The sequence below is a fragment of the Homo sapiens genome, chromosome 14 (genome assembly GCF_000001405.40).
Source record: "Homo sapiens chromosome 14, GRCh38.p14 Primary Assembly".
In the NCBI taxonomy this organism is placed as follows: domain Eukaryota; kingdom Metazoa; phylum Chordata; class Mammalia; order Primates; family Hominidae; genus Homo; species Homo sapiens.
Genome location: NC_000014.9, coordinates 71,261,637 through 71,838,352, shown reverse-complemented (window position 1 = coordinate 71,838,352; position 576,716 = coordinate 71,261,637). Strand labels below are relative to the sequence as shown.

At 40.1% G+C, this 576,716-nt stretch overlaps 1 protein-coding gene, 4 long non-coding RNA genes, 1 other non-coding gene and 2 pseudogenes across 72 annotated transcripts, besides 20 other annotated features; 3 read left to right on the top strand and 5 right to left on the bottom strand.

Moving 5' to 3' along the window:
• Positions 54,227-54,521: a silencer, noted in NCBI's record as "tiled region #15223; HepG2 Repressive non-DNase unmatched - State 24:Quies". NCBI's record gives its function as "represses a minimal TATA promoter and a strong SV40 promoter by Sharpr-MPRA in HepG2 cells {active_cell/tissue: HepG2}" and the evidence as "EXISTENCE:reporter gene assay evidence [ECO:0000049][PMID:27701403]".
• Positions 63,205-64,404: an enhancer, noted in NCBI's record as "MED14-independent group 3 enhancer chr14:72240666-72241865 (GRCh37/hg19 assembly coordinates)". NCBI's record gives its function as "activates an origin of replication core promoter dependent on BRD2, BRD4, P300/CBP and CDK7 cofactors, and independent of MED14, by STARR-seq in HCT116 cells {active_cell/tissue: HCT116}" and the evidence as "EXISTENCE:reporter gene assay evidence [ECO:0000049][PMID:35650434]".
• Positions 63,205-64,717: a biological region, named in NCBI's record as "MED14-independent group 3 enhancer GRCh37_chr14:72240666-72241865".
• Positions 64,035-64,717: an enhancer, noted in NCBI's record as "H3K27ac hESC enhancer chr14:72240353-72241035 (GRCh37/hg19 assembly coordinates)". NCBI's record gives its function as "activates a minimal SCP1, AML or CMV promoter by ChIP-STARR-seq in primed H9 embryonic stem cells {active_cell/tissue: H9 hESC(primed)}" and the evidence as "EXISTENCE:reporter gene assay evidence [ECO:0000049][PMID:30033119]".
• Positions 79,508-80,066: an enhancer, noted in NCBI's record as "H3K27ac-H3K4me1 hESC enhancer chr14:72225004-72225562 (GRCh37/hg19 assembly coordinates)". NCBI's record gives its function as "activates a minimal SCP1, AML or CMV promoter by ChIP-STARR-seq in naive H9 embryonic stem cells {active_cell/tissue: H9 hESC(naive)}" and the evidence as "EXISTENCE:reporter gene assay evidence [ECO:0000049][PMID:30033119]".
• Positions 83,444-84,358: an enhancer, noted in NCBI's record as "H3K27ac-H3K4me1 hESC enhancer chr14:72220712-72221626 (GRCh37/hg19 assembly coordinates)". NCBI's record gives its function as "activates a minimal SCP1, AML or CMV promoter by ChIP-STARR-seq in primed H9 embryonic stem cells {active_cell/tissue: H9 hESC(primed)}" and the evidence as "EXISTENCE:reporter gene assay evidence [ECO:0000049][PMID:30033119]".
• On the bottom strand, positions 97,144-517,877 carry SIPA1L1 (signal induced proliferation associated 1 like 1). Of its 58 annotated transcripts, XM_047431214.1 has the most exons (30): positions 437,435-439,034; positions 424,339-424,405; positions 420,157-420,223; positions 356,142-356,198; positions 354,471-354,611; positions 334,685-334,741; positions 325,508-325,610; positions 308,983-309,041; positions 261,766-261,818; positions 248,983-250,782; positions 219,466-219,596; positions 214,117-214,305; positions 187,844-188,018; positions 179,917-180,020; positions 176,886-177,043; positions 166,661-167,234; positions 165,731-166,005; positions 152,722-152,991; positions 139,226-139,372; positions 135,848-135,972; positions 133,570-133,632; positions 133,013-133,131; positions 128,689-129,131; positions 114,467-114,706; positions 113,518-113,683; positions 108,052-108,298; positions 104,541-104,687; positions 102,962-103,076; positions 100,028-100,112; positions 97,144-99,335 (listed from the first exon to the last, which is right to left on the bottom strand). In XM_047431214.1, exons 10-30 carry the CDS (start codon positions 250,478-250,480, stop codon positions 99,192-99,194), a joined length of 5,415 nt encoding a protein of 1,804 aa, XP_047287170.1. In that variant the 5' UTR covers positions 250,481-250,782; positions 261,766-261,818; positions 308,983-309,041; positions 325,508-325,610; positions 334,685-334,741; positions 354,471-354,611; positions 356,142-356,198; positions 420,157-420,223; positions 424,339-424,405; positions 437,435-439,034; the 3' UTR covers positions 97,144-99,191. The 58 variants fall into 58 exon arrangements, with proteins under 58 accessions (XP_047287170.1, XP_047287174.1, XP_047287171.1 ...); XM_047431218.1 differs by lacking the exons at positions 334,685-334,741; positions 354,471-354,611; positions 356,142-356,198 and adding exons at positions 517,172-517,231; positions 517,801-517,877 and having other exon boundaries at positions 437,435-437,559; XM_047431215.1 differs by lacking the exons at positions 354,471-354,611; positions 356,142-356,198 and adding an exon at positions 371,106-371,234.
• On the top strand, positions 98,633-103,428 carry LOC124903342 (uncharacterized). Its single transcript, XR_007064259.1, has 3 exons — positions 98,633-98,718; positions 101,584-101,730; positions 102,902-103,428. It is a non-coding gene; the product is annotated as an uncharacterized LOC124903342 (long non-coding RNA).
• Positions 232,134-232,891: an enhancer, noted in NCBI's record as "H3K27ac-H3K4me1 hESC enhancer chr14:72072179-72072936 (GRCh37/hg19 assembly coordinates)". NCBI's record gives its function as "activates a minimal SCP1, AML or CMV promoter by ChIP-STARR-seq in primed H9 embryonic stem cells {active_cell/tissue: H9 hESC(primed)}" and the evidence as "EXISTENCE:reporter gene assay evidence [ECO:0000049][PMID:30033119]".
• Positions 274,360-274,459: an enhancer, noted in NCBI's record as "active region_8679". NCBI's record gives its function as "activates an Ori minimal core promoter by ATAC-STARR-seq in GM12878 lymphoblastoid cells {active_cell/tissue: GM12878}" and the evidence as "EXISTENCE:reporter gene assay evidence [ECO:0000049][PMID:35858748]".
• Positions 282,211-282,310: a silencer, noted in NCBI's record as "silent region_5898". NCBI's record gives its function as "represses an Ori minimal core promoter by ATAC-STARR-seq in GM12878 lymphoblastoid cells {active_cell/tissue: GM12878}" and the evidence as "EXISTENCE:reporter gene assay evidence [ECO:0000049][PMID:35858748]".
• Positions 282,731-282,790: an enhancer, noted in NCBI's record as "active region_8678". NCBI's record gives its function as "activates an Ori minimal core promoter by ATAC-STARR-seq in GM12878 lymphoblastoid cells {active_cell/tissue: GM12878}" and the evidence as "EXISTENCE:reporter gene assay evidence [ECO:0000049][PMID:35858748]".
• Positions 282,901-282,960: an enhancer, noted in NCBI's record as "active region_8677". NCBI's record gives its function as "activates an Ori minimal core promoter by ATAC-STARR-seq in GM12878 lymphoblastoid cells {active_cell/tissue: GM12878}" and the evidence as "EXISTENCE:reporter gene assay evidence [ECO:0000049][PMID:35858748]".
• Positions 283,121-283,180: an enhancer, noted in NCBI's record as "active region_8676". NCBI's record gives its function as "activates an Ori minimal core promoter by ATAC-STARR-seq in GM12878 lymphoblastoid cells {active_cell/tissue: GM12878}" and the evidence as "EXISTENCE:reporter gene assay evidence [ECO:0000049][PMID:35858748]".
• Positions 287,859-288,018: an enhancer, noted in NCBI's record as "active region_8675". NCBI's record gives its function as "activates an Ori minimal core promoter by ATAC-STARR-seq in GM12878 lymphoblastoid cells {active_cell/tissue: GM12878}" and the evidence as "EXISTENCE:reporter gene assay evidence [ECO:0000049][PMID:35858748]".
• Positions 348,639-350,492, bottom strand: LOC145474 (uncharacterized). The gene has a single exon (NR_027046.1). It is a non-coding gene; the product is annotated as an uncharacterized LOC145474 (long non-coding RNA).
• On the bottom strand, positions 389,395-389,664 carry RN7SL683P (RNA, 7SL, cytoplasmic 683, pseudogene; annotated as a pseudogene).
• SNORD56B (small nucleolar RNA, C/D box 56B) lies at positions 439,946-440,016 on the bottom strand. The gene has a single exon (NR_001276.1). It is a non-coding gene; the product is annotated as a small nucleolar RNA, C/D box 56B (small nucleolar RNA).
• Positions 445,857-445,926: an enhancer, noted in NCBI's record as "active region_8674". NCBI's record gives its function as "activates an Ori minimal core promoter by ATAC-STARR-seq in GM12878 lymphoblastoid cells {active_cell/tissue: GM12878}" and the evidence as "EXISTENCE:reporter gene assay evidence [ECO:0000049][PMID:35858748]".
• On the top strand, positions 507,547-508,206 carry LOC729941 (PDZ domain containing 11 pseudogene; annotated as a pseudogene).
• Positions 513,252-513,551: an enhancer, noted in NCBI's record as "active region_8673". NCBI's record gives its function as "activates an Ori minimal core promoter by ATAC-STARR-seq in GM12878 lymphoblastoid cells {active_cell/tissue: GM12878}" and the evidence as "EXISTENCE:reporter gene assay evidence [ECO:0000049][PMID:35858748]".
• Positions 516,505-545,629, top strand: SIPA1L1-AS1 (SIPA1L1 antisense RNA 1). Of its 10 annotated transcripts, none has more exons than NR_184175.1 (5): positions 516,505-516,571; positions 527,674-527,795; positions 542,897-543,090; positions 544,197-544,316; positions 545,451-545,629. It is a non-coding gene; the product is annotated as an SIPA1L1 antisense RNA 1 (long non-coding RNA). The 10 variants fall into 10 exon arrangements; NR_184177.1 differs by having other exon boundaries at positions 516,505-516,679; NR_184178.1 differs by having other exon boundaries at positions 516,505-516,679; positions 544,861-545,629.
• Positions 516,959-517,978: a silencer, noted in NCBI's record as "silent region_5897". NCBI's record gives its function as "represses an Ori minimal core promoter by ATAC-STARR-seq in GM12878 lymphoblastoid cells {active_cell/tissue: GM12878}" and the evidence as "EXISTENCE:reporter gene assay evidence [ECO:0000049][PMID:35858748]".
• Positions 518,239-518,398: an enhancer, noted in NCBI's record as "active region_8672". NCBI's record gives its function as "activates an Ori minimal core promoter by ATAC-STARR-seq in GM12878 lymphoblastoid cells {active_cell/tissue: GM12878}" and the evidence as "EXISTENCE:reporter gene assay evidence [ECO:0000049][PMID:35858748]".
• Positions 541,953-542,082: a silencer, noted in NCBI's record as "silent region_5896". NCBI's record gives its function as "represses an Ori minimal core promoter by ATAC-STARR-seq in GM12878 lymphoblastoid cells {active_cell/tissue: GM12878}" and the evidence as "EXISTENCE:reporter gene assay evidence [ECO:0000049][PMID:35858748]".
• LOC107984654 (uncharacterized) lies at positions 542,953-551,409 on the bottom strand. Its single transcript, XR_001750820.2, has 3 exons — positions 551,296-551,409; positions 544,144-544,272; positions 542,953-543,081 (listed from the first exon to the last, which is right to left on the bottom strand). It is a non-coding gene; the product is annotated as an uncharacterized LOC107984654 (long non-coding RNA).
• Positions 546,987-547,281: an enhancer, noted in NCBI's record as "tiled region #5380; HepG2 Activating non-DNase unmatched - State 3:PromF, and K562 Activating DNase matched - State 9:DNaseU". NCBI's record gives its function as "activates a minimal TATA promoter and a strong SV40 promoter by Sharpr-MPRA in HepG2 and K562 cells {active_cell/tissue: HepG2 | K562}" and the evidence as "EXISTENCE:reporter gene assay evidence [ECO:0000049][PMID:27701403]".
• Positions 570,852-570,901: an enhancer, noted in NCBI's record as "active region_8671". NCBI's record gives its function as "activates an Ori minimal core promoter by ATAC-STARR-seq in GM12878 lymphoblastoid cells {active_cell/tissue: GM12878}" and the evidence as "EXISTENCE:reporter gene assay evidence [ECO:0000049][PMID:35858748]".

Here is a 576,716-nt window from a genome sequence, read left to right as displayed (position 1 = left end):
CCAAACACCGCATGTTCTCACTCATAGGTGGGAATTGAACAATGAGAACACATGGACACAGGAAGGGGAACATCACACACCGGGGCCTGTTGTGGGGTGGGGGAGAGGGGAGGGATAGCATTAGGAGATACACCTAATGTTAAATAACGAGTTAATGGGTGCAGCACACCAACACGGCACATGTATACATATGTAACTAAGCTGCACGTTGTGCACATGTACCCTAAAACTTAAAGTATAATAAAAAAAAGTGACAATTTAGATTAAATGGACCAATACCAAACCTCACTTAGGAAGAAGTAGATTAACTGAATAGATCAGAGACCTTGATTTTGTAGCTAAAAACCTTCCCACAAAGAAACTTCAGCTCCAAATAGATACACTGATGAGTTCTAAATATTTCAGGAAAAAATAATACCCATTCTACACAGTCTTTCAGAAAAGTGAAGAAGAAATACCTTTCAACTCATTATATGAGGTCATCATTACCCTGATACTAAAACCAGACATACTATAAAGAAAGAAAAATTCAGACCAATCTACAATCCAACAATATATGAAAAGTATGATACATCAAGACCAAATAGGATTTATCCTAGGAATGAAAGGTTGATTAAACAGTGAAAAATCAACTAATGTAATTCACCCTATTAACAAACATTTTTAAAAGTCTGCTAAAAAGTAAAAATCATGTGATCATTATAATAGATGCAGAAAATGCACTGACAAAATCCAAGATCCATTTCTAATAAAAATCCTCAAAAAACTGGGAAAGGAAGGGAACTTTCTCAACTAGATAAAAAGGTCACCTAGAAAAACCTACAGCTTACATCATACTTAGTGGTGAAAGACTGCATGTTTTTCCTTAAGATCTGGAATAAGACAAGGATGTCTGCTTTCATCACTTCTATTAATCTTGTATTTGAAGGTCTAGTCAGTGCAAAAAGGGAAGAATAAGAAATAAAAGACATCCAGATTGGAAAGAAATAAACTTGTCTTTATTTATAAACAACACTTGGTATGATTCTCAATGTAGGCAATCTGCTGGAATCTATTAAAAATCTACTAATATTAGTAAATACATTTAGCAAGATTTCAGTCTATAAGATCGATATTTAAACATTACTATGAGGCCAGGCACAGTGGCTCAAGCCTGTAATCCCAGCACTTTGGGAGACTGAGGTGGGCAGATTGCTTGAGCTCAGGAGTTCAAGACCAGCCTGGGCAACATGGTGAAACCTTGTCTCTGTCAAAAGTATAAAAATTAGCCAGGCATGGTGGCAGGTGCCTGTGGTCCCAGATACTCGGGAGATTGAGGTGGGAGGATCCCTGAAGTGCCTGTACACTCCAGCCACGATTGCACCTTTGCACTCCAGCCTGGGTGACCCAGTAAGACTGTCTCGAAAAATAAAAATTAAATTATTTCTATTTACTAACAATAAACCAAAAATTTTACATTTTAAAAAAAGATCATTTATAGTAGTGCCAAACATATGGAATATCTAGGAATAAATCTGAAAAACTTGTTTATGAGTTGAAAGACTAAAAATTTTTAAGATGTCAGGTCTCACCAAATTGTTCTATAGATTCAATGCAATTCCTATCCAAATTCCAGCAGGGTTTTTTTTTTTTCTTGTAGAAATTCACAAGCTGATTTTAAACTTCATATGGAAATGCAAAGGACCTAGAATAGCCAAAACAACTTGAAAAAGACACAGTTGGAAGGCTTACACTATCTAATTCCAAGACTTATTATAAAGCTACAGTAATCAAGACAATATGGTATTGGCATAAAGATAAACAAATAGACTAATGGCACAAAATAGAGGGTCCAGATATAGGCCAACACATATGTGGACAACTATGTTCGGATAGTTGCAAAGACAATTCAGTGGAAAAAACATAGTCTTTTCAAAAAATGGTGCTGGAACAATTGGATCTCCATAAGCAAAAAATATTAAACTTAGATCCAATCCTCACACCATATGCAAAAATTAACTCAAAATGGACCAGACACCTGCACACAAAACTTAAAACTGTAAAATTTTTAGAGGTAAACATAGCAGAAAATCTTCAAAAATTTGAGTTAGACAAAGATTTCTTAACCATTATATTAAAATCATAGTCAATAAAAAGAAAACATCGATAAATTGTACTTCAAAGTTTAAAACTTCTGCTCTTTGAAAGACACTGTTAAGAGAATAAAAAGATGACTGAAAGACTGAGGAAAAAATATTTGCAAAGCATATATTTGATAAAGGATATATCAAGAAAAATTAAGAACTCTCACAACTCAAAAATAAGAAAACAATCCAATTATCCAATTTTTTTAAATGGGCAAAGGATTTGAATAGGCATTTTACCAAAGAAGGTATACAAAGGCAAAGAAGCACACGAAAAAGATGCTCAACATCATCAGTAATTAGGGAAATGCAAGTTAAAACAACAAGGAGGTACCACTATATACTTATTAGAATGGCTAAAGTTTAAAAGTGTGGCCTTACCAAGCATTGGCAAAGATGTAGAGAAACTGGAACTCTCATACACTCCTGGGAATGTAAAATGGTACAATCACTTCTAAAAATGATTTCTCAGAAAGTTAAAATACACCTACCATATGACCCAACCATTCTAGTTGTTGGTTTTTACCCAAGAGAACTAAAAGCATATGTCCACACAGAGATTTATACATGAATGTGCATAGCAGCTTTATTTGTAGTAGCCAAAAACTGGAAACAATCCAAATGTCCGTTAACAGATGAATGAATAAACAAATGATGCCATATTCATACCATGGAATACTACTCAACAATAAAAAAGTAATGAACTATAAATTCATGTTAATATAATAATACAAAACAATATTGCCAAGTGAAAAAATATATATAGTGTGATTTTGTTCATATAAAATTTAAGAAAATGCAAATTAATCTATAGTGACAGAAACCAAATTAGTAGTTGCCGAGGGGGAGAGGATGGGAAGGGGCAGAAGAAAGGACTGACACAGAGGCCAAAGGAACTTTTGCATGTGACAGATATGTTCATTATCTTAATGGCGGTGATCATCTCACAGGTATCTAACTTATTTACTTGTATACTTTAAATATCTACTGTTTGCTATATGCACATTCTATTTCAATAAAGCTGTCTTTTTTTAAAAAAAAATCCCTTACTTCAAATTAATAGGATAGGTTAAGGTAGGACAGAGGTGCAGGTCATCAAGCATAGCTACATGGAAAGAAAAGACAAACCTGTCCCTGGAAGTATTGTAAACAGGATGCAATTTCTTTATTAAGCTTTCCTTCCTGCCTACAGGAGACCCCTCTTCCTCCCTCCCTGGCATTCCATGGTGTTTCCTGCTTACCTGGGGTTTGGCATCCTATTCCCAACATGAATCATCCTGGCAGTGACTTCTTCTCTTTTTCTCTCTTTTCTTCTTCACGGAACCCATTCTTAACTGATCTGTCAGTTTGAGAGATATGATTTATGAATTCACAGAAAATTTTAAACCATGCACACACACACACAAATGACCACTGAAAGCAGCTCATCATGTTATCTCTTTTAGCACTGTCCCCTTCAATTCTGGTGAGATTTGCATTTTGAAAGACGCAACTGTTTTTATCCAAAATAAATGTTATAGGTGGAATTTTAGGCAGCACCAAGGAAGTACTTTGGGGCGTAGGGAATTTGCTGGCATCTACTTCATACTTTAAATCAATCTTTGTTTAAATAATAGTCCATGTGTCCTCTTCCCATTGGTTAGAGCAAATTTATTTAGCATCTGAAAAAAGGATAATTTAACAGCTTTGGCTACTTTTTTTTCCTCATAAATATACATGACTTTGCATTTTTAGTTTCCAGATGGGACTGGAATCTACAAGGTCAAAATACCAGAAGAAATGCCTCTCTAGCTTTTATAAAGCAAAAAGTTCTGGAAATCTCATCTCCTGCCGGTTGGTCCCAGGAGAATGCTAACCTAATTTTCAGACAGTGAATTAAGTCCTGGATATGAGTTCTATAAAGTATCTGAAGTGTTTCTAAGACACCCCAAATTCTCAGAGGCCATGGGCCCAGAGAGAGGGATATAGCTCAAAGATACCAATTTTACTTCTGGGACTTAAGCAACCAGTTTAATTTTTTTTTTTTTTTTTTTTTTTTTTTTTTGAGGCAGGGTCTCACTCTGATGCCCAGACTGGAAAGCAGTGGTATGAACATAGCTTACTGCAGCCTCAACCTCCCAGGTTCAAGTGATCCTCCCATCTTAGCCTCCCGAGTAGCTGGGACCACAGGTGTATGCCACCCTGCCTGGCTAATTATTGTTATTATTATTGTTGTTATTATTTTGTAGAGACAGGGCCTTGCTGTGTTGCCCAGGCTAGAGTGTAATAGCACTATCATAGCTCACTGCAGCCTCAGCCTTCTTAGGCTCAAGCAACCCTCCCACCTCAGCCTCCCAAGTAGCTGGGACTACAGGTACACACCACCAAACCCAGCTAAGTTTTGGGGGTTTTTTAGAGATGGGGTCTCTCCCTGTTGCCCAGGCTGGTCTCAAACTCCCACGCTCAAGCTGTCCTCTCGCCTTGACCTTCCAAAGTGCTGGGATTACAGACATGAGCCTTGGCACCTGGCCAACAAACAGTTTAAATATATTTATCATAGGGCTGTTATGTGCCAAGCCCTTTGTTAGGCAATGGGAACACAGCTGTGAATGACTGTCAACATCCCTGGCCTTAGTAAGTTTAGAGCTAGATGAGAAGACACACCTACAACAGCAGTCCCAAGTGTGATAAGTGTTAGAGATTGTCATGACCATGTAGGGGTGGGGCACCTAACCCAGGCGGGAGCATCAGAGAAGGCTTCCTGGAGGAGGTAATATTTGAGACTTAAAAGATGACCAAGCAAAGAGAAAGAAGAAGAGGGTTTCAAGCTTAGGGAGAAGGAGAACCCATATTATATTTGAAAATCTTAGAGATGAACAGTACAAATGAGATAGACCAAGAGAGAAGCTAATTCAAAATGAGGCTGAGGAGATGAACAGGAGCTAAATTTTGCAGGGTTTTATAAAACTGGTAAAGAATTTTGGCTTTTAACCTAGGAACCATGACAAGATTGCAAAGATTTGAGTAATAAAGCATGGTGATCACATATGCATTTCAGATTCAGAATCCAGCAGTTTACTTGAAGCCACTGTGTCATCATTTAGCTGTGGTGCTTCAGAGTGGGGCTCCTGAGCTGTATCACCTAGGCTCACACTCTGCCTCTCTTCTCTATTAGCTCTGCAAGTAAGTGAACCTCTCTGAGCCTCAGTTTCTTATCTATAAAAGACAGCAATGATGGTACCCTTCTCATAGGGCTGTCACAAGCATTAAGTCTGTTAGTACATGTAAAGTATTTGCAATTGTCCTTGTCATATAGAAAAGGCTCAAAAAGTATCTCCATTTGTACTTAGGTAGTCTTAAGAATCTCAAACACAGCATGTCTACAACTGAGTTATTTTTTAGCTGTCTCCATGTCACCTACTATTTACAGAGCCAGATTCCCAAATAATCACATTATTGAAATAATTTCAAAGGCAATAGAACAAAGAAAATAAAGATAAACCAGAAATTGATGAAATTATGAATAGAATTAAAAGCAGAAGTTGATTTCTTGAAGGCTCATAAAATTGAAAAATCTCTAGAAAGATTCCTAGGAAAAGAAATAAAATGCAAAATAAACAATATTAGGAATAAAAAGGGAAATATTAATCTAGATGATGCAGTCATTTAAAAGATAAACAGGATATTATAAACAACTTTGTACCAATACATTTGAAAATTTAGATGAGTAACTACTTAGAAAAATATAACACCAAAACTGCCTCAGGAAGAAATAAAAAATATGAATGTCCTAAAACTGTTAAGGAAATTTAATCCATCTTTTAAATCCCACAAAGAAAACTTGAGCTCCATATGGCTTCCTAGCTTTTAATATTTATTTATTCTACCAAATAAATTTAAATACAAATTGAAAAACTGGCTAGGCATGTTGACTCACACCTGTAATCCCAACACTTTGGGAGGCCAAGGCGGGCAGATGATCTGAGGTCAGGAGTTCCAGACCAGCCTGGCCAACATGGTGAAACCCCATCTCTACTAAAAATACAAAAATTAGTCAGGCATGGTGGTGCACACCTGTAATCCCAGCTACTAGGGAGGCTGAGGCAGGAGAATTGCTTGAACCCAGGAAGCAGAGGTTGCAGTGAGCTGAGATCGTGCCACTGCATTCCAGCCTGGGTGACAGAGCGAGACTCCATCGCAAAAAAAAAAAAAAAAAAAAAGAAAAGAAAAACAATCTTTCGCAAGCTATAGTCAAGTAGTCAAGTATAGAAAAAAAGAGAACACTCCCCTATGTGGAATATAAGGCTAATATAATCTTAATATCAATACCAGACAGGGAAAATACAAGAAAATAAAATTATAAGGGAATCTGTCTCATGAACAAAGATTGAAAAAAAATAAACAAAATATTAGAAAAATCAATCCCAGAAAAGTAGAAAAATGAGGCTGCCACATAAACAAGTTTGATTTTATTCCAAAAATGCAATTTTGTGTTGACACTTATTTTCTTTCAGCACTTTAACAATTTTGTTCCCCTTCTTCCTTGTGCCCATGCTCTCTAATGAAAAATTCATGGCCATTTGAGTTATTTCCCACTATAAGTAATGTGCTGTTTTTCTTGATGCCTTTAAGATTTTTCTCCCTTGTCTTCAGTTCTCAGCAGTTTGATTATGACGTATTCGGACATAGGTTTCTTTGGTTAATTTTGTCTGAGGTTAACTGAGCTTTTTGAATCTGAAGTTTATGTCTGTGGACAAATTTAAGAAGTTTTCAGACACTATATTTTCAAATTTTTTTTCTGCATTCTTATATTCTAGAACTCTGACACCACAAATGGTAGACCTTTTGTTGTTGTCCCACAGGGTTGTGAGGCTCTGTTAATTTTTTTCTCTGTATAGTTTATGTTGAATAACTTCTATTTCTCTATCTGCAAGTTCATTGATTCTTACCTTTGTCATCTTGAGTCTACTGTTAAATCCACCCAGTGAATTTTTTATTTCAGTTATTATATTTTTTAGTTCTAAAATGTCCATTTAAAAAAAATATATTTTTTATTTATTTGCTGAGACATTCTATCTTTCCATTCGTTACAAGAATGTTTTCCCTTAGTTCCTGGAGCATATAATATGATCCAGGAAGTAATAGCTACTTTAAAGTTCTTGACAGATAATTTCAACATCTGTGTCATTTTTGAATTAGTGTGTTGATTGTCTTTTGTGATAGAAATTGAGATTTGTCTGATTGGTTTTGTTTGTTTGTTTGTTTGTTTGTTTTGAGACAGGCTCTTGCTCTGTCCCCCAGGCTGAGTGAAGTGGCGCGATCGTAGTTCACTGCAGCTTCGACCTCCTGGGCTCCAGTGATCCTCCCACCTCAGCCTCCCGAGTAGCTGGGACCACAGGCATGAGCCAACATGCCTAGCTAATTTTTGTATTGCCTGATTGTTAGTAGGCCAAATAATTTTTTATTGCATTGTGGACATTTTGCTTATTATGTTATCAGACCCCAAGTCTTGTTTAAATGCCATGGAAAAAATTTATATTTTTGTTTTGCCAGGCAATAGACCTCTTTGGCTTTAAGCCTCAAGTTCTGACTATCTTTCTGTGAGATGTAATTCCAGTGACAGCTCTATTTGCAAACCCTTTCCTGCACTGTTCATATTTGTCTGACATGTGTGCCACCCAGTGACCAGTCTGAGACTTGGGTGGTGGCCTATCCACTGGTTCACTTCTCAAGTCTGTGGTATGCTGTTTAGGGAGAGGTCCACATACATACAACTTGAGGGTGAACCCAGGAGCTTTATGGGGTTTCTTTCCCAAGTAGGAGCTCTCATGATATCTCTGAGCTCTCATGATATCTCTGATACTTTCTGCTTCCCTGGGGTTCCCCTTTATGGTCTTCTGGCCAGAAAGCTGGGGCTTTTTATTCCACTCTGCTGAATATTTCCCACAACTGAGCCTATGACAAAGATCAAGTTGTGGAAAGATGGAGAGAAAAAGCAAAACAGAGGTTTACCTTACATTTTTGGGACCACACCCCCACAATCTGAGAGGAAAGTTCTCCTCTCTCAGAGTTTTAGGTGTTTGCATGTCTCTGCTACCCTATTACTGCTATTACCATTGCAGGATTGTCCTGGGGTCAGGATGCAACAGAATAGAGAAAACGAAGAGAAATGGGGGGTGAGTTTCAATACTTTAGGAATCCCCATTCTCACTCTTCAAGCCAATACTGGAGTGCTTCTCCTAAAGCTTGTTTTCACGTCTGGCTGCCCACTTATGGTTTGGGCTGCCTTGAGTAGTCTAGCCTGGGGGATAAGAGAGGTAAAAGAGGGGGGTAAAGTCATCACTGATTATGTGATACTTTGAATTTCTTCTCATTTTCCCTAACCTGCCTGCTATCATTCACTTTTCAGAGTCCTCAAATATCAGTTTCAAGTATTCTGTGAAAGTTTTAAAGTAGCATTCAGCGGGAGAGACAAAGTACAGTGCGTCTACTCCATCTTACCTAGAACTGGAACTCTGGCTCCTTCCACTTGCTCTTCACCATTCTCAGTGGTCCAAAATCATTTTCAACTTTCTAGTTATGTCTGTATTTCAGCCAGCAAGGAGGAGGAAGGGACCAAGAAGGCATCCTTCCATTTAAAAACACTTCCTAGAAATCTCACATAATGTTCCCACTTATTTCTTATCAGTCAGAATTTCATCAAAAGGTCTCAACAAACTGCGGAGCAAGCTTTATTCCAGCTAATGATTTGCCCAGTTAAGAAATGTTGGCTGCATTAAGGAAGAAGAGAATTAATGAATAGGGGAATAAGTAGTAGCCTCTATCACAGGTTTCTGGGGGGGTTTGTTTATTTATTTTTGAGACAAAGTCTCATTCTGTTGCCCAGGCTGGAGTGCAGTGGTACGATCTCAACTCACTGCAACCTCTGCCTCCCCAGTTCAAGCGATTGTCCTGCCTCAGCCTCCTGAGTAGCTGGGACTACAGGTGCATGACGCCGTGCCTGGCAATTTTTGTATTTTTAGTAGAGTTGGGATTTCACCATGTTGGCCAGGCTGGTCTCGAACTCCTGACCTCAGGAGATCCACCTGCCTCAGCCTCACAAAGTGCTGGGACTACAGGGTTTCTGGTTTTAGATCTTTCCAATTTCTTGCTCTAATCCTCACCCCTTAAAATACCCAAAGTGTGTCTAGAACTGAAATCAACCTAAATATATTATAGAAAGTAGAGAATGATTATAGAACAATCCAGGCTGCTTTGCATTTTCCACTGGTCTCCCTGCAGTATCCTGTGATGGACTTCAAGGCAGATAAGATTTGTGAAGGAGGGAATAGGAATATTTTTACCACCCTCTCAACTATCCCTCATAGGCTTTAATCTATCAGCAGATCTCTTTGAATTACATCCCAGTTTGATTAGAAGAGCATGGCATATACTGACTCTTTGACCACTCTCTTTGCTTTATATCTCCTTGCAGCCTCTCTCTCTGGTTTTCTACCTTTCTGAGACCCTCAATCTGGGATAATTGGCCAGACTTTTGGCATTCAGCTGGCTCTGAGGAGACTTGGGAAGAAATAGCAGTCACTCTTTTTTCAATGAGTAAGAGGCCATTAAGATCAGAGAAAGGAATCGATAGGAAGAAATACAGTGTACAAGAAGAATAATTGAAAAACACAGGGGGAAAAAAATAAGAGACTCTTTATGAGAAAGATTAAACTACCTATTTAGGCAGAGATTCCCTCTAAAAGATCGATATTTCTGCCTCTAGCATCCATGAATGGGGTTGTGTGTGTGTGTGTGTGTGTAATTTTTTCAGGAAAATAAAAAAATGACTCAGTATGTAGGTAGTGCAATGTGTCTTATTAATTGTTAGAAGTACAATCATGTTAAGTTTGGCACTAGTCTAGTTCTGGCCTCCTTCAATGAGATCTTTGATGGTCTACTATTGCCAACTTGGTGCCTGTGACAAACCTATCCTCACACTTTCCTCCTTTTCCCATAATCTGGAGCTGAGTTTTGTTAAGCTCTATGTTATCTACCACATTTCATTTATGTCAGCCTTCTCTCCTTGCCTCCAAAAGCTGGAATCTTTTTGAAGGCAGGGTGCATGCACGTCCCTATTCAAAAATGGCCTGGCTGCATGTCAGAGGATAAAGCTTCCCCATAGCCACCTGTGTCTAGGAAGGAGATCAGTATCTCCTGTGAAGCCAATCTTAGTCCAATAATCTAACCTAGAATTTCTAGAATTCAGTTTTGAAAAATCCCTGGAGCACTAGTTCTCAGCCTTGGCTACACATTAAAATCATGAGGCTGATGTAATTGTTACATCAGGAAATTTGGGGGTTGGATCCAGATATGAATGATTTGTAAAGTTCCCAGGTAGTAGTGGTGTGGTGGTAATGTTTAATAGCTAGCTTTCCAAAAGAAAAAAAATCTGTATGTTCATACATATATGTTTATTATAAATTCTAGTGATATAAAAGATGTGTTGCACACAATTTGCATATAAAAGTAAAATAGGCCAGGCGCAGTGGCTCACACCTGTAATCCCAGCATTTTGGGAGGCCAAGGCGGGCAGATCACGAGGTCAAGAGATCAAGACTATCCTTGCCAACATGGTGAAACCCCGTATCTACTAAAAATACAAAAAAAAAAAAATTAGCCAGGCATGGTGGCGCACACCTGTAGTCCCAGCTACTTGGGAGGCTGAGGCAGAAGAATTGCTTGAACCCGGAGGCGGAGGTTGCAGTGAGCTGAAATCGCACCACTGCACCCCAGCCTGTGCGACAGAGCAAGACTCCATCTCAAAAGAAAAAAAGTAAAATATATAATACTCTTTATTATGGATGCCATTTAGCCAAAAGATTCTCACAGAATGCCATCACTGATTTTTACTAAACTCTTATACCCATAAGTATGTCTGCAAATGATAAGTGAGTGTAGTTCGGACATAACTGTTGGTTGATATTTTCATTTGTGTTAATGAGAAAAATGAAAGTGAAACATGTAAAACTATGTCAGAATTTTTTACTTGTCAATAACAAGAGTAACTCTTTGCTGAAGCAAATAATGATTTTGAATAATAGAGGAATATTTTCTCAACTTTTTGTGCTATTCACAAGGTAATGGTTACAGGCAAGGCATACTTTTAGTTTAATCTGCATTATTTATATTTTTTCATAACTTTCTTAAGCCCAGACAATCAAGAAGATGATAAATCAGGCTTTAGTTGTAGAATTTGCCCATTTCCATGGTGTAAATACCCCCACCATGGTCAATTTTAAGTTAACGATGTGACATCACTGAGCACAGGAATTGGGAAGAGATGAGCAGTTGTATACCATTAGGTAGTGTTTCCACCACACACATACAGTAGATATAAGTACATAATCTCAAGAGCATAGATAAGCATAAAATAATCAGGAAGTAATGAGTTTTGAGTATTTATTACTTGTTTTTAAAATAATTTAATTATACGTGTATATACTTTTTAATAATGGTGGGTTCAACCATTGGTTCACAAAATTTCTGAAAATTTCAGAATGGTTTTCATGAGCTAATATGAACCAGCTCTAAAATATCACTTCTTCCAGATGAGTCCAATGGGCCACTAGGACTTGAAACCCTACCACAGAAGAAAACAGGATGAGATTCTTTCGCTTTGAGGCCTAAAACCACAGGACGATCTCCATGACTTCCTCACTTCAAGGTTGATTCAGTTTTACTCGCCTGCTCTCTATTTGGTCTTAAGATAGAAAAGTCAGGTTTGAGCCTCTGTGAGTATTCAAAGGGACAAGTACCACAATGGAGGTATCTGCTATAAGAATTACCTTTATTTTGGTCATCCAGGAACAGTGGTGAGAGTGTTCAGTGTCTTTTGCCCAGAGCTGTCTGCTCCCCAAGGTGGGAGGAAAGAGTAGGCTCACCAGGAGCTAGATAAACTATTCTGCTAGCTGAGCAAGCCACTCTATCCCAAGGGGCCTCTCCCTATCAACTTAAACAATGATTCCTTGATCTTATCCCTTCTCCAGAGGAAGGTGACACTCCCTCCACAGATGCCTATTTTCCCAATGCTGGTGTCGTGAAGAGCACTGGGCAGAGTCCCCAAAGCTGCATTCTAGGCCTCTGTCATTTCTCACCATTATAGTGGACAACTCCTTGTCTATGTATAGGATGGAATAATACCTGCTCTGTCTGCTTCTCAGAGTTGCTGAAAGGCTCCAGATAAATAGTATATTTGCAAATGATCAAGAAATACAAAGTTTTACATCTCTCTATAAGGTGCCATGACTATCACTGACTCTCCCCATCATTTTTGAGAGGTGGGCTCATCCAGTAATTAAATGTGGGCTTTGTAATTTTTTTTTCATTTTATGTTTTACCATGACTTATTTAAAATAATTCCCCAATTGAAGATCATTTGGGTTGCTTCTAGTCCTTTGCTCTTACAAACAACACTAAAATGAGTGTCTCCAGAGATATACCTTTCCTTATTTCCATATATATATATATATATATATATGTATATATACATAAGCAAGTAGATTCTCTGGGCCAAATAGAATGGGCATTTAAAATTCTCATAGATATTGCCAAGCTTAGCTTCAAAGAGGATACACTAGCTTACATATCCCTCAACAAATATGCCATTGCTTGTTTCTTGCATTCCTTTTACTGCAATGTCTTTACAATTTTACACCCCATTCATTATATTAATTTTTTTGTGTGAACTGCCTATGCATGCCATTTGCCAATTTCTTTTGAATTACTGGAAATTTTCTTACAGGTTTGTAATGGCATTTTAGTTAATATTAAAGTTAATCCTTTGTTTAAAAGAAAGGGTATGCAGTTTAGAGTTAGGTAAAGATTCAAATCCAAGATCTTTCACTTGTTAGCCCCTAGGAAATACTCAGTGAGCATTTATTAAGGGAATAACTATGTTTTGGGTGGCAAGTTATACAATCTCTCAGAGCCTCAGTTTCTTCAATAGACAATGGGGATGATTAAATCCTTCTTTCAGGATTTTTATGAGAATTAAATAATATATAAGGGACTTAATAAATATTCAGAAACAATAATAATGATCACTCCTAACTTTCTGAGCCCCCCTCAGGCCTGTCTAGAGTGAGTTTCTAGAATCAGCCTCCAATTCTATAGCAGCCTGCAACGAGATCCAGAAACAAATCAGACCTTTTGCATCTGACTTGCCACCTGGAGGTCGGAAGTGGCCACAAGCTTCCCTCCCCCTTCAAAGCTGCTGGGGGCATTACTGACTACAGATGAATCTGCTCTGGCCAGTTCATCTCCTGCAGCCCTGAGACCTCCGCTTCACAGTCCATTTCCTCATAATTTTTTACTTGCAAACGCAAGATGATTCTGCATGCTAATTGCTAAGGCCCTTGCACTTTAAGTTAATCGAGTTAATAACTGAGACTGCAGTTCACTTCATCAATCTTGTTGTTTATCCCATGGTTCTAAGTATATTAAAAATGTGATTTCCTCTGCTCTTCAAGACCATCGAGGGTTTAATTTTTTTTAAACATGCTTCACAGTAAAGTTATGAGGGTTTAATTACATCCACTATTTTGTTTCCCTTTTCCCCAGCATTCCCTTATTTTTATGTGTGTGTGGTTTTTGTGTTTTGTTTACTCGTTGTTTGCTACCTTTTCCCACTCTTGCAATAACTGCTATCCCCAAGCATTTGAAAGACTTTGCACTTCCTTGAACCCAAGATTTCAGCCATTTACGTATGAATCTCATTCACTTACTATAGGATTAGCCCCTGGAAGGTTGAAGGGCTCTCCTGGAATCCAGGCAGGGAGACAGCCTCATCCACTTGGCGACCCTTCTAGTTTGAAACAATCGCCTTCTGTTGAGTCCAAGTCTGCCTCCCTATAATTTGAGCCCATGAGTCCTAGTTTTTCCCACAGTGACAACTATACCACTTATAAAATGGCATTTCCCACCATTTTCTTAAAAAATACCTGGGTGCTTGTTAAAAAAACAGAACAAACAAAATATTCTCTAGTCCTACATCATACCCAGCAAATCAAATACAGGGAAAGCCCTGGGATTCCTTTTTCTTTTTCTTCTTCTTCTTTTTTTTTTTTTTTTTTTTTGAGATGGAGTCTCACTCTGTCACCCAAGCTGGAGTGCAGTGGCACAATCTCGGCTCACTGCAACCTCTGCCTCCAGGGTTCAAGCAATCCGCCTGCCTCAGCCTCTCAAGTAGCCAAGTAGCTGGAATTACAGGCACCCACCACCATGCCTAATTTTTTTTGTATTTTAGTAGAGACAGGGTTTCACCATGTTGGCCAACCTGGTCTCAAACTCCCCACCTCAGTTGATCCACTCACCTTGGCCTCCCAAAGTGCTGGGATTACAGGCATGAGCCATGGTGCCCAGCTGGGATTCCATATTTTTAACAAGCTCCTTAGATGATTCTTGCGGTGAAAATGCTTTTCTGCAAGATTAATCTTCCTATATTTGAAGGCTATTACTATCCATCCCCAAACTTTTCCTTTTCCAAAACAAAATATTTCTTGTTCCTACAGCCAACCCTTCCAAGAAAGGGTCTCCAGATCCTTTTCCAACCTATATTTGCTCTCCACTGTAAACAACAGACTCTATCAAGTTCCCTGTTAAAATATGACTCCCATGTGTGAAAACGATCTTCATTTATTCATTCAATAATGTACTCATTGCTTTAACACACATCTCTTAGTACCTATTATGAACAGGCATTGTGTTAGGTATTGAAGTTAAAGGAAGAACAAGATAATCACTGTTCCTGCACTGTACTTCTAAAATATAAAAAGAAAGAAAGAAAAGGAAAGAAGGAGGGAGGAAGGAAGGAAGAAGGGAAGGAGGGAAGGAAGAAAGAAGGGAAGGAGGGAGGGAGGAAGGGAGGGAGTAATAAGGAAAGAAAAGAAATATAGGAAAGGGGGAGAGAAGGAGGGAAGAAGGGAAAGAGAAAGATAAATAAATTTTAAGTGCTATGAAAGAAGCAAGCAAGGGCCAGGAGAGAGTAGACAGGGAAGGCATCTCAGAAAATGTGTTATTTAAGATCAGTCCTATAGAATGAGATGGACCTAATAATGTAAAGAATTCTGGGACCAGAGCAGGCAGGACAAAAGTAGTGTTTAATGGACAAAGACCCTAAAGTGGGCAGGAACCAGGCATATTCTAAAGGCCCCAAGAAAGCCAGTGTGGCTGGAGCATGTTGTACATGAGACAGATTTAAGGTGTGGTTGGAGAGATAAACAGAAATAAACATAGACCATCACACGAGACTTATTAGTACTGGGAAGAAATTTAGATTTTACTCTATATTAAGTGTGAAGTCACCAAAGGATTTTAAGCTGGGAATGACATGATCTGGTTTTTATTTTAAGAAGGTCATTCTTCAGAATGTCTGACATAAACACAGTTATGCAAATCAGCATCTTTTTCCTTCTCCTGGAAATTATACAGAAGCAATAAAAAGAATAAAAAAAAAACCACAAACTCAATTTCAGCTATACTAGGAGATAAATACAGTTCGCAGACATCAAAATATGCTAAAAGGGACAGGTGTGGTGGCTCACACCTGTAATCCCAGCACTTTGGGAGGCTAAGGTGGGCGGGTCACCTGAGGTCAGAAGTTCGAGACCAACCTGGCCAACATGGTGAAACCCCGTTTCTACTAAAAATACAAAAATTAGCCAGGTGTGGTGGCGAGCGCCTGTAATCCCAGCTACTTGGGAGGCTAAGGCAGGAGACTTGCCTGAACCTGGGAGGCAGAGGTTGCAGTGAGCCAAGATCACGCCACTGCACTCCAACCTGTGCAACAGAGTGAGATTCCATCTCAAAAAAAAAAAAAAAAAAAGGCTGAAAAAGTGTATGTATATATGCTAAAAGGTGCCACAAAGCAGTTAACAACAGGCAGAAAGTAAAGACAAGAAATACAGAGATTTGCAAGAGAGTTCAATGGTGTCAGATCTAAGTACCATAAAGTACTCTTCTTGCAAGGGAGGAGCTCACCCAAAGTGCAAAACTCTATCTCTTATTTACAATAGTAATTGTAATTTTACAATAATAATTGCTAATTTTTGTACAGAAACTGGGATAAGCAAGGCTAGTGATGACCTCCCAGGTCTGGTTTGGTCAGAGAAACAGTAGAAATGGATGACACAAAGAATCACCCAGATGAGCCATATTTGCAGATAGTAAAGAGCCTTTGGTTTATAAAGCCTGAAAAGTTCCTGCTCCTCTGCCCCAGAAGAATCTCCTGCAAACAGCTTCCACAAAAATGCGTATCATTCAAAGTAAGTAATAATAACGAAACCAGCCAGGTGCAGTGGCTCACGCCTGTAATCCCAGCACTTTGGGAGGCCGAGGTGGGGAGATGACCTGAAGTCAGGAGTTTGAGACCAGCAACATGGTGAAACCCCGTCTCTACTAAAAAATACGAAAAATTAGCCAGCGTGGTGGCATGCACCTGTAGTCCCAGCTACTCGAGAGGCTGAGGCAGGAGAATCGCTTGAACCTGGGAGGCAGAGGTTGCAGTGAGCCGAGATTGCACCATTGCACTCCAGCTTGGGCGACACAGCCAGACTCTGTCTCAAAAACAATAAAATAAAATAAAAATAAAGAAAGAAACTAACAGAATACTGATACAAAGGTACCATAAGAAAAAAAATAGATGAAAAAGAGCAGTAAAACTTGCCAAAAGATAAAATCACTATTGGAAAATGTTACCATGAAATAGATGGAAATCATGAGAAAATATTTTGTTAAGGATTAAAATAACTAATGAAGTAATTGCTTCTACAAAGGAAAAGAACAGAAGGCTGAGGTAGGAGAATCACTTGAGCCCAGAAGTTCGGTACCAGCCTCAGAAACATAGCAAAACCCCATCTCTACAAAAAATGAAAAATTAAAAATTAGCCGGGAGTGATGGTACACACCCATAATCCCAGCTACTCAGGAGGCTGAGGTGGGAGAATTGCTTGAGCCCGGGTGGGGAGGCTGCAGTGAACCAAGATCACACCACTGCACTCCAACCTGGGTGACAGAGTAAGACCCTGTCTCGAAAAAAAAAAGAAAAGAAAAAAGAAAAAGAACAAATGTAAGAAATAGAGATGAAGAGACTTCAGGAGCAGATAAAATTTGAGCTAGTGAAATCTGGGAAAATATCAGCGGGAAAAAAGCAAAACTTGAAAGGAGCACAGGGAACATAGGCATTTTAGAAAAACATAATAGGGGAAAGGACTCCCTGTTCAATAAATAGTGCTGAGATAACTGACCAGCCATATGCAGAAGATTAAAACTGGGCCCCTTCCTTATACCACATACAAAAATCAAGTCAAGATGGATTAAAGACTTAAATGTAAAGCCCCAAACTATAAAAACCCTAGAAGAAAATCTAAGCAATACCATTCTGGATATAGATATGGGCAAATATTTCATGAGTAAGATGCCAAAAGTGTCTTTACAACAAAAGCAAAAATTGACAAATGGCATCTAATTAAACTTAAGAGCTTCTGCACTGCAAAAGAAACTAACAGAGTAAACAGACAACCTAGAGAATGGGAGAAAATATTTGCAAACTAAGCATCTGACAAAGGCCTAATAATATCCAGCATCTAAAAGAAACTTAAACAAATTTACAAGAAAAAAAAACAATTAAAAAGTAGGCAAAGAACTTGAAGAGACACTTTTCAAAAGAAGACATACATACAACCAACAAGCATATGAAAAAAAAGCTCATTATTACTGATCATTAGAGAAATGTAAATGAAAACCACAATGAGATACCATCTTAAACCAGTCAGAATGGCTATTGGTGAAAAGCCAAAATGTAGCAGATGCTGGCGAAGCTGCAGAGAAAAGGGAATGCTTATGCACTACTGGTAAGAGTGTAAATTAGTTCAACCATTGTGGAAAGCAGTGTGGTGATTCCTCAAAGAGTTAAAAACAGAACTACCATTTGACTCAGCAATCCTGTTACTGGATATATACCCAAAGGAATATAAATCGTTCTACCATAAAGACACATGCATGCAATGTTCATTGCAGCAGTATTCAGAATAGCAAAGACATGGAATCAACCTAAATGCCCATCAATGGTAGACTGAATAAAGAAAATGTGGTACATATACACCATGGAATACTATGTAGCCATAAAAAAGAATGAGTTTATGTCCTTTGCAGGAACATGGATGGAGCTGGAGGCCATTATCCTTAGTAAACTAATGCAGGAGCAGAAAACCAAATACCACATGTTCTCATGTATAAGTGGGAGCTAAATGATGAGAACACATGGACACAGAAAGAGAAACAACAGACACTGGGGACTACTTAAGGGTAGAGGGTGAGAGGAGGGAGAGGATCAGCAAAAATAACTCTTGGGTACTAGGCTTAGTACCTGCATGATGAAATAATCTGTACAACAAACCCCCATGACATGAGCTTACCTACATAACAAACGTGCACATGGACCCCTGAACCTAAATAAAAGTTTAAAAAATCATAATAAGGACACTAAAGATAAAAATTAAAAGAGAATAAGATAAAATGGAAACAAAGGCATAACTAAAAAGGATTAGAGAAAACAATGATAGACATAGAGAACATATGGAAGAAATTCAAAATACTTTTAATTGGAAGAAGAAACGAGAGTTAGGATGAGATAAATAAAAATAAAAAATTAAGAAAGAAGAAAGAGGGTGGGAATGGTCGCTCATGCCTATAATCCTAGCACTTTGGGAGGCCGAGGCAGGTGGATCACCTGAGGTCAGGAGTTCAAGACCAGCCTGACCAACATGGAGAAACCCCGTCTCTACTAAAAATACAAAATTAGCTGTGCGTGGTGGTGCATGCCTGTAATCCCAGCTACTCAGGAGGCTGAGGCAGGAGAATCGCTTGAACCCGGGAGGCGGAGGTTGCAGTGAGCCGAGATCACACCATTGCACTCCAGTCTGGGCAACAAGAGCAAAAAAAATACTCCGTCAAAAAAAGAAAGGAGAGGAGAGGAGAGGAGAGGAGGTCAAGAGAATGAAATGGAAGAACATTTAAAGGTAAAATTCAGAGAATCACTTCTGAGTCTTAAATTTGTGTATTGAAATGAAACACCTCATGTCAGAGAAAATGCTACTGGATGGAATATTAAATGTAATTATTCATGACAATGTAAAAATTATACAATGAAGAATGAGAAAGAGGGAAAGCAGTTAGGGGGACAATTAGGTTCACAGATGGCTTCATCTGTAAAAAAGGGACTCAAAGATATTATTTAAAATGTAACAAGTGGTAGACATATAAGCATATGTAACAGTTCAAAAGAAATGTTAAGAAAGAGAACCTTGACAAAAACCAAGGGATAAAGAAGCGGTGGCTCATGCCTGTAATCCCAACACTTTGGGACGCCAAAGCTTGGGTGACATAGCAAGACCCCGGCTCTACAAAAAAATTTAAAAATTAACCGGGCATGGTAGTGCATGCTTATGGTTCTAGCTACCGCTACTTGGGATGCTGAGGTGGAAGGATTGCTTGAGCTGGGAGGTAGAGGCTGCAGAGAGCCATGGTCATGCCACTGTACTCCAGCATGGGCAACAGAGCAAAAAAAAAAAGAAAAAACAAACAAACAAAAAAACAAAACAAAAAAAAAGAAGAAGAAGGGGAGGGGAAGTAAAAGGAAGCATGCTAATGTTATCACTTCTCATGTTAAGGAATTAGTAGGTATTTTTGAAATAAATAAAGGACTTAAGGGTATTAAATAAAAGTATAATTATGAATTATTTTTTATGAACAAAACAAAAATAGATACCTTTCTAAACGTCAGAAGTACTAGACAGAGAACTAATGCAAAGAAAAAAAATACAGCAAAAAGACTTTTCTAAATACAGAAAATATCGCATAAATTAGAATGTCAGAACTAAACCCAACGTATCTGTCACATCAGTAATATAAATGGCTTAATTTACTTATTAAAATAAAAAGATGTTCAGATTGGATCACTAAACAAAATCTACCTCTTTGCAACAATCAGAATACACACCTGAAAAAATATATGTAGCAAGGTTGGAAATGGAAGTTTGTGCTAAGATATACAAAGCAGATGCAAACAAACAAAAAAAGCAGAGGCCATCATCTTAAATACAAAATAAGCTAGAATAAGAGCCAAAAAGCATTAAGTGGAGCAAAGAATAAATAAGATATAGAATACTTAAATAATTGATAAGGTACATTTGAATTAATATACATCAAACTGTGTATCCTAAAAATTAAAAATATGCCTCTCCAAGCACCTATGGTACTTTCACAAAAATTGATCATATATTAAGTCCACAAAGGAAACCTCAAAAATTACAAATACTAGTGTTAACCCAAAAAAAACAAATTCTATAAAATATTTGAAGCGATTTATTCTTTTTTTTTTTTCTTGAGATAGGGCCTCATTCTGTCACCCAGGCTGAAGTTCAGTGGCATGATCATGGCTCACTACAGCCTCAACCTCCCAGGCTCAAGTGGTCCTCCCACCTCAGTCTCCCGAGTAGCTGGGATTACAGTAGTGTGCCACCGAGCCCAGCTAATTTCTGTATTTTTTTGTAGAGACAAGGTTTCGCCATGTGAGCCAGGCTGGTCTTGAACTCCTGAGCTCAAGGGATCCACCCACCTCTGCCTCCCAAAGTGCTGGGATTACAGGTGGCACCTCGCCAGGCCTGAAGAGGTTTATTCTGAACCAAGCCTCAAGAGGTTCTGAGAACATGAGCCCAAGGTGGTCAGGTTACAGCTTAGTTTTATATATTTTAGGGACACCGAAGTTACAGGAAAAGACATAAATCAATAAAATCAATATATGTAAAGTTGTACATTCATTCAGCCAGAAAAGGTGGGATATCTCGAAGCGCCGGGATGGGACGTACAGGTCATAAGTAAGTGGAGTCAAAGATTTTTCTGATTGGCAGTTGGTTGAAAGAGTTAAGATTTGCCTAGAGAGTTGAAGTCAGCAGAAGGAAATGCTTGAGTTGTGGCAGCCAAGGTTCTTTTTATGTAAACGAAGGCTCCACATAGCAAGCTTCAGAGAGAATAGATGGTAAATGTCTCTTTTCAGACTTTAAAAAGTGTCAGACTCTGGAAAAGATCTAGTAAGGGAAAGAGACAGACACTCTACAGAATGCAAATTTCTCCCACAAGAGATGGCTTTTTAGGGCCATTCCAAAATATGTCAAAGAAATATATTTTGGGGTAAAATATTTTGATTTCCTTTAGGGCCTGTTATCTGTCATGTGATGCTATACCAGAATCAGGTTGGAGTTTGGTATCTTATTGCTACAAAGAGTCTGTTTTATCAGTCTTATGATCTCTAATGTCAATGCTAATCAGTTGTGCGGAAACTCCAGAAGGGAGGAGGGTATAACGAGGCAGAGCCAACCTCTTTCCCATCATGGTCTGAACTAATTTGTGAAGTTTCTTTGGGATCCCCTTATCCAAGAGGGTGCAGTCCATTCAGTTGGTTGGGTGTTTGGACCTGTGCTCCCACCAAATCTCATGTTGAGATGTAATTCCCACCTCCTGGTGGAAGAGTTTGGATGACGGGAGCACATTCCTCGTGAATGGCTTAGCCCATCCCCTTGGTGATGAGCGAGGGAGTTCTCATGAGAGCTGGTTGTTTAAAAGCCTGTGGTACCTTCCCCTACCCCTTGCTCCTGCTTTTGCCATGTGAAGTGCCTGCTCCTGCTTCAGTTCCTACCATGAGTAAAAGCTCCCTGAAGCCTCCTCAGAAGCTGAGCAGATGCTGGTGCCACACTTCCTGTAAAGCCTGCAGAACCATCAGCCAATTAATACTCTTTTCTTTATAAATTACCCAGTCTCAGGTATTTATAGCATTGTGAGAACAGTCTAATATAGAAAACTGGTACCCGCAGTAGGGTGACCAAAACCTTAATTCCTGAAGGATCTGGGCCATTTCTGGATGGCCCATCCTGCCTGGATTGGGTTGTTACAGAATGGGGACACAGATCCAAACCATATCAGGGGGCTTAGAATTTTATTTTTGGTTTACACTAGAAACAGTACATATAACATTTTCTAGTCAAAGGCAATAAAATTAGAAATTAGTAACAATCAGAAAACAAAAAGTTCCTTTCATCTGCAGATTTTAAAAAACTCTTAAACAAATTAAGAGGTTTAAGGTCTGAAAAAACACAAACAAAAACTGCAGACTTTCTAGGAAAAAAATAACCAAGATGTGTCAGAACCTATGGAATACAGCTAAAGTCATATTCAGAGGAAAATAAATAACCTTAAAAATATTTATAAAAATAAACATGAAAGAAAAAGGAACATATGAATTAGGCATCTGACTCAAAAGAAAACAGAAGAAATAAATACAAATAAAAGCAATAAAATCAAACCTCTTTTCTCTATAAATACCTAGTCTCAGGTATTTATTTATAGCAGTGCAAGATGGACTAATATGCCGTATAAGCTTCCCCCTCCATCCTGTAGTTCAAGATATTGTCTAAGCTTCAATCATTGGACCCTTCTAGTCTCATATTTTATAGGACTCCCCAGCATGTGCACATAATTAAATACAATTTCCTCCTGTTGATCTGTTTTATGTTCGTTTAATTCATAGCCCAGCCAAGGCACCAAGAAGGGTGGCGGGAAGTTGATTTTCGCTCCCCTACGCTGTGCTGCAGATAGACCCTCACTCAAAGTTGCACCCCTTTCTGGAGTGATGTCTCCACTAGCTGTTCAAAGCAGGAACAGAAGCCTGGACATTCCAGCCTAATGGAAAACAACAGTGATGGGCTATTCTAGTTCCAGAGCTGCCCAGGATGTCACCAGAGGTTTATTGGAACTGCATCACAGCAAGACTTCTCCTTCTGTTCTCTCCTGCTTCCTTCCCCTCCATTTCACGGGTTTTTATTCCAGCTGCATTCTCTGATAAATATTTGTACACTCAGCTCCCCCTCGGAGTCCTCTCCCCTGGGGAACGCAACATGCAACAAACCACTAACTAGCCAGTGAGGAAAGAAAGGACAAAAGTACGTATACACAGAATAACCAATTATAGGATAGTAGCCATGGATACAGAGGCAATTAAGAGAACCACACTTATTAATATGAATGAAATGAACAGTTTTCTAGGAAAAATATAACAATAAAACTAACTCAGAAGAAAGAGAAAAATCAAGACAGGTCTATTCTATAAGAAAAAGAGAAAATTCTGAGAATTGACTCTCCTAAAAGTAGCATCAAAAAGTAGAGGAACTCTATCAGACTCTCAAAGAACAGAATTCTAATAATGCAAACTGTTTCAGAGCATGAAAAAATGAGGTAATTTTTCAAATTCTTTCTATAAAGCCAACATAATAATGAAAAAAAATTCTGTCTAAGTGTATACAAAACAAACCAACTATAAATCAGTCTCATATAAGGGCATCAATTCTAAACCCAACAACTCATTTAAAACTAAGACATGGCTGGGCACGGTGGCTCACACCTGTAATCCCAGCACTTTGGGAGGCCAAGGCAGGTGGATCACTTGAGGTCACTTGAGGAGTTCGAGACCAGCCTGGCCAACATGGTGAAACCCCGTCTATACTAAAAATACAAAAATTAGCCAGGCATTGTGGCATGCACCTGAAGTCCTAGCTACTTGGGCAGCTGAGGCAGGAGAATCACTTGAACCCAGGAGGCAGAGGTTGCAGTGAGCCGAGGTTGTGCCACTGCACTCCAGCCTGGGTGACAGAGCGAAACTCTGTCTCAAAAAATAAATAAAATTTAAAAATAAAAAATAAAATGAATACATCATGACAGAGTGGAATTTATTCCTGGAATGCTCAGACTACTCAATATTAGAAAAGCTATTAACATAATTTATCTTAATAGCTCTAAAGAGAAAATCATATAATCATGTTCATAGATGCTGAAACAGCATTTGACAAAACTGATAAGCCAATCTTCATAAAAACACACAGTAAAGTAGGAGTATATGAATACTTCTCAACACGATAGATCTATTTCATCCCTGAAAATCCACTGTTTACAAAAAAGAGTTCAATACCCTGGTTGGATGCAAAGTAAGTATACAAAACCTATAGTTTTCATATATATAAACAACCACCAGTTAGCAGGTACTGTAGAATTTTTTTATATTTAAGTGGCAACATAAAAGATAAAATACTAGCTAGGCACAGTAGCTCATACCTGTAATCCCAGCACTTTGGGAGGCTTAGGCGAGTGGATCACCTAAGGTCAGGAGTTCAAGACCAGCCTGGCCAACATGGCAAAACCCCGTCTCTACTAAAAATACAAAAATTAGCCAGGCATGGTGGCATGTGCCTATAATCCTAGCTACTCAGGAGGCTGAGGCAAGAGAATCACTTGAACCTGGGAGATGGAGGTTGCAATGAGCTGAGATGGTGCCACTACACTCCAGCCTGAGTGACAGAGCAAGACTCCATCTCAAAAAAATAAAAAATAAAAAAAAGATAAAGATACTAGCAATGAGCTTAACAAAAAGTGTACAAGGATATAGAGAAAATGTTTAAACCTCACTAAATGCCCCAAAAGAAGATTTGATCAAACACAGCAAAAACAAGTAGATTTGTTGGGCAGCTTTTGCCCTAATCCAGGGGACTTGCTGTACCCAGTACTAAGAACCATGAGGCTTTCTCTTCCCATGATTTGGACCTTCCTTTGTCGGGCTTTGTTCAGTAAGTTCTCTGGGGATTACCAGGGTGCTTCAGAGGTCAAGCTAGAAGGGGGCCCCACCTTTTCTAAATAGCACTTGACTGAAGACCCCAAAGCAGAGAGCCAGGCTGGTGCTCCCTCAGCTCTACAGGTGTCAGAGGAGAATAAGCAGGCCCTGAGGGCTAAGCAGAAACCCCGTCACTGTGCCAGGCTTAGCAAGGAAGGGAAAGGGGCTTCGGAGGAACAGCAGGAGCAGGAATGAGGAAGGGAAGCCCATTGGCACCAGCGGCTCAGAGGCCAGGCCAGCCTTGCGGCCACGTGTTCTATACCCACTCTGTGCCTCAGTATCAAATGGGGATAGTAACAGTGCATTCCATGTGGGAGGGACTGAAGATTAACAAGATAATACATTAAAGTGCTTAGAACAGTGCCTGGCTGTTCTAAGTAAAGTATTTACTATTATTACCAACCACAGGCATAGGCAGTGGGGGTGGGGAAGTTAAGTAACCTAATAGGTTGTCTGCAGATCAAAACCTCTTCTAGTTGGCCACTGGGGCTGCCTCTTGGAGCCCTAGGAGCCATGTCCTCTGCCTGGAGGGTTTCCTCTGTAGGAGGGACACTAGGGGATTGGATGCCTCTCGGGAGCACACACTAGAGAAACCATGTGTGTCTCCTCCAGGTCCACGTGATGTACAGTCAACCCATTGCTGGCTGAAAGAGGCCAGAAACCTTAGCTCTGGTCCCAGTTGATCTACCTGTGAGTGAGCTGGGGTGGGGTAGTCGATTGCACGGAGTGCCTGAACTTTTCTGAGCTCCAGACCCACCCAGCCTCCACACCTGGACAAGGCCACAGGAATATGCCTGATGGACATCTCAAACATAAAGCCCCCAAAACAGAACACTGATCTGCATTCCTTCCCAAGCCTGTTGTTCCCACGCAGCTCCACTACACGGACAAAGGTGTTTGCATTCATCCAGCTGCTTGGGTCAAAAAACTGGGAATCATCTTCAGCCCTCTCTCACTGCCCGCAACCAGTCTATTGGCAAAAGCCAAATGGCTTTTCCTTCAAAATGTATCCTGAACCCAACCTCCTCATATCCCTTTCACCTCTCTCACCCTTGATGATCCAAGCTACCATCATTCCTTGCCTAGAATACAATAAAATACTCCCAACTAGTCCACCTCCCTCCTCTCTTGCCCCATTCTCCTCCTAGCAGCCAGAGTGATCTTTTAAAAACATACATGAGACCAGTTCATGAGCCCCTGCTTAAACCTCAGACTACAATCTGAGAAAACAGCAGCTTCATCTGTCTTTATAGTCACATTACCTACAATAGTAGCTGGCACATTGTTGGAACTTAATAAATATAAAATGGATTGAACAAATGGATTAATGAATGAGGGAATAAATGAATGAATTTAAGACCTTTACAAGTTCACACTTGTCTATTTCAAAAATGTGGGCAATATGACCCACAGGGAATGTCATCAACAGGCTCAAACAGGGCTGATGATTCTTTTGCATCGGATATGGAAATAACCTCTCAATATCATTTAACATGTTGCAAATTATTCAAACTTCAATATACATTAGATCATTTGACTTTTTTAATACCCATTTTTGACTACAGTTGTTCAGCCATATCATGGCTTAAACATCTTTAGAGGGAATGTAGGGATATTACCTTTCCATCATGGGCCACTAGTCACAAGACTATTCAATTACACACCCCAAGGTTGAATGTAAATAGCATATGATAATGAGAGAGGCAGAGATGCTATAGTGGAAGGAGCCCAGACATCACAGCCAGGCCAATCTGGTTGTGAACCCCGGCTACAACAAGGTTTTTCTTTTTAGTTTTCTTTTTAATTTGCTTCTTTTTTTTTAATACTTTAAGTTCTAGGGTACATGTGCACAAATGCAGGTTTGTTACATATGTATACAAGTGCCATGTTGCTGTGCTGCACCCATTAACTCCTCATTTACATTAGGTATTTCTCTTAATGCTATCCCTCCCCCGTCCCCCCACCCCATGACAGGCCCAGGTGTGTGATGTTCCCCGCCGTGTGTCCAAGTGTTCTCATTGTTCAATTCCCACCTGTGAGTGAGAACATGCGGTGTTTGTTTTACTGTCCTTGTGACAGTTTGCTCAGAATGATGGTTTCCAGCTTCATCCATTTCCCTACAAAGGACATGAACTCATCCTTTTTTATGGCTGCATAGTATTCCATGGTGTACGTGTGCCACATTTGCTTAATCTAGTCTATCATTGATGGACATTTGGGGTGGTTCTAAGTCTTTGCTATTGTGAATGGTGCCACAATAAACATACCTGTGCCTGTGTCTTTATACTAGCATGATTTATAATCCTTCGGGTATATACCCAGTAATGGGATGGCTGGGTCAAATGGTATTTCTAGTTCTAGATCCATGAGGAATTGCCACACTGTCTTCCACGATAGTTGAACTAGTTTACACTCCCACCAACAGTGTAAAAGCTTTCCTATTTCTCCACATACTCTCCAGCACCTGTTGTTTCCTGACTTTTTAATGATCGCCATTCTAACTGGTGTGAGATGGTATCTCATTGTGGTTTTGATTTGCATTTCTCTGATGGCCAGTGATGATGAGCATTTTTTCATGTGTCTGTTGCCTGTATAAATGTCTTCTTTTGAGAAGTGTTTGTTCATATCCTTCGCCCACTTGTTGATGGGGTTGTTTGATTTTTTCTTGTAAATTTGTTTAAGTTCTTTGCAGATTCTGGATATTAACCCTTTGTCAGATGGGTGGATTGCAAAATTTTTCTCCCATTCTGTATGTTGCCTGTTCACTCTGAGGGTAGTTTCTTTTACTGTGCAGAAGCTCTTTAGTTTAATTAGATCCCATTTCTCAATTTGGATTTTGTTGCCATTGCTTTTGGTGTTTTAGACATGAAGTCCTTGCCCATGCCTATGTCCTGAATGGTATTGCCTAGGTTTTCTTCTAGGGTTTTTATGGTTTTAGTTTAACATTTAAGTCTTTAATCCATCTTGAATTAATTTTTGTATAAGGTGTAAGAAAGGGATGCATTTTCAGCTTTCTACATATAGCTAGCCAGTTTTCCCAGCACCATTTATTAAATAGGTAATCCTTTCCCCATTTCTTGTTTTTGTCAGGTTTGTCAAAGATCAGATGGTTGTAGATGTGTGGTGTTATTTCTGAGGGCTCTGTTCTGTTCCATTGGTCTGTATGTCTGTTTTGATACCAGTACCATGCTGTTTTGGTTACTGTAGCCTTGCAGTATAGTTTGAAGTCAGGTAGCATGATGCCTCCAGCTTTGTTCTTTTGGCTTAGGATTGTCTTGGCAATGTGGGCTCTTTTTTGGCTCCATATGAACTTTAAAGAAGTTTTTTCCAATTCTGTGAAGAAAGTCATTGGTAGCTTGATGGGGATGGCATTGAATCTATAAATTACCTTGGGCAGTATGGCCATTTTCATGATACTGATTCTTCCTATCCATGAACATGGAATATTCTTCCATTCGTTTGTGTCCTCTTTTATTTCATTGAGCAGTGGTTTGTAGTTCTCCTTGAAGAGGTCCTTCACATCCCTTGTAAGTTGGATTCCTAGGTATTTTATTCTCTTTGAAGCAATTGTGAATGGGAGTTCACTCATGATTTGGCTCTCTCTTTGTCTGTTGTTGGTGCATAGGAATGCCTGTGATTTTTGCACATTGATTTTGTATCCTGAGACTTTGCTGAAGTTGCTTATCAGCTTAAGGAGATTTGGGGCTGAGACGATGGGGTTTTCTAAATATACAATCATGTCATCTGCAAACAGGGACAATTTGACTTCCTCTTTTCCTTGTTGAATACCCTATATTTATTTCTCCTGCCTGATTGCCCTGGCCAGAACTTCCAACACTATGTTGAATAGCAGTGGTGAGAGAGGGCATCCCTGTCTTGTGCCAGTTTTCAAAGGGAATGCTTCCAGTTTTTGCCCATTCAGTATGATATTGGCTGTGGGTTTGTCATAAATAGCTCTTGCTATTTTGAGATATGTCCCATCAATACCTAGTTTATTGAGAGTTTTTAGCATGAAGGGCTGTAGAATTTTGTCAAAGGCCTTTTCTGCATCTATTGAGATAATCATGTGGTTTTTGTCTTTGGTTTTGTTTCTGTGATAGATTACATTTACTGATTTGCGTATGTTGAACCAGCCTTGCATCCCAGGGATGAAGCCCACTTGATTGAGGTGGATAAGCTTTTTGATGTGCTGCTGGATTCAGTTTGCCAGTATTTTATTGAGGATTTTCACATCGATGTTCCTCAGGGATATTGGTCTAAAATTCTTTTTTGTTGTTGTTGTGTCTCTGCCAGGCTTTGGTTTCAGGATGATGCTGGCCTCATAAAATGAGTTAGAGAGGATTCCCTCTTTTTCTATTGATTCAAATAGTTTCAGAAGGAATGGTACCAGCTCCTCTTTGTACCTCTGGTAGAATTCGGCTGTGAATCCATCTGGTCCTGGACTTTTTTTGTTTGGTAGGCTATTATTTAATGCCTCAATTTCAGAGCCTGTTATTGGTCTATTCAGGGATTCAACTTCTTCCTGGTTTAGTCTTGGGAGGATGTATGTGTCAAGGAATTTATCCATTTCTTCTAGACTTTCTAGTTTAATTGCATAGAGGTGTTTATAGTATTCTCTGATGGTAGTTTGTATTTCTGTGGGATCGGTGGTAATATCCCCTTAATCATTTCTTATTGTGTCTATTTGATCCTTCTCTCTTTTCTTCTTTATTAGTCTTGCTAGCGGTCTATCAATTTTGCTGATCTTTTCAAAAAACCAGCTCCTGGAGTCATTGATTTTTTGAAGGGTTTTTTGTGTCTCTATCTCCTTCAGTTCTGCTCTGATCTTAGTTATTTCTTGCCTTCTGCTAGCTTTTGAATGTGTTTGCTCTTGCTTCTCTAGTTCTTTTAATTTCGATGTTAGGGTGTCAATTTTAGATCTTTCCTGCTTTCTCTTGTGGGCATTTAGTGCTATAAATTTCCCTCTACACACTGCTTTAAATGTGTCCCAGAGATGCTGATATGTTGTGTCTTTGTTCTCATTGGTTTCAAAGAACATCTTTATTTCTGCATTCATTTCGTTATTTACCCAGTAGTCATTCAGGAGCAGGTTGTTCAGTTTCCATGTAGTTGTGCAGTTTTGAGTGAGTTTCTTAAACCTGAGTTCTAATATGATTGCACTGTCTGAGAGACAGTTTGTTGTGATTTATGTTCTTTTACATTTGCTGAGGAGTGCTTTACTTCCAACCATGTGGTCAATTTTGGAATAAGTGCAATGTGGTGTTGAGAAGAATGTATATTCTGTTGATTTGGGGTGTGGAGTTCTCTAGATGTCTGTTAGGTCTGCTTGGTGCAGAGCCGAGTTTAAGTCCTGAATATCCTTGTTAACCTTCTGTCTCATTGATCTGTCTAATATTGACAGCAGGGTGTTAAAGTCTCCCATTATTATTGTGTGGGAGTCTAAGTCTCTTTGTAGGTCTCTAAGGACTTGCCTTATGAATCTGGATGCTCCTGTATTGGGTGCATATATATTTAAGATAGTTAGCTCTTCTTGTTGAATTGATCCCTTTACCATTATGTAATGGCCTTCTTTGCCTCTGTCGTCTCTTTTGATGTTTGTTGGTTTAAAGTCTGTTTTATCAGAGACTAGGATTGCAACCCCTGCTTTTTTTTTTTTTTTTTTTTTTTTGCTTTCCATTTGCTTGGTAGATCTTCCTCCATCCCTTTATTTTGAGCCTATGTGTGTCTCTGCACATGAGATGGGTCTCCTGAATATAGCACACTGATAGGTCTTGACTCTTTATCCCATTTGCCAGTCTGTGTCTTTTAATTGGAGCATTTAGCCCATTTACATTTAAGTTTAATATTGTTATGTGTGAATTTGATCCTGTCATTATGATGTTAGCTGGTTATTTTGCTCGTTAGTTGATGCAGTTTCTTCCTAGCATCAATGGTCTTTACAATTTGGCATGTTTTTGCAGCAGCTGGTACTGGTTGTTCATTTCCCTGTTTAGTGCTTCCTTCAGGAGCTCTTGTAAGGCAAGCCTGGTGGTGACAAAATCTCTCAGCATTTGCTTGTCTGTAAAGTATTTTATTTCTCCTTCACTTATGAAGCTTAGTTTGGCTGGATATGCAATTCTGGTTTGTAAATTCCTTTCTTTAAGAATGTTGAATATAGGCCCCTACTCTCTCCTGGCTTGTAGAGTTTCTGCCAAGAGTTTCTGCCATTGCTGAAGCTTGAGTAAGTAAACAAAGTGGCCGGGAAGCTCAAACTGGGTGGAGCCCACTACAGCTCAAGGAGGCCTGCCTGCCTCTGTAGACTCCATCTCTGGGGGGCAGGGCGTAGCTGAACAAAAGGCAGCAGAAACTTCTGCAGACTTAAATGTCCCTGACAGCTCTGAAGAGAGCAGTGGTTCTCCCAGCACGGAGTTTGAGCTCTGAGAACGGACAGACTGCCTCCTCAAGTGGGTCTCTGACTCCCGTGTAGCCTAACTGGGAGACACGTGCCAGTAGGGGCTGACTGACACCTCATACAGCCAAGTGCCCCTCTGAGATGAAGCTTCCAGAGGAAGCATCAGGCAGCCTCCGCTGGTGATACACAGGCAAACAGGGTCTGGAGTGAACCTCCAGCAAACTCCAACAGACCTGCAGCTGAGGGTCCTGACTGTTAGAAGGAAAACTAACAACAGAAAGGAATAGCATTTCAAGTCTCTCTACTAGCTGTTATGAAATACACAATACTTAGTTGTTAACTATAACCACCCTACTCTGCTATGAAATATTAGAACTCATTCCTTCTATCTAACTATATGTTTGTACCCATTAACCAACCTATCTTTATCGCCCTCTTTCATCCATACACCCCTTGCCTCTGGTAACCATCATTCTACTCCCTACCTCCATAAGATCAACTTTTTAAGCTCCCACATGTAAGTCAGAACATGCAGTATTTGTCTGTGTCGGGCTTATTTCACTCAACATAATGATCCCCAGTTTCATCAAGTTTCTGCAAATAAGAGGACGTCATTCTTTTTATGGTTGAATAGTATTCCATAAAATACTATCTACTGCTTTTCTTTATCCATTCATCCATTGATGGACACTCTTTAACAGTGTGATCACGTACATAGCTGCCAAAGCTTTGGACTGGGTGTGAAGTTCACTTCAGCTGCTTACTAGCTATGAGACTTTGGGCAAGTCACTTGGCCTGTCTGAACTTCAGCTTTCTTACATTTTAAATGGGGGAAAATAATATAGTCCTCCTGCTATAATTGTCATAAGACTCAAATGAGATAGTGCATACAAGTCACTTAGCAAAAAACCTGATCGTTAGTTAGGTGGTAAATGCTTAATAAGTGCTATTATTATAATCTCAGGCATAAGCATTTGTGAGACAAAATAAAATCCTTTATAAAGTATATATTGTCTATAAAATAAATGTTAGTTCTATTTGTCTTAATCCATTTTCTGTTGCTTATAACAGAATACCTAAAACTTGATAATTTATAAAGAAAAGGAATATATGTCTTACCATCATTAAGATTGAGAATTAGCCAGGTGTGGTGGCAGGTACCTGTAATCCCAGCTACTTGGGAGGTTGAGGCAGGAGAATAGCTTGAACCCAGGAGGCAGAGGTTGCAGTGAGCTGAGATCACGCTACTGCACTCCAGCCTGGGTGACAAGAGTGAGACTCTGTCTCAAAAAAAAAAAAAAAAAGACTGAAAAGTCTGGCCAGGCACAGTGGCCCATGCCTGTAATCCCAGCACTGTGGGAGGCCGAGGCGGGCAGATCACCTGAGGTCAGGAGTTTGAGACCAGCCTGGCCAACATGGCAAAACCCCGTCTCTACTACAAATACAAAAATTTGCTGGGTGTGGTGGTGCATGCCTGTAATCCCAGCTACTCGGGAGGCTGAGGTAGGAGACTCTCTTGAACCCAACCTAGGAGGCAGAGGTTGCAGTGAGCCAAGATCATGCCACTGCACTCCAGCCTGGGAGACAGAGCAAGACTCTGTCTCAAAAAAAAAAAAAAAAAGATTAAAAAAAAAAAAGACTAGAAGTCCAAGACTGAGGGGCTGCATCTGGTGAAGGCCTTCTTGCTGGTGGGGACTCTCTGCAGAGTCCTGAGGCAACACAGGGATCACACAATGAGGGGGCTGAGTGTGCAAGCTCTGAACGCTCTTCTTCTTTTAAAGCGACCTGTCCCACTCCCATGATAACCCATTAATCTATGAACCCATTAATCCATTCCATTCATAAGGGCATAGCCCTCATGATCCAATCAGCTCTCAGTATTTAAATTGCCTTAAAGGCCCTGCCTCTCAATACTGCCACATTGGGGATTAAGTTTCAACATGAGCTGTGCAGGAGACAAACATACAAACTGAACCACAGTTCAACCCCATCCCTACCCTGACTCCACTCTCCACAGGGAGAGGGAAAAACCAAGGATATCCATTGCCTAGGTATTCAATTTTAGAAAAGGGAAATTTGATACTAGTTCAAAAAATATGTAAAGGAAGAGTTACAAGATAAGATATTTTTAAAAAGAAAAAGAGGGGAAAAAGAAAGGGAAAAGCACAGAAAGCCTAGAAATTATTTAAATGACCACCTACTGAAAACCCAGGAAAAAAAGTGTCACAGACCAAAAATACCAGACACCCAAAACCAGCAAAGGCAAAGAGAGTGCAACAGTGAAAGAAGACTTTTCAAAAACTGGATTGAGAGCCCAAGTACCCAGAATGGAAAAGCCCATAAAACATAGCAATGAAGAGCATTCAACAGGAACTTTTATCATGTACCTACCATATAACTTGGAATAGGGCCAATGGGCCAAAAATGACTTTAGAGAGCACTTTGCAAAGAACTCCTGGGTCAAGAAGAGCTCTTTTCACTCTACTGCAAGGAGGAGGTGATCGCTGTGTGACCTGCTTGTCCAAGTCTGAAAAACACAGGAAAAGTGACAGAGAAAACGGAGCAGTGAAAAGTGTGGGCTGCTTCAGCAGGACAGAGAGCTGGGACTTCTGGGTTCTGAAGCCAGCTGGGGCATGAAGAGGACGTATTAGAAGACATTCACCATAGAAGCAATTTCTCTTCTAATATTTATAAACACAGATTATACTAACATAACAGCTACAACTTCTTGTTTTAACAGTCTAACAAATATCACAGTAACTACCCAGGGGAGATGCCAGAATTATATGTAAAAGGTAATGTAACACAATGTTTTCAGGCTACTGAAATTCAGTCGATGCAAACTCAACAAATGTGTCTTTGTGAAGGGGTCAAGTTGCTCATATCACATGCTGATTTGAAGGAGCCTCTTTGGGCTCTTTTACCATCTCAGAGAACATAGGTAAAGTGGCTTTTTCCATGATAAAAGATGACTGGCAACATTATTCCTTATTTTCCCAGCAATGATGTAATTTTGGATGTAGATAAAAAATTTTAAGTGACTCATGGTCTCCATAATCAACTGTCTTTATCTGACTCTCAAACTTCTTTTTACTTGAGATCAAATCAAATGCAATTTCAAAATATTTATTTTTGCCTTTGTGTTGAGAGCTTTCAGTCTTGAAAAGAATGTTGTTGTGAAAAGCAACTTAGTGAGTCACTTTTTATCATCAAGGTCAACAATGAAATCATTCACCCATTTATGCCTTTACTTTTGCCACAGGTCTTAAGTTTTCTCCACAAAAACAAACAACCATTTGATTCTTTGCCTGAAAATTTTAATGAGCGCCTTCTCCTAGCTGAGATCACATACAGATATGGGCTAGCACAAGCTTTCAACTTTCTCTAAAAAGGCCGGTATTCAAACCACAGTTCTTTACACAGGTTAGATGCTATTTTTACCACTGACCAGCTGAGAACACTGATGCTTACTGAGAAAATCAAGACTCAGACCCTTTGAGGCCAAATGAGCTAAATAAATTGGGGTGTGACTAAGCTATATGGCCATGGCATGGCTTTGGCGCCTGCTGCCTCTCCTGAGCTCAGTGTGCAAGTGTACATGAGCGTCGGCTCATGCTAACTGAATTAATGCTCACTACCTCTAGGTACCTTCGTATAAAAATAAGGTGAGTTGGCCGGCGCAGTGGCTCACTCCTGTAATCCCAGCACTTTGGGTGGCCCAGGTGGATGGATCACAAGGTCAGTAGTTCGAGACCAGCCTGGCCAATATGGTGAAACCCTGTCTCTACTAAAAATACAAAAATTAGCCAGGCGTGGTGGCATGCACCTGTAATCCCAGCTACTCAGGAGGCTAAGGCAGGAGAATCACTTGAACCCGGGAGGCAGAGGTTGCAGTGAGCTGAGACCACGCCACTACACTCCAGCCTGGGTAACAAAGCGAGGCTCCATCTCAAAATAAATAAATAAATAAATAAATAAATAAATAAATAAATAAATAAGGTGAGTCTTCAAAACCATAACAGGTGAATCAGTGTAAAAATCTATGAGCAATTTAAAAAGTATAGGATGTACTTTGATGCTTATTTAAAACCTGGGCTTTACTGTTATGGAAGCACAAATGAGCCTAAACATTTATGTCTCTTGCATGATAAAACTGATCATCGAACAATCATTATTGCCGTGACGTTTCAAAATCAATTATACAAATTTTGAAAGAGTCTCAGAAAGTCTTATGGATAACAAGAAAGCTGTCTGGGCTAGAAATAATACAATGGAAAGCAAATAAAAATTGCTTGAAGCTTCTTTCAGACTTTAAGAAAGACTTAATAGGTGAAAACTTGGTTGATCCCTATGCTATGGATCTGACTGAATGTGTTTAAATTCAGGAAGAGACAGCCAAGCTCAACTGATGCATTTTTACAAGTTCAAAAGACATGCCTTAACTCTGAGTGAGAGACCAAAGTCAACTGCATCTTTACCTTCTGATTGGACTAAAAGGCCATTAATGAATTTGACATTTGATTGTGCTTGTTTTGCTTTATTTTTAAATGATGTGTGGGTGAAAATGTGCTGATTTGCCAACTTCTTTTGGTCGAGTTAAAGAAACATTCAATCAGATATGTGATCCACTTGTTATAGATTTGATAGTGCTATCTTTGCTATTCATTATGGAAATTCATTATGGAGCCTCAAGACCACACCCAGACGGCTGTAATTATTATGTACTTGAGTTTGTTCTGAATGTCTCTCATTGTCATATGGATATTATAGTTTACACTTCAAATGGCTTTCAACCATCTATCTATGCTCTCAGTTGAAATTTTTTGAAGTAGATTTGTTTTTTTGTTTTTTTTTTTTTTTTTTTTTTAGACGGAGTCTTGCTCTGTTGCCAGGCTAGAGTGTAGTGACACAATCTCGGCTCACTGCAACCACAACCTCCACCTCCTGGGTTCAAGTGATTCTCCTGCCTCAGCCTCCTGAGTAGCTGGGACTACAGGTGCGTGCCACCACACTGGGCTAATTTTTTATATTTTAGTAGAGACGGGGTTTCACCATGTTGGCCAGGATGGTCTCGATCTCCTGACCTCGTGATCCACCCGCCTCGGCCTCCCAAAGTGCTGGGATTACAGGTGTGAGCCATGGCACCTGGCATTAAATTACAATTTAAAATTATTCCACTTAAAAATGGAATGGGATTAAGAACCCTTTCCCCATTCCCTTCCCTTCTGTTCCCTTTCTCCTTCCTTTTACTCCTCCTCCTCTTCTCTTTCTCTTCTTTATCTCTCTCTCTCCACCTGCCCCCACCCCCATACATACACAGAATTTTCCATACATCTGTTTTGCCCAGAGACACATAGGTATGTTTCCTTGTAGGTTAATTTAGGAGGAAACTCACCCCAATTTTGGCTGGTAGAGCACCTAACCTGAACTGAATCAGAAACCGCTTCACATGCCACATTTCCTTTTCCTTCCATAGCCAATTTACCCCTCTGCTCCCCCCACCCACCACACACCACTTACAGTCAGCAAAGGAAACCCTCCATTACCATCCTATGGAAACCCAAGGAGCCAGAGTTTGCAACATAACAGGAACATGAGGTTAGGATTTCTTTATTCCATAAGAAGGAATGAAGATCTCTAAGAGGGGCATAGGACTCCCAGGGAGGGAAGGCTGTGGGATGGGATGGGGGATGGAAAATCGAAGGAAAGGAGTAAAGCTGGGAGGAGTGAGGACTCTGGACGCCTAAAGAACAAGACCATGCTCACCCTCAAACAGTAGAAGGAAATGAGTTAACTAAAAAAAGTGATTCCTAGACCTCCGAATCTGACTCTGTAGTTCTTTAGGATGTTTATTTGAACCTTCAGAGAGGGAAGGGCTTAACCATCCATCTAAGACCAACACACGTTCTGGCAAGGAAGGAGGGATGACATGGTCCTTGGAGGCAGGCTGTGGTCATTTTCTGAGCCCCTGTGGTGTGTCAGCCCTTCACTTGTGCATCACAAGGTCCTCAAATAACTCCCCAGTCTGGGTCCCCAAGGCTGGTTCCCACACCTGTAGCAATTCCCCTGGGGCAAATCCCCCTGTGGCAATTCCCCTGGGGCCTTGCCTCAGTGGTTACAAGTACGTTGCTACAGGAAGAGACACCTGTGGAAAGAATGGGGAACAAATCACGGAAGCCTTCACCGTCCCCAGATACAGCCTTCCTCACAACAATCCTGTTGGTTGGAAATGCTTTTCTGTTTCCAAGAAGCATGACCTCTTCATGACAGTGGACAAAATGAGTTACTGTTTTCAAAGCATGTTTACAATTCTTTTTTTGACATTCACAACAATCATGTAAAGTAAGTCTCATTTGTTGTTCTATGGTAGATCTGTAGTTGGAAGGGCTAAGGTTCTGAAGGTGGGATCGGATTGAGACCTCTGGCCTTTGGCTCCAAATGCTGTACTCTTATCACTCTAGACCGCCCTTTTTGAGATGGAGTCTCACTCTTGTCGCCTAGGCTGGAGTGCAGTGGCGTGATCTTGGCTCAGTGCAACAACCGCCTCCCGAGTTCAAGTGATTCTCCTGCCTTAGCCTCCCAAGTAGCTGGGACTACAGGCACGCGCCACCATGCGTGGCTAATTTTTTTTGTATTTTTAGTAGAGACGGGATTTCACCATGTTGGTCAGTCTGGTCTTGAACTCCCGACCTTGAATGATCTGCCCACCTTGGCCTCCCAAAGTGCTGGGATTACAGGCGGGAGCCACTGTGCCTGGCCTAGACTCCCATTCTTGAAATATGGCAGACACTAGGCCTCTGCCAAACCTATTAGGTTGGTTACTTTTGCACTAATTTACTATCTCTGACACTATTTCTCCTTTTTCCGCTCCCCCTGTTCAGAAAACACCCCTAATGCATTTTCTGATATGCAGCAGAAAAGACATTGCAGTGGTTTTCAGGAGGGGCAGGTAGAACATCGATGAAAAATTCAGTGAGCTTTTAGCAAACAAAACTCTTGCAATCTAACAGTATTTGGCCACTTACCTAATCTTTTGCATATGGAAAAGAACTAAAGTGTGATGTTTGCCAACTGAGTAACAACAGAATTCTTTGTTGTAATTTTTACCATGGTTCCCAGAATTATTCATCACCCTATGAAGAGAATGCAAATGGGTACAAATAAATTTTCTTTGCTTCTCTTTCATTGAACTATGTTTTGTTCACTGAAAATGCCCTGGATGAAAACATAATTGAGGCACACTCTCAGGAACTGTTTCTCATGCTGGTTTGCAGAGGTTTCCTTCACTAACTAAAACAGTCATTCTACTTCATTAAAGTATTTATGGGAAGCCTCATGTCTTTTTCAATGTCATCCCAGTTTAAAGATTAAGGGAGGTTTGGGTCTCTGAAAAAATACAGGGAAGAATAGCATGGGCAAGGGTAGGGAGAGAAGGAAAGGAAAGAAGAAAAATACCAAACCAAAAACTGTAAATGCATCTGTTTACTCTGCTTAGCTTACATTGCAGCTATACAGAAACAGCACTCTAGTTTTCTCTTGGGTTCATTTTATAATGGAAAATGGGCTCAAACCAGCCATGAAATCTGACATAGGGGATTAGAGCTGGAAGAGACTCTAGAGATAATTTACTCAGTCCCATCCAGTCTCATTTTCCAGATAAGGAAGCTGAGGCTCAGTTAGGTCAAGGAGCTTGCCCAAGGTCACACAGCAAGTTGGCAGAGCAGCCATGGCTGGTATCCAATCCCTGGGGAGGCTCAAAGGCACAGTGGATACCAGCTTCCCCTAGGAGTCAGTGCTGGCCAGTCAGTCCTCCAAGAGCCAAAGCCCAACTTTAGTTTACTTGAAAGCCAAGAAACAAGGAAGTAGGCCAGGACACACCCTACTTCAACCCCTACTTTTGTGGGGTTTGCACCAAGAAGAATTTTCAAGCTGTCATACTCCTGATGTCATGTGCCTTCCTAAGAGTTTTGCCCTTAGGCTGCTGCCTGGGCTCCTCTCTGGATCACGAGCCAGGCCTTGTCTATTGCAAATATTTACAATCTCCATCCCTCCATTTCCCATCTCCTCTCTCCACACTTCCTCACACATGTAACACATGCTTGTCCGAGTTAACCACATAATCTAGAAGGAATGCATGTTTACTCTGCTTAACTTACATTACAGCTATACAAGTGGCACAGGATATGCCTAAATTAAACTAAAAGTAACCATCATGAACATCTGAAATCTAACTTCTGGCTATGTCACAACCACTTGATACTTCTTGCCCTGAGACTTTGCTTAATATCATAGGAATGTCAAATAAACGGAGCATGGTGGCTCGCGCCTGTACAAAAATTAGCCAGGCATACTGATGTGTGCCTGTAGTCCTAGCCACTCAGGAGGCTGAGGTGGGAGGATCACTTGAGCCCAGGAGGCAGAGGTTGCATTGAGCTAAGATCGTGCCACTGCAATCCAGCCTGGTTAACCCAGCGAGACTCAGTCTCAAAAAAAAGTCAGATAAATGCACATCTATTGCAGATCTCGTTAAAGTGGGATGGTAAAGTGCCAAAGAATCTTCTTATAAAGGTACCAGGATGTTACAATGGCACTCGGTCTAAGTTGTGGATCAGCCCCAGCACATGACAAGCAAGTACTCACTTCAAAGGACCTGCTCAGGAGTTGGTTAAAAACTAGTTTTGCACTGGGCGTGGTGGCTCATGCCTGTAATCCCAGCACTTAGGGAGGCTGAAGTAGGCAGATCATGAGGTCAGGAGTTTGAGACCAGCCTGACCAACATGGTGAAATCCTGTCTCTACTAAAACTACAAAAATTAGCCAGGCGTGGTGGCATGTGCCTGTAATCCCAGCTACTCAGGAGGCTGAGGCAGGAGAATTGCTTGAACCCGGGAGGCGGAAGTTGCAGTGAGCCGAGATCGCGCCACTGCACTCCAGTCTGGGCGACAGAGTGAGACTCCATCTCAAAACAAAACAAAACAAAAAAACAACTAGTTTTGTACTTATGGAATGCAGCTAAGCAGTGCTTAAAGAGAATTTCATAGCTATAAATGCATTTAAAAGGAAGAAAGAATAAAGGAAATATACATGAGTCCTACTGATAAAAATATTTAATAAATTAATAAATGACATATCTCGCCAGAAAAATTACAAATAAATTATGTAGATACTCCACCCTAAAGGAGGGGGCATCACTCCATACTACTTAAGTGTGGACTGCACACAGTGACTTCCTCCCAAAACGTACAGTATGGAAAGAGGATTAAAGAAAAAAATAGAGTAACTCTACAGTGGAGAAATCTGACAAACACTACCTCAGCCAGATGATCAAGGTCAACATCTATAGTCATAAATCATGCTGATAGTGTGTACCCGTAATGTGATATGATAAAAATGACACTTTACCTCTGTGAATTTTCTCCTAAAAACCTACAGCACCATTGTAATACTGAGAAAAACATCAGGCAAGTTTCAACAGAGGGACGTCTTACAATATACCTGATCAGTATTCCTCAAAACTGCTGAGGTCATTAGAAACAAGGAAATTCGGCCGGGCGTGGTGGCTCACGCCTGTAATTCCAGCACTTTGGAAGGCCGGTGGGTAGATTATGAGGTCAGGAGATCGAGACCATCCTGGCTAACATGGTGAAACCCTGTCTCTACTAAAAATACAAAAAATTAGCCGGGCGTGGTGGCAGGCACCTGTAGTCTCAGCTACTTGGGAGGCTGAGGCAGGAGAATGGTGTGAACCTGGGAGGCAGAACTTGCAGTGAGCCGAGATCACACCACTGCACTCCAGCCTGGGCGACAGAGTGAGACTACATCTCAAAAAAAAAAAAAAAAAAAAAAAAAAACAAGGAAAGTCTGAGAAACTGTCACAGTCAAGAGGGGTCTAAGGAGATATGGCAAATACAGTGGGCCCTTGAACAACACAGGGGTTGGGGGCTCTGGCTTCCGCCACCCCCCGTGCATTCAAAATTCCACGTATAACTCTTGACTCCCTGAAGACTTAACTACTAGTAGCCTACTGTCGATCAGAAGCTTTACCTATAACATAAACAGCCAATTAACACATACTTTGTAGGTTCTATGTGTTATACACTGTATTCTTACAATAAAGTAAGCTAGAGGAAAGAAATTATTAAGAAAACCATAAGGAAGAGAAACTGTATTTACTATTCATTAAGTATAAATAGAGTGTCCTAAAGATCTTCATCCTCGTCGTCTTCACGTTGAGTAGGCTGAGGAGGAGGAAGAAGAGGAGAGGTTAGTCTTGCTATCTCAGGGGTGGCAGAGGTGGAAGAGGTGGAGGAGGTAGATGGGGAGGCAGGAGAAGCAGGCACACGCACTGTAACTTTACAGAAATACATCATAATTTCTGTCTTTTTGCATTTTCATTTCTCTAAAAACATTTCTATACTACACCAGTCTTCCTTCCACCATTTGCTTTAGTTTTGGTGCCTGTCTCATGGAAGAGTCCGTGTTGTAAAAGAAGTCAAAAGCAGTCCTGAATAATCAGAATCCTGCCACCAGATTGTGTAAAATCAACTTGTTTTGTCTTCTTTCTTTTCTTTTGAGACGATTTCTCACTCTGTGGCCCAGGCTGGAGTGCAATGGCGTGATCTCGGCTCACTGCAACCTCCACCTCCTGGGTTCAAGCGATTCTCCTGCCTCAGCCTCCCAAGTAGCTGGGACTACAGGCACCCGCCACCATGCCCAGCTAATTTTTTGTATTTTTAGTAAAGATGAGGTTTCACCATGTTGGGTGGGCTGGTCTTCAACTCCTGACCCCAGGTGATTTGTCCACCTTAGCCTCCCAAAGTGCTGCAATTACAGGTGTGAGCAACCACACCCAGCCCAGCTTGTTTTCTGGCATTGCTTCTTCTATGTCTTCCTCTTCATCTGGCACTGGTTTGGAAGCACTCATCTCTGTCAAGTCATCTCCTGGTGCAATATCAAATAGCTCCTGAATTTCCCCCAGATCTATCTCTTGAAATCCTTCACCCACCCCACCTTTTTTTGACATATCCACAATCTCTTTCATGATTTCCTTGATTGACTCTGTCATAAATCCTGTGAAGTCATATATAACATCTGGACACAATTTTCTCCACAGGCATTTATTGTTTTGAGCTTGACGCCTTTCACAGCTTTTTCTACAACAATAATGGCATCCTCAAGGGTGTAATCCTTCCAAACATGTATGATGTTCTCTCTATAGGGGTTTATTTCATAGAATTGACAATCTTTTCTATAGAGTACCATGTTTAATCTGCCTTAAGGGTCCTTATGACCCCTTGGTCTGGAGGCTGAATTAGAGATATTGTGTTTGGGAAAAAGGAAGTCCCTTTCTGTCAAGGTGCCTTCTGACTTCAATAACAAATAATCGATGGAGCCAATCTAGGAAAAGGGTTCTAATTGCCCAGTCCTTCTTGCACAACCAAAGCCTGCCAACTGGTGTTTATCTTTTCCCTTCAAGCCTTGAGGGTTGGCAGCTTTATATATAAAGGCAATCTCATCATAAACCCAACTGCATTTGCACAAAACAGTTGAGTAGCCTATTCCTTCCTGCCTTAAATCCTGATGTTCACTTATCTTCCTTACTAATAAATGTCCTTCACAGCATTTTTAGCCAGAGTAGGGCACTTTCATCTACATTTAAAAATCTGCTCAAGCAGATATACTTTCTCCTCAATGATTTTCTTAATGGCATCTGGTAACTCATCCACTGCACCTTGGTCAGTGGAAGCTGCTTCTCCTGTTATATTGACACTGTTTTAAAGCCATACCTCTTTCTAAAGTTAACAAACCATTTTTTGTAGACATTAAATTCCCCAGCATTAGATCTTTCACCTTCCTTTTGCTTTAAGTTGTCATATAATGACTTCACTTTTTAAAAATTCATATTACAGCCTATAGGTATGCCTTTCTTATAGCCATCCTGCACCCACATACAAGCTGCATTTTCAATATGAGATTAAGAGGTATTTTGCAAAAAAAAAAAAAAAATGCAAGGTTTTGAGCACCCCAAATACTCTGACTTGATCATTACACAGTCTATGCATGTAATAAAATATCACATGTACTCCATAAATATGTATAAATATTATGCATCAATAACAAATTTTTAAAAAATTAAATAAAGGCGATTGATTTTTAAATGATGTGATAACATATGAAAATGTAAAACCATTCTAAAAATGTTAAAATATTTAATTGCAAATCAATAATCTATCTTAAGATGATGGAAAAAGAAGAGCAACTTAAATGCAAAACAAATAGAAGGGTATAATAAAGTTTAGAGCAGAAATAAATGAAATAGACAGTAGAAAAACAATAGAGAAAATCAATGAACACAAAAGTCAGTTACCTGAAAAGAGTTTAAAGTTTCAAACTTTCAACTTGACTGGCAGAGAAAAAGAGAGAGAAGACTCAAATTACTAAAACTAGGAATGAAGAGAGAACTTTAATTCCAATCCTACAGAAATAAAAATAATTATTAAAGAACACTATAAGGCTGGGTATAGTGGCTTACACCTGTAATCCCAGCACTTTGGGAGGCCGAGGCAGGTAGACCACCTGACCAGGAGTTTGAGACCAGCCTGACCAATATGGAGAAACCCCATCTCTACTAAAAATACAAAAAATTAGCTAGGCATGGTGGCGCATGCCTGTAATCCTAGCTACTCGGGAGGCTGACGCAGGAGAATCGCTTGAATCCAGGAGGTGGAGGTTGCAGTGAGCCAAGATCATGCCATTGCACTCCAGCCTGGGCAACAAGAGCAAAACTCTGTCTCTAAATAAATAAATAATAAAAGAACACTGTGAACAACTATATGCCAACAAATTAGATACCACAGATAAAATGGAAAAATATTTAGAAAGACATAAACTACCAAAACTGACTCAAGAATAAATAGAAAATCTAAATAGACATATAGTGAGTAAAGACATTGTACTTGAATAATAACAAAAAAAAGCTGTGAAGAAAAGCCCAGGCCCAGATGTCTTTACTACTGACTTTTACTAAACATTTAAAGAAGTAATACCAGATTTCCCAAACTCTTCCAAAATACAGAGGGGGAAAAACTACTTCCCAATTCGTGCTATAAGGCCAGTACTAGCCAGACATCAAAATGAGACAAACATATCAGAAGGAAAAAAAAAAACTCACAAACCAATAACTCATAAATATGGATACAAACATCCTCAATAAAATACTATCAAACCAATCCAGCAACACATATAAGAAATTATACACCATAACCAAGTGATATTTATCCCAGGAAAGCAAGGTTAGTTTAATATCCAAAAATCAATTAATATAGCATATTAATAGAATAAGAATAAAATCCACATGATGATCTCAATAAATGCAGAACTAAAATCTGAATAAATTCAAATCCTTTAATGATAAACACATGCAACAAATTAGGATTAGAAAGAAACTTCTTTAACCTGAAAAATGACATCTGTGAAAACCCAACAGCTAACATCTTACTTAAGGGTAAAAGACTGTATTGTCTTGATGTCTTGTCTTGATATTTATATTCAACATTGTACTGGAGGTCTTATCCATGACAATTAAACAAGAAAAAGAAATAAAAGGCATCCAGATTGGAAAGGAAGAGGTAAAACTCTATTTGCAGATAGCATGATCTTGTATACAAAAAAAAACCCTAAAAGATACACTAAAAATATTAGAATAAATGAATTCAGTAAAATTGCAATACAAGATCAATATACAAAAAAACAATTATATTTCTAAACACTTTCATTGAACATTTCAAAAATAAATTAAGAATACAATTCTATTTATAATAGCATCAAAAAAGAATACTTAGGAATAACTTCTACAGAAGTAGTACAAAACCTATATTCTAAAAACTACAAAACATTATGAAAAGAAATTAAAAGAATATCTAAATAAATGGAAAGATATCCAATGTTCATGGATAATTCCTATCAAAATCCCAGCTGGCTTCTTTACAGAAATTGATAAGCAGATCCTAAAATTTGTATAGAAATACAAGGGACCCAACACAGCCAAACTATCTTGAAAAAGAAGAACCAAATTGGACAGTTCCGTATTGTTTAACTCACTATAAAACTACAGTAATCAAGATAGTAAGATACTGACATAAAATAGACATATATATATATATATATATATATATATATATATATATCAGCAGAATAGAATTGAGAAATGAACCATTACATTTACAGTCAATTAATTTTAAACAAAAGTACCAAGACAATTTAATGAGTAAAGAATAGTCTTCAATAAATGGTACTGGGACAACTGTATATCCACATGCAAAATAATGAATTAAGACTCCTACCTCTTACCATATACAAAAATTAGCTCCAAATGGAACAAAGTTTCAGGATACAAAATCAATGTACACAAATCAGTAGCACTGCTATACACCAACAGTGACCAAGCTGAGAAGCAAACCAAGAACTCAACCTCTTTTACAATAGCTGTAAAACTAACAAACAAAACCTAGGGATATGGCTAACCAGGTAGGTGAAAGCCCTCTACAAGAAGAACTGTAAAACACTGCTGAAAGAAATCATAGATGACACAAACAAATGGAAACACATCCCATGCTCATGGATGGATAGAATCAATATTGCGAAAATAACCATACTGCCAAACACAATCTACAAATTCAATGCAACTCCCATCAAAATAACATCATCATTCTCCACAGAACTAGAAAAAAAAAATCCTAAAATTCATATGGACTAAAAAAGAGCCCACATAGCCAAAGCAAGACTAAGCAAAGAGAACAAATCCGGAGGCATCACATTACCCAACTTCAAACTATACTATAAGGCTATAGTCACCAAAACAGCATGATACTGGTATAAAAATAGGCACATAGGCCAATGGAACAGAAGAGAGAACCCAGAAATGAAGCCAAATACTTACAGCCAACTGATCTTTGACAAGGCAAGCAAAAACATAAAGTGGGGAAAGGACAGCTATTCAACAAACGGTGCTAGGATAACTGCCAAGCCACATGTCGAATAATAATACTGGATCATCATCTCTTACCTTATACAAAAATCAACCAAGATGGATCAAAGACTTAAATCTAAGACCTGAAAAAATAAAAATTCTAGAAGATAACATCAGAAAAACCTTTCTAGACTTTGGCTTAGGCAAAGAATTCATGACCAAGCAAATGCAAATGCAAATGCAACAAAATCAAAGATAAATAGATGGGACTTAATTAAACTAAAGAGCTTCTGCACCACAAAAGAAATAATCAGTAAACAGACAACCCACAGAGGGGGAGAAAATCTTTGCAAACTATGCCTGTGACAAAGGACCAATATCCAGAATCTACAAGGAACTCAAACAAATCAGCAAGAAAAAAACAAATAATCCCATCAAAATTTGGCTAAGGACATGAATAGACAGTTCTGAAAAGAAGATACACAAATGGCCAACAAACCTATTTTAAAAATGCTCAACATCACTAATGATCAGGGAAATGCAAATCAAAACCGCAATGTGATACCACCCTACTCCTGCAAGAATGGCCATAATTTTAAAATAAAAAACTAATAGATGTTGGCGTGGAAGTGATGAAAAGGAAACACTTTTACACTGTTGGTGGGAATGTAAACTTGTTCAACCACTATGAAAAACAGTATGGAGATTTTGTAAAGAATTAAAAGTAGATCTACTATTTGATCCAGCAGTCCCACCACTGGGTATCTAACCAGAGGAAAAGAAGTCATTATATGAAAAAGACACTTGCACACACATGTTTACAGCAGCACAATTCACAATTGCAAAAATACAGAACCAGCCTAAATGCCCATCACTCAATGAGTGGATAAAGAAAATGTTTTATATATATTATATATATATATATAATATATATGTGTGTATTTTATATACATATATATATATTTTGTACATATATATATATGGACCACTACTCAGCCATAAAAAAAGAATGAAACAATGGCATTCGCAGCAACCTGGATGGAGTTGGAGACCATTATTCTATGTGAGGTAAGTCAGGAATGGAAAACCAAACATGGTATGTTCTCACTTATAAGTGGGAGCTAAGCTATGAGGATACAAAAACGTAAGAATGATACAATGAACTGATGGACTCGGGGGAAGGGTGGGAGGGGAGTGAGGGATAAAAGACTATACATTGGGTACAGTGTACACTGCTCACATGATGGGTGCACCAAAATCTCAGAAATGACCCCTAAAGAACTTATCCATGTAATCAAACACCACCTGTTCCCCCAATAAAACCTATTAAAATAAAAAAAATAGTAATAGGCCAGGCACGGTGGCTCACGCCTGTAATCCCAACACTTTGGGAGGCTGAGGAAGACAGATCACCGGAGGTCGGAAGTTCAAGACCAGCCTAACCAACGTGGAGAAACCCCATCTCTACTAAAAATACAAAAAATTAGCCAGGGATGGTGGCACATGCCTGTAATCCCAGCTACTTGGGAGGCTGAGCCAGGAGAATCGCTTGAACGCAGGAGGCAGAGGTTGCAGTGAATGGAGATCGCACCATTGCACTCCAGCCTGGGCAACAAGAGGGAAACTCCATCTCAAAAAATAATAATAAATAATAATAACAATAAATAAAACCTCAAAAAAAATACAATTGTAAGTAGAGACATAACCTCATAAAATATGGGCAAAGAATATGAATAGAAATTTCTCCATACAATGGAATATTATTTGGCAATAAAAAAGTGAGGTACTGACTCGTGCTACATGAATGAAGCTTGAGAAGTCATGTATAAGAAGCCAGTCATAAAAGTCTTCATATTGTATGATTCCATTTACATGGAAGATGCAGAATAGAAAAATCCACAGACAGAAAGTAGACTAGTGCTTGTCTAGGGCTGGGCGTGCTAGTGAGGGGAATAAGGCGTTTCTGCAAATGGGTATGGAATCTCTTTTTCCGCTGATTAAAAATCTTCTAAAATTGATTTGGTGATGGTTGTAAAATGCTAAGAATATCCTAAAAATCACTGAATTGCACACTTTAAAAGGATGAGTTGTATTGTATGCAAATTATATTGCAATAAAACTTGTTTTTAAGTTTTGCAAGTCTTAGCTGACCAACCACCATGCAGTCTCTAAGAATCTGGAGAAACCAAGACAGATGTTAGAGATAAAAGATCAAAGGAGAGAATTTCCCCCATGGGTATAAGGTGGGGCTACCTTTCCTTCACTTCAAGATCAGTGAGAGACCACTCCAGAAGCTTGATATGAATCCCTGGGGTGTACAGTGGCATAGACCTGAAAAATCTAACAGGCAGGAAGCTGGAGGCAGCAAGGGAGAGCTATGGCTGGGATGAACCTGCACTTGCACTTCTACCAACAATGGGACCAAGTCTCCTGCTTTCTGGGAAGGTTGTATGCATAAGAGTCATTTAGGCATGGCTTACATCCTGCCTGAGGACTGCATGGAGGGACAGAATTGTTCTATGTGCTATCCAAAGGCTGAGGGAGGAATCATGAGTGCATAGAAAGAGGATATATGCCCCTTCAGGAAAGGAACTACCCAGGTGAAAGCCAACTTTAGACATCTACCTCGTCCACCTTCAAACACAGTGCCAGCCATGGCTGGGATTAGAGCAAGGGAATGAAGCAGTTCAGGTGAGCACAAAATTTAAGAGGATACGAAAAAAGTCAATAATCAAGATAAATAATATTTTGACACAATATTTTAAAAATTAAAATTAAGGTAAAAACATCCATGATGAACAAAATATCAAAATGTTAAATAAAGGTAGGATCAATAATGGTGCTGCACCAATCCATAATGGAACCTGAGGCAAAAGAAAAAAATGTATGTCCTATACACAGGCACACCTCTAAACGATTGCAGGTTCAGTTTCAGCCACATCAGTAGAGCAAATAGTGCAATAAAGCAAGTCACCTACAGTTTTTGGTTTCCCAGTGCATGTAAAAGTTATGTTTATGTTTATACTTAATAGACTAGTATGCTGTAATATGCTAGTCTATTCATGTATATATGTAATATACTAGCCTCAGTATATTCTAAGTATATACTATACTAGTATCTTAATAGACTAGTATACTATACTAGTCTACTAAGTGTGCCATAGCTTCATGTCTAAAAAGCAATGTATATACTTTAATTTTAAAAATACTTTACGCTAAAGAAATGTTATAAATCATCTGAGCCTTCAGTGGGTCATAATATTTTTGCTGTTGGAGGGTCTTGCCTCAACACTGATGGCTGCTGACTGATTTGTGTAGTGGTTGCCGAAGGGTGGGGTGGCTATGGCAATTTCTTAAAATAAGACAGTGAAATTTGCCACATTCATTGACTTTTCCTTTCACAGAAGATTTCCCTGTAGCATATGATACCATTTCATAGAATTTTACTCACAGAAGAACTTCTTTCAAAATTAAGGTCATTTCTCTCAAACCCTACCGCTGCTTTATCAGTTAATTTTATGTAATATTCTAAATCTTTTGTTGTCATTTCAATAATGTTCTCAGCATCTTCACCAGGAGTAGATTCCATCTCAAGAAACCACTTTCTTTGCTCATCCATGAGAAGCAACTCCTTATCCATTCAAGTTTGACAGAGGTATTGCAGCAATTCACTATCATTATCATCAGGCCCAACTTCAAATTCTAATTCACTTACTATTTTCACCACACTTGCAGTGACTCCCTCCACTGAAGTCTTCAGCCTCTCAAAGTCACCCATGTGGGTTGGAATCAACTTCTTTCCAACTCCTGCTAATGTTGATATTTTGACCTCCTCCTATGAATCATGAAAGTTCTTAATGGCTTCTAGAATGGTGAATCCTTTCCAGCAGGGTTTCAATTTATTTTGTCCAGATCCATCAGAGGAATCACTATCTCTGGCAGCTATTAACCTTATAAAATGTATTTCTTGAATAAGACTTGGAAATCAAAATTACTCTTTGACTCATAGGCTGTAGAATGGATATTGTGTTAGCAGGCATGAAAACAACATGCCTTGTACTTCTTGTACATCTTCATCAGAGCTCTTGGGTGACCAGGTGTGCTGTCAATGAGCAGTAATATTTAGAAAGTAATCTTTTCTTCTGTGCAGTAGGTTTCAATTGTGGGCTTAAAATATTCAGTAAGCCCTGCTGTAAACAGATCCAGGCTTTGTTGTTCCATTTTTAGAGCACAGGCGGAGGAGATTTAGTATAATTTTTAAGGGCCCTAGAATTTTTGGAATGGTAAGTGAGCATTGGCTTCAACTTTAAGTCACCAGCTGCATTAGCCCCTAAAAAGGGTCAGCCTGTCCCTTGAAGATTTGAAGCCACTATTGACTTCCCTCTCTAGCTATGAAAGTCCTGGATGGCATCTTCTTCCAATAGAAGGCTGTTTCATCTACACTGGAAATCTGTTGTTTAGGCTTGGCCATCTTCATCAATGATCTTAGCTAGATCTTCTGGATAACTTGCTGCAGCTTCAACATCAGCATTTGCAGCTTCACCTTGCACTTTTACGTTATAGAGATAGCTTCTTTCCTTAAATCTCATAGCCCACTCCTGCTAGCTTCAAACTTTTCTTCTGCATCTTCCTCACCTCTTTCAGGTTTCATAGAACTGAGGAGAGTTAGAGCTTTACTCTGGATGAGGCTTCGGCTTAAGGGAATGTTGTGGCTGATTTGATCTTCTATCTGGACCACTAAAACTTCCTCCATATGAGCTGTAAGGATGTTTTATTGTGTTCGCTGGAAGTAGCACTTTTAATTTCCTTCAAGAACTTTTCCTATGGATTACCACTTGGCTAACTGATGCAAGAGGCCTGGCTTTCCACTAATCTCTGCTTTCAACCTGCCTTTCTCACTAAGTTTAATAACTCCTAGCTTATTATTTGGAGTGAAAGATGTGTGACTCTGCCTTTCTCTGGAGCTCTTAAAAGACACTGTAGAGTTATTAACTGGCCTAATTTCAATATTGTTGTTGTCTCGGGGAACAGTCAGTGGGACAATCAGAACACACACATTTATGAAGTTCACTGGTCTTCTGTGGGTACAGTTCATGGAGCCCCAAAACAATTGCAATAGTAACATCAAGGATCACTTATCACAGATCATCATAACAGATATAATAATCATCTGAAAGTTTGAAATATTGCAAGAATTACCGAAATGTGACCCAAAGACATGAAGTGACCACACGCTATTGGAAAAATGGCACCAACAGACTTGCTTGATGCGGGGTTGCTACAAACCTTCCATTTGTAAAAAAAAAATATGGTATCTTTAAAGCACAATAAAGCAAAGGGCAATAAAATGAGGTATGCTTGTAATATATGTTTAATGTATGTTTTTAATGTTTTTTCCAGAACATTAACACTGTTGAAAAATATGAAAAAATTACAAAGTTATTGAAACCACATTACTTTAAATTTAAATATTTTATTTATATCCCAAATAGAGTTATCATTTTAATTTACTGGCCTTAATGAACACAAACTTATCAATATTTTCAAAATCAACTTCTTCACTTACCTCGTTTTTAATTGAGAGAATTGCTGTGCTTGACAATTTCTCTTGACTAAGCAATAATGCAAAATAATTTTTAAATTAATTTCAACTTATTCTGTCTTTGTTTAAAATTTTGACATATTGCTCATCATGGATTTTTGCATTAATTTTAGTTCTTTAAAATTTTGCATTAAAATGTTATGTATTTTGTTTACAGTTTTGGGGGCCCCTTAAGTTTTATGTCCTAATCCTGGCTCTGATGTTAGACATGTCCATACTTGTTAGGTAAGACCTCTCTTGACATCTTCACTCTCCCCTCTCTTCCCTGCTTTTCCTGAAATGGTCAGAAACTTGGTTATCACACTGAGGAAGGTGGATAGGGAGCATTAGTGTAAGTGCTAAGTTGAGGAATCTTGAAGAATTCAGTTAGCTCCTGTAATATGTTAGAGTTCTCCAGAGAAAGAGAACCAGTAGTAGATAGGTAAGTAGGTAGGTAGGTAGATAGATAGATAGATAGATAGATAGACAGACAGACAGACAGACAGATACACACACACAGCCATGTGTCACTTAATGATGAGGTTGGTTCTGAGAAATGCATCATTAGGCAATTTCATCATTGTGCGAACATCATAGACTATACTTACACAAACCTAGATGGTATAGCCTACTGTACACCCAGGCTATATAGTACAGCCTATTGCTCCTAGGCTACAAACCTGTACAGCCTGTTACTATACTAAATACTGTGGGCAACTGGAACACAATGGCAAGTATTTGTATATCTATACATAGAAAAGGTACAGTAAAAATACCATATTATAATCTTTTGGACCCACCATTGTACTACACACTGTCACTATCATAATGTGAGACATGACTGTGTGTGTGTATATATATATATGTAAAATATATATGTAATGAAACTTCTCAGCCTTTATAATCCCATGAGCCAATACCTTATAATAATTTTATATATCTTTATGTATCTAATATATATCATATATACCCTATGTATACATATATATGTCCTATAAACATATATAGACACATACTAGATACAGATATAGATTATAAGGGTTTGGCTCACGTGATTATGGAGGACAAGAAGTCCCACAATCTGCAGGCTGCAAGCTGGAGGCCCAAGAAAGCCAGCAGTGTAGTTCCAAAGCCCAAAGGCCTGAGAACCAGCAAAGCCAAGGGTATAGGTCCCAGTCCAAAGTCCCAAGAACACCAGTGTCCAAGAGCAGGGTATGATGGATGTCCCAGCTCAAAAAGAAAGAGCAAAGTTCCCCTCCCCTCCCCTTCCCTTCCCTCCTCCAAAAAGAGTAAAATTATCTTACTTGTTTGTTCTATGTAGGCCCTCAAAAGATTGGATAATGCCTACTGGCCTTGGTGAGGGCAGTGTTCTTTACTCAGTTTACTGATTCAAATGCTAATCTCTTCCAGTAACATCCTCACAGGTACACTGAGAAATAATGTTTTACCAGATAGCTGGGCATCCCTTAGCCCAGTCAAGTTGATACATAAAATTAATTATCACAGATCATTTTTCTTGAAACAGGTCTGAGCTAAGGAAGAAGAGAACCTTTACCTAAACACAGTTGGAGATTTGACTACTTAATCCTAACTGCTAAGATGCAACTGATTTTGTGACTTGATATCACCAGATTTTTTTTCTTATCTGAGAGTAACCAAAAAATTTGAGGCCTGCCCTAGATTTCATCCAAGAGTCAGGAAAGTAGCTCCCCAGAGCAGAGTTGAGCCCGGAGCTGGGATTGGGGCCACCAATACATTGCTTTGGGCTACACCTGAGAAGTCAATTTTTTTTTTATTCATTGCATTGGTTATATAAGGTTCCCACTCCAGAGAGCAGTCCTGTAAAAGCAAAGAATATCACAGTGACTCTCTAGCACGTAATGTTTTCATTCTTCTCAAACCTCTGAATTTAGGTAGACCAGATTCATTTTCTGAAAAATGTGCTATTTTTCAACGCTATTTCCATCACTGCAATAAAACACTTAATTTTCTTGTCCCTTTACAATGAGTGATCCATAATGCTATTTCTGCACATACTGAAGTTTGAGCTATTCATTTCTTCTTCTGATCTTTTAATCAAAAGCTAAGAATAAGGCCTTCTCTAAACTGACAATATCACTCTAATAGAATGAATTTTAAAATCAAGAAATCCCTCCAGTTACTTTCTTTTCCCCTTCCCCAATCACAGTGTTTCCTTTTCAATCTCATTCAACATTATCTTAGTTTTAATATCTTCCCTTTCAAGTATATTCCACAGTAATTTCCTAGGGGAATGCTGAGTCTTCTGTATTACATATCTCTATTAGCTTTTAAGTCTCTCTTCACCAGGAACACTTCTAGTGCAATAACCCAATTATTTCGAGGAAGATTGGAAAAGGAAAAGCTAGCAGAGAAGACAATTATGTTTGTGTGAAGTGGAGTTAGTGCAACTGGCTTGAAAGTTTCGTGACAAAGGAAGGCTGACTCTAGTCCTTTAGGGAGTTTAAGAAATAGAAACTAAAAAGGGTGGCTGCTGAAGTTTGCAAAGTTCACTCACCTTCTATGCCACGAGTATTGCCATAGGCTATAGCATGCTGACAATCATTATTGTCAGGAAGCCAATGGAAAGGTTTTAACCCCAAGCATAGTTTACCCAGGGATGGCATATTCGCATGCCAACAGGAACCCCAGAGGCCAAGTCAGTGCACGAAGCTGGCTGGGTTTAAGAAAGCTCTGTGTGTTAAAAACATAGGAATGGCCTTTATTTTCACATAGAAATATGCTCTCTCTTACTTCCTGAAATACACAGCCCCTTTGGTCTTTTTCCATTTTTGATAGGATTATGCTACTTTCTCTTAATGCTTCTATAAGAAAAATAACAAGGTGAGTGTGATGATAAGCAGCAATTTACAATGTCAGGTAGAAAATAGAGAATAATAAGAACTAGGAAGGACTGGAGAGTGCGTCCAGTGGGGCAGCTGCCACCCAGCACCAGCCTTGTTGAAGTGATGTCATTTGTCTGGGGTGATACCCAAGGTTTGCAGCCTCATGCTGAGGAAATCAAGGACGTGGACACACAAGGAGTGAGGTTAAGAGCAGAGGTTTAATAGGTGAAAGAAAGAGAACTCTCTGCAGCAGAAAGAGGTCCTGGGGAAGTGGGTTGCTGCTTCCGCAGTGGAATGCAAGGGGTTTTATAGATGAGCTCGAGGAGGTGGTGTCTGATTTACATAGGGCATGAAAGATTGGTTGGACCAGCTGTGCCATTTGCATAGGGCACAAAAAACTGGTTAGGGCTAGGTGTGCCATTTGCATAGGACATGAAAATCTGGCCACCCCACACCCTAATGTTTTATTATGCAGATGGGCTCTCTGCCTGGCCAATGCCATGTTGCCTGTTTCTTTACTGTACACGTGGTGACAAAGAAAAGGGAAGATGGAGCCTCCATGTTGAACATACCTCGCCCCCAGGTGGCCTTTTTCTATTGGCACAGCTGCCAACATTCACCCATGCAAGCTTCCAGCTTATCTATGTCTGCAGCTCCATCTTTCAGGCTGCTCTTTATCAGAAAGGAAATTATTTGGGGGGCTTCTTTTTTGTTAAAAAGGGAAATTCTGCTGAGGGCTCTTTGACCCTCACTACCTGCCCAAATAATTTCTTTCTAGCTCCTATATCATTGTTACTATGTGGGAACATTGGCTTCTGTAGTCAAGTATTTCTATGACCAAGAATCCGTATATTTATGTCTTCCATCCACTCCTAAATGTTGGTTCTTCTTTTTTAAAAAAAAAACACTTTACAGGCCCATACTGATGGATTAAAACAACCCTGTCTACAGGTTCTACAGGTTGGATTTTACCGGAGTAGTAAAAGTTTGTAAGATCTACTATACACCCTCAGAAATTTTGTCATGTTCAGCTAAATATTTGCATGAAAAAGTACCTAAAGGATCTTCTGTTTAATCTCTTTTAATTAGAAAGATATAACCATATATATATACATATATACACACATCATATATATATAAAGTAAATTCAGGCTAACCCCATATTGGACAGGAGACTCAGTAAGCCTGGTTCAATCATTCAGCCCCAGCTGCCTCACACCCAGGGGTACACTCATGAGAGAAGCAGCTCAGTTACAAATCAACACCTGCAATTCAAAGTGAGTTTTGATTTGGGATTAATATTTGAAACCATTGTTTATTTTCTTGCTTTTTTTTGTTTTGTTTTGTTTTGTATTTTGTTTTGTTTTGAGACAGAGTTTTGCTCTTGTCACCCAGCGTGTGTACAATGGTGCTATCTCAGCTCACTGCAACCTCCACCTCCCAGGTTCAAGCGATTCTCCTACCTCAGCCTCCCAAGTAGCTGGGACTACAGGCGCCTGCCACCATGCCCAGCTGATTTTTGTATTTTTAGTAAAGAGGGGGTTTCACCATGTTGGCCAGGCTAGTCTCGAACTCCTGACCTCAGGTGATCTGCCCGCCTCAGCCTCCCAGAGTGCTGGCATTACAGGCATGAGCCACCGCACCAGGCCCCGTTGCTTATTTTCTTTGTTCACAGCTTCCTAGTACATGTATGGTAGGTTACTCCTGGCCAGAAGCCACTTGGGCTTCCTGTTATATTTGAGTTTCTGCTTCTCTGAAGGGTGACTGCAAAGCTCTTTAAGAACCTCAAAAGTAAAATTGAACTTCCAGAGTCAAATGGAGGCACATCACATAACTTTCATTTTTTAATTTTTAATTTGTATCATTATTATTATTTTTTTGAGACAGAGTCTCGCTCTGATGCCCAGGCTGGAGTGCAATGGCATGATCTCTATCTTCACTGCAACCTCCACCTCCTGAGTTCAAGTGACTCTCCTGCCTCAGCCTCCTGAGTAGCTAGGGTTACAGGTGCCCGCCACCACACCTAGCTAACTTTTGTATTTTTGTATTTTTAGTAGAGACAGGGTTTCACCAGGTTTCACCATGTTGGCCAGGCTGGTCACAAACTCCCGACCTCAGGTGATCCGCCCCTGCCCCCAGCCTCCCAAAGTGCTGGGATTACAGGCATGAGCCACCATGCCCAGCCATAAATTTTATTTTGGGCCATCCAAGTATGCCTTCCAAACTTCATATTCATATGAAGTGTTAAGATACATCAGATATCAGGCCAGGCGCAGTAGTTCACACCTGTAATCCCAGTGCTTAGGGAGGCAGAGGCAAGAGGATCACTCCAGCCCAGAAGTTTGAGATCAGCCTGGGAAACACAGTGAGACCCTGTCTCTACAAAAATATTTTAAAATTAGCCAGGCACGGAAGCACACACCTGTAGTTCTAGCTGTTTGGGATGCTGAGGCGAGGAGATCTCTTGAGCCCAGGAGTTTGAGGCTGCAGTAAGCTATGATCATGTCACTGTACTCCAGCCTGGGTGTCAGAGCAAGACCCTTTCTCAAAAAAGGAAAAAAAATATATATATATATCAGAAATCTCATTGTTTTAAAAAGATTTTCCATGGAAGAACGATGACATCATGTTTGGTTGTATGTGACCTGTGGACGAGTTGTCTGGGGACAACAGGGTGTTGCCTCAGAAGCTTATAAGGCAATAAGGTAGAGGCTGTAGTGAGTTGTAATCACGCCACAGCACTCCAGCCTGGGTAACAGAGTGAGACCCTGTCTTGGGAAAAAAGAAAGAGAGAGAGAGAGAGAATTTTACAACTTTACTGAAACATTTGAGATTGACAGTCACTGATAATCCTGTTAGATTTATTAGATTTGTTAGCTGTGTTTAAATACTTGGGAAAACTGCTACTTTGTTTAGACATTTTAAAAGCTTTTAAAATAAAAAGGGATATATTACCTTTATAAATAATGTTTAAAAGATTTAAAAGAATTGTATTGACTGGGTTAAATAGGATTATTTGATAAATAAAAATATAAGACATATATAGAACATAAAAGTTTAGAGAAAAACTAAGCTTCTGAATTTGTAACATTAATAAATCAACTATTTATTTCAAAACCCCAATTAGTACCAAATAACCCTGAAGGATAGCAGAAATGTTGTTCTGGCTTAGAGCAGAAGCTTCCGGAAACCATCACCCTAATTTTTATCATGAGCTGTGTGACCTGGGATTAAGTCTCTCTATCGCTATGGTCCTTAAGTTTTCTCTTCATTTATAAAACAAAGGCAGTGGCCTAGCTGGTCCCTAAGGCACCTTCCAGATCTGACATTTCAGAATTCCCAGGCTGCCTGTTCCATTTGCCATCCGTTCTGACATGCTGCTGATTTGACAAGTTGCTCAGGAAGGCTGCCCCACCTTGATAAGAATCCTGTTTGGCTGTTCTCCAGGGAATCTTTTAGTTTATGGCTTTTGATAACATCCTACTTACTTGTTTATTTTTAAACCTTAAGAAAATGCTTCCTTCCCCAAACCCAGCTAGGACAATAGGACACACCATAAACAGGGAAAGCCTCATGTGCATAACTTTCTGACTCTTCTTTCCCCATCTTGTTCAAGAAAAGAGCCCTATCTTGACCTAGACTTTCTGAATCTGAAAACCAATTATTTATTTCACCTTGTTCACACGATGTCAAAATACCAATCAGGAAAGTCCATTCTATTCTCAAGTCAGTCAGATCAAAGAAGGTGAACAATTCAAACAGTTCAGGAAGACTCTAATGACCTTGCAGGTGAAGCAACCAGCGGTTTGTATTTGTGGCTGGTTATTAGCTGAGGCAGCCCTTCCAGCCGGTAGTATTGACCATGGGCAAAATTATGATGTCAGAGAGGTTATTCCCACATGCTGATGGCATCTCCCACTTCTTAGGGGGTTTCTCTGAAATCTTTCCTTGGCAGTTTTCTTCCCCTCCATCAGTCCCTTCAGTTGTATTCCAATCTCATTGATTTTGCCCTGGGGCAGTTCTCACAGCCACCATGTTTTAACTGTGTGACCGACTGAATAGACCATGTACTGCCTAACACCATGAACCGCAAGGTCCCTCCCCCGCAGGGATGTGCAATGACCCTTTGGGTAACCTTGGACAAGTTTGACTTCTCTGAGCTCCAGTTTCTTCTAAAAAGGGGTAGTAATATCTCTTTCACATGATAGCTTTGAGGATAGCTTTGATCTCATTAGATAGAGTATATAAAGTACTTAGCATGGAAGCTAGCACAAAGTAAGCACTCAATAAATGGCGTCTCAATAATTATTAATAAGTTATAAATTTGAAAGATCTTCAACACATATGTGGAATTTCCATCAGAAAAAAGTCGCTTACCATCCAGTAAGGCTGCTCCTACGGCAGCACTGTGGGAAGGAGCTGTGTCATCACTACCTAGTTAGATACTGAGGTTGACAGATAGGGAACCATGGTGCCTCTTGGGAGAGCAGAGGTGGGGTCACTTCATCTTGAATAACCACAGTTTTCTTAACCATAAAACAAAGATCATTATAATATTGACTTTGTAGAGTTGGCCTGAATATTAAATAATTACGTAAAATGTTTCACACAGACCCTGGCACATTGGAAGAGCTTGATAAATGTTAGCAATGATTACAAAGTAAGCTCCAGCCGAGCACAGTGGCTCATGCCTGTAATCCCAGTACTTTGGGAGGCTGAGGCAGGCAGATAGCTTGATCTCACGAGTTCGAGACCAGCCTGGGCAACATGGTGAAACCCCATTTCTATACAAAAGAAAACATAAAAATTAGCTGGGTGTGGTGGTGTGTGCCTGTAGTCCCAGCTACTCAGGAGGCTGAGGTGGGAGGATCACTTGAGCCCAGGAGGCAGAGGTTGCAGTGAGCCAAGATCACGCCACTGCACTCCAGACTGGGTGATAGAGCCAGACCTTGTCTAAAAAAAAACAACAAAAAAAAGAAGTTCCTTGAGTTCTGGCTTGTTTTCTAATACATCCAACGTTAAAAATAGTTCCATGTGGCTGCTCAATAAACATTTCTTGAATATATTATAATATTGTCATTGTTACCTTTGGGAAATTAAACAAGAAAAATCAATCCTTAATGGAGAAGATTGTGTTTCTGTGTGGACACAATGCAGGGTTTTTAGGAGGATCCTTAGGAAAAACCAAAGGATTTGTAAAACTTAATTCGGGAGTGAGAATGCAGTCCCAGAAGATGTATAGAAAGGTGGAGGCTTGGCCGGGCGCGGTGGCTCACGCCTGTAATCCCAGCACTTTAGGAGGCAGAGGCAGGCGGATCATGAGGTCAGGAGATCGAGACCATCCTGGCTAACACAGTGAAACCCCGCCTCTACTAAAAATACAAAAAATTAGCCGGGCATGGTGGCGGGTGCCTGTAGTCCCAGCTACTTGGGAGGCTGAGGCAGGAGAATGGCGTGAACCCGGGAGGTGGAGCTTGCAGTGAGCCGAGATTGTGCCACTGCACTCCAACCTGGGTGACAGAGCGAGACTCCGTCTCAAAAAAAAAAAAGAAAGGTGGAGGCTTAGTTAGCAAACTCCACAATGTAAACAAAGAACCTGTGCTAGCAGAGGGATTGGTGGTTTTAATGAAAGCTAGGAGGTTGGAGACAAATGCGACTGCTGAAGAGGCGGCTTCTGCCCTTCCTGTCTGATGTGTCTTCAGTATTGGAAGCAGATGCATCAGGCTGTGGGTTTGATGACAGTAACCACTGAAGTCAACCAACTACCCCACCTTGTCCTGAAATTGGCTCCCAAAGCAGCCTTTTGTTTGTAATTCATGGTTGCAAATGAGAAATGTTCTGGCAGGTTTGTCTTACACAATGATTTTTAAAACTTTTATAAATTAGTTGCTAATATTTATAAATCAGGAAATGACTCCTATAAATCTGAATCTCCAACTTCTGAAAAATCAGAAGGTCTGGCCACATCAAACCCTGAGTAGCAAGAATTAGGTGGAGATTATATTGGCTGCATATTTTAGAAGGGGAATAGAGTCCCCTGTTCAGCCCACTCCCAACAACTCCCTTTCACCTCACACCTGCTCAATTCATTTCTTTACCTACCTTGCTTCATAGGCATTTTCAGTTTTCTATCCCTCCAGAGAGCCAACGTGCTAATTAGCTGATATAGTATGTTGACTGTTATGTTTCTTGCTCCAAATTAGTGAATTGTTACTGAGGCTTTTGCATTTGTGTCTTGTCAGTTTGACTAGTGTGAGTCAGTACTTTGGGCCTCTTCACCTCTGAACACACAAACCAAAATCAAATGTATGGACCTGCTCAGGCTGAGGCTCAGGCTCTGCCTGACTTCCCAAGAGATCCGCTCTCAGCTGACGCTAACTATTCTCTGATTAGCACTCTTCAACTTACCAATTGTCTTCATGGATTCCTCAAAGCACAGAGAACAAACTGTCAAACAATGTCTGAAGGGCAGCACAATCATTCACCAGCTGAGTTGCAAATAAGACACTGACCCAGTTAATCTGTGAACCTACTGCAGAAGCTTGGGAAAGCTCTGCTGGTTTATGATTGTCCTTGAAGGACTCAGGCTTAGATGTCGCCTCTTTGTCTTGCGCATAACAAAGGCCAATGGAAATTGCTATCGACAGACTCATTCCTGCCTTGGTTCCCTTGCCATCTCTTTGTGGCTTCCTTCATTAGCTCTTTTTTCTTCTCAGAGAAAGTCCATGACCTTGGAGGTCTGCATTTCCTTTCTGAATCTGCGCCATCACCGCTGTAATGGAATGAGTGTGTCTTTCTGCTACCCCAGGATCTGTGGCCAAACAGAAACCACAGATGCCCTCTCAGCTTGTCGCCTATCTTTCTTGTTTCATCTCAGCTGGAAAGGGTCTTTGCAATTCACACTTTTTTTTCCTCTTCTCACATCAGAGCAAAAGCAAACATTAATTTAAAGAGCATCTTTTTATAATAAGAAAAACCTTCGACTTTCAACACAACCAGAAAGGAAGCCATTTGTCCATGCCGAGAATGAGCTATCAGCATGTGCTCAGTATTACTTCTCCACTGGGGGTGATAGATACACACTGAGCCATCTGTACTTCTCCACCAGTTCTCAGGACCAATGCTTGGCATTTGCAAGTCACATTAGGAGGATTATTTGTGGCCAGACACTGAAGCTAACAGGTTTAAGGACAGACTAAACCCTTGGCTTCATTACTGTTGCTCCAACCACTACAGTGACTAGCCCAGACATCCATGCACCTTCACAGGCAAAATATCTCAGTCACTTCTCTTTTTCTTTACAGTAAGAAAATAAATATGAGGCCAGGCACGGTGGGTCACACCTGTAATCCCAGCACTTTGGGAGGCCGAGGAGGGCGGATCATTTGAGGTCAGGAGTTCGAGACCAGCCTGGCCAACATGGTGAAACCCTATCTCTACTAAAAATATAAATATTAGCTGGGCATGGTGGCACACGCTAGTAATCCCAGCTACTCAGGAGACTGAGGTAGAAGAATCACTTTAACCCAGGAGGCGGAGTTTGCAGTGAGCTGAGATGGAGCCACCGCACTCCAACCTGGACAACACAGCGAGACTCTGTCTCAAAAAAAAAAAAAAAAAGAAAAAAGAAAAGAAATATTGAAAATGATATACTCTTCTTTGTGTAGAAAATAACCTTGTATTGTATTCTACAAGTGGGAGGTAGAAATGTCTGCAGTGTGTACTGCTATGTTAATAGATTTTTCTGACAATGTCAGGTTGATTATCCACCTAAGGTATGGTCTATAAATCTGCTTACTGCCCATCCTTCCCCTGGAGAAGCCTAAGAATAAAAGGAGCTTGAAGAAAGCAGCTCTCAACAGCCTCAGGGAACTGCTACTTTGCTTACATTTCTATGGCTCTTCCTGAGTCCCCATGTGTGAAGTCTTTATTTCTTAGATATGCTTGGGACACAGCCATTGCCTTATTTGCTCAAAAGGCTCAGGACCAAGAAGCTTAAGAAAAGTCAAGGAACTCGTAGTTAAAAGGAAGTTGGAAGTTTTCTCTGAGCCCTTGTGACCTTGAGATCCATAAAGGAGTTAAATGTCCATTTGTCTGAAAGGTAAGAATTTAAATGTCTTTGACTTCAGAAAATTAGATGTGCCTTCACATCTTTTCATAAGTAACTTCACAGCTGTAGAAACCTCTAAAGAGAGATAACATACGTTTCCCTTCTCTTCAAAATGTCCACACAAAGGTTCTTCTTCCATGGTTTGAAATTTCTCAAATCTTCACCTTTCCATTTGAAAGTGAGTATGACCAGGTTATCCAAAAACAGGGAAGCATATGGGTAGGACCACTCAGACCTGATCCCCACTTTCCAGTGTGAACCCCAAATATCCGAGACAGGTCTCAGTTAATTTAGAAAGTTTATTTTGCCAAGGTTGAGGATGCACGCCTGTGACACAGCCTCAGGAGGTCCTGACGATGTGTGCCCAAGGTGGTCAGAGCACAGTTTGGTTTTATACATTTTAGGGAGACATGAAACATCAATCAAGATATGAAAGATGAACATTGGTTCAGTCTGGAAAGGCAGGACAACTCGAAGCAGGAAGGGGGCTTCCAGGTCATAGATAGGTGAGAGACAAACAGTTGCATTCTTTTGAGTTTCTGATTAGCCTCTCCAAAGAAGGCAACCAGATATGCATTTATCTCAGTGAGCAGAGGGGTGACTTTGAATAGAATGGGAGGCAGGTTCCCAGCTTGAATTTTCCCTTTATCTTAGTGATTTGGGGGGGCCAAGATTTATTTTCCTTTCACACCAGGATGAGACAAGGGAGCATCTCTTAAAGCTAGAAAGAGCTAGCTTGGTAGCAAATAGAAGATTGAAACTCTAGAAATATAGTAGGTGCTGAAATCAATAGAAATGAATGATTGAAATAATAACCAAGCCAATAACAAACAGGTGAACAAATAAACATCTGGAACTCCGGATTCCAGGAGAAGCATGTGGAAAACCATCAATCCCAAAGGGTTTTCATCTTTTGTCCTCCACACTCAGAATCCTGCACAGAAGACCAACTTCAGGTGTCTGACCATTCCCATTTCTATTGCTAGCTGTGAATCCACCTTTCTCTCCCACACCAAGGCTCATGTCTGTGTTACAGTCTCGCCAATGCACCACAATGTAGCAGTCTGTCATTGCCTGAGGTAGTATCCAGAGTTCTTTGTCTCATGACCAAGAAAGTTAAGGAGCATGGACGCCAAGGGTGAGGTTGGAGCAAAGTTTAAAAAGCAAAAGAAGAAATTTCTCTGCTGCGAAGAAGAGACCTGGAAGAGGGTTGCTGTTTTTACAGTTGAATGCAAAGGCTTTATAAGAAATTGATGAGGGCTGGGTATTTTATTTGCATAAGGCACACATTTCTGGTAGCTCCACCCCATCCTCCTAGTGCTCATGCAGACCTTTAGCTTGAGTTACTCCATATTGCTTTGTTCCTCTTACTGCACATGTCTCAGGGGATGGAATTTTCCACTGAGGGCATGTCTGGGCAAGTCACCTGTGTAGCCTTTCTTATCTGTGCGGCTGTGAGCATGTCTTAGACAAGCCCCCCTGTGCAATTTCCCTTATCTGTGCCTGCAGGCTGTTCTTTTGTTTGAAATAACTCAGCCAAGGACCCACCCTAACTGCCTGCCTGTCTGGTTTCTTCCTTTCTCCTTTCTCATCTGTACCTTCTCAAGTACATCCTGCAGGTTTGGCTGCCTGCCCTGGCCTCTGTGGGCCAAGGGGACTCAGGGCTGGCCAGCATTAAGCCCTCCCTACCCTGCCACCTTCTCACCTTTGCCTGCCTTCTCATCACATCTATGAGGCTCACAGAGTACCAGATGGACCAGAAGTACATGTCTCTTCTCCCCCTGGATTCCTGAACTTAAAGAGGATCTGTCCCCCAGACTCAGCCCCCAGAGAAGTGGGGTATGAGGGAGAACACAGGGCCACACTCCAGCACCTGGGCTGTCATTTCCCCCAGCTCTCCTCTGCCTGCAGAATCCTGAACAAACTTAGGGCCGGAGTCATGGCAGTTACAGCACCAGGTTCCTTCCAGGCCTGCTGTGTATGGCGCAGACTTTGGCTTTGGTATTGAAGCCAGTTTTCCTCCCAGGTGGAAATGTAAAAGTCTGTTTGGAAATTTAAAATCCAAGAAACAGGTGGGGTTTTTATTTTGCCGTTTGTACTGTATTCCAAAATCTCTCCCCTGAGAACAAACGTCTGACTGATGCCGATGTTCTTAGAAAAGACAGGACAAAGAGGGGTTCCTGGGAATTAACATACGAGTCAACATCAAAATCACACCCCACTGCCCTTGCATGTCAAAGGAGCTTCTGGAAATCCAAAAATACAGCTCCACTGCCCTTTTGTCAAGGGCCTCTCCACCTGCTTTTTATTGTGACTAGGATGTTTCTCCCTGCTGCCGGCAGGCTCGCAAATCTCCAGCCCCTCCTCCAGGGAGCCGCATCTGCTCTGCCTCCTCACTTCCTGCATCCATCTCTGAGGCACCCAGTAAAGCTCATCTTTATTGTGCTCTCTGGGGTCCTGGCTGCTGGGTTCAAAGCTGGCCCCACATATGCTGTCTTTCTGTCCTCCACCGGAGATGCTGCTGTTTCCAAGCCACGTCTAGATCTTGCAGGAACCCAGCGCTCCACCTCTTCTCTTCGGTCATCAGCTCCCTGAGCCTCAGGCCTGAGGTGGCCTCCAGGCTGAGGGTGGGCTGTTGGCCTGGCTGCCTTGCCCTTCCCTATCTTCTTCTAATCACCGCAGAATCCCCTCTCACAGCTAACTTGGGCTGAAGATCACATTCCAGCTTCCTCCTGAGAAGAACATCTAATTTCCCTTTCCTTCCCGGGATGAGAAATAATTAGGAGGCTTAGGACATGAACAGGAAGAAATCCAAAGTTGTTTGATTTGGCTGCAAGGCTACTACATGGCCCCCAAATTTTCCTTAGGTAGAAAGAGAGCTCTTGTCCTTTTTTTTTGAGATGGAGCCTTACTCTGTCACCCAGGCTAGACTGCAGTGGTGCGATCTTGACTCACTACAACCTCCACCTCCCGGTGAGAGACAGGACTAGCTAGATTTTCTAGGCCGACTAAGAATCCCTAAGCCTAGCTGGGAAGGTGACCACATCCACCTTTAAACACGGGGCTTGCAACTTAGCTCACACCCTACCAATCAGGTAGTAAAGAGAGCTCACTAAAAAGCTAATTAGGCAAAAACAGGAGGTAAAGAAATAGCCAATCATCTATTGCATGAGAGCACAGCAGGAGGGACAATGATTGGGATATAAACCCAGGCATTCGAGCCAGCAACGGCTACCCTCTTTGGGTCCCCTCCCTTTGTATGGGAGCTCTGTTTTCACTCTATTAAATCTTGCAACTGCACTCTCTTCTGGTCCGTGTTTGTTATGGCTCAAGCTGAGCTTTCGCTTGCCATCCACCACTGCTGTTTGCCGCCGCCGCAGACCCGCCTCTGACTTCCATCCCTCCAGATCTGGCAGGGTGTCCGCTGTGCTCCTGATCCAGCGAGGCGCCCATTGCCGCTCCCGATAGGGCTAAAGGTTTGCCATTGTTCCTGCACGGCTAACTGCCCAGGTTCATCCTAATCGAGCTGAACACTAGTTACCGGGTTCCATGGTTCTCTTCCATGACCCACGGCTTCTAATAGAGCTATAACACTCACCGCATGGCCCAAGATTCCATTCCTTGGAATCCGTGAGGCCAAGAACCCCAGGTCAGAGAACACAAGGCTTGCCACCATCTTGGAAGTGGCCAACCACCATTTTGGAAGTGGCCCGCCACCATCTTGGGAGCTCTGGGAGCAAGGACCCCACAGTAGCACTGAGTTCAAGCGATTCTCCTGCCTCAGCCTCCCGAGTAGCTGGAATTACAGGCATGCACCACCATGCCCGGCTAATTTTTTTGTATTTTTAGTAGAGACAGCATTTCACCACGTTGGCCAGGCTGGTCTCAAACTCCTGACCTCAAGTGATCTGCCTGCCTCAGCCTCCCAAAATGCTGGGATTACAGGCATAAGCCACCACCCCCCTGCTGAGAGCTCATGTCTTTAACAGGGCTTAGCTTGCTCAGCCCCACCATTTGTCTTTAGGACTTTGTGATCCTGGAGCACAGGATCCATTGTTGTCAGTCCATAAAGAATCCCTCATGGCTTAATTACACTGTGCTTCTTTACATTTGCATTAAAAATAATATGATATAAATCTCTAAATGTAACATAATCTATAAAATTAAGATTTGAACACACAAAGGGGAATGCAAATAAACACTGATAATCATATAACCGAATGTCTAACTCCATAGGCTCAAGACATCGCATAGTATTACTTGTATTGGAAGCTATTATTCTCAGTGTCAAATAAATAAATTAATTAGAAGAGCCATTTTTACTCATTTATCTTATATATTCTAATGTTTTTTCATCCAAATGAAATGTAAAGGATGTTGGCCTATTCAGAGAAAACTTTTTCTACTGTGGAAGACAATGTAAATAGGGATTTTACTTAGCAAGATAATCACTGCCTTTCATAATTCTCTTTAAAGAGATTTTCATTAGAGTTCTCCAGTGCCTCAGGTTAGCAGTGGTTTTGTGTTGGTTTGTTTGGTTTTTTGCATCTAAATGATTGATATCAACCTACTCCCTCCTGTCACCCAGGTAAATCATCCCCAAAAGGTCAAAGCAAAGTCAGAGGCTGGGTGCGGTGGCTCCAAGAACAGATCTGGGGTTTTCAGCCTGCTGTGATGAGTAACTCTCTGGTTCTGGGGTGTTAGAAATGTATGTCTAGTTGCAGGTAAGAACAAATCCATATAAACAGTAAGAGAGGTGAGAGAGAGTCTGCAAATTATTAATGGGTAAGAAATGTATTTGTGGGCAACAAACAGTGTTGGAAAGCACAAGGTAGCCCTTCTGGGCTGGGGCAGGAGATGTGACTCTAGCCAGACATCTGGGGACAGGGTTGGACCAATGTGAGATTCTTCCCCTTGTCTGTCAGAGATGGTAAGGGCTAATTATTAAGCAGAAGGTACTTGGAATTAATCCAAAGGTGGATCTGGCCTCAGATACAGCGCTCAAGGGAAAGAAAACTTATGAGAGTCTAGGCTTGGCGAGAAGCAGCCAAGAGAGAAACCAGTTCCAGGCGGGAGGAGGTTTAAGAAAAGGGGCAACTTCCAAACTGCATTCAGAAAGGGAGGGAAGCTAAAAATAACTTGTTTTCTTCCAGGACTGGGGTCAGCAAGAGAGAAGTGTAGCTGGCTGAGCTTCCTAAAGTCAGGGGAAGAAGTTAAGATGAGAAGCCAGACTCTTCTATGAAGTTATCAGTATATATAAAACTGCATGGGGCCTGCCCAAGAATAATGTTGAATCCTCATACAGAAGAATAAAGGACTTACCTATTAATAAGAATAGAGAAGGCTAGGTGTGGTGGCTCATGCCTGTAATCCCAACACTTTGGGAGGCTGAGGCGGGCAGATCATTTGAGGTCAGGAGTTTGAGACCAACCTGGCCAATATGGTGAAACCCCATCTGTACTAAAAATACAAAATACAAAAATAAAATAGTTATTTCAATAACTAAAAATACAAAAATTAGCCAGGCACGGTGGCACACACCTGTAATTCCAGCTACTTGGGAGGCCGAGACAGGAGAATCTCTTGAACCTGGGAGGCAGAGGTTGCAGTGAGCCAAGATCACACCACTGCATTTCAGCCTGGGTGAGGGAGTGAAACACTGTCTCAAAAAAAAAAAAAAGTTGAATTTTGATGAGGTTCAATATATTTGTTTTTTCTTTTGTTACTTATGTTTTGGGTGTCATATCTGAAAAATGATTGCCTAATCCAAGGACACAAGGATTTATGCCTATGTTTTCTTCTATGAATTTTACAGTTTTAGCTCTTCCATTCAGATCTTTATTCCATTTGGAGTTTTGTATATGGTATGAGGCAGGGGTCCTAATTTATTATTTTACATGTGAATATCTAGTTTAGTCTTTATTGAAAAGGCTACTGACTTCTTGGACATGTGAATATCCACTTTAATCTTTATTGAAAAGGCTGCTGACTTCTTGGCACTCTTGTCGAAACAAAATTGACTATAAATTTGACAGTTTATCTCTCAATTATATTCTCTTGCCATCTATGTCTATCTTGATCAGTACTTCATTGTCCTGATTACTATAGCTTTGTAGTAAGTTTTAAAATCAGGGACTTTCCAACTTCATTCTTCTTTTTCAAGATTCTTTGGGTATTTTGGGTCTCTTGATTTTTTATACAAATCTTAGAATCAATTTGTCAATTTCTGCAAAATAACTAGCTGGGATTTTAATAGGGGTTGCATTGAATCTGTAGATCAATTTAAAGAGTATGGGCATTTTAATAATATTAAATCTGCTCATCCATGAACATGGAATGTCTTTCCATTTATTTGGGTCTTTTAATTTCTTTCCACAATGGTTGGTGGTTTATAGAGTATAAGCTTTATACTCCTTTTGTGAAATTTATTTCTCACAAAAGAATGAAGTATTTCATTCTTTTTGATGCTATGATAAATGGCATTGTATTCTTAATTTTGTTTGGGGAATGGCAAATGCAAGTGCATAAAAATACAATTTATTTTTATGTTGACCTTATATCCTGAAACCTTGCAGAACTTGCTTATTAGTTACAGTAATTTTTAAGTGGATTATTGAAGATTTTCTATATATAAGATCATGTCATCTGCCAATAGAGATGGTTTATTTCTTCATTTCCAGTATGGATGCCATTTACATCTTTTGCATGCCTAATTACCCTGAATACAACCTTCAGGACAATGTTGAACAGAAGTGAAAAAATCCTTGTTTTCTTCGTCATTTTAGGAAAAAAACATTCAGTGTTTCGTCATTAAGATATTAGCTGTTAGATTTACAAGCTCCTCATTCCACTATGCCAAAAGTCCCATGTCCAACACAACTGGCTATTTTCGGCCCTTTGCATCACCATATGAATTTTAGGATTAGCTTGTCAATTTCTACAGAGAAGGTAATTAAAAGGGATTTTGATAGGGATTGTGTTGAATTTGTAGGTCAATTAGATGAGTATTGTTATCTTAACAACATTAAGTCTTTTGATTCAAAAGCATGGGACATATTCTAAGGCAGACATCTATCCATTTTTTCTCAGCTTTGGACCTCCGGAGAGCCTCTAAATCCTTGCACCATAAATTATACTCTAGTAAACATCTTTATAAATAATTATGTCTCCTATGAATTCAGGTGAGAAATTTTTTGGAAAATATAACCAGGTCTAGAATGGCTGTACATATGATATGAATATATTTACTTTTGCCAAACAGTGCTGGACTGCTCTGCAAAATGGCTATTCTAGTCCACTCTCCCACAAGCAGTTCATGAATGTTTTCTGTATTCCCCAAATCTATGCCAATAATTATAATTATCAAGCTTTTTAATCTTTGACACTCTGATATCTGTAAAATAATTATCTTGTGTTTTAATTTTTCTGTATCTGATAATCAATGAGCTTGAGCGTCTTTTCATATGTTTGGTGGCCTTTTGAGTTTTCCTGTGTATAACTCATGAGCTCATGACCTTTGTCCATTTTTCTATTGGAGTTTCTGTCATTTCCTAATGATTTGGGAAGTTTGTTATATATTCTAAATTCTTGCTACTCAGCTGGGAGCTTGTTAGAAATGTAGAATCCATGGCTCCCTTCCAGACCCATTGAATCAGATCAGGATGATAACAAAATCCTCAAATGCCTATTGAAGTTTGAGAACCATTGTTCTAGATTTCAATCTGCTTTTCAGTTTTCAACATTGCAAACACCTTCTTTCATTCTATCAAAAGGTGTTCATGCTTTATTTTGTTAAAAAGAAATAATTATGATTTAAACAAATATAATTTTTGTTTTAAGGTTTATGCTTAGTTCAAAACAATATTATCTATATTTTCCCTATTACCTACATAGTTTAACCTTTTATATTTAGTTCATATTAAACTTTTTAATATTTAGTTCTTTTTATTTATTTTTAATATTTAGTTCTTTATATTTTATATTTAGTGCTTTTTTTTTTTTGAGATGGAGTTTTGCTCTTGTTGCCCATGCTGGAGTGCAATGGCGCAATCTCAGCTTACTGCAACCTCCGCCACCTGGATTCAAGTGATTCTCCTGCCTCAGCCCCCTGAATAGCTGGGATTACAGGCACCCGCCACCACACCCAGCTAGTTTTTGTATTTTTAGTAGAGACACGGTTTCACCATGTTGGCCAGGCTGGTCTCAAACTCCTGACCTCAGGTGATCCGCCCCCTTCATTTTCCCAAAGTGCTGGGATTACAGGCATGAGCCACCACGCTTGGCCTATTTAGCTCTTTTATCCATTTTGAATCCATATTTTTATGTCATGTTAGGTAAGCAACTAATTGTGTTTTTCACCATGTAGGGGTCATTTTTCTCAGCACCATTTGTCAGACAAACTAATGAGTCCTCGTTAATTTGTGGCATCCCAGTTATCTTATAGTAATTTCTCAATTATATATTTGGGTCTTTCTTTCTGAACTTTTTCTTCTGTTCCATCAGCCCATTTGACTGTTCTCATACCATTATCACACTCTTTTTTTTGTTTTGATTATAGCCCTGTGACGTACTTTATATTTGATAGGACAAGTGCCCCTCTTTATACTGATTAAAATTTTCTTAGCTATTTCTAGACTTTGAGTTTTTTCATATAAATTTTAACATAAAGCTTAACACAAAATCCTCAAAAAGTTCAAATTGGATCTTCGTTGTCAGACCATTAAATGTTTCGATAGTTGGAGTGAGGAGATAATGACATGTTCATAATATGATGCTGTCCCATCCTAGAACATGGAATCTCTCTCCACTGATCAGATCTTTTTTATATCTTTTATAGAAGACTTGGTATTCTTGGTTAATTCTTAGATTCATTTTTTTTGATGCTATGGTGAATAGTGTGTTATTATTGTTCTGTTTTCTAGTTAATCATTGCTGATATAAAGAAGTGGCACTTTAAAATTGATCTTTATTCCCCAAGCTTGCTGTAGTGGTTTTTAAAAAGGTCCACATATTCTTTGGTCCTCCTCCCTCCAAGGAGTAGAGGCTATTCCTCTCCCCTTGAGTATGGGTGTAGTGACTTATGTCTAAGAAATAGAATATGCTGGTGAAAGTGATGATGTCTGACTTCTGAACTAGGTCATAAAATGTATTCATTTCCTCTTATTCACTTGCTTTGGGCAGAGTTATGGCAGGACAATATGTCCTGCCATATGGTGAGGACACTCAAGTAGCCTTATAGAGCAGTCCACATGGTGGGGAACTGAGGTCTTTTTCCAAAAGTCATGTGAGTGAGCCATCTTGGAAGTAAACCCTCCAGCTCCAAGTAAGTCGTCAGATAACTGTACCCCCCAGAAAACATCTTGACTGCAACTTCATGGGAGACCCTCAACCAGAACCATCCATCTAAGTTGTGCATGATTACATATTATAAAATTCCATTTACATGAACTATCCAGAATAGGCAAATCTATAGAGGAAATAGATTAGTGGTTGCTTAGGGGTAGGGGGATAAGGAGATAATAGAGAAAGGATTTGGGATCTTGGTTTGTTTTGAAGTGATGAAAATGTTTTAGAGCTTACTCTGGTGATGATGGCTGCACATATCTGTAAGTATAGTACAATCCATTGAATCATATACTTTTTAAATGGGTGAATTGTATAGTATGTGAATTATATCACAATAAAAGGAAGAAAAGGAAGGAAAGAAGGGAGGGAGGGAAGGAAGGAGGGAGGGAGGGAGGAAAGGAATGAGGGAGGGAGGGAGGGAAGGAAGGAAGGAGGGAAGGAAGGAGGGAGGGAAGGAAGGAGGGAGGGAAGGAGGGAGGGAAGGAAGGAGGGAGGGAAGGAGGGAAGGAGGGAGGGAGGAAATCACAGCGACTAGTACATCAATTCATTTCATACCATGGGAAAAGGCAGCATTTTCTAGGCCCCCCAAAACACTCTAGAATCTTGTTATTCTCAATTCTAGACCAATGAGACCAACTTTCTTTATATTTGCTAAGAGAGACTTGCAAGTGACCCTTCATAGGACAAACAGAATAACTTCTCTCAATTCAGTAAAACCACACCTAGCTACACTTACCAAGTGTAAATTACAAAGAAAAGTTTAAAGGAAACTACATCAATTTTATATAAAACAAAACCTTTTACAATGTAAATACAAAAGAGAAATAAAGATTCACACATTATTCCCTTACTTTTCCTGCTTTGTGTATAACACTGTTGACAGAAACTGCCTATAAAGATCCCATTTGGGAGTGGAGTCAACATCTGTATATATGTAATATTGGCCACAACAATCTAAGTGATTTCCAAGGTAATAATTTATTTCCCCAGTAAGCGCCGTTAAAAATTGTGTTGCTTTGAAAAATAAACCAAATTCCTTTTGTGTTAGATTCCCCAGAGGACTCTAGTTTCATTTTGAATCCAGCCTTACACATGAAAGCCTCAATCTAGGAAGGCTGACTGCTCAGTTCAGGGTGCTAAACTATACTGTCATACTGTATTTAAGAGGTTTAAAGTAAATTAACTCAGAGTTGCTTCAAAGTGTGAGCTCATCTATAAATACGGCACAACAAATCAGATTTGTCTCCCATAAGTAGTTTTAACAGCTGTCTTTTCACTGTCTCTCCTCCCCGCCCCCCAAGCTTGTTACCTCTTTACAAAATTGCACCTCCTTCAGAGCCAGGATTTTCCCTTTCTCTTGTGCACGTCCCCCAGCCCCCAGCACCTGTGAGGGATCTCGGTGTGGGGGTGACAGACACGGATCTCACCCAACAGAGTAGACAATCAGTGTGGCCGTGGGAGATCTACACTCCAAAGCTCAGCCATTCTGAGTTTCTCACTCGGAATCTTTTTTACTCTTTTTTAACACATAGTTATGCCAGTCCTAGCTACCTGATTTCCTAGCCAATGCAAAACTAGAAGTAGCTAACTGGTTGTTGGAGGTAAGCCCCTGGCAGATGTGATGAGTATCAGATAAAAGAAAGGGAGAACAGAGAAAATCCTGAATTTGAAAATCACAACAATCACTTAACGCAGGTGCAAGGCAACTTATATCTCAATAGCCATGTGGGGGTTTTCTGTTCTATAGAAACCGAATTCCAGTCCTGAGCCATGGTCCTTTGAAAGATTGTATTATGCTCAAGATATTCTATTTCAAAGAGCAGAGATATACACATCATAAAATTATATACTTCTGTATGTTTGAAATTTTACATTGAAAAAGGTAAAAATATTTTAAAATATTGGTATTTAGAGAAGATAGTTGTGCTGCTTGTCTTGTTTAAAACAGTTAAACTTTTTAAACAGCCCACTCCTGGTTATTCTGAATTAACAAAGATGAACCTGATATTGAAAACAGTTACAGAGTACAGAATAATTTGCAAACATTAGTGATTCTCACATAGTGATATTCAGTACAATTCTAGAATTCCTTGCTTAAACAAATCTTGAATACCTAGGATGTGCTGGGTGCTATGTTGGGTGATGTGAGGCAACAAAAATAAGACATGGTCGCTGCTCTCAAGGAGCCTGAGCCTAGTGGGTGAGATGTCTAGATTATGAAATAATTACCCCACAATATGGTGCTATCATAAAGGGCTCCACAAAGAGATAAGCACATTATCCTTAGAAGATACAACTTTTGAAATGTGTCTGATTGGGTTTTGTTGTTGTTGTTGTTGTTGTTGTTTGTTTGTTTGTTTTGAGATGGAGTCTCACTCTGTCTGCCAAGCTGGAGTGCAGTGGCTTGATCTCAGCTCACTGCAACCTTTGCTTCCCGGGTTCAAGTGATTCTCCTGCCTCAGCCTCCCAAGTAGCTAGGACTACAGGTGTGTGCCACCACACCCGGCAAATTTTTGTATTTTTAGTAGAGATGGGGTTTCACCATGTTGGCCAGGCTGATCTTGAACTTCTGACCTCGAGTGATCTGCCCACCTCGGTTATGGGGGTTTTAAGAGTGATCATAAACCTCACTCTTATCGCCTTGGAAGAAACTAAGAAAGAAATACAATGAAGATTAAAATAGTGTATGCATGTGAACCTGGATTCAAAGATAAGGCTTGGGCCAAGGGGCAAAAAAAGAGAAGTCTTTCTCACATTTCTCTCATCATCTAGACCTAAGGAACTACACATATATGAAGGCCAAGAGGAAACTGGCTGTGCAGGGCAGACTGTTACCCAGCCAGTGGCAGGCAGGAGTGTGGACTGCCTTGCACAGATAGAGCCCAAGAACGGGAGGGAAGGGGAGACCACGTATGGGAGACGTGTGAGTATGTTGGCCCCACCTGATAGAGATGCACGAATGTGGGAGGGGTTGTTAGACTTCTCCAGCTCTCCAGTGAAAGAAATCATGCCTTTTTCCATAAGGGGATGAAGCCAAGAGGAAGAGAGAAAAATCAGAAGTGTTTCTGCAATACTATTCCCAATTAGTGAATATAGTAGGAGTGGCCTCCCCTCTACCCAAACAGAAGCAGCAGAAATAAGCATCCCATGCCAATAGGTCTTGAAGGATAAAAAGAGATTCAGCAGGGAGATGAAAGGAATCATTCCATATAAAGGGAAAGGCAAGGCAAAATAGGAAGATTTCACTGTACAAAGTGCCTTCAGAAAAAGGTGAGAATAGAGTCTCTTGACATTTATCAAGAATTTCTAACTAAAGGCGGTTGATACCCCTAAATAAATATGTTTCTATTCCTCCAAGTCTAGATCTAAAAACAGCATAGAAGGGCACTACTCAACGAGTTTGTGCTTTCTTATTTGGGGATCACTAAGCCTTTTGAATCTGTGGGTTAATGTCTTTCAGTTATAATCTCCTTAAATATTGCTTCTATCCATTCCCCCTTCCTGCTCTCTCTGAGACTCTAGTTATCCCACGTCTCTTACGCTGTTATTGTTTACTTTTCCATTTTTTCTCTATATTTGTTTTGAATATTTTCTAACAACCTGCCTTCTAGTTACTTAGTAAACTACATGCACAATCTGTCATTAAACAAATTTACTGAATGCTTATTTTTAGATATTATACTTTTAGAAGGTCCATTTGGGGAGTCTCTGAGTCTACTCTGACTCGAGAGACTACCCAAGGAAAAAAAAATGAATTGGGAAAAAAAGAATATCCATTCAATTATTATTTTTATAGAGTTCATTCCAAATATCTGGTGAAATTATCTATTCTGTCATCTATTTTGTGCATCTTTTTTCTATTTTCTTGAATATATTAATCATAGTTATTTAGAAGCTCTTATCTGTTAACTGCAATATCTCTCCCATCTGTGAGTATTTCTATTGCCTAGTTTTTTTAACTTAGTTATCTATGACATGATCTGGTTCTTTACATGTTTAGAAATTTCTTATTTTATGCCAGCCATTTTGTTTAAAGACCTAAAGGCTCCAGATGGTACTACCTTCCTCCTTTCCTCTGTTAGGCACGTCTGATGAGAGACAAAGCTAAACTGGGGCTTTGATACAATTTAGTAAGAGTTTTGGTAAGACTCAGCCTACCTCATTTACCCCTGTTCCTAGGATGTGATCTTCCTGGGTTATGAATTGAGAACCTGGCAAGTGCTTGTGTCCTTAGCCCTAAAAGACTACAAAAGATTCTGTTCTGCCTTTCAGGGGTTTTATTTTATTTTATTATTTATTTATTTAGAGACAGAGTTTTGCTCTTGTTGCCCAGGCTGGAGTGCAATGGCACGATCTTGGCTCACCACAACTTCTACCTCCTGGGTTCAAGTGATTCTCCTGCCTCAGCCTCCTGAGCAGCTGGGATTACAGGCATGCGCCACCACGCCCAGCTAATTTTGTATTTTTAGTAGAGACGGGGTTTCTCCATGTTGGTCAGGCTGGTCTCAAACTCCCAATCTCTGGTGATCCGCCTGCCTTGCCCTCAGCCTCCCAAAGTGCTGGGATTACAGGTGTGAGCCACGACACCCAGCTCAGGGGTTTTAAAGCTTAGGTTTTTAGCCTTCCACAGATTCAAATTTTGGCACATTTCTTGAGACGGAGCATGACTATCTGTTTGAGGCCTATCTAGCCTTCAATGGTATCACCCTAGTCTCTCCTAAATATTATAATCTCTCTGTCTTCCAGCAGCTGGCTTAGGGGCAAGCCTGGATTCTTACACTGTAGCAGCTCCCAGAATTAGCTCCTAGGTAAAAGGGCTGGTAGAATCTGTGTCAACATACCAAGCATCCTGTAGTTTTCATCTGTTGCCTTTTTGTTTTCATTTCAACTCCGCCTGGTCATTTTCATTTCTTAGACACCTCCAGACCATAGGATATTTCACTCTATATTTTAAAACGTGCAGTCCAGGTGTGGTGACTCAAGGCCAGGTGCCGTGGCTCACACCTGTAATCCCAGCACTTTGGGAGGCCGAGGCAGGTGGGTCACTTGAGGTCAGGAGTTCAAGACCAGCCTGGCCAACATGGTGAAACCCCGTCTCTACTAAGAAATACAAAAAATTAGCCGGGCATGGTGGCGGGCGCCTGTTATCCCAGCTACTCAGGAGGCTAAGGCAGGAGAATCACTTGAACCCGGGAGGTGGAGGTTGCAGTAAGCCGAGATTGTGCCACTGCACTCTAGCCTGGGCAACAGAGCAAGACTCTGTCTCAAAACAAAACAAAATAAAATAAAATAATAAAACTTGCTATGTGACTCTTTATGACCGGGCACCATGGCTCATGCCTGTAATCCCAGCCCTTTGGGAGGCCGAGGTGGGTGGATCACCTGAGGTCAAGAGTTCGAGACTAGCCTGGCCATCATGGTGAAACCCCCATCTCTACTGAAAATACAAAAATTAGACAGGCATGGTGGCATGTGCCTGTAATCCCAGCTATTCAGGAGGCTGAGGAAGAAGAATCACTTGAGCCCAGGAGGCAGAGGTTGCAGTGAGCTGAGATTGCGCCACTGCACTCCAGCCCGGGAGACAGAGCGAGACTTTGTCTCAAAAAAAAAAAAAAAAAAAAAAAAAAAAAAAAAAAAACATGCTACCTGACTCTTTAATCCCCCAGACAGCCTCAGAATTCAGAAAATGTTTCATGGGGGAACCTAGACATGTATTTGAGGCTCTGAAAATCCCTGCTTTGGGAAGCCCAACCCAACAGGACCACTCAGACTTTTGCTGATTTTACTGTATACCCCATACCCACCCAAGCAGGTGGTCTCTGCTGGAGTCAAGCTCTGATCCTTAGCCCAGCCCAGAATCAGAGAATGCCCTAGGGGGAAATAACAGGTAGGCATTGTCCACTTATCTCTGGACAGTTCTATCCCTTCCTGAAAATTTAGTCCATTTATCCTTGTATTATAGCTTCTGTAACTCTCTGGTGCCATTAAAAATATGACCTTTGTAATGTATCCGCTTTTTAAACTTTTTCTCAATGGACGAGTTAGCCTTCCATGACCTATCCAAAAGCATCTGGATTCACAGGTTTGGCTACGCCCATGGGTAAACCACTGCACACCCCCAAAATATATACACACGCTCTATTCCCTCACTTTGCTATATTTTCCCTTACTGGATTCTTCATTTATATAAATATTGATGGCATACCCTGATCATCCAGTTTTTGCCACTCCCCTCACCCAGTTCTCTACTAAGAATCTGTGTTCCAGTGGGGGACAGGCATTCAAGAGCTGGATCCCCCTGTGTCTGGTGGGACAGGGTTCACTGCCTGCACTGCAGAACTGGAAAGCCTCTGTCACCCTGAACACGCCAAGTGTACCTACCTGCCTGAAAGGGGTGGGATTCATGGCTTTAGAACTAGAATAGGAAAAGTTTTTTGTTTTTACCCAGACCATTTAGGAAAAGATTTAAGTAAAGAGCTGGCCAGGCACGGTGGCTCACACCTGCAATCCCAACACTTTGGGAGGCCAAAGCAAGAGGATCACTTGAGCCCAGGAGTTGGAGACCAGCCTGGGCAACATAAGGAGACAATATCCCTACAAAAAGAAATTTTTTTTTAGCTAGCCAGGCATGGTGGTGCATACCTATGATCCCAGCTAGGGAGGCTTGAGCCTGGGAGGTTGAAGCTGAAGCAAGCCTTGACTGCACCACTGTTATCTAGCCTGGATGATGGAGCAAGACCCTGTCTCAAAAAAACAAACAACAAAAAAGATTTAAGCAAAGACTTGTGGTTCAAATTTTGGCCCTTGTGTCTCAAATGAATGAGGTTTGAGTGAAATATATATATATATATATATATATATATATTTTTTTTTTTTTTTTGAGATAGGGTCTCACTTTGTCACCAAGGCTGGAGTGCAGTAGCATGATCTCAGCTCACTGCAACCTCTGCCTCCCAAGCTCAAGCAGTCATCCTACCTCAGCCTCCCAATTAGCTGGGATGACAGGTGTGCACCACCACACCCAGCTAGTTTTTTGTGCTTTTGGTAGAGATGACGTTTCACCACGTTGCTCGGCTGGTCTCGAACTCCTGAGCTCAGGCGATCCACCCACCTTGGCCTCCCGAAGTGCTGGGATTACAGGTGTGAGCTGCCGCCCCCGGCCTGAAATATTTTTTTAATGGGAGATTTCAGTTCATCTCTCCACCCCAAAAAATCTAGATTTCTGTTGTTTCTTTACCAAGTGGTCCAGTAACCGGGCTCTGTTTCACATGGCAGCATTCAGCTGCAGATGCCACTCTAGGTGGGACATGTCCTCTCCAGAGGGGCCTGGGGCAAGGCAGGTGAGGGACCCAGGTGCTAAATGCCTGTGGTCTTGCTCTCAGAGCCATGCAAGCACATCGTCGGCTTTTGCACCTCCAGGAGCGAATGCCTCCTACAAGTTCACACAGCGGCCTCCCTCGAGGCCCAGCTCTGCTCTCCAGTGTCTCGCCTGTTTAACTCCCTTGTGACTGCAGCCTGCCTGGCCCCTGTGGGCACGGACAAAGCTGAATGAGCGACTCAGGCTCCTGCAAGCCAGAAGTCAATGGTGGCCCCTAGCACACACCTGCTCCTCTTGTCACAACAGCAGATACGGTAACTCAGAAAAGCTCATTCTGCAAACTTCCTGCTTTCCTTCACTGCTGCTTAAATGTAGTGTTTATATTATTGTAATTAAAAACAACTTCATTATCCAGTGGGAGAGTAATTCTGTGCCCCTTTACAGCATTCTGAGTCTTCCCTATATGGCTCAAATATGCCTCAAACAAGAAACCAGTTGCTAGGGGACCAGCAGGCAAACTTCAAGAGACAGGTGGTTTCTGCCTTTTCTCTCAACTTCTCTATCCAATCCCAGCCCAGGCCAGCCTATCGGTACATTTAGAAAAAAGAAAAATAGAAAACACACACACCGCCCCTCTTCCATAACTTCAAAGGAGACTTTGCATGTGTTATTAGGGAAATCACGAAAGTGGTTTTGAACACAGAATAAAATATGATGACAACGTTTAAACTTGTACCCGTTAACTCTGCTGTCTGGCTTCTTTAGGACACCAGCATGATGTGCTGGTAGAGAAACTCGTATGATATTGTAAGGGCTTTTTTCCTTTTTCATTTCATGTTCCTTCTGCTGGAAATATGAGGGTGGTAGGTTGGACCACAGAAAGAAACCTAAAAAAAAAATTAAAGAACCAAAAATTATTCTATACTAAATTTGCAATGTAAAGCATCGACTTGGTTGGTCAGATAGCCTGTATCTTTTAAAAGATATGGAAGTTCAATTAAATAATAAAAACATTAAAATATTCACAAAGAAAATATGCAACACCAATAAGAGATTATAAAATGTCATGTGCCGCAGGCATGTCTAATTTGTTCTTTTAGTGGCAGGCAGTAAACACGATGTTGAGAAATTTAGATTCGGTCTCTAAGTTGGCAGAAGTCCCTTAGAATAGCACCGTTGTGAACAGGAACCCCCCCAGCATCCTGGGCTAAGGATACTGTGATCTTTTCAGCATTTCCTGAAGTTTTCTGTCTGGAATAGGCTGACCCTGGTATTATCCTGGGACCTCTTCTTTATGCCTGAAATAGCCAGAAAGACTGAAGGCTCAGTCCAGCTTGTGAAGACCAAAATGCTTACTATTTAGCCCTCTATATAAACACCTCTGCTTTAAATCAACACCCAAAGTTGAGATGTTTTTTAGTTCTTCACTTAAAAATATTTTTTACAATATTTGTAAAACCAATTAACTACCTTCACTATTTTCAATGCCCTTGTTTTCTTCTGGTAGTTCAGTGATGTATACATAATACATGTTAGTGATTCAATGTGTCTTTTATCTCTAGAATGATCTAGTTGATTTGGATATATTATATGCATGATTTCTTTTCTCACTGTATTACTCATAACAATCTTGTTCTGAATTCTCCATTCTGGAAAGGGACTATTTCTTTAATTTTCAGCCTGTTTCAGCCATTTTCGCATCAAATTTCAAAATTATTTCTAGTAAGTTTTAAGATTATTCCTTGTTTTCTGTAAATATTCTGTAAATAATCTGTGGTTATCATCAAAAACATCACTTACTTAGCTAAACATTGAACACATAATATTATTTCAGGCCTTCACACCTATTTCCTTGTCTTTGTTGAAACCTTTGACCTTGGCTGTTTATCAAGTCTTCCTTTGTCAGTTTAGTAATGGTGTGAGTGCTTTTTTGATATGCAAGCCTGCTCACTTTTATTAGTGTTTCCACTTGTTAAAAATGTATGCAGTCAGCTGGGCGCAGTGGTTCACGCCTGTAATCCCAGCACTTTGGGAGGCTGAGGTGTGCGGATCACAAGGTAAGGAGTTCAAGATCATCCTGGCTAACATGGTGAAACCCGGTCTCTACTAAAAATACAAAAAAAAAAAAATAGCTGGGCGTGGTGGCGGGCACCTGTAATCCCAGCTACTTGGGAGGCTAAGGCAGGAGAATCTCTTGAACCTGGGAAGTGAAGGTTGCAGTGAGCTGAGATCGCGCCACTGCACTCCAGCCTGGGTGACAAAGCGAGACTCCGCCTAAAAAAAAAAAAAAAAAAAAAAAAAAAAGCATGCAGTCCATTTCTCTGAAGATTTTCTTTCTTTTCTCTTTTCAATCTTTTTTATTTTCAGAGCTCCACTGCCATATTTTCTATTTTTATTATTTTGACTTATTCACATATTATCCAGGACCTAAAAAAATTCAATGCAACTGTATTCTGAATGAATACAATTTTAAAATGTACTAATCAAAAACATGAATTGCCATAAATGTAAAAATTAAAATATTAAAATTATGTTTTCAAAAAATTTTTTCTCTCAAGTAGTCACACATTTTATTTTATTTTTTTTTAGATGGAGTCTTGCTCTCTCACCCAGGCTGGAGTACAGTGGCGTGATCTTGGCTCACTGCAACCTCCACCTCCCGGGTTAAAGCGATTCTCCCAACTCAGTCTTCAAAGGAGCTGAGATTACAGGCATGCGCCACCATACCCAGCTAATTTTTGTATTTTTAGTAGACATGAGGTTTCACCATGTTGGCCAGGCTGGTCTCGAACTCCTGATCTCAAATGATCCACCCACTTGGGCCTCCCAAAGTGCTGGGATTATAGGTGTGAGTCACTGTGCCCAGCCACACATTTTAAATTAAAAGACAGACCTGGCAACGTGGCTCATATCTGTACTCCCAGCACTTTGGGAGGCCAAGGTGGGAGGATCACTTGAGTCCAGGAGTTCAAGACCAGCCTAGACAACATGGTGAGACCCTGCCTCTATTATTTAAAATAAAAAAAATCAAAAGATTTTTTAATGAAAATAAAAGACAAAATTTAAACAACAAAGTAAATCAAGCTTTTTTAAAAGCTGAAATTTTTATTTGATATTTTGAATTTAGATTAAATCTTAAACATTTTTATAAAAATAGCACTATTTAAATTCTACTGGTCATTTTCTATAGAGTTAACAATATAAAGAATCGACATTTCGCTTCAAACATGTTACCTCTAGCCTTTACATACACACATTTAAGAGGAATACGTATTGTTTAATATCACAAAGCACCCTTCAGCCACCATGCGTACCTGTTGTGAATATCAAAGAACTGAAACCATGAATTAGAACACAAAGAGAAGCAAGAGAAAGGACTCAGTACTATTGAGAAGCAACACTTTGTTGAGCTTTGATGCTGGAAGAAAGTATTTGACAAGTGAATTAATCTGTCTTCCCTCCGCCCTAGGCACTTCTAATATTTAAATCCTTTCCACGTTTCTGAGCAGAAGAGCCTCTAAACTTTCAAGCCGCTCTGGGAGCCTCTAAACTTTCAAGCCACTCTGTCACAGCCACCTTCTGTTTGGAAGACACAGGGTGAAAGATAAGAAAGGCAATTTCAGGCCAGGCTTTGTGGCCCATGCCTGTAATCCCGGCACTTTGGGAGGCCAAGGCAGTCGGATCTCTTAAGACCAGGAGTTCAATACCAGCTTGGCCAACATGATGAAACCCCATTTCTACTAAAAATACAAAAAGTAGCCGGGTGTGGTAGCACGCGCCTGTAGTCCCAGCTACTTGTGGGGCTGAGGCAGGAGGATCGATTGAGCCCAGGAAGTCGAGGCTGCAGGGAATCGTGATTGTGCCACTGCACTCCAGCCGGGGTAACAGAGTGAGACCCTTTCTCTCAAAAAAGGGGGGTGGGGACGAAAAGGCAATTTCTCTGAGGCCTGAACAGTGTTCCTGAGGACAGCATCTGTTTAGGGTTACAGGTGACCCTGTGCCAGCTCTAGGGGCCACATCTCAGTGACAGAAGCGCTAGGCATTCTTTCACACATTGTGCCCCCTGGGGATATGCAGGTCCCATAAGAGGGACACGGTGCCCCTCTTGTCCAGGTTTAAGGGTGGCACTGTGAGGGCCCATTTCTCTGGGATGAGCCTGCCTAGGGCTGGGCTCAGGAGGCAGGAAGACTAGAATGGAATGTGAGAGCTTCCCACGCTCAGAAAGGTGACTGGTGTCTCCAGCTTCTGAGCAGTCCCAGCGATGCGGCAGGGCCTCAGGGGAATAACCGCTTGAACTCAGCAGGGGAGGCGGGCCCAGCCTGTGCAGTGACCTCCACGCCCTGGCTCAACAGGAGGGCATTGAGGACCAGGGGGGTGAGGACGAGGGGTCTGTAAACCAGCCAGTGGCAACCAGAAACCAGAGGCCTCTCCTGCCCGCACCCCGGGACCTTGATAGGACCCCGATAGGACCCCGAGAGGGAAGAAGAGAGCCTCTGTCATGAAAAGAATTGTATTCCAGCCTCGCCAGATTAGATTTGACTTGAAGCAGGAAGAAAGAAATGTGACATTTCTCACCTCATTTTGTTCAAAAAAATCAGAATCCACCACGGAAGTAAATTTGTTTGAGTCGTGGCACGTTTCTCCAGCTCTTCTCTCCTCCACCCCTGGAAGCGAGGGGAGCCCACGGTCTGGGGAAGGGCGGACGTCGGGGCCTTCCCTACCGGACAGCACTGCCGCTTCTGCCATCTGCCTTCCTCCTTCTGCGGACTGTCCCTGCCGGAGGCCCCCAGCGGCCTGGCCTCGCATCAGATCGCCTGAGGGCCTCTCAGGTGTTGGTGGAGGGAGGTCATCTGGGTGGGAGAAGTTTTGCCATCAGCCTGAGGAGAGGACAGTGGGGATTCTGGGCAGAAAACAATGCGAACCATCAACAGAATATACATATATATATATATATATATATATATATATATATATATATATATATAGTTTTTTTTTTTTTTTTTTTTGAGACGGAGTCTCACTTTGTCATCCAGGCTAGAGTGCAGTGGCGCAATCTTGGCTCACTGCAACCTCCACCTTCTGGGTTCAAACAATTCTCCTGCCTCAACCTCCCGGGTAGCTAGGATTACAGGCGCCCACCACCACGCCAGGCTAATTTTTGTATTTTAGTAGAGAGAGAGTTTCGCCATGTTGGCCAGGCTGGTCTTGAACTCCTGACCTCAAGTGATTCACCCGCCTCGGCCTCCAAAGTGCTGGGATTACAGGCATGAGGCACCGCGCCCAGCAACAGAAGTTCTTTTTCCTCCATCTGGCCTTCCAGGTTCAAGCAAAGCCAGTGTCATTTGCCCAGGCCTCTCAGGATTCCTTTTGCTTCCAGAGACTCCCTCTTTACTCCCCACGCCGGGTACCCAGAAAAGTCCTTGAAAGAAATTGTTCTCCTCCTCCCCAGGGGTGGGGGGTACCACTTGGCCAGTGAATGGTTACTCCCAACCTTACCCATGAGCTCAGACACTGACAAGGCTGCAGGTCCTGCTCAAATCAAAATAGGAGCTATCAAATCCCGGGAGGGCCCCTGGCTCTGAGCCCAGTCTTCTTGCCTTCAGGATTTCTCCTGGCACAGAATCAGGAGGGAAACGCGCTCTTTCACTTGAACGCAAGTGAGGACTCGGACAGCAGAGGGAGCCAGCAGCCCGCGGTTGGCGCTGAGGCCCGGCTTCTGAAATCCCATCTGTTCCCAGAGCTTGTTGGCGCCCCCCGTGCAAGTTGGGGCACACAGAAAATACAAGTTTTCTTAAATGAATGCCTCCCAAGGGATCAGAAACAGGGCCCGCTGGGGTTTTCTTACAAATTCGTAACCTGCGTGGCTCTCCCGTGCCAATTAAATAATCAGGAGGAAATACCGCGTTTGTCTATTAAAGCCTGGTGTTGCTTCTCAGAGACTCACGGTGTAATATCAGAGGGAATTTACCTTCCATTGGGATTCTTTTGCCATTAACAATTCTTCCTCTCCGTGGGAACTTGCATGTCGCCTCTTCCCCTCGGCCCTCAGAACGCTTACTCTGTGGGCACACAGGAAAAGGTATGGGGGTCTCTGTGCTGAGCGCCCCAAGTTCCTCGTCTATAGGCAGACATTTTGATAAGCTAATCAGCTCTTTAACCAACTATCTGATAATATCTGATTTTTAAAAAGGCTTTCATAAAGTACTTTGTGCTATAGTAATATTTCCAAAGAGGAGCTGAACCCATTTATTGCAATGAACTAACATTTCGAATGCAATGCTGCTTTTCACCCAGCAACCCACGGCCAGGCCGGGCCTTCTTATTCCTGTTCTTCCGCCGAGGAGTCAGAATTATTTGCACCGCCTGCTCGTGTTCTCCACAGATTTCGTGGGGGCAGGTGCTGTGGGTTTCTGGAGATGAGCACTAACAGCTGTGCCACTCGGGACTTTGAGGAACGCCCAGTCTCCCACCAGCGTTCTCCACGGGGGTATCTGGGTAGTTTTCAAGGCCCCGTGCAGCCCCCACACCTATTTTCTCTGTGGCACCGCGGAGGTCTCAGCCGCACGACTTTCAGCTGGACGCCAGGAGTCTCCACAGAAGAACGTTGATCACTCATGACGTGGGGCGGAGAGATCCACACTGCTGAAGTTTATCAGAGGAGCCAAAGTCTGCCTTTATCTCACTCGGATACTACAGGATGCCTGGGGCTGAAGGATCAGGGAGGGGCAGCGGGGCCAGGAGGGAACCTGGAAGAAGTGAGAGTAGGGGCTTTGGATTAAGCCTGGATTCATAACAGGTGGAATGACACTTCTCAAGGAGGCCTGTTCTGTTTTGTTTTCAAGAGATGGGGTCTCTCTGTGTTGCCCAGGCTAGCACAGTGCTGCAATCACAGCTCACTGCAGCTTTGACCTCCTGGGCTTAAGGGATCCTCCCCCTTCAGCCTCCCAAGTAGCTGGGACTATGGGACTATCGGTGTGAGCCACTACACCTTGCTAGTTGTTGTTTCTTCCCCCCAATCCCCCACCTCACCCCATCCCATAGAGACTGGGGTCTCACTTTGTTGTCCAGGCTGGTCTTGAACTCCTGGCTTCAAGCAATCCACCCTCCTCAGCCTCCCAAAGTGTTGGGATTACAGGCATGAACTACCACACCTGGCCAAGGAGGCTTGTTTAAAATGATGCATCGAGGCCAGGTCATGCCCATAATCCCAACATTTTGGAAGGCCGAGGTGGGTGGATTGCTTGAGCTCAAGAGTTCTAGACCAGCCTGGGCAACATGGCAAAACCCCATCTCTACCTTAGCCAGTTGTGGTGGTTAGCACCTCCCAGCTACTCAGGAGGCTGAGGTGGGAGGATCGCTTCAGCCCAGGAGGTCAAGGCTGCAGTGAGCCAAGATTAGCACCACTGCACTCCAGCCTGGGTGACAGTGAGACCCTGTCTCAAAATATATAAAATGATGCATCCTGGATGGTGGTGACCACAGAGCCTGACCTCAGCCAGTCAGTGTTGTTATCAGGGTCCTCTCAGAGGCGTATGACTCACATTTAGGTCCAACAGCACACTTTGTGATAAATGACAGCATCAGCATTGTTCAAACTACTCAACAGACTGAAACAGTTGGTCAGATCTGTAAGATGAGATTTAACTGAGATACATGTCTTCTTCCCTTTCCATTTTGAATGGAGAAGAAATAACCCCAAAACACCACAGGTGAAAACACCTTAGGTGTTGGGATCGCCTCTGAGCTTATGTGAGACAGGACGCCAAAAAAATGGGGTAATCATAGGCTGCATGCATCCTAAGGATATTGGATCCAGAGTTGGAGGGCCAGTACCAGTGCCGGAATGCCGTGCTCATTTCTGCCTGTCTTTGAAAGGAGCCCAGGAGGGTGGGAGACTGAGACCAAGGCAGGGAGCAGCAGTGGGAAGCCCAAGATGCTTGGTCCAGGAGAAGAGGCTGGGAGAGGGACAGGATAAGGCAGCCACCTCCAAACAGGGAAGGGCAGCCTCAGGAAAGGGGAAGGGAATCAGACCCTATAGGCTGGGAGCTGCATTGGCCCAGGGCATTGGAATCCAACAGACCTGTGTTCGAATCCAACCAAGTGGGTGAGCAATCTCCTTAGCCCTTCTGAGCTGCAGCTTCCTCAACCAAGGGATAATGGGACAATTGAGCTCCCAGAGCCACTCAAGGACAGGATGACAGCCGCGAAGTGCTCAGGAAAGTGCCAGAAGCATGGGAAGTGCTTCAGAAAGTGTACCTTTTGTTACTATCTGGTGGAAATTAGATGGAGGCAGATTTTGGTTTAGTGTAACAGAACCTTGCAACTCTTGGAGCTGCCTTACTGCAGAGTGCAATATGGGCAGGATACGAATATTCAGGTGGTCACAATACTGAAAACTCAATGCTTTTGTGTACTTTGCTGCCTACTTGGAATGATTGCAAGTATTTCCTATTGCCTCAAAGGAGAGTTGACAATTATGCTCTCCCTGCCTTTGAGGAAAGAACTATGCTTGGCCCCTATCTGATTACCCCATGTGGACCCCTTCCCACCACCGCACTGCAGAACAGCCAATCAGAGGGGAGGGGTGGGAGGCCCACAGCTGGACCAGAGGAGGCTGTCCCTAACCTGGGGCAGTGGTTAATGTCACCCCCATTAAGAGAGGCTCAGCCTCTGACAGCACAGAAGCTGTGGAAGCAGAGACTGGCTAGACAGGGCTGGGAAGTAGAGAAGATTCAAGTATGAGGGGAGGGGGATGTCACTTCCCCCTCTGAACAGCATCTTTCTTAGAGCATCAGTGATGCGAGAGACGTTCACTGTGGCTCATGGATTGTGGTTGTGTCTTTTACCTCCAGCTGAGGGCTTTTCTTGATTCCACTTCCTGCTGTACCCTACGGCCAGTTCTCTGTCAAGTTGAGGATTTGGGCTCAGCTGGCAGGGCATGTAGCTGAGCACAGGAGGGAGATGTTGAGGGGTTGAAGCTGACAGGTCTCCCAAGGCTGAGCTCACACCCAGTCTCAAGGTGCAGAAGGCAGGGCAGCCAGTCTGCCTCCCAGTACCTTTAGGTGACCAGGCAGAGAGTGTCATGGCCTTGCAAACGTGAATCCTGGCACATCACTTCCCTGGCAACAGAAGTAATAAATTGGCTGTCACTGGTGCTACAGAGGAGGAAGCTCGAGAACGTAGCTGACTCCCAGACTCACGCTGCACTGGCTGGGGCTTCCTCGTACTGCCTCACACTAGCTGCCTCCTGACTGCCTTTTGTACTCTTGTCCTTCTGCTAGACCTTACATGGTCTTCTGGAGGTGGTAAGGGCTGCCCCAAATATATAGCAAACCTTGCATTCTTAGGAATGAAGTGCTGGCATAGAGAGCTTCTCTTTCTTGGTCCTTAGCTTGACTGAGCCAGGTGAGCCTGGAGGTCACACAGCATCAGACCCTCTTGGAACCTGCGACAATTGTCAGCCTTTGCCATGGGGTTTCTGGACTGAGATTCTTGGTCTTAGTGGAAAGAGGGGCTGGGGTGAAGGTTGATGTCCTCTTCCTCTGCCAATCTCTTCTGATGGCAAACCATGGTACTTAGATAAAGCCAGTGAGAAAACCAGGACAGTGAGAGGAGTGGGGAACAGGAGGGCCTCACTGTCCAGCACAGATGCTCCAAAGGCCTGCCCTGTTCCCAAGATTACCTGAGGAATGGGGTAATTTCCCTCAGGTGAGATTAGTATTCGACTGGGTTTTTTATAACTCTAGATGGAAATTCTGGTATTCTGATCCTGATAGAGGAGTGAGGAGTCTGAAAGGAGAATGGGGTTGATTGTAGTGGAGACAGAGGAGAGAGGCTGACTGTGGCAGATGAGAGGTGGTATGAACTCTTTGACAAGCCCCTTCCTGAGGGAGGGGGCCTATCTCCCCTTTCTTTGACTCTGGCCTTGACAAAGTATGAGGAAGCAACACCCTGACATTTCTGGACCGAGCTTTTAAGAAGGCTGGCAACTTCTGACCGGGCATGGTGGCTCACGTCTGTAATCCCAGCACTTTGGGAGGCCGAGGTAGGTGGATCATTTGAGGTCAGGAGTTCAAGACCAGCCTGGCCAACATATTGAAACCCCATCTCTACTAAAAATACAAAAATTAGCTAGGTGATAGTGGCATGTGCCTGTAATCCCTGCTACTCAGGAGACTGAGGCAGGAGAACTGCTTGAGCCTGGGAGGCGGAGGTTGTGGTGAGCTGAGATCACACCACTGCAAGACTGGCAACTTCTACTTTGGGCTCTTGGAGCCCTGAGCACCATGTTGAAAGTCCAACAACCCTGCCAGAGAGAGCACATGCGGGCTTTGAGACTACATGGAGAGGGAAAGGGGCCCAGCTGAGCCCAGCCTTCTCTTCCACTGTCCCCACTGAGGTGTCAAGATTGTGAGTGAAGCCACCTTGGGCTCTCCCAGCCACCTCAGCTGCCAGCTGAATACCTCTGAGTGACCCCAGTGAATGCCATATGGAGCGGAAGAATCACCCAGCTGAGCCCTGCCCAAATTCCCAACTTGTGAAACAGTAGATAAGAACATGCTTGTTTTAAGCAACTAATTATGAAGTAGTTTAAGTGGCTATAGATAACCAGAACACTGGCTAAAGGAAGAGGTCATGACCAGGAGCACTGACTCCCACATGCCTCTCTGTGGACCCTTGGCAGGCAGTCAGGAGGCATTTGGGCTTTTGCTGGGGTTTACACTTGGGATCTGGGCTTGTTTTGTTCTTCTTAATCTGTTGCTTTAGCAAGCGGACTGCAAGGACCTTGGGCACAGTTTTTTGACAGATGGGCTTCAAGGTATAAACTGGAAATCTCTTATTTGTCTTTAAATTGCTGAAAACAGGGACCAACTTTGAAATCCATGCCTCCTACCTGCTCAAGGATAATGATACAGAACCAGGAGCAGAGGGTATTACAGCAACATCAATAATGAGATCTGATTAGACCTGAGTGTAAAATTAACATTGTTGCAGTTTGTCCTAAGGAGGAAAGAGTGTTATATACAGTATTTAGAAGTTGGTTTTGAAACAAAGATTTTAATTGGCTTCCACTAAGCAAATGCTTCTTAGTTTAAAAAAAGGCAAACACAGGTGTAGTGTGGGATGAGGCTAAGAACTATCAGCCACTGAGTAAATGACTGCTCCAAAGGTCCCTCTGTCCTTCTCTCATGAAAGCACCATTCTGGCCAGACATTCCTCACCTATTGAGGAGTGGCAAAGCATCCACAAATCTGAAGCCCGACAACACCCTCACCTACCATAACTTAACATGCTGCTCCCTGGCTCAGAAGAGCTGGCCAAGGGCTTTGGAAAGCTTAGGACAGAGTTTCCTTGAAGAGTAGTTCACTGCCCACCCAAGTCATGCATACTAGGGTCACTTATTAAAATGAAGGCTCTATGGTTCCAGCTTGGATCTATTAATACTGAATCTCTGAGCCAGGAGTCCAGAAATAGGAATTTAACAACTTCTCTAGGTGATACTGATGCTTAAAACAATAACTCAGACTTATTCTTAAGTCTGAGAACCACTGTTTGAGTTTCTCAAAGCCTCTTTTAACTTCAGATTTGCCTGGAATTCGATAGGAAGCTATCTCCTTGAATTGAAATTCATAGAGGGAACCTCTATATTAAATGAGAGAGAATGTTGAAGCACTCTTTTTTTTTTTTTTGAGATGGAGTCTCACTCTGTCACCCAGGCTGGAGTGCAGTGGCACTATCTTGGCACCGCAACCTCTGCCCCCGGGTTTTCTGCTTCAGCCTCCCAAGTAGCTGGGATTGCAGGTGTCTGCCACCAAGCCCAGCTAATTTATATATTTTTAGTAGAGATGGAGTTTCACCATGTTGGCCAGGCTGGACTCGAACTCCTGACCTCAAGTGATCTGCCTGCCTTGGCCTCCCAAAGTGCTGGGATTACAGGCATGAGCCACCACGCCTGGCCAAGAGAGAATGCTGAAGCATTTTAAAGGCCCCTCTCCTCTAAGAGCCTCCCAGGAGAGGGTGTTTCCTCTGAGTCCTCTGGCCTTAAGGTACACTTTTGTTGTCTTTCCTGTTCCCTAACCCCTACCCCATTTACAACCCTGTGCCAATGATGCTGCTATCTAGATCTCTTAGGCAAAGCTCCATGCAACCAGGCCATGCAGGGGACTCATAGGTTGAGACCAGTAAGACTGAGAAAATACAGATTAAATATTGGTTCTAGAATCAGAGGGCTGTGTTTGAATCCCAGCTCTGCCATTCACCAGCTATTTTACTGCTAACAAATTATTTAACCTCTCTAGGACTCTGTTGATTGTTCTGTAAAATGGGGACATTAATAGCACCCATCTCACAGGGCTATTGTGAGGACTCAAAGGGATAATGCACACAAAGTGACCATCTCCTTAATACATGTTAGATATGATTATATTATGGTGGAAAAGGGGCTGGAAGCCATGATAAATGAGGAAAAGTAGAGGAAATAGAGAATTTTTATCCTGGGGAAGACATAACATTGGGAAGACCTGACATTTTCTAAAAAATTAGTGGTTATAATCTGGGAAGAGAAACATATTTGTTTGTATAATTGAAGTGATAGGACTGGAAGTAGTTGTAAAAATTAAAGGGAGGTCGGGCGTGGTGGCTTACACCTGTAATCTCAGCACTTTGGGAGGCCAGGGCAGGAGGATGGCTTGAGCCCAGGAGTTCAAGGTCACAGTGAACCATGATCAAACCATTGTACTCCAGCCTGGGCCACAGAGAGACCCTGTCTCAAATACAAACACTAAAGGAAAATGGATTTCTCCTGAATAAAAGGAAGGACTTAAAAGAGAAGTTGAAAGATCAAGTGTGCAGCCTCAGGAAGTAGAGAGTTCCCCCATCACTGGTGTAACCAAAGACAGGTGGCTGAACATGTGGCGGGACAGTGAAGCGGAGCTTGGAACCTGGGCTGGGAGATGCAATAAATAAACTTTAAAGATCCTTTCCATCTTGATTCTGTGATTCGTGATTCTAAGTTTATTTAAAGACAGCAAGTGTCCACTAAAATGAAGAGATAGGTTCTTTGCAAAGTGATTCTTAAAGCTGGTTTTTACTTCAAGCTCAGGACACCACCCAATCACCATTGATCAACTACCTTGGAGACAAAAATCTGTTTCCTATAACTTGCATTCACTGGTCCCTATTTTGCTTCTTGGGCCACAAAGGTCAAGGCCAGTTTGTCTTTTTTTTTTTTTTTTTTTTTCTGAGATGGAGTCTCACTCTGTCGCCTAGGCTGGAGTGCAGCGGCACCATCTCAGCTCACTGCAACCTCCGTCTCCTGTGTTCAAGCAATTCTCTGCCTCAGCCTCCTGAGTAGCTCGGATTACAGGTGCCCACGACTATGCCCAGCTAATTTTTTTGGTATTTTTTAGTAGAGATGGGGTTTCACCATCTTGGCCAGGCTGGTCTTGAACTCCTGACCTTGTGATCTGCCCGCCTCGGTTTCCGAAAGTGCTGGAATTACAGGTGTGAGCCACCATGCCCGGCCGCCAGTTTGTCTTTCACACCACGGTTTTTCAAATCCTTAGTGAGCAGTGAGTCCACACCCCTGCTCTCCAACATGCACCAGGTCTTGTCTTTCTTTAAGTGAATTGCTTGTTGGCAGTGCCTGTCAAGGAAGTCCTCACTCCCACTCCAGCTAGCGTTGTTTATATTATGCTAGGCAGCATTTATGGCACATGTTTTAATAGGCATAGACTCATTAATTTGAAATGTACCTACATTGGGATGAGTTTATCTTTGTACTAACTAAAAAAAAAAAAAAGAGTTTGCTAAGCATATTTATTGTCTTAAGATTACAGAGCAATGTTTAAGCTTCTTATGAGAAGTAACTCTTTCAAATACCCTTAAGCTCGTTAAAAAAATTACTAGGTCACTTACAAATCCATCCTACCTTTTCACTAAGACAAGTGACTAAAGGACCACCTCCCGGCAACTTTATTAGTAATTTATTGTTTGCTCTTTGAATTGGCATAAAACTCCCTTCTTAAATGTATTTCACTCCCAGGAACGCAGGGTAGGTGAGGGTGGGTGGGCCTATGATGGGGGTGTTGTTTGGGGAAGGAAATGGCTTCCTTGGTTTTGGTGACGGGATTCAGAGGACGTCAACTCAAATGCCTTCTTACCAGGCAAGTTACCTAGATGTGTGCAGTGAGCTGGGAGCACTTAAGGCAATATGGAGTGGGAGCATCAGTGGCAAACTGGAGAAACTATCCCCTCCCAAGCAGTTTATACTTTTGCAAAAGAGTTGGATTTTATTGGCAGATAGCCATTTTGTGATGCTTTTCTTAAACGCTGAATTACAGTCTTGCACAGGAGATATGACTGGGTGAGCTTATTAGAGATTCAGGGGTGCACTACCAAGATCTAATGTATAGGGAGTTCGAGCCACTTAAAAGGACTTGGCACTTTGGGTAAGAAAAATGAATCATAGATGCATCAACAGAACACATGATGAGATCTTTGAAGGAATACACTTACATAAAGATAGGGAGTAAGGTACCCAGAGCTTAGGGTATTTTGTCTAGGAGATCATTCAGGTTGAAAATGGGTCATGAGAGATACAAATGGAAGGATAAAATGAGCTGCATGTGTTTAAAGGTGGGGCTGTGCCTGGCAGAGGAGCTGATTAAGAGGCATAATAAGATGCGTTAATTTAGAGTAAGTAATGGAAGGAACTTTGGGAGATGCCTGTTCACAGGACTGAAGGCAAGTGGGACTAAAAGGGTATAATGAGAGGTGTAATGAGAGAAGGGAAGGTGGAATGCTCTCTTGGGTCTCAGGTGTGATGACTCAGACACACAGAGGCAAGACAGAAGGAGATGTCTGATTTGAAAGGGTGGAGGACCGGAAGGGCATAATCTGACAAGGTGCAAGGGAGCACAATGCTGGCAGGCCCAGGAGAGGAGGGGGATCCACAGAGAGGAGCAATAGAAGGGGCCAGGTACTAGGAATGAAAACCCCAAGGTGATAATTATCTTCTCAGAAAAGACAGCCGTGTCTTGGAGTGTTTGAGCCACAGTTTTTGTAAAGGGTACAGAGGAGCCGCAACTCCTTCCTTCTGTCTTGTCTTTGGACAACAGCAGAGAAAACAGGCTACTGTGCAGCATGGGCACTGAAGTAAAGATTTCTGAACCATGTGGGACAGGGATGAGGGCAGTTGTGAAACGTGCTTTTCTTGTAACTTTGAGGTTTTACAGGATCTTGGAGACTGAGTGAATAGACTGGGCTGGTGGTGGAAGTCAGTGACTTGAATTTAACATTCTCAGCCTGGAACCAAGTCTCCCCAAGTCCCCCGCCAACCCCACCTCACCCCACATCCCCTGTGGCTACAACACTGCGGGCATGGCTCTGGGGCTCTGCACCTGCCACCCCAGGCCCTGCTTTCCTCAGCAGCTCTGCTGTCCCAAGTTGTCATCCACTCTGAGAGCGCCAAGGTCACCCCCTTGCTAATCTGGTACCTAGTCTCATATAATTAATGGTGGTAAAGAAATTCTAGCTCCATCTAGGTAACACATGAATTTAAAATAGTCAAGTTTCATGCACAGGGGGCTCTGAATCACCATTTTAGTAAAAAAGGAAAATAAAGTTCTTTTATCTAACTGAATTTTTGAGTTACAATTTAAGCCTGTTTCCCTCTGCAAGGTAGTCTGTGGATGGTTAACTTGTCAACATAATACTCAGTTATCTGGACACGGTATACCTCATACCTTAGTTTCTATTTCTTTTAATGCTGGTGCCTATGGCTATTCTCCTGGTAACCCTATTCTTCTAAAGCATAACCTGGGAACTTGTAGAAAATTTAAGTATTTTCTACTTAATACCTGCACAATCACTGATCCTGAGGGTGCAGCCACGTGACCTGTGTTTTGACAAACTCTCCAGGTGATTCGGAGGCAAGCTCAAGTTTGAGTCGCTGTTCTGTTTATAGCAAAGGGTTAAAAGCACAGGCCAATACTAAGCAAAGTGGACGAGCTCATTCTGACTCTTCCGTCGCTTAAGCAATTCTACTTAAGGAAAGACATGACCTGGTGCTTGTTGGGGAGTAGGGGAGTAGGGGTATAGACTCACTGCTAAGGATTTGAAAACCTCTGCTATTAATACATCAGGACTCTGTTCTAGAAAAACAACATAAAAGCATGAACGTATCAGAGATGTAGGACAAAGGAAGCCACTCGATGTTTATTGAGTGTGTTACGATTTGCCAGTCATTGCCTTTACACGTCTGGTTCTGTTTAATTCTTAAAACATGAGGCTGTTAACTACTTTACCAGATGAGGAAACCATGCTCGGAGATTAGGTAATTTTCCTAAGAACGCAGATGATAAGTAATGGATGGGATTTAAGCCCCAGTTGAAGTCAAATGTCTTTTTCTCAAAAGATGATGCCTATGGAAGGGTCATTAGTGACAAAATTCATACATAGAAAAAGTATCCAGCATTACTGTGGCATCTTTATTCTTTTAAAATCACACAGGACACAGGTCATATTTAACATTACCCAAGTCTTCTTTTTTTTTTTTTTTTTTTTTTTTTGAGACAGGGTCTCTGTCGCCTATGCTGGAGTGCAGTAGGGCAATCCCAGCTCGCCGCAGCCTCGACCTCCTGGGCTCAATCTATCCTCCCACCTCAGGCAGCTGGGACTACAGGCATGTGCCACCATGCTCAGCTAATTTTATTTTTTGCAGAGATGAGGTCTCACTATGTTGCCCAGACTAGTCTTGAACTCTTGGGCTCAGGTAATCCTCCTGACTTGGCCTCCCAAAATGTTAGGATTACAGGTGTGAGCCCTCACACCCGGCCAGTCTTCACTGGGTTTCTGACCCATGTGTGCCATCTTGCACTTTAATATCCACTTTGTTTATTGTGGGAAAACAGCACCTCACAGTTACTGAAACATCGTACTGTGAGACTGAAATCTGGGTTCAGATCATCATTTTACATTTAACTAGAGGCAAACAGTGTAAGTTTGCTGGGCCTGTTTTCTTTGCCCTTGGACTATCGTTCTTATCCCCACCTAAAGAGTTAGTAACCTAACCCAGCTTATCACCGGCACCAGATCTGGAGCGCAAGCAACTGGCCTTCCCAGTCAGCTCATGGATGAAGATCTTCCATCAATGCAGGCCCAACAGCACCTTCTCCCAGGGGCTCCCAACCCATGTGCCAAGCCCTACAGAAATAACGTATAAGCCCTCCGAACCATGTAGGAATCATGGTCTAAACAGACCTTTTTAGCTTGTTAATTGGAATATTTTGTGGCATCCATTCTTATGCTAGTCCAAGAACTCTGGAATCTGTAGAACTGTTGAACCAAATAAAAGGAAGAAACTCTACTGTCAGCACTCAATTAGCTGCGCCGCTGGAGAGGAACAGTGACGTGGTAGATTAAAAAAAAATTGGTTCGGTTTGACTTTGGAATGCACTGATTTTTTTTTCAGTAGATTAACTTTTCTAATTATATTTTGCACAGCCTAATATTAACAGGCATTTGTATTCCCTGGGCACACAACATCTGACATTGAGAGCTGGGAGATGCAGCCCAAAAATGTGCTGGTCTCAGAGAATAACAATGTTATGAAAAATCCATGCGTGGATAATGAAGGGGAAGCTAATTATGAAGTGCTCTGCAAATATTAAATCATAAGCAGAGAAGGCAAAATAGTAATTCTCTATCGACATGTGGACAGAGTAAAAAAGTTTATTAACATTCTGAGAAGGACAGAAATTTTCAAGAATCATCATTAGTGTTAACAAAGCTTGATGAAAAAATTCGGATGCAAGGAGGGTCAATGAGTTATTGGGTGGTCTTTCAAATAAGCAAACCTCAAGCAATAATACCAAAGTGTTTTAAAAGAGCGTTTAAAATGAATTTTATTCTTTGAATTTTACAGGTAGTCTTTAGAGGCTTCAAACAAGAACTCTGTTGCAAAACTCTAATAAATAGCTTGCCCCAAGTCCCCAAACAAAATGTAAAACAAAATGAGAACTAAACTCAGAAGGATAAGCAAGACTTCAGAATGCTTGGATGTTAGCAATATTTCTCATTTACAAAGAGATATCAGGCAATGTACAATCTCCTTCATACAAGTCAAAGAGAGAAAGAGACAGACAATTGAAATCTTCACAAAGCACTCCGAAATCTTCCTATTTCCATGATAGAAATGTCACCAGAAAAAAAAAATTCCATGGAGAAATCACAATCAAGAATGAAACTGTAGCATAAAAATCTGGTAGTGAATGTAGCAGGGAGAAGAGAGGAAAATCCATCCTGTTTCTTTCAGGGATGGAGAGAGGAAGGAATTGAGATTACTTGGGTGAGGGAACTTCCAATCAGATGCCGCTAGAGTGCTGAATGTTCCCTTAGACCAGAGTTGCCACTGAAAGGGCAGAGGGGTCGGTTTAGTGACAGTTATGAAGGCAACAAACAAAGGGGTCTCCTCAGGTCAGTCAACACTGGCCAGCCCCATGTCTCTGTGCTCTACAGCAGCCTTGGAAGAGTGACCCAGGGGCCCAAAGCAGCCTGCATCACAAGACAGCAAAAATAGCACATCAATAATTTCTGCAGCGGAATCCTTTGGATGGCCATGAAAGGATGCAGAAAATGCCGTGCTGAAATTTCACACTGGGACATGCAGGTTTCAAAAGCCCATTCTAGTATCACAGTCATTATTCCTAACAAGCAATGATTAAAATTCACAATTAAACATTCACTGTTAGCTTCTCCTAGTTACAAATACTGGTGAAGTCTTGCTCTGGAGAGAAAGATTAATTTAGAGATATGGTCATTTTCAGCAAGCTAAAAAAACCAGTTGTGCCACATTTTTATCTTTAAAAATCTTTAAAACGTATACTTTTGACCAAAATGCATTCAAAATGCAGACAGATAAGGTTTTAGTTTGGGGGAATTCTGAAATCAATTAATGTTTGGAGCCAGGAAGCTGTAAGAGAGATTGATTCCAATTTAGTGGGGCTCAATTAAGCCAAACAAAAAAGAGTCTTGCAGCACAAGTGGGACCATCTTCCTGGGGAAAGGGAGAAGCAGGAAATGACCTCACAATGCAGGACTGAGAAGGGGTGTGGCCTGCAGGCACTGTCAGAGCTGCTCTGGTTTACAGACTTGCTGTTAAATATTTAACTCCGGTCCTGCTGATCTCTGGAGGACAGGTACAGACAGCACTAGCTCATGCACGAGTCATTCAAGGGAGGTAGGCATTTTCTCAAAGCAACTCCCTCTCCAGGCATTTTAGGGAAGAAGGTAAGGAAATATCCCTCTCTACTCCCCAAACAAGTTATAAAAACATTCTTTTTCTAGGAATAATGATATTTGTTAGAATAACAAGGGAAAGCTTGGGTTACCTGAAGTTGATAAGAAAGCTGATGGGAATAGAGGCGGATGGGCCAGGGGGCGCCCTGGTCCAAGGCCCAGTTTCTTCTTAAATACATAACAGATAAAGATATTGTGCAAAAAAATAAAGACATTCACATTTTAGCAGTTAAACTTTTATTTTACTGTTTAAAATTTTTATTTACTTTTTTTGTTTTTCTTTTCTACAAAAGGCAGGTGATGATTGTTGATCTGCAACTATTGTGTTGTGCACTCCCCGAAAGGGGGCAGAGTAGGAAGCCAGGGAAGGTGCTCTGAGGATGCTTTCTATGGAGGGAATAAGGGCTGCAGGACACTCACTGGAGGGAGTGTCTGGGCCCTTCTCCTGTCCTCCTCAGCCTTCCCTAGCTCATGTCTATGGTGTTGAAGACCCATTCTGTGAACTTCTTCAGCTTGTCCGAGGCGTTCTGGGACTCCTCCTGTAGCCTCAGGTTGTCCTCTCGCAGGTGCTGCACCTCCGCCTGAAGGTGAGCTTTGTCTTCTTTTTCCTGGGAGGCAGAGTGAAGTAGAAAAGCTAAGAGGTGTTGGCCCCACCTTGCCCAGCTCTTCTGAGTAATAGCTATGGACCCGTTTTGATCTTTTGTCCATTTCTATTCTTCGTTCCTCCAAACACCTGTCTAAACGGACTGGTATCAGGTGCTAAGACACTCTAAGCTCAGGGAGCAGGGCTTCTAGAGAGATTCAACCCTGCAGGATTAGCTCTAAGTAATCCTGGAATGTAAGTACATTAATGTGTATTTTAACATCCTTGTTAGTCAGGATTGTCTTAAATTTTAGACAATTGTGTTGGTGGCTGATGTCTTGATATATAGTCAAGGCCACCCAAAAAACAAAACATTCAGTTCTTTTGGTGCAAAAGCCCCAATAACACCGACTACATGGGGGTCTGGGCTACTGACACATTACACAAGGAGTGGGGAGGCCGGGAGAGGACCCAGATGGTGCTGGCTGAGGTTCACAGCCTTTCACAAATTATTGAACAGTTTTTCTGTACACCGGACACCGAACGCCTCCTCATGCTGTGTGTTCCAGTGGCAACTGAAATCCCTGCATCCCCAAACACATGCAGGCACCGGGAAGACACCCACGTCTTATTTTACCATGCTACTTAGAAAGGGCTCTCATGGTTCAAGGGTAGTTTGTACAGACTGGACAATTTGCTTTGAGAATACATGTTTACCTTCTTCAAATCTTCCCGAAGCATCTTCAGCATACCTTCCAGCTGGTCCACTTTAGAAGCCAGAGTGGGAGAGGAGTCTTTACTGCTGGGAACAAGAAACAAAAGACCATGTTGGCAGGGGCCTCCATGGCTGGGTTTGTTTTTTTTTTTTTTTTTTTTTTTTTACTCTGAGGAGGCTGTATTTATAAAATGGTTTTCAATGTCAAATTACTCAGTATGGCGACCCAATGAGTATTTTTACTTTAAAAAAGAAAATGGTAGTCTTAAAAAAAGGTAATAAAAGCTTGAACTGCAGCCAATCAATAGCTTCCTTTGTTAAAGATGCTGCATCCTCACGACTAAAGAATGAAGCACAATAGTGAAAATGGTCTCTTTGGCAGCACAAGAGGTACTTTCTGGCAGATATAATTGTCAAACAGTAAAATGATTCCCAGGGAGGCTCTGGGATCTCTCTAGTGGGCTTTGACAGAGGAGTTACTCCCCTGTGTGTGGGAAGGAAGCTGGGGAGCTGATGTGATAGGCAGGTCGTCTCTGGTCCCAAGTGTGTGGTCTTAGCTACTCATGCAATTGCAGCTAAGGTATCATGCCTACATCTTAAACCACTGGTCTAAGTATCTTGTTAGCCTAGGCTTAATGTCTTAAATTCTGTCCCAGTCTGATCAAAAAACCATTTTCTTCTCATTTTCTCATGTTTTCTTTTGTTTATGGCACGCTAATCATGCCGTGCTAGTGGAGTACCGAAAGAAGTGTGAGCTGGGGTACGGCAGGCCAGCCAGCGAGCTAGACAGACGGCATGGCTGGGCACGCTCTCACCCCGAGGGTCCTATGGCTGAGGAACTGACAACTTTTCTTGCCACACTCTCCTCTACCTGAGTTCAAGCTGCCAAATTTTCCTGATTCCTAGCCAAGCTATACATCCTCAGGGGCACACCACAGAGAACCCAAAGTCTTCCATCGGGAAAACATGCAGAGCCTCTTCCCAGCGCCAATGGGAAAGAGCTAAGTGACTCCGAATTTTCTAGGTCACGGAGTAAAAGGTATTCTTTACTTTAAAAATAAAGATTCAAGTTACAATTCCTGACCTCAGATGAACTGTGTTGATGTCTTCTGCTAATCCTAAGTCTACAAGAGGCCCCAGGAGGCAAAACCCACCGTGGTGTACAGTGTGGCAAGGCTGTGGGCTGATGGAGTGACCATGACCTCCAATCTCTAAGGCAGGAAGGCCAATGAAAAGCTGACAATGAATGGGTTTGAGAAGGGACATGGTCAGCTGCAGTCCATAACCGCATAGTATGGTACGGCAGGCTGGTCCGATTTTGGGTGGGCTGAAGGCCACGGATGTGGTAGAAAAGGGGCGGTGCTGGACAGACACAACGAGGCTGGGGCCGGGCAGCAGTGGTATCCTTCGCAAAGCCACTGCAGCTCATCAGGACTGCAGCAACGCTCAGGAGCATTCTGTCTATTCACCTCCATTTCCATTTGTTCAGTCCATGCTGACCCAAGAAAAGAGCCTGTCATCACCCTCATCTGCTGATTTTTTAATAATCCTTTCACAGGAAAACAGTCTTGGCTCACTCACACTTCTCTCTGTTGGAGGCTCCTTCCTAACGAGGCACATTTGGGGCTTGCTTCTGGGATATGCATTTTTAAAGTTCTCAGCAGTCAGCCTGATTGCTGCTCTCCTCACCCCAGCAGTGCCAGAGGTAAGTGCGGCCTCTCTCCTATACTCATAACAAATGATCCCCTATTCTTGTGCCTTCTCGTTGAGAGCACTTCCTTGCAGACTTGTTCAGAGAAGTCCTCAATGGCAAGCCCCAGTTTATCTGTGCCATTTACTTCAATTGGCTTTCCTGTTATTGTCCGTTTCTGACCAAGTTTTACAGATACCTGGAGTTTTAATCACCCTTGAAAGGTTTTTTCCTTTTTCTTAAGACAGAGTTTCGCTGTGTCACCCAGGCTGGAGTACAGTGGTGCGATCTTGGCTCACTGCAACCTCCGCCTCCTGGGTTCAAGTGATTCTCATGCATTGGCTTCCCGAGTAGCTAGGACTACAGGTGTGCACCACCATGCCCAGATAATTTTTTGTATTTTTAGTAGAGACAGGGTTTCAGCATGTTGCCCAGGCTGGTTTCAAACTCCTGAGCTCAGGCAATCTGCCCGCCTTGGCCTCCCGAAGTGCTGAAATTACAGGCATGAGCCACCAATCCCAGCCTCAAAGGGTTTTAAGGGAAGAGATTTCAAATGAATGAAATTATTCTGCAACAAGAAGTGCTTACTAAATGTTCCATACCTGACTGATGGGATGCTTTAACATACAGAAATTAGCACACATAAATCTAGCAACCTCACCATTTTGAAACTAAGGGGAAAACAGAAAAGTCGGTCTCTGCATAAATAGAAGTTGTAAAGTCCCTGCTCCTGACTGAGAAGCCCTTAGGACCTCAGTTATTGCCTACTTTTCACCTTCATACCATCTTAACCATCCTGGTGATTTAGCTTTCCAACACACAGACGTGAAGCAGCACACTGGGAGCCACTAGGACTCAGCAAGCGCATGTATAAGCATGACCATCAGCAACACTGCGAAAGAGACTGAAAACCCAGACTGCAGGACTACACAGCACAGAGCACAGGAATACTTAGAGCAAATGGTCTCTCCTACCTGCCCCAACTGGCCCTGAGGGCATAAATGTATTATGACATTAAATAATAATGAATATTCATCATTATGGCCGTATAAGTCATCAAGAATAGTTTAATTATGTCTACAGTATTCAGTTACAAAGCGTTCTGACTAAAATGTAAAGTGTCTAGCCCTGCAGTGATCAGCTTCACTCAGCTACTCCGTGTGGCTTCCATCTCTTCTCCCCACAGATGCAGTCAGTGGCAGATGTGACACAAGGTGCAGAGTACTGCCCTTGCACTGGGACCAACCTGCTGTAAGGCTTCATCTGGGCCAGAGCCTGGTCCTCCAGCTGATCACTGTTGGATGCAGCACTCAAGGGGCGATGGTTTTCATCACTAGCAGCAAAAAATGAGGCTCTCTGGACTGGAAAGGAGAGAAGAAACCATTTAGTATTTTGGAACCACATCCCTGGCCCTATCTATCAAAGTCAACAAGTGGTCTAGTTGGCAGTCATGTCTAGTATTTCCAGTGCAGGATGCACTGGAAATCTTATTTCCCAACCCTCACAGGGAAAAATATGACTGTTTTAGCTATAAGAGGATTGTAGCCATGTAATTTCCCTTTAAGAAACATTTGTGAGTCAATTTCTAGTCCCCCCTCTTCCCTGCTCATCACTGTAGCATTCTATGAAATGTTTCTCTGGAAACAGTCCTTGTGCCAAATTTCCAGACCAAGGCTTTCCACTCAGCAATGAAATAAATGCGTTCGAGAGCTAGCATTATGCTTAAAACTTCTTGAAGTATGTTTTCCACCACAAGATTCCTGGACACTCTGGTTGGCTTTAACATAAATCCATACCACCTGTATTCCAAAACATACCAAGTTAAAATTTAAGCCAAGAAAACTAAATCAAATTTAAAATAATCTCCCATTAGAAACCAAAACTTCTACCATTTGTATATGAAGGAGATTAACCAACACACTGAAAAATCAAGTTAGAACTGGGAATTTCCATCTGCTAAATAAACAGCATGAAGGTAAAAGGATTCACTGCTGACCATTCCATGGTTGCCCGACGTACAGATTCTGTGGCCTAGTACATTTCTCCCCAAAATTAAAACTTGACTAAATAGCAATTTTCAATTCTCCTAATTAAGAGCAACAACAACAACAAAAACAGAAAAAAAAATCACCTGCTATAAGTTTGTAAAGAATAATAAAAATTTTAGAAAGATCTTTAAACTTAGAAAAAAGTCAGTCTTCATTCAAAAAACAAAAACCCCAGCTGACAATCTTATGTCAACACACACATACTGCACTACTTTTTGTGTTTTCATTACAGCAGGCAAGATCAGCACCAGTCTGAGGACCTGCATTTAAGAACCGCCAGCCTAAAGCGAGCACACGGCCAGCAGGCTGGCAAGGAGACAATGCAGACAGACAACGCGCTACCGCGCACGGAGATGAGGGAGAACGGCAAAGGGGGCGCCCCACATTTGTGAGGATAGGCGCGTGGCCAAGCAGGGCAGGCACTGTGACATTTAGCAACAATGTCTTGCGACGTGATGAAAGATCCTCTCTGGATACATGTTCTTTTTAGTCAAGGGACAGCTGGGATTCCTCTACCCATTGCCCTTCCCATATACGGAGGAGGCGAGGCATTCATGTTATGAATCCTGTGGAGGAAACACCAGGTGGCATCTGATTACATAAAACATGTGCCTAGGTGTCCAGCTTAGGGTCTGGTCCCTACTGAATGCTCAGTAACTGATAGCTCATCTGGTGAGGCACATATGTTTTGAGTGTGTCCAGAGAAGTAGAGTGGATGGAGACTGCTCACTCCGCTGCAGGATCCTGGGCTGTCTTGTGTGGATTCAGTGGACTCACCCTCATAGGCTTTGGCAGCATCTACCAGGTTGGACCAATCCAAGTCTGCAGCAGTGTCAGGCAGGGGCATCAGGCCAGGGTCGGGCATAGGCTGCCTGCGGGTCTCCTGGATGTCAGTGAGGGAGCTGTCCGAGGCTGAGAACTCTCCTGCGGGAAGGGAGGAGGAATGAGATGCTTCTTGTGCCTGTGGAAGAGCCACTCAAAACTTACCTCTTTCCTGTTACCACAATAGATTGTAAGCCATTTGTGACTGTTATCAATGTCCAGGTTAGCAGGCTGTTAGTGGCTATTCTAAAGCTGACTTGAAATAGGAATCGGCTTCCTCTAGTCTGCCTTCATTTTTTCACAACCTCCCATCATCTCCCTTCCAGCAGTGAGTCATGGCAAAGTTAGTTTTGCATGGAGGCACTAAGTCTGCTTTTGTGAGAGCTGTCTGTCCACAGCAGGGCCTAGGCAGCACTAGCATCTACTTTCCTGCACAGAGTCAAGGGATTTGGGCCAGGAAGAAGAGGCCTACTTCAACAGGGAGCTGGATTTTGGAGCCAGACCAGGGATGTTTCTTCCTACTAGAGGGGACAATAGGGCTTATTTTTTTATTTTTTGAGACATATTCTCACTCTGTAGCCCAGGCTGGAGTGCAGTGGCATGATCTCGGCTCATTGCAACCTCTGCCTCCAGGGTTCAAGCAATTCTCCTGCTTCAGCCTCCCAAGTAGCTAGGACTAAAGGTATGTGCCACCATGCCCGGCTAATTTTTGTATTTTTAGTAGAGACGGGGTTTCACTATGTTGGCCAGGCTGGTCTTGAACTCCTGACCTCGTAATCCGCCTGCCTCAGCCTCCCAAAGTGCTAGGATTACAGGCGTGAGCCACCACGCCCAGTTTAATAGGGTTTATTTTTATCTGGCCCGGGAGTGGTAAGGGACAGAAGGCCCATGCCTGCCCTCTCTGCTGTTGAGGGGCAGCCCACTGGGTTCCATGGTCAAAGGTGTCCAAGGGGGTGTGAGGGGCACATCAAGGGATGTGAGTGTGCTGGGTTACTCAGACAGAGCTAAGACAGGAAGGTGATTTTAGGGGTGGAACTGGCATTATTCTTCTCTAGGATGCAGTCATCACACGAGCTATTCTTTGGACCAATTTTGGGTTGCAGCAGTCTAACATCCCAAGCTCTTCCTAAGGGGACATTTTGTTGAATACAAATATTAAACCATTGTAACAACAAACTGACATATTAACAACTAAGATCTGCTTGGCAGGGAGGACTGGGCAGAGTGAGCCACCCTGAACACTGAAGGCAGCTCCTATTGCTCAGGTTCATGCAGGCAGATAACAGGAAGGGCGGGCTGCTGGGGTCCAGGGGAAACGACGCTCATGACATAGAAATGCCCTCAGTAGGCAGAAGCTGGGTGGAAGCCAGGGCAGAGCACACCACTCCACGAGAAGGAGCACCCTTGGAAGGTGACTGCGACACTCAGGTCCATGCAAACACACAGCTAAAGCTAAATGCTCAGCTAGAATATTTAAGTGACTCCAGAAAGACCTGTTTACCAGGAGTTAAAGATTTTCATGTATTATGACAGCCCGGTAAGCCAGTGTATTAAATGCTTTGTTTTCCCTTTCAAATTACGAAAAGAACTTCTCTGAAGTACAGCTGCTGGTTATTACTGTGCTCAAAATTAGCAAAATCATGAGTAAATGGAAGTTAACAAACACTGCAAGATATTAAATGTTCAGTTCTACTTAAATGTGCTCCTACCAAGGGTAAGTAGGAGGGGAGATAATTCTGTGTGTAACTCACAACCCTTCTGCCCTTTTATCTCTGGGGCCCGAATTTCCATGTGGGGGATAAAAGAAGTCACCCTTCCTCATCCCCCAAACACATTTCAGTGGAAGTCACCAAGCAAGGCAGGGCTGAGGGATCAGCCCAATGAGGACTGCCTGGTTAGGGGGTGAAATCACTGCAGCTGCTATCTTATTCAGGAAAACAAGAAAAAGTGAAGGGAAGGGGCTCAGAGAGGGCTGCCTGTCCCTGCCTTTCCATTGTGGACTCACATGGGGCCTCTAGTCCCAGGACTCCTCGTCTGGACAATGACCACGTGTGGGACACAGATTTCTGGGCTGTTCTTTCGGAATGTAGGCTTCTACTACTCAGGGCCTACTCTGATATGACACATGCAGAGAAGACTTCACAAAGGGGTTACCTTTACACTGCAAAGGCAAATTAAAAGTACAGAGAAATAAGAGAGCAATCAAAGTAAGGCAGGAATAATGGAATTCACGGAAGACTGACCCCGATGTAGGGAGAGAAGAAGAGAAAAAGGTTAGGGGCAGGAGGTCACTACCAGAAGGCTTGTTCTGGAGTCTGGTGACAAAAAGTGGTCATTTCATGTGCCAACCTTGGTTCATCGGAGGTGACTTCCTGGCGCAAAGACAACCCAGATTTTAGCTGCAGGTGGATGGAGCAGCTTTATTTAAGGAGATTTAAGGAGCAGGGGAAGCTGGCATGATCCTTGGGGCGAGCAGGGTGGGTGGGACTGCGCTGCTGAACAGTGAGTAGGACAGAGACATGGAGGAACATTCATGAGCGTGGGCTGAGAGCTCAAAAATAAGGGAGCAAAAGCAAGAGATGTAAAGAAATTACTGTTCCAGAGAAGCAGCAGAAGGAAAAGAAACATGGGTATGAATGGACACTGGAGATATAAAAGCTGCAGCAGAGTTCACCAAAGGAAAAAGGACAGAAGGGAGGAAGGGTGACAGCAGTGCATCCAGCAAATGATCAAGAACACTGGTTCCGTGACAGGCATCTGCTGTGCTGGGCCACAGCTATGAGGGGAGGTGTAGAGCCCTGGAATGGGGTGGGACAGAGACAGGAAAAAGGGAAAAACCAAATTTAAATCCCGAGTGCCAGAAAGTGGCCCTTAATAAAACTGGGATCTAGTTGGGTCACAAAGCAAACAAGGCATATGTGGACCAGGTGCAAGAACATGGAGGTACCCATCATCCACAAACCTTTTCCTTACATAATGCTTGCCTGCTCACTGCACGAAGAAATCAATGAGTCAACAAATGAGTGGTTGACACCACAGGCAATTTCCTTACAGCCTGGGAAAGAATGACAGCAATGGCAAGTCTGGGTTCTTATGGTAGCTACAGGAAGCAGTGGATACCACTCTCTAAGAACTAACTAATCTAGTGCTAGCCAAATTTGCTCAATCATAACAGCAGCTGGCATGGTTGCTAAGAATACCAATTCCCAGACTATTCTTTTGGAGATTCAAACTCAGGAGGTCTTGGGTCCAGTGTGGGAATCTGTTATTTCTAGCAAGCAACCCAGGTGACTATGGTGGTCTGGGATTACAGGAGAGAGAGGGCAAATGAGGAAGGGGCGGGTGAGCTGAGACCATCTGAGCATGGATACAGGACCCCTCTCTGAGCACATGAGTGGCAGCCACGTCTGGGGACACTGACCATCATCAACAGGGCCATCCAGGCTGCAGCTGAAAGACCACTTACCATGCAGCGATTTCATTCCTAAGGTGTAAGAAGGCCTCCTCAACGGGAGCGACTTGGGGAGAGAAGGGTACGTGCTACTGAAGAGGACGTCGTTGGGCAGGGCTTGGTCCAGAAGTGACGCCCTGGAGGTGAAAAAGTGCTCCCTCTGGCTATTGTAAATGCTCTCGTCCGACAGTGTTCTGTGCAAGGCCCGCCGTGAGGTGGGGGTGCTGGGGAAAGGAGACTGAGGAGAGGAGAGTGCGTGGAACTGAAAAACAGGATCAAGACAAAAGAAAGTCAATTTTCTGGTTCAGATCCCTGAGACCAAGGTTGGGGGAGGGTGGGATAACCAAGTTACTGCTCCAGACACACCCCTAGCAAGGAAGCTTCAGGGCTCATTGTCTATTTCTACAACCTCAAGGAGCTAACCCAAGAATTCCTGGTCATTATTCCTTAGCCTGGCATGCTGCCTGCAGTCTATCAGTGCTCCCTATGTGATTCAGGTATGTGATTAAGTGGACCTATCAAGATCGTGTGTGGTTAAAAACAAGACTTTAGGATCAGACAAATGTGGGTTTTATTTGAATCCTGTGTCTCTGACCAAATCATACAATCTCTCTGAGTCTAATTCCTCATTTGTACAACGGGAGCACAAAACCTCTCAGGATTACCACAGGGATTAAACAAAACGCTGGACTGAGCACAATGGCAGGTGTCAGTGGCATGATGAAATGGTGTTATGGCCCCTGGGGGAAGAGAGAGCCACAGTGCCAAGAGGGTATCCTGACAAGCTTGTCGGATGATAACATGCTTGCTGGGCAACAAGGGTATTTGATCATCAAAATATTTTAACTCACATAGCAGGTAGCTCTTGATTAACTACTAACTTACACCAACTGAACCTATCGAGGTAGATAAATTTCATGAGTTTTGGAGAAAATTCATTTTTTGAAGATGCATTTCTATTCATGAAATAAGAATAGGGTAGGCTGGGCGCGGTGGCTCATGCCTGTAATCCCAGCACTTTGGGAGGCCGAGGTGGGCAGATCACTTGAGGTCAGGAGTTTGAGACCAGCCTGGCCAACATGGTGAAACCCCGTCTCTACTAAAAATACAAAAATTACCCAGCCGTGGTGGTGCACGCCTGTAATCCCAGCTACTCAGGAGGCTGAGACAGGAGAATCGCTTGAACCTGGGAGGCAGAGGTTGCTGTGAGCCATGACTGCACCACTGCACTCCAGCCTGGGCAAGAGAGTGAGACTCTGTCTCAAAAAATAAAGAAAGAATAGGGAAGTCAGCTTTCTAAATGACAAATAATTATATATTTAAATATACATGACAAATAGTTCCAGATGTATCTCTTATCTTTTGCCTCTGTGACCAAATTTGATTTTACTTGAGATTTTTTCTGCAAATAGCAAGCTTCTGAGTATCTCTTCACTGAGAACAGCAGATACCTTAAAAATAGCAACCTGAAAGGCAACAGAGCATTTGACCCGTGAACAATAAAGTTATCCTTATTCATTTGCTCTTAGGCCACTGTCTGCCTCGATAGGGAAAATGATGTGGAGAACAGGTGAAGATGTGAGGAGGGTGTCACTGCTGGTTGAAAGCCACCCTGGGACTTCCCATGACACTCTGAAGGGGCAGAGAGAGAATGATTTAGCAAATGCTCCATTTAGTGGGCTGATTACAGACCCAGAAATACAGTGGATACACAGGGCCTAGCATGCTTCCGCTCAACAAGCCAGGGGTGAATCAGGTCCAGGCTACCCTCAATGTGGTATGCACAGCTGCTGCATAAATACCAAAAGATTATGAATCAAACACATTGTGAATACACCCAAGATGTGACCAACTGGGTAAAAATTATTCTCACTTTAAAAAAATTCCTGATGAATTAAATCCAAGGTACGTATGTACTTGTCTAGAAACTAAATTGCTGTGATAAATGCTTTGAGAGAGAGAACTTGGAATGAAAGTGATAATTTCCCTTCTCTTTTTGTGGAGAAGAGTGAGCATTAGAGCCATTATATGGCTTGCTAACTGTAATTTTCTTAAAAAATAAAACCAGATTAAAAAATAAAACCAAATAAAACATCTCCACCTGCAAGGTTCTAGGACTATCACATAAGGCTCCTGCCTGCCAGGTCAGATCTCAGATTTCTGTATGAAAAAACTGCTGCTAAATAGTTTTCAGCACCCCTGGTTTTAGTAAAGGGATTTCCTTTTCCAGTATCCCCAGCCTGATGGTTTTACAGGTGTGAAACCCTCCGCCAATTCTAGTTTCAGCCTCTTTGGGAAATGTTAATATGCTTCAAGGCCATGAACAGCTACCTTGAAGAGCTTCTTTAAGCAGGGTGCCCTATGAAAAGTTAAAACACCCTGCAGTGAAGGGAGGCAGGGCAGGAAGCAGAGGAAGCAACCTACCCCGAAGGCGTTCTGCTCATTAAAAGGTAGGAGAACCCAGCCTTGTCCAAGAATGTTGAGATGGCCCCTTGCCCCATCCTCTTTAACTCCAGTCTTAAAGGTGTGCAGAACTAACTGCTTCCCAAGAGCAGCCCCTGCCTGCCTTGCAGGTTGTACCTGGGATTGCCCAGGAGCGCTGCCTGGTGCTGCCAGCCCTTGGGAAAGAATCGCAGTGGAGTGGGATGGCACTGGAAGTGGGATCACACCTGGAAGGGATTTCAGAGGACATTCGAGAAGGGGGCTGGTTCTAACTTGTGCTCCAAGGAGGCCCTAAGGGTTCCTTATAGCACCACTGCTACGGAGAGGTTCAAGTGGGACCCAGGAGTCCAGACCATCCCATCCCTCCCATAAGAGAAACTCTACTGTCTGAATTCTATATAATGGGGTTCCATGTGTGATTTAAAAAAAAAAAAAAAAGGCTTCCTGAGCTTTAAGACTGGTTGGGCACCACTGATCTCCTCTGGTCCTCTATCTCACAGTTGAGGAATGGGGCCTGGAGAGGTGGCGTTTTGTTTCATGCCAGTCTCCTGTTCTCTCATTCTTTTCAGTGCCCCTGGCTATTAGTGACATGTGTCACCTGCACTCACAAGAAACTCTTCCTAAATACTGGAGCCACACGAAGCCACCTCCTTTGGTATATACCTGAGAGCACTGGCACTACTGTCTGTTCACTTGTCAGACTGTATGCCACCCTTGGGGAAAATAACGTTATCCTATCTCTGCTTGCCAGTGAGGTTTCTTAGAGTGCTGTAGCTCTGCCACTGTTCTTGAGGTCCTTGCTCTGCTGACAAATGAGCCTGGGAGTGACCCTGCCACTCAATATTAACAAAAACTCATAGGTAGCACTGGCTATCCAGGAAAATCAATGTGGCACATGAGTGGCTTTGGAGTGTCACAGCCCAAAGCTGGCCATGACACCTAGTATCCTGAAGCCTGAGGCAGTGACTCAGAGCCTTGAGCCAGGAGTGGCCTGGAAGACCTCTCAAGGGCATGCCAGCCTTACTGACACAGCAGAGCCTCCATCATTCAGATGACGACTCTCAGAAGACAAAGGGAGCTACTAAGCTGAACTCATCTGAAACTAAACCTGCTCAAATAAGATGAAACTGGAGAGAGAAAACCTGGGCCTATTCCCAGTTCCTGCTTACAGCCTTCTCACTGTGATGGTTTAGCCAGCAGAAGCACTTTCTTCGCGGAGTCTCACAGTAATACAGTCACAACATAAAGAAAGCACACTCCTGTTTCAAATAGGAATGCTAAAGTAATTCATTTTGGAAATAAAAGCCAAGACCTGGAATAAGGACAAAATCAGACATTTGCCTTCAATTATTTCTACTGCATAAGTAAATCAAAAGAATGAAGGCTCTGAGCTTGCCTCTTGCCAAAAATGTTAAACTAGGAGTTGGAAGAAAAACTCCCTTCAGGGCAGGTTTTATTTCCCTTTAACCTCAAAGGAAAAATCTGAAATAATTTTTATTTTGAACTGGTACTTGAACATTTTAATATACCTCTTTGGGTTTTGATGGATAAAGAAAGAAGTTTCAAGCACTGTCTTTCGCAAGGTTGCTAAGGAAACCATTTGTGCCCTGAATGATGAGTCAGAACTGTTAAGTGCTGGCTTATGAGACGGAAATTACAGAAATCAAGAATGGCTACATCTGTACAATGATTTATTAACATAAATCATGTTAACAAATCATTTATTTCTCGACAAAACTCTAAAGTGGTCCTTGGGGGTACATTCAGTTCCTATGAATGTTGATTTTTTAGGTTTAGGGGGTTTATCTGGCCTATCTGGGGAGATGCATGCACACGCACACACACGCTAGCATGGTGCTAGGGAAGCCTGAGGGCGGCAGCCCCACACAGCTGCTCCACCCGCCATGCCTCTTGCACTCTGATCACAGTCTGAAGCTGGTGTGTGGTTTAGGAAATATTCTAGCTTCCATTTCAATCAATTCAATTCTCAAGGTTCTTCTTAAAGCTTTCTAGTCTCTTCAAATAGACTACAAATCATCCACCTAAGAACCTAGAGAACAGAAGACTTCAAAGTTTGCAGCCATGACCTTTCTGGGGGTGCACTCCCTTCTCCTAGGAGACCCAGAAGACCTCAGACAGAAATACCTATACTCAGAGTGACGTAACTTCAGGCCCAGCTCAATAAACACCCATTCCAATCCCCGGGGGCGTGAGACTCCACACTTTATAGAACAAGAAAGGAGAGAGCCTTAAGTGAGTTTCCAAAGGTCTTACAAGCTGAGACGAGTACACAAACCTTTCCATGTGGTCACATAAAGGTCTGGACAACACAAAAACGTACACACTGGACAGGTATTCAGGACTTGGTGCAGAGAGACTGGGTTTTAGAGAAGACATTTACAGTCTGGAATTCTGAGCATAAAATAGAAGGCTTTATGAAGTCAAGAGAGTTTGGAAAGTTCTGAAGGTGTGTGGGTAGACTTAGATTGCTGGATTGAAGCAGCAGCTGTACATTTACTTTTGGGGGTGTGGCAATGAGAGCGACTGTCTATCAGGCAGTTTCTCTGAGTGAAGAGAATACCATATATGGCCAGTAGGTTTGCCAGACAGGGTCAGGAGCAAATGGGGCCATTTCTGAGAAGACGAGGACCCTCTGGACAGAAGACAGTAAAACCCTTATGGAAAACGTTCTAGCTTTCCATAGGAGCCACAGGTGTCTCTGCACAGTTTCCAAGAAGTCATATCACCTAAGTGATGTTCAGGGAATCATGCACTCTGAGCAGGACACAGCAGAAGAATAAACAGCTGTAGGGGTAGGACCAGGTAATAGAAACCATGACTAATGAGATGTGGCTGCAGGGACAGAGCACTGTCAAACACTGTGGACCAGTTATCAGGGAAATGGGATGATAGCAGGAAGTGAGACTTAGTGAAGAGCAGCCAGTAACCAACACTTTCTGGAAAGTGTGACTATGGTTAATAGCCCCATCATGTCTGGCTTGTTTCTAATTGCCATCTACCCTGAGCTCTGTCTTGTACCTTAAAACTCTTCTGTGATTCAGGAGTTGGGCTTTCAAGATCAATTAGTTTCTTTAGATCTTCTTCAATGGTGGACTTGGAGGTTGGCTTAGGAGATGCCCGGAGGTCTCTGGTTGAGGCACGCAGCCTGGTGTGGGCTATTTCATTGCCATCGCTCTGATGACGCCTGGACAAAAAAGGGAAGAGATGATAGATACCAACTCAACAAGGCTGGCTCAAGGGCATGATGGGCTCTAAAGGATGTAAGTCAATATAAGTCAATAGAGAAATATTATGTGGAGAAACAGATAATTACTTCTGTTTATATGCGAATCTACTCATATAAACGCTTACTGAAGAAACAAAACCAATTTGAAACACAAAATAAAATCTGATGAATAAGTCACTCTTTTAAATAAAGCTATTAGTTTTACTAAGCCAAAATTAGCAACAGATTTACTAAACGACCACAGGGTATACATCCAAAATGCAACCTTTGCACAAACGAAAACAAAATAATTGAATGAATCATTTAATTTTTTGATGTACTACCTTGTCAAAAAGTCCTTTATTTTCAGGGGTACTCACTCACTTTGTAATATTCCCTCTGGTGCCTACTGGCCTAGTTAAGAATTACACAGGAAGGCTGTGATTAATATAATCAAAGGGACTAGTATGGTCTTAGCACCAGAGGGGCAATTATTCTGAAGTGTATCCTTCAAACACACTCTTTTCAAGATCTAAGATTCTCAAATCCTAACATTTTGCAATAAATCTTATTTAAGGAATGAGGCAGAGAAATAATTTAAGAAAATATTACTTAGGAAAAAAAATCATAATCCCACCAACAGACCAACTCCTGCCAACCCCCTAGCCCGGCCTCTTTTGTTGTAAGAGATCACGCCAAGCTTTTCTATTCTCTGTCCTGTTAAAAGCAAGCCACCAGCAAGGGAAGGAAAGTAACTCTTACTTTCTCGTGTCCATAAATCCCACGGAGTTTATGGTTCCTTCGGGTTTTTTCCATCCAATCAGGTACTTGCTAGTAGCGCCCTGGCGAGGGTAAAAACTCCTAGGACCAGAGGAGGAGGAGGAAGAGGAGGAGAAGGATGGTGCGAGCTGTGAGGGGGCAGCTGGATGAAGCTCTTCTTTAGGTGAACTCCGGGCACTGGTGAAAACCACTGGGCTGGCAGAGTGTCGGGAGCTCATGGTACTGAGGAGAAGCAGGGCAAAGACATGTGTATCTCAGGATCATTATGTCAGCTATAAAAGTGCTGTCCGGGGTACGGGTGATGGCTGGGTTGAACAACAGTGAATTTTTCATGAACTATTAACAGCGATGCCTGGCTGGCCTTCCTGGCTTTCTCATCATAATTTAAATGTCTGCTCTCAAAGTGACAGATGACCACTAGGGCTTAGTCTGCACTTTAAAAAGTAAAAATACTTAAGACTGTCAGGGACACTTTCAACTTTTTTCACTTTTTTCACATTGGCACCACTGACGTTTGTCACGGAAGTCTGGCAGTGGCAAGAGACAGAAGAAAGAGAAGTAAAAGGTCTACCGTCTCCATGCCTCTGTCTTGCTTTCCTCACAACTAGGGATTGTGGTGATGCTCTCTGGGACCAAGCTGAGGAGGGGAGAGGAGACTCAAGCAGGGCTATGGCTCTTCAGACTCACATCCAAGGCCAAGGGGCACAGTGAGTGCTCCTTCCCCATGGCAGCTGGCATTCCTATTGGCTCTGGAAGCTGCTGGTCGATGTATTTCAAACATCGGTTAAAGATTACAAAACTAGGGCAACATTGGTTAAAGATTACAAAACTAGGGCTGGGCGGGGTGGCTTACGCCTGTAATCCCAGCACTTTGGGAGGCTGAGGCTGGTGGATCATCTGAGGTCATGAGTTCGAAACCAGCCTGACCAACATGGCGAAACCCTGTCTCTACTAAAAATACAAGAATTAGCTGGGCATGGTGGTGTGTGCCTGTAATCCCAACTACTTGGGAGGCTGAGGCAAGAGAATCGCTTGAACCCGGGAGGCAGAAGTTGTGGTGAGCCAAGATCACGCCACTGCACTCCAGCCTAGGTGACAGAGTGAGACTCCATCTCAAAAATAAAAAAGATTATACAACTAAAGTCTGCATGACTAAAGAGTCCAAAACTCTGGGGTTTCAAGAGTTCCAGAGCAGAAAAAGGCAAGATTTTCAAAATAAGGGATGAGAGTTTTAGTTGACTAAAACTCATGTTAAAAGTGGAAGGCCTTTAACTGTAGGATTTTCATACTTCCTGCCCAGTGGTCTCACAGGACCACACTATTTGAGCCTTTCTGAGTTCTCCAGCATGGGGTGAGACCAAAGATGGCTGACTCTTGCTACAACAGACTTTCAGTTATTTTTACTTGAGGTTTAATTAACAGTATGTGGTCCCAAAGCGTTCCTCGATGGCACTTTCATTTGTCAAAAATGAATCGTCCTGACCTAAATAAAGTACAGACTCTAGTTAATAATACTGTATCAATATTGACTTGGGGAGGAAGATAACTGAATAGAACCCTCTAACAACTGTGCCTCCACAGGAACACCAAATTGAACAACTATCCACACAAAAAAGCACCTTCATAAGAATCCAAAATCAGGTGAGTGATCACAATACCTGCTTGTCACATCATATCAAGGGGAAAGAACCACTGAAGAGGGTGGGAAAGATGGTCCTGCATCGCCTATGCTCCCTCCCCCACCCCTGGCACAGCAGCTTGGAGAGAGAATCTGTGCACGTCAGAGAGGGAGAGGGTGTGGGACTTTGCATTGGAACTCACTGCTGGCCTGTTACAGCAGAGCACAACACTGAGCAGAATTCTGCTGGCACCCACGGACAGAGCATTTAGACCAGCTCTGGGCCAGAGGGGAATTCTCAGCCAGAGTGGGAGGAAGCTGAGTCCCAGCTGGTTCTGCCACCAGCTGACCAAGGTGGCCTGGGGCCCTGAATACATATGAGTGGCAGTCAGGCCACAGGGACTGCAGTCCTTGAACAAGCCCCAGAGCTGCACTGGTTTAAGAAGAAGTGGACTTGGGGTGCACATGACCCCATGTGACACCAGCCATGGTGGCCAAGGGAATGCCTACACCACCAGTCCTCCAACTCCAGGCAGGGAAGTTTGGGGAGAGGCTCCTTCCACTTAGGGAAAGGAAAGGAAAGACTACAGAGGGCTTTGTCTTACAACCTGAGTAGCAGCTCATCCACAGGAAAATAAAGCAGGTGGAATCCTGAAGCCCTCGATTCCAGAACTTTGCTCCTGAGTGGCGTTCCAGACCCACCCAGGGCCAGAAGAGAGTCTGCTGCCCTGAAGCGAAAAGCCCAGACCCAGCAGGATTCACCACCTGCTGACTAACCAGCCCCTGGGCCTTGAGTAATCATTGGTGGTAGCCAGACAGCAGTCACCACGGGCCTTGGGTGGGACCCCGTACCGTGCTATCTTCAGGTCTGACCCTGTGCAGTGCCAGCTGTGGTGGCCATGGGAGTGCTTGAATCACCTTCCCCAACTCTAGGCAACCCAGCACAGAGAGAGACTCCTGAGAGGGAAGAGAGAGAGAGAGACATTGCCTAGCAACCCAGAGAATTCTCCCTTATCCTGTCCAAGCCCATCAAAGCAGTGCTTCTTGGAGTTGGTGAGTCAAAGCGTTCCTGGACTTAGGGTGCCCCCTAGTGCTGATACATCTACAGTGACCACAAACTAAGATCACAACAGTCCCATTTGAATACACGGAAAGCCTTTTCCAGAAGGACGGGTACAAACAAGCCCAGGCTGCCAAGATTGGAATAAATACCTAACTCTTCAATGCTCAGACACTGATGAATGTACACAGGCATCAAGAACATCCAGGAAGACATAACCTCATCAAATGAACCAAATAAGGCATCAGTGACCAATCCCAGAGTGACACAGAATTCAGACAGAGAATTCAAAATACCTGTCCTCGAGCAAGTTCAATAAACTTCAAGATATCACATAGAAGGAATTCTGAATTCTATCAAAAATTTAACAAAGAGATCAAAGAGATTGAAATAGTAATTTAAAAATCAAGCAGAATTTCTGGAGTTGAAAAATTCAATTGACAAAGTGAAAAATGTATCAGTTTCTCAACAGCGGAATTGATCAAGCAGAAGGAAGAACTAGTGAGCTCAAGACAGGCTACATGAAAATACACAGTCACAGTAGAAAAAAGAAAAAAGAATAAGAATGAAACATGCCTACAAGAGCTAGAAAATAGCCTCAAAAGGGTAAATTTGTTTTTCTTTTTTTTTTAGACAGTCTCCACCCAGGTTGGAGTGCAGTGGCACTATCTTGGCTCACTGCAACCTCTGCTCCCAGGTTTTCTACTTCAGCCTCCTAAGTAGCTGTGATTACAGGCACCCGCCACCATGCCCAGCTAATTTTTGTATTTTTAGTAGAGACAGAATTTCACGATGTTGGCCAGGATGGTCTCAAACTCCTGACCTCAAGTGATCTGCCAGCCTTGGCCTCCCAAAGTGCTAGGATTACAGGCATGAGCCACCATGCCTGTCCTGTCAAAAGGGTAAATCTAAGAATTATTGGCCCTAAAGAGGATGTAGCGAGAGAAGGAGATCGGGGCACAAAGTTTATTCAAAAGAATAATGAACATTTCCAAACCTGGAGAAAGATATAAATATCCAGGTACAAGAAGGTCACAGAACTCCAAAAAGATCCCACCCAAATAAGACTACTTCAAGGCATATATTAATCAAACTCTCAAAGGTCAAGGATAAAGAAAGGATATCTGAAAGTAGCAAGAAAAAAGAAGCAAATAAAATAAAAGGGAGCTCCAATACATCTGGCAGCAAACTTCCTGGTGGAAACCTTACAGGCCCACAGAGTGGGGGATAACATATTTACAGTGCTGAAGGAATATTGATTCTCAAGCTATAATAAATGTACTACACTAATGTAAGATGATGCCAACACGGGAAACTTGGTGAGGGGTGTATGGGAACTCTATCTTTGCAACTTTTCGGTAAATTTGAAGCTATTTTGATATTAAAAAGTCCCACAATAGGCCAGGTGCAGTGTCTCATGTCTGTAATCCCAGCACTTTGGGGGCCAAGGCAGGCAGATCACCTGAGGTCAGGAATTTGAGACCAGCCTGGCCAACATGATGAAACCCTGTCTCTACTAAAAACACAAAAATAGCTGGGTGTGGTGGTGCACACCTGTAGTCCCAGCTACTTGGGAGGCTAAGCCCAGAGAACTGTTTGAACCTGGGAGGTGGAAGTTGCAGTGAGCCTAGGTCAATAAACACTGGTGCTCAACATCATCGGTTACTAGGAAAATGTAAATTAAAACCACAATGAAGGACCATTACACACCTACCAGAATGGTTACATTAAAAGACTTATAATATCAAGTGCTGGCAAGGATGCGAAGCACTAGAGCTCTCATACACTGCTGGTGGGAGTGCTACTTGTTATGACCACTTCGGAAAACTAGTTCAGAGACCCTACTAAGTTGAACATATGTATATTCTTGACATGGATATTGCATTCCCAGAAACTCAAAAGAAACATATATGTATGTGTACAAAAGGACATGTACAGGAATTCTTAATATTGGCTGGGTGCAGTGGCTCACACCTGTAATGCCAGCATTTTGGGAGGCTGAGACGGGCAGATTACTTGAGCTCAGGAGTTTGAGACCAGCCTGGGCAATATGGCGAACCCTGTTTCCATAAAAAATAAAAAAAATTAGCCAGGTGTGGTGGCATGTGCCTGTAGACCCAGCTACTTGGGGGGCTGAGGTGGGAGGATTGCTTGAGCTCAGGAAGTTGAGGCTGCAGTGAGCCAAGTTCACACCACTATACTCCAGCCTGGGTGACAAAATGAGACTCTATCTCAAAAAAATAAAAAGAAGAGGAAAAAAAAAAGCAAAGATTCTGAATATCCAAAATTGGAAACAATCCAAATGTTCATCAACAGTATAGTGGACAAATGAGCTGCTATATTCTCACACTGTAACTATAACATAGCCATGGAGAAAAGCTAATGTTACCTGCAACACATGGATAAATCTTAGCAACATAATGTTGACTTAAAGACACAGGGCACAAATTAATGCAGATAGTATGATTCTATTTATATTATATAAAGTCCCAAAACAGACAAAATAAGGCTATTATTTTCTTAATTTTTGTTTTTGCTTTTGAGACAGGGTCTTGCTCCATTGCTCAGGCTAGAGTGCAGTGGTGCAATCATAGCTCACTATAGCCTCAGCCTCCTGGGCTTAAGCGATCCTTCCACCTTAGCCCCCCAAGTAGCCAGGACTACAAGTGCTCACTGCCACACCTGGCTTTCACATGTATTCTTAAAAGGATAACTGGTTAAATAAGATCAACCCCGATCCTTGGTTTTATCTATGAACACAATGGGCTGACACTAGCTCCCAGGTGTGAAATGCCAGTGCACTTCTTTTCACTAGTGGTTCTAATTGAGACAGCCCCATTTAATTGATTAGATTTAGGCACAAAGGTTATGAGAGAAACAAATGAACAATTCACTGGTATGGCTTTCTTCTTTAATGCACACAACTCACAGCATGAAGCTGTGCACTTCAGTACACAGGGCCTCTAATTCAGTGGGCCTGTGAGCGTCACCTGGGAGCTCTTCTAAAGCATACTTTCTTGTGTCCCAATCCTAGATATTTAATTTAGTAAAGGAGGAATGATGCCTGGAAGATTAGGTAAAATGTCCTCCAAGTGTTCACACCAACTGAGGCCTACTGCTCACTCTCATCCAGTTGAATTACACACATTGTTATGACGGTCAAAATCCAGTTCCATATTGTCTAGGTGAAGAAGGTGAAGTCGCGGCAGCAGTGTTTCTCAAGCCACAGAACATGGCCACCTGTAGGTACTGATGTAACTGGGGAATCCTGGGCTTGTGTTAGATCTTCCAGAGCCCCAGAAATCTGTATTTTAACACACTTCCAAAGTATTCTCATGTTTTTTTGGGTTGAAGAAATACTGCATTAGCCCCTCAACTCCTCCCACTCTAAAATGAGTCTGTCTCTGGGCACAGCTGTGGGTGGGCTCCTTGCAGCTGACCAACCCACTGGCCTGAGACTGCGTCAAGGGATGTGCACCCATACACTTCACCTAAGAATCTCTGAAGTAGATTAAATTACAATACAACTACCATGAAGCTATCAGCTTCATAATTTTTAAGGGGAGCTGTGTGGCTGGGCTCTTTCATTATCCTGGAAATTTCATGTTAATTTAATAGGCTGCAATTTCATTTTACTCACAGAGAGTTAAATCTTGTCATAGGAATTACGTAAGAAGGGAATGAACCAATAATATCTAACAAAAGGAAAAGAGCATTAGATGTAACAGGAAATAATAACTGCAATATGTTACTTTTCTCAATGTATAAGAAGTGAGTTTAACTGAGTATGGCCAAATTGGAATCACTAGAAATTTACTCAAGTTGTCTCTAAATTCTACATGAAGAAACTACTAACTTTAATTTTTCTATAAGCTATAGGGCATTTCTCCTTTCCTAAAAAGGAACAACCTTAGATTCTGTCTGGTCATGTCAGGATATTAATTTTGAAAAGGAAGAGAGGATACACAAGTACATGATACCCCATATAAAAGAGGTCGGGCGCAGTGGCTCACACCTGTAATCCCAGCACTTTGGGAGGCCGAGGTGGGTGGATCATGAGGTCAGGAAATTGAGACCATCCTGGCCAACAAGGTAAAACCCCGTCTCTACTAAAATACAAGAAATTAGCCGGGCGTGAAGGCATGCACCTGTAGTCCCAGCTACTCGGGAGGCTGAGGCAAGGGAATCACTTGAACCTGGGCGGCAGAGGTTGCAGTGAGCCAAGATCGTGCTACTGCACTCCAGCCTGGCAAGAGAGCCAGACTGTTTCAAAAAGAAGAGAGGTAGTGAGGTCACCGAGGATCTGGGACAGCCTGAATCTGTCCAAACTTCTCATCTTGACCTGATGCTCAAATGAAACCATGGATCACGTGTACAGCAACCTGGTGATTTTACATTCCCAGCTGTGGCGAAGCTTTATAGGAGGGGATGCTAGATGACCAATCTGCAAAAAAGATGCTACTCTCAGCGGGTGCTGCTTTAAGGAGGACCTACATCTATTTGCTGACTTTGCCAAGCGATGAGCCACACAGGATTGGGAAGCCTGAATGTCATCAGTCAAGGCCCAGAGTGCTGAACCTATGAGGCCTGGGGAGACCACTGTGAATTCCTGCATCGTCACTGAGATCATCATATCCTGTGAAAAACATCTGCCAGCCACTGTCTGTGTTGTAGAAAGCTGCTGATGGGAAAACTTGGAGTCATCTACTATTTAGGAATGGCAAGGGGGTTTTAGACAAGCTTGGCCTGCTAAAGATGGTATTTTCAGGAAGCAGAGAGAAGCAATTAGTCACCTGTCAAATGGCTGTGGCAAAATCTGGGCAATGGCTGAATGCTGGTCTAATACCAAGGAGAGGAGAGCTGATCGGGTTTCCTGTGATTGCTTGTACAAATAACAAGCCTTTGGGTGACAGATAATGTGGAGGATAATGATTAAGGAGGACTCCTCCCACTGTGTTCAGCACTAGCCAGTTCTGTACTCTATCCAATAGAGTACCGTACGGAACACAATTTAGAAGACACTAATTCCAAAGGACTGGGGGAAAACAAGTGAAGTAGGGATGATTAAGTTGACAAAGAAGATATCCAAGTGACTGCAGTAAAGAAAAATTGTCCATCTATAAAAGGCAGAAATTTAACAGTATAAGGGCATATTAATACATACAGCATAGGGAAATGAGTGGCCAGCTATATGCAGCAGTAGAAGCCTCAGGGATCACCGTGGACCACAAGCTGAAAAGCCTGTAACGCTAAGCTATTTAATAAGGGGCTAACAAGATATCTATGAACATTATCATTTTATTGGGCATAGCTGAGAAGAGTGTCATGTCCAAGTTTTGCATCTAAAAAGGATAAAGAAAACAAAGCCAGATGCTTGAGAAGAGAAAATATGATTATAGGATGAAACACACAAAGTGTAGTTATAAGAGCTGTGGGAGATACCTGCTTGTTAAAAGAAAAGTCACTAGAAAATTGTTAAGGCAGGTGATGAAGAGCTTACAAAAGGAAATGACAAAAAACCTTTGGTCTTAAAATGACATTTACAGTTTGCAATACATTTGATAATCTTTTTTATTTTCAACAGACATGTAAAAACAGCCATTTAGTAGGTGGAACAGGATTTTGGTTTGGTGGTACTAGGCTATGCTAATGTGTATGACATGGCACATTACCAGCTGCAGGCTTTATCCATTAGCCACTGAGTTTCTGACCTGCTGTCTATTGTGTAGAATCTGAACAAGCTGACTGCTGAAATGCAGTTTGCTGGCCAGTGAACTGAAAGATGCAATAGTAAGCCATCTTCATTTGTCACCATGTGCTTGTATCTGTTTAATTTGTGCACCTTAAAATCCTATGGTGTATTCCATGGCCAATATGCCATCTCCTAGATTACAGATGAGGGACAAGCCAGGTGAAATGGTACAACTGGCCACAGGCCACATAGCTGACCAATGGTAGAACTGAGACTTGAACCAGGGTCTCAGGCTCCAAATCTATTTTCCTTATGTTCCTCTCCCAACTTGCCTGGGGGTAGAGAGCTATACCAAATTTTCCTTCTTTCTTTTTTTGCAAATGACCACGTTATAGTCAATAATCTATATCCAATAACTAGGTTAAGGCAAGCAGGGCCAACACATGTTCTCAGAATCTTAGATGTCAAAAATCTTCATGTTTAGAAAACACTCAGCTCATAAAAAGACATTTATTCTCTCTTAATTGTGTATTTGAGCTGTAGCTAGAGGAATGGAATTAAATATTGAAAAGGGAGAGGACTTATTATATACTGAAATTATTTAGAAAAGTTGTGTGGGCCAGGCTCAGTGGCTCATGCCGGTAATTCCTGCACTATGGGAGGCCAAGGTGAGAGGACTGCCTGAGCACAGGAGTATGAGACCAGCCTGGGCAACATGATGAGACCCTGTCTCTATAAAAATATTAAAAATTAGCTTAGCATAGTGGTGCATGCCTATAGTCCCAGATACTCAGGAGGCTAAGGTGGGAGGATCACTTGAGCCCAGAAGGTTGAGGCTATAGTGAGCTGCAGGGCCACCACTGAACTCTAGCCTGAGTGACAGAATGAGGGACCCTGTCTTTAAAAAAAAAAAGAGAGAAAAGCTGTGAAATCTCTTGAGATTATTTCCCTCCCCACTGCCCCAATAAAACAATTGTATGAATTCTCATCCTGGTAGAATGCTTTACATATGACGAAGAATGGGCTCTCTGCCCTTTCTGAATTCCTTTTGGCCTTATGATTTAATGACACTTGAAGAATTTGGGCTTGCTACATCAACTGAATGAATGGATTAGTTGCTTCATAGAACAAAGCAAAAAAATGTTTTGTTGGTGAGATCTGCATCAAGCATCTGTGGCTTGACAGAGGGCTCATTTTCTCAAGGTTCACTTGAAATTTCTTCCTCAGTGGTTCTATTTTTCAGTCTTTGAGGTTACTAAAAGTAACTGGTTCTGGATAAAATAACCACCCCCAAAAGCTGGAAGAGGTGTGGCAAGATCGCTTAGGCCAAATCACCTGGAGTTCTGCCATGTAACAGCAACATAGAACATAATCGTGAATGTTTATTGTATGCGGTGATGCAAAGCAAAAATTGCCAATTAAAATGATCCATACCCACAACCTAGGCTAAGGCAAATAGAGTCAACCACATCTCTTAAGAGAAGTTCTGGTTTTGTTATTTTAGAGGGTGAATTTTCATATTCTGAGTTAGTCCATAATATTTAGAAAAATAACATTCTCATCTTAAGGAAAAAATATAAAAGAGAGGCAATTAATTGTTAGTAACTAAAAAAAAAAACATTTCCAGGCAGAAAAGATTTAGAGAAGGAAATGTTACAGGTAAAGACAACGGAGTAACTTCTAAACAAAGATGGAAGGCATATTTCTCACATCCATAGGATGCCAATGAGGGTGCAGGGAACAGGGCATACACAGAGGCACACAGACAGCCCAGTGTGCCAGAGTAGCCTGAGGCAGTCCTAATGTTCAATGTAAACCACACATAAGAAGCCTTTCTTTTCCTCAGCTCTCAAGAAACATACAGCTTTTGTGGCATGAACCATCAACCAGAAAAAGCACATTCATGAAATTGAGCTGTGTTGACAACTGTGGGCAGGCATTTTTCTTGGTCTTTAACCAGTTCTTCCAGTGATAATGTCAGACACTGACCAACATATATCTAGATCCTGACTGATATTTGTATATTAGCTGTTCTAAAGTTTTTCCTTGTCATACTTCGTAGAGTTTACAAACTTTTATGTAGACATGACAGTTTACTAAGACTTCATGCTACACAAAGACTCTATGTATGCTCTCATACCTACACCTATAAGCACTGCAGCTCTGTGCAAATACTGATGCATCTGTACAATAACCTTCAAAATAGTTAGTGGTTTTCTAAGAGCCAGGAGTTGAGGATTTATGTAACTTTTGAACTGGTTTGAGTCATCAGGCAAAAAACATAAAGAAAAGTCATTCTTTCATTTTTTTGAGACAGTGTCTCACTATGTTGCCCAGATTGACCTCTAACTCCTGGGTACAAATGATCCTCCTGCCTCAGCCTCCTGAGCAGCTGGGACTATAGGCCCATGTCACCGTGCCCAGCTAGTTATTCCTATTTGCTCATTGGCATGTATTGAGTATCAATCTATTATGCTCATGTTGGCACGGCCTATGCAAATATACTTAGGATGAACATATTGGGTGAAAAATCCTCTTGTACTGACTAGATGGCAGTAAAAAGGTATATGTGATCGCATAAGTGGGTAGTAATTGGCTACAGGTGTCTGAGGGGGCCTTAGGGAAGCAAGAGGAAGGAGACCTGGAGAATAGCTGGCTAACAACCGTGGACACCAAAACAAGTCAGGTCAGTCAGTTACAGAAGAGATATCTATGTGCAAGCATGAGGTAGGGTTTTTAGCTTTCTCATGTGTGTTCTCAAATTAAGCTCCAACACCAGAAACAGCATTGGTCAGCAGGTCTAGAGGATTTTGGACTAACTGAGGAGGTCCTTGATTGCCACACAAACTGGCACTGCCTACTGCCAAGGCCAGAACGCTAAGAAGAAAATGAATGCTGCTTAAATTTAAGAATGTCCTTAAATTACTACTATCTTCACCTCTCCTAGGCTTACCACTAATCTTTTTTTTTTCAGTGGTTCATTTTAAGATCTGAAAGTGAAACAGCCATTACCAAAAAATAAAATAAAATAAATTTTCTCCCTAAATTTCCAAGCTTCATAAAGATACACATATATTCTAGGGAGCAATAATTTAGAGCAATTAATAGACGTTTTTAGTTATAGAAAGTTACCAGTATGTGTGGCTTCTTTTAATGACATTCAAATATAGCAACTCTATGTAATTACCAACCTGTATTAATGTAGCTCTCATGAGGAGCTACAAAAGATCTGCATGATCATCAAGAGGGAGACTAGAGGACAGAGAAGGTAGGAATGGAGCCCAGCCAGAAAGATGCAGTGAAACTTAATCACTGTAATTTAGACTTTGTCACTGAGTCCCAGGTACAAGCTCTTTTAAGCACTGTCAAGATATCTCTACATTAATTGCTGTTCCTGTCTTCTGAGGACACAAACACTCTAATTTGCTGTGATTTTAGTTTTTCTATAGCAATGTGCATTTGGTGGCTAAGTCCCCTTTCCTCCAGAAAAGGCAGGCTGCTAAAGCTCTGATTATCCAACTCACTCTGCCAAGATCAACATACCAAAGTCTCAAAACATCCCTACTTACCAGAGTCTAGAAATGAATGTGACTCAAATGAGTGGGTGAGAAGCTCTGCCACCCTCCCTGAATGGCCACATTCTTCTCTTCTCTAGTAAGTTTGACTTTCAATAGGAGAGTTATTTCTAAAGGATGATTTCAATGATTCTGCATTCTTCCAGTTAGAAGCAGAAAATTTAGATAATCCTTTGAGGCCTTCAGGCAGCTCCAGTCAGCACATTCAGATAATGCAAACCCAGATGCTTTTTTCAGGGAGCTTTGTTGATCCCCTGGGATTTGTTAGATAATGGCACAGCCGCACATTCTGTGCTTTGGTTTCAGGGGCCCAGCTCTTTCCAATCTCACTCCATGGTGATGCCATTTGAGACAAGATCTCTATAACCAACTTTCTTCTGCCATCACATTGGACCAGAGAAATATTTTCAGATGGAAGACATTCTTAAAAAAAGGCATCCTCCTTTCAAAATGACAAATTGAAAACCAAAGAAATAGGAGTCAAACTAAACTTAAAAACCAGAGAGAAACTATTCAGATATGCAAAATGTTCTAAGTCAATGCACAGTCTACTGAGATGGGGATGTGCCAAGAACAGCCAGCGAGTGTCATCATTCTGTCTTGTGTGATTCTGTCTATATGGTTATGGCATCTGATGCCCACTTCCTGTTCTACTTTGGCAAACACATCTCTTATACCATTTGAATCAAACAATCTACTTTCTGAATTGTGGAACGGAATACATAGTACTCAAGAATACTGAGACTACTTTCCCAATTTCCTTTTGCTTGGAAGCCATGGAGTTTCCAGACCTATCACCATCATTTTGAGATCTGCAATGTGGTAGTGGTAAACAGAAACAAAACTAGTGAAAGGCTTCATTCCATGGGGCCTGACATTTTAAATGAAGGGAAGCTCAATGATAAGTAGCGATAGAGACTCCATGAGAAAACAAAATACTTAGCTGGTCAAGTGAAAGCAATCCAAATTAAGTAGAGGATGTCCTCTCTCCTTAAGGTTATCTGGGGTTTACTGACAGATTATGTGCCTAGATTTCCATTTGAAAAATAAAAACTAAATTAAGCCTCTCTATTACTTTTCTTTTTCTTTCTTTCTTTCTTTTTTTTTTTTTTTTTTGAGACAGAATCTCACTCTGTTGCCCAGGCTGGAGTGCAGTTGTGTGATCTTGGCTCACCGCAACCTCTGCCTCCTGGGTTCAAGCGATTCTCCTGCCTCAGCCTCCCAAGTAGCTGGGATTACAGGTGCCTGCCACCATGCCCAGCTAATTTCTGTACTTTTAGTAGAGACGGGGTTTCACCATGTTGGCCAAGCTGGTCTCAAACTCCTGACCTCAAGTGATCTGCCCACCTCGGCCTCCCAAAGTGCTGGGATTACAGGCGTGAGCCACCACGCCCAGCCTCTACTATTTTTCTTGCGGTCATAATCATAGCAGACCCAGAAGACAGCAAGGTTAGATGGTCTCACACATTGATCAATGACTGACAACAATCGAAGATAAAAGGAGAAACCACACAGAGATCAACAGGCCTAAAAAGACAGTGATGGAATGCTTCTTCCCTATGTGGATCTTGTCACATTGGGGATTTTAGGCTCCAATCAAGAGGAAACGACAAATAGTATTTATTTTATCTAGAGGTGTGATCTCCAAGGATACAGGGGAATGTGTACTTTCCTATTCTGAAAGGTATGTCTAATTTTAGCTACACGTTTCTATTGGACATCCCCCACTCTCAACCCATTGCTGCCAGGAGCCAATTACTGAAAAAAAGTTACAATGTAAATATCAGGTAAGTGAGGTTCTCGGCTTGAGAGGCACGTAAAGGACGTGCTTGGCATCGCAAACGATGCTCTGTTACTCAGAAAAGACCTCTGTCTTTTAACAATATGGTCAATATTTTAAAAACATAGTCTTCAAAAGCTTGTCCCAGTATACATTCCCTATTACTCACCGAAAGCCAACATTACAAAATTACAAATTTCCTCTCAAATTGTAGTAGCCAGGAACATTATTTTAAAAATCAAATCCAACTTTAAAAAGAATAAATCTGCAAAATTTTCTCACAGTTTAAAATAATGCACTAAAATTGCAGGATTAAAGTATTTTGAAGGCAAATAAAGGGCATTAAACATATAAAAATAATTGTCACTGCAGAAAAACCTCCTTTCCTTATACACTATTGAGCAAAGTAAAGTGGGCTGAGGCCAGGGAACTGGGCTTAGGTCTGGGCTGGGAATCAGACAGCGGGGAAGGGTGGTTACCTTGTGTGGGAAGCAGCATCGTTTATACTGAAGGTGCTGTTCTCCCTTGTCAGAGGGGTCGAGCCGGCTTGGCTCTTGCTGTGTATGTCTAAGCTCAGGGAAGACTCTGTTTTCCGGTCCAGGCCGTGGCTCTCTGTCTCCAAAGTCCGATCTGCCATGGAGATTACTTCACTGGAGCTGTGCCATAGGGGTGCCACTTTCTCCTTGCCTGGCCCTGAGCGAGGTGACGATGTGGCAGCCCCCAGCGAGGCTGTGCTGCCGTGGCTGGGGCCATAAGAGGTGGTGTCAATGCCACTGTCAGCAGAGGTGCCTTGCAGATAGTTATAGCTGTTGAGTTCGGATTCTGTGCGGTCCCCATCGTACCACTTCTCATCACTATGGGCACTTGACGCATTGCTGGAGAGAGTATTGCTACTGGAGTGGCTCGAGTAGTGGCTATCAGACTGCAAGAGAAGCAGAATTTATTTGAGTGCAAAGTTTTGCTTCCTGAACAAGAGAATAACAGAAATGACACTGTGATTAATTTCTAGTTATAGGGCTCTGAAGGCCTAAAAGTTCCAATAATGACTAGTCACAGTAAGACAGGGAACCTATGTCACTATGGTCCATTCAGAAGTATCCATGGTAAAGGGTACTAGAAACGTGTTTTTTTTTTTTAATCTATTTTTCATTATTTGATTTATGCTAAAGTATCAATACTATTGAGATTATTTTAGTCAGGAAGAAATTTAAATTGTCATTGAAGTTTTAGTATCTTAAAAGAGAAAGGAAATGACATTTCCAAAGGGATTATAATTAGAAAGCATGTTAATTCTAAAAGCCCTATTTGTTCAGAGTAAATAGAAGGCTGAATATAAGACTTATGTCTAGAGAGACCTCCTTCCCCAATTAGCCTCTGTTTAGGAGACAGCCTTCTAAGACATGCTTTGAGGTGAAATTTATACAGAGGTACCAAGGCAATTCAATGGGGAAAAAATTAGGTTTATCATGAAATGATGGTGAGACAACTGAATATTCACATGCAAAAAAGAATAAAGTTGGAACTGGGGCAGTGGCTCACACCTATAGTCCCAGCACTTTGGGAGGCCAAGGCAGGTGGATTGCTTCAGCTCAGGAGTTCAAGCCCAGTCTGGGTAACACAGCAAAACCCCATTTCTACAAAAAATACAAAAATTAGCCAGGCATGGTGGTGCCTGCCTATAGTCCCAGTTATATAGGAGGCTGAGGTGGGAGGATCGCTTGAGCCCAGGAGGTTGAGGCTACAGTGAGCCGAGATTGTGCCACTGCACGGCATTCCAGCCTTGGTGACAGAGTGATACCCTGTCTCAAAAAAAAAAAAAAAGAAAGAAAGAATAAAGTTGGATCCTTACCATATAGAAAAATAAACTCACAAATGATCAAAGATCTAAATGTAAAAGCTAAAACTATAAAGCTCTTACAAGAAAACATATGTGTAAGTCTTCAGGACCTCCAGTTATAAAATGGTTTCTTAGCTATGACAACAAAAGCATATGAAACAAAAGAAAAAAATAAACTGGACTTCATAAAAATTTAAAACTTTTGTGCTTCAAATAACCCAATTAAACAATGGGCAAATGATTTGAATAGACATTTCTCCAAAAAAAAAAAAAAAAACAAAAAAAAAAAAACACCAAAAAACAAATGTCCAACAAGCACATCAAAAGATATTCAATACCATTAGTTATTAGGGAAATACGAATCAAAACCACGAGATGCCACTTTGGCTATAATAAAAAAAAGCCAGATGATAATGAATGTTGGCAATGTTGGGTATATAAAATGGGGTGGTAACTATGGGAAAACAGCTGCAATTCTACGTTGGTATATATATATACCCAAGAGAAATAAAAAGGCATGTTTCATTGTACGTGGATGTTTACAGCCAAATTATTCATAATAGTCAAAAAGTAAAACAAAAAAAAAATCCAAGTGTCCATCAACTAATATATGGATTAAAAAATAGGGTATATCCGTAAAATGGAATATTATTCAGCTATGAAAGGGAATGAAGTACTGATTCATGCTACAACATGGATGAATCTTGGGAACATAATCAGCGAGAGAAGCCAGGCTCAAAAGGCCACATATTGTATAATTTCATTTGTATGAAATGTCCAGAGTAGGCAAATCCAGAGAGAGAAACTGGTGACTGTCTAGGTCTCCCAGGGGATGACAAGCAGTCGGTGGTGGTGACGAAAATGCCCAGGAATCAAGCAGTGCTGGCCGGATAACTCTGTGAAAATGCTGCTACAACTCACTCAATTGTATATTTTAAATGGGTAAATACTATGGTATGTGAATTATATCTCAATTTAAAAAACATATAGAACTCTTTCCATATGCTGGCTTAGATGCTTAGAAAGAACATTTTATAGAGTTTCCCAAATAAGAATTTAAAAGATATCTGAATAAAATAATATTTTAAATTAGAGGGAGGCGGGAAGTCTAGATGATTGCTGGAGATTAAAAGAGAAGAGAAGGAACTGTGTGTGTGTGCGTGTGTGTGTGCGTGCGTGTGTGTGTCTTTTGGTAGAGGAAGGAGCAGGCTCTTCATTGGCTAAGGGGAGGGGCAGGAGTAGGACATGCCAGTTTCTTTTTTTTTTTTTTTTTTGACGGAGTCTTGATCTGTCACCCAGGCTGGCGTGCAGTGGCATGATCTCAGCTCACTGCAACCTCTGCCTCCCGGGTTCAAGCGGTTCTCCTGTCTCACAGCCTCCAGAGTAGCTGGGACTACAGGTGTGTGCCACCACACCTGGCTAATTTCTTGTATTTTTAGTAGAGACGGTTTCATCATATTGGCTAGGCTGGTCTCAAACTCCTGACCTCAAGCGATCCACCTGCCTAGGCATTCCAAAGTGCTAGGATTACAGGTGTGAGCCACCGTACCCAGCCACCAGTTTCACCTCAAAGTGAAACATCTCTTCCCCTTGAAAAAATAATCAATCCCACTTACTTTATTGGTGTTACTCTAGTTTTTCTCAATAACAACTTACTAAGTGCTGTAATAAAGCCTTCATTTATTCTTAATAGGACAGAACTTCTTTAGCTCCAGACCTGTGCTGTGAAATCTGGTGACCCTTAGTCATGTGTGGCTATTGAGTACTTTTAACATGGCTGGTTTGAATTGAGATGTATCAAGAGTGTAAAGTATATAATCCATTTCTACAGAAACATAATGGGAACCATATATGTAATTTTAAATTTTCTAGTAAAAAGTAGAAAAGAAACATGTGAAATTAATTTTAATAATATATTTTATCTAGCCCAATGTGCCCAAAATATTATTTTACCATGTAATCAGTATAAAAATTATTAACGAGGGAGGGGAAATTTATAGATCAATTGGGATAATCTATCATTTACAAGTAGATTTGTGACAATATCACATTGTCACAACTTGCCTCAGTAAATATTTTCCTCATAGAAAGGTTTTCCTCAGAAAACCTTTCTCTTCAGAGAAAAGCGTAGGGCATGCTAACTCTTGCTTGTTTTTTTTAGCTTCAATATTCATTTTTCTATAGCAAAACTTACATGCATCTCTCATTTAAAGTTCTCTGGGCATCTTCCATAGTGAACTAGTAAGCATGAAATACAATATTTCCTCATTCTATAGAATGACGTGAATATAAACATACACATTCCAGTGAACAGACACACCAAGGAAATCAACTGCATGGGGAGGGCGTCCCGTCCCAATAGCGGTATCAGGGAAGAAGAGTGGGGAAAAAAATAAGAGGGGGGTTGGAGAATGATAACCTCATATTCCCAATTTTACTGTAAGTGAGAAGGAATTGTGTATTACTATAGCGAAAGGATGAAATGTGTATGGCTATGAAAGACAAGAGAAGCGGTAGAGGAGGCATAGGGGAAGCTGTCTGTCTCCTACACCTCCTTTACTGCAGCAGAATCAAAGATATGGTTGGAGCATCAGTCCTGCTGGAGCCCTCTCATGGCTGGAGCAGGACTGACGCTCCAACCACATCTCATGCTTGCAATTGTGTAAGCAAATAAAATCAACTTCTAACACATTTCCACTCCTAACATTTCAGGATTGTTAGTGACTGAATCAGATGACCAGACCTGTGGGGGTGGCAGAAGCACAGCAATGAGGAGTTACAATTTATCTCAAAGCAATCTAAAGGCCATGGCAGCAGAAACTGCAAGGCCATGGCAGCAAACGACCACTCTTTGCCAGAATGATTTCCTCTTTGGCCATGCAGAGGAAAGAGCAGAGCATTTTCATAGTGCAAGGAAGGTACACTGCTAGGAATCTAATACTTTTTTAAGTTTACAGTTAACTTACATGCCCTTGTTTGTTTGGAGACAAATGAACCACTGGATCCTGCCGCATTAATCTCCCACTGGGGCTCTCTCGGAAAGCTGGCAGTACCTTTGATACTGCTGGGAGATGGCATGTTGGCTCTGGAATACAGCATAGGACATTATGGTGCAGGCACTAAGCAGAAACAAGCACATGGTGACAAATGAAGATGGCTTGCCATTGCATCTTTCAGTTCACTGACCAGCAAACTCTGCATTTCAGCAGTAAGCTTGTTAAGAGTCTATTTGATAGACAGCAGGTCAGAAACTTAAGTGGCTGATGGATAAAGCTTGCAGCTGGTGACAACTTGTCACGTCATACACATTAGCATAGCCAAGTACCACCAAACCAAAGGCCATGAACAACGCAGCAAAGTTCAGAATCAACTTTTGGTTTGGGGGAAAAATTTAGATTATATGAATTAAATTTATGAAATTCATTCATTGCCAAGTGTGGCTAACCTAGCTTGGTCTACATTACCTAGACAGGCATGGATGCAATCACGTGTTACTTACCATGACACTTTGGAAATATTTTACCTGTATATTCATGCTGCTCGAGGACAAAAGAATTGAAATCCTGAGGTCCTCTATAACTGTAAGCTGAGCACAACAGAAAAGACACACAGCAACTAGTTTACTTAAAACAATTGCTTCCTTTTGGACTCCAAGCTGGCGTTCAAGATGGGGTTCCAAAAGTGAGAGATAAAGAATTTATCCTCCATAACACCACTATAGCTAATAGCAAGAATCCTGGGCCTCTGAAACACCCTTCCTAACATGTAGAGGACAGGGCAAAATACTCCTTGACTCTGACTCTCAACCATTTCCAAAAGCAGAGGCAGAAAAGTGAACAGCCATAAAGATAAGTGAGCCAAGTCAGTAGGCTAAACTCCTGTCTCCACTGTCAGGAGGGTACCTGTTGATAACACACTGATGCCTAACCAATAAGAACCTCGTAAACATTCTCAATCAGTGCAAGTCATTAGAGAATGCTGTTCTTATAAACTGAGTAGAGAATGGTCAGCCCATTATATACTCAATATTGGGTACTGAGTAATAAAAATGCAACAATTATTTTTCTTGACTTCTCCCTGGAATGGCTTATACCAGCTAAGCCTTCTGATTCCTTCTGATGTGCCAGTTAGGAAAGGCTTGGTTATTTTTCTGGAATGCTGGGATATCAAAAATTATTTTAAAAATTATTTTAATATTTTATTTGAAGGGTTGGATTTCCCATGGTGAAAGGCCACCACTTGGACCTCTTGTACTGTAGTGAAAAGGCTTCTTTGGCAGGCTTCAGGGGTATCTTATTTTAAAAAAAGTATACCTTACAAAAAAGATGAGCAAATAGGTTTTAAAAATTCATCTACATTCATTTTTAAGTCTTATCTATTAAGAGTGGGATGCCACTAAAGTAAAGTGGATGCAGGGAAAAAAAGACTAGAGGGAGGTTTGTGTGAGAGAATGAACAGGGGTCTAGGAAGAACCTTGTAATTACCCTTTCCATCCCTTCTCACTCCGTGTGACTTCCCGAGAGTGGGAGGCATGACACTGCATGCCTCACAAAGGGCTTGCTGGCAGCCTTGTTCAAAGCCTGCACTAGGAGCCAAAAAAAGCCGCTAAAGTCATGCTGAAGAAGGGATCCTTTTCACATGTGTCGTTACCATCTCAACAGTATCAAAACATATGGGATTTAAAACATTCTGTCAAGAGTAGAAAAGCAGATCAGAATATGCTCAGGTTTTCTGTGTAGGGGTGGGTAGGATAAGAGTGGAGAATGACAGATGGCTTCAATAACAAGGCACATCTCACTGAAGCTACTGGAACAAAGCATATCTTCAGAACCTAGGAACTCCATTTCTCTTCCTCAACCCCTGTCTTAGTGGAACACATCTCCACTCCTTTCTATGTCCATGGTTAGTACACTTACTTGGGCAAAGTCATTAAAACAGGACAAAACAATGAATTTGCAGAGAAGATTAACAGATGGGTCTTGTCTTATAAGATTATCTTTTTCAGCCCTGAAATGTACACCTTTTTATCCTACACTGATGCAACTAGAGATTAAACAAAGGAGGAAAAAATCCAACAGTCTAACAATCTAGATTCAAGTTAATGATGCACCAACTGTGTTGGTACCAAATCCCTGAGGCTCCTGTGTTGAAAATCTTGTTTCATGGCAAAATGTTATTGTATCAACTAGTGTTATGGTGTCACTGTGAAACAACATATATATAGAAAGAAAGGGCTATGCAGTAGAAATCCGGGCACAAGCTCACCAATGCAAATCTCTTCCACCCAGCTGTTTCATACTGCTAAGACATTTCCTTAGCTGACAGCTTAATAGCAGAGTGAGAAGAATTTTTTTTAAAAGCACATCAGGGAGGAAAGAGATTCTAAGCAAGCTACGGATGTGACTAAACAATAATTGTATCTCTTTTCCACTTTGTTAGTAGTTTTGTTTTTCAAATTGACATTAAGTATACCAAGCAATCTCTCAAGGCACTTATTCTAGGCAAAAACAAATAAACAAGGGGGAGGAAGGTACTTAGTCTGGTAGTCTGGTGTTTTAATCTAGGTGCTCAAAATAATTCCTATCGCCTTTCCAGTTTTGAATTTGGGGTCACTTAGAATTCCTTTTCTCTTAGGTCTTATTTATTGTTTTCACTTATACATAATCTAACAGAGACTTAATTCTAATTCATATTTATTAACTAGGGCTACCTTTTATAACAATGTTTTGATAACATCATCAAGAGGTGACCTAAGTCACCTTGTAAAAGCAACTTTCTTCTTGTAGAAATTGATTACTTACCCATCTGGTCAGCAATGCTATCCTCACTTCTTTGCCAGCTAGGCGTGGATTTTCCGCTGCCACCAATATCTGACTGGGTGTTCTGCCTGTCAATGGAGGCTGGGGATCTACGGCTCACTCCAAACCTGTGGTGATTTCCGCAAAGGCAAAGACAACATCAGGGACCTTACCCATGAGGGGAAGGCAGTCCTGGGTGTAATGAACTAAATTTTAATGACAGGCACTACTGGTTTTTGCTTATGTGTCTGTACTTGTATACACACCCTGGTTCGTGTTTACGTGGGTGTGGAAATGTGTATGTTGTGGTCAATATACACCACTCTGCTCAAAAAGGTATGCATGCTATGTAAACAAACTTGTAACAATGAGGGCGGAAGCCATTAGGACTGAGCTAACCTAAGGTATGTAGTATAAGAAACCAAAATTTTCTAAGCCCTCGTACAGCCAAGTTCAGACTTACTCACAGCCAAAAGAAAAAGTTCACAAACTAAATATTAATATTCCATATATATCTTCCAAATGGTATACTGTGGAGGTTTGTTTCTCTTAACTTGGTAGTTTACTAAATCATTAAGTCAGTGGTTCTTGGAACAAGTATTTTCTGAGTACTTGCTTTGTGGTCTGAAATACAAAGATTACTATCATTTAGATCATGTAGAAACCACGTTCAAACTGTATAAATTTTAAACTGCCTTTGGGAAGGGCAATTTGGAAGCAGGTAAACTGGCAAAAAATAAAGGCAAATGTTTATTTCTGGAAAGAACATTTAGCTATTTAGTGAGCCAGTTTTATTTTTCCCTTTGTAAAATAATAATACATGCTTAATTAAAGCATATGCCTTGACTAGCAATATCAACAAAGTAAATACTGACTGAGCCCATGAAAAAGTGCCAGAGTGTAGAATTTAAACATTCATATGGAAATTTACTAATATATATGTGGTTACTAATGAACTTTATGCATAATCCATATAATAAAAGACCAAATAGGGGCCAGGAGCAGTGGCTCACGCCTGTAATCCCAGCATTTTGGGAGGCAGATACAGGAGGATCACTTGAAGACAAGAGTCAAGACCTGCCTGGGCAACAGAGACCCCAGGCTCCACAAAAAAAAAAAAAAAAATTAGCCTGGTGTGGTGGCCACTACAGTCCCAGCTACTCAGGAGGCTGAGGTGGGAGGATGGCTTGAGATGGGCCTGGATGAACTGATGCTTGTGGGGTGTCTTCTTGCTATAGGCTGATACATGTATGGGTAAAACCAGGAAGTGGTGCACAGAAAGGCAGGAGATAAACAATAGGAAGACCTGGGGCCAAGTTCCAACCCCCATCCAATATGACTGAACAAAGTCACTGAATTTTTGCCTCAATTTATGTGTAAAACGGCAATTCCATTATAAGAAGCCAAGGAGAAAAATCTACATAAAGCATCTGCAAAGTAGAAGGGGCTAGAAAAACACTTATCTTAATAAAACTTTTTTTTTTTTTTTTTTTTTTTTTTTTTTTTTTTTTTTTGAGACGGAGTCTTGCTCTGTCCCCTAGGCTGGAGTGCAGTGGCGCAATCTCGGGCTCACTGCAAGCTCCGCCTCCCGGGTTCACACCATTCTCCTGCCTCAGACTCCTGAGTAGCTGGGACTGCGGGCACCCGCCACCACACCCAGCTAATTTTTTGTATTTTTAGTAGAGAAGAGGTTTCACCATGTTAGCCAGGATGATCTTGATCTCCTGACCTCGTGATCCGCCCGCCTCGGCCTCCCAAAGTGCTGGGATTACAGGCGACAGCCACCGTACCAGCCAATAAAACTCTTATTATATCATCCCCCCAGTTACTGTTTCACAAATGCTTTTCATTTACATACCCCATCACAAGGCTCACTAAGCAAAGCTATCTCACATACTGATGTAGCACTTATCAAAAATAAAAACCTTGATTTATGAAAACTTCTAATTGGTTAAAGTGGTCATTTAAAAAAAGGACTCACAATTACACTTTTTGCCATCTCCTCCCTAAGGGTCCTTGTTTCATTCATAAGAGTAAATATACCTATTTATGATCCTATTCTAAATTTGTATTAAGACTTTTTTAAAAGGCATGGAGATGCCAGTTAGAAATGGATTCTAATCATGCTTTTACTTTTTTATTTTTTAAGAGACAGGCTATGTTGTCCGGCTGGACTCAAATTCCCAGCCTCCACGGATCTTCTCCTGCCTTAGCCTATCAAGTATATGGGACCACAGTGCCCACTTGCTTTTATTTTTTGGTAGCAGTGTAAACTTTTAAACCTCTGAACCTTTTAAACCTCTGAACTTAAAGCTGGACATTTTTCTGGCCCTCTGGTTTTAAATAAACAATAAGGTAAAACTATCCTTAAACTCTGCTTTGGAAAACATTTTCATCTGATGAACTTTTAATTTCATTTCTCATGTATGCCCCCTATCCCCAATTTATTGTATGCCAGAGTATAAGGGATACCCAGTCCTGAAGAGCTAAGATAAAACTTGTTCTAAATTTTACTTGGTGCTGTTTTTGAAGAACTTAATTGTTCTTTGTTCAGAGAAGCATTTAGTAGTTTAAGAGTCACAGTTAGATTTGAAGGAGTTTTAAGTAATCATTTGGCTGACATATGAAACACATTCAGTGATCAAGGACTCTGCCTCATGAGGCCATCCAGTTCTTTCCAGGGCAGGCTGACAGCTTTGAAATATCTTCCTCAAAATGGGCTGGACCCTTCTTCTCTATAACTTTCATTTATTGGCCTCACTTGTCCTCACAGACAAATTTGATCCCTAATCTAAGAGTCCTGGAAGAAAGCTACTGTGGCCTCCTTACCTCCATAATTCTCATCCTCAGCTTGCACATCCTCAGTTCTTTCTCCCACATGGTCTCCAAACTCCTCATTTACCGGGGCCCTCTCTTTGGACCTGCCCTGCCTGGTCAGAATTCCTCAAAGTGTGTGGTCCAAAAATAAATCTCCAAGGAGGGTAGAACACGCCCTATGTCTTTTAAACAGTTTTGCTTCTTAACTGCCTCTCATTCCCATCCTAAAACTTGTACAGGTGTTTTTTCTACTTTGGAGTAAATAAGAAGTGACAAAATCTGAACTGTGAAACTAAACAATATATACAATGGACAAACTAATGCAATTTGATTTCTTTGCCATTTAGTTCCTCGTAGAGGCTAGAGGATGATAAACTTCCTAAGAAGTAGTTTAAACCAGCCATGAAGCCATTTTTCTATCTGGATTATTAACTACGTTTTCTCTTTTGTTTGTCTACAAATTGATCAAGGCTGGCTGAATGGAAGTCATTTTACATGTCTGAGTACAGATGAAAGAAATGATGCCAACAGGGACCATGTACAATGGGACAAACGCATAACTACCCTTCGGGCATGGACTTCTGCCTGTAAGTGCCCCCCACAGAACCAGTATCACTGGATGAAGACAAGTTGCTAGGAGAGTTCCGACACTGGGATCTTGCTAAAGCCATGGATGAGACCGTCACATAGATGTCCGAACCAGGAGACAGCCTGCATGTGCAATACAAAAACATGAAGTCAACAATTCAAAGGGAAAATCCCAAGGCAACGCATGATGGATAATATCATATAAATGTGACAAAAACAGTGACTTCATGGAGATAGTGAAAATGAAGCCAGCTGGAAGCCTACAAAAGAAACTTCCCCATAAAATGACTCCCTAGGGGAACAGCTGGAAAACTGCCTTGGAGGGGGTGGGGGTGGGTGTCACAAAATAATGGGGAAAAAAGATCTAGAAAACATGTATGCTTCCAAAAGCTGCCAGAATTCAATTGGCTAAATTACTTATGCAGTTTCCTAGTATGGCAGAGCAGAAGATAATTGAACCCAAGTGACATTAACATAGCAATTAATTCCAATTTCTTACACTAGTCCTCCCAGAGTATATGACCATAGTAACACTGGTACATTTTTTGTATGCTTCTTTGTTTTCCAATTTTATTATTCACACTCTGGAATGAATATTCAGATTTTGCTATTTAGTATTTATAATTCTGGTTGGTAGTAGTATCACTATATAAAAACCTCCATGAAAAAATGTCTAAAACTGCAGTTGTTGAATTTAACTAGAATTACTGAATGTATATAATATCACAGTAGAAGTGTGCTCCACATGGGCACCTCATGTATCTGTTTTTAAAGTTATGGGTCCTTCACACTGCCAACTGGCTGTCAAGGCAGAAACCATAGCTTTGTGGTCAGGACAGACATGTTTTTTACCCTCTACCTCCTCTACTCTAGTAGGCAACACGGCAACCACAGGGATATGAGTAAGTGACGCTGTGCTGACAGTTGTGACTAGGTTTAAGCTAACCCTTAGTAACGATGGTATTTTATTTCAGAAGCAAATGCTGGCACAAATCACTCGACTACTTGTAGCAGGGGAGGTCATTTCCATTTTATAACTTAGGAAGTGAAATCTAAGTCATTGTTCAAGTTCACAACAAGTCAGGTCTCTAGACTCTAAGCCCACTGCACTCCATGCTAAACTACTGCTGTCCCCTAAGAGAAGGCCTGTTTTCTGTGGTTTTTTTTTTGTTTTTTTAATAAGACAGTTTATAATGGGTTTGCATGCTCAAACAACTTTGCACATAAAGCTATCTTAAGACAAGTCAAAGTTTTGACGTCTTGAGACAGAAGCTGCTTCACTGGCAGAGGCCCTGTCCCACAGTGAACCTATTTATCTTCTGAGTAGGGCAGGATGGGGCTTCAGGTATAGGAAGCTGAGAAGCTTTGCTAATAGAGAAAGAATAAGGATAGATACTAAAAGGTACAACTCCCAAATTAATCCATGCCCAAGAGGCAGATCTGACTTGAGAGCCCAGGTTTGTCTCCGGCTCTCTCCTAAACATCTTGACTGGACACCTTTCACCAGCAATCCAAATCAGACCTTTTCAAGACTAACACATTTTATCCCACTCTCCAATAACGCAAACTGCCCTTCCTATATTTGTTATCTCAAGATAAACATCATTTTTTTTTTGGTACCACATAATGGCTTTATTCACAGGACAACTTGTGACTGCAAGTCATGTGTCTAGTCAAGCTAAACATGGTGAAGCCATTTTTTTCCTTCCTCTGTCTTTACTTTCCACAGTCAATTGGGTTAATTAAGTTCAACTACTATTTACTGAGCACAAACTGTGTGTCAGGCACCTGGTGCTGGTCCTGATAACACAAAGACAAAGAAGATATCTAGTTTCCAACCTGCTGAGGGGCTTCTGATTTCTCTCACCTGCAGCCTGGGTCAGTCCAAGTGTCCCGACAGGTCTCTCAACTTCCAGGCTCTCTCCACCCCATTCCTCCAGCAGCCCCAACCCACCCTCTTCCATCAAGTCAACAGACTGCTAAAAGCCTATTCAAAGCTTCCCTTTGCCTACAGGATAGAGGACCAAATCCCTGAGACCCTCTTTAAGGCCTTGAACCATCTGACCAAACCCCATCCTCATCTCCATCCCCATTAATGGCTCCACACACCCTACATTCTAGAGAAAGTCAAGGTGTCCCAGTTCTCAGACTCTGCCCATTCACACTATTATTCATCTTTTTCTCTCTGCCTGGAATGCCTTCTTCCTTTGCTACTCACATAAAAAGGCCTGATGCCAACATCATAGCTTTGAATTCATAGATTAGAATCTCCTCAAATCCCATGACAATCTGTTCTTTGCACCATTACACCAAGTCATACAGAATGGTTATTTTATGTGTGTCTCCCTTAATGTGAATTAAGATTCTGTCTTTAAGGGGCCAGGACTGAGCCTTATTTATCTTTACATTTCTGAGTGCTTAACATGTGTTTTGAATGAAGGAGAATCCCTATCAGTGGTGTAGAAAATGAAGAAGAGAAGGGGGATTCAGGACAAGTACCATAGTTATGTCAGATGCCCCAAATCAGGAGTTCTCAACTATGGTGGGGCTAGATCACTTGAACAACAGTTGGTCACTAATAATGAAGTGCCAAAATTTGTGAATAATTTAATAAAAGCAACTGTAACAGACTGAAAGTTAATATGCCTTCTAAAATGCAAGAAAAAGGGATGGAGTTACAGGTGATAGAATTACACCTAAGCCCAGACACCCATGTGAGTATCATCCATCTTACATATGATGGTGAGAGAACTTAGGACAATGCCTGTTCTAACTAGTGTGAAATGGGGTAAACAGGGAGACTTGGGATGTCAGTGTTCGGGAAATGTGGTGAGAAGAAAGAAGCAGGGTTTCTAAAGTCTTCCTGTTATCATCATCAATCTTGCTGTTGCTATACAGACTGTGAGAAATATGGGCCAATCACCCACTGGCACTGTAATTAGGTTGCCAGATCTCAAAGTAGTGTATGCGTGGGGCAGGTATGGCGGGGCCACGTACTAGTGGGATACTAGCTCATTTCTACTTCAGGTAATGTGTTTTAATAAGAGAAGATCAAGACATTTATCTGGGTACCATAACATGGGTTTCTCTTTACTCTTTTCCACTGAGACATATTGCAAATTTCTCATTATTATTCTAAAGTAATTAATTGTAAGGTGATCTGAAAGGGGTATGAATAGGAGGAATTGGTTATGAAAATGAAAACCAAGTAAGGCTTAAGGAATGACGTGAATCCAAATATAACAAAATACCACATTCCTTTCAACCTGAAGTGTTTGGCTCTTATACACACCTAATAGAGAGAAACTTCAAATAGAGTTTCACTTCATAGCTGCTTTGACTTTCTTACTGCAAAGGGGAGGAGGTGTTACAGAAAACTAGAAAAAAAGGAGACAGCAGTGGAATGTTAACCCAGTGAAGATTAATGCAACGTGTAGGGGTCTGATGATTTTTTGACTTAGGGGTAAACAAGCAATGCCAGTGAAGTATATTTACGGTGAACGTTAAAATGTTTATGCTTCTATGAGGAAGTTACAACATAATTCCAAAGGAAAAGTCAAGATGTAACCTTTACATTTGTATTTAGAGGCTGCTTTTCTTACCCTGCTCTCCAAACGTATATTAAGCTAAGATATCGCAGGCTAGTTCTCAACCTCAGCTTTCTTATTTGGCAAATGTATCAGAAAATTCTATTTGGTTACTGGAGTTATCCCAAAGCGAAAAAATAGCATTTCCAGAAGGCTGGCATTCATTCCCATCCCTCTTTTGCATTTATATAACTCAATAGTGGCTTTGTTTTCTGACTGTTCACACACATAGAACACACATAGAGCAACTGATGGAATGCCACCCAAATGTTTTTATGACTCTAGATGTATGTATGGTAGGCAAAGAAAAATTCAGAATTAGCCCTTATTCTGATGACTTACTATTTTTTCCAAATACTCTGAATTTGATACTATCACACAAATATTATTTGAGAACAGACCTAGTGGGAGAGTGGAAGCCACCGCCGCCTGTCTGGGTACTGGCAGTCCACTTCTGAAGAGATAGCCTGAGGCTGATCGTTATTGGAAGATGGGCTGATTGCTATCCTGCCACTTTGAAGAGGTGCTTCAAGAACTGGGAGCAGTACCTCTCACATTGGCTCACATAGGAAAACCAGCACACTGATCTCCTGGATCTCTGTCCATCCCACCCCACCTTACAAGCGTACTCTGTTTTAAGAGCTGCTGAGTCCAGTGAAGTTACAGCAAGATCACAAGAGACTTTTCTTCTCTTTTGAGATAAATCCAGATCTTTCTGCTTAAAGAGCCCCAAACGTCTGATGTTAATGCCCCAACAGATTTAGAGGACAAAGATTAATACCTCTTTCAATTGCTGTGAGATCTTTCCATTCTGTTGAATACAGGCAATATTCTTTTTAAAGAATGCTCTGGTCACTGTCAGAGAGGAATTCTGTAAATCTTTTAGCATTAATTTCAGAAGATTTTCTTCTCTATATTTTTATAAATTTAGTCAAGAAATAACTAAACATTTTTAAAATAACTGATACTAAACATCCTCTGGGGCTTCCTTCTGCTGAAATAAAACACCAGGGCTTTTTTTTTTATTGTACTAAGAATGCGCAATTGAAAAAGTCATGATCATCACCATCCAGAGACATTACTTCCACAGTCTTTTGACTACACTTAACACTAAACACCAGCTTTTCATTTATATGCAATGCACTTCACTGCAGTGAAAACAGAGAGTTGAAGGGGTTGGACATTTAGGAAGAGATGGTCCAAGATACGTCCTTCATTCTTCCAGAAGCAGTCGCACACCAGGCTAAAAAAGAGAGCTGACACACACACATACACACACGCACACACACACGGATTTCTAACACAACCACCCCTGTCCTCCACCACACCTATTCCATGAATCAACTCACAGGACGACATATATAGTGCCAACATTAATAGATTCTTATTAAACTGATCACTCCAGATTATGACTGATTACAACTTATCAACTTATGGCTATGGAATTCTAAGTGACAAGTTGATGGTAAAATATTTTCCTAACTGATTAGGTAAGATTAATTAAATCTCTATTCTATTTCTTACTTTTTATTCCAACATGAGATATGTACAAGGACATAAGGCCCTCAGTAACCCAAGTGCAAACAGTGAGCTGGTGGTATAAACAAGTGAGAGCACTTCAAACAGCAGCAGTGATGGACAAATTAAATGCTTGAGTCCATAATTAAGCACAGCATTTTACCACAACTTAGCAATTGCTATCCAACCAGGGAACAGGACCAAGTTAAAGTCTTCTGTCTTCAGCCATGTATATCAACTAGGATTCTTCCAAAATTATGTAAAAAAAAAAAAAAAGAAAAGAAAAAAGAAAAATCTCTACAACAATTCAAGGTGATGTAATTTGGGTGCTATAACCGGAGTAGTTTGAACAAGTTGTGTTCAACTTCAAGCAACTCGTGCCTGTCTTTTCATCACTTCCTGTTGTGTACTTTGTGAACAGAGTTACTGCTGGCTTTCTAACCACATAATTCATACCAGCTGTTCAGACTAGATCATGGGAATCCTGTTCTTTTTTTTTTGAGACGGAGTCTTGCTCTGTCTCCCAGGCTGGAGTGCAGTGGTGTGATCTCGGCTCACTGCGATCTCCTCCTCCCAGGTTCAAGTGATTCTTCTGCCTCACCCTCCCGTGTAGCTGGGATTACAGGCACCCGCCACCACACCCAGCTAATTATTGTGTTTTTAGTAGACAGGCTTTCGCCATGTTGGCCAAGCTGGTCTCCTGACCTCAGGTGATCCACTTGCCTCGACCTCCCCAAGGGCAGGGATTACCAGTGTGAGCCACAGCAGTTGGCCCCAAAATCCAAAACTTTTTGAGCGCCAATATAACATTCAAATGAAATGCTCATTGGAGCATTCTGGATTTCAAATTTGGGATGCTCAACCAATAGGATCAATGCAAATATGCGCAAAATTAAAAAAAAATTGAAATTTGAAACATTTCTGGTTCAAGCATTTTGGGTAAGGGATGCTGAACCTGTATTACCCTAATTAATCTTCACAGACTCTAAGAGGTGGGGCTGTGACCTACTTGAGTCATGGGGATGTTAAAGTGCAGAAGGACAGGACCTTGCCCACTGCCACACACTCCCAGTAGCGTAGGCAGGATGCAAATCATGGCCCCTGGACAGCACAGCCTACCCTCCTGGTGCTTCTAGGAATTTCCAGGCAGGTCACACTAATACACAGGTGGCCCTGCAGAGAGGAAGCCGTTATGGAAACATTTCCCTAGGGTGAGTGCAGAATAGCTACTTTCGAGGCCCAAGGAATGATGAGTAAGTAACTGAAGAGCTGGAGCTGGACACAGTACTGGAGCATTCTCCTCCCATTCCTGGGCCACTCTGGAGTTTGTAAACGATGGGGAACTGGGAGGTGTGCCAAGCTGAAGCCATTGTGCCCATTTCCTGAATGCCTGAATAGGAACCACTGTTGCAGTATCATCTAAAAATGTGAACTTGCAAATCACATCAACTCTAATCCTGACATGGATGCCAGAGTACGCTGTTTCCTGCAAGGAGTGGAAAACAGGAGCCTTCAGAGTCCGGTCACTTTAAGTCAAATGCGGCCCTCTGCTTTTCTCCCTTGTCTTGGCTGACAAATACACCACCAGAATTCAGTTCCAACTAAAACCTTTTGAAGGAGTCAATCAAGATCTTGCATTTCACTTTGAGTCAATTTTAGAAAAGCTCTACCAGCAATATACTTTTAAAATGAAGTATTCTAAACTTAGTCAACAAAAACCAAATAATTCTACTTATATCTATGTTTAATGCTATAGCTTTATCAGACTATCAAGTGCTTTGCCTTTACCTATCATCTAATTTTTATAAAAGGAAATTGGTTTATTTTCTCCAAGATAGATTAAATTCTGTCCCCAGTTACTTAAATAAGCCCTTTTGTTATTAAAGGGTCATTACCACAAATGGAAAGTAGAGGAAACTCTTCGTGTGGAAAGCTGGACTACCATGTGAAGTGTAGACACACTAAGTTGAGGAAACTCTTCTTAAAAAAAGCATTGGGAGCCTATTAAATGCCAGAGTCTGTGGCTGGTATTTGGAATACAAAGATGAATAAGACAGGCTAAGTTTAAAGAAATGGACAAATAACATTAAAGCGAAGTTTCATAAATTTTGTGAGTGAAGAAGCCATGTGGTGGTAAGAACATTCCTAGTGAGGCAATTAAGGTAGAAATGGGAGGAGAGTGTTTTGGGGAAATTAAAGGCGACTTGTCAGAGGAGCAGGCATGGCAAGACTTCAGCAGTCAAAAGAAGGAGTGGAAGGTGCACCAAGTAGAGGAGCTCCTAAAAAGGCATCAAGGGGAACATAGTGCTTGCAGAGGAGAGAGCCACTCCCATGCCTAGGGATGGGGGTGGTGACGATGATAGGGGAAAAGGGAAAGGCAAGTCCACATAGACAAACTTTTTGGGAGGGACAGGGTCTCACTCTGTTACCCCGGCTGAAGTGCAGTGGCGTGATCACGGCTCACTGCAGCCTCAAATGCCCAGGCTCAGGTGATCCTCCCACTCAGCCTCCCAAGTAGCTGAGACTACAGGCATGTGCCACCACACCTGGCTAATTTTTTTTTATTTTTTGTAGATACGGGGTCTCACTATGTTGCCCAGGCTGGTCTTGAACTCCTAGACTCAAGCCATGCACCAGCCTTGGCCTCCCAAAGTGGTGGGATTATAGGCATAAACCACAGCACCCAGCCAACACAGGCAAACTTGCTGGTGAGTTGGACTTGATCCTGAAGGCTGTGTGGAACTATGGAAGGGCTATAATGAAAAGGCACAGCCTGAGGAGTATATCCATTTTTATTAGGTCATCCTTCCAGTGGGAGGCTGGTAATCATACCTAGAGGCTGTTGGCAACAGTTTAGGTAAGCAAAAGAAACTTAGTGCGAAATGAGAACTTCTCAGGCAATGGCAGGAACATGTGTGGAGATGGGATGATAGTGCTGAGGGGAAGTTGATAACGAATCCTACTTCTGCTCTGGATACTCAGGTAGATGGCAAAGCCATCCACCAAGGTGGGTAACACACGAGACGGAAGAGGCAGAAGGAGGGGCAGGTGTGAAGGTCAAGTCAGCTTGAACTTGTGAATGTGAGACACTTTCATGCCTTTCAAGTGCATATGTTCAGTAGGTAGTCAGGAATATGAAAAGTGAAAAAGAGACCAAGGCAAAACAGATCAGCTAAGGAACTGCCCACATACAGATGACAGTTGAGGTTGCTCAAGTGGATGAACCTTCTAGAAGAATTGCACAGTGTGGGATTCAAATAAAAATGAGGAAGAAGTGGGGAACACAAATTTCAGGGTGATGAGATAGGCGCAAAGAGCTGACGATACAAAAAAAATCAGGAATACCTTTTGGAAGACAAGGAAATGTAATTTGAAGAAGGAGGGAGTAGTGAATGGTATCAAATAAGCTAAGGACCTAACACCATCCAGAAGCTTTAGAAATGTAGAAGTTAGCTGGGTGCAGTGGCTCTCACCTGTGATCCCAGCACTTTGGGAGGCTGAGGAGGGAGGATCACTTGAGGCTAAGAGTTTACAACTAGTCTGGGCAACAGAGTGAGACACTGTCTCTATAAAAAAAATCATTTCAAAACATAAGCTGGGTGTGGTGTGGCGTGCACCTGCAGTACTAGTTACTCAGCAGATTGAGGTGGGAGGATGGCTTGAACCCAGGAGTTTGAGTTTACAGTGAGCTAAGATCAATGCCACTGCGACAGAGTGAGACCCTGTCACAAAAAAAAAATAATTAAAGAAATGAAAAGAAATATGGAAGTCAATGGGCAATGGGGACCTAGCTGGAGCATTCCCAGTGAAGTTCAAAAGTCCCATGATTTCAGGATCCTCATGGCAAGGCACGAAGCTGTGATGGAGGGGGCCAGTATTTGGAAAGCACAAGTCTGAGGCTTCTAACCACAGCTAATATTCTAAACAAAAGAAGAGTAAACATTAAATGGTGCTTGTTTTGTTTGAAAGCAGAAAATGACACAGTGGAAGATTAGCTTAGATCCTGTATGATATAACAAACTTAAAAAGTATTTCCTTAAAAATCAAGACTGAATGGTCACGTGACTATTATGCTCTCTGAGAGGAGAACTCTTTTAAGTTTGTTTCCACCATATTCACACCCTATATGGTGCTGGTGTCTGTAAGGAAGGAGGGAGGGAGGCTGCAGACGCAGCTGCCATAACTGCGTGAACAAAAAAGGCCCCCCATCCAGCTTCTTAAGAGTTAAGTGCAGGGGTCTCAAGGGGAGTAACAATGACATCCAGGTAAAACTCAGAAGTACCAAGTGTTCAGTGAGCTCTAACATCAAATATTTACATAAAGGCTGGTAATACCAGCCTAAAAAAAGGAGAAAAGAAAATCATTTTACATGCTAAGATGTCTGTTGTTTATCCAAAGCCCCTCAAATAGCTCAACTTTTATAAGCATATTAACACAGATCAGGGTTTTATTGCTGATCCCGCATTATGTTTAAACACAGTAATGTATCAAGTTCAGCGTGCCACAGCCAGCAATTTTTATTTCAATCCTACCCTTAAGCTCTAGGTAAATTTGAGGCCAAAATAGTGACCGTATCATATTACCTATTTCTGTTGAACGAATGTTAATTGTTAATAACTACTACTCTCACAAATACTGTAAAATTCTGTAATCAGAAAGCCACCTGGAGAGCATAAAACTCATATATTTAAACCAAATAGAAATTAGACTTTATTCTATTTAGATGCCAAATGGATTATCAATTCTTACTGTGTCAGTTTCTCTTAACTATGTATAAAGAACATCATCCAACTAAAGAATTTTTATTAAAACTCAAAACACCAACATTTTTATGTCATAAAAATCCTGACCTTGATATTAAAGGAAAAATATTATGCAGATTTATTTTTTTTGTTCCTAATGACCTTTAAGTCTGGGATACTACATACAAATTAAAGAAAAACTATGCTTCTACAAGCAGTAAATTAGTGTTTTCACCCAAAATGGACTGTGTTGGATCCATCCATGGTTACTTAAGTGGGCAGATTTGGGGAGCACTGGAGGAGTAGACTTGAGATGGCTGCTAACTTGAGCTTAAGTATAGCTGGTTTCTCTATGGTTAAACACAATTTCCCTAACCTACAGGAGAAAAAATGAATGGAATGAACAACTGTAAAGCATTCTTTAGTCACAATATTACGCCACACCATTACTGGTAAGGCAAGATTCAAGGTCTGGCAGACCCTGTCATTTATTTTCATGATTTATGATTCCTCTGAAAGGTCCAAATTATACTTGGTGAGTACAAGGTACAAATTGTAAATGGCACTCAGGACGGCGCTGGTATGCAGGGGAGAGTCAGATGGATGAGGGGTGCCCCGGTACTCCTCACTTCTGTATCTCAATAAGGTATTTGTTCTCAGTAGGACTACAAAGGGGATGCTTTAAGTTTTCAGTTATGTTTTACTAAATTTCATGAAGGAAATTATATTCTAAGGTGAACTTTATGCATCTGGGGACTCAAGAAGGACTGAGGAAGTATTTCTGATAAAACTCATGAATCTGCTCTATCCTCAAATATTCCTGGAGTCACAGTAGCAAAACAAACTTTCTCAAACACGAGTAGCCCGTATCCTAAATTCTTTGGACCAGAAATGTTTTGGATTTTGGAAGTTTTTGGATTTTGAAATATTTGCATTACACTTGCAGTTGAGCATCCCTAATCCGAATATCTGAAATCCTCCAATGGGCATTTCCTTTGAGCATCATGTCAGTGCTCAAAACGTTTTAGATTTTGTAGTATTACAGATTTCAGACTTTTGGATTAAGATATTCAATCTATAGTACCTTCTCTTTATGCCTCAAAATTAAAACTTAAAAGATATTTTTTACTAAAAATTAGGAATGATGGGGTAAGAAACTGAACTTTAAATTTTCATAAAAGAAGAATATCCATCCAATTAATTACCATATATTTCAAAATGAAGATGAGCCAAATCATCCTAATATCCTGGAAACTGTAGGACTGAGATCTCACAAGTCATCTAAGCCCTGCATCCTAAGATCTGAAATCCTAGTCTAGTGTACTGAATATATACCAGAGACTAAGGGGGCAGTGAGTAGAGGTTAAATTTTCCTGAAAACCTCGTCAGCCCCACCTATGGCCCTTTCACCTCTGCAGCTTAGAGAGTCACAAGCTACTCTAATGGTCTTCTAGAAGGCGCACTTACTGAGATGCATTTTCCTCTGGGTGGAGTAAAGAAGAAAGGCAGACACAAGTACACACAGAAATTACCTCTAGAACTCAAGGATCTACATCTGGAAAAAATGGAGTTCTGCATTCTCTAGCACTGAAAGCTGCTCCCATCGAAATATGATACTCAGCTACAAAAAATATTTTCCCTTTTGAAGGTCAGTATGACTGGCAAGGAGCTTTAGTTTCTGTTGCAGAAATTAAATTCAACATGGAATCAAAATACATTCTCAAATGGAATATTGTATAAAGGAAATTACACAAAGCCAATTTCACTTGTGAAAGCCTGCTGATTGTTCTGGAGAGAAAGAAAACAGCACTGAGGTGGGGGAAAAGGTCCTTCTCTATACAGTGATTTCCTAGGTTCATCTTTCAAAATGTGGGCCAAATCATGAATTCCAGTTAGCACACACCTCAGAGGCAGCCAAGTCTGGAATGTGTCAAAAAAAGAATTTACTCAGAGGTCTCTTGGATGTTTTCCTCCTCAAAATAAGGAAAGAGAGGAGTCCAGATGGTAATGGGGCCACTATGGGAGAGGAAACTTTTATTGAGATAAATAGCAAGGCTCTGTAAACAGATCTCCAGGATGAAATGAGAAGTTGTAGAAAGATGACTATGTTTTTGGTTTGTCTGTTTTAATTAAATTGTTTGTCTGTTTTTATTAAATTATTTCTACATGGTATCCTAGTAACCTAAAATAGTTAAGTGACAATGTTTTATGCAACAGTTCAAAAGTCAGACTAAGATAAAGACTTCATAGTGTGGTTTCTAAATCTTCCTGCTCTCTGCTTCCAAACTGGAGCGGTGATGATTTACGTGTATCTGGGAACCGTTTTCCTCAGCACCCTGCTCCTGCCAGACCTGGTTCTTGCCACTCAGATGAGTCAGGCTCATGTTTTGGCTTCCACATGGACCCTCCCTTCTCCCCAACACAGTTCCCAGAATACAGACTTCTCCCCAGGTCTAAGGGTTTTCACAACAACATTCTGAGATGTGATTAAGGCAATCCTGAAGAGATGGGGAAAGGACAGTGGATGGACAGAAAGAAGTTGACTTCTAGGCCAGGCGTGGTGGCTCACGCTGTAATCCCAGCTACTTGGGAGGCTGAGACAGGAGACTCGCTTGAACCTGGGAGGCAGAGGTTGCAGTGAGCCGAGATAGCACCACTGCACTCCAGCCTGGATGACAGAGTGAGACTCTGTCTAAAAAAAAGAAAAAAGAAAGAAAAAAAAGAAGTTGATGACTTCTAGCAGACCACTAGCAGATTATTCAATTAAACTGCTTTAGTGTACATGATTTGAGGTAACCAAATTTATAGTGCAATTACTTAAAATCTGTATAGCCAACTTCTATTCCCATTTTGAAAGCACTTAATCTAGTTTAATTTTAGGCCTGGACTCTAGTTCAAAGTGCTGCAGTTTACTCTTAACTCCAGACAAAAGTGCTAGGGCAACCTTGTAAAGGCAGAGTTAACCCACTACCTTTTGGGAGGGAACTCTCTATGGCTTTCAATTTAACAACAACCTTTGGTTTCTTACTTTCTAGGACCCCTCAGTCCCTCTCCCTCTGGCTTACTTTACTCAGGACTAAGTGTTTTAACGTATCTCCACGTATCGTCTTCTCTTCACTATTCTTTCCTATTTTCAGAGTAGTGAAAAATATGTTTGTGTTATACTAGTTTTCCTTCCGCATAATCCTTTATTAATAAAGTGACACAAACATAGTTATTCAACCAAAAACCTGCCTTCTGTTGCTCTTATATCATCATTTCGGAACAAAATGATGAAGACTGTCAAGGATGATATACAGTCACTGTCACCTCAAAGAGTCTGCTAAATTCTAATCCACAGGGCCACTAAGCATGCAGTAACGACGTCTGTTGATAATCACACGGAAATTAAAGAGCAAAGCACAAATACCAGTGTGCAGAGCTGAAGGCTTTGCTAGAATCAATCTCTGTTGATCCTTATGGCTTTGGAACACTACCATGCTTTGAAAGTCACTACGGTATGCACCTCAGTTTAATTCTTTGTTTCTAGTAAAATATGAGAAGGCCTAAAACTAGTGCTTATGGGTCTGTGTTACTTACATTTGGGGCAGAGAGAGATAGAGCAAACCTTTGAAGGCACACTTACCGCCTCTCTAGTGGGCGCCCGTCACTGGAGATGCTTCGAGGGATGTTGGCGGCTCTTTCTGGAGGAGGCATCTTCCCATCTCCTTTTCCAGCATTCAGCCGCGAGGTCATGGGACTCTGCACCTGGGACGGGACTTGAGGTGAATGAGGCCCCTTGCTGGCGTTCCTCTGCCACTTGTTATTATTTCGGAAGGGAAACTTGAATTCGTATGAAACACCTTCATTCATTTTGTACTCCATCACTGGCATGCGGTAGGTTTCAGAGCAACTCCTATTAGGGGCAAGGCACAGGGAGAAACACAATGGATACTGCTTTTTCTTGCTGGTGGAACCACATTGATTCTCATTAACACTTAAAAATGGATCCACAATTTCACCCTCTGTTTCAAACCACCTTTCAATCTTTGGGCCCTAGTACTTATTTTCTTTTCAAAAACCAGAACCCAAGGAAGTATTATAATAGTATTTTCCTTTACTCAATCCCAACTTTTTGAGTGCGAGATATGGAGTCTTTAAAAAACAATGGGACCCACGGACACCCTGGGGGTGGCCAGACTACTGAGACCTGAGGAGGAAAGGCCACCAGGACAGCATGACGGGGGCATACCTGAGAGCATGAAGTCTCAATGGAAGCAAGCGGCTTCACACACCCACCACTGCACACCACAACTGGGTTCTGAAAGGGTGTATGAGCAGCTTCACAACCCGCCACTGCACATCGTGACTGGGCTCCAAAAGGGTGAACGAGCAGCTTCACACACCTGCCATTGTACACCATGACTGGGGCTCCAAAAGGGTATACAAGCAGCTTCACACACCCGCCAATGCATACAGTGACTGAGCTCTGAAAGGGTGTATAAGCAGTTTCACACACCTGCCACTGCACATCTTGACTGGGCTCCAAAAGAGTGTATAAGCAGCTTCACACACTTGCCACTGCACATCGTGACTGGGCTCTGAAACGGTGTACGAGCAGCTTCACACCCCCACCACTGCACACCATGACCAGGCTCTGAAAGGGTGTATGCGCAGCTTCACATTCCCGCCACCGCACATTGCGACTGGGCTCCGAAAGGGTGTACGAGCAGCTTACAGACCATTTCACTTTGGACCAGCGACATCACAAGTGCTGTGTAGCCACATGCCTCCTGTCCTGGACAGTGCAGGCCCAAAGGGCGTCCGGCCAAAGGCCTGGTCTTGACGTGGATGAGGCTGAAGGCGCGGGGAGGGAAGGTGAGACATGGAGATGGGGGGCAAAGTGGAAGGGTTTACATAGTTGGCTGGCAGGAGAATAAGGACAATGGAAGGTGCCACTCTTTCATGACCTTGTCTACATATCTCAGTGTTGACTCCTTACATTTCAAATGTGTATTCCATAATGCATCTTCTCCCCCACCTTCAGTAGAGTTTTTGTTGTTGGAAAGTGCCACTTTTGGAGCATGTGCTCAGAAGGAGCAATGGCGTCTGCTGCCATCCTTACTTGACTCAGTCATAGCCCACGTCTCCAAGGAGTACTTTCTTCTTGGGGTTTCCTTACCAGTCCCCCAAATGTCCCAAAAGCCAAGGGTGACCTTAATCTGACCCTCCGCCCAAGGCTCCACTCTATCCCTTTTATGCTTTAATAGCAATGGCTTTCACACTTTCTGGATGACAACCTAAGACATACATTTCACACTGGGACACAGCACCACCATATATACACACAGATGTGCATCCTTCCTCTCATGTCTTCCATTTTGCTGTATTCTGAATACACTTCATCCAAAAATACACTGGGCACAATGTCCTAAATTGATTTGATGATCTACTTGAGAGTTATGGTCTGCAGTCTGTAAAACATTGTTTTATGGCACATTTGACATTACTTTTAGTAGTTAATGACTGCTATGTCATTAAAACCTTTTCTCTAATAGAACCTTTTCTCTAATATTAACGAATACTACTTTAGGCTCTGATATAATTTCAAGCTTTGATTCTGATATTTATGACAAAAATATGCCACTGCAACCCTTTTTTGGTTGTTCATAGAGGTAATACACTGTGGTATAGTTTAGAGTCTTTCATTTGTGACTACAGCCTTTCGTTTCTGACTAAATAAGGCATATTATAAAGATCTAATGTTCTGGATCAGTAAATACAATGCAAAAATATTACATTTTACCAAAGGAATATTGACTAAAATTTATAATAATGCATGGAAAAATTTCACTTATGCTCAAAATCTGGACTATCTTTGCTTCTCCTCAGCAATGCTCTTGTTCTAACTTGTAAACTCAAAGAACATCACCATCTATGCCCCTTTCTGTCGGCTGCTAGGAACCAGCACATGTACAGAACTTTATTATTATGTATTTTGGGCACCAACTTTCCAAAAATTTTCACCTAGGCCATGTTTTGCTTTCACTACTACCTCTTCCACCTCCAATTCCCTAGCTAAGCTTCTATTTTAATACTGTACAACTACTTTCTCTTTCTTTTTGAGAGAAGGTCTTGCTGTGTCGCCTAGGCTGGAGTGCTGTGACGTGATCAAGGTTCACCACAGCCTCAACCTCCTGGGCTCAAGTGATTCTCCCATCTCAGCCTCCTGAGTAGCTGGGACTACAGGTGTGCACTGCCACGCTCAGCTAATTTTTGTATTGTTTGTCGAGACAGGGTTTCACCATGTTGCACAGGTTGGTCTCAAACTCCTGAGCTCAAGTGATGTACCTGCCTCGGTCTCCCAAAGTACTGGGATTCCAGGCATGAGCCACTGTGCCCAGCTCACAAGTACTTTCATAGGCTGTTTTAAGTCCATTTTGCATCAGGCAGATAATAAAATAAATAATGATAATGGTAACAGACACAATAACAGCAATAACATAATATCAAACAGACAAGTTACTTTATCTTTGGGTTTCTTCAAACACTCTTTGGAATAGTCTTTTAAACTGCTTAACATTTAGTATGAAAACTGGCTAGAAGGCCTCTCTGGCCAAAGACGCTGTCTTCCCCACAGTCTACATTTTATTTCCACCACTCATAACATATAACTAGAAACTTTCTTCATATCCCACATTGGCCAAATATAGTATGATAAAGTCTGAGCAGAGAGAAGATTCATTCATAAACAATGAATAAGCACAGAAGGTTCTGCAGAGCTAAACTTCAGCTACTCGCCATTTCTGATTGCCTTTTGTGGCCAGGGTAACCATCACTGGCTTCCTGGTCTCTTACTTAACTCTGCAAAACAGAAGAACGTTATGTAGAATCAAGAAGTATACAACAGACTGAAGAATACAGATTAAAAACTGGCTTTTAATGCTATGCATAAACTTTCATAAAAGGATTTTTATTATATCATTCTAAGTAAAATTCTGTGTTGATGAACGGTAACTCTAATAATACCTATAACTTACAATGGGCCAGGCACGAATTTAGCCACTTTACAGCAACTCTATGAAGTGGATGCTATCATTATCCCCACTTTGTAGAGGAGGAAATAGAGGCCTAGAGAGATTAACCTGCCCAAGTTTACACAGCCAGCAGGTGGCAAAGCCAGGATTTAAACCCACAGAATTAATACATACTATGTAGGTAAGACTGTGTAAGTTAGTCTTATTTTAGCCATTAACGAAACCATTCCAATTCTCCAAGGAAAATTCAACAACTTTTATAAAACCCAATTAAAGGGCTATGGCCAGCAGGAATTACAATGTCAATGCTAAACGTGATAAGAGGTGACATGCTGAAACCCTAAATTAATGGAAAAGCTACTCCATCTCCTTACTCTGTTTTTCAGTCTTTGTATTCTTTCTCTTTTATCTTTTATTTCTCATAACTCTCTCCTTTTTCCTTAAGACCCTGTGGAATATAGAGAAATGGTTGACTAGGAAATTGAACAGAACATCACAACACTGGACTCACGAGTCAGAAAAGTTTTATGTTTGAGGATGGCTTGGTCCCTATAAGCCATGTGACTCTGGCTTGGAAAAAAACACATAAATTATTTGAATCAAAACTCCTCCTCTGAAAAATGAGAGATCTGAACCACATGATTTCTAATTGCCCTCTTCACTCTAAAGCAGTATGCTTTAGCACTTTAAAATACTGGATTTTTAAAATGAAGAAAAAATGCTGTGACCTATTCTTATTTAAGAGGTAATTTGGTCTTATGTAACCTGTTTGTTTTTAGCTTGTCATTTTGAATGGCCCTTAATTGCTTTCTTTAAGAACTATAGGCTAGTGGCCCTCAACAGAATAAAGGGTTGACCACTCTATGCAATACCATCCAGAACATCACAATTTAGTCTGTTCATCCAGGTACTTTTCATCTTGTCACGGGAATGACGGTGAAGACCCAGAGGTCACAGAGGTCACTAATCTATTGATGCTGGCTACCTACTGCAGAGGGGTGACAGCAGGGGGGTGAGAATCAGGCAATTCCTGCATAAGGGGCCTGCTCACTCCAGGGAGGTTTTCCAGTGAAGTCTACCAGGACTGTGTCCATCAGGCTGTCATGCTAGCTGGTTCCGTTCACTCTTTGGGCAGCAACTGAACTTCTCCCAGCCTCATTCTCATCGCTGTTTTAATAAAAATGAAGCTGCTGATACGGAAGTGCTGGGAAGGGAATAGCATGTTCCCTTTAAATGATATGAAGCAGGGAAGGGAAGAGCTGGGTAGAGGAGGGAGTGGTCCCTGGCTAGGGCTCCACCCCCACGGATCAAGATGAGGACAGGCACTCCTGCCTTTGTGTCCAGATGCTGCATTTCCAAAGACAACCCTGGCCCATGACGCCCCCATCCTGTGGCTATAAAGACCCGAGGCCCTCTAGATTTTCTAGTTTATTTGCGTAGAGGTGTTTATAGTATTCTGATGATAGTTTGTGTTTCTGTGGGATCGGTGGTGATATCCCCTTTATCATTTTTTACTGCATCTATTTGATTCTTCCCTTTTCTTCTTTATTAGTCTTGCTAGTGATCTATCCATTTTGTTGATCTTTTCAAAAAACCAGCTCTTGGATTCATTGATTTTTTGAAGGGTTTTTTGTGTCTCTATCTCCTTCAGATCTTCTCTGATCTTAGTTATTTCTTGCCTTCTGCTAGCTTTTGAATGTGTTTGCTCTTGCTTCTCTAGTTCTTCTGATTGTGATGTTAGGGTGTCAATTTTAGATCTTTCCTGCTTTCTCTTGTGGGCATTTATTTAGTGCTATAAGTTTCCCTCTACACACCGCTTTAAATGTGTCCCAGAGATTCTGGTATGTTGTGTCTTTGTTCTCATTGGTTTCAAAGAACATTTTAATTTCTGCCTTCATTTCGTTATAAACCCAGTAGTCATTCAGGAGCAGGATGTTCAGTTTCCATGTAGTTGAGCTGTTTTGAGTGAGTTTCTTAATCCTGAGTTCTAGTTTGATTGCACTGTGGTCTGAGAGACAGTTTGTCACAATTTCTGTTGTTTTACATTTGCTGAGGAGTGCTTTACTTCCAACTATGTGGTCAATTTTGGAATAAGTGCAAGGTGGTGCTGAGAAGAATGTATATTCTGTTGATTTTGGGTGAAGAGTTCTGTAGATGTCTATTAGGTCCCACTTGGTGCAGAGTTCAATTCCTGGATATCCTTGTTAACTTTCTGTCTCGATCTGTCTAATGTTGACAGTCGGGTGATAAAGTCTCCCATTATTATTGTGTGGGAGTCTAAGTCTCTTTGTAGGTCTCTAAGGACTTGCTTTATGAATCTGGGTGCTCCTGTATTGGGTGCATATATATTTAAGATAGTTAGCTCTTCTTGTTAAATTGATCCCTTTACCATTATGTAATGGCCTTCTTTGTCTCTTTTGATCTTTGTTGGTTTAAAGTCTGTTTTATCAGAGACTAGGATTGCAACCCCTGCCTTTTTTTGTTTTCCATTTGCTTGGTAGATCTTCCTCCATCCTTTTATTTTGAGCCTATGTGTGTCTCTGCACATGAGATGGGTCTCCTGAATATAGCACACTGATGGGTCTTGACTCTATCAAATTTGCCAGTCTGTGTCTTTTAATTGGAGCATTTAGCCCATTTACATTTAAGGTTAATATTGTTATGTGTAAATCTGATCCTGTCATTATGATGTTAGCTGGTTATTTTGCTTGTTAGTTCATGCAATTTCTTCCTAGCATCAATGGTCTGTACAATTTGGCATGTTTTTGCAGTGGCTGGTACCAATTATTCCTTTCCATGTTTAGTGCTTCCTTCAGGAGCTCTTGTAGGGCAGGCCTGGTGGTGACAAAATCTCTCAGCATTTGCTTGTCTGTAAAGGATTTTATTTCTCCTTCACTTATGAAGCTTAGTTTGGCTGGATATGAAATTCTGGGTTGAAAATTCTTTTCTTTAAGAATGTTGAATATTGGCCCCCACTTTCTACTGGCTTGTAGAGTTTCTGCAGAGAGCCACTGTTAGTCTGATGGGCTTCCCTTTGTGGGTAACCTGACCTTTCTATCTGGCTGCCCTTAACACTTTTTCCTTCATTTCAACTTTGGTGAATCTGACAATTATGTGTCTTGGAGTTGCTCTTCTCGAGGAGTATCTTTGTGGCGTTCTCTGTATTTCCTGAATATGAATGTTGGCCTGCCTTGCTAGGTTGGGGAAGTTCTCCAGGATAATATCCTGAAGAGTGTTTTCCAACTTGGTTCCATTCTCCCCGTCACTTTCAGGTACACCAATCAGACGTAGATTTGGTCTTTTCACATAGTCCCATATTTCTTGGAGGCTTTGTTCATTTTTTTTTACTCTTTTTTCTCTAAACTTCTCTTCTCCCAAGACTAAACCAGGAAGAAGTTGAATCCCTGAATAGACCAATAACAGGCTCTGAAATTGAGGCAATAATTAATAGCCTACCACCAAGAAAAGTCCAGGACCAGACGGATTCACAGCCGAATTCTACCAGAGGTACAAGGAGGAGCTGGTACCATTCCTTCTGAAACTTCCAATCAATAGAAAAAGAGGGAATCCTCCCTAACTCATTTTATGAGGCCAGCATCATCCTGATACCAAAGCCGGGCAGAGACACAACAAAAAAGAAGAATTTTAGACCAATATCCCTGATGAACATCAGTGCAAAAATCCTCAATAAAATACTGGCAAACCGAATCCAGCAGCACATCAAAAAGCTTATCCACCATGATCAAGTGGGCTTCATCCCTGGGATGCAAGGCTGGTTCAACATATGCAAATCAATAAATGTAATCCAGCATATAAACAGAATGAAAGACAAAAACCACATGATTATCTCAATAGATGCAGAAAAGGCCTCTGACAAAATTCAACAGCCCTTCATGCTAAAAACTCTCAATAAATTATGTATTGATGGGACTTATCTCAAAATAATAAGAGCTATTTATGACAAACCCATAGCCATTATCATACTGAATGGGCAAAAACTGGAAGCATTCCCTTTGAAAACTGGCACAAGACAGGGATGCCCTCTCTCACCACTCTTATTCAACATAGCGTTGGAAGTTCTGGCCGGGGCAATCAGGCAGGAGAAAGAAATAAAGGGTATTCAATTAGGAAAAGAGGAAGTCAAATTGTCCCTGTTTGCAGATGACATGATTGTATATTTAGAAAACCCCATCGTCTCAGCCCCAAATCTCCTTAAGCTGATAAGCAACTTCAGCAAAGTCTCAGGATACAAAATACAAGTTCATATGGAACCAAAAAAAGAGCCCACATTGCCAAGACAATCCTATGCAAAAAGAACAAAGCTGGAGGCATCACGCTATTTGACTTCAAACTATACTACAAGGCTACAGTAACCAAAACAGCATGGTACTGGTACCAAAATAGAGGTATAGACCAACAGAACAGAACAGAGCCCTCAGAAATAATACCACACATCTACAACCATCTGATCTTTGACAAACTTGACAAAAACTAGAAATGGGCACAGGATTCCCTATTTAATAAATGATGCTGGGAAAACTGGCTAGCCATATGTAGGAAGCTGAAACTGGATCCCTTCCTTACACCTTATACAAAAATTAATTCAAGATGGATTAAAGACCTAAATGTTAGACCCAAAACCATAAAAACCCTAGAAGAAAACCTAGGCAATACCATTCAGGACATACGCAAGGGCAAGGACTTCATGACTAAAACACCAAAAGTAATGGCAACAAAAGCCAAAATAGACAAATGGGATCTAATTAAACTAAAGAGCTTCTGCACACCAAAATAAACTACTATCAGAGTGAACAGGCAACCTACAGAATGGGAGAACATTTTTACAATCTACCCATCTGACAAAGGGCTAACATCCAGAATCTACAAAGAACTTAAACAAATTTACAAGAAAAAATCAAACAACCCCATCAAAATTTGGCAAAGGATATGAACAGACACTTCGCAAAAGAAGACATTTATGCAGCCAACAGACACATGAAAAAATGCTCATCATCACTGGCCATCAGAGAAATGCAAATCAAAACCACAATGAAATACCATCTCACACCAGTTAGAATGGCGATCATTAAAAAATGAGGAAACAACAGCTGCTGGAGAGGATGTGGAGAAATAGGAACACTTTTACACTGTTGGTGGGAGTGTAAACTAGTTCAACCATTGTGGAAGTCAGTGTGGTGGTTCCTCAAGGATCTAGAACTAGAAATACCATTTCCCAGACATCCCATTACTGGGTATACACCCAAAGGATTATAAATCATGCTGCTATAAAGACACATGCACACATATGTTTATTGCGGCACTATTCACAATAGCAAGACTTGGAACCAACCCAAATGTCCACCAATGATAGACTGGATTAAGAAAATGTGGCACATGTACACCATGGAATACTATGCAGCCGTAAAAAAGGATGAATTAATGTCCTTTGTAGGGACATAGAAGATGCTGGAAACCATCATTCTCAGCAAACTATCACAAGGACAAAAAAACCAAACACCACATGTTCTTACTCATAGGTGGGAACTGAATAATGAGAACACTTGGACACAGGAAGGGGAACAGCACACACTGGGGCCTGTCATGGGGTGGGGGGAGGGGGGAGGGATAGCATTAGGAGATATACCTAATGTAAATGATGAGTTAATGGGTGCAGCACACCAACATGGCACATGTATACATATGTAACAAACCTGCACGTTGCACACATGTATCCTAGAACTTAAAGTATATATACTTAAAAAAAAAAAAAAAAGGAAAATGCCTGGCACCTAGTAGGGGCTCAGAAAGTTTGCTATACTGTCCCTGTCCTTTCTTCTCTTAAAAAAATTGTAGTTTGGAAACGATTCATAAGGGGTCTGCATATTTTCCAAGAACAGGGAAGAGAGCCTTGTTTTACATGTTATTTTATTTATTTATTCTTATTTTTTTGAGATGGAGTCTACCTCCGTCGCCCAGGCTGGAGTGCAATGGCACGATCTCAGCTCATTGCAACCTCTGCCTCCTGGGTCAAGTGATTCTCCTACCTCAGCCCCCAAGTAGCTGAGACTACAGGCATGTGCCAGCACGCCCCCCTAATTTTTTTTGTATTTTTAGTAGAGAAGGCTGGTGAATCATTTGAGGTCAGGAGTTTGAGACCAGCCTCACCATGTTGCTCAGGCTGGTCTCAAACTCCTGACCTCAAATGATTCACCAGCCTCGGCCTCCCAAACTGTTGGGATTACAGGCTTTTACATGTTATTTAAGTACTACTTTTTTGTTGTTGAACTATTATATATATTTTAAAAGCTGCATTTTCAAAATGAATGACTCTCCCATGTGAACACACAAATCCATTTGTGTTTGTATTAGATCCTGGGGGTGTTTGTATTACATACAGTCATCACCTCCCGCACCCCCTTGCTTGTGTCCCTCTCTGGGTCCTGGCGACCCTAAGAACCACCAGGCTGAGGGGTAGAGGAGCAGCTTGCCTCAAGGAGGCCTGTCCTGCCTCTCGCTGCAGCTGCAGTGACTGGTGGTGAAGTCCCAGCTGACAAAGAAGAGAATGACTATTCAAAGAACAGAGTAATTAGTTGCTACAAAAACAGCAGTGGGAGTGTGAAGTGCGGAGGAGAAGAAAAAAATGACACAAGAGCATTATTCTATTTTGTTGAAAATTGTAACAAGGTGTTAATGCTTCAGCTGTTCCCTTTGAAGTTATCTCTAAAGAAAGGAGAAAGGAGCAGGCTTTCAGCCCTCCAAAGGCATCAAGGCATTTCCCACCTGCCCTGCCCAGGTCTGACTTTTCAGATGGAAACTGTATGGCTTTTCAGATGGAAACTGTATGGCTTTTCAGATGGAAACTGTATGGCTTTTCAGATGGAAACTGTAGTGAAAGGGGCCCTGTGTCTCCCTCCAGGCTGGTGGGGCTGTGCAGTGCACTAATCCTTCCCCCAGCCTCCCCTCCTGGCACCCAAGTGACATGTCACTGGCAGCTCCACTGGCTCCTCCGGGAAGGCCTGAGAGCGTCACAGCGGTGTGACAGCTCATTCACTCCCTGGTGTGCTGGAGCTGGTAATCATCCCATCTACCCCAATGCTGCCTGCAGTGACATCACATCGGTAGCTTGGAACCAGCCACAGTGGGAGTATCTGCACCATAGAAATCAGCAAATACTACAAATAAAGTTTTCTTCACCCCAGCAGAAAGCCAACTCACCAGCACATCACTGCTGATTCTAGTGTATAAGGAAAGGATCTGTGCTCTAAGCACACAACGTGGCAGTTCAGAGCCTGGACTCTGATGTTAGACCTAAATTTGTCAGATGAGCTTAGCAAGTTACTAACCTTTGAGTCCCGGTTTCTTTTAAAACAGGAATGCGGCCGGGCGCGGTGGCTCACGCCTGTAATCCCAGCACTTTGGGAGGCCGAGGCGGGCGGATCACGAGGTCAGGAGATCGAGACCATCCCGGCTAAAACGGTGAAACCCCGTCTCTACTAAAAATACAAAAAATTAGCCGGGCGTAGTGGCGGGCGCCTGTAGTCCCAGCTACTTGGGAGGCTGAGGCAGGAGAATGGCGTGAACCCGGGAGGCGGAGCTTGCAGTGAGCCGAGACCCCGCCACTGCACTCCAGCCTGGGCGACAGAGCGAGACTCCGTCTAAAAAAAAAAAAACAAAAAAAAACAAAAAAAAAACAGGAATGCTACTAACACTATCACAAGAGAGGGTTGTTATGAGAATTAAATGCACTAACCCATAAAAAAGTGCTTTTTTCAGGGCCTGGCATATTAAGGTAAAAAACTCAGTATATTAGTTATTTTCACTGACACACCACAATATATCTAGTCTAGTATTCCTCCTATCATGGCTCCATCTATCCAGGATCAGGCCTCTTATCCATCTTTCTAGTAACAGCTATTTCCAATTTCGATGTCTGTACTGTTGTCTCATCCCACCCACAGTCACACAAACCCATTTCCCTCTCCTTTCCCGCATATAAACCTGGGAGCCTAGATACAAGGGAAAGACTTCTGAGTGGGCAAGATGGCATCATAAGGTCAAGGGCTCCATATTTCAGTAGACGGTCCTTAGACTAACATCTGTAACTCTTTACTGTAGGTAATTAAGGTTGACAATTTACAAAGCTTGGCTATCTTCTCCCATTTATAATTGTCTGTTCAGAAGCAATAAAGTAGACAATTTGAAGGAGAGACAGCAGAGAAAGAGACAAGACAAGGAATGCAGCAAGACTGGAGACTGTCATAAGCAAGAACCCCACTGCCTTTCTGAGCCACCTCACATTATTTTTTAAATCACAGTTCAGCACATTACTTAACATTTAATGATGATATGCTTGGGGAAACCAGAAAAGGCTAATAAGGTTCATTAGACCTGGTTAACTAAGGCAGGGTATGTGGGTAGGGCAGTTTCTGAATATTTACTCCTCTCCAAAACAGGTGAAATTAAAAGTTCATATTTTGATTTCCAGGGAAATGCAGTCATCCAAAAGGAAGTTCTTCAAACTATCAGACAAAGGAATTTTTCTATATTTTGACATATATACATAATCCCTAGGCCATCTAGGAGGTAAGCAGTATTAGGAAATACTATCCTGAGCAAAGTATATAAAACACACACACGCACACACACACACATATATATTTGCTGCTCTTTACTTTTTAAAAGACACAAATAGCCTATCATAACCATTAACTTTCTACCATCTGATATTCACAAATCCATGAGAGCTCAGGTGTAGGACTGGTCATCTTAGTGGCAAAATAGGACACAGAACACTGTCTTGGCTTTAGAAAGCCTAAGAATCAATTGCCAAAGCTTAAGAGAAATTCTTAGAAAATAATGGCATAAACTAAAAAGAGAGATCTTAAAAACTAGCAAAAATAGCATGTGCATGTCCAAAGGAGAAAATAAACAGTTGATTAAATTTCTTCCACCAATAAACCTCCCCAGAGACAGAGAAATTAAATTTTCAACAGTGCTGCTGGCTTGGCAGGAGCTGTGGGGGGTTGGGTGGGGCAGGGAGCTCTTAGGTTTTCCCTTCTGGAAAAGACTAGGAACCAAAATGCCAAAGCACCATGAGCAGGGGCAGCTCACCTGAAGCCAAACCCTAGCACATGCAGATACAGTTAGGAAAGCAGCTGCCAGACTGAGACAGCAAAGGTCCAAACAATTGCTGAGTTTTGGGCAGCAATTAGGAGAGAGAAGAGAATAAGAGCATCATGGAACATAGAAGAAAAGCAATCTGACAATTTGAGATGTTGAGTGTCTTTTAATGTTCAATGTGTTCAATGTTTCTCAGCTCCCAGTGGAAAATTCTTAAGATAGATATTACCAGACTTCTCTATCTGTCATGGCAACTTTATAAATCCAGTGATGTAAATCCTGGGAATGGTCCCATTTAGTCACTCTTTCCAGCTGCTGTCACCACACACTGAAAGGGAGCTTCGTCCTGAGTCAGACTCCATGGATGAAACATTCAGCATCACATGTAACCTATTGTTCTTCACAACACCCTACTCCACTACCTGCTAAGAGATGTTCTACATGGTACACAAACCCTGCACTCGAGTCTCAGGCCCACAGCTGTCTCCTCAGACCTACCTCCGCGGGGTGCAGTCATCATGCGGGGGAATGATGACAACCTTCACCGTGACAGATGTTCTCAGGAGGTCGATCATCTGCTCATGGCTCAGAGTGGCTACCGCCACCTTGCAGATCTCCACCAGGCGACTGCCCTGCCTCAGCCCTGCCTGCCAGGCATAACCGTAGGGCTCCACATCCGCCACAATGCCCTCATAGTTGACATGGAAGCCAAGCTGTCCTAGCCCATTTCTTCGCAGAGTCATCTCCACCGATTCACAGCCTTTTGAAACAAACTAGACAAGGAAATAAAAGATACTGTGGTTTAAAGCAATAGGGTATTAAGTGGTGGACATGGAACTGGAAAATCATTGCAAGCAGGGTTAGTTCTGAATACCTTATTGCCAGCTGAAGAGCAGTCTGGTTATTTCCTCTTCACTAATCTCCTATTCATTAGGCCAAAAGGAATATACTTGTTGCATCCAAAAAGCTCAACGGCTTCCCTGAAGTTACAAGGAAACCTCTACCAGAGACCTACAGGGAGCTGGCAGTAAATAGAAACCATATACTGCTACTCATTTAGCCTTTGTAAAATTCAAGGCAGCAGATACTCAAGCAATTCTTTTCAACACCACCACCAGATGACTGGACTGCAGCACCAGGGAACAGGTCACATGCAAATGGGTTTTGAACATGAACGCACACACACACACACACACACACACACACACACACACACACAGAGTAAATGTGTCTTCCCCAATTTGTTCTACTTTTCCGAAACATCCATGGAAAACACAAGCATGAGATAAACTCTGTTTGCTTCACACATCAAGGGAGTTTTCAGAGGAGCTAATAACAGAGCACAAGGTTCAGTAACTTGGCTCTAGTCTGTATTGAAAACTTTATGAAAGAGAAACTGCATGTAAGGAAGAGGAAGGAGAGACTCACCTGCAACCTTTTGACAATCTCTTTGATCTCCTCAATGTTAATAAAACTACCCACTGAAACACATTCTCCTCGTTCATAGAAGATTTTGAGGCTGGTGTCAGTTGAAGTCCACCCTATCACATCTCTACAGGAACAATTGAAGACCACGCTCTTTGTTTCCTGTTCAATGAGCACAATGAACTCATTGGAGATCCCTAAAAGGCAGTCTAGTTCCATGGCCTTGTTGTAGTCTTCAGCCCGGACTGCCCATACAATGGCCCCCATGCTGCTGAGCTCGGCTCCTGGATATGGCTTAGACTTTTCCTTCTTCTTGGAAGCCAGAGAGATGAACGGAAACTTGCCAGAAGGGTCGATAGGGGTGTTGGTGACATTCTTTTCTGCCAGATCTTTCAGGTATTCCTGGCGGGTCCGAGTTGCCATGGCCCGAAACTTCTCCGATTTATGAGCAGCATTTTCTGCATTAATCACTTTCGCCAAAAGGAAGTCCCTGAACACATTTGACTTAGGGAAAGTGACCCCTTTAGGAATGGGAGGCCCAAAGGAAGGCACATCTCTGGACCTGGTAACAGCCACACTGAGAGACAAAGATCAAAGAGAGCCACGTCAGTATTTCTCAGTCTCACAACATCAGAATAAAATATACTTTCTCAAAGACAAAGATGTACCTCAGATACAAAATAGCTGCTTATTTTTCCATGAGAAACAACACACATTTCTGCTTAATACGAGTATATTTTTTCATTCTACCGCATTTAGGATTTACACAACATAATTTTTTTTCTAGGCCAAAAACAAACCTCCCAAAATCCCAAAAGCTAACACTATTAACTTTTTTTTTACCAGACAGGAAACTGACCAAAACTCCATGAAAAAAAATAGGTTTACTGTAATATTCTGTGTAAGACATTTTAAATACCTACTAACTGTTTTCAAGGGAGGTTACTGTAACCACATCATCTTTCAGAACAAGCATACATTCTGTGAGAACACAAATGTGTTCTCCATTTTAGATATGATGGCTATAAGCAGACAGCTTACATTGAAAATATCAGAAGATGCATGCCATAAAAGAAATGAATTAAATTTCAATAAAACTTAACTAGTATTTGTTGGCCTAAGTGTGAGGCATTATGCAACCAGATTAAAAGCATAATTTTAAAATGAAAATTGGAATCTGAGTAATAGTATGAGAATCTTTATGTAATAGCAACAACGCTTTAAAATCATATTTTTAAACTGAGCTATTCCTTGGTCCTTTTGGTATTTTATTCTGATAATCTATTTCTAAGAAAAATATTTTCCTTCTCCCATTCCTTTAAGCAAGATTGATATAAGAAAGCCTGTTCCAGTCATTTCTTCTGACTATATATTCCTAAAATTGGGCCTAAGAAAAGGATCATATGAACATTTGTAATAACTTATTATTTTTAACCTCAAAAGGAAAAAAAGTAAGTTTCTCCTAAAACAACAAAGGAAGTTGTTGATATAGAAATAGAGAGGTTGAGTGTTTTATATCATTTCCCAAGATTTTAGTAAAGTTTGACATGACTGGAAATGATTCTAACACATCGAAGATCGCTCTTTCCAAATTAAAAGTGAACAAATTATGCAATTATACTTAGTATTAGGGAAACAATAAAAAAATCGGTTTCTTCTGAACTCTTGGAATAGAAATGGCATCATCAGAGAGTATGCATCTTTCAAATAAAATTGAAGAGCTCTGTTTCACTTTTTTTTCTTTAGGAAGGGTTTGCTTTAAGATATTCAGCTTTGTTTTTCAAGAAATAGTTATTTCTTGTGAAAATAAGAAAAATAAAAATCAGCAACCTCAGGAGGCAAATTATATTTCTGGTGGAATGGAAAAGCTACATGCTCAGAAGATGCCATGGGATGGCCTATCTGTTGGTTTTACAAGTGTATTTTTAAAAGACTACCTAGTTCACTTCATGACAAAGAACAGTGGCAACCAACACTCCATTTTCTAACTGGAGGAGAGAATTCAGAGACTTCCATATGGCTTAATTATACCAATATGTATTAGGAAGGCAATTTTTCTTGTCTATTGTGAACTGCCTGACTTGAACGCTGACAGCTGTATAATTTTAATTTGATCGTGTTATTTTTCTCTTAAAGTCAAGCAAAAGATGCTGAAATCCAGGTTTGCTAGATTTTTCTAAGTGGAATCCTGTAAGAATCCAGAAATATTTAATATCTTTCACTTTAAAATTGGCAACTTCTCATCTGCTATTTCACTCAAATTGTTATTCCTTCTCAGAAAATATCTGTGATTTTATTTTAAATAAGGAGAGCAAAATGTTTAGCAGGGGGTGTGATTTTAAGCACCCTCCATCTACTTGCCCCTTAAACTAACTGGCTTTCTGCAGATCCATTTATTAATTGATAGAACTTTAGACAAACATACACTGAAAACCTACCAATAATTAGAAACAGCTATAATGAACTGTGAGGAAAAGAACTGAATCCTTACCATATAATTTTCAATGATTCACTGTGGTAGGGAGGTAAATGATACAGGCACTGAAATCAGCTTCGCATAGTCAGAAATAGAATCCTTACAGAAGATGAGGAAGATGATACCCTGGAATGCTCTTTTCAAATAAATGATTTTGTTTTGGATAAATCAAACTGGCAAGGTTTCTACAAGGTTAAAAGCTCATTAATTTAGATGCCACAAATTCTGAACTCTTGATAATAAGGCCTGGTTTAAGCTAAACAGAATATTTAGAAAAAAAGCCTTTCTAGAATCTCAGTTTGCTGCATGTAGTTACTTAAGATATATTAATTATAAACGGTTCTTGGTATTTTTAAAAGCAGATTCCAAAGGGCCTCTGCTTGGCTGTATGTATATTAGCCTAGTTGGCAATTCTGTGTCTTCTTGGAAATAATACATGCTTTAAAATCATAGCCATGCTTTATTTACCCAGCATTGTTGAGGACTGGAATGTTCTACTCAGCAGGGTTATCTAGATGACAGACAGACAGAGCTAGAGGCTAAAACAGTGATGGAAAGTTATCACAGGAAGGGAACTTAACAGAACTCAATGTTCCTCAAATTCTTTCAGTAAAATCTTTGGGTTTCATTTGAAAATTCACCTCGATTTTACATTCTACTGAAAAATATTTGTGTTCATTTTCATATAAAAATATCTTCTCACTCCAAAATCTTTGGGTACACTGAGCGACCAGGAAGGTGTCTTGTTTGTATTCTGTGGTTTGACATCTTCATGAACCTCCGGTTGAGCAGCTGGTACAAATTCTTCACTTCTCCAGGAACAGATACAGAGAAGTAAAAGGATTTACCCAGATTTGTTAGAGAGAGCCAGGATTGGAATGTAAGCTTCTGGACAGCCAAGAGAGTGCTCCACGACAAGCCCACACTTACTCCCTCTGAGGAAGTGCTTTCAAACCTCCTACTCCTGAGGTGCCTGCTAAAAGGGACCATTCACATGGGTCACATGGCCTAAGAGATGATGAGGCTATTTCTACTCGATATGGGCCATGTAACATTGGTTGGCATCAAAGAGCTTGAATGAAATAACAAGTGTTGATACCCAAAGCCAACTTCAAGCTGACACATGAAAATGTTCCAAAGACTTTTTTTTTTTTTGAGACGGAGTCTCACTCTGTTGCCCAGGCTGGAGTGCAGTGGCGCGATCTCGGCTCACTGCAACCTCTGCCTCCTGGGTTCAAGCAATTCTCCTGCCTCAGCCTCCCCAGAAGCTGGAACTACAGGGGCCCGCCATCTCGCCTGGCTAATTTTTTGTATTTTTAGTAGAGACAGGGTTTCACTGTGTTAGCCAGGATGGTCTCGATCTCCTGACTTCATGATCCGCCTGCCTCAGCCTTCCAAATTGCTGGGATTACAGGCATGAGCCAACACGCCCGGCCTGTTTCAAAGACTTCTGAACAGTTTAGTGGATAAAAATTGAGAAATATAAGACATTTGAACTTTGGAAGCACAATGGAAAAACAGCAATAATCAACAATCCCCAGCCCAAAATTTAAAAGGAAGGTGATACAGAAAACATCAAATGGGAGAAGGAAGTTTCCTCTTCTTGGAGCCTGAATCAGATTACTGGCCAGGGCAGCTTCCAAGAAAGCAGATCTGGGCAAAGGACAGGAAAGATCAAACACGTGCCAATCATTCTCTCGATTTCTAATAGTATTGATCCACCAGTCACTGAGTACCTACTATGTGCTAGGCACTTTGCCTTTGCTGAGGATCAAGGCTGAAGATGTCCCGGGCTCAGCCCTCCAGAAACTCAAAGTCTGGTGGGAGCCACAGCCAGTGATTTGAGTCTCCTACTTGCGAAGTACAGGGTGCTACTGGTAGCACTTAGGAAAGGCACTTTAGTCCTGGGAGGTCCAGGGAGCCTTCTCAGAAAAAAGAAAAGCAGGAATTCATCAGATGGAGGGAAAGGGGAATGTGTGAGAGGAGCAGCATGTGCAGAGCGGAGGGGCAGAGCATGCTGTTCTGGGGAGTGGTGAGTAGCTCCAAAGGAGTGAGGTAGGCATGGGGTGCAGACTGGTAGATGAGACTGAGAGACAGGAGGCCAAACCTGAAGCCCCCATGCAGTAAGCTATGCTTGCAAGTCTGAACTTTCCTCTAAATGCTTTTAAGCACAATAAATGACATAATCAGATTCTTGTCTTAGAAAGGTCAGCTGCAGTGGACAATAGGGATGCTGATTAATTGAGGCTTGAAATAGACCTTCTGAAAGAAATTTCTATCACTTGACCTACTTGGATTTTTCTTCTTCTCAGCTGAAGCTTGCAAATTCTTTTTTTTTTTTTTTTTTTTTTACAGAGAGGAAAGAGGATGAACACAGACATTTAATGGACATGCATCACGCTTCCTCCCTGCCTATGCTAGACATTTTACTTAATAGGATTTTAAGTGGATGTCAAGCAACTTCCCACTGCACTGTTTAACAATTTGGTCTAATTCCAAGTGCTTTTTGTACTATATCATACAGATTCCTTTCAACAGTTATTACATTTTAATTACCGGGTATGGAAACCTCTCTGAGAGGAGTAACACATATTTCTACCTTCCTAAACATACCTACTGACCACAGTTTAATATTTGTTTTGAACAATCAGGGTCCTTGTTATGACTACTTATTACTATTTTAGTTTTAAAATGAATAACAACTCTTTTATTTCATCAAATAGTGTGTCAATGTTCCAATTTACAATTGTTTAGGATGTCCTAGGATTTTCTTTATAGTCTTTTTGTCTAAATTGGGATCCAAATAGGATCCACACATTGCAATTAATTTAGCTTTAAAAAATGTTTTATTCTGTAGATTCCCCTCCACTTCCTCACTATTTCTTGCAACTTACTTGTTGAAGAAATGGGGCATTGTGTCTGCAGAGTTATTCAGGGTCTGAATTTTGTCAACTACAAACATGTTCCTCTGTCTTTTGTATTTCCTATAAATTGGCTTTTCTGGAAGCTTGATCAGATTCAGATTTAATTTTTTTTAGGGGGTAGCAAAAATAATTCATAGGTGAGGTTGTATTCTTCCATTATGAGGCACATATTTGTCTCTTTTTATAGTATTTGCATCCTTTGATGATCAATGCTTAAATCCATTAATTCTGTAGTTGTTGAAAAATGGTATTATCTTACACTGTGTTTCCACAGTGAAGCCCTCAGGAGTGACTGAAGCACACAATAGTTCCCCCTTATCTATGGTTTTAACTTTCTGTGGTTTCAGTTAGCCGTGGTATAGTACAGTGAGGTATTTTGAGAGAGAGACCACATTCATATAACTATTATTAAAGTATATTGTTATAACTGTTATATTTTATTAATTACTGTTAATATATTACTGTGCCTAATTTAGAAATTAAACGTTATCATATAGGAACAAACATAGTATATATAGGGGTAGGCACTATCCATGGTTTCGGGCATCCTCTGGGGGTCTTGGAATATATCCCCAACAGATAAGGAGGAACTACTATATTTGGCTGTTTGCCCCAAAATCAAATGGCCCCAGATTGCTATGCTTATTGAATTCATATCTTTGATGTGAATAGTTTTTCAGCATCTCTTCTATCAATAAACAAGTATTTGTTTCCAGTATATACTCGCTATTAACAGCTCCTTCTTCTTTTTTTTGCTTCTAATCTTCTCTATCAACTGGGATCAGATAATTAAGGTCACTGCAACGATACAAATAAAACAATAGAGACTGGAGGGCTCTCATCAGTTATGGGATAAGCTTTAGTATGCAGACTTAGTGACTGATTTCTGAGTTCTTGGCTACATGATGACTCACATTAACTGGCCTCTGGAATTAGTCTGAATTAGTCAGTTATTCCTATATAAGCTTTCTAGTCCCCAGGGAGGTATAATACCACATTATTTTGAGATCTCATGTCTAGATCCACTATAGGGATTTTTCTCTCTTTGTTCTCATGTTATATCCCAGGGTCCAGAGTAGTGTCTAGCACATATATGCTAAGGGCTGGATAAAGAACTAATGAAAAATAAATGGATAATGACAGTCTCCAAATTTATCTTTCTGTGTACAAATTACCTAGCATGGTAACACTGGATAATTTTTCCTGGAATTCTACTTATGTAGTGTTGAATTGATGGCCTAGCATTCTGGAGGCCTCTACTGCCTGGTCATCTTTTCTGCATTAGTAGGCCTTTTTATTGTACTTTCCATCCTCCTTCCCATTTCTAGGCTTCTGTCCTTTCCACTGACCACTCCTAGAATGGTTTCTCTTTTTCCCATTGAATTCCATCCAGCTATGCTTTAACACACACATCAAATCCCATCTTCTCATAAATATCCATATAACTTCAGCCTGTAATGACCCCACACCTCTCCACACTATTACTGCAAGACACTCTTTCAAGGAAACTTCTCCCCTTTCCACAGTTCAGATACCAGGTAGGTGTAAGTAAATAAATATGTGTGTTCATGGTGGAGAAAGTTGGGACCAAGAGGTTTTAAATGCTAAAAAGCACTTGGGGTACAAAAAATAGAAAGAATGAATATGACCTAGTTATTTGCTAGCACAACAGGGTGACTATAGCTAAAAATAATTTAATTGCACGTTTAAAAATAACTAAAAGAGTATAACTAGATTGTCTGTAACACAAAGGATAAATGCTTGGGGTGATGGATACCCCATTTACCCTGGTGTGATTATTATGCACTGCATGCCTATATAAAAATATCTCATGTAACCCAAAAATATATACACCTACTATGTACCCACAAAAATTTAAAAATTAAAAAAACTTTAAAAAAGCATTTGAGTTACTCTAGCTATATCACTTAGGGATAAAATTAAATTAGATTTAAATAAAATGAGTATAAATCAACCCATGTCTAAGTTTTTCCACCAAACCACCCCTAATAAAACAGGCCTATAAATTCATATCCCTAGTAGTTCGGGGAGTGGCTGGGGCTTGAGAAAAATTCACAGGTGTAGAAATTCTTTGAAGACCCATGTTTTATCTGAAAACTGATATTTTCCATTCTACCTCATAATACATTTATTTTCATGAGAAAATAAGCTCGTCCTTACCCTGCCTCCCCCCAACATTAAAGGCTTGAAGAAAGGTGTCCTGTTTATTCTGTGTCTTCAAACACTTCCTGACATCACCACATACCTGAGGAGGTGTGCCTGCCTCTTTTGAGAAGGATGGCAAAAAATTATTGATCTTTAAAGTTTGCAATAGGCATAGGTCACTGCTCTATAATCTCTTGTGATTTCTTTCAGTGATGTTACAAACTAATGTTTTCTTGGATTTATAAACAGGCCAAAATTCACAGCTTAAAAGCTGTGTGTTGGGCCTTCAAACAAGCCTGGTAACTAGGAAATTCCAGACCTGCCCACATGTCTTGAGCAGGGGTGTTCAGTATCCCACTTCCCGCAAAGACTTCTAGCATTAAATGATGGGGTTCAAACGGTGGGCTCTCCAGGCAACAGATTAAAAATAAGAGAGAGAAAGCAAAAATCCTAATTTTCAGGGGAGGGATGATAAAAATAAAAAAACAAAGCACTGAAGAAGGAGAACATACCTCCCTGAGCAGTCTGTTTAGACTTGTGTGGTTCATTACAGTGGCCACAGCCAGCTGTGGCTATTGAGCACTTGAAATGTGTCTAGTGTGACCAAGGAATATCAAATTATATTAAATTTTAATTAATATATGATTTAAAAATGGATACTTAATTCTGTTATTTTAAAGATTTTTAAAAGTCCATTTGGAAGAATCTAGGTATATTAAATCTACCTTTTCATTATAAATTTTATGAAATCTAAATATACATCAAGTATCACCAATGAAAATTTAGCATTCTAATTGAGATATGCGGTAAGTCTAAAATGTACTTCAGGTTACAAAGACTTAGTCCAAAAAACCATGTAAGATGTCACAATAATTGTTAAATGCTGAAATCACATGTTAATTCATGTTGAAATAATATTTAGATATACTGAGTAAATAAAATGTATAAATTGGTCAAAAACAGTGTCAACATTAATTTCATCTATATCTTGGCACTTTTTAAAAAAATCTGGCTATTAAAAAATGTAAAATTAATATGTAGCTTGCATTATAGTCCCATTGGACGGTACTGATTCAGACAAAGGCTTGAAAAGAAGAAACTCTCTTTAAAAGAAACTGCATAGCTTTCCACTCCCCAAACTTTGAAGTGCCCATTCAAAATGGGCTTAACTTTCTACCTGTCAAGTGGTATGAAATCCTTTGCATGAATCTAGTACATAGCATGTTTTAACTGCTCAGAGTATTTTCTAAATGCAAATAGTTATCCATCCCAATTATAGTCAATTGTTCTGTGCTTTCATTCTACAACTAACCAGAGCAGCTCTCAGACACCATTTCCTTGATAAGAGGTTTCAGATCTAGGTCTTCATTGTTGGGGGTTCTGCCCCAACCCTAGGAAACTACAGACCTCCCTGGTCTTGGGTGTTCACCTAGGCTCAGCACCTGAAAAGTTCTGGAACAGCCTCTGTGTTGGGAGCTCGGAGTGAAAAACCCAGCTTTCCCAGCATGTAAGAGAGGCGGCATAGCAGCGTGGTTAAGAGACTGGGCTCTAGAATCAAACTGACTGCATTCCTGTCTAATTCTGCTCAACACTAGCCAGCTAACCTGAGGCAAGTGACCTGGCTGAAATTTCATCATCTGAAAATGGAGATAAAAGCAGTACCTACCTCATAGGTTTTAAAGATTAAATGGGATATACATGTAAGATGTCTAGAATAGTTTGGGGCTTATAACAAGAGCTCAACCAATGCAGTTATTAGGATATGTGCAAGGATGGTGACAGCCAGCAGGAGACCAACATAACCTCTACTTGTTTTTTTTCCCTAAGCTACGCTTACTCTACTCCTAGAATTAATCTGCCTTACTCCTAGAAATATACAATTGTGGATCTCACAAACTGTCAATGTGCACAGGTCACTTTCTATGCAGGTAACATTTTTTAGGGATGGAAAGATACGCCAAATGTCCATATTTTGAAAGGAACTGATGCACATTAAAAACATCTTACAAATGCCAGAACATTACCCTTACACATTCTGGCACTACACCCCTATCGAGCTAGCGTGACAGGTCCCTATCTCCTTCAACTCCTAACTCTAGTATTCTTACAAGAAAGGTCTCTGCAGATAGAGGCCTGAATTCTGATACTCATGTGACTACGTCAACAAGTAACACTGAAACAATTTCAATAATGCTAAATAAAGTATAGAAGCGTTTCTAAGCTTGTAGTCAGAGTGCTAACGTGAATCAAGTAAGTCAGAGGCAAGGATTTAGGCTTCTTTAATAACAATGCTTTTCAAAAAATTAACTTCTCTTCCCTATTTATTATAATCGTTCTTCTCTGCTCTTGCCATGCCAAAAGAAAAATATAATTAGCAATATGAGTAATTAGTTGGTTGGTGACCAGATGGTATGGATGAAGGACATCACCTAAGAAGGAGGTGCAAATGGAAACGGCAGGTGTCTAACCAACATGCTTGGGTAATGTCAATGCCACCAGATTACATCATCATGTGAATTCAGCCATCCGCATGCATGGTTTAAAGACAAAAAGAAATAGTAATAGACTTCCCATTGCCACTTTAGAATGCAGAGCTGAATGGGGCCTCTATGCGATAACCAGCCAACATCCACAGAGCCCCTGCTGTGACACCCATACACACCTATAACAGACACTGTCAGAGCACGGATTGTGCACCCTGACGATGACGAAAACGTGCTGGAAGTGGGATCGGATGTTTTTTGGGCTGAATGGCTGTGCTCCAGGCTCTTGGAAAACAATTGTTACGATATCATTTCCAATGTGCCGCTTCCTCAGGAGCTACAAGAAAAAATAAGCAACCAACATAAATAACAATCATTTGCTTCCCCCGCCACCCCAATTCCCTTATATAGCTGTATTTAAAACATCCATTCCTAATCAGTACACATGAAGGTAGGTAATCTACACAGGTACTGTCAATGTTTTCACCTGCCTTATTCCCTCTAAGGAAGAACATAGAAACGAACATTCTGAAATTTGCATAAAAGATACAGCCATTCAAATAGATCTACCCAATATCTGGCATATTATGCCAGGTCCCAACATCACCAAACCCTCAGTTTCTATAACAACAGTGTTGTTCCATTTTCACATAAGAAAAACACGTGCCACAGGGAAGATTTTTAGAGATGAGAATGGCTGAAATAATTACAATGTAATTTATGTTCTGGTTTAACTGGCCTCATTGAAAGAAAATGTGGCTAAGGTGTTTTCTGATATATGTTTTGTGTCACAAGCTGGGCATGTAGAAAAGAATAATATTCCAGAATGTTGCAACAATTAAAAGCAGGTAAATTTCAGGTTTAAACAGCTTCTTTAACTGCAATGAAAGCTGCTTAGGGACACCCTCTGTTTCACATTCACTGGGTTTTGGATGGGTGGCTTTCAAACTCAGGCACCCCAAATCATCCTAGGTCAGTGCCTTTCAGCAGTTAATTCAATAGTGTAAAGGAAAACCAAACAAAATTTGTGTTTCTCAAACTTACTGTACGGAGGCTCTTAAAAAAGAAAAACAACTAAGTGTGACATTTATATAAACTATCCATTAGACATAAGCTTGTACTTACAAAACTTGTATTTAAAAAAATATTCTCTGGTGACATTAAGGCATACAAATTGCAAACCAGTAAAATCAGTGATCTAGTATTGGCTGCCAGGTGGGAGAAATAATAGCCTTTTAGATTAGGGTTGCAAATTGGGAGTTAGAATGTTCAGGAAATGCACTTTTAACCTCAGGAATTTGAAAGCATCCCAAATTGTCTTCTAATGAAGCAATTTATTTCTGAGTTCATTTCTAAATATGATATACAAACAGACGTTATGAAAATAAAGGCTGGTGTGTATTGATTGCTCTACAGAACATACCAATAATTAAAGATTATTAATCTACTCAAGATCTTGGACATACCAAAAACAAATACTATTTATCTACATGTTATGCCATTCCTGCATAAATGATGTCATTTTCTGTAATATTATTCATTCTTCAAAATATGGCTTGACATATAAAAATAAATGTCTTAATAAAGGACCCAAATAGAAACAAATCCATTTTTCCATCTTATACTACATATAATGAAAAATATTTTATTAAAAATATTTGCAAAAGAATTTTTAAAGATACATTTTTCCTGGTTTTTTTTTCCAAGCATAAAGTAATCTACATAGAGGAAAATAAATTTTTTGGCTAGAGAGTGAAAATTTTTTCATATGTTGCAGTACCAATTTCTTTCTCATTCTGATTTAAGACTGTAACATTTTTGCCTTGATTGGACTCCAAAATTAAATAATTGAGAGAGCTGCCATTTAAATGCCCACTTTCTCTGCCTACCACTTCAACTCATTTAGTTACAAATAATCAATCCAATCTTGTTAGTAAATTTTTTACCCTTACAAATCTCATCTTTCTCTTCTAAGTGATCAGGCAGAATAAGCCTTTATGCTCTCTTTAAGGATCATTTTGTTAATGTTCTTAAATTTTTTATCTACTGACTGGTCAGAATAAGTTTATTATGCCTTTCTTAGCATGGTGTTTTTCTTTCAAAGAGAGCTAAAATCTGGAATTTGCATAAAACAAATTATCAACAAAGTACAGATCAGGGAGTTTATCTTAAAACAGGTTTACTTCAGATTTATAGCTGATTCATTGCTTTGCTCTCTATTTTTTATTACACTGGCAATCATGAAAGGCAAAACTTTGTTACCTAGATTTGTGATTTAATCAAATGTAAACTGATAAAGTGTTAGATTAGATCAGTGTTTGGTTAACTTCTGTGAAAGAGGATGTGATTCATTCTGCAGCTGGCCTGTGCTCTGTTAGCACAACAATTGACAAAAACAAAAATCCATATCCATTTGAAGGTCAGAAGTAAAATTGGACTGCTCAAGTTTGTAATAGCTTTTAAAAGAAGTGTGTGTTAGCTCTCTGGTTCTTTTAAATTTCAATTTGCTACTATTTATTTTAAAATATTTTAAAAAATCAACTACCACATATTCCCTAAAACAATAGTGCCAGTTTCCAGTTTGCTCTGTAACAATCTGTCACCTCTTAGTTTCCACATTTTACTACCTCACTTACACTTTAGTAATTGGGCATTGAGCTTTTAGATCATTTTAAGAGAAGCTCTGTGTATGATGTGCACATATGCAATTGTTATTTATGTTCTTTGCTATCTCCCAATGAACATGGTAAGGAAGAATATCATTCTGTTGACATTTGACTTTTTTCCAAGTTAGTATTTTATATCTCCTTTGAAATCTATAATGCAACCTCAGAACTTTCCTATTCTGTGCACTGACCTCTTGAGATGAAACTTCACCCACTCATGGATGTTCTTTGCAACCCTGCAGAGTCATGTAATCACCAATGATTTCAACTTGTTCCTCAGATTTCATGAAAACCTCAATCCCCGTGGGTGAAAAGCAAATGATTAATTCACAAAGGCATCCAGCTGGCTGTTAACCTAAAATTTGTGTCTCTTCATTTGTTTTCAGTTCATTTGCTATTCCTTACTTCCACAAAGCACAAAGCTTCCCGCTGCTGTGACAGGTGCAACACTAAATTCTGGTTTAAGATTTTACAAACTTGCCACTTAGGCTTCTAGAGGAAATGAAACAAGGGTGAAAACACAGATAACAGGAGGATCTCTTACCTGTTGTTTGTTGTTGGGTGTGTATGGCAGCATGGTAGAAACATGGAACATAATTTCATAATCTTTGTATGTTGTGTACAGAGAATGGGTTCCAGTGGAGTCAGCTACAGTTAAAAAAAATATAATGATGAGATGACTATAACAGGAAAAATAATTTATTTAAGAGAAATATCTCAAAAAAGAAAAGAGAAGAAAAGAAAATGATTTAGGATGAAAAGATTCTAGACAAGACAGGTGTTCTTCCTTTTTTTTTTTGTATTTGATCCTCTTTGGCAGTCTAGTGAAGCCTACGGATCAGATCCCTTCTCAGAATAATATTTGTAAAAGTATAAAATAAAAAACATAAGATTTCAAAAGAAATTATATCGAAGCGCACAGTATCAAATAATTTTAAATATGAATGCACAAGATTTATATAACAAGATTTAGCAGTTGGTCTAATATCTACTGTAATGCTGAAGACATGATGAGCACAAACACTCTTGAGATGTCTGCAACAACAAATAATATAATACGAAAATATCTGTGCTTTCTATTGGCAATGAAATCACAGGTAAATGAATTACTGTGGTTTACTGCCTATGGCCATAATGAACAGAAATGCTAAATTTCAACTTGGGGTCAGTGAAAATAAAGAAAATCTTATTTCCCATCCAAGTTCACAGACCCCTGAATTCTGTCGACACATCAAGTTAGGAAACATTTTTCTAATACTTCCAATTCAAGCAAGAGACTTGTTTTGTTCTTAAAAAAAAAAAAAAAGACAATAATTTAACAAGACCATTAACACTGAAGAACAAAGTTGACACAGCAACGTCTAACAATTTTTTTAAGACTTAAGCATGTTGTGTTCTCACTTTCCTTAAGAAAAAAAAAACCTCTACTGCCTTTATCTTAACAAAGTTTCAGAATCAGTGTTCCCACAAGTACCTGGAAGCTGCAGAAAAAAGTTATTAACTTCCCAACTCAAAGGGAATACCTGTTTAGACTCAAAGGATCTGGACTTAGGGGTTGCAAAAGGAACAGAAGTACATTCACTGTAGGTAAACTCAACCCTCTATCAACCCAATTTTTTTTTTTTTTTTTTTTTTGAGACAGTCTCACTCTGTCGCCCAGGCTGGAGTACAATGGTGCGATCTCGGCTCACTGCAACCTCTGCCTCCTGGGTTCAAGCGATTCTCCTGCCTCAGCCTCCTGAGTAGCTGGGACTATAAGTGCATGCCACCATGCCTGGCTAATTTTTGTAGTTTTAGTAGAGACGGGGTTTCACCATGTTGGCCAGGATGGTCTCAATCTCCTGACCTTGTGATCCACCCACCTTGGCCTCCCAAAGTGCTGGGATTACAGGCGTGACCCAACATACCTGGCCTCGACCCTATTTTTTGAGGACCAAAACACTTGATGGCATTTTAGAGAACGATGCTCTCAGACAAAGTCTCTGACACATACCAAAAGGCAACAGTAGTTCTGAAAACTTAGTATGCACAGCATCAGCTGTGGAGCTAAATTAAGAGGCAGATTCCCAGGGCCCACCCCCCAAAATACTCCTCAGTGGGTATAGGGCCTCACAGGGGAATCTATTCTTCACAGACACTCCCAGGTAGCTCTAATGCAGTAACTCCGCTGCCGTTAGGTACTGCTCTAAGAATAGACTACAACTGTGGCTTGCAGACAGCTTTCTAAAGATATTCTAGAGCTCTGAGTTTCAAGCTTGAGCTTGTTGGAGAATCTTAATTTTGAAGCTGACATAAAATGCGAAGGCTTAAAAATAGTCAAAAATAGAACAAAGCAAAGACTACTTTTCAAAAATTGGAAAACTATGTAACAACATATAAATATCCAAGAAAAATATCTTCTAAGTATTAATGACCATCACAACAAAAAAACTGTGTATTACTACAACAAAGGATTCAACTGAACTATTTAAGACAGGTCTTGAACGTGAAGAACTTATCTATTGTCAAGAACCCTTTCTATAAATATGTATAGAACAGATCAGCACATTTTAAAACTTTAAAGTGAATGTGTCACCACTGACGTGTACTTATACATGTGTTTCAAGTCAATTTTAAGCAAAATTAATGAAACAGAAAAAAAAAATGTCATTGGTATTCATTTATTACACTGTGCTTTATATGCCTGCTAGTTCTAAAAGGATTACTGCCAGAGAGGAAAACTGCTGGGGAAGAAAACACTGAAGATCATTTATTTTTCTACTTCTAGCCCCTTCTCTCTGTCCTCCACGTCTCATTTCACACAATGTATGCTATCTGACCAGCCTTTTTCTGAGGTCTTTTAGATTCATAGAGTTTTGCTGATAATTTTCAACAGTTTGGGAATAGTTTCAGAAGTTTCAGAGATGAAACTAGGGCTAAAATAATGAAACTTTTCTTTCCAAGAAGAAAAGAATTCCAAAATCCTGAAATTACTATGCACTTCATAGAGGTATTAAACTTTACCAGAAAGAATGAAAAAAGAATGTTTGCTATAAAGAAATAATTAACAGAGTAAACAGACAACCTACAGAATGGGAGAAAATATTTGCAAACCATATACCCAACAAAAGACTAATATCCAGAATCTCTAAGAAACTTAAGCAAATCAACAAGAAAAAAACAAACAGCCCCATTAAAAAGTGGGTAAATAACACAAATAGACACTTCTCAAAAGAAGACATACACGTAGCCAACAAACATGAAAAAATGCTCAACATCACTAATCACTGGAGAAATGTACATTAAAACCACAATGAGATACCATCTGATATCAGACAGAATGGCTATCATTCAAAAGTCAAAAAATAACAGATGTTGGCAAGGATTTTGAGAAAAGAAAATATACATACACTGTTCATGGGAATGTAAATTAATACAGCCACTATGGAAAACAGTATGGAGATTTCTCAAAGAACTAACAATAGAACTACCATTTGACCCAGCAGTCTCCCTACTGGGTATCTACTCAAAGGAAAAGAAATAATTTTATCAAATGGCACCTGCACTAATTTGTTTATTGCAGCACTGTTCACAATAGCAAAGGCATGGAATCGACCTAAGTGTCTATCAATGGTAGACTGGATAAAGGAAACATGGTACATATACATCATGGAATGGTACGCAGCCATAAAAAAGAACATCATCATCTCCCTGGCAACAACACACATGCAGCTGGAGGCCATTATCCTAAGTGAATTAACGCAGAAACAGAAAGTCAAATACTGCATGTTTTCACTTACAAGCAGGAGCTAAACAATGGGTACACATGAACATAAAGATGAAAACAACAGACATTGGCGAGTCCAAAAGTGGGGAGGAAGGTTGAGAGGAAGGGTTGGAGAACCCTACTCCACCTCAAAATCTCCACCTACTGGGTACTATGCTCACTATTTGGCTAATAGATTCACTAGAAGCTCAAGCCCCAGCATTATGCAATATACCCCTGTTAACAAACCTGGACATGTCCTCCCGAATCTAAGACTGTTTACTATATTACTAAGGAATAAAGCATCCAATGCTCTTATTATAATATTTTTAGTGACCATGAAACCCTGAAACTATGAAAGTTTTAATAGAATGACTATCAGGAAAATGAAAAAAAAAATGCTTTTTTATCTGGTTGAAGAGCGTATTGAGCAACTCTAAAGGGACAATGTGCTTGTAGAAGGAGGATGAAAGAATGATGCTACTTCATATTTGTATAGAGCTTTAATTAATAAGTAAATTCAGGCATTATATAGGTCACCTTGACAATCACATGATCTGCCTCCTTGACAATCACATGATCTGCCTCCAAATCTTTCTTTATGAAAAGTCTTATATCTCTTTTAAGATCTTGAACCTCAACTGCATTTATAACACTGCTGAAAAATGGAGGAGAAAACAAACAGTCACTAACATTGCAGCAAATTAATGAAGGCAGGGCTTTGAAGGAAAGCTTTTACAAACGGCTTCTAAGTCTCCTGTGTACTGACGTGACAAACAAGCCTCAGTCAGGAAATAATTCCCCCAAATAATCCACGTACGTAGCTAAAAATGAGGATGGTCTCCAGCTTTCAAATAACAAACTGCTTGGTGGGAAGTTTATTGTATTTATTGTAGTGTGAGAGAATGGTAATTATCTAGGTTATATCATCCAAATAAGAAAACAAAAAAGAAGGAAAAATCCCCTATTAAAAATTTCTTCATTGCAGAATTGTTCCAGCCTGTGACATATTTATTTGTAGCTTGCTTGTTTGCTACAAATCCTTATTTTTGAAATGTGTAGATGGTCTTTGCACAGATAACTGGGAAAAAGAAGAAATGGTTCAATAGTTCATTACTTCCCTGAGCCTCGTCCTCCTTTACAAAAATACTAAGAAATGAATATGATGATAATGCATGAAGTAGAGCTATCTCATGAGCTGGTTTGAGTACTGTTAGCTCAAGGGCTTAAGAGGGAGGAAGACATAGGCTAAAGGCCGGTCTTGGGGCTTTGCTATACTTCATTCTACATTTATGCTTTCTCTGAACACTTCATTAACCACACTACTGGGATCTATTCTACTTTCCTAATGCTTGCTAGCTATCTAACCATGGGCATGTTACTTAATCTAAAGAAGCCAATTCTGTAAAGTGGGGATAATTGGTATCTAGCAGGTTTGTCGGAATTAAACGAGACGGCATACATATCAAAAGTATCTGGGACTTCTGCTTCCAGCCATAATGAAGTGCTTGATACAGCACTTACCATGCCATTGTGAATAACTAGAAAAAATGATATAATAGCTGAAACAACTGTTTGCAGACATTGGAGAACAGGCAGCCTTGGATAGTGATCCTTGAGAAAAAAGAATACAGAAGATGAGCCCTATGACCCCTGGGCTTTCTACCTAGAGGTACTTGTGGGACAGTTGACACAGAGCAAGGTACTGAAGGGGGAAGCCAAGACAGACTCGAGTTCAGGAAGTCTGAGGTGACTGATATTTGCTAGGCAGAATACCAAAGAGAAAGAAATATCAGATGAAAGGTTCAGAAATCTGAATAGGGGTCCCTTTGAGTCTTGAGTTGGACAGTAAGCTGCATATGCATATGCATAAATTCCAAAAGCCAAGCAAAGACAAAATATTAGGGAAAGAACAACTACCAACGAATTATAAGCCAAACAATTCCACAGTTCACACTGGGTTGGGAGACATTAATGAGTTCTGAACAGCCACAGTAGACACTTCATTGAATATTCAAGTACTGAGGTGCAAGAAAAGTCATGCCTTAGTAGTAGGGCTAAGTTAGCCAGAGTAAAAGCTACTCTAGGTATGCTTTAACAAAGCTTAAAAATAAGACTCATAAAAATCAAGCTGTTCTGCAACTTCACTGCCTGCCAAAACAAAACTCAACACTTAAAGAAGATAACAAAATTAAGACACTGAACAATGAAACATTTACAATATCCAACATCTTATCAAAAACAACCAGACATGTGAGGAAGTAAAATATATACAAAGGAACCCCATTAAAAAAAGAAACTGAAAATGAGAGAAATGATGAAATTAGCAGATGAACATTTTGAAACAACTATTATAAATGTGTTTAGGGATCTAAAGGACAGCGTGAACCTAAAAAGGTGAGAATAGAAGACATTTAAAAAGATTATCAAATGCAACTTTTGGCCCTGAAATATAATATCTTAAATGGAAATTTCACTGGACGGGATTAACAATGAATTAAGATACCATGGAAGAAAAGAAAAACACAAGGAGCTTTAAGATATATTAATAGAAATTATCCAAACTGAAGCACAGAAGGAAAAAAAAAGGTTAGGGGGAAAAAAAAAAGAACCAGGGCCTCATTAACCTGTGGTACACCAGTGAGTGATATAACATATGTGTAATTGGAGTCTCAGAGAGATGGGAGGTTAAGACAGAAAAAATAAAGAAATAACAGCAGATAGTACTTTAATTTGATAAAAACTACAAACCCATAGATTCAAGTGACATCTACAGTGGGAATGATCCTTGAACATTTGTTCTGAAAAGCACTTTTTTAGAAAAAGAATTATATTCAAAGTTTCTTGACACAACATAAAGTTAGATTAAGTATGGTGAGATTACATCACAGCACACAGAACGAAGTCTTATCTCTAGTAGTGTCCAGCCCAGTAGGAGGCAGCTGAGGTGTACAGAGGCTGGCTGTTGCCTATTTTGGTGGTCTATGATTATTTAATGCAGGTTTAAATGGCATAGTGAATAGACTCTAGTTTTTGCCCCTATTAATAAGCTTGGAGTAAAAGAGATGATTTTGCGTACTGTCTTCTTTGGGGCTTCAGAGTAGGAATACTTCCCTACTTTTCGTTCATTTTAGGAAATGCGACATTTTAAAAGGACAGAAGGATTCTTTGAATCCTTCTCAGGAAATATGCCCTGAAAGGTCAGACATGCCTCATAAAGTTGAACTACTTAAAGGAGAGTAGTTCAGTGAAAAAGAATCTTTCCCTGTTGAAGGTATTATATAATTCCAAAACTACATTAAGAGGCTGTTTGGTAATCCAGGCTCATCCCCCTCTAGCCTTTGCAGTTGTTGGGATAATTGGACAAACTGTGCACAAAGTGCTTATTTTGTGTATTCCACTGCCTTACTACATGTCATGTTGCTTAACGATACCCTAGCTATACATTTCTCACATCACCCTTCATCACAGATAACACACAATCTTATCAACTCCCAGTCTGACCATTCATTTATAGTATCACTGAGCTTATTACACATTCTCTTCCCAGATCCTTTCAATAACTGTTTGTGGTAGTGATAATTTATACAGCACAACAAATGGGGGCAACATGAATGAACTGTACCAGGTGAATATCAGAATAGCTGGATAAAAAGAGTTTAAGGACATACTGAAATTTAACATCTTTATGCAGTTGCAAGCAGAGTACAGAATGTTAAAATAATATTTAAGCAGCTAGGCTATTTATGGGTTTTAATAGTCTCTCTTGCATGTCGTTTCCAAGTTGGCAACAGCAAAACCATGGCAACAGGAAATTCTTCCCTGCAGTGGAGTTTATGAATGCTTTTCTGTTTTCATGACTCAACTCCTTATTTAATTTCCTGTACAGAAAATCAGAGAGATTACTATAGACTGCAATACAGATGTGCTAATCCCAAGACCCTCTCAAAGAAAAACAGGTCACAGGTGTCTATGGATGAATTTAAAGATAAAATTTAAAACTGCTTTCACACAGACACATAGCAAAAGTCAACACACTCTTTGATTAGTCCCAGCTAACCAAAATAGGCATTTGAGAATGTTAACTATTTTACTGACAACTTGGGGACTGGACATGGACAACCTTTTAGGTTCATGCACCATAGTTAAACAGATTGTTTCATTATCATGCTTTTAATCAACACATTTTATGAGCTAAACTAATACCAAAGCTAAAAAGCCTATTTTCTCAGAGATTAAGTAGACTGTGAATAATAATAATAGAAACAAAAACCCTAGATGTAAAAAGAATACAAAAAAACAAAAACAAAGGCTGACTACATAGATAAACATGAAGACTATGAAATGAATTAATGGAAGTCAAAAATTCCAGGCTTACACTCAGACAGTTGTAAGTTTCCGGAGTTTTTAATCACCCTAACATTTGGCTAAATGTAATGAAATTTACACAATGCTCACCCAGGAGCAATTCTGCACGATCTGTGTCACTGCCCCACTCCATGCACACACCTCTGACAACACTATTTTTTTAGAGTCTAATTCTAGCTACTTTGGTTATGATCTTCAACTGTTCTGGTGCTACATCCTCCCTCTCTGGCTTTCTCTCCCCCATCACCAGCAGTGTTCTGCGATAAATGGCAATGTTGCTTTACGGATAATTTAGCAGATGCACAACAGCACAACAGGGGGAAAATAAGCCTAGTAGGAGGGTGTAAGTATTTCTTACTTTTGGTATCAAGCTGTGCTCGATACTTCTCAAATCCTTTGAGCCGAACTCGCTCTCCCAATAGTTGAAGAAATTCTTCAAAGGCTGGGCCAGCTGACTCATTGTTGTACATCTCTTCTTCAGTGCTCTGTCCAGCTTTGCAGTACATGATGCCTACTTTCTGCTGGTAGTTCAGCTGTGAAGGCAGGTAATACGATGCATATAAATATAGGCAGATCCACTTTGTCCCAGTCAAATGCTAAAAGGTCCTATAGGGCACATGCCCAGAAAATAGCTAACACCTTTCTTCTCTTGAAATCCTTCTGTATTTTCCGTCTTTGATCCAAAATTAAGTGGAGCAAGTATCTACGAACTTCATGAACTGAGAAAAGGCCAGAAAAATAAATGAAAATTTCCTGTATGTAAAGATCATGCACCATTAAACAGATCTGTTGGTACTATAGGAAATTTCTGTTAATCAATTACAAAGTACAAAATGAGGTTATTAAAAAATCCTGGTAACTAAAGGCAATTCTTTTTTTATGGTGTCCCCCCTTTTAAAAGGGAGGTCTTTACAAATTTAAAAGCAGAGGTCTACTTTATAAAACATATTTTAAAATAAACTGTTTTGCACTAAAAGGTCCACTAATATTTTTGCAGTTTTTTTTTTGTAAAATTAGAAAAGACTTATCTCCCAATACCCTTTTCCCAATATATTAAATTATAAACCTTGCCTATATCTTTGTTACAGCACTACTATCATCAATACTGTACTTAGAGCAACTTCTCTTTCAAATAGTTTTCCAAAGGATGAGTGTCTGCAGAGAAACTTTAAAAGAGGCCTCACAATGGCAAATCAGCTAATGGCAAATATTTCTTCCTCAAATGCAGTTAAAATGAAGGATTAAGAGATTTACTTATAACATTAATCAAAACATTTATTCATCATTGAAAAGTCCAGTCATTTTGCAAAGAAATTTTAAGGTGTTACTGATCATTTAACAAGCAATGAGTTTTCAACATAAAAATGTGTACTTTGGGCTGGGCACAGTGGCTAATGCCTGTAATCCCAGCACTTTGGGAGGCTGAGGGGGGCAGATCACTTGAACCTAGGAGTTCCAGACAAGCCTGGGCAACATGGCAAAACCCTGTCTCTACAAAATGTACAAAAATTAGCCAGGTGTGGTGGTGCACACTTGTAGTCCCAGCTACTCGGGAGGTTGAGGTTCGAGGATCATTTGAGCCCGGGAGATTGATGTTGCAGTGAGTCATGACTGTACCACATACTCCAGCCTGGGCAACAGAGCAAAACTCTGTCTCAAAAAAAAAAAAAAAAAAAAATTGGACTTTGAATTCTCCAATGACATTGGGACAATTCTTATCACTTAATCCTATTTCCAGAGTGTCATTACAACCACCACATCAGTAAGGTTTTATCTAATAAAAGGGGGAAGAGAAGAGGTGAAATTTTAATAGCTAACATTTATTGAATACCTATCATATGCCAGGCACTACGTGCAGTGTTTAACATACATTAAATTCTTACTCTCACAATAGCCCACAAGGCAAATATTACCCCTGTTTGACAGATGAGCAAAGAGATCAGAGAATGCAAGAGAGAGGAACTAGTACAGTAGGGAGAGACACAAGATCATAAAGAGTCAGTTCTGTGACTCAGCTCCATTAACTATCACCAGAACTCAACCAGGTTTGTCTTTGGACAACCGCTGCAACATATGTCTACAACTTCTTATTTGCAATTCTGAAGTTGAAAGGTAGAAAGCAAATTTAGGCAAACATATTTGGCAGCAAAACTTGACATGGGGCTGACATTAGTACTTTTAATTTATTCATCTTTGTGTGAATATTCATGTTTCCCCTGCATAATTGATTGTGGGGTACTGCCCCAGATCTCACTGGGAATATTACTATATGGGTCATACATTTTATTATCCCTCTAAAATCTGAAAATTCCTCAATTCTGAAACACAGCCAGCCCTGCCACTTTATATTAAGGGACTACGAACCTGAACTACCATTTTCAGCTTTCCAAATCAAATGGTTCAAATCGTGATAACGGAAAATGTCACAGGGGAGAAAACAAATGAACAAACAAAAAAACACCTTTGCTTGCTTTGTCTCCCTCCCCTGCACCCTGCTTAGCTGACAAGAAAGCTCAACAGCCTTTGCATTGTGCATAGACAGGAGGGTTCCTGGATATATATATATATTTTTGAGATGGAGTTTCGCTTCGCTCTTGTTGACCAGGCGGGATTGCAATGGCGCAATCTTGGCTCACTGCAACCTCCGCCTCTGGAGTTGAAGCGATTCTCCCTCCTCAGCCTCCCAAGTAGCTGGTATTACAGGCATGCGCCACCAGGCCTGGCTAATTTTTGTATTTTTAGTAGAGATGGGGTTTCACCATGTTGGTCAGGCTGGTCTTGAACTCCTGACCTCAGGTGATCCACCTGCCTCGGCCTCCCAAAGTGCTGGGATTACAGGCATGAGCCACTGTGCCTGTCCTGGAATATTTTTAAAACAGCATACAATCTGACCTACTGCTACCTTGATTATGAACAGGCACACATTCGGGACTTAGTTCATTTTTGTATAGCACACATAAGAAAAAAAAATCAGGGTAAAACTTGCTGCACACTACTGACATTTAACCCCTTTCTTAGCGGGCCTGCTTCTAATGGCTGAATGTGGCTAATGCTTAGAAGGGAACGCTCCCACAGGTAAAGGTTTCATCTTGGCTTTAGAATTGAGCTAAGTACCCTATTAGGTCTCAACAAATAAAAAGGGAGAGATAGTCTCGATGTCTATTACAAAAGAAGTCCTTAATACAGCCAGATTCCAGGGCTGAACATTACCTGACTCTCTCCCTCCAGGGAGAACAAAAAGATCAAGCAATCTGTAGACAGGAAGGGGCTTTAAGTTACATGCTGTCTGGCTATGCCTTCCAGAACAGCCTTCGCTTGCAACAGGGTAAAACAAAACTCACCCTGACTAATGGAAAGCATTACAGCGACACTGAATTTGTGGGTGCCTATTTAAAACTTCATAGATAGAGGCCTAAGATTTCACTGTGCAACACTCAAAAGGATTAATTTATTTAGATTCATTTATTAAAAAAAAAAAAGTTTCCTGCAGAAAGAAGATAAGAAAACATCCCCCAAAGTAGTGGACAAGCAGAATTCAAGGACAGGACAATGTGCCTCTTTTGACTGAATTCTATACCCTAGTGAGCTCCACCTGCTGACAGAACAAACCGGTTTTGCCAGTTGTGAAAGGAATGATCCTTTAAGAGGATTAGGAAATTCCTTACAATGTCAAGTTTCCTCTGGTTTGAAACTGTGTCAAATATCACTTGCTGTATCCTCAAAGGTGACAATGTGACTGTATCTTGATTTCTACTCCAATTAGATCAAAGGTAGGTAGCATTCTCCGAACTCAGGCTCCTAGAATCCTTAGCAGCCATGCTCCCAGATAGAATGAGATGTTGACAAGCAGAAGTTAAGTAAATGTAATCAGGAACATTCTAAGAGAAGGAGCTAATGTACATGGAGTTGTAAAGCCATGATGTGGGGATTTTGGATTGCTTTGAGGTTATATAAAACAGTATTTATTGTCTCAGAAACACACAAACATACCTACGTGGGCTTATGGATCTACATATACAATACTTTAAGGTAATGATCAAAATAGAGTTATGATGACACCAGAAGCCCTCCTATCCACAGTTTAGCATTTTGCTTTGGATAACCTCTGGGTCATTTAGCAATGGTACCATAATTCATGCCTGCAGATCAGCTGTTCATATGAAGCACTGAGGGAAGTGCTGGGCACTCAATAAATGTTTGTACATACAAAAGTGATGGTGGTCAGTCCAATGGGACAAGGGCTATATTTGAGATGAAGGTCTTAAATCTCAACAAAGTAAAGGGGTCTTTCAACACTTACTAAAAGTGTTGTGAGCTTCCACAGCTGGGAAACAACAGTACATAAATTTGCTCTTCCTCTCATACAATAGGCACTTTAACACAGAGTTAAGAAACAGACACTGCAGGCTCACGCCTGTAATCCCAGCACTTTGGGAGGCCGAGGCGGGTGGCTCATGAGGTCAGGAGATTGAGAGCATCCTGACTAACACGGTGAAACCCCGTCTCTACTAAAAATACAAAAAATTAGCCGGGCGTGGTGGCGGGCACCTGTAGTCCCAGCTACTCGGGAGGCTGAGGCAGGAGAATGGCGTGAACCCGGGAGGCTGAGCTTGCAGTGAGCCGAGATAGCGCCACTGCACTCCAGCCTGGGAGACGGAGCAAGACTCCGTCTCAAAAAAAAAAAAAAAAGTAGAAAGAAAGAAACAGACAGTGCAATCTGACTTAAACAGCCATAACTTCCTGGAAAGATGGACGATAAAGTCACAGCCCTGTACCAGAAGAAAGAGATGTGAATAACCAAGTTCTCAGTCTTCTTCAGAAGTTTTGCATTTTACCTCATCTTCCCTGGTATCATGGCCAGAAAGCGGCCACTGGGGTAGAACAAACGATGAGAACAACTCAATTCTTACATTCTTATGAAACCTCTACTATTGCCTAATTAAATTTAGAAATTTAAAATAGTCACTATGAGGTATTTCATTGTGCAACAGTTCTTGAAGTGTGGACTGTGAACTCTTGAGCATCTCTGAGAACCTTCTTGTGGGGAGTGATGGATCATGACATCAAAACTATCTTCAAAACACTATTAAGAGTCAATCTGGTATTTTCCACGGACATATGCACTCATGGTGAGTCAAACTGCTGGCACTTTTGCATGAATCAAGCAGTGGCTCCAAACTATACCAGCACTCCTTGCATTCTTTTTCTCCGCTATACACTCACCCCTTCCCCAAATAAAAACCCAGTTAAGAATGTCCTTGATGAAGCAGTAAAATATTAACTTGTATTAAATCTAGACACTTGAGTATATGCTTTTTAATATTCCATGTGATGAAATGCAGCGTATATATAAAGCATCTGTTGCCTACTAAAGTGCTTTATGATAGCTTTCTCAAGGAAAAGCACTTGTTCAACTGAGTTGCAAGATGAACTTTGTGTCTTTTTCATAGAAGACTGGCAGGCAGAGTAATTTCTCCTCAAACCCACCTACTTCCTAATCCCTAGATCCTGTGAATACGTAATGTTAATGGTAAAGGGGAGCATAGATTATAGAAGGACTTAAGATTGCCAATTAACAGATGGGGAGAGTAGCCAGGATTATCCAGATGGGCCCAATAACTGAAAGGTCCTTAAAAGTGGAAGAGGAAGACAAGATGATCATCAGAAAAAGACAACGGAGACAAAAGAGAAAAGACAATGGAGGCAGGGTCAAAGGGAGGCAACACTGCTGGCTTTGGAGATGGAGGAAGGGCCATGAGCCAAGGTGCACGGGCAGCCACCAGAAGTTGAAAAGGCCAAACACAGATTCACCCTTAGAGCCCCCGGAAAGGACACAGTTTGATTTTAGCCCAGTGACACCAATATTTAATTTTTAACTTACAGAACTGTAAAATAACAAATCTATGTTGTTTTAAGGCACTGAGTAGGAGTAATTTGTTACAGCAGCAATAAAAACCTAACTAAAATCACTATTTTCATATGAAAGAACAAACAAGAGACAAACTATAGTCATTCAGGCTTGTGTATTTGGGAGATATTGTCTTGAAAATATAAAGGGGAGCCTGTTACTTCAGGAAAAACAACTCACAGTATTTCCTGACATAATAGAATTTAAGCTCTAAAGCAAAATTTAAATTTTTGGAAACTTACACCTATCACCATGAGCCTAAGGGTTTCCCAACACTTAACTCTTTTTCTAATAAGATCAATGGAATATTTTCATTATTGTAAACTAAACAAACACTTATAAAATCTCCATAAGAGAACCAATTTTTCCAAATGACTGCTGTATGAAATTACAAAATCATGCATGAATAAAAGATTCATTCAAGGCCAGGCATGGTGGTTCATGCCTGTAATCCTAGCACTTTGGGAGGCCAAGGTGGGAGGATCACTTGAGGCCAGGAGTTCAAGACCAGCCAGAGCAACACAGTGAGACCCTGTCTCTGTAAAATTAAAAAATCAGGTGGGTATGGTGGCATGGGCTTGCAGTCCCAGGATTTGGAAGCTAAGGTGGGAGGATGGCTTAAGCCCAAGAGGGCAAGGCTATAGTGAGCCATGATTACATGATTGTGCCACTGCACTCCAGCCTGGGCAATAGAGTGCAACCCTGTCTCAAAAAAAATTAAAGAAAAAGGAAAAGAAAGATTCATTCAAAGTGCATGAAAGTCAATGAATTTTTCATTTAACAGAATGATTTCAGATTAACTCATGATTTCAGATTCCACATAGCTATCAACCTTTAAGAAACTACCATTTGTTGGCCAGGCATGGTGGCTCACGCCTGTCATCCCAGCACTTTGGGAGGCCGAGGTGTGCAAATCACAAGGTCAGGAGTTTGAGACCAGCCTGACTAACATGGTGAAATCCCGTCTCTACTAAAAATACAAAATTTAGCTGGGCGTGGTGGTGGGCGCCTGTAATCCCAGCTACTTAGGAGGCTGAGGCATGAGAATTGCTTGAACCTGGGAGGCAGAGGTTGCAGTGAGCCAAGATCGTGCCACTGCACTCCAGCCTGGGCGACAGAGTGAGACTCCATTTCAAAAGAAAAAAACACACACACAAAAACTACCACTTGTTGAGTTTTGGTGTTATATCAAAGGAAAATATCCACAATTATCTGAAAAGGCCGTATGAAAGTCCTTCTTTCTCCAAGTACATAAACTCTGTGAGGACAGATTTTCTTCATTTACTCCAACCAAAACAACATATTGCAGCAGACTGACAGCAGATGCACATATGTGAGTCCAAGTGCCTTCTATTAAGCCAGACATTAAAGAGATCTGCAAAAACGATACTTTCTTTGCACTAGTTTTTCATTTTAGAAAACTTTTTTCACAAACATGTTACTTATATTAACATGTAAAATGTAATCATTTTATTTAAAAATAACATTTTAAAATTTGTTTTGATTGTAATGTGGTAAACACACAAAAAAGTCTTATGAACAAAAGCTCTTTGGGATCTTTAACTTTTAAAAGGGTGAAGGGACTCTGAGACGTAAACATCTGAGAACTGTATTGCTATGCTTTCTTCTGGATTTCTCTAACGACTAAAAAAGTCATCTAACTTTTCCTATGTTCATTGTTTATTTTGATAACCTTTCTTCTGAAAATCAAGATTTTTCCCTTTGGCTGCTGTTAGGAGTTTCTCTGTATCACGGGTTTGAAACAATTTGATTATGATATCTGTTGGTGTCATTTTCTGCATGCTTCTTATTCTTAGGGCTCATTGAGTTTCTTGGGTCTGCTTGCATCATATGTGGAAAATCTGGAACTATTTCCTCAACTACTTTTTCAGGTAGTTCCTAACTCCTCTGGGGTCTCCAATTATATGAATATTAGGTCAGGTGAAGTTGTCTCACAGTATATTGATGTTGGGTTTTTTGTTTTTTTTTTTTTGGCAATTGTTTCTATTGCTATGTCATCAAGTTCACTAATCCTTTCTTCGACAATGTCTAATCTGCTGTTAATTCTGTCCAGTGTACTTTTCAACTCAGATATTGTAGCTTTCATATCCATAAATACAAAGCTTTTCTTTTTCCAGATTTCTACTTAATGTTCAATCTTTCCTCCTGCTTCTTAAACATTAAAAAGACATCAGAGTCATTTTTGTGGTTTTAATTGTTTAATTATTTTATCCCCTCCCCAACTATAGGTCATATGCTCCTGCTTGTAGTTTTTAATTAAATGATTGACTGTCAGACATTATGAATATTACCTTGTTGGGTGCTGGATATTGTTGTATTCCTATAAAGTATTTTTGACTTTGTTCTGGATTCATAGTTAAATTACTTGGCAAGAGTTTGAGCCTTGTAGTTCTTGCTTTTAAACTCTTGGTTGTACGACAGCAGTGTTTAGTCTAAGGATAATTCTGCCCCACTATTGAGGCAAAAGCATTGTGAGGCTCTACTCAATGCCATGTCAATTATGAAGTTTTCCAGTCTGGTTTGTAGGAGTTGAAACTATTCGCACCAGAGGTAGACTGTTTACGGCTCTCTCCTCCCTGATTCTCTGTGCTCTGCGAATTCTAGCCTCCCTGGACTCACATCTCAATCTCAATCAGGGAGGCTTCTGGCCTTTAACTGGGTACCCCCTGCCTGTACTGTAGCCTGGAAACTCTCTTCAGGCAGAAAGCTGGTGCAATCTTAGGGTTCACCTCATTTGTTTCCCATCTCCCAAGCAATCAATGTCCTTCAATGCCTGATGTCCAACATTATAAAAACCATTGTTTCATTGTTTTGTCTAGTTTTTAAGTTGTTTCAGGTGGAAAGTTAAATGCAGTCCCTCTTACTTAATCTTAGCAAGAAGCAGAAATTTGCCTTCAGTTTTTAAATCAACTTTATTGATGTATGATTTCTGAAGAGTAAATGCAAGGCGTATAATTTAATAACTTCTGACAAACCCCCAACACAATCAAAATACAGAACACTGCCATTACCCCAATAGCTCCTGGTTCCTCTTTGCAGTCCATCCCTGCATCATCTAACAGCTTCAGGCAACCACTGTACTAATTTTGTTTTTTTTACTATAAATTAGTTTTGCCTACATTTTAAAGAAAATTTTTGGTGTAAAATCCATTGTGAGGGTTACTCTTTCAGCACTTTAGAAATGTCTTCTGCCTTCTACTTTTTTTGTTTGTTTTTGAGACGGAGTCTCGCTCTATCACCCAGGCTGGAGTGCAGTGGCTCCATCTCGGCTCACTGCAAGCTCCGCCTCCCAGGTTCACACCATTCTCCTGCCTCAGCCTCCAGAGTAGCTGGTACTACAGGAACCTGCCACCACACCCAGCTAATTTTTTTGTGTTTTTAGTAGAGATGGGGCTTCACTGTATTAGCCAGGATGGTCTCGATCTCCTGACCTCGTGATCTGCCCGCCTCGGCCTCCCAAAGTGCTGGGATTACAGGCATGAGCCACCACGCCCGGCCTCTACTTTTTCTTTAGGCTTTATAGCCCAGCAAATGTTTAACAGTCTTGTTGTTCTTTAAAGGTATTTTTCCATCTGGCTATTTTTAAAGATTTTTCTCTTTTTCTTTTATTTTCAGCAATTTTTACTATGAGCCTATATTTGATTTTTTTTTTTTTTTTAGATTATCTTGTTTAGGGTGGACAGAACTCCTTGTTTTTATCTTAATGCTTGTCTTTCATCAGTTCTGGAAATCTCTACCAGCATTTCCTCAAATACTGCTTTTATTCCCAAATAATGCATAAATATCTTCTCTTCTGGAAATTCAATCATATATATATTTTGCTGTTACCCACATGCCTTTCAGACATTTTTCTGTATTTTTCTATGTTTTCTTGTCTCCGTTCTTTAGTTAAAATTTTTCTGGTAATCTGTCTTCATCAGTTCTCTCTCCTACTGTGTCCAGTATGTTCTTAAACATATCTACTTTTAAATGAGTCTAACTTTAGGGGTTTTTTAGTTTTAGAGTTTCAATATAGGCTGGGTGTGGTGGCTCATGCCTGTAATCCCAGCACTTTGGAAGGCCAAGGCAGGTGGATCACTTGAGGTCAGGAGTTCGAGACCAGCTTGGCCAACACAGTGAAACCCCGTTTCTACTAAAAATACAAAAGTTAGCCGGGCGTAGGGGCACACACTTGTAATCCCAGCTCTGCGGGAGGCTGAGGCACAAGAATCACTTAAACTCAGGAGGCGGAGGTTGCAGTGAGCCAAGACTGCACCACTGCACTCCAGCCTGGGCAATAGTGTGAGACTCCGTCTCAAAGAAGAAGAAAAAAAATGAATTTCAATATAATTGTTTTACAGATTTGAGTTCTCTAGTAAGCCTTGAATTCAATTTGTAACCTCCAAAGCCCTATACAAGCTCTGATTTGATCTGATCACTGAAAGCTCTGATCTGTCTCCTAACTTTTTATCTGCTGCTTTATGCTAGATGGAAAAGCCCCAAGATTCTTAACCTATCAGCAAATGTCTAAGAGAAAAAGCACTGTAAGATATTGTTAATCTTGATAGACTACAATTTCTCAAATTTTTTTTTTCTTTCTAGATCAAGCTCTTGGTGCCACATCTAAGAATTCTTAACCAAGCTGAAGGTCCCAAAGATTTTCTCCTATGTTTTTCTCAAAAAAATTTAATACTTGTAGATTTCAATCTATGATCCATTTGAATTAATTGTTGATGCTTAAAAGTCAAGGTTTAGGCCGGGGGCCTGGTGGCTCACACCTGTAATCCCAGCACTTTGGGAGGCTGAGGTGGGCAGATCACTTGAGATCAGGAGTTTGAGACCAGCTTGGCCAACATGGTGAAACCCCGTCTCTACTAAAAATACAAAAATTAGCCGGGTGTGGTGGTATGCACCTGTAATTCCAGCTACTCGGGAGACTGAGGCACGAGAATTGCTTGAATCTGGGAGGCGGAGGTTGCAGTAAGCCAAGATCATGCCACTGCACTCCAGCCTGGGCAACAGAGCAAGACTCAGTCTCAAAAAAACAAAAAAACAAAAAAACCCAAAAAGTCAAGGTTCATTATTTTGTTTATGGATGTCCAGTTGTCCCAGTACTGTTGGAAAAGCCTATCCTTCCTCCACTGAATTACTTTTACACCTATGCCAAAAATGAGCTAGATATATTTGTGTGGGGCTATTTCTGGTTTCTCTATTCTGTTCCACCGATCCACATGTCTATCTTTCCAGCAATGCCACACAGTCTTGACTACTGGAGCTATATAACATGTCTTGAAATCAGACAGAATAACTTCTCCCACATTAATTCCTCTTTCTCAGATTGTTTTAGGTATTCCAGTTCCTTTGTTTTTTCATGTAAACTTTAGAATAATCTTGTCTATAACCACAAAAAAACCTTGGCGGAATTTTGATAAAAATTAAGAAGTTAAACTTTGTATCAGTTTGGAGAACACTGACATGATTAATATATGTTAACGCTCTCAATTTGTGAATATAGTATGCCTCTCCATTTATTTAGGTCTTTGGTTTCTTAGAGACAGGACTTAATCTGTCACCCAGGCTAGAGTGTAGCAGGATGATCATAGCTCATGGCAGCCTTGAAATCCTGGGCTCAAGCGATCCTCCTGCCTTAGCCTCCTGAGTAGTTGGAGCTACAAATGCACACCACCATGCCTGGTTAAATTTTTAAAATTTTTTTGCAGAAACAGGATCTCACTATGTTGCCCAGGCTGGCCTTGAACTATTGGATTCAAGCAATCCTCCTTCCTTGGCCTCTCAAAACGCTAGGATTACAGAAGTGAGCCATCATGCCCAACATTAGGGTTTTGATTCGTTCATCAGGGTTTTGTAGTTTTCAAAATACAAGTCCTATTCATGTTTTGTTAGATGCATGCCCAAGCTTTTGTTTATGTTTTTAGATGACATCTCACTGTGTTGCCTGGGCTTGTCTTGAACTCCTAGGTTCAAGTGATCTTTCTGCTTCCTGACTATCTGGGATTATAGGCACAGGCTATCATGTTTGGCTCCAAGTTTTGTTTGTTTGTTTAGGGATTGCAAATGGTGTATTTTAATTTCAGTGTCCACATATTCACTGAAAGAAATCTAACTGATTTTTGTAAGTTGATGTTGAATCATACAAGCTTGCTAAACACATTTTGCAGTTCCAGGTTGTTTATCTATAGATTCCTTAGGGTTTTGCAAACAGACCAGCATGTCATCTGAAATAGGGAGTTTTATTTTTCCACTGCTGCGTCTACATGCCTTTTCTTTTACTTGCCTTACTGCACTGACTAGAACTTCTTGTACTATGTTGAATAGCAGTGTTAACAGCACATATCCTTCCCTTTCTCCAGTCTCTTACCATTAAGAATAATGCAAGCTATAGAAGTTTTGTAGATGTTCTTCATCAAGCTGAGAAAGTTCCTCTGTATTACTAGTTTTTATCATAAATAAGTTCAAATTTTATCAAATGCTTTTTCTGCACCAATTGATATTACCACGTGATTTTTCTTCTTTAGTCTGTTAGTACGATGGGCTACATTAATTGATTTTTCAATACTGAATCAGCCTTGCATCTCTAGAATAAATCCAACTAGGTCATGGTCTACAAAATTTTTTTCTACTTTATTATATTTGCTAATTTTTTTTTCAAGGAATTTTACATGTATATTCATGAGGGATGTGGTCAGTAGTTTTCTTTTTTCCTACCTTTGTCTGGCTTTGGTATTAGGGCTTCATAAAGTTAAATTTAAAATGTTTCTTATCTTGTATTTTCTGGAAGCAATTGTGCAGAACTGGTGATAATTCTTTAAATGTTAGGTAGACTTCCCAGGAAAACCATCTGGCCCAGTAGATTTCATTTTTGGAGTTTTAAAATTATGAATTCAATTTTTTTCAATAATCATAGGGCTATTCAAATATTCTGTTTCAGTTAGCTGAGTTGTGACTGTTTTCTGAGGAGTTCTCCCATTTCATCTTGTCAAAATTGTATGTATTCAGCTGTATACAGTATTTCTTTAATACATTGTTGCTATTGGGGGCGTTGGTGGTAATATCTAATTTCATTCCTGATAGAGTAGTACCCCTGTATTCATGAGGGATATGTTCCAAGACCTTCAGTGGATGCCTGAAACCATGGATAGTACCGAACCCTATATAACTATATACCATGTTTTTCCCTCTACCTAAAAATCTATGATAAAGTTCTTATTTTTTTTTTTTTAAGAGTCTCACTCTGTCAACCAGGCTGGAGTACAGTGGCTTGACCATGGTTCACTGAAGCCTCCAACTTCTGGACTTAATTGATCCTCCTGATTCAGCCTCTTAACTACAGACATGAGCCACCAAGCCTGGATACTTTTTTTTTAAATTTTTTGTAGAGACAGTGTCTCACTATGTTGCCCAGGCTAATGCTGACCTTCTGGCCTCAAATGATCCTCCCACCTCAGCCTCCTGAGTTGCTGAGATTATAGGTGTGTCACTGCGCCCAACTCGATAAAGTTTAATTTATAAATCAGACATAGTAAGAAATTAACAACTAGTTATAAAATAGAACGATTATGACAATACAATGTAATAAAAGTTAAGTGAATGTACAATGTACTCTCTCTCTCTCAAAATATCTTATTGTATTGTACTCTCCTATTTTTAGAGCACAGTTGACTGCAGAAAGCGAAACCATGAATACTGAGGGACTACCGTGTTGACAAGATTTGTATTGTCTGTTTTTCTTTGTCAGTCTTGTTAGAGGATTTTCAATTTTATCATCTTTTCAAAGATCTAGCGTGTGTGTGTGTGTGTGCACGCGTGCACACACAGGATCTGGGTTTTATGAAAAAAAAAAAATTTTTTTTTAAACCCCAAAGATGTAGCTGTTTTTTTTTTTTTTTTAAAGATGGAGTCTCATTCTGTCACTCAGGCTGGAGTGCAGTGGCGCCATCTCAGCTCACTGCGACCCCTGCCTCCCGGGTTCAAATAATTCTCCTGCCTCAGCCTCTTGAGTAGCTGAGATTACAGGCATGCACCACCATGCCCGGCTAATTTTTGTATGTTTAGTAGAGTCGTGGTTTCACCATGTTGGCCAGGCTGGTCTCAAGTGATCCACTCACCTGATCGCAAGTGATCTGCCCACCTCGGCCTCCCAAAGTGTTGGGATTATAGGCGTGAGCCACCTCGCCTGGCCAGATCTAGCCTTTCATTTCATTAATTTCCTCAAATGTTTTTCTATTTTTAATTTCATTGATTTCTGATCTATACCATTTCCTTCTTTCTAGTTGCTTTGGATTTATTTTGCTCTTCTCTTTCTAGTCATATAAGGTTATGAGCTTAGATTACTGGTTTGAGATGTTTTGTCTTTTCTAACGCAGCATTTCATACTGTCAATTTCCCCCTCAGCCTGCTTTAATTGCATCCCACAAAGTTTCATATGTTGTCTTTTCCTTTCCATTCAGTTTACATACATTTTTTCATTTCCCTTGAAGTGTTTTCTTTGACCTACTGGTTACTTAGAAATCTGTTTTTTTAGTTTCCAAGTGCTTAGAGATTTTTCCATTATGTTTCTGTTATTTCTAGTTTGATTCCAGTTTGATTAGAAAATATACTTTTTGTTATTTCACTTCTTTTAAATTTGAGGATGTTTATTTCATGGGACAGGATGTCTATCTTGGCATACATTCCATGTGCAACTGAAAAGAACATGTATTCTGCTGTTGTGAGTAAAGTGCTTTATGTCAATTAGATCCTATTGGTTGATGTTGTGAAGTTCTATGTCTTTGCTGATTTTCTGTCTAGTTTTCCTTTCCATTGTTGAAGGAGAGATGTTAAAATCACCAACTATAATTGTGTATTTACCTATTTCTCCTTTTAGTTTCATCAGTTTTTTTCCTTCACATTTACAGCTCTGTTTGATGCACATATACCTAGGATTGCTGTCTTCTTGGTGGATTGACCTCTTCATCATTATGCAATGATCCTCTCTGTCTCTGTTAACTTTCTTTGCTCTGAAGTTTACTTTACCTGACATTACTAAGCCCTATAGCTTTCCTTTGATTCATGTTTGCATGGTCTTTTTCCATTCTTTCCTTTCAACTACTTATATTTCAAGTAACTCTATAGTTTATATAATTAGATAATGCTTTTTAAAATCCAGTCTACCAATCTCTGTCCTTTAATTGGTATATTTAGATCTTTTGCTTTTAATGAACTAATTTCTGCATTAGAGTTTAAGTCTGTCATTTTATCTTTCATTTATTTTATCTTTCTGAGAATTACTTGAGTGCTCTTTAGAATTCTTTTCTGATTTATCTATAGGGCTTTTGAATGTATCTCTTAGAACTTAAGTATTATTAGTGATTGCTCTATGTATTACTATATATATCTTTATCTATGTAGTTGATATCTACATGCACCGTTTTACCAATTGAAGCGAAGTGTAGAAACTTTACCTCTCTTTAGTCTCTTTACTCTCTGCCATTTATAAAACACTTACATTAAAAAATTCTTGTACATATGTTTGAAAAGCACATTTGACATTGTTATAGCATTTGCTTCAAATGGCAAAATAATTTAGAAAACTCATTAAGAAAAGTATTTACCCATATTTTTACTCTTTCCTTCTCTCTGAAGTTCCAAGATCCCTTTTTTTCTGTTTGTTTGTTTGTTTTGAGATGGAGTTTCGCTTTTGTTGCCCAGGCTGGAGTGCAATGGCGTGATCTCAGCTTACTGCAATGTCCACCTCCTGGGTTCAAGTGATTATCTTGCCTCAGCCTCCCGAGTACCTGGGATTATAGGCACCCACCATCACACCTGGCTAATTTTTTGTATTTTTAGTAGAGACGGGGTTTCACCATGTTAGGCAGGCTGGTCTCGAACTCCTGATGTCAGGTGACCCACCCGCCTCGGCCTCTCAAAGTGCTGGGATTACAGGTGTGAGCCACCGTGCCCTCCCAAGATCCATTCTTTTATCACTTCCTTTCTGTTTAGATAACTTAGCTATTTTTTTTTTTTTGAGACGGAGTCTCACTCTGTTGCCCAGGCTGGAGTGCAGTGGCACGATCTCTGCTCACTGCAAGCTCCGCCTCCCAGGTACCCACCATTCTCCTGCCTCAGCCTCCTGAGTAGCTGGGACTACAGGCTCCTGCCACCACGCCTGGCTAATTTTTTGTATTTTTAGTAGAGATGGGGTTTCACCATGTTAGCCAGGATGGTCTTGATCTCCTGACCTTGTGATCCACCCTCCTAAGCCTCCCAAAGTGCTGGGATTACAGACGTGAGCCACCGCGCCCGGCCAACTTAGCTACTTTTTAAGGGTAGGTTTCCTGGTAACAAGTTCTCTTAATTTTCCTTTATCTGAGAATGTCTCAATTTCATTCCTGAAGGATATTCTCCCTGAACACAGAATTCTGGGTTGACAGTTCTTTTCTTCCATCTCCTGAAAAATTATCATGCCACTTCCTTCTGGCCTCCATGATTTCTGATAAAAAAAAAAAATCTGTGATTCAAATTGTTCTTCCCTTATAGGTGGGTTTTTTTTTTTTTTTTGAAATGGAGTTTTGTTCTTGTCACCCAGGCTGGAGTGCAGTGGCGTGATCTTGGCTCACTACAACCTCCGTCTCCTGGGTTCAAGCAATTCTCCTGCCTCAGCCTCCCGAGTAGCTGGGATTACAGGTGCCCGCCACCATGCCCAGCTGATTTTTTGTATTTTTAGTAGACACAGGGTTTCGCCATGTTGGGCAGTCTGGTCTCAAACTCCCAACCTCAGGTGATCCACCTGCCTCTGCCTCCCAAAGTGCTGGGATTACAGGCATGAGCCACCGTGCCCAGCCGTTCTTCCCTTATAGGTAACATGTCATTTATCTTTTGCTTCTTTCAAGTTTTTTTTTTTTTTGTATTTAGTGTTCAAAAATTTTACTATGATGTCTCTTGCTGTGGACTTCTTTGGATTTATACTGTTTGGGATTTGCTCAGTTTCTGTCATGTGTGGGTTTACACCTTTGACCAAATTTGGGAAACTTCTTACCAAATATTTCTTTGAATACTTTTTCAAGGCCTGCCATCTTTCTCCTCTTCTTCCAAGACACAATTGTTAAATATTTTATTATAGCCCCACAAACCGTGAAGCTCTGTTCATTTGTTTCCCCCAGTCTACTCTTTGTTGCTCAGATTTGGTGATTCCTATTTGTTTTATCTTCAAGTTCACTGATTTTTTCCTCTGTCCCTTCCATTTTGTCTCTGGGGACAGGGGCTTCTAGGGTGTCTAGCCCATTGAAGTACCTTACATTTCAGAATTTATAATTTTTGGTAGACTGCTAATGGCCCATATTCAGGGTCCACTAGCATCCTAAAAACCTATCTACTGAGTTTTACATTTTGACTGTTCTATTTTTCAGTTCTAACATTTCCATTTGTTCCTTAATACCTTCAATTTTTTGCTAAGACTTTCTATTTTTTCATTTTTAAAAATCATGCTTGTGGCTGGGTGCTGTGGCTCACGCCTGTAATCCCAGCACTTTGGGAAGCCTAGGCAGGAGGATCATGAGGTCAAGAGATCGAGACCATCCTAGCCAACATGGTGAAACCCCGTCTCTACTAAAAATACAAAAATTAGCTGGGCGTCTCTAATAAAAATACAAAAATACTAAAAATACACACATTACTCAGGAGGCTGAGGCAAGAGAATCGCTTGAACCCGGAGGGTGGAGGTTGCAGTGAGCCGAAATCAAGCCACTGCACTGCAGCCTGGCGACAGAGTGAGGCCCCATCTCCAAAGAACAGAACAGAACAGAACATAACATAACATAACATAACATAACATAACATAACATAACATAACAATCATGCTTGTAATTGCTCATTGAAACATTTTCATGATGGCTGTCAGAAAATCATTGTTAGATAATTCTAACAACTGTGTCATCTTAGTGTTGGCATGTGTTGATCAAATTTTCCCTTAAGTTGAGATTTTCCCAATTGTTGGTATAAGCAGTGATTTTAAATTCAATTTTGGACATTTTGGATATTAACTTACGAGACTCTGGATCTTATTTAAATCCTCTATTTAGCAGGCCTTCTTTATTACCATTCTGGTATGGAAAAAATGACACTGCTAGGTGGGGTTGAACATCAAGTTCCCTCCATGACACCTAAGGGAAAGCAACACCTCTGTATTGCTAGGCAGTGGCAACAATTCCAGCTCCCTGCTGAGTCTCTCCTGATACTGCCCTGGTTGGTATCAGGCATGCATGATTACTACTCCCCACGTGGCTTTCACTGACACTTTGGTAAGAAGACCCCGTTATTGCTGGGTGTGCAAAAATGTCCTGACTCTCCACCAGGCCTCTTCTGATGCCACACAGTGGGGAGCTGGAGGGGCACTTCATTACCACTCCACCGTGATGAAAGTTCCAGTTCCTCACTTAGCCTTCTCTAACAATGCCTCAGCAAGGATTAGGGAGGAGGGAAGGCTGTGGGTTTTTTGTTGTTGTTGTTGTTAGCTTCTTTTTGTACTGTGCAGTTGGAGTAGAGAGATTCCTGTTTTAAAGTTTTCTAAGTTTGTTTTTTTTGGTCCTTTTGCTAAAAAGAACAGACATTTGGGGGACATTTTGGCTGTGCCTATAGGCATTTCCAGTTTGCTGACTTCTTCAGCCCAAGACTGGGATATATGAGCAAAGAGAAAACCCAGGGACCTCACAGCTATGCCATTCCAGAGATCTCAAGGTCCCTAACCAGCCTGCTGCTTCTCTCCACCTTTCAGATTCATTTTATGTTTGTTTTATATATGTGTCCAAGGTTGTTGGCTGTACCTAGCAGGAAGAACGCAGAGAAATACATCTACTCCATCTTTCCAGAATCCAGAGTCCAAACTTAGTTTTAAAAATATTTTGTTCAATTTTCCTGGTTATTCTCAATGGATGGGCCGGTCTGCAATAAGCAACTTTGCCATTACTGAAAGTAAAGACCTTGGTCATTAAAATAAAACAAAAAAAATTGTTCTAATTCACATTATTTGCTTTGATTTGTTCTTCATATACATAACTCTCTTAACTACTTCCTGAAGATAAATTTCTATACTGTCCTCCAAAAAGAATGACAAAGAAACTGGAAAAATTCCGTATTGAGAGCAAAAAATGCCAGTTAGAAAATGTATATCCTCATTGGGAATTACTAACAAAAATCCAACTGTTTTAAAAAAATGACATATGGATACTAAATAGTAAAGTTGTAAAAAGAAAAAACCTGACAGATGCTTTCAAAATTATTTATATATAAGTACACAGACATATTCTAACCTATTTTTATCTTTGGCATAATGTAAAGGAAATAATCCACACACAATAATTTTACCTAATAATGTTATTGTGCAAAATTTCTCACAAAGATAAAAAGTTTCATATTGGGTATTAAGTTGATAATAAAGGTACCTGATTTTTTTGACATTGAGATGAATTTCAATTCTACAGAAAAAGTCTTCATTGCAGTACTGTTTGTAAGAGAAAAGGACTTAAATCTACACATACATGCCCATCAATAGAGAAACTGATGAAATAAACTATGGCACAGCAGTACAACAAAATACTATGCTACTATGCAGTAGTAAAAATACTGGGAAACCTTTCTATGTACTGACGAAAAAAATCTCAAAAATATATTCCTAAATGAAAAAAGCAAGTGTCTACAGCCTGTTATATCTTGTATAAGAAAGGGGTGAAATGCATGGAATACTATGCAGCCATAAAAAAGGATGAGTTCATGTCCTTTTCAGGGACATGGATGAAGCTGGAAACCATAATTCTCAGCAAACTATCACAAGGACAGAAAACCAAACACTGCATGTTCTCACTCATAGGTGGGAACTGAACAATGAGAACACATGGACACAAGGTGGGGAACATCACACACAGGCCTGTCAGGGGCTGGGGGGCTGGGGGAGGGATAGCATTGGGAGAAATGCCTAGTATAAATGACAAGTTGATAGGTGCAGCAAACCAACATGGCACATGTATACCTATGTAACAAACCTTCATGTTGTGCACATGTACCCTAGAACTTAAAGTATATATATATGTATATATATAATATATAAAAGAAAGGGGTGAAATAAAGCTGCATATGCATATTTGGTGGTATCTGCATAATGAAACAGAAATACAGAAACTGCATAATGAAACAGAAATACTACACCTTGTAGTTAATAAGGTGATTAACTACAAGGCAGGGGAGAAAAGGGTCATAGGAACAGGTAGAAATGGAACCCCTGAATGTAAACATAGTCATACTGCTTTGATTTTGGGACCATTTGAAACTATTGCCTAGTTTAGATAAATCCTATAGGAAAGAAATTGGTTTAACTTTTATTTTAAAGCTGAATTTAAAACACAATCCACAATTCAAAATCCAGAAGACAAATGTTTGCCACCAGTTCCTGCATCCTTCTGAATCGTGATCCAAGTCCTCACGTGTGATCTTAGTCTTGCTGTGTTCTCTCACTGCAAACTGCAGTCCTACCACAGCCGCATGTCTTCCAAATGCTAATGCTATCAGTCCCATTAATCACAAAATCTTCTCATTGGAAGGGACTCTATCCTGTCATCCAATCCAGCCTCAGCCAGGCAAAAGAACAGCGATAGGCCAGCACAGGGTGATCACTACTTGTGAACACACAAGACAAAGCTACAGATGCCACTGATTTCTTCCCCTGACTAGATGGCCATGGTGGATATCTCCTTCCTGAAAATGTACATACGGATCCACCAGTTGTCTGGAATCAATTTGGTAGCCATCTGAACTCTAAACATGCATTAGCTAATATCATAATCTAAGAGACGATTAAAATTCTAGGAATGGCAATTGTTCTGCCAAAGCTTCATTTAGAGAAAATCAGTTTTGGAAAAAATATTTCCCCTATGGATCATTTTTCAAAACTAGCTGCCTGAATCAAAGAGAAAATGGCTAGTCAAACTCATTTATCCTCACAATAAAATAACGCAGCAAGGCAATGAATAGGCGAAGTCAGCAGAGAATTTCATTCATGTCCTTAATCAAAGGGTCAGTGCTATTCATTACCACATAAACATTGCTCATTTCCTTATATCCATTCTTGAGATATTTATTGCAGAGTTAAATTAAATATGATCACTTTCTCCCTTACTCTGACTTTAATAACCTGAAGGATAACTTCTTAAAATTTGAAACTCAATAAATATTTTCATTTCACTGCATTTTTAATAATCTAGAAAAACAGTGAAGATTCATTTAGGCAAAGTCACTACCATTTACATGAAACCTGACATTTCCTAATGAAAACAGAACTACCAATTTTCTCTACTGCAAACTAGCAACTGTACCTTAAATATTTATAAACCAGACCCATTCCAATTTTATTTGGGTTTAACATATTACACTGAATACCGGGCACTGAAGTCTGCAGCAATATAATTCCAGTTTCTTCTTCCATTCATGGGGAGGGAAAAGAGGACAGGGTGGCTGATGTACTGGTTGAGAATGCAGGCTCTAGAGTCTGAGTGCCTGGATTCAAGACCAGCCTGCACAGACTCTAATTGTGACTGGTCTTTGTGTCTCAGTGCTCTTAGCTATAAAACAGGAACAATAATAGTATCAAAGCATTCTGAGGATTAATTAAAATAATTCATGGAAACTGTTTCACACAGTGCCTGGCCTAGTCACTGTCAATAAAAATCATCTACTTTTGGCCAAGAGCAGTGGCTCATGCCTGTAATCCCAGCACTTTGGGAGGCTGAGGCAGGCGGACCACGAGGTCAGGAGATCGAGATTATCCTGGCTAACACGGTGGAACCCCGTCTCTACTAAAAATACAAAAATTTAGCTGGGCGTGGTGGCGGGTGCCTGTAGTCCCAGCTACTTGGGAGGCTGAGGCAGGAGAATGGCGTGAACCTGGGAGGTGGAGCTTGCAGTGAGCCGAGATCGCACCACTGCATTCCAGCCTGGGCAACAGAGTGAGACTCCGTCTCAAAAAAAAAATCATCTACTTTTATTACTCCCTTACATGTGCCTCACACTCCTGCTCAGCGGGATTCCTTGCTGCCTCATGAACGCACTGTGTGCTTCTGTCCTTCCGAGTCTCGTTCTTATTGTTCTGAGTATGGACCACCCAACTGCTTATTCCCTGGCCTGATGAAATCTTCTTCCCCTCCAAGGCCCATCTCATTCTGATCCAGTTAACCATTATGACTTGTCCCCACTGGCTTGTACCTCCATGCTCTTTGTTTGCAATTCTCTTATTAGATTTATTATATTAACCCTGACATCCATTACAGTAATTTATGACCCTGTCTCCTTCATGGATAAGGACTATGTCTTACTAGCCTATTTTGTTCTCTACAGTATTTAACAACCTGCAGAGTCATACTTAAAAAGCATTTATTGGATTTGAAACAGTCCTGCTTACTTGTGAAAGTGAGCATAATGTATCAACTACAACAGAAGCTCTCTCATAGGATATGTATAAAGATTAAATGAGATAATGTATGTAAAGGGCTACTAACAAGTTATTATCTTATTATCAACAGCTCCTATTTCTTCAACGTTTTATCACATGCTCAGCACTGTACTAAGTGCTTTACATGTGGGAACGCCTTAAACCAGGGCTTGACATAATCATCTTTCATTCCCCTTGCACAGAGTAGATGAAATATAGGTATTTTTAAATGACTGTTGAAGAAAAATGGCTCTGATATGGCAAATTTAAAAGTATCTGAATTTTCTACATTATTTAAAAGCTGACTTGATTAAATAACAAAATTCCTAATACTTCACAGTGTAGTTTTTTAAATTATTTATTTTTTTAGAGACGGGGGTCTCATTATGTTGCCCAGGCTGGTCTCGAACTCCTGGGCTCAAGCAATCCTCCTGCCTCAGCTTCCCAAAGTGCTGGGATTATAGGTGTGAATCACATCACCCAGCCTACAGCATAGTTTTAAGCATCAGAATATTCCAATATTCTACACTGAATTCCTAGTTAGAAATTAAAAAAATAAAGATGACAGATTTTTAAAAAAGAAATTAAAAAGAAAGTAATTCGAGATATGTAAATGGGATCTTGGAAATCTTAAAATTGAAGAGCTGTATTATGCAAATTTATATCCAGTGCTCAGGGCTATTAAGGGATGACAGGTAAGAAAAACAGCTCTGGGAATTTCTGTATGCCTTAATCCCCTTGACTGTAAAATAGGCCAATAGTTGGAATCTATTGCACAGGGTTGCTGTGAGGATTAAATCAGATTATGCCAGTAAAGTGATTAGAACATAGTAAAATGAAATATGTATTTATTTCATTTGTTTTTATCATGAGATGCCCCCAACTGTACTGTAAGTGAAGATCAAGGTGCCTGACAGTAAGAACACAAATTTTCTAAAGCATCAAGTGTTATAAATTCTTATTGGTGTGAAAATATTAGGAGGTTAGTTTTGTCTTCTCATTGCCATTTTAACAACTGACATGGGCATCACTAAGTAGTGAAAGGCGGGCGTGGTGGCTCACATCTGTAATTCCAGCACTTTGGGAGGCCAAGGAGGGTGGATCACCTGATGTCAGGAGTTCGAGACCACCCTGGCCAATGTGATGAAACCCCATTTCTACTAAATATGCAAAAATTAGCCAGGAGTGGTGGTGCATCCCAGTAATCCCAGCTGAGGTGGAAGAACTGCTTGAGCCCGGGAGGCAGAGGCTGCAGTGAGCCGAGATCGCGCCACTGCACTCCAGCCTGGGTAACAGAAACAGAGACCCTGTCTCAAAAAAAAAAAAAAAAAAAAAAAAAAAAAAAAAAAAAAAAAAAGTAGTGAAAGTCCCAGAAAGGCATCAGGATGGAGAATGTAAAAGCTTGGATAAGCTAAAAAAATTAGTTCGTTTTCTAAAATAAGTTTCTTCAGGAATTGAAATGCATACTTCAGCTCCCACATATATATCACTGTCAAGTTAAATAAAAAAATTATTAGATTTTTGTGCAGTGCTTTCTTTTATATTTAATAGATAAAATTTTAATTTTTCTGTTCACTTTAGCTTTTGATAGTGGTAAAATGAGGAATTAAAGCACCAAAGATTTGAAAGGCAAAATGCCACAATATAGGAAATAAATTGTGTCTTCTTTTACAAAGCATGGTTATGTAAGACAGTTAATAAAAACATAAAATATATTAAAAGAATCATTTAAACCAAATATAAAAAGAGATTTAAAGCTCCTTCTGATGAGTCCAGTTTCCTTGTATCACACTATGAATCTCTTTAAATATAACGACACACAAAGCTGGAAATTTTAAAATATGACGACACAGATGGAAACTAAAAATGCTTTGCAATGATTCATATGCATAATCCACTGCACTTATAAGCATTTCCTTTTTAAAATCTGTATTTGTAAAGGCACCAAAATAATCAGTTTCTCAAAATAATTCCAAGGCATTAATGAGATTTCCTACCAAAAAAATTACTCCCAAGACTAAAAGCCTAAGTATGCATGTCGTCTGCTTTATCTCAGTACAATCCAGGCTTTGAATGCTGTATGTATGGAGATAAAAAAAAGACAGAGGCTAACCCCCGGTGCTCTTTAGTCCAGACATGGAGCTGTTCATATAGAATAGCATGCTTTGAACCTCTAGATTCCACTGTCTAGTAAAAAACTACTGTCTAATAGTAATACTCCTGTTGAACGGGATGACATATTTAAGGCACTTACTTTCAAAGTAAAATTGAAGAGACTGACTGATTGCCAAATTTTAATTTTGCCTAGTAAAGATATTAAAGAAAACAACTATCATATATTATGATTAATAATTTATGAAGGAAGGGACATTTTAATGCTTCCAAGAATAGGAAGGCCATAATTTCAAAATAATGGCCAGTTTTGTGAATTAAATAAACTTTGAGTTCAACTCTTTATAGTGTTCTTATCTTTCCCATGTGGATAGGACTATAAAATATTTATCACAGATCAGCACCGTCTGTGATCCAGCACTTGGCATCACTAACAGAGGACATAAAATGTGTCAGAAATCCCCATAATGTCTACAAGTAGAGTATCCATTTTTATTTAATATAGTTAAAACAAAAGAAAATGGCAATAACTATCTCCTTTACATAAAATAATCTGTTTTAATAGAAATTTCAAATGTTAAGTATATGACTATATTATCAATGTCTAAATGTTTTTATTCTCCTTGATAAACACAGTAGTAGAAATGACCGAATCAATAAAGTTGGACCTAAACATCATTTTTCTACTCCTTTGTTAGAATAAATGTTCAGAATATTACTGGAAAACAGCCTCCAAAATAGTTACGTTTATATGTCAGTAGTCTTTTGAAGAATTCAAAGGGCAACAAATTTTCACATTATGAACATGGATACTCACAGCATTCTTCAGATGTATGTGTCAAATAGATATTAGCTGTGCATTATGAAAAGTGAAATGGATAGAAAAAGGCAAAGATTAGAAAAGAGACACCTGGCCAGGCGCAGTGGCGCATGCCTGTAATCCCAGCTACTCGAGAGGCTGAGGCAACAGAATCGCTTGAACCTGGGAGGCAGAGGTTGCAGTGAGCTGAGATTGCGCCACTGCACTCCGCCTGGGTGACAGAGTGAAACTGTCTCCAGAAAAAAAAAAAAAAAGAGAAGAGAGAAAAGAGACATCTAACTATTGCTTCATTATATATTCTCAGTGGCTGAATTAAAACAATAAATATACCTTAAAACTGATTTTTTGGACTCTCATTCATTTTAATAAAATTTGAATTTTTGATTAAGGAAATCCTATCCAAATCTGGTCACAAAATGACATTCAATAGCTGGACCCTTCTGTGAAAAATGAACATAATGGGGAAAAAAAATAAATAAACTACCTGAACCAATTTTATTTTTGGAGTAATTTTTAAATGTAATGTTAAAACTACTACCACCCACTACTAGGATGCAATATGGCTAAAATGCTAAAAGAAAGAATTAAAGTAAGAGTATATAAATATATTATCTATAAAATTGGCCCATATGCTCAAATTACTCTAAGCAGAATGTGAAATTTTACATTTTTATATTTAAAAATCTTGGCTAGAATATATCTTTGGTGGTACTAATAGACTTTGAAACTCTAAGCTTTTAAGAACAGCGCGGTGAAGTGGCACAGACTTTGAGGCAGACTATGTTTGCACCCTGGTTCCAAAACTTACTAACTGTGTGAAATTGGATTTATTACTTAATCTCTCTGTGTCCCAGAATCCTTCTCTCTAAAATGTGAATAATAATAGTACCTTTCTCACAGTGTAGGGAGATTAAATGAGATAACATATTTAAGGCACTTAGAAAAGGGGCTTGCAAATATGCTCATTATTATTAATTACTGTTATTACTGTATTGTCATTAACACAACATTATTATGATTACTGCTATTATTTATTCTTGGACACTCGAAAAACTTACCGTACATATGGAAGATTATCAAAAGAATTTAACGTAGTTTAAAGTGCCTTATTTATAAATTCTGACATGCAGAATTTCATCAGATGAGAAATGTTCAGAGTTCAGAGTTAAGAAAAAACAAAATGAGTAATTGCAAAGAGAGTGTCTTTCACAATAAAAAGTATCAATTATCTCCATCAAAACAAGAAACATTAAGGTCTGTATTCCGGAAGCCTAGCAATAAACCTGAGCAAGAATGCTCTCCTCAGAAAGGCAAACTCACCCCTTGTTCATCCAGTTTCATGAGCTGCTCTGTGACCTTGGGTGTGTTGAAGGCCAACCGCAGGCACTGGACATTGAGCTCAGGAACCACGTGCTCCAGCACTTCTTTGAGAGGCAGGCCTCTGGCTGTCGAGTGCTTGGCTGTCGACGGAATGGCGTCCTCCAGGACCGAACCTCTCAGTGTCATGAGCTGCAAGAGAGACAGGTGCTGTGGTGAGGCTTCTGGGATGTGAGATGCCTGAACACATGTACATGCACTGCAGGCCTGAACTGTGGGGCTCCTCACAGAGCTAGGGAATGATTTTTGATGGGTAAAGCCAGTGAGGGAGAAAGAATGAGAAAAGTGATGTAGGATACTGTAATATGAAAAATGAAACCAATGCTTTCAAGACCAGGGTGGGTCCAAAGGAGCACATAATCAAGACTTCTGAGGATATTTATTTAAAGACAAAAAATAACATTTCCTTAAAGAGATCAGTAAAGATCAAGGTCTCTATATGGCTATACCATGTCACTATGCATACTAATTAGGAAATTAAGAAGGCAGAACCCCAGAGCAATGTCTGAAGAATAAATACTTAGAATTTGGATGTTATACTTCTTTGAATTATAAAAAGGGGGAGATAAAGTTTTAAGCTTCATAAGGCATGGCTGACAAGCATAAACTATTCATATTACCAAATGCTGCTGCCACCGGACAATTATCACCATCAGTACAGCAGCACAGGCAATAGCAGCTGAAATTACTTTAGATTTTCTCTTATTTCTTAAAATACCTTCCCTTCTTAAAATACCCTCCATTAATACCTTAAGCAAAGACATTTTCCTACGTAATGATGTTGTTTTCAGAGAAAAGTTAACCAGACATGAAGCCTAAAGTAGTCTTAATTTCCAAAAATGTCTACAAGGCAAAGTTTTGTTAACCTAATTTAACTGCTGCATGGGGAAAGAAGAGAAAACCCATCAAACTGAATACATTTCCATTTAGCAACAGGAGCTACAAAAGCTAGGAGTGCAAGTTGAGGATTGTCAAATATGAGGGTGAGAGGTCAGAAAGACACACTGCAATCTCAGAAGGACAAGTATACCCAACAAAGTATAACAAGGTCAGGACCTCAGACAGTCCAAAGGCAGAGAATGGACCACAGTGGCTCAGGGCATAAAGAAAGGCCCCACTGAAAGGAGGGGTTTTAGGAAATGGCCATGAAATAGAGGAACAATTTCTACAAAAAGAAAATGTCAAGAGACAACATGAGCAAAGGTATGGAGATTGGGAAAAAAGGGAGTAAGTGGGAAGGAGTGATTATTGTAGATGGACACAAGGAGAGTACAGGGAGAAATGGATGAGGCAGCTGTGAGCTGGGGGTGCACAGAAGACCCTGAAGCTGACTGAGTGGTACACGCCTCACTGGGCTCCTACAGGTCAGCACAGGACGTGTTCGTAGGGGGACGATGTATACTCAGAAATTAAGCTGCAAATAAGATGAACTGTGAGAGGAAGCAACTGGAGGCAGAGAATGTAGTTAGAATGAGTACCTTTTTTCTTTCATTATAAACAATTTCTTTTCAAATAACAAGTAAAAATCATTTTCCTATTAATGTATAATTTGACACAAATAGTTTTTATTTTGTTTTTAAATCATGGAAAATCGTTAACTCAGTTATTTGACTGTTTTCTTCATGAGATAATACATAGCTTGAAATAGGGAGCCACAAAGGCTAGGGGTGTTCTCAACTTAGAAGCCAAGACCAAATTCAAGCCATTGCATCCTGAGCCATAGAAAGCAGCTAACTCATGAAAGCCAAAGCAGATGAGAAAAAGAATGGCTCATTTTTTACATCCGAATCACTAGTATTACTGATATTTTTCTTAATGACTTCCAGAAATAAGAATGGAGTCCTCATAAGTCCTCGTGTTCCTATGCTTAAAAACACTCACATGCCATAAAATTTTGCTCATAAACAAACTGCCATGCCTACAAAGGTATATATCTTCTTTTATGTTTTGCAATGTTTATTTATACTAAAATGAAAGAGATTTGTTTGTATTTCTGTTATCTTGCTGCCGCTTACTGAAGCCACTAGAGTGTCACTGTCATGTTTTCTTTTTTCTTATCTGCATGAGAAATTAGTAACATGAGAAGTCCCTGATACAAATTAAGTCTTGTTTCATTTGTAATAGGTAAATGGGCTTCAGTGAAAAAAGTGAAGGAACTATCTCTCAAAGTGCAGGAGCTACAGACAGGAACCAATATCTGGAAACATTTCTATCAAAAGTCTTAATACAATATTACCATTAAATCAAATTTATGGATTATTTATTATTAGAGAGAAAAAAATTATACAAAACCTAGTGGCAATTAATTACATAAATATTAGCGGGAGGAAGGAAGAAAGGAAGAGAGGAAAAGGAGGAAAGACATGGAGAAAGGGATGGAAGGAGACAGGCAAGGAGGGGAAGTGAGAAACAGGGAGGCAAGGCACCATTTGAGGAATCGGGCACGTTGTACTGAACAACTCGGACAGAAGCCCCCACCCTCCTGGGGCCTGCATTCTAGTGGGAGAGATTAAAAGCAAACAAAATGACTAAGTATAACAGAGAAGACAGTGTTAAGTATTAATGAAAAATAAAGCACTGAATTGGATATGAAATGGGAGGGGAATAGAAATTTTAGATTCAGCGGTCAAGGAAGGCCTCTGTGGTTTCTGAGTAAAGGCCAAATGGAGATGAGGCAGCCTGATGCAGAACACAGCAGTGGGGAGGAATGACGGGCATCTGAGCCCTGAGGCAGAGGTGTCCTGAGGTGGCCCAGGTAGGAAGGAGGCCAGTGTGGCAGGAAAAGACTGAGCCAGGAGGAGTTATCAGGGATGAGGCGCAGAGAGATAACCGGGAAACAGAAGAGCATGGTCTCCTAGGCTAGCAAAGACAGTGGCTGTTTCTCAGAGGGAGATGAGGAAGCTTTCAAGGATTTCGAACTGAGCAATGGCAAGATCTGGAATGACATTTCAAAGGAACCCTGTTGGGTCAAAAGGAGGCAGGGCTTCAGCATAGAAGCAGGGAGAACAGTTCTCAGAGCAAGACCAGGACCAGGACTGGGTAGTGAGGGTGGGAGAAGTAGTTGAGCTCTGGGCATATTGTGAAGACAAAATGAACAAGTGTTGCTGACAGACCAGATCTCAGGGGCAGGAGGGAGAAGATGGGAATAAAGTGTGGCTTTAATGGTTTCTGGCCTGAGAAAATACAGTAATAGAGTTGTCATAAAGTGAACATTAATTTGAACGTAAAAAACAAGTGGTAATGGTTTTTTTGAACACTTGACTTGAACCTTTCAGTCAAAGGCTAAGGAAACAGACCCAAGGGACACAGCTTATTCAAATGGCTTAGCTGGAGAAGAAGAGAATCTTATGACTACAGAATTCAAGTAGAACATTTCGGGTCAAGGGAGTAAAGCAGAAAGAAAAGAGGTGGGAAAGGTAAGAGTTGGTGTGGTTCACAGACCAGAGCAGAATTTAGGACAGATAGGTAGGAGACAGGGGCTGGGATCAGATGTGGAGAGCCTGCAAGACATGCTGAGAAGGGAAGCTCGTGGAAACCAGTGACAGGATCTGCTGAGAAGGGAAGCTCATGGAAACCAGTGACAGGATCTGACTCAGAAAGAATCATAGGAAACTTTAACCTCTGGCATGAAGGATAGGATGAACAAGTGATAAGGAAATGAATTTAGGTGGACAAAAAAACAACACAGAAAAGGAAGAATATGATGGGTATTTAAATCAGAGTGGCCTTGGGAAGGGAAAAAGAAGAGAATGCGAAAGACAAAAATACTTGGAAGTAAGATAAGAGAGTATCACTAAAAACTGGTAGGAACGGCCAGGTGTGGTGGCTCACGCCTGTAATCCCAGCACTTTGGGAGGCCGAGGCGGGTGGATCACCTGAGGTCGGGAGTTCGAGACCAGCCAGACCAACATGGAGAAACCTCGTCTCTACTAAAAATACAAAATTAGCTGGGCATGGTGGCGCATGCCTGTAATCCCAGCTACTCGGGAGGCTGAGGCAGGAGAATCACTTGAACCCAGGAGACAAAGGTTGCGGTGAGCCAAGATCGCGCCATTGCACTCTAGCCTGGGTAACGAGTGAAACTCTGTCTCAAAAACAAACAAACAAACAAACTAAACTGTTAGGATCTGGGAAGCTAGAGAGGAGCAACTACCTGCATACAAGTCCAAAACACAGAACATGACGTTCTTCGTGCCTTTGTGCTCAAAAAAATAATTTACACCACTTAATGATTAGCTTTGCCATGGAGAAAAAGCACATGAGAGTATGTTAGTTCATTTCTCTCTGGCCAGTGTAGACAACACATTAGATATTTAAGTCTTGTCTTTAAAAGTCCTATATTTAATTTCCCCGGAGTTCAGGCTTAGGAACTATTACTAAATGATGCCAACCCCGGAAACTTGCTTTGCATTCAATGGGGGAAATGAAGCCAAATGCCCTATTTAAACTAGTTTCAAAACCATTATTTTCTAGATGACTCAAGGGTATTAAGTATTAATGCATAACAAAAATCCTAAAGTGAATTAGCAACTGAGAGGCAATAAATCGATAAGTGGCCCAATTATACAAGTTTACAAAGAAAAAGGAGAACCTCATAGTCCCAAACTTGTTCATAGGTGTTTTAAAAAAAAAATGCTGTGTGGGTTCTTTTTATTTTTCCATGTCTTTTTTTTTTAGCCCAAACTTCATTTTAAAATAAAAAACTCATACATTGTGTATATTTAGATTCCTAAAGAGCTCTAACAGCCTGTTTCACTTACAATTAGATAGCCCCTGGTTCAAAGAATGTACCTTCTAGGTCTCAGACAATGGGTCCCAAAGATAGTGGAAGAAGTCAAGAATCTCTTTCCCTCCTTCTTCTTGGGCGAAGACATGAGCTCAGCAAGAGCTTGGAAGAGTGAATTAAGTCTTCAGTGGCCTTCTCTTATATCTAATATCCTGGCTCCTCAAGTTGGCTTGGCGCTTTCCAGTAGCCCTAAGCAGGATACACAATATCCCAGTGGGGATCTGAGGGCTCCAATTTCCTTGGGCCACACTTAATGGACATATCTTTCTCTGAATCAAAACTCCTCATTCATAGACTGCATCTATTCAGAGTCTGATGAAAAGAAGAGGTCCAGATCTAACCATCTTGTCCACCTCGATCTCCACCAGAATAAATGAAAGGGGACTTTGCTTACTCCAAAGACAGCTGTAACCATGTGCTATTAAATTTAATTGCTTTGCTACTGCTACTATTTGCTTTCTTCCCCATTTCAGTTAAACCTCAAACCTCTCTCATTTGCGACTTACCTCACTAGTTCTAAAAATTATTCGGTAGTTGTACGGAGATCCATTTTCTTTCATTTCATCTGGTTTTTCCCTTCGAATGCTCACAGCCACTGGACCAAGATTCTCATCAGCCCCAAAATAGTTCCAGTGTTCTTAGGTAAAATAAGACAAAACAAAGTTAGAAAATCTACCTAACACTTTGAAAATGTTACATTCTGCTCAGTATTTAAGGTTGTCACTCAGAAATTTTATCAATAAAATGTAAACATTTAACAAATATTAATATTCTTCAGTTAGTTATAAAAACAAAGACTTGGCTACACAGGTTTAGTTCCAGAGAAGATAACACTGAACACGGGTGGCCTGTTGAGTTTTTTACTACTCTACAGATTACTACTCTACTATTTCTCAAAATAAATTTGTATTTTCTCCCTATCTCCCACCATTTAAATAGGCTACATTTGTGCACACTTCCTTGCCTAAGAGAAGGCTTGTGCCAGGGCTTTTTAGTTTTTGTTTTTCAAAAACATTCTAAACATATTGAGAACAGAGTTTGAAGAAAGGGGGATTCCACCAGATTAAAAAAGATGTCCCTGGATTGGAGAGAGAGATGTGTGCTGCGAGTCTCTGGGCAGCACTCTGCTCCCAGGTGGCCTGTGTATGGTGGAGTAGGAGCTCAGAGGAAAGAGCTTCACAGTGCCCCAGGGAGGCAGGACCCAGGGCTCTGGGCCATAGCACGGTATCCCACAGTGCAGGGCTAATGTAACTTGTGTGTCCAGGTGACCGATGAGCCTAGGGCCTCTCTTCAATGTTCTGGCCTTTTGCCTAAGGCCCCAAACCTTAGCACAAGCCTCCAAAGGACTGGCGCTGAATTTACCTTTCTCTTGCAAAAAGAAAGATAGGGATCAAAATTAAGTTAATTTATAGAAAATGTTGAAAAGTGATATTTACTGTGCATATACATCTTTTAAAAATTTAAACTGTTGATACATACATGAGATGTTCACAGATGAGGAAGTCCACAAAACATGAAAATATATGAAAAACTGGAACAGATAATTTGTTTTTCAAACCTCCAAAATGCTTACTTTACATTACTGTATTTCATTTATACATTATTGTATTTCATTTATATCTGACACGGCTAAATGACTGGATTGTGACATAATATCTCATTATCACACAAAATGCATACACATTTGAAAATACATGTTATTTCCATACAAAATATAAGTATTTGAAAATCCATGAGAATAATAAGAAAAAATAGCATAAATATCGAATCATGTAGTTTAAAATTTAAGTAATGCATATGAAAATACTTTGCAGGTACTAAAGCACAATTACAAAAGCTACAATCATAAATGTTGAGGGCTCTCTAAGACTATTATCATAAGCCATGGAAATTCAAAAGAAGAAAAACACAATGGGAATACAAGCAACAAACATCTCATATATAAGAAATAACCCACTAAATGTCACAAAATTCATGTACAGACACTTATGCATATCCTCAAAGCACAGCACATGAGAAACACACTCAGATTATTTACTCTTACTTTGCACACAATTCTAATAAGCTTGGTTGTCTGGTCTTCAAGCTCACAGCTTTATTTCAGAGGTGTGATAATTCCAGGTGTTGACAAAGTCCAGGGTGTAGGGCTGATACAGACTTGCATGCAGACAGCAATGTGATAGAACAACTGACAACAAGGAAGAAAACAGAAAGGGAGGAGACAGAAATAGTACAAAAAGGCAGACAAGAACTTAAAGAGAAACAAGACAGCAGTCTGGGGCCATTTACTGAAGGAGCAAAGAGCTTAACATGCTTTGATACCCTCAGAGGATATTGTACCGCTGCAGCACAGATCAACAGTAGATGCATCAGAGTGTGAGTCACACTCATTACCTGGTCCTCGTACTTCATGGACTCTAATAAAAACCAACTTCTAGGAACCCCTCAAGTACACCCCACATATCTCACAATGGGCAGGTGGCATGGCAGTTCTCTGCTGCTGGAGAAATTCCCAGATATAGGGCCACTATAAATTCATCACCAATAACCTCAATTCATCCTCATCCTCAAGCTTTCCCTGGTCAGCAACTCTCTCCGTTTCTCCAGGGCAGATGTGGCAAACATGCTCTATTCTCTGGTAACCACTCCTCATCTACCTTCTCCTCAATTTTGGCAAATGACAATGTGTCTACAACACAAAGGAAATAAAGAAGCCATTTCAGATGCAAACCTAATCACCATCCACACAAATTCACCAGCATCCACACTCTAGCTTCTTTTTCTGTATGATCCAAAGCCCCACCCCCACCCATTTGCCCATTCCTCCTTCCTAGGGACTCAGGTACCTTGATGACCCTCTTTTTTTATCTTCAACTTCTCCCTCTAGACTTGCTAATTCCCATCATCCTTTAATTACCGTAAACTCACATTTATTCTCAACTCCTTACGACCTGTCAGAACTAAAGAATTATCTCCTCTTTCCTTTCTTCCATTGGAAACTTCTTGAAATAGCTGTCCAATTCCTCACTTCAGAATTATCATCTGACTTCCACTGCATGGGTCACCAATGACTTTCTCAAAGTTAAAACAAATGGTACTTTTGGTCCTTCCCTGGCTCAAACTCTCCATAACATCTAGCATAGATGATCACTTCATGTCTTCTAGAAACACTCTTACTTCCTTGTTCCTATGACATCACCCTCTTCTGATTTTCCTTCTACCGCTCTGGCTGTTCTAGCTCAGTTTTCCTCCCTCTTCCCATCTGAATAATCCACCTGCTTTCAGAACTTCAACTGCCACCTCAATGTTGACGACTCTCAGAGGTCTACATGTCCTCTCCAGACATCTCTAAGCCTGAGACCTTTTTTTGGTTTTGTTGTTGTTTATGTGTTTGTTTTGAGACAGAGTCTCACTCTGTCACCTACACTGGAGTGCAGTGGTGTGATCTTGGCTCACTGCAACCTCTGCCTCCTGGGTTCAAGCGATTCTCTTGCCTCAGCCTTCAGAGTAGCTGGGATTACAGGTGTGCACCATCATGCCCGGCTAATTTTTTATATTTTTTGTAGAGATGGTTGGTCAGGCTGGTCTCGAACTCCTGACCTCAAGTGATCTGCCCGCCTTGGCCTCCCAAAGTGCTGGGATTACAGGCCTGAGCCACTGTGCCGGGCCAAAGCCTGAGCTCTTTATATTTACCTAATGGAACCGTTTGTCCCACGCACATCTGCAAAAGTGAACCTATCACCTTCCCACAGAAACCTATATAGCTCCCCGTCCAGTCCCTATTTCAGCAACTGCTACCACATTCACCCAGTTGCTCATGCCAGGCCCACTGCCATACTCTGTGAATTCCAGCTTCTGGACATCTCTCAAATCCATCTTTTCTCATCCGACTGCCACTGATTTATCCTATCATCACTTGCCTGAGTGTTTGTAGTAGTCTTCTAACTGGTTTGTTTTTATCCAACTTAATTCACCCTGCCAGATGACCCTTCTAAAATGCAAATCTGACCAACTACTACGAAACTTAAAACACTTAGGTTCTTGTACCCTTTTCATGGTTACCCAAAGGTTCTCATAACCTGTCACTGTCAATCACTCCAGCCTCAGCTCACACCTTTCACCCTCTTAAATTTTGAAAACCAATGATACTAAACTTCTCTTTCAGGTGCTCAAACTCACAGTCTTTTATCATCTGAAAAAAATCTGCTGAGAACATTCTTTCCATAACCCCTCTTTATTTGTCTAAGTCCTCTAATTTTTAGGTCTCATCCGAAGTATGACATAGACATCTTTGAAAAGAGGGACTGAATACTGGAAGAAAATAAAAGTGTTTACTTTGGATATTGATACCAATAACTTTATTTTAAAGTGTTATGAATTCATAACAACACAAATTATTAAAACCAAATATTTAATATATCTCAAGAACAAAAATAGAAACATTACAAAAATGTAAATAAAATATAAATTTATAAACTAAAAATATTAAACAATCATTTTAGTATTACTGGTAGACAAAATACAAATTGTGTTAATAAGGTTACTTTGTTAATAATAAAAACTGTAAAATTAATGATAATTCAAACTTTTGGTGTGTCATTATCAAAACCTGACTACATTTTTTTGTAACTTTTCCCAGCTGCTAATGAAGTATATTTCTGAATTTGGGGAATGGTGATGGGATAATTATAAACTAAATTCCAACACTTTCTTCATACTCTAGCTTTAAACAAACTCATCTCTGGTTAGATAACGCTAGGAAGATATTTTTGAACTTGTGTCAAGTTTTTTCATTAAAAAAGAGCTCTTGCTATTATTTCCCAAATAGCTTTTCCAGCCAGTCTTCATCAGTATCGGTTCCATTGGTATGGATGGAGACTCCGGTCCAATTTCCCATGCTAAATTCACCACTATCATCACCAGACTCTACTTTTTCAAAAAGTCTTTGAACTTGAAAAAAAATTATTTTTACAATAAAAGCTCTGTTTTGGTCCACTGTCTTTTTTTTCTCTTAAGGATTACAGAAGTATAGAAAAAACTCTTTCCATATGAACATAAGTTTATTCTATTCAAAATCCTAATGTACTATTTAAATTTAACCCTCTGGTACAGGAGCATTTCATTCAGCAAATCACCATGCATCACAATTTTCAGGTTTTTGTTTTTTTTTTTTTTGGAGACAGCGTCTTGCTCTGTGGCCCAGACTGGAGTGCCGTGGCATGATCTTGGCCCACTGCAACCTCCGCCTCCTGGGTTAAAAGGAGTTCAATTGTTCAAGCAATTCTCCTGCCTCAGCCTCCTGAGTAGCTGGGACTACAGGCACGTGCCACCACGCCTAGCTAATTTTTCTATTTTTTTTAGTAGAGGTTTCACCACATTGGCCAGGCTGGTCTCAAACTCCTGACCTCAGGTGATCTTCCCACCTCAGCTTCCCAAAGTGCTAGGATAACAGACATGAGCCACCACACATGCCTACAATTTTGAGATCTAAGCTAGAAGATACTGGACTGCAGTCTCCTCCTTCCTTCAGGCCCCTAGTCCCCGGGCAGTATGTCTACACTTGCTCTGTGATGTAGCACTTTAAATTTGTTTTCCTATCAGCCATCGACTTCCATTGTTTGCTAGTGAAGATATCCATAATTACAAAGTGTTCTTCTAGTCAAATCCACAACTGTCTTTCTCTTTCTTCTGAAGTGAAAAGTTTAGCAGGGAAGGGGAGTAAGGATGAGGGAGTTACAGATGAAGTGTGTCAAAGAAAGGCAAGGAAGACTTCGATGAGCAAATTCAGGATGAGAAAAGTCAGGGGAAGGGAAGAGGAATTGGAAACTCAAGTAGAGTGGATAAAGCTTCTGATGGATGAACTGAAATACAGGTATTAAACCACCAGAAATTAGAATATTTTAGAGCCAGCATACCGGGATGCCAAAAACCAATACAGCAATCACCATATTAGAATGATATAATGCAGCAAAGCAAAGCATTTTGCCAAGTACTCTAATAATCATATCAACCAAAAAAAAAAAAAGGTACTTCCTTCTTTTTTATACATGTGGCAACTTTGATTTAAAGAAGATAAGTCACTTAGTCAGAAGTAGTATATAGCAGTACCAGATTTAAACATATTAACTGCTGATTTAATGTTAATTAATCAGCTCATTTACTTAGCCATTACACACAATATTATGTTCCCATAAGTTTCTAAAATTTTATTATGAATAAAAAAATCATTAAATAAAACTTGGTTCCTAAAGGAATAAACTATTTATCTAGTCAGACGAGACATAATGCTTTATTTCTTGATGTGCTGTTTAGCTAAGGTTTTGTTGAAAGGGGGAGAGATTAACATTATATCCATATACGGTTGACTTCCTTCCACCTACTCCATTCCTCACATTTAAATGTTTAGTGTGAAGTTTTCTTATTAGTTCTGGTTCTTGAGTTTTAACCAGGATGGTACAAAGAGTAACAATAAATAATTATGTCATCATTAAAATATTCCAGGTAAATAGTTTTATTTTTGGTTGATACTTTCACAATAATGATTATAATAAAAATTTCACATTCTTAGTGAGGGGAAACAGCGAATAGTTCAAAGCTCAAAGTAATTAGATCAGGTACAGTCCAATCACCTGATTATAAGATATATAAGCATGTGTGTACAAGGCAAAGAAAGTTAAGCTTGGTGTTTTACTTGTGAAGGGGAAAGGAAACTACAATTACAAGAGTTACAGGGCTTTAACTATCAATTTTTTGTCACTTGCACTGGTTATCATGGTATCTGCAGGCTATGTATTAATATTTCAGTTGCATACTTCCCTGAGGACATCTATAGCATAATCTGAACTGAATGTAATTATGAACAGTAAAAATATAGTTTTACAAGTAATCTGTAAAGTTATAATTTATTGCTTGAAACATGTTTACAATAGTTAATTTAAATTGTTTAATAGAAAAAATAGACATCATAAACATGAATCAAAGAAACACAAAGCAAATAAAACTTAGCTACTATCTCATGCCTAACCCAATATAAAAAACAATGTTTCTGAAATAAAAAACCAGCCCTTGGTAGAGACGTAATATATTCATATATTGCTGGTGGCACTGTGGATTGGTATCAACTGCTTTTGAAAGCAACACGGCAAGATATGTTAAAGTCACAAAAATGTTCACATCCAAATCTTAGAATTACCCTAATTGATCATACAGAAAGAAAAATAAAATCTTTTCCATTTTTCCCAAGAAAAAAACACCATAAGTCAATGTATAATGGGGATGCTAAATATACAAGTAATAAGCAGACAGACTTGGGCTTCATCATATATCAGCAGGTCAAAGAATGGAACAGTGACACTTCAATAGCTTAAATTAAAATTATTTCACCATTTTTAACATTTAAACTATTTTTTTTTAAATAGTCGACTTGGTTGGTTACATGTGTGCCACCATCAGTACAGTTAACAACATAAAATTTCACCCTCAATGTTTTCATCAGTTTAATATTTTCATTAGACATACACATGCACACATATGTTTATTGCAGCAGTATTTACAATAGCAAAGACTTGGAACCAACCCAAATGCCCATCACTGATAGACTGGATAAAGAAAATGTGGCACATATAAACCATGGAATACTATGTAGTCATAAAAAAGAGTGAGTCATGTCCTTTGCAGGGACATGGATGAAGCTGGAAGCCATCATTCTCAGCAAACTAACACAGTAACAGAAAACCAAACATCGCATGTTCTTACTCATAAGTGGGAGGTGAACAATGAGAACATGGACACAGGGAGGGGAATATCACGCACTGGGGCCTGTCAGGGGGTGGGGGTCAAGGGGAGGATTAGGACAAATATCTAATGCATATGGGGCTTAAAACCTAGATGACAGGTTGATAGATGCAGCAAACCACCATGGCACATGTACACCTATGTAACAAACCTGCACGTCCTGCACATGTATCCTAGAACATAACATAACATTAAATTAAATTAAATTAAATTAAAATAACAACTAGGAAAAAAACTCACTGTTCAAATTTTTCAGGTTTTGTTTTTGTCCAACTTCTTACATCTTAATCTGACTAATGACTAAGAAAGAGAGGACAGAGCTAAAGGATTGGAGAATTCAATGTTAAAAATAAAGAAATTTATTATCTTGTTAAAAGGAAACACAGGTCTGCCAAAGTGGACATAATAAGAGGCCAACTGTTTAAAGAATGGCTCTCCTGGGAAGTGCACCACTCAGATTCTCAGTTTCTGGTCCTCAAAGGGCTCATCCTAATTTTAAGGGTGGAGGTTCCATGAGAACTAAACAGCCTAGGACTTCGCACCATAATCAAAAGCAGGTCAGAGTAATGGATGGGGACATTTAAACAGGACTGGCCACATGCCAGAATTCTGTCCCAAAGCATGGCACTAAGCTTATAATTACTGTTGCCTAAGAGTAATTGCTCACATTTACAAACTGCATAGTACTCTGACATTCCATTTCTTCTTCCCATAGGTAACACTTAAAAAGTGGGGTGATGTATTTGCCAAGATTACATGGAATTTGGGGGTTTAAAACAGTATCTAAAGTAGCACCTAATAGGCCTCTAATTTTTCAGTAAAAGGCAAACTTTAGTATGAAGTTATGTTGATATTAATAAATTGCATCTAAATGATTAAAGAAAAAAATACAAAGAAAACCCTATTTAAAACAAAAGGACATACATTCCAACTTTTCTGTACATAAAAAAATTATTTTTAAATAAAGAGAGGATGAAGATTAGCAGAATCATGAGAGATTTTTTATTGGTTGCTATCAGTCTATGACAAATGGCCAATAGTTATATTTTTAAAAACTGAAACTCACTAGTGATCAAAGAAACAAAATGTCTTTTGTTGGTCTTTAATAAATGTTCAAAAATATAAACTGTAAATATTCATAGTAGTTAAGAGAATGTTAAACTACAAGTCTTAAACACACCAGTGGATCTTTCTGGTCTAAGCTTTCTTAAGAGCAATTTGGCAATAAAAATCAAGGCTCACATTTCATTTACAGGGCTCCACCTTATGGAAATAATTAGATATGTGGAAAAAACTTATATTACAAGGCTGTGGCTAGGAACAGAAATTAGGGGGTCTATAAACTTGACTGAAAAAAATGCATCTTTATTTTTACTAACTTCTAACTGAAATTTAGTGTTTTCATCAATTATAAATGCAGACAACAAACAATATTAGTTGTACATGTGACTTTGACACCAATAGAAATCACAGTTTAATATTACATTAAAGTTGTTGCAGACATATCAGAATATTAACTACACTCACCCCTACTTTGAAATGATGGTAATTAACAGAGCTGCTGCCAGGTCTTTTTTTCATGAAATAAGAAAGAAGCACGTCCATTACTATATCTCAAAATTTTAACACTTCTGCAACTGTGCTTCAATATATGCTTGGTTTGCTTTGTATTTTTACTCCATGCACTTTAAAATATTATTCTGGCAGGGCAGGGTGGGGTGGGGGGCGCAGGGGAAGTGGCTTACTAATCAAGGTCAAGGTAGGAGGACTGCTTGAGCCTAGGAGTTCAAGACCAGCCTGAGCAACAGTGAGACACCATCACTACAAAGAATTGGCCAGGCGCGGTGGCTCATGCCTGTAATCCGAACACTTTGGGAGGCCGAGGTGGATGGATTGCTTGAGGTCAGGAGTTGCAGACCATCCTGGCCAACATGGTGAAACCCCTTCTCCACTAAAAATTCAAAAACTAGCTGGGCATGGTGGTGTGCACCTGTAATCCCAGCTACTTGAGAGGCTGAGGCAGGAGAATCACTTGAACCCAGGAGGCGGAGGTGGCAGTGAGCTGAGATCACCCCACTGCACTCCAGCCTGGGCAACAGAGCAAGACTCCATCTCAATAAATAAATAAATAAATAAATAAATAAATAAATAAATAAATAAAATATTAGCTGGGCACAGTGGTGCACACCTGTAGTCCCAGTCATTTGGGAGGATGAGGTGTGATGAGCACTTGAACCCAGGAGATCAAGGTGGCAGTGAGCTGTGATTATGCCACTACACTCCAGCCTGGGTGACAGAGCAAGACCCAGTCTCAAATAGGTAAATAAATAAAAATTTATTCCAAGGAGAGTTCGTAGGCTTCACTAAACTGTTATTGGGATCAATGGGGCAACAACAACAAAAAATTAAGACCAGCTAATGTAAGCATTATTTATTATAACAAGAATTGGAAAAAACAGCTGAAAAACTTTAAATAAGAGATGGCATGGCCCAATATAGAAGCAGGACAAAAATATACAACTGTATTTAAGACTCCTTATTTATTTTAAAAAGGAGTATGCATGTATTAAGACTGATGGGGCAGAAATAAAATCAATAGCATTCCCAAAAATTTATTTTCTATAGTTTCTATTTTTTCTATAATGATATACATATATAACTTTTATAATTGGAAGTTTTTTGTTTGTTTTTGTTTTGTTTTGTTTTTTGAGACAGAGTCTCGCTTTGTCACCCAGGCTGGAATGCAGTGGCACGATGGCTCACTGCAACCTCCAACTCCCAGGTTCAAGCAATTCCTCTGCTTCAGCCTCCTAAGTAGCTGGGATTACAGGCATGCACCACCACGCCCGGCTTACCTCTGTATTTTTAGTAGAGACGGGGTTTCACCACGTTGGTCAGGCTGGTCTCGAACCCCTGACCTCGTGATCTGCCTGCCTCGGCCTCCCAAAGTGCTGGGACTACAGACATGAGCCACCGTGCCTGGCCAGAAGATTTCTTTTTTTTAAGTATAAAAAATGCATTTGGTTTGCAAATGGTCAATGACTATAAAGAGTATGTTTAAAAGTTGCATATTAATGCAACTTTTTATTTTTAATGTTAATACCAATTCAAACATTAGCTTAGGAAAAAAAATTAACATCTAAATGAAAGAAATTACAATGAAACACTTGTATGTAAATGAATTTCCTTATATTTAAAGCACCCTTCATACCTCCTTACCAGGGATATTGCAGCAAGATGTCTTCCTATGGAAAAGGCTATTGAAGGATTTAGGGGGAAGTCTCTAACAGGTAGCCAGAAATTCAGTTAAGGCAGAAGTCACTACCGCTAACAAGGACAGGGACCATGCAGTGTCCCAAACACTTAGCAAAATCTACCTCTTTGTTGACTAAATGTTCACATGAGTCCTAGAGATGGCTTCTGCTCATGCTTCTCTCAGACTTGACTTGAATGCAAATAGGAAGATGTCTCCTCTCATTGCCTTGATGCTCACATTAATGGGCTCACCATACAGAGGAGGGAGCTCCATTAGAAGACTGGAAAAGGAATTGATGCAATAAAGCAAAATTTTTTTTGAGCACCTAATTTCAGGGCTCAGAATGAGGGTCTCACTGAAGATATAATGAGGTATACATTTGGGAAATAGGTGGCAAGTTTGATTATGTGTGTCATCAACTTGTACTGAAAGAACAGATCTAAAAGGCCCTTTGTTTCGAGAATGCCAAACAAAGAGCACAGAAACTCACTGGAATATGGAAATCAGCAAGCAAGGTAGTTACTTTGATCTTTTTATGTGGATGGTGTTGGGGCACAGATAACAATACCCCAAAGTATGGTGCTTTTGCATGCTGGGCACTTTTTAATTAAAGAAACTGAAAAGTCTTAGAAGCTGTCTCAGAACCAAGGACCTTCTAAATCTTCTCTAGTTTCTCCCCTGAAAGCAAAGGGAGGGACTCTGGAATTTCCTTATCTGACTGAGGAAACTTCTTACCAAAAGAAGTGGCACTGTCTTAAAACTCCCTCCCTAGGAATCACATCAGATAACCAGGAAAGATTAACCACTTGAAATCACAGGCCAATTTTCTGTAGTGATGGTGTCTCACTATGTTGCTCAGGCTGGTCTTGAACTCCTGGGCTCAAGCAGTTCTCCCACCTTGCCTCCAAAAGCATTGGTATTAGTAAGCCACTGCCCCCTGGCCAGAGTAATGTTTTAAAGTGCATGGAATAAAAATACAAAGCAAAACACCAAGCATATTGAAACACAGTTGCAAAAACGTTAAAAGAGAAAACACTAATAGTCACCACACCATGCAGGCTTTTCATCTATTATGCCGAGGGCAGTCCCTGGAAATTACCTGGGCAAGTTTATCTGCAAATTAAAACCACCATTGTTCATAGTGAAGTTCTGCCCCTCACCTTCCTGTCACCTCCCCCTGGAACTCGGAGAAGCTTTGTTCCAGGACATTATCTATTCTTTGGGCTCATTCATTCCCCCTGAAAATCATTTACTACCCTCACAATTGCCTACATCCCCCAATTCCCTCTACACTATGAAGGAGGTGCTATTTAAGCTTCAATCATCTAGCCAATCTTTTGGTGTCACATCTTCTATGGTTCCTGTGTTTATGCATGTATATGACTGTATATGAAGGTTTTTATTTGTTTTTATTTTTTTCTTCTGCCTGAAAAAAATAAAAAGTTTTAACTTTTTATCTGGACTCCTTTTAGACTCAGAGAAAAGTTACAAAAATAGTACAGGTTATTTCCGTATTGCTCACCCAGACTCCCCCAGTGCTAACATCTTACATAACGACATACAGTACAATAATCATTGTCAAAACCAGGAAATTGAACCTGCTTGGTTGGGACCGGTTGGGAGCGTGGAGAGACTCCCTAGTGCAGGGTAAGTGAGAGATCCCCCACGAGCCACATTTCCATTGTGGACTCACTCCTGTAATCCTAGCTATGGAAGAGCCCCATGACCCTTGCAGGCCCTGAAACAAACATAAGGAGATGCCTGGAAACCGTGCCAGGGCAGTGCTCAGGACGAAGCCCACAATTGGTCCAACATACCCTCCTGAGTCCTACGCAGCTACAGCATGCATAATGACACCATTTTGACAGCCTAGTCCCAAAAAGACTGCACCCTGCCCTAGGGATCAACAGCACTTGCATCTCCACATTCCTGGAACCCCACCAACATCCCCTATATGCAGCCACTGCCACAGCAAACTGCTACCACCAGGGCTGAAGCATGGGCCACCTGGCAGCAAACCCCCTTCCTCCAGCAGAGGAAGATCACCCATTTTCACATGCCCAGACAGACTTCACGGCCTGCAGGTGCCTTTGTTGTGGGCTGCCATCACCGCGGCTGAAGCACAAGGGAAGGGCATGTTTTCCACCCGTCTGCATGTGGCTGCTGCTACTGAAAGCAATCCCGCCACCCCCAGGAGCACAGCCACAGAGCAGCCACTGCCATCCCCACCTGAGCAATCTTCCAGGGGTCTGGGGATAACTCAGCCCCTGCCCACCATAGCCAGTGTTTCATGTGCCATCAAGGAGGCAGAGGTCAAGCTTTCTCGGCCCACCATAGCCATGGCCAACACCAGTGCACACCACTTAGAACTCAGAGGGTCATCCCACTACTGTTACTGCTATCACCCCTATCATGCCTGCTTCCCAGGGCCCAGGACTCCAACAACTGTACAGCCCACTGCCAACATTACTGGTATCCAAGCAAGCTACCTGTAGCCCCAGAATTAACCTGCCAGGACCTGCTGGCACAAGTGCTGGTGTTTGCTGCCCTGAGGCCCAGACACACACAGACTCAGTCCAACACTGCTACCACTGGACTCGACGATTGGCCCACCTCCTAGGCACCAGCAAAAGTTCAGCAGAGCCTCCATTAACAACTGTACCCTAAGTTATTGAGGAAATCACAGACACAACTTATGCTGTTTACAGACAAAGACATTATACAGAGACTATACTACTACATGCACCCAGAATCAAAGTCAAAATGCCCTACCCAATCAGCACTACAGATACATTTTCAGAAAAAGTCCGTCCCCATGAAAGTAAACTCAAAAAACTTCAAGAAGCAACTGTTACATCAGATGTGTACATAGTAATGTAAGGACATAGAAACCATGAAAAAACTAAGAAATATGACATCTTAAAAGGAATAGAATTAAGTCTCCAGCAACAGATCCCAAACAAAAAGAAATATACAAAATCCTAGAAAAAGAATTCAAAATGTTGATTAATGAAGCTCAGTGAAATACAACCAAATACTGAAAAACAACACAAATATATCAGAATATGAATGAGAAATTTACCAAAGAGATAGAAATTATAAAAAGAAACAAACAGAAATATTAGAAGTGAGGAATTCATTGAATGAAATACAAAATACATTTGAAAGCAACAACAATAGACTAGATTAAGCAGAAAAAAAAGAACCTCAGTACTTGACGACAGATCTTTTGAAATAACATAGTCAGTCAAAAATTGCAAAAAAAGAATAAAAAAATGCAAAGCTTATGTGACATGAGACATTATAAAGCAATCAAATATTCAAATTTTCAGAGTCCCAGAAGGTGAAAAGAAAATCAAAGGGTTAGAAAATATATTTAATGAAATAATAAGATAAAAACATTCCAAGTCTAGCAAGAGATTTAGATATCCAGATACAGGAAGCTTACAGATCCCCAAACAGAAACAATAAAAAAGGGTCTTCTCCACAGCACATTTTGGTCAAACCATCAAAAGCCAAAGACAAAAATAGCAAGAGAAAAGTGTGTAGTCACTTATAAAGGGACCCCCATCAGACTAACAGTGGATTCTAAGCAGAAAACTTATAAGCCAGTAGAGAATGGGAAGATATATTAGAAGTGCTGGGGAAAAAAAAGAAAAAAAATAAATAAATAAACCTGTCAGCCAAGGCTACTATACTCAGCAGTTATCCTTCATAAATGAAGGAAAAAGAGTCTTTCCAAGACAAGCAAAAGCTGAGATAACTCATCTTTTTTTAGTGTTAAATTCAGTGCTAAAAAAAAATGCTTAAGTGAGTCCTAGCCCTGGAAGTGAAAGAATGATAACTACTACCAACATGAAAACACACAAAAATGTTACCACTCCAGAAATCCACCAAACTTGGCCAGGTGCAGTGGCTCCCACCTGTAATCCCAGCACTCTGGGAGGTTGAGGCAGAAAGAATGCTTGAACCTAGTAGTTTGAGACCAGCTTGGGCAACATAGTGAGACTTCATCCCTAGAAACAAATTTTTAAAAAAATTAGCTAAGGCCAGGTGCAGTTGCTCAAACCTATATTGTTCTAGCACTGTGGGAGGCTGGAGCAGATGGCTTGAGCTCAGGAGTTCAAGACCAGCCAGGGCAACATGGTGAAACCTCATCTCTATAAAAAAATATAAAAGTGAGCCAGGCGTGGTGGCATGTGCCCATAGTCCCAGCTACTCAGGGGGCTGAGGCAGGAGGATCACTTGAGCCTGGGAGGCAAGAGGTTGCAGTTAGCTGAGATCAGGCCTCTACACTCTAGTCTGGTTGAGAGAGCAAAACTTTGTCTCAAAAAAAAAAAAATTTATATATATATAAATATATATAAATATATCTATATATAAATATATATAAATATATATAGATATATAAATATATATATATTTATATATATCTTGCTCTTGCTCTGTTGCCCAGGCTAGAGTGCAGTGGTGCAATCTCGGCTCACCGCAACCTCCACCTCCCAGGTTCAAGTGATTCTCCTGCCTCAGCCTCCTGAGTAGCTGGGATTACACGCACGTGCCTGGCTGATTTTTTTGTATTTTTAGCAGAGATGGGGTCTCACCATCTTGGCCAGGCTGGTCTCGAACTCCTGACCTCGTGATCCACCCGCCTCGGCCTCCCAAAGTGCTGGGATTACAGGCGTGGGCCACTATGCCCGGCTATATTTCTTTTTAATTAGTAAGGCATGGTGGCACATGCCTGTAGTCCTAGATATTCAGGAGGCTGAGGTGGGAGGATCACTTAAAGCCTGGGAGTTCAAGGCTGCAGTAGGCCATGATCACACCACTGTACTCTGGCCTAAATAACAGAGTAAGCATCTGTCTCAAAAGAAAGAAAAAAAAAGAAAACCACCAAATCACAGTGGTAAATAACATGAGAAAGAAACCGATATATAAAATAACTAGAAATCAATTAATAAAGTGACAGAAATATGTCCCCCCTATAAATAATAACCTTGAATGTAAATAGATTACATTTTCCACAGAAAAGATATAGATCGGCTGATTTGAAAAAAAATATATATATGATCCAACTATATAATATCCACAAGAAACTCATCTTACCTCTGAAGAAACATACAAACTACAGTAATAGGATAAAAAAGGTATTCCATGGAAATGGAAACCAAAAGTGAGCAGGAATAGGTAGACTTAGATAAAACAGACTTTAAGTCAAACAAAGTAAGAGACAATGAAGGCCATTATATAAGATAGATCAACTCAGCAAAAAGATGTAACAATTCTAAACATATCTGCACTCACCACCAGAGCACCCAGATACATAAACAAAACATTATTAGATTTAAAGAGAAAGACTCCAATACTATTATAGTTAGAGCAGTGGTCCCCAACCTTTTTGGCACCAGGAACAGGTTTCATGGAAGACAATTTTTCCATGGATGGTGGGGACAGGGGACAGGCATTAGATTCTAATAAGGAGGGCACAACCTAGATCCCTCGCATGTGCAGTTCACAGTAGGGTTCATTTGCGCTCCTATGAGAATTTAATGCCGACGCTGTTCTGACTAGAGGCAGAGCTTAGGTGATAATGCTGGCTCACCTGCTGCTCACCTCCTGCTGCGCAGCCTGGTTCCTAACAGGCCACAGACCAGTGGTTGGGGACTCCTGAGTTAGAGACTTCAATACCCTACTCTCATCCTTAGACAGATCATCCAGACAGAAAATCAATAAAGAAACACTGAATTTAAGCTACACATTAGACCAAATGGATATAACAGACATTTACAGAATATATTTCATTCAGTAGCTGCAGCATACACATTCTTTTCATCAGCACATAGAACATTCTCCAAGATAGACTGTATGTTAGGACCCAAATAAGTCTCAACAAAACTTTAAAACTTGAAATAATATCAAGTATCTCCTGAGACCACAATGAAATAAAACTAGAAACCAATAATAAGAGAAACTCTATAAACTGTAAAAATAAATAGAAATTAAACAATATGCTCCTGAATGACCACTGGGTCAAAGAAGAAACTAAAAAGAAAATGAAGAAATTTCTTGAAGCAAATGAAAACCAAAAAACAATGTACAAAACCGATGGGATATGGCAAAAACAGTGTTAAGTGATAATTTTATAACAATGAGCAACACATCAAAAATAAAGATTTCAAATAAGCAATCTAATGGTGTACCTCAAGAAACTAGAAGAGTAAGAACAAACCAAATCCAAAATTAGTAGAAGGAAAGAAATAACAGATCACAGAAGAATTAAACAAAATAGAGACTAAAAACACAATAGAAAAAAATCTACAAAATAAAAAGTTGTTTTTTTTGAAAAGACAAATACAATCAATAAACCACTTGGTAGGATAACCAAGAAAAAAAAAGGGAGAAGACCAAAATAAAATCAGAAATGAAAAAAAAGACATCACAACTGATAACTACAAAAATACAAAAGATCAGAGGCACTAACAAACTAAAAAACGTACAGGAAATGGATGAGTTCCTGGACACATACAACCTATCAAGATCAAATCCAGAAGACGTAGAAAATCTGAAGAAAACAATAACAAGTTATAAGATCATGCAGTAATAAAAAGTCTCCCAATAAAGAAGAGTCTAGAACCCAATGGCTTTGCTGTTGAATTCTATCAAACTTATAAAGAATACAAATTCTCCTCAAAGTATTCCAAAAAACTGAAGAAGATGGAATTCTACCTAACTCATTCTATGAGGTCAGCATTACCCTGATACCAAAACCAGATAAGGACACAACAAAAAAAGAAAACTGCAGGTCAGTATTCCACATGAACATACATGCAAAAATGTTCAACAAAATATGAACAAACTGAATCCAACAACACACCAAAGAAATAATACACCATAACCAAGTGGGATTTATCTCAGAGATGCAAAGATGGTTCAAAATATGCAACTCAATAAGTATGACATATCACATCAACTGAATGGAGGACAAAAACCATATGACCATCCCAATACACATAAAATTGTTTGGTAAAATTTTGCATCCCTTCATGATAAAAACTCTCAACAAACTAGGCATAGAAGAAACAGACCTCAACATCATAAAGGGCATATATGACCAACCCACAGCTAACATCACAATGAATGGGGAAAAGCTGAAATCCTTTCCTCTAAGAATTGGAACAAGACAAGGATGTCTACTTTCACCACTCCAATACAGTATTGGAAGTTCAAGCCAGAGCAATCAGGTAAAAGAAAGAAAGAAAAGGCATCTAAATCGGAAAAGATGAAGTCAAACCGTCCCTCTATGCTGATGATATAATCTTATATCTAGAAAAAACTTAAGTCTGCACCAAAAAAATCTTAGATCTGGATCATTAAATTCAATAAAGTTGCATTATACAAAATCAACATCAACATAAAATTCAGTAGTGTTCCTTTACACCAATAACGAATTAGTTGAGAAAGAAATCAAGAAGGCAATCCCATCTACAACAGAAACAAAAACAAAAACAAAAAACAAGAAAAGAAAAATACCTAGGAATAAATTAAACCAAAGTTGTAAAAGATCTCTATAAGGAAAACTACGAAACACTGTTGAACGAAATTGAAGAATACACAAACATGTCCCATGCCCATTGATTGGAAGAATTATTATCATTAAAATGACAACATTTTACAGATTCAGTGCAAATCCTCATTCAAAATATCAATGTCATTCTTTGCAGAAATAGAAAAAACATCCTAAAATTCATATGGAACCAAAAAAGAGGCAGAAGAGACGAAACAATCCAGAGCAAAAAGAATGAAGCTGGAAACATTATATTACCTGACTTTAAAACATATTACGATGCTACAGTAATCAAAACAGCATGGCATTGGTCTAAAAACAGACACAAAGACCAATGGAACAGAATCCAGAATACAGAAAAATTCATATATTTACAGCCAACTAATTTTTGACAAAGGTGTCAAGAACACACAATGGGGAAAGGACACCCTCTTCCCCTCTTCAATAAATGGTGCTGGGAAAATTCTACAATCCTGTCTCTCGCTATATACAAAATCAACTGAAGATGGATTAAAGACATAATAAACATATGACCTGAAACTATAAGGCTACTAGAAGAAGGCAAAGGAGAAATGCTCCAGGACATTGGTTTAGGCAAAGACTTTATGGCTAAGACCTGAAAAGCACAGGCAACGAAAACAAGAATAGACATATGGGACTATACTAAAGTAAAAAGCTTTTGTACAGCATAAGAAAGAATCAAAAGAGTGAAGAAACCATGAGTTTAATGGGGTAAAATATTTCCAAATTCTTCATCTGACAAGGGACTAATATCCAGAATACACAAGGAACTCAACAGTAAAACAAAAACAAAAAACAAATAATCCTATTAAAACAAGTATGAATAAACATTTCTGAAAAGAATACACACATATGGCCAATAGGTATATAAAAAAAAATGCTCAACATCACTAATTATCAGAGGAATGCAAAGCAAAACCACAATGAGATAATCATCTTATCCCAGTTAGAATGGGTATTATTAAAAAGACAAAAAGACAACAGATGTTGGTGAAGATGCAGAGAAAAGGGAACTCATACACTGTTGATGGATTAATACAGCCACTATGGAAAACAGTATGGAAAAAAACTAAAAACAGAATTACCACACAGTCCAGCAATCACTACTGAGTATTTATCCAAAGGAAAATAAATCAACATATCAAAAGGATACATACACTCACGTGTTTATTGCAAAACTATTTGCAATAGCAAAGATATGGAATCAACCTACATGTCCATCAATGAATGAATGATGAAAATGTGGTATGTATACACAACAGAACATTATTTGGTGATTAAAAAAAAAAAAAAAAAAAGAATGAAATCGCCCAGCGTGGTGGCTCATGCCTGTAATCTCAGCACTTTGCGAGGCCGAGGCGGGTGGATCACTTGAGGTTGGATCATGTTGAGACCAGCCTGATCAACATGGAGAAACCCCGTCTCTACTAAAAATACAAAATTAGCCAGGCATGGTGGCGCATGCCTGTAATCCCAGCTACTCGGGAGGCTGAGGCAGGAGAATCACTTGAACCTGGGAGGCAGAGGTTGTGGTGAGCCGAAATCGTGCCATTGCACTCCAGCCTGGGAGACAAGTGCAAAACTCCATCTCAAAAAAAAAAAAAAAAAAAAGAATGAAATCATGTCATTTGCAGCAACATGGATGGATGGAACTGCAGATCATTATGTTAAGTGAAATAAGCAAGGCACATAAAGACAAATATTGCATGTTTTCAGGCACATGTGGGAGCTAAAAGACTTGATTTCATGGAGGTAGAGAGTGTAACGATAGATATCAGAGACCAGGAAGGGTGTGTAGGTGGAAGTGGGGGAGGATGAAGAGAGGGTGGTTAATGAGTACAAACAGTTAGACAATAAAAGTTCTAATGCTCAATAGCACATTAGAGTGACTATAGTTATTAGCAACGATCTACTGATATATTTCAAAATAGCTAGAAGAGAGGCCTTGAAATGTCCCCAACACATAGAAATGATACTCAAGGTGATGGATATCCTCCCTCACAAATAAAACTGGGAAATTAACATTGGTGCAATACCATTAACTAAAGTTCTTATTCGAATTTCACCAGTGTTTCCACTATGTGCAATCCCCCCAATCCCATTCAGAATCCCATGTTGCATTTTGTTGTTATGTCTTTTTAATCCCCTATAGATTCTAAGAGTTCCTTAGTCTACTTGTCTTCCATGACCTTGACAGCTTTGAAGAGTATTTATCTCTCAATTTGGGTTTGTCTGATAGTTTCAAGTGATTGGGCTGGGGTTGTGCCTCTTGGGCAAGAGGACTACAGAAATGATGTGTCCTTCTCAGTGCGTCCTGAGGTTCATAACAACCTTGATTCACTTAGGTAAGGCTGTGTCTGCCAGGTTTCTCCACCATAAAGTTACTATCTTTCCTCCTGTAGTTTACGAATGTCTTAAGGGAGATACCTGGAGATCATGCAAATCCTGCTTCTCCTCCCATTTCTCCTGAAACAGTCATTCACTGATTTTAGCTTCCATCAGTTGTGTCCAGTAAAGTTTACAATAGTAAAAATCAGTCTCTGTGATGGCGTTTTGTGCCTGTGGGGATCAATTGGTGGTCTTGGTAACCACCATGACCACACACAGACCTGTCTGTAATGTCATTTCCTGAAAAGAGAGGAAGAGGAACTGCAACATATTATTCAGTGTCTGGAGTATAACACAAGGCCATATACACAGACGGCTTCCTCTACCTTTTTCTTCCTGATGCTATGAATACAAGACATATTGGCTCCTCAACTCAATAAATTTTAGGCCTTGTTCAGCAACAAACATTCATTCATTTGTAAAACCTGACCTTCTATTCTGTGGCCCTTACCTTCAAAGCATGCTTAGGCTGGCTGTGAATTAATGCAGCATAGAAATCATCATGCAGAACAAGAGGTGCTAGGGTGGGTCAGGTCAGTGGTGGGAGAGCATCTAAACCTTGCAGGAGAGGGGTTCAGAGGGTTGCATAACCCTGGAGGACAGGCAGGAGCCTGTCAGGTAGGCAAGAGAGGAAAGGAAGAGTAACCTATTCCAGTGTATACCCTGAGGCAGGGGAAGGAAACTCAGCTCCATGCAAGAGTGGAACATGATAAAACCCTTCTAATTTTGACACACATGTGGGTTTCTATCGTGCAGCCTGATCATTGCTCCTTTACTCCACAGGGACACCTTCCTATACAAGGTTACACTACTTCTCCTATGTAAGAAGAGATCAGCTGGGGAGCTGCAGGGGAACCCAAGCCATTTACAATAAGCCACCTCAGCATTTATTCATAAATGTGATAAAGATCACTGGACAACTAACAGCATGAAGAAGAAAAAACAAGAAAAATAAGAAAAGTAAAATATACAAACAGGAAGATACAGGTTACTCAAGAAAAAGAACTTAGAAAAAAATCTTAATTAATACCAATAGAGAAATGGGAGGGGAGGTTATATAAGAAAAAACGATTATGAAAGATAACTATAAGGCGGGTGCAGTGGCTCACGTACATAATCTCAGCTCTTTGGGAGGCTGAGGTGGGAGGATTGCTTGAGCCCAGGAGTTTGAGACCAGCCTGGGTGACATGGTGACACCACATCTCTACAAACAAACAAAAAAAATCTAAAAAAATTAGCCAGGCGTGATGATGCACGCTTGTGATCCCAGCTGTTGAGGAGGCTGAGATGGGAGGATCCCTTGAGCCCAGGACTTTGAGGCTGCAGTGAGCCATAATCACGCCACTGCACTCCAGCCTGTGACAGTGGAAGACCCTGTCTAAAAACAAAAAAAATATGAGTTATTGGGGGATTAAAAATATGACTGCTAAAAATAAAATTCACTGAAAGGACTGATAGAACGTACAGAACTACATAGCAACTGCTTGTCATAAGATGAAATTGATGAGTACAGAACAAAAATAAAAAGAAATTGAAATTACAAAAGAGAAAAAAAGGGAAGATAAGTCCAGGGGTTCACCACCCATCAAAACAGAGTTCCAACAAAGGAAGCAAAGAGATTGTAGAAGACTTTTTAAAAAACGTCTGTTTAATAGCTTCCCATTCATCTTAACTGCACTAATTGGAGGCTATAAATACCATGAAGGCAGAGGTGTATCTCTATTTGTTCTCCTCCAGACACTGTATCTGGCACAAAATAGATGCTAAATATTATTTGAATGACTGAACAAATGGACAAATGAGTGAATAAATGTGCAGTTATTTTAATTTTTAAAACTACTTTAAAAAAAATGAAGGTACTCTTAACAATAGTAAATTGGATAATACATTTTTGTATGTTGGTGCAACACTCTGATTTCCCTTCTAGAAAGAACCTGCAACCAGTTCGGTCACAAGAAATAGGATTAGTTAAAAGTCTCTGGATGCAGTGCCTTCAAATCTACTACAATTTTTGAGCTGGGCCACACTCCTCCTGGGCAGCCCCTAGTCAATAGCTGAGCATGCTGGGGTAACAGGACCTGGCTATTACTCCCCAACAAGGAGTAATGCTCTAGTAATGCTTCTCTAATGCTCATTTTTGACCCTTTGCATTGACTGACACTTTGTCAGACCTGCATCACGGTCTGAGGCTCTCCCTGCCTAATCTTCCTTTGTCTCCTCTTTCCTTTGAAGGACTGAAGCCTTTCTCTGCGAAATTATCTTTCACAGACCTAAGTTACTCTCATCCAAGCCCCTAACCACTTGCAGTCCTGTATAGTCTCAGCATCTGCCTCTCAGATGACCCACATGTTTGTTACATGATTGAATAAAGGACTATCTGGCAAAGACAAAAGGTTAGATTTTGAGCAGGGTAGACTATAAAGGGACTAAGAAACCTAGAATTTGGGTAAGAAGCATGAGGCCCTGAAGTTACATAAAGAATTGGGAATGGGACAGAAGGAACAGAAGTTACCTGCAATTTGAAGGTAGACTAGAGATCGTAGGTTGAACACAATGAAGATAAAGGAGGCATCAAAGAAGCTTTAATTTACAGAAGGAGAGCAATGATGAGGAGGGGAAAAAATGGTGAACTCCAAATCTCTCTGCACATGGGTTACAGATGCCAATGAGGTAGCCATCTGGGTAGAGGCAGATTAACAGCTGGTGAGAAATGCAGCCGGAACTAAGGAGAAAGCCTGGGGACAAAGGCGTTTTATTTGGATATAAATGTAGGCTAATCATCTTTTTCCAAAAAGAATTGAGGTCATTAATGATACAGGATATATATAAATCATGCTAATGAAACAGAATAGGAAAATAAAAGATGAAAGTGGAAGCAGATGTGTTAATAATCAAAGCTGTATAGTTGAGCATCAAATTTGGTTCTGGGAGTTGAAGTAAAACTAGACATACAGTGAAACAAAACACACACACAAAATACCTATCATCAGAAAGGCAGGCATTTGGTAGCTACCGGTTTCAACTTCTGGCATCAAATTCTAAAATAAATTTTTCACGTGAACTTTCTAAAGGGGCTGATGAATGACACAATGAAAATGTCTTCATCACCAGCTTTACTGCAAAACAAACTCTGTTTTTATATGACTGGCTCTTAAAAAGATGACCTTTAATAAAGTCAAGTGTTGAACTAGTGTGGTCTTTGATGGCCTATCTTGATTTTAAAATAAAACACATGTAGGAGCAGTTGAAGCCCACGCCCTTTTAAGCAGCTTCCAAAAACCTCTGGCTTGAGAGGCTCAGGCACTGTGAAAGCCTTCCAGATCAGGGTGCAGCTGAGCCACGCTTGCAGCTGAGCCACGCTGGGACTTTGAGATCACAGTGAAGAAAAGAGAGGACCTCTGCTTTCCAAAGAGCAAACACACAAAACCACAATACCTACTACTAGCTTTCTTGCTTCTGGAAGCCCTGAGCAGATAAAAGGACAGCAGCAAAACACACTCCTAGCTTAGCTTCTCAGGAAGGCATTTAGTGCCTCAAATCTCCCTGTGAGGGAATACATAGAGAGCTACCTTCGAATGAATTACATAGATTATATATAAATAGAGTGTTTAAAAATGAAACTACATTGAAAAATACTTCAATAAAAACATGAAAGGCAAGGGCATTAAAACAATTATTATATATGTATAAAAACTTTCACCATTCAATTCATTTTGGCAGAAAATAACTGCTAAATTCAACAGCGTAGAACACAACATGGTTCAGCAGAACAGACTCATTGACCTTGGAGTTTACCATTTATCTGAAATCTAAAACTGTCCACATCAAAAAACTAGAAGTAGAATAATTATATTTAAAGAACACTGAATTGTAAGGCATTCTATGGTACTTTTCTCAAGCCTAATATTTACATAGCAGAAGGATTTTTTAAAAAGCAAAAAAAACTGAATAAACAAAATAAGCACACAATTTTAGAAATATATTTAGCTAATCATATTCCCTGATGTTCTATATGCACTAAAAAATAATCCACTAAAATTTATAACAGCTATTTAATGATGCTTATTTGACAGACTGGAACTTGAAAAACAGCTCTTGATAGCAAAATTGAGAGTATATGAGAGTGCTAAAGCTGTAACTTTAGTACAAATCAAGATAAGTGTGGTATTCTAAAGAAACTATGTTAAAGATGGCTGATTACAAGAGGGTGAGAGGTAAAGACAGAAAACAGCAACTGAAATGTGCTTTGTCTCCTCAATCACTGTTCAACCTGATTTGTATGTGTTTTGGAATGGAGGAGGAGGAGAAGGAAGGTGAACAGTAAGAACAATCAAATCTGGTGGCTTACAGTTATCCAAAGAATATTTAGGTGCATAAGCATTAGTCGTCCCTCTTTTAAGGAATGGGAAAATACTCTTAGATGCGCTTCAGACCAGATACTGTGTTTCTCCTGGGCAGTGTGCAGTAGAGGGAGGCCCTTCCCTATCACAGCATCTTCAGTAACTTGACTTTGAGAGTAACACTCCACCTACCATGAAGACAAGCCTATCAACACTGTTGATCAGTGGAGCAACAAATGCCACTGCCAAGAGCCCATGGGCTCCTCTGTCTTCATTAATGCATTCCTCTCTATAGGATTCAAGGAGAACACACTTCATAGACAATTATACACTCGGTGCAAAATTGAAGAAGTCCTGTGGGGCCACAGAAACCAAGATGAGTAATGGCTTGGAAAGGGTCTCCTCCTCAACAAGCTATGCAGGATATAGGCAACATTATAATTATTCTATAACTTAGTATTTTCCACTTATAAATTTCCTTAGTACTCTGATCATGGTGACTATCTAAATGAAAACAAAAGGCCAGGTACGGTGGCTCACGCTTGTAATACCGCACTTTGGGAGGCCAAGGCAGGCAGATCACTTAAGGCCAGGAGTTTGAGACCAGCCTTGCCAACGTGGTGAAACCCCATCTCTACTAAAAATACAAAAATTAGCTTGGCACAGTGCTGCACACCTGTAATCCCAGCTACCTGGGAGGCTGAGGCACGAGAATCGCTTGAATCCAGGAGGCAAAGATTGCAGTGAGCGGAGATCGTGCCACTGAACTCCAGCGTAGGTGAGAGAGTGAGACTCTGTCTCAATAAATAAATAAATAAATAAATAAATAAATAAATAAATAACACAAAACACATACATACTCAAAGGAAGATAAGTAATTCAGGTTAATCTGAATGCAGCCCTACTGCCTAGTCTGTGCCTCCATAAGGAGGATGTGGCTATCACTTGGACTTCTATCACCAGTACAGATCCACCTTAATGTCCAATGGGCATTAAGTGAGGAACTCAATAAAGTACAAAGAAGTAACATGATGCATGTTAGCTATATTATTACTGTCATTTAATCCTGGTTCTCAATATAAACATACACTCACTAGCAAAATGGCAAAGAGAAGTGGGCATGAGAAAGGACTGGAAAGAAAAGCATCAATGGCATGTTGCTTATTTTACTAAATACAAACAATGGGATTCCTCTACTGATCCAGTATTTTTCCAGCAATGGACCTGGCTTCTATGTTGGACTAAAATAGCCTCTGAAGTCTAAATTTGTAAAATAATGTTTATAAAAACAACATAATAATAAAGTGATTATAGCTTCATCAGCCAAATATGATTTTTACATATAATATCAGCTGTATAGCATACTTTAGTAAAGTACTCCCCCTCCACCCCCTCCCCACCTGAGACTTAGCCACAGTGAAGTCAGGAATGCATTAGGCAGCCAAATGGAAACTACCCGGTGATAAGCGGCTGAGTGACAGCCAGGTCAGCTCTGCCACACCTTGGTGCTAGAGGATAAATTACATCTGACACTGATGTACTCCTTCAACAAGAAGACTTGCTTTAAGGTTCTGATTAGGAAAAATGAGTTAGTCTGCTAATTTCAGTGAATCAAAGTTGTCTATTATAAGACAGAGTTGTTTGTTTAGATATGTTTTATACTATATAAAAGTATAAACAACAATTTTTAAAATGTACAGTTTATACTTTACAGAGCTTAATTTCTGCTCCAAATTTTGTTATCCAGAGCCACTATTTGTGGTATATTATCATACTGTAACAAATTGCCTGTCTGACTTGAAAGTTGTGTGGCCCAAGAAAAGCTCTTACAGTAACCACTCTGTGTAACTGACTTCCACTGAACAACTTCCTGGATTAACCACTGCTCATAATTTCCCTGCAAACCATGCTGACAAATACCCAATGGCACTAGCAGTCTAGTGGGTGATCCCTAGGTGCCATACATACTTTCTGTTCCTGCCAGCTGGACCTCATGCTGACAAAGAGTGAGCTGTTTATACCAATTGACTTGCTATTTTAATTATGAAATTTAATCATGAAAGCTGATGAAATATGAGTACAAAAGATAAACGTTGTTCCTATTAAAAACTAAGGCTTTATACAAACTTAATAAAGGCAAGTCATTAAAAAGAAAGCTGTTGGATTAAATGTGGGCAGGACAGCTATGAAAAAATGAGAAAAAATTTATGAAATCTAAGATTTTGTACTCAGATTATGTTGTTAGTCTCTATGTTTTTATTCTTATGGTTTAGCCTATTAACACAATTAAGAATTTAAAAGAGTAGAATCATTGTCAAAGAAAAGCCCTTGGTCTCACAAGAGTTTGGCAAACATATTCTTATATGTGTTAATGATAATAAAACAGTTTGAATGTATACTTTTTAACAATTCCCTGCTTGAGTTGATATTTTCAATTCACTAGTTCCAATTATGCTGGGTAAAAGGGTATTTTCCATGCTTCAAGTTAGTAACTACTGGATTAGTGGGTATTAGATTTATGAGGTTATTATGAACAAACAGGATTAATCTGGAATCTAGGCATTCACATTTTTATTCCAGACTTTTGAAAGATAAAATACTTTAAGATTCTCCATCTCTTTAACCTAGCAGAGATCAGAGAACAGTGATTAAGAACATGACTCTGTTCAGACAGCCTGGCTCCAACATTTACTAGCTCCATGAGAGTCTTATCACTTAAGCTCCAGTTTTCTCAACTGGAAAATAAGGTTAACAATAGTACCTACCTTCCTGGGCATCAAGAGATTGAAATGAGAAAATGTGGCATAGCAAATGCCTAGTACAGTGCCTGGTACACAGTAAGTACCCAAAATGTTCATTATTATAATAATATTATTATACTGCCTAATAGGAAAAAAGTACCCATTATTACATAAATTAGATTATAACTAATATGTTTCAGTGTCAGTTTTGGGTGGAGGCCATTTTGCCTCCACCTATCGACAGCTCAGACACACCTGCAGAAAATTTGCACAGGTACAGTAAAGCAGGGGTTCTCAGCTAGGGGTTAGTTTACCTCTTAAGAGACATTTGGCAATGCCTGAAGACATTTTAGGCTGTCACAACTAGAGGGAGGAGGAAAACCTACTGGCATTAATAGTGTGGAAGCCAGGGATGCTGCTAAGCATCCTACATCCTACAATACACAGGACAGCCCCCTACTCCACGCTACCCCAACAAAGAATCATCGCACCCCCAAATGCCAAGTTGGCAAGAATGAGAAACCTTGTACCTTAAAGGACAGTGTAACAGAGATGTAATTTCTAAAATATAAACTTCAGAAAATTATTCTGAGAAGATAAATGTTTAAAAATGACATCAGGGTATGCAATACATATTGATTCCAAGACCCACGCTATAGATATGTAGGAATGAGACATGGATGTTTAGTCACGAGACAAGATTGTTTCCGTCAACAAGCCTTCTGGAATGGGACCTATCATGTAGTAATATTAAGATATGCTTTATTCTAAAGCAATTGTTATAAAGCTATGAGTACTATATTTGAAACTAAACTTCACTCATAATTTTAAATACCATTCAATAATTTTAAATAATTTTAAATACCATTCAAAACCCCAAAACAGTGGAAATCAAAACACTGTGAGAATAGCTTGCAGACAGGGAGCCTCTCGCCACAGGCCTCTTCACTTGGCTACAGAGATGACCAATCTAGCTAATGGAACACAGAGGTATGTCCTTCGTGGGTAAGCATCCTGTTTCCTCGTTTGTCTACCTGGATGACTTAAACTCATTCCTTAATTAACGCTGCTCAAAAAGCTTGTAAGGGTTCACTTATACTACTTACTTTTCGGTAAATCACAATGGTCTTTCTTAAAAGTATGAGATAAAACTGTGTATAATCTCAAATATATATGTGTGTATATATGTGTGTATATATGTGTGTGTGTGTACATATATATATATATATATATATATATATATATTTTTTTTTTTTTTTTTTTTTTTTACTCTCCCACTCAAAGAAAAGATTAGAAAGGAAGTGGCCCTTATGTCAAAGGTACTTCTCTCTTCAGTGCCTTTTCTACTCAAAGACCGAGATTTGATTCTTGGCACTGAGACTTATTGGCTCTGTGACTTTTGTCAAATAATGTAATTTGTTTTCACAATACTTCCTGTAAATGGACAGGAATATATTATAATTACCACCTACTGATGACAACATTGAAGCAGCAAAGAAATGATTCCTGTACTTACTGTGGAAGTGATAAAAAATGAAAGTAGCATTAAAACTGTTTTGCAATCCTTAAACAACAGCTATATTTCAAATATTTTCAACTTGGTATATTTATCCCTAAAGGTGACACAGCAAATCTACTGTACAACAAAGACTATAATTTCAATCGCTAAGTCAAAGGGGCTTTTTATTTGTAAAAGTACTATTTAACATACAAGACATTTATATATCTGAAAGGAGAAAGTAACTCAAAAAATGCAAAAAGAAATAAATTGAGCAAATGGTTATTTAGCTATTTTACCATCAAGAAAGATAAGACATGCAAATCTTATGTCACATTGTTAATAAATATCTTAATATACAGTACTTTTCTTCAGAAAGTACTGCAAAAGAAAATGTAAGAAATAAAGGATCTCTACTTACCCTTCTGGTAGAAAAATTTTCTATAATAGTATGCACCCAGATCTACGTGTTCCACGATGTATCTTTTCACTCTATCTAGGTGCAACACCAAGTTCTCCTTGGGCACTTCAAGTACTGCCACTCCTGCATTTGTGCAATGGGAACTAAGGGTAGACTCAAAGGAGGCACTTTCACATCCACTAAAGGAGCCAGAATTTGATTTTGAAAGGCTGATTTTCCTCTCCCCTTCTCCACCTATCTCATTCCGAAAATATGGACAGCTCATTACAAGCTCATTGCTTTTATCATCTCCCTGGTCCATGCTGAGGCTTCCTTTGGAATTCAGGTCCTCTGTGCTGCCCATTGGGGAGCTAAAACTGGCTGAATGAGACAGAGGTCCAGAGACCAAGGATGCCACGGCAGCTGCGGAAGCTCCAGTGGTGGTGTTTCTCCTCTTAATAACATTGTGCCTGTTCATAATTGCCTCATTCAAATCAAATAATATACTCTGGACATCATAGTGGGCAAAGCACTTTGGACATGTCCAGGGCCTGACAGAGTCTTCTGATCGGTTATCTTCAAGATCTGATGACTTCCCAAGTTCTTCACCTTTGGCATTGCGCAATTTACGAAAAATAGATGAGTCTCCAGTTTCAGATTTTGAACGTCGCTTGAGTGGTTTTTCCCTTTCCTTAAAAAGCCTGAGGTTCTCTCTCTGTGAGATAGGCCCGTCTATTACATCCAAAGAGAAACCAGAACCCTTGCCACCACCAGTAATGAGAAAGTCACTGAGCTTGGTTGGAGTTGGACCTCGATCAGATTTGTCATCTTTGTAGCCCTTTAACAAATCAAAAAAGCTTTCTCCAGATGTTCCCTGTTTATCAATTGAAGATGTGCTACCATATTCCCTGTGCAGTGATGGTCCAGTCTTGTATGTAGGTGAGATACATTCATCAAAGCTATCCACATCAAGTTCACTTATGGTGATATCACTGTTGCTTCGCTGGCGTATTCTGCGAAGAGCTTTTCTGGGGGAGCTGGGGTAGGCTTCAGGCATGAGAAATCTGGAGTCCATGTTCTCCGACGGTCTTGTCTTGTTTTTCAGCGTGTTCTGTATGCTTTTCAGCATGGCTGAGTCATTGGAATTGAGGCTAACAGAACTTCCCTGACTCACAGGACTGCTTTTGGAGGACAGGCTATCAAGGCAACTTGAGGTTTCTATTTCCTGGCTTGAACGGCTAGATTCTTTTATGTTTTCCTTTCTTGGGGGCCAATCTGCAATCCTTGCCCTTACCCCCATTTTTGGGACTCCGGGGGTTGAGGTTATATGGTGAGAACCTTCACTTCGGGGGGGTCCTACAGGAGCCATAACTGATGATCCTAAGCTGCCATTTTGGGACCGGAAGCGCCGCATGTAGAAATCATCAGTGTGGACTTTGGGGGTGCCGTCTGTGCCAACAACAGAGGCCCTGTCAGTGGCAAGAGGCCTTTCTGTCTGTGACCGTTTCAAGCTGGTCATGATGTAAAAGCAAGTAGACTTAAATCCCTGCAGCAAGGACCATCATATCTGTGTTTTAAATGTGCACTTCCCTTTTGGAGAATGGCTTCCAGAAAATACAACAGTTGCATGAGATCTTAATCTTTTTCATTTAAAAGGTTAAATGATGCTTTATTTGTAAAGCACTGAAAAATTGGAACTTCTAAACGTTATAATCCACAACAGTTTCTTTGCTTCACTTTAACAGAGGGCTTTCTTTCAGAAAAAACTGAATGGAACTTGTACTACTGAGATTCTGTGGTTGCCATAATCCCATGCTTTCTCTAAAAGAGAAAAGGATAATTTGAATTAGCAGATAAATACATCTAAAAACAAACATGCAATTGTCAAAACCAGACACATGAAGATAAAAGACTCAATAATGGATTAGGATTCACAGTTCCACAATCCGTATTTTTAGTAAAGCAGGTTTGAAAGAAAGGAAGAAAGTAAAAACCATTTGATAAAATCCATAATTTATATTCTAAAAAAAAAAACTATTAAGACTTCATCTTAATTGAACTGTTTCATAAAATGGGGGGCAGGGGGAGGGGTACATCTTGTTCTGGATATCATGGCTCCTACCCAAAGTACAGACTTTTGCTCCAATGACCTCTAAAAATGTAGAACATCATGAGCTACTGTGATGACCAGAAGTTTGAGATGTAACCAAGTGAATAAGATAATTAGAGCAACAGAGTTTTTTGACAAAAGTAAAAACTGAAAAATGACTTTACTGAATATGCTGCAACAATCACTTTTTAACTCCTCTATTCCAAAATCAATACATGTTTTTTGTTTCCTTACAAAGGCTTAACATAGTTGGCAAAAACAAATACAGCAGGAAAAAATAAATAAAAAGAGTTTTCCCAGAGCCATTATATCCATTAGCACTCTTTTGTATTTTCCTCTACTTTATTACTTACCGAGACGAGGATATTGCAGAATGAATCCAGCATTCACCACCACCTCTTCCCAAGCTCTCCTTAGTTTCTTGTACTCTTAAAAGCTAGAAGTATCTCACTAATGAACAAAATGCCTGCATTTCCTCATGCAGTACAACCTACTCCACCCCATCAGTGCTAATTTATGAAGACGGCAGAAACAAAACACAGCTCTGGGTGGCCCTCTCCATATCCCCAACAGATTACAGAGAACTGTTAGCATCCTTCCAGGTGACGGGCATGGAAACAAACTTCCTCATGAGCACGTCAGGCAGAAGGCAGGAGACACAGATTCTGAGTACAAAATTCTGCATGGTTGCGTACATTCTGAAAAGAAAGGCAGAGGCTCCTTTTCCAAGACTCCACAAATTACACAAGAGGTGGCCTTTAAATTCTTGCCAAATACATGTTTGGAAAGATGCTGCTGAACCAGCACTGAGCTGACAGGGCGGCATTGTCTACAAATCACGGCTCTGACACCGGAGGACGACCTGCACTTGCTGCACTCTCCACTCAATGGTAACAAGCACCTACTTCCACGATAATTAAGCATCTCCCTAGTCGGCTTCCTGCCTCCAAGGCAGGCGCTTTCATTTCTCTTGCAGCACACAGCATCACTTTAGAAGACTCGCTGCTATTTAAAGGCTGGAACATGTAGGGGTGTTTCAAAAAAAAAAAAAAAAAATGCATGCTGCCTGCAGAATGCAGGGTGAGGCGAGCTCTGGCTGGGCTCGTGCTGGCTGAGTCTGTGGAGCCATTCAGATAAATGCCATTTGTTTTCACTAGCACTCCTCTTCACCATCTTTTGTAAAAGGGATAATAGTTTTGCACTGCTACCTAATTAAACATGGCTTTTGAGCTTTCTAGATACTTCTACTGTCAGACTGCTATTATTCCCTTTACATTCCAGAACTTTACATGTTCCTCTTTCAATGATAACCCTTCAAGTGACAAAACATGCTAACTGTTGCTTCCGAGGATATCAAAGGACAGCATATATGGCCATAGCAAAGGTTCAAGAAGTGATTCTCATAAAATGGAAGGAAAATTGAACAACTGAACCAAAATGCAAACACCTGTTCAACATCTCCCCAAAAGCTGATTATTTCAATGAATACTCTACATAGCATAAATAATACTTCTAAAGTAGATTTTATAAAAATTAGATGCTTTCAACATTTCTCACAACCTCACAGAAATCCAAATAAATCATCTTTCATTCCCCAAACATTCATTCTCTAAAAGGACAACACACCAATCCCACCATGATAAAAACTCTTGCCACATTTCATGTGCCTTAGAAAATACTTTACTGCACAGCTGTCTTTCCCAGGATATGTGAAGTTATTTCCATTAGAGGAGGAAACTAAAAGCTGGCAGTAAAATACAAGAAATAAAACTGACTTGGAAATGCTCAGTCTCCACCATCAGTATTTCTCTTCCAAACCATCTCATATACTTCCAATATTTTTAATGAGTTTATAAAATCTTATTTTTAAATATAAAAATTTCTTACCAATTCAAAAGAAATTTCAAGACTCCCATTACATTATATAACAACGACTCAATGTTTTCTTTTCATTTCAAAATATAAATAAGCACATGGGAGAGAGAGAAGCCACGTTTTAATGGCTTGTAAAAACTGATGAGGTTCGAGATGGGCAATTATGTTAAATAACAGATTTTTTTTCAGTCATAAGGACCTTCCTTTTCTATGTTTTTTTTTTCTCCCTCTCATTTTCCATCTCCCTCCCTCCCTCCCTCCCTTTTCTCATTCTTATTTATAGCATCAAACCCCTTTGGGGTACAATATAAACTTTGGGCACTGACTAGCATATATGGAAATATACATGCTTTGCACTTATTAAACTACCAGTCAAAAATAATGCTGTCCATCGATGTGTATCATATGATGACAGATCAATAATACCTTCACATCTATTCCTTAGGGTTGACTGAAACAGCAAACCTATGTTGACAATGATCAGCAACTCTCTTAAATATCAGCAAACCTGCCTAAGTACCAATATGGTAAAAAGCAATAGAATTAAACAGAAGAGCAATACGAATTCACAGCATGTCACCTCCATCTGTTGAAAGAGCAGGCTATATAAAAATTTTCCTTATTACATGTTTAATTTTACAGCTCTAGATACTATCTAAGTCTATGGTAGATCCAGGTAGCTAGAATACTAATTCCATCTAGAGGGCCCACAGTTTAGTTCAATGAGTTCAATTCAACTAGTTGAAAGTCTTTTCATCACTCAAGATCTCTCACAACCTAACCCACCATTCTTCCAGAAGAAATGCTTCCTCCTCTCATCCAAATCACCCCCTGTGTTTCTGTAGTGTCTTCAGAGCATGGACCATACATCCACCAGTCCCTCCTTCAAGGAAAGCTCCAGGTGTAGCAGGGAGACACAGACAAGTAAGAAGATGACGGGGGATGCATGGGTCATGCCTCCTTCCTATACACTTTCCATTTTGATTGTAAGCTCTTTAATAACAGAGCTTACAATCTCCTGCTGGGACTAATTGTACCACAGTAGGTCAGCCATTTAGAATATCAAGTCCCTGAGAATGCTGAAAGCAGAACCTCTTATGGGATCTCTTGATTGCCAAAAATCCCTTGTCATTCTGGCTCTGTGAAGCATCTGTACTCCTGAACCCATCCTCCATCCTGAACCTCTCTTTTCTGGACCTCTGTGATAACCATGTGCTTCTTCATTTTCTCTTGCCTCTTTTTGCCCACTACTCAGTCTTTAGTTGGGGTCCATTGAAAAGGTGGTGTCTATGGTTTATCTCTCTTGACATTTTTCATATTTCTGGAAAGGGGTATAAAAGGTATTTCTATCAGGATGCATGTGAGCACTGAGTGTATTAGGATGAGACAGAAGCATGGGTCCACTGGAGTAATAATATCACTGTGGAAAGCAGAGTGTTGATTGGGCTGGCTCACATTTGTCTGTGCAGCTGAACAAAGGCAGAATAATTAAGTTACTGGCTGGAAATCTGCATGGCAACCAGTACTCTGTCTGTTGATACTGTAGGTGCCTGCAGCTTTAAATATCATCTCTATGCTGTTACCTCCAAATCTCTGGTCATGATCTTCTCCACTAAACTTCAGATAAAATAGAGGTAGGTGCTCATTTGACATCTTCTTTATTTACCTATTTTACAATGAAATAACCAACAAGCAGAATAATGAAAAAAATTTTTTTTCAAGAAATGATTAAGTGGTAAGGAAGGGAGCACATTCTATTCCTAATTCAAGGAATAGAATGAAAGAAACAACATCGTGCCAAGGGCATAAAGAGCAGTTTAAAGGTTACAAGAAGAAGATGTGGGAAGGGGGTGGGGTTGGGGGAACACTACAGTTCCTGTTGTGAAAGAATTACAGTGCAATATGGTAGGGTCACCAGAAAGATGTAGCGTTCCTCATAAAATACTTCCACATTCCAAAATGAGATCTTCTCAGATTCTTTAACTGGTACAGCCTAAAATACAACGCCAGCTCTCAATGTTTCAGGGCAGTAGAAGGAACTGTGCTGATGAATAACTATTCAAATGCCCCAATAATTCAGAGATATACACTTCAGAAGTATTTATGAAAATTTCCAGGCCCAGCACAGTGCCTTGTGCCTGTAATCCCAGCACTTTAGAAGGCCAAGGCAGGCAGATGGCTTGAGCCCAAGAATTTGAGACCAGCCTAGGTAACATGGTAATACCCAGGCTCTTAAACAAACAACAAAAAAATAGAAATAGTTTTTGAACTTGTAAACACAGACTTAGAATGCCTGTAAATATTCTTACTTCAGAATGTAATAAAACACTATTTAAAAACAGAAATATAACTTCACAGTACTTGAATATTAGATGAGCTAAGATAATCAAATAAGGCAAACTATTTTCTTTACATCCCTTCTTGGCTTTCCTGAATTCCACTCACATTACATAAAAGTTGCATCTCAGACAGAAGGGATGGCTCACTCTTTCAAGTTAGCCTGAAACACATCTTAGTGCAATGTCATGGATAATTTAAGATTTATGAATCAGCGTAAAACTTTTTAGAATGGAATTTCTACCTCCTTTCATTTCTGTATTCTCCCTTCAACAAAAAGCAGGAAGAGTTGAGAAAAACAGTTGATAAATCTAGTTCCTGCTCTCCTAATGTTCACTCTCTGAAAGAGACAACACTGATGGAAACAAAGTCGAGTCAAAAAAACTTTTGGTAAAATTAACAAAGTGAATAGAAAAGTTATAGATACAAAACATGTAACATGATAAAGCTGTATTTGAATTTAGAGATAAGAAAGCAACTTAAAATGTGCCTGTTTGGACACAGGAAGGATCAAAAAGGAAAATCACATTTCCCTCCCACTCACCCTCGTAGCTAAAAAAGTTCAGTGAAGAAAGTTACGCTTCTAAGGTTTTGTTAAGCTTGAATATAGTTTGTATAGCTGAAGGTGAAGGAAAGAACACAAAAGTTTGGCAGAAAGCTTGAGGGCAGAAGAATGATAAAGAATGCGGGAACAAGTTACGTGGTGGAATAATAATATTATTATTATTACTATTTGAGACAGGGTCTTGCTCTGTCACCCAGGCTGGTGTTTGGTTGTATGATCATGGCTCACTGCAGCCTTGAACTCCCAGGCTCAAGTGATCCTCCCACCTTGGCCTCTTGAGTAGCTAGGACTACAAGCATGCCTCACCATGCTTGGTTAATTTTTAAAATTTTTTGTAGAAACAGGGTATTGCTATGTTGCCCAGGCTGATCTTTAACTCCTGGGTTCAAGGGATCCTACCAAAGTGCTGAGATTACAGGAGTAAGCCAGTGCACCCAACCCATGGTGGAATAATTGGTAAGTAGTAAATTGATGCAACAGCTGGCAAAATGAAGGAGAACAGAAGTACATGTCAATGTTTATCTCTTACATTTAAATATGACTAATCTCATGCAATAAGCACATAATAAAATATCAAAGACCTAAGTTGGGACAGCTTAAAGTAGGAAGGGCAAAAGGAGTAAAAGGTAGTAAGTAGAAAGGTAAAAGTGAAACAGAATTATTAGAGGAAAATAGTGTTTGAGGTGTGATAAGTTATAATAACACTTTAAAGGAAAACAAACCAAAAGCTCACTAACTTATTGGGGGCATTGAGAGTTTCCATGCCTGCCATCAGGATAGCAAGAGACCAGATGAGACCGAAGAAGTAAATGAGTGTTTTTATCATAATAATTGTATGATAAAATACAACTGTCATACATTTAAAATACATTAAAAAAACTTATTCACCCAATACTGTAAATTGAACAACTGATTATCAAATCAAATCTGGTATTAAATAACTTATTACCAAATATATCTGGGGAAAGAGGAATGTGAGAAATAGATGCCCCGGGACAACCAGTAAGTATCCAGCACACGGGGTAAGTGCTTGTCCTTTTTCCCAAACTATGCTCAAATTCAAGAAACCCACAGAAAAAGCATTCTATAATTAAATAAGGCAGTAATACACTGTATATATCACCTTGCTTAGGACATCGTGATATATGTTGCTCTATTAAAGCCTCCAAGAAATCTGCAGCCACAGTGGCTCACGCCTGTAATCCCAACATTTTGGGAGGCTAAGGTGGGAGGGTTTCTTAAGCCCAGGAGTTTGAGACCAGCCTGGGTAACATAGTGAGTTCCCATTATTTTTATTAAAAAGCAGAAAACACCACCACTACCACCACTAATTTTATTAAACTAAGAAATTTCTTAACTGATTTGACCATGGACTCACTTAAAAAAAAAAATCAAACATTTTATATCATGCATCCTATTGAACATAACTGGGGACAAACAGGCCCATATTTCAGAAGAATACAGGATAAAAAACTGAAAATACATTACAAATTTTGATATGTTATAGATAGACAGATAGACAGGCAGGCAGGCAGACAGATTAAAAGGGCAAAGTTAGTTCACCAAAGGACTGACAATGTTTGTCTTTTGATTATGAGTAATTTCTGTTTTTTTATTTATATTTTTTATTTTCTGAAATGAACATGTGTCACCTTCATAATCAGAAACAAAACTTATGAGAAAAAAAGCCATCTTTCTGTTGCTAAAAATATAAAATATGATCTGGGAATGCAGTATGATGACCACACGTTTAAATACTAATTCTAAGATACTATACTTTGTTAAACCTCCAGCCATTCAAATCACCAAAAAAAGTAAAAATCCAACAGATGTCAGGTCCTTCCTGTAAGATGTTCTTGTGCTAAATCCCCTAATTAAAATGAAATCACAGAAGGCTGTATAAAGTAGAGAGTACTAAAGATTATAAGATTAGCAGTATTTATAGGATTTGAATAATTATTTCACATAGATGATTAACACAATTGCTTATATCTCCTCATTTACAGATGCTTTCCTTATATTTAATATTGACATAAAAGTTCCCTTGTGCCCAGCAGCCTTCACCTTGTCCCCTCCCAAGACTGTAGTGACCTAGGAAAATCAGATGAGGGTACCTACGCAGAGCACAGGTTGCCATCATTAGTTCCCCTTTCCTGGGAAGCATCTACTTTCCTACGTATATTCTGTCCTTTTCACAGTCCTCCTTCTGCAGGATTGAGGCTAAATCTGAAGAATGTCTCTATGTGGACTCACACCAACACCCTGGAGAGCTTTACTAAAGTGCTACGTGGTATCAGTGGCTCAAGGAATCGCATACTGGGGAAGAAGAACCTGGTAGTACTGATTTTCTTCTTTGAGGGCAGAAGAGAAAGCGATGAAGTCAGATTTACATTAGATAAGCCATGAAAATTGCCTTTGATCCACATATAATGAACTCTGTAAAAAACGCAGCAGAGAATCTGCATCTCTAAGACAAATTTTCAGGCTGCTAACATTGGCGATTTGAGACAGTCACTGTCAGTGACACAGGGCGCCATCTCTATCCTCAAGTCTCTATTATCTAACTGGAAAAAGAAGACAAGTATGTAGGAAACGGGAAGGGGCTCAGTAGGAAGGAACACCACAAATGGCTTTATTAAGGATAGTGCAGTTTTCTTATTTGAATATTTATGTTCCAAAAAGAATTTAAGAAACTGCACTTGAAAAAACACGTTTAAATTTAGCTGAGGAAAAAAGTAGAAAGGAGCATAAGAACAATGGGTGAACATAATATCCAAACTATTATTAATCATGATTGATATCAACAGTAAGCATATTTCCCTTAGCAGATTTTGAAATACCACCCAAGAACCTAGAACGTAAAAGAAAAACATTAAAATTACTCCACATTGCCTTAGCATGTCCTTAAATACAGACTGCATATGGTTCCTCTGTCTGTCTGACTGTACCGTTATCTCTGAGCATAACCTCTCTCCCTCAAGGGATCTAAGACAGCAGGACTCTGTCACCCATTTCGTTTCCTCACACATGCTCATTCCTCTCCTTCAGTCCTCACCAGCACCCCAGGAGTACAGCTGACCCTTGAACAACACAGGTTTGAACAGGGAAGGCCACTTATCTGTAGATTTTTTTTCAATAAATACACTAAAAAATATTTTGGAGAACTGTGACAATTTGAAAAAACTACATAGCCTAGAAATATAGAAAAAAAAATCAGTAAAAAGTAAGGAATGTCATGAATGCAGAAAATACATGTAAGATATTAGTCTATTTTATCATTTACTACCATAGAAAATACATAAATCTACTTAAGGAGCTAAAATGTATCACAACTTATGCACAGAAAGATCATAAACGGTGCGGTCTGCAGCTGAGAGAAATGTAAACAAATGTAAAGACGTAATATTCAATCATAACTGCATACAATTAATTGTAATACATACTGTATTCCTAAAATAATTTCATAGCCATATCCTGCTGCTATTGCGGTGAGCTCAAGTATTACAATTCTCTGATTAAAAACTAATCCTCTCCAGGTGAGCAGTTCCTCTCTCTGACAAACTTCATGTCAGAGTAAAAAAGTGACCTCTCGTGGTTCTGGTGTATTTTTCACGCTTAGTAAAATACGTTAACCCCAAATAACACCATGGGACCCATATGAAGTGCCACTAGTGATGGTAAAAGTGCTCCCAAGAAGCAAAGTCAGGATTTTATAAGAAAGAGTTGGATTGTTTGATCTGTACCATGGACTGAAGTCTGCAGCTGCAGTTGCCTGCCACGTCAGACAGATGAAGTAAATTTACAGTACTGACAAATACAGTAAAGTACTGCAAATGTATCTTCCTGATGATTTTCTTAATAACATTTTCTCTTCATTAGTTTACTTACTGTAAGAACACACTATATAATACATGTAACATACAAACTATGTGTTCATTCACTGTTCATGTTATCAGTAAGGCTCCTGGTAAACAGTAGGCTATTAGTCAAGTTCTGGAGGAATCAAAAGTTATACTCAAATATTCAACTGCATTCAGGGTGGGAGTTTTGGTGCCACAATCGCTGCATTATTCAAGGGTTAACTGTATCTCCATTTTACGAATGAAGAAAGAGCATAGAGAGGTAAAGGAGTGGTCAGGCCAGGTGCAGCGGCTCACAACTGTAATCCCAGCACTTTGGGAGGCTGAGGAGGGAGGATCACTTGAGCTCAGGAGTCTGAGACCAGCATGGACTCAAACAAAGCAAGACCTCAAACAAAGCAAGACCTTGTCTCTACTAAAAAATAAAAAATAAAAAGTCCGGGAGCAGTGGCTCACGCCTGTAATCCCAGCACTTTGGGAGGCCAAGGTGGGCAGATCATGAGGTCAGGAGTTCAAGATCAGCCTGGCCCACATGGTGAAACCCCGTCTCTACTAAAACTACAAAAATTAGCCAGGCATGATAGCGTGTGCCTGTAATCCGAGGTACTTGGGAGGCTGAGGTAGGAGAACTGGATGAATCCGGGCAGCAGAGGCTGCAGTGAGGCGAGATCGCACCACTGCACTCCAGCCTGGGTGCCAGAGCAAGACTCTGTATCGGAGAAAGAAAAAATAAAAAATAAAAAAAATTAGCCAGGCGTGGTGGTGTGTGCCTGTGGTCCCAGCTATTCAGGAGGCTGAGGTGGCAGGGCTGCTTGAGCTCAGAGGTTTGGGGCTGGAATTAGCTGCCATCGGACCACTGCACTCCAGCTTGGGTGACAGAGCAAGACCGTTTCAAAAAAAAAAAAAAAAAAAAAGGCATGCCCAACAAGCCATAAAGTTAAGCAAATTGTGTATAACACAAAGTGCAGCTGGGCGCAATGGCTCACACCTGTAATCCCAGCACTTTGGGAGGCCAAGGCAGGCGGATCACCTGAGATCAGGAGTTCAAGACCAGCCTGGCCAACATGGTGAAACCCCACCTCTACTAAAAGAATACAAAAATTAGCTGGGTGTGGTGCTATGTGCCTGTAATCCCAGCTACTTGGGAGGTTGAGGCAGGAGAATCATTTGAACATGGGAGGCGGAGGTTGCAGTAAGCTGAGATTGCACCACTGAACTCCAGCCTGGGCAACGGAGTGAGATTTGTCTCCAAAAAAAAAAAAAAATAAGTGCTCACTATATAGCAGGCTCTCTCTCAATACTGGGCTAGTGGTTACAAAATTTATGGTAGAAAAACTACTTTGAAAATATAAAAGAAAAAAGGCTCCCTTATAGCCTGTGTACCACTTCTGCAGTCCAGCGCAGGCATGAATTTCTATATCCTGTGGATATGGATACAGTGAGAGAAAAAGTATTTATTGATAATTAACTTTAACTTTTTAAAAATGCTATGGTAGTCATGTCACTTTGAGAACCTTCAGTGGCTCCTCAACTGCCATGCCATTATTTTCTTTTTCTTCTTTTTTTTTTTTTTTTGCTCTGTCACCCAGGCTGGAGTGCAATAGCATGATCTCAGCTCACTGCAACCTCTGCCTCCCAGGTTCAAGCGATTCTCCTGCCTCAGCCACCCGAGTGGCTGGGACTGCAGGTGCCCGCCACCACACCTGGCTAATTTTTATATTTTTAATAGAGACGGGGTTTCACCATGTTGGCCAGGCTGGTCTCAAACTCCTGACCTCGTGATCCAGCTGCCTCGGCTTCCCAAAGTCTGGGATTACAGGCATGAGCTACTGCACCTGGCCCCTGCCATTATTTTCTTATTTAGGCCTGGATTTTAGGCCTGGAATTCAAGAGTAACTGGCACCTGCCCACAAACTGTTTCCTTCTTATATTAACAGAAGGAAACAGGCTTGCCCTAAACAAACCACTGTGCCCTCTTCATAAAGCTCTACCAAGTGACTCAGCCTGCATGAAGAATTCAATATTGACAATTTAAAACTGTAAATTATAAAGAATACCTTGTCTGAGCCCATCATTTTCCACCAGTAGTAGCCAGAAACTGTAAGTCCACCTAGGATTAAATAGCAAGTGTCAAGTCCAGGTTTACATCCAGATTTCCTCATTCCCCTACTCTTACCCTGCCTGTTGCACCATGCTGTCCTTTCAGAGCATGCTTGTTCAATAATCTGTTTCCATCCATTGTAACCAGTTATGTATGCATCAGGCACTGCTCATTATCTCACTAACTCGCTAAAGCAATCTTTAAAGAGCTATTATCTACTGCAGTTTGTACATGAAGACCCAGCAGCTTAGACGAGACTGGGTCACTGCTCGAGAGTCTGATCCCTAAGCCATGTTCCTTGTACCAGGGCACCCTCCTTTCTAAAAATGCTTCCCTTTCTGCTACTTACTGAAATTTCAAGATTCAGTCTACCTGTGGTTCAGCCTTCTCTCCCCAGTGAGACTTTCAGGCTCTTGAGGAAAAGATCTGTCCAATCCTTATCCTGAAAGCACCTAAGCTTAGTACCCTTGAAATGTAATCACTAGAAATAAAAGTTACGTGCTTTCAGCTAAAATAGAATGGAAATTAACTGATAAATTATCAGAACTTCTATTGTAATCTAAAACGTAATCATGGTTATTTCACACATATCTGTGTTGACGGAGAAATGCCAAAAACAAGTCCACATTAGCAAAATTTAATAAAGGTTTCAGCTTCATCTTTCTCTCTTGAAGAGCCTTCACAACAGTAATGAATAAAAAATAGTGGGTTTGACCTTCTCACCCCAATCCACTCATCAAAGGAGCATGAAAAACAGGCATAAAAAGGAGCAAATCTATTAAAAGATTAACAAGAAGTGACACAGAACTGGATAAAACACTGTCACAATGAAGTAACTAAAAGATAAACTAATCCACAATAGAATCGACTATTTAAAATCCCAGCAAATAAACATATTCTCACAGGACAATGGAAGGCAGTGTGGTTAATACAGCATTAAAGGGAGAGACAACTAAAACCAGAAATTTAAAACAATTACCATCAAATTAATGATGGTCAAAATAATTTTTATCTTTTACCCTCAAATAATTTTTCTCCCCACACAAGTCTCTCCTTTGCCCCTTTTCAGTCATTTTTGAACCCGGTTATATGCTTACTGAAAATTTTAATAATTGAAATAGTACAGAAAAAGTGAAAAGTATACGTCTTCTTCTACATGTCCCAATCCCAAGCCCAATGATAGTCACTCATCATAGTATACATATTCTTCCAGGCACTGTGTGTGGGCTGGGGGCACAGACAGTAAGACACTGAATGATAAGGGCAGAGGAGAGAAAGGATCCAGTGCAAGGGACAGTCAGTTCCGCAGCAACTTAAGTATTTACAGAGCCAGAAAAAGAAAGGCAAAGGGGTGGATGATTAAGAGCCAAAGAATCCACTTATGCTCACAAGCAGCAAAGGACCTCCTCCCATTCAAAGCTGATGTAAAAATGCTGGATGAAATGCTTCATATTGGAAACATTTTGAATCCTTTATTTATATCATGGTTCCGAAAATAGAGGCCCTATACAAATAATTCTGGCAACTTGTCAACAGAAATGAAAGCAGGAGCAAACAAAGTATCTTTCTTTAATGCATACCACATCCTTCCAGTTTTTTTTAAAAACTATGCACATATGCAAATATACATACATTTTATGCCTAACTTTCAAATAAAATTATTTTTAATCTAATCCCCTAAACTTAAAAATCTCTGATTTCTAAGTGAGATTTTCCTCACAAATGTATTAACTTGATCATTTAAACTCTTATTAACTAGAAAAAAAATTAATCAAAACGCAAACCAATAAAGTGTTCAAAGATAAAACCTTGTGGCAGGAAGTCTTTTTTTTTTTTTGCCAACCTTTTCATTTTTGTGACAAAGTAAAATAAATCCTCTAACTAGAATGTAAGTTTGATCTTAAAACATAGTCTTGTGTGTCTGCAATAATGCTTATTTTAAAAACTGATCACTTTGCCTATTCAAGACTGTTTATAAGGTGCATATTAGCACGAGTCTTAGCCTCCTTCGCTTAAATCCTCAAGGAGATAGCCTCTCTGTTTTTGCAATGTCAGAATTTCCTAAGTGCAAGATAAATCTCCCTAATTAACAGCCCAATCTCTCCACACTCTTCCCACCATGCTCCCTGAACCCTGAGCTCCAGTCAAAGGGAAAGGAAACCAGTTAAAATTTCTTGAATGCACCGGGTTCTCGTGAGACTTCAGGTGAAGCCAAGTGGTAACTTTTGCTGGAACACAACTCCATTCAATTCTCTTCCTTCCTCCTCCTGTTTTATTCTTATCCACCCTTTACTCCTCTAACTCTTACTCCTCCTTCAAGATTGCACTGGGGTATGTTCTCTTTCAGGAAGTTGTCCACCCCTTCCACTCCCACCCCTACCCCACCTTATTCTTTTTACAGCATCCCTTGGGATTACTACAGGAAATTTATGGTGGTTAAAAATCAAGATTTTTGTTGTAGAAATCAAAATTTCTACTTTAAATAAATCATGATTTCACTATGTGTTATTACCTTCTAACACCAGAACTGCTGCCAAGAAAAAGTGAGGAACTGTCTTTTTGAAACTTTCTGGCATCACTGCAGTTAAAACAAGTTTTAAAGAAAGAATATGTTGAACTAAGAAAAATTCTTTGACAGAACACAAGCACAAGAAAAGGCCCATCTACTGTTCTGAGTATAATAAGCATCAAAGGCATACAAATCAAAACAACACTATACACATTAGGAAAAAGTACTGGAATACCAGTAACCACTGTTAACAGTGACAAAGTTAAAATAGACATGTCGCTAGAGATAATGGATATTGTTTCATTTTAGGGGGAGAAAAAAACCATTGGCAGGTAAGCCAGAAAATATTCATGTTGTTGAGCTCTGCAATCTCTCTTTCGACATTTGGAAATGCATAGTTGTTGAAAGCAGGAGGGATTTTCCTCTGCCCAGCTCTCGGGCATCTTTCCTCCTTCAGCAGGTCCCAGGAGCTCTGCTGGTTTGCCCTTCCTTGTGCAGCTGTAGACATCCACTCTTTCTCTTGAGGTCCCAAACTTTCTCCACATCCTTGGTTCCCAAAAGACAATCAAACAGGACACACTGTGAATGCTCAGTTTTCTGATGCGCCACCCACTGAAATGTAAGTGCTTCAGGCCAGGAACTGCATCTTATTTGATTTTAGGATACTTAGTCCTTAGCAGAGGCTTAATCATAAATGTCAACCACATTTGAATAGGAAAATAGGTGGTAAAACAAACACTGAGACGTGATTTTACAATCTGTAATAATTGTCCAAAGATACTTACTGCAATGCTATTTTATTTTTAATTCGTTTATGTTTTTATCAAAGTAATATACATAGTAGTTAAAGGCAAATAGTACCACAGGCATATAAAGTGGGGGAAACCGATACTGCTTGACTCCATCTTCTTCAGTCCCAAGAACAGCCACAGCCACTTTCAATACATAGCACTGTTTCCCTCACTATTTCCTTATTCCTAAATAACACGCTCATATTGCTACTTTTTAATTTGTCAATCTTACGTAGTAAATGTTGAAGTCCTGTTGTGGAAGATGAGAAATCAGCATGCTTCCATTAAGTGTCTCTCCCATTTCCTTACCCCATTCTATGTACCTATTTATGTTCACATGTGTGTATATTAGTTATATCACATAGCTATATATATTAGGATTTACGTTACTACGGCTATATTTGCTCAGTTGCTTACTTTACTTTTCCCGAACTTAGTAACAGTTTCATTTATTTTCATTTGCTTTATTTCTATATACCTACGCTTAATTTTTCCTACATACAACATAAGAAGCAAAAAAATCTTGTTATTCTTTCCACACAGTCAAAAACAACAGATTCCTATCAATTCCATTTCTCTTCCCTGAAGAACTCTCTCCTAGGGCTCTTCTCATGCCCCAATCTAGCTGCTGATCTCTAGGTCTCCTGAAGAGGTATTCTGGGGAACATCCCACCAATCACCATCCTGACAGTTCCTTTCTTTCTCTCCTGGATGGATCCCACGTCTCCCAGATTTCATTTCTTCTTTTCTTAATTCACTCCCTCACCTGGATGGACCACTACCTTCTTCATTTAGTAACTGCCTAAGAAGGGGTGCATGGGTGGTAAAAGCTTTGAGTCTTAGCATGCCTAGCTTTAAACTGACTGATGGTTGGCTGGGCATAAAATGACAGGTAGTAAAACATTTGCCATTAGAATTTTCAAGGTTGCTATGGTCCGAATATTTGTACCCTCCAACACTCATGTTGAAACTTAATCCCCAGTGTGGCAGTATTGAGAGGAGAGGCCTTTAAGAGGTGAGTGAATTATGAGAGCTGTCCTTGTGAATGCTTAATCCAGTCACAGATTAATGGGTTAATGGATTAATGGGCTATCATGGGAGTAGAACTGGTAGCTTTATAAGAAGAGGAAGAGAGACCTGAGCTAGCAAGTTAGGAGGCTCAGCCCCTCAGCATGTGATGCCCTCCATCGCCTTCTCGGGATGCTGCAGAGTCCCCACCAGCAGCAGCTGGACCTTGGACATCTCAGCCTCCATCTGTGTGAAATAAATTCTTTTTAAAAATAAACTATCCAGGCCAGGCACGGTGGCTCACGCCTGTAATCCCAGCACTTTGGGAGGCTGAAGCGAGCGGATCATGAGGTCAGGAGATCAAGACCATCCTGGCTAACACGGTGAAACCCCATCTCTACTAAAAATACAAAAAAAAAAAAAAAAATGAGCCAGGCATGGTGGCAGGCGCCTGTAGTCCCAGCTACTCCGGAGGCTGAGGCAGGAGAATGGTGTGAACCCGGGAGGCGGAGCTTGTAGTGAGCCGAGATTGTGCCACTGCACTCCAGCCTGGGTGACAGAGCAAGACTCCATCTCAAATAAATAAATAAATAAATAAATAAATAAACCATCCAGTTTCAGGTATTCTGTTGTAAGCAACAGAAAATGGACTAAGACAAAGGTATTATTTCATTAACTTCTAGCTTTTACTGTTGGAACTGAGCAGCCCAAAATAGTCTGATTCCAGTTTTTTTTATGTTATATGCTCTTTTCTGGATTTTTTTTAGGATCATCTGTTTAATACTGGAGTAGTCTTTGTGTTGTTCTTTTTATGGTCCTTGTACTGGACACTCAGTGGACCTTCACAACTTTCAGTTGAGTAAAATTTTATTTTATTACTCTTTGATTAATTCCTTTTCCTTCCCATTCTTTGTTCTTTCATTCTGTAAATGTTCTATTCATTGGACACTGGGCCACCTGAACACTTTCTTATTTTTTTCTCCTGCACCCTCCATTTCTTTATCTTTTTCTCTTAGGTATTTGAGAGACTTTTTAAAACATCGTTTTCCAACCAGATTATTTAATCTTTCACATTGATTCTTGGGCTCAATTTTGAAGAAATTTTGTGTTCTCTGTTTCTTCCGTTTAAAAAAATCATTCTGGCCAGGTGCAGTGCCCCATGCCTATAATCCCAGCACTTTGGAAGGCCAAGACAGCTGGGTCACCTGAGGTCAGGAGTTCGAGACCAGCCTGGCCAACAGGGTGAAACCCCGCCTCTACTAAAATACAAAAATTGGCTGGGTGTGGTGGTGCGCACCTGTAATCCCAGCTACTTGGGATTACAGGTGGCTGAGACAGGGAGAATTGCTTGAACCCAGGAGGCAGAGGTTACAGTGAGCCGAGATGGTGCCACTGCACCCCAGCCTGGGTGATAGAGCGAGACTCCATCTCAAAAAAATAAAATAAAAAATCATTCTATTCTTGTTTCATGAATGCAGTATTTTCTCTCGTCCTTCTAATAAACTAATTTTTTATGTTTCCATTTCATCTTCAGTATCTTATATTCCCCAAATTTACTTTTCTTCTGTTTTGTTTTCATCACTGTCTTTTACATGCTAAGTTTTGCTAATATGTCTGCTATAACTGGCTATCCTTTTGTATTTAAAATTGAGGCATTAAAATAGCAGACTGGGCCAAGCACAGTGGCTCACACCTGTAATCCCAGCTCTTTGAGAGGCCAAGGTGGCTGAATCTCTTGAGCTCAGGAGTTCAAGACCAGCCTAGGCAACATGGCAGAACTCTATCACTACAAAACTTTAGCCAGGTGTAGTGGCGTTCACCTGTGGTCGCAGCTACCTGAGAGGCTGAGGTGTGAGGACTGCTTTAGGCTGTGAGGTGGAGGTTGCAGTGAACCGAGATCATGCCACTACACTCCAACTTGTGTGACAGAGTGAGACCTCATCTCAAAAATAAATAAATAAATAAATAAATAAAGATAAATGGATTTTAAAAAAGAAAAAAGAAAAAAAATAGTAGACTGAAGCTCTGTGTGAGGCACGGCTTGTTGACTACTAAGTAGACTTCATGAAAGGGACTAAGTAGAGATCTAGTTGGTTTACCTGGGGAAACTGGATAGAGGGGAAAACACTATGACTTCCTAACATCTGCTTATCCTCTAAACTTTGTATCTACATCCAGGGAATCACCTCTCCTTTCGTTATACAAAATCTGCCTTCCATAGTAGAAGCTAAAAATGCCACAATGTTACTTAACATAGCCGTTCTTACAGACAGGGTGCAGACACACAGTCAGCCCCTCAGCCAATGAGACATGCATGTCCTGGACTCTGAATCAACAGTAGTGTCTAAAGAAAGCAGGAAAGAGGCGAATCCATTTACATGGAAGGTGGTGGCAGAAGCAGTGCCAATGCTGCACACTGACAACCTCAGGCAAGTACTGACAGTGGCAATGTCAAGCCAGACATCCAGTGTTCATGGGCAACACCACACCAGCCTACTTGTGGGAACGAGTGTTGTCTTGGCTACCTGGCCTCCCTTGTTTTTCCTATTTTTCGAACCCAGTTCTACAGCCTTTCCAGTGATTCTACAAGCTACTAAATATTATTACCATAAATTCCATTCCTTCTTAAATCAGACAGAGGGTTTCCCCTTCTATACTGGGGGACCCACAAATGCCATATTTGTAGTTCATTTCTAGGATACATTTCAGTGTCTCTGAAGAAGAATGGTTCCACTTCCCGTCTGACTGCCAGCATCCTGGGAACAAATCTCAGCAACAAAGGTTTCAAATAATTCCTATTTCCAGAGCCTCTATAATTACACTATGGTTAGGGAAAGGACCCCAAGTATCTACTTAAAACTAATTCCACCCCTTAGTGCAATCCTCCCAGCTACTTGGGACCCTCCAATCCTGGGGTTGCAGAGAGTCAACATTTTTTGGAATCCCTCAGTAAAGCCATTCAAGACACTCTTTTCACGTCACTAAATTAGTTAAATTAAAATTCATGCCCCTCTCTCTGGTGACAAAAATGGTGTTGATCATTCAAATCTGCTCCTATGTCTTTCCCCCTTACCTGTCTTCATACATTTTTTTTATATTCCTTGAGTAACACTGGCATAGGGCTTGATGAGGGAAAGTAAATAACTACACATGTTCAATGCAACGTATTTAACTGGAAACTGCTACACGATAAAACTGAAAACTATTGATTATAAAATATTTGACATATGCAAAAACATACCAGCCATCCAGATTTAATAACTATTAATCTGTCAAGTTTGCTGCACATCAAAAAGGAAAGAAACATTATGAATATAGCTAAAATATCAACTTCCCATCCCATGCTTCTCCTGGCCTCTCCAGAGGAACTGTCTTCCTAAGGACAGTATGCATTCTTCCGACACACATTTTGTTAAACTTTTACAAAACGGAAATGGACCCATAATAGTACTGTGTGTTTATGAAATTTATATAGATGGTATCATTTGGAATGTATCCTTTTGCAACTTTCTTTTTTCACACAAAATTATTATCAGGATTTGGCTTCTCTGTCTATGGAGCAGCCATTCCTCTTTCATTCCTTTACTTGCTTAATAAACTTGCTCTCACTTTACGGATTCACCTCGAATTCTTTCTTGCACAAGATCCAAGGACCCTCTCTTGGGGTCTGGATTGGGACCTCTTTCCAGTAACATCTTCCTAGCGAACCAAGGAGGAACTATGCTAAGGAGACCTCTGACCCAGAGGAAACAGTGCAACACCAATTGGTCAACTCTGGATACCACCTTTTGTCAGAACTCAGGCTTGTGAATGGCCCTCACCATACTGATGCTTTCTGACTGAGCTCCTCTATTCCCTGGATACAAGACACCCTAACAGTTTGGCAAGAATATCATCACACCTATTCGGCCTGAAGAAGTTACAAAAGATGGATTTTTGTCCCTCTACAACCCTTAGGATTAAGGGTTCCCTTGTAAAAGGGAGGAGAGAAATATGTCAGAGGTGTTCAAACCTGAGCGACTCCATCTTGTATAGAGGCTGGGTAAAATGAGACTGACACCTATGGGCTGCATTTCCAGGAGGTTAGGCATTCTAAGTCACAAGATGAGATGGGAGGTCAGCACAAGATACAAGTCTTTAAGACCTTGCTGATAAAACAGGTTGTGATAAAGAAGCCAGCCAAACCCCACCAAAACCAAGATGGCAATCAAAGTGACCTCTGGTTGTCTTCACTGCTCGTTATACGCTAATTATAATACATTAGCATGCTAAAAGACATTCCCACCAGCACTACTGCAGTTTACAAATGCCATGGCAACATCTGGAAGTTGTCCTATATGGTCTAAAAAGGGGAGGAACCCTCAGTTCTGGAAATTGTCCACCTCATTCCCAGAAAACTCATGAATAATCTGACCCTTGTTTAGTATATAATCAAGAAATAACTATAAGTTTGCTCCATTGAGCAGCCCATGCTGCTGCTCTGCCTATGGAGTAGCCATTCTTTTATTCCTCCAGCACTACTGCAGTTTACAAATGCCATGGCAACATCTGGAAGTTGCCCTATATGGTCTAAAAAGGGGAGGTACCCTCAGTTCTGGAAATTGTCCACCTCATTCCCAGAAAACTCATGAATAATCTGACCCTTGTTTAGTATATAATCAAGAAATAACTATAAGTTTGCTCCATTGAGCAGCCCATGCTGCTGCTCTGCCTATGGAGTAGCCATTCTTTTATTCCTTTACTTTCTACATAAACTTTCCCTCACTTTAAAAAAAAAAATTACTATCAAGATTTCTCCACGTTGCTACAAAAAGTTATAGATCCTTTATAAACGGCTTCTGTTTTTCCATTTTTTGCATACACCAGAATTTGTTGACTGATGTCTAGATTTCCAATTTTTTGCTATTAAAAACAATGATAGGAGGAACCTTCCTTTCACATCTTCTTTAGAAACATGCAAAAGTCTCTCTAGAGAGCTCTAGAATGGGAACTGCTGAAAGTTTAAGTTGGAGCATCTTTCAACATCCTTAGAGAAAGTCAAACTTCACTCCAAAGTTGTAACAATTTTACAACTCATAGTAATGTGTGGGGGGCCCTGCTTGCTGCCACAGCTTTGCTTTTAAATTATGACTAATATAAGAATATAAAGTGTTATCTTGTTGCTTTCATTAGGCTTTCCCTGATAATTAGAGAATTTTAATTTGTTTACTGATCTTACCCACTTATGTTCTGTCCATTTTTCTAATAGGTCTTTTTCTTCACTGTTACTGATAAGGTAGAATTCCTTTATATACTATGGATATTAACCCTTCATTAGACATATACGTCTGACTTTATTCGCAGAGTCTGTACCTTGTGTTGGCTTTTGTTTAAAGTGTATTTTTTATATATCTGTATTTGAAAATTTTAACATGGTAAGATTTGTAATTGGGTGTTTTGCTCTAAAGGCCTCCCAATCACCAATATCATACAGATGTCTTCCCATATTTTCTTCTAAAAGTTTAGAAATGTTCCTTTAAAATAGGATTAAATGGCTTTAATTCATCTAGAATTTACAGGAATATATTTTTATCATACTGTCCCACCACTACTTCTTAAATAGCCATCAATACTTTTGAATTACTGACTTGTATACAATGTCAAAAACAAGTTCCCGTGCATGTGGAGGTCTCTTTTTGTGGTCTCTCTTCTGTTTTGATGGTGCATTTCTCTCTCCGTGTGCTAATGCCACACCAATTCAAATGCCACAGCATTATAATACATCCTGCTAACCCCATTAATTCTACTTCCTCGGCTAATTTTAGAATCACTCTGTCAAGTTTCATGCCAAACACTCTTGGTTCTGCTGTTTCGTTTTTGAATTGCACAAATTTATAAATTAGTTTAGGGAACTTTAAATTATTTTTAATATTGAGACTTCCCACTCAGTAACATATACAGCTCCTATTTATTTAGATCTGCTTTAATAACTTTTAATTCATAAGGCCATTACATATCTTCTGCTAGGTTATTATAAAGTAAATTATTTTATTTTGTGACTAAGATCATTCATGTGATCATATTTTCTAATATACCGTTACTGGTGTACTACAAAACTATTGGGTTTTTTTGTTTATTTACTTCATATCTAGTAATCTTACTGAAGTCTTATTAGAGTTAATATTTTGATGATTCTCTTTAATTTCCCTAGTTAGACACTCATGTCATTTTCAAAATGACAATGTTTTTCTTTTGTTGTCTTATTGAGTTGGCTAGTAGTTAACATGGCCTAAATTTAAGATATAATGTTAAATTTAAAAATAAATATATTACATTCTACTCTGTGAACACATATTTATATATGCAAAAGCACAAGGACTTCAGAGGAATATGGAAAAATAGAAAGTTAATTTTTTGGAAGGATTTTTTTTATAAATATTTTCTATAAAGGAGTTTTCCAAAAACTGTAATTACTTTGGAAGTAATACACAGGAAATTACATACACCCCATAATTTTTATTAAAAGTAATGAGAGATCAGTAAGAAAGTTATAAAAACATGGCCAGAATATTTAAAGGAGGAGTAAATCTTACCATATGTGGATATTTATTTATGCAATGATACAGGATTTGACAACCCAAATGACTATTGCATATAATCCACCACCTTCACTAAAGGACATGGCAAGGAGTTTGTTACAGATTATATTATTATATTTCTTACTGCATGACTTTAGTGTGGAAAAGATATTATACTTTCAAAATTATTCTTGAAATGCAATTAATTTTTGCTTGATTACAAAATTCATGGAAGGTGGAACCTTCGGTAAAATCTCTAGGCAGGCCTACCAAACCCCTTCCCAAAACCAAATTCAGTATCTCTGCAATTAAGAGCACATAAGGAAAATAACTTCAAAAAAGTCTCCTGTAAGACAAGGTCTCCAGAGCCTAGCAAATTACTAAGAAGAAAACCAACAAAAACAACACCTGACCCAACTGAAAAGGTTGTGTTATATAAGACAGACAAAAATTGATCAACAGAATGAAGGGAAAATTGTTGGAGAGATCATGTGAATGGAAGACATTAGGATAAACATGAAAAACAAGACACTAGGATAAAAATGAGAATTTCCAAATACAAACTCCAAAAGAAGAAAATATTAACAAATAGAAAAGAGCCAATGTTCTTCAGAAGAGGACACACTTTTCTATTCCACATTCTCACCAACTTAAAATTTTTGTCAATCTGATCGTGTGAAACCAAGTACTCTTTATAGGGACAGAAACAGCAGGCATGGTTCACTGGATGAAGAGAAAAGACCAAAAACATACCTTTAAGTGAGGAATTAAAGTATGGAAAAGTAACGATAAGAACCTGTGAAAGTAACTAGTACTTATTTTACTATTAAGTTGACAGCTACACTAAGCGGAGAAAGAGCTAAAGAAAGAAGAAAGAAAATGCCAAGGATGGCCGGGCGTGGTGGCTCACTCCTCCAATCCCAGCACTTTGGGAGACCAAGGCGGGCGGATCACAAGGTCAGGAGTTCGAGACCAGCCTGGCTAACATGGTAAAATCCCGTCTCTACTAAAAATACCAAAAAAATTAGCCAGGCGTGGTGGCACATGCCTGTAATCCCAGCTACTTGGGAGGCTGAGGCAGGAGAATTGCCTGAACCCCTGGGAGGCAGAGGTTGCAGTGAGCCAAGATCGTGCCACTGCACTCCAGCCTGGGCGACAGAGTGAGACTCTGTCTCGGAAAAAAAAAAAGAAAGAAAATGCCGAGGATAAGAAGTCAGGACATCAAGGAAGAGGAAGAAGACTACACATTTTTCTAAATGGAGTACCTGCTGAAACAAAAGCAGACCTCCATGTATGTTTAAAAAAAAAAAAAGAAGAAAAAGAAAAAAAAAGTCACAGAAATACATTCATTTATGCACATTATACCCAAGAAAAGTATAGAGAGTATAACTTTAAGTTATAAAAGAAAATAGTATTAAGAAGGAAAATGAGGCCAGATATTGCAGCTCATGCTTGTAATCTAAGCACATTGGGAGGCTGAGGCAAGAGGATCGATTGAGCCCAGGAGTTCAAGACCAATCTAGAAAACATAGCAAGACTCCATCTCAAAAAAACAAATTTAAAAATTGGCCAGGCATGCTGGTACACGCCTGTAGTCCCTACTACTTGGGAATTTGAGGTGAGAGGATCCCTTGAGACAGAAGGTGGAGGCTGCAGTGAGCTGTGTTCGTGCCACTGCACTACAGCCTAACAGAGTGAGACTCCAGTTTTTTAAAAATAAAAAAGGAAAATGAGAAAAAAACATAACTAATATCTACTGAGCACTTTCTGTATGCCACTTTCTGTATGACTGTGGAAAGCACACTGCAGTATAAGAAGAAAATGCCTGGAAATATACATACAGTGCAGTAAGAATACACAGGACCACTGCCTAAGATTGCTGGAGAGTTACGAAAACTTTCACAAAGAAAACAGTGGAGCTGAAACTCTGAGGTAAAATAGGACAAACCTAGGAGACAGAAGTTCAGTAAAGAAGATAGTGTGTGCTATAGCAGAAAGGAATGAATTGAAATCCACTGCATTGTGAGGTAGTACAGAATAATAATAGGATTGAGAACAGAAGCAATGAGATAAATAGGTCATGAGAAGTAGCTTAGTTCAGATGTTACACTCAAAATCATTTGAAGATATAAAAGGAAATGTCATGTCCAATAAATCAAAAGGCACTGACTGTAATTCTTAAGGAGTCATAGTTTTAAAAAACACCTTAGTAATATAAGTGCAAAAACAAAAGCAAATTACTTTAACTTATTAAAAGAACCTCAGTTTGTATTAAGAAAGAAAATACGAAATCCAAGATGTACAAACCAAAAGAAGACAGAAAAAATTTTAAAGAAGATATTTAACAAAATCGTGTTAAAAAAAAAAAACGAGGAGGTACTATTATTGTCAAGTTTAAAAGAAAAACATCAAGCTAGATGCTATGATAAAAGAAGTATTTGTACTAAAACATGACATTTTATGTCAAGTAGTAATAAATAAAATCAAGACAAAAACTGAGATATAAAAAGAGAAATCAACTGAAACGAATCACAATAATTAGACAAATATTTATTGTATGTCTACTCTACGCCAGGTATTATTCTTAGTACCCAGACTACAGCACTGGTCAAACTGACAAAAGTCCCTGCCTGCCTTCCATGGAGTTACAGTCCAGGGAAACAGGCAGACAACAAATAAATAACAACATTTTTTGACATGCTACAAAGTGCTATGAACAATAATAAAGCAAGAAAGGGGGCCACGCCTGTAATCCTAGCACTTTGGGAAGCCGAGGCGGGCGGATCACTTGAGGTCAGGAGCTCAAGACCAGCCTCACCAACATGGCAAAACCCCACCTCTACTAAAAATACAAAAAATTAGCCGGGTGTGGTGGCAGGTGCCTGTAATCCCAGCTACTTGGGAGGCTGAGGCAGGAGAATTGCTTGAACCCGGGAGTGGAAGTTGCAGTGAGCTGAGATTTTAATTTCCTGATTAAATTAAGAAGTCACACATTATATGTTCCATACACATGGAAAAAAATACAAATAACAAAACATGAAATAAAAACCAGCAGGTTATCCAACGAATTCTGGGTTAAATAGGATGCCAATCTTAACATGCAAGTTACTGAAAAAGCTATTCTATTAATTGAGCATTTATTATGTGCTGAACACTTTAATAGCAACTTTGGATACATTATTGATGTACACAAATGAAGTTTTAGGCAATATTAGTAAATCTGTTAATAATCCATATAACTAAAACATGAAAAAAGTGTAAAAATCATTTAACAGACACAAAGTAAGCATTTAATAATAAAATTCTACATGAAGTTTCTTATGGGTTCTATTTTTGATAAACACACTTATTTTAAACAACAAAAAATTATTATTATTATAAAGACTGGGTAATTTACTATGTCCTAAAATGAAATGATACAAATATTAGGGAAAAATAAACAAAAGTATCATTTTTTTTCTGATGTCATAGATATGATACTTGTTATACTGACCATAGTATCCCCAAGAGTCTAATGCACTATCAGGCACATAGATTGAGACAATATAGTATATATATTATGAATAAAATATATAATTACTTACATTAAAAGTTTACACAAATTGTTCAGAAAAAATATTAATAGATCTTTGTGAGGTGACGTCTATGGCTAACAAATATTCTACACCAAGAATGTATCATTTTACAACGTGAAAAAATATACTGTGTTACTTAAGAAAGTAACAGACTAATCAAGAACAGAAGAATGCCATTTACAAGAGGAAAAAAAATAAGTAGGAAATATTTAGCCTGGGCCGGGCATGGTGGCTCACGCCAGTAATCCCAGCACTTTGGGAGGCTGAGGCAGGCAGATCACCTGAGATCAGGAATTTGAGACCAGCCTGACCAACATGGTGAAACTCCGTCTCTACTAAAAATACAAAATTAGCTGGGCGTGGTGGCACATGCCTGTAATCCCAGCTACTTGGGAGGCTGAGGCAGGAGAATGGCTTGAACCCAGGAGGAGGAGTTTGCAGTGAGCCGAGACCATGCCATTGCACTCCAGCCTGGGCAACAAGAGTGAATGAAACTCCATCTCAAAAAGAAAGAAAATATTTAGCCTTACTACCATAAAAGAAATTCAAAGTAATTCTTCACTTGTTAATTAACAAAAAAATTTTTAATTGCCAATAATCAATGCTGGGGAAATTGACAGAAAAACTTTTATTTTTATATCTTGCTGGTGGGCACTGCGAATTAATGCTATTGGATTGTACAATGCTATTGGATTGCGATCAGCTAAATGTTTCAAAAGACATTAAAATATGAAGAATCTAAAGAAAGTAATATACAACATTAAAAATAACCTATATAAAGATGGAATTATAGCATTGCTAATGGCAGCACAAAATGGAACTAAATGTATAACTGGGAAATGATTAAGTACATTGTGACACCAAAGCAATTTTTAAAGTACTATACTACATGGGAAAAATTTTATGATATGGTAAGCCTAAAAAGTGGAATATAAATGTATATATATGATGATCATTGCCCATGTTTTTTGAAAATGAATCTTCAAGCCATTTTAATTACAAATAAAACAAAATTAATCTTCTAGAGAGCTACTAAAAAGAACTCTTTTTAGAAAGCATAAATTCATTAAATAGCTTTCAAATTTCAATTTTAGAGTGTTATGACTCAATTCCCATTTCATCATATACTTAATAACAAGGAAGTCTCTAAAACACAGTATTTGCTATCCTAATATCTAAATCATCCCCTACAATGACAGGATATGTATGACTACAGAAGAATATCTGAAGAACCTGAAAAAAAATCCCTAATTTATTCCAGAAGACCAAGAATCAAGAAGTCAAAATGCACAGGGCTTCTAAGTTTATCTAATACATACTGTCCTCACTCCAGCAGGTATGGAAGACACAGTCCATTAACTAACCCATACTGTTCTCCCAATTCTTTACTAACAACAGATTCTCAAGTTGTTCAGGTGGGTGTGGGACACCTTGGTGTGTCCTAGAAGATACATCAGGAATTTTCTAAATTTTCTAATGGACTCTTTTGCCCTGTGGCCATGGACTGGTTTAGGGGTAACTAGTCAGGAACAGATTAGTCCTAAATCAGGACTAATGAAAAGTAAACAGAAGCCTGCAACACTCTTTAGCTTTCCTGATAAAAAGGGACTGATTCACCTAGCCTTTACCTGCTACCTTCTTACTCCCCCTTCTTCCTCCTGGAGTACATGGTACCTAGAAGAGCAACAGCCATCTTATCATTCATAAGACTAGCATGAGGAAAGATACCAACACAATCAAGGAAAAAGCTCCAGGGTCTCTTGTGGCATCACTGAACATGTGTAACAGCCCTGGACTGTTGATTTCTGGGGCTACTTTTTATGTGGGAGAATTAATTTCCTTTTGCTTATGCTACTAGAGAGGTTTTCTAATGCTTGCAGATGACTGCATTCCTGACACAAGTAAATCTGAATAGGTAAATATGAATTTTATTCACAAATACTTAACAATTTAATTTTTACTAAAAGTAGACAATATTTTGATCAAAGATAAAGTTTAAACAGAAGTTTGCAAGTAGAATGAAGAAACGAATGAACACATTAATGGTAGGTAGATTACAGTAGGGTCTTAAGATGCATCTTTAAATTCAGTTACAATAATCAGAGTCCACTAAAAAATATACAAATATCTTACATATGGAGCATAAATTTAGTGTGTTAATGAAAAAGTCTCACTCCCCCAGCCTATTTTTCAATGATTATTCAAGGACAAGTTTTCCATGTCAAGTCCAGTTCAGTAACATGAAGTGAAACTTTATACAAAAAAAAAAAAGTTTATATAATTCTACTTTGAATGGGAATAAACTTATTTTTTCAATAGTTAGAAAACATGCTTTTGGAAATTTTAAGAATTACATTTTAATTTCGTAGAAAAAATGCAGAAAAGTTTTTATTCTGTTCACAACCATAGATCAGGTTAAAAGCATACTCATGATAAATCAGGAACCAGGTCAAAATCTTTTGGCTTTAAAAACAATTGTTCTTTTTATTACTCTATACTTATTTGGCAGGTAAAGAAAATGTTACAGTGTTTCACATAACATCTCTATGAGACCCTTACCACCATAAATGATAAAATCATGAATGCTTGACAATATTTTACAACAATCCTGGCATAAAATTTTTCTGGGAGAGTCCAATGCCACTGGGCAGGGGAAAATCTATAAAAAGTACCTATTATTAAGAAAAGTTGGAAAAACTTCCTTTTGATGCCTTTCTCTACAAAAAGTAAAGCTGAGGCTGGGCACAGTGGTTCAAGACTATAATCTCAGCACTTTGGGAGGCCGAGGCGGGCAGATCACCTGAGGTCAGGAGTTCAAGACCAGCCTGGCCAACATGGCGAAACCACCTCTCTACTAAAAATACAAAAATTAGCTGGGTCTGGTGGCGCATGCCTGTAATCCCAGGTACTCGGGAGGCTGAGGTAGTAGAATCGCTTGAACCAGGGAGGCGGAGGTTGCAATGAGCTGAGATAGCGCCACTGCACTCCAGCCTGGGAGATAAGAGTGTGACTCCATCTCAAGAAAAAAAAAAAAAAAAGTAAAGCTGAAATTACGATTGAGTAGAAAATGAAAATGTTGACATCTGCTGCTAGTTTGCATGCATCAAAATGCTTCGGCAAGGCCAAGTGCCCTGGCTTACACCAGTAATCCCAACATTTTGGGAGGTCAATGCAGGAGGATCACTTGAGGCCAGGAGCTTGAGATCAGCCTTGGCAATACAGCAAGACCGTGTCTCTACAAAAAATAAGAAACTTAGCCAAGTGTAGCGGCGTGCACCTGTAGTCTCAGCTATTTAGGAGGCTCAGGTAGGAGACTTGGTTGACCCTGGAGGTTTGAGTATATAGTGAGCCATGACTGTGCCACTGTACTTCAGCCTGGGTGACAGAGCAAATCCTGTCTCTAAAAAAACAAAAACAAAATGCTTCAGGAAATTAAAAAGAGACTCCCAGATTATCTAGATTCACAAACTAAACCTACATCAGCAAACTACCTAAGTGCACATATGCCCGTTCAACAGCAACCACGGCTTTCACCAGCCTTCCACGCCATTTCTGATTACAGTTCTGGTTACAGCCAAGTGAAAACAGAGAGAGTGGTTAGCTAAGGCTCTTTAGTAACCTTCTCCCAGGAGAGAAATCTACCTTGAAACATGATGGAGCTCTCCACTGTCTGTAGTTTCCTACTGTCTCCTAAAAACCTATCACTCTTGATGTTATCCAGAAAATTAATGGCAAAGGTAAACCCAGGTTCATCTTTAGAAAAACAATGCTCTCTATATAGTCATGAGATCACCAAACATCTCATACAATGGCTGGTAAATTCTAGGTACTCAAGCAGAAGTATTTCTTTTTCCTATAATTTTAAGTCCGTGCCCTGATATTCACTCAACAAATATCCATTATTCCATAAATATTTGAGGCATCATTCTACATGCTGAAAATACTGCCCTAAAAATGTTTATATTTACTTTGAGAGACAGACAATAAACAAACATATGATGTAAGAGTATCACTACATACTTAGGCTTTAAATTCAATAAAATATTTTTTTACCTATGTCACCTGGAATGCCAACAAGAATATTACTTCTAAAAGTGAGTTTTTGGTGTAAAAATCATGAGACAACTGATTTAAGTATCACAAACCAACACTTAATAATTACCTACGATGTAAGTTAGCAATATTCATTTTCCAGCAAATTGGAAGCATTTTCACTTCAATGGATTTATATATTTCTAAAAAATTGAACTTGTACAAATTAGAAATATAGCAGTTATCACCATAAACTATGTTGGCAGTCAACTTGAGCCTAATGCTACAATCCATAACTATCACAGGAAAGTAAGGTAGGTTTTTTTATATCAGTTACATCTGAAAAGAGTCACAATTTCTGGGCCTCTTAAAGTATGAACTCACATAGGAGTCAATCATGACTAGTTTAATTTTATTTTACTTTGTTCATTTTCATATTTGTATTCAATAAGGTACTTTCGCAACGATCCAAATGTAACAGAACCACAGATTAACACAGAATTAAACAGGCACTCACATCTCAAGTACCACATCAAAGCCAAAAGTTAACAATTAGTGCAAGTGGCCCCTTTGTGCAGAGAACTACAAAAATACAACCTGTAGTAACCATGATCAGCAGCAAAGTGCTCCTAATTCTCAAATAGTGGATTTCTTTTCTTATGAAATTAATGGGTGGTAAGGACTTAGTTTGAAATTAATAAAATATCAGGGAAAAAATGTGATATCTAATGGGGAAACATTTTCCATGAGCAAAACTAATGAAAGAAATCACAAAAGAAAACATTGACAGATTTGGGTACATGAAACTTTTAAACATCTGTACATTAAAAGGCAAACCAAATACTAGTTTAAAAAATACCATAAATACAACGCAGACTGAATACACTGAATATATGCAAAGATTTGTGAAGGAAGATAAAATACTAAGATTCCAAAAGAAAAATGGGAAAAGAAGTATTAATGGGTATGGTGTTATGATAGCTATATTGGTTTTTGTCCACAGTTCCTAGCTCCTAACTCCCACAGTCCTTGTTATAATGCTGGGGTACTTTAGGCCTCAGGAAACAGAATCTCTCTCTCTCTGACCTCCTGTCCTTTCACCTGCCCAAGGCAGGGCTCTAATCTGATTGTGGATCAAAAGACACTCATTCCAGAGAGTCCTGCTCCATATCCTACGGGAAGGAAAGCTACACAGAAAGGCCAAGAAAAGTCTGAATAGACAGGCCTTGCTGGATTTAGATAATGTGCTTTTTGTCCAATCACATTTCTACACGGTTGTCAACCAGGCCATGTAATAAAACCTCCTTGTATAAAAACCCAAAGGACCAGGTTTGAAGAGCTTCTGGAGAGGTGAACATGTAGAAGTTCTTGGAAGGTGGCACGCCAAAGGAGGGCACGGAAGCTCCGTGCTCCTTCCCTGATACCTTGCCCTACACAACGCTTCATCTGAATCCTTTGTAATATCCTTTTAAATAAATCAGTAAACATGTTTCCCTGAGTTCTGTAAGCTGCTCCAGCAAATTAATTAAACCCAAACATGGGGTTGTGGGAACACCAACTTAAAGTTGGTCAGTCAGAAGTCTGGAGGCCTGGATTTACCAATGATGTCCAAAGATGTAAGGGGCAGTCTTGGGGACTGAGCCCCCAACCTGTGGAATCTGACACTATCTTAGGGTGGATAGTGTTGGAACTGAATTGAGAACATCCAGCCAGTGTACGCTGTTTGGCATGTGGAGAAAAAAACCCACAGCTTTTGTCACAGAAGTGTTTTCTGTGTTGATGATTGTCATGGTGGTATGAAAGCAGAGGAAAGACACGGTTTGAGAGTTTTTCTGAAACAGTAGGCAATTCACAAAAGAAAAAATTGGTTAAACATTTGAAAAATGTTTCTGTTCAATAAATACAATACAGGCACACCTCATTTTATGGCACTTCACTTTATTGCACTTTGCAGGTGTTTTTTTTACAAATTGAAGGTGTGAGGCAACCCTGCATTGAGCAAGTCTGTCAGTGCTATTTTTCCAACAGCATGTGCTCACTTCCTGTCTCTGTGTCACATTTTGGTAATTCCCACAATATGTCAAACTTTGTCATATTATTACATCTGTTTTGGTGATTTCTAATCTGTGATCTTTGATGTTACTACTAATCTTTTGGGGAATGCCACAAACTGCACTCACAGAAGACGGCAATCAATCAACAAATGTCAAACAATCAACAAATGTCGTTTGAGTTCTGACTGCTCCACCCACCAGCCATTCCCCATCTGCCTCCCTCTCTTTGGGCTCTCTAGTCTCTGAGACCACAACACTGAAATTAGAATGGCCTCTAAGTTCAAGCGAAACTTGAAAGTGAAAGGAAGAGTCACAGGTGTCTCATTTTAAATCAAAAGCTAGAAATGATTAAGCTTAGTGAGGAAGACATTTGAAAGTTGAGAGGCTGAAAGCTAGGATTGTACCAGTTAGCCAAGTTGTGAATGCAAAGGAAAAGTTTTTGAAGAAAATTAAAAGTACTACTGCAGTGAACACATAAATGATAAGAAAGCAAAACAGCCTTACTGCTGAGATGGAAAGTTTTAGTGTTCTGGAGAGAAAGAAGATCAAATCAGCCACAACATTCTCTTAAACCAAAGCCTAATCCAGAGCAAGGCCCTAACTCTCTTCAATTCTATGAAGGCTGAGAGAGGTGAAGAAACTCAGAAGAAGAGTTAGAAGCCAGCAGACATTGGTTCATCAGGTTTCGGGAAGGAAGCTGTCTCCATAACATGAAAGTGCAAGCTCACCAGCAAGTTATCCAGAAGATCTAGCTAAAATGATTGATAAGGTGACTACAATAAACAACAGATTTTCAGTATAGATGAAACAGCCTTCTCTTAGAAGAAAATGTCATCCAGGACTTTCATAGCTACAGAGGAGAAGTCAATGCCTGGCTTCAAAGGTTCAAAGAACAGTCTGACTCTCTTATTAGGGGCTAATGCAGCTGGAGACTTAAAGTTGAAGCCAATGCTTATTTACAATCTGAAAATCGTAGGGCCCTTAAGTATGCTTTAAGAAAAATAAGAGGTATTAATTTTTATAAAATGTGCTCATTAGCTACTGGAAGAGTGAAATTGTTGTTTTTTTTTTAAATTAGGAATATGTATCGAGAGCCTTTAAAATGCTTACATACTTTTTTTCCCAGTTATTTTATTCCTGAGTATTTTTTAAGGAAACAATTCAAAAGACAAAATTCTGTGCAAAAAAAGGGTTCATCACAGCATTATTTAGGATAGCAAGGAGCTATAAACAACCTAAATGCTCCCAAACTATGTTTATAGCAATAAATATTATAAAAAGTGTGGTAGCCCAAGTGTAGCAGATCAGGGGAACAAGAATGAAATTCCCAAAACCTCACCAAAAAATTTTATGAAGAATCAAATCACAGGATGTTGTAATTTGTGAACTGTTATCTTTTTCTTATCAATATAGAAGTTAACAACAACAACAACAAGCTCTCTTTATACAGAAGGTCACCTGTGGGAAGTGTTACTCAAGAATGCTGAGAACATCTTCGGTTTCACAGTGGGGCAGAACTGACAGGGAGCTAAAGACTGAAAGCAACAGAAAAAGAACATCTTTTCTCACCAGCCTACATCAGAAAAGCAGATACATTTTTTTAACTTTCTTCTTTAAAAATCTTTATATTTTTTATTTTTAAGTCTGTGGTGTTTAAGTTGCACGATTTTAAGGTCATCTGCTTTTAAATTCAATATCATGGCTTCATGTGTGCAAAGAAAGCAGTAATACTGTTTAAAAAGAAATGAGGAATCTAAACTTCCTTAAATTAACATTTGAAGGTTTGAGCACAGTGAAACCAAGGTTCAATATCAAGACATTAATTTGTTCAGAAAAAAAAATACTGTATCTTAAACAGAAAAAAATCTCTAAACTACCTTTGCTGAACAGAAATAACGTATCAGTACCATGTTCCTACAAACTAACAGAAGATGCTACAGGTCGTAAATATTAAGAAAGAAAACTTTTTTCTCTAATTTTATATTCATTCTTGCTACATTTGAAAGGACTGAACGGAATATTCCATTCAGATAGGCCAAAGTTCAAAGTCTGTACCTGGATGAGGACATGAATTTCAAACACAAACCACAATCTGAAAAATAGTCTGTCTCTAGTTACTTTATACAAAACACTATGCTAAGGTCTCAATTTAAGAAAGCTGACAAGAATTGCATTTATTCAATGAATCAATCAGTTCTACACTAAAAACTAGGTTACATACATTCTGATATTTGTTTTCTATATGAAAAAAAAAGAATTGTATATGATGTAGAGTAGCCCTACCTAAACAATACAATGGGATCTCTGAAGCACAGAAATCTATAAAATGGGTTCAGGCCAAGGAAAAAGTCTCCTTCCCTACACATTCCTGGTATATTTTACCTTATCTCAGAATATCAATTCACAGGTCTGTTCAAATTATACTGTTAGCATTTCCTAAGAAAAAATAAGCTCTGAAAAACATGCCTTTCCTATCTTGACATCCAATTAAAACATTCAAACTAATACCCTATTTGGCTGACTGAGGTAAGGAGGAAGAGAAGAGAGGAAAAAAGAATGCAGAAGCAAAATGTTTTTTCCTCTTCTGTCATTACTGTTTTTAACTTAACATGTCTCAAAGTGTTTAGCTCCATGGTGATGGGAGCAGGCGAAAAATATAGAAACACTGAAAGAACAAATTCCCCCAGAATATTTTAGGGTTCCTAACACAAAGTGTACTGTGGAATTATAGAAACATACAAGTTGAAAATAGATTCTTATAACTTAGTAATGGTGGAAGATGAACAATCTTTCCTTATAATAGCTTTTAAAAATCTGCTACATTCACCCCACCAAAAAAGCTGAGCCAGATTTCTATCTGATTTTTTAAAAATTATTATCTCTCAGTATAAAGGAAATAGAAGAAAAAGTATTCATTGCTTAGAAGAGTGGATTTCAACAGGGGAGACTCTGCCCTCCAGAGTGACACTAAGCAGCATTTGGAGATATCGGCAATCTGAACTGAGGAGGCGCTATTGGCATCTCGTGGGTAGAGGCCGGGGATGCAGCTGAACATGTAATTCCACAGCCCTTCACAACAAAATTATCTGACCCCAAATGCCAGAGTCCTAAGGTTGAGACCCTGGTTTAGAAATACTTTCGACACTGAAATGTGCAGATTTATAACCACTCAAGTTCCAAAAGACAGTCCCTTAGGTCAAAGTAAGGAAGGAAGGCTCCAAGGCACTCGGTAGTCCCCACAGACTGATGTATGGAATGACTGAACTTTCATACTAAGGATACAAACTCAAAAGCTGCTGCAGGAGAAAAGTTCAACCATTCAATAAATTACCAGCTTAAAAGAAACAGGATCCCAGCACTCTGGGAGGCCGAGGCGGGCGGATCACAAGGTCAGGAGATCGAGACCATCTTGGCTAACACGGTGAAACCCCGTCTCTACTAAAAATACAAAAAAAAAAATTAGCCGGGCGTGGTGGCGGGCGCCTGTAGTCCCAGCTACTCGGGAGGCTGAGGCAGGAGAATGTCGTGAACCTGGGAGGCGGAGCTTGCAGTGAGCCGAGATTGTGCCACTGCAATCCGGCCTGGGCTAAAGAGCGGGACTCCGTCTCAAAAAAAAAAAAAAGAAATAGGGTATGGGAAAATACATTTGTAAATAAACCTAAAATTTTAGCTAACATAAAATCAGTATAACCTATTAAATGAAGATAATATCAATGATATTCTGTACCTTTTGTGGTAGTAATAATAGCTATGGTACAATTAATTTCCACTTACTGGTTCTTGCTTGCTAAAACTTTCAAGATCTCAAAGTTTTAATTAAATGGCTTAGGATACATTTATTCTTTACTACAATTAATAATATTTTCTGGCCCTTGTTCTGTGAACTGTCCTAAAGCCTGGGGAAAGGATGGCGGGTACAGCAATCAAAGCCATCACTCTTGAGGGGCTTACAGTCTAGTAGGGGAGAGTGAGAACAAGCAAATCAATAAACAAGATAAACGTCAGATGGCTAGAAGTGCCATGCAGAAAATTAAAATATAGTAATATGATCAAGAGTGGCTGGCTGGCTGGCTACTTTAAACTGATTTGGTCAAGGAAGGCCTCTTTGTGAAGTAGTCATTTAAGATAAGATGACTAAATGTCATGAAGGAATCAGTAACACAAAGCATGAATGTTCCAGGCAGAGGGAAGAGCAAGTGGAAAGACTCTGGGACATGAGCAAACAGCGTGTCCAAGGTAAAGAGTGCCAGTGTGGCTGGAGGGGAAAGGGAAATGACCCAGAAAAGAAAAGACAGATGGTGTGGGGCTGTGAGGAAGCTTGCAGGGCCTGGTATGGGGTTGGACTTTAAGAGCAACATGAAAGGTTGCAGGTTCCACATCACTGTCTCATGACATAACGCAGCTCAAGATCAAACCAGCTTGCATTAAGGTGGGATCAGCAGAGATGCAGAGAAGCAGACAGAGTTGGACACTTTTGGTAGTAGAGCCAACTAGGCATACTGATGGATTAGATGTGGTTAAGAAATATGTTACTGATGGGTTTAGAAAGAGATGAATCAGGGATAACTGCTGAATGCTTAGCTTGAGCAACTGGACAGATGATTCTCCCAAGGAATTTCAAGTGAGACAGAAACAGGTTTAAGGACTATAAATAGGGAGACTAGCCATCCTGGTTTGCCTGGGAAGAAGAGGTTTCCTAGAATGTGAGACTTCAGTGTCAAAACCAAGAAAGTCCCAGGAAACAAGGATGAGCTCATTACCCTAGACACACATCAAGGTTTTTGTTTTGTTTTTCAGCTCACTACAGCTTCCAATTCCTGGGATCAAACGATCCTCCCACATCAGCCTCAACTGATTTGGTCAAGGAAGGCCTCTTTGCAAAGAAGTCATTTAAGATGATATGACTAAATGACTAAATATCATAAAGGAATCAGCTACACAAGGCATGAATGTTCCAGGCAGAGGGAAGAGCAAGTGGAAAGACCCTAGGATATGAACAAACAGCGTGTCCAAGGTAAAAAGTGCCAGTGTGGCTGGAGAGGAAAGGGAAATGACCCGGGCACTAGCTGGAACTAGCTGTAGCTGGGACTACAGGTACATGCCACCATGCCCAGCTAATCTTTATTTTTTGTAGAGATAGAATCTCGCTTTGTTGCTCAGGCTGGTCTCAAACTCCTGGGCTCAAGCAATCCTTCTGCTTCAGCCTCCCTAAGTGCTGGGATTGCTCATAATTCTTTGTTGACCATGTTAAATTAGTGATGTCTATTGGACATAAAGGTGGAAATATCAGAAAAGTAATTGGAAATACAAGTCTGAAGAGTTGGATAAGCAGAGTTAGGAACAAGAGAGGCATACAGAGGATATTTCAAGTCATGCAACTAGATAACATCGCTTTGAGAGAGAAGAGAAACCAGCCCAGAACGGAGCTGTCTTTCTCTTTTTCACAGATAATATACTGAAAGACATCTGCCTCAGTCTGGTTCTCCATCAACACACTCACTGCCCTTCAGACTTGAACTCCATGTTTTGACTCTCACTTTCCAGATCTTACCAGAAAATCAGAAACACCAAGTAAAATTCACATTTCAGATGTTTTCAGTGAGCTAACAAACTGCTTTGCTTATAACTTCAGCTCTAGACTACTCCACACTATACCTTTTCTGAGGTCCTCTCCTAAGAGTCACAGAGAAACCCAGCTGCATGGAGCAAGTTTATTGTCCATCATTTCCCTTTGGCTTTTTTAAACTTAAAAAAAAATTTCTGTTTTTGAGACAGTGTCTCACTCTGTCACTCAGGCTGGAGTGCAGCAGCGTCATCACAACTCACTGCAACAAACTTCTGGGGTCAAGTGATCCGTCCACCTCAACCTCGCAAGTACCTGGGACTACAAGTGCACGCACCAACACACCTGGCTAATTTTTTTGAAAATTTTTTGTAGATACAGGGTCTCGCTGTGGTTTCCAAGTCTTGGCTTCAAGTGATTCTCCTACCTCAGCCTCCCAAAGTGTTGGGATCACAGGTGTGAGCCACCACACCCAGCTCCCTTCGCCTTGTCCAAAGCTTCTTTGCAAAGAAATCCCACTATTGCTACAGCCAAATGATTGGCCTCATTTTTCCTAATCCCAAGCAGTACTACTTCCCCACTTTTCTAATTATCTTCAGCAAGCATGACCGTCAACTTCCGCAATTAAAAAAACCAAACTCTCACTATTGAGGAAGAAATACATAAGAAATGGAGTCAACAAAAACTCTCTGAGGGCAAGTTTCAGTTGAGAGGGTCCCACTGTTCAGCACATGAAGAGTCTAACAACCTTTGCTTCAACTTAACTGGGTACATTGGAATTTATAAAAAGGAACAATTACCAGAGTGACCCAACAGATGGCCCATTAAACTCTGGGATTCGTACAATGTGTCTGGTGACCTATTTCAAGGAACTGGTTAGAAACCTCCCAATTGGCCAACTTGTGATTAAAAATACGAGATGTTTGCAGCTGACCTTCAAATCTAACTCTTTCTGGCCAATCTAGGCAGAAATAATAAGAGAATAAATAAAACATCAGAAATAATCAAAAGAGATCCTGGGACTTGGAACGGCTGTCAGCAGAATTACTTGGTTCACATATGGGACAGCTCCTTCTCTGTGAGGGCAAGCATCATGGCTAGGGAGAACAAGAAATCTCGGCATTTAAAAAAGAAAAAAAAAAAGGTAGTCTCTTCCCTAGATGATGAGGTGAATGAAAAGGTAGAATTCCAGAGACAGGCAATTAATGGGAATAAATTACACCTAGTAATCCCGATCTACTGATAAATGGACCTGTCACTGTGGGCCCCCTGGAAGGCCAAGGGAGCCACCAAGGTCACCCTTGAAAAACGCATTCCAAATCTTTCTCCAGCACTTAAAACCACTTAAATGCTGAATTATTTTAAACTCTTATTAAGTTTAATAAAAGTGAGGCATTTTTATCATATGTAAGGAAAAGAGAAAAAGCAGACTTGGGTTTAAAATTATAAACAATTAATAGTAACCTCTGAATTGATAAGGCTTAATTGCTCATAGTCAAATAAACTTTAAGCTATATCTCACTATATAAGCATGCCTTTTCATTTCACTTTTTTTTTTTTTTTTTTTTTGGAGACAGTCTCCAGGCTGGAGTACAGTGGAGCCATCCCAGCTCATTGCAACCTCTGCCTCTCAGGTTCAAGGGATTCTTGTGCCTCAGCCTCCAAAGCAGTTGGGACTACTGTCGTGTGCCACCTGCGCTCAGCTGGTTGTTGCATTTTTACTAGAGACAGGGTTTCACCATGTTGCCCAAGCTGGTCTGGAACTCCTGGCCTCAAGCGATCCGATCACCTCGGCCTCCCAAAGTGCTGAGATTACAGGTGTGAGTCACCATGTCCGGCCTCATTTCATTTTTATACTAAATACCACATTTACTTTCTTAAGAATATTAGAAATGTAAACATCCTAATGTAAATTACACTTAAAACACTTATTTTTCTGTTGATTCAAAGTTGATAACTACATTTTTAAGGCACACGTAACATTTCCATGCACACTGATTTTATCTGATATCTAAATATGATCACCACACTCCTCCCCACAAGGATATAAATAAAAAAAATCTACTGGTGATAAAAGACAATTTATCTTTCAAAATTATTTCAAATTTTGTAAATGATAAAAATTTAGTAAATAAAACGCTGACAGCAGACTTCATTACACAGTTGAGTTTAAAGACTTCTGACCTTACACTTAAGCAAAATTAAGCTATATGCCCTCATATTTAATGGATACTAAGTAGCACATGTTTGCCTGAAAGAAATACATAATTCAATTTGAAAAAAATTAAATGCCTTTGTTTCACCTTCATTCCAATGAAATCACTAAACAATGCCTCACATAACCATTACATTTGCAATAAGGCATTGTTCATGGTTTTATAATTTAATTATCTAAAAATAATCACTAGTTGGTACCTGCTCAAAAATAAAATCTATTCTGTGATGTCATTATGGCTTTACAAGAATAAGCAGAGCTACTGAATAAGAGAGGCAAGGGATTCTTGTGCCTCAGCCTCCCAAGTAGTTGGGACTACTGTCGTGTGCCACCCGCGCTCAGCTGGTTGTTGTATTTTTACTAGAAACAGGGTTTCACCATGGCAAACAAAAATGGAGCAACAGACATTGGTTTGGGTGAAGAAATGGAATGAAAAACCCAAGACAGGAATCTTGAAGTGCAGCTCACGAGCATCTGTTATTTAAGGAAAGGGTCTGCTCTGGGTACAGTAGCAAGTTAGAGAGTCATCCTACTGTCCAGCAGCGTGGAAGGAAAGAAGCCCCCCAAAGGAATAGTTGAACAAAATAATTATTATTTGAACAAAATAATTATTCTAGAAAATTAATACAATCCAAAACTATTTTGAGGTCAGGCACAGTGGCTCATGCCTGTAATCCCAGCACTTTGGGAGGCCAACGCGCACGGATCACCTGAGGTACGGAGTTCGAGACCAGCCTGGCCAACACAGTGAAACCCTGTCTCTACTAAAAATACAAAAATTAGCCGGGTGTAGTGGTGCACACTTGTAATCCCAGCTACTTGGGAGGCTGAGGCAGCGGAATCACTTGAACCTGGGAGGTGGAGGTTGCAGTAAGCCGAGATCATGCCACTGCACTCCAGCCTCGACAGAGCGAGACTCCATCTCAAAAAAAAAAAAAAAAAAAAAAGTTATTTTCATATTAAGTGACGAATCTTATGAATCTATCCAATAATGAAATATAAGACACATATGAACAAAAAATAAAAGTTATTCAATTAGTTCATTCATTCAAAAACATTTGAGTTTCTAACACATATAACATTCCATAGAATTTCTAAAAATCAGGACAAACAAGTTACTACCACCAAGAGCTAAAGAGCTATTAGGGGAGCTCTTTACACAAAAATTACATAGGGTACAAGGCAATAAGCACCACAATATAGTTCTGACAACTACGCTTCTGGCTAGATTTGGAAATTGTGGCATGAAAACAATTGAGAAGAGGTATAATCACATGTGAAGGAAAAAAAAGAAAACCGATCCTCAATCTTGGATGACTGCACAAAAGGAGCAAAAATAAGTGGTACAATCAACTCCTTCAGTAGGCCTTTTCACTGACCCTCACCAGATCAAGTGAGATGTCCATTCCTTCCAAAGAGGTCCAAGGGAAGCATCCATTACTTTCCATGCTTTACAGTGAGCTCTTTAAGGACAGAGACCATGTTTCATCAACTTGTATAGCTTCAGATACTAACACGGTTAGTCATATTGTACCTGCTCAATAAATATTTGATAAATAAGAATTCATTAAAAAAGGAATTCATTAAAAGCAAATGAATGCAGGCCGGGCACGGTAGATAACTTGATGTCAGGAGTTCGAGACAAGCCTGGCCAGCATGATGAAACCCCATCTCTACTAAAAATGCAAAAATTAGCCAGGCGTGATGGCGTGCACCTGTAATCCCAGCTACTTAGGAGGCTGAGGCAGGAGAATTGCTTGAACCTGGAAGGCGGAGGTTGCAGTGAGCTGAGATTGTGCCACTGCACCTGCACTCCAGCCTGGGGGACAGTGCGAGACTCCATCTCAAAAAAAAAAAAAAAAAGAAAGAAAAAGAAAAAACAATACAGAGAGAAGAGAGTAAAAGAGAAGAAGCTATGTTCGCAAAAGTAGAAGAGCCAAGGGGAAAAAGCAACAAGTAACTGCTTGGAAAAAGAGGCAGAAAACAGAAAAATGGGAGTAATGCAGTAACATCACAAGCACAAGAAAGCTTAATATGTAGATTGAACATTGTGAACTTAAAAAATAGGAGCTCACAAAATTATAGGGCTTTAAAAGCAGAAGCCACAGTGTAAAAAACCTAAGTATGAGACTTTTTCTCTCTCTCTTTTTTTTTCCTGAGACAGGGTCTCGCTCTGTTTCCCAGGCTGGAGTGCAGTGGGACAATCCCAGCTCACTGCAGCCTCGAACTCCTGGGCTCACCTTTTGCGACAGCCTGGAACTACAGCCATGTGCTATCAATCCTGGCTAATTTTTTATTTTTTGTAGAGATGGGTTCTCACTGTGTTGCCCAGGCTGGTCTTAAATTTCTGGACTCAGGCAATTCTCCCACCTCAGCCTCCCAAAGTGCTAGGATTATAGGCATGCACCACCATACCCAGCCAAATATGAGACTTAACAGTGAAACAATGAATACTTTTTTCTTAAGATCAGGAATAATGCAAGATGTCCATTTTCACTACTCCTACTTAGCACTCCACAGCAAGTTCTAGCTAGTTCGATGGGCCAGAAAAAGGAGTTTAAAAATGTATAAAGATGGAAAAGGAACAAATAAAACTGTCATTATTAACAGAAGCAATCATGATCACATATGACAACTACACACACACACACACACACACACAAATTAGAACTAGCAACTGAATTTAGGAGGTTTGCAGGATATCAGGTCAATACACAAACAGCAATTGTTATGTCTGAGTACTAGCAAGTGAACAACAAAATGGAATTTGAAATACACTACTTAGAGGATCACAGAAAATCCAGTATATCTAATGAAAATCTATATCTAATGAAAGATGTACAAAACATCTATATTGAAAACTACACAACACTGCTGAGAAGTTAAGTGAAGAGGTTCGTAAATGGAATACTCAGTATTATTAAAATGTCTATTCTCCACAGACTGAAAAACAGTATCAATGAAATCCCAGTCAAAATCTAATTGGCTTTTATTTATTTTTTTAATGACAAATGATTCTAAAATTTACAGGGATATTCAAAGGATCTATAATATACAAAGCAATTAAAAGGCAAGAATGAGGCTGGGTGCAGTGTCTCATGCCTATAATCCTAGCATTTTGGGGAGCCAAGGCAGGAGGACTGCTTGAGTCCAGAAGTTTGAGACCAGCCTGAGCAACATAGTGAGATAGCACCTCTACAAAAATAAAAATTAACTGGGCATGGTGGTGTATATTTGTAGTCCTAGACACTTGGAAGGCTGAGGCAGATAGATCACTCAATCCCAGGGATTCAAGGCTGCAGTGAGCTATGATCATGCCACTGCACATCTCTAAAAAATAAAAATTTAAAAAAATATAAAGTTAGAGAACTTAATTACCTGATTTGAAGCCTTTATAAAGCTACAGTATTCAAGACAGTGTATAATTGACTTAAGAACAAAGAGACCAGTGGAACAGAAGAGACTCACACGTATATAGTCGACTGATTTTCAACCAAGAACTAACTCAGCTCAATGGGAAAAGAACAGTATTATCAACAAATGGTACTAGATAGAAACAGGAAAACAGTGCAAGTAAACCTTAACAGTTGTTTCATTTCACACTCAAAAAAAATTAGAGATGGTTTATCAACCTAAAAGTAAAAGACAAAACCCTAAAGCTTCTCGGAGTAAACATAGGAAAATATCTTCCCAATATTGGCTAAGCAGATTTCTTAGGTAACACATAGTACAGCGTTAACCATGAAAAAAACTCAAGAAATTTGACTTATTAAACTTTTTGTTCATCAAGAGACATCGTTAAGAAAATGAACAGGCAAGCTACAGACAAGGAAAAGTATTCATAATATACATATCTGACAAAGAAATCATATATACACATATGATACATGTATATACACACACATGATATATGTATATACATATATGTATATACACACATGATATATATGTATATACACATATGTATATACACATATCATGTGTATATACATATGTGTATACATACATGATATATGTATATACACATGCATGTGCATACATGCATATGTATATATACACACACGTGCATATATGTACATATACACACACGTGCATATATGTATATACATACACGTGCATATATGTGTATATACATACATGTGCGTGTGTATATACATACATGTGCGTGCGTGTGTATATACATACATGTGCGTGCGTGTGTATATACATACATGTGCGTATGTGTATATATACATGTGCGTGTGTGTATATATACATGTGCGTGTGTGTATATATACATACATGTGCGTATATGTATATATACACACATATACGTATGATATATGTATATATACACACATATACGTATGATATATGTATATATACACATACGTATGATATATGTATATATACACATACATATGATATATGTATATATACACATACATATACATACATTATATACATATATAATCTTACAAATCAGCAATTAAAAGACAACGAAGATAATTTAGAAAAACAGTCAAGACTTGCAAAAGACACTGCAAAAAAAAAAAAAAGAAAAAAGTTACTGACCGCATGAATGGCCAATCAGCACATAAAAAGATGCTCAAAATCAGTCATCAGGAAATAGCAAATTAAAATCATAATGAGATACTATTAAACACCCAGCAGAAGAGCTAAAAGTTCATTTAAAAACTGATAATACCAAATACTGGTAAGAAATGTGGAGCAACTGGAACCCTCATGAATTGCTGGTGCAACTATAACATGGCACAGCCATTTCAGAAAAACAGTTGGGCAGTTTCTTACATAGTAAAATATACATCTATCCTATGACCCAATTATTCTCTTCCTAGGTATCACCCAAGAGAAATGAAATTCCATGTCAACAAAATGACTTGTACAAGAATGTTGATAGCAATCTTATTCCTAACAGCCAATAATCAGAAACCCAAATCTTAAAGGACAACTAAGACCTTTGCATTTTGTTGGATATATAATACCCAAATTTAAAAAGAACTTTTAAGAATTAAGAATAAAGATAAAAAAGAGTGATGGGGTAATTCTCCCACTCCTTCACTTTTTGTGACATACTGGAAGCAAGAAGAGAGAGAATGGAAAAGATCTGAGAGTGGATGGGGCAGTGGGTGCTGGAGAGGACAGGAAAGAGCCAGAGAAGATTTACAGACACAGAAAAAGCATGAAGAGATGAGGAAGGAGGAGTAAGTGCAATGACACAATTAGAGAATTCACATCCCAGAGAAGAGAGGGACTGGTAAAGACAGAACAAAGACGTTAGCTACAGAAAAGAGTAGGACTTCATAAAAGTTGAGAAACATACAAAGTTAAGAATAGAACACAGAAGAAATGAAGGGGCAGGGCACAGAGGATCATGCCTGTAATCCCAGCACTTTGGGCCAAGGCAGGAAGGAGGATTGCTTGATCCTAGGAATTCCACACCAGCCTGGGCAACATAGCAAGACTGTATCTCGTAAAAAAAAAAAAAAAGAGAGAGAGAGAAGAAGGAGGAGGAGGAGGAGGAGGAGGAGGAGGGAGGAGGAGAAGGGAGAAGGAAGGAGGAGGAGGAGGAGGGAGGAGGAGGAGGGGAAGAAAGAAGTGGAAGAAGAAGGGGAGGAGGAGGGGGAGGGGGAGGAAGAGGAGGAGGAGGAAGAAGAAGGAGGAGGAAGAGAAGGAGGAAGAGGAGGAGGAGGAAGAGAGGAGGAGGAAGAGGAGGAGGAGGAAGAGGAAGGACGACGAGGAGAAGAAGCAGAAGAAGCAGAAGCAGAAGCAGCAGCAGCAGCAGGAAGAAGAAGCAGAAGCAGCAGCAGCAGCAGGAAGAAGAAGCAGAAGCAGCAGCAGCAGCAGGAAGAAGCAGCAGCAGCAGCAGCAGGAAGAAGAAGAAAGAGGAAAGAAGGAGGAGGAGGAAGAGGAAGAGGAGGAAGAGGAGGAGGAGGAAGAGGAGAAGAGGAAGAGGAGAGGAAGAGGAAGAAGAAGAAGAAGAGGAGGAGGAGGAGGAGCCAGGCATGGTGGTGCACACCTAACTACTTGGGAGGCTGAGTGGGGAGGACGGCTTGAGCTGGAGCCCAGGAGTTCAAGCCTGCCAGTGAACTACGACTGTGCACTGTACTCCAGGCTGGGTGATAGAGTAAGACCCTATTTCTAAAAAAATAAAAATATAGAAATAAGGAGTTGGGGGACTGGGAAGTAAGTTCATTCTCTAGCAGGTTGGATCCATGGTCGTGCCATTGATTTCCTCCTGTCCCTTAACCCCAAAGTCAGTAAGTTATTACTGATCCTTACGTGTTTTAGAATTCCTTTGTGCCATCCAATGGGAAATATATGGAATGGGGAGCCTTGAGCTATTACTGTGCAATGGCTACAATACTTATCTAAAAATAATGACACAATAACTGGCACTAGAATCTCTGTTTTGAATGATGTATGCATTGTGTCAACATACCTTAATGTTTCTGTTGCTGTTGTCAGAGACAGAGTTTCACTCTGTCACCCAGGCTGGAATGCAGTAGCATAATTATAGCTCACTGCAGCCTTGACCTTCTAGACTCAAGTAATCCTCCTGCTTCAGCCTCCCAAGCAGCTAGGACTACAGGTGTGTGCCAACATGCCCGGCTAATTTTTATTTTTTAATTCTTATTTATGTAGCGATAGGGTCTCACTATGTTACCCAGGGTGGTCTCAAACTCCTGGGCTCAAGCAATCCTCTCACCTTGGCCTCCCAAAGTGCTGGGGGATTATAGGCATGAGCTGCCGCTTCTGGCTGAGATTAACTTTTATAGAAAGAAACATGCACTGGCCCATCTGTTTCCTGCTCTTTGAATGACTTGTTTTGCTACTTTTAACAAGTAACTATGCATTTGGGTCTTTATTTACTTATCCTTAAAGAGGAATTGTTATAGATATAATAAACATTAGAATCCTTACATTAGTCAATTATTCTAAAAATGAAACATGCCCTCTTGGTTAATGTACTCATCCATAGGCAGAACTTAACATTTAATAAATGATCCAATAAAGGAACTAACTTAACCTCACATGGAGCAGCAAATTATTCTCACCAGAAGGAGAGAGAAAAAATTATCTTCCATATAGCATAAATAAGTTCTTCTTCTTTTTTTTTTTAAAGATGGAGTTTCGCTCTGTCACCCAGGCTGGAGAATCTTGGCTCACTGCAACCTCCACCTCCCGAGTTCAAGCAATTCTCCTGCTTCAGCCTCCTGAGTAGCTGAGACTACAGGTGTGTGCCACCACGTCTGGCTAATTTTTTTTCTTTTTAGTAGAGTTGGGGTTTCACCATGTTGGCCAGGCTGGTCTCAAACTCCTGACCTCAGGCAATCCGCCTACTTGGACCTCCCAAAGTGCTGGGATTACAGGCCTGAGCCACCCTGCCCAGCCAGCATGAATAAGTTCTGATTAATGCGTTACAGCTTGGCTTTCTTTTCACTGTATATTTGAGTACTTTTTTAAAACACTACATGATTTTGCCCTAATTTCAAACAATGTCATGTCTAAATAACCATCTCTCTTGGAGGAGGAAAATTCTGTTCTAACAAGAGTCAGAATGTTTTCAGCAGTGAAACTGCTTCCCTTGTCACTGTATTCTTTTTCTCATTCAGCAAAGACATCACTTCCAAGACAAATGACACAACCTTTTTTTTGTTTGTCCTAGCTATAACACAGCACTTTTTATTTAGTTTTAAAATTTTTTAAATTTTATTTTTCGTAGAGATGCGGTCTTGCTATATTGCCCAGGCTGCTCTTGAGCTCCTGGCTTCAAACAATTCTCCCACCTCAGCCTCCCAAGGTGCTGGGATTACAGACATGAGCCACCACCAGGCTTAGCTGTACTTTAAAAAATCCAAAATTCCTAAAAACAAATTCTGTGAATCAGTTCTATCAGCCTTTGATGGTATTTTGATTTCAGTATGCACTGGAAATGAAGGAATGGACATGAATTCAGAAATGTCCCTCTAATCATGCAGTCTCACAACAGAGGCAGGATCAGCCCCGCTCTTCCCCTCAGAGGAACTAGCTGCTGACAGCAAGTGATTAGTGTTCTGAAACAATTCCAAGGGGCTTGTCAATGTAAACTATCGGCTGCTATAAGAAATGTCAAATCTCCATGATAAGGTATTTTTAGAGCTCCCCACCAGAGTCAACACAGGTTTACTATAAAATGCGAGAGAGCATTTCTGATGAGGAGTTGCTGCCAGTGCCGAAGCATTTCTCAGCCTGCTTCCAAATGTGGATGGCATCGTCCCACTGGATGAGGCGCCTGCTCAGATAATGTCTTGCACAGAGGCAGGCAGCTTCTCTTCACCCTTAGGGTGTTGCTGACAATATAGACAATAGTTCTGCTTTCTAGCTACAGTAATAGATTTAATTACTTGGCTATTTTGGGAGATCGAGGAAGGAAATGCCCCCCTCCCCAACTCTTCCTGCACATTATATTTCCTGTAGTCCAGGTCACACATCTCTCCATGGGAAGAGCTCTTCAAATCAACATATACAAATTGAAAAGCCTGAGGGCAATGAGTTAAATCACAAAACAAAAAGCATTATTCTATATAAAAGCTCGACAAAGGCTACAAAATCCATCTGTCAGAGAAACAGTCCTCTCTGAATAAGAAGTTAGATTCAGACTCTCTGGTCAGTTATTTCTCATGTGGCCAAGAACTTCATGGTCACTGCCAAAAGAAATTTACTGCCATACATAAAGGGCAGTGATTCTTCAACTTCTAAATATTATGAAATACCAGCAACTCATTTTAATGCAATATATGTCATATTTGTTCAATGTGCAAATAGTTTTCCATTGGAAAAGTTCCAAGCTGGCCTAATCGAGAAGTAGCTATTCTCTGGAAACAGTATTGTCAAAAGCAGCCATTTCACCAATGGAGATCATGTAGTGAATAGAGAATATTTACACTAGGCCACACAAGCAAAGAGTAATATAGTAAAGACAATATTCTCCTCCATTTCTGACACTTCTACAGCTTATGAGAGAGTGTTTTTATATTCATTATCTCATTTTGGAAAACGGGCCAAGGAGCAGGAAGGACTGTAGAGAGCATCCTTGAATGGAGTGTGCACTGACTGTCCTCCAAACAGACCACATGGCTTTATAAAGGTCACAGGAAAAACAATGCGGCTCTCTGCTCTTGGAGGAAAAAACGAAGGAAATCAAAATGAGTGCATCTTCCCTTGTGCTGAAAAACAGTTGAGAAATACTAAGAAGCTACTTTGTAGACCACTGTGTTCTCCCAGATTTGAAAGCAACCCTGTATGACTGCAGTTAATGATGTGCACATTTAATAAACACCATCAAAACAAACAAACAAAAAACAGTCTGAAGAACAGACTGTAACTACTTAAGAAATCAGATTTTCTTTGTTTCTTTCTCTCCTTTTTCCTTTCTTCAGTCATTTATCAAGCACTGCAACAGAAATGGGACTACTTTGCCGTCTTGTATCCAGCAAACACCAGAAAACAGACACAAACTCCAAAAAGCACCATGACCCTGCATTTATCAAGCACTGCAACAGAAATGGGACTACTTTGCCGTCTTGTATCCAGCAAACACCAGAAAACAGACACAAACTCCAAAAAGCACCATGACCCTGCCGCTATTACAACCTTAGGAAGACAGTGAACTTGACAATGAAGCTTAGAGACCTGACTTGGCAATAAGGACAGAGAGATCTGAAACAGCAAACTAAAGAAGGCAGAAGAGACACACTCAGGAGTCCAGATCCCAATCTGCCAGACTACACACATTTAACCGCCTTCCTTGCAAAGGATGATGTCCCTGTGTACCAGGTGGAAGGATTATTCCTAAAGCAATTATTCCAAGCTGTGGCTCCATACCACCTCTAGAGGACTCCAAGAATCTCAAAGAATTTGGTAAAATTTCAGAACAAAATTTTATTTCGGCTAATTTATGGAAGACTGAAGAAAAAAAAAAGTAAGAATAGTTAGAAATCACCTCGCTGGGACCAATTCTTACCTTAAAACCTGAAGGGAAAATAACTTCTCACTCCTTTTGAGAAAAAGGGAGATCTTAGTGTATAACAGTAGGGAAGAAGATTCAATTATTAAAAATAAAAACTGTTCAAATTATTTCATAGCCTCTTCACAGAACTGATGAAGGAGGAATTCATCTGGTAAGAAATTAGAAAGGAGAGAGTGAATCTTTTTTTTCCCCCTGCAGTTAACAAATCAGCAAGTCAGTCAAACTCTTAACTGACTATGCATTATAAAAACAAACACTGACAAGCTAGCTATTGCTCAAATGCCATCCTCAGACCCTGATGAGAAAATGGCAGTTACCTGGTCCAATTCAGGGTCACACAGAAACAGCTAAAGGAACAGTGGCAGATTTTACTTTTTAAGACTACAAATTCCTCACCTGAACTCTTTTTCTCTCTCATTTTCTTCCCAAATCTGGCCCACAACTTCATTCTTTACCTGAACTTGATTTTTACTACCATCCTCCACTTAGAAGAAAGTAAAACTTCTCTGTCAAGGGAGAAAAAAAAAAAGAGAGAGAGAGAAAAGGAAATGAAGATGCAGGGGAAAAAAGATAGCCCACTCGCCCACACTGAAGGAATGAGAAGGAGGAATGGGAGGCCAACTGAAAATACTTTATCTAAATCCTCTGAAAAGAGATTACACTGGAATTGCTTATCTAAAATAAAAACCTATCAGTCTGTCTTCGTGTAGAAGTAGTAAACTTAGCCAGGATTGGTGGCTCATGCCTGTGATCCCAGCACTTTGGGAGGCTGAGGCGGTTGGATCACCTGAGGTCAGGAGTCCGAGACCAGCCTGGCCAATATGGTGAAACCCTGTCCCTACTAAAAAAAATACCAAAAATTAGCCGGGCCTGGTGGCACACGCCTGTAATCCCAGCTACTTGAGAGGTGGAGGTGGGAGAACCATTTGAACCCAAGAAGTGGAGGTTGCAGTGAGCCAAGATCGCGCCACTGCACTCCGGGCAACAGAGCTAGACTCTGTCTCAAAAAAATAAGTAAATAAATAAAAGAAATAGTAAACTTAATAGAATCAGCAGCCCAAGGATAAAGAGATCATGTTGTAACTTGGTAAGAATCCAAGAAGTAAATAAACAGGGATGTCACTACCATTAGGGCTGTGAATAGGTAACTGAAATAAATCTAATGAGAGCTGTGCAAGAAAACCAACCCATGCACAACCCTAACATTGTGCATAAGAAGACAAGAGTTCAGAACTATTGCATATGACCATACAAAATCTAAATATTCCATAAAAGAAAAACAGGCAAGAAAGAAACAACTGCTACTTATTAATATTTTTTAACAAGTTAAAATTTGCGTATCGCTTCCTTCAGGTATTTAAATGCTAAAATCTCAATGTGATGCTTAAAATTAAAAACACATTATAACGCCAGAGAATCAACATTTGAGCATTTTCCAACAATACAACATTATAATTTAAAACTTGGCAATATTCGCCTAATTTAAATCAGTCTCTCAATGGAAGGGACTGCAACTGCAGAAGTGAAATCCAGCAAGCTACTGTTGTATAACCAAAAGATCTTCCAAGACAGTGCTATGTTCTTGCTGCTGACATTAACAGCTGCTGAAACACATTCTTTTTAAAATCATTTTCTTCCAGGGGTGGAGTTTCCAAAAGAATTCCAGGCTAAAATCTAAATAGACACTGTTCCAAAACTGAATGATACCACAAAATGCAGACTTCCTTTAAAACAACTTTTACACTCTTTACTTGGAAGAGAGGGCAGAGGACAAAGCTCTCATCATTTGCTCTGTTTATACCACAATGGCTTCAAGACAACAAACTGTGGGGATCATCACTGACCAACTGGTTGAAGTACATTATTGCTCATAGAGAAAGCTTCTGTTAAGCATAGACACTTAAAAGAAGCCCATTGGAAGTTAAGAGGGTTGTGGCATACTAAGTTATCCTGAGCATCAGAGAAGGAAACCAACAAACAAGCACTCGGAAGCCATCAAAACAGCACAAAGGACAACTACTTTCATATCCAGGGAGATGACTGTTGCTTACATAAACCTTTGTAGTGTAATGATTTGAAAGCCAGACTCTTTTTTTTTTTTTTTTGAAAGCTATTGTAAATTGAAGGATGAGAGAATGTTAGTGGAATAATCAGAGATCTTAGCACAGAATTCCTTAGATTTTACAATGTAGCATTGTTAAGTTACGTGAAGCTGCCGTAGGATGGCAAGGCAACAGACAGAAGAAGAGGGACATCAGATAAGATGTAGCAGGGGACAGATACACTATGTTAAAAACCATTTTTAAAAATCTAGAAGGGACCAGGTGCAGTGGCCCATGCCTGTAATCCGTGCATTTTGCGAGGCCCAGATGGGCAGGTCACTTGAGGCCAGGAGTTTGAAAACAGCCTGGTCAACATGGTGAAACCCCTTGTCTACTAAAAAAAAAAATTAGCTGGGTGTGGTGGTGCATGCCTGTCATCCCAGCTACTCGGGAGGCTGAGGCAGGAGAACTGCTTGAACCTGGGAGGCAGAGGTTGCAGTGAGCTGAGACTGTGCCACTGCACACCAGCCTAGGTGACAGACTGAGACTCTGTCTCAAAAGAAAAGAAAAAGGAAAAAAAAAAAACCTAGGAGGGATTCTGACATTCAGTTATCCCTTGATAATAACCACATGCAGCTTCTGGTGACTTGACTTTCCTATCTTTCCATCAGAGGAGCAGAAGGCATTCCTTTTAAAAGTATGTTATTATTCTACTCTTTCTATATAGCAGCTCATTTTATATTATCCCTTCACTTAAGAATCAAGAGGAAAATTCATGCTTACATAGAGAAACATGCCCTGCATAAGAAAAACACTTCCTAAAAAATCAATGGAAACAAAAGTCAACCAGAATAGGGCAGTTACTCCTTCAACAGGTGCTTTCTTTTATCTTAAATAAAATGAACACAGCTAATAAATACTTCCAGTTTAGAAGACACTAAGTCTAACACACACCATACATAGGTATTTAAGAGTTTCTAGCTGTCATCATCTCCAGCCAGTCCCTTATTAATTGTTGGCATAGGGTCCCCCTGCCCCTTCTCAATGGTGTGCTCTGTGTTCTGTGAGAACCTATTATTAGCCTATGTTAGTAATGGCCACTTCTGGACGGTAAAATTATAGATGGTTTTCATTTTTGTCTTTATGTTTACCTGCATTTTCTACTTTTTTACCAGTATGTATTATTTTTGTAAGTTACTTTTAACATTTGTTGAGAATAGTGTATTAAATGAGATTTTCCTTGATGCTCTGAACGAATACAACTGAATGTTATTCCAAGTGATCATCAAAATACAACTAAAGGATCAAATTATAGTAACAATGAATGCAGGATCTTGGCCTAAATCTTTACGATCAACAGACTCTATACACATGCAGAACAGATGAATGTACATTGGCTTCTCCATCTTTAAATTGAGGCCACTGCATAGTAATACAATGGGGATACCATCAAATTTAGGGAGGGAGCCAAATATTCAGATAGAAATAGAGACAGATGGTCTCTCTGCACACACTGTTTAGTAAAGCTTTCCATTTTACAAAGGGGGCACCTAACTCCATAGGCCAGACTAATTTTATTCAATTGGTTTGTGAAGGAAATTTTTTTTAAAAATGAGGTTGGGAAGCTCTTTCATCAGGGATTACCATTCATTCACAAAATTGGGAAAGCATCTGTTACTAGATGGAATAAGATATAATCACGCATAAAACTCCTTTAGATATTTTCCTACCCATTAAGAACTCTAGAAGTCTTGATTGAGGTCTTACAGCACTGCACCCACAAACAAAAGATATTTGCTGCCACGAATAAATAATTTACACGAGTTAATCTAGAAGCCATAAAGTATTGTTAAATTCCCACTAAGGTCAACCTTTCATGCCCCTCCATTTACATATTGGCTAATGACCCAATTATTTATACAAATGCAAACCAAGGGTAATGAGGTTGGGTGATTTGTTTTTGGTACTAAGGCATGGTCTCTTGGCTTACAATTGCCAAAATAGATTAAGTGAAAGGTTAACTGGGTACTAAGCAAGTTCTGTGACAAACAGGATCACAATTCTTAGAGAACTAGCACTCTTTTCTTATTTTTATTTTTATTTTTATTTTTATTTTTATTTTTTGTAGAGATGGGGTCTCACTATATTGCCCAGGCTGGTCTCAAACTCCTGGCCTCCAAGCAATCCTCCCACCTTGGCCTCCCAAAGTACTGGGATTACACGCATGAGTCACAGCACTCAGCCAAACTGGCACTCTTTGTAAACACAGCCTAAATGAAGGTTTTTGTAATTTATATTAGGGAAAAAATATTCACCTACCCACCTAATGAGGAATTTTATCAAGGGTACTGACTGATGAAATATTTTACCAATCAGTTTTTTAGAAACTCACTCTAAAGTCTTTCAATTTAACTCAGCATATGTTCTAACAATTTTATAATTTGAATATGTGATTTTCAACAACTCCAAAATGAAAGTGGCAAGGTCTGACAAATAGCAATGCCCTATACTAACAAAGACAACCTGAATCACAAGCATGTGCATGTACAACCGCAGACACAAAATGGCAGTTATGCCTTCACAACACAAAATTACATAGTGATCTGTGGCTTTCTTCTACTTACTGCCAAAGACGCATTCCTCTGAGATGCCTGCTCACATATATTCCAACATGAAAATAAGGGTTTATTCACATATTAAAAAGCCAACTCACATTACAAGTTGAAAATTTGGCCTTTTTGCTGCTGAATGAATAAATCTGCTTGTCCTTTTTAGAGCAGACACAGCGCTGGGAAAGAAGTGCTGGTAAAGACTCCTAATAAATTATCAGAAAAAAATGAAAAAGGGTACTCTAGGAAAAGTCTTCATTTTATGTCTATTCCTAAGTGACTTATAAATGCCTTCAACTTTAGAATATAATTAAAGTCTTGTTATAAAGTAAATTGAGACAAAGTAAGAAAACTTTTGATTTGATTTTTTAAAAATAAATGGAAACACTGTCAACTTACTACTTAGCAAACACACCAAAAAAATGACTTTCACCCACTTCATTGCCAGGTACCTAACAGGTCTCAATAAGTCTACGACCCAACATTTTCGAAAGGGAAGAGAGGAGTATCATATTTCCATTCTAAATACTGAGATACTGATTTGTGAGACTAGTTAGGAGGAAGCAAAACAGATACAATATGTTTCCAGGATTTCCCCTGCCTCCACCACCCTGTAGAGGTTAAGCAGAGGCTACAGATGGCAAGACAGGTCTAAAAGGTCTGAGTGGAGAAATAAACGGGAGCTGGAAGACAGGCCACACTTCCTACCTTCTCACAAAGGAAAATAGTATGGGAACCATGGAGGAATCTCCTAAAACTGACCCATGAGATCAGAACTGCTTACAAATGTCAAATATTCCACTGCTTTTCATTCTATCCAGGGAAAAAAAATTTACTTTCATCAGTGTATACGTACCCTCTATAATACTTTTAAAGAACAAGTCTCCTTTTCTAATTCTCTCAATTACAGAGGAGTACAAAACATTTAGTAGCATTCTGGATAATTTGTGCCAATTTAGATGATTCATGTAGTATTGCTTTTCCAGACTAAATGGTCTATGGCCAGTGCTTTCAAGTCAACAAGGGTGCGGAGAGCAAGACCTAATTACAGATCTGAGTCAGTGTCTAGAAGCTCCCTCAGCCCAGGGGGCCGTTCCCCACAAAGGCAGCATTTCATCTGGCGGTACAAAAACAAGCCAAGTTTTTGTACCACTTTCCATATTTACACAAGTCCTTTTGTATGCCATTAATATATATACAAGTCCTTTCATATATAAGAAAGAAGAAGACTCCATTCCACAAGAAACAAACAAAAAAGAGTAATATCAGTTCACCGAATTGATTTTTCAAAGAAAATTTTCAATAGGCTTTTCCCCTTAAAACCCAACTATAACATGCAGATTTTTTAAAAAAGAAAATGCACACAAAACATATTACACAACAACCAATACATTCACAAAGTGTAAGATCTTCAAACAATTTCAACAAAAGATGTTAATGTTTTCCTTCCTGTAACATGGATATAATATGTATAAATTAAAGGGGAAAAAATCTTTTGAGTTCACTTTTTTTCAAATGTTAAACATTTAAGTAAAAATGGCACCCAGAAAAAAAAACAAAACAGAAATTATATTGTTGTAAATTTTTCTCTGATACTTTATCAGTAATTAGGTTCTCAAGTTGAAAGGATTAATGATTTTTGAATGGAACTGACTATTCAGTTTCATGGAGGCAACATTCCAAGCAAGAGCAAAGGGTAACAGGACTCCCCCAATAGTAAGGGAATTAGTTTTTTGAATGCAAAATTTAAATGACTTAAGATTCATTTCAGGCCAGGCATGGTGGCTCACATTTGTAATTCTAGCACTCTTGAAGGCTGAGGCGGACAAAAAATACAAAAAATTACCCAAACCTGGTGGTTCATCATGCCTGTATTCCCAGCTAATTGGGAGGCTGAGGTGGGAGGATCACTTGAGCCTGGGAGGTCGAGGCTGCAATGAGCTGAGATTGCACCACTGTACTCCCGCCTGGGCAACAGAGTGAGACCCTGTCTTAAAAAACAAAACAACAAAAACAAAAGCAAAAGCAAACAAAAAAAAGATACATTTCACACAAGAACAAGATAGAAAATGATCCCTAAGACCCAATATTGGGTCACAAGGGACATAAAGGCACAACAAAGATTTCCAAGGAGGCTCCCAGATGACTGATACACAGTACTATTTCGAGGTGCAACCTGACAGCCAGTTCTTAGGAGTAGACCCCTCTTCTGTACTACTGCTACCAGTACAAAGTAACATAGTGACAAACTGACAAATTTAGAAAAAAAAAAAAAAGAAGTAAATTTTGTAGGCATAATGGCGAATTCTCACAATGCAGAAAAATGATGCCAGAAGCATCATTTGGACTACAGAATGAATAGAGCTATTTAAATGAAACAGCAACCAACACACTCTGAAAACCTCATTAATGACACAATTGATCTATAAGTATCCTGCACATTCCACACCTGCACAGGAGTGTAGAAGTAGATACAGAGAGTGAACTCAATGGTAGGCCAATTACCAGAGAAAAGTGCTTCGTATTAGTAGATAAGACAGAAAGCTATCAGCATGTTGGTTCAAACTCATTGACCATTCAAAACCTAAAACATTCTATCACAGATCACTAGGATACCCAATAATAGATCTTTTCACAAGTACCTAAGAACAGATTTATAGCCTCTTTCAGCGATCCTCAATTTATTCTAAACTCCCTTACGATTTTGAGTAATAAATGCACATAGCATCTACATTTACTCAAAGTTAAAAAGCATCCAAAAATCATACAATACACTATGTGGGAAGAACACAAACAAATGCATGGGAATAATAAAGACCAAAACCAGGATAGTGGCTTCTTGGGGATTAAGAAAGGGAACTGCTGTTAGAGAGAAATATCCTGGGTTTTTTAATGTTCAATGGAATTGGTAAACATTCGATTTCTCTATAGAGTGTTGAGGAGAGGTAACATGGATTTTGTTTTTCTGCTAATCAAAAAGGAGCTGGGGTAAGGATATTTGTGTTATGCCTTATATGCTTTTTATATTTGAAATATTCCTACTAATTTTTCAAGAACAAAAACAAGGAATTAGAAGGGTATAGACTGTTCTAAGAAAACACAAAGAACAAGTCTGCACTGCCAAATATGCACCTACCTATGCAAAGGGATGAGTCTGCCAGTATCCAAGACCCTTTTTAGCATTCACAGCACAAGTTGGTCGATCAGGACGCAAAACCTTCTGGGGGTGTGGGGGTGGGGTAGAATCTGAAAGTGATATATTTTATTCTCATGTCTTTGAATACTAAATCACTACCTGCTAACTGTTAAGAGTGAAGAGTATGCCAGTCAACACCAACACACTCTGCCAGTTTAATTTAATGGTATTATTTTGCCTTGCTTTGCAATTACTCCTACATTTCCCCAGGGAGAAACTAATGGATTACTAAAAATAAAATGGAGACTAAGTGAATCACTTAGGCTGTTTTGGCTCCTAACTCAAACTGGCTTAAATAAAAAGGAAATGTATTGGCTCAAATGCTTGGACGTCAGAGAAAGGGCAAGCTTCAGGGCTGGTTTCCTTGTGATTCTGGACTCCGTCCTCCACCCTGTGTGGCTTCTCACTCAGTCCGGAAGCCACAATGCTGCAGCTACACCAGACCTCACACCAGCGCACAACAACATCCAGAAGTAAGAGGCAGCTCTGTCCTAACCATGAGAAGCCTTCTGCCAGAAGCTCCAGGCAAACCCACATTGGAGCCACGCTGGGTAGAAAAGGATTACAGGACCATCTCTGAAACCATCCCCCTGGCCAGGTAACACTCAGCACTCACTGATGTAGCCAGAGTTCATGAGTCAATCATGGACAAGGCAGAAATGAGACTGCTCCTAATCAGGGCGAGCTGCAGTCAGTTCTTCAACCCCATAACATGAGGAATAGATGCAACGCATGATATGGATCCAACCCTAATGTTCAGTCAGTACTATTTACAGGCAATAGCCTGAGCAATACTGTATCAGAATACGAAATAAATCACTATTACACTGTATTTGTATATAAAGCTATAGATTCAAAAAGCAGATGACAAACGACTTCATCTCTTTGAGAAAAGTAGATTTTTTAAAATTTTGTTTCTATGTTTTCATTTCTCTAATCAGAAATTTAAACACAGAAAATCAACACTTTGTAAAGCAGGTAGGTCATAGGAAGTATGGCATAGTACTTACTATATTCTTGTGCCATGGCTACCGAAATTTAGACAACGTCCACACCAATAAGGTATAACCTGAAATAAAATTAGAAAAAAAACCTGGTTAAGTGCACAATAAATTTCACTAAAATACAATAGCTGTATAACTTACACAGGTCTTATCTTTGTTCTAGAAGAGGCAAACCAGCCTTTCTAAGGTAAATAGTTGCTTTTAAATTAGACATTAGAGAAAAATGTCTCTAGTATTATCATATTTCTTTCTTTTTTTTTTTTTAAGATGGAGTTTCACTCTTGTTGCCCAGGCTAGAGGGCAATGGTGCGATCTTGGCTCACCACAACCTCCACCTCCCAGGTTCAAGCGATTCTTCTGCCTCAACCTCCCTAGTAGCTGAGATTACAGGCGTGTGCCACCACGCCCAGCTAATTTTGTATTTTTAGTAGAGACGAGGTTTCTCCATGTTAGTCAGGCTGGTCTCGAACTCCTGACCTCAGGTGATATGCCCGCCTCAGCCGCCCAAAGTGCTGGGATTACAGGCATGAGCCACCGCGCCCGGCCTGTCTGTAGTATTATAATATTTCTAAATATTTTTAAGGTCACATGCATCTTTGTAGAGCTGACCATAACAAACCAAAACAAACAAAATACCTTTTTATCAAGTACTGTTGCCCTGGACTGCTATTTATAAAGCTGAAACAAAAAGGGGAAAAAATAGAATTATTATTTTTCTCTTTTTGAGATGGAGTATCATTCTGTCACCCAGGCTACACTGCAGTGGCACAATCTTGGCTCACTACAACCTCTGCCTCCCAGGTTCAAGCAATTCTCCTGCCCAGCCTCCCGAGTAGCTGAACTAGAGGCGCGCACCATCACGCCCAGCTAATTTTTGTATTTTTAGTAGAGACAAGGTTTCACCATATTGCCCAGACAGGTCTCGAACCCCTGACCTCAGGTAATCCACCTGCCTCGGCCTCCCAAAGTGCTGGGATTACAGACGTGAGATACTGCGCCCAGCTGAAAAATAGAATTATTAAACAGACCTCAAAAATCATGTAGTCTACTCACTACAAGACACAACTAACCTGTTCAACCCAATGCAATTTAAAGCTAGATAAATAAGCTTCGATTTCTAAATTCCTTAACTTGAAGATCTGAGGAGACAGTTCTCAGGAGAAAAAAATGCAAAAATATGATTCCAATATCTGATACTGCATCATCTTACTTAGTAAAATCTATGAATATTCAGCACACTATGGAGTGCTGAACAAACACACCCACAGAACTTGAGATTTTTAAGATGCTGGAATTGCTTTTAATATTCAAAAGGGAAAGATAATAGCCGGTACAATGGCTCACGCCTGTAATCCCAACTACTCTGGGGACCCAGGCACGAAAATCGCTTGAACCTGGGAGGCGGAGCTTGCAGTGAGCTGAGATTGTGCTGCTGCACTCCTCCAGCCTGGACGATAGAGCGAGACTCGGTCTCAAAACAAAAAAAAGGAAAGATAAGAACTCTGTCCTTATCCAAACCTCAGACCACATAACTATATAACAAACCACACTTTCAATTAAGAGGGACTGAAAAACATGAAAGTCTAACTAAGCTTTAAGACAATTAAGTTTCCAGGTAGTATGATGACAAGGCTGAGGATCACTGTCCATGTATCCACAAATACAGTGTCTAACTTCACTTGCCTCAGTGTGTGTGAGATTCAGCCATGTTGCTGTATTCATTATAGTTAATAAGCTTTAAAAAAAAAATTTTTAAGCATTAAAAGAAGAAAAGTGGACGCCTCAAAACAGAAGGAAATATTTGCAATACATATATCTACCAAAGGACAGATTCAGAACATATAAAGAACTCCTTACAAATTAATAAGAGGGCTGTGCACAGTAGCTCATGTCTGTAATCCCAGCATTTTGGGAGGCTGAAGCAGGAGGATTGCTTGAGCCCAGGAGTTTGAGAACAGCCTGGGCAACATAGCAAGACCCTGTCACTACAAAAAAATTAAAAAATAAAAAAAATTCAACATCTTCCTTGGTTTAAAAAATAAAAATAAATAAAAATAAAAAATTAGCTAGGCATGGTGGTGTGCGCCTATAGTCCCAGCTATTTGGGAGGCTGAAGCAGGAGGATCGCTTGTCCCCAGGAGTTCGAGGCTTCAGTGAGCTCTAATTGCACCACCACATCCCAACCAGAGCAAGACTCTGTCCTAGGGGGAGAAGAAAAAGACAAGCCACCCAAACAGAATATAAAAATGGCTAACAAGCATATAAAAAGGTGTTCAACTTCATGCATCACCATGGAAATACAAATTAAAACTACAATGAAATAAAATTACATAATGATGAAAATGGCTGAAATTTTAAAATCTGACAACACCAAGACTTAGGATGTGCAGCAATTCAACTCTCACACAATGCTGATGGGAATACAAACCGTAAAGCTGTTTGGCAGCATCCAATAAAGCAGAACATAAACATACCCTGCAACCTAGCAATTCCACTCCTAGGTAAATGCCTCCTGGGAATGTGCAAACATAAATCCTATACAATAATTTTCCAATAAGTGTTAGCTGTAATAGCCGAAACCCAGTAACAAATTGTGGAATATTCATATAATGGAATATTATAGAGCAGGAATCAGGATTTTTTTTTTCTCCTGTAAAGGGCCAAATAGTAAATATTTCAGGCTTTGCAGGCCATAAAATCTCTGTCCCTGTCACATCTGCTCAAACCTGCCTTTGGAGTACAAAAGCAGCCATAGACAATACGGGCTTGGCTGTGTTCCGATAAAACTTTATTTACAAAAACAGCCAGTCCACCAGCCTTAGTTTCGCCTGCTACACAGCAATGAATATAAATGAACCATAACTAATACAAGAACACTGATAAATCTCACAAACATAATGTTGAGACAAAGATGCCAGACACATGAAAGAATATACTGTATGATTCTGTTTTATAAAGTTCAGTAATAGGTAAAACTATGTAAGTCAGAATAATAGTTTCCACTGAGTGTAGGATGTAGGGGAAAATACAGACTGGGAGAAGGAAAAGGGGGGAAATTCGGTGGGCTAATAATATTAGATTCCCTGATTTGAGTGGTAGTTTCACGACTATGTTCAATTTGGAAAAATTCATTAAGGTATAAATTTATGATGTACTTGTCTTCATTCTGAATAAAAAAAGTAAAACATTTCAGTAATTATTATAAATAAACAATACGGGACACATTACTAAGTGGATGCTTTCTCATAGCATGCTATACCCAGATTCAAACACTGATGGAATGCAAGCCTTGTGCCCTCACAAAGCAAGTTCCTGAAGCTCTCCCTTCACATCTACAGTGTGATGTCTGCATTGCAACTAAACTCCTCTTCCAAGTTTCATGTAGGACTTGAGAACGAGCTATGATTAGATAGCGTACACAGGAGTGGCAGGAGGTAAACGCAATACAGAGGGAGGAAGGAAAGTAACAGATGGGTGAAGAGACTGGTAGAAATAAGTCCCTGCATTTTAACATAATCTGCTAAGTAAGCAATACAGAATTTAAAAAGTAACACAAACAGCTTAGAAACACAATTTGGAAGGTCACTGAACTTGCCTTTTGGACATTAAAAATAACGACAATTTAAAAGCTTACTAAGGCTCTTAAAAGACTGATGAAGGGATTTATTTCTGGTACAACAATTTCTTCCAATCTAACAGATTAAATAGACAGGAAGTTTCAACTTTTCAAGTGAAGTAGCAAACGTGGCAATGATACAGTCTTGACTTTCAAAGCTGACATGTTTTCACATTATGAGGATTTACGTTCTATTGTATGGGCTTATGTCATTAGTGAAATGAAAAGAGAAGAAATAAAGAAAAGAAGGTGAAAATAATTGAAATCTAGTCACTACAGGCTGGGCGCAGTGGCTCACGCCTGTAATCCCAGCACTTTGGGAGGCCGAGGCGGGTGGATCACGAGGTCAGGAGATGGAGACCATTCTGGCTAACACAGTGAAACCCTGTCTCTATTAAAAACACACAAAAATTAGCCGGGTGTGGTGGCAGGCACCTGTAGTCCCAGCTACTCAGGGGGCTGAGGCAGGAGAATTGCTTGAACCCAGGAGGTGGGGCTTGCAGTGAGCCGAGATCGTACCACTGCACTCCAGCCTAGGCAAGAGTGAGACTCTGACTCAAAAAAAAAAAAAGTCAGTTGGGCTACATAGCAAAACCCCATCTCTACAAAAAATACAAAAATTAGCCAGGCGTGGTGGTGTGAGCCTGCAGTCCCAGCTACTCAGGAGGCTGAGGTAAGAGGATCACTTGAGCCCGGGAGGTTGAGGCTGCAGTGAGCCATGATCATGCCACTTCACTCCAGCCTGGGTGACAGAGCAAGATTATTAAATGTAGGGAGAGTAAAAGGCAAGTGAAAAGAAAAAAAGGAAAGGAAGTTTTCCCATAGAGGTAAGAATGGAAATAAGTTTTGAATGATTACAGATAGGCAAGGTTAGGAGAATAGAAGTATCACTCTAGGCAGAGGGAGAGAACGTATGCATGGAGACATGAATGAGTCGGTCATATCTGAGGTATAATCACAAATCTGAGACAACCAGAGTGTGACGTACAAGGACAAGCTAAAACTGAGATGTGGCCAGGTGCAGCCGATCATGCTTATAATCCCAGCACTTTGAGAGGCCAAGGCAGGAGGCTACTTGAGCCTAAGGAGTTTGAGATCAGCCTTGGCAACATAGTGAGACCTCATCTCTATTTAAAAATAAACAAATAAATAAAACTGAGATGATGAAAGGACTTGTAAATCACACTGAAGTTTGAATTTTATCTTACAAGCATTATGGAACCATGGGAGTGGGAACTGGGGAATGAGAATGGAGAATGAGAATGAAGTGGCATGTCTCAAAATATATCTTTTTGCATAGTTTTGACATTTAGAACCATGGTAATGTTTCCCGAAATAAAAAAAGCAAACAATTAACATCAACCAGTATATAAGGGGAACCTAAAGCGAAACATAAACAGTAACAACTAAACTGCATTAGGAATACATAACATAACCACATGACCACCCTGAAGGGAATGCAGAAGAACTAACCACTGTGGAAGCCAGTATCTTGACTATAATAGACACTGAGGCTAGAGACAAAACAAATACAGAAAGGAGAAAGGCTAGAATGAATTTCATGGTGTTAGATTTGAATCAGCGGTATCACTATGAAATCATAGTTTTTAACATGTATTTCAACAGACAGGAACAGATAAATGTAGATATGTGTATACATACATATATTCATCTCCCAGCTCTGTCCTCTGAGAGAGCCTAAGGGTAATAACATCTTAATAGCACAATTAGCACCCAGACGGTGGTTTCTAAACACCATCCTTCAATAAAAAGAACCAGGACTACTTGGAGAGATGTCTGGCTGCAAAACTGAGACAGGGAAAATATCAGGTGAGCCTGAAATATCTTGTGGTGCCAAAAAGTAAGGAAGTGCTCAAAAAAGCTGGGGACTTCTTAAAAGGAAAGTGGAACCAAACTGAAGAGGCCACATCTGGAACAATTTAAAGGATTATAACCCATAGGATAAAACAAACATCCACAAGTCCATAGTGATAAAAAATAAATAACTGAATGTGTAGTACATGGAAGAGAAGGCCAAGCTCTTTCTTATAGGAAAATTTTAATGGACACATGCAAAAAGGATAATGGAAGTAGAAAAACCACCATTTGACAAACACCACAGGTTAAAGAAAATAAGGAAACATAACTAACTGTAATGTTTGATCCTGGATTGGACCACGGTCCAAACAAAAGACATTATTGGAAGAGTTGATAAAAAACAAATGCAGTGTAGAGATCAGTTAGCAGTATTCTATCAAGGTTAATTACCTGATTTAGATAATTTTACTATAGTTATGTAAGATATTAACATTTGGGAAAGGTGGGCAAAGGGTAGATGGAAGTTGCTTGACATATCTAACTTTTTTTTTTTAAACTCTGAGATTATGTCAAAATAAAAAGCGAAAAAAAGAAAAATATGGATAGACAAGGGATTCTGAGTCATAACTTTCATCTAAAATCTAGTTGCAGGCCTTTTTCTCTCTATGCCAAATATTAAAGCTGACAAAGTGTGATATCTAAAAAAAAACATATATGCATATATGTGTAAATGAGAAGTTTGAAAATATGAGCAAATAAGGGACTGTAAATAACCAAACAGAATGGAGAGAGAACCAAACCATCGAGAAATTTAAAATGTGATAACTGAACTTTAAAAAAATTCATTAGGTGGATAAATCACAGAATGGACACAGATGAACAGTGAATCAGTAAACTGTAAGACTGACCTTGAAAAATTACCCAGAGTGTTTCTCAAATAAAAAAATGCAAACCTTAAAAGAGAGAGTAAGGTCGGGTGCAGTGGCTCACACCTGTAATTGCAGCACTTTGGGAGGCCAAGGCGGGTGGATCACCTAGCCTGGCCAACATGGTGAAATCTCATCTCAACTAAAAATACAAAAATTAGCTGGGTGTGGTGGTGGAGCCTGTAATCCCAACTACTCGGGAGGCTGAGGCAGGAGAATCACTTGAACCTGAGAGGTAGAGGTTGCAGTGAGCCGAGATCGTGCCACTGCACTCCAGCCTGGGCAACAAAGGGAGACTCCATCTCAAAAAAAAAAAAAAGAGAGAGAGAAATTAAGAAGCTTAGATGATAGAGTGAATAGACCTAAAATCTGCCTAAAAGGAGTGCCACTTGAGCATTCCAAATCGGAAAATCTGAAATCCGAAATGGTCCAAAACTTCAAACTTTTTGAGTGCTGACATGATGCTCAAAGGAAATGCTCACTGGAGTTCAGGTTTTCAGTTTTTCAGATAGGGATGCTCAACTAGAAAGTATACTACAAATATTCCAAAATCTGAAAAAACCTGAAATCCAAAACACTTCTGGTCCCAAGCATTTCAGATCAGGGATACTCACACTGTACTAGAAGAAGATAATGGAGAAACTCTCTGGTATAAATGACACACCAATCCTTGAATCCAGAAAGGCCAGCAAACAAGAAGCAAGTGAAAAATCAATACCAAGAGACATAAAAGTAAAAATACTGACCACTAAATAAAAAACAATCTTAAAAGCAGCAGAGAAAAGAAAATCACCTACAAATTACCCCAATTAAGGTGATGACTTATTTCTCAAAAGCAACAATGGAAGCCACAAGACAGAGAGAACTATTATTTTCAATAAACTAAGAGAGAGAACTATCAACCCAGAATTATATAGCTAGAGATAATTCCTTCTAGAACAATAAACATTTTCAGGCAAACAAAACCAAGATTTTACCATCAACAGACACACAATAAATTATATGACTTTTGCACAGCAGGAAAATGATCCCAGATGACAGACTTAAAAAGCAGATGAATGGCGATACCACACAAAAGATGACAACCAAATAAAGGGTTAACAGTCAGATGAAAGATGACTGACCCCATTAGTCATGATAAATAAATCACAATGTGGTACTACTACCTACCCACTGGAATGGCTGAAATTAAAACCATGTCACTAAGAATGTGGAGCAAATGGGACTCTCTTACACCTTTGGTAGCAGTGTTAACTGATACGGCTCCTTTGGAAAACTGGCAGCATCTATTAAAGTTGAACATAGGCATATGCTATAACTCAGCAATTTCACACCTAGGTAGACAGCCAGCATAAATGGACACATATTTGTAGCAAAAGACACTAATGGGGTTCAGCACATGCTACTGCAAAATATGGCATCTTAGCATTTGAGAAAACCACAGAAGCAACCTTCTCCTGTCCTTCTACTATGAAGTAGGCCATAAAAGAATTCTCTAGCCTTCCTCTGAAGTAGGTCATAAGACCTTCATTCCACAGATACCCTCCCTATACCTGCAGGAAAGGAATGCCCTTATCTCTGAAGACACAGGGACATGGAGCAGCTGAACAAATAGGCCTAGTTTATTACCACTGCCTCATACTCCCTTTGCCCAATCAGACTTCTGCACAACTGTCCACTCATCATCAAATTTAGCATAAAAATACAGAGATGTCCCTGCTTCTTTGGGTCTTAATTCCTGAAAATTCCTGTGTCACGTAAAACTTATATTAATAAATTCGTATGCTTCTCTCTTGTTAATCTGTCTTTTGTGATAGGATGTCAGCCATGTACCTAGCCATTGGAAAGAAAAAGAAATCTTTCTCCCCTACAACATAAACAAGGATGTTCATAGCAGTGCAATTCCTAATAGCCCAAAACTGAAAACAACTGCAGTGCACATCCACAGCAGAAAGAAAAGCTAGGCTGGGCACACTGGCTCACACCTGTAATCCCAGCACTTTGGGAGGCTGAGGCAGGCAGACTGCATGAGTCCAGGAGTTCGAGACCAGACTGGCCAACATGGCGAAACCCCATCCGTACAAAAAAATTAAAAAATTAACCAAACATGGTGGTGCATTCCTGTAGTCTCAGCTACTCGGGGGGCTGAGGTGGGAGGATCACCTGAGCCTGGGAGATGGAGGCTGCAGTGAGCTGAGATCACATCACTGCACTCCAGCCTGGGTGACAGAGTGAGGCCCTGTGTCAAAAATAAATAATAATAAGGAAAGAAAAATAATAATTGAGGAGTTCCATATAACGGAATACTGTAACAATAAAAGTAATGAAATATTGCTACCTGTAACATGAACTATCATGCATGTAATGCTGAAAGAAAAAAGCCATATACAAAAGTATACACTACCTAATTCCGTTTACAGAAAGTTCAACACCAGGCAAAACTAATCACTGCTATAACTCGCAGGAGTCCCATCAGGGGCTTCCAGAGTGACACTTCATTTTTTTGATCTCGGGACTGGTTTCATAGATGAGTCCAATTTTTGAAATTCACTGACCTATCCACTTATGATCTGTGCTCTGTGTGTATATCATACTTCAAAATAACATTTATTTAAAAATAAATAATAAGCAAAAACACTAGCAAGAATATCACAGAAAGAATACTGTGTTCTCATGGCATCCTATCAGTGACAAACAATTTTGATTTGTATTCTTACCAATGATGTTCATTTTGATGAACTGATTAAGGTGGTATCTGCCAGGCTTCCACCACTGTAATTTATTCTTTCCCCCTTTGTAATTAGTAAGTATTTCATATGGAGGTAATCTGAAACTATATAAATATCTGGTACCTCATCAAGCTTTCAATTAACGGCATTTCATTATTTAAAAAAAATTTGTTTTTTCATTTTTTTGAGACAGGGTCTTGCTCTGTCACCTAGGCTTGAGTGCAGTGGTGCAATCACAGTTCACTGCAGCCTCGATCTCCTGGGCTCAAGCAATCCTTCTGTCCTCAGCCGCTAAGATTATAGGTGTGTGCTGCCACCACAACCAGCTAATCATTTATTCATTCTTACATTTATGTTATTCATCAATTTATTCAGTGGGTTATAATCCATTACTATTATTGTTTACTATAATTAATCACTATTATAATCAATCAGTCAATCAATCAATCTTTTTTTTCCATAAGAGACTAGGTCTTACTCTGTCACCCAGGCTGGAGTGCAGTGGTATGATCATAACTCACTCAAACTCCTGGGCTCAAGCAATAATCCTGCCTCAGTCTCCTGAGTAGCTAGGATTACAGGTGTGTGACACCATGTCTGGCTATTTTTTTTTTTAATTTATTTGTTTAGAGGTAGGGTTTTGCTATGTTGCCCAGGCTGGTCTCAAACTCCCAGCCTCAAACAATTTTCCAGCCTTAGCCTCCCAAGTAGCTGGGATTACAAGCATGAGCTGCTGTATCTGGCAATCATTTCCTCATTTTCTGAAACTACATGTTTTGGTCTCATTTCTCCAAGGAGTACTGGTTCCTTTTATTAGAGAATTGTATTTAGAAATCAAGATTAGGGTGCCAGATATGTTCATTGTTATTGGGGGATACTTTCAGGCACTGTCAATGGCAGTGCTAGGGAATATAAATGCATGTGTGTTATACATCTACACATATATCTACATCCATAGGATTTTATTAGGAGGGTTTTTGTTTTTGTTTGAGGCAGGTTCTCACTCTGTTGCCCAGGCTGAAGTGCAGTGGTGCAATCACAGCTCACTACTGCAGCATCAACCTCCTGGGCTCAAGTGATCCTCCCACCACAGCCTCCCAAGTAGCTGGGACTACAGGTGCATGCCACCACGACCGGGTAATATTTCTAGTTTTTTGTAGGGATGGGGTGATATGGTTTGACTGTGTCCCCACTGAAATCTCAACTTGAATTGTATCTCCCAGAATTCCACGTGTTGTGGGAGGGACCCCGGGAAGGTAATTGAATCATGGGGGCTGGTCTTTCCCATGCTATTGTTGTGATAGTGAGTAAGTCTCAAGAGATCTGATGGGTTTTTCAGGGGTTTCCACTTTTGTTTCTTCATTTTCTCTTGCCGCCGCCATGTAAGAAGTGCCTTTTGCCTCCCGTCATGATTCTGAGGCCTCCCCAGCCATGTAGAACTGTAAGTCCAATTAAACCTCTTTTTCTTACCAGTCTTAGGTATGTCTTTATCAGCAGCATGAAAACAGACTAATACACAGTGTTTTGCCATGTTGCCCAGGCTGGTGCTGAACTCCTGAGCTCAAGTGATCTGCCAGCCTCAGCCTCCCAAAGTGCTGGGATTACAGGCGTGAACCACTACATCCAGCAGGACATTTTAAAAACTCGACAAATTCCAATCAATGGTGCCAATACTAGTAACAAAAAGTAAAGAAAAAGAAAAAAACTTCACAAGCTGACTATATGTGAAGTTCACATGAAAAATCAAAAGCCCAAGAAAAATCAAGATACTACACATGAAGACAACAGTAATGAGGGGATCTGCCATACCAACTATTAATTATAACACAGTAAGACTTCCAGGTTAATGGAGAAAGGTTGAATTATTTAATAATGGTACTTGCAAATGTGTTTATGCATGTGGAGGGAAATTAAACTAGATTCCTGTTCTACTCTCTATATAAAAATAAATCCCAACTTAACTAAAGACTTGCATTTAAAAAATAAAATACAATTTTTTTTTTTTTGAGACAGTCTCCCTCTGTTGCCTAGGCTGAAGTGCAGTGGTATGATCTTGGCTCACTACAACCTCCGCCTCTGAAGCTCAAGCAATCCTCCCACCTCAGCCTCCCAAGTAACTGAAACTACACGTGTGAGCCATCAAACCTGGCTAATTTTTGTATTTTTTGTAAAAATGAGGTTTTGCCATGTTGCCCAGGCTGGTCTCTAACTCCTGAGCTCAAGTGATTCACCCGCCTCAGCCTCCCAAAGTGGAAGGATTACAGGTGTGAGCCACTGTGTCCGTCCAGCCACTGCAGCTCGCCTCATTCTATGTTAAAATAAAAAACTTCTGTTCATTAAAGGATACCATGAAGAAAATAAAAAGATAAGCCACAAATTAAAAATCATATCAACAAAATATAAGTATCCAGAGTATATAACTCTTATAAATGTATAAGATAAACAATCCGAGAGAAAAATATATAAAAGTTACAAAATACAAAAAGTCCTTCAATACAAAAAAATGATGCTCAGTTTCCTTCCTTAGTAATTAGGAAAATATAAATGAAAAGCACCTTTCACACTACTAGCTTGACTAAATTTAAAAAGTCAAACAATGTCAAGAATGTGGCAAAGCTGTGGGGCAATGGAAACATTCAGATGCTCTGGTGGGAATGTACATTGGTACAATCACTTTGAAAGGCAGTCAAGATGTTAGGTAGGCAGATGGTACGGCATATCCTACCATCCAGCAATTTCACTCTTAAATTTATGTTCACTGAGAGACGTGTCGCCCGGAGACACATATAATTGTTTATACCCACAGAAAACTGCAAACAACTCAAATTCCAACAGTAAAATAAGAAAACAGAATGTGGTTTTGTTTGCAGGAAAATCAGTGAACCATGATGTTAAATGCATCAAGTGAAAAAACTCAAGGGGACAATGTCCCTCAGTACCTATGCCGAAATAAATTTGTAATAAACCAAAAAAAATTTTTTTAATTACATTACAAGCTTACTGAAGACTGGGCCAGTATCACTTAATAGTCATTAAAAGCTTCCCAAAAGTTTTGTACTAGGTATTCTAGATGTTTCCAAGACATATACAATTATGTCCACCAAGATACAATAATGTGATCCCCCAGTTTTGAAAATGACAGTGAGTCCATGGCACACACTAGATTAAACGAAATAAAACAAAACCATAGATGTCATTTTTATTTATAAGAAGGTACTTACATTCCCAAACTTCAATTAAAACTCTTGAGAAAGCACCATTCACACTGTGGTTTTTTAAAAGAAAAAAAAATGTTTTTGTTTTGTTTGTTTGTTTGAGACAAAGTCTCGTTCTGTTGCCCCAGCTGGAGTGCAACGATGAAACCTCAGCTCACTGCAATCTCCACCTCCCAGGTTCAAGCAATTCTCCTGACTCCGCCTCCTGAGTAGCTGGGATTACAGGCGCCCGCCACCACACCAGGCCAACTTTTGTATTTTTAGTAGAGATGGGGTTTTGCCATGTTGGCCAGGCTGGTCTCAAACTCCTCACCTCAAGCAATCCGCCTGCCTCAGCCTCCCAAAGTGCTGGGATTACAGGCGTGAGCCACCACACCCAGCCAAAAAAAAAAAGGCATTTTTAAAAAAAGTAAGTCTCACACTTATAATCCCAACAATTTGGGAGGCTGAGGCAGGAAGACTGCTTGAGCCCAGCCTGGGCAATACAGGGAGACCTCATCTCTACAAAAAATTTAAAAATTAGCCAAGCATGGTGACACATGCCAGTAGTCCCAGCTACTCAGGAGGCTGAGGTGGGAGGATTACTTGAGCCCAGAAGGTCAAGGCTGCAGTGAGCTACGATGGTGTCACTGCACTCCAGCATGGGTAACAAAGCAAGACCCTGTCTCAGAAAAAAAGGTTAATAAAAAATCCTGCTATTTTATTACTCAGCTACAGGGACAGGTGAGATTGTTTCTCTCAGGCTCAGATCAAGTAGAGTGTATCAATTTGTTTAAATATGTATGTATTTAAGAACAGCATAATTTCAACCAAAATAATTAAACTCTTCAAATCAATATAACTGGATTTTAAAACAAAACCAAAAACAACATCACATGAGCAGAATGCTTAGAGTTCTATCCATGATGCGTCTGATTTCAATCAGCACTGGTGTCACCATTGCCAAGCTGACCTGATCCAAGTTAGAGTGAGGTGCACTTAGAGGCCTAGTAACCACCCTTAAAGCAAAGGGTTCTTTATACCACTTAAAGTTAACACATTTTAACAGTTTGAAAACATCATAAAGTAAACAGTTAAATTTGGCATCAAAGATAACTATCTACTTTTCTTGGGTTTAAATGCTATATAATAGGCCAGGCTTGGTGGCTCACGCCTGTAATCCCAGAACTCTGGGAGGCTGAGGCAGGCGGATCACTTGAGGTCAGGAGCTCAAGACCAGCCTGGCCAACATGGTAAAACCCCATCTCTACTAAACAACAACAAAAAAATTAGCTGGGCCTGGTGGCATGTGCGTGTAGTAGCAGTTATTTGGGAGGCTGAGACAGGAGAATGGCTTGAATCCAGGAGGTAGAAGTTGCTGAGATCGCGCCACTGCAGTAGAGCGTGGGAGACAGAGTAAGACTCCATCTCAAAAAAAAAGAAATATTATATAATAATGTTCAGAATTTAGAATATTATGGACCATATTATGTGGGTTACAGTATGTACGAAATCTTTAAAACAGATGGTAAGTTACATAGAGACATCAAGTGACAGTTCTAGCTGATTCAGCTCTAATTCATTGTTTGCTTTCTAACAGCACTATTTCAAAATGAGCAATTCCATAGCCCATAGAAGAGATTTTCATTTTAAGTAGAGGTGACATCTTTACTTATGTAAGAAGCAATTATACAGGTTAACAGAAAAAATGAATTGCTATAGAATACACTAGAGATATGTTTCAGCAAACCATTAGTTTTCATTCTCAAGGGTATGTACTAAGGGTATCAGCTTAGCAGTCACTGAATTTATTAAGCCGTAATTTTGCTACACGAATTCTCCATTCTCTCCTTCAGAGCACTCTGAATAAATCAGAAAGCAATGTTTGCTTTCCTCTCTACAGTAACAACTGTGTATTTGGCCTGAATTCTAAATAATCAGGTTCTTTATGAAATTTTTGGAATTTAGCCAATATACAGATCTTTTCACTAAACATAAGCATGAAGGAAAGAGGCTCAAATCATAACTTTCATATTTAACTACTCAAAATGGGGGAGAACAGCCTCCTCAGACAAGTAGGATAAACATGCACAGAACTCTCCATCACCATACATGCTCTCCTGTCACTAAGAACAGAAATGTTTTTGAGAACTCGAAGCACAAACATTCATTTGGATGTTTGATGACATCAGCATCTATAGTCTAAAATCTATTGATATAATCCTTAGCACACAGTGTCTTTTACACTGGTTGAGAGCACACTAGGTGTGATGGTTAGTTTTATATGTTAACGTGGACAGTTATTTAATAGAACACTAATCTAGGTGTTGCTGAGAAGGTATTCTTTAGAGGGGGCTAACATCTACCTTCAATTGCTTTAAGTGAAGATTATCCTCCACAATGTGGGTGGGCCTCATCAGAGTGTCAGAGAGGGCAGCTAGTCAGACACAAATAGGGCAGGACTGGGCCCCCACACTCCCAGGAAAGTTAGGCAACCATCAAGTGGTGGACAGGCAGTTGTCACACCGCCTCACTAAAATAACAATAAGTTGCAGGCAGCACCAGGGAAAGGTAGTCTCCCTATAGATAGGAAACACCTGAAACTGGTGATCAGCAGCTTCCTAATAAGTTCTCAATGGGTGGGTGAATAACCTCAAGCATGTGCATTAAGAGGCAAAATGGCAGAGTATGACCTTCTAGGGACATTCTGCTGGTAAGGGAAGAATGCCTCAGGCAAGCGTTATGTACAACTCCAGTAAACACACTGCACATGCTCCCCTCCAAGCACTAACAGACCACTGTGCATACAGACAACCCACTCCAAGGGAAGAATCAGGGCAGAAAGGACGCCAGACCCTGGAAGTATGCTAACATATAACACCCCAAGTCAAAAGGTCAAACCCCACACTTGTCCTTCAAGTCACCCTCAGTATCTTTGCAGATACTGCACCGCTTCCAAGTGTACTTTCTCTCCTTTTGTTCCTGCTCTAAAGCTTTTTAATAAACTTTCACTCCTGCTCTAAAACTTGCCTCGGTCTCTTCTTCTGCCTTATGCCCCTCAGTCAATTTTTTTCTTCTGAGGAGGCAAGAATTGAGGTTGCTGCAGACCCGTACGGATTCGCCGCCGGTAATGAAAGGCCTTTAGAGCAACAGCGGAGGACTCCCAAGGAAGAAGTTCTGCGTCATGACCGCAGCATCAACATCTATCTGCGAGTTTCTAGCCTGACCTACAGATTTCTAACTTGCCATCCCTAACTGTCATCCCTAATTGGCTTACTCGCCAATTTCTTTCTTGAAATCAGTCAGGCCAGTCTCAGTAGCTTACTCCTGTAACCCCTGTCCTTTGGGAAGCCTAGGTGGATCACTAGAGCTCGGGTGTTTGAGACCAGCCTAGGCAACATAGCAAGACCCCATTTCTATAGAAAAATTTAAAAATTAGCTAGGCACGGTGGCACGTGCCTTTAGTCCCAGCTACCTGGGAGGCTGAGGTAGGAGAATGAATCCCTTAAGCCCACGAATTTGAGGTTACAGTGAGCTATGACTGCACCACTGCACACAAACCTAAGCAACAGAGCGAGACCCTGCCTCTAAAACAAAACAAAACAAAAATCGGTCAATATCTATTTCCATGTCTGTATGTCTGTCTCTCTCTTTACACATATAAATATATTTGTATTTATAAACACACACACTCTGGAGAACCCTGACTGATACACTAGGTAAAAAGAAACACTATGTTTCTTCTACACACACCAACAAATTCCAACATCAAATCATCAAATAGGGAATGGGGAGTTCCACAACAACCAAGTGTCCAATTCTTGGCAGACACCAAGACACCAACCAGATGTCTTACAGTTCAATTCTACGGTGATACTGTCTACCTGGAGTTAGCTATTGATGAAGAACGCCAAACTCTGTAAAATACTTGAAAAGATTTACTCTGAACCAAACATGAGTGACCATGGCCTGAGGCACAGTCTCAAAAGGTCCTGAGAATACGTGCCCAAGGTGGTTGGGTTTCAGCTTAGTTTTAGGGAGACACGAGACATCAGTCAGTATATGTGAGGTATACATTGGTTCGATCTGGAAAGGTGGGACAACTTGAGGGGGTTGGGGGAAGTGGGTCTCAGGTGGATTCAAAGTCTGATTGGCAATTGGTTGAAGGAGTTACTATCTAAAGAACTGGAATAAACAGAAAGGAGTGTCTGAGTTAAGATAAGGAGCTATGGAGACAAAAGTTCTTACCACACAGATGAAGTCTCATAGGTGGCCGCCCAGAGAGACAATTGATGATCAGACCTTTAAAAGGTGCCAGACTCTCAGCTAATGTCTTCAGGATAGGGAGGGCCTGGAAGGGGAAAGATCTAGTTAACAGAGATTCTTTATAGATGCACATTCCCACCCCCCTCCCAACCCCCCCAACCCCGGCTTCCCCCCACACACAAAAGATGGCATTGCAGGGCCATGTCAAAATATGGCAAAGAACCTTTTTTTTTTTTTTTTTTGAGACAGAGTCTCGCTCTGTCGCCAGGCTGGAGTGCAGTGGCGCGATCTCAGCTCACTGTAACCTCCGCCTCCTGGGTTCAAGCAATTCTCCTGCCTCAACCTCTCGAGTAGCTGGGACTATAGGCACGTGGCACCATGCCCAGCTAATTTTTGTATTTTTAGTAGAGACGGGGTTTCACCATGTTAGCCAGGATGGTCTCGATCTCCTGACCTCGTGAAAGAACATATTTTAACGTAAAATATTTCCATTTCCTCCTTTATCTGTCATGTGATGTTATGCCAGTCAGGCTGGTTAAGTAAAACCCAGTTGATGAGATTTTATGATTTAGAGAGAGTGACTTCCCAGACCCCTGTAGGAATTTGGGCAAGAGACAAAAAGGTCAGAGTTTAGTCCTCATAGCTTAGATCCCACAAGGCTGTTCCTAATTCAGACGCTAACCATCAAGTCCAGGCCTCAGGTATTTCTTACCTACAGAAAATAAATTGCGTGGGAGGTGGGAAGGGAGTTTCCCATGACCCCCTCCTTGAGTTTGAGAATTTCCTAGAAGGACTCACAAAACTCCAGAAAACAGGTACTTCTGTTCGCCAGTTTTTTACAAAGATATAAGTGAGGAACAGCCAAATGGAAGATGCATATCGTGGGGTAAGGGAGGAGGCAAGCCCTCTCGGGGCACAGCACCTAAATGTGTTCACCAACCCGGGAGCTCTCTGAGGCTGTCCTTTTGAAGAGTTTTCTGGAAAACTCTCTAAACCTCCGGCCCATCTTTCCTCCATGGAGCTAACGGGATGGGATGGAAAGTTCCAAACCTCTACTCACATGACTGATTACCCAGGAAACCAGTCCCCATTCCAAAGCGGTTCAGGGGTTTTCAACCACTAGTCATCGTATTAATATACAAAAAGACACTCTTATCACTCCTGAGAGGTCAAGGGTCTTCGAAGCTCTTGTGTCAGGAACCAAGGACTAAGACCAAATACTGTAACAAAAGATGCTCCTGCCAGGAGCAATGGCTCATGCCTGCAATCCCAACACTTTGGGATGTAAAAGTGGGCACATTGCTTGAGCCCAGGAGTTCAAGATCAGCCTGGGCAACAAAGTGAGACCCCAACTCTGCAAAAAAAAAATAAAAAATTTAGCCAGGCATGGTGGCCCACGCCTGTAGTCTCAGCTACTAGGGAGGCTGAGGTGGGAGAATTGCTTGAGTCCAGAAGGTAGAGGCAGCAGTGAGCTGTGTTCACACCACTCTACTACAGCCTGGGCAACAGTGAGACCCTGTCTCAAAAGGAAAGGCGGGGGAGGGGGGCTGAAAATGCTCCTGTCATACCCTATCAGTCAAGAAGTTTTAGAAGTTTTAGATCTGTGCCAGGAACCCAGGTCAGAGACTAAACATATACTTCTTATGTCACACTAGGCAACATGGGAAACACTGTGAGTTTTAAAGGTTTTTAAATTTGAAGTCATACAAGGAAAAAGGCACTTTAATTCAATTCACCTGGGGAACAAAGGCATCCCTTGTTTACTGAAAGATCATACATAATGACTGAAATAATCCCCAACTAACTAAAAGAAAAGTAGATCAATGGTAAGTATACTAAACTCTCTGTATGAAAAACATTTCAGGGAAAGACAGGGTAACATTAGTTCTGATGTGGGATCTGGGGAAAGGGGAGGAGGGCTGGAAGAAAATCAGGCAAAGTGAAATGGAATGCCACACCTGAGCTGAGCTGTCAAGGCCCGTACTTATTCACTCAACCATTTTAAGCTAATAATGTTTCAGGACTATGTCCCAGATGTTTTACTTTGACTGTCTCATCGATTGGTTCATACCAACATTAACTGGCACATACTATTATTATCCATAATTCTCAGGAGGGATGGAGGAGCTAAATACACAATTCACAAAAGTGACACAGCTATGAAGTGGTACTGGGCCCTGATTTGAGTTACTGAGCTATATGCACCCCTGGCAATAATTCCCAGGCAAAACAATAGGGCAAAAACATTCTATGCCAGATAATCTTATGAGCAATGTCACAGACATATTAACAGTAAATAGTATATTATGTTTGAGATTTGTACATAAAGAAAGGGGATTAGGCCAGGCGTGGTGGCTCGCACCTGTAATCCCAGCATTTTGGGAGGCCGACCTGGGTGGATCACCTGAGGTCATGAGTTTGAGACCAGCCCAGCCAACATAATGAAACCCTGTCTCTACTAAAAATACAAAAAATTAGCTGGGCGTGGTGGCGGGCACCTGTAATTCCAGCTATTTGGGAGGCTGAAGCAGGAGAATTGTTTGAACCTGGGAGGCAGAGGTTGCCGTGAGCCAAGATCGTGCCACTGCACTCCAACCTGGGCAACAAGAGTGAAACTCCATCTCACAAAAAAAAAAAAAAAAAAAAAAAAGGTGGGGGGGATTAAGGGGAACTAGCATGAGCAGAAACAAAAAAGCAAGCTGTATAAAGAGAAAAGATTTTTGGTTCAAAGTTGCCAAGAACTGTTAAATAAAATTTACAGGAGGCCACTGTTTTGAACTGAGCTTCTGCATTAGGCTCCAGCAGGCCAGATCAAAGTGGGGGCACTTGTGTCAAGTTGAAACTTTATTAACAGATAAATCCCAAACAGGCCAGTGTTTCCAAAAAAACCCAGGAGATTCACAGAAACCAATCCAGAAGAGCCCAGTCAACCTGAACTGGCATGATACGGAAGTTCCTGTCTCTTCTGCTTTAACCCTTAAAAGAAAAGTAACCTGAAATAACCTGATGTTAACAAATCTGCTCTTTTATATTGTACTGTTTGCTTGAGCTTTCTTTCTTTTTTCTTTCTTTTTTTTTTTTTTGAGATGGAGTTTCACTCTTGTTGCCCAGGCTGGAGTGCAATGGCGTGATCTCAGTTCACTGCAACCTCCGCCTCCCGGGTTCAAGCAATTCTCCTGCCTCAGCCTCCCTAGTAGCTGGGATTACAGGCACCTGCCACCACACCCAGCTAATTTTTTGTATTATTAGTAGAGACAGAGTTTCACTATGTTGGCCAGGCTGGTCTAGAACTCCTGACCTCAAGCAATCCACTGGCCTCAGCCTCCCAAAGCGCTGGGATTATAGGCGTGAGCCACCGTGCCCAGCTTGTTTCCTTGATATTGCTCATGCTACCTTACAAAAAAACAATTGTTCTGCCATGCACAATGGAGCTCCAAATTTGTAGACGTATGCTTCCCAGTTCATGAATAACTAATAGAAACCAATTAGATGTTCAAATTTGTTGAAAGATTTTGTTTTTAAATACAACCTAAAAATTTACCTTTTTTCCATCCTATCTCAACTTAATAAGAAAATAAAAACAGAAATTCAGGAAGTACAGGAAATCCCAATATAGATGATATCAGCAGACCAGACCAGTGAAAAATTCTGAGAAACAGAAAGCATATGGAAACAGCACGAGGACAAACCCCATAGGGCCAAGAGAACTGTAACTCGTTACAAGTAAGAGGACGGACCTTCAAATAAATTTTCCTAGCAGAATCCAGGAATAACTAACCATGTCAGCCGATTCTGGGAGAAGCAGCAGGCCTTGGATGGTGAGCCAGGGAATTAAAACTCACACATCTTATGGGAAAATCTACACTACTCAACAGGGTACACTCACCATGGCTTCTGTAATAACAGTCTACATGCACTACCAGGTGAATAAAAGTCTTTACAGCAAAGCTGAATTCAACTTTTTAGTTCTACCACTTACTACAAATAAATCTATGACAATCGCTACTCATCCCATGAAAATCAGCAACATGAAAAGGAGTACTGAACTCAAGAATACCTAAAAAAAATTCATACAAAAAACAAAGACTATGTTTTTTAAAGTATAATAAATTCCCTCAAGAAATTCAAGGAAACATGATATGCATAAAAAGAAAAAAGAAAACTTTTTGGTTAAAACATATTTGTTCGGAAATAAAAGTATGCAAGGTGAATCAGCATCAGCTCCTGGAACTCTGTGGCTGGCTTCTCTACCCTGGATGCCATCCCCAGTGGACATACCATGTTCTAGTATCTTCTCTCTTTCCAAAATCACTTCTTTGGCTTCTCTTCGGCTTATAAACATGTACAAACTTCCTTTAAATTAGAAAAAGCCTTTCCCATGACCCAGATCCCTTTTCCAAATAAAGAAGTAATGAGGTGAGGAGGTGTTAAGAAGCTGAATGGATGGTCTATTATATGAACAAAGAAACAAGAGAAAAATGGGGAGGGATAGTTAGTAACATACCAAACTTAAAGTGCCACCTTTACTGGAGGAGATTACAAATTAAGAGCCTGTATATAGAACTTTGTCCATGAGCATATTTTCCTTGACCCATGGAGTGTTTTACAGAAATTCAATTCCATTTTTTAAAATCATGTATTTAAAATGAAAATACAGATTAACAGCTTCTCTTGAAAAACTGGTAGATCTGATAGCTTTGAGGCCACATTCCCAAACAGCAATGGTGGCTGGAGCCAAATGGCCAGCATGAAACAGGCATTCTCCTCCTCTCCACAGTCCCCAAGACTGTCTTCCTCACCTTGAGCTTATGCCGGTTACCCTCTATCGTCCCACTTGCCCTCTTTTTTTCTTACAGTAGAAAAATATTTCCTCTTATCCCAAGGCCTGCTTTTACTCATTGCCATTGTTTGCCAGGCCCCTGCAGGCACTTAAGTTTGTGAGTCCGCTGCAGAATGATGGAGTCAAGAGAGGAGCTGAAAACACAGACCTCTGGCTGGTAAGAGAAGGCTGACAGGGCTAGAGTTATAGCTTTAGGGGAGCTTGACATATGTTAAAATGAAAGAAGACTGAGTTCACAAAAAAAGAATATATTAAAAGGAAATGGCAATAATGAAGGAACTTTAGGAAATAACCATAATTCAAGTCAGTATGAGAAACTGAAAGGTAAGTAAGTAACAGTAAGAGAAAGGAAGTACAAGGAGTAAGATGGTCAAGACAGATTTCAAAATGAGTTAAATTGATGGTGCACAGATTACAGCAAAAATTCATTCAGTTGTGACACTCCAGCCATAGAAAGAGATCATGGTCCACTGTAAAGTAATCTACTTAACAACCAAATTCAAGTCTAAACTACCCACGAAACTGAACTACACATCAATTGATTAAGGTTAACACAGAAAGATGAGTGTCTTAATTACTGTCAATGTAAATGCTGTATCAAGGTCTTGGAAGACATTTTTCATTGACCAGAATTATCATATGACAAAATTCATCTTACATGTTAAAAACACTTTCAAATGAAACAAACAGGCGGGAAAAAAAAATTAGGCACAAATCAACAACAAAATTTCCCTCCAACTGCTGCACTCTATGAGAGTACGTTGTGCTGTCATATTAACAAAAATGATCAGTTAATAAAGTGAAAAAGTTACCAAGTTTTCCTCTAAATTTTTATGTCATGAGGAGAGCAAAAAGGCCCATTTAACCTAGAAGGCAAGAATTTAAGGCATTACACTGCAAAAGCCATCAGACTGTGAATAAGCGTAATATCTCTGCACATTTGGCTTAAAAAGAACATAATTTAGAAATTCTACAATATAAAATAGGTACCTCTGCTATGGCTTTTGCATTAGACTACAAAACAGGCCAGGCAAGGTAGCTCACGCCTGTAATCCCAGCACTGTGGGAGGCAGAGGTGGGTGGAACGCTTGAGCCCAGGAGTTCCAGACCACCCTGGGCAACAAGACGAGACCCTGTGTCAAAGAAGAAAAAAAAGGAAAAAAAAAAAAAAGATTACAAAATAGATAAATGTGAGATAATAATATGGAGAGAATTCATAGAGAAATATAAATTCCATATTAAACATGTAAAAATACCCTTAACAATCAAAAAAATAAACATTAAAGCAAAAATGAAGTACCATCATTGTACAACTACTAAATTAGCAAAATAATATTTTGTACATTTGGCCCAGCACGGTGGCTCACACCTGTAATCCCAGCACTTTGGGAGGTTGAGGCGGGTGGATCGCCTGAGGTCAAGAGTTCGAGACCTGTCTGGCCAACATGGTAAAACCCCGTCTCTACTAAAAGTACAAAAATTAGCCAGGTGTGGTGGCACGCCCCTGTAATCCCAGCTACTTGGGAGGCTGAGGCACAAGAATCACTCGAACTTGTGAGGCAGAGGTCACAGTGAGCCGAGATCACGCCACTGCACTCCATCCTAGGCAAAAAGAGCAAAACTCTGTCTCCAAAAATATATATATATGTATTTGCTTGGACAAGTAATTAATGGCACTCCCAGAAAAGGATCTTATGTAAATAATACAACAGAAGCAAAAGGTTATAGGAACAAATATACATTCTACTACAATGTTTTTGAAGCAAAACACAAATAATCTGGAAACAAGTCAATTATCCAACAATAGACATATATAGAAAATTATGGTGCAACAAAACTATAACCTATAATTTTTTGTTCTTTCATGTGACAATAATGGGACAACGTGTGCAAACCTGGAAAAATAACTGATACCATGTTAAGGTGGAAAACAGAATACAGGATGAGTATCCCTTATCCAAAATGCTTGGGACCAGAAGCATTTCAGAATTTACGTTTTCGTGGGGATTTTTTTTTTGGGGGGGGGGAATATTTGCATATCCATAATGAGATATCTTAAGGATGGGACCCAAGTTTAAACATGAAAATTCATTTATGTTTCATATACACCTTATACACATAGCCTGAAGGTAATTTCATACAATATTTTCAATAATTTTGTGCACAAAACAAAGTTTGTGTACACCGAAACATCAATGAAGTGCAAACTGTCACATCAGGTCAGGTGTGGAAATTTCCACGTGCGGCATCATGTTGGTGCTCAAAAAGTTTTAAATTTTAAAGCACTTCAAATTTCCAATTTTGGGATTAGAGATGTTCAACTTGTAATATACCTACCAAGATTAAAAGTACACTAGGTAAAGAATGAAAAGCTAGGCCAAGACAAAGATGGAAAAACTCAAAGTTCAAATAAGTATTATATTGGAGTGATACATTTATGGAGCATTTTATTTTTCAATATTATTTTAATAATAAAGTAGATGAAACAAAATCTAGGCATCATGGGATAACAAGATTGACACAGAGACAAAAACCTATAGCGACAGTGCTAAAAAAAAAAAAAAAAGAAGAAAGAGAGAGCTGTGAGATCCCAATGTTAGACAGCAGTAACGGTAAGTTTTCACAAATGAAATAAAAAGAGGTCACCAGCTTTAGAAACTTAGAAAGCTACTAAGGACCTAAGAGAGAGGCACTTCAGCAAAATGGTAGAGACACAGATCTTACACAGAGAACTGCTTATTAAATAAATGAGGTGGGGAAGTATCTGTGAGTGACCCAGGCAATGCGGGGAAATAAATTGTTGATCACCTGGGCAAAGAATGAAAGAACGGTGATAGTTTGGAAAAGAATCAAGGTTGAGAAAAGTTTTTTAAACTACAAAATATTAAGGAAAGTGAATGGTCAGTAAAGAGAAACAATGAAAATGCAAAGGAGAATGAAAACTACAAAATGGCTCTTGGAGGCCACATAACACAAGAACTCAGGTTACATGAAGCACAACATGGCTTTTCATTGCTCCCAAAAAGCACTCAAATTTGTCTACAAAAGTGATCCTTCATTAAAAATTTTCATATCTTCTTAAAATCAGACATACTGATTAGAACACGTCTCCAACAGCATTTTAGCAAAAAGCCAGAGTTCAAATGAATGATTCTCTACTGACTTCTAAAAAAGGTAGAAGTCCCAAGTTAAACCCCAAATAAAATAATTTTGTTAGAGCAAGGAATGTTTGGAATGGATCTAAAATTCACATTTTTCTTCACTTCAACATCACTGAAATCAGTACGCATCTTATATTTCCTGGCATCTTAGCAATGTGCCATAGTTTAGAAGGCTGCATTTTTTTCTTTTTTAAAAATTTTCCCAGATTCAACTCAATTCCTCACAGAGCATTTTTTTCCTTAATAATACATAAGATAATGGTGTGCCTTACAATAGAAGGTATCTTTTATTTTTAAAAATATGGTATCTTTTGGTCCTTACCAACTTCCCTCACGTGTTACTATATAACTACAACAGAAAAGGAGGTAGAGAATAGAGAGAGGAAAGCTGGCATATGCAGTTTTAAACTACTCTGTTTTATAAAAATAGGAAACTGTGAACATTTCACCAGATTTCTGATTCTATAACTAAATGATCCCCACGGTTCTGATTCAGTAACGTTTATTCATGCTCATAAATGCAGAACATAAATCTTACATATACACATTTCACAGCACTCCATGTGAGTAACGGTCATGTTACAGCACAGGAAAAATGACATTTAAGGAAAAAGGATAATGAAAACAGCATACTTTCATTTAAACACAAAAACTTTAAATTTTTTTTTTATTGAACAAGATCAGAGACAAGAATATTTTTATTAAAAATATTAAACTTTTAGGACTGGGCGCGATGGCTCATACCTGTAATCCCAGCACTTTGGGAGGCCAAGGCAGATAGATCGCTTGAGGCCAGGAGTTTGAGACCAGCCTGGACAACATGGTAAAACCCTGTCTCTACAAAAAATACAGAAAAGTAGCCACACCTGGTGGCACACACCTGTAATCCCAGCTACTTGGGAGGCTGAGGCACAAGAATCGCTTGAACCCAGGAGGCAGAGGTTGCAGTGAGCCAATATTGTACCACTGTACTCTAGTCTGGGTGACAAGACCGAGACTCTGTCTCAAAAAAAATAAAAATATTAAACTTTTAAGAGAAATACTAGATAAGTAACTATCACTCAGGGCAATTTAATACATATTAACACATTTGCAACTTTTCTGTAAATATAAAATTATTCCAACATAGTTTACAAAAGTAAATAAATATATACATACATATTAACAATTTCAGTGACGATTTTTTTGGTGTTTTAATCTCAACAAATGGGTTGTCTAGAAACATTAAAGAAAAATATGTGAAACATTTACAGCGTCAAGCACCTTTGGCAATTACCATAATCACAATTAGCCACTCTGAACTGGATGCACTACAAATTTTTAAATGTTTTACAAATAAGGAAACTGAATTTGCCAACCAATAAATGTATTCTACTACTTCTGCCTATACTGTTGGAAATATAAAGGATGATCAAGTCAATGAAATCAGCATCTTAAAATGTTTCTTCAGCATAATCAGCTTATTGAGGACAGCAGTTTACTCAGAGAACATTTAAAAGTGACTGAATATACACATGGGTTCAGCATCAAAACAAAAACAGGTAACATGCCAGAAAATTCCATCATGACCTTCTAGTTGTATAACTTTGTAATTTACTTTCACATGCATTGTTCTTAGGATAAAATGAGCTATACTATTAGATATAAGAACTCCAGATCTTCCCATTTTTAAATAATACTATCTACACCATTTGAAGCTAAACTCAGACATACAAACTTCATCATGCTAAAATTTATCAAGCACATTTTTTCAATAGAGGTCAGGGACATGATGACTACAAAATTTCATGTTACATCATACAAGAATTGCAACTAACTGTCCTACAGCAAGGGGGGACATGCATAAGAATTCAAAACTTCTGGAATTTTATTACTAAGTCTTTTATAAAATATGGAGATAATATTTTCTGATTATTTAATATAAGGAATGCACTATGCTAGGAGAAATTTAAAAAGCAGCTCCTGTCCTTAAGAAAATCAGAGTATAACAGGGAAAGAAACATAAAGAACTTCATTAACATGTGGCAGAACACGGTGTTAGAGGAGTCTTACGAGAACACAAGGATGATAAAACTGAGAAGTATATTAAACCATAACTACATTTGCACTAATGTAGGTGAAAAATAGTCTCTCTGGATTAAATGGGTCACTAGGAATAAGAGTATTTTATTTTAGTTATCTGCAACATGTTTTAAATGTTGACAAGTTTTCATATTTAACATACTCTACCCTAATAGCCAAAAATTTTTGTTTCTGGGCTTTTAAAATACTCAAGATTCTAGGCTGGGCATGGTGGCTCATGCCTGTAATCCCTTTGGGAGGTTGAGCCGGGTGGATCACTTGAGGCCAGGAGTTTGAAACCAGCCTGGCCAACATAGTGAGACCCTGTCTCTACTAAAAACACACACACACACACACAAAATTGCCAGGCATGGTAGCATGTGCCTGTAGTCTCAGCTACTCGGGAGGCTGAGGCATGAGAATCACTTAAACCCTGGAGGCGGAGGTTACACTCCAGCCTGGCAACACAGCGAGACTCTGTCTCAAATATATATATATATATATATATATTTTTTTTTTTTTTCAAGTATCTCAAAGGCTCTCATGATAGTAAAACCAAAATAGCCAAATAAAAGCATCAGTCCATGAAGGTAAAATGGTTTTTAAGAACAACCATGGCTAATACTGAAGAATTCTAATTACTTGTTAGCATACCAGGCTACAATATGACACACAGAAGAAAAAAAAAAAAAAGCTATGTTCAATGAAGATTTTTTTTTTTTTTTTTGGAAACAGGGTCTTACTATGTCGCCCAGGGTAGAGTGTACTGGCAGTTCACAGCAGCCTCTACTTCCCGGGTTCAAGTGGCCCTCCCACCGCGGCCTCCCGAACAGTTGGGACTATAGGCACATGCCAACATGCTCAGCTAATTTTTGTATTATTTATTTATTTATTTATTTTGTAGAGACGGGGTTTCGCCATGGTTTGAGACCCAGGCTGGTCTCAAACTCCTGGAAATCAAGCAATCCTCCCACCTTGGCCTGCCAATGTGCTGGGATTACAGGCATGAGGCCACTGTGCCCAGACTTCAATTAATTTTTTAATGAAGCTTTTATAAAAACTGAAACGTACAAATTCTACATGTACATCTTTTAGAACTTTCAGAAACTGAACCGACCACTGTAACTACTACTCGATCAGGAAAGAGAACATTACCAACACCTCAGAAGCCACCCTCATAAGTCCTCAGTAACCTCCAGTGCTAACAACCATTTTGACTTCCAGCACCACAGATTAGTTCTGCCTGTTTTTGTATGGTCACTTTACAACATGGGAAAAGCAATTTATTTAAATGGGGTCAGAGAATATGTACACTTTCTTATGTCTTCTTTTGTTTCACATTGTGAACTTCATCTTTGTTGCTATGGAAAGCAAAATACTACAGAGGATTTCACCATTTATCTTTTTTCTTCATATATATTTATTTTTATTTATTTATTTATTTTTGAGACAGGGTCTCGCTCTGTCACCCAGGCTGGAGTGCAGTGGCTTCAACATGGCTCACTGTAGCCTCGACTCCTGGGCTCAAGCGATCCTCCCACCTCAGCCCCCCAAGTAGCTGGGACCACAGATGCACACCACTGCACCCAGCTAATTTTTAAAATTTTTTATAGAGATGACGTCTAACTATGTTCCCCAGGCTGGTTCAAACTCCTGAGCTGAAGCAATCCTCTTGCCTTGGCCTCCCAAAGTACTGGGATTACAGGCCTGAGCCGCTGCACTCGGCACCTTTTAATGTTTTTGTTTTGTTTTGTTTTTGGAGGCGGAGTTTCGCTCTTGTTGCCCAGGATGGAGTGCAATGGCACGATCTCGGGTCACCGCAACCTCTGCCTCCCGGGTTTAAGCAATTCTGCTACCTCAGCCTCCTGAGTAGCTGAGATTATAGGCATGCGCCACCATGCCCAGCTAATTTTGTATTTTTAGTAGAGATGGGGTTTCTCCATGTTGGTCAGGCTGGTGTCAAACTCCCGATCTCAGGTGACCCGCCCGCCTTGGCCTCCCAAAGTGCTGGGATTACAGGAGTGAGCCACTGCACCCTGCCCCCTTCTAACTTTTGATGAACATTTTGTTCTATTCTAGTTTGATGCAAGCACAAATAATGCTGCTATAAACACTTTTGGCATATTCTTTGGGGCACAGATGTGTGTGTTTCCATTGTATCTGTACACCTGGTAGTGGAACTGCTGGGTCAAAAGTTCTAGCAATTTTACTCCCACTAGCAGGGTGTATAAGTTGCAATTTATACTTCCACGAGCAGAGCTGTCCAATTGCTCTACACTTGGAGTTATCTTTTTCATTTGTTCTACTGGTAAGAATATAATAATACAACTGTGGCTTTAATTTGCGCTTCCACCATATGATTTTGAGGGCCTTTTAAGAGGCTTATTTTATTGTCCAAATGAGCATCTTCTTTTGTGAATTGCTTCTTCAAGTCTTAGATCTTTGGCTGGGGGAAGGCAAGAGGGAGGGAGTGTCACGCTTTTATTGATTTGTAGCTCTTTATGTATTGTGGTTATGAGTGCTCTGTTGGATGTATGTGTTGCAAATATTTCCTCCCACTCTGTAACTTGCCTTTTTGCTCTTAATTTTTATTTTGTTGAAGAGAAATTCTTAATTTTAATGTTCAACTTATCAATGTCTTCCTTTATCTAGTTAATCTCAATGACACTCAAACACTACGTCCAAATGTCAAAAAAAGGAATGTTTAGACTAATTCAACTAATATTAGCATGTTTATAATAGATATTTTAAAGAAGTTTATGCAAAGATTTTAATTTCTAACAAATTTGGCATAATTGCTCAATAAAAAAGAACCTTAGGGCTTATTTTAGTGAAAAATGGTTAGGAACTGAATCTCTGGTTTCTGGTGGGACACATATCAATGACCTCCTTCTCAATTAAACGATTTTAAATTTCTATTCTCATTCAAACAATTTTGCACAGTGGCTCTTAAAGACAGGTTTTGCTTTAATATCATGAAGAAACTGAGAATCTAAGTAATGTGAAACAAAACAAATCAAAAAAGCCCCCCAAAACAAATTACACCCCTGAATATCTCATTACTAAAATTAGGGCAATGATTATTTAGCACATCAATCACCTTTTTTTTCCTTTTGCTAATTTCTATTGCTATCCTATTTCACATCCTGAAATGAGAACCAAAAATAACTGAGGAAAATAAAGCTGTTAGATTGATAATTTAAGATATGATATTTGCATAACAAATTACCATATTATGATACAATTACATATTCCTTAAACAAGAACTTGCTTGACAGGATGAGGCATGCAAAGCAGCAAAGTACTTTAAAAACTTGAGAAAAAATCTGGTCAACAATACGCAAGCAGATGTTGTGCTTATATAAATTACATACATAGGAAGAGTTTCCTTTTCTCTCTCTGTATAGATATATACATATTTTTGAGACAGGGTCTCACTGTGTCATCCAGGCTGGAATGCAGTGACACGATCATAGCCCACTACAGCCTCAACCTCCGCAGGCTCAGGTGATCCTCCCACCTCACCCTACCAGGTAGCTACAGGCACGTGCCACCTCCTTTTCTATTTTTATAATCTTTGATTAAACTAACAATCTACTAATCAAGTTTTATTTATAATAAAAGCATCAAAATGACTTGATGAATGTGGGAAAGAATCAACCCTGCAAACCATGATTTAAATGTTTCTTTTATGCAATAACAACTTGAGGAATATACTTTTTCTTGTCACTTGTTAGATTAGTGTTAATGACAAATCATATAAACCCTATCATTTGAAGAATCTGAAGTATCCTAATTTTCCCAAAATGCTTTTCAGCAAAAGTATGCAATACTACATCATCAAAAATTAATAAATTAATATAAGCCTTGTAAAGAACATTTGATAACCTATGGTTAAACAGCACAAACAAAAAGCCTACTTCATCCTGTCCTGACTAGTCACAAACAGTAATACCTCACTTATCAAGAAAGCTCCATCTGAAAAATTCTACTCACCACATCACGGACTAGAAAAAGCAGCAAAAGAGTTGGTAGGCAAATTACATAAAGAAAAAACAAAAACTACCCAAACTCAAGATTGTTCAACAGCATCCATATAATTCTGAAAATAGTAGAATATGTACTGCATGGAATACTGTTTATTCAGCTCATAGACAATGCTCACTGCACACACAGATTCACACTCACAGACTCCTCAGATGAATTTCAGGGCCCCCAGTTTGGAGGAGCACTAAAACAGATGTTACAGAGTTTATGTACTTTCCTTAGAGAAGAGCTCTTGGGGAATTTACTGAGAAGCACTTCACTATTTTTTTTCAAACATGATTCTTATAGCCTTATTCATGATCATTTCATAAAAGCAGTAAACCAAAAACCGAATGGAAGTGGAAGCACTGCCAGAATCAGGCATGCTAACAGCAGAAAAGGAATGCCTGAAAGAGACATAAGCAGCCTTACACCACTCAATAGTCATTGCTAGCTTCCCTGTAATTTCAAACCCATATGAAAATTACAGTTCATACAATGACTTTGTTATCAAGAAAAGATTGTATTTTTAAGTGTACCTAAAATAAGATTTCTCAGAAAAGGTTAACATAGCAAATTTAAAGCTTAAAGAGGACACTCCACCAAAGAGGTACAAAGATAGCAAATACATGAAAGATGTCTGAAACCACCATTAGCCATTAGGGAGATGCAAATTAAAGTCATAAGAAGATCCCACTCACACCTATTAAAATGGCCAAAATTTAAAATGCTGGCAATACCATGTAGTGGCAAGAATGGGAAATGAGAACTCTCCAACATTGCTGGTGAGAACGAAAAATGATACAGTCACTCGTGAAAGTGGTTTGGCAGTTTCTCATAAAGCACTTACCCTATGACTCAGAAATCATGCACCTGGGCATCTATCCTAGAGAAATGAAAGCTTACATTAACAGAAAAATCTGGACACAAATGTTCATAGCAGCTCTATTCACAATCACTCAAAACTGGCAACAACTCAAGTGTCCTTCAACAGGTGATTGTATAAGCAAATTGGTATATCCACACAATGGAATATCCTGAAATAAAAAGCAACTACTGATACATGCAACAGCTTGGATGAATCTCAAAGGCAAGCTTAGTGAAAGCAGCTAGTCTTGGAAGATTATATACTGTATGGCTCCACTTATATAACATCCCAATTTATTAAGTTAAGTGACATTCTTTAAAAGAAAAAACTACAGGAATGGATGGCAGATCAGTGGTTGCCAGAGATTATAGGTAGGCAAAGAGGTGACTATAAAGGGGTAGCATGAGGGAGTTTTAGGGGGTTACAAAACTCTTCTGAATCTTTATTATAATGAAAGTCACAAAAATCCATACATGTATTTAAATTCCTGGGATTGTATATGTGTATGATCATTTAGAACGGTATGGGCCAGGTGTGGTGGCTCACATCTGTAATCCCCAGCATTCTGGGAGGCCAAGGAAGAACGATCCCTTGAGTCTAGGAGTTCAAGACCAGCCTGGGCAATATAGCAAGACCCCATTGTAATAAAAATAAATAAAACTGTAGGATCTTTTTTTTTGTTTTTTTGTTTGTTTGTTTTTTGAGATGGAGTTTTGCTCTTGTTGCCCAGGCTGGAGTGCAGTGGCGTGATCTCAGCTCACTGCAACCTCTGCCTCCTGGGTTCAAGTGATTCTCCTGCCTCAGCCTCCTGAGTAGCTGGGATTACAGACACGCGCCACCATGCCCAGCTAATTTCTGTATTTTAGTAGAGGTGGGGTTTCACCATGTTGGCCAGGATGGTCTCAATCCCCTGACCTCATGATCCTCCTGCCTCGGCCTCCCAAAGTGCTGGGATTACAGGCGTGAGCCACCGCGCCCAGCCCAGGATCATTTTTAAAGGATTCTCTTTTTAGTTTAAGATAAAAACATTACTGGAGAAAAAGAGGGACAATTTATAATGATAAAAGGGTCATCAGTGAAATATAATAATTAAAAACCTACATGCAACCTAACAACAGAGCACCAAAACAAATGAAACAGAACTGAGAGAGACAATTCATTAATAATTGAAGACTTCAAAACTCCACTCTAAATAATTGACAGAATAACCAGACAAAACATCAGCAAGGGTATAAACACTAGACAGTATAATTAACCATACTGACTTAACTGACATCTATAGAAAACTTCATCCAACAACAGCAGAATACACATTCTTTTTAAGGTCCAGGTTAGACCATTTGCAATGTCACAAAACAAGTCTCAAATTTAGAAGGATTGAAATAATATAAAATATGTTTGCTGATCACAAAGAATTAAAATCTACAATCAAAAGAAATTTGAGAAATCTCCAAATACTTGAAAATCAAACAATAACATCCAAACAACCCATGGGTCAAAGAAAAAAAAAATCACAAGCAAAATTAAGAAATATATTTATTATCATCATTAATACAATTTTTATTTTTAGACATGGAGCCTCGCTATGTTGCCCAGACTGGCCTTGAACTCCTTGGTGCAAGTGATCCTCCTGCTTCAGCTTCTTGAGTAGCTGGGACCACAGGCATATGCCACCACACCCAGCTCAAAATTTTAAAATACCTTAAACTGAATAAAAACAAAAATACAACATGTCAAAATTTATGGGATGCAGCTAAAGCTGTGGCTAAAGACAATTTTATAGCTTTTTTTTTTTTTTTCTTTTTTTTTAAGACAGGATCTTGCAGGCTAGAGTGCAGCAGCAAGATCATGGCTAACTACAGCAGTCTCAAGCAATCCTCCCAACTCAGCCTCCCAAGTAGATGGGACCACAGGCACATGCCATTAAACCCAACTGATTCTTTTTTTCTTTCTTCTTCTTTTTTTTTTTTTTTTTTTTTTTTTTTGTAGAGATGGAGTGTCACTATGTTACCCAGGCTGGTCTCGAACTCCTGGCCTCAAATGATCCTCCCACCTTGGCCTCTCAAAGTGCTGGGATTACAGGTGTGAAACACTGCTCACAGCTGAGAATTTTATAGCTTTAAACTTAAACCTATTTTAGAAAATAAGAAAGATCTCAATCGTCTTCACTTTAAGAAACTAAACAGTAAAGTAACCCCAAGCAAGCCAAAAGAAAGAAGTTAAAGTTTAGAGCAAAACCCAATGAAACTGAAAACAGAAAAACAGTAAAAGTCAATAAAACCAAAAGCTGGTTCTTTGAAAAAGTAAATAAAATAGACAAAGCTTTATTTAGATTGACCAAGAAAAAAAGAAAATTATCCCCCCCAAAATTACCAAAATCAGGAATAAATGAGGGAGCATCACTATTGACCCTACAGTATAAAATATAAATATATTTTAAATATATAAAAGAAAATATAAAAACAGTATGCCATCAAATTAGACAAATTAGATTAAATGGACAAATTCCTAGAGAGACATAAATAACCAATACCAACTCAAGAAGAAACAGAAAATCTCAATATACCTAAAACAAGAAATTGAATTACTAATTAAAAATCTTCCCAAAAAGAAAATACCAGGACTAGATGGCTTCACCATGGAATTCTATCAGATACATAAAGAAACAATGCCAATTCTTCACGAACTCTTCTAGAAAACAGAGAAAGAGACAACACTTCCCAGCTCATTTTATATTACCACAATACTAAAGCCAGACAAGAGCATTACAAAATAAGAAAACAATGAACCAATATTCCTCAAGAATTTACAAACAAAAATTCTCAATTAAAAAATCCTCTGTCTGGGTGCAGTGGCTCCCACCTGTAATTCCAGCACTTCTAGGAGGCCAAGATGGGAGGATCAACTGAGCCCGAGAGTTCAAGATCAGCCTGAGCCAGGCGCAGTGGCTCATGCCTGTAATCCCAGCACTTTGGAAGGCCAAGGCAGGTGGATCACGAGGTCAGGAGTTTGAGACCAGCCTGACTAAACATGGTGAAACCCTGTCTCTACTAAAAATACACAAAGTAGCCAGGCAAGGTGGTGCACACCTGTAGTCCCAGCTACTCGGGAGGCTGAGGCAGGAGTAACCAGCCTGGGCAATATAGTAAGGTCCCATCTCTACAAAAAATTTTAAAAATTAGCTGGATGAGGTTGCGTGTGCCTATAGTCCCAGCTACTATTGAGGCTGAAGCGGGAGGATCGCTTGATCCTAGGAGGATGAGGCTACAATAAGCCAAGATCATATCACTGCACTCCAGCCTGGGTGACACAGTAAGTAAGACCCTGTCTCAAAAAAAAAAAAAAAAAGAAAAGAAAAGAAAATCTCAATTAGATACTATGACCAAACGGGATTCATCTTAGCAAGTATGGTTTAACATCCAAAAATCAATTATTATAACCTCCAAAAGTCAATTAATTTAATACAACATATTAATAAAGGACAAAAAGCCACACGATTATATCAATATATACAGAAAAAGCACTTGAAAAATTTAATTCAACACCACTAATGATTTAAAAAGAAAAAGAAAAAAAGCCTTAGTAAACCAGGAACATAAGGGAACTTCCTCAGCCTGAACAAACATCATACCAACAGTAAAAGACTGAAAGCTTTCCCTCTAACATCAGGAACAAAACAAGGACGTCCACTGTCACCATTTCTATTCAACAATCCAATGAAGATTCTAACTGTTACAAGAAGGCAAAACAAAATAAAACAGAACAAAAATTAAAGGCATCTGAATAGGACAAGAAGGTGTAAAACTGATAACCTTCCAAAGCCTCAATTGTAGAGATTTTTCAATACTCACACAAGCACTACCCAATCAGAGAACTCATGTTTAAAAGCAAAAGCCCCTGTGCTATTGCATGGTAAAGACTGAACCACGGAGTCCCTTCGGGCTGGCCTGCCCACATCATCAGTGATCAGGAGTATAAAGTTCCTTCATAATATTAAAAAACAAACAAAATGCTGAATCTATCCTTTAAGGAGTAATAAAAACAAATATTTGCTGAATTAAAATTTATTCATAAAATATCTGACGTTTTCCAAATATAAACACACGTTAATTTTCTTAATCCATTTGAATAAAATCATATAGACTTTATAGTATCAGCTTCACTGCTAACAGAACATACATAACCTTTGTTCCACTGACTGCTTTTAGGTAAGAAACAATAATCCAAGTTTCCAGCCTGTGCTATATATTCTGATGAGGGATACTTTGGTGATGATACTTTGTCAAAATACTTTTTTTGTTGTTCAACATTATGTCCTTGGAGAAACATAATGAAAGTCTCCTCAGTCACTCTGGTTAATCAATTTAATTGTTTCTCTAGAAGTCACATCCACAAAAATAATTGAATTTGTATTGTTCACAAACATAGCAGTAAAACAAGACCTCCCATCTGCCCAAGTAGTTCTTCAACAACTACTTTCGCCAGGTGCAATAGCTCACACCCGTAATCCCAGCACTTTGGGAGGGTGAATGGGGAAAACTGCTTGAGCCCAGGATTCAACACCAGCCTGGGTAACATGGTGAAACCCCATCACTCCAAAAATAAAAAAAACTGGGGGCGTGGAGGGTTTGGGCACCTGTAGTCCTAGCTACTCAGGAGGCTGAGGCAGGAAAATTGCTTGGGCCCAGGAGTTCAAGGCTGCAGAAAGCTACAGAGCTACAGTCACACCACTGCACTCCAGCCTGGGTGACAGAGCAAGACCCTGTCTCTAAAAAAATAAATACCTATGTTTTGGGGGAGGGATAAAGGGGCAGGCACCACAGATATATTCTTTCGATATAAATTGATTTGGAAATTGGAGAACAGTTACATAAGTAAAAGAGATCCCAGATTCTGCCTTCCGGGACAACAAAAAAGGAGGTAAATGTATGAAAATGCCATTTACTGGCTGGGCACAATGGCTCATGCCTATAATCCCAGCACTTTGGGAGGCCACGGTGGGAGAATTGCTTGAGCCCAGGAGTTTGAGACCAGCCTGGGCAATAGAGTGGACCCCATCCCTACATTAAAAAAAAAAAAAAAATCTAGCCAGGCATGGTGGCATATGCCCATGGTCCCAGCTACTTGGGAAGCTGAGATGGATCGCTTGAGCCTGGGAGATTGAGGCTGGAGTGAACCATAATTGTGCCCTGGGCGAGAGAGTGAGCTCCTGTCTCTGAAAAATAAGAGCGGCTTTCACTCACAAATATTCTGACCACTAAAGAGCTACCGCACGGGCCTGGTCCTATCACACAGTCTTCAAGTCTGAAGCAGACAGCAGAGGTTGTTTATATCCAGAGTTTATATTAACATGACCTATATCCAGAAAACTGCTATCTGCCTCAACAGATGTCCACACTATTAAACAGCTCTGTCAAGCTCTTTCAGAATCAAAGATTTTTCTTAAAGAAAAGGAACACACTAAAATTGTCACCTGTAAACCCCACTTCTGGCTCTTTTTTAACAGGGCATCAAGCTGACCCTTTATGCTGTTGGAAAAAAACACGGCTATATTGAAGATTAAAACTTCTAAACTAATAAAAACAACACCACAGTTCTAAATTCTCTCCTGCCTCATCTCCCCTTGAAACTTCAAGCAATCCACACTTGCTCCTTCCTGCCAAATCCTTGCTGTAACTGTGCCATCAGGCTGCTAGCACGAAAAACTGAGTTACTATACCACCCTCTTTGCACTCAGCCCTGGTAGTAGCCAATATTTCCCAACACAGCCAAACAAAGACCTTGTTGTCAAGGACAGGCATCTCGGCCAATGCTAGCTACCGTGGTGCCTCGCCATTACACAGGTTGAAATACAGTCAAATCATTAGGTGACAGAGGGGAGATGGTGCTGACAGACTTGGATTAGCAGAAACAGGACAGCATTTTTCCCACACACGCACAACCCGAACTATAATAAATGAGGATTATCAGGTAAATTCTCATAATTCTCTTCATTTACAATTTACTGAAAATGTAGCCTACAAATGCCAACTCTTCATGTGGGGGGGCGGGGGAAGGGGTGTGTGTGTGTGTGTGTGTGTGTGTGTGTGTGTGTGTGTGTGTGTGTGTGTTTGAAATAAAACATTAAGCCTGAAACGGTGGCTCACGCCTGTAATCTCAGCACTTTGGGAAGCCAAGGCAGGCTGAGCATTTGACTGTTGTTCCAGCTACTTGTGGGGTTGAGGTGGGAGGATTGCTTGAGCCGGGGAGGTCGAGGCTGCAGTGAGCCATGATTGCACCACTGCACTCCAGTCTGGACGACAGAATGAGATTATCTCAAAACAACAATAACAACAACAACAACAACAACAAACAGGTTGCTCCCTAATACTACTGCTTATATTGCTTCTAGAGCACTGATTACAGTTCATATGTCCATATTTGTTTCATTTCTCTTCCACTAAGCCATTAAGTTCCATGAAGATAAGTACAATGTCAGTTTGGAGATATACTGTCCCCAGAACCTAGGCCTGACACATAGAAGGGGCTCAAGGGGAAAAAGAGGAATGAATGATGATCACCAAAAGGAACAACTGTAATTTAAACTTCAGAGAACTGAACCCAAAGATAGCTCAGAGTTTCCAAGAGCCACATTCAGTTTGCTTGAGTATCCTGCTGTAATGAAGGAAAAACAAAACTGAAATTAAAGAGACTCTTGAAAATCAACTGGTAGTTGACATTTCCTTTCCAATGAGTTAGAAATATATTAATAGGTGAATTTAATTTCTTTTTATTTTTAAATATCGACATCCTGTCTGTTTGAAGGGAGGACTCTGAGGATTAAAAAGGGTAACTACTTAAGCACTCAGTGATATACAGAGCATTATAAAATATTAGGATATGATAAATATCATTGCTACTAAGTTAAATAAGCAAACTTCCCAGTATCAGGAACAGGCATCTTCATTCCTATTAAACCCCTACCTTTGAAAATGTTCTCTACGATGTATGTACGATATCAGGTAGCTAAAACTTAAGGTCATCTTTATAAAGAAATTCTACTTTTTATAGATTCAGCATTTATGTTATTATGAAAAAATAACTATTGTAAGCAATTACTTTGCTTTTGTTCAAATGGGTATACAACAAAGAAAAAATGATAAATGCTTCCAAATGTTTCCACAAGTGTTTCAAATAATGTTGCTGTATGACACTTTGTAGGAGCTAGTTAATGGCACAACAATCTTGGAGATGTTCACACATCACCTGTGTGGGCAATGCAAAAATATTCACAGAGGTCCTCTGTTGGAAACACATCAATTATTATAATAACATGGACAATACATCCTCTTATAAATAAAATACAAGTTTAAAAACCCACATTTTCTTTTTTAAAAATACTTATTTTGATGTAAAAAAAAATTTAGACACAGTTAGTCACAAAATAATTTATAATTTTGTGTTGCTGAAAAGTACCAAAAAGACATAATGTTAAGCACTGACACCATTAAAAGGTATCATCAGCCTCAAGGAAACTATTACACAAAGGTGTTGGTTAAGATGATAATCATTAAGACTACAAGAAAAGTGGTGCCCAGAAATAAATACAGGTTTTCCTACATCAAAATAAATGCTTAAGTAACACTGTTAAATCATGAAGAAAAAAAAATATTGTCCTTCAAGGTTATTTTTTAATGAAATCAAAATAACTTATTACCACTTTGTTTCAATTTTAGTTGAAATTTTAGGCAATAATTTAACTATATCTATGCAAGCTCAATATATGTTCACTTCTCTGATTATTAAAAAGTTAGCAATAACCTTCTCTACTCCAATCTTACCCTATTAACATATCTGTTTAACACATTCTATGTAAACCTTAGACTTGTGTGTGATAAATGAGGCTTGAAAGAATCCCTCCATATTTTGATAACTGATTATTCACTTGCATAAATGAATAATGTTAAGTTGCAACATATGATAAACTGACTTCCAGCCCCGTGAGAGCTGCCACTAGTCTTACCTTTCTCATTTGTAGGTTTAATAACATTTACAAGCCTGTCCAACCCACAGCCCGCAGGCCACATGCAGCCCAGGACAGCTTTGAATGCGGCACAACACAAATTCATAAACTTTCTTAAAACATTATGAGATTTTTTGGCAATTTTTCTTTTTTTCTTTTTTTTTTTTTAAGCTAATCAGCTATCATTAGTGTTAGTGTACTTTATGCGTGGCCTGAGACAATTCTTATTCTTCCAGTATGGCCCAGGGAAGCCAAAAGATTGGACATCCCTGATTTAGGCAGTCTCCAGAGGAAAAATTCCTGACTCACCTAAATCACACTGAAGAATATATCAATACAATGGTCTTATTACCTTAAAATTAACCTGTTAAATTTTCTTTCCATGTTCTCTAACCTTTCCTAGTCAAACTGGAAAATATCCAATAAAATTAGTGTAGAGAAACCATACTCAATTCTATAACGAATAATCTCTCATCTTCTCACGAATTTCCTGGAAGTAATGAGTGTGGACTGAAGAAGCAGACATATAGCACACAGACTGGGTCCCAAGTTACAAGCACACTGACGTTATCTAGCTTCAAAGGCATACTGCCTTTCAGAGTCTAAAACAGAGCGATGTGCATCATAAGAGATAGCCTATCAGATCCCTAGGCCCCAAATGTACCAAAGGTCAGTTTTCTAAAGGCAATGTCTATTTTTAAACGAATATAAGTTGGGTTCTAAATCTGACCTCCATTTAAATGATCAACTGGGGAGGAATGTCTGGCTGGACTCCTAAGCAGTTTAAGTTGCTTGTGGAATGGTCCAAACAAAGTTCATTTTATACACAACACACAAAGATTCTCTTAGCAGCAGGCGTCTTCCACAGAGGCAAGAGCAGCAGCTGTGAACAAGGAGCCATCCTGCAGCTGAGGAGCCTGGAATTTACTTCTTCACATAACTGATAAAAGCAGGCCATTCTCCACTAAGATGGTTTGGGAAAACCAATTTCCGAGTGCTCAGTATAAAAGAATGAGCATATTTTATGAAAAACAGAGCATATTTTCAGTGGCGTGCAGAGTACATGAATACCATCCAGAAGAAGATGCCAACAAAAACCTACAGTATTTTCAAGCTTCCTCACAGTACTCTTCTCTTCACAAAGTACAAGTTCACAGCCTACACTGACCAAGAGTCTCAGTGACAAGGAAGAAAGAGTTTTCTTTTGAATTTTGTGTTCAGAAACAGGAAAATAAAGGAAAACCATGAATTTCCTATTACAACATCTCTTAGAGATAATTATGGCATCAACTGATAATTTTGGAAATTTTCATCATTCTCAATTTTGAAGAAGCCTCAAAGCACTGGGAACTTTTACAGCTTTTTAAAAATTATTTTTCATGGGTACTACAACAGTGGTATAAGGTTGGCACTAGCATACTGTACTAGTTGGGAAATTATGTCCTATCCATTTTAATATCCACATTTGAAAAATCACTTCCAGGACAGAGTGAAATTCTAAAACAAATACACCTCTGAAAACACATCTATAAACATAGAACTACATAAATTATATATATATATTTTAAGCCAAAATAATAGTAATTCAGTAAACTCCATTTAATAAACTATTAATAATCAGTAATGAAAGTGAATATAGCAGATGTGCCCATTTGTACATGTCACTAACAAGGTCTGCCTTCTCTCATTAGCCAGTAGTTCTGGCCCCCTCCACCACGCCTAAAGATAAACCAACACAGTGAGTCAGAGGGCAGAGCAAAGCCAGACATCTCCTTTTCTAGATATCTGAACAATCAGACTTTAAGATTCAAAAAGTATCGACCATGAGAAGTGAAAGCATAGCATCTGCATCAAAAGCCTTGATTTGTCATGGCACCTACACACTGAGGATGGGGTGTATGTGTATGTATCTGTCTGTCTCCCCCAGTTCCCTGGAAAATCCTAAAGGTAAAGACTACTCTTGTTCTCTTTTGCAGCTCTAGAACCCAGCATATAGCAGATATTCAAGTGTTAAATGACAACTTGAGCAAATGAATACAGATCTCCTACAATGAGTCTTCCAATGACAAATAATTATAGCTCTCAATTATGCCCTGGTATCTGCATGAGGTCCAGCTCATTCAATAAAACAAAGCATGGTGAAAAACTGCTGTTCCTCACCTCATTCTTTACCTCTGGGATCCACAGATCTCACTTCCTCATGTCCCCAAGAGCTGAGCAGAGTGAAAGTGGACACTGGAGAGCTCTAGGTAGTCTTCCTTTCTCCTCTTCCTGCTCACCCATGCACACTCATTCATTACATATTTAATGGGTACCTACCATGCCCTATACACCATACACAGATGCCAGGAATAGCTCTAACACACCATAGCAACTGCCCTCCAAGAATTTATCACTGAGAAAAGCAGAGAAGTTACTGCAATGCAATGTGAAAAAATGATGGATATACAGAATGCATGCTTCCTATGAGAAGTCAGGCACTGTTTGGAGTATTTACAGGAACTATCTCATTTTCTCCATATCACCACTGCTTAACTTCCTCTCTATGATGCGGTAGGCAGAGACCAGGGAACATTCAGTAGGAACACCTAAGCCACTAAACCAGCCAGGAGCACCTGAGCCACTAAACCAGTCAGAAGGTGATGGGGAGGGGAGGGAAAACAGCACGCATGTGAAAAGAAGGCTGAGCAGAAGACGTGAAACCTGAAGGATCAAAAGAAGTTTCCAGGTTGAAGAGGAGTAAGCAGAACTTTTCATGCAGAGAACTTACCAGGCAGAAAAATCCAGAGGGAAGAAAGACCACCGTGCCATCAGAAGATTATGGCAGAATTTGGTACTGAATCAGCGTAGCTACCCAAAGCAGTTCTTAACATGCTAGGGAGAGAGCTTTCAAGAGTTCTATCTAAAGAAGGGCCTCTGTGAGAAAGAAAGACCGGATAATTTTACATAAATATTTCTAAAACATGCGCCTTTAGAAGAAGCATGAAAAAATTTATTAATTTGTAGCACGTAATATCAATCCTGTTCTATTTTTAAACCCTGAATAATATTTATAGATTTAAAAGATTACTTATTGGAAAGTAATAATGGTGCATTAAGAATTTTACAAAAGCATAGAAATGACCTGGGAAATAATTTGTCGAAAGCTGAAATATTTCTTTAAAATACTCTTAAATAACACCCTTCACTCTAAATTTTGGCAAGATGGTTAGGCAGATTCATGACTTAAAAAATAAAAGTTGTATTTGATGGCAGAAAGTCAACTTTTTCAAACTCAGTTTCCACTCCGCTCCCCTTCTTTAGCGATAGAAGTATCATTTTATTTGGGCTGGCAAAGTGCCCATTTAAACACCACACTTGAGCCTCCCTTGAAGATAGCAGTGGCCAAGGAGTTTCAAGTAGAAGTCAATGAGTAGAGATTCCAGAAAGTCTCATTTGCCTGTTTTCCTTTCCCCTCCTCTTGCAGACAACTAGGCTGGAGCTCCTGTGGATTTGGGGACAAAGGCCTTACACCCAAAAGGCTGAAAGCCAGGAGCCTGTGTCCTTTCCTGATGACTTGATAGAAACACCACCCCAAGTGGTTTCCCCACAGAAAATCGAACCCTGTATAGTCAGATAGCTGTTCCTACTAGTCAAACAGAAATTTCATTGCAGATGCTGGAGAATATTTAAAGTACACATGGTAAGATTTGGCAAAAAACAGTTGCAAATACATTTAGGGTATTAAAAATATTTCATGATTCACTATCTTTTTCTGTCTAAATCGCACATCCGTATGATTATGAAACATCTTTTTAAATCAAAATAAATGTTTTCCAATGTTTTCTTTGGGCAGGAAAGACACCCAGTTCTTGAAACATCTGATCTACTCTGGGTGCTGAATTAGGGAGAGTGAGTAGGGCCAACAGAAAGATCTCTGGAGAGAGGGTGTATAGGCAATGTAGGGGGGGAAATGGAAGTTAAACATCAACAACAACAAATGTAAGCAATTTACAAAAGCTTCCTTGTGTTTTACAAGCCAGGTGAATTGTTAGATAAGAATCAATTTGGGGGTCTATGCCCTAAACCAGCGGTCCCCAATCTTTTTGGCACCACAGACTAGTTTTGTGGAAGACAATTTTTCCACACACTGGGGGCAGTAGGGAATGGTTTCAGGATGATTCAAGTATATTACATTTATCATGCACTTTATTTTTATTATTATTACATTATAATACATAATAAAATAATTATACAACTCACCACAATGTAGAGTCAGTGGGAGCCCTAAGCAGGTTTTCCTGCAACTAGATGGTCCCATCTGGGGGTGATGGGAGACAGTGACAGATCATCGGGCATTAGATTCTCATAAGGAGCACGTAACCTAGATCCCTCACATGCACAGTTCACAATAGGGTTTGCACTCCTATAAGAATCTAATGCCACCACTGATCTGACAAGAGGCGGAGCTCAGGTGGTAATGGGCAATGGGGAGCAGCTGTAAATACAGATGAAGCTTCACTTGCCTGCTCACTGCTCACCTCCTGCTACGCAGCCCAGTTCCCAAGAGGCCACAGACTGGTACTGGTCCGTGGTCCGGGGGTTGGAGACCCCTTCTCTAAATGAATATCTGGTTGCCACTGCCCATCATCACAGGATTTCATGGACTTAACTGTAATAGCATTCTTCTGCTACTGATATCCTGTCATTTTATCTTTAAAAGGTAGAGCTGCTTTATGGCAACTTACCTGATAAGTGACACACATTTCATTTGGTTTTTGTGGAAACGTTATTGTACCTCTTTCTCTATTCCCACCCTCCAAAATAGCTAAAGGATCATGGGCAACGAATTACACTCATCTAAACTTAGTAATTCCACAGGGCTGGGATGGAGTAAGGGGAGGGGTACTCCTGTCTTTGTGCAGAATCAGAAGTCTACTGACTGCAGAAGAGTCAGGATCATGTTCTCTACTCTAACTTAACTCTAAGCATAGGTTTTGTTTAAAGCTAGGAACAAAATCCAAATGGAGGCATTAAGCAAAGTAATTCCATTTCCATTTTTAGCTCTGTTCACTTTTTAAAACAAATCATTATTCCTCTCTATTTCAAATATTGGTTGCCAAACTAACAATAAGCCTACTGTCAAGTCTCTGCTATCTGACAATAACTGCTGAATTCCTACTGTATGGTAAGTTGTTACATAAACATCAGTTTTCTGGGATAGCAAAATGAGTATCACGTCCAGATTCAAACCTAGATTTCAATCCTGATTCTAATAATCACCAACTGCAGGTAAAACCTTGCAGATTAATTTCCCTCTCTCTGGCCCTAGTTCCTAAAAATCATAAAATGAAAATAATGCTTGGCCCTTCTGATACACTATGAAATCATTCCCCTTCTAACATTGTTGGAAAAATTAGTGCTAATATATATAAAGAACCTAGCAAAATGTTTGACACATAATGGGCATTTTATAATTATTAATACAATGCTAATTACTTAAAGGGTTTTAAATATTTAAGTAGCTAGATTACTTATTTGAGTATCAAAGATAAAAGACGAGAAAGTTCAAAAAGGAAAAAAAAAAAGATGAGAAAGTTAAAAAAAAAAAAAAAGCTGTCCAACTAAAAGCTTCAAACAAAATAACAAATAAAATGAGAGGCAGAGTGACTTCTAAGCAACAGTGTCCTCTCAGCTGCTATGTGAAACACCTGTAGTGATGAGAACTCACGACCTCAAAGAGCAACTCCACCATTTATTCAAGGCTGCATTAAGACATACTGAGGATAGTGTCTATTATATGTGTCCGTTTCTGCAGCAGGCTAGAGGAACACAAATAATGAGGACAGAGCCCCCTGCTTTTGAGGAATCCACAGCTTCCTCATATGAACAGACAAACATCGTACAGACATGAGCAACCAAAGAGGCGAACACAGGGTGCTACGGAGTGCAGAGGTGGGGCATGCAGCCCAACCTAGCGATGTCAGAGGGAAGGAGTAAAACCTTACCGGTGACAGAGAGCATAGTGCATCAGAAGGGCCTAGTTCCAAGCAGGAAGTGATAGATGATATGGTTGAGCAAGGTTCCCATCACAAGGCTTGAAGGCCACATGAAGACTCCTGAACTTTCTCCAGTGAGCTGTGAGGAGCCTTGGAAATGTTTTCAGCAGGAGAGTGACATGGTTAGACATGCTTTTTGTACAGAAACTCTGGTGGCAATGCAGAAAATGAAATGGGTGCAGGGGTGGGATGGGATGGTAAATCAGTAGTCTAGGTGAGCAAGGATAAGGCTACAGAAACATAACTCAAATTTTAAACTTGCCCAAACTGTTAAAATTACAATAAAGCTGGGCCTCTCTTGATTTCTGCAGAGGTTTTATACAAATGTAGTCTCCCAACAATTATCAGTGGCTCCAGAAGAATAGAATCAAGTGGTCTGGTTTTGAAGTCTCACATGAATGCATGATACAATGTTGTAAGCAACACTGTACATGAAAGATGAATTAGGAGACATTTTCACAAAGAGCAATGTGCGCACAAAGAGCAAAGTGCAACTTCACCCTAAAATACCACAGAGCACGTTCCCCACTAGTTTCATGCTCAAATGCCTCTAATTATAATCATCTGTTATTAATAGAAAGAAAAACGGTACCCCAAACATCTATAATTTTTCTGCATGGTGTGGGTAAACTACCATCTAAAACAAATATTTAGATTTAGGTAAAGAATAAAATTCTAATAGCCCTCAAATTCTGACCACTTTTAAGACTTTTCCCTCCAAAGACTTGAATGTCTTTGGCCTGCAAGTATGAAGTCTCTTATCAAAAAGAGAGTAAAACAAATCTCTGGATATCATAAAGGATCATATCTGTGCTTAGCTGTCAGCTGAAATTGTTCGTAAAAAAGAAGAATACCACCCAAGTTGTCTGGCTGACTATGAGTTGGCTGCTGCCTGTGCATTCATACACACACAAAAATGTGTATAAACATGAACATCTAGGCACAAATATCCATCTGGACAGGATGTTAACACCATTCCTCAATTCCTTACGGGTCCTATTCTCTTCCAGAAGTATAAAATCTACCAACTGGCTAAAAGCACTTCAATTTGGGTGAGAGGGAGAGAAGATGGAGAGGAGTCAATTCTTTGAACCCAGACAAGGACTCATCTCCATAAGATCATTCAGAAAGCTTAAGAGGTTAAATACATCAGAGCCCTAATTCATCCCTATGAAAAAAGTACTAAATTCTTCTCTCCTCTCTAATCCTGTCTAAGTCTTTCTTTGGATTTGGTCCCCGGCACAGATTTAATGAGGCGCGTTTCCACACACTTTGACTGAGAGAGATGTACTCAGGGAAAGAGTGGCAACAAAAAGTGGCTACTTATACCACACTGACTTGGGAAAAATTGGCAGAAGAAATGTTCTGGTGGCATAATGAATCCTGGAACTGGACTGTTCCCATTCTTTCCTTGGTTGAGATTGGGTAATCGCTAAACCCAGCACTTGATTTTGAAGCTTCTACACCTCTGGTCAAAATATCCTTCACTGTTTCATTTGGTCTTCCCAATCCCCTCCCTCTCAGTCTTTCACCCCACTTAACTAGGGGATCTTATAGCTAAAAGCTGAAGAGCAAAGGCTCTACAGCCAGACCCTGTAGATTTGAATCCTTAGCACTTACCTACTCTCTGTGCCTGCTTTCTCTCCTGCCCATCAGGACCAGCTTCCCAGGGTTCTCCTGAGGATGACACGGCATAACCTATGTGAGCTGCTCAGCACAGGGCCTGGCACAGAGCTCCATAAAGGGTCCCAATGGTCTCATTAGTCTTAAGTAACAAAAGCATGGTAAACACTTAGGAGGGCAGCGTTCAAGCCCTGTGACACTTGCCATTTTGTGGAAAATAAATACTAAAAGCATAAAAATACCAGTTACCATTTTGATATATCTATAAAGAGATGTCATAGGATTATCCAACTATCTTCCATCTTTGTATTTTATTATCGTTTTCTATAATTAAAATGCCATGTGAGTTATTCTTAATTACCTTAAACTTCACCTTCCTAATTGTCTACTCCTATATCCTGCTGTGACTCCATTAACATGGCCTCCGGGGGTGGATTTCAAGAGATTTATGATCACCTACAGTTAGTTTCCCCCTCACTAATTTTTAATGGTTTTCTACTGATAAATAATGACTTAAAATAAATTAGCTAATTTTTAGACCACGTAGTTGTTTTCACTAGGAATCCACTGAACTATATTTGTTTTTCACCAGCTGTCTGGATAATTACACTTAGTCCATGTTTTTAAAAAGTCAGTAGAGAATGAATATGTTAATCATTAGCCTCTCTTTTTTTGGGGACTTTTTTTTTTGCTGTTGTTGTTGTTGTTTGTTTGTTTGTTTTACAGAAGGTCTGGCTATCACCCAGGCTAGAATGCAACTGGTGTGCAATGGAGCCATCTCAGTTCACTGCAACCTCTGCCTCCCAGGCTGAAGCCATCCTCCCACCTCAGCATCCCAAGTAGCTGGGATCACAAGCATGCACTACCATGTCCGGCTGATTTTTGTATTTTTTGTAGAGGTAGGGTTTTGCCATGTTGCCCAGGCTGGTCTCTGACTCGTGAGTTCAAGCTATCCACCCACCTCAGGTTCTCAAAGTGCTAGGGTTACAGGCGTGAGCCACCACTCCCAGCCTGGACTTCCCTATATTCTCTAATTCGCCTGAACTTATGCAAGGGGTTCAGAATGAAAACATATCAAATCACATCTCAAAGGCAACTCAATAATTGGATATAAAAGACTTAAAATTAGACATTTTTTAAAGTAACAAAAGATGAGAACCACAAGGTAAACAGGAAAGTGAATGACTACAGGTGTCCTGGGTGCATTTCTGCACCTAAAATCAAATAGCACTAAATGTAAATTTACATATGGTATTAAAATGCTCACTTTAAATTGTTAATTTTTTTAGTAGAAAGGAAAAGCAAGAAAAGAGTCCACTGTGATCCTAGCACAGAATTTCCACAAAACTGAAAGGTTTCTAGTTTGTTCTTGTATTTTACACAATATATATTAATTCAGCCAAGATAAAATGACCTTTGTTTTTTTGTTTGTTTGTTTTTTGTTTTGGAAACAGAGTCTTGCTCTGTCACCCAGGCTGGAAAACAGTGGTGCAATCTTGGCTCACTTCAAACTCCGCCTCCTGGGTTCAAGTGATTCTCCTGCCTCAGCATCCCGAGTAGCTGGGATTACAGGCACCCACCACCAAGCCCAGCTAATTTTTGTATTTTTAGTAGAGACGGGGTCTCACCATGTTGGCCAGGCTGGTTTCAAACTCCTGACCTCAGGTGTTCCACCCAACTAGGCCTCCCAAAATGCTGGGATTACAGGCGTGAGCCACTGTGCACGGCTGACTTCTTCTTTTTTTTTTTTTTTTTAAGACTAAGAGAAACAGAATGTCTATTATTTTAAGATGTGTGCAATTTGTGAAAAACACTAGTCTGGCCGGGCACGGTGGCTCACGCCTGTAATCCCAACACTTTGGGAGGCCGAGGTGGGCAGATCAACTGAGGTGACTCAGGAGTTCAAGACTGGCCTGGCCAACATGGCAAAAACCCGTCTCTACTAAAAATACAAAAAAATTAGCTGGGCATGGTGGCAAACGCCTGTAATCCCAGCTACTTGGGAGGCTGAGGCAGGAGAATCGCTTGAACCTGGGAGGTGGACGTTGCAGTGAGCCAAGATCACACAACTGCACTCCAGCCTGGGCAACAGAGCAAGACTCCGTCTCAAAAAAAAAAACAAAAAACAAAAAAAACACTAGTCTAAACTTTGTATTTAAAAACAGAGGAGGACTGCATGCAATGGCTCATGCCTGTAATCCCAGCATTTTTGGAGGCTGAGGCTGGAGGATCGCTTGAGCCCAGGAATTCAAGATCATCCTGGACAATATAGTAAGGGCTTGTCTCCACTAAAAATAGAAATTAAAAAAAAAGAATTAGTCCAGCATGGTAGCATATGCCTGTAGTCCCAGCTACTAGGGAGGCAGAGACAAGAGGATACCTTTAGTATGGGAGGTCAGGGCTGCAGTAAACCATGTCACACCATGGCACTCCTGCGTGGGTGACAGAGGGAGACCCTGTCTTAAAACAAAGCAAAGCAAAACAAAACAAAACAGGGGTTTAGACAGGTGTGTTGGTTCATGTCTGTAATCTCCTAACTTTGGGAGGCCCAGGCAGGAGGAATGCATGAGCTCAAGAGTTCAAGAGCAGCCAGGGCAATATAGTGAGACCTTGTCTCTATTTAAAATAAAAAAAATAAAAAATAAATTGGCCCCGCATCGTGGCACATGCCTGTAGTCCCAGCTACTCAGGAGGCTGAGGCAAGAGGATCACTTGAACCCAGAAGGTCAAGGTTCCAGTTAGCTATAATTGTGCCACTAAACTCCAGCCTGGGTGACAGAGCAAGACCCTGTCTCTAGAAATGAATGAATGAATGAATACATACATATATACACACATACATACATACATACATACATACATACATACATACCTACATACACACACACATGGAAAAAGAGGGGTACTGGTCCTGGGTAGGATGAAGGAAGGGTACTCCATCTCATTTCTCTACTGAATGCAGTTATAATACCTGGAAAGATTATAAGCAGCTATTTGAGGGGTCTGAAAAGTAAACGATAGCAGGCTGATTAGGGAAGAAGAATGAATCTCAAGGTACTACCAAACTGGCAATGAGCGTCCCACTTTTTTCGTAAGAAATCACCAGCCTGGACTCAAGGCAGCTAGACATGGCATACCAGGATGTGGACAGAGGGAACAAACTGAGTTTTAGCTAGAGGAGCAGAAAAGGGAATTCCTAAACCTGGAGAAAATGGGGGAAACACTCCATTTTTCTTTCCTTTTTTTTTTCTTTTTAATTCTCTTGCTTCCCAATCCAAGGCAATTCCAAGGTGGTGGTGGACAGCGGGGACAACAGTCACATATACTCTGAGGGAAAGGAACCTTCCTCTCTGATCAGAGGAGCTCTGATCTCAAGATGTAGGAGCAAACATCTGCTGCTTTTTTCCTCTGTCTTTCTGCCTCTTGGCCCGAAATGCAAGCAGTCACAGGAAGTACGTCCTATTCTAATGTCTCATCTCTGTGGCTGGAAAAGTAAAAAGGGGAACCCCAGGGAAGGAGGAAGTCATGGAGAAATCGACTTACACAAATATAACCAATTGATTCTTGGTAAAGGTACAATGGCAATTCAATGGAGAAAGATTGTGTTTTCAACAAAGGTGCTGGAATAATTAGACATCCATATCTAAAAAAGGAAACCTGACCTAAAACAGATCTTACAGAAATATTAATTCAAAATAAATCATATATATCTAAATGTAAAACTATAAAACTTTTAAGAGAAAACATAAAATCTTTATAACCTTTAGTTAGTCAAAGAGTTCTTGGAAATCACCCCCACTGTACTTTAAAAAAAAGATAAACTGTACTTCTTCAAAATTAGAGAAATTTTGTTCAGAGAAATACACTATTAAGCAAATGAAAAAATAAGGTATAGACTTGGAAAAAAATTTGCAAATCACATATGCAACAAATAATTTGTATCCAGAATACATAAAAACAAAATAAAACTGAAAACTCAACCAAGAAATAACCCAATTTAAAAAGTGGTTATTTAAAACCTTGAACAGATGCTTCATCAAAAAAGATATACAAATGGCAAGTAAGCATATGAAAAAATGTTCAACCTCATTAGCCACTAGAGAAATGCAGGTTAACACCATAATGAGACACCACTACACATCCATCCAAATGGGTAAAATAAAAAATACTGATAATACCTTGATAACAGGAAATGCTGTCAAGGATGCCATGCATCTGAAACTTTTATACATTGCTGGTGTAAATGGAAAATGACACAAATACTCTGGAAAATAATTTCAAAGTTCCTCAGAAAGTTAAACATACCCCTACCATGTAATCCAGCAATCCCAGTCCTGGGAATTTACCCAAGGGAAAGGAAAGCCTATGTTCACATAAACACTAAAACACAAATGTTCACAGTAGCTTTTTTTTTTTTAATACCTCCAAAGTAGAACAAACCAAATGTCCTTCAATGGGACACTGGATAAATAAATTGCAGTACCTTCATATAAAGGGATCTACTCAGCTATTAAAAGGAACCAAGTATCTATACTATCCACAACAAATTGCATGAACCTCCAAGGCATTATATTCAGGGAAAGAAGTCAGCTTCAAAACATGATCTAGGTCCTCGCACTTTGGGAGGCTCATTTGAGCCCAGGAATTTGAGACCAGCCCGGGCAACACGGCGAGACGCCATCTGTTAAAATAATTAATTAATTGATTAATTAATTAATTAGAGATGGTCTGCTCTATACTTCCACATAAATGACACCATCCCAGAGAGAACACTATCGGAGACCAGCCTGGGCAACACAGTGACACCCGCGTTTTTGTTTTTTTTGTTTTGTTTTGTTTTGTTTTTTTCTTACAGAGAGAAAACTATGGAGATGGGGAACAGATCAGTGTTAGACAGGAGGTAGAGGTGGGGAGACAGTATAACATAAAAGAACTTTTTTGTTCTTGTTTTAAAGAGTCTTGCTCTGTCGCCCAGGCTGGAGTGCAGTAGCACCATCTCAGCTCACTGCAACCTCCACCTCCCAGGTTCAAGCAACTCTCCTGCCTCAGCCTCCCGAGTAGCTGAGATTACTGAGTAGCTGAGATTGCACCACCACACCTGGATAATTTTTGTATTTTTAGAGATGGGGTTTCACCATGTTGGCCAGGCTGGCCTCAAACTCCTGACCTCAAATGATCCACCTGCCTCGGCCTCCCAAAGTGCTGGGATTATAGGCGTGAGCCACTATGCCTGGCCCACAAAGAAACTTTTTGAGCGAGGTAGAAGAGTTATGGGGTAGTTACACAAGTCTATACGTGTTTAGATTGATACCATCCTGGCTAACACGGTGAAAACCCGTCTCTCTTAAAAAAAAATACAAAAAATTAGCCGGGCATGGTGGCAGGCGCCTGTAGTCCCAGCTACTTGGGAGGCTGAGGCAGGGGAATGGTGTGAACCCGCGAGGCAGAGCTTGCAGTGTGCTGAGATCACACCACTGCACTCCAGCCTGGGCAACAGATCTAGACTCCATCTCAAAAAATAAATAAATAAATAAATAAATAAATAAATAAATAAATAAAACGAACAAATTGACAGATTTGTTATTCGGAGGCACAAAAAAGTTTTAAAAAAACATAAAAATACCTCAAATTTACAAAAACATATTTTATGACTAACTTACATAAATATGGTACTGAAAACTGCCACAGAAATGAGTTTTAAAGATAATGGAACAATGTAGTATTAAGTGTTATTTAAACCAGTGTACTTATAAAATATTTTTAGAGATACCACAAAACCATTTCTTTCCAAAGTTAACTGTTCAGCCACAAAAATATGACTGTTTAACAGCAAGAACGCTAATGTTCAACAGAGCCCAACAGTTCTTGCCATTTGGCTTCTGGCTTTTGAGACACTGATGTTACAAAGCAGGTGAAACATCCGGGAAACAGATGCATGAACTCGGAGTCATCCAAAATTTGTCCACTACAATCCAGGCCCATCTCTACCCCACCGGGTTATACATACCTCCTTCATTTCCTCAACAGGAAGCACCCAATACACATACAGTTTGTTTTAAAACTTGAAGAGTGTGTATACAAAAGGAAAAGGTCACAGAAACCAGTTTCAGCAGGAGCATCTGCACTGTGTCATCAAGACCACCACAACTGCGGTGCCTCTACAACGTGCCCAAATATGACCTACCTCACTGTAAACCTCCTGCTAGAAATGATGCTTTCCTCAATGGAGTAAATGAAAGTGAGGAACAGCTCTCAATTACACTGTTAAACAAAAATGATCCAGCCTTGGTTCAAAATGCTATGATAAAATAATTTCTTAACACTGCACTCTTTCTGTCCAAATACTATTAGTCTTCCACTGGAGGCATTTTAGCCTTTTTCAAGGAAACACAATAATAACCATTAAAAGGGCAATTTGGATGTTGCCCTCATTCCACTTTCACTGACTGCGCCTTCCCTTTTTCAGCTGTGTCCTATGTACATAGCTCTGGCCATTCAATTCATAAAATAACCACAAATGTGTTACATTGGAAGACATTTTGAAAGCAGAATTTTTGTTTTAATGGAGAAGCTACGGATAATTTTTTTCTTTCTAATTTTCTCTATTTTTCAAATGTTCCCAATATTGAAACATCAAGATAGGTGAAGAATTCCCTTTCCTCTACTCCTGACATAATTTGCCAAAAATTATGACAGTGACTTGTATTGGTTTTCAAATACAAGGAAAAATCCTACTGTTTGAAGGTATTACCTAATCCCCCACCACCATCATCACAAAGAGGAGGAGGGGGAAAGATACACTAAACTTTCCAACAACATTGTTCTCACCAATTAATAAAAAAAAATCAGTTACAAACATAAGGAAAGTCTGGTTATTTCTAAATGGGAGAGACTGCTTCTTGATGTGTTTAGCTTGCTGGAGAACAGTATGCAGGAACAGATAAGCTTTTAACAAACCTGCTTTTATTACAATATTTCAAGCCTGAAGTATATGCTATAGCATTCTTTAAAGACTGGTACTTCTTGGTGTTCTGTCAGACATGTACTTAAAAATAATCACCTGGTTACACATGACCAAACCTTGGCTCACATGCACAAGGAACACTGTTTTTTATTACATGTCAACAATAAACAGGGATGTCAAGTGACACCTTCACAGCAGTGCTTTCCCTTCTGTTGCCTAAGATGCTATTATTTCTATTAGTCTGAGTGGCCAGCAAAGACATTCTACATTCAAAAGAAAATTGACAGTCAGAATTTCACACATGCACACACACCTACACACACAAAATGTTCTTAAGAAAACTCATTCATTTTACACGATTTACAGCCTGAAATTTAAGGGTTTTTTTTCAGGCTGGAATATATTAGCAATGCCTACTGGCAAAAATGCAAGTTAGAAAATCAGAATTAAGAATCAACTATAAATAGCCAAATGAAGAGAGGAAAAACTGGAAGCTATTATGTGAAGCCCGAAGATACCAATCAGGGGAGGGATTCTGATGGGTCCTACGTACTGATAGGAGGGACTGATGAGCAGTGTGGTGCACAGCAGAGATGTCCTCACCTGAACAATGACAGGGCTGAACTGAGATTACTCCACAAATCCCTCACAACTAAATAATTCCCATTCTATAATTTTGGCACAAGATTGAGACCTTTTTATATTGTGATCTCCTTATAGGCTTTGTCTTCTTTATCACCCTGGCATGGTGCCTGGACCTAAGAGATACTCAAACAGCTGCAGAATAGAATGAATTAGAAAAGAAAGTCAATTACTTGCAAAGGACTGTATCTCCCAGTGGGCATTATCCACTGGTCCACTGAAGCACTCAGCACACTCCCAGTTGGCCAACAGCAGAATCACCGTCAGTTTGGAGGATTTTTGTAAGTGCCTGACAATTCCATGTAAAATAACTAAATTTTCTTAGACAAAATTCACTTTCCAGCTAACTTCATAGTTGATCATAGCTTGTACTGGGAGAAGTCTCAGCTCTGCCAACTATTTACGGCTCATTTTTATTTGCATTATCTACGTTACCTTCAACCCATAATTCTCTGTAGGAATCTTTATAAGCCAAGTGTCAATTTTGCAGCTGTTGCTTTAATTAAAACTGGTTAACATAATCTGTAAGTCTGATGAGTAAATGTAGCATGTCACAACAGGCTGAAAGCAAACAAGGGAATGCAGGACCCTTTGCACTATGGAAGTTCCACATAATCCCAGGATAGCTGCATTCAAAATAGGACACTTGTCATCTGACAGATGACATGAGCAAGGTTCCCAGTTTCAATCAAATATTAAATATTAGTACATTTTAGCTTATTTCTTAGAACAGCTTAATGACAGCTCTAATATTTTCTTCCTGTCCTTCAGCAAATGCACTTATTTGGAAAACATAGTTCTAGACTCCTTCTGAGAACATTTCTGTTCTCAAGTTATTTTTCTCCCATCACTTTGACCACATCACCCAAATCCTTCCTCAGCATTTTTAAAGTACCATTATATAAAAGAGAAAGCCCAGAATGATCTTCCTGTTTCGAAGACAGACTTACATCTCATCCAGTTTAACCTTTTATTTTCTATCCATGAGTAGTTCCACATATAGGATTTTTAAGGCAGATCCCCACTACTCCTCCTTTTCGCACCTAACTTTACAGAAGAAAAAACCAAAGAACAGTGCTAGAAATGAAAAGACCAATAAATTTGAATCAGAAAATCTGGGCTCAAATTCTGCCAGTACTAGCTGTGTAAAAAGGGATGGGGGAACAAACCTTTCTGAAACTATTTCTAAACTCAGGAAAATTCCACTTTGTTCCACTGTCTTGGTTATTATAAAGAGTAATAACTATTATAAATGATGAATAATGATTATGAAGATTAAAAGTAATTTTATTTCTAGACTTACAGTTATATATTATGTTATAATTATTGTACAGATAAAAGCAATTTTATTTTTATATGTACCTTTAATTAAATAAAGGTAATCTTGTTTATATCTTATTACACTTACATATGAAAGCTGAAAGTAATGTGTACTGTTTTCATTCATGGTCTCTCTTAGTCATTCTATGAAGCACCAACACTCAACAGCAACCAAATTTAAAAAGCCTCTCTTTAAAGTTTCATGTTATCCATTATTATAATATAATTATCATGTAATTAGAGAAATAACACCCATTTTAAGTGGAAAATTAAGCCAGGTGCTGTGGCTAACGCCTATAGTCCCAGCTACTCAGAAAGCTAAGGTGGGACGATCATTTGAGCCCAGGAGTGTGAGGCTTCCGTGAGCTATGATCACACTACTGCACTCCAGCCTGGGTGACCAAGTAAGACCCTGCTTTTTTTTTTTTTTTTTTAAGTTTTCATAGAATAAAGTCCCAGAAGTAATATTAGCAAGATAACCATTTTTAGGGCTCTTGGCACATACTAGATGATTATTTTTTACAAAGTTCACATAGTAAAAACTCACTTAACCAAGATAATAGGAAACTTGGTTTGGAAACTGAGAAACACTATATATCTCAGACATTTTATTTAAACTGAACATGTTATACATTCATTAACCAACTTTGTAATGTAAGGACAAGGCCTTTTGTAAGAATAATCAGTCTCCTGAATGACTGTTAGTCTAGTCATTCTTATACAAACCACCCAAAAAAGCATCATGACAACTTTCAATTTCCCTTTTTATTAGAGTATAGCACAAACTCAAAGCTCTCAAGAAGCAATCTGAGAATGCTTAGAGTAGTTTAATTATTTCCCCCCAATCTTTTATAGTCATCATGACCACACGTAACATATTATAACAGCAGCTTTGAGTTTGTGGTTTTTTGGATTTTTTTTTTTTTTGAGGCTTGCCTTTGGAAGCTTTCCAAAGTATTTAACATATTTTTGTAGAAAAATAATACTGATTTAATCAGATAACATAACATTTTAATTACGCAATTACAACAAGTCCTACTGACCAAAACAGGGTTTGCTACAAACAAAACTGACTCTTGATCAATATTCAAGTCAACCAGCTGACACAGAAGGACATGAGAGTCTAGACGGAGGCTGCCTGACCCAAAGCAGTGAGGGTGGTGGGCATCCATGCACTTCGCAGGAGGAGGTGGTCCCTGAAGAGTGCTCTCATCTCTCAGCACCTGGCACTTAGCATTATTTTAAAAGATATTTATTAACCCTTACGTGTATGAAGGTACGATACAAACACAAGAGGCCCTGAACTGCTTCTACCTTCCTCCTCTACCCAACCTCCAAATGTTGGGCCCCAGGGCTTGGAGTCAGGTAGGCCTGGTCTCTAGCACTCCTATCTTTTCTATCTAAATTCAATAATTAGCTGACCTCACCCAGTCCCAAAGATTTAAATGCCATCCAGAGACTGAAGACTTTGAAATGTAAAACTCTAGATAACATCTCTCCCAAGCACGTCAAACTTAACAGAATGTGGATCATCCAACTCCCAACCTGTTCTGTCCACCAGACCAATAACCACTACTACCATCCACACAGCCACTCAGGCCAAATGAGTAAGTTGTCCTTGGCTTTCCCATTTGTAACTCCATATCCAATCTAACAGTAATTCCTGTCACCTCTCTCTGTTTGTTTCCCTGTCTTCTGTCCTTAAAATGTAAGCATCTAGAGGGAAAGGACCCTGTCTTGTTCGAGGATGTGCCTCCAGCCCCCAAGGCAGTCCCTGACACACAGCAAGTCCTTAACTCACACTTTTTTCCCCCAAGACAGAGTCTTGCTTTGTTGCCCAGGCTGGAGTGCAGTGGTACAATCTCAGCTCACTGCAATCTCCGCCTCTTGGGTTCAAGCAGTTTTCCTGCCTCAGCCTCCCGAGAAGCTGGGATTACAGGCACATGCCACCACGCCCGACTAATTTTCGTATTCTTAGTAGAGATGGAGTTTCACCATGTTGGCCAGGCTGGTCTAGAACTCTTGATCTCGTGATCTGCCTGCCTCAGCCTCCCAAAGTCCTGGGATTACAGGCATGAGCCAATGCACCTGGCCCAATTCCCACTATTAAGTGGAAAACACTCCTAAAAAAACCTCTGAGGCCGGGTGCGGAGGCTCACGCCTGTAATCCCAGCACTTTGGGAGACCCAGGTGGGTGGATCACAAAGTCAGGCAGGAGATAGAGACCATCCTGGCTAATACAGTGAAAACCCGTCTCTATTAAAAAAAATACAAAAAATTTGCTGGGTGTGGTGGTGGGTGCCTGTAGTCCCAGCTACTCGGGAGGCTGAGGCAGGAGAATGGCGTGAACCCAGGAGGCGGAGCTTGCAGCAAGCCGTGATCAAGCCACTGCACTCCAGCCTGGGCAACAGAGCAAGATTCCATCTTAAAAAAACAAAACAAAACAAAATAAAACAAAACAAAAAAAACTCTGAGTCCTCTGGGAAGTTTTCCATATATAATTAGAAGAGTAGGAGAAATTTTTCCAACCCCTATTAAACTACATAATAGTCACAGCTTGGGAACAGACTACTGCCCCAACACTCTCATTTTATAAATATGGGCCCTAAGGTACAGAAAGTTTACATCATTTACCCCAGATGATGAGAACCCAGAGCTCCTAATGCAAACATCCAATGACCTACAAGCAGCTCCGCCAGGTGATCACCCACTAAGTCCCCACTCCCTTTGTTATATACAACTCTTGCAAGTAGTTGGAAAACTGGATTAAATTAACATTAGATATGTATATTTTTTCACTGGGGGCTTGTAAGAAATCATTCTGCAGGTGGCTTCTTGCAATGCCCCCAGTTACACAGTCACTTAAAAAGTTTGGGCGCTGCTGAAGTGTCAGATAGCAATTCACAGCAGACAGGAATTAAAAGTGAGGTTGTCCAGATTCTAAATCCCAAAGTCACTACAGCAAGCTATTGCTGCTAACTTTGCTTCTTTCTTTTGCAAACGTGTCCGTATCAGGATCTACTATAAATTTCTAGTACAGAGAGAGAAAGTAGCTGGGTGGCTGTAATTTGGTAACTGTCATCCAGTTTCACATTTACATTCAAAGGTTCTTCATAACATAAGGCCCTACCCAAAAGCTCCCCACTTGGTGTGAAGAAATGTTACCTTACAGATTTAATCATTTCCCTGTCTCAATCTGAATACCCAAGTATTTACAAAGCTCCTAGAATTTCTTCATCAAGCTCCCTTGACACAGGTAAAGGGTCTGCCAAGCACCACCAGCCCCAACCCGAACTAATGCTGCTGCCCCAGGCTCAGGACTGGCAAGGCTGCAGAAGTCAGAGTCAGGTCTCCCTTCAGTTCCCATCCCACTCACATGACCACACCATCCTCCTGGTTATGACGGAGCATGACTTATGAATTATCCAACGCTTGATCAAAGTTCTGCCTCATGTTTGTTTTTATTGGAAACAACTAATAAGCACTTGAAAAGCAACAAAATAGTTTTTCCACAAACGTCACTTTACTCCTCATAAACACTGCCCTATGAGGTATACAGCAACATCACCTTCCTCATTTTTCACATGAGAATATGGATGAAAGGGGGACCAATCCCACACTGTAGTAAAGTCCAGACCTGCATCAAAGTCCTCCAGAATAAAACCCTTGCTCTTTTGCCCACACTAACAGCATGCACATTAGATATCTTCGCTACGATGAGCAGAGAGAGCATCATTCTGTTCACTCACTCATTCATTCCAGCTCTATACTGCTTTGATTTTTTTTTATTTTTTGCACTTGGGGATGGGTTAAGAAACATAAAGCTTTTGACCTCTAGGAGGGTCATAATGTGGGGGAAGGGGATGACAGGACAAACACATAACAGGTAAAACAAAAATAATAATGCAAGGAAAACAGTGTTGCCCTCTCACATCTGTACTGCACTTCACAGCATGTAGAGTTTTCATGTGGATCTAGCAACCCCTCACCTCATCCCCGAATAATAACTAAGCACTAGAGTGATGCTGGGGATGCTGGGGCTTGGTTTAGGTGGCTGGGGAAGTTATCTTGGAGGTGAGACTCCAGTGGACTCTGCGGATGGGTAAGGTCTCAGAGAGGTTGGGGAAGTTATCTTGGAGGTGAGACTCCAGTGGACTCTGCGGATTGGTAAGGTCTCAGAGAGGTTGAGGTTAAGAAGAGAGCATTCCAGACCATTCCAAAATCAGCACATAACACACATGGCTTGAAAATGGAAAAAGACTTAGAAAGTAAGGGAACTGGGCTGGAGTACTTGCTTTTCTAGTGTGGTATAATAAGAGCTACAGAAGAAAACAAGGGAGATTGTTAACCAGGGCTTAGAACTCATCCAAAATGAATGACTAGGCCTACAAGAGAACAAAGAACATAACAAGCTCGTTTTCATCATGTGTTTCTCCCAGATACAAAGCTGAGACTTTTCATGATGGGTTTTTATATAGCTCCTGTCCTCCAAGATGAAAATTCACCATTTATACTTCTTCATTCTGTTTTTACTACAAAAGATTAAGATCTTTTTACTTACACATTGCTATAATTCTTTGAATTGTATGTGACATGGTTTGGATATGTGCCCCTGTCCGAATCTCATGAGACCACACTAGAAAGCAAGTACTCCAGCCTAGTGTTAAGAGGTGGGGCCTGGTGGGAGGTGTTTGGATCATGGGAGCTTAAAACCCATGAGTGGCTTAAAACCATCCCCTTGGAGTGAGTAGGCTCTCATCTGTTTTTTTCCCAAGTGTGTGGCACCCACCCCTGCCAATCTCTCTCTTGCTCTCATTCTCACCATGTGAGAAACCACCACCCCGTCTTTGCCTTCCACCATGATTGTAAGCTTCCTGAGGCCTCCCCAGAAGCTGGGCAGATGCCAGCACCATGCTTGTACAGCATGCAGAACTGTAAGCCAATTAAACCTCTTTTCTTTATAAATTAACCAGTCTCAGGTATTTCTTTATAGCAACGCAAGAATGAACTAACAGTATCTATCTCCATTTGGGTACTTATTTAAATATGGCTCTAGCTTTTAAAGTAGAGACAATGCCTTTTATTTCTTCTGTCTGCCTTAGAGGGTCTAGAACAATACTCAAGAAAGTTACTCTACGAAAGTCATTGACAGATCAGGAAATAAAAGACCCAATTTTTAAAAACTGCAACTGATTATAGGAGAAGTCCCTGTAACAGACAGACAGACACAGACAGACACACACACACACACACACACACACACACACACACACACACCCCTCTAACTGCTTTTCCCCTTTATGGTTTTACTCATTTGTCCTTACTATGTGCCAGGCATTGTTTTAAGCATTTTATATATACTTTCCCAAGATCACAACGCTGGTAAATGATAGAAGCCAATACTTTTTCTTTCTTTTTTTTTTTTTTTTTAAGAGATGGGGGTCTAGTTATGTTTGGCAGGTTGGTCCTGAACTGCTGGCCTCAAGCAATCCTCCCACCTCATCCTTCCAGAGGGCTAGGATAACAGGCATAAGCCACCATGCCCAGTCAAGATTTGAATCCAGACAGTCTGGTGCCAGAGGTATGCACTAAACCTCTAGGCATGACATTGTCTCTCAAAATGACTCATTATACTTAAAAACATAAGGGACAATTTTTGCTTCTTCGGTTTTTAAGCTGTGGCACCAATCACATACTTTTTTGAAAACTGGGCACAATGCAAACCACAATTACGTTTTTAAATTACAAAAAAAATACTCCAAGATTTTAATAGGCTTCTACATAATGCTTAGATTTGGGCTTTGCATGTTGTTTTTATTAGAAAGTGCATCTGCTCTTGGCATTAAGCACGACAAAATTAGCTATTTTATGATTACACAATAAGAATGTAAGTATCATCTCATCAAACAAATAGTGAATGACGAATGCTTCTTCTTGGAGAAATTTCTTTTTAAACATATTAATGTATAAATAGATAGGCAAATATTACTTGATTCAAATAACCTGATATCTACAAAGACAAGAGAGTTCTTTACCTGTAAATAGTCAACATTCACTTGAACGACAAAGAATCCAACGGTGCATTTGTAAATATCCACACACATACAATGTTGGCTCACAGAACTCCCCAGCGACAGTAATTAATGCTGACATAAATCTGGACACTGAAATGGCAATGGAATTGCTTTCACATGACAATTCAAAGTGTTGTTCCAAGCAGGCAGGAAAATTTCTCTCTAGAAATGTTGAAAACTGTGTCTGAGTTATGAGATAAAATAGTTTGCGTTATATCCCTAAAATCATTTAAATATTACATCTATTAATGACTAATTTATAGATCAAAAGCACTCACATAACATGCCCAAATTCAATTAAATGGAGAGAACTACTATGGAAGAGAAAATTGTTATCAAAATAAACTGAAAGAACAAGTAACTAATGCCATTACATTGGTTCTGTGCACAATAAAAAATAGTTTATTAAAAGATAACTGGTCAATGTGCTTGAGACCATGAACATCCATTTTAGTCAGAAATAGTGGCAAACCCTAAACACAATAAATACTACTTAAGAAAATGTATTTAGTTCATAATGCATACAAATCTCCACTTTAGGTACCATTTTGGGGTTAAAAAATATAACGCTGCTATGAGGACACAATTAGAACACAGTGAATTTTATTACTGTTTTTTTTTTTTTTTTCAGTATGGCTCTATTAATGCCTGTTGTTTATCTACACAAATACAGAGCAGCCTGGGAACTGTCCTAGTTTCTTTGAGAGTTATCAACTGAAGCTAATGTTTCCTTAGAGAACTCCACTTTGAAAGGGTACTATGAACCTGGCCAGTTTTCATTGCTGTTTAGACAGACACAAGCACAATTTGCAGTGTGGGCAACACCACCTCTTAGATGCAATCCGCCTGTCTTCAAGTGAGTCTCCCAGTAGTCCTCACTGTGTTCGTTTGCTCTGCCAAAAATAAACAACAGCCTCTCCCCTAGTAAACAGCAGGTAGGAATGGGTTTAATCATAAATTCTAGTGGATGGCAGTCCAGTAACAAAGCAGAGCTCTCTTTGGTGGTAGCATTAGCTTCTTTCTGCCCTGCTCAAAACACCCCTAAAGTACACTGACTTGGACATGATCTCATTCAATATATGAAGCCCTGTGATGGTTAATACTGAGTGTCAACTTGATTGGATTGAAGGATGTGAAGTATTGATCCTGGGTGTGTCTGTGAGGGTGCTGCCAAAAAAGATTAACATTTGAGTCAGTGGGCTACGGAAGGCAGGCCCACCTTTAATCTGGTGGGCACAATCTAATCAGCTGTCAGTGAATATAAGCAGGCAGAAGAATGTGAAAAGGCGAGACTGGCCTAGCCTCCCAGCCTACATCTTTCTCCCATGCTGGATGCTTCCTGCCCTTGAACTTTGGACTCCAACTTCTTCAGTTTTGGGACTCGGACTGGCTCTCCTTGCTCCTCAAGCTTGCAGACAGCCTATTGTGGAAACTTGTGATCGTGTAAGTTAATACTTAATAAACTCCCCTTAGTTCTGTCCCTCTAGAGAACCCTAATACAGATTTTGGTACCAAGAGTGGTTCTAAAGAAACAGAATGTTAAGGATGGAGTTCTTTCATTGGTTTCGGGGTTTCTGGAGTTGGCTGCTTAATAAGAAAATGCTAAGGACTCTACTTCTAATAGTACAGATAACACTGAGAGTCCTTGGCACGAACTGTTTAGAGTTATGCAAAATAAATGCATTTGACACTACTGATTCACCACTGTGAGCAGCAAGGAGTTTGGTGACTACATAATACCATATGTGGAGAACCAAGGAACATAATGAAGCTGGTTGGTTGCTCCTAAGTTCAGTGGACAAAGTGATGAAGGAAAATGATGAATTCAGGGATTCTGTCTCCTGGCTTCAGAAGCACATACTGAGCCTCAAATCTGCTAAGATTGCCCTGAGTGAGAGTCTTATCTGCTGTAGAGAAAGAGCTGAAATTGTGGAAAACAGACACAAGCTCTTATCATGTAAATGGCTGACCTGCAACAAAAGTTGCATACACATCCTCATCAGGTGTCTACCATTACAGTCAGGGCACTGATTGGAAAAGAATGGGACCCTGCAACTTGGAATGGGGACACTAAGTTTGTGAACTCTGAGGAAGCTTTTTTGCCAGAAGCAACAGCTTCCCCATCTCCAGTAGCGGCAACATCCCCACCTGGACCCATGCTGCCATCAGCCTTTCCACCCTTGTCTGAGGAGATAAACCCTGAGTGGCCTGAGGCAACAGTGATAGCCTCCCCTAAGGCAGTTGCCAGGAAAAATAATGTTGATTCTCCTCAGGAGTCACCCTCAACACCCCTGTTTGCTTCTAGACCTATAACTAAAGTCCCGGCGGGCCCCTAGAAGTGAGGTTGAGAGTGTGACCCATGACGGGGTGCGCTACACTTGAAAAGAACTGTTTTGAGTTTTCTAATTTATATCAACAGAAATCTGGAGAACAGCCATGGGAATGGATATTAAGAGTAAGGAATAATAGTGGAAGGAACATAGAGTTGGATCAAGCCGAATTTAATGAATTGGGCCCACTAAGTAGGGACTCTGTTTGTTTTTTTTGTTTTGTTTTGTTTTGTTTTTTGAGATGGAGTCTCCCTCTGTCACCCAGGCTGGAGTGCAGTGGCATGATTTGGGCTCACTGCAACCTCCGCCTCCTGGGTTCAAGAGATTCTCCTGCCTTAGCCTCCTAAGTAGCTGGGATTCCAGACGTGTGCCACCAGGCCGGGCTAATTTTTGTATTTTTAGAAGAGACAGGGTCTCATCATGTTGGTCAGGCTGGTCTCGAAGTCCTGATCTTGTGATCCGCCCACCTCGGCGACCCAAAGTGCTGGGATTACAGGCGTGAGCTGCCATGCCTGGCCGGGACTCTGCTTTTAATGTTGCAGCTCGGGGAGTTAAGAAAGGTTCTAATAGTTTATTTGCTTGGTTACCTGAAATATGGATTAAAAGGTGGCCCACTGTGAGCAACCTGGAAATGCCTGATCTCCCTTGGTTTGATGTAGAGGAAGGGATCCAAAAGCTTAAGGAGATTGGGGTGGTGGAGTGGATTAGTCCCTTTAGACCTACTCATCACAGCTGGGAAGGTCCAGAAGATATACCCTTGACCAATGCCTTGTGAAACAGATTGCTGAGGGCAGCACCTGCATCTGTGAAAAGCACTGTAATTGCTCTTCTCTGTATGTCAGATCTCATGGTGGGAAGCACAGTCACTCAACTACTAAATTTAACTACAATGGGAATAATTGGATTGCAAAGTTGCAGGGGCCAACTAAGTGGCAGCACTCAACCATCAAAGGCAAGTGGGCATAGCTACCACAATGGGCAGCAGAGGCAAAGTGGCAATCAGAATAATCTGACTCCTGTAGAGCTCTGGCATTTGCTAATTAATCATGGTGTTCCTAGAAGTGAAACTGATAGGAAGCCTAATGCATTTCTACTTAATTTATATCAGCAGAAAACTTCTAGGTCAAATGGACAAAATACTAAGTTGAATTCTAAAAATAGAGAATCATGGCCCCTCAATCAATTTCCGGACTTGAGCCAGTTTACAGATCCAGAACCCCTTGAATGAAGGGGAGGCCGGGTCCCCTTGAGGAAGGATCCCACTACATTACCAACAATTTATGCAGTGAATCTTTCTCCCATCCTTCCCCAAGACCTCTGGCCTTTTACCAGGGTAACTGTGCACTGGGGAAAGGGAAATGATCAGACATTTCAGGGACTACAGGATACTGGCTCTGAGCTGATGCTGATTCCAGGGGACCCAAAACGTCACTGTAGTCCTCCAGTTAAAGTAGGGTCTTATGGAGGTCAGGTAATTAATGGAGTTTTAGCTCAGGTGCGACTTACAGTGGGTACAGTGGGTCCCCGGACTCATCCTGTGGTCATTTCCCAGTGCCAGAATGCGTAATTGGCATAGGCATAATTAGGAGCTGGTAGAACCCCCAGATTGGCTCCCTGACTGGTAGGGTGAGGGCTATTATGGAGGGAAAGTCCAAATGGAAGCCATTAGAGCTGCCTCTACCTAGAAAAATAGTAAATCAAAAACAATACCGCATGCCTAAAGAGACTGCAGAAATTAATGCCACCATCAAGGACTTGAAAGACGCAGGGATGGTGATCCCATTTGGCCTGCGCAGAAGACATAGATCTTGGTGAATGACAGTGGATTACTGTAAGCTTAACCAACTGGTGACTCCAATTGCAGCTGCTGTATCAGATGTGGTTTCACTGCTTGAGCAAATTAACATATCTCCTGGTACCTGGTATGCAGCCATAGACGTGGCAAATGCCTTTTTCTCCATTCCTGTCCATATGGCCCATCTGAAGCAATTTGCCTTCAGCTGGCAAGGCCAGCAATATACATTTACTGTCCTGCCTCAGAGGTATATCAACTCTCCAGCTTTGTATCATAATTTATTCGGAGAGACCTTGATCACTTTTCATTTCCACAAGATATCACACTGGTCCATTACGTTGATGACATTATGCTGAGTGGATCTAGTGAGCAAGACACTGGACTTATTGGGGAGATATTTGCATGCCAGAGGATGGGAAATAAATCCAACTAAAATTCAGGGACCTTCCACTTCAGTAAAATTTCTAGGGATCCAGTGGTATGGGGCCTGTCAAGATATTCCTTCTAAGGTGAAGGAAAAGTTGCTGCATTTGGCTCCTCCTACAACCAAGAAAGAGGCACAACGCCTAGTGGACCTATTTGGATTTCGGAGGCAACACATTCCTCATGTGGGTGTGTTACTCTGGCCCATTTATCAAGTGACCCGAAAGGCTGCCAGTTTTGAGTGGGGTCCAGAACAGGAGAAGGCTCTGCAACAGGTCCAGGCTGCTGTGCAAGCTGCTCTGCCACTTGGGCCATATGACCCAGCAGATCCACTAGTGCTTGAAGTGGATGCTGTTTGGAGCCCTCAGCAGGCCCCCATAGGTGAATCACAGAGGAGGCCTCTAGGATTTTGGAGCAAGGCTCTGCCGCCTTCTGCAGGTAACTACTCTCCTTTTGAGAGACAGCTCTTTGTCTGTTACTGGGCTTTGCTGGAAACTGAACATTTGACTATGGGTCATCAAGTCACCATGCAACCTGAACTGCCTATCATGAATTGGGTGCCTTCTAACCAATCTAGCTATAAAGTGGGTCATGCACAGCAGCATTCTATCATCAAATGGAAGTGGTATATACGTGATTGCGCTCGAGCACATCCTGAAGGCACAAGTAAGTTACATGAGGAAGTGGCTCAAGTGCCCATGGTCTCCACTCCTGCCACCCTGCCTTCTCTCCCCTAGCCTGCACCCACGGCCTCATGGGGAGTTCCCTATCATCAGTTGACAGAGGAAGAGAAGACTAGGGCCTGTTCACAGATGGTTCTGCACGATATGCAGGCACCACCCAAAAGTGGACAGCTGCAGCACTACAGCCCTTTTCTAGGACATCTCTGAAGGACAGAGGTGAAATGAAATCTTCCCAGTGGGCAGAACTTCAAGCAGTGCACCTGGTTGTGCACTTTGCATGGAAGGAGAAATGGCCAGATGTGCAATTATATACTGATTCATAGGCTGTAGCCAAGAGTTTGGCTGGATGGTCAGGGACTTGGATGAAGGATGATTGGAAAATTGGTGACAAAGAAATGTGGGGAAGATGTGGATGGACCCCTCTGAGTGGTCAAAAACTGTGAAGTTATTTGTATCCCATGTGAGTGCTCACCAAAAGGTGACCTCAGCAGAGGAGGATTTTAATAATCAAGTGAATGGAATGACCCATTCTGTGGATACTACTCAGCCTCTTTCCCCAGCCACCCGTCATCACCCAATGGGCCCATGAACAAAATGATCATAGTGGCAGAGATGGAGGTTACATATGAGCTCAACAACATGGACTTCCACTCACCAAGGCTGTCCTGGCTACGGCCACTTCTGAGTGCCCAATTTGCCAGCTGCAGAGACCAACACTGAGTCCTTGATATGGCACCATTCCTCGGGGTGATCAGCCAGCTACCTAGTGGCAGGTTGATTATACTGGACCTCTTCCATCACGGAAAGGGCAGAGGTTCATCCTCACTGGAATAGACACTTACTCCAGATATGGGTTTGCCTATCCTGCATGCAATGCTTCTGCCAAGACTACTATCTGTAGACTCATGGAATGCCTTATCCACCAACATGGTATTCCACACACCATTGCCTCTGACCAAGGCACTAACTTTACAGCTAACAAAGTGCGACAGTGGGCTCATGCTCATGGAATTCACTGGTCTTACCATGTTCCCAATCCTGAAGCAGCTGGATTGATAGAACGGTGGAATGGCCTTTTGAAGTCACAATTACAATGCCAACTAGCTGACAATACTTTGTAGAGGTGGGGCAAAGTTCTCCAGAAGGCCATGTATGCTCTGAATCAGTGTCCAATAATATATGGTACTGTTTCTCCCACAGTCAGGATTCACAGGTCCAGGAATCAAGGGGTGGAAGTGGAAGTGGTACCACTCACCATCACCCCTAGTGATCCACTAGCAAAAGCTTTGCTTCCTGTTCCCGCAACATTATGTTCTGCTGGCACAGGGGTCTTAGTGCCAGAGGGAGGAACGCTGCCACCAGGAGACACAACGATGATTCCATTAAACTGGAAGTTGAGATTGCCACCTGGACACTTTGGGCTCCTCCTACCTTTAAGTCAAGACTAAGAAGGGAGTTACAGTGTTGGCAGGGGTGATTGACTCAGACTATCAAGATGAAATCAGTCTACTACTCCACAACAAAGGTAAAGAAGAGTATGCAAGGAATACAGGAGATCCATTAGGGCGTCTCTCAGTATTACTATGCCCTGTGATTAAGATCAATGGGAAACTACAACGCCCAATCCAGACAGGACTACAAATGGTCCAGACTCCTCAGGAATGAAGATTTGGGTCACTCCACCAGGAAAGAAAACCACGACCCGCTGACATGCTTGCTGAATGCAAAGGGAATACAGAATGGGTAGTAGAAAAAGGTAGTCATCAATACCAGCTACGACCACGTGGTCAGCTATAGAAACAAGGACTGTAATTGTCATGAGTATTTCCTCCTTCTTTTGTTAAAAACATGTTTGTGCATGTATACACTTCTACTAAGAAAATATCTTTATTTCCTTTTCCTTTATCATGAGACATAAGATTTATTGACTTCATATCAGCATTTATGTATTATTAACTTTATGTAATGGTATTTGGGTTGGGGATTGGTACATTTCCAGTTGTACAAAAGACAGTTGTATTATGTTAGGCGTAATTATGACCTTATTATTGTCTTTATTTGAAGATTATGTATGATCTCAGGAGATATGTATGGGTCCAAGGTGACAAGGGGCGGACTTGTAATGGTTAATACTAAGGGTCAACTCGAATAGATTGAAGAGTGTGAAGTAGTCATGCTGTGTATATCTGTAAGGGTGCTGCCAAAAAAGATTAACATTTGAGTCAATGGGCTGGGAAAGGCAGACCCACCCTTAATCTGGTGGGCACAATCTAATCGGCTGTCAGTGAATATAAGCAGGCAGAAAAACACGAAAAGGCGAGACTGGCCTAGCCTCCCAGCCTACATCTCTTTCCCATGCTGGACGCTTCCTGCCCTTGAACATCAGACTCCAAGTTCTTCAGTTTTGAGACTCGGACTGGCTCTCCTTGCTCCTTCAAGCTTGCAGACAGACTATTGTGGGACCTTGTGATCATGTAAGTTAATACTTAATAAACTCCTCTCTCTCTCTCTCTCTCTCTGGATGGATAGATAGATAGATATCCTAAATATTACATATCTTCTATTAGTTCTGTCCCTCTAGAGAACCCTAATACAAGCCCCATCCTTTTCCCCTGAAGTATTGCAAAACTGACTGGATTACCACTATACCGTCGTGTTACCTATTTCAACTCACATAATTGTAAGGACTTAAAAGAAGCCACCATTCAGAAAATTTACTAGCGATCTGTAGTATGTTCCCGCCACATATCACCTGCAAGTGTGTGACTATAAACCTCTCTTACTCTCCCCTTTAAAATGGGGATCTTGTGAGAAATATAATGCTCACAGCTAGCACATACCAAACACCTTCCTAAAATGTGTATCAACAAAAAACATCTATTGCTGAGAATTTTTTTTTTTTTTTTCAGACAGAGCCTCTCTCTGTTGCCCAGGCTGGAATGCAGTGACATGATCTTGGCTCACTGCAAACTCTGCCTCCCAGGTTCAAGCGATTCTCCTGCCTCAGCCTCCAAGTAACTGGGATTACAGGAGCACACCACCATGCCCAGCTAATTTTTGTATTTTTAGTACAGACGGGGTTTCAGGAGTTAGAGGCCAGGTTGGTCTCTAACTCCTGAGCTCAGGTAATCCCCAAACCTTGGCCTCCCAAAGTGACAGGATTACAGTCGTGAGACACCAAGCCTGGCAGAGAATTCTCCTTAGCCTCAGACACCGGTAGTGAAATGGTTACTGCAATGTCAAGGGAGAAATGTCAAATACTAAGAATAAGGGGTGACTCTGGCAGAAGTAAAAGCTGATAGCATATGTAAAGCCCCATAATACATCTAGTAAAAACAATGAATTAGGCCAGGTTAAATAGTTGAATCAATTCATTTTACTTCCACTTCTTATTATATAATATCTCTACCTGATAAAATATATGCACACCAAAGTCGCAGCCTTGTTCTACACTTAATATCACTGGTTTCATAATGGGGATGAATCCTGTTACTAAAAGAACATTCATTTGTTAATAACAACATTTTTGTTACTCTGATGGAAGCAAGTCTCAAAAAAGGTTTTGACAAAAATGTTACATACGAATATGACCTAATGTATAATCTTCACCCCAATCACTGCTCAAAAGGTTCTAAAATTCTAAATCAAATATACTATTACATACAATGTCTAGAGTGCCAAAATCTCAGAGTGCCAAAATCCTCATTTATAAAATTGAAGTAATATGTCTCTTAAAGAGCTGTCAATAATAAAGTAAGCAAAAAAATTAATTCAAATTGGATCAGACACTTGAACTCAAGGCCAAAACCATGAAGCTTGCAAAAGAAAACAAAGAAAAATGTTTTCAGGACTAAGGGGTAGGTAACACTTCCTAAGACACAAAAAGTAATAACCAGAAAAGAAAAAAAAATCAATTAGATCTCATCATATTTAAAACTTTGTATCTTCAAATGATATTGTTTAAAAAAAGACTCAATAGGCAAGCCACAAACTGGGGGGAAAAGGTTACAAAATGTAAATCCAAAAAAAGAACTGGAATCTAGGACATATAAGGAACTCCTACAACTTAATGTTCATTGCAGGCCGGGCATGGTGGCTCACACCTGTAATCCCAGCACTTTGGGAGGCTGAGGCAGGCAGACCACCTGAGGTCAGGAGTTCGAGACCAGCCTGAGCAACATGGTGAAACCCCCATCTCTACTAAAAATACAAAAAATTAGTTGGGTGTGGTGGCATGCACCTGTAATCCCAGCTACTTAGGAGGCTAAGGCAGGAGAATTGATTGAACCTGGGAGGCGGAGGTTGCAGTGAGCTGAGATCACACCACTGCACTCTAGCTGTGCATGATAAAAGCGAAATTCCGTCTAAAAAAAAAAATGTCGGCTGGGCATGGTAACTCACGCCTGCAATCCCAGCACTTTGGGAGGCCAAGGCAGGCAGATCACAAGGTCAGGAGTTCAAGACCAGCTTGGCCAATATAGTGAAACCCCATCTCTACTGAAAATACAAAAATTAGCTAGGAGTGGTGACATGTGCCTGTAGCCACAGCTACTCAGGAAGCTGAGGCAGAAGAACCGTTTGAACCGGGAGGCGGAGGTTGCAGTGAGCCGATATCATGCCACTGCACTCCAGCCTGGGCAAAAGAGCGAGACTCCATCTCAAAAAAAAAAAAAAAATGTTCATTGCAGTTTGTTTACCATATAGCCTGTTTGGAGAGAATAGGTCAACAGAAAAGCAGATGCTGACAATTTCTCTTTTACAAGGAATGGAAGAATGGAGGGTTGCTAGCTAGACAAGGAGAGCAGAAGACTATTTGAAGAAGGCAGGAAATAAAAGTCAGATGGATGCTAGGGCAGTTTGAAGTATTAAAAAATATATTCTACACAGTGTCAGTAAGTCTCCATTTAAAAGATATTTACTGTAATCCCAGCACTTTGGGAGGCCAAGGCAGTAGGATTGCTTGAGGCTAGGTGTTTGAGACCAGCCTGAGCAATGTAGCAAGGCCTTGTCCTCAATTTTAAAAATAAATAAATAAGAGAAATTTGGATTTCAGATGGCAATACTGATGTCCTATTAAGTTGGTTTCAAAAAACTTCTGCACAAACTTAATGCTGGAAGCAATAATTCTTATTTAGATTTATTCAATTCTCCAGATCAAGAAACACAAAAGGTTGTTTGGAAGAAAAATATATTTTATTTTAAAAACTGGATTCGTCCACCAGGAAAAATGAGTGAGTAAAGACTGAAAAATTAAAAACTTAAAAATGTAAAAGCTTTTTAGAACTGGATTAATATATAACACACTTTAGACATTCTGTTTTGTCTGAAAATAAACTTTAACTCTTCTGTAATAATAAGCCAACACTATAAGGATGCAAACAAAGTAATATAGAGTTGCCAATAATTATTAATGTTTTTTGGCTGTAATTCCTGGGCTATTTTATATAATTGTACATTTGGTTCTGCCTAGACATGCTATTCAGCTGGATTCATAAAACATACCACACTACCACACAAGTGCTGGCAGACCAATGTATAATAAACAGTTATCCACTGTAATATTTTAGTACATAAAATTGATAGGGTTGTATTTTTAATATAAGATGTTGAATACTTGTATCAATAAGAATTTCTTACATTTATTGCAAGCTTTTCAAACACAAATCTAAGCATATCATGAATGATGGATCAGTTAATGCGTGTCTGTTCTCTCTCATCTGATTTGCTCGTCTCTTTGCTTTTTTACCGTGGCTGCTTTTGTGCTATCCATGTACTATGCTCTTGCAGTTATACCACACAACAACTTGAGATGTTGTTTTACACATATTAGTAAAAGAAATATCTCAACACCAGGGTTCTGTCTCAGAGGATTGTTAAAAACTGTTTAGACCAAATTGCCAATTAAAAAATGATATTGCATGTGAAATAAAATAATTTACGTTTTTCCCTTTAGCTGTAAAAACAAAATCGCACACAATTTCTAAATACCATAAACACAATAGTAAATGAAAGAGTTTTGTCCAAACTAGTTAAGATGTCAAACCAACCAACAATAACCACCAAAAGTATATTAAACAAGTAATATATAAGTAAGAATACATCCTGCTACCGTAATATGTGAAGGGAAAGGCATCATAAATACTTGGAAAAAACAAGAAGGAACAATTTAACATAATGACTCAGGCATTGAAAGCAAACATATGTAGGTTCAAATCTCAGCTCAGGCCCTTACGAACTATGTGACCTTGTAGAAACCAATTTACCCTTATTAGTAACATGAGAACATCCACTGACATCTCACAGGATGATTTTAAAGATTAAATACTACATGCCAAAGTCTTTAGCAAAGTCCCACATATAAATTAAATTAAATAATAATGGTAAACATTATTATTATTGCTAACTTAAACTTCTTTCAATAAGCATTCGGAATTACCAAAAGACCATAACCTAAGATAATCAAATTTAATCATAAAAATCACACCAATTAAATCACACCAATTTCTAGTTTAGGAATTTTGTCTCGTGATCATATGGAACTCCAAAGAATTCTAAACTATAAACAAGCAATACAGACAGCGGGAATAAGCCATTCTTCCTCCTTTCTCCTAGTCCAAATAATTTAAGAAAAGGGATGAAAAAAAGCAAGAAAAACAATCATTTGGAATCAATCACTTCGCCATTCACTTGATCAAACAATGGCATACATTCAATCACAGCTAAAGATAAAACTAAACAATTTGCAAGTAAAGTTACAAAACTGCACACTCATTTCCTCTAACCTGTAAACCAACTTGTTACAGTTAACACTATAATGATTTTCTGAGACAGAATGCAACTATTCAAACAAGTATCTGTACATGATAAAAATATGAACTTAGTAAAAAGGCATGGCATTCTATCTCATTCAAATCTTCACTTGTACATTCACTCATGAAGGATCTAGCAGGTTCTGGCTCTGTGTCAGCCCCTGTCAAATATTAATAAGGCAATAAGGGTAATCCCTGCAGGAATACAGTATCCGTGAAAGTGTAAAGAACCTGTGACATCAGGTGTCCCGTCTCACTCAGCACATGATTCTGAACCTCCACAGTAAAAGGGCAGATAAAGGGAGTAACCGCAGTGACACCGGGTAGACAGAGCCAGAGCTTATAGGGCCCATCTCATGTGTGCTTTATCTGATCTTCATCTTGAAAGCTATGGTTTTATAATAAACAGCTTTTTGTTGTTTCTCCTTTTATTTATGGTACTCATTTGTTTAATCAGCATATTTGTTCAGTTGTAAGAAAATAAACTCTATACTGCCTTTGCACCCAATCAGGCACCAATTTCTAAGTGTCCATTTTCTAAGTGTCTATTCCATTCTTCGAAGATAGTTCCAAGACCACCTTCTCCAGAAAGCAGAAGCCTTCAATTAAAAAAATCACCTCTTTGCTGCTATGGTATTACATTTAATGATATTTGTACCTTTAATTAGATGCTTTAATTAAAATGTTTACTTAATATTAATATAAGAAAGTATAAATCAAGAACAACTCTCCATACAATTCCCTAATAGTCCTTTATCTGAGATTCAATAACTGCCAATCCACTTTTATATATTACTGGCGCCCAGGATAGCTAAAGAGTTGACAGAGAGTTGTTCAATTTAAACCAAAGGTTCTAAATACTATAGTTTTTCCGCAAGTAAAATCATAAGATCAGAGTTAGGACATTTCCATCTACCCTTTCTAATTATGTGACCTCCTTTAACCTTTTCCAGCCTCAATTGCCTTGTACATACAATGGGTATAACATGCCTATATCACAGTACTGTTAAGAATACAGTAAGAAAACATGGATGACAATGCCTGGCACCAGACCTGGGAACACAGGGTTTGTTCAGTCTCCATGTTATTTTAAGATGGCCAAGTGATGATCTATGAACTCTCTTTCTAGGATTTCTTTTTTCCTTTTTTTTTTTTTTTTTTTTTTTTTTTTTGAAACAATCTCGCCCTGTCACCCAGGCTGGAGGGGAGTGCAGTCGCACGATCTCAGTTCACTGCAACTTTTGCCTCCCAGGTTCAAGCAATTCTCCTGCCTCAGCCTACCGAGTAGATGGGATTACACGAGTGAGCCACCATGCCCAGCTAATTTTAGTATTTTTAGTAGAGATAGGGTTGCACCATGTTAGCTAAGCTGGTCTTGAACTCCCGACCTCAGGTGATCCACTTGCCTCGGCCTCCCAAAGTGTTGGGATTACAGGCGTGAGCCACTGCACCCGGCCTCCTCCATCTAAGATTTCTAATGCAATACTTCAAGGATCTCTTACTTTCATTTCATGATCAAAGAAAATTTAGTATTAAAAACTAAGAACTATACTCCAGTATTATGATTCTTATACAAATATTTCATACAGCTATTAGACTCAGACTTAAGTCTCAAATGCACTTTCTACTTGCATTAAATTTACTTGTAATTTTCTATCCTAGAGTGAGATTCTTTTCAAAGTTACGATGCAGCCTGGGCAGCACAGTGAGAACCTGTCTCTACTAAAAATTTAAAAAATTAGCCAGGTATGGTGGCACACACCTGCAGTCCTAGCTATTTAGGAGGCTGAGGTGGGAGGACTGCTCGAGCCCGGGAGGTCAAGGCTGCAGTGAGCTGAGATCGTGCCACTGCACTACAGCCTGGCCAGCAGAGCAAGGTCCTTTCTCCAAAAACAAAACAAAAGAAACCCCAAAAAAGCTAAAACCAAAGTTACTATGAATAAAGAAGGGATGAGTCATTATTGGCATATTGTTCTGAAGACAATTACTGCACTAAAGCCAGAAAGCATTTCCTTTTAGATTTCTTAAGTTGAATTATTTAACAAACATTTTAATTAGCTACATTGTGAAACAGATAGATAACTTTAAATATTTCACAATTTCAAAAATTCACTAAACATGGAACAGAAAGTCATTAAATTGGATCATCAAGCAGCAAAATTTGGATGTTGTATCTATTAGTGATTACCATAAAATATGACACAGAAGGGTCTAGAGATTTGAAAAACTTGGTGTACAGTATATCCTGAACACCAGAGGAAAATAATAGTTTCTGTGAATATCGAAATAAAGTCAAACTAGCAGAGATCAGTTTAAAAACCTAAGATTTAAATAACATAAGATCTCCCCAGAGGGGAAGTTCTTGAGGTCAAAGCACTAGTCCTCTTTAGTCATCAGGGAGATGCAATCTGCACAACAACAAATACCACTTCATACCCACCAGAATGGCTAAAATCAAGACTAAAAATACAATGTGCTGATGAAGATGTGGAGCCACTGGAACTCTCACACACTGTGTGTGAGAGTGAATCAGTAAACTACTTTAGTAGAAGGCTTTGCTTTGCAGTGTCTACTAAATCTGAACAAATATTAATACATATCCTATAGCTTGGTAATCCCACTCCCAGGTATAGATGCCTAACAGAAATGTGCACATATGCCCAAAAAAGCAAAAACAAGTATAAAAATACTATAACAGTATTAATAGTAAAATGGTCAAAATCTGCAAAACAAAAACAGATGTTCAGTAGTAAATAAAGTGTAGTATATTCACATTATAGAATACTACACTAAAAAATTATCCTTCCTATATACGAAAATGTGTATACATTTCTCAAACATTACATTGAGTACAACCAAAGAGTACATATTATATTATTTCATTTTTATAAAGTTCAAAAGCAGGCAAAACAAAACTATGGTGACATAAGTCAGAACAGTGGTTACCTTTGGTAGTATAGGGGGTGGTTGGTACTGAAATGGGAGAGAACATGAGGGGGGGGTTTCCTGTAATGGTGGTGGTATCCTGATTTTTAATTGTGATGCTGGTTATACACTTGTGTTAAGTTTGTGAAAACTTATCAAAGGTGAAAACGTAGGATCTATCTGCTTTTCTATATGCACGTTAAGCTTTTTAACTTATAAGCAAGTAAGTCAAGGTATTTATATATTTTATATAAGCAAAAATATACATATTTGGAAGACCAGAGTGGTGTTTTGTTCACGAAATTGTTTTTGATGTATATAATTCCATGCATTTTTGTCTTATATAATGACCATTTTCCCTTCTCTCAAATATTTTAATTAACAAGTAAAAATTGTATGTGTTTATCATATACATGTTGTTTTGAATTGCGTACACACCAGGAAATGGCTAAATCGAGCTAATTAACATATATGTTACCTGACATACTTTTCATTTTTTTGTGGTGAGAACATTTAAAATCTACTCTCTTAGCAAGAATGTAGTACACAGTCATTAACTTTAGTCATCATGTTTTACAAGAGAATTTTTTCTTTTTTTTTTTTTTTTTTTTGAGACAAGGTCTCGCTGTTACCCAGGTTGGAGTGCAATGGTACAATCACAGCTCACTGCAGCCTCCACCTCCTGGGCTCAAGTGATCCTCCCACTTCAGTCCCCTGAGTAGCTGGGACTACAGGCATGCACCACTATGCCTGGGTAATTTTAAAATTTTTTTGTAGAGACAAGGTCTCACTATATGGCCCAGGCTGGTTTTGAACCCCAGGGCTCAAGTAGTCCTCCTGCCTCAGCCTCCCAAAGTGCTGGAATTACAAGCAGGTGCCTGGCCTGCAATATATTTCTTATCTACTAACTTATTAACTTATCTATTAATTTATTCTTCCTATCTAACTGAAAAATTTGTACCCTTTTTATCAAATATCCCCCTCCCTAAAACCCTCACTATCCCCCCTTCTCCCTGGTAGCTACATTCTACAATCTACTTCTGAGTTCAACTTTTTTATTTTGCATATGTAGGGGAGATCATGCAGTCTTTCTGTATCTGCTTATCTCACTAACATAAAGTCCTCCAGGTTCATCCATGTTATTGTAAATGAAAGCATTTCCTTCTTTTTTACGGCTATACAGTATTCCATTGTGTATATATACCATATTTTCTTTACCCACAGATCTGTTATTAGACACTTAGATTGATTCCATATCTTGGCTATCATGAATAATGCCACAATAAACATGGGAATTCTGATACTTCTTCAAACACTGATTTCAATTCCTTTGGATATATACCCAGCAGCGGAACTGCTGGATCACATGATAGTTCTATTTTTAATAATTTAAGGAACCTCCATATTGTTTTGCATAATGGCTATTCCAACTTACATTCCCACCAACAGTATGCAAGGGTTCCCTTTTCCCCCATCCTCTCAAAACACTTGCTATATTTTTTGTCTTTTTTTAATAACAGCCATTCTAACAGGTTTTAATAACAGCCATTCTAACAGGTTTTAATAACAGCCATTCTAACAGCCGTTCTAACAGGTAAATAACATTGCAGCTTTAATTTACATCTCTCTGATAATTTCTCAAATATTTTAGAATAAAACTTTTTATGGCTCCGAAGTTGAATGCAGTACTAGATAGAGCCATAAATTAAAAGTCTGTAATCTAGAAAAGTTTTCATCAACAATAGTCAAGATGTCTTTTTTATTCATTAACTAGCTGAACACTTAATGATATAGAAAGTTTGGCTACCCAGAATGACTCATTTCTGTGAAGTTTTGTTTAATGAACAGGTTTATTACAAAGATTTTAAATCCTTTTATATAAATGAGTACAGAGTCTTAGAGAACACACTATCGAGCTATAAACTGACACCTTAGGAAGTAAATTAAATCTACTGTATCAGTACAAGGGTGATGAGAAAATCAGTAAGCCCTCCAAATAGAAATATGACAGAATATAAATCTAAATATAAAGTTACATATATTTATTTCTGGTATATCTGTATATTAACACATAAACACACTATCAAGAATGTAAATAATCGTAATAGAAAAATTATATAAAGATATATTTAGCAGAAATATTACATATATCTCTGGGTTTAGGATTTGGGATAATTTTTATTTTTTAAGTTTTATTTTACTGTTTGCATTGTTAAAATGAACATATATCATTTTTAAGGTTAAAAAATAAGCTAAAAGATCTGAGAAAAAGACAGTTCCTGTTCAAAAAAATGAGTCAATGCGTGTTTTCTTCCTGATTCACAGAACAAATTAGTGGGAGAATTTTCTCAATTTTAAGACCTTTCTCCCAATGTTAGCCTTCTGGCATCTGCCAAAGTATACCTACAAGCAAATACCAACAAAGCTCATATAGCAGAACAAATAGAACAGTAGCAGAAAACTGGCACTAAAAGAATTCATAATAACATTAATAAATCATGCTTAACTGAGACAGTCCCCCCACCTCACCTCCAACCCTGAGCCAGCAGTTGTGATTTTATGTTACGTACATATAACTGTGTTCATTTTCTGCTAGTAAAATCGTTCTTCGTTCCTAAGATAGAATTAAGTATACCAGTATTTCCTGATTTTCTATTAAAATCACATAACTTCCAGGTGCTCCATTATCTGAACAAAAATAAGGACCTAGAGGCATCCCTGTCACCAGATGTGTAGCCTTGTGACTAATGTTAGCTGTATCTTAAAGACAAGAAAAGGGAAAAGGTGAATTCAGCTCTCTAGGAGCTCAGTAGTAAATTACTCACCAGGTAGAATTCTGCCCATTGTCTCAATTACTCTTCCCCAGACAACTTCATTTGTTCAGAGAAAAAAACAAAAGCCCAATCTGGTTTATTCTCCCAGCTAATCAAGCCATCCACACAAAGCTGAACTAAAACCATAACTAGAGTTTAAATTTCCTGATTCCTTCCTTGAAAGGTAGTCTTACTAATTAGGTAATTTACAACAGGGCCTTGGCAAACCAAAGAGGAAACCTGAAAAAGCAGCAGCCTTTTGCTGTCCCTCTGGCTTTAATCACCATGAAGGTCACCCAGTCCTGCCATCAACCAGCTCTCCTACTTTGGAGAAGCAGGCTGACTCAAAGAGCAAACACCTGTCTCTCATAGTAATGACTTTATTCTCCAGGCCTAACTTTATAAATGAGAAAACTAAGAGAGTAAACAGCTCTATTAACACTGTTGTCATTTTTTAAAACAATTCTTTTAAAGAGATGGGGTCCTGCTATGTTGCCCAGGCTGGAGTGTAGCAGCTATTCACAGGCACAATTCCACTACTGATCAGCACAGGAGTTTCCAACCTGGGCCAGTTGACCCCTCCCTTAGGCAATCTGGTGGTCCCCCACTCCCAGGAAATGCTGAACTTAGTAGGGACACTCAATTGGCATAGAGCACTACAGCTTATAACTCCTGGGTTTAAACAATCCTCCTGCCTCAGCCTCCTGAGTTGCTAGGACTACAGGCAGGTACAACACCCGGCTTACAATTAGACTTGAAATGCAGGCTGTTATGAAGAGTCTCTTGGCTACAGTTCAAGGGAAACATAACACATTAATGCAAAACATCTTCAGCTTTCCCCAATTCCACTTATTTCAGCCCATTTCAGAAATGTCTTCTTTATTCCAACTTGAAAATTCATGTTATACTTGTTATAAATGTCAAACGGTTTTCAGAATATAGAATTCCAGTGGCTAGAGTTAGATGCCTGGGAACACAACTAGCCCCATAAACCTTGGGCAAGTTGCTTAACCTCTCTGGGCCTCAGTTTCTTCAGCTCTAAAAAGAGGATAATACCTACTCCATAGGACTGAGGTGAAGGTCAATACATTAGAGCACTTAGGAAACTCTGTGGCACATGGCAACTGATTGATCAATAAAGGTCAGTTATTACTATAATCATTGGTGTGGATGATGTTATTGCTACCAGAAAGACAACCAAGAAAGCGATGGAAGCGTAGGAAAAAAAAGTGCAAAATAAAGGAAAGAGAACTAAGAGAAAGAAGAATGGCAGCTGCCATGTAATAGCCAAGGGGCATTAGACAAGTTCCTTCAGTTTCCTCATCTACAAAACGGAGATGACATCCACTTGCTCCATCACCCTCCTCACAGGACTGTTCTGGAAGCCACAAGAAAATATCTCTGGCCACAGAACAGAAAGCTAAATGTCTTGCATTGTCACTGACCAGAGGGGCTCAACAAACCTTGGAATACCATGAACTTTCACAATGAGCCATTAGTCAAATAACTATGCACATTAAATGAATATTCTGGATACCACTCTAACAAAAAAATCAATAGTAGGCCAGGCATGGTGGCTCACACCTGTAATCCTAGCATTTTGGGAGGCAGAGGCAGGCGGATTGCCAGAGCTCAGGAGTTCGAGACCAGCCTGAGCAACATGGTAAAATCCCGTCTCTACTAAAAAAATACAAAAAAAATTAGCCAGGTGTGGTGGCACACACCTGTAGTCCCAGCTACTTAGGAGCCTGAGGCACAAAAATCACTTAAGCACAGAAGACAGAGGCTGCAGTCAGCAGAGATCATGCCACTGCACTCCAGCCTGGGCAACAGAGTGAGACCCTGTCTCAAAAAAAAAAAAAAAAAAATCCACAGTACATGCTTTTAAAAAATCAGATTAAGTAAACCATAGTAAAGTATCCACTACCTAGTGACACCAAATAGCATCCCCATAATTTTGCACTGGCAGAATAATCAGAACTCTTAGGAAGCATCTGCCATCAATTTTAAAAGGCAACCCTAAAGTGAGCTGTGAAACCCAAGTACACCATAGCACCATAGGCTTGTTAGGGGTCCCACAGCAAATCCAGCTGAGTAGATCTAAACTGCCTCTTATTTAGGCTATGAACATTTGAATAAAGTTATTTTCAAGCTTTGTTCTTTATTATATCCTACAAATTTTCCTTTCACTACAATACTAACATAAAAGCTAACAGAGGATAAGCGTGGTGGCTCATGCCTGTAATGCCAACACTTTGGGAGGCTAAGGCAGGAGGATCACTTGCCCAGGAGTTCAAGACCAGCCTGGGCAACACAGTGAGACCCTATCTCTACCAAAAAAAAAAAATGTAATTAGCTGAGCATGGTGGTGCATGCCTGTAGTCCCAGCTACTCAGGGGGCCGAGATAGGAGAATCACTTGAGCCTGGGAGGTCAAGGTTGCAGTGAGCCATGATCATGCCACTGCACTCCAGCCTGGGAAACAAAGCAAGGGCCTGTCTCAAAAAAAAAAAAAAAAAAAAAAACAAAAAAAAAAACAGAGCCCATCTCTCTTTATTTGCAGGATCTACTTAACTCAATTGGAAATGTATTTTCAAATATGGTTTGTCAAGGAGAGATGAAGAAAAGGCAAGAGTTTCACCCCTTACTGTTTCAGAAGGAGAATTTGGGACTGCAACAGAAAAAGTCATTCAGACACTCTGACCTAATAATTCTTATCCTAGATAATTATCCTAAGAAAACAATCAAGCATTTATATAAAAATGCACACACACAAAAAAACACTGAAGACTGATTTGTAACAAGTGATTACACAAATATATAACAAGATGAAATAGTAAATTCTTTCTTTCTTTATATTTTTAGAGACAGTGTCTCGCTCTGTCGCCCAAGCTGAAGTGCAGTGGCATGATCATAACTCAGCTGCAGCCTGGAACTCCTGGGCTCAAGCGATCCTCCTGCCTCAGCCTCACAAAGAGCTGGGATTACAGGTGTGAGCCACCATATCCAGCCTCTAAAAATTATTTAAATAAGATAAAAAATTCAAAAGGTATGCTAAACATAAAAAGCAGAATACAAAACATACATACAATAGAATTCCAATTTTGTTTTAGAAAATACATATGCATAGAAAAAGAGTAAAAGAAATATAAGAAAAAAATATTAGAAACCCAAATGAGCATGGTTTCTTTTTTGATTCCTATTTTCTGAATTAGCTAAAATCAGCTTCTTTTACTTACTTAGTTGGCAAAAAACAATTCCTTTAAAATAAACAAAAAGTGTGAGCCAGGCATGGTGTCTCATGCCTGTAATCCCAATACTTTATGAGGCCAAAGTGGGAGGATCACTTTAGCCCAGAAGTCCAAGATCAGCCTGGGCAACACAGTGAGATTCCATCTTCTACAAAAATAACAAAATTAGTTGGGCATGGTGGCAAATGCCTGTAGACCCAGCTACTCAGGAGGCTGAGACGAAAGAGCACTCCAGCCCAAGGAGGTCATGGCTACAGTGAGCTATGACTGGGCCACTGCACTCCAACCTGAGCAACAGAGCAAGGCTCTGTCTCCATAAAAATAAAATAAATAAATAATAAAATAAACATAACAATGTGGTTTCAATTAACAATTCTGTTAAGTTACCTAATATCTAAATTACTTACTTTGGTACAACTACAATAACTGAAAGAGAAGATGTATTTTGCAAAAGTAGTAATTCGAGTAAGAAATATTTGTCATCCAAATGTTACAATCAACAAATGTTGGAAATATTTACACTGAGAGTGTTTTACATTTGAGAGATAATTGTGTAATATTAATATCAAATGCATGACTCCATATAGTACATATGCACTTAAGTGAACCACCAGTACAACCGATTTGAGAGAGATTATCCAGTCTCTCTTCCCATGCACATCTAAAAACTAAAATTAGTACAGACAAATTCTGCCAGGCTAAAATCAGACTTTGTTTCTAGATACAAGAATTAAAAAAAAAAACTTAGACTTTATTTTAAAATAAAATTCCCGAGAAAGAAACAGTGATCAGTGTAGCTAAACAAGATTAAATTTCAGCTCCAGCTGATAACTTCTCTCATCTTAAGACAAAAAAAGTGAATTCTGATTCTAATCCTACTCTCTCACCAAGGCCTCAGACAATTGAGAGTTCTCTACATATCAGGAAATATACAGGAGGTCACAATTTTGAAAGAACAAAGTTTTCCTTCTTTCTATGACATCAGAAGATTTTCAGCTTAATAAATGGATTTTTTCTTACGCCAGGATAAGTAGAAACTGTCAATGAAGCAATTAGATTGCATGTTGTCTTCCACTAACTATAATTATTTCATATGAACATGTTTTCTTTCTCCAAATAAAATGCTTCTAAAGTTCATATCACAAATATTTTATACTTAAATGTGGTATCTGTTAGCTTTTGCTCAGCCTAGAACCACCTGGAACCACCTGGTCCTGGGGTGGAGGTATCTTCCCATGTTTAGGAACTGTCTCTTCTAGGCACAGAACAAGCACTAGCTAGTAGCTCCCTATACAGGCTTTAGTGGCAAAGAGCACTTCATCAGCTTCTTTATAACATTCCAAAGCTGAGAGTATCCTTTGTGACTCCTTCACATAATACAAAAACTCCAACTCAACAGTATGCAGGTAGAAAGTCTAAAGGGTCCAACTATGTTCTCTCAGTGCCAATAAGAGGGAGCAGCAGACACCTACCTGGGCCTGGCTCAAAAACACCTCATGACACCATTCTCCAGGGACCAAAGGGAAAGAGGTCAGTCTTGCTTTTCACAGTCACACTGAGAACACTTACTGTCTTTACAAAAAAGTAAACCACAACCAAGCTCCCAGGATGAGCAAAAGAAATGCCAATCTGGGAACTGTAGATAGGAAATGGTCTCAGGCATTGAAAAATTCGGTGGATATTCATTCCCTATTCTGAGAACCATGAATTAGGAGAGTCTGGGAACTTTTTACCTTCTTCTGAAGTTGCTCTGATTTCAAAACGCTATCCTATAACCCCCCAAAAAAGTACTGAATGGAATACTTTTATTTTTTGAGAGTGAATGCTAATTTGATTGAGAATTTTATAGTGTTCTCATTGAAGTAAATGAAATCATTCTTTGTGTTCACAGAGAGGTGGGAAGGGCTGTAGCTCCGTGCTATTTGTAAACGCTCTGAGCACCTAAGAGGCAACAATCGGTATTACTTTCGAGAACGTGAATTGGCTAATGTACTTGCTAGGTATATGCAGAAACTAGACTTCAGGGTAACTGAACATAAGACATGGAACATCCTAACACCGCTGACATCTAACCTTCACAAATGTTTTTGTTCTGCTTTGCTTTAGTGGCTGTGATAGGATTGCCTGGACAGAAACTAATAAATGAAGAAAAACAAGATTGTCTGGACTTCACATACTATTTATCTCCTATGGGTCCAAGATACAACATGTGTGACTCTAGGCTCTTCTCCCTTCTACCTAGGCAGGTGCCAAGGAATGTACTCCACAGACCTGTGGAGAGGGGGATTCCTATGCAAGTTATTTGCAGCAAGAGGATGACAGTGGGTCCCCAGTGGGGGACAGTGTGGCACCTCTGTAACAGAAGTTGTCCCTAGTGATTTCCTTTATTTCTCAGAAAAGTGTTGTTGCAACTATGGTTGCAGATATATGTGTATGCCATCTAATACTGTAAGTCTGGGTTTTAAAAGTCTAAATTCTACAGAGTAGAAATTATTCTGCTTAACCCGCTTAGCATAACACAAGCTCATTACCATCATGAAAAATAATTCCATCAAGGCAGAGATTATTAGGGAAGGGCTCCTGGAAGCACACTTGTTGGTTTTCCAAAGGTCTTATTGCATGTCATCTCAAGTACATTAAATACTGGCAACATCTCTGCTTCAACTTGATAAGTGGCTTCCATTTGAAAACCAATTTCATTTTATATTTATTCAAAAGCCCATAAAAAGGATTACAAGGAACTATAAATACAAACAAGCACAAAAAGATAAAATTCTTTATCAATGATTAAATATTACCAGTTTCCAGAATTCGTGTATTGATTAGCCCCAAAAATTACTTTTATAAAAAATATGATCAGCAACAGACAAGTACCTAGAATATCACTAAAGTCTTGTGTATGATGCAACAATTACCTCCTTCACACTAGATACTGGACTACAAAATTATAAAATGGAATTCTGAAAGGCTAAATATTTTCAGACAGAGTAACACTGAGATTTCTTACAGAATAAAAACCGAATCTCAGGACATTTTGAACACAGGCACTGTAAGCACAAAGTTTACCTCCCTAACTAATACTGTAAACTGGTTCCAACATGAATTATGTCCAGAGGTTTCTAAATGATATTCCAATAACCATCTCAATGTGCAACATGCCATACATTATCCTTAAGAAAATGTAAGACGTCACAAAAACATAGGCTCTTTTATGATTATCAAATCTTTTTGTTTGTTTGTTTTAAGAGACACAGTCTTGTTTTGTTACCCAGGCTGGAGTAGAATGGCATAATTATAGCTCACTGCAGCCTTGACCTCCTGGGCTCAAGTGATCTTCCCATCTCAGCCTCCCAAGTGGCTAGGACCACAGGCACATGCCATCACGCTTGGCTAATTTTTATTTTATTATTTTTTTTATAGAGACAAGGTCTCACTATGTTGCCCAGGCTGGTCTCAAAGTCCTAAGCTTACGCAATCCTCCCACCTCAGCCTCCCAAAGTGTGGGGATTACAGGCATGAGCCACCACACTTAGCCAATCATCAAATCTTTAAACAATCACTGTTTTCTCCTATTTTCCTATTTTGCCCTATCAGAAAAAACTTAATATTTATAGACAAAAGAAAAAAAGTACAACACAAAGAAAAAAATTTATAGACATTTCTCCATTTATTTCAACTTTCTCTTCATTAGATGTTAACAAAATAACATTTTTCATGTTAATTACTATAATTTAAAAAAATAAATTCCAAGTTGCCAGGGGAAAAATCTCATTACTCTTCCATGCTTTGGCAAACCTTCTTATGCTTCCATCTATACTCTGGGCTTTGAATCAAGTAAATGAAATCTTGGCTGGAAAAGACATACATTATTAAATAATTTAGGATACTGACCCTTTCTAATGCAAAAGGAAGAGAATGTCAATACTATATGTTCTGAATTTTTTTAATTAGCCCGCAAGATTTTACAGTTTAAGTTACTTCTTTTTTTTTTTTTTTTTTTTTTTTTTTGAGACAGAGTCTTGCTCTGTCATCCAGGCTGGAGTACAGTGACGCGATCTCAGCTCACTGCAACCCCAGCCTCCCAGGTTCAAGCCATTCCCCTGCCTCAGCCTCCTAAGTAGCTGGGACTACAGGTATGCACCACCATGCCTACCTAATTTTTTGTATTTTTAGTGAAGACGAGGTTTCACCCTGCTGACCAGGCTAGTCTCGAACTCCTGACCTCAGGTTATCTGCCTGCCTTGGCCTCCCAAAGTGCTGGGACTACAGGCAGGAGCCACCACACCTGGCCATACATTTTAAGTTACTCCTGATCTACATGGTTATTTTATTATCTAAAAAGGACTTTAAAGTGTTACTAACATTTTAAAGCAACATATCAAAAAAAGTTTTAATCTTTATCACTAACTAAAACCTACGGAACTAAGAGAAAGGAGTGTTAATCAAAAACTTAGCCAGTCTTTCCATCCACTATAGTAGTTACTGTATACGAACAATTACCCGAGATTTATCCAACGTTCATTCAACAAGCATTTATTTAGTACTTACATGTCCCAAGCACTATACTCTGCCATGGAGAGGCAATAATGAGCATGACAGACATGGTACCTGAATGCAGGAATCTTAGAGACTATGTCCCTCCATGCCACCACTTTAAGCTCAAAAGAAGCATAAAAGTATAACCCTTTCCAAATAGCAGTATGATGGCTATGTTTTTATAAATAATCTAGATGGCTAAAGGTTCAACCCAAGATCCTTTGGGAACTTCTGGGCAGCAATACAAGGACAGAGGCCACTAGGAAGCTGGCTCTTTTCTGGGACTATGGAAGCCAGCCTAGGGAAGGCCACACCAGATCCCATCTAAATATTTTGGCCAGCCTATGCTCCAAGGGAAAATCTCCCTCTGCAAGACTTTGGATCAGAAACAGATCCATAAATAACCTCCATCAGTGGCAGACTTAAGAGGCTGTGTATGTAAAATAAGTTGCAGAAATTCCATTATTCAAACAGACAACACCATGTTTCCAGTCACCTCAAAGCCATGAACTCACCAAGGTAACAAGATGCTGAAAATTTATACCATCAGAATTATAATCCATTAAACAAACAACTAGATTTAATGATCTTTCCCAAATAGTAAGTCTGAAATTTGTTTTTTTACACTGAATCTTAACTTTCCTTAGTGATATCTTTTAAAGAACTTAGAAACAATTTCAGTTTTATGCAAAGATACAGCTAAAGACAAAATTCAAGTTCAGTATGAAAAAAGAGGTATCACGCACCTTCACCTACCCCAAAACCATCAATGGTTTCTCAATACCTACATTAAAAGGGTAAAAATTCTTTGATTAGGCACTCCAAGTCCTAGACAAGTCAATTCCAACCTAAATTTTCAAATCCATTTCTCTGTACACCACTCCCCATATACACCACTCCAGGGAAACTGAACTATTCTTTCTTATCTGAATATACTCTTCACTTCAGATTTTTCTTTTTCTTTACTTTTCCTTTTTTTTTTTTTTTTTTTTTTTTTTGAGATGGGTTCTCACTGTCACCCAAGCTGAAGTGCAGTGGTGTGATCTCAGCTCACTGCAGCCTCGACCTCCCAGGCTCAAGCTATCCTCCCCGCTCAGCCTCCTGAGTAGCTGGGACTACAGGCACCCACCCATGGTCAGTTAGTTTTTGTATTTTTTGTAGACGGGGTAACACCATGTTGCCCAGACTGGTCACAAACTCCTAGACTCAAGTAGTCGGCCTGCCTCGGCTGCCCAAAATGCTGAGATTACAAGCATGAGCCACTGTACCTAGACATATTTTATTTTTTTAATCATCTTACTTATGCTACAAGTTTAGAAGCTTTAGGCAGTGGCTCATGCCTGTAATCCTAGCACTTTGGGAGGTGGAGACAGGCAGACTGCCTGAGCTCAGGAGTTCAAGACCAGCCTGGGCAACATGGTGAAACCCCATCTCTACTAAAATAGAAAAAAATCAGCCAGGAATGGTGATGCACGCCTGTAGTCCCAGCTACTCAGGAGACTGAGGCATGAAAATTGCTTCAACCTGGGAGGCAGAGGTTGCAGTAAGCTGAGATGGCGCCACTCCAGCTTAGGCAACACAGTAAGACTCTGTCTCAAAAAACAAACAAAAAATAAGTTCAGAAGCTTTAGGAGGGCAAGGCCTGTATATGACTGACCTCTTCTTCCAATCCTTTCCCTGTCCCTCTTCCCGTATAACAGGAATTAAATGAGTTAATAGGGAGTGGCTTCTAAAAATAAGTCAACCAAATCATGAGATTATTCAACATCTCATGGTTGTTCTGCCAAGTGATTCATCACCTCTAAGACCCAAAGTTAAAGTTTGAATAGATGTAGACACTTCTCTCACATCTGGGCAAGGAATTCAACAAAAATCTTTTAAATCAAAAGAAAACGTTTTACCTAAATAAGGTTTTCATTAGTGGTAAAATATTTAGAAACAACAGAAACAGTGAACTGAAACTAAAAATGTAGGGGAAAAAAGACTGTGCTACCAAATTTTATAATGTCCATGACACTTTAATATTCTTTTCTCCTCCAGCCAAATACTTTTCTTAGAAAGATAAATTAATGTTTTCCATTCCATACTCATGAGTAGTTATGAAAATAAAGTAGCATATACTATGGTAGAGGGTTTTAAGTTATTAATCAAATTAAAGTTGACTCATAAAATATATTTTGACCTTGATGCTTTCCAATGTGGGTATCACCCCATTAAAACATCTGTTTTCTATTTCCAACATTTCAGAATCATTAAATTTATGACAAACACAGAATGCTCCACCTACCTTTTCCTTGCAAGGGGTGGTGGCAGTGAAGAAGAGGGAGAGGAGTGGTAGTGAAGAAGACGGTAGTGAAGAAGAGAGAATTAAATACTGACTTTCCCCCTCCTGTCTGCAGCACATTTCTTAACAGTATAAAAAGAGGCTTGGGTTTAATTTTGAGTTCAATGAAGCCTGAGAAGCCAGTTGCTGAAACAGAAATTCATCTGAGAAACTAGCCATCCTTTGTGTTGCCCTCCTCTCCATGAGGTCTTCCTGGGTTAGAGTGATGACAGCTCAACTCCTCCTCAGGGTACCACAGGTGAGCTCTTGGAAAGGCTCTCTTCAGCTAAAACCACATTAGTTAAATCAAATCAAAAAACAGTAAGCAGGAAAGCAGAGGGCAAAAAAAAAACCTGCTCTCCTAGTATTTCTGTATCAATTCCAAGTACTTTCCTTCTCTCACTGCCAGCAGCACCCATCAATTCCCATAGTAACCAGCCCACGGCTTTCCAACCAGCCCAAGAGGGAGGCAAGTAAGCTGCAGGCAGAAGCACATGAGAGCATGACCCAAAACCCAGGCACCAATCTAATAGTTACTTGGTGGCTTAAACATTCCAATTCTACCTCCTTACTTCCTTAATTCCCAGATTCCCGATGGCCCTCTCCTCTTCCCCTTCAACCTGATGTGGAGACAGGCAAGAGGATTTTTTTCTAGAATTCTGCACAAACAATTTTTCTGTTTTCTGGTGCAATTTTTGTTCATGTCTGTTTGGTACCAAAGCAACCGTGGTCCTTTTACCACATGCGCATAAATGTATACTGTTGAATCCTCTGGAATGAAAGTAAAGACTGCAAAGATATTGGGAGCGATATTTTGAGATCTGGGAATAAGGATGAAAAAGGAACGAAGAACAAAAGGTGCTGCTGATGTGGGTGGAGATGATCTTTGCTTTGAGAACAGGATTCATTATGTGGGCTGGTCAGGAGTGGGAACAAGAGCAGGAAGGCCACAGGGGATTGAGAGTACTTCTGTCCCCAACACACTCATCAAGGACGTGCAATCGGGGGCCAAGGCTCATTATGGTGATTTTCAACAGGGAAAGAGGGAATTATCGGAACTGGGGTGAAATGTGGGTGATGATTAAAGAAGTTTGAGAGAAAAAAAAGCATACCTAGCTGATTCTAACATCTAAAGAATTACTATGGTGACGAGTTTTGTTTTGTTTTGTTTTGTTTTGTTTAACTAAAAAGTAAGGTAGAGAATCAAATTAAAAGTGCACAGCATGGGCTATGAACCACTTCTAAAAGGTTTCACATCTTCTTTAACAGAATTTAATGGCTAAAATGTAAGGAGATAACAAGGGTGACAGAAGGTACTGAAAAAAACAGTATGTGAGTCACGGCCCATGTTTTCTTTAGGATAGATGCTGAGTAAACAACTAAAGAGTTACGGTACATGCCTGTGTATATTTTAAATTTCAATAGATACTTCCAAATTACTTCCTATTGAGGATCCCACAGTGGTATGGACAAGCTCTCTAAACTTTTACCTACTGTATGCATGATGCCTTGCTAATTACAGAATATATAATAATAAAGGCCCTAAAATATGATTCAGCATCACTAAAAGTAAAGGGAAAACAGAAATGTTTGTTGTGATAGAGGTAGTATGATGAGTAACTGCTCTCTGTAGTATCAGTAATGAAATGCTTGTACAATAAGCCAGGCGCGGTGTCTTACGCCTGGAATCCCAGCACTTTGGGAAGTCCAGGCGGGCAGATCACTTGAGGCTAGGAGTTCGAGACCAGCCTGGCCAACATGGTGAAACTACCAAAAATACAAAAATTTGCTAAGTGAAGTGAAACACACCTGTAATCCTAGCTACTTAAGTGGCTGAGGCACCCCGAAATACCTCGAACCACAGAGGCAGAGGTTGCAACAAGTCGAGATCATGCTACTGGACTCCAGCCTGGGTGACAGAACGAGACTCTGCCTCAAAGAAAAATAAATTTGTAAAATATATATGTAGTTTCTAAGAGACAGGGTCTCACTATCGCCCAGGCTGGTTTTGAACTCCTGGGCTCAAGCAATCCTCCTGCCTCGGCCTCCAAAAGTGCTAAGATTACAGGCATGAGCCGCCCCTACCACTCCCAGCAAATTTTGTAAAATCAACTTTTTTTTAAAAGCAGATGAGAAATATTTGAGCTACACAAAACAAATTCTTAGAGGATCAATGCTTTAAAAATTTTAAATTAATAAGTAAATTTAACGCAATCCCAATAAGATTATCAGGATATTCTTTTAGAAATTCAAAAGCTGGCCGGGTGCAGCAGCTCATGCCTGTAATCCCAGCACTTTGGGAGGCCAAGGCAGGCAGATCACGAGATCAAGAGATTGAGACCACCCTGTCTAAGACGGTGAAACCCCGTCTCTACTAAAAATACAAAAAATTAGCCAGGCATGGTGGCACGCACCTGTAGTCCCAGCTACTCCAGAGACTGAGGCAGGAGAATCACTTGAACCCGGGCGATAGAGGTTGCAGTGAGCCGAGATCGTGCCACTGCACTCCAGCCTGGGTGACAGAGTGAGACTCTGTCTCAAAAAAAAAAAAAAAAAAAAAATTCAGAAGGTATGTCTGTAGTTTATATGGAAAATAAACAAGAACAATGAGGGCAATTATAAAAAAGAAGAGTAATAAGGGGGACCAGCTTTAATATTTGCCAGATAGTATAAAATATGTTATAAATATATAATAATTTAAAAGGTCTAAAACTGGTTCATGAACAAGCCATCAAATCAATGGATACAACAAACATTCTAAAAAGACTTCAGGAATTTGATAAGATAAAATGTGACATCAGTGTGGAAAAGATAAATTGTTCAATAAATGGTGCTGGCACAACTATACAGCCACATGGAAAAGAGGATGGGATACCAACTCACATTAAAATAAATCCCAAATTGATTTAAAGTCTTAAACATAAAACCCCACAAAGTATTAAAAGCAAGATATTTTTTCATAATCTTGAAGAGCCTAAGACCTAAGTAAGACATAAAATTCCAAAACCATGAAGTAGAATAGTAATAAACCTGATGATCCAAAAATAAATTCATATATAGCAAAAATTACCATAAACGACAAAATACAAACCCACTGGAAAAAACTAGCAGCCCCTATCACAAAGTGCTAATTTCCTTTTTATATAAAAACATTATTTCCATAGATAAATTGGCAGAGTCAATTCACAGAAAGGGAAATTGTTCTTAAGCACACGATAGTATGTTCAACCTCACTTATAACAAGAGAAATGCACAGAAAAATAGTGATAAAATTCCATTTTTTCACCTATGAAATTTGCAAAATTGAATTGTTAAATCACACGCTACCTGCAAGGGGGAGGTAAAACACATACATTGCTGAAGCCAACAGACACATGAAAAAATGCTCATCATCACTGGCCATCAGAGAAATGCAAATCAAAACCACAATGAGATACCATCTCACACCAGTTAGAATGGTGACCATTAAAAAGTTAGGCAACAACAGGTGCTGGAGAGGATGTGGAGAAATAGGAATACTTTCTCACTGTTGGTGGGACTGTAAACTAGTTCAACCATTGTGGAGGACAGCATGGCGATTCCTCAAGGATCTAGAACTAGAAATACCATTTGACCCAGCCATCCCATTACTGGGTATATACCCAAAGGACTATAAATCATGTTGCTATAAAGACACATGCACACGTATGTTTATTGCGGCACTATCCACAATAGCAAAGACTTGGAACCCACCCAAATGTCCATCAATGATAGACTGGATTAAGAAAATGTGGCACATATACATCATGGAATACTATGCAGCCATAAAAAAGGATGAGTTCATGTCCTTTGTAGGGACATGGATGAAGCTGGAAACCATCATTCTCAGCAACCTATCACAAGGACAAAAAACCAAACACCGCATGTTCTCACTCATAGGTGGGAATTGAACAATGAGAACACTTGGACACAGGAAGGGGAACATCACACACCGGGGCCTGTCGTGGGGTGGGGGAAGGGAGGAGGGATAGCATTAGGAGATATACCTAATGTAAATGATGAATTAATGGGTGCAGCACACCAACATGGCGCATGTATATATATGTAACAAACCTGCATGTTGTGCACATGTACCCTAGAACTTAAAGTATAATTTAAAAAAAAAGAAAAAAGAAAAACACATACATTGCTGAGAGGAGTGTAAATGTATACAATGTTTAAGCAGGGCAGTTTAGCAATAAAGATACGAATATATTCTTCCACCCAAAAATGCCTCCATATAAACTGCATACTTGCAAGCTCAAGGATAGCCACTGTAGCACTGTTAATAATATCAAAAGATTGGAAACAACTTAAAGTCCATTATTAAGAGACTAGGTAAAAACTGGAATAAAACACAATGAAAGCATAGTACAGTATGCTACCATTTGTGTAAAAATAAATTTCTACGAAGCATACATATTGCTGGGCACAGTGGCTCATACCTGTAATCCCAGGACTTTGGGAGGCCAAGGTGGGAGGATCACTTGAACCCAGGAGTTTAAGACCAGCCTGGACAACATAGGGAGAGACTCTGACTTTACAAAAAAATAGTAAGTTAGTTGGGCATGGTGGTGCACACCTGTTGTCCCAGCTACTGAGGAGGCTGAGGTGGGAGGATCGCTTGAGCCCAGGAGTTCAAGGCCACAGTGAGCTATGATTGTCCCACCACACTCCAGCCTGGGCAACAAGGCAAGACCCTGTCTCAAACAAAACCAAACAAAAGAGCATACGTATAAATGAAATGTGGCATTTCTGGATTAGATCCTGGAAAACAAAAAGGACAGGAACAGAAAAACAGGTGAAATCTGAATAAAATTTATATAGTTTAGCTTCACTGTATTACCTTGGAATATTATTCCATGGACTTGTAACATCCATATGAAAACATAAAATTTAGCTTTTTAAAAATCTAATTACTTTGTGATTAAACTTACTTCATCTGTGATACTCATATCCTTCTACATATTGCTAATAAGAAACATCAAGAGTATATGTATTTCTTCAACACTTTTAAAATATATCCATTACTGCACCTAAACATACAGGACATCTGTCTCATCTACTAGATTTCAGGTCCTTAACAGTAGAGGCTGTCAAACTCATCTCTGTACTCAAAGAATCTGACAAATATTTACCACACAGAAAGAGTTCAACAAATGAAAGCCAAAATTAATAGGTTCTGGTCCAGTGATCCAATTTTTAATTAGTGAGAAATTTTGTATTCCAAATGTCTCAACAATTCTAAGGGTTTCCTTTGATCATTAGTCACAATCACATGGAAGAGAAAAGCAAAGGACAAAGAGAAGTGAAGTAATTCTCACTAAGGATTTAAGTGGGAAAATAGAGAGGCATTTTAAATATACTACCTTCCAACTTTCTAGACATTTTGCTCTGTGCTAGGGGCTGTAGAGAATATAAAGATAGATAAGATATAATCCTTACAATAAAGGTTGGGCATAATTCATTTAAAGTCAACATTTGAAAAGGTGAAACTATGAAATTGCCTTGGATTTTCAAGAATGTTTTCCATGGAAGGTATTAAAATCCTTTTCAATGAAAAGTGCCTTATTTTGCAATGTAAGAATGTGATAAAACTCCGATTTTGACAAAGTTTTGGTCTTCAATGATCTTTTCTCAGGAAAAAAAAAACTCATGGACAGCATGCTTAAGAATGTCCAGACAAGCACTAGGTGCAGTGGCTTACGCCTGTAATCCCAGCACTTTGGGAGGCTGAGGTGGCAGGATCCCTTGAGCTCAAGAGTTTGAGACCAGCCGAGGTAACATGGTGAAGCCCCGTCGCTACAAAAAGTACAAAAATTAGTTGGGCGTGGTGGCGCACACCCATAGTCCCAGCTACTCAGGAAGCTGAGGTTGGAAGATTGCTTGAGCCCGAGAGGTTGAGGCCATGGTGAACTGTGATTGCACTACTGCACTCCAGTCCGGAAAAGAGAATGAGGCACTATCTCAAATAATAATAATATCCAGACAAGAGTCTACCTTCAAACTCCATTGATAATCTAATCTTGCAAATATCCAAAATCCAAAAGATAATTCAGGAAATAGAGACTCTGAGTTCCCTGAACGGGTAAAAAGAATACTGCTAAGTTTCTCCCAAAGCATTAAGAGTGCTCTCTAACTCCAGAAACTCAGAGTTCTAAGCCTTAGCTCTAACACTATACAGCAGAATAACCTTGTCAAACCACCTGATCTCTGTAAATATCCATTCTCACCTATAAACAGATAACAAATAAGGTTCTTTCCAGATATAAAACTCTATTATACCCCTTTCCATTCACACTCTAAGCAAAAGATCTTATAATCCTTTCATACAAACACACACCAACACATGCATTTGTGCATGTTCAGTGGAAGAGCTACCTGTAACATTTACTTCCTATTTCCATAGCAGCCCAGCCACAAAAACAAAATAGTATTTGATTACAAATCAGGGGCATATAAAAGCAGTTCGCAAATGAATGTGAAAAGGATTTATTCAGTACTATGAAATTAAATAAAAATGTGCATGTTGTACAATCAAACATTCATTTGATTGTTCATTCTGTTGAGGTGCAGAAAACAATACCCCAAAATGAAGGTCTCAGAAGCAAACGCTTTTCTCTGACCTTCTCCTGCCCTCCTGTCTCTCAGTCCCACTCTCTGCTGAGGCTGACCATAGAAACTGGAATCCCTCTTTCCCAAGGCAGATCATAGAAACCAGAAATCCCTTTCCTCAGAGCTAGTCATAAAACATAAATACATTACTATAACTTTCCCTCCACCTTTCTGTGTAAATACTGGCCATAAAGAAATTATCTGACTACCTTGTGTGATTGTAGGTTGTTAGGCCCCCATTCTAGAGAAGGTTGTGCCTCAGACCCCGAGGGAAGGAATTCATGCTCAGAGAGGCCAACAAGAATCTAGATAGGCAGGCCAGGCACAGTGGCTTATGCTTGTAATCTCAACAATCTGGGAGGCCGAGGCAGGAGGATTGCTTGAGCCCAGGAGTTCAAGACCAACCTGGCAACATAGTAAGGCCTCATCTCTACAAAAAATAAAAAATTAGTCAGGCAAGGTGGCACAGGTCTAGAGTCCCAGCTACTCCGGAGGCTGAAACAGGTGGATTGCTTGAGCCCAAGAGTTTGAGGCTGCAGTGAGCTGTGATCACGCCAATGTACTCTAGCCTGGGCTACAGAGACAAGATCCTTTCTCAAAAATTAAAAAAAAGAAAAAGAAAAAAAGAAAGCAAGAAGCACCACCTAGACAGGCCCTGCTGAGTTTCCCCACTCAACTGATTACCATTTAATCACCTCCTTTTTGTCAAAGCCTATTTCTACACGGCTGTCTATACTCTGTTGAACCTAAGCATAAAAATAGACAATTTCCCTGTATCTTTGGGTTTTCATTTTGAAAGCTTCTGTGTACACACATTAAATAAATTTGCATGCCTTTTCTCCAATTAATCTGCCTTTTCTGAGTTGATTTTCTATCAAACCTTCAGAGAGGCCAAGAGGAGCCCTCCCTTGGCCCTTATAGTTCATTCATGTTAAGGATTATGAAGTCCAACTTGGCTTTCATGTGATTTATTTTTATTTATTTATTTATTTTCTAGACACTATCTTGCCTCTGTTGCCCAGGCTGGAGTACAGTGGTGCAATCACAGCTCACTACAGCCTTGACCTCCCAGACTCAAGCAATCCTCCCACCTCAGCCTCCCAAGTAGCTGGAAGTACAGGCATGCTCCACCATACCTAGCTAATTTTTGTATTTTTTTGTAGAGACTAGGTCTCACGATGTTGCCCAGGCTGGTCTCGAACTCCTGGACTCACGCGATTCTCCTGCCTCAGCCTCCCAAGTGCTGATATTACAGCTGAGAGCCACCACACCCAGCCTCATGTAATCTTTTATGTACTAGTTAAGTCCACATATAACTACTTCTGTGAGTTATCTTTAGGAGTGTATACTGCTACTTGACATTTTTACTTTATTTGCCTCTTTTCATAGTGTGGAAGAAAGCACAGTAGGGGAAAGTTGCAAGAATATTCACCCATATGAAAAGATGTGAATTAGCAGTGGGTGGTTTTCTTCTAACTTATTTAACATAATCCTTAGCTCTGGACTACTAGCTTGAAAGCTGATTGTATGAAAAGCAGAACAAGGATCTGTGAGTAGGAGTTAACATGCTAAAAGCATATCGTGCATTTAATTATCTCATCAACTGAAACTGTCCCTTTCAAAATACACAAATAACACTGCGCTGCTAACAAATTTGTTCTCAAGAAGTTTTTTTTCCCTAAATAACAAAAAATATAAGTGTATATGTATATCTATATAGGACCTTTATAATAATATCAATAATAGGTCCTTCACATTTCCACAGTGAAGGATAAAACTGAGTTGATCAGGATTTGAAATACCCATCTTTAAGGATGAACTAGAAAAGCCTCCCTGAGGAAATGAATTTGAATGTGTTTCAAAGGGAGGGCAAGGTGACTTGACAGGTGGTGAAAAGAAAGAGAAATTGCAAGCAAGGAAAATGCCCTGTGCAAAAGCTGCCCCTGTGGTTTCTCAAGAAGCAGAGTCGCAAAGTGATCCCACAACTGAGAAAGATATTAGTTAAGCACAAACAAAAGGGAGAGAAGCTACACATTATGTGACACTCAGCCTCAGTTTTCTCATCTGTTATAGGAGAAGGCTGGATTAAGTGATTTCTCTGGTCCCGTGCAGCTTGTTTCCTATGAGGCACTGCACTGACAACCTCATGCTCCCAAAAACCCTGCTGGGCTCCTGGCTTATTAGCCCCATTTGTTAGATGAATAGAGTGAGGCTCAGAATACTGATGAGATCTCCAGCTAGAGGATTGTAGAGATAAAATGGAACAGACGTAACTATTGTGGAGAAAGAAGTGGCATATGAAGACTGATAACTTCAAAAACCAAAGCTTCTGAAAATAATTTATTGATAAAATAAGTATTACAGTTTTTTATTTTCTTAAAAGATCAAAAGGAAGAAAGAAATATTCCCCATCATACCAGACAACCATGCAAAAAAAAAGGAAAAGAATAAATACCATTCTTACTTTGAAACCAACAGTCCTTTAAGGGAAACTAGAGGAGGTGGTGTGCCTATTTCTGCCCAGCAGTAGCTCTCATTTAATTATGTATTCCCTCTGCCTGTGGTGTCCATAATGAGGTAGGTGTGATGCTGAATATACAACACATCCCTCAGCCATTAGAACACAGATTAGCAGTTAACTGAAGAAGTCTTCCAAACTTCAGAAGCACTTAAGACAACCCTCACACCTAGCTTTACCCCCAATGCACAGATTGTAAAACAAGGTGTTACTTTTACATAAAAGCTCAATGGTAATTATAGTAATTTACCTGCAATTATTCAACAGCAGAATTCTTTATTTCTAAATAAATTCACATCTGATAGCAAAATACAGTGCAATGAATAAAACTAGCCTTCAACTTCAAAGCCAAATATTATAAGCTAATGAGATCTACCTATTTGTAAATATACATCAGGTCTTCAAACACAGTTCCTATCCTGTACCATTTCTCCACATATAAACATATAGGACTAAAGAACCTATCCTCTGCTGATGGAAGCCACTTAGATAAAGCAATTCGAGAGTGTCTATTACAATATCCCATGACCTGACAACTGCATAGAGAAACATGCCCATATACACAGAGCCAAGGACAAGGATGTTGCCTGCAGCCTTGTTTATAATCAGGAACTATCAGAAACAATCTAGAAGTTCAGCAATGGGAAAAATGAAGAAAAAAAAAATCAATCCCCATGACTAGGCAGCAGTTAAAAAGGATGAACTGGGATTATATGAACCAACATGAATACCTATCCAAAGCCAGTTGTTGAATAAAAAAAAAAAATTACAGATATTAAATACAATGGCAATTATGTGAAGTTTCTAAAATACAAAAATACAATGCTTTTATATTATAAATAAAAATAAAAGTACCAAATCAACAAACTGTTTACCAGTGGAGAGCAAGCCAGAGAACCAGGACGAGGGAAGTGGGGAGGAAACAGGCACTCAAACCTTATAAATGGACTAATTTATTACTTCTATTAAAAAATTAATCTTGAAAAAATGTCCCACAAAAACAAAATGTTATCAAGTGACTTGGGATTAAATAATACGGTGAAATAAAAATAATATCTCAGCAACTATTACTAAATTAAAATGAAATTGAGGAGCAGGTTCTGGGATGATCACAGAGTAGCAAGTATCAGGAATCTGTCTTCCCGCCCAGACAATAGATGCACTGGCAGAATCTATCCAAAATAATTATTTTGGAGCTGTGGAATCTATGGAAAACTTGCAACTTCTAGCAGAAAGCCTGAACAGTTCATTGAGGTTATTTTCATTTAATTTTGGCTCTTACCGTAGTTGCAGCTACCCATCATCTACCCCAAGTCCTGGGGCAGGTAGCTGGGCACACATTTCCTAGAGTAGTTTGCACACAGCTGGCAAGAGCCAGGATGGGCAAAAAGGACCCTGCCCTCTAAATATCAGGGATCTGTGCTCTAATGGCTGACTGCTGCTTCTGATCACAAAAGTGCAAAGAGGCCACTGTTGTTGAACCTCCCCTCTTGCAGGAAGCCCCTCCTTTTTGACCAAAGGGACTTCAGGGCATTTAACAGGCCAGAGCCCTTCTCCCCAACCCCCATTCAATTTTCTCTTTACCCCTTTTAAGGGCCAGACATTAAAGACTAGGCCATTCAAAAGCAACCACATATATGGGGAAAATTAGAACGTGACCATGCATGGTCAGGGAAAGGTGCAGACTCAGAAAATATCTGAAAAGACCTTAAATTTACACATCAGATTGATCATCAGCACACAGACAGCCTACAATAAAAATAAAAATAAAAATAAAACCAGTAAAAAAGAAAAAAAAAACCGCAAATCATAAGGAAGGGGGAGAATCTGATTTCCAGAGTTGGCACATTATGAGATTAAAATGTCCAGTTTTCAGCCAGGCATGGTTGCTCATGCCTGTAATCCCAGCATTTTGGGAGGCTGAGGTGGGGGGAATCACCTGAGGTCAGGAGTTCGAGACCAGCCTGGCCAACATGGCAAACAAAACCCCATCACTACTAAAAATACAAAAATTAGCAGGCACAGTGGCACACACCTATAGTCCCAGCTGCTTGGGAGGCTGAGGCAGGAGAATCGCTTGAATCTGGGAGGTGGAGGCTGCAGTGAGTCAAGATCACACCACCGCACTCCATCTCAAAAAAATGAGACTCCATCTCAAAAAAAATAAAAATAAAAAAATAAAGTGTCCAGTTTTCAACAACAACAACAAAATCACAAGAAACACAAACAGGAAAATACTGCCCATTCAAAGGAAAAAATAAATTAAAAACTGACCCTGAAAAATACTTGTTGGCAGATTTACTAGACAAAAACAACCATGTTAAAGATAAACAAAGAACTAAAGGAAGATGTAGAGAAACTTAAAAAAAAATTCATAAGCAAAATGAAAATATTCATAAAGAGATGCAAAATCCAGAAAAAAATTTTTGAAGTTGAAATGCACAATAGAAATGAAAAATCCACTGAGGGAATCAAAGGCAGATTTGAGGATGCAGAAGAAAGAATCAGTGAACCTGAAGAGAGGACAATGAAAATGATCAAGTCTGAGAAACAGGAAGAAGACTGTAGAAAAGTGAGCAGAGCCAGGGGACCTATGGGACACCATCAAGCTAAGCAACACATACATTGTGAGAGTTCCAAAAGGAGACAAGAAAACTCAAAGAGACCCCCATTGATACACATTATAATATCTTTCTAAAGACAAAGATAGAATCTTGAAAGCAGCAGGAGAAAAGCAACTCATCACATACAAAGGATCCTCCTAAGATTATTAGCAGTTTTCTCATCAGAAACTTTGGAGGCCAAAAGGCAGTAGGAAGATATATTCAAAGTGCAAAAAACAAACAAACAAACCTATCAACCAGAATGTTATTCTGTCAAAACTGTCCTTCAAAAGTGGGTGCGAAATGAAGACATTCTCAGACAAAAAAAAAAGCTGAGAAAGTTGACTACCATTAGACCCGTCTTGCAAGAAATGATAAAAGAAGTCCCTGCAGGGTAAAAATAAAAGGACACTAAAAAGTAACTTGCAGCCACATAAAGAAATAAAGACTTCAATAAAAGAAAATGCAGGAGCAATTATAAAAGTATCATTGTAAAAACAGTCTGTAACTGCATTTTTTGTTTGCTCTGTGATTTAAGAGACTAAACTTTCTCTAAAAATTTAGTCTAAAAGGTAGTGCTATTAGTTACAATGCCACATTTTGTTTTCTACATGGTTTAAGAAATGAATGCACTAATCTCTTATTAGTTCATTATTACTTTATGTTTTTGAGCACACAAGGTATAAAGATGTAATTCTGTGACATCAACAGTGAAAAAGGTGGTGCCTGAACTATTAGAGGAAGAGAGTTTATGTAGTTAAGCTGGTATAAATTCAGGCTGGGTGCAGTGGTTTACAACTGTAATCCCAGCACTTTGGGAGGCCAGGGCAGGCAGATCATTTGAGGTCAAGAGTTTGAGACCAGCTTGGCCAACATGGTGAAACCCCGTCTATACTAAAAATACAAAAAAATTAGCTGGGCATGGTGGTGCACGCATGTAATCCCAGCTACTCAGGAGGCTGAGGCAGGAGAATCGCTTGAACCTGGGAGGCAGAGGTTGCAGTAAGCCAAGATCATACCACTTGCACTCCAGCCTATGCAACAGAGTGAGACTCTGTCTTTGGGAAAAAAAAAAAAAAAAGAAAGAAATTCAAATTAGGGTATTATGACTTTAGAATGTTAAATGTAATTCCTATGGTAACCACAAAGAAAATACCTACAGAATACAAACAAGAAAAAAAAAATTTTAAAGGTTTCACTAAAAACAAACAAACAAACAAATACAAAAGTCAACAGTTAATGCTAGAAATAAGGAACCAAAAAGCTACAAGGCATGTAGAAAACAAATAGCAACATGACAAAAGTGCCTCCTTATCAGTCATTACTTTAAATGTAAATGGATTAAACTCTCTAATCAAAAAAGACAGAGAATGGTAGAACAGATAAAAACAACCTCTGATAGACAAAGGACATGTGTTTAAAGATTAAAAAATTAAAAAACATGATCCAACTATATGCTATCTACAAGAGGCTCACTTTAGATCCAAAGACACAAACAGATTCTAAGTGCAGTAATAAAACGATTATTTCGTGCAAATAGTCACCAAAAGAAAGCAAGGATGGTTATACTAATACCTAACAAAATAGATTTTAGGTCAAAAACGCTTACATTAAACAAAAAAAGGACATTATATAGTAACAAAAAATACAATATAGCAAGATATAACCATTATAAAAATTTATTCACCTAACTATCAAAATATCTAAAATAAATCTAAAATAAAACCAAAGAGAGAAATAGACCATTCTACAATAATAGTTGGAGACATCAATACCCCATTCTCAATAATGGATGGAACAACTGGACTGGATACAAGGAAACAGAGGACTCAAAAAACACAAGAAACCAACTGAACTAACAGGTATATACAGAACACTCCAAGAACAGTATACACATTCTTCTTAAAAGCATATGGGATATTTTCCAGGACAAGCCATATACTAAGCCACAAATTAAGTCTCAACAGATTTTCAAAGATGCCACATAAAATGTCTTCTGCAATCACAACACGATGAAGTTAGAAATTAATAAGAAGTAAAACTATTTCCACAAAACACAAAATTGTAGGATACTGAACAACATATTCTTAACCAATAGATCAAAGGAGAAATCACAGGGGAAATTAGAAAATACTTAAGACTTGAACAAAAATGAAAACACAAATGCCAAAACTTATGGGACACAGCAAAGGCAGTGCTGAGAGGAAAATTCACAGCTATAAATGTTTACATTAAAAGACAAAATCTCAAGTCAAAAACCTAACTTTAAGAACAAACTAAACCCAAAGCTCACAGAAAGAAGGAGTAGAGATAAACTAAACAAAAGAAAAACAACAGAGAAAATTAAGGAAACAGAAGTTGGTTCTTTGGAAATATCAACAAAATTGACAAATATTTACTGAGATGTACTCACACACACAAAAAGGGAAGATTCAAATTACTAAAATCAAAAATGAAAGTGGGGACATTACTACTGATTCTACAGAAATAAAAAGGCTTATAAGAGTGCACTATGAAGAACTGTATGCAAAAAAACTGGATAACCTAGAAAAAATGGATTCCTAGAAATACAAAATGTTACCAACATTAAATTATGAAGAAACAGAAAACCTAAGAGATATAACTAGTACAGAGATTAAATCAGTAATAAAAAAAATCTCTCAAAAAAGAAAAGTTCTGAACCTAATGGCTTCACTGGTAAATTTTACCAAACAAATAAGGAACTAACACCAATCCCTCTCAAATTTCCATATAATTGAAGAGGAGGGAACACTTCTTAACTCATTATCTGATGCCAGTATTACCCTAAGACCAAAACCAGATGAAGATACTACAAGAAAATTGGAGACCATTATCTCTAATGAATACCGATGCAAAAATCCTCAACAAAATATTGGCAAACTGAATTCAGCAGCATAGTAAAAGGATTATACACCATGACCAAGTGGGATCTATTCCTGGAATACAAGGATGGCTCAACATACAAAGATCATACACCACATTAACAGAATGAAGAGATGAAATATCCCATATGACCATCTGAATTGATGCAGAAAAAGCATCTGTTAAAATTCAACACCCTTTCATGATAAAAACATTCAATAAACTAGGAATAGAAAGAAACTACCTCAATAAAATAAAAGCAACATATGAAAAACCAGTTGCAAACATCATGTCTATAATGAAAGTCTAAAATAAAAGCTTTTCCTCTAACATCACGAACAAGGCAAGAATGCATGCTTTCATCACTTCTATTCAACCTAGTACAGGAAGTTCCACCAGAGCATTTAGGCAAGAAAGAGAAATAAAAGGCATTCTAACTGGAAAAGAAGTAAAATTACTTCTGTCCACAGGTGATATAATCTTACATGTGGAAAACCCAAAAGGTTCCACAAAAAACTGTTAGAACTAATAAATGAATTCAGCAACATAGCAGGAGACAAAGTCTACATACAAAAATCAGTTGCATTTCTATATACTTATCAATGGACAATCTTAAAAGGACATTACAAAAACGCATCAAAAGAATAAAATACCTAGGAATTAAACAAGGAAGTGAAAGACTTGTACAATGAAAACTACAAAACACTGCTGAAAGAAGTTAAAAGAAATAAATAGAAGCACTTTCCATGTTCAAGGACTGAAAGGTTTGATATTAAGATAGCAATATTACCCAAAACAACATACAGATGTAATACAATCCCTATCAAAATCCCAATGATATGTTTGCATAAATAAGAAAAACAATTCTAAAATTTACATGAAATGTTAGGGGACCCAAATAGCCACAATGATCCTGAAAAGGAACAAAGCAGGAAGACTCATACTTTCTGATTTCAAAACTTACTACAACGCTATGGTAATCAAAACAATATGGTACTGGCATAAAGACAGACTCAGACACCAATGGAATAGAATACAGAGCCCAGAATAAGCTTTTGCATACATGGTGAAATGATTTTTGACAAGAGCGCCAAGACCATTCAATGGGGAAAGGACAGTCCTTTCAACAAATGGTGCTGGGAAAACTGCATATGCAAAAGAATACAGTTAGGTGAATACTACTTACAAAAATTAACTCAAATGAATGAAAAACTTAAATGTAAGACCTAAAACTATAAAGCTCTCACAGGAAAACATAAGGTAGAAGCTATACAGCACTGGCTTTGGCAATGTTTTCTTAGATATGACATTAAAGGCATATATAACAAAATTAAAAAACAGATAAATTGGACTTCATGAAAATTTTAAAATTTTGTGCATCAAAAGACACTATCAACAGACTAAAAAAGGCAACACACAGAATGGGAGAAAATATTTTCAAATCATATTCATATATCTGACAAGGGATTAACATCACAGCTATATAAAGAACTGTAACTCAACAACAAAACAAACAACTTGATTCAAAAATGGGCAAAGATCTTGGATAAACATTTCTCCAAAAAAGATATTAAAATGGCCAATAAGCACATAAAAAAATGTTCGACATCACTAAGCATTAGAGAAATACAAATCAAAATTACGAGGTGCCACCTCATACCCATTACAATGGCAACTATCAAAAAACCAGAAAATACGTATTGGCAAGGATGTGAAGAAACTGGAATCTTTGTGCACTGTTGGTAGGAATGTAAAATGGTACAGCCACTGTGAAGAAAAGATTATGGCAGTTCATCAAAATTTTTTAATAGAACTACCAGATGATCCAATGATTCTACTTCTGGGTATTTACCAACAAAATTCAAAGCAGAGTCTCAAAGAGATATTTGTACACTCATTTTCACAGCAACATTCTTCACAATAGCTAAAAGGCGGAAGCCACCCAAGTGTCCATCGATGGATGAATGGATAAGCAAAATGTGGTATACACATACAACAGAATATTATTCCGCTTTATAAAGAAGGAAATTCTTACACATGCTACAACACAGATGAATCTTCAGACATTATGGTAAGTGAAATAAGCCAGTCACCAAAAAGACAAATAATGTATGATGATTTCACTTATATGAAGTGCTTCAAGTAGCCTAAATCATTGAGACAGAAAGCAGAATGATGGACATCAGGGCCTGGGCAGTGGTAGGAATGGGGAGTTACTGTTTAATGAGTACAGAATTTCAGTTTTACTGAAATGAAAAGAGTTATGAAGATGGATGGTGGTGACAGCTGGACAACATTATTAATGTATTTAATACCAACGAACTGTACGGTGAAAATGGTTAAGATGTTATATGTATTGTTTCATATTTTTAAAAAAGGAAAAAGCAACAACAAATAAAAGTTAAAATAACTACAAAAGGTCTAATCAAATGGAAGAATACAAACTACCATAGGGATAATTATAACATCATAAATGAAGCTGACTCTGTCTACTTAAATGGCCACATGAAGCTTCAGCTGGTATAATTATTATAGGTATGAGCCAACACACATATCTCTTTCCCAGGCTAAAAGTTTGGCAATAACTGAAAGACGTCCTCATATACAACTGTTAAAAATGTTAGCATCACTAAGTAAAAACGTCATACTCCATTTTAACGACTAAGAATCCTTTCCCACTGTGCTGGGATTACAGTGGCCTAGTTTATATGAGAATGTAAGCTTAACATTTTAATAAAGTTCAGCAACAATAATTATGAGTCCCCTTCTTGCGGTAAATCTCCAGAAAATCACGGCCTGGGTGAGCACCATTTACCTCCCTCTACTTTCAGCCCTGTCAAGGAACCATCAGGCAGGCTGTCTTTTACACAACCATCTTCTACATTCCCCAGGAAAAACCAAATGGACTTTCAATCCAGGTAATTGCATCTCCAATATTATATCCAACCATAACAGCTACTGGAATAAAAAAGAAAGGAAGAAAGGGAGGGAGGGAGTCAAGGAGGAAAGAAATAACCAATCTGTTGTTATAATATATATCATTAATGTAAGCTTTACCTATTTTATTATTTTATTTTATAATTTTTTTAAGAATAAGGTCTCACTCTGTCACCCAGGATGGAGTACAGTAGAGTGATTATAGCTCACTGCCTTCAACTCCTGGGCTCAAGCCATCCTCCCACCTTAGGCTCCCAAGAAGCTGGGACTACAAGCAAACACCACCATACCTGCCTACCTTTTTTTTTCTCGTTTTTGTAGAGATGGGGGTCTCACTATGTTGCCCAGGCTGGTCTCAAACCCCTGGCCTCAAGCAATCCTCCTGCCTCAGCCTCCCAAAGCACTGGGGTTACAGGCGTGAGCCACCATGCCTGGCCAGATTTACTTTAAATATAATCAACTACATCTTTCTCATTTTAGTTACTATTATTCCATAAGATTTAACAGAAAATAAAAACTAATTGAAGAAGAGTAAATAATAGAAAAATGTCCTCATTCAATCGTTAAGTATAAAAAGTAGCTCATAAAACAGTATGCGCAATATGATCTTAATTTTGCTTTTAAAACATATCTTTGATCACAAAGAAGAACAAAACTGAAAGAAAACTATTAAAGTGACACAGGACAAATGACCCCATTTCTTCCACAACAAATTACATGAAAAAAGGGAGAGAAGAGAAAATGCTACAGATTAAGAAAGACTTAAAAGAGACACGTGCGATGTGTGAAGGCTGCTTGGATCCTGATTCCCACAAACCAACGGTAAACTGACAATTTTGAAACAATAGAGAAAACATGGACTAGGGCTTACACGACTAGCTAGAGTACATAGTAAGTTTGTTAATGGTGATGACATTGCTGCTATTTTTTTAAGTGCTTCTCTGTTAACAAAAAATGACTGAAGTATTTATAAGTTAAATAGTATAATATCTGAAACTCCAACAAAAAAAAACACAAAAGCAGGAGAAAGACAGACAGAATGGCAAAATGTCCCTGTCCATGACTGTGGAAGCTAGATGATAAGTATATGGGGGCTCACTGCACTTTTCTCTCTACTTCTATGCATGTTTGGAAAATTCCATAGATAATAAGTAAAAGTGATAGCAGAGATAGTTACTTCTGGATGTTAGTGAAGACTGAGTGATCTGGTGGGAATTAGGTGATTTTTACTTTGATCTGTGTGCCATTAAGAACATCCAAGATTTTACACAACAAAGATGAGTTGCTTTGGTTACCTAAAAAACCAAATGTTACTCCTTTAGTAGACAGATAGATGGGTAGATAGGCAGACAGACAGTCAGATGGCCTTTCAATGCCCTGTTCGAATAATGCCACCTTCATGGATTCAATCCTCCCTCTATAAATGCCTCAATGCATTTACCTATATTTCTACTAAAGGCCTTATTATGTTTGGTCATTTATTATGACCATTTCCAACTATGTCTAATTCTCCTCTAGAAAAATAACTTGATTACGAGGAGGCATTTCTTTTTCATATTTCTATCCTGGCTAATACTAAGCAAAATGTTCTCTACATAATAGATATAAAATAATTATTTGCTTAATTAACTTTTCCACTAATAAATCCAGGGAAGAAACGATGTCAACAAACACAGAATATCTACCTTATAACTACAAAAGCTTTAAGGTTTTTGTTTTGTTTTTTTGAGACAGGGTCTTGCTTTGTCACCCAGGCTGGAGTGCAGTGGTGTGATCATGGCCCATTGCACCCTCAACTTCCCAAGCTCAAGCAATCCTCCCACCTCAGCCTTCCAAGTAGCTGGGACTACAGGTGCATGCCACCATGTCCAGCTAATTTTTTTTTAAGAGATGGGGTCTCACTATGTTGCCCAGGTTAGTTTTGAACTCTTTGCCTCAAGAGATCCTCCTTGGCCGGGCGCGGTGGCTCACATCTGTAATCCCAGCACTTTGGGAGGCCGAGGCAGGTGGATCATGAGGTCAGGAGATCAAGACCATCCTGGCTAACAAGGTGAAACCCCGTCTCTACTAAAAATACAAAAAATTAGCCGGGCGTGGTGGCGGGCACCTGTAGTCCCAGCTACTCGGGAGGCTGAGGCAGGAGAATGGCGTGAACCCGGGAAGCGGAGCTTGCAGTGAGCCGAGATTGCGCCACTGCAGTCCGCAGTCCGGCCTGGGCGACAGAGCGAGACTCCGTCTCAAAAAAAAAAAAAAAAAAAAAAAAAAAAGAGAGATCCTCCTTGAGCCTTTCAAATTACAGGATTACAGGTGTGGGCCATCACCCCTGGCCCAAAAGCTTTCATTTCAGGCCAGAACAGCCCTGAAAGTCCCTACACAAAGACAGATATTTATCAAATGTTACCTAGTCAATTTCTCAAAACATTTACTTTTCAGTTGACTGGAAAAAAACACTGGTCGGTAGCAGACAAGGGTCAGTTACTGAATTAAGCTATAGACTTAAAAAAAAAAAAAACCCTGAAAGAAAACAAAGTCCGTTAGCTCTACAGCAACCATTCACTATTTAACCTACTGAACGCTCATCCAGAGTGCCAATCAGACCGTTTTAATTAAGGAAACTATTACAGGCAGAACTCAAGGCTAGTCATGTGCTGAGACAGCAACGGTTCAGGAAACACCCCTGCTCTGAGAGGCTGATATCAGGCGGAAGGGCTGCCCACCCATACCACTGTGTTTCCCTTATCATCTACTCACTGAAGACCTTGGCCCATTTTGTGCAGATGTGAGTAGTAATGGCCTTCAAGCCAAGGACATTCAACGCTACATTCTCCTGCTTATTAAAAATCTTTTCCAAAAAGATACAATAAAGCCCTCCCCGCAGGAGCACCAAAAGCTCCAGAACGTGGCATGCTGAACTTCCCCACATTTAAGACTTTACCCACCATATGGCCTTAATTTTCCATACATGGTTTTGGGGAAAGGCACTTAAATACTAGTGAAGACATTTACAACTTCCTCTTATATATAAAATATGCTGAGGGATTGACAAACATTAAAATGAAGTCCAGGTTTTAAAATAAAATCCCCATCACTGTTTCCTAAGCCCTTCGAGAAACATTAGCAATTCATGATCAACTGGCAAATGCAAGCTTCTCCCAAGCTTCTTCTCCAGTTCTGCCGTGTGACCTGCTGTCTCAGAAGCCAGGTCTTCAAAAATGCTCATGTCACCCAACTTTTTAAGTCAAATAGGGACAGTAGGGGGTGGGGCTGAGCTCTGCACAATTCCTACCCTGACCTCCAACTACATCCACATAGTTCATGTTCTCTCTTCTTTATTTTCTGATTCCTTCCTTTAGACTTTTGTTCAAATCCACTATTAGCAAATTTTAAATATATGAGACAGTCAAGAAAGTGGGCAACATGGTACCATTATAAAATTACAATATACTACTATAGACAATCATACCCATGCAGATCTGGGCCCAAAAAAATAATCAGGTATTAAGAAATAAGGCACACCCCTCCAAAGACAACTTAATTCAAATACCTCTTACCATTTGCTCCAGTAGAATGAGTTTAAAAGAGGTAACTATTTGGCATGGGCAGCTGCTCTCTTATGTTCTGGAGAACATAAAAATAAAAGCTGAGTGAGAATAAGTTGTTCCTACTGAAGAGAAAAAGGGTACAACAGCATTAGTAAATACGAAAGAGTCAGATCACCATTCTACTGGCTGATAAAAATGTTTGTTAGGCTAAAGGATTTCCTATCATTTTCTTCTTTAAGAACAAAGAAATGGGCTTTGGATAATAAAAACGTGTAACAAAATAATTCTGAAGTGACCTCAGGCCATGTCAAACTCAATTCAAACTAGTCACAGCCAAAGATGAAAGGAAGATTCTCTAATCATCCCCTAGCTACTATACATTTTTAGTATTTTTATACTGTATTATAGTTAGCATTTAGAAAATAAAACTGTCTAGCACTGTTGACCCTTCAACAATACGAGTTTGAACTGTGCATGTCCACTTAAAAGTGGATTTTTTCAATAACAGTTACACCAAGTGTGCCTGCCTCTCCTGCCTCCCCTTCCTCCTCCTCCACCTCTGCCACTGGAGACAGCAAGACCAATCTCTTCTTTCCCTCCTCCTCATCAGCTTACCCAATGCAAAGACAATGAGGATAAAGACCTTTATGATCCACTTCCATTAATGAATAGCAAATATATTTTCTCTTCTTTAGGATTTTCTTTTTTTTTTTTTTTTTTTTTTTTTTTTTTTTTTGAGACGGAGTCTCGCTGTCGCCCAGGCTGGAGTGCAGTGGCGCAATCTCGGCTCACTGCAGGCTCCGCCCCCTGGGGTTCACGCCATTCTCCTGCCTCAGCCTCCCGAGTAGCTGGGACTACAGGCACCCGCCACCTCGCCCGGCTAATTTTTTGTATTTTTAGTAGAGACGGGGTTTCACCGTGTTAGCCAGGATGGTCTCGATCTCCTGACCTCGTGATCCACCCGCCTCGGCCTCCCAATAGGATTTTCTTAATAACATTTTCTTCTCTCTAGCTTATGTTATTGTAACAACACAGTATATAATACATATAACATACAAAATGCATGTTATTCAACTGTTCATGTTATTGGTAAGGCTTCTGGTCAACTGTAGGCTACTAGTAGTTAAGTTCTGGAGGAGTCGAAAGTTACATGCAGGCCAGGCACGGTGGTTCATGCCTTTATTCCAAGCACTTCAGGAGGCCAACGGAGAAGGATCACTTGAGGTCAGGAGTTCCAGACCAGCCTGGGCAACACAGTGAGACCATGTTTCTATTTAATTTTAAAAACTGTATTTTAAAAGTGTGTTTAAAGGAAAAGAAAAAAGTATGCTTATTCAATTCAGTATTTATATTCTAGAATAATGCTGCTCAAAAAATAATTTAAAAAAGAATGATGGATTTAATAAGGTACACATAAAACTATATATATACAAGGTTGTGTGTGTGTGCATGCGTGTGTGTGTGTGTGTGTGTGTGTGTGTGTGTAGATTTTTCTTTCTTTTAGAGTATAGAAATTGTTTTAGATATCCCTTAAGTAGAGAAATAGCACTTAGGAAGGAAGTATACACTTAGAAGGCGAAGAGTCATGTCACCAACAGGTTGGGAGAACTGTTGAGTCATGGCCTCCTCCTGTGTTGCCTGAGGAGACCTGAGTAAGAATGGATGTATAACAGAAGAATCTCCCACCTGACCTATTAGAGATACTGTACCAGCATTACCAGATATCACTTCTATTAAAAGAAGATATTTCAGTGCCCAGAGGTTCAAGTTATCAAACGAAGCAACTCAATTCAAAAGACAAGGTGTATTAAAACCCATAAAAAAAAAACAAAAACCATTTTTAAGAAATCCTAACAAGTAACTGAAACCCAAAATGCTCTGTCTTGAGTCATGAGATCCATCAGTTCTTGATATTGTCTGGACTTGCATCTAGAGCTAGATTGTAAAATCTTTTTAGGCATGTGTTAGATTTCTGTGAAAACTTTGTTTAAACGTAAACCTCATACCACACTATCAGTTTCTGTGTTAATAAAACTATAGATTTATTATACTAAAAAAAAAAAGAACAAAATACAAGGGGTAGCTGTATGACACAGAAGCTAAACAAGTGCCTGGCCTCACGGTAGTATACAGAACTTAAGGTGCCTGCTCAAAACTGTCATGTTTAAGTTTATCAACCAAGAGTTATTATTAAAATACCATTAATACATCCGGGCATGGTGGCTCACGCCTGTAATTCTAACACTTTGGGAAGCCGAGGCAGGCCGATCATCTGAGGTCAAGAGCTCAAGACAAGCCTAGCCAACATGGCGAAACCTCATCTCTACTAAAAATACAAAAATTAGCTGGGTGTGGAGGCACACGCCTGTAATCCCAGCTACTTGGGAGGCTGAGGCGGGAGAATCGCTTGAACCTGGGAGTTAGAGGTTGCAGTGAGCCGAGATCATGCCATTGCACTCCAGTCTGGGAGACAGAGTGAGATCCCATCTCAAAAAAAAAAAAATAATTAAGACATTTGAGAACTGCACTGAAGGTGCACATTTCAATAACATATAGCTATTCTGGAGGGAAAAAAAAAGTATATCTAGAAAAACAGCTTCCAAGATTGAGGTAAAAATCACAGGGCACTCAATAATATGTACTGACTTTTCTTCCCTCTCGAAGTACCAGAGCAGAGCTACATTCACAGAGCATTCCTGCAGGCTGCTTGCTTCACCATTAAGCAATTCTTGGCAGTTCCAAAGATGTTATGTTTTCAAAGACAGTTTTTCAGTTGTGTTGCTATTATAAGCCTGGATTTTTCAAATGGCTAAAAATTACAGATATCTAAAAATCTTAGATTCCACCTCTATTAAAGAAGAATGATGCTGGGAACGGTCAAATAAATGTAACCCAGAAAAGTGCCCTAATGTACTTTAAAAACATTTTCAGAGATAATGATTCCCAAATTTCCCTTACTGAAATTCAAGGAAGGTCACAAATAGCAAGCCACTTTAAAAGCAGTGCTCCAATTACCCATCCCCTAAGCTCTGCACAAAGGTTTATGGAGGGGAGATGGTCAGATAACTTGACCATCCGTTATAGGATGCAGTCACTCCAGAAGAGCTGACTCCTTAGGAAATTTTCTTCTGACAAAGCAACAAATGAGAAAAACTCCAAGGTCTTTGTTTCAGCATCTGGCTGAGATCAAGGTTAAGTATAATGAAACCTATACAACCCCAGAATTTAACATATGACAGTATTTTTGGCCTGTATAAAATACGTCTCCCTTAATCTGCATTAAGCTGTTGTTTTTCTCAATAAAAGAATATCCTTTTGTAATTGTTTAAAATGTTTAAGAAATGAGTAAGCCAGTACAGTCACTCGAAGAGCAATAGTAATGCATATACCAGTATACGTCAGTCAAAGGGTAGATCATCTGATCATTTCTCAATTATTCAGGAAAAGCCTGGCACCCCAAACTATACACCAATGCATTAGAGTTAACAAGATTCTTAGAACATGGGTTGAAGTATAAGCTCTCACCTAATTTCAAGAAACATAGAGAAGATTTTAAATGCATTCACTATGGAGGGAAAACATAAACATGTAACAGAAAACCTTCTTAAGTAGCCAGAAAATTATCCAAACTATTTCATCTGCAAAGATGACAACAATGAATTCAGAAATCAATGACTAAAACTGCACAAGCATTTCCCATATTTTCCTTTTCCACTTCAAAAAGGGAAAAGCCAGTGGGCAGAAAATATCGGACATTTGATAAATCAAAATTCTGCTATAAAGAGCAGGGTTTTTTGTTTTTGTTTTTGTTTTTGTTTTTTTTCCCTGAGATGGAGTCTCGCCCTGTCCCCCAGGCTGGAGTGCAATGGCACAATCTCGGCTCACTGCAACCTCCACCTCCTGGGTTCTAGCAATTCTCCTGCCTCAGCCTCCCAAGTAGCTGAGATTACAGGTGTGTGCCACCACACCCAGCTAATTTTTGTATTTTTAGTAGAGACAGGGTTTCACCATGTTGGTCAGAATGTTCTCAAACTCCTGACCTCAGGTGATCCATCCACCTCAGCCTCCCGAAGTGCTGGGATTACAGGCGTGAGCCACAGCGCCTGGCCAAATAGCAGGTCTTCTAAGAATGACAGTTTGAGTGACATTTCCTCCCTGCAATGTGACTTTGGAACTAATCCACCAACTCACCTTATTCCATTTCAAAGTTAGTAGTATATCTTGCTTTTGAGTGCAACTTCAGGTAATCTCTCAAAACCTAGATTAAAATAATTATGAACTTTATTAGTAGTTATTTCCAAATTTTGAAAAACACACAACTATAACTCATAGTAAGTAAAAGGGGAAAAAAATCACCACTACTAATCAAATCACAATTATGAAATTTTATACTTTGTCTCTAAAACCTTCTTTAATTGGTAATCTCTTTATGTGCAGCTCAATACACATTTATTGGGCTTTTGTTTTTTAGACGGTGTTTTGCTCTTGTCGCCCAGGCTGGAGTACAGTGGCAAGATCTCAGCTCACTGCAACCTCCGCCTCCTGGGTTCAAGCAATTCTCCTGCCTCAGCCTCCTGAGTAGCTGGGATTACAGGTGTGCACCACCACACCGGCTAATTTTTGTGTTTTTAGCAGAGACGGGGTTTCACCATGTTGGCCAGGCTAATCTTGAACTCCTCACCTCAGGTGATCCACCCGCCTCAGCCTCCCAAAATGCTGGGATTACAGGCGTGAGCCACTGCACTATGCCCCGCCTCAACACATATTTAAATTTAAGCCAACCAACAGCCATTCCCACTTAAACAACAAATTCTTGCTTGGCTATTCATTCAGTCTGTCCACAGACTGCTACTCAAAGATCTCACCCTGGAAGCTGTATGTATAGAAGAAAAAACAACAACAACAACAAAGTGATTTTGATGAGTTGGTCCATCACATGCCTATGGGAATCACTATTCCAAAATACTAGTTCTCTACAGGGAGCAATTTTGTACCCACAGGTGACATCTTGCAACATCTGGTAACATTTTTGGTCATCACAAGTGAAGTGGGGGGTGGGCACACTATTGGCATGTAATACACAAAAACCAGGGAAGCCACTAAACATCTTACAATGCACAGGACAGTCCCCTCCAACAAAGAATTATCCTGCCTAAAGCGAAAATACTGGTGAGGTTTAGAAACCCTGTTCCGAAGAAACCAAACACTGCATATTTGGAAATTCCACAATTCTCACACTGCTCATTTCAGATCACCTACTAAGCTCCCACCATGGTTGTATTTCCTATGAATGCTAAGCTTATTGGTTAAAAGAATACCCACACACATGCCCAATAGTAATCATCTACAGCACATGTACCAATTTCTAAAATGTATTAAATAAGTCAGACACGTCCATAAGAGCTTCCAATAAATAATTTTAAACACTATTTCAAACTATGTAATTGCCAAACTCTGTTCCCAATCACATAAAATGGAAGCTAAGAAGAATAAAAATCATCAGAACTTAGTAGTTTCACTCACAGATATTCCCAATTCCTACTGAAGACAAAAGGGGAAGTTCCTCTTCCCAGCCTATCACCCCGGACATTAGGCCTCCCACCTTTTATTCAGCTAAATAAAAAAGCACTTCAAACAAGACTTACCAAGGGCCTATCATGCCCTCACACTATGATCTCATGTAATACGGTAGAACAGAGCTCGGTAAGACCCCGCAACAGGCCTTTCCTACACTACCATAACCAAATCGTACAAATATCAGAAGAAAACCGTGGGTAAAATAAACCTCTAAAGAAGGAATGTCCAATCTTTTGGCTTCCCTGGGCCACAGTGGAAGAAGAATTGTCTTAAGCCACACATAAAATACACTAACGATAGCTGATGAGCTTTAAAAAAATTGCAATAAAGTCTCATAATGTTTTAAGGAAGTTTACAAGTTTGTGTTGGGCTGCATTCAAAGCCATCCTGTGCCACATGTGGCTCGTGGGCTGCAGGATGGACAAGCTTGCTCTAAAAGATATTCTGAGAGTCAGATATCTAAGATAACAAAACTTGCTGTTTTTACACAACTGGCCTGCAGCTTGCACCCATAGAATAGGTGAAGAAATCTATAACACTCAAAATATGTACTTCGTTTTGTTAATCTTTAACTAATGAGCTACAACTAATTATATAAATAAGACATGGCTGGCAGCTGATCTGCAGTAGTAATCCACTTAGGAACATGAATAAACATGCAAATTTTAAACTCAAGCAAAAGGACAGGATTTATGAACACACTTAGAAAGATTCCATCAGAATTACTCCATTCTAACTGAACAAGATTTCCATATGTGGCAAATGGGCTTATTCTAATTAAAGTCTGACTTTGTCTTCTGAATCCTCAGTGTACACAGGAACTACCCAAATCAGGCTGAACTACAGTAACTCGAAGCAGCAAGCGGGCCAGGGGCTGTGGGTAGTGGGGCAAAGACCGGTGCTCGTACCCCAAAGCACCAGAAGGTTTGGCAGTCCAGGTAGAACCTGTGCCAGAGGCAGGACTCCAGTCGGGAGCTCCCACTCATTGCAACCTCTGGCCCAGCCAACTCCTTGGGAAGCTTTGCTGAATGCTATGCTTATCCAAAGCTGAAACGGAGTAGAAGAGGCTAACATAAGTTCTAGATTCAAGGTGCCCGTGAAATCAGTGTAGAGACTACCACACCTCCACTACAGAGAGAAGACAACTGGGGAAGGCAGCCCCAGTTAAGAGCTAGAAAAATAATGACAGGTTCAAGGACAACTTCTCAATATCTATCAATGGCTAAGAGAACAAAGCAATGCTACAAAGAAAGGAAAGCCCAGAAATTACTAGGAAGGTTCAGAAGTTGTAGTGCACGATATGAAATTTAACCTCTACCCCCTTTTTCTAGATTTAAGTAAGTCTTTAAATAAAAAACTCATAATAAAGTTTCAAAACATAAACATTTTTTCCCTCTCTTAGCAGCAAAATATATTCAGTTCCAAAAAAGAAAGGTTGCTCAATTTCCTGTCAAAAGCAATCAGGAGAAGGCCACCTACACTGTAAAAGCAGCAAGAAAAAAAAAACAAAATGCTAAAGAAAAGTCTGATGTGTGGGCATATACAAAGTGCAATGTAACTACCACCCTGAGTTTTCAAAAGTTCTTTTCCCTGATCATTCTGAGAAATATGAAAATTAGTATAACTGCTAAAGAGAAGTTTGACCTCCAGCCTATTTAAGGAAAACAAGCCCTATGATGGATCTAAGTCGCCTCAAAGAAAGACAGGTATGGAGGGAGGGGGGAAGGAATTCTATGTATTTAACCTATGGTTTTCTGTACCAAAGGAAAAGGGGAGATTCTGCCAAAGAGACAATTTGCATGTAATGTTCTCACAGAAAGAACACTATTCTGACAATGAACCTTCTCCCTATAGCTAACCTTACCCCCCACCCTGACTCACACAATTTTGTGAACTAGAACCATCTTCATCCAAGGCTGAGTATTCTTAATCTGAAAACATGAAATCGGAAATACTCCAAAATCTGAAACGTTTTTAATGCCAACGTGACTTTTAGTGCTCAAAGGAAATGCTCATTGGAGCACTTCAGATTTCAGGTTTTCCGATCAGGGATGCTGAACTGGTAAGTATACTACAAATATTTCAAAATCCAAAAAAATAAAAAATCCTAAACACTTCCGGTCCCAAGCATTTTGGATAAGGAAAACTCAACCCATATGTTTAACCCTAAACGTTTAGGGGCCAACCATTCACAAATATGTATGTGAGCTGACTAGATTATGAATTAGCTAGAGCATCACATCCACCACTCTACCAAATGCCCCTCACCCTGCTTATACTTCCTGAAAATTTGAAATTCTAAGACATGCAATCAACAGCCCAGCACTTTGAAAAGTAAACTAAAAGCCTACTGAAATATGCTTAGTACTAAGGTAGACATAGTGTGATGAAATAAGAAATTGCTTTAATGGCTCACCAGCGGATTGAGAAGAAAAGAATAGCATACACAAAGTAAGTTAAAATTAAATACAGTATTGTCATTGAATACAATGAGCTGCCATATTTTTGTAAACTACACTTTCCATTCAAAGAAGCAGTTTGGCACAAAGGCAAAACAGATGAAGGAAATAAATAATGAGCCAAGAATGTATTAATGTGATGATTATAAATATTAAAAAACAGCATACCGAAAGACAAATCAAGATGTATAATCACAGGAAGGCCACCATGGTCGGGTAGTTTCAAGACAAGGCAGCCCAAAAAGCAAGCCCCGTAAACCTTATAAATGACTTTGATAAGCTAACAATTCTGTTACTAAGTCAATTATGAAAAGTTTTGTTTTGTTTTACTTTATAACTTCAGACCAACCTACAAAAATGTTGCAAGAACACTACAGATAACACTTTTTTCCCTGAACTATTTGAGACTAAGTAGCCAATGTGATGGCCTATCACTCCCAGAGTTTAGTGAGTAATTTCTATAAACAAGGGCATTCTCCTACAAAACTACAATGATGACCATCAAAAACCAGAAATTAACACTGATGTTATATAGTCATCTACTTTACAGACCAGATTTGACTTTCTCTGATTAGCCCAATCCTTTTACTAAAAGGTCCTTTCTCCAAAAGGACCCAGTCCTTTTACTAAAGGTGAAACCTAGTTTTCACCTTTCCCTTCCCTGTAAGAGTAGTAAATCTGGCTCCCATTAACTTCAATGTTTATTTATTGGATTTATCCCTCACACCACATGTCATATAATGCCTTCCCTACCTGTGATCCTGTATCAGAAAGAGCCAGTCTCTCTAACCAAAGGACCCATAAGGGGGTGGCCTGGCAAAACAAAAAGTTTTAGACAAAAACCACTCTACTCTAGCCACACCACGGAAAAAAAATCTTCAACCCCACACCCACATCCCATCATCAAAGGCCAGGTGGAGAGCCAAGAGTTCTACACTCACCTGGTTCCGATGAGGCACCCTTATTTATAGACTACATGTAAGAAGACACCATTTTTACAGAGCCCAAATGGGCAAAACTAAGAATATATTACTTACAGATATACTCACTTTAAAAAGCAACAGAATGTTGAACCTGAAGTTCAGGACAGTGTTATTTCCAGAGGGAAAGAGAAGGAGGGGATCACGGGGGAACACACAGTAGCTTCAAAGTAAAACCTGCAAATGCTAAGCACGAGTTCCTCGACATACAAGATCTGAGCCTCACCAAACCATGAGGAGGTCTTTAGGAGGATCCCGATTTTACATCAGAGATTTGAGGGCTAAAAAGGTTAAGCCCACTGCCTGTGGTCACACAACTAATAAGCAAGTGCTCAGATGCAAGCCCACAGCTGTCTGACTCCAGTCTCTTCCTGCTCACTCCCTTCCTCAACACAGAGAAAAGACAGGCAGGAGAATTGCAGCTGTGATTCTGAACCAACTGGTGGCTTCTAAGGAAGAGATTCCTACTGTACTTCTAAACCATTTCCCAGAGAGTTTTGAGTAAAGGCAAGTGTAGTTCCAAAACCAGGGGGGAAAAAAATCTTCCTGAAAGCAAGGAAAGGGGAAAGGGGGTGGAGGCACAAACCTGGGCTCTGCTTGGCACTGCAAGAGCTATGTGAACAATCCTCGAGCGAGAGTCCCCATCACATTCCACAGGCTACCAAGTCAGGCCCAATTCAGTTACTAAGTAAAGGCCCTGGGAAAATCTTATTACTCGTTGTTTTTGTTTTCTTTTATTCTGAAACTGGGGGACAGGAGACAGAAGACCAGCAAACCATTCGTAAAATTCTAAACCTAGCCTAAATATGGTAAAACTATAAACTGCTTAGCCCACAGCATGAAACATGAAATTAGTGACAAAATTTGAGTCTCTTTGAAGAATTCATATAAAGGAATACGAAAGCAGAACAATGCTTCTCTGTAGCAAAGACCAGACACTTGGGAAGCTTAAATACCACTCTACTATCTGAGGATGTTTTAAAACTGATTTCTAAAAACTAAAAAGATGGAACTACATAAAAAGATAACAGAAGCAAAAAAAATATTATTGTCTTCTCAAAACATCAGAAATAACTGTATTCTAACTGCATTTCTGGTAGAGGTATCTCCAGAACCCATCAAAGTCATTAATAACAACTCACATCACCTGGAAAAATCTCATGATCAGCACTGATGATTTTGTAACCTTAGTTCATCTTTTCTAAGACTATATTTAAAAGGAAATCAAGTCTTTCCATTGTTGACTTTCCATCACTGGTGGAATATAATTGAATCCAAGATAATTTTAAGCCTAGCTTCGCCTACAAAAAAACAAAACAAAACAAAAAATCCTGCTAAGCTCCATCTCCCCCTGCTGTCAACCTGTCCTTTCTAAAAAGAAAAAGTCTAGAAACAAGGCCATACACCAAAGAAAATGCTACAGTATAAAAGAAATAAAAGGACATACAAAATGGTATAAAAATAATTCACCAGCCTGGACAACATGGCAAAACCTTGTCTCTACAAAAAACATAAATTAGGCAGGTGTGGTGGCACACGCCTGTAGTCCCAGCTACTTGGGAGGCTGAGATGGGAGGATCATTGGGGCCCAGGTGTTCCAGGCTTCAGTCAGCCCTGATCATGCCGCTACACTCCCAACTGGGCAACAAAGTGAGACCCTGGGAGGGAGGGAAAGGAGGGAAGGGAGGGAAGGAAGGAAGGGGAGGGAAGGGAATGGAGGGAAGGGAGGGAGGGAGAGAAGAAAGGGAGGGGAAGGAAGGAAGGAAGGAAGGAAGGGAAAGAGAAAGAAAGAAAAGAAAAGAAAATTCAAAATTCATGCAAACTTCGTGTTGCAGCCTAAAACTGTCTACAGTATATCAAAGCAAAGGCATGTAAATTCATCCTCTAAATACAATAAGCAGGTGAGAAGCAAAATCAAAAATAAATCTCACTAGATAAAAATGGAAAGCATTTAACACACAATCGTACAAGGTGAGGAGTATTTTTTATTAAAAGCTTTTTAGTTACTTTCTTCCACCTCCCAGATTTGAGCAATTCTACTGCCTCAGCCACCCGAGTAGCTGGGATTACAGGCATGCGCCACCACACCCAGCCAATTTTTTTTATTTTTAGTAGAGGCAGGGTTTCTCCATTTTGGCCAGGCTGGTCTTGAACTCCTGACCTCAGGTGATCTGGCTGCCTGGGCTTCCCAAAGTGTTGGGATTACAGGTGTGAGCCACCGCGCCCAGCTACTTTAGTTACTTTCTTTATGAAAAGTGATCAGGTGCTAATGAAATCAGCATCTGGCATTATAAAGATAAGAAGTTATCCCAAAGAATATCTCAATGAAGAATGCTGAATAAATTCATCCACAGGCACTTGTTTCGTTCATCCTACTGCACTAAGCCTAAGTGGTCACAACACAACTAACAATTATCCTTGAAAATTAAAGGAGAATAGCCCAGCTTTAAAACAAACTTAAAATCTAGAAAAGAAAAAATATATTACTTCAACTTCAAAAATGGGAAAATCCTGAAACATACTGAAGAATTTCTTTGTAAACTCCTAGATAATGAATTTTGGGTAAAAATCAATATGGCTTATTAAAAAATAAATCCCCCCAAGGTAATCTAATTTACTGTTATTGAGGCAACCCTCTTATCAAGGGACCACAAGAATTGTATTTCTTATCTTAAATATTGATTTGATAACCATGAAGACACGAGAAAGGTGTTCTTCCCAGAAAAGCACATCCCAATGGTTCTTTGACCCCAAGTCATAAAAATTATTCTTATTCTTCCTGTCCCTGTAATTCTAAACATAAAATTTCTGCAAAGACAGAGACAAGCAAATGAAATGGCTGAAAAAAAAGGCAAAGAAGTGATGACAAGATGTCAGTGGCACCCATATAATCATTATAACCTTGCAATATATACAGCATATCAGAAATTTTTATAGGTTAGTTATCTTCATTTTTGAGGCTTCTCCATCTCAGCAGAAGTTCATCTTCCCAGTTGCTCAAGCCAAAAACCTACAATTCATTTACATTCTTCTTTCACACCCCACATCCATTCTGTGAAGATCTATAAATTCTACCTCCCAAAGACCATCTTAACTCCTTTACTTCTCTCCATCTCCACTGTCTTCACATTGGTTGAAGCCATTGTTATCTCTCGACGAGACGCTACCCCAGATTCCTCATTAATCTTCTTTCTGCCCATGATCATTTTCCACAGAGTAGTCAGACTGACTTGTTAAAAGGTTAGTAAACTACATCTTACTATTCCCCTGCTTAAAAGCCTCTAACGTGTTCCCATGGCCTCAGATATCAAGAAATGTGAAGAATGTAAAAATTCTGCCCTACATGTGAGATAACAAGTTAGCCTGCCACACAGCTATATAGATGCCTGTGGAAGACATGAGATGCCAGGGTCAGAGATAAAAGACATCATTACAGCAGTAGCAGTAGCCAAAGTATCAGTATTTTTTGGTGCTAGTCCCTTAAGCCTCAATTCCCACCAGGTGACACAAAGAGAACAAGATGACCTCAGCACAACAGCAGGTTGTGTCACAGTAGAGTAACTCCGAGCTTAGTGAACTGAAATATTTTGTAATGGGCAGTAAGCTTGCCTGGCCTTTACCCCAGAAGGGGCATTCTCTTTCTCTTCCAAGGCCATTCACTATACAAATCATCCTTGAAAAGATCATCCAGAAGAAAGACAGTCAATGTACAAACACAAGAGACAAGTGGAGAACTGTCCCCCAACATTAGAGTAGGAGCCAAGTTTCTTGCTATGGTCTATAAGGACCTACATGATTAGTTATTTCTCTTCAATTTCATCTGGAACCTCTGTCTCCCCAGCATACTCACTTTAGCTCCACTGGCCATCTTTGATGCCTTCCAATGAGCCAAGTTCTTTCCTGCCTCAGGTCCTCAGCCTGCACTGGTCCTTTTGTGAAAAATGCTCTTTGCCTAGCTTAGGTGTCACTTCCTCAGAAGGACCTTTCCTGGTCAATCTATCTACTTAAGCAGCTATCCTCACTTGTTATTACCTTTTTACCACTTTGCTCACTCATTCATTTGTGCAATAAGCATTTACTGAGCACCTACTATGTACCAATCATTGTTACCATAGGCACAATAATTACTTTTGATACTTGTTATTTACTGAGTCTTCCTCAAGGTGGAAACCTTGTCTTTTTATTCATCCTTAAATGCCTAGAGCTTAAAATTGTACATTCATTAAAAACTCTGTTGAATGAATGAACTATTACAATACCAAGAACCAAAACATTTGCAGATCGGTATGGGAAAGCAGCATGACACTGCACAAGAAGTATGGAATTGGAGCTAGACGTCCTAAATTCAAACCCCAGAATCATCATTTAATGGTGCCCAAGGAATTCTACTAAGTTCTTTGTAAAATGAAATTCTTTCCTACCTAACTCACAAAATTATTGTTAGGATCAAATAACAGAATTTAAATGGACGGCCTTGCAATGCTAAATGTAATTCAAGGCCTGTAACAAATTAATAGTTAATACATGCCTACTGTTAGGCTGGTCCTAGTACTGAAACTTACAATAAAAATGTATAACTTAAGTGAAATCAGAAAACACCTTGTCCTTTAATAAACTTGAAGGGGAAAAATGGTTCTTCCCCCTAGAACCTTGGGCTCTGTAGCCCAGGCTGGAGTGCAGTGCGGTGGTGCAATCTCTTCTCACTGCAACCTCCACCTCCTGGGTTCAAGCGATTCTCCTACCTCAGCCTCCTGAGTAGCTGGGATTACAGGCGCCTGCCATCAAGTCCAGCTAATTTTTGTATTTTTAGTAGAGACAGGGTTTCACCATGTTGGCCAGGTTGGTCTCGAGCTCCTGACCTCAGATGATCTGCCCACAAAGTGCTGGGATTACAGGTAGGAGCCACGGCACCTGGCCTAGACATGCTTTTAAAATTTTCAGATAAAAGTGAGTTGCCTTTACCTGATCTTGATCCTAAAATACTAAAAGAATGCTTTTTGGTTACCAAAGTTATTTTTAAGCAAGCCAATCCAATGCAAATTTACAAAAAGTTGACTATAGTTACACCCCTGAGTGCCAACCTTCAAAACAGAATTTTTAGCTTTCTGGCAAAAGTCATGAAACTATAAATTTTAAGTATTAATTTACTGACTTTAACTGAAACCAAAACAGTCTCTTCACTGTGATGTGGGTGGGTGGGTGGGTGGGTATGTGTGTGTGTGTGCAGTCAAGGGAAAGTAAGCTTCATCCTACAATAGATATAAAATAGTAGTTTCAGAGGCAAGGCACCAGGTGGCCTACAGGAGGAAATACAGTGATCATACTGAAGTGTTAGCAGAAGACTGGGACTGGCAACCAGACTACAAACCAGACCATCAACTCAGACAAGCTGCACAGCTGGCTTGAGCTCACCCATCCACAAGCTCATTTACTATAACCTCACAATAAAATTACTCAGAATTTAATTTTGAAGGGTACTGCTTCTATGATCTAACACTGAAGTATAAATTGATAAAAAGGATAGCCATTTTAAAAAAGTAGAATGTGAAAACAATATGATTAAGATTTTTTTTTTTTTTTTTTTTTTTTTGAGACAGAGTCTCAGCCTGTCACCTAGGCTGCAGTGCAGTGGTGCAATCTTGGCTTACTGCAACCTCTGCCACCTGGGTTCAAGCGATTCTCCTGCCTCAGCCTCCTGAGTAGCTGGGATTACAGGTGCCTGCCACCACGCCCAGCTAATTTTTTTGTATTTTTAGTAGAGACGGGGTTTCAACATCTTAGCCAGGTTGGTCTTAAACTCCCGACCTCATGATCCACCTGCCTTGGCCTCCCAAAGTGCTGGGATTACAGGCGTGAGCCACCGCGCCAGGCCAAGATTCTTTTTATGTAACATTTTTCAAACTCATTATACATATATGTAAATAACTAATAGGTACACTGTGCTAGCAAAAAGAAGGAATATGAATTGGTACTTCTAAAACTTAAACTCAAAAAGAAAATATTGAGGCAGAGAAGTACATGAAAAGTCTGTTTGGCACTGCTATGAAAGATACCCAGTTTAAGAAGAATGGAGACAGATGATCTACAATGAACATATAAGTGGCATTAATAGGGGCACATATTTCAATATATATAATTATATTCAGAAGCTTTTCATTATTCATGTGAAGGTCTCTCAAAAACGTGCATCTTTACATGTTATTTTAAAGATGGCTACCTATTCCAAATGTGGAGGGAGAGGGGGACAGCGGCAGTTATAAAACTGTTCACACAGTCCTCAATAACCACAAATACTATTATAATAGTAAAAATAAAATCTAGGACATCTAGAAACTTCCTCCTTGATATTAATTTTAAATACCAAATATCTAATTGTCTTCCAATTAAGTAATTTCCCTTATAAATAATAATGATAGTGTCTCCAATATGCCAGGCACATATTCTTTACATCACATAACCAATACAACAATCCTAGGACATGGGCATTATCTCTATTTTAGGAAGGAGTATAATAATCAGTGAAGTTTTAAATCTTACCCAAGGCCAGGAACAGTGACTCATGCCTGTAATCCCAGCACTTTGAGAGGCCAAGGCGGGCAGATCACATAAGGCCAAGAATTCAAGACCAGCCTGGCCAATATGGTGAAACCCTATCTCTACTAAAAATACAAAAATTGGTCAGGTGTGATGGTTCACACCTGTAATCCCACCTACTCAGGAGGCTGAGGCAAGAGAATCACTTGAACCCGGGAGGCGGAGGTTACAGAGAGCTGAGGTTGCACCACTGCACTCCAGCCTGGGAGACAGAGAGAAACCTTGTCTCAAAAAAAAAAAAAAAATTTACCCAAGATAAATTAAGAAGTGGTGGCACTGTTATCTAAACCCAAGACAATCCTATTCCAAATCCTTGCCTTTTTTATACAATGCCATCAATATATTGCCTCTCAATAATAAGTTAATTTTCAGTGTGTTCCCAGCACTATATGAATGAATGAGACTCATTATTTCATCTAATTCCTATAATACTCTTGCAAGGTAATTATTAGCCATATTTTTTTTTTATTTGAGAAAAGACTCCTAACAGTTAAGTAACTTGGCCAACGTCATACAGCTAACTTAATAACGGGACATGCAGGGATCCCACCCTAAGTCGCTTGATACAAAGCCTAAGTTTCTACCATTGTATTATGCAGCCTCCACCTTATATTATTTACAATAATTGTAATTTAGGCATAATTTATAAATTATTAGTTTACTGTTGACAATGCTACATAAAAATGCATGTTACTAACAACAAACTGTTAAAATGCATATTTTATATTTTTTCAGAAAAAAACTGGAAAAACACACAAATAAAAAATCTTATATTTATGAGTGATAAGATTACTGGTAAATTTTTTTATTTCTGTTTTTCTGGTTTTTCCTTAATTATGATATATAACTTACCAAAAGTTAATTTTTTTCTTAGCATTCATTTAACATTTTATATTTTTAGTTATGCCTATCTGCCTTAACTAAATATAACTTTTGCTAAAAAATATTGGGTTAAATGGGAACATTAACTGAGGAAAGTAATATAAAGAAAAATGTTTTAGAGTACACACAAAAAAGCTACATTTCAGGACAGGTATGTTTCTTTCTGTTTTCTGGAACCTATCAAAACTAAATTCTGATTGTAAAACATGATAAAGTTTAATATAACTGCAGAGTTGAACAAACAGACGAACAACAAAGAAAAATACGTCATACAATTAAATCAGACAGCTTTTAAGTAACACTAAAAAAAAAAAAAGCAGCCTTTTTATTTTATATTTATCCAAAAAAGAATAAAGAAAGTAAAAAAGAGGTATTCAGAATCCCATTAACTTGGAGGCAATGTTCAAGGAAAAGTACTAAAACTAGCCAAGTCAGTGTAACTTGAGAAGAACACCCTTGGAAACTACAGCACAAAATCATCTTGGAAAAACATCAGTTTTAGTGACTCTTCGGGCATTTGAGCAGATTAACAGTAATCTGAACAAACTACTTAGTGGCTCTGAAATGTTGCTTAAGCTAAACAACAAATCAGAAGATGAATACCCATAAGCAATCAAATTTACTTTTCAAAATACATACTCTTCTCATTTTGCTCAATGACCCCATATCATGCTCACTAAACCTCTTTGGAAGCACTGCTCCTTCGTTGTGGAGGCTGCTGCAGTAAGTGCAACCTGAAAATGGGAGGTACATAAATTTCATTTCCCTAAAGGAAACCACCACTCTACTACTCACTGCGTAATCTGACAAGAATTTAGCATTTGTCTTAGAAGCCATCAAGTGATATGCACTCCAACAGAAGCACAGAATCAGGAGGGTAGAAAAGGAGAGCTTCAACTTTTTCCAAAATGTTTTAAGACCTGAAGCAAATACGACAAAACATTAAGATCAGATGAAGCTGGAAGGCATTATATTATTCCTTATCCTTTCCAGTTTGTTTGAAATATTTTAAAATTAAAAACAGTAATGTTTAATATGTATATATTAACATATATACATATTAACATATATATGTATATATGTATATATTATACAGGTTAACACAACACTCATTCCTCCTAGTATATTTGAATCAATAACACATACATACATACAATCTCAACATCCCTCCAGCCTTATCTGTGCCGCTTGACCACCCAAGGCAGCCACTGCTGACGTGAATACCAAACATTCCCTAAGATTCAATTTGCTCCTTTGCAAAGCATGAATTCATAAAAAGTGCCATATGATAGGATAAAAAAATAAAAAATGCTTTATGTAATGATGCCAAAATAGCCTTAAGTCCCGAGATGGTTTATGTGGATGCCTTCAATCCATTTTTAAAATGAAAATAAGTAGGTTTACTTCTTGAAATGGCACAATTCCAGAACAGATAGTCCTAATCCCCCAGAGAAAAGCACAGGTTCTCAAGGCACCTTACAAAGTATGCCACCTACTTTTCACACCAGAAAAGTCACTTTTGGTATTAAGATGACAAGAAGATATATTAATGGCAAGCTCAGACCTTTAAAATGTGAGTTCTTGGGCTGGGTCTGGTACCTCAGCTGATGCCTGTAATCCCAGCACTTTGGGAGGTGAAGGCAGGCAGGCAGACTGAGCCCAGGAGTTTGAGACCAGCCTGGGCAACATGGTGAAATCCCAACTCTAAAAAAAAAATACAAAAAATACATTTTGTGAGGCCGAGGCGGGTGGATCACTTGGGGTCAGGAGTTAGAGATTAGGCTAGCCAACATGGCAAAACCCCGTCTCTACTAAAAATACAAAAATCAGCCAGGTGTCATGGTATACACCTGTAATACCAGCTACTCGGGAGGCTGAGGCAGGAGAATCGCTTGAACCCGAGAGGTGGGGTTGCAGTGAGTCGAGACTGCGCCACTGCACTCCAGCCTGGGTGACAGGGCAAGCATCTCAAAAAAAAATAAAATAAATAATAATAATAATAAAAGGTGTGGTGGTTTATACCTGCACCTGTAATCCCAGCACTTTGGGAGCAGAGAAGAGAGGATGGTTTGAGGCCAGGGATTCAAGAACAGCCTAGGCAACATAGCAAGGCCCTATCTCTACAAAATAAAATTCTAAAACCTAGCCAGGTATGGTGGTGTGCACCTGTGGTCCAAGCTACTCAGAAGGTTAAGATGTCAGGATTGCTTAAGCCCAGGGGTTTGGGGTTATAGTGAGCTACGATAGTACCACTGCACTCCAGCCTAGGCAACAGAGCAAGACCCTGTTTCAAAAACAACAGCAGCAACAAAAGTGCATTCTTAACTCTCTTCTCACTGAAAGAACCAGAGCCCACATTTGTATGGTGCTTTTGACTACATAGGCAAAAGACACTACGTGGAAACTGCTCTCATTTACAGGAAACGGATGGGGTGGATAATACAAACATCATCAACTGCCTCCCTCTTCCCTTCACTAGAATTTAAGAAACATTTGGTTAGTGACAAAACAAAAACTTGAAAAGCAGAAGTTCACAGCTGAAACAGGACTTGAATATGCATCAAGGAACATGTTATGAGCATCATAGTGGTCAGTCCTAAATGACATCATTTCAGCTGTGTGTTTCCTTATTCTCAAAAATAAGTGCTAAACTTAGTTGCCACTCCTCAATGAAAGCTGAGATCTATCTCCACCCTCACCAGCCAAACAGGTTAGATTTTAATTAAAGTGCAATTATTACTTTATTTAAGAATATGTATTTACTTTAATTCAAACACTTATGAAACATCTATTGGGTATAAGGTTCTGAGCAAAAAGCTGTGGAGCTCCAAAGATCATGATGATCTTGAACTTCCTTTTGAAAAGTTCACAACCTAATTCACAGAGAAAGATATGTAAAAGCAGCAAGGACACAAAGTGTAAATAGGTACCACTTCAAGGACAGCAAAAGACCACAAAGTTCTACTTTGTCCTTACTATCTATCTGGTGTCTGTCATCTAGCTTTGGCCTCACCCTTCAGAAAGCCAGGGAACTCAGGTGCCTACTTCTACATCATTTCTGGCATCCATGAACTTGTGTGCTATCAGTCATTCCGAGATTACAAAGATGATCATCAAATCTCAGCATCCCAAGAGTGTCAGCCACACAAGGCGTGTCACTCGGAGTCACTGCTCATGTGTAACTATCTACTTTTAAATACAGGGAATACATTAATCTGAATGAAACTTGGAGGACTTGTAGTTCTATCAGGTAGTTTAAGTGAGTACGGTATTTATTAATGCAAAAGAAAATGCTACAATTCATTTTCACTCAAACCCAAAGTATCAACATTCACTAGGTGAACCGCTGTTGACAAAAAATATTGCCATGATTGTAGTGAAAACATAATTTTATGCACAAAAATAGTTCAGAACTTTCAAGTAATACCTGGAACATAATAACCTTTGAAAATTAATCTAAAGAAATGCAATTAAATTTTGGTTATTTATGCTAACACGGTGAAACCCCGTCTCTACTAAAAATACAAAAAATTAGCCGGGTGCAGTGGCAGGCGCCTGTAGTCCCAGCCATTCGGGAGGCTGAGGCAGGAGAATGGCGTGAACCCAGGAGGCGGAGGTTGCAGTGAGCAGAGATAGCGCCACTGCAGTCCGGCCTGAGCAAAAGAGCGAGACTCCGTCTCAAAAAAAAAAAAAAAAAAAAAAAATTTTTTTTTTTGGTTATTTAATTCCAGTTAGGCCATCAACCTTTCAAGAAAAAAAGAAACTCTGTGTGGGAATTTGTCACATCTTATAAAGGTCAATTAAAAGTAGAACACAAACTCTGCCACCTAAGATGCTAAAAATGCCTGTGTACTTACATAAGATGTACAAACAAGATGAAATAGTGGCTTTTATGATTAAAAGGCTGCCTGAACAAAAGAAAGTCTGAATACTTGGCAAATAATACTAACAAAGCACTACTCCACTAACAACCAAACTGCAGAGAAAATAGTTCATTTGATGGAAGCAACTAGAAGGGCAAGGAGAGAGACTGAGGCATTGGCACTGGAAGGCTGGAAGGATTCCATGAAGTTTTTAAATGACCTGCTCAGGAGCTTAACTTAGCCTGCAGGCAGTGAGCAGCTACCAAAAGGTTTATTAGAAATTGTCACAATCAAAACCATATGTGCCTGTATGTGTGCACACACACACACATTATTCCCCACCCACCCCCCAAAAAATTTCAATAGTATTGTGAAAGACAGCCTGAAAGAGGAAAAATACTGAATAAAGAAATACTAGTAATAAGATACTATTATATATATATAAAGAAATACTAGTTAATAAGATTGCTGCAATTTTTTAGGTGAGACATGACTGGGATCTGAACTGGGGTAGTGGGAATAAAGAAAGAAATGAATGTAAGGGAGACTTAAGAGATAAAACTGACAACACACGGAAAACAATTAAATGTCATGATGGAGGAAAAATGGGACCAAAGTCAACTAAAATCCTTGGCTTGAAGGACTGGAGAAGATGGCTATACTGTTGTCCAAAGAAAGAAACTGCACCATCATAAAATAAATACACTATTCTCAGAAACAGTATTTCTATCAATATTACATTCAACTGACCTTTGAAGTTATTAATAGTTATCTTCAACAGTCAGAATCATCCATTAGCCACACAGAGGCCGGTCCTAGAAAGAGACTCAGCTCCAAATGGGCATTTTGAAATTTGTCCATTTAGTTTACCTTAAAAAACGTCAGTAAATAATTTAAATTTGTCAAAAAATATAAGATATTCTACAGAAGAAACATTCCACAAATGGAACTAACTCAAGATTCTCCATAATGAATAGCATTTGCTCAATGAATTTCATAATAGAATCTAATTTTAATGCTCTTGTTAATGAGTTTTAGCATTAACTCATTACATGGCATTTTTAAATATAGTAAACCTTTTTAAATGACACATGTAGCATAATATAACATATGATAAACTACTAACAATGCTACTCAAAACAACATAAAATTATAGATACACAACGTAATTAGGGTTAATGCTTAAGAGCAAAAAAAAAGTTTTTACCAAAAAATTGTATCAGTTTTACCATAACACCTTCTTAATATTCAACCTCAGATAACTGACCACTTGGACCAAACTGCTTTGCAGGACATGCTCGTTTCTAAAGATTAACGGACTGATCTTGAACTGAGAAAAAACACACAAACCCAAGTCAACAAGTCAAAGTACAAGGGTAAATGAACAAACAGGGGACAATAGTTGGCCAGGAGCATAAAAATTAGGTAAAAATAAGTGAGGCAAAAGAAACTAACACATTTTGAGGGTCTGCTAGAAGTCTGGCACTGGGCTGAGAAACCCAAGTGAACTGATTTCACAACCCAGACACTCCCCTCTTCCCCACACTCACTATATAAAAAGTCTTTAGATAATTGGGTATAAACTTCAAGAGGGCAGAGAAGGCTTGGTAACCAGCATATTGATGGGATCTAGAACAGCACCTGGCACAGAATAAGTCCTCAATAAATATTTACTAGATGCATGCATAAATGGATAAGTGGCTAGATGGCGGAAGGATTTTTTTTTTTAAATGATCTGGACCATGCATACAGAAGGAGATCCTGACACCTTAAGCAAGATAGGACAAGAAATGTTCTCCAAGCTACTATGTTCCCTTCTCTAAGGAGCACAGGACATCACAGTGGAGTGTAAAAGGCATGAGCTCCATCATCAGACCTGGATGGGAAGCCAAGTTTCAGACTTACCCTTACTTTGTCCCTGGGCAAGTTACTACTCGGTGGCTGAAATATGTAGACTAATTCCTTAATCTTGAAGTTGTAAAAAGCCTTAACTAAAATAACATATATAGAGTTTCTAGCAAGTACTTGGCGCATAGTTTTCATACTTAATAAATATAAATCCCTCCATATACTGGGCCAAGGGAAACAACACTGGTGCTGACACAGTCCTGGTCTTCAAGCCCACAAGAGGAGTCTCAGTGAAAAGAATCCTAGTGTGGTCTACAGCAGGACCAGCTCTTGAGTTTTCAAGAGACAGGGTCTTGCTCTGCCACCCAGGCTGGAGCAAAGCAGAGCAATCATAGCTCACTGCAGCCTCAAACTCCTGGACTCAAGTGATCCTCGCACCTCAGCCCCCAGTAGCTGGGACTACAGGCAAGTCCTACTGCGCCCAGCTAATTGTTTTTTATTTTTTGTAGAGACAGGGTCTTGCTATGTTGCCCTGGCTGGTCTGACACTTCTGGCCTCAAATGATCCTCCTGCCTCAGCCTCCCAAAACGCTAGGATTTACAGACATGGCCACCACACCCAGCCTTTGAGTCATTTTTAACCATCAATCCCAAAGCCTCACTCATCATATTATGTTAGCAGCATAAACAGTCATAGTATGAGCCTATGTACAACTCAAAAAGGAAACTGGACTCTGCCGGTCCAGTGAAACACAAAACAAAACAACACATGCTCTGTGGCTGACAATTTCACACTTGCCAAAATTACGCATATTTTTCTCTGTTATTACATCAAAGCTTCTTTCTTGAAAGTATTTGAAGTGTATTTTGTAGATCTGATGAAATTATGAATCATTACAAACTCTTTTTAAGAAAAATTTCCTAAGGGCCCTCTCCAAACTAAGAGACCAAAATAACTGCACATTTGGCTATAATTATGCCTTTATAGATTTTCTCTTTCTTATTTCAATAGCATCATATTATATAATGCAGCCCCATTATTAAAAATGACAACACCCAAATTTTTTATCCATTAATTGAAATGATGAAAATAATTTTTTTAACAAGCTCTAATATAGCTTCTTCTTTTGAGTTAGTATTAAAACGAATCACACAAATTATTTTAACTATCCTTCTCCTTACTGCTTATCCATCAGGCGAAGTCAGTAGCAGGTCACCTTAAGTTTATCTTAACTTTAGATGGTACCTTGGGCACATTATTCAACTACAAACTTCAGGAGTATCTACAATGTTTTTTGCAATAGGAATCCACATCACTTAATTCAAACATGATTCCAGATCACTAAACTCAAATACACAGTTAAACAGTTTGTTTTTGGATGAGGTCATTTTATTCACTGCTGATTTTAAATGAACATTATTACAACGGATGTCTATAGCAGGAGAGGCTGGAGAATAGGTGAAAAGGTCTGAACAGAGGAAGACGTCACACCAGAGACATTTCTCAAGCAAGATAGTTCTCTCTTATGAACAAGATCTGAGTATCATTCATCAAGTCTAGAGAATAATACATAAATGCAGCAGGAGATGAATGACATAATATTCTGGTAACTTCAAACCATTTTACAAACCATTTTCTAGCTACAAAATAATAGTAATAGAGGCTTCCAGTTAATGAATGGACATTTGGAAATTAATGCTGTATAATTAATTGGTGAATGGAGAAATTTAAACTAAGGTAATAGGGGAGGCACACCCTATTTTGATTAGAATCAGCCAGAAGCTATGAGAGAAAGGATGAGTGCCCAGTAGAACAACTCTCTGAAGAGATCTAGGCTGATATGTTGGCAGGGGATAAAGAAGAAAATTTGGGTAGCAAGTCAACACCTTCCTCCGCCCTTGCTGGCTTTGATAGCGCATACATCCCAAGAAGCTTTCTGAAGATAACAACGCTGCCCTAGCAATCTAGCCAGCTAGGAACAGGATTTGCTTATTCTACTATCAAATACTTGTCTGCCTGAAAATTTACCTCTCATTGCTTGTTAACAAGTGACTTTCTAGTAGACATCAATATTCAAAAAATTCTGTTTAAGCATATCAGATTTTCCAGGATCTGATCAGCCCTGGATAACCAGACCACTGGTGTTACCTGAACTACGAAGCTATTATTTCTTATTTTTTTAGAGATGGGGTCTTGCTGTATCACCCAGGCTTAAATGCAGTAGCATGATCATGGCTCACTGCAGTCTTGACCTCACAGACTCAAGTAATCCTCCCATCTCAGCCTCCCAAGTAGCTGGGACTTCAGGTACATGCCACCAATCCCAGCTGAAGTTTTTTTTGGTGGGGTGTGGGGAAGATAGAGACTAGGTTTTGCTATGTTGCCCAAGCTGGTCTTGAACGTCTTGCCTCATCTGATCCTCCTGCCTCAGCCTCCCAAAGTGCTGGGATTACAGACATGAGCCTCCACGCCCAGCCACAAAGCTATTACTAAAGCAAGTCCTGCTAGCATGAGTGTGGTCCAATAAGACTTTACAAATCGGCTTTGGCAAACTATGAGCTCCACACCATATCAGAACACAATCTGTTCTTTAGTTGTCCATAGTGTACACCCAATTTAATTTGGAACATTTCTTACCACAGATTTCCTGCACTTTCAAATGCATATTAATATCATCTTTCTTTACACAATTACTTATTTTAAATTTTCCTTAGCCTCATTTTACCCTTTTTTAGACCTAAGATGTGTTTCTTATTGAAAATATTATAATAACTTGACAATTTTTAAGGAGTACTATTAAAAGAAGGTAATCCAAAATACAACGTGGTCTTGCTAGAAACTAGGAATGCCCCTCCATATATCGATATCCTATTGGAATATTTAATAAGGGAGTCAAGAAAAGTACACTCTTACACACTTCAAAGGTTTAAATCAACCAATCGGTAAGTTCAACTATGTATTTATTATATCTCATGATGTTAAATTCCAAAGCCACAGCCACAATAAAGTATCAATATGGTAAGGCAAGTGAGAATTATACTCATTCATTGAAAAATTACTGAATGCCCAGAATGGGCCATTTATTGAGAGCTTTCAGGCACTGAAAAGTTAAACAGAATACATAATCCCTGTATTTAAGGATTTTATGGTCTAGGGGAGTAAGCTAAATAAAAAGTTTCGGCCAGGTGCGGTGGCTCACGCCTGCACTTTGAGAGGCCGAGACGGGCAGATCACGAGGTTAGGAGATTGAGACCATCCTGGCTAACACAGTGAAACCCCGTCTCTACTAAAAAAAAAAATACAAAAAATTAGCCGGGCGTGGTGGCAGGTGCCTGTAGTTCCAGCTACTCGGGAGGCTGAGGCAGGAGAATGGTGTGAAGCCGGAAGGCGGGGCTTGCAGTGAGCCGAGATCGCACCACTGCACTCCAGCCTGGGCGACAGAGCGAGACTCCTCAAAAAAAAAAGTTTCAATAGTACTGTAACAGAGGTATGTGTTATGAAGTAACTAACTTGAGCAAAGCAGAAAAACTCTACAGATGTTAACTTTTAAGCTGGTCCTGAGAGGAAAATAAGAATGTATTCAGCAAATCAGAGGAATGTTTAGGGAGAAGAAACAGCAAGGCACTGAAAGGCAAGAAATCACATTATGCAAGGACTTCACTACCACTAGAACAAACAAGGCTCGGTGACAGGCGAGTGAGAAGAAAGCGATCAACAGAGAAGGCAGAAGCCACATCCAGAGGGCCTCTGCCATATTAAGGCACTCAGCTTCCATCCTACAGATTATGGGGAACTCCTGAAGCATCTGCCTGCACCGGAGACTGTCTGTCCTCAGGAGATAATGGGTATTGGGATTTATAGCTTTCCTGCGCTCCCCAAGCCTCTCTGGCTTCCTCTTGCTTGGAGAGTTGAGACTTGAGGGCAAGGAGAATGGGTGGATACTCTTCCTCCAAACCTAAATGGACATAGGCTGAAAATCATCCTCAGGGTCCTCTTATACCCACCTGATGCTGAATGGCTTCAGATAATCTTTAACAGCGTGGAATCTTAGAATGGAAAGAGAACCAGTACAGCAGTCTACTTCTCAACTCTGCAAGAATCTGCTCAATACACCTTGATCTACTACTACACACTGGACAACCACAATGTCCTCCCTGTGCCTTCTTTCCTCAGAATCACTTGCTACGGTCCTCCCAACCTGGCATTACTTGAATTCCTTTCTGAAACTGTCTCCCTCTCTCCTTAAAATGTACTCTCCTTAGAGAGTCACTCTTTAGAATGTACTCTAGTTGGTCAGAAGACGACAAAAAGAACCCCCATGTTCTCTAACCATGGTAGAGTACCATAGGCACATTAAGTTCTCAGAGCAGAACATGCTATTTCTTGGCTAGCACTGACCTTTACAGAACTACAGGACCTGGATCATTTTAAATCTGTTGTCAAATAAAACACCTAATTCTTGTTCATATGAACTGTTCTCATAAGCAGCATTTACCTGTCCTTCAAATCACGTATCACAGTTATAATTTAACATTTATATGTGTGATTATTTAAGTAATGTCTACATTCCCAGCCTATAGACTAAGAATACTGAATGCGGCCGGGAGCGGTGTCTCACGCCTGTAATCCCAGCACTTTGGGAGGCCAAGGCGGGCGGATCACGAGGTCAAGAGATCGAGACCATCCTGGCTAACACGGTGAAACCCCATCTCTACTAAAAATACAAAAAATTAGCCGGGCGTGTGGCGGGCGCCTGTAGTCCCAGCTACTCGGGAGGCTGAGGCAGAAGAATGGCATGAACCTGGGAGGCAGAGCTTGCAGTGAGCCAAGATCAGGCCACTGCACTCCAGCCTGGGCAACAGAGCAAGAGTCTGTCTCAAAAAAAAAAAAAAAAAAAAAGATACTGAATACAGGCACAAAACTAATTTTTGTTGGCTTTTTTTTCTATTTCCTTTCCACTGTCATTGTCCTGTGAAGTCTTAGTATAGTGTCTATTCCAAAGGAAGGGTTCAATAAATGTCAGATGAAGAATTAGATACATATATTTAAAAATTACATGAAGCAAGATATATTGTCACCGCAGCAACAAAATCAAAATTCTATAGAAGGCCAGTGGAGATTTTTTTCACTTCCTCTGTGGAGAAAAGGTGTCGTGGAGGAAGGGACACGCAAGCAGATTCCTGAATGGTGGGGTTTTTGTTTTTGCTTTTGTTTTTTTGAGGTGGGATCTCATTCTGTCACCCAGGCTGAAGGGTAGTGGTGCGATCTTAGCTCACTGCAACCTCCATCTCCCGGGCTCCAGTGATCCTCCCATTCCTGCCTCCCGAGTAGCTGGAACCACAGGCACATGCCATCATGCACGGCTAATTTTTTTTTCTTCTTTTTTTGGTAGAGACAGGGCTTCACCATGTTGTCCAGGCTCTGGTCTCAAACTCCTGAGCTCAAATGATCCACCTCCCTTGGCCTCCCAAAGTGCTGGGATTATGAATGCTGTTTTAAATAACACTGAAACTAAAGAAAAATATTTGGGCACCAAAACAACCAATAAAAACCATGTTTTTGAAGAATAGCTATGTACATGGGAAAATGCTCATAATATTAAGTTCATAAACACGATACAAGAGTATGGCTGCCTCTCCCTCCAAAAAACCCTGAAAGGAAATAGTTTAAATATTAATAGCAGTTGCTGCTGGGTTGTGGGATTACTGGTGATTTGTATTTTCTTCTTCATGCTTTATTGTACTTTCCAATTTTTCTATAATAAAGATTTTTATAATCAGAGGGGAAAATATTTGGATTGTTTAACACATTTAGGATGAAACAGCTGTATCATTTTAAGTCGTTAGGTTTTATCAAACAGGTTTCTGGACCATTTTTTCACTGTCATACTTTATTTGAATGGTATAAGCATAAGGAATGCTGGATAAGAAATTTCAGTCCCAAAGAAAATTACAAATTATCATCCTACCCCAGTCTTCATAAATTGCATTTACTCTCTAATCTCCTTTGGATTTGAAAAGATGGAAATCTTGACAACATGTGACAAAGGACTTATATTTACAGGTAATACTAGAAAATCAGAAACTAGTACCAGCGAATGCACTTGTCCGCTGGATATTAACTGTTCCCTTTCCCACTCTCCTCCGAGCCCTTCAGATGAGGAAACACAGCACCACACTGACAGTCTGCATGTCAGACCGAGGAAAGGGTGGGCTCCTGACGATGAGTCTCTACTAAATGTGAGGAACACAAAGACCCATTACCTACATTACTACACACTTTAGTCCAATTAATTAAAAAGTTGAGAAGTATGCCACAAAACACTGCCTATTACCAAAGAAATGAAGAAAAATATACTCAATATTCCTAAATATGAAACATCTCACTTGTCCCCTGCAATCTACAGGAAATCTGAAATGGGAGATTAAAGTGCCTTTCTATGTCTAAGACTACACAAAATATAAAAAATAGTGGTGGAAAAAACTACCACTTTAAGTAGATGTCAGATTTCCTACAAATGGTACTATCTTAAAAACAGAAATTCAAATATAAGTAAAAGATTTTCTGAGCAATGATCATCAATCATGTATCTTCCTTAACTAGTCAAAGGTGGCAAAAGGGAAACATAGAAACTATGAAGGAATGCACAGTTTCCAGTTAGTTAAATCTATTACCCACTGAGCCATCTAGACAGATGCCTTGTACAACTCATTTTTCTTTCCTCTTAAAACCCCTAAGCTTTGACCCACTGGTCCCTCTTCTCTCCAGTTACAATTACCTACCCATCTCCTAGGGGTCTGTTTCCCTCAGGACTTCCTGCAGAGGAACCAGCCCTATCTCACCCTTTATCAAGTCTTCCTATCTTTGAAACAATCAGACAAACAAATCTTTGGTGATTCATCAGAAATCAATTCTAATAAACAGGTCAGGCACGGTGGCTCATGCCTGTAATCCCAGCACTTCGAGAGGTCGAGCTAGAAGGAATGCTTGAGCCTAGGAGTTCGAGACCAGCCTGGGCAACACAGCAAGACCCTATCTCTACCAAACAACAACAAAAACTAAAAACCTATTTATATAGGTAAGGTGGTAAAAAATACATATGACACACTATGACTACAGAATCAACAAACCTCAGAAAGTTCTTCAATGAAAAATTTGAATCCTGGCTAAAATGTAGGTAGCACTAGGGAGGGTTTTGATTTAAAAACAAATAAATCTGGCCAGCTTTAAGATCCTAAAGCTCCACAGATGATTCTGATGTTCAGCCAGGGCTGACAACCACTTTCAGAGACTTTCAGACTGTCACTCATGCAATCGTGTATTTAAGCTTCTACCATTTTCTGCAGGAAATATCTTTAGCCTCTCATTCTCTCTATCCATGCGGATCCTAAGTTATCCTATTAAAAAAGAAGAGCACGTGTGACGTGTGGGCCAACAAAGTGCCTCTAGAGTCTGGAATTTGACACGGAAAGGGTAAGCTTCAATTACGTTAAAATCTCAGTTAGGTGCATTCATAGCATTTCCCCAGGCTATGAAAAGAAAAGCTAAAGTATGTGTAGAAGCTATGCACTCTTAAATCCTTAATGTACACAGTAGATAATAATATTCATGTGGTTTTGCAGATAATTCCTTGTGAATGATCTCCCAAATACATAAGATAAATTAGACTTAACTTCTTTGTAGCTTGGGTCAATTAAAGTCTAGATGGTAGATTCTGCTTTGACAAAAACCTGCGTCTGTATCTTTTATTGAATAATTTTTGCATTACTTTTTCAAACTTGTGGTACATTATCCTAAAATGAACAATAATGAACAAAGTATTTTGCAGTATCTACTGACTTAGGGAAAATTAAAAATCATATTTTAGGCCTTCTCAATAAATGCCATTTTCTGCACACCAGAGTCATTTCTCACAAATTCAAATATTTGAACACCTTGTATGAAGTATGTGCTGTGCACTGATATCTCAGTTAACAACACACCTTGCTCTGCAGAGTGATCTGTCTTGGCTTTTATCCAAAAGGAAGATGAAATGCAATGTCTTCGTATCATACTGATACTCTAGAAATTAACTTGGATTCATCTTTAGCATAACAAATTGAATCATACCAAAAGCATCTGCCTTAGGTTTTTATTTAAATGTTAAGCACAGTAAAACCAACCATTTTAATGGCTCAAGAAACAAGAAAGACACAAAATCCAATAATTTAAGCAACGAAGGGTTACGATGCTGGTTAAGTAGTTTCCTCTATATAAAAGACAATTCTCCACGTGTAGAACAGAAATCGTAACACATTCCTGCTAGAAAACAACTTCTGCAGAGGTGAAATGGTTATCTAGAAGAATCGTTTGAAACATACGTATGCATACCTTTTCATAAAGTCTTTTTATTTAACAAATTTTTATGTGCCTTCTGTTATTCAGACAGCCTGTGTTAAACACCTACAGAAGCCACACACACACCTTTCTTGGCTACAGTAATGATGTCTTTGATTACTGAATTAAAGACAAACTTTAAGATGTGACCTTTAGCTAACTATTTTTTTCTTTTGTTCCTTAGACAGGGTGGCATGATCATAGCTCACTGCAGCCTTGAACTCCTGTGCTCAAGGGATCCTCCCACCTCAGCCTTCTGAGGAGATGGGACTACAGGCGGGTACCAGCACACCTGGCCTAGTCAACTATTTTTAAATAGTTCTGTATTAACAATATTTACTCAGTCTTTCTTTTTTTTTTTTTTTTTTTTTTTTTTTTGAGACAGAGTTTCGCTCTTGTTGCCCAGGCTGGAGTGCAATGGCGCGATCTCAGCTCACTGCAACCTCCACCTCCCAGATTCACGCAATTCTTCTGCCTCAGCCTCCCGAGTAGCTGGGATTACAGGCATGCGCCACCATGCCCAGCTAATTTTGTAATTTTAATAGAGACAGGGTTTCTCCATGTTGGTCAGGCCGGTCTCGAACTCCTGACCTCAGGTGATCTGCCTGCCTTGGCCTCCCAAAGTGCTGGGATTACAGGCGTGAGCCACTGCGCCCGGCCACAGTCTTTCTTTTAATATCTATCCATAACTAAGGGCCAGCTACTGTTCATAGGGAAGATTTTTCACACAAACCAATGAGAAAATTCACAGTAACGAGAAGAAAGTACTCAAGTTTGGATCCTGGTTAAACCTTACACAGCCTCAGTAGATCAACTTGGTCTGTCTAAATCAATGGTACTGAAGGTATGTATTAATGAGATAATACATTTGAAAATGATTTTAAACTAAAAATAAAAGGATCATTCAGTTATCTTCTAGTCAGGAGCTGCCAGGACACACCAAAACAAGTAAAACAGGGTTCATCTGTTTATTCATCTTTGAAATGTTACCATTTTCTTCTTCCCTTCCCTTTCCTTCTCCCTTTGTTTCTTCCTTTCTTCATTTTACAGATATTTACTGTGCATCTACCATATACCAGATATAGTCGCTGTGATGGTTAATATTCAGTGTCAACTTGATTGGATTGAAGGATGCAAAGTATTGTTCCTGGGTGTGTCTGTGAAGGTGTTGCCAAAGGAGATTAACACTGGAATCAGTGGACTGGGAAAGGCAGACCCACCCTCAATCTGGGTGGGCACCATCTAATCAGCTGCCAGCACAGCCAGAATAAAAGCAGGCAGAAGAACGTGAAGAAACTAGACTGGCTGAGTCTCCCAGCCTACATCTTTCTCCTGTGCTGGATGTCTCCTGCTCTCCAACATTGGAATCCAAGTTCTTCAGCTTTGGGACTTGGACTGGCTTCCTTGCTCCTCAGCTTACAGACGGTCTATTGTGGGACCTACAAACTCCCCTTTATATATACATCTATCCTATTAGTTCTGTCCCCCTAGAGAATCCTGACTAATATAGTCACCACACTGTCCAATATGACAGGCAGTAGTCACACGTGGCCATTAAGAATTTGAAATGGCACTAGTACAAACTGAGATATACGGTAAGCATAAGATATACACTAGATTCTGAAAACAAAAGAATGTGCAGGCCAGGTGCGATGGCACACGCTTGTAATCCCAGCACTTTGGGAGGCTGAGGCGGGCGGATCACGAGGTCAGGAGATCGAGACCATCCTGGACAACATGGTGAAACCCCGTCTCTACTAAAAATACAAAAATTAGCTGGGCGTGGTGGCACATGCCTGTAATCCCAGCTACTCGGGAGGCTGAGGCAGCAGAATCACTTGAACCAGGGAGTCAGAAGTTGCAGTGAGCCGAGATTGCGCCACTGCACTCCAGCCCAGGCAACAGAGCAAGACTTGTTTCAAAAAAAAAAAAAAAAAAAAGAATGTACAAAAGAAAGTAAAGCATCTCTATAATTTTTTATATGTATTATATGTTGAGATAATATTTCACATAAATCAGATGAAATAAAATATATTATTAAAATTAAATTCACTTTTCTTTTTACTTTGTCTTAATGCAACTAGAAATATTTAAATATAATGAAGGCACAGCATACATCTATTGGATAGAGCTATTCAATAGAGGTTTTATTAGGGAACAAAACCAAGTCCCTATCCTCGAGGAGCTTTTGTTTTAACATCTGTAGCACTAAATTTTTCAGTAATCAGCAGCAAAAACTAAAAACCAGCAACTGTTGCAGAGAAGACTCTGGGATGGAGGCCATACCCACACCTACCTACTTTCCTTTAGTCCTCACTCCACCAAAGACAAGGCCTATGGTCCCCAGAATAATCAGAGTCAGTAAAATTGTGAGTTATGACCTTGACCATGTTGAGGAAGACTGTCTCTACCCTGTTGGGCACTTCTGAGAGCACGACCAATTTTAATCAGAACTTCTGAGGGAGAAAGCTTTTAATCTGGGGCATCGGTAGTTTCAAGGCATCCTTTTTTAGTACTCTGGGTTGTGCCTTAAAAATATTTTAAAAGGTTTCCAACTGTTGAAAGATGTGTCTTAACAATGACACCCTCTCCTGGATTCTAACATCCTCCTTTATTACAAGAGTCCTTTATCGCTGTCCTCTCCACAAGTCCGATTAACCCTGACTCTCCTCAATACCTTTCATTCCCCACATCACAGCCAGAGTGCTTCCAGATAAAGAGCAAAAAGCTGAATTAAACAACACAAGTCCATTACAGCAATGCTGAAAGTCCCTACCGATCTGAAGGAGACAGTCAAAAGGAAACGCGGGTCAGGCTGACTACAGAAGACATGCCAGTTAAATGTGAGATTACTGGCGGTTTTAAGATTTTAGAGAATATCCAAAGAATGAGTTTAATTTAGACCAAATGGGCCCATATTTCAATAGCAGTTTACCACCAAAAAAGGCATGTTGAGTATTTGAACTTCATATTCCATGTGTTAGAAACTTACCTTAAATTCAAACCACAACATGGCAAATGTTTTGCTGGCCCATACATCTTTCTGGCTGACTACAAACAAATCAAGGCTTTTGAGAGATTCTCTATGCCATAAAAGGCTCTATTGGGTGTAGCAGAAAAGCCCAGAAGCTCCAGTTTCAAGGCGGCGGTGTCGTTTCATGTTGAACCCATTCCCGTGCACCACTCATGCTGTTCTCTCGGCTGGGTGTGCCCCTCTCCCTTCTGCCAACTCAAATGTTAGGCCTTCAAGGCCAAGCCCCAAACCCAGGCCCCACACAAACCCAGAATAATCTCCCTCCTTCATTCTCACAGGAACCAATGTATTGAACATAAATCACCTTATCTCTTCCCTAGGGATTTTAAACACCTGCAACTCAGAAAGAAAGCAAAGAAAAAAGTCAGCATGACATCTGAAAATTCATCACCTTCCCTTTCATTCCGTTGGACTTATCTGATCTTTATTCAGCAATAATGCTGTGCCTAACACCAGGGACATGAAAAGTATGTACAGGCAGAATTCAAGTAATTCGCAGTCTGGCTGAGAAAAAAAACAAGCACATAATGACCCTGCCACCTAACAAACCCTATATGAAAAGAACCAGCAAAGTGCCACCTGAGCCCATGGAAGGGCCCGTCCTCCTGGGTGACTGAAAAAGCCCCAGAGAATAGGTAATAAACAAGCAAAGAAGTTAAGAATAAGTAGAAATTCATAAGGAAAAGTGGGTGATATGGTTTGGATATTCATGCCTTCCAAATCTCCTGTTGAAATGTGTTCCCCAGTGTGGAAGGTGGGGCCTGCTGGGAGGTACTAGATCATGGAGGCAGATCCCTCATGATGGATTAGCACCATCCCCTTGGTGATAAGTGAGTTCTGGCTCAGTTAGTTCACCTGAGATCTGGCTGTTTAAAAGTGTGTGGCACCTCCCTCCTCTGTCTTTCCCCCACCACCCCTTCTCCTCCCTCTCCCTTTCATCATGATTGTAAGCTTCCAGAGGCCCTCGCCAGGAGCTGAGCAAATGACTGTGCCATGCTAGTACCGCTTGCAGAACCATGAGCTAATTAAGCCCCTTTTCTTTATAAATTACCCAGTCTTGGATATTTATAGCAATGCAAAAATAAACTAACACAGTGAAAAAGGCATTTCAAAGGCAGTAACGCATGGTATATTAAGAGAAATGAGAGGATGTGCTTAAAACCTTCACACAGAACCATTTTAAAAATATCTTCCAATATATTAAATTATTCATCTGGGCATTTGAGACTCTACATAAATGGAACCCCATCCAGCTTTGCTACATTTCCCAAAGTATAACATAGCAAGTAAGAGTGAACTCTCCAGGACCAGTGTGGGTTAAGAGTTTCAAGTTTCTTAACCTCAATTTCTTCATCTGTAAAATGGAATGACAATAATACCTATCTCATAGGGTTACTATGTTATTGTTATGAGGAAATGATAAGAACACTTAAAACAGCACAAGTTAAACATTCAATAAACACTAGCATTATTATCATTTATTTTCCTCACTAGACAATGTAGCAATCTGAAGTTGTTATCCTCAACACATGCCTCAATCTGAAAAACTCTTCATAGGTTCAAGTCCCATCTAGTAAGACACTGCTTAAATACTACCTCCCACATGAAGCCTTCACTCCCTCTATTCATTGGGGAAATCAGTGTTTCTCCATCCTTTAAACTCCCAGAATATTCTGCTGGGCCTCTCTGGGGCACCCATCACTGTGTTATGATTATGGTCACTTCTGATTTCCTCGACAAGGCTACAACTCTTTAAGAGCAGAAACTATATCTTACTGATCTTGGTCTTCCCCAGAGAACTGATCTTTCACATATGGGCACTCAATATTTGCTGTTGAACAAATAAAAATACTCTCTCCTTTAATTAAGAACAGACTGGTGCTTTTAAAAGTGCTATAATATCTATCAAGCAATTCATCCTAATTACAAAAAAAAACCCTTACCGAGGGAGAAACTCTGAGAGCAATTCTACACAGCTCAGTCCTTAGTGACTCCTACAGAAAAGTCAAGAACAAGATGGTGTTCTTAAAGAGACCGACAACTGCCAAAATGGAGTCACCTTCGGACTGCTACTGGCTAAACGAATCTCTCTCCTTCCTTCTTAATTCTCTGAACAAGTTCTAATGTAAATTTGTTTAGGCTTTTGTTATCTTTCTGTTACGTATTTACAAAAGGTGGGACAAAGTTTCCATATCATATTCATTGCTTATCCAGATTCTAAAGCCTATTTCATCCGGATATGTTTTCTACCACCCAAGTAAAGAAAAGCTAGTCTAGAACCACCCCAAACACTTGGCTTATGCAATAATAATATCAGCACCAAACTACATAGAATTCTTAGCTTTAGCGCCTTTCTCCCTAGTGAAAGCAGAGGGGAAGAGCACCTAATCCAGAAATTACCACTGTCCTCTAACACTATTCTAACTAGACAGCATAATTATTGCTAAGTATTACTTGATTAAAATTCTAAACTTTAATTAGCAGAAAAAAATGTTAACTTGGATTGGCTTCCTCTTACAAGTAGAAACATTCTCACATTTAAGCACACTCAAGGAATTCAAAGACATTCTTCATTTACTATGCAGTACTGATGACTTTTAAAAAGAACCTCAAAAATTTAAACAAAAAAAGAGAAAATAGGATAAAGCAGAACTCAGACAGTACTACCCCATCTCTAAAATCTGTAAATGCAGTTATTTTCATAATATCACAATGGGTATCATGGATTCAAAAAGGAATTAGGCATAGAAAGATAGTAAGGTTATCATACCAGAAATATATTCACAGAGAAGAGGGCACCAAGAATTAACAACCTGACCAGCACACACAGTCTATCAGAAATACAGAAAATCACCACAATGCAGTTGCCAACAAAGGACCAAAGTAAGTCTGTTCAATTCAATAATAATGTTACTTTATGATAAAGATTATTTTGAATATTTCTAGGACAAAAAGATCATAAGGAAAGGGAATTCACTGGAACAGCTTCTAAAACAAGAATCCACCCGATTTTTCAAGTGCTAAAGCTGTCTATACTTTATGTCAACAAATACAAACATTCAGTTATATAACTCTATTTTCCATTTTTTAAACTATTTTTAATATACCCATCACCATTATCACAAAATTAGCAAAATCATTATAAATTTATCTTTCCCTCTATAATCTAGCTTCTTTCAAATATACGAATATGAAGGGCGGGGTGAGGGGGATTCCAAACTCATTAAATAAGTCATATTGGGGCCAGGCATGGTGGCTCATGCCTGTAATCCCAGCACTTTGGGAGGACAAGGAGGGCGGATCACGAGGTCAGGAGATTGAGACCATCCTGGCTAACACAGTGAAACCCCGTCTCTACTGAAAATACAAAAAATTAGCCGGGCACCGTGGTGGGCACCTGTAATCCCAGCTACTCGGAAGGCTGAGGCAGGAGAATCACTTGAACCCGGGAGGCGGAGGTTGCAGTGAGCCAAGATCACGCCACTGGACTCCAGCCCAGGCGACAGTGCCAGACTCCATCTCAAAAATAAAATAAAATAAGTCATATCAATGAATGTCTTATATTTTGTACAAATGCCAATTGCACTATGGGGGTAATAGTCAATTATTAATATTCCTTTTTTCCTTCATTTCTTCCCATTAAGGGTGGGAAACTTCTACTTTTCCTCACTTGTGAAATATGCTTTAAGAGGCTTACATGGGCAGCATATAAGTGTTGCTAAGCTGCTAGTACTTGGATCTTTGGTCTTCAAGTGCATGGATTTTATACTCAAACATGACAATAACTACATAAGTATTATGATGATTAAGAGATCAGACAGGGCTGGATCTAAAAGGCCTGAAAAATAGATATTGTATCCCTACTCTACTTGGAATCATTTCCCTGCTTCCCAAGGCTAAGAGCTATGGCTCTCTATCAAGGCCTACCAACCCTGACATTGCATAGATTTTAGATTTCTTCTACCCTGCTATCCAAAAAACTTAAGAGTCCTGTATCCTATTCTCTTAAAGTCTTGTTCTCCAGATAAAACCAAATTTTTGTCCAGAGGCCAAAGGCAGATAACATCCCAGGATATAACTTCTTCAGTAACAACACAGGCAATTAACAGGAATCTTTGGAATGCATCGCAAAATACCAGACTGAACATGGAGCAATTTAGAGGCCTGTAAGTTCTTGAGCATTTAAGTACCATATTTGGGCAGCTGTCTACCTTCATGCAGGACTGTATCTGGGATATGAAGAAGTTATGAGATGAGCGTCATTTTACAAAGCATGGGACAAGTTTTACACCACAAAGGATATTCAACTAAAAGTTATCTACAAGAACCATTTAATTATCAAAGGACATAAACACAAATAATTTAATTCCTAACTATCCAAAAGTATGTTAATTATTCCATACACAATTTTACACACATTAGGTATGTTTTTAAACCCTTTTCTATTACCTTACAAGTAAGATACCCTTAACAACTCTGTGAAGTTTACATTTCTGGGTGAAGAAACTAGCAGTATATTTACATGACTTAGATTAAAATGGCAACTCTGTGACTTTCAAATCCTAGGTCAAAGAAACCTCTATTCTATATTATTATTATTATTTTCAAAAAGAAGGCACTTGAAAGAATATGGCAATAATAAGTTATCAAAACACAAAAAATAGCTAATCATTTACAAAAACATTTTATGTGATAGTGAGCCCCATAACAAAAAAAGACGGTATTAAAATTGTAAAATGGAAAATGTATAAAATACTGCTCAATGTCTACCAAACGAAGCACAAAGAAAGTAAACACCACTAATACTTTCTAATGTAAATGAAATCTACAGCAAGAAATACATTAGTTTTCAAATCACTGAAATAGACACCATACGCGCACGCGCGCACACACACGCACTCTTTTTTCCTTACATGGCAGAAGATAACACTGAATTAGTGTTTTATATTTTAAAGATCAGGTTAACAACAATGTATGTCAATTAAAAGTCTTACTGTGCCAGGTGCAGTGGCTCACGCCTATAATCCCAACACTTTGGAAGGCTGAGGTAGGAGGCTCGCTTGAGGCCAGTACTGGGCAACACAGCGAGACCACATTTCTTTAAAAAAAAAAAAAAAATTAATTAGCCAGGCACGGTGGCCTGCACCTGTAGTCATAGCTACTTGGGAGGGTGAGGTGGGAAGACTGCTCAGGCCCAGGAGTTTGAAGCTGCAGTGAGCAATGATCAGGCCACTGTATTCCAGCCTGGGCAACAGAGTGAGACCCAGTCTCTTAAAGGAAAAAAAAAAAAAGAAAGAAAGAAAGTCTTAATGTAATGTAAGTAAGTGGATGACACTTACCTCCATTCCCTCCGGAAATGACAACAAAGAACATGACAGAAAAATATGAAAAAAAGGCAACAGCATATGAGATGTCAACAAAATTCTGACAGATAGAAAAGCAACACATAACTGGGAATTGATTTAGCAAACTGGAGAAAGCTGAAAACGAAGTGTGAGGAAGTCACCAGGAGGAAGCAATCTATTCATGATACAGAACTTCAGAACGGCTAAGAAACTGAGGTACTAAGGGGTGAGGCTGAAAATGAGAAGAACTAGATCAATAAGGGGACTACCATTGAAATGGCAGGGCCCAAACAGATCATCCAGAGGCAAAGGAATGCCAGCCTCACCACACACAGAGCTTCTAATCAACTTTTAAATAGAGTATTACCATCAAGAGTATAATTATGAAAAGCAACATTTCATAATTATAAAGGAGACAATTCATGAAGGCATACAATTATGAATGTACACACATCTCAAAATAAATGAAGCAACAACAGACATAATAAAAAAAGGACAATGACAAAATCATCATAGATTTTCAATGTATCACTCAGTGATAGAACAATTAGACAAAAAAAAAAATCAGGAATGACCTAGAAGTTCTGAAAAACACTATCAACCTAATTAACATTCACAGAAAATGTGGCAATTGAAAAAGACACATTCCTTTCAAATGCACATGGTACATTTATCAAGACAGATCATATCATATGGTGGGCTCTCAATAAAAGGATTGAAATTCCACAAATATTCTCTGACCACAACAGAATTAAATTAGAAATCAATAACAGGATATCTAAGAAAATCCCCAATGTATGAAACAACACACCTCCAGAGCTCATAGGTCAAAAATGAAACCAAAAAGGAAATCAGAAAACATCTGAACCAAATGGCAACAAATAGAAAACATGTCTTATTTTAAATGCTTAATAAAAGAAAATAAGAAAGATCTACCACAGTTACCTAAGGTTCCACCTTAAGAAACAAGAAAAAGAGCAAACTAAACCCAAAATAGAAAGAAGAAAATAACAGAAAACAGAAGTCACTGAAATGAAAAAAAGACAACAGAAAAAATTAACACAGCCAAAAGCTGAGTCTTTAAAAGTACCATATCAACAAAACCGACACACTTTTAGTTAGAGTGATCAAAAAAAAAAAGACAAAACACAAATCATTAGTATCAGAAATGGAAATACAAAACCAAAAAACCAGAGATCCTATAGACATTTAAGAAGATTAGCTCTCCCTCTCCCTCTCCTTCTTTCCACTGTCTCCCCCTCTCCCTCGTCTCCATCTCCTGCTTTCCACGGTCTCCCTCGGTTGCCGAGGCTGGACTGTACTGCTGCGATCTCGGCTCACTGCAACCTCCCTGCCTGATTCTCCTGCCTCAGCCTGCCGAGTGCCTGGGATTGCAGGCACGCGCCGCCACGCCTGACTGGTTTTTGTATTTTTTGGTGGAGACGGGGTTTCGCCGTGTTGGCCGGACTGGTCTCCAGCTCCTGAACTCGGGTGATCTGCCCGCCTCGGCCTCCCGAGGTGCCAGGATTGCAGACGGAGTCTCACTCACTCAGTGCTCAATGTTGCCCACGCTGGAGTGCAGTGGCGTGATCTCAGCTCGCTACAACCTCCACCTCCCAGCCGCCTGCCTTGGCCTCCCAAAGTGCTGAGATTGCAGCCTCTGCCCGGCCGCCACCCCGTGTAGGAAGTGAGGAGCGTCTCTGCCTGGCTGCCCATGGTCTGGGATGTGAGGAGCCCCTCTGCCTGGCCACCCAGTCTGGGAAGTGAGGAGCGTCTCTGCCTGGCCGCCCAGTCTGGGAAGTGAGGAGCATCTCTACCCGGCTGCCACCCTGTCTGGGAGGTGAGGAGTGCCTCTGCCCGGCCGCGACCCCGTCTGGGAACTGAGGAGTGCCTCCGCCCGGCCGCCCCGTCTGAGAAGTTGAGGAGCCCCTCCACCCGGCAGCCGCCCTGTCTGAGAAGTGGAGAACGCCCCCGTCCGGCCGCCGCCCCGTCTGGGAGGTGGGGGGGCACCCCCGCCCAGCCGCCACCCCATCTGGGAGGTGGGGGGGCGCCCCCACCCGGCCGCCGCCCCATCTGGGAGGTGGGGGCTGCCTCTGCCTGGCCGCCCCATCTGGGGGGTGGGGGGGCCCCTCTGCCCGGCCGCCACATCTGGAAAGTGAGGAGCCCCTCTGCCCAGCTGCCACCCCGTCTGGGAGGTGTACCCAACAGCTCACTGAGAACGGGCCATAATGACGATGGTGGTTTTGTCGAATAGAAAGGGGGAAATGTGGGGAAAAGAAAGAGAGATCAGATTGTTACTGTGTCTGTGTAGAAAGAAGTAGACATAGGAGACTCCATTTTGTTCTGTACTAAGAAAAATTTCTCTGCCTTGGGATGCTGTTAATCTATAATCTTACCCCCAACCCCGTGCTCTCTGAAACATGTGCTGTGTCAACTCAGGGTTAAATGGAAACGATGCTTGAAGGCAGCATGCTCGTTAAGAGTCATCACCACTCCCTAATCTCAAGTACCCAGGGACACAAACACTAAGGAAGGCCGCAGGGTCCTCTGCCTAGGAAAACCAGAGACCTTTGTTCACCTGTTTATCTGCTGACCTTCTCTCCACTATTGTCCTATGACCCTGCCAAATCCCCCTCTCGGAGAAACACCCAAGAATGATCAATAAATACTAAAAAAAAATAAATAAATGAAATAACTGATGCTGGTGAGATTAAAAAGAAAAAGGAATACTTAAAAAAAAAAAAGTTGCCTGATTTTTTAGTTTTTCAAGAGTAGCTTAAATCTGGATCACGTGGAACCTCCTGATTTTTAAATACTGGCAAATAAATGATTTTCTAATAATTGTAAAAGCCAATTTGCTAATCAAAGTAAACCCAACATGCCTACTAGAAAAAAAAAAAGAAGATTATAAGAGAACACAATGTTTAACTATGCCAACAAACTCAACAACTTACATGAAATGGACAAATTTCTTGGAAAATTGAACCTATCAAAAATAACACAAGAAAGAAAAAGTCTAAGTAGCCATATATTTTTTAAAGACATCAAATCTGTTATTTAAAATATTTCAAAAATGGAAATTCTAAGTCCATATGATTTCACTGGCAAATTCTATGAAACATTCAAGAAAAAGATTAAACCAATTCTACATACACTTTTTCAGAAAACAGAAAAGGGATCAAAGCCCAACTCATTTTATAAGGATAGCATAATGCTGACACTAAACAAAAAATAAGAATCACAGACCATTAATTGAGGCACAAAAATCTTTAACAAAATTTTAGCAAATTAAATCCAATACTATATAAAAAGGTATACCATGAGCCACCACAGTTATCACAATAATGCATTTTTGGTTTAACATTTAAAAATCAATCCGTGTAATACATCATATTAACAGATTAAAGAAGAAAATGCTCAGGATCAGTCTAATAGACACAGAAAAGGTATTTGACAAAATCCAATAGACATTCATGATAAAAATTCTCCACACACTAGAAGAGTAAAGAACTTTATCAAATAACTGAGGACAAATACAAAAAGCTAAAACCAATATAATACTTAAAGGCAAAAGACTGAATTATTTTCTCCTGAGAAGAGTAAAGCAAGAATGCTTGATATCACCACTTTCTAGTCAACACTATACTGGAATAAAGCAAGAAAAAGAGGTGTAAAGCATAAAGATCGGAAATAAAGAAGTAAAATCTCTTATTTGTGGAACATGATCATTTGTGTAGAAAATTCCAGAATCTAAAAAACAACTACACTATTATAAGAAATGAATTTAACAAGATTGCAGGATACAAAGCTGATGTAAAAAAAAATCAAGTATATTCTTACATATTAGTAGCAGACAATTAGGAAATAAAAGTTTGCTTTAAATCCCACTCATGGGCAGATGGATATTGGTATATATTAATACTTATATATCTCTTTCCCACCAAAATGGGAAAATAAAGAAAGATGACCACACAGAATCTAGGAAATAGAAAGTCCACCAAAGGAAAAAGCCCAAGAGAATCCCCAAGATGGTGGTAAAAAGAAGTTCCAAAATGGCAGCTCCCCAGAGGCTAGAAAGCAAGCAGCTCAGAACCAACAGGACACAGAACCCCGAAAGAGACAGTGCCAAGAGAAAACCAGAACTGAAGAATTCTCTAATCTGCTTTACCCTTTGAGTTGTTATAGTTCTATAAGAATATTTAGAACAAAATTATTGTTTGATAAATAGAAAGCTAAGCAAATAAAATGGTCTGTCTCTATTGGAGAAACAGTTGGAGAAAGAAATTATGATCACTGAAAACTCTGTGGTCACTGTCATCAACATTCAAATGATAATACTGTAAATACTGAATGATGGCTTGACCAAAACTTAGGTAAAATTATCATTGAGAGGATGGGGAAAGGGAAATAGGAGGAGCCAAATCCTTACCTTGTATAGGAAGAAGTCAAAATATAATGTTTGCAATTGAAAACTACAGGCTATAGGAGTGAAAATATATTATTTAGATATATGGCAGTGAATGCGACTAGAAACAGCAAAAAAAAAAAAAAAACTTTCAAAACGGTTGCCTCAGAGAGAGAAGCAGGAAGCATACAGCATAGGAATTTTTCTTTCCAAGCCTTGTATTACTATTTACTTACAATTTAAACCAGGCATGACCACTTTACTAAAATTAAAAATTAAAAATAATATACTTTAGATTTCTGTGAAAACTTTGTTTAAATGTAAACTTCATACCACACTGTCAGTTTCTGTCTTAATAAAACTATAGATTTATAAAAAATAATAAATACTATAAATAAAAATCTATAGTGTGCAACCTTGAAGGCTCTATCAAGAAAATACTTTTAACTGAATACGATTTCTCCAAATAAGTTTACCGACAAAATTAGTTGGAATAAAACATATAAGAGTATATAAATAATTACAAAAAATTAACTCTTACTGATAAATTGAAGAATGAATCGTTCAATAAAAGCATTTAGTAAAATACTACAAAAACAGTCCTATATCAAATATCTCCGGTTTCCTGATAAATACTGCAAATGGCAGTTAAGTAAAAAAATTTTGTCAAAAATACTGACATCATTCTAAAGAATATACAATATGCCCATGGGATCTTCTAAACATGATCACAGGCATTCTATTTCAGTTCTTTGGCTGTCTGCAGTAACACGAAGTACTTTCAAATACTACACAAGAGCTCCAAAGACCACTTCCTTGCATTCATAGCAGAGCTGCCCTGAATGGACACTTTACCAGTCATTTCAAACAGAATGACTCTAAACTCCACTCCAGCCAGTGTGCAGAGGGTGAACTGAGTCTAAGGATTTTTTCTTAACTTTTTGTAGGGACATTTCATTATGTTACCCAGGCTGGTCTTGAACTCCTGGCCTCAAGCAATCCTCCTGCCTCAGCCTCCCAAAGTGCTAGAATTACAGGCATGAGCCACTGAGCCCAACCAGGGTTTCATTTTAAATAGCTTTCAAATCACAAAGGTATCAGGAAGGAAGAAGAGAGGAGAAAAAATATAAAATTTTGAAAAGTATATACATTTTTAAATACTGGTAACTTTTTTTTTTTTTTTTTGGAGACAGAGTCTCACTCTGTCACCCAAGGTGGAGTCCAGTGACGTGATCTCAGCTCACTGCAACCTCTGCCTCCCGGGTTCAAGCGATTTTCCTGCCTCAGCCTCCTGGGTTCAAGCAATTCTCCCACCTCAGCCTCCCGGGTAGCTGGGATTACAGGCGCCAGCCACCACACCCAGCTAATTTGCTTATATTTTTAGTAGAAGCGGGATTTCACCACGTTGGCCAGGCTAGTGTCAAACTCCTGACCTCAAGTGATCCGCCCACCTCGGCCTCCCAAAGTCCTAGGATTACAGGCGTGAGCTACCACACCCGTCCAATACTGGTAACTTTTTTTTTTTTTTTTTTGAGACGGAGTCTTGCTCTGTCGCACAGGTTGGAGTGCAGTGGCGTGATCTCGGCTCACTGCAACCTCCACCTCCCGGGTTCAAGTGATTCTCCTGCCTCAGCCTCCCGAGTAGCCGGGACTACAGGCACGTGCCACCATGCCTGGCTAATTTTTTGTATTTTTAGTAGACATGGGGTTTCACCGTGTTAGCCAGGATGGTCTCGATCTCCTGACCTCATGATCCGCCTGCATCGGCCTCCCAAAGTGCTGGGATTACAGGCATAAGCCACTGCACCCAGCCCAACACTGGTAACATTTCAACCCATTCCTTTAGATGTTTGTTAGGAGATTATCTGGAAATTCTAAAATACTATCCACAGTTCCATCCAATCAGAAACATTTCAATTAAATGAAAAATGTTAATATACCTAAGAAAACACTCAAGGGAACTCTACAGATGTAGGCTCCATCCTCTGGAGCAATTTCTCACTGAAGATTTATGTGACCCAGGTACTTATTCCTGTGTTTGTAAAGCATAATCTGTGATTATGCAACTGAATATTACAGACACCCCAGGCCATTCTGTGTTTAAAAGTAAGTGTTTATGGCTATAACTTGCCAAACAACCATAATACCACTTAACCTCGGTTCAACTACTGCTTGAATGGACTTGTTAGGATTACACTGAAATACAAACACAAAATGAATACTAGGCCAAGGAATGTGATGTCAATATACTGAAAGAGGAAGAAAAATTCCTTACATAATGCTCCTTAGTCACTAGGACAGAATGTACATGAATATTTAAATTCTACGTACTGAAAACGTAAATGTAGAACACAGACAGAAATAGCGAATTGTAAATTTTGGAAAAAGAAGTAAATTCCTCTAAGAGGAATGTCATCTCAAAAAACAGCTCCTTGTAGATGGCAATAAAGTATAATGTTGTTTCTGAGTCTATTCAAGTAAATTAATCTGGATACGGGAGAAAAAAAGAAATTGAGAATTTTGTTTAAATGTATTGTTCAGAGCAGAATGCCCAAGGTTTTATTTGAATCTATGCATACTGATAGCAACTAAAAGTCATTACCACCCAATTGCTTCCTGGAAGCTGACTAATTCTGAGTGCACAAGTCTACACAGGAAGGTGAGCCAGCATACTCATTCTCTTCTGTCAGGCAATCACCCAGTATATACTGACCAAAAACATGTCCTTTAAAAAATTAAAACCATGAACGAGACAGTATCATAATATCTGAACTGTGGTTTCTCATATTTTCTAACCTCTTAATAAAATAAAGGGTTCAGCAAATAAGTCTGAGTTCATCAGATTTGTTTCAACCATTCAGCAATCATGTTAAACTTGAGATGCATTAAGGAGATCAAGTAAGGGTTAAGAGGCTGACACCATCACCTGACCTCTAGACTATGCCACTTAGAACTGTTTTATTTTACCACTCAAGTGAAATGTGACACAAGAGTATACAAAGAATACATGTGAAACCATACCTTTGCTTAAACTCCAATTATAGTGAACATTATTGAGAAACAACCATCCATAGCTCCATAAAACACTCAATTATGCCTATAATAAAATAATAATAGATATTTTAATATGCTTTGAAGACTCTGGCCAGGCACGGTGTTGCAGGTCTGTAATCCCAGCACTTTGGGAGGCAGAGGCAGGTGGATCACTTGAGCTCAGGAGCTGAAGACCAGCCTGGACAACAGGGTGAAACCCTGTCCCAACCAAAACAAAACAAAACAAAACAAAAATTAGCCAGGCATGGTGATACATGCCTGTAGTCCCAGCTACTTGGGAGGCTGAGGTGGGAGGATCACTTGAGCCAGGGAGGTCGAGGATGCAGTGAGCTGAGATCACACCACTGCACTCCAGCCTAGGTGACAAAGCAAGACTATGTCTCTAAAAAAATAAAAATAAAAATAAACTTTGAGGCTGCCTTCTGTTACTTTCATCAGTAGAGACAGACCATTTTAATCTTTCATCTTTCATGAATAAACAATCCATTACAGAAATATTGTCCTTATCATTACTCAAGGTAAGGCAACCATTACTACAATTCCACTTCGAAATTCATTTTGATTACCACTGCCCAATGTTCTAACAAGTATTTCTTATTCACACTAATAATACTCAGGATAATGGCTGATTAAATATAAAGTGAACTACTTAGTCTAATAGTATGTCACCAATGAGAAAACAGCATTATTTATCAAGGTCATCCTGTTATTTAATAAATAGAATTAAAGATCAACTTCCCCCATTTAGTGGCCTTTTTCACTCCAAAATACCACTCTTATTATTAAATTCATTTAGTATTTGCCTTTATATTATAGTATTAATGTATATCACTTTTATTATAAGTACTTTCTATAGAATAGATACTGCAGAGCCTGGACTATTTCTGCTTATGTTAAATTATTACTATTTAAAAACAAGATATACAAATATAAATAACATAGAAACTAAACTGTGATGTCACAGACACAAGGTACCATTTATGATTTGGCAAAATCCTGGGCGACTGTTGAGCATCACAGTTGGAATCAAGACCTTTGAATCCTAGATTCATAACTGACCTTGGGCACGCAAGTTGGCCTCTCTGACTCTCCATTTCTAAACGCTTCAACTTCACCTGAGTAACACCCACATGAAGAAATGAGATAATGTATGCTCTTAGTACATATATGTATAATAAGCTCTTAGTAGCCACCAAAAATAAGTACTGCCCCTTACTGTTGTGTTGGTGTTACTACTGAAGGGCAATTATACAGCAGTCACACTAAAGGAGTTACACTTAAGCAATGCACACACCTGTCTTTAAAAGTCTATCCCAATAGTGAAACAAGAATACCACAAAAATAAGAGCCAAAGACAAAAACCACATGATTATCTCAATAGATGCAGAAAAAGCCTTTGACAAAATTCAACAACCCTTCATGCTAAAAACTCTCAATAAATCAGGTATTGATGGGACGTATTTCAAAATAATAAGAGCTATCTATGACAAACCCACAGCCAATATAATACTGAATGGGCAAAAACTGGAAGCATTCCCTTTGAAAACTGGCACAAGACAGGGATGCCCTCTCTCACCACTCCTATTCAACATAGTGTTGGAAGTTCTGGCCAGGGCAATTAGGCAGGAGAAGGAAATAAAGGGTATTCAATTAGGAAAAGAGGAAGTCAAATTGTCCCTGTTTGCAGACGACATGATTGTTTATCTAGAAAACCCCATCGTCTCAGCCCAAAATCTCCTTAAGCTGATAAGCAACTTCAGCAAAGTCTCAGGATACAAAATCAATGTGCAAAAATCACAAGCATTCTTATACACCAACAACAGACAAACAGAGAGCCAAATCATGAGTGAACTCCCATTCACAATTGCTTCAAAGAGAATAAAATACCTAGGAATCCAACTTACAAGGGATGTGAAGGACCTCTTCAAGGAGAACTACAAACCACTGCTCAATGAAATAAAAAAGGACACAAACAAATGGAAGAACATTCCATGCTCATGGATAGGAAGAATCAATATCGTGAAAATGGCCATACTGCCCAAGGTAATTTACAGATTCAATGCCATCCCCATCAAGCTACCAATGACTTTCTTCACAGAATTGGAAAAAACTACTTTAAAGTTCATATGGAACCAAAAAAGAGCCCGCATCGCCAAGTCAACCCTAAGCCAAAAGAACAAAGCTGGAGGCATCACACTACCTGACTTCAAACTATACTACAAGGCTACAGTAACCAAAACAGCATGGTACTGGTACCAAAACAGAGATATAGATCAATGGAACAGAACAGAGCCCTCAGAAATAATGCCGCATACCTACAACTATCTGATCTTTGACAAACCTGAGAAAAACAAGCAATGGGGAAAGGATTCCCTATTTAATAAATGGTGCTGGGAAAACTGGCTAGCCATATGTAGAAAGCTGAAACTGGATCCCTTCCTTACACCTTATACAAAAATCAATTCAAGATGGATTAAAGATTTAAACGTTAGACCTAAAACCATAAAAACCCTAGAAGAAAACCTAGGCATTACCATTCAGGACATAGGCATGGGCAAGGACTTCATGTCCAAAACACCAAAAGCAATGGCAACAAAAGGCAAAATTGACAAATGGGATCTAATTAAACTAAAGAGCTTCTGCACAGCAAAAGAAACTACCATCAGAGTGAACAGGCAACCTACAAAATGGGAGAAAATTTTCGCAACCTACTCATCTGACAAAGGGCTAATATCCAGAATCTACAATGAACTCAAACAAATTTACAAGAAAAAAACAAACAACCCCATCAAAAAGTGGGCGAAGGACATGAACAGACACTTCTCAAAAGAAGACATTTATGCAGCCAAAAAACACATGAAAAAATGCTCATCATCACTGGCCATCAGAGAAATGCAAATCAAAACCACTATGAGATATCATCTCACACCAGTTAGAATGGCAATCATTAAAAAGTCAGGAAACAACAGGTGCTGGAGAGGATGTGGAGAAATAGGAACACTTTTACACTGTTGGTGGGACTGTAAACTGGTTCAACCATTGTGGAAGTCAGTGTGGCGATTCCTCAGGGATCTAGAACTAGAAATACCATTTGACCCAGCCATCCCATTACTGGGTATATACCCAAATGACTATAAATCATGCTGCTATAAAGACACATGCACACGTATGTTTATTGCCGCATTATTCACAATAGCAAAGACTTGGAACCAACCCAAATGTCCAACAATGATAGACTGGATTAAGAAAATGTGGCACATATACACCATGGAATACTATGCAGCCATAAAAAATGATGAGTTCATGTCCTTTGTAGGGACATGGATGAAATTGGAAATCATCATTCTCAGTAAACTATCGCAAGAACAAAAAACCAAACACCGCATATTCTCACTCATAGGTGGGAATTGAACAATGAGATCACATGGACACATGAAGGGGAATATCACACTCTGGGGACTGTGGTGGGGTGGGGGGAGCGGGGAGGGATAGCATTGGGAGATATACCTAAGGCTAGATGACGAGTTAGTGGGTGCAGTGCACCAGCATGGCACATGTATACATATGTAACTAACCTGCACAATGTGCACATGTACCCTAAAACTTAAAGTATAATAAAAAAAAAAAAGAAAGAAAAAAAAAAAAAGAATACCACAAAAATAAAACAAACAAAATGTACAAAAAACATAAAAGCTGCCCCAGAAAAGGTCTAGTATATTTTCTAACAACAACGAAAAAGTCTAAGTTCTATTCTGACTTGAGTAAAAAAGGTTTAAGATTTCACACTGAAGACATTTACTACTTAACCCCCAATGCCCCGGAAATAAATCTTTTAATAAGAATTAACTAATGTTTTAATTAAAAAAAAAAAAAAAAAAAGGAAGGCCGGCACGCTGGCTCATGCCTGTAGTCCCAGCACTTTGGGAGGCCGATGCAGGGGAGTTACCTGAGGTGAGGAGTTCGAGACCAGCCTGGCCAACATGGTGAAACCCCGTCTCTACTAAAAACCCAAAAACTAGTCAGACGTGGTAGTGGGCGCCTGTAATCCCAGCTACTCAGGAGGCTGAGGCAGGAGAATCGCTTGAACCCCGGAGGCAGAGGTTGCAGTGAGCCAAGATGGCGCCATTGCACTCCAGCCTGAGAAACAAGAGCAAACCTGTCTCCAAAAAAAAAAAAAAAAAGGCCGGGCACGGTGGCTCACACCTGTAATCCCAGCACTTTGGGAGGCCGAGGCGGGCAGATCACGAGGTCAGGAGATCGAGACCATCCTGGCTAACACGGTGAAACCCCGTCTCCAGTAAAAAATACAAAAAAATTAGCCGGGCGCGGTGGCGGGCGCCTGTAGTCCCAGCTACTAGAGAGGCTGAGGCAGGAGAATGGCAGAAACCCGGGAGGCGGAGTTTACAGTGAGCAGAGATCGCGCCACTGCACTCCAGCCTGGGAGACACAGCGAGACTCCATATCGGGAAAAAAAAAAAAAAAAAAGCAATGAATGTTCATTAGCTTTTTTATAAAAGTGAAAAATTAGAAACAGGCTAAACGTCCATCCAATGGGAATATATGAAAAAATGTATACAGCTATTAAAAGAATGAGAGAAGTTTATATATCCTTACATGGAATGATCGAAGACATGCTGTTAAGTTTAAAATAAAAAGGCACAAACACACAAAGTATTACTATTTATGTTAAGACAACCAAAAAAATGTATGTCACATACATACATATTTATGCACTTACATGCATACCAAAGGATTAAAAGTATGCAACTAACAGTGACCTCTGGGCATTATTCTGCATAATTTTGTGTTATTTGACGATTTCTGTGAGACCATATTTATATATTTCTTGTGTAACTTATAGATCCCAAGAAAAGCAAGCTAATAAACGCACTAGGTTAAAACTGAGTAAAAATAAGTTTTAAAAAGCACTTTATACTTTACAAAAATCCTTTAACATATTACTTAACTTGATCCCCACAATAAGCTTTAGAAATTACAGTAGTGTCCTTACTTTTAAAGAGAGAACAGACTCAAGTAGTTATTAATCCACAGTTAATAAATGCAGAGCCACACGCCTGTAATCCCAGCACTTTGGGAGGCCGAGGCGGGTGGATCACGAGATCAGGAGATGGATACCATCTTGGCTAACACAGTGAAACCCATCTCTGCTAAAAATACAAAAACAAAATTAGCCAGGCATGGTGGCGGGCGCCTGTAGTCCCAGCTACTCGAGAGGCTGAGGCAGGAGAATGGTGTGAACCCAGGAGACGGAGTTTGCAGTGAGAGATCACGCCACTGCACTCCAGCCTGGGCGTCAGAGCGAGCTCCATCTCAAAAATAAAATAAAATAATAAATGCAGAGCCAAAACAGAAACATGGTCCCAACTCTAAATTCAATGTTTATACTACAGCACCTCCAAAAACTGAAAACACTGGCATCTATACCAAGGCATTCTCTCTCTCTGCAGTGCTTCTGGTTCCTGTGAAAGTTCAAAGTGCAGAGGAAAAGGCAGTAGAATAGGAGTCAAAAGACCTGGATTCTAGTCTTGACTACACCACCACTAAGACTTCATGATAAGTCAAACTCCACAACAGTAATTATCTGTAGCTGCACAACAGATTCAACAGTGATGCTTTTAAAAAATACTAACTACCCAGGCCTGACCTCTAGAGATTAAGACTTAATTGGTCTGGGCTATCAGGACTTCTATTAAAAGCTCCCCAGGTTATTCAAGAACCACAGCTTTAAGACTTAGTAGCCTTGGCCAGGCACAGTGGCTCATGCCTGTAATCCCAGCACTTTGGAAGGCAGAGGCAGGAGGACGGCTTGAGCCCAAGAGTTCAAGACCAGCCTGGGCAAGATGGCAAAACCCCATCTCTTAAAAAAAAAAAAAAATTAACCAGGCATGTTGGCAGACAACTGTAGTCCCAGCTACTCAGGAGGCTGAGGTAGGAGGATGGCTTGAGCCAGGGAGGTAGAGGTTGCAGTGAGCCAAGATCTCAGCACTGCACGACAGCCTGGGTGACAGAGCCAGACCCTGCTAAAAAAAAAAAAAAATACTTAATAGCCTTGCCTGATAAAAATAAAAAATGTTAAAAACCATGTGTGCTACATACTTCACATAGTTGAAGGAAGAATGCAATAATATATAAACAACAAAATGCCTTAGAAATGCAAAGGAATTATTATTTATTAATTTAAACATGTACTAAACTTGTATGCTCCACTGGGATAGAGAGAAGCTGAGAAACTACCATGTCATCAAACAACTACTGAGCAGTGAGAAAAGGCACACAGACGACACAAAGGCAGTCATGACTAATAACCTCAGGGTCTCAAAGTGCCTACGGGCAATAGTGGAAAGAGGGCTTTGAAAAGGCCGTGCAGAGGAGACTCTTGAGCTAGATTTTGGCATTATCGACAGTGGGGCACAGCATAGGTAGGCAAGTAATTCAAGATGTTCTAGGCCCAGCAGGGTGGCTCATGCCTGTAATGGGATGAGCTGGGGCACTTTGGGAGGCTGAGGCAGGAGGATTGCTTGAGCCCAGGAGTTCAAGACTAGCCTGTGCAACATGTGAGACCCTGTTTCTACAAAAAAATAAATTAGCCAGGCATGTGATGTGGTCCCAGCTACTCAGCAGGCTGAGATGGGAGGATGGCTTGAGCCCAAAAGGTCAAGGCTGCAGTGAGCCGTGATCGCACTACTACACTCCAGCCTGGGCAACAAGAAAAAAAAAAATTGGCCTAGCATGGTGGCTCATGCCTGTAATCCCAGCACTTTGGGAAGCTAAGGCAGGTGCATCACTTGAAGCCAGGAATTCGAGACCAGCCTGGCCAACATGGGTGAAACCCATCCTCTACTAAAAATACAAAAATTAGCTGGGTGTGGTGGCATGCGCCTGTAGTCCTGGCTACTGGGGAGGCTGAGGCATGAGAATCGCTTGAGCCCAGGAGGCAGAGGTTGCAGTGAGCCAAGATCGCACTACTGCACTCCAGCCTTGGCTACACAGTGAGACTCTGTCTCAAAAAAAAAAAAAAATTGATGTTCTGCTGGAATATGCAGATGATGTGCTGTAGGCCAGAGGTTCTCAGCAAGAGGTCTCAGGGCTCTGAGGAGTCTGCAAGGTCATAATTATGTTAATAATAAAACCAAGACACATAATCACCAAAAATTAGAAACAACCCAAATATCCTTTAACTGGTAAGTGCACAAACTGTGATATATTCATATACTGGGACAGGACTCAGCAATAAAAATAAATTAGTGACACACACAACACAACTGAATCTCAAATGTCTTATGTTAAATGAAAGTAGCCAGATTCAAAAGGCTATATACTGTATAATTCCATTTATACGACAGTCATGAAACGGCCAGACTAAGGGTGGGAAGAGAAAATAGGTCAGAGGGTGCAGGGGTTGGGGAGGGGAACATTTGGGAAAGATGGAAATGTTTCATATCTGCACTGTATTTACAACCATATGTGTTTACATTAAAAAGGGTGGGTTTCCCTGAATATGAATTAAACCTTGATAAATCTAACTTTCAAAAATAACGTCACTTGCCTTTTTCACTCCCGTTAAGAGTACAGTGTTTGCCAGAAGCCACATGACTGTGATGATGCCATCATTCTGCAACTAAGGAATGTGTGCTTGTATATTCTTAGGTTTTATATTTTCTCCATTTTAATACTTCTAATACAGTAAATAGTCATGAATGTAACAGACATAAACAAAAACTCTCCTGAGTCCCCAATAATTTTTTAACAGCGTAAAAGGTTTCTGAGACCAAGAGAGTTTCAGAACCACTGCTGTAGATAAGGAGGAGGCCCTGAAGTGTTCTAGCAAGGGAAACAGGAAAGAAGAACTGATGGAGGGAAACTAGTAAAGAAGTAATTACAGGATCTGATTAAGGCTGATCCCGGGACTAGAAAGAAAATAGGTCCACACATCATCTGTACCTTGTTATAAATCCCAAGCCTGTTTCTGGGCTGACACTTTGCTGGTGCATTCAAGTTTTGCAAACTAATTTCTGTTAACTGGTAATATAGTTAGGAAATAAAATCTGCTATAGGAGTCATCCTACAACACATTACTAATCAGTGATTTGTGGATTATTTACTCAGTTGCCAATGTCCTTCTTCAAAAGATGACAATCATTTAAAATTGACCTTTACACATTTTGAGCTTGAAAATTAAGCATCCTAAAGAGGCTCAAAAACTAACTTATAAGTGATTCAGTACCTCATGATCAATTAGGCAAATTAGGTAGTTGTTTAAAAAGCCAATGTGTTACTTCTCTAAAATATGTTTTCACTTGTATCCAGAAACACTATGACAATCTCAACTCAGCACAATTTTTTCTATGCAATGTGGTTTTCTGGATGGGAGGGGAGGGTGATTACGTTGTTTCTGTCTTTGTTTGGCATAGTTCCCTTTCCTCCTAGGGAAAACTCATTTCTAAATACAAGCTCTGTAAATTCCAAATTATTTCAAGTACAGATCTTTTTCTACAGTCTTCTCATACCCAGAACTATTATAGTACTTTGGTATGCCACAGAGAGGTAGAGAAATTATTCTTAAAACCATCCATGTCTTTAAGCTTTAAGCAAACAGAAAACAGATTGACTGATGACAGCTTGATCAATCAATCACTGGATGAAGGTGATAAGTATTAGAAGAAAGGATAATCCCTTTCCCAAAAAAGGTAAATACAGTTTTACAAGCCATTTTAAATGAGTGAGACTGTGAGTGTGCGTGTGTGTGCACACGTAACTGCCATTACATATTGCTTCTCTAATTGTTTTAAGTAACCAACCCCACTAACACCTCAGCTAATACCAAACAGATGGAAATCTGTCTGGAGAATTCAAGTTGCCACTTTTCAAAAAATTCACCTATACTTCTATTACAGAAGCCTGAGAAACTCCAGACTCCTGCAAAAGTATCTGTGAATTATTAAGATAAAGTGAAATTACATCGTTACCTGAAAGTATAGTCCTTTGATTCTACTTTTCATAAAAATCTTGGAAATTAGACTACAGTCAACACTACAGGATATTTTAATTGGAAATTTCACCTAAAGATTGAAAAGGGGGAAATAATTCATCTGAAATACATGCAAAGATTGAAAAGGGGGAAATAATTAATTTGAGATACATGTACAATGCAGATAAAAATATCAATTTGATCAAAGATGAAATTTCCGTAAATTTGTTAAAGCCAAATGGTTTCTGCAGGAAACCTGTTTTCTGTGACTCAAATCCAAAATGGAAAACGTGGGTGGTTCTTCCTGTCTCACCATTAGAGTCAGCCAATTGGCTGGTGAAGCTTTCACACAACTTCAGCTCAAACCCCAGCCTTCCATCTGCTTTAACACTGCCATACCTTAGTGGAATGAAAGAGGAATAAAGGCTTTCTCTAGCCTCAAAGGAAGTCTTTCACAGGGAACCTTTGGTTTATTCTATCTACACCATACTTGATCAAACTGCCCATTTTTTAAAACTTCAAATCCAAAAGATGTGATAAATAGTACGAGCTAAATCACAAAATAATTCAAGGGCATTAAAACTATCTCTGATTGTGGAGCTGATTTCTAAAAAAACAGCAAACTCATCTCTCAAGTACGAAACTCCAGTGGCAACACACATGCCGGCTCCTTGAACACAGCAGCATCTCTTCCCCAGCCACATGGCACTCACCATTTGCCATGACGGGCCGCCAACAGAGACCACATGTGAACTTCTAAACATGTGACTCCACCAGAATGGAGTATGAACCCAATATTTCTGTAGGGTATGTCTGCGTGTCCACCTAAAGCTACTAAATTAGCTAGTGTGACGCATTTAACTGAAAATATCACACGCAACAGTATGCCTTCAGTGAGAAAAGACCACTAGTACATGATACTAGCATGGTAAAACAATTGTGCATACACTGCTGCCCAACTGAATCTTAAATCCTTAAAGCACTGGAAAACCTGCTAGTGCAAGACAATAAAAATTCAGGCAGCTGCTTCCAATGGTGATGTAAGGACCCCACATGGCAAACTGCTCAGGGGTAGCTACTGTCCAGTTCCTAAAGATTCCAGGCCCACTTAAAAATCCTAAGGTCTCAGGAGGCTTTTTTCTCAAAAACTGCTAAAAGGCTCATACAGTTCACCCCACGTAGTAGAAAAAGGCCCTTGATAGGCCACCAGTGACTGCACAGCAAGTTCTTACGTAATGACTTATCTGGTAGTCACACAGGAAAACCCGTTGACCAGGATAAAGTGAGGGGCCCAGGTTCTCAGATAGCCATCTCAAGGGAACTGTTGTTACATGGAGCCACTGAAATGTGAAATACACACACACTATTTGTAAATGTGAATTTTAGAAAGTATATGTATGGAAGCACTAAGCATATCATGAACAAATACAGACCATAAGCTTGTAGAGCCAAAAAAGACCCAATACCCCATTACCACTGTAATACTCTTAATTTTACCAATAAAATTAAGTCAAAACCTCCTGACTGCCAGCCCAGTGCTCCTAATAGTACACCTGCTTTCTTATCAACTGTGAAAACTACATTTTGGAGTATACTAAAATTGAGTTACAACTCAGTTGCATGATCAATATCTCATTTAACCATGTGCTGCAAAAGCAAAATTTACATAAAAGATTAAGAAGTAAAAACCTTTATCATATCCCTAGTGAAGGGGGAAGGGTACAGTGAGGTTTGCTGTCTTTCTCCATACCAGTATAATTTTATCCTCAGGAAAAAAAAATATATATAAACTATATATACAAATCATCTCTCTTTTCAAAAACTGCTGCCAAAACCAGTACATCTAGGAAAAAGACACAAAATATGATGTCTTACTACCCTTACGAAGAATGGCATAAATAACAATCCTTTCTTAAGGTTTAAAATATTTTCTAAGTTTTTTTCACTGTGCTATCATTAATTTCCTCTAATGTAATTTTAGAACAGATCAAGTAGATACATTTCCTCATTTCAGTTTCTTTAAAACTTTGATTTGCTGACACTTCTTCTAAGACAATAATCAACAGTGATCTCTCATTCTGTTCATTTTCTCAACTTCCAAAAGGCAATTCCTCAAGTAAGCACATTTTTGCAAGACTAAAATAATGCACATACTTACACACATAAAAAGAGAAAGACATAAATACTTTGTATAGGATGAAATAACTGCGTGACTTTTGAAATTTTTAAGATAAAATGCAGACCTCAAAACAAGTTCGTAATTGCTCCCTGGGTTATCTCCAAAGAGAGGCTTGTACATTCGTCTCCTATTGATACTTCAGTGAAAATCTGTGACAAAAATTCATCCCAACTCTGCCGTTAACTAGCTGTGTGATAGATACTGGGCAGGTCGTGTAAGCTTTGGACTTAGGCTCATATAAAAAGTTGGCATATCTGATTTCTATAGTATTTTCTAGGTTTCTTAATATCTTCCTAAGACATTATCTATCATCTTTATTGTCACTGAATTCTAAAGGTCAAATATATCTTTAGATAATAAAAATAACCATTCATAAACTACCTTACGCCCTAGAACTCAATAGAAGACTACCATCAGCTTATCTGAAACCTTTAGAACATTATAAGCTTTATCTTCATTAAATGTTATCGCTTTGTCTCATGTTTTAGCATTTTGTAAAAAGTTTAGATTAGTAGAAATGTACTCTCACATCTAGATGACCCCGAAGCACTGTTCAACTCTCACAAGATGGGAGATCTTGATGCCTTCACTTCCTTCCTCATCCATCCTCCATCACCACAGTACCCTCATACCCTGAAACTCAACTTTTTGGGCCACAATGTTGACAACAAAAACCTTTTAAACCACTTATGTTAAAAATCAGCTACATGTCCAAGTCTGTATCTGAGAATCTCTGTATGCATTTTTATCATTTAGTACTCTCGATTTTAAGATCTAAAGAACCAGTTCCATTGATAATATCTGCATAATCTCATGACTCTTCATCTGAATCTGAGTTCCCTGTTTATTGCCAAACAAGCAAGGAGGTTCCAGAAAACTGTATACAACACAACTCATGCACTTACTTTCTTTATATACCAACTGATGATTTTGCCATCCTCAATTAAGTCAATTAAAAAAACAACCAGTAGGACTGAGAATCTGTCATTTTACCAGTAGGAATCCCAAAAAGCAGCTGCTTTTGCCAAGTTCATTCATTCAACACATTTATTATCTACTATGTGGCAGGCACTTTTTATTTTTCATCCTGGGGATATATAAACAGACAAAAGTCCCTGCCTTCATATGCTCTACTGAAGAAGATGACACACCATAAATAGAAACCATAATAGACAAATTATATGGAGGAGATGTACATATAAGGTGTATTAGTCTGTTCTCATGCTGCTAATAATGACATACCCGAGACTGGGTAATTTATAAAGAAAAAGAGGTTTAGTGGATTCACAGTTCCACATGGCTGGGGAGACCACACAATCATGGCGGAAGGTGAAGGAAGAGCAAAGTGACATCTTACATGGCGGCAGGCAAGAGAGCGTGTGCAGGGGAACTGCCCTTTATAAAACCATCAGATCTCATGAGACTTATTCACTATCATGAGAACAGCACAGGAAAAACCTGCCCCAATGATTCAGTTACCTCCCACTGGGTCCCTCCCACAATATGTGGGGAATATGAGAACCTCAATTCAAGATGAGATTTGGGTGGGTACACAACCAAACCATACCATAAGGTCAGAGGGGATACATGCTTGATATGGTTTAGATCTGTGTCCCCACCCAAATCTCAAGTTCAATTTTAATTCCCAGTGTTAGAGGTGGGGCCTGGTGCAAGGTGACTGGATTTTAGGGGTAGATCCTTCATGAATGATTTAGCACCATCCCTTTGGTGCTGTTCTCAAGTTCTCACGAGATCTGGTTATCTAAAAGTGTATAGCACCTTCCCACTCTCTCTCTTCCTCCTGCTCCAGCCATGCAAGACGTGCCTGCTTCCCTCTGCCATGACTAAAAGTTTCCTGAGGCCTCCCCAGAAGCTGTCATGCTTCCTGTACAGCCTGTGGAACCGTGAATCAATTAAATCTCTTTCTTTATAAATTACCCAGTCTCAGGTATTTATTTATACTAGTGCAAGAATTGACTAATACAGTGCTATTGCAAAGAAAAAGGACAGGCTGTTAAGAAAAAGGGATTCAGGAATGAATGGAGGGCAGGTGGGCTCAGTCTTAAACAGGACGGGGTCAGGGTAAGACTCACTACAAAGGCAGTGTCTGAGCAAAGACATGAAGGAGATGATGAAGTGAGCCAGACTGAAGTTTCCTAGTAATTCTTAACTTGTACCGACTATACACGTAATGGCAAATGCTTTAGCAAAAGAGTTATGTATGAGCAAATTTATAAACAACCCAGAGGACTAAAATAGAAGAGAGCTGTGTGTAAATCCCCTCCATTTTTGCAGCTTATTTTACCAAGTGAAACTTACAACTTCAATTAGGTATGCTTGGTGTGTTTTTACCCCAAGTGTTATTTTGAACAAAATTCTTACTTCTGTGATTCATTTTCCTCAAAATTCAAAAATAAATGTCCCACTATTCATTTGAAACATAAAAGAGCACCAGTGTTGGCCGGGCACAGTGGCTCATGCCTGTAATCCCAGCACTTTGGGAGGTCCAGGCAGGTAGATCATTTTGAGTTCAGTAGTTCAAGACCAGCCTGGGCAACATGGCAAAACCCGTCTCTACAAAAATACAAAAAATAGAGGCCAGGCACACTGGCTTATGGCCCAGTACTTTGGGAGGCCAAGGTGGACCACTCACTTGAGGTCAGGAGTTCGAGACCAACCTGGCCAATGTAACAAAACCTCGTCTCTACTAATAATACAAAAAAAAATTAGCTGGGCATGGTGGTGTGCACCTGTAATCCCAGCTACTTGGAAGGCTGAGGCACAAGAATTGCTTGAGCCCAGGAGGCAGAGGTTGCAGTGAGCCAAGATGGCACCACTGCACTGCAGCGTGGGTGACAGAGTAAAACTGTGTCTCAACAACAACAACAAAAATTAGCCGGCATTGATGGCTCATGCCTACAGTACCAACTACTTGGCAGGCTGAGGCTAGAGAATCGCTTGAGCCCAGGAAGCAGAGATTGCAGTGAGCGGAGATCATGCCACTGCGCTGCAGCCTGGGTGACAGAGTGAGACCCTGTTTCAAAAAAACAAAAGAGCACCAGTGTTATCAACCAACAACTCCACTAAGACATCCTGACTATTACGTCAGGGCTCAAATCCCAGTATGGGGAATCCAGGAGCTTTTCCCAGTGTGGAGAAACCTGTGCTTTCCTAGAGAGTTTAGTGGGAAATGAATAGGCTATGAAATCAGGCGGCCTTACCACCAACCAGTTATACAGTCTTGAGCAAATCACTTCAGCCCCTGGGCTTTGGTTTCCTCAACTATAAAAATCAGGGTGTTGGACCATGTGATTTCGAAGTTCCTTATAGGGCTAACTCTCTTTCACACACACACAAAAAAAAACTTCAGATAAATAGCCATCTATTAAAAATTATAACATTAGCCAAGCACGGTGACACACAGTCCCAGCTACTCGGGAGGCTGAAGGGGAGGATCACCTAAGCTTAAGCATAGGAGTTTGAGACTGCTGTGAGCTACGATCACGCCACTGCACTTCCCCCTAGGAGACCAGAGTAAGACCCTGTCTCTAACACATAAAATTTTTTTAAAATTATAATAATGTCATGATTTGTAATTCTGCTAACCCACCATCAGATTCATATTAATTTCATTCTTCAATATTCTTCAAATAACTAATGAATTTATACTAACTGATTCATAAGTCTCAACTCTCTCTGATCAGAAAAACAAATTCACAAGAATGGGTCTTGACTTGCAGTGGTATTCACCAAGGATTAAAAAAAAAAAACCCTGGAATTTCTCTGTCTTTGGCTTTCCTATCAACATACCCCTGCTAGCTTAAATAGAATTTTAAAGTAACACAACCATAAAATATTCTTTATATCCCTCAGTGAAATAGTATTTGTTGTTGCTGTATTTTGTAGAGACATGGTCTCACTCTGTTGCCCAGGCTGGAGTACAGTGGCACCATCATAGTTCAGTGCAGCCTTGAACTGGGCTCAAGCGATCCTCCTGCCTCAGCCTCCCTGGTAGCTAGGACAACAGGTGTGCTTTTTTTTTTTTTTTTTTTTGTAGAGACAAGGTCTTGCTATGTTGCCCAGGCTGGTCTTGAGCTCCTGGCCTTAAGTAACCCTCCTGCCACGGCCTCCCAAAGTGCTGGGATCACAGGCATGAGCCACGTGCCTGGCCCAAAAAGTACGTTTTTAAATAGTAGGTTTCCTTAAAAGTTTCACTTAAAAGCTTATATTATTGATTACTATTATACTGCTTATAATTATAATTAACATTATATTATTTTAAATTGATACTGTAATAAGTATCTGTTATTCATGGAGCCCCAAATCATCTTTGTTATGTTTTCACTACTTCCTTACTGTGTAAACCTCACTTCCCAATATAGAATTTAAAAAAAGAAAGCAAATAAGCAAATTGGGGGTATACAAGCAGACATGTTAATTAGGTTCCACCAACCAGACATACCACATGGGGCTCCTTCAGAACGGTGTTATGTAGGGAAAGTGGAAGAAGGGGGGTGAGTCTTGCTTGGGTTCCTGGTTTGCAGCACCCTGACTTTATCAGTAGCAGCAGCTCCTCAGCAGGCTTGTTCCACAGTGCAGAACTGGCAACCATTCCCAGAAACTCAGAGTACAGTCTCTTTTGTCAGCCTGCCCAATCTGCTAAACTAGCTATCACCCTTAATAAATCACTTGCTGCTTACACTACTAGAATAACTCTTAGTATCTGTAACAAAAAACCCCAACCAACACTCATAGCAAATATTCATTTCATTATTTCCACATACAAGAGCTGAGATTGAAAAGAAAACAACACACAAAACATTCCACCATACAAGCCAAGAATTCTTTGTTTCAAGCCAGGGCTTATATTCACAATCAACACTTCGAACCTTCCCTTATATGTACTTTCTCATAAATTTCATCACCTCTGCCATGCAAGGAGAAGAAAATGGTTTTTGCCTAACTAATTTTCTATCAATAAAGAGTCTGATGACAGTAACTTGGCAAGATATTTGAGAAGAGGATACAATAAACATCATTTTCTATACCAGCTCAAGTTTATGGAGAATCCTGCAGTGTTAGGTAGCACTTTCAGAACATTCCCCAACTGCAGGCAAGGTGATCTAATGCCGTATTTGAATGCCAAAATGATCAGTACTTCGTGCCAAGGCATAACTTAATTCACAAAGCAGCAGTGAACTTTTCACTGATTTCCTCCATCCCTCAGGGTAAGATAATCACGTTAAAACCACAGACACATCAGGCAACTAAAATAGGACACTATTATCTAATACTAAAAGCAGACTGGAAGCACTGAGAAGTGATTATGCATGTTAAAATTCTCTTCTTGGTATAAAGATTAAGTCCTATACAATTACTTGGCAAAGACGGAAAAAGTAATCAGCGGTTAATAATACTGGTCCTTAAAGTGGCAACAGAATCTTACAAAGGACATTTGATATCTTTGACTAATACTGTCAAACTACACAAGGTACTTTTCAGGTAATACTCAAAGGCAAAACTTTATAAAGATCGCTTACACGTTTCTGAAGGCCCTTAATGACACTGATAATGATTCAGTGCATCTCAATGCTCTGCCAAAGCACAAGTATGCATTGTCTCGGCACAGTGATTCAAGACAAGTCTCACTAATGTTAGTGACCCCCGGGCCCTGGGTCTCCAGGCACTCAGCAAGCTCTCCCTTTGTCATCGCAGTACCTCACCTTGCCTCCTGCTCCCTGAATGGCTTTTATCAAACAATTTATAGTGCACTTAGCTTTAGCACTGATGGTGGGGAGAAAGGGAATATGCAAAAGTTAAAACATAAACTATATTCTTCCCTAAGAACAAAGCAAATCAACTTGCTTAGGAAAACTTAGAGCTTGGCTACTTCAAAAACATTTTAAAATTTCATAGAGAATGTCTGCAAAGTAGTTACTACGATGACTCTCAAGCTTTACTACAACTACACATGTACCATATGTGTCCTCTGATTGCACCTGGCACACACAGTCTTTTTTTTTTTTTTAAGAAATGAAGTATCGGGCCAGGCGCGGTGGCTCACGCCCATAATCGCAGCACTTTGGGAGGCCAAGGCGGGCAGATTGCTTGAGGTTAGGAATTCAAGACAAGCCTGGCCAACATGGTGAAACCCCCCCTCTACAAAAATATGAAAATTAGCCAGGTGTGGTGACGGGCGCCTGTAATCCCAGCAACTCAGGAGGCTGAAGAGGGAAAATCACTTGAACCTGGGAGGCAGAGATTCCAGTGAGCCAAGATGGCCACTGCACTCCAGCGTGGGCAACAGAGCGTGACTCCATCTCAAAAAAAAAAAAAAAAGAAACAAATGAAGTATCTCTAGGCCAGAAATGACACACGGCCTACTTTAATTTTTCGTTTATCATGTTTAGACTCTAATCGCAATCTTATTGCAAGATTAAGGATATGATGCTCATTTGTTAATAGTATCAACATCAAAGGATACATGCATAATACCACAAATCAGTGATTCTCAAAGCTGGTTTGCAAAACAATACCTGCATCTGTAGGTCCTCAGAGAAACGGGGAAAAAAAAATTGTTTGAGTATTTCATAAGGCTAAATTTATCCAATTTCAATGGTTGATCTTTATTTTGAAATTGTGTCTTTTCCTATTCTTTTGGTATTCGAATGGCCTTTCTTTATAAAATGCTGAAAAAAATTAAGATTACATCTGTAAAATACAAGCAGATGGCTGGCACTACTCCACATCTTCTGCACCTTCTGCCCGTCTCCAACTTCCCAATTCCCCTCTTTCCAGTTGCTCAGGCAAAAAATAAAAATAAATACTAAAATAATACCTAGTGCCATTCTTCTTTCTTCCACATCCCAGTTCCAGGCCATGAGTATATCCTTCAGCTTCACATTGAAAACCTACCAACAGTCAACTACCCCATTTATTGCCACCACCAGGTCTAGTCACCATAATCACTCCCTCAGACCACCCCCACTGCCTCTTAACTGGCTCCCTACTTCAGCCCCACTCCCAAAAGGCTATTCTCAACACAGCAGCCTAGCGACTCTGTTAAAACCTAGGTAAGACCAGGTCAATGCTGCGCTTAAAACCCTTCAGGAGTCCCATCTCAGTGAGAGGAAATTCTTCAGCAAGCCCCACCTGCTGTCTCAATGCCTCTCTCAGCTCATCTCCGCTCCTCCATTACTAGCCATGTCCTTCTAGGCACCTGGCCTTGGGTTCTTCACACCTGCTGCCTCTTTGGTCTAAAATGTCTCCTCCAGGTCAGACACCTGTATGATTAGTGACCTTACTTCTTCAAGTGGTTACGTGAAATTCATCCTTATCTTTGTGACCTTGAGATAAACTAAAATTTCTTAAAACAGGACACCATTAAGAGAGCTGAAAAGGCAAGCCAGCAAGTGGAAGAACAGATGTGCAATACACATATACAATGGAGAACTCATCTAGAATATATTTTTAAAATTTCTATAAATCAATAATGAATGTGGTATTTAGTCATTTTATTTATTGACATATAATTTGCATATGGTGAAATTCACTCTTTTTAGTGTACAGTTTTTCTGTGGGTTTCCACAAATGTATATGGTCATTTAACCACAACACAATGAAAATACAGAACATTTCCATCACACCAAAAAGTGGTTCAAAATGGCCAATAAATATGAAAAGGTGCTTAAATGCATTAGTCTTCCACAATGGAACATCTCTACACAACTACCGGAACAGCTAAAGTTAAATGGCAGGAGATGCCAAATCTTGACATGTCTGTGGAGCTCTCACATGCCATTAATAGGTATACAAATCAATATAATCACTTTAGAAAACTGTTTATCAGTATCTACCAAAGTGAATGTACACATATCCTATAACCTGGCAATTCCACTTCTAATTATATCCCCTGTAGATGGCATCACTAAAAAGAAATATACAAGCATGTTTGCTGCAGGGCTACTCATTAGCTAGAGACAGAAGACAGTAAACTGTGGTATCATGATACAATTTAATACTCTACAGCAACAAAAATGAATAAACTACAAATACTTGTAAGAGCATAGATGGATCTCACCAAATCAATGTTGGTAAAAGAAGCCAGAAACAAAAGAATATATTATACATTATGACATTAATATAAAGCTCACAAACCAGCAACAGTAACCTATGGTGTGAGTCCTCAGGAAGCAAGGCTTCAACTAGGAGGGGGGGTAACCAGACCTCCTAAGGGGCAGTTAAAATTCTGTTTCTTAATTTGAGTGCTGATTACACAAGTGTATTCACTTCGCAGAAATTCAACCCTCCCAGCTACTCAGGAGGCTGAGGTGGGAGGATCACCTGAGCCCAGGGAGGCTGCAGTGAGCCATGATCACAACACTGCACTCCAACCTGGGTAACAGAGTGAGACTGTCTCAAAAAGAAAAAGACAGAAAATTCATCCCATGGTACATTTGTGCTTTCTGCACTTTTCTGTATTTGTTACACTACAATATAAAGTATGTTTTTAAAAAAATCACCTTTTCAATGAGGCCTTCTCTGGCCACTCTAATATTTCCACCAGTCTCACTGTTTATCATACTCCTTTTCTACTTATTTTTCCTCTGGCACACTTGTTAATACCTAGCACACTATCTCACATACTAGATATATTTTACAAACTTATGTTGTTTACTGTCTGGCTCCATCCACTAACCTGTGAGTTCCATGAACACAGATATTTTGTCCAGTTGGCTGAGTACAGAGTCCCCAGTAGCTAGAATAACACCTGGAAGATAGTAGGCACTCAATATAGATTTAATTAATCTATTAATTATACAGCATTGCCCAATTTAATTGTTTAATTATGTTTGTGGATTCAAGCCATAAATTCTTACAGTTGTCTTGTTATATTTAAACAATAAGTTGGTTGTTGTTCTGTCTGAATAACGCTTCTCAACATGGTTTTGAGACTTCTCATCTTCCAAGTTCCAGATCAGGTTCTGATCAGTTTATGGTAATAATAAACCGTATTAGGAAACCATACAGGAAACTCTTACACTCTGAATTCTATTTACACCTAATTTTATAAATGAAAGCTAAGGCTGCATTAACCTTTCTCTCAGTCATATCCACCCTACTGACTCATACTGAGTTTAGAAGCAAATAAAAGTAACAAAGGGATTTAATTCCATTTTTTTCCTTCACATAAACATAAATCATGAAATATTCCCAACCTATCATGGTACCTTTAGTGTTGAGTCCTAAATGTAGAAATTTTCAACTATCTCCATGTATTCCAAGTTTTGGCTAGCCATTTCAACAGCTTTCTTTTAAACCTGTGGTTCTCAACTTTTTTCCATCACTGCACCCCTAAAGAGACTTTTTAGGCATTTTTTCTTAATCACCCTCTCCCATGAAATTTTAGTATCACAGAAAAACTATTTATCTGTTTATGTAATTATACTGTACTTGCAACCTAAAGAGTAGCATTTCTGCCCCCACAACCCCTACAACCAATTTCACCTCTTTGAAATTTTATAAAGGCATATTTTAAACTTGAAAAGTAATTTGTCAACTACCTTACCTTTCTAACTTCACATATAAATTTGTTAACAATAAAACTATTTCACAGATCAAAGTTGTAACCCACAGAAATCAAATACAGAGCGCAACAGCACAGGACAAAATGCTTCTCTTCCAGCTTGTGCAGATCCATCAAATCTACTATTCAACAAGCTACAAATCCACCTAATACCCATATCACATTTTCCCATCTTGTTCATAAGGACAGCCTTTTGTTAAACTAAATATTCCGTTGAAATCAAAAGACAGCATTCCCCTAACTAATAACCTATTTAAACTTTTCAGAATCTATCTTTAAAGGAAAACAAGATTAGCACAGAATGACTTATTTTAGTCTCTCCTAAGTCCCTCTGGGGGACTTAGGACCACTGCAATCCCTAACTTCACTCTTGTAAGAGTTTCCTATGTCCCCGGACCCAGATCAGTACATTTTCCACATTATGAGCAAACTTTTTCAATGCAAATCTGATCATTCTGCTCCCTGGATATTTAAAATCTTTCCAGGGCTCCCCTAGGCGTATAAAAGCCCCAAGTCCTTAGCATAATAGGCAAAACCTCACTAGGTTTTGCCAATCGGTGGCAATCAGTGGCCAATCGGGTAAGGCCAATCAGTGGCAATACCTCCCACTTTTTTTTGTTTTGTCTTGAGAAAGAGTCTTGCTCTGTCGCCCAGGCTGGAATGCAGTGGTGCGATCTCGGCTCACTACAACCTCCACCTCCTGGGTTCAAGCAATTCTCCTGCCTCAGCCACCCGAGTAGCTGGGATTACAGGCACATACCACCATGACCAGCTAATTGTGTGTGTGTGTGTGTGTGTGTGTGTGTGTTTAGTAGAGACGGGGTTTCACCACATTAACCAGGCGCGGTGGCTCACGCCTATAATCCCAGCACTTTAGGAGGCCAAGGCAGGCAGATCACGAGGTCTGTGATCACGAATAGGAGTTCGAGACCTCCCACTTCTAAAAAGTTTTTTCATAATCACTTTACTCCATCTAGCAGAAATGCTCTTATAACCAAGCCTCAGCACCTGCCTGCCCTCCCCACCCTACTCTATTTTCCCTTAGTCTCTTCAGATTTTAGAAGCAGTATCACCTCTTCAAAAGATGTCCTATTCTCCACATCCTCCCCAGTGTCACAAGAGCACTCCTTAACCAGGTTCCTAGGCACTCTGCCTATATTTGGGGATTACTTACTAATGCGTCTGCTTCCCCCACTCTTGGGCCATCAAAAAATATGTGCAAGGAAATGCACTAAGGATACTAGCTACAAGCTGACCTCCTAAATTCAGAACTTGACATTCACCTTTGTTCCTCCGGCAGCAGGAGTACCAGGAACCCACAGGAATTAGAAACCCAGTGAATGTTTTTTGTAATATTGAAACCATCCTGGCTCCTGGTAACCACTACCTTTTTCTCTCATGCTATCAAATCACCTGTTTAAACCTATACTAAAATTCTGTCAGAAAGTCACATGAAACTTTTTCTAGTTTCCTTTCTCTAGGAAAAAAAAATCTATTTCCTTTCTTTAGGGAAAACAAATGAAAACACTGACGTAAACCTTCAGATTTCAGGAGTGTCAGGGCTCAGAATACATTACCCCCAAAGGATTCTGAACTGAAGGAAACTGGAGGGGGCCCAGAAACAAGGTCACTTCCCCTGCCTTCTATGTGAAGCATGGTCATAAAGGAATTCTCCGACCCATCTTACCTGAAAATAGATCATAAGACCCTTATTCCAGAAGGGTTCTGCCCCACACCCAGCAGAAAAGTAATGCTCAACACAGAGAGGCTGAGAAGAATCTGGACAGGCCTTGCTGGGTTCCCCTCTCAGTTTATTACCATTAGATCATTCCCTTTTTGTGCAATCACATTACTACATGGCCATGATTCTCCATCAAATGTAAGCATAGAAAGTTTTCCTTGGGTCTTTGAGTCTTCATTTCTGAAAGCTCCCACGTCATATATAACTTTGTTAAACAAATCTGTGATATTTTCTTTCTTGCTAACCTGTCTTTTGCTAACAGTAGTACTGACCACAACCCTTGCGGTGGATGAGGAAAAGGTATCATCTTTTTGCCCCTGTAAGAGCTTCTCTCACCTTATCAGTTCTCGAAGTTTCCCAACTGCGGTTCCTCAAATTAATGGTAGAGTTTTCAGTATCCTGGGGAAGAATCCATTTCAGCCTGGAGATTCTTATTTATTTTAAGTGAGTAAGAACTTGTTTGCTTTACTCTCATCTTTCATATTCTACCCTTCTCTGTCTGAAAAATACTTTCCTACCATAAAAGATACTAAGAAAAAGGAGTGAATTACTCTGAAATCCCTTTTGTTAAAATTAAACAGTGGGTTTAGCCTCTTTTTAGTTATCACTTTGTTTTAAAGCTTAAAAACTAATTTGCATACACTTTAATAAAGCGGAACACAGATACACTTTATGACACAGCAAGTCCACTCTTAGACATACATCTAATGGGAAGGCATGCCCCATGTGCACCTCAACATGCATGCAAGAAAGGGCCTAATGACCAGAAGTTGAAAACTGAAACTCAAACATCCATCAAAAGAAGACAGTATAAAGAGTTGGATATTGATACAACGGAAAACTATTGACTAAAGAAAATGAACTACAGGAAATACATGGATAAATTTTACATGTTAGGCAAGATAAACCAGGTACAAAAGAAAACATGCTGTAAAATCCCATTTCTACAAATTTCAAAAAATATATAAAAACTAATCAATGGTGACAGAAATCAAAAGAGCTGTTATCTTTGGGGTGCAGGAGGGCTAATGATTGCAAAGGTGCAGAAGATGGCTTTTGTGGGGGCTGGTAATAGTCTCTGTGTTGACCCTGCATGGTGGTTACATGTGTGTATGCATTTTGTGATCATTTATCAAGCTGTACCTTTACAGTTTGCATACTTGATGTGGATTATACTTCCAAAAATTTTTTTAAATCACTGTGGTAATTTCAAATTTTTTTCCTGCAAGCCACAGGTCACCCTAGGTATACTCTGTCTAAAATATTTGTAGCAGTTCGGCCTATTCTTTTGTTTTCATGCTTACTACATGCCCTTTTCTCTTTTGTATTCCACTTAAAGTCTGGCCTCCTGAATAGAAAGACAACCCACAGAGTGAAACATTTTGCAAATCTAATAAAAGATCTGTATCTAAAATACATAAGGAATATTTACAACTCAACAAAAAAAGACAAAAACCTTAACTTTAAAATGGGCAAAAAATGTAAACAGACATTTCTCCAAAGATCTACAAATGGCCAGCAAACACATAAAAAGATGCTCACCATCATTAGTCATTAAGGAAATAAAAGTCATTCACACCTATTATGACAGCAAAAATAAAAAGAAAAGCCATACAGTAACAAGTGTTGGCAAAGATGTGGAGAAACTGGGACCTTAATACACTGCTCGTGGAAATGGAAAATGGTACAGCCACTTTGGAAAACAGTCCGGCAGTTCCTCAAAAGCCCGGATTGTTTAGAGTTACTAAGCATAGAGTTACTATATAAGTCAACAATTCAACTCCTAGGTATATATCCAAGAAAAAATGGAAACATATGTGCACGTTAAAACTTACACCTGCAAAGCAACATTATTCTTAATAGCCAAAAAGTAGAAAAACCCAAGTGTCCATCAACTGATGAACAGAAAAAAACAAAATGTTATTAGAATAGAATATTACTTGACAAGACAAAGAAATAAAGTATGATATATGCTACAACATGTACAAACCCTGAAAACATTATTAGAAGCCAGTCACAAAATACTACATTTTGTTTGGGCATGGTGGCTCATGTCTGTAACCCCAGTACTTTGGGAGACCGAGGCAGGTGGATCACTTGAGGTCAGGAGTTCAAGACCAGCCTGGCCAACGCGGTGATACCCCATCTCTACTAAAAATACGAAAAAAAAAAAAATTACCCAGACGTAGTGGCGTGTGCCTGTAATCCCAACTACTCGGGGGGCTGAGACAGGAGAATCGCCTGAACCTGGAAGGCAGAGGCTGCAGTGAGCCGAGATCACACCACTGCACTCCAGCCTGGGCAACAGAGCAAGACTGTCTCAAAAAAAAAAAAAAGACTACATATTGCTTAAATTTACATGAAACATCCAGAACAGACAAATCAATAGAGACCGAAAGTAGGTTAGTGGTTGCTTAGGGCTAGGGAGATAGAAAGATAGGCAGGAGGGTGATAACTAACGTGCATGAAATTTATTTTTGAGGTAATGAAAATGTTCTAAAATTGTTGTGATGGTTACACACAGCTGTGAATACATTAAAAGCCACTAAATTGTACACTTTAAATGGGCTAACTGTATAATGTGTGAATTATATCTCAATAATCTTTTTTAAAATCTGGCTTCTTTTCCAATGACCCTGAACACTTTGTTGACTTCTTTAGAAGCCATCCCCGCTTTTGCTTACCATCATGACTTGCAATCATACAATCACAATTTTTGTTTCTTGGCGCTCCCCACACATCTCGATGAAACCATACTCTCTTCTACAGTTCTGCTGGCCTTGGAGGTAATACCATCTTTGCTCTGAGCTTCATGAGACACCTTTCTAAAAATCTCATGTGCAAGAGGGTCTTGCACAACTTCCATCAGGATGAAACCCCAGAATAAAATAGCCAGTTTCACCCAAAGTTCTCAGCATGAATTAACTAGTCAAATTTCCACCTCTACCTTCTAAAAATGAAATTATCAGTAAGTCTAAGACTTATCAGATGTCTCCAGTTACAGGGTTGAGATTTCCACACATATAGTTTAAACACACCATTTATAAACTACCTTGTCTCTGTGTCAGGTTAAAAATTATACAAATTTGACTGGGTGCGGTGGCTCACACCTATAATCCCAGCACTTTGGGAAGCCGAGGCAGGCAGATCATGAGGTCAAGAGATCAAGTCCATCCTGGCCAACATGGTGAAACCCCATCTCTACTAAGAATACAAAAATTAGCTGGGCGTGGTGGCAAGCGCATGTAGTCCCAGCTACTCGGGAGGCTGAGACAGGAGAATTGCTTGAATCCGGGAAGCGGAGGCTGCAGTGAGCGAAGATCGTGCCACTGCACTCCAGCCTGGCAACAGAGACTCCATCTCAAAAAATAATAATAATAAATTATACAAATTTATTCAGGGATGCATATAAGAGTAAGCTCTGGGTGCCAGGCGCAGTGGCTCACGCCTGTAATCCCAACACTTTAGGAGGCCGAGGCAGGCGGATCACGAGGTCAGGAGGTGGAGACCATCCTGGCTAACACGGTGAAACCCCGTCTCTACTAAAAATACAAAAAAATTAGCCGGGAGTGATGGCGGGCGCCTGTAGTCCCAGCCACTCAGGAGTCAAGAGAATGGCATGAACTCGGGAGGCAGAGCTTGCAGTGAGCCAAGATCGCGCCACTGCACTCCAGCCTGGGCGACAGAGCGAGACTCCATCTCAAAAAAAAAAAAAAAAGAGTAAGCTGTGGGAAAAATCAAGTTGCAAAGACATAGTCCTGGCCTTCAAGGTCTAATGAAGCAAATACAGAAAAATAATTTTAATATGCTTTGGCAAAGCTCCCCCAGCTTCCCTCTAACTTGGCACTTAAAACTGAGCTGTAACTTTCTGTTACTTGTCTATCAACTTGGCTTAATCCTACAGAGGTGAGGACATCCTTTGAATCCCAAAGGACTGGCACAGTGCACTGCATATAGGAAAGCGTCAACAACTGTCTGATGACTGAATAAGTGCATGAAAGAGCATGAGTATGCACGGAGAACCAAATATCTTCCACATAGTACCCGTCTCCCACACAGTGCCCTCTTAACCTCTGCTCCATTACAATCCCAGTCACACATGGCCATAGTACAGTCCTTACTAAGGTGGGTAGGTAGCAAACTACGCCAGGAAAATACCCAAATTGACTCCTCCTGCTCTCCTTCTCCCCCACTCCCACCTGGGCTCTTAGCCTTCCTACCCTTAGCCTTCCCCAGACACCCAGGGGAAAATGTTCAGGATGACCTTTCAAAGAAAACTACTGATGAGATGGAATTTTCCTGTGCAGTGCAGATGACATTTATTTTACAAATCCAAGAATCCACCATGATAATTCAAATGAAATATATCTTTCCATTAAGGTCCTTCAAAATCCAAGAGAAAGACACTAGAAAAAATTGAAAAGTTGGCATGCCAGGCACAGTGGCTCACGACACCTCCTAGCAGTTTGGGAGACTGAAGCTGGCGGATCACTTGAGCTCAGCAGTTGGAGAGCAGCCTGTGTAACGTGGCAAAACCCCGTCCGTCTCTACCAAAAAATACAAAAAATTAGCTGGGCATAGTGGCGCACACCTACAGTCCCAGCAACTCAGGAAGCTGAAGTGAGAGGATCACTTGAGCCCAGGAGGCAGCGGTTGCAGTGAGCCAAGATTACACCACAGCATTCCAGCCTGGGCAACAGACTGAGACCCCATCTCTCTCGATAGACAGACAGACAGACAGACAGATAGAGAAATTTTTAAAAACCTGAAAAGTTGGGAGGGCTTGTAAGAAGCCCTGGGTCCAACATCTATTGGACATCTACTATATGTCAGGCACTGGGCCTGCTGCCTTACAAGTGACATACTAAAAGCTCTCACTCATTGATCCTAAATCTAAACTGTGGGAAGGGTGCTATATACATTGTCTCATTTCATCTTTATAATAACCTTGAGTTAAGCATCATCATCTTTTCCTTTTAAAAATTAAGAAAGAGGTTGAGGAATTGTCTGAGATCACTGTGGTAGGGCGGAACCCAGGTCTCTGGTTCCAAAGCCTGCATGTGCCCCTACCACTTAATATGAAACACTATGACTGTAAACAAGCAATTAAATCCAATTCCTAAATCTGAACTACAAAAATGAGGGAAATACTTCCTTCAAATGTTTGCTATGAACATTAAATGAAACACTGACTTCAAAAAAAGTGCTAGTACCTAAGAGACCCTTCAAAAAAAATGTTTTTTCCTTGCTTCTCCTATTATAAATTCTCCAAACCTTAAACCGTGGACACGCAGTGGACACTGCAATCTAAAAATCATCTCGCATATTCTGTCCTAGAGGGAAGACTCCATTTACTCATCTAGCATAGATTAGTATCTGAGAAAAGCATCTGGAATGCCAATTACCACCTCATCAAGTTTTAGAACACAACACACTTGTAACTTGGAAATCTAAGGTAAACACTGTTCTTGGTTTTGTTCCCTGATACTTTCTTCCTGAGAACTCCCAGACATCCCTTCCCCAAGATGCTGCTTCCACAGCATGGTCCCCCACAACAGCAGAAACATTTCTGGGGGCCTTTTTTTCCTTTCCCTCATCAAATTTCACCTTAAAGCCTTTTACTGGACAGAGCTCTGTTCTGCTTGTTTTTAGAAGCCATTTTTTAAAGACAAGAAACATGAAAGTAGTAACAGTGGTTATTCTTGGGTGGCAGAATGATGGATGACATTTTTCTTCCTCATACTTTCCTGTATTTTCCAAATTTTCCACGAAGTCTTATATACTGCTTCCATAATACAAAGAGGAAAATATCAAAGACGGTACATTTAAATTATTTCCTTCATCTCCTGATAAGATATTTTTCTCTATTCTTCCTGAATTCCCAACTAGCTGGAAGCATCCTGAGAACAGAACTGCAGTGTTATCTACGAAATACATAGCTCATCCACAGCCAGCGCCTGACATGAAACAGCTCAAAAAGTATTTGCTGAGTGGATGATGAATATTAGGTAATATTTAGAAACGGACTTTGTGGATTGATGGTGGGTGGACCAAGGTTTGAGGGTGGCATGTCCTCAATACTGTTGGATTATTGTGGTTATAGGACATTATTTAAAAGGTAGCTTTCAAACACTCTTAAGCAGGTCAACATGAAAAGTCTGTAACGTGAAGTCAAGGTGAACCAATCAAGGTGATTTATTGTTGCAATGGTAAACCAAGAACAGGATGATAAATAGGCTAAGGTCCTTGCACATCTTGCTATAAATGAGTGCACCAGGAGTGGAATTCATTAAATAATTTTGGAGCTCTCTGCCATTTAGAAGGCACATCGTGGCCTTCTTTGGCCACGAAAGTTTAACAATCCTTTTTAAAATTAATCTTCGTTCTTAGGAGATTAAATAAAACTAAATATTAAAGCAAACGAGAGATTAAGATAAAACCACCCAACCTAGTTATTATACCACCAAAAATCCTTATCTAATAAACCAAAGCAAAAATCTTGAGGATTTATAAACATGAAAGAGAAATCTCAAATATTTGGTTTGGAGAAATGAGCTGTACGTAAGGTTTAAAGTGGGTATACTGGATTCAAAAAACATACACAGTCCAAAACTCAATAGAAAAGTTCAGGTATAAAAAAAGTACTCCTTTCCCATCATAATCTAAGTTAACTACAAGAACTTTACCAGCAATTTCATTTCTGTCTGATCAACTGAACATGCTTCCTAGATGAATACTTGGAAAAGCCAAGACTGAACTTACACTTGTATTTTCGGTATTTTCAATTAACTTCACTTCCATCAACATCTCTTTAAAAATCTGTATATTTCTAGGGGACTCTTATACACTGTTGGTGGGAATGTATATTAGTTCAGCCACTGTGGAAAGCAGTTTGGAGATTTCTCAAAGAGCTTAAAACAGAGCTACATTCAACCCAGCAATCCCACTACTAGGTATATACCCAAAGGAAAACAGGCCAGGTACGGTGGCTCACATCTCTAATCCCAGCACTTTGGGGGACAAAAAATGGCCCCCAAAAATGCAGGTGGATCATTTGAATCCAGGAATTTGAGACCAGCCTGGGCAACAAGGCAAAACCCCATCTCTACAAAAAATATAAAAATTAGCCAGGTATGGTGGGGCACAACAACAGTTCTAGCTACTCGGGAGGCTGAAATGGGAGAATCACTTTAACCCAGGAGGCAGAGGTTGCAGTAAGCAGAGATGATACCACTGCACTCCAGCCTGGGCAACAAAGTGAGACCCTGTCTCCAAAAAAAAAGAAGAGAAGAGCAAGTCATTCTACTGAAAAGACACATACACTCACACGTTCCTCACAACACTATTCACAACAGCAAAGACATGGAATCAAAGGAGGTGTTCATCAACAGTGGGTTGGATAAAGAAAATATGGTACATATACACCACAGAACACTATGCAGCCACAAAAAAAGAGTAAAATCATGTCCTGTGCATCAACATGGATACAGCTGGAGGCCGTTATTCTAAGCAAATTAAAGCAGGAAAAGAAAAAGCAAATACCACATGTTCTCACTTATAATTGGGAGCTAAACGCTGGGTACTCACGGACATAAGAATGGCAATAATAGACACTGGAACTACTAGAGAGGGGAGAGAGAGAGGGAGGGATGAGTTGAAAAACTAACTGTTGGGTACGATGCTCAGTACCTGCATAACGAGATTATTAGAAGCCCAAACCTCAGCATCACACAACATACCCACGTAACAAACCTGCACCTGTACCACTGAATCTAAAACAAAAGTTGGGGAGAAAAAAATCTGTATATTTCTAATATGCCTCCAGCCTCTTAAAAGACATGTATTTCAAAACAAAGCAGATGCTGACTTGATGACAGCCCGATAATTTTAGGGCAATAGGCAGAAGTCAAGGACAAGATGACAATTGCACAATCCATGCTGCAAGATGAAAAAGAAAGCATTTCACCCCAAAAAATAAATGTCTCAAGCTTCCTGTCTTGCTCAAGTTGGGAAGTAACGTGAAGATGTTCTTACTAGAAAAAACTCTGTGGTTATTACAAACTTAGTGAAGATTTACATTTATTTCACCTAACTATATATATTCACATTTCACCTAGCTATTCATATTAAAAGCATCTGCAATCCCGGGCCTTGGACTTCCCTCGGCAGGTGTCAGCCCACTGTGGAAGTTGCTCCCCACATCTCAGTAAGTTCTGTTGGCCAGAAAGGACATTCAATGACAAGCACTACTTTAAATACACTATCCATGACTTTTCTCTAGGTGTCAGAGATACTAGTACATCTTCACCTCCTGAAAGTTCACTTATATACCACTTAACTTTTATTTCTTTTTTTGAGACGGAGTCTCGCTCTGTTGTCCAGGCTGGAGTGCAGTGGTGCAACCACAGCTCACTGCAGCCTCTGCCTCCCGGGTTCAAGCAAGTCTCCTGCCTCAGCCTCCTGAAAAGCTGGGACTACAGGCATGCACCACCATGCCTGGCTAATTTTTTGTATTTTTTTAGTAGAGATGGGGTTTCGCCACGTTGGCCAGGATGGTAACTCCTGACCTCAGGTAACATCAAATTTTTCTCAGTAAAGCCTACAATAGGAAGAAATGAGGGAAAGAAAAAGAAATGGTATTAACTCTTATGCAAACCACGCCTGAGTCTCCTCAGGTAAACAGGAGAGCATCAGAAAGTTAGGGGAGCATCGGAAAACTAGGGGAGCATCGGAAAGCTAGGGAAGCAACTGAAAGCTAGACAAGTTATTTAGCCTTTCTCAGTTTCCTTACATCTGTTAAATGTTGATAATACCTATTTTTCAGGAATTTCATGAGGATAAAATGAGATGGAATAAGTAAAGAACCTAACACAGAATGAATTCACTGGTGTTGTTCAGCAAAAGATATTTATGGTCATTACTAACTGGGCACTAGGGCCGACACCGTGACAGGCCAAAGTCCTACAACAGATAAGAAAAAGAAACCACCAAATGGGTCACACACCAACTCTGTGAAATCCAGATCATTGTTAAAGATACGAAAAAAAAAACAGTCCCTGACTTTCCATTTGGGCACAACATGAATGAATAATAAACCATATACCATGCTTAAAACTATAGTAGCAAGATCAGCCTTTCATTGGAGAAACAGATGAAAATCTTTTATTATCAGTACAGCATAGTGTTTAAAACGAATTATAAGTTTAACAGGGTGGTGGTCATAGCTACCTATTATAAGCAGACAGGCTTTCTGGCATTCCCAACAAAATATGCTTTATGCACACAGCCAAAATATGACTGCAATTACTCTGGTCCCAACAGATGACTGCATTAGATAACGCCTCAACTCAGTAGCTGCTACAATCTATGTTAAGAGAAGCAGAAATTCTGTAACAGGAACTCAATATCCTGGCTCCCACAGAGTCCTAATGTCTATCTCACAGGCTTGTTTATAAAGATTAGCAATAATGTGACACAAAGTGCCTGACACAGTGGTTACTCAATAAATGATAGCTGACATTAATTACCAGGAAGCAACAAAATCTAAAGCCAGAACCTGCCATGAAACAAATGAAGATAGAGTGGCTCCTTCTCAACCAAGACATTAAGTTGTATGAAAACACTTGGATAGGCCTGGCACGGTGGCTCACGCCTATAATCCCAGCACTTTTACAGGCTGAGGCAGGCGGATTACCTGAGGTCCGGAGTTTAAGACCAGCCTGGCCAACATGGTGAAACCCTGTCTCTACTAAAAATACAAAAAATTAGCCGGGTGAAGTGGTGAGTGCCTGTAATCCCAGCTACTCGGGAGGCTGAGGCAGGAGAATCACTTGAACCCAGGAGGCGGAGGTTGCGGTGAGCCGAGATCATGCCACTGCACTCCAGCCTGGCCTACAGAGCGAGACTTTGTCCCAAAAAAAAAAAAAAGAAAGAAAGAAAAGTAAAGAAAACACTTAGATAAAGAACATAGTACTAAGCCCTACCACAAGGAGGGCTTGTCAGTAAACATCGGGTTAATCATCTTGCCAGTCAAGAAGGAATCCCAAAGTGCCCATTCCTCTGGGGCAAATAAAGAACCATGAAAAAAAGAGAAATGGTCTCTATCCTCAGAGAATCTATACCTACCTGAGGAGAAATCACATGGTTTCAGCTCTCTGTCTGCATTACTCCCTTGACTCTATGCTCCATGAAGGCAAAAACCAAAAACTTTATATTGCCATATAATACAGGCACTCAATAAATATCTGGTAATCTGGCCATGCACAGTGGCTCACACCTGTAATCCCAGCACTTTGGGAGGCCAAGGCAGGCAGATCACTTGAGGTTGGGAGTTCAAGACCAGCCTGGCCAACATGGTGAAACGCCATCTCTGCTAAAAATACAAAAAGAAGCCGGGTGTGGTGGTGCACACCTGTAATCCTAGCTACTCGGGAAGCTGAGGAAGGAGAATTGCTTGAACCCAGGAGGCGGAGGTTGCAGTGAGCCGAGATCACACCATTGCACTCCAGCCTAGGCAACAAAGTGAGACTCTGTCTCAAAAAATAATAATAATAAATAAAAATAAAATAAATAAAAATCTAGTAACCAAATGAGCCTCATAGGATCTCAGGACTAAAAGAGCCACCTAATTCAAAACTTTCCAAGCCTGGCTTCACAGACTGCTCAACCTAAACTCTCAAGGTGGAGGCTGAGAATCTGTGTATTTAAATGCCCCCGGATGACTGTGACACTCGAGACAGATAATCACTAGTGTAACTGAGCCCATGTGAATCATGTGAACGCCCTTTACAATGACCCTGTCCAGAAATGATCCAGCCTTATGCATTAGGGCCTCCAACGATGGGACACAGCCTATCACAACTGCAAGCACCTGGACCAGCAAAGTCCTTTCTAATGTTTACTCAAATATCTGTATTTACTCTACTCATTGGTTCTGTCCTGTGAGGCCTGAGAAGACAAAAGGTAACCTCTCCTCCTTCCACTTGATGGACTTTTGACTCCTGCGACAAAGGATGATGCCCCTCTGAGTTTTCTCCAGGCTAAACACCCTTGATGAACTATGCATTAATCATTAAGTGCTAGGCTCTTTAAGTGCGCAACACAATACAACAACATGTCAGAGAAGGGAGAAATCAGGGTGTGTTATGGTAACCAGCAAGACATCAATGAAGAAGGTGGGTCTTGAAGGATGAGAAAGACAGGGATAAAACTAGTGTTCAGGGGCTGGTGCCCAGAGGGAAAAGGGAGACAAGATACTGATAAGGAGTACCATATGCAGGGAAGGGTATAAGAGTGATAAAGCAACAAATGAGGAAATTAGTAGATTTCACATACATTTTTCTTTTTTTAAGACATGGTCTCACTCTGCTGCCCAGGCTGGAGTGCAGTGGCACTATCTCTGCTCACTGCAGCCTCGACCTCCTGGCCTCATGCGATCCTCCCATCTCAGCCTCCTGAACAGCTGGGACTACAGGCATGCATCACCATGCCTAGCTTATTTTTTGTAGAGACAGGATTTCACCATGTTGCCCAGGCTGGTCTCCAACTCCTAGGCTCAAGTGAACCATCCATCTCAGCCTCTGATACGGTTTGGCTGTGTCCCCACCCAAATCTCATCTTGAATTGTAGCTCCCATAATTCCCACGTGTCATGGGAGGGAGCCGGTGGGAGATAATTGAATCATGGATGCTGGTCTTTTCCATGCTGTTCTTGTGATAGTGAATAAGTCTCATGAGATCTGATGGTTTTATAAAGAGGAGTTCTCCAGGACATGCTCTCTTGCCTGCTGCCATGTAAGACGTAACTTTGCTACTCATCTGCCTTCTGCCATGATTGTGAGGCTTCCCCAGCCATGTGGAACTGTGAGTCCATTAAGCCTCTTTCCTTTATAAATTACCCAGTCTCAAGTATGTCTTTATTAGCAGTGTGAGAAGAGACTGATACAGCCTCCCAAAGTGCTGAGATTACAAGTGTGAACCACCGCACCTGGCCTCCATACTTTTTGAATTAAATATAACTAAAACTGAAAACGAACTGAAGATTTTTCGAAAATCAGAATAGGACGGAAGAGGACAGAGCAAAGTCCTAGCATAGGAAGGCAGAGACATAGTCTGGTAGAGGCCAAAAATGGAGAGACCAAATAGGAATGTCGTAAAAGCAAGCAGGAAAGTATGACTTTGATGTAGCAAAGTATTAGAGCCACTTGAGTTCCTCCAGGGTGGCACATGTAACTAAGTGGTCCCTTAGAAAGAATGATCAGACAAGATGGCCTGGAGAATGGGACAGCGGGAGTCAAACGGGTCAGAAAGGAGGCCTAAGCCTAGATACAGCCGCTTAGATACAGGGGTCAAGGTCCACTCTAAGACAGTGACAATAAAACTAAGAGCAAAAGCTAAAAAAATCAATTCAAAGGGAAAAAAATGATAAAGCTTGGTCACAGATCAGAGCAAAAGTAAAAGAAAGGGAAGAATCAGAAACGACTTCTAAGAGCTGCAAGAAATTCGAGGGAAAAACAGGATAATACTCTGGAAAGGTGCGGTAAAACAATTACGCAATCACATGTACTGAATGCACTGGTGGATTAGTACTAGGGTGGTTTTATTTTATGAAAGCTTCAAAGTTCACTCCCTGTTCTACAAACACACTTAGTAACTGGTCGTTTTGCTATTTTCTCTGGTCCCAGCACAGGTTGTAGTTTCTGTGTCAGCAGACAGGGAATATTTGGTTTTGAATCCTTAAATCTGTAACATTACCACCAAAGTTAAAGCGCTTGCAAAAAATGTGCTTTGACAGAGCTAGGTGAAAGAAGCCAGTCACAAAACACAAAATATTGTATGATCCCATTTATATGAAACACATAGAAGAGGCAAATCTATAAAGACAGAAAGTAGGTTAGTGGTAGCCTAGGGCTAGGGTCGGAGAGGAGGGGTGCGGCTGGAAAGAAATGGGGGGTGACTGCAAATGGGCTTGGAGTTTCTTTGCGGGGTAATGAAAATGTTCTAAAATTGTTTATAGAGATAGCTGCAGAACTGTATGAATATACTAAGAACTACTGACTTTTTAATTTAAATAGAGAATTATAACTCAATAAAGTTGTTATTTAAAAAAACTTTAGGAGTACATAAATAATTACTGCAACCTCAGACGCTCAGCATCTCTCCAATAAAAGCAACTATTGCACTTAAGTTCAAATAAATAGCCATCAGACAATTTGGAAAGCCTAAAAGATACTTTAGGAAGACTAAGACAGTCATGTTCCTTCTAGGGGGAAAAATTAAGCATGAAAAAGATACAGATTTAAACATATAGATCCCCTTTAAATTAGTTGTTACAATTGACCAAAATTTTCTAATATGTACTTAAAAAGGAAAGACAAGGTTTGAGGTTTCTCTTCAACAATTATGAACAATTATGTCAAGTAATATACTGGGTACCTATGGTTCAGTTTCTTAGAGGCTGAAACAAAATAATGTACAGTAAGCCAATTCAATGAAAAGCAAAAGACTATGTAACTTAACAATTATTAAGCGGATGGGTAAACCTATTTTATAAATCTGAAGACCTAACAAAAACCCTCATGTAGAGAGAGGTCCTTTTGCTCAAAACATATAAGAAAACTATCCAAAATAACTTCTGCCCCCATGATATCTCCTGAAAAACATGGTTCCTACCTCCCTGAGGCCTTCATTATTAAAGCGATTACCATTCTCTTTCCACTGAACACTTAGAATGCTTACTTAGATGGTATTCCAACGGTTACCATACTTACTTAGATGGCAGTCATCAAGTTATATTCACTGCATGTGTCAGGACCTTTCTAAATCAGAGGACCTGCAATGGGCGCACACTGCTGATGCCCAGTGGAACCTTGCTGACTGATAATCAAACGAGGACAGCAGTGAAGAGTGATAGTGTTTCTGTTCAAAACTGCTTGTGGATTAGAAGAACCCAAAACCACCACATCTGTTGGCTAAAGACATTTTTTTTTCTTTTGAGACACAGTCTCACTCTGTCGCCCAGGGTAGAGTGCAGTGGCACGATCTTGGCTCACTGCAAGCTCCGCCTCCTGGGTTCACACTCCATTCTCCTACCTCAGCCTGCCAAGTAGCTGGAACTACAGGCGCCCACTACCACGCCCGGCTAATTTTTTGTATTTTTGGTAGAGACGGGGTTTCTCCGTGCTAGCCAGGATGGTCTTGATCTCCTGAGCTCGTGATCCGCCCGCCTCAGCCTCCCAAAGCGCTTGGGATTACAGGCGTGAGCCACCACGCCCAGCCAAGACATTCTTAAAGGAACAATCAACTGGTAGGAAAGTATAGATTATAAAAGTACTACATTTCAAATATATAACTATTTACTACTACCTCTAATGACAGACATTTAATAAATTCAAAATGACACTGATAAAAATACAAGACTGATGCTTTCAACATGGTGGATCCTAAGCAAATTTTAATTCAATAGATTCAAATACATACTTAATGTATTTCACCTGCCTGAAAAAAAGTAAAGCAGTCAAAAAAACTAGAATATATAAGTTTTCTGAATCAAGAAACATGAAGAGCGGTCTCCCAAAATCATCTGACCTATTAGACCCTATCTGTTAATGGATTCAAGTTATGGAAAAAGCCTAAAATAAAGAATTTGAGAAAGATAAGAGCCATTTTTCTACTACAATACCCTCCCACCTAAATAAATTACTTTGGCCCAAAGCTATGTTTATTAAGAGGCAAGTCTGGTACCACACTCTCAAGTATGGTTCTACACAAAATGAAGCCCTCTGACACCCTGGAGATAACTGAAATACATACATACCAAGTTCTCCCAGAAGCTGCCCAGGAATTGCAGGAGGGATCAAAGAGAAAGCTTTCACATCTACTGGGAAAGAAACCAGGCTTTGGAGGGCATATGCTAACTTTCCACAATACAATGTGGCCTATGAGTTAAATAGTGCAAAGGAGACCACAAAGGACACAAGATGGTAGCCAGTCTACTTTCCAGAAATAATGTAAGACACAGCTTTACAAGTTTTAACTTTTTTTTTCTCATTTGATCTCAAGAATTCTGAGAAGGGCAGACACTCTCCCCATTTCACAGATGAGAAAACTAAAGCTCATGAAGACTGACAGACCTGCCCAGCTGCCTACCTGACTGCTCCACTTGGCAAGTCAACTTGCATCTCATACCCAACATGCACAGATCAACTCTTAATACCACACCCAAACTTGCTCCTCTAGGCATCTCCATTTCAATAAATGGCATCCCCATTATTCCAGCTGCTCAGGCTAAACACCTCGGTGTCATCCTTGAGTATACTCTTTGTCACACTCCACATCATCTCACCCACCAGTGAATCATTTTAGCCCCATTTGAGATATATCCAGAAACCACTCACTTCTCATCACCTCCACAGCTGCTATCATATCTCACCTATAGAGCATTGCTAGAAACCTCTAACATCCCCCTATTTCCACCTTTGCACTCCTCCCCATTCTATTCCCCTACACAACAGAGTGTCACTCTTTAAAGATGTCAGACCAAAACCCTTTGTACAAAACCCTCCAGTGGCTTCCCATCTCACTCAGAGTTGTTTATTGATGTATCCCTAGGATGAGAACGTATCTGCCACCTACAAAATGCATAATGATACTGCTGATTAGTAAATGAAAGACAGCCAAAGTCACACAACTAGTATGTAGTAAAGCCAGGACTAGAACAAATCTTCCACTGTTCTTTGGTAACACTGAAACCAGATTTACGAAAAGCAACAATCGACATGGGAGGAAATTCTTACATTTTACTTTGCATAACTGAATCTTTTCATGTATAGTCAATACTATGTTGAATTTCCAACAAGTTAAAATGAAAATATCACTTTATAAAGCCATGAAATCTCACACTAGGAACTCTGAATATTACTTTTTTGGCAGCATGAGCAAATACCTGCTTAATTATCACAGTAATGGCACTCAGATCTTCAGTGTGACTGTTCTGCATTCAGTGACATGATGTTACCATTATCCCAAGACGACTACACATAAAAGATGACCATAGTCTAAAAGATTCAGAACCAAGCACCTAGAAGAGGTAACAAGCATTTCCAAATCTCCTACACACACATTATACCAATCATCTGAAACAGGCATTAAGTTTCCAGGGTGCTACCTGTAACAACAGAAAGGTTAGATTCAGAACTGTCTACTACCAAAATTAAAAAGAAAAACTCTGAGCTGAGTTTAAATGTTGATTGGTTTCAGCTCAGAATGAACTAACACTAAAATTATCCACCATTATAGAATTTTCTCACTAAAATATTTTAGAGTTAAAAACAAATACTCTAAATTTCTTTCTTCAGTTCTTTCAAAAATATTTCTACTATCTATAAAAAGGCCTAAATCTTACTAAATCATAGTAATAAATTTATAGAATTTTTACAGTAGGTCTTAAAGAAAACTGAATTCAACCCTCAATTTTCTCCCTTTTACAAGGATTATTTGATACATAACAGGTAAACAATGAAGACTTATTAAGTGAATGAAGAAATGAATGAATGAATGAAGATGCAGAAGGGTTATATGACTCTTCAAAGCTCCAGCAATCAATATCAAACCCAGGACTAGTCATAACTAGCTTTCCAGATTCTTTTGGGGTGGGTGTGGGAGTAGAAGAAACCAAGATTTAAAAACCCTATCTGGGTCCTCAGGAAAATCTTAACCAAAAGGCATTACAGCCAGTTTCCTTTGGTACTCTTTCTTAGAAAAGCACTTGATAAAATAAATTTTGCCAAGATATATCTCCTTGGAAACCAAAATGCAGTTGACTGTTTATTTCTCTCTATATATATAAATAATATTTAATATAGGACCATAAACAACTGCAATTGTTTTTGCACCAAAACAGGTGGCCTTTGACTAAAAGAAAAATCCAACTAGAGGAGAGGAACAGAACATTGACAAGGGCCACATAAGTCACTAGAAGAGTATCAGCTATACAAGGACAGGAACCATGTATCCTGTTTACCAGCAGCAGCCACCAGTCCCTGGCATATAATGGGATTCAATAAACACTTACAGGAAAAGTGAATAAATTACTCCTTAGAGACCCACCTATGCAAACAAAAATTCATATGGTCACCATTCAAATACCTTGCAGATACAAATTCATTTGGTCACTAATAAACAAATCTTTATGGTAGGCCTACTACATACAAGCATACTACATTATTCCTCCATGGAAATTCTACCAAATGTCCCTTCAAATAATATACTCAACCAAAATTATCCCCATCATTGTATTAAGATGATGAGAAAATATTTCTTAAGTAGCCGAAATTTGTTCCTATAGCAGCCACTAAATTTGCTGTTCTGGCTTCAATCTTTTGCCTTCAATTCATCCTGTACAACCCAGCCAGATCAGTTTTCTGTTTTTTTGTTTTTGTTTTTGTTTTCATTTTTTAACACATCCAAAATATAAAACAGTGCTGTGGTTAAGTATTCTACCTTCATATGGGGCCCACTGCTATTCAACAAGCAGATACAGGAAATCTGAAACTACTGGCTTGGAAAAGGAAAGACAACACAGCATCAAGGAAAAAATTACCACAAGTGACAGTTCTTATAATAATTTCTCTAAATCACTGTGATGCAACTGACACAGAGTGTTGGGTATGAATACCCACTAAGGTACACATCTGACTGTTGTGATAATTCAAGATTCATTGCCTTTTTGAAGCTTTCCCAAGCCACTGGACTCTGTATGTGTGAAAGTACTTTGCAAACCGGAAGTGCTAGACACACAGCTTTTACTATGCTCCTTGCCAATTGGTAGCCTCATACGTTCTGCCATTAAAATCATCTTACCTCATTCTCTAAGTGTGTCTCGATCCTTCAAAAACAGGAAAAATTCTTTGAATTGTTTAATGTCACTTCTTTATTATTCAATATCTAGAACAGCATAACTTAAAAGTGCCATTTATACTTCCCGATTTCAGAACATATTACCAATCAAAACAGTGTGATAATGGCATAAAAACAGACAAAGAGACCAATAGAATAGAATAGACAGCCCAGAAATAAACCCACATATATAGTCAAATGATTTCTGGCAAGGGTGCCAAGACCACTCAATAAGGAAAGGACAGTCTTCTCAACAAATGGTGTTGGAAAAAATAAGATACCCACATGCAAATGAATAAAAGTTGGACCCTTATACTATACATAAAAATGAACCCAAAATGGACTAAAGACCTAAATGTAAGACCTAAATTATAAAACTTCCAGAAGAAAATATAAAGAAAAAGCTTCATTACTTTGGACTTGGCAGTTACTTCTTAGATACGGCCAAAAGCAAAATTAGCCAAGTGGGACTGCATCAAACTAAAAAATTTTTGTGCATCAAAGGATACAATCAGCAGAGCAAAAAAGCAACCTGGAGTGGAAAAAATATTTGCAAATAATCTATCTCATAAGGTGTTAATATCTAGAATATGGAGTGAAGCCTGAGGTCGTCAGGGACAGCCCACTGGGCCTTGCCCGAGATAGACAGCCAGATTCCTTATGATGACTACCCGGTGGTTTTCCTGCCTGCCTATGAGAATCCTCCAGGATGGATTCCTCCTCATGAGAGGGTACCCCACCCAGACTACAACAATGAGTTGACCCAGTTTCCGCCCCAAACCATCACACTGAAGAAGCCTCCTGAAGCTCAGTTGGGATTTAACATCTGAGGAGGAAAGGCCTCCCAGCTAGGCATCTTCATCTCCAAGGTGATTCCTGACTCTGATGCACATAGAGCAGGACTTCAGGAAGGGGACCAAGTTCTAGCTGTGAATGATGTGGATTTCCAAGATATTGAGCACAGCAAGGCTGCTGAGATCCTGAAGACAGCTCGTGAAATCAGCATGCATGTCCGCTTCTTTCCCTACAATTTTCATCGCCAAAAAGAGAGGACTGTGCACTAGAGAGTTACAGCCCACAGCCCTTCATGTGGACTCTCCCACAACATGCTAACTAGACTTCAGGGGAGCCACTTCTACTTTCAGCCCCTCCCTGGAATAGTGGAGTTGGGAGGATGGGGAGACAGCTAACCAACTTCATTACCCAAACTGTATTGCACTTTTAGTTCCCTAGTTTTCTAGGCGAGCTTCATTTGGAGAAGGATGATGATATCTAGGCATAACCTAGCCCATGAGGAACCTAGTTAGGAAAGACAACTGACATTTATTGAATTCCATGTACTAGTCCTTTCCACCTGTCATATTTTAATTATAGAAATCAGTCGCCAAAAGAATCTTGGGGATTTTCTATCTGACTGGCCTGGCCATCTCATCCCATCCTTGTATTGCCAGAGGTTGCATACACTTTGGAGACTCCAATGAGAACCTGTTTTCACCCCTTCCTCCTCCTAGCCTCTCCCCAAAAAAGTAAAACACAATGCTGAAGGAAAAAAATATATACCCAGAATATATAAAGAACTCCTACAACTCAACAACAAAAATCAAATAACCCAATTTAAAAATGGGCAGAAGGCTTGAACAGACATATATGCAGAGATAATATACAAATGGCCAACGAGAATATGAAAATACAATCAACTTCATCAATCATCAGAGAAACATATATCAAAATCATAATGAGATACTACCTTGCATCCATTAAGATGGTTCCTATTTAAATTGTTTTTTTAATTAGCTCTGGGTGTGGTGGTGTACACCATTAGTCCCAGCTACTCGGGAGGCTGAGGCAGGAGGATTGCTTGAGCCCGGGAGGTGGACGTTGCAGTGAGCTGAGATGGCACCACTGCACCCCAACCTGAGTGGCAGAGGGAGACCCTGTCTCGAAAAATTTTTTATTAATTAATTTGAAAAAAAAAAAAACAGAAAATAAGTATTGGTAAGGATGTGGAGAAGTTAGAACCCTTATGAACTGTTGATGAGATTGTAAAATGGTACAACTACGAAAAACAGTATGGAGGTTCCTCAAAAAATTAAAAATAAAACTATCATATGATCCAGCAATCCCGCTTCTGGGTATATACACAAAATAATTAAAAGCAGGATCTTGAAGAGATATCTGCACACCCACGTTCATAGCAACAATCACAACTGCCAAATATCTATCCACAGATAAATGGATAAACAAAATGTGGTATACCCATACGACGGAATACTATTAAACCTTTAAAAAGATAGAAATCCTGTCACATGCTACAAACATTGATGAACCTTGAGGATTTTATGCTAAGTCAAATAATTCAGACACAGACAAATACTACATGATTCCACTTATATGAGGTTACCTAAAGTAGCCAGATTCATAGAAACAGAAAGAATGATGGTTGCCAGAGTCTGTGGGAGGTGGAAATGGGGGCCAATGTTTAATGCTTACAGAGTTTCAGATTCGCAAGATGAAAAAGTCCTGGAAATCTGTTTCATGACAAGGTGAATATACTTAACACTACTGAACTATATACTTAAAAATGGTTGAAATGGTCAACTTTTTCTGTTTTTACCACAATTTTTTTAAAAGAAGTGCCAACATACAATTATCAAATTGCATGTACATGTCCCATCTCCACTGCAGGAGTCTAAGCAGTCTGACCCTTTAAACTGTTGGCAGTCATTTGAGGAGTTATTCCAAGTTATCTTTTTGAATCAATGGGCCTCTACAAAAGATCCAGAGGCTCTCCTTTTTACCCATCCAAAATGAAGTTTCTACAATCCTCAGTTGGCTGCATTCTGGTTTAAGTCCACTACTTATTTACCTTATTGTCAAGCATAGATCTAAAAATTATATAAAAGCCACTGTGTTTTCAACTGGGTGGGGGAGAAGCATAACAGAATCACCTACTGAGCTTCTTCAAATCACCCATCAACCTCAATATCTAGCATTCTCCCCCAGGAGAAAAGCCTCAAGGTTCATGTGATTCTCTACTCAAGCACTCACTGCTTCCCCAAACACACATCCCACCCAAACCACAGAAAATCAGCACTTTTAACCACCACCTTGAAAATGGCCTTCAGAACAATCTCACCCAGATTAGGCTGAGGTTCCTGAACTTTTAATAAGCCTTTTCTGTGAATCCTACAGCTCTCTGTAACCTACCATTTATCTACTGAAACATTATTTTGTTATGCAATTTACTATACCTTGCTTCCTGTTACAAAGGATCATCATTAAGATCCTAATTTAAAAAATAAAACAATACTGAGACTCATCATTAAGATCCTAATTTAAAAAATAAAACAATACTGAGACTCTTTGAAGAATCACAGGCATTTCTCAAACTGGAAAAGAGACACAGTTTAGGAACCATATTCAGGCTTCCTAACATGTTTCACAAGAGCACATTCTGAGCTAGGAGTCAAATCTGCCCCCCACTACACAAACAAACACACAAGCATGCACACATATGCACACAGAGCACTCTCTTCGTATGTCAAATACCAGCTACTAAGAAGTTAGGCTCTGGGAAAGCATACTGGCAGAAGCTTCTGAGGTCTTCAGTGGAGCAGCTACAAGTATGGTTAGGGAAAAGGGAGGAGTTAAATCAACTACACATTTAACCCACATTTCAAGAACATGTGTTTCTGAAAAGTCTTTAAAAGTCAAGCAGTATGGTTCAGAGCCACAGCCCCATGATTCTTGCAAGAATATGGAAAAAAACTGACTCCATTTTTATTCCTAGGTATATACAGGTGAAGCAAGCAATAAAAGTCAAATTTGGTGAAAATTTTAGGACATCCTATTAATTTATATTTCTATATCTTATAAGCATCTCCTAATAAGCAGACTCTCTCTTCCTGAAGACATGGGATACCACAGTCCAGTTAGCAGCTAAGAGCATCAAGAACTGATGATAAGCATCAAGAACTGAAAAGAAACGTAAAATAGAAAAGAAATGTAAAAATAGAGGTTCAGGCCGGGTGCTCATGCCTGTAATCCCAGCACACTGGGAGGCCGAGGCGGGCGGATCACCTGAAGTCAGGAGTTCAAGACCAGCCTGGCCAATATGGTGAAACCCCATCTCTACTAAAAATACAAAAAATTAGCTGGGCATGGTGGCACACGCCTGTAGTTCCAGCTACTCAGGAGGCTGTTGCAGGAGAATCGCTTGAACCCGGGAGGCAGAGGTTGCAGTGAGCCGAGATCACATCACTGCACTCCAGCCTGCATGACAAGAGCAAAAACTCCGTCTCAAAAAAAAAAAAAAAAAAGATTTCAATCAATTCTGGGAGCTAGAGACTATTAAAGGAAAGGCAATGAGCCCAAAAAATACCAAATTAGGCCGGGCGCAATGGCTCACATCTGTAATACCAGCACTTTGGGAGGCCAAGGCGGGAGGATCGCTGGAAGTCAGGAGTCCTAGACCAGCCTGGCCAACATGGCGAAACCCTGTCTTTACTAAAAAAACAAAAATTAGCTGGGTGTGGTGGCACACGCCTGTAATCCCAGCTACTTGGGAGGCTGAGGCAGGAGAATCGCTTGAACCCAGGAGGCAGAGGTTGCAGTGAGCAGAGATGGTGTCACTGCACACCAGCCTGGGTAACAGACTCCATCTCAAAAAAAAAAAAAAAAAAAAGCAAATTACATTTCCTATCTAGATAAATAATTTACAATATGAAGAAAATGAATTACAGAAAGATAACATGGAGCCAGAGTAAAAGACACTGACCATAGTCAAGTCTTGATTATAGGAACACGATCGTTTGGCACACAGCCCTTTGCTTTTCTTTCTCAATAGCTTCTTTCTGAGCAGTTCAGAACTCATTATAAAAAGAAGCAAGTCGGCCAGGTGTGGTGGCTCCTGCCTGTAATCCCAGCAGTTTGGGAGGCTGAGGCAGGCGGATCACCTAAGGTCAGGAGTTTGAGACCAGCCTGGCCAACATGGCGAAACCCTGCCTCTACTAAAAATATAAAAATCAGCCAGGTGTGGCGGCGTGTGCCTGTAATCCCAGCTACTCGGGAGGCTGAGGCAGGAGAATCGCTTGAACCCAGGAGGCAGAGGTTGTAGTGAGCCGAGGTCATGCCACTGCACTCCAGCCTGGGTGACACAGCGAGACTCCATCTCAAAAAAAAAAAAAAAGAAGCAAGTCGCTGAACCACAAAACCATCAATGACTATACCTGTTCATAGCTTTGGTAAAAGGCTTTGTGGAAAAAGTAGAAAGAGAAAAGAAATAACCACAATTAACTTTCATATCTGTGAAATTCATTTAACCTAGACCTGCTCTGTGGGAGGAAAGAGGAAAAAAGGAATCCAATGGCAGCAGCACTGGCTGTCAGTTCTGCTCAAGTTGCCTTTGAGTGACCCCCGAGTTTGTGTGAACCAGCAATTCTCCCTCCCCAAGCTGGCATTCATAACAAGCACACATTCTCCTGCCTTTCCTGAATTGGAAAAAGGGAAATCTAACATTATGTAATTGCCTGCTTCCCGCAATTTCAACTTAGGCATACTAAATCCTAATTAGAGGGAGAACTTAGTGCAACATGACAAGCAACAAATTGGAAATCTACAGGTTGAAATTTCTCATCCCAGACTCCAGAGGCAAAGAGAAATGGCTTCGCCTGACTTTGTGGCACACCCACCAATGCACTACTACTTACTACGGGCCAGCTAAAGCAGCTCCTGACATCCCTCCATGTCATTTTGGTGTCATCTCTCTATGCCTTTAAGAAAACACTCTGTTCTATTTGCAAATGGGGTTATCTTACTCTCTCCAGGCCAGAATAAAAGGAGAAAATGGTTGTTGACTGGTGAACATTACCTACCATTAAAAGATCTGCCCTGATGGTTTTTTGTACCCTCATGATCACAAACCAAATCACTGTGTTGCTCTGTCCCTTATGCAAATCATCCATGTTTAAAAGACCCAGAAGCCACAAATCTTTCCCATGCTTCTAAGACTCACTCCAGAGCTCATCAACAGTCCACTGAATAAAAATAAATGAGCTATCATTTAAGAATAATTAACTTAAATATAACCTTTGAAAGCAAGGTGTCATCAAAGCATGTGGGTTTTGTTTTTGTTTTTGATTAGCTAGGCATAGAAAAAAACTAAAAGCAAAAATTCAATGAGGCCAATTGATTTCCCATACCAAAAAAGTAGAAGTGCAGCAGATAGAAGGTCAGATTGTCAGTCTCAAGGGATAGTGGAACACCCTTATTTTACTGCGTCTGTCTGTAGAATAAGACCCAAACTTCTGTGTGAGCAATGGCAGAATACCACAATGCTTATCTCTCCCGGAAGAAGGAAACCCCCTCACCTCAAGGGCATTCACCCAACCAGCAGGGAAGTTTCTTCTCTGCTGGCTCAGATTACTCCACTGGAAGGTAGGGTGGCGCAACATAAATCAGTCCCATTTTCAACAGGAAGCTCCTACACGTTCCTGTTTTATGTCCTGTTTTATCTCTCCACCTAACACCCCCAGCCCCAATCTCTGGTTACCCTTACATGTCGCTGAGAAAAAAGGTCTAAAATTTAGTTGGCCATGGTCCAGAAACAAGGATGGTACACCTAATTTCTTCCGCAAATGGAAATGAGTTTAAAAAGAGAAGAAAAAGATGAACCAAAATAAACTGAGTTTAGCTTTTCTAAAGAGCTAAAGAGTACATTATGCTCTGTGCAAATAAAGATTTCTTTAAAAATGAAACAAAACAAAAAAGCCTACAGGCTCTACTATGTAGAAACTTTAACTCATATTTTCTTTTTCTGTAACTTTGTCATTTAATTATGAAGCTCGGTTACCAATGTTGTTTTCATAGCTTTACAACCTCACCACAGATCGTTCGTTTCCTTAAGTTTTGCATCTCCTCATTTTGGATATTTAATAAATACTGAACTCTTAAGTGGGGGGAGAAAGTAGTAAAATTTTAACATAACAGGCTCTAAGGTAGGAAAAAAAGAAAAGAAACGAGTGCAATTAAATATGGACACCTGTCTTCCAATCACTGCCTAGTCATTAACCAGTTCTATAACCTTCAACAAATCACTTCAACTTTCTGGGCTTCAGTTTCCTCATACGTAAAATGGGAAACATGAGCCAAATGAGTCAAAATCCCTCCTAGTTCCAACAATCCATGAATCTGTCCAACAAAAAGTAAGAAAACCCTATTACAAATAAGACTTTATAGTTTACAAAGTACTTTCATACATGTATTCTCATCAATTTTTGTAGCTCATCTGTGAAGCAAGTCTTGAGCCCATCTCCGCAGGAAACAACAGTAAAGTTCAGAAAGAAGTTCAATTATTTTTCAATATCTCACAACGAAAATGGCAGGGCAGGTATTTGAAACCCAGACCTTCTGAGGACAAATTCTAGGTTACATTATTTCAAAATGTTAAAATATATTAAAATTCAAAAATAATTGCCTATTATGTATAACCTTTACGAGGGCATCAGGGTACCATAACTCCATGCCAGAAAATATTACTACAAATGGTCCCACTGGACTACAAGTTCCATGTGGCCAGGTACACTCTTGCTCATCACTGTAATCACAGAAACCAAAAGTGCACCTGCCAGATAGCAGCATTCAATAAATATTGCTTGACTCACCACTCAAAAGGTTAGGAATATAGGGATGCTATGGGGAAAAAAAGAAATTTCTGAATTTATTTTCAGATTTGAACTTCCATGATTTGATCCAAAGGGGAAAAAAAAAAGTGTGCTCTATCAGCGCTCTAGTTCTTTATTATGGGAATGAGTCTATTTGTCTTCCATAGAGAAAATCTAATATGGTCAGTGAACCAAAAGGCTCAAATCTGAGATGTCAACAAAAAATCTTCAGGATATTCATACTTCATTTGTGCACTGATACGGACCAATAACAATGATAATACAACGGTAAGGACTGATAAGAGGCACATAGTCACATTATTAATCATGACAAACTTTCCATCAAATTCCACTCTCATACCATTTCAGCTCTCCTCATGCTCCCATTTCACAGCTCAAACAGATTTTTAAAAAAAGAAAAACAGTCATTTATCTAAAAATTCAGATTGCAACTTAAGATAGAACATATATACATCACAACTCAACCAAGATCCCCCCGAAGTCTACAAAACTGCTAATCTCAAGCAATCTTCAATCTATGACTTCAATAAACTCACTAGAAAGTGTTTTTTAAAAGTTCCTAAACAATGAAGATGGGGGCACTATACCAAAATTACACACATACTTCAAAGCAAAAGCAAAGCAAATGCAGAAGCCTGAAAATACTAGTGTAAGGACAGAGACAAAAGAAGAGTTAAATGAATCTCAGTACAAAGTATCAGAGAGGTGCTTTGCAATTATTACCTGGAGTTGAAGTCAACCTTGCCATAGACTCCTCCAATGAAATCACAACTATCACTGACTGATACTTCAGATTTTAAAAGTTCACTGTACCAGAATTGCAATTTCAAACTCGAGGAGCAGAAGCAGGAACTGCAGAGAAGCTAACAACAGCAACACCTACTGACTGTCTCAAGCCACTCACCAAACTTGTTCACTCAGTCAACTAGAAAAATCAAATGACAGTCAACTTCAAGAGTCCTTTACTTAAGCATTAATAAGAAAATTAGTTGTCAGAGACATAAAGCCATTCATCCCCCAAATCTCTTATTTTGCCTCTAACCATTTATGTGGAAACAATCACTCATCATTTTAAATGCACTGTTAATTGTTAATGCTTTAGCATAATTGATTCCATGGGAAAAATGTTTTAATATTAATATTGTAGTTAATAACTGGGATGTCATCTAATAGTTGGACACATCGGTGGCCATAATAAATTAGCTGAGACCTACTGTTATTACCACTGTTCCATATTATCCTCTTTTTTAAATCCTGGTAAAGGTAGCTTAATTGCAGCTTTCAAAAAACGAAGAGAAAAATGACAGTCGTTAAATCAGGATTATATAGAAAACTAATATTATTACTAAACTGGCTGCAGAATTCAGTATGATCTAACCTTGCACGTTTCCAAAAGATTCAGTCAGAGAATCTTTGCCTTGGACGGATACTCCATAGGAGAAAACAGGAGAAAGTTGACACTTAACTCCCACAGAGTACCAGCATAAAGACAATGGCTTTAAGAGTCTGACTCAGAGTTTCAACATGAAAGGTTTGCTTTATAGAGGAAACGCCAATCCCAGTCCATCCAGATAGACCTGGAACCTGATGAAAGTCGACACCTTTATTCTGAAATTTGCATCACATCGCTGGCTCCAGTTTAGAAACATGATCGTTTCACAGGTAGTATGCATTTCAGCGAATGCTGCCTCTAAACTACCCGTCAGGAAAAATAAAATCTATAAGGTAATCGTAGTCTAGGAGCCATCAATCCCCAAATGCTTCTCTTAGAAAACGAATGCCAACAATTTAGCTAAACATCTTCCTTGGAAGTGAGCCATTTCCCATGTCTCTCTGTTCTCCAAACCGCGATGAAATTTCAACCTGCCCAACACGATTACTGGTCCACCTAGAAATGCCGTGGAGCGATTTAAGAGCCTCGGAAATTTCCTTTAAGGTCAGGAGAGAAGCTGGTAACAGATGGGGCGAAGGAGGAAAAGTTCTTTTTGCGGCACCCTCACGCCTTCCCAGCCCTTTCGCGGTTTACTCGCTCCCCGGAAAGCAGGTTAGAGCATCCCAAAATTTCATGTCCCCAAGACCCCCAAAGGGGAAATTAACCACCCTCGGGCACCGAGCTGTTCGTCTCCATTTCCCACAACTCAACCAACTCGGCCTGCCTACTCCAGCTCAGGCTGCAAAGCGCTCACCCAGGTGACTGGAGGGGAAGGGTCGCCAGGTGGCGACCAGCTCAGCGGGGTGGACGCAACCGCCCGGACCGGGACGCGGGTCTCCTGGCCTCCCGCAGAGACGCCTGCCCAGTAGTTGTGCAGATTCGGGTTCTGGGGTGCGTGCGCGCGCGCCGGGCGCGGTGAAGCCGGACTCGCCCCCGCCGGGCTAAGCTACCAGCAAGCCACCAAATCGAAAATCAAACTTTAACCGGCCTCCTGGGGTCCTGCTCCGGGCCCTGGACCCCAACCCCGGCCAGAAACAGGGCAGGGGGCTGTCAGCCGTCCTGCACCCCCGCTCCCCCCAGGACCCGGGCGCGGGGACCACTTACCGCTCGGCCCGGCCTCCCGGTGCCGCCGCGCGTCCCGGGCGCGTCCGCCGCGCGCTCTCCCTGGGGAGAAAGAGAAACCGTGTAGACGGCCGGCGCGCGCTCACTCGCCGCCTCCTCTGCGGAGAGCGGCGAGGCCGGCCCGAGGCGGGCGCCGAGCGCGGAGCGGAGGGGGGCCCGAGGGAGGCGGGGGTGGAATCAGCCCAATTCCCGAGGCTGGCTCCGAGGGGGACCCGGAATACAGGCTGGCGGGGGGCCGGCGGGGGCCGAGCTCCCGGAGGAGGGGAAGGCGGAGGTGGCCCCGTCCTTGGGCATCAACTATTGTCTAGGCGCCCGGGCCCCCGCTCGCGCCGTCCCCGAGGCTCAGCGCCCCCATCCCGCCCGCCAGCAGAAAGAACTGAGGGGGCGGCCAGTACGGGAAGCAAGTGCGGGGGTCCGGGCTCCGAAGGTCCAAGGTGGGCGCGAGGTTGCCGGGGGGGGGATGAGGAGGTGCGTACCGCATGGGGGAGGGGACAGGTAAGTGCGGACGGGGGCGGGAAGGCCCCAACGACCGGTGGGGGAGGAAATGGGGAGGGAGCCACAGAGGCGGGAGGGAATGGAGTGGCTGCGGGGGCGGCCTCTGGGGCCCAGACCTGGCCCTCCCCGGGGACCCTCCAGCCGGGGACTCGGCGCTGCACTGACTTTTCGCTCACTCGCTCACGCACGCACTGAACTCGCTCACAAAGTTGCCGGCAGTGGCGGCGCCTCACTCGCCCTTCCCCTCCCCGCCCCGCCTCCCGCCCCATTCCTTCCCCTCCTTCACTCCTCCCTCTCCCCCAAGTCTCGGGTGAGATCACCACGGAGCGGCTTAGCGCGGCGCACAAGTCTCGCGAGAGAAGCGGCGGCTGGGCCCTGCAGGCGGAGGAAGTGGAAAAAGTCGCGGGAGGGTAGGGGACCGCGGAACTTCTGGTTGCTATGACGACGGCAAAGCCCTGGATTCCTGTCTCCTGCGGAGAGCAGAGGCTGCAAACGTGGGTGCAGTTTTCAACCTGCCCGGCGCACTGGCGGTGGGGAAAGCTAGGGGTGGTTGCGGAAGGATAATTTTTAAGCCGATTCAAGAGGGCATCTCGAGAGGACCACAGTCATGATATCTGGCCAAATTTGGCAAATGAGACTAATGTATTAAGAGGTTCTGGGACAGGTTTCTGCCTTTCTAGGCAGCACATATCTGCACCCCAAATTTCTACTATATATTCAGTTTTTCGGCCTTCTCTTTCAATCTAATTCCTCCATCCCCACACTCCCCATGCTGCCTCCCTCCTCCTCTTCTCAACTCGCAAACACACGCAGACTGGGCTCCTTCAGGAACTGGCTCATTCATCTCTGTATTCTCAGCGCCTCTATAGGCTTGGTCCATACTACATATTGGCCACTTTTTTGACAAGTTGAACGCAACAGTCCATGCCTGTCCTCAGTACTTGCCTTTGGCCCTAACCTAGAGAGTTCAGTCAAGTTTGGACTCTATCAAGCTACCCTCCCATTTCTGTTAACACCTTGTCTTTTTCAATGGTAATAATCTCTGCTTTCTCCATATTTTTCTCGTAAAAACCCTATTCACCATGGTGAGGGGAACTTTTTTTTTAATCATTAGGCATCCGCAGACGCCTTTATACGTACTCCAAAATGCTAGTAAGGATGAAGATGAACTCTCCTCAGCCCGTGTCTTTTAACTGTAGAAACTTTTCTGAGGTGAGGGTTATTATATACTCACTGCCTAAGTAAAATGGATATTATGAATAGAAGTTAAACTTTAGATTTCAAAATGAATGAGTAAAAATAGATACCATTGTATGTGGATTATATCTCAATTTTTAAAATTCCTATCCATGAACATGGGGAAACCATTATTTAACTCAGTCCCACAGAACTAGAAACCTAAAGCATAACCTAAGCATATGAGGACTAGGCAGTCAAAACTTGTAAGTCACTTGCAAGTTTAAATCCTGTCAATGAAAGTTTGTGTATTAGAAACCTAAGTGATACTAGACAAAGTCAGCAAACTAGGGTTTACGTTTTTCTGTGCCACTAATAATTGAGTCTCCTTGAGAAGTTATTTAATCTCTCTGATTCTTCATCTGTGGGGGGTACCCCACATGTTAGGTTATTACAGCTTTAAAATTCTATAGCTGGCCGGCATGGTGGCTCACATGCATAATCCCAGCACTTTGGGAGGCCCAGGTGGGAAGACTGCTTGAAGCCAGGAGTTTGAGACTATCCTGGGCAACATAGAGAGACCCTGTATCTACAAAAATAAAAAATATTAGCTAGGTATACTGACATGCACCTGTAGTCCCAGCTATTCAGGAGGCCGAGGCTTGAGAATCACTTGAGCCCAGGAGTTAAAGGCTGCAGTGACCTCTGATCACACCACTGCACTCCAGCCTGAGCAACACAGTGAGATCCTGCATCTAAATATATATACACATATGTATGTGTGAGTATATATATATATATATATATATATATAATTTAATATAAGAGCTCTTAGACCTATAAAATTTTCCAATAAATAACAAATCTTCCTTTTACAGCAAATGATAAAAAAAGTTTCATCTTATAGTAGGTCAGTTTCACAAAGAGTAGCTATATGTTGACAATTTTCTTTAAATGTTGACAATTTTATTTTAAAATTTATCTTGTCCCAACTACAAAAACAACAAAAATATTGACCATGTTACAGTAATTTCAAAGGTAATCTATAGTTCATGATTTGCTTTTACACTAACTCAAAGCAGATTCCTTGTTATTTAATAAATACTCTAATTAAAACCAAAGACCCAAACTAAATACATCCATACTCCCAAAATAACTATAAGGAAAGAGGGAGGGAGGGAGGAAGGAAAGGAAGGAAGGAAGGAAGGAAGGAAGGAAGGAAGGAAGGAAGGAAGGAGCGAAGACTAGATCTGTGGAAGGAAGGAAGGGAGGGAGGGAGGAGGGGAAGGACGGAGGGCCTCAGATTCATTTACTGGTGTGTTTAATATCACATTTTCACAAAGAAACACAATGGAACATCACCATCAGTCCTGTGAATCTGTTTTAAGGAACCATTTTTCATAACATTGCAAAATATTATAAATCAGTTGTTGCTCATTTGTTCTGGCTTAGCTTTTAACATAATTTTGCCCTTAAAAGATGGCTGCCAATCTACATCCACCAACGCAGTACAATTTCAGGACCATCTGTTTTATGACTCCCAGATAGCCATTTGAAATAATTGACCCAAATGCTAGCCAAATCTATTAACATTCTTCAGTGCTTCATATAAGGCTCAAGAGATGGGTGTTGGCCTCAAATTACAAAAATAACCTCCCTAATCTTCAGACATAGTAAAATAGTAGAAATTGTCCCAGGGATCTAAAACTGCTTTTTCAAGGCCCTGGGCTACTATTTATCCCTCACTGATGGCAGAACTTTCATCCGTGTTTCTAAAGGAGATAAAAAGTGAAAGCTACCAAAGCCTAGTTTCCAACTGCACATTCTCTAGGTCAGTCACTCCTGCTGTATCTTCCTGACCTTCCTAGGTTTCAAAATAGCAGATGTCAGGCAGCAGAAGAGGGAAATGCGGAATGGAGAGTTTGCCAAGAGCACAGACTAGATCTCAGTCCACTTCCTGTCCACTGTCTTGGCTCCTCTACCCATCTCTGCTCAACCCCTTGCCTTTGCCCTCCAACACAAAGGATATGTAACCTTTCTAGTGATAAGAACATCTAGTCATTTGCTATGTTGTTCCCTCCCTATTTGCTTCTTATTTCGTTAAAACCCAGGTGAATTCATTTCCCTCTGGTTATTTACCTCTACTCAACAAAACACCCTAATGTATAGTGTATACCAAATATAGAATGAATTTTGACACAGAGGCCTACCATACAAATTTTATGTATTTTTTAATATTATAAACACTGACTCACATTTGCATGTTTTACATTTAAAATCTGATTTAACTGGCCTATTCAGAACTCCAGTAGCTGTACATCTGCAGGGCATTATTCTAAGTGATATTTAGAAAGATTACTCTAAATCATTACAAAGGTCCAAAGTGCCCTCAAAATTATTCAGGATTAAATGATATCCCATGTTGTTTTAATTTTAGGGTGTTATTATTTTAGCCTTATTGATGTAACTCTGTTTACATGAATACTGGATTCCTTAGCAAATGCCCCTTCTCTCATTTACATAGTAGTATTCATTACAAGTTTAAAACACCAACTACTTTATAACGTTGTTATAAATAATTATAACGTTCTGTTAATCAATTAACAGCAAAACTACTATACTTCCCTGTGCTCTTCCCTCCTCTTTAAAGGACTGTTTCACATCTTCTCCTCCTTAATCAAACCTCTGCCTAGTACTTCTAGCTAATGGCCTTGCTCCCTCTTTTGTTGGTAAAATAGAAATAATCAGAAGAGAACTGAACACACATACCCTCTCTATCACTCTTGTCTACCAACCTGCCTGCATCTGTCTGCATATACTCCTCTGTCCTTCCTGTCATTTATGAACTCTTGGTGCTCTTAGCCAAGATTAGCCTCGGTCTGTGCATTAGTGCCATCACCTCTAACTCAGGGACATTGATTCAGCAACTGTCCCCACTCTCTCTTGAATCAGCAAATTTTCCTTCTCTACTGCTTCACTTCTAAGGGCTTACAAGCATACTGGAATATCTGCCGTGGTAAAAACTAAAATGCTTCCTAAATTTTATGTCTCCCCCTGCTTCACTTTATAACTGGAATCTTCAAAAGGCTCTTCCATGCTTGGTGTCTTCAATTCCTATCCTTCCCTTCCCATGAATCCACTCTGAGCAGCCTTTCACCCCCACTACTCCACAGCAACAGGTCTTCTCAGGGGCATCAGTGACTGCCTTATTGCTAAATCTGGTGCTCAACTTCCAAGCTCACCTGGCTGGAGCCCTCAGCAGCAGGGAAGAGGTCAACCATGCTGGTTCTTGAAATGTTTTCTTCCCTTGGCTTCTGAGCCAAGAGTCTATCCTAGTTCTTATCCTACCTTTCTGGTCTTTTTAGTCTTGAACCTCTCAACATAGGAGGCTCCAGGACTCAGACTTTGGACATCTCTTTATGGTCTCTTTTCACTCTGTGGTGAGCTCACCAGTCTGATAGTTTTAAATACCATCTATACATTAAATACTCCCAAACTTACACCTCCAGGCTAGTCATCTCCCCCATCTCCAGATTTGTACATCCATCTGCTACTCAACATCTGCAATTGATTATGTACTAGGTATTTCAAATTTCACATGTTTAAAACTGATGAGCTCCAAATATTCCCCCAAAAACCAGTGCCCTCCTGAACTCCAGATATCCCTCTCAAAACCGGTTCCCTCTGGGAGGCTGAGGTAGGTGGATCATGAGGTCAAGAGATCGAGTCCATCCTGGCCAACATGGTGAAACCCCATCTTTACTAAAAATACAAAAATTAGCTAGGCATGGTGGCGCGTGCCTGTAGTCGCAGCTACTCAGAAGGCTGAGGCAGGAAAATCACTTGAACCTGGGAGACAGAGGTTGCAGTGAGCCGAGATCACGCCACTGCACTCCAGCCTGGCGACACAGCAAGACTCTGTCAAAAAAAAAAAAAACAAACACTTCCCTCCAGCAGTCTTCCCCAACTCTGTTAAGGATATCTTCCCAGAGGTTCAGAGGTTTTGTTCAGAGCCAAAGTCTTGGAATCATCCTTGACTCCTCTATTTCTCTCTCATCCAAACCATCAACAAATTCTGATGGTCCTTTCTTCAAAATATGTGTAGAATCCAACCACTTCCACCCACTGCAGCTCCACCTCTCTGATTCAAGCCATTTCTCACCTGGATTATCACAATTGTCTCTCTACTGGTCTCCTAGTTGGTTTCCCTACTCCTGCATTTCCCCTCCAATAATTTGTTCTACACACAGGATCCAAAGTGTGGAGCATGAGTAAGTCTAATCTTGTCACTTCTCTGCTAACAAAGTTTCCAGGACCTCTCACCTCACTCGGAGAAAAAGCCCCAGTTCATATTCTGGCCCAGGAACTGTATATTCTTTGACTCCCAATCCCTCCCTCTCTCCCCTCCCTCTTTCTACCCCAGCCACACTGGCATTCCTGCTATTCATTGACTATACTTGGTGCTCTACTGCCTCCAGGCCTTGCATTTGCTCTTTCCTCTGCCTGGAGAGCTTTTTCCCCAAATATCTGCATGATGCACTTTCTGGGTCTGTTTAGATGTCTGTACAGAGGTAACTGTTGGTAATCTGCCTGCTTGCTCTTGGGTGCCCTCTCTTGTCCTGCTCTACCTTGCAGTAGGGCTGAACCCCATGGGCCATGTTTTCAAGGATGCCTTGTCAGGGGCTTCCAGCTGGGTTCAGCCATCAGGATGCATAACAGGAATTTGGACAGATGGAATAGACAAGTGAAAGCCATTCCGCTCCTCTCTCTGTCCGCTTCAGGCAGAGTTTTAGTAGCAAGTGCATCTCCTGCATGGCCCCAGGTTCCACTGGGTGAGAACCATCCCCAGGCTCTGATATAATTTCAGCTGGAGGGTGATAGTAGCTTCCTAGTGTTAAGAATCTGTGGGTTTCCAGCTGGACACGGTGGCCCACGCCTGTAATCCCAGCACTTTGGGAGGCCGAGGCGAGCAGATCACCTAAGGTCGGGAGTCGGACACCAGCTAGACCAACGTGGAGAAACCCAATCTCTACTAAAAATACAAAATTAGCCAGGCGTGGTGGTGCATGCCTGTGATCCCAGCTACTGGGGAGGCTAAGGCAGGAGAATCGCTTGAACCCAGGAGGCAGAGGTTGCGATGAGCTGAGATTGAGCCATTGCCCTCCAGCCTGGGCAACAAGAATAAATCTCAAAAAAAAAAAACAAAAAAAAGAAAACTCTGGGTTCCCTCATCACCCTGGTTAATTTATCAGTTCTTCCATCCACCATGTAGTTCCCCTGTATAAAAATTCTCTCATTTTGGCCAGGCACGATGGCTCATGCCAGTAATTCCAGCACTTCAGGAGGCTGAGGAGGGCGGATCACTTGAAGCCAGGAGTTTGAGACCAGCCTGGGCAACGTGGCCAAACTCCGTCTCTACTAAAAATACAAAAACATTAGCTGGAGGCTGAGGTGGGAGGATCGTTTGCGCCCAGGAGGTGGAGGCTGCAGTGAGCCAAGACTGCACCACTGCATTCCAGCCTGGGTGACAGAGACCCTGTCGCAAAAAAAAAATAAAAATAAAAATTCCCTCTTTTTGAATGATCAAGAACAGCTTCCATTCTCCTAACTACACCTTGATTGCTACAGTCACCCCTTACAAAATAGCAATCACCCCAATCTCATACTCCCCACACAGTTCTATTGCTCTCTGAAGTCTATCACTCCCTGACATATTATCTAATTGTTTGTTGGTTTATTGTCTGTCTTTCATCTAGAAGGTAAGATCCCTGAGGGCAGGAACTCTATGTCTGCTTTATTCACTGCTGTGTTCCTAGCACCTAGAACAGTGCCTGGCACATAGTAGGCACTCAACACATGTTTTTCATATAAGCCAATAGTGCTCATTCAGACAAAATAAAACTGCTAGCAGAGTGTGGTAAAGAGAACACCCTTACCCTCCAAGATGTCCACATCCTAATCACCAAAACCTGTGAATATGTTACCTTATGTGGCAAAAGAGATTTTATAAAGATATGATTAAGTTAAGGATCTTGAGATAGGGAGATTATCCTGGATTATCTAAGTGGACTCAATGTAACCACAAGGTTTTCATAAGAGGGAAGTAGGAGGGTCAGAGTTAGACATGGAGATGTGACCACAGAAACAGAGTCAGAGAGAGATCTGAAGATGCTACATTACTGGCTTTGACAGTGGAGGAAGAGACCATAAGCCAAGGCATGTAGACAACCTCTAGAAGCTGGAAAGGCAAGAGAAACAGATTATGAAATCCCCTATAGATTTCATAAGGAATGCAGCCCTGCCACTATGTTGATTTTATCCAAGTGAAACTCATTTCAGACTTCTGACCTCCAGAAATGTAAGGTAATAAAATGGTGGTGTTTTAAGCTACAAATTTCATGATAATTTGTTATAGCAGTAATAGGAGACTAATAGTGTTTAATCAGGTATGTAAGCTCTTTGTAGTCATAATGTGTGTCTTGTTTGCTCTTAAATCCCTATAATTTAATACAGTTCCTGACAAAAATAGGCACTCCATAAATGTGCAATGAAAGAATGAAGTTTAACAGCAAAGCAGAATCAGGGCTCCCATTCTGATGGAGTGGAAAATCCCTTACCTGGCTTTCTGGCTCAGAAAGCACCTTGATATTAGGAAGCCTTTGTGAGCCTTCTGAGCCGTGAAGTTATAGGGGTATAGGGTAGAGGCAATCCAGGTCTTATGCACCAATGTCAGCTAGAGAGAATGAGGACAAGTCACAAGGGCCTTGTGTGATATATTCAGGACTTGGGCTTTATTCTGTAGGCAATAGGGAGCCATTGAAGGATTTTCAGCAAGGGTGGAAACATTCAAATTTGCGTTTATGATGCACAGAATATTAGAAGCATGAGATTTAGAAATCCATGGGTTGGAGAAGAGATTAGAACTGCAAACATAAATTTGGCAAGCAGTAGCTTATAATTGCTAATGTGATGCATTTAGATAATTTTTTTTTTTTTTTTGAGAAGGAGTTTCACTCTTGTTGCCCAGGCTGGATTGCAGTAGTACAAACTCAGCTCACTGCAACCTCCGCCTCCTGGATTCAAGTGATTCTTCTGCGTCAGCCTCCAAAGTAGCTTGGATTACAGACGCCTGTCACCATGCCTGGCTAATTTTTTTGTTTGTTTGTTTGTTTGTTTGTTTTTGCATTTTTAGTAGAGATGGGGTTTCTCCATGTTGGTCAGGCTGGTCTCGAACTCCTGACCTCAAGTGATCTGCCCGCCTCAGCCTCCCAAAGTGCTAGGATTACAGGCGTGAGCCACCGCGCCTGCCTAGATAACATTTTAATTAAAATGCACCCTCACAAACTTTCTTTCCTTGTCATAGGCATTTTCTTCTGAAACATTTTCCATTGAGCTACTCATGCCTTTCCTGGGTTTTCAGGCAATTTTCTTATAAACATGGATAAAATAAAATGAAATAAAAATCCCAAAAAGGATGAAAAGTTCTGGCCCACCAATACTTTTGACCTTTTCCTCTATACTATAGACATCAACACAAGCTATTACAGTTATAATATTTATATATATATATATATTTTTTTTTTTTTTTGAGACAGAGTTTGCTCTATCACCCAGGCTGGAGTGCAGTGGCTCAATCTCAGCTCCCGGGTTCAAGCAATTCTCCTTCCTCAGCCTCCCAAGTAACTGGGATTACAGGTGCATACCACCATGCCTGGCTAATTTTTGTATTTTTAATAGAGACAGGTCTCACCATGTTTGCCAGGCTGGTCTCGAACTCCTGACCTCAGGTGATCCACTCACCTCGGCCTCCCAAAGTGCTGGGATTACAGGCATGAGCCACTGCAACCACCTCAGTTACATATATATATATATTTTTTAATTGTATCTGAACCATTTCAAGATTTTTTATTCATCCTACTATTAATATTTCCTTTTAGGGAGCCCTTTGAACCATTTAAAATAACTTCAATATTCTCTTAGGAGCCGGAAGTTCCCTTCCAAACAGCCCTTTCCCCTTTATTCCTTTCATCAGATTTCACAGTAGAGAAGGTGTCAAGGAAGGAAGGTGAATTTTAAAAGTCCTCTCTCTACTCTCTTGTCTTTTTAAAATCCCTAGAAATGAAAAGAGGCTTGCTCATGACTTGGAAGCGGTGGGCTGAGGCCTCCCAAGACCATCTGGCTTGTTCCATTGCCAGCCAGAGTGGAGGCGACATTCACACGAACCCAGGAGCTGCAGGGGCGCGTGAGCTACAGCTGCCTTGTGGCATCCAAGGAGTGCGCAGTGAGATTCCGCAGGAGAAATCACGCTTTGCATGTTCTTGAGTACAAGAAACATGTGTAATGAGGGTTTTTGTTTGCGGGCATGCCAAGGAGAACGACTGGAATATTAAAGTCATCACAGCCTTTATTTAAGGGAGAAGAGGACAAGCATGAATATGCTGATAGTTCAGAGATATTTAGGACCTTCAGCAGCTCAGCACTCATCCTAGATTTATACAAATACCTTTCCAGAGATGAAGTTTTTAAAAGCCTTTTAAAGGAATTTTATTTGTTCTTTTCACGTGGGGAAAAGTGATGAGTATATCTATGCAAGTATGAGAAATGGCCAAGGCCACTCCATGTAATTTTTTACTTATCCTATAGCTACACAAAGAAAATAGCACCAAGTGTTGTAGAGGAAAATCTACTAGACTTCAAGCCCGGCTTGAATTCAATTCTGTGCTCTAATTCAGACTCTATCTTTACTTAGCTGAGTCATATAAATTATTTAATTTTCTAGACTTCTCACTTCTCTTTCTTTCTTTTTTTTTTAGACTAGTCTCACTCTGTTGCCCAGGCTGGAGTGCAGTGGCGCGATCTCAGCTTACTTCAGCCTCCGCCTCCCGGTTTCAAGTGAATTCTCCAGCCTCAACTTCACAAGTAGCTGGGATTACAGGTGCGCACCACCCACCTGGCTAATTGGACTTCTCTTTCTTTAAATACAAAAGGAGAAGGCTAAGAGGCCATCCCTCCAGACTAAAAGTTTGTGTGTTGATGTGTTATCCTCTTTCAAGAGTCATTTTGCTTCTGGTCAGGAATCTTTGAGGGGTCTGTTTGCTCTTGGTCAAGAATCTGAGGTCTAGACTTTTGCTCAGAGTTGCTGAACCTCTCTCCCTTCCCGTTTGTTTTACTCTTCTTAGGATGATCTCTACCTTCTTCTCCCCTCTTCTGTCCCTAACACACCCCGTTCTACAACCCCATCTGAAATATCAAGGGTGACCATAACTCACTCGTAGGATGGAGAGGGATAAAGACTTCTGAGCAATTTTCACAGACACCTCCTGTTATCTGGTACTGGCTGTGACTGGCGCTGCTAGAGTGGATCTTGATCATTGCTTCTGGCATGGCCAGCCCATACCTGCTGTTCTTGTTGGCAGTGGAATTTTCAGGACTGCTGCTCCTAGCTGCTTCCTCTTAGAACCTCTTAGAACAGCCAGCTTCTAGGTCTCTGAGCTTCTGGGCAGTTCTTTTACTCATTCCATACTTCCTATAGAGGGCAGCACAAATCACAGTCTCTGCCAAGCACATGGAGTTGGGATCAATACCAGGACTCAGGATTGGCTTGTAGAATTTTTTCAAATTACCCTAGCTTGGCATGAGAGTATAGGAGCAAGAATGAATAGGCTAGGCATGGTGGCTCACACCTGTAATCCCAGCACTTCGGGAGGCTGAGGCAGGTGGGTATCTTGAGGCCAGGAGTTCGAGACCAGCCTAGGTAACATGGTGAAACCCCGTCTCCACTAAAAATACAAAAATTAGCCAAGGGTGGTGGCACACACCTGTAATCCCAGCAACTCAGGACACTGAGACAAGAGAATTGTTTGAACACAGGGGTTGGAGGTTGCAATGACCAAGATTGTTCCACTGCACTCCAGCCTGGGTGACAGAGTGAGATTCTGTCTCAAAATATATATAAAATAAGAATGAATAGAGCCCTCAGCATCACACCCATTGGCCTTCACTTGAGGACAGTTCAGCATGGTGCAGTCAGATGGAGCTGGCCTCAAGTCCCACGCCCACCTCCAGCTTAGTAACAGAGTGGTTTTAGGAAAAGTTACTTAACTCCTCTAAGCCTTCGTTTCTTATTTTTCAAGTGGGAATAATAATGATTGCTTCGTAAAAACACATGATTATTTTGAGGATTACGTGAGATCATACGTGTTTCCTTAGATCCTGTGGACTGGCTATCTAGAGGCTATCCACAACTCCCTTTTCCCTTGCCCTTTGAGTCTTCCCTGAAGTCTCCAGAACTAGCTTAACATAAAATGGGGGCTTTATTCTGAAAACTGTGAGTTCCAAAAGATACCCAGTGGTAGAAATACGTCCCATCTAAACCCCCTCCATCACTCATGTGCTCCTCTCTCTGCATCTGCCTCTACGTACAGCATTCTTCTCTCTTTCTAAAGAATAGTTTCCTCCATTTTTCTGGTCCACATAGGGAAAATATCTCCTGGGCTCAATCTGAATTCAAACATCTCCCCAGTTTTCAAAATACCTGGGGAGAAAAGGAACTGACTGACACAGCTTTAAATCAGGTGCCCACCTCTAGACCAATCAGCTGTGACCAGGAGCCTGGAGGCACATTGCATAAAATGTCATGGAGGAATCATGACAAGACTGAGGGGGTGGCAGTTCCCAGGGAAGAGGGCGGGCAGACAATAATAAATGTCTAGGGTGGAGGAATTATATAAGAAGCATTAAGACTAGGTTTCAGCCCTTAAGATTATAATATAGTTGGGGAAAAGGCACAAACATTGTCTTCAGTTTAAATTTATTTTGATGCTGAGGGGGTTAATGTAGGGAAAAACCAAAACAATCAATAGTGATAGAAAAAAATCTTGTATCTCTTGAGATCCAATCAGTGAAGCTCAACAGTGCAGTGGTGGGGGTGGAGTGAGAACTTTTCCCATTTTCTCTGGAAGACATCTGCTCCTCAGGACTTTCTGCTCTTATGGAGCTCTAAGACCCACTCCTTCTATTGTATTGAAATACAGGAAGCAAAAGCATTTATTTAGAAATAAAAAAGTGGCTAGAAGACAGGTCTTCTCAGAGAAGGAAACCATTTAAAGCAGGATCTTTCTGCCCTGGGCAGGAATTAATGAAATTAATGGAATGAAGGGGGATTTACTATACCCCTGAAAGAGGTTACAAAGTAGGATAAGACAGGATTAAGGAGCATAATTACTGTTCATGAAAAAGAGATCAAGAAGTTGGGGACAGCCCCAGGAAGCCAGTGGATCTTAGCCCATGGGGTGAAGAAAGTAGAGAAGGGAGGAGTGTTCCTGGAGGGAGAAAAAGCAAAGGAACTGAAAATGGGGTGAACATGGCGTATTTGTGGACAGTCACATTGTGCAAGAGAGTGCAGCAGTCCTTAAACTATGAGATTTTCAATGAAAGCACCCGGGGTACCTATTAAAATATAGATTCCTCACCCCTGGTGCAGAGGTTCTGATTTCGTTGATCTGGGGTGGGTCCAAGGATTGAACCTTAATAAGCCCTCTAGGGGCAGGGGGTCTGCAGAGTACAGCTTGAGAAACACTGGTATCTCCATTGGCACTACCTGTTAATTAGACAAAAGAAATGGCTTCTCTTTTGGGGTATGTGTTTGCTGGGTAAAACAACTAACTACCAGACTATGAAGTCCCCCCTGATGGCCCAAGAGAGCTGCCATCAGCCATTGCCACCAAGGCCACCAATTTGCCAGTGCCTCTTCCAGGGACTCCTTTGTACTCTCAGCCCCCAGAGGTGCCACTTGATTACCAGCTGATTTGGCCTTCATCTCACATCTGTGTGTTTTTACAGGATTACACCCAGCCCAAGATGCAACAGAATCAGTCTAGATGGTGAATTCTTCTCAGACAGTGTTGCTGTTCATGTCTTGCTGATTCATTTACTTGTCTTTCATATCTAATTATAGTTAATTTTTATATAAACTTAATAATCAGCATTTGTGTAATAGTAAAAGAGTGATTTGTTTACTTTAATCTAAAAAAAGAGGTTATGTGTTTGAAGAGGAAAATGTTTCTATTCCAAACTTCTCAAGAACTGGTACTATTTACTAATTGCATATTCTTTCTTTTTCCTTCTAAGCCACTTTTTATCTTCTCTCCTGCAATCCAACCCACATAATTTCCATGAAGAAAGCGGAGTGGTGTCATTTTACAACAAGAAAACTGAGTTAAGAATAAGTCCAATCAATTGCTAGGTGTTGAGACTGAAATGGAAGTCTCTTAGTACTCCACCCAAGGATTTTCATATTAAACAATTATCTTGTCATCATTTTATTTCTGAGTTATTCTCTTCAGTTTTTGTTCTCTTCAATTTTCAGAAAAATTGAAAATGCTAATAACATGTGTTCTGGTCCCTTGAATCAGAAATTTCAAGTACACGCAGAATGAATTTTCACTGACCCTCCTCCCCTGTGTGCTCAGATTTCTCTTATTCTTCATCCCATCTGTATTTCTGGGTTTTTTTGCAACAGTATTTCTCAGGACCTACCATTTGGGTGAGAAAGGAAATGTATCTGCCCTCTGTCTTTATGTTCATTTAATCTAGTGGTTCTCACTCCTTCATCACCATGAAGAGTCTTTTGGTCTTGTATCTAATTTCCATCTAATCTCATTCTATTAGAAATGTTAGTTCTATCGAGTGATTAACTCTTCCAATAATCAGCGGAAAGAATTATGAGGGTTCAGTCCTCCTGGGTCTAAAGTGCTAGATAGAATCCTATTTGAAATCTGTGTCCTGAGGTTGGTCAGGTTCCCTGGTCTATGCTGCCCAAGAACTCACAAAATGAGAAACAGCGCTTACTGGCCGCCACTAGTTGTGGTGAATCAGCCCAACTGTCCTCAAGTGTGTACCACCCTGCTCTAGTCAGGTGAACAGTAGCTATGAATACACGAGTTGATCTCTGGGGTGCTGAATAGTATACATAGAGCCCCCCTCAGGATTTTGTTTTGATTATTTATGGTTATATAACGAAGTAATCTAAAACTTAAGTGGCTAAAAAAACAATAATTTTATTATATCACAGATTTTGTGGGTCAGGGAATTCTGGCAGGGCCCAGCCAGGTGATTGTTCTGTTCCAAGTGGTATTCTGCTAAGAGTCTGCAGGCTCCACTCATCCCTCTGCACCTTGACAGATGTATGGAAGGCTGAACTCTTCTGGGACTTGGGACTGTTAACTGACTTCTCCAGCAAAACAGTCTCAGGGTATTCAGACTTACATGGCAGGGCTTCCAGAGAAAGTGTTCTGAAGGACAGAAAGTAGAAGCTTCCAGTGCCCAGAAATTGCCACAACATCACTTCTGCCATATTCTGTTTATCCAATTACATCACCTGCTTATGTAGTAAAGAATATGTAGCCATCTTTAATCCATCACAGAGTTTATTCACTAAACATTTAATAGAAGATGTAGTAAGGACCAGGCTCAGTGTAAGACGCTGGGAATACAGAGGAAATTTAACACACTCCTATAGTGTAGAGGCAAAGCCAGTATGTTGTGTAGTTCCTATTCACAACCTTTCAGTAGTTCTCCAACACAACATGTCAGCAAAACCTAGAATAAATTTTAGAAAGAGAGAATTTAAATGAAAAAGAAAATTCACTGTCTAATAGTCTCCAGTTGCTCGTAATTCAAATGTCTGTTTATCTAAACAACACCTGGCATGCAAATAAATTGTGACGTCGCATTGAAGCTTGAAGTGTTAGAGGGCAAAATAAATGGCAAAGATAACGTCTTTGAGGAATAGCTCTTGTGCATGCGAAGAAGAAACTGTAGTCAGAGCTTAGTGATAGAGGGATAAATTCCAAATGGCTTCAGTTCTCATCTATAAGGCAAGTGATTAGGCCAGTTATCACCCCTGGCAAACTTGTCAATCACAAATCAGAGAAAGCTCACCCTTGTAGCAGAATGTTAGGATCATGAAGGAAGAGCACAGCATTCACGTATCATCTTCTTGGGAGAAAAGGAAAATTAATATTTCTAGTTCAGCAGGCTTCTAGCTGGGATGTTGCTTAGCCCTGAAGCAGAGGTGTTAGGTAGAAAGCCACTTAGCTTAATAGACTGATACGTCACAATTGTTTAAGGTTTCAGATTTTCAGCAAGTGTTCCAGAGAATATGGTCATGCTGTAATAGACTACTGTGTTCTTGAAGCAAAAATATCATAAAGAGATTTTGGCTATGGAGAAACTGGTTTCGGTTCTTTTTAGGCATGTTTTCTTAGGGGCATGGCCATCAAGATCACGGACCTACAAACTGTTCCCTGAATTTCATGTTCTCTTGGGTCTCTGGGCTTTGCTCATGTTGCTCTCTCTGCCTGGAAAACCTAGATCATACTGGAAAAGAGAAAGGAAAACTTGAGAGATGGTTGGGGCTAGAGAAATGGCTGCAGGAGCCCAGTAGTTGGAAGCCACATAGTTTTTCCCATCAGTGATGCAAATGACAACTGCTGTGGTTTAGAGAAGGGAAAGATAAGTGAGGACTCACATGGCAGGAAAAGGCCTCATGTAGCACGCACAAGCTTTAGCTAAACAGAGATGTCAAAGAAGAGGATTCCAGGCTGGCAAAACAGCACATGTAAGAAATGGATGTGGTTCTGGCCAGTGGTTCTGGAGCACCTACTCTATGGCAGGCACTTGCTGGTAACAAGCCCGGTAAGAGAGCGGGATGCATTCGGGAGACCTCAAGGAGACTGGCCTAGTGCCACAGTCCGTGGGTGTTTGAAGAATGTTAGGAGATACGGTTAGCAACATTGGGATGGGTAAGTTAGGAAAAGTCTTGAGTCCTCTACCGAAGTCTTTGAAGCCAGTATTCCTCATTCTAGAAATAGAAATGTCTGTTTATTTCAGAGAACTCCCTTTTTTTTTTTTGTTTTTGTTTTTGTTTTGTTTTTTTTAAGATGGAGTCTCATTCTGTTGTGTAGGCTGGAGTGCAATGGCGTGATCTCAGCTCACTGCAACCTCCGCTTCCTGGGTTCAAGCAATTCTCCTACTTCAGCCTCCCAAGTAGCTGGGACTACAGGCACACACCATCAAACCTGGCTAATTTTTGTATTTTTGGTAGAGACAGGGTTTCACCATGTTGGCCAAGCTGTTCTCGAACTCCTGACCTCAGGTGATCCACCTGCATCAGCCTCCCAAAGTGCTGGGATTATAGGCATGAGCCACTGTACCCAGCTTGTTTCAGAGAACTCTTGATAGATTTCCTTCCAAAAGCAGAATCCATATTTCACAGAAAAAACCCAGTACCTGTATGCTACATATGTCTCTGTTGTCATCATTGCTAAACATAATTTATATATAGGATCATATGCCTAGTAGTTCTTGATACCAGTCCCTGTACTCTTTTACTTTTCATTTTTATTTATTTATTTTTTTTTGCTATAGACATGGTCTCAACTGCACATTGTACAAGTGATCTTTAAAATATCATTAGATTTGTTTGGATGAGCAATTAAGAAATTAGGGCTACCCTATTTCACATGTTGTGTTTTCCTAAATCACATTATTAAAATATTCACTTTACTCCAGGAAGATGAGGCTAGAAGGAAGAATAAATGACATGTGTAAAGCAGTCTCCTAAAAATTGAAGAAAAATATAATAATCCCATATCCTGTCTCCATTTCTTCAAGTATCTCCACTCTACCTGTCACATAAGGCCCACCTTAAATCCAGCTTCCTGCATGGTATTATTCCTAGCCTTTCCATCCTCAGTGATTATTCCCCTCCCTGATTTCCTCATGCTTATACATCATTATTTAATTATCATTACTCTTTTTGAGACAGGGTCTTGCTTTGTTGCTCAGGCTGGAGTGCAGTGGCACAATCACAGCTCACTGCAACCTTTACCTCCTGGGCTCAAGTGACCCTCCCACCTCAACCTCCTGAGTAGCTGGGACTATAGGCATGTGCCACCATGATTTTTTTCTTTTTAGATATGGGATCTCACAGTGTTGTCCAGGCTGGTCTCAAACTCCTGGGCTCAAGCAATCCTCCCATCTCAGCCTCCCAAAGTGTTGGAATTACAGGTGTGAGCCACTGAAACCTGCCTCTCATTACTTCTTAGAAACTAACATAATAAGCATTTTGCAAACAAGAAGTAGGTCCTATACATCTTTTATATTACTCACAGTATAGCTAATAATAGCCAACATTTACTGGGTATTAAACCATGCCAAGTGCTTTACATGCACTATTTGAATTAATTCTCACAACTATCCTGTCAGTGCTATCATTACTCCCACTTTACAGATGAGAAAACTGAGACTTAATCAAGATTATATAGGCAGTAAGTAGTGAATGCAAGATTTAAACCCAGGTATTCAGACCCCAGAGTCCATGTACTTAGCTACTTCTCAAAATAATATAAATAGCATTTATTGATTATTATTTATTGATTATTTAGTGTGTTCCAGGCATTGAGTTAAATGCATTACATGGATTATTTCATTTATTTTATATATATATATGGTAAATACTATTATTGTCCCCATTTTAAGAATAAAGAAACTGGCCAGGTATGGTGGCTTACTCCTGTAATCCCACTTTGGGAAGCTGAGGCGGGAGGATCACTTGAGGTCAGGAGTTTGAGACCAGCCTGGCCAACATGGTGAAACCCCATCTCTACTAAAAATACAAAAATTCATTTGATGTGGTGGCACATGCCTGTAGTCCCAGCTTCTTGGGAGGCTAAGGTGGGAGAATCGCTTGAACCTGGGAAGCAAAGGTTGCAGTGAGTCGAGATCGCACCACTGCCCTCGAGCCTGGGTGACAGAGTGAAACTCCATCTCAAAAAAAAAAAAAAAAAAAAAAAAAGATAATGAAGAAATTGAGAGGTAGTGAGGTTTAATGGGTTTGTCAAGATCAGATAGCTAACAGGGGCTAGAACACCTAGAACACAGATTGGGACCAGCTACGACTCTGTCCCACTGAACTGCCACTTAGTATAGTGAGGATAAAGTATGTAATGAAGGCATTCCTAATGTAGGAATGCCTTCTCTATACCACATTCTCATTGCTAGAATTCTCTTACTTCAACCATTTCTTCCATAACAGTTTTCCAGTATCTTAACTGTCCTAGGCTTATCTCAAATAAGATTTATCTTAAAATATGGTCTTCTGAGCTAGAGCAAACAACTCGTGTGGAGTGTGATGAGACCCTACCCTAAGTTTGCTCTCTCAAATGAAATTACAAGGTCCTTAGGCCAGGATCTCTGCCACCCACATTTCCATGCCTTCAGCCCCTAGCACAGAGTGTCATGTCCATTCCCATCTTCTGCCACATGGTCTCTGAAGGTGATGGAGGTCAGGATTTCCATCTTCATAGGAAGTGGAGGTATTAGGAATGCTTTCCATTGTGAATAACAGTTTATCTATTGATGGCTTAAACAAATGGGCTTACAATTTTTATGTAGCAGCAGTCAGGACATACGTGGCTGCTGACATTAGTTTAGTGGTTCACTGATGGTAGAGCAGGCATCTCTGTGATTTACTTGGCCTTTTCTTGCTGGTTACAAGTTTGTAGGAAAGTCATAAAGAAAGGGTGAAGGGCTGTGCGAGTCCTGTTTCTTTTAACAGAAAAACAAAAGCTTTCCCCAAAGCATCTCCAGCCAAGTTCCCCTCTGTCTCCCTGGTTACAGCTGGGTCATGTGGCACCGCCTGCTGCAAGGGAGGCTAAGAAGTCAGGGAACAGGACTGCCATCAGTATAGTTTAGTCCTTTCATAACCCATTGCCTGTGGTAGGACACACTTTTGCCCAGAGCAAGGAAAAGTAAAGAAGTCCTGGATGCTGGAGGGTAGATAATGGTGTATGCCACAGTGGATCATGGAAGTAATCTGTAGCCGTTATACTCAATGTCTAATTTGCTTGAGGAGGAAATTAGTCTTTGGGCAGCAACATACACATCCCATTAAAGCCTTCCTCCGTAGCCTCAACCAGCTGGTATCCATTCCAGATTCCCAGTAGAACTGAAGTCCAGCCATGAATAGAAGCCATGAATTCACCTAGTTTCTGCCAGTCTTTTTCTCAATCATAATTTCCAGCAATCGGAATAGTTATCTCTGTTCTTGGACTCAGACTTGACCCCTAAGAACGAGTGCTGTTTGTTCCTCAGAAGCCCTGCATCGTGTCCCATTCTACCAGATCAGACTTCTTGGTTTTGGACTTTGGCCTGGATGGGATTGTGGTCCTGGCTGGCTTTCTTTTAAGTTATTTTTGCAACTGGGACCTCCCAGCATGCCTTGAAGCTCAAGCCACACCATTTATGACACATAATAGATTACTAAATAAATTCTTATTGAATTGGTTTGAATATTTAAATTCCCAGGATGTCAACTGCTGTTACTAACAGCAATGGCCATCTGTCAGAAATGCTATTAAGGAAGTAACCTCATTCAATGAAGATTTGTAGCAAGCTAATTCCAATGTATTAGGCAATATGGTCAAAGATAAATGAAGTTTCATTTTTTAAAAAGAAACTTTTGAAAGTTCCATACATCAAATAATGAACCACCGCAACAAACAGACAGTGATAAAATAGGACAAGTCTAAATATGGGTTGATCTCGTGCTCTGTGGCCCATTTACACTGAATATTGATGACTGAGGTTTCAGATAAAGTAAGTAGAAGGGGAAATTCATAAGGCTTATAGAATACCAGGAAAGCAAATATGGCAACAGCATGTATGACTCTTGGTATCTATATTCAGAAAAAAAGTCTCATCAGAGGAGTGTAAATACATTTCATAACCCTGATAATTTTATTTAACCCATCATATATCTCTATAGCTTAGAGCTAAGAAGAATGTTTAACCACAATAACCACATTCCCCGAGAGTCCTGGTATACGTGTATCTCTGTAATTCTGCCAACTTTTGATTTTCTATTTTTTTCTTTAATTGGCTTATTGCATATATGTACTACTGAAAGCCATCTCAAAGTCTTTTTTTCAAAAGATAGTTTTATTTGGTGAGAGGAACAGCCCAAGGGGGACAAAGTTCAATTTTTTGTGATCTAGTTTTTTATAAAAGGTAGCATATTCGAATAACTAGAAGCAGATAAATAGGTAGTTAGCATGTGTCTTTCACACTCCACAATTGGATGTTTAACAAGGTTTGACGACGGCAATTACATCGAGATTGAGCTGTCTGGAAAAAGCCTGCACTATAGACATTGTGCCTATGTTGCTAGTTGAGGAAATTTTCATATGCTGTAGTGACTGGGTGTGCATATGTTAGGGGTGTTATTTGGTTATAAAAGTTCAGAAATCCAACTTGCTTTCTTGTTGTCTTGAGGGGGTCTCCTAACCTATTTCGGTAGGGCCATAATTTTTCTCTAGGAGAAAGTCAAGTAGTTGAATGAATGCTTCATTGAGATCTCAGAGCACCACAGCCTGACCAGACATGCAAACTTTGATTGATTTGTAGGAACTTTTGGCACTGTGTTGAAAAGGGTTCTGAGATTTCATCCAGACTCAATGGGAAAGATGCTCTGCTTCATGAATGGGATCTCTCAGGAATGGAGCGAGGGTGTGCAGTGGGAAGCATGGATCCATATGCCATCAGTGCTATGGATCAGTGTCACCTCTGAGAGCTTATGAAACCACAGATTGCCATATTTTAATAAGTCTGGGGTGGGACCTAAGAATTTGCATTTCTAACCGGTTCCCAGGTGAGTCTGCTCTAGGAACCGCATTTTGAGAACCACTGCTATAGGTTACAGCAGAAATCATTTTAACCAGGACATTTTAAAAACAATTTTTAACAATTGTTTCCAATTGCTCTAGTCATAGAAAAGCCTTGATATATCACATGAGGATTTTCTGATTTTAATTAACAAACATCTCCACGGAGTCACTTGGAAGTGTTAGTGCCCTATAGAAATTGATGTTCTAGATGAGTTGTTCGATATTGATCATTTGAAGTTTAAGGAGATGTTAGCTAAAAACATCAATTTGGAGTTTAGTCTAACTAATATAGAATAGCACTCTCAGTGCCAATTAGATAACAAGAAAAGCTGCATTGCAAGCCCTCCCCTGGTGCATGGATCCTGTAATCAGTATACAAGAGGACGTCTGTCCTCCTATTTGCTGGGCCTTTGGGATGGCATCCTGCTCATCTAACAGGCATTAACATAGTTAATAACTTAGTGCATGACAAGCAGATGGAGTTTTACATATGTTATCACATTTACTATATCACCACATTTAATGTTCATATCAATTCATTCTCCAGGTAAGAAAACAGAGGCTCAAAAAGGTTACATAACTTCCTCAAGGTCATAGAACTTGTAACTGGCATAACTGAGACTTAAATCCAGGCAGTCCACCTCCAGGGCTTAAACTCCTAGGCCCTGCACAAGATTGTAACTGCAGGCCACGTTGAATTAAACAAGCATTGGTTAAAGAGCAGAGCCTTGTTTTCATAACACTTGAATCAGACATTGGATGTTCAAAGATGATTTCTCTCCACTTTGATTCTAGAAATGCTATTTTAATACCACCTTGGTTCACCTAGGGTTCAAGACCAGCCTGGCCAACATGGTGAAACAGGGTTGTCCTTACATGGCAAGGCCACCCCAATGACCTGTATGGGATCTGCTTCCAAAAAAGCTCCACACATGTCATGCATTGTCAGTCATATCTCCTTTTATTATTATTATTATTTTTTTGAGATGAAGTCTCGCTCTTGTCCCCCAGGCTGGAGTGCAATGGCGCGATCTCAGCTCACTGCAACCTCCGCCTCACAGGTTCAAGCGATTCTTCTGCCTCAGCCGCCCGAGTAGCTGGGATTACAGACACCTGCCACCATGCCCAGCTAATTTTTGTATTTTTAGTAGAGACGGGGTTTCACCATGTTGGCCAGGCTGGTCTCAAACTCCTGACCTCAGGTGATCCACCCACCTCGGCCTCCCAAAGTGCTGGGATTACAGGCGTTAGCCACCGCACCTGGCCTCATACCTCCTTTTAAATATGCCAAGGGACTTGGTCATTTAAAGGAATCTACTGGCAAATGTTCTTCTTGGAAAATGAAAGATTTTGTAATTAAAATAATCACCCCATGTTCTGTTTTTTACAAGTCTGATTATATTTTAGCACCAGATTTTTCTTGGCAGGTGGAAGGTGTCTGGTTTGAGTGGGAAGAGTATTGCCCAGAGGAGAGACTAAGAGCCAAAGCTAGAAGCCCATTTGCTATTTTATCCTTATCCTTCTTGTTCTTCAATCTAAGGAGCAAGATGGGACTTAGACCAGGAGTGGACATGATTGCACTGACCGAGGATTTCTCTGTCTGGGTAGTTGTCACTCCTATGCCAAAAGAGCGTTACCTTGCCCACCAAGACTCCCCACAGTGGTTTCCACCGCAGCCTGCTTGGCACACCGAACCAAATCAACAGCATCTGCAAGGCCAGCATCATTCATGTTTTGGTAAAGATCAAGGAAATGAGAGGAAAAGGGTAATCAGAAATTCTCATACCAGAAGCCAAAGAAATTCTTTGTAATTTTTCCATGTATTCATCTGAGGGGGAATTATCAAAAACTTCAATGTCACTTTCTTACAGAGGGTTCTCATCTTGGGAATCTTAATGGGATTCTTCTCACGCATTTGAGTTTGCCTGGATTTGTCTCTGTGTACTTAACTGATTCACAGAGCCATTTTGTGTTGTGAAAACTCTAGGGTCATGAATAGGGAAGGGGCAGTAAGACAATCCCAGACTAAAGCCTGGGGTCCTGGAATAATTGCTCTGTGGCATTGGCTTCTTTATGAATCTTCACTTATTGTTGTTTAAATTTATGTTTAAAAACCTGAAAAGCTCTGTCTAATACCTGAGCCATATATAGATCAATGCTTCTCAAACTTTTCCATTGAGGTGCCTCTAATGCAGCAGAAGGGTTGAACCACACTCTGCCCCTGGCCCTCCCACTCTCCTGATGTCTGTGGGTCATGGAAGGAAATCTGCGACATATCCTCCTCCAAGTCTTCTATTTTAGCTTAAAAATTCGCATAGATATTGCACCCCTGCTTTGGGCCTTGGAGGGTGAGTTACCCTAGCACAGGAAGATGGTCAGAGGTTGAGCTTCCACCATCTGAGCTGTCAGATTAACTCTGGATCATCTAACCCTAGCTTTGAGGTCACATGTGAGGCCAAATGTCTCAGGGTCATAGGTCTATTACATTTACTTACAGCAGTAAAAGTAACCGGACTGTTACCATCAGAATTATGAACTACAGATCCTTTCTCAAATATGAACAGATACACTGAAATCAGTGTAAGTTCTACTGATTATGGTAAGGGTAGAGGGAGAGCATGTGTATAACTTTAGCCTGACAGAAGGATTTGTAAAAATTCAGATGTCGGGCCTGGTGTGGTGGCTCGCGCCTGTAATCCCAGCACTTTGGGAGGCCGAGGTGTGTGGGTCATTTGAGGTCAGGAGTTCGAGACCAGTCTGGCCAACATAGTGAAACCCCGCCTCTACTAAAAATACAAAAATTAGTCGGGCCTGGTGACAGGCGCCTGTAGTCCCAGCTACTCAGAAGGCTGAGGCAGGAGAATCGCTTGAACCTGGGAGGCGGAAGTTGCAGTAAGCCAAGACCGCACCACTGCACTCAAACCTGGGCAACAGAGCAAGACTCTGTCTTAAAAAAAAATAAATAAATAATAAAAAAATTCAGACATCATAAAATGAGGGTTAAAGGGAAAATAATATGTATGTGATGGCCATATTCTGCAACCTTAAATATGTGGAAATATTTTTACAAGGCAGGGGAGTGGGGTATGGAGAGAGCATGTACAAGAGCATTTTAACTCTTTTCAGGGATCATCTTGGTGGCAGTGGGATTGGTATTGTTAAACTGAGTCTGTTGTGTATAAGGTGGGATGAGGCAGTAGCACCCTGGGAAATGCACAGCTCAGATATGCTGCCTTTGGGAGCATAGTTGAGTGATAGCCCCAGCTTCCATGCTCTGGAACCACCCCCTCCACCTACCTAGTTGGCACTGGGGCCATGCCCCCAGGGCTGCTCCCAGCCATTGAATGAGCAGAGCAGTACATTAGTGCAGATCTGCTCCTACCAGAGGCAGGACTTCTGCAGCAGGTGACTGTGGCTGCAGGAGTTCCCCTCTGCCTGGCCAAAGGTTTCTTAGAACTGAGCTGCAGTCTAGGGCTCTTCCTATCCATCTATTTCCCTTCTTTGGTCCCTTTCTCAGTGTTAGACTTGCATTGCATCTCTGCTCTTCTTGTTTCCTTCCCTTTGCCCTTCCCAGACATATCCCTACCAAAAGCTCTTGCATGGTTAATCCCATCTTGGTGTTTGCCTCTTCAAATGCCCAAAGCAACATAAAAATAGATGGGCAATTATGAGATGTTCTAATTGCTAGGATTCTCAGTATGAAAAGAGTTATACACATAATGTGGAATAAGTTAAGTAAGTCCTGAATGTGACTTGGAAGGAGCAGCATGAATTTATGAGGTTGTTTGTTTGTTTGTTTGTTTGTTTGTTTTTTGAGATAGGGTCTTACTCTGTTGCCCAGGCTGGAGTGTAGTGGCACAGTCATGGCTCACTGCAGCCTCGACCTCCTGGGCTCAAGTGATCCTCCTGCCTTTAGCCTCCCAAGTAGCTAGGACTACACGTGTACCACCACACCCAGCTATTTTTATTTTTTATTTTTTGTAATATGATATGTTGCCCAGGCTGTTCTCAAACTCTTGGCCTCAAGTGACCTTCCTGCCTTGGCCTCCCGAAGTGTTGGGATTACAGGCGTGAGCCACAACACTCTGCTGGTATTTTATCTTTAAGTATCAACCAGCCTCCAGGATGGTCCCTAATGTTTCTCTCCTTTTCACATTCATGTCCTTATGTAGTTTCCTCCCCCTCCCCCAACCTGTGTAAGCAATAGGACATCATGGGATTGACAGGGTGTTACTTCCAGTGCTAGATCGTAAAAAACATTGTGGCTTCTGCGTTGTTCTTTTTGATCACTTGCTTCTGGGGACATTAGGGCATTCAAGCAGCCCTGAGGAGAGGTCCACATGGTGAGCCACTGAGGGCCTTGCCAAGAGCCAGCACCAACGGTCCAGGTTTGGAGTGTACCACCTTGGAAGTGAATCTTCCAGTCCAGTCAAGCCTTCAGATGACTTCAGAACCGTCCATGTAAGCCACTCTTGGATTCCTGACCCACAGAAACTGTTGGAGGTAATAAATTTTATTGTTGTTTTAAGAAGCTATGTTTTGAGGTAATTTGTTACACAGCACTAAATAACTAACACGCACACTTATAACTTTGTTAATTGAAAAGGCCTAAAAACAATGTCCTACCCAGTCAAAATGGGCTCCATTAGAGTTTAGATAATAGTCTTGAAATATCTATTCACTCTGAAAGAAGCCAGGCCTTCTTAAAGAAGTAACTTAGGGTAGGAAATGTACCAAATGAACCTGGAATGTATTATTATTCCAAATAGTTCTCTCAAAAGGACCCAGGAACCAACTTGAAGTGGCATCTATTAGTTCAAGATGGCAGGATTTGAACTTCAATAATGACAATAACTGCAGTGGATTGAAATCCTGTCAAATATGTTTAAATCCATGAGTCCAAAATGCTATTTAAAAATAATTGGTCACCTTTGGAGGTTGATGGGGAACTAATTGATTATCTTGAAAACTGGTTAAAAAAATAGGAATCAAGCATTTACTGGCATTTTCTATATAAATTGTACCACTGGATTAGTAGATGAGGGAAACATCTCTTTATAAAAGTATTTTAGGCCAGGCGCTGTGGCTCATGCCTGTAATGCCAGCACTTTGGGAGGCCAAGGCCGTGTGGATCGCTTGAGCTCAGGAGTTCAAGACTAGCCTGGCCAACATGGTAAAACCCCATCTCTGCTAAAAATACAAAAATTAGCTGGGCATGGTGGCAGGTGCCTATAATCCCAGCTACTGGAGGCTGAGGCAGGAGAATTGCTTGAACCCAGGAGGCAAAGGTTGCAGTGAGCCAAGATTGTGCCACTGCTGCACTCCAGCCTGGGCAACAGAGCAAGACTCTGTCTCAAAAAAAAAAAAAAAAAAAAAAAAAAAAAACCCAACAAAAAACGATTTTAGCTAATAATGAAAAATGAAAAAGAAATGATAGAATTAGAACATCACCACTTTGTAACCCCCAATAAATTAATGGATTTAGGCATTATCAACAGTTTCTAACATCACAGACAGACAAACATGTGCCTCCTGATTGAAAAAACAGAACATCACCTGTAGTCTTGCCAGTGAGATCAAACTGAAGTCCAATTAACCTCTGGATCCAGCTGCCAATTTGCAGGAAATAGAGGAGAGAAGCATCTGTTGAACTGCACCATGAGTATACACTCAGCAAAGGCCAAACTGTGGAAAATGATACAGGTCAAACAGCCTGGATTCTTTAACAGGTAAATTGTAAGGAAAAGAAGGGGCTGAAGGGGAAAACTTTATATTGAAAGAGACTTAAATGAAATTTTTTAAATGGGCAGGAATAAACTACAGTGTTTAAGAGTGCATACTTTAGTAATAAAATGACAAAGAAACAGAAGGAAGTGATTCCTCTAAAACAGTGGTTCTCAAGCTTTAAGTTTTCATGAGAATCACCTGGAAAAAAATTTAAAACATGGATTGCTGGGCTCCACTCCAAGAGTTTTTTATTTCTTAGGTCTGTGATGGGGCCCAATAATTTGCTTTTCTATCAAGATTCTAGACACTTTGAGAACCACTGCTATAAAAGTCGGGACAGTGATTTCTTGGGATGGGAGGGTAAGGATGGAGGGAAGGGACTATAATTGAGACAGGATATGTGGAGGGGCTTCCGGGATAACTGTCCTAGTTCTATTTCTTGACTTTGGTGTTGGTTATAAGAAAGTTGGACATGTAATAATTCATTAGGCTATACATTTGTTTCATGTGTCTTTTGTATCTGTTTTTTCTGTTTGTTTGTTTTAGACGGAGTCTCACTCTGTCACCCAGCCTGAAGTGCAATGGTACAATCTCAGCTCACTGCAACCTCCGCCTCCCGGGCTCAAGCAATTCTCCTGCCTCAGCCTCCTGAATAGCTGGGATTACAGGCACGCGCCACCACGCCCAGCTAATTTTTGTATTTTTAGTAGAGACGGGGTTTCACCATGTTGCCCAGGCTGGTCTTGAACTCCTGACCTCAGGTGATCCACCCACCTCAGCCTCCCAAAGTGCTGGGATTACAGGCATGAGCCACCGTGCCTGGCCTTTTGTATCTGTTTTATTTTTTAAATAATAAGATTAAAAATAAATATTCTGCATGATTAAACAAATACAGATTTAAATTTTTACAGTCCAATTGAGTGATTTCCTCATGTTCCAAAACCAGGAAGTAGGTGTGGGACATCTATCTCCGTATTGCATACACAGTCTGGATTCTAGTTGTAGACTCCATATGGGCTGTCATACACGCTACTACAGAAATGAGAGAAATCCTTGGGAAATGGAACCATCTCACACATGAGAGACATCTCTGACAACTTATTCATAACTGAATACTTCTCATTTATCTTTACCAGTAAGTGATGTTTCTGAAGCACCAATGAAAATGAAGTCCTGAAGTCCTGTGCTCAATATGAAATGTTGGAAGTTAGAAGAAAAAAACAAAACTTGGATCCAATCTCAAGGCACTTTTTGTTTAATGGGAAGAAGTGGATTATTTTAAAAGCTACAAATAAAGTTACATAAAAGTAGCAAAGTTGATATACTTTCTGTTGCTCTGTTCCATATATTTTATTTTAAAAATTTATAAGATTATCAATTTGGAAGTCATATTTATAACCTAAGTCCAAAAATATTCTTAAAATATTTATGAAAAAAGTTCTGGTGAAGTCTTTATGATAACATCTTTACAGTATCTTATTTTTATTTCATCTTGCTTCCTTTGTATTACCATCAAATATTTATTCAGTATCTTCTCTTTGCAAGATAGTGTATTGAGGGTTTTACAATAGCTTGATTGTTATTAAATTAAAATAAATAACCTAGCCATATTGCCATTTGGCTAAGGGGCATAATGTTAATATTAAGTGATAATTTTCTTATCTCTTGCCTCTCTCCTACTTCAATGTCAGCAAGATGATCACAGTGTTCAGCTTTTCATTTTCTTTGTATTTCTTCTCTTTGAAGTTGGTATTACATGGACAATACAATTGTTATGAAATTGTGTAGATGCCTCCAGAATGCCAGTACCTCCGAGGAATGGCCAGGAATTGACAATTTATGTACTAAGGACCTCTTTTATGGTTTTTAACAATTTTTTTGGATCACACCTTTGGGAAATCAGAGGAGAGATATAGACTTGAAACTCAAAAGATGCCCCAATGCACCCACAAAACTTCATGACATTTCTAAGCTGTTTGCCAGCACGCATGCATTTCCCCTTGGGCTCAAGGACCAGTTGGAGAATATCTAGTTTCGTTATATTATACCATGCGGAGTGTTGGGAATAGAAATAGAGAAACAAATTTTACCTGTTTTCCAGGAGCTTTCACACTCAGTAAAGAACAAATTAGACAAAAATATTTTATTATGATGAGACAATTTTTTTTTTTTCAGACAAGGTCTTGTTCTGTAGCCCAGGCTGGAGTGCAGTGGTGCAATCACACTCACTGCAGCCTTGACCTCCCCAGCTCAGGTGAGCCTCCCACCTCAGCCTCCTGAGTAGCTGAGAGTATAGCTGTGCACCACCATGCCCAGCTAATTTTGTAATTTTTTTGTGGAGACAGGGGTTTGCCATTTTGCCCAGGATGGTCTCAAACTCCTAGATTCAAGCAATCTTCCTGCCCTGGCCTCCCACAGTGTTGGGATTACAGGCGGGAGCCACCATCCCTGGCCAGATGTTTTAATTGAACTATGTATGGATAAAAGTCTTTTGGTAAACAACACTATCATTTTTATATGTTTATGCCTTTTTCCAAATAAAATGCCTTAGAGCTTTTTATAAATCATATTATCCAGATGGAAAAACAAGGAAAAAAGAGATCCTGAGCTTGCCAAATATGACTCAGCAAGTCAGTGACATGCCTAGAAATAGAAATGAGAAACGAAAGAAGTTTTCAACAATCTACCTTGAAACAAGCAATCTCTGCACTTGCTCAGCAGTGCAGTTGGAAAAGAGGTAACTATGACACTGTAGGAGGAGGAAGCCAGTGAGTCAGCTCAACGTGGAAACTGTGTTTGAAGAGAGCCCTCCTGTGTGGAACAGTGCAGAAAAACTCTGACTCCATGCTTTAATCACTTCCTCCTTTGTGGCTGGAGAGCCATTGTCAGAGGCATTTAAACCAGAATGACTCCATCTTGAATAGGGGCTGGGTAAAATAAGGCTGAGACCTGCTGGACTGCAATCCCAGGAGGTTAGGCATTCTTAGTCACAGGATGAGATAGGAGGTCACAAGATACAAGTCACAGGCCGGACGCTGTGGCTCACACCTGTAATCTCAGCACTTTGGGAGGCTGAGGGGGGGTGCAGATCACTTGAGGTCAGGAGTTCGATAGCAGCCTGGCCAACATGGTGAAACTCCGTCTCTACTAAAAATACAAAAATTGGCCGGGTGTGGTGGCACACACCTGTAATCCCAGCTACTCGGGAGGCTGAGGCAGGAGAATCACTTAAACTCTGGAGGTGGAGGTTGCAGTGAGCCGAGATTGCACCATTGCTCTCCAGCCTGGGCAACAGAACGAAACTCCATCTCAAAAAAAAGAAAAGAAAAAAAAAAAAGACACAGGTCACAAAGACCCTGCTGATAAAACACATTGTGGTAAAGAAGCCGGCCAAAACCCACCAAAACTAAGATGGTAACGAAAGTGACCTCTGGTCGTCCTCACTGCTCATTATACGCTAATTTATAATGCATTAGCATGCTAAAAGACGCTCCCACTGGCACCTTGACAGTTTACAAATGCCATGGCAACATTTGAAAACTACTCTATATAAAAAGGGGAGGGATCCTCAGTTCCAGGAAATCTCTGCCTCTTTTCAAGAAAACACAAGAATAATCCATCCTTTGTTTAGCATATAATCAAGAAATAACTTTAAATATACTCCGTTGAACAGCCCATGCTGCTGCTCTGCCTGTGGAGTAGCCTTTCTTTTATTCCTTTACTTTTTTTTCTTTCTTTTTTCTTTTTCTTTTTCTTTTTTTTTTTTTTTTTTTTTTGAGATGGAGTCTCACTCTGTCTTCCAGGCTGAGTGCAGTGGTGCGATCTCGGCTCACTGCAACCTCCACCTCCTGGGTTCAAGCGATTCTCCTACCTCAGCCTCTTGAGTAGCTGGGATTACAGGCACATGCCACCACACCCAGCTAATTGTTGTATTTTTAGTAGAGACGGGGTTTCACCATGTTGGCCAGGCTGGTCTGGAACTCCTGACCTCAGGTGATCCAACCGCCTCGGCCTCCCAAAGTGCTGGGATTATAGGCGTGAACTACCTCGCCTGGCCTATTTCTTTACTTTCTTAGTAAACTTGCTTTCATTTTATGGACTTTCTCTGAATTCTTTCTTGCCTGAGGTCCAAGAACCCTCTCTTGGGGTCTGGATGGGGACACCTTTCTGGTAACACCCAGCCAAGCTTTATGCAACTGCCTATCCTGTCACCTGCATTTTCTTTGTCCTATGACACAGAATCTGTCACTTCTGACTTTTTAGAACGGCTTCACTTCCTGCAGGTGGACCAACTGGGTGGAGGTGGAAGGTGAAACTCGTAAACTCTGTCCTGCGGTCTTTGGGGGAAGTTTGTCATGCTGGCTTGAGAGCCCTGCCAGTGCCCTGGTGTGTTTCTGTCTGCAGGGCCTAGCCTAGGGCCTGGCTCACATGTGGATGCTTAAGAAAGGTATGTTGTGAAATTGAGGCAATACTTCACGACAGGTAAAGTCATAAAATCATGTAATCTGTGAAAGGAAAATAAATATTGGAACCCCAAAATCACTAAGCCAAAGGGAAAAGTCAAGCTGGGAACTGCTTAGGACAAACCTACCCTCCATTCTATTCCTAAAAAAGATAGCTACTAAGATTTTTTAAAAGCTACATACCTCTCTCACAAGGAATTTCCTTGAAGAGAAAGGACAGAGAGAACTCAGTCACACCTCTGCTCACTGAGATAAATGCGTATCTGGTTGCCTCCCTTGGAAAGGCTAATCAGCAACTTGAAAGAATGCAACTGTTCGTCTCTTACCTATGACCTGGAAGCCCCCTCCCTGCTTGGAGTTGTCCCGCCTTTCTGGATGGAACTGATGTGCATCTTACATATATTGATCTCATGTCTTCCTAAAATGCAGAAAACCAAGCTGTACCCCCGCCACCTTGGACACATGTAGTCAGGACTTCCTGAGGCTATGTCATGGGCACCCTCCTTAACTTTGGCAAAATAAACTTCCTAAATTGACTGAGACCTGTCTTAGATATTTGGGGTTCACAAATCATACTTGCCAGAATGTGTTAGAGTTGTGTGCTTAGTATTCTCTGCTAAATTGTGGTTTCCTAAAAGGCAAATATGACATTCATTTATTTCTGAATCCTTAATACCTAACAGATGACCTGGAGCACAGTAGATAGTTGCCCAATAAATTAATGAATGAGTGAATGTAGAATCATGGAGAGTTTGTATTATGCTAGTTCTTTTTTTAAAAAAAAAGTTAGAGATGGGGTCTCATTATGTTGCTCTGGCTGGTCTTGAATTCCTGGGCTCAAGTGATCCTTCAGCCTCAGCCTCCTGAGTGGCTGGGACTACAGGATCAAGTCCCCATACCTGCCTTCTAGTTGTTGATTTGGGGGTGGGGGGAGAAGGAGTTGCATAGAAAAAAGATTCAAACCAAATTGTTAAGGACATTTTTGCTAGCCTAGTTCTTATTTTTTTAAAAAAATTCAAGCAGCAACCAAAAGTACAAAGAATTAAGTAATACACCAAAATTGCCTGAATCCAAAAGTAACCATGATGAAAATTTGGTTAATATCATTTCAGATATCTTTTAATATATAAGTTAACAGATAATATTTTTAAGTATTAAACTGATCCATTCTAATTTCTGTCTTAATTGGTTCCTCAGTTGCCTTCCACCCTTAGGGTTGACTTACTGAGTCACGAGGCTTATTGTTCTGGTAAAGAATAGGTAGGTACTACTTGGAACAGGGAACATTGATCACAGCTAACTTCCTTGACCTCTTAATTTCAAACAAGAAAATATTCATGAAAGACAGACATGCTTAATTCAGAAAAGAATCCTTAAGCTATATTATCTTCCCCTTTATCATCAGGACTAGCTCTGGAGGGCTCTGACCAGTTTCTTCTCTAGCATAGAGTAGACCTCCCTCCTGCACGGCTCATGCCACGAGGCTGGCTCCTCTAGGAAGAGCATGTCAGAAGAAGGATGTGCTACAGATGAAATGGAAACCCCACACCTGCCCCTTCTGGCTGCAGGAATGGAAGGATCAGACATGGGTTGAGGAGCTTAGACACAAGGTTCTGGTTTTTGACCTCCCTTAGAACCAAACTTGGTTGCAGGAAAGGAGGAAAGAGAGCCTTTCTTTCTTTCTCTCTTTCTTTCTTTCTCTTCCTTTCTTTCTTTTTTAGGAAAGAGAGCCTTCCTTCCTTTCTTTCTATCTTTCCCTTCCTTCCTTCTTTCTTTCTTTCCTTTCTTTCTTTCCTTCTTTCTTTCTTTTCTTTCTTTTTCTTTCTTTCCTTTCTTTCTTCCTTCCTTCCTTCCTTCCTTTCTTTCTTTCTTTCTTGCTTGCTTTCTTGCTTTCTTGCTTTTTCTTTCACAGGGTCCTATCTCCCCAGCTGGGATGCAGTGCTGTGATCACAGCTCGTTCAACTTCCTGGGCTCAAACGATCCTCCTGCCTCAGCCTCCTGAGTAGCTGGGACTACTAGGTGCACAGCACCACACCCAGCTAATTTTTGTATTTTTTTTTGTAGAGATGGGGTTTTGCCATGTTGCCCAGGCTCGTCTTGAACTCCTGGGCTCAAGGAATTCACTTGCCTCAGCCTCTCCAAGTGCTGGGATTACAGGTGTGAGCCAGGAAAGGGAGTCTTAAAGCATCCAGATAGCTAAAGGAAGTGCAGGAACTCAGAACTCCAGGGATTCCCCCAAAACACTGCAAGGAGGTATCAGTCTTTAGCATAGCCCTGCACTCACCCACCTTTAACGTGGCACAAGATAATAATGTAGCAGCATTAACTCTCTACAGATAACTAAACAAACTATCTGCAGGTAACTGAACTATCTACTAATATGTAGATAATTTAACCTGAGATAGTGTTTCTCATCCCCCCATGGCTTGTATGTGGCCTTCAGAGGACCCAGAAGCTCTTGCATGTTTAGGGGCAGAGAATGCAGAGATGTTGATAGGGTTGGTGGACAGGCAGAAACCTGAATGTAGAGACGAATGGCCAGGACCATAAACTCCAGTGGCAGGTATCTTAGAAGCCATCAGTCTAGGACACTGCCTAGAGCAGCCAGTTCACAGCAGAGCTCAATGATGTTGGGAGGATTCAGCATGGATTTGAGGACCTCGTCTTCCTGTCCCCACTGATGACACTATGATGTCATACAATCCACCTTACCCCATAAAGGCAGACCCTACCTAGGAGAGGAGCAAGGAGAAGGAGAGGACATTCAAGGGACCGAAAACTTACCTCAGTGAACTCCTGACTTCATTCCATTAACTTTAACAAATTGCCATAAAATTTGGCCCCCTTTTTCCTTGTATTCCAGCCACCAAAACAACCATTGCCGCATGGCTGAAGGAGCTTGTAAGGAATATCAGAACATTCATTTATTTATTTTTCCTTGATTCTGCATCAGATAAAAATTATTTTTCTAACAGAATTTGAAAAAGACAGTGTTTTTTCTTTGTATATATTAGTATAGTAGGTGTGTAGCCCAGTTATATACAGGTACAGTATATATAGAGAAATATAAACAATTGTATCAACATGTGATCAGATTGTCTATATCCATCAGGGTTGCACATAACAGAAGCACTCTTGTAGTTTAAGTAGGCAGGGCATTGGGTACAAATGCAATTATGGAAGGGTTGGGGGAGTAGGCTTCAGGTTTGGGCTTTTAGAAATGACTCCCAGAATAAACCTGCAGAACTGGTGTGTCAGGCAGTGTCTACCTCTGCCACAGTCAGGAATCTGTGGAACAGGAAGCTACTGTCCCAAATTCAGCCTCTAGGATTATGCCATTGTGGTAGGCCAAAAACAGCCCTCCAAAAGATACCCATTTTTTGATTCCTAGAACCTGCGAATATTACCTTGGACATAAACAAGGTCTTTGCAGATGTGATTGAGGATCTTGACATAGGATTATCCTGGATTATCAGAGTGGGTCCTAAATGCAATCACGTGTATCTTATAAAAAGGAGGCAGAGGGATGTTTAACACTGATAGAAAAGGAGGCTGGGTGCAATGGCTCACGCCTGTAATCCTAGCACATTGGGATGCTGAGGCTGGTGGATCACTTGAGGCCAGGAGTTTGAGACCAGCCTGGCCAATATGGAGAAATCTGTCTCTACTAAAAATACAAATATTAGCTGGATGTGTTGGTGGGAGCCTGTAATCTCAGCTACTCAGGAGACTGAGACATGAGAATCGCTTGAACCCAGGAGGCAAAGGCTGCAGTGAGCCGAGCTCATGCCATTGCACTCCAGCCTGAGCGACAGAGCAAGACTGTCTAAAAAAAAAACCCAAACAAAAACCAAAAACAAATAAACAAACAAACAAACAAGCAAAAAACACTGATAGAAAAGGAGAAGGTGATTGAAGATGGAGGGAGAGTGTTGTGGCTGCAAACCAGGGGGTGCCGGTAGCCACAAGAAGATGGAAGAAGCAAGGAATGGATTTTCCCCTAGAACCTCTGGAGGGAGCCTGGCCTGGCTGCCACCTTAGTTTCAGCCCAGGGATACTGAGTTTGGATGTTTGGTCTCCAGAACTGTAAGAGAATAAATTAAAGCCACCAAATATATGGTCATTTGTTTCAACAGCTATAGGTAATGAATATACCACCTCAGTGTGATCTGGGCACAAGGAAGCCACCACTTCAGTGATGGCTCCAGGAACCATGGGGTTACCTTAGCTTCAATCCAGGAGTCAAGAAGCCCCACCAGAACTATGGGCTCCAGAGCCATGGCATAACTCTTGGAGCTCTAGCACCGATGTCTCACTTGCCATCATCTTTTCTTCACTGAACTGCTGAATTCTAGTCTCACAAAAGTGCATCTGACTGGTGACTACTGAATCTCTTTGAAATAAAAGCTGCAAGGGAGTCTGGAAATACAGACACAGGAAAACACAGTAGACTAAGGATAGAAGAGACATTAAATAATCCAATCAATTGCATCTACCATAAGATACATGCTATTTTTAGTAAACTATTAAATTTACTACTACTTAAAAAAGAAAGAAGAAATTAAGGTGAAATAGAAAAGAGCCAAACTTTAGATAAATATATCTTTACCACTCAAATATATTACTTCCTAAGAGTTCCTTACAATTAAGGAGAAAACTTTTTTTTTTTTTTTGAGCTGGAGTCTTGCTCTGTCACCCAGGCTGGAATGCAGTGTCACAATATCGTCTCATTGCAACCTCTGCCCCCTGAGTTAAAGCAGTTCTCCTGCCTCAGCCTCCCCAGTAGCTGGGATTACAAGTGCGCACCACCACGCCCGGCTAATTTTTGTATTTTAGTAGAGATGAGGTTTCACCATGTTGGCCAGGCTGGTCTGGAACTCCTGACTGCAAGTGATCCGCCTGCCTTGGTCTCCCAAAGTGTTGGGATTACAGGAATGAGCCACCACGCTTGGCCATAAAACATTATTTTTAAAAAAGACAAAACATAATAGGTTGGAGTGTTCATAAACACATTTCAATTTTAGATATTTGGACTTTGTAGTATACATGCATAACTTGTTCCCAACCCTTCTCCTAATACTACTCAATTTTGACCATATTAATTTTACCTTCTTAAAGTGTTAATATTTGCATTGCATTCACTTCTATAGCATAAATCTCATGTGATTTAATGATAAGTTCATATTCTTTTACCCTGAAATTTCCATTTCTTACTGCTTTATTTTGATTCATCTCCTAGTTGCCTGCATTACAATTTTATCAACAAGGCATTTTTTCAAGAATGGTGCATGGTAATGTATTCCCTGAATTCTTGCATGCTTGAGACTCTCCACCCGTAGCCTTCATACTGATAATCTTCATACTGATAATCTGGATAAAATTCTAAAGTCACAAGTCTTTCCCTCTGAACTTGGTAAATATTTTTTCGCTGTCATCTAGCATCAAGCATTGTGACAGTTTCCTTTCTCTTTCTTCTGTTCTTCCCCTACATTCCTTTCTTCCTCCCTCCCCCCAGCCCCCACTTTCAACTACAGTTTACCCACTCATTGCCTGGCTGACTGGATTCTATTCTTGAGCCTTTTCAAAATTTCTGGCAAGAAATTGTATTTTTCTCCTTGTTTGGTTGCTGCTAATGAAAACTGTATGTTGACTGGTAAGTTTTTTTAAAAAATGTCTTTCTTTTGTTTTAGAGAGGGCAGGTTTTATTATTTGCATATTAATCTGGAAACCAGTTCTTCTTCTTGTCTTTATCTGAACCTCTTCAAGGACTCATTTTGAGGATTAGTATTAGAAGCTCCATTTGGTAGCCAGGTCCTGGGGCTCCTCTTGGTCATAAATGTTGAAGACGCACAAAGCCAGAATGTCCCTACAGGCTGCTTCTCTCAGCTAGTACAGAATATGCTCCTATTGCAAGTAGCAACTTGAGAAATGGCCCTTATATATCTGAAAATAGCTCTCCTGTTTCCACTGTCTTCACGTTTTGAAGCTAGGTGTTTCCGGATCCTTTCCACACTATCTCCATCTTCATCATTTCTATTCACCACCATTCGTCTTAAAATGCGATTTCCTGCACAGAACACTGCAGCTATGGTCTCATTAAAGCAGGGCCCAGCAGCTCCTGGCCTTCCTTTGTTTTGGACCCTCTAAGTTCATTAATATGGCTCAAGGTCATGTTAATGTTTTTGACAGCCGTATTTCACCATTTACCCATTAAATTCTGTAAATAAAACTGCTAAGCCTATTTTTTTTTTTTTTAACATGTGTTGTTGTTAAGCTGTCTCGCTCCCATCTGGTATTTGTGTAGCTACTTTTATTCCCTTGTTGTTTGTTGTTTTGTTTTTAGACCTTCGGTTGTTCTTTCCACTTAAGTTCATTATTTTAAATTCTGCCTATCATTCTGGACTGTGGCTATTTTGGATAATAATGTTATTTTCTGATGCACTGGCAATAGCTTCATGTCATAAGAGCATCACCAGCGTCCTCATCTAGCTAGTTGTAACAGTTTTGGAGTCCATCAGGTGTAGGTTTAAGTTCTGGTTCCTCTACTTATTAGTTATGTGATGTTGAACAAGCTAATTGTTCATTCCAAGCCTCAGTTTTCTCATTTATGAAGTGGTGATAAAAAATAATACCTACTTTATAGAATTAAAGTGCTTAGCACTGTGCTTAGCATATGTTAGGCACTTAATAAAAAGTAATTATTATTAGCATTATTGATTAAAATGCTAAAAAGGAGCTGACAGAAAAGAGCCTCTTGGCAGGCCCTTAGAAATTCCCCCAAGGTTTGCATTAACTCTATAACCAACAACCTTTGGGGATGGTCTTAGCAGTTTTGCATCTATTAATGGCATCATCAAAGAACGTTCATTTTGTTTGCAAGGTTATAACAAAAGATGTGACAAATATGTAGCTCAAATCCAAGTGAACTCTACTGTAACATTCCATTAACAGCCTACAGAAAAGGAAACAAGGTTGGTCTGGCCTTGCTCTCTCCTGGGGAACCCTTGCTTGCTGGTCTCTGGGGTTCACTGCTTCCCTTTATAGGAGCTAATGAGTGATTTTTTCAGCAGATGTCCACCTCACTAACCTATAGAAGTTGTATAGTAGTCCATTCTCACGCTGCTAAGAGTGGGTAATTAAGTAAAGAGTTTTAATCGACTCACAGGTAAGAGTGAGTAATTAAGGTAAGAGGTTTAATTGACTCACAGTTTTACTTGTCTGGGGAGACCTCAGGAAAATTACAATCATGGCAGTAGGCAAAGGAGAAGCAAGGACCTTCTTCACAAGGTGGCAGGGGAGAGACAGCATGCAAGGGAAGCTGCCACTTTTAAACCATCAGACCTCATGAGAACTCCCTCATTATCACGAGAACAGCATGGGTGAAACCACCCCCATAATCAAATCACCTCCCACCAGATTCCTCCCTCAACTCTTGGGGATTACAGTTCAAGATGAGATTTAGGTAGGGATACAGAGCCAAACCATTTCAGGTGGTTTCCACAATAGGGTTCAACACAGTGCCCCATCCTGGGGAAGAGAGGGAGGTAGGATGCAGGAGGCCTTGCCACCTCTGTGATACCCAGAGCATCTTTACTTTGACCAGTTTTCTGTATTTGGGTCCCATAAGTAGATGCAGACTACATGTTGTTGATGTTGTTATTATTTTTGAGACAGGGTCTCATTTGTCACCCAGGCTGGAGTGCAGTGGTACGATTATGGGTCACTGCAGTCTCAACTCCTGAGCTCAAGTGACCTTCCCACATCAACCTTGGGAGTAGCTGGGACTACAGGCTTGTGCCATCACAGTCGGCTAATTTTTTAATTTTTTGTAGAGATGGGTTTTCACTATAGTACCCAGGCTGGTCTCAAACTCCTGGGCCCAAGAAATCTTCTGGCCTTGGTCTCTCAAAGTGCTTGGACTTGTCCTATCAGGTATCTAAGTTTTAGATTTCCTGTGGCTTTTCCAAGTTGTGAATATCACTCCCCTCTCTTAATCTCTCTCTGTCTCTCTCTCTCTCACACACACACACACACACATTTATACTTTTACTCTTTTCTCTTGTTGTTTTTAAACATAGCCTCCCCGTCCCCAGGTATGTATGCTAATCTTTTCTAATTCTCTTTGGGCTTTTAGACTTACTTCTGTTCCTTGTCTAATATTGTTTAGTTTTTATACCTAAGTTTCTCATAATGCTGCCTGTGTTATCACATTTAATTTTTTTGTTTTCTCCCCCATTTTTCCTCACCAGTCTCCTTCATGCATTTAGAAAATATTGACTGGACACAGTGGCTCTTGCCTGCAATCCCAGAACTTTGGGAGGCCAAAGCGGGATTGAGACCAATAATTTGAGACCAGCCTGGGCGAGATATCAAGACTCCATCTTTATAAATAATTTTAAAAATTAGGCAGACGTGGTGATATGTGCCTGTAGTCCTAGCTGCTCAGAAGACTGAAATAGAAGAATCACTTGAGCCTAGGAGTTCAAGGCTGCAGTGAGCCATGATTGCACCACTGCACTCCAACCTGGGCAACAGAGACCCTGCCTCAAAAAAGAAAAGAGAAAAGATTTGTCAAGGCTTAGCTGTGTGCTAAACAGGGGCAGGGCCTAAGCCTTGGGGATACCTGGCTTCCATTCCCAAGGAGCTGAGGGGTATCGACAAACGAACAGGCAGTTGCAATACAGTGACTGCTTTGTCACATTCCCATTTCTGATATTTTCCCTCTCTTTCGAGCCACTTTCGTTTTATAGTCTGAGACCATGGAATAACTCTCAGGCAAGTAATCACATTTGCCAGCTGTGAAAGAATATGACTCTATACTGATCGAAACCTGGGCAATCGGTTTATATTAAAGACTGGAAAGAGAAAGGGGGCTGGCATGTATTAAGTGCCTAATGCATGCTAAACATTAGGCTGGGCCTGCTAACATACCTTATCTTACTTATTTTTCACAATTACCCAAAAGGAGGTATCATAACCTTCATTTTCCAAGTGATAAAATTCAGGTTTAGAGAACCCTAAGGTCACATAGCTATGAATCAGGATATTGGGATTCACGTTCAAGTTTGGCTTTCCAATGCATTATGTTACAAAATTCGCCTTCTTTGAAATGGTGCCTTTGACCCTTCCATGCCTCTCCTTCACTGGGTCTGTATTTTTTAGACCCTTCTAAATGCAGCTTGGCTCAGAACTCACACCTACTCAGAGGCTTGCCAGTGTGGGGATGAATCAGGAAAAGTGGCAAGGGCTGGTGCAGGCAATGACAAAGAGGCTGGCAATGGTGTGAATGCCGACGCTTTGCCCTGCACTGACTATTCAGTCCAGGCTTGGGGACCACAGCAGTGTCACCATACAATGATTTCAGGAGCCATCAGCATGTCAGAGATGGAAGACTCACAGACTCTAAGTAGGGTATGTGCACTTTGCAGAGACAAGAGAAGAAGATAGCAAACTCCATCATGTGTCATATTGCATCAGTACCCATTCTCTGTCTCTCTGAAGACTATGCCTGAAGTGATGGCAAAAAGCTGGCCTTACTTATTGGACAAGGTCTGGAAAATGTGAATGGAAAACAAAGGAAAGAGGAGGGAAAAAAGCTAGTTGGTTTAATAGGAAAATGCTATATGTCTCATGAATAAAGCAGAAACTCTGGATGTTATGAAATGGCAGGGGCTGATCACAGGGCAGAGAGTAGATCCCAGAGTCCATCAGCATGATAGGTGTGTCCCTCCCAGAGGGCATGGTGAACTAGGGCCACGGGAACTGAGTATGATGTACTGTGTCCAAGGAAAGTGGTATTTCTATGGAAAGAAGAAATGAGCACGCTGGCCTCTGTCACTATAGCTGGCAGGTTAAAAACCCCTACTAGGGGCCGGGTGCAGTGGCTCACACCTATAATCCCAGCACTTTGGGAGGCAAGGCAGGTGGATCACTTGAGGTCAGGAGTTCAAGACCAGCCTGGCCAACATGGCAAAACCCTGTCTCTAATAAAAATACAAAAATTAGCCGGGTGTGATGGCACATGCCTGTAGTCCCAGCTACTTGGGAGGCTGAGGCAGGATAATTGCTTGAACCCGAGAGGTGGAGGTTGCAGTGAGCTGAGACCGTGCCACCACACTCCAGCCTGGGTGACAGCATGAGACTCCGTCTCAAAAATAAATAAATAAATATTCTTCTTTAAAAATTTTTATTATATATGTAAATATTAATATAATTATTTAAGGACATAATTTTCAAACATGCATTTATTAGAGAGCAGGCTAGAAAAAATATTTTTAGTGATCACAAAAATTTGGAAACCACTTATTTAAATCATTTCTAGTTCTATTTTCTGTTTCTTGCAGCCAAAAGCATCCTAGCTCCTAAAAGGATAATAATAGTAGATAACGCTGAATGTTCACTATGTGGCAAACACTTTTAAACCTTCACTTAATCCTCATGACAATCTTCAAAGTTGGGTACCATGATTCCCCCGTTTTACGAATGAGAGCTTTGACTAGGAAAGATTAAATAATTTGCCCCACATCAGAAAGCTAGTGCGTTAAGGCGCCAGGATTAGAACCCGGCTAGCTCTACGTCCTGCGCACTTAATCATCATGTTATACAGGGGCACAGACTTCATTTTACAGTAAGGAAGCAGAGCCATGAAAAACTTAAAGAACTCCAAGCAGACTCAACAAGTCATGGCAGAACTGAAGACAGGGTGAAGGAGAGATGGCCCATGAACTAGTTGGTCAGCTACTATGGTGGGACGTGGGCCCGGTTCTATCCTAACAATGAGACGGCATTCCTCATGGCATGTTAGGAATCGGCTGCCTTCCCTCCTTCCTTTCCTCTTTACCTCCTTCCTCTCTTTTCTTCTCCCTTTCTCAGGCATGCGAATTCCATCCCTCCTGCCCCGACCCCACCACCATCACCACATGCACATACTCAAGCCTGATCTTTTTTTTTTTTTTTTTGAGACGGAGTCTTCGTTCTGTCTTCCAGGCTGGAGTGCAGTGGCATGATCTCGGATCACTGCAACCTTCGCCTCCCAGGTTCAAGCGATTCTCCTGCCTCAGCCTCCCGAGTAACTGGGACTACAGGCACCCACCACCAAGCCTGGCTAATTTTTTTTTGTTTGTTTATAGAGATGGAGTTTCACCATGTTGGCCAGGCTAGTCTCAAACTCTCTGACCTGAAGAGATCCACCTGCCTCGGCCTCCCAAAGTGTTGGGATTACAGGCGTGAGCCACTGCGCATGGCCACGCTTGATTTATATTATTTGGAATCATATCCAAGTGCCAGGAATCCCAGAAAGCTACCCCTTCCTTGACTCCCTGCTACTATCCATTACTTAAGTAAGACAAGAAAGAACAGAGAAAAAAAAAATTTGTATAGGTTTGTACTAAGCAAATATGGGTATGTGAATACATTCACTTTCAAACTCCATTTGTTTACAGATGGAAATTACTTGGGTATGTTCTTTAAACTAAAAGTAATTTCTTCTGAGGAAAAGATAAAAGAAACAGTGCCTCTGACCTTTGATATTAAAATACCTTTATGTTTCCTCAGCGCGTGGCAAAGCACGGGCAGATTTTACAGGTTTCTCAAAAGCTTCTGTGAGCTATACTTTATAAGTGCTGGCACTACAGCCCAGGGGACTATTTTCTCCTCAAAAAGGTGAATTAGTGAAAAAGTAGGATGACCAATGCTAGAAAGATATTACCAGAAAATAAAAATAAATATATCACCCTGAGGCAATGTCACTAAAAATAAAAAGCAGTGTACCAGAACCATTTCAAGATTCTTCCATGAATCTTTCTAGGATTTAGTATTTGAATATGTTCTTAGGAAAGAAGCACTAGTAAGCCAGGTACTGTTCTGGGTGGCCGGGGCATAACAGTAGTCAAAATAGATGAAGACTCTTCTCTCAAGGAGCCCACCTGCTAGAGGGAGAGCAGAGGATAAACCAATCAACCAAGAAGTTTAAAGTTTGTCATGTGGTCATGGGGGCTAAGAAGAGTAATAGAACAGGGTAAGGGGGAGAGACACTGGAGAGATGAGGGTTTTGTTTGATAAGGTGAGCAGTGAAGGGCTTTCTGAAAAGGTAACAAACATTTATCTTTTTATTTCTATTGATTGATTGATTATTGATTGATTGTGTGACAGAGTCTCACTCCATCGCCCAGGCTGGAGAGGCACGATCTCTGCTTACTGCAACCTCTGCCTCCCGGGTTTAAGCGATTCTCCTGCCTCAGCCTCCCCGAGTAGCTGGGACTACAGGCACACACCACCACACCTGGCTAATTTTTGTATTTTTATTAGAGATGGGATTTCACCATGTTGGCCAGGCTGGTCTTGGACTCCTGAGCTCAAGTGATCTGCCCGCCTTGGCCTCCCAAAGTGCTGGGATTACAGGTGTGAGTCACTGTGCCCAGACTGAAAAGGTAACATCTAAACAGAGACCCGGTGAAAGTAAGGGAGTGGATCTTGTGGTTTACCCAGGAGAGGAACCAGCACCTGCAATGGTCTGAGGCAGGGCTGTGTTTGCCATATCAAAGGAAAAGCAGGGAAGCCAGTGTGGCAACAGTGGAGTAAGAGTGGGGAGAGTGGTGGGAGAGAGAATAAACTTAAAAGTTTATTCTGACAGGGGTGGGCAGCCTTTCAAGGTTTGGAGCTGAGAAGTGGTAAGAACTGACTTGCCTTTTAGAAGGATTTCTCTGGCTGCTGTATGGAGAATGCTATCCTTCACCATAAGGAGTGAGAAAGCTGACAGCCTAGTGGAGAAGGCAGGTGATGTATGGATAATAATTGGAAAGTGAAGTGCCCAGTATTTAGAAATCTGTAACAGGTCTGACCTAGTCTGTGGACCCAGGGGAGGCTTCCTGGGGAAAACAACATTAAATTGAGACTTAGGGGATAAGTAGTAGAGGAGACACTTAAAACCAGAGGGGAACCGGTTTAGAGCACACCACTGTCTCTAGGGAAAATTTGACCCTGGTTTTGGACTCCTCAGTGACTGGTTGGTTGGCCCTTCAGTGAGTTAGGAATACATGTCGTTATTCTCCAATTTTCTTATAAAATGTGGGCCCTGTTACTTGGATTGCACAGAATGCATGGGTGCCTTCCTATGTACAGCTTGTCTTCTTCAGGCCATAGTTGACAATGGAAGCAGCTGTGGGACACCGGAAAGAATTTTGAATTTAGGTGGGCCAGGGTTCTTATTGCAACTCTGTCACTTACTAGTTGGATGACACTGGTATGGTTTCTAAACCCCTCTGGATCACCATGTTCTCAGTGGATAACACTTAGGTCTAAAGGATATATGAAGTAAGGTATATAAAAGGTCAAACACATTAGTAGCTGCTTATATTAGTCCATTCTTGCATTGCAATTAAAATAATACCTAAGACTGGGTAATTTATGAAGAAATGAGGTTTAATTGGCTCTTGGTTCTGCAGGCTATACAGGAATCATAGCTTCTTCCGCTTCTGGGAGTTCTCAGGAAAGTTACAATCGTGGTGGAAGGCAAAGGAGAAGCAGGCAAGTAAGACATGGCTGGAGCAGGAGAAAGAAAGAGAGGGGAGGTGCTACACACTTTTAAACAACCAGATCTCACAATAATTCACTCACTCACTATCATGAGAACAGCACAGAGGGGATGGTGCTAAACCATTCATGAAGTATCCTCCCCCATGATTCAATCATCTCCCACCAGACCCCACCTCTAACACTGGGATTACAATGAGATTTGGGTGGGGATGAAGATCCAAACCATATCACTGCTCAATAAATTCTAGTTCAAAATCAAAGCAAAATGGACTTCTAACCAACTGATATTTGCTATTATTTGAATGTGTATCTCAAAAGTTCATATACTGGAAACTTAATCAATCTGCCTTCATGGATTAATGTCACTATCATGGGAGGGGGTTTGTTATTGAGGGAGTGGCTTTGTTATAAAAGCGAGTTTTCTCCATCTCTCTTGCTCCTTGCCTTTCACCATGTGATGCCCTCCTTCATACTATGACAAAGCAAAAAGACCCTCACCAGATGCTGGCACCATGCCCTTGGACTTCCCAGCCTCCAGAACTATGAGCTAAATACACTTCTTGTCTTTATAATTACTCAGTCTGTAGTATTCTGTTATAGCAGCAGGAAACAGACTAAAAATATTTGAGAAAGACACTTGGAAGGCAGCTTTGCATCCATTTCTCTGAGCACTATATGCTAGGCCCTGGAGTTACATTCACCAATTACTGGCCATGGGTACACTATCTAAACTTGAAGCTCCAATTTTCTCATCTGTCAAGTGGGGCAAGTCATAGTTCCTATTTTACTGAGTGGCAGTGAGGACCAAATGAGATGATGCAGGCAAATTGAGAGAATGCCTTATGTATAGCAACTACTCTATAGAAAAGTCTTAGTCCATTTTATGCTGCTATAAGAGAATACCTGTTTATATCCATTTATAATCAAGAGGAATTTATTTCTCACAGTTCTGGAGGCCAGGAAATCCAAGATCAAGGTGCCAGCAGGTTCACTTGTCTGGTGAGGGCTGCATCATCTGAAGGGAAGGGATGCCATGTTCTCACATGGCAGAGAACAGAAGAGCAAGCTAGCTGAATGTTGCATGAAGTCTCTTTTATGAGGGCCTTAATCCCATTCACAAGGGAGGAATTCTCATGACCTCAATCACCTCTTAATGGCCCCACTGCTTAATCCCATCACACTGGGCACACCTTAATTTTGGAGAGGACACATTCAAGCCGTAGCAGTTCCATATCATGATTATGCTCTCTCCCTGTATCTGGCTAGTTCATCAGAAGGCTATATCTCCAGATTTTGTTGGTTTAGTGGATTCCCACTTCCTCCCTTCACCTGTGGAATATACAACTGTGCTTGAAGTGTTGGTGTTGAGGCTCTGGTGAAAGGGGAAATTGAAGCTAAAGGAGGAGGGTTGGGTGGCCAATAGAAACATCCCCCACTCCACATCCCTGCAACAAAGTCCCCAGGAAAAGGCTCATGTTCTTTCCCTTGATACCTTAAGGCACTCCCAGTATAAATTCTTGGCTGCTTTTCTATTTTATTGCTTTCTGGACTTCTTGTCTAGACACCTTGCCTTCCCTTTATTTCTTATCTAATGCTAAGATTCCATGGTTAGCAGGATATTTGAGAAGGAGGTAAACACTGGAAAGTATAATAGGCAGGATGCCAGAAGATTCATCCACCCACCCATTCATCCATCCACCCATCCATCCCTCCAAAAAATATTTGCTGACCATCTAGTATGTGTCATGTACTTCTTAGTGCTGAGGATATAAAACTGAAGACCTGTGGGTTTCTCAACATTACCAGGGAGTGAGACTTATAAATAAATCTAATACCAGTTTTCCACTGCAGGTGACAGAAAACCTAGGTCAAAGTGGCCTGAACAACAAGATATTTATTGTATAAAATATAAAGTAGTTCAGAGGTAGGGCAGGTATCATGTGCATTACATAAAGTTCCCATTCTTCTTCTCTGTAATAGTCTTGGATTTGTCCTGCTCTGTGTGTACTGGCATCTAATCCAGGCTAGAGCTGCTGCATATTAGTAAAGGAGAATGGGGTGGGGGCCCTGGGTGTTTGCTGGGTGACAAATAGTCTGCTACACAGGACTGGGAGATGCTGTATGAGTGGTATTTGTACATTACGTGGTGGGAGTTCAGAGGGTGTACCAAAGGTTTTTGTTTGTTTGTTTGTTTTTTATGGGTGAGGGAGGGAGGCAACAGTTGGGAAGGTATTAAAAATTAAGTGACTTGGACTGGGGATAAAGAGCATGAGGCTGAAAACCATGTTCGATACAGATTGAGAGGGTCTTAGAAGCCTTTCTCAAGTGATTTGGCTTAATCCTACAGGAAATACAGAGTCACTGTTTATATTTTTAATGTTTTTAAATCATATTTTTAGTTGAGCAACAAATAGGAAAGGGGAACAAGAACAACTATTATCAAATGTCTACTATGTGCTAGAAGCCATGTGGATGGTTGCCATAGATTCTCTCTTTAATCATCACAACAATCCTTTTTGAGGCTACAATTGCCCATCTTATAGTGAGCAAATGGCTCAGGAATCGTGTATCATAGCTTGGTCAAACAATAGAAGCCCTCACTCATTGGTGCTGGCCCAGGACACCATTACAGGTATGGCATTCCTAAGCCCCTGACCAATGTGGGTAAGACAAGGCACTGTAGTGGAAAGAGCATGAAGTGGTTGTTGCAATAGTACAGAAAGGAGGTAGTGAGCATCTAGACTGGAGCAGCAATGGCAGGAATGAAGAAGAAACACATAAATAGGAGCAAAAATCATGGGCATTAGTGACCAAGTGCCTGTTGTGGATGAACCAGTTGAGTTTTCCAAGATACCATCAGTTTGACTGTAAAGCTTATTTTGCAAGTTTAAATTTGCTCCAGTCCTATTGATAATTAGAGAAAAATTTGAGTGAAATCTGAACTTCAGAATACTTATGCATATATTTGTCCTCCAAGAAACACTAAGTGTATGAAGAAAACTGCACCCAGTTTAAAAATACACAGAACACACACGGTGCACACACCTCAAACAAACATATAGCAGTTACCTCAGTTCACCGTGTGTGTCAGGAGCTACATCCATCCACACCTGATGTTACAACTTTTAGCCTGATTTCTGGTAATCCTCCTTCCACTAATTCACAATAATACACAAACTGCAGCTCTTCTGACACCCTCTTCCACAGGCAAACTTCAGGTCTTTTTACAGTGCCATGTTTATTGTGTTATTTATGTATTTTATTATTTTATTAACCATTTAACATGTGTAAGACCATCCTACTGTTTTCATTAGGTTCTACCACTTTTAAGTGCCATTGATGATGTTTTTGAGTGTTATGCCCATTTTTCCCATATATCCTGTGCTTTTTATTGATCAAGTTTGTCCAATACACTGATTTTTAGGAATATATGTGTGTTGATTGTAGTGGTTTGGATGCTTGGAAGCACAATGATCAGTTTCTGAGACAGGAAATACAGCAGTGACAGGTTTAGTCAAGGATGGGAAGATTGTGGCTTTGGATGTGCTGAGTTTGAAGTTCCAGGAGAAGTTGGAGAGTATCCACAAGGTGATTAAAAATATTGATCTGAAGTTCGGGGGGAGGGGAAGCCAACAACAGCAGGAGATACATAAGTAGTTTTGGAGAAAATTAGCAAATACAAGGTAATTGGAGCCATGAGAGTGAAAGAAGCTTCCTTCAGAGGGGCATAGAATGAGAAGGTGAGAGGCTAGGAGGATACCTGAGGACCCTAGCACCTAAGGAAAGGCAGGTAAAGAGGAGCCACAGAAGGAACCTGGGTCAGAGGTTGGGAAGGTAGGAGAAAATGGTGTCATGAAGTCAAGAGAGGTCAGAGTTTAAGAGGGGAAAGGTGGGTCAACAATGGCAAAGGCTCCAAAAGTTCAGATGAAGTGAGTTGTGGAGTAGACCTTAGGTTAGGGCATTCATAATTTTTTTTTTTTTTTTTTTTTGAGACAGAGTCTGGCTCTTTTGCCCAGGCTGGAGTGCAGTGGTGGAATCTCGACTCACTGCAACCTTTGCCTCCTGGGTTCAAGCGATTCTCCTGCCTCATCCTCCTGAGTCGCTGGGACTACAGGCATGCAGCACCACACCCAGCCAATTTTTGTATTTTTAGTAGAGATGGAGTCTCACCATGTTGGCCAGGCTGGTCTTGAACTCCTGACCTCAGGTGACCCACCTGCCTCAGCCTCCCAAAGTGCTGGGATTATAGGCATGAGCAGCCACCACGCCCGGCCCATAATTCATTTGTTTACAGTAGAAACGGCAGGCTTCTGGAGTCTCTTCTCCCAAGAATTTTAGATGTGAAGTGAAACAAAGGAATGGTATTTCGTAAGGGAGGGGAAACTGAAGACAAAGTTAAAGGATGTTTTTAGAGCTAGGAGTAGGGTATGAAAAGATACAGTGAGTTAAGTAAAGAAGGAAATGGAAAGAAGCAGAAAGTGATGGAAATTGTTAAATTGGGGTGGGGGAAGGATGATTTCTTCTTCCTCTGAAACAGGAATGAATAAGGCAACATGAATTTAGATATAGCAGAGTTGATACGCCAGCCTCCGTCCTCCTTGGGAAACAAAAGGAAAGTGAAAATAGAATTACAGTGGCTTAACCAAAAAGGGGCTTATGTTTTCAGCATAACAAAAAGTGACAAGAGGTAGCCAGTCCAAGGCTGATCCAGGGGCCGTGCAATGTCGTCAGTGCCCTAGACTCCTGTATTTCTGCCTTACTAGCTTTTAGTGTGTGGCTTTGTCATCATAGGGACAATATGGCTGCTGACATGCCACATATCATGTCTTCATTTCAAGAGAAAACATGGAGAAGGGCATAGAAATTGCATGCCAGTAAGATCCTTCTCTTTTTAAATCAGGAAAATATAGCTTTCCTGAAAGGCCCCACCCAATAGACTTCCATTTACATTTCATTGGCCAGAACTAGGTCTGGCTATAAGAGCATTTGGGTAAGCTATTATTTTTTACTCTTATGAAGGAAAAAATGAAGAATAGATATTGGATAAACAACTAGCTATGCCTGCCACACTGAAAATAAGGAAGAATGAAATTTTGGACAGTATAAAGGACACAGTATGGTTTGGAGACATATGGGGCTCTGTCATCTTCTAGTTGGGTAACCAGAGGTAGTTGCTTTACCTCAGTGGGCCTAAAGTTTTCTGATCCATAAGAGGAGATAGTAAAACTACATTATTTCTAAGATTCCTTATTCTACAATCTAAGGCTTATATAATATGCATTTTTTAAATAGCAGGGAATAATGACTGACTTTCTTGGAAGTTTAAGAAACCTGCTGCTTATGATTCTTTAATAAAGCTACTCTTCCAGTTCATACTGGCATGGTATGGGACACAGGGGAAATGTTGTCTATAGGTATGTTTGTTAAGCTTATCAGTGTACCAAATCCAAGTTTTTTAGAGTTAAATATACACATATGAACACTTCTTTGATATGGACAACTAGAAGTGGAATTGCAGGGTTGAAGGCTATATTAGTCCATTCTCATGCTGCTATGAAGAACTGTCTGAGACGGGGTTATTTATAAAGGAAAGAGGTTTAATTGACATAGTTCAGCAAGGCTGGGGAGGCCTCAGGAAAATTACAATCATGGTGGAAGGGAAGGCAAACATTTTCTACTTCACATGGTGGCAGCAAGGAGAAGTATGAGTGAAGCCAGGGAAATCCCCTTGTAAAACCATCAGATCTCATGAGAACTCACTCACTGTCATGAGAACAGCATGAGGGTAACCATCCCCATGTTTCAATTACCTCCCACAAGGTTCCTCCCAAGATATGTGGGGATTATGGGATCTACAATTTAAGATGAGATTTGGGTGGGCACACAGCCAGACCATATCAGTCCCTCCCCCAGCCCCTCCCAAGCCTCATGTCCTCACATTTCAAAACACAATCATGCTCTTCCAACAGGCCCCCAAAGTATTAACTCATTCCAGTATTAACTCAAAAGTCCAAGTCCGAAGTTTCCTCTGAAACAGGGCAAGTCCCTTCCACCTATCAGCCTGTAAAATCAAAAGCAAATTAGTTACTTCCTAGATATAAGTGGGGGAAAGGCATTGGGTAAATATACCCATTCCAAATGGCAGAGATTGGCCAAAACAAAGGGGCTACAGGCCTCATGCAAGTCCAAAATCCAATAGGGCAGTCATTAAACCTTAAAGTTCCAAAGTGATCTCCTTTGGCTCCATGTCTCACATCCAGGTCATGCTGATGCTCGAGATGGGCTCCACAGCCTGGGGCAACTCTGCCCCTGTGGCTTTGCAGGGTACAGCCCACCTCCTGGCTGCTTTCATGGTTGGTCTTGAGTGTCTATGGCTTTTCCAGGCATACAGTGCAAGCTGTTGGTGGATCTACCATTCTGGGGTCTGGAGGATGGTGATCCTCTTCTCATAGCTCCACTAGGCAGTGCCCCAGTGGGGACTTTGTGTGGGGACTCCAACCCCACATTTCTCTTCTTCACCACCCTAGCAGAGGTTCTCCATGAGAGCTCTGCCTCTGCAACAGACTTCTGCCTGGACATCCAGGCATTTCCGTGCATCTTCTGAAATCTAGGCAGAGCTTCTGAAACATCAGTTCTTGACTTCTGTGCACCCACAGGCCAAATACCATGTGTAAGCCACCAAGGCTTGGGACTCGTACTCTCTGAAGCAATGGCCTGAGTTGTATCTTGGCCTCTTTTAGACATGGCTGGAGCTGAAGCAACTGGGACTCAGGGCATCAGGTACTGAGGCTGCATAGAGGAGGGGGACACTGGGCCTGGCCCACAAAACCATTTTTCCCTCCTAGGCCTCTGGGCCTGTGATGGGAGGGGCTGCTGTGAAGGTCTCTGACATGCCCTGGAGAATTTTCCCCATTGTCTTGATGATTAACATTCAGCTCCTTGTTACTTTGCAAATTTCTGCAGCCAGCTTGAATTTCTCCCCAGAAAATGGGTTTTTCTTTTCTATCATATTGTCAGGCTGCAAATTTTCCAAACTTTTATGCTCTGCTTCCTCTTGAACACTTTGCCGCTTAGAAATTTCTTCCACCAGATACCCTAAATTATCTCTCTCAAGCTTGAAGTTCCACAGATCTCTAGGTCAGGAGCAAAATGCCATCAGTCTCTTTGCTAAAGCATAGGAAGAATCAACTTTATTCCAGTTCCCAGTAAGTTCCTCATCTCAGTCTGAGACTACCTCAGCCTGGACTTCATAGTCCATAACACTTTTGGCATTTTGGTCAAAGCCATTCAACAAGTCTCCAGGAAGTTCCAAAAGAAATTTCCAAACTTTCCCACATTTTCCTGTCTTCTGAGCCCTCTAAACTATCTCCACCTCTGTGTGTTACCCAGTTCCAAAGTTGCTTCCACATTTTTGGGTGACTTTACAGCAGCACCCCACTCACTGTGCTACCAATTTACTGTATTAGTCCATTCTCACACTGCCTATAAAGAAGTGCCCAAGACTGGGTAATTTATAAAGGAAAGAGGTTTAATTGAGTCACAGTTTAGCATGGCTAGGGAAGCCTCAGGAAACTTACAATCACGGCGGAAGGGGAAGCAAATGTGTCCTGCACATGGTGTCAGCAAGGAGAAGTATGAGCGAAGTGGGGGGAAAAGCATCTTATAAAACTACCAGATTTTGTGAGAACTCACTCACTATCATGAGAATAGCATGAAGGTAACCAGCCCCATGATTCAATTGCCTCCCACCAGGTCCCTCCCATGACACGTGGGGATTATGGGAACCACAATTCAAGGTAAGGTTTGGGTGGGGATACAGCGGAATCATATCAAAGCCTATGGGATTTTAAAAATTTAACATAAACTATCAAATTAACCTCCAAAGAAACTGTACCAATTTATATTCTCACTGGCAACATACCTGAGTGCCAATTCCCCTAGCATAAAATATATGTAAATATGAAGAAATAAATAGTAGTATAAGTTCTTTCACTCTTTGTCAGACACTGTCAAATGCCCTTTACAATAATTATTTTATGTAATTCTGACTACCCTGTAAAGTAGGTGGTAGTATTATGCCCATCCTAGAGATGAAGAAACTAAGTCTTGGAAGGGTTAAACAGCTTTTCCAAAGCCACATGTTTAATTATCGGCAAAACTGAAACTGAAACCTAGGTTTGCCTGATATCAAATCTATTTTCTTAAACTCTGTACTCTACTTCTTTGCTATTTATTCTCACTGGGTCTTTAACCCACATGGAGAAACATGGAAAAATTTTTCTATCTTGCCTCAAGATTCTGCCCAGAAGCCCTAACATTGCCAGCGCCAGAAATTGGTTGAGGGCAGTATTGCTCAGAATAAGCTTGTAGCACTAGAAAGCCACAAAACTATATTATCCACTAATATTAATAGAACCTTCAAGAATTATAATGAAGCCTCCTTTTTATGGTTTCCAGCAGTGTGAATAACACAGAAGCAAAGGTAATTTATTTTCACCTTTCTTTCCCTTGCTAAGTAAGAAGTAACTGTGTCTTCAGGTTGCATTTTTAAAGACAATCTCAAGTTTTTCTTGTTCTTTGTCATGGACCTGAGGGAAGGTTCCCACAGGTCCTAGTCTATGCCTATTTGATGCTTCTTGGATATTTGCCCAGTCGCACAATTAGGTATTGAACTTCGTTTTGTCATAACACATAACCACTGCAGGAGAAAAATAATCCCCTGAATGGAATGACCTGTGCTTATAGTATAGATTTTGCTGGAACAAGGTCAACAAACTGCAGTAGCTATTAGTCATTGCCTAGTTCTTAGAACCCTGCTAAGACAGAAATTGCCCACACAAGAAAATCTTGAGGTTCACCTCGGCCTTTTAAAATGACTAAGAAAATTGGGTAAGGGCAGGGCTGAAGTGGTCATTACAGAGTATGGGGAAACTTGATGGGATTTGGTAAGTTGGCCCTTGAAAGAGGTACGATCTCATGTTGTGGAGAAACACAGGGGCGCTCTTATCAACAAGTGATTGAGACAGAGACTTAGATCAGTCTGAAATAAACTGATTTAACCCAGTAGAGAGTCCTCTATCTTGAAGCCTAGAGACCTGGCAGCAACTGATATAATCATATAGTTTTTCTTCTTTATTCTATTAATCAAATGAATTACACTGATTTATTCTTTTATAGTTTTATTGAGGTATAACTTCTATACAACCAAATTCACTCACATTAGATGTGCAATTTAATGAGTTTTGCAACATCTATACAGTCATGCAATCACCACAATGTTTTTAGGATTTTTTCTGAAATCTTCTATTTAATTTCTGTTATTGGTAATTTATATTTTCTCTTTTTTCTTTATCAGTCTTGCTAGGTGTTTACTACTTTTATTAACCATTTCAAAGAATTAACTTTTGATTTATATTCTCTTATTTTTCATCTGTTTTTTTGTTGATTGACTTGTGCTCTTATCTTTATTATTTCCTAATTTTTACTTATTTTGGGTTTAATTTGCTCACTTTCTTTCTAGTTTCTTATGTCAAAAATTCAGATAATTTTGGGGAGTAACAGCATTATTGAGATATAATTCATATACCATACAATTCACCCATTTAAAGTATACAATTAAACAATTTTAAGTACATTCATGGGGTTGTGCAACCAATATCAAATACTTTTTAGAGCATTTTCATCGCCCCAAAAAGAAACCGTATACCCTTTATCAATCACTCCACCCGTCCCTCAGCTCTGAACAACCACTAATCTAATTCTTGTCTCCATAGATTCATTTATTCTGGACATTTCCTATAAATGGAATCACATAATATGTGGTCTTTTGTGACCGACTTATTTTATTTAGCCTAATGTTTTCAAGGTTCATCCATGTTACAGTATGTGTTGGTACTTCATTCCTTTTTATTGCTGATTAATATTCCATTGTATGGACATAGCACATTTTATGTACTCATTCATCAATTGATGAATAAATGGTTTTTTTTCTTCATTTCTAATATAGACACTTAAAAGTATAACATTTCCTCTGAGCACTCCTTTACCTGCATCATACAGCTCTGATATCTTGTATTTTAATGATAATTCCATTCAAAATATTTTCTACTTTCCCTTGTGAAATAAATCATGGATTTAAAAAATAAACGTTGATTAATTTCCAAATATTTGGGACTTTTGTCTATATCCTGCGGATTGAAGAATCTCTATTGATCTATCTTCACAATCTTCACATTCACTCTTTCTCCAGCTGCCTCCAAGATGTTGTTAAGAGCATCTAATGAATTTTCCATTTCACTTATTGTACTTCTCAGCTATAAAATTTCCATTTGCTTCTATTTAAATAGTATCTATTTCTCCTCTGTGATTCCCCCACCAGGTTTATTTGCTATGATCAAATTTTTCCTAAATTCTTGAACATATTTATAATGACTGCCTTAAAGTCTTGTCTATTTATTACAGCAACATCTAGGTCATCTCTGGTTCCTTTTTTTCCCCTGAGTATGTGTCACATTTTTCTGGTTACCTTGCACATTCTGTGATTTTTAGTTGAATGCTGGTTATAATGGATACTACAATGTAGAAACTCTGGGTTCCATTATGTTCCTTTGAAGAGTAATCTTCTCAACTTGGCTGGACTCAAATTCCAAACTTTGTCTCCCTGCAGTTAGCAGCAGTTGAATTCTCTGCTCAGGTCAGCTTCCAGCTGCTACTTTTTTGTTTCGCTCTTTCTCTTTTTCTATTTCTGGACCAGTCAAGAAGTTGGGTGGATTTTTTAAAGATAGATTTTGGGTCTCACAGTACCTGCAGTAATTCCCTTCTAGGATTTCCCCCTTAATTCTAGCCAATCTGATTCCATGACAACTCAAGACAATGGATTAGTGAGTGCACACAGGTAAAAAAGTTGCAGACTTGCAAATCTCACAACATATATTTTGCCTTTAAAGGTGAACTTCTCACCACTTTGTTTTTGATAAATCTCCAGTATATTGAAATTGTTCTTTGTTTCTAAACACTTTTTCCAGTTTTTATAACTGTTTTTTATAGGAGGGTTAGTCCAACCAAGCTGTTCTGCCATTACTAGAAGTTGAAAGTCATTTTTAAACAATTTTCAAAAAAACATACTACTTAACAAGACCTTATAGGGAAGATATACAAGGATCTATTTTATGGTATATTCTAAAAATACAGTTTCAGAAAGAATCAAGGTTTACCAAAAATATTATATAATTTGAGAAATAGAAATTACAGAAAATCACCTTCATCTCCCTTAGGTACATATGTTAGTTTTTAAAAGGGAAAGAAAGCTGAGGAAGGAACAAGCAGTAGAACTATTCAAATACAAAATTGGTATTTTTCATAGAAAACTTTATTTAACATTGAAGATGTTGTTACATTTTGCATGCAATTTAAAGTTTTAAATTTTTGACATACTCTGCCAAATGAGGGTCAATTGTTATGTTAGATGTCTGCTAGTTAATCCTGTCTCACTCAAATTATCTATCTCTGTAAATGACAAACAAACATCCCTGAGGCTGTGGCTACAGTAGCTGCCACAGAACTAATGAGGCTGAGGATGGCTGGGGCACAAAGCAATCCCACAGACTTGAGGTCCCAACTGCTGGGAGGAGCAGCAGCACAGCAAGGATTACCCTGTTTGATGAGCAGAGGTCATGACTGATTTTGTCGCCACAGAAAAACTCAGGTGAACTCACTGCAAGAATTTTACGGTAAAATGTCTTATGTAGACCAAAAATTTTAAAGTCACATAAATGAAGCTAGTCTTACAACCAGGTAATTGGTTAATGGATTAACAAGACGAGCCAGTTAAAAATGTCACTATTATCATTGATTGCTTTGGGTTATGAGTGTTCTCTCAGATTCCTGTTTTAAAAATGGACTTCTTCCAACAAAGATTAAGATCTGAAGATTTTGGACTTCTTCCAACAAAGATTAAGATCTTAAGAATGGAAATTTAAAAAAAAAATCTTTGCTTCTCTAGAACTGTGGAACTGGCAACATGGGACTATTGGGTTCAAAGTGCCATAATTTTTGCCCTGAAATAACTGAGCTAATGATCCCAATTTAGATTTTTTTTAAAAAAGCAAGTTCAGATGATCCAACAAACCATCAAGATTTAGAGGGAGGCCAGGCGCTGTGGTGGCACACACCTGTAATCCCAGCACTTTGGGAGGCTGAGGCAGGTGGATTGCTTGAACTCAGGAGTTTGAGACCAGCCTGGAAACATGATGAAACCCCGTCTCTACATAAAATAAAAAAATTAGCCGGAGGTGGTGGGTCATGCCCATAGTGTAGGCACTTAGGAGGCTGAGGTGGGAGGATCAATTGAGCCCAGGAGGTTGAGGCTCCAGTGAGCTGAGATTGCATCACTACACTCCAGCCTGGGTGACAGAGTGAGACCCTGTCTCAAAAAAAAAAAAAAAAAAAAAAACGGGAAGAAAGGAAGGAGCCAGGCGTGGTGGCTCACTCCTGTAATCCCAGCACTTTGGGAGGCCAAGGCAGGCAAATCACATGGTCAGGAGTTTAAGACCAGCCTGGCCAATATGGTGAAACCCCGTCTCTACTAAAAGTACAAAAATTAGCCGGGTGTGGTGGTGTGTGCCTGCAGTCCCAGCTACTCGGGAGGCTGAGACAGAAGAATTGCTTGAACTTGGGAGGTGGAGGTTGCAGCAAGCTGAGATCGTGCCACTGCACTCCAGCCTGGGCAACAGAGCGAGACTCTGTCAAATTAAAAAAAAAAAAAAAAAGGAAGGAAGGAAGGAAGAAAAGGAAAGGGAAGGAAGGGGAAGGGAAGGGAAGGAAGGAAAATAAAGATTGATTTAGAGGCAGCCAAAAAGAGAAAAACAACCTGGCTCTCAAAGGTAGACTGAGACCCTGGCTGAAAGACAGAAGGGATGGGAGTAAACTATGAAAATGTTATGAGGTGAAAAACAAGAATGAATTAGAGGAAGCGACATAAAAACCCAGTGTCATTCTGAAGAGCCACAGACATTTAACATTCAAAGCATCTTGCCATGTTATTTTAATTGGTCAGCATATCATTCTACTATATTTGAAAAGTATTTTTAAAAATTTTTAATTGCGGCAAAATATGCATAGCATAAACTTTACCATTGTAAACATTTTTAAGTGTTCAATGGCATTAACTACATTCACATTGTTGGGCATCCATTGGCATGTTTTAAACATTGTAAACTTTTATCATAGCCCCACCATAGCATTTCCTACTGCCTACTGTCTCTAAACCTAATGGTTTTCCCTTGAGGAATGAGGACTCAGAAGACATTGCTGACTGATGGGTGAAAGTTACAGAGAGAAGGAATTTGGCTCAACATGAGAAAGAACTTTCTAAGTTTAGATCTGACCAGCAGAGGAACGGGAGGCCTGTGAGCTCCCCTTTGAAGGTGAAGAGTGTTCACACAGGGGGCCTTAAGCCATCTGTTGGGTGTGTTTTAGAAGGGATTCCTGTCCTGGGTGGGAGAAGGACCTCTGGGCTTCCTTCCAACTAGGAGATCCTATAGTTGAACTGACTTAGAAATTGCTGTACGCTCAGGTTTCAGATGAGTTTACTGGATTTCAAGTACACTAGATTTGAGCTTTAAAATAGGCACACTTTAAACCACTCATTGACAGGTTTTACCCTTGTCTTAAAATTGTCTGTTGTTTTGTCTAAACTATGGAGAAATAATTCAAAGTCAGTTACTTGGTTTCAGGCCCAGTTCAACCACTTATCAGCCAAGAGATACAGGGCAGGCTACCTTCACAAGGAGCTACTTTCACTTAAAAGGGCTCTGTAGGCCTTTAGGTTTGCCCCATTCCAGTACATTTTCCACATTGCTACCAGAATAATCTTTCTTTTTTTTTTCTTTTACACATTATTTTTATTTTTTTGAGACGGAGTTTTGCTCTTGTCACCTAGGCTGGAGTGCAATGGCGCGATCTCGGCTCACTGCAACCTCCTCCTCCTGGGTTCAAGCGATTCTCCTGCCTCAGCCTCCCGAGTAGCTGGGATTACAGGCACACACCACCATGCCTGGCTAGTTTTTGTATTTTTAGTAGAGACGGGGTTTCACCATGTTGGTCAGGCTGGTCTTGAACTCCTGACCTCAGGTAATCCCCCCACCTTGGGCTCCCAAAGTGCTGGGATTACAGGTGCGAGCCACAGTGCCCAGCCACACATTTTTTTTTTTAAATGGTGTGTATGTTGCTCAGGCTGGTCTTGAACATTTGGGTTCTAGTGATCCTCCCACCTCAGCCTTTGAGTAGTAGGTCTTACAAAGCACATGCCACTGTGCTCAGCTCCAGAATCATCTTTCTAAGATGCAAATCCGAGCATGTTACCTTCTCTCCCTTTAAAAAATTCTTCAATGGTATCCCTTCATTTAA

Excerpts from the sequence above, each read along its gene's own strand:
- SIPA1L1 (XM_047431217.1), bottom strand. The coding sequence starts at position 250,480 with ATGACCAGCTTGAAACGGTCACAGACAGAAAGGCCTCTTGCCACTGAC. Across the intron at positions 177,044-179,916 it reads CACCCAACAACAAACAACAG|CTCCTGAGGAAGCGGCACAT; the intron begins GTAAGAGATCCT and ends TTTTTCTTGTAG. Across the intron at positions 135,973-139,225 it reads CAGAAGTCCATGCCCGAAGG|GTTTGGAGTGAGCCGTAGAT; the intron begins GTAGTTATGCGT and ends AAATCACCACAG.